Source organism: Anabrus simplex, chromosome 1, assembly GCF_040414725.1.
Source record: "Anabrus simplex isolate iqAnaSimp1 chromosome 1, ASM4041472v1, whole genome shotgun sequence".
Taxonomy (NCBI): Eukaryota; Metazoa; Arthropoda; class Insecta; order Orthoptera; family Tettigoniidae; genus Anabrus; species Anabrus simplex.
In genome coordinates this window covers 1,226,513,948-1,227,090,663 of record NC_090265.1, presented here as the reverse complement: position 1 = coordinate 1,227,090,663, position 576,716 = coordinate 1,226,513,948, and the positions used below count along the sequence as shown (strand labels likewise).

General features: G+C 41.2%; 2 protein-coding genes across 5 annotated transcripts; both read left to right on the top strand.

Moving 5' to 3' along the window:
* The first annotated feature begins 73,097 nt into the window (after window positions 1-73,097).
* On the top strand, window positions 73,098-205,143 carry LOC136858563 (very long chain fatty acid elongase 7). The gene is made up of 8 exons (XM_068228773.1): window positions 73,098-73,242; window positions 98,508-98,596; window positions 114,429-114,619; window positions 138,188-138,268; window positions 151,713-151,769; window positions 157,968-158,073; window positions 177,890-178,026; window positions 203,994-205,143. Exons 2-8 carry the CDS (start codon window positions 98,539-98,541, stop codon window positions 204,168-204,170), a joined length of 807 nt encoding a protein of 268 aa, XP_068084874.1. The 5' UTR covers window positions 73,098-73,242; window positions 98,508-98,538; the 3' UTR covers window positions 204,171-205,143.
* A 124,102-nt stretch (window positions 205,144-329,245) lies between these two features.
* Window positions 329,246-573,960, top strand: LOC136858218 (very long chain fatty acid elongase AAEL008004). Of its 4 annotated transcripts, XM_067137601.2 has the most exons (10): window positions 329,246-329,431; window positions 373,735-373,821; window positions 460,705-460,859; window positions 480,368-480,464; window positions 496,444-496,634; window positions 502,562-502,642; window positions 514,147-514,203; window positions 541,482-541,587; window positions 561,892-562,028; window positions 571,974-573,960. In XM_067137601.2, the coding sequence occupies exons 4-10, from the start codon at window positions 480,404-480,406 to the stop codon at window positions 572,139-572,141; spliced, it is 801 nt and encodes a 266-aa protein (XP_066993702.2). In that variant the 5' UTR covers window positions 329,246-329,431; window positions 373,735-373,821; window positions 460,705-460,859; window positions 480,368-480,403; the 3' UTR covers window positions 572,142-573,960. The 4 variants fall into 4 exon arrangements, with proteins under 4 accessions (XP_066993702.2, XP_066993705.2, XP_066993703.2 ...); XM_067137604.2 differs by lacking the exon at window positions 460,705-460,859; XM_067137602.2 differs by lacking the exons at window positions 329,246-329,431; window positions 373,735-373,821 and adding an exon at window positions 432,166-432,361.
* The last annotated feature ends 2,756 nt before the right edge of the window (window positions 573,961-576,716 follow it).

Sequence of the window (576,716 nt, the reverse complement as noted above, 5' to 3'; positions counted from 1 at the left end):
TGGGAGAATGGAAACATTTTCAACTTCAATGATTACAGTATTAAGAGTAAATTAATATAGTCTTTTTGGAGAACACTTTCATAAGGCATCACTGTCAATCATTGGCTCATCTTCCTCATCCCGTTGTTATTCCTGCTCTTGGAAGTTCAGTTGCCTAGAATTTTCCAGTTCCTTGTAGAGGCAGAGATCTGGATTGGATTCCCATTCACTTCCATATTGCTTTTGGAGTTGATTTAGAACTTCATTAGCTTTTGTAATATAAGATAAAACGCCAAGCTGTATTGCTTCACTAAATATTTGGGTATGTTCTTGCCTCTTTTGCAATCACTTTGTGAAACAGTTTCCTTTGCCCTGAATAGTTACTGTGAGCTTGTTCCTTTACATGATGAACATTTTCATGGGAGAAACTTTGAAATACCAGTTAGCAGGCGGTTTTACAATTTCACTGACTGTTTTCTTCTTCCAGTTATATCGGGACAGATTACATTTCCAGATTTCTGAAAAATGGCACTATAATTCCCTGGCTGTAGAATGATTTTCCTTCTTCGGATTTATTTTTCAGTGCAACCAAATACTCTGTCTGGGGTATAAAAGAATATCCTGGTCAACCAGAATAACTATAAGTACTGGTTTCATGTGATTTGGAGCGTCACTTTTTAATCAATCACTTAACATACCCGTCATAATTTGATATACTTTGCAGTCGGTCTGTTATATCTACGCTGATGTACAGAAATCTCTTGATCTTTTCTTACTACGTCCTGGCTCGGCAGCTAAAAAGCTGTTTTCACAGTTTCTAATTTTTCACCATATATTTCACTAGTTATAAAAGCTACGTGAGTGTACACACTGGCTTCTCTGTACAAAGAACGCACTGTCCATACATTGAACTGCGCATTATTAACATAAAACCTTTCTTACACCCATAAGTTTCCTTCTATTACTAGGTTACAACTACTGCTACTAAGACCAAACCAAACCCCATGGTGCAACTGTCCCGAAAAGCCTTTGCCTACCAAGCGACCGCTGCACAGCCCGAATGCCTGCAGATTACGAGGTGTCGTGTGGTCGGCACGATGAATTCTCGCAGCCGTTATTCTTGGCTTTCTAGACCAGGCCGCCATCTCACCGTTAGGTATCTCCTCAACTGTAATCACTTAGGCTGAGTGGACCTCGAACCAGTCTTCAGGTCCAGGTAAAAATCCCTGACCTGGTCGGGAATCGAACCTGGAGCTTCCGGGTAAGAGGCAGGCACGCTAAGCCCACACCGCGGGGCCAGCTGCTACTGCTACTAACTGAAAAATGATTTAATTCTTCCCCTAAAGAAGGAGGCGGGCCTCCTAGACTGACGCCATCTATCTGCCTAGGAGATTTGTATCGGAGAATGAGATGTGCGGAGAAGGTGAGGGGGTTGGCGGCCGTGGTCTATACTAGTAGCTGTCCCGGCATTCGCCTTAATGTAGGAGGATGGATAACCACGGAAAACCATTCTCAGGACAGCCACCGGTGGGGACCAGCCCCTCTCCGTATCCCGAACACAGAGGCATAGAGCCGCGGAAGAGTAGTGTCCCGCTCGCCCTCCTCTACTTGGTTGGTCGGTCGGAATGCTGAGCTGTCGGACCACGGACCAGCCGTGACCACTTGTGGGTCGAGACCCACTGTGCATCCGCCAACTTACCAGGTTACTCTGGACATGTCAAGTTATGGAACAGAACATGTTGTGGACATACTCAGTTTTGGAATAGAACTGAAAATTTAAGGTTTACTATTTAAAGCAGGGCCTCTCAAACGCCCAAAATCTCACGCGTGCAGATAGAGACGCAAGAGCTCCGTGCACTGTGCATCGCTGCCGCTCGGCATGGCTCGGATCAACGCTTCGTCTCTGGGCTACTCGGCTAAGCTCGGCTCAACTCGCCTATACTCGGCTCAAGTCAGCCCGGATTTGGAGCGCTACGGCGCAAGTGGGGCAGAGGGAGACAGGCGGAGCGAGCGAGACAGGCGTGAGGAAAGAGAGAGTAAGCGCTATTGCTCCTAATCGAGGAGTGGGGGGTCTGCACTCTGGTCAACCAAGCCAAGTCGTCTTTTGCACCGTGCACAGTGCATGCACCACGCGCATGCACCCTGAGAGGCCCTGATTTAAAGTATAAGAAGAGTTATGAAACAAAAGATTATCATGTATTAAATAGTATCCCAATGAAAATCCTTACTTATATTCACACGAATTCATTTACAGTGATCCTCATTCAGTACTTCGACACCATCAAACCAGTAATTATGGGACTTTTTCTCTTTCTGAAACTTACAACCTGACGTTTCACACCGTCCACCGTATTTCTATCTCACAACAATGTTGAGGTATTTTTGCTGTCACTCTCATTCCTATAACTTATTTATCACTCTATGCAGTATAACATCATCGGCAAAAAGCCGTATCTGTGATATATTTAATGATACCATTTATATATATTTATAGCAAAGATTTCCCGAATTAATGTAAAAATACAGAATCATTTTATCCAGCATTTGGTAGATAATATAGCTAGTACTGCGTAGGTTTCACTCAGGTGGCACATGAGGTCCAATATAATTTTGGGGACCGAAAATTGAGCTCCAACATGAGTCTTAAGGCACGTTCTGGGACATGGCAAAGTAATTGCACTTGCTAACAGCCGTCTAATAACCTGAAGACACCGACAAACTGTATACTTCTGTTGTCACGTTCTCACGGGAACCAGGATGGCCGTAGTCATAAAACCGCACCCTCGCACTAACAAAGAGTCAGGGAAGGACAGAGACAAAGCACAGTGTGGAACAAGGATAAAATGATACCAAACACCCCTTGACAACTAGTGGTTGAGTCCATCTGGAAGAAAGTCACGTACCCTCAAGAAATATTCAGCCAATGGAAACGCTTAAAAGTAAGCATTTGGAACCAACACCTCAAATAATTTAGTCAGTCTTGGATATCTGGACAATGTAAAACCAGAAGCATGGTGATCCCGACAGCAGGAAAAAAAGCGGATTTTCCATTATATTTTTGTAATTAATTACTTGTATAATAAGTTTAAGTGGGAAAGTGCGTCAGTGAAAAGCAGATCCCGCGCCCTGAATTACATGTTGTCAGTTTACTCCCAACTACAGTGCATCGTCAAGAGAAAATAATGCCACGGACGCTTACAAGTCAATTAATAACTCTATGATCGATAGTTGATGTAACGTCCGTCAGAATGTTTGCAGTAATATTGTGCCTGTTGGGAATGCACTTCGAAAACGATAAAACACGTGTACAATTCCACAATAATCGAACACATTTATTTTAATACACATATATACATGGAAACCATCTTGCGAACAACAAAAAGATCCCAAACTAAAACTTGAAGTGTGTTTCTTTGCTTATTTCAAAGCTCTCGTAAACAAATCTCAGGAGTAACAAGAATCAAAGAGGTTACACTAACTGATCTCACACATCCTCCCACCTAAGTCAAATTAATGTTAACATGAATTGACTTACAGCCTTTATGCACAAATTGCCACTTTCATAAAATAGTCCTGAAACAATTACAAAATGATAAAATTCAATAATATAAACACAAATAAATATGTTAATTGACACATATCACAAATGTAACTTTTCTGGCTTGTGAATCAATCGTCCTAGACGAGTTATTTTCACTGTCTGCTTTGAAACTTGAGGACCATCTTCAGCAGGAGTAGAAGAGTCACATGCTCCGGCCTCGTGATTATCCTTTATATTTTCCTCACTTGGAACAAAGTCTTTCCTTAGGTGGTTTCGGATTTCCTGGGTATCCTCAGGTGGTTGAAACTCGAGTTCTAGTGGGTATATTCTTATAAGCTCGCCTGAAGCAGTGACGACACGAACTACTCTAACATTGCCATCCTTTCCCTTAACAAGCTCGACAACTCGTCCCAATGGCCAATCCATTCTTCTAGTGTCATCATTGCCAACCAAAACAATTTCTCCCAGTTTGAGATCATGTGGCTTATCCTTGCTGGCGAATAACTTCAACTGACCTAAATACTCAGTACGAAATCTTTCTCTAAGATTCTTTTTCAACTGAAGGCGATACTGCAGTCTTTTCCGAAGATCAGTTGCTTCGAACAGGTCATACTCAGGTACTCCTACTTCTTCTATGTCGTGTAGAAACATGTTTGGAGTTAGAGCAGCCAGATCTGATGGGTTGTCAGACAAATAGGTTAATGGCCGAGAATTTATGACGGTTTCGCAGTCACAGAGGATTGTCTGCATCTCTTCATAGTTGACAGATGATCGACCAAGCACTCGACGGAGAAGAGTTTTGAGCATTCCTACTAGTCGTTCCCACCAACCTCCCCACCATGGCGAAGCTGGAGGATTAAAACGCCAATCTATCTTCCGCGCTGAACTGTATTGTGAGATTGCATTCCAGTCCAGTTTGTGACAGGAGTTCTTAAACCCAACAAAATTTGTTCCCTGGTCACTGTAGACAATGACAGGTCTTCCTTGTTTGCTGTAGAAACGTCTGAAAGCTTGTAGAAAGCTATCTGTTGATAACGAAGATACCAGTTCCAATCGAACTGCACGGTAAACTCCACAAGTGAATAAGCAAGCCCATGCCTTCTTCGAGGATCCATCATCGGCTTTGATGTAGAGAGGACCAGCAAAATCAACTCCAGTAACTTCAAAAATTCTTGAGTCACGCACTCTACTCTCAGGTAAAGGTGAAGGATGAGCTGCCAACTTCTTTGAACTATGACGTTTACAAATCATGCAGGAGTTAATAACAGCTCTAATTGTTTGTCTACCTCCTAGAATCCAATACTGTTGCCTCAGAATTGACAAAAGCATCTGCGTACCAGCATGACAGTTGCTAAGATGGGCGTCCATAATCAGTCGCTGAACGACTGGGTGATCAGCCTTTGGGAGCACAATGGGATGACAAAAGTCCCTGACATCATCCCGGTTTGATATCTTGGTCATCAAACGAATCAATCCCTGTTCGTCAACAAACGGAAGTAAGCTCTTTAGTTTGGAATTGAAAACATCTATGAACACTTCCTCCTGCACCCACCGTAAAATCCTCCTTTCTGCCGTGACAAATTCCTCACTTGTCAGGTCACAATGTATGCGTTGAGCTTTGCTGATGCGACAGTTGGTCAGAAAGCGGAACATCCAGCCTACCATCCTTACAATTTTCTTGTACTGAGAAAAGTGTTGGTAATACCAATCTTTACCGATGTCTTCTGAATTACTTGATATCAATGAAACGACATTCTTCCTTCTCTCCGAATTTATCTCTTCCTCATTATAAGAAAAGTCAGTTTGAGGCCAGCAGTCTGGATTTTCTCTCAACCAACCAGGGCCTTCCCACCAACGGCACTGTATCAACTTCTTCACAGAACATCCGCGTGATGGAAGATCTGATGGGTTTTCTTTTCCAGGAATATGTCGCCATTCGCAACCAACTGACAGTTCTCGTATCTCTTTAATCCGGTTCATGACAAAAGCATCCCATGCTTCACTTCGCTGAATCCAAGCGAGAACAGTTGAAGCATCTGTCCAAACAATTGCCTTAATATCGGGAATACAATAATCCTTTACAATCGATGCATATAATCTCGTTGCTATTGAAGCTGCTAAAAGTTCTAACCTGGGAATGGTCAATCCCTTGCCTGATTTTCCAGTTGGTGCAACTCTTGACTTGGCAGCCACCAAGTGAACACTCACTTCACCCCCTTGCTCAACACGCAGGAATACAGCTGCCGCATATGTCTGACAGGCATCTGAAAAAAAGTGAAGTGTCCAGGAGTCGTCTGGGCTGTTGCAGTTAGACAACCAACGAGGAATCTTGACTTGAGCTAAAAGAGGAACTTCTTCAAGCCAACTCAAGAATTTCATTTTGATCTCTTCATTGACTTCTTCATCCCATGTCAAACCTTCTCTCCAAGTCTGTTGAAGCAACAATTTTGGTATTAATGCTACACTACATGTGACACCCACCGGATCAAAAATTCTATGGGCAGCGCTCAAAATAACTTTCTTTGTTATTTTCTCGAAGCTAATCGAAAGAAGGTTATCTATGTTGATTGCTAGGGAATCGTCGAAGTTGTTCCATAGGAGTCCTAACACATTGGTAGGTCCGGAAACGTCATAACTTCCGGTCAACTCCCACCCTCGAAGACAAAATTGCCGTTCCCTCATGACACCTGAAGCTACATCAATAAACTGTTTAGCTTGTTCTTCATCGTCCAAACTGGCAAGGCAATTATCAACATAGAAGCTATGGGTAAGAAGTTCCACAAATGATTTGGGCCATGGTGACTTCCCTTCCTCACACAGTACTCATGTATTTTCAAGGTGAAGTTTGATGCATGATTCTAATAGAAAAGGACTTGGAGAGACTCCAAATACAACACGACAATGTATGTATGTCTTAAGACTTCCATTTCTGTCTAACCACAAGAATCTCAAAAAATTTCTGTCTCTCTCACGAATGCTGATCTGGAGAAAAAGCTCTTCTTATGTCTCCAACAACTCCCACCTTCTTCAGTCGGAAATGAGCCAACACAGAAGGTATTTTCTCAATTAAATTAGGGCCTTTCTCAAGACATTGATTGAGGCTGGGCTGTTTATCTTCTTTAGACGAGGCATCGAACACGGGGCGCACTGGTGTTGTTGATCCAGGTTTCACAACGTGACGATGAGGAAAATAGTGGCAATGAACATCCATTTCCTGAGGAGGCACTTCTTCTATCACCCCTTCCCTCAGCCAATCATCTAGTACTTCCTGATAAGCATCATAGTAACCTTCAGTCTTCAATCTCTTAACAGTAGACATCAGTCTCTTCAGTGATAATTGGTAATTATCAGGCAGTGGAGGATGGTTCTCAACCCATGGGAGGTGAACTTCAAACCGCTCTTCTTCATTGACTGATACTGTATCAAGGAAATGTTGCTGTGTAGTAGACTCAATCTCAGATCTGCTGCGTTTCTCAGACGGATCGCTAATCCCTAAAGTATCTAGAGTCCACAAATCTGTGATGGTGGCTTCTCTTGTTAGCATAGCAGTCACCACCATAGCCATACTTTCCTCATTCCTATGTTCTGAAGGTACTTTGCCCATTAAAATCCATCCCAAACGAGTTTCCATGGCCACTAGTCCAGTACTTAGTATCTTGTGGCCTCCTGTAAACAATTTGCCTGCAACATCAGCTCCAATTAATATTTCTATTGGTCCATAAGATTCGATGTCACTCAAAACAATGTTCTGACTACTTAGTTCTTCAATCCAAGGACCTTGCTGTACTGAAGGTATGGCACCACAAATTCTTGTTTGGTCTAATGCTTCAAAGTGACAGTTGTAGCTACCATCCAGACTAGAGAGATAAATAGTGTACACACAATGATGGTATACTCCAGTGGTTGTACCTCCAAATAGCGAGTGTTGGATATTTTCCTGTCTGCCAGTTTGATATCCCATTTCCGTGGCTGTACTCTTCAAAATGTAGGAACGTTGTGATGCTGAATCAATTAATGCTCTTACAGTCCGCTCAACTCCTTGGCCCCGAACCTTGACAACTAGTGTTTGCATCAGAACCCCACAATGGTTCGACAAACTAGCTAAAGCTTCATCTTTCTGGACTTGCGCACTAGAAGCCATCTTGTCTCCTGTTGAGTTCGGTCTCTCTACGGCTGAGTCTGCCTGGGTTTGTGGCAACTTATCACACATAACCACAAAGTGTCCTCGACCACAAATGATGCACCTAGGCCTATTTCTACATTTCTTCGCTGGATGTCCGGCCTTGAGACAAGAAAAACAGCATCTTTTAGTCTCAAGTGCAAGATGACGTTCTTGCAAAATCATCTTCTGGGCCTTAATACAGTCTTGAGACTTGTGATTAGACGAACAAAATACACACCCTGCTGTTTCTCTACCAGATGCAGTAAGGAGACCTGCCGCTGTGGGAATGTTCTCATTCGGATTAGTGGTGTAATTCAAGCTCTTTTCCTTCTCCTTTGGACTTCCCTTGACAGCTACCGAAGACAAAACACCAAACCCTGACATAGCCAAAGTAATCTTCTGTTTCTGTTCTACTTCACATCTAAGAAATTGCATCAAACTGTCTAAACGATTCTTGGAATTCACACTCTGGTCACCGACACTAGCGCCCTCTGGTTCAACAGCTGAATTTGAAGAAGACTGGCCAATGAGCGCGATTGAAGAAGTTCTCTCCCAAGTTCTTAGAATGTCCTCGCGCAAACATGACTCTACTAGTGGTAAAAGCATGGAATTACACTTGTCCGTTGTGACACCTAAGGTTCCTAGGGCTCCTATGTGGCTCTGAAGCTTATCATAGAGGGATGATAAACACACCTTGTTAGGGCTCACAGCATTTTGTAAGATTAAACTTAACAACTCCCTAATGTACACTTCTACCAGCAAATCATCCTTCTCATAGCGTGCTTTGAGGATATTGCTTTACAGTAATTTTCTCCGGTAGCAGGAAAGCTCTCAACTAAATCTCTTGCTCTGGATCCAGAAGTGGTGGCCTGTATGAGGTATTGGAATTTATCACTAGGGTCTAAAAGAGGGTCCTCATCAATTTTCTTAAATTGTGACCAGAAAGGAAGCCAATCTTTTAGTTCACCTCCGAACTTTTTCAATTCCAACAAAGGCAGTTTGTATGAACGCTTAACTTGGAGTGACGAGTTAGAATTAACTGATACTGCAGTAGCTTCTGAGTTCCGGTTTTCATTTAATAATTTCGTAACAACAGTCTTAACCTTATAAAATTTGAACTTGTACTCGTCAGCCATACTGATTTCTTTGTCTAACTCGTCATCCCTAACCTCCACGTTCTCAATCATATTAGTGAAGATAAGAGTATCCATACCTGTTAATTCATGAAATTTCGTTTCTAATAGATCCGTATGTGCACTAATACTTTCCGTATCTTTTTCCGGCATCTGTAGTAACGCGTCGAGCTCATTGTAGATCTTGGTTATTGATCGCCGTAATACCACTCTTGATTTCTTTGTCACAGCTATATTCACTTCCATGCTTGAAATACTACGTATGAAACTGTTTATATGATTATATAACTGTCTAATGTCCTGTCACGGTCGCCAAATGTTGGGAGGAATGCACTTCGAAAACGATAAAACACGTGTACAATTCCACAATAATCGAACACATTTATTTTAATACACATATATACATGGAAGCCATCTTGCGAACAACAAAAAGATCCCAAACTAAAACTTGAAGTGTGTTTCTTTGCTTATTTCAAAGCTCTCGTAAACAAATCTCAGGAGTAACCAGAATCAAAGAGGTTACACTAACTGATCTCACACAACAGTGCCTTCAGAAATACTGTACCTGTAAAAATAGGTGTACGACGTGTATGATAAAACTATTTCTGCTGAAGAAAGCCAAGCGCAAATACGGACGGATACAAGTACGCAAAACTCCTGAGGGCAGGAAGCCGAGCCCCGTGGTGGCCCAGAACATATAAAATAGACCCGCCTACCGCATTCTTCCCCAGAACCTCAGTGTTGTTCAAGAGTCTCAGTGTTGCTTCAGTGCGCAGAGTGTGTTGTATCAGCTCATTGTGATTCGCCAACTCTGACGGGAACATTAACTTCGAATTTGCTGTGATAACTCCTAGACAGCGATGGAAACATTAACTTTCAAGTGTTCAGGCTGACAAGCAAAGTAAGACTATTAGAGCACAATGCTCAAAGGAGAGAGGTATTTAATCAGAATAGGAATCCCAGTGGGAAATAATCAATACAAATATAATTGTAACAGGTTATCAATACCATGCTTTATCGCACAAACTTTAACATTCACAAATGGGACAGCATTTCATGTTGCAAGGACTCTTGTAGAAATATACGGCAGATTTAGTATTAAGCCGGCGGACGAGAACAAAATGCGGAAGGAGAGACTTGCTTACTGTTATTGTTTGGTCAAGTCAGGTAGCTGCCAGAAGAAGAATGTGTAATTTACAGACAGTTCATTCAGGCTAGCAGAATTTCCGGAATTGCGGGGTGGCCTACCTCGAAATATAAACAAACAAGCAGGAACATCGTGAAGGGGGGTAGGTAAAGCCGAGATACCGTTACTTCAGGGGATAGGTCTTGCCCAGCTGCGCAGAAGGATGGTGAAATATTTCCGTAATGTCTTCATGGTCAGTGTATTAGTGAAGGCGTATGCGAAGCCCAATAATGGCAGTTATAGTGTTAATCTAAGATATAAAATGTGTAATTAGTGCATAAGCACCTAGATCCAGAGCCGTATGTTTGAAAAATAAGTGTATATCTCAATTGTGTCTGAATACAGCAAGTTTATAACGGCAACCTGCATCTCTACAGCCATGGCTTAAGCTAAAATAGCCACTGGGACGATGGAAGAAACGGCCAGCAAATCTACAATCAGTAAGTGAAAACACCAATCTAAGGTGTTGTTTATTTTAATTATGTAAATACAATTTGTTTAGGACGCGAGTTGTCTAAGATTTTAGATCTGTAACTCAATGGTCACTTAAGGTTAGTCATGTATCATTTACGTCGCAGTCGTCACATTGTAGATAGCTTTGTTTACCGTTCGCGCACAAGTATAATGATGGTTGTATTGTACTTGAGATATTTTTCCACACCAGCATTTAACTCAGATTTTGTACTACGAGTAACGTATATTTCATGATGTTGATTTTTCCATTGGGTGATTTATTAAAATATGGTAAGTTCTAGGAATTTTTATTCTAGTGGTGTAATGAGGTAAATGATGTATATGATAATTTTATTATCGCGCAGGGAGATGTTTTAGATGTTGTGATTTTCTTTTTGTGGTATGCTATCCCACAACTTGCGATTGTGATATTCAAGCTAGCATATTTTACGCGATCTTAATTGCTCACGGTAGGCATGGAACCAATTGAGATTGTTTGTTGTCCTTTTAATAATAAAAGTAAAGAAGCTATTGTTGCTACAACCAAGTTGATGAATTGGTTGTGGAAGGTTGAACGTTAATTTTTCCCGTTATGAGGAAGAAATATGAGCATTCGTTGTGAATTTATCCTGAAAGAAATAAAAGAGATCCACTATAACTGGGGTTGCATTAACGTCATCCGAGAGATTTCTCAAGCTCCATGTTTGATTTTGCCATGAGATGATATTTGAGTTTTATAGAGCAGCCGACAGCCATGAATAACATAAATCTTGGTCATGGTAGCCGCTGATTTCAATGATATTTGAGTTCAGTCAGCGTATTTTCTTTATTTGATTTTTATTTAGCATAGGTCGTGACTGACCGTGATTTGAGTTGTAGATAGCTTTTCTTTGATTAAGACGGAATAATTTTCTCTGTGTTTGATTTAAGGTTAGAGTAATATGAGCTCGCGACCACTATCCGAAACAACATCTCAGAGTCACTTTTTGATTAGATATTAAACGGCAAGCATAATAATTTAGACATCACAGAACAGCACACTTTATGATAATTGTTTTTATGTTGAAGTAAATAGAGTTGATCGAGAAATAGTGAATATGTGAGAGATATTTTGTCATATCTAGATACGCTAAATTTGGGCCCCTGAGAGACCGAATATGATCAACACTTGTCAGGTAGAAATGTTTTAAATGCAATAGCTGTTCAGTTTATTAGATACTCAAATTTAACTTGAAGTAATTGACCTCCCACCTTATGATTTTACACAGTGATGTCAACATTAAAATTGTAAACTTAACATAACCATTTATTGACAATTTTTGTTCTGAGTAACTTTGAATGAAATGTCAGATGGAGACATTCAGCCATCAGAGATCAGTAAAGATACGTAAAGATTGATGTAATTTTATTTTAGATGAGATTGGTAAAGGGGGTTATTTAATCCCATGAATTAGTGAATGTTCTGAGTTATAGAACTGTGTGGGTAATGCTATTAATACTTAGTAAATGGTACAGATTAATGTTGATTTTTAAGTGAACAATTTCATTAAGTGTTTTCATGCAAGATTCTGATGAATGAGTAACCACTGAGTTAAAGTTACAGGGAAGATTGGTGAGTCTCATTCATTTGTAAATGTCGTGATTACATTGAGGATATTTGCATTTGATTAATTACTTTTTAGTGTATTTAATTAGTGAGATAAGTCATTTTAGCCATCGTTATCCTACTTTGAATTCATCTGGTACGGAATCACTCGTCTTTGTTTATGTTTGTGGTTGGTTTCTCTTTCACATACACTGATCACATAATACGCACTTGACTTAATTAAACTTTTTTCTTAATGTCATAAAAATTATAAGCACCAGTTATTTTTATTTTCTCTTTTATAATAAATTATATACGTATTTTTAACCTTAGTCTGAGGTATTCGTTTATTTATTTCAATAGTATAGTATACCCTAGTAACCTTATTTCCCTACCGCGAGAGCACACCGACAGTCCAGCGAACGTCACTACCCCTGAGGAAGAGAGTCATCAGCGGTGAGTATTTTTATTTCAGTGCAGCCGAGGCAGAACTCAGGATGAAGAGATCGCCGTCGAAATCATCGGGTGAAGGGTGCAATATATACACTAAAAAGGAAAGGTCCAATACTACTGTTTTGTGGAACTCCTCTTAATCATTACAGGATAAGATAATGTTTCACCTACTCTATTTTCTAGGAAATTAGCCACTCATTTTATCACACTTTTGTCTAGTCCAATAACCCTCGTTTTCATCGGTAGTCTGCATAATCTGTTCTATCAAAAGCCTTGAATAGGCTAATAGTAATACAATCCATTCAACCTTCTGAAGCTAAATTATCTGCTATATTTACAAACCAGTAGTAATTTCACAAACGTTTCTGATATAATCAGAAATAATTCTTCCCCGGAGCTTGAAAGCAACACATTATAAGCTGACTGGTCTTTACAGTACATATTCGCTTTATGCTAATCACACTTTCCTTTGTACTCTAGAATTACTATACAAATTCTCCATTCATTCATTCTTTCATGCAAACACTAATGAAATAATACTTCAGATATGACACTATATCAAAACCTATTTCCTTTAGCACAACCACAGAAATATTTTTAATTCCAGCAGCTCCTCTTGCTTGCAACTTAAGTATCCTTTTGCAAATGTCTTTATTATCATATTATTACTATTAATATTACTTTGCCAGTTACCGGGTGAGTTGGCCGTGCGGTTAGGAGCGCGCGGCTGTGAGCCTGCATCCGGGTGATAGTGGGTTCGAATCGCACTGTCGGCAGCCCTGAAGATAGTTTTCCGTGGTTTCCCATTTTCACACCAGGCGATTGCCGGTGCTGTACCTTAATTAAAGCCACGGCTGCTTCCTTCCATCTCCTAGGCCTTTCCTCTCCCATCGTCGCCATAAGACCTATCTGTGTCGGTGCAACGTAAGGCCACTAGCAAAACGAATTTACTTTGCCAGGATTAGTCACCTCCCCTTTCTGGGCATTACCTTTATGTCCATCTGTCTTAACATACTATTGTTGCTAAATACTTCCGACTTCTGTGAAGTACAGCACTACTCTCAGACCTCTTATATGTAGAAAGTGTTTTTAACTGGGAGGGAATATATTAAAGCAATGGGGTTGATTCAGTGCATCGGAACGAATTTGGATATAACTGAGGAGTCAATTCGGAAGCGATCTACTTTCCTTGTGAGTCAGTACGGAAAAAAATGGGAGCCCGTTCGGATGCAGTCAATGCCAACGTAGTGTTTCAATCATCAGTGCAGGAAATGCGAATTGAACGTGTATCAACCGGTGTAGAGGCCAATATGCGTTGGCATTGTATTTCTGAATAGCGCATAAATTACTATATAAACCTGGTCACCCTGAAAAACAGCTACTCAACTCTATATGTGACCCGTTAAGCGGAAATGGTGTTTAAGTCGGACTTTTCATTCTTGAATTTTTTAGTTCTAAAATTGGCATAAGATACTGAACATTTAAAAAAAGTTCATGCTTTAAGGTACAATACTTCAGAAGATATTAATTATTGACTGGTGCTATTAAAGAAACTATATTTTGAGTTAAACGCAATTACAGCTTTCAGTAATTTTCCTACCAATTGTCCAAAGTTTTCATGGCATTGAGTGACGAAGACTCGAACTGCTGAGTAACTCAGTTTGTTAAGAATATCCATAGGGAGCGCAAGAAGTCAGAACATAGAGATGCAACTTTTACATCCCAGACACCTTTGATCAGCTCTGCTGTAAAATTTCTACTACCGACTTTGGGTCCCTTTTAGCGCAACGGGTCACACATTGAGATAATAATGGAAAGGGACGACCAAATGATAATTCAAGTCGTCTAGTATTTAGTAAAATAGGAACATGGTAAAGAATATGGGAATGGGGTAAACAAAAATATAAGGGAGTGTAGGCAGAGGGAGCAATATAAAACGAGACAGGGAAAAACATTAAAACACAAAAGGACAAGAACAGTCTCCACACCCTGGCATACTGTTGGTTTCCAACAGATAGACTCTCTCCCAACGTTTCAAGTCCATGTACGTCCTTTCATTTTGAACCCCCGAGGAAATCATTTCCGCGGAAAGCTTCAACGTCCATTGTGGAATCGACTTAACAATTGGCTTTACGTCACACCGACCCAGACTGGTCGACGATGGGATAGGAAATGGCTAGGAGTTGGAAGGAAGCGGCCATGGCCTTAGTTAAGGTACAGTCCCAGCATTTGCCTGGTGTGAAAATGGGGAAACCACGAAAAACCATCTTCAGGGCTGCCAACAGTGGTATTCGAATCCACTATCTTCCGAATGCAAGCTCACAGCTGCGCGCCCCTAACCGCACGGCCAACTCACTCGGTAATATATCTTCAGACTTGATGTGAGAAGTTGGGTCTAAGAAGAAATCTGGATAAATACAGGAAAAGGGGGGAGACGAGAAGATTAAGTGAGTTTGCACTATATCATACAGGGTGTCACTGAAATAAGATACGTCCATCTAGCAGGTGATAGAAGAGACTATTCTAAGGAACCTATGCAAAGAAATTGCCAACTATAATTAAATTTAAAATTAAATACCAGTGGCGGCTGGTGGTTTAAAAGTTCAGTGGTGCACAGTTTTTACCAATGATATAATATGATTACAGGCTAATTTTCAAATCTAGATACATCAACAATACCTTTTTATTATTAAAAATAAAACAAACATTTTATATTTATATTTTCAGGAATATTACTATAACGCATTAACATTTTTTCATTTAAAAACTCTTTTACCATACTGAAATCAAACACTTTGAGGTAGCCTAATTCCGGTATTGAAAAAAATATCCTTTTGTAACGTATCTGGTTTCGAAATTAAACGTCGCGTGGGCCTTCCCATTCGTTTCACCTCGGATTGTTCCTCAGCAGTCCGTTGCGGAAACGGCCCAGACATTAAAGACTGCACCGAATTCATGATCTGACAAAATACCACTAACTGGTAAAAACGCACAATAATAAAAACACACATGCTGACACGAATGTTTACACAATGAAATCAATAATCTACTTAGCTTGTACGTACATAACAAAGCTCACGACTATATTGAAAGAAATGGCGGTTTTTATTATCAAATTTAGAGACATTAGTTATATATCCAGCCACGGCCGACTTGATGCGTCGCTCTAGCCAGGACGAATAGCTCCAACTAGCTCCTTACCGAGCGCAGCAAGGGATCCAACCGGCCGTGATCCAGCAGATGAACTTCCATCTGGTGTCGCTAGATGACACTCCTGTTCTATAACAGAATCTCACATTGAGCAGCAACGGTCTCTAGCGACTTCGCTAGTAGTTGGTTACGTAGGAGCACGGCCGATTTGATGCGTCGCTCTAGGTAGCTTCTTAGCGCAGCGAGGGATCCAGTCGGCCGTGGTAGGAGGAGCCAGGTTGATAAACCTCCATTTAAACAATGTATAAGAAGCCACGCCTATCTTTTCCTCTCCCCGCGCACCCCTCTAGCAGCCAAAAAGCACACTTCTAGCAGCCCCGCGCACCCCTCGAGCAGCCCAAGTTTCATCCTACCACAGGTTGACTTCTCGCTGCAAACTTTTCGACTCCTGCAGTGAACATCTAAGAGTAGCGGCTTGTGAAGTACCCTGTAGTCAATATTTGCTCTTTCAAGCTCTTGAAAGGTTTGTCTTGCTGAATAAAAATACAGTAGTTGAGTAATCCAAATGATAAAAGTTTACCAAAAATAAACATAAAAATTTAATGGGGGTAGCGCAAACCTGCAACCTTATGGAGAAACCGCCCCTGTTAAATACGCAATGCCGTTGTTATTTGGTTTTTTAGTTACTCTTCAGGCAGCAGTGGCATACTAAGTCTGCTGTAGCTAGACGGGGTTAGAAAGAGGCATAGTCGGTGAGGGTAAGATGTTGCGTAATTCAAGCATGATTTTGCCAGTTGGCAGGGGTGAGAAGGTGAGGAGTGAGCTGTTAAGATAATAGTGGTATACGTCTTTTAAAATCGCTAAGTAAACATATTGCTCTTGTTGCTGTTGTTGTTGGTGATGTTGTTGTTGTTGTTGTTGTTACTGCTGGGACCTCACATTAAAGGTTGGGATAGGCCTACTTGAATCGGTAGTATCATGTAGCCTACGTGATAAGTGTGATTGATTGATTGATTGATTGATTGATTGATTGATTGATTGATTGATTGATTGATTGATTGATTGATTGATTGATTGATTGATTGATTGATTGATTGATTGATTGATTGAATACAAAGTCTTCCCAGGTGTATTTCAAACACTCTAGGTGTACTGGTTCGAAGGAGAGTTAAAGGAAGAGTGTTTCTATGAGGTCCGCCTCTGTGGTGTACTGGTTAGTATGATTAGCTGCCACCCCCGGACGCCCGGGTTCGATTCCCGGCTCTGCCACGAAGTTTGAAAAGTGGTACGAGGGCTGGCACGGGTCCACTCAGCCTCGGGAGGTCAAGTTAGTAGATGGGGGTTAGATTCCCTCCTCAACCATCCTCGAAGTGGTTTTCCGTGGTTTCCCACTTCTCCTCCAGGCAAGTGCCGTGATGGTACCTAACTTAAGACCACGGCCGCTTCCTTCCCTCATCTTTGTCTATCCCTTCCTGTATTCCCATCCTCCGACAAGGCCTCTGTTTAACATAGCAGGTGAGGCCGCCTGGGCGAGGTACTGGTCATCCTCCCCAGTTGTATCCCTGACCCAAATTCTCACGCTCCAGGACACTGCCCTTGCGGCTGTAAATGTGGGATCCCTCGCTGAGTCCGAGGGAGAAACCAACCCTGGAGGATAAACAGATTAAGAAAAAGAAGAAGAAGAAAAGAAGAGGTTTCAATGAGAAATGCCACCAACCTCTTAGCAGCTGTGCACACTGTGAGAAACGTGTGTGCACGGACGACTTTCTATCTTTGACTGGCGTACTTTTGTCTCTGATCGCCTAGTCAGGTGGGAAAACTCCGTTGTCGAGTGCTTGATATGATATTACTGATTCTTCACCACAAACAATCCATCTGCTTCATAATACACTCGCGAAAAATGAAACCCCAACCCCAAGAAGATATTTGTTTCGTGGAATGCAATTTAGGCTAAGCAATTACCAAGGTAACATATTTATTTGATTTAAGTCTCCAGGTCACTGGTTCAAGCGTGTGCGAGAAAACATGTGTCATGGTGGTACATTAATAACTGCTGTATTCGCCACGATTTTGAATGCAAGCATGGACATGTGCATGTATTTTGTTTTACAGGTGCCGTTCGGCATTTTGTGGGATGGAGTTGCACGGCTGTTGCAAATGATCAGTCAAATCAGCGATGGTTAATGCTGGTATTCAATGACGCTGGATTTGTCGTCCCATAATGTCCCATACGTGCTCAATGGATGAAAGGTCCGGTGGTCTCGATGTTTAAGGCAACCGGTCGACACTCTGCAGAGCACGCTGAGTGACTGCACCGGTATGAGGACGAGCATTATCCCGTTTGCAACGTACTTTCTTCACTGGAAAAGTGCAGTTTTAAGTGAGGCAGGACACAATAAAATACAAAACCACACAACAAAAATAAAGATTAGGAAAAAGAAACAATCACTTACCTTAACAAATATCCTAACTTCACAAGGTAAGTAAATTTAAAAAAAACGCTCTGAAAAGGCTCACGCGGAAAAGGTAAATGGATTCGTAGCTACTTAAATAAATAAATAAATACAATTAAATAACTAATCTGACTAAAATAAGAAAACCTTGTTAAGGAAAATCAGAGTTTAATTAAGTAAAAAGGAGTTATAATTAAAATGACAGAATGTATGATAAAAATGTTTCAAGATTAATATATTGAAAAATATGTTCCGCCTCTGTGGTGTAGTGGTTAGCGTGATTAGCTGCCACCCCCGGAGGTCCGGGTTCGATTCCCGGCTCTGCCACGAAATTTGAAAAGTGGTACGAGGGCTAGAACGGGGTCCACTCAGCCTCGGGAGGTCAACTGAGTAGAGGTGGGTTCGATTCCCACCTCAGCCATCCTGGAAGTGGTTTTCCGTGGTTTCCCACTTCTCCTCCAGGCAAATGCCGGAATGGTACCTAACTTAAGGCCACGGCCGCTTCCTTCCGTCTTCCTTGCCTGTCCCATCCAATCGCCCCATCCCTCCACAAGGCCCCTGTTCAGCATAGCAGGTGAGGCCGCCTGGGCGAGGTACTGGTCATTCTCCCCAGTTGTATCCCCCGACTCAAAGTCTGAAACTCCAGGACACTGCCCTTGCGGCGGTAGAGGTGGGATCCCTCGCTGAGTCCGAGGGAAAAACCGACCCTGGAGGGTAAACAGATTAAGAAGAAGAAGAAGAAAAATATGTTTCTTTTCATTTCTTTGAACATATGAGTAAATTAAGACACGTGAGAAATATTATTTCATGTTACAAGGTTCCTTTAACTCGAACCTAAAGAAACTTGAAGATTAATCTCAGTATGATTTAACACTTTACTGCATGAATAATTTTCATTTCCGTTTGGTGACGAAAATGTCAAGCTTTAAGTTTCAAATTGCGTTCAATGTCTTAGACTTACCAACAATTCTTACGTGGGGCTAATACCTTAACACTCGTACGTGATATGGTTTGCTACTATGGAATATATATACGATATTTCGCAAATTTTCGCGAAGCGTTTTACATTCAAAGACCACTCATTACTGCCTACTGGCCATAGGTACGTTTTGAAAGAAGCCTGTAGTAATGTGATGGGGAGAGCCCACGTAAAATAAACGGTGGTTGATACGCGTGAATGTTGACGGGCTGGAAGGAGTATCTTTGGTTTTAAGGCTTTTTCGACGTCTGCTATGTAAAAAAAAAAAAAAAAAAAAAAAAGAGATAGGCATTGCTGGTGTATGTGCTGGATTGGCTGTACAGTTTCATCTGTACTATGAGTACCGTAAAATTACAGTAACAGCTTCAAGTAGCAAAGTAGAAAGTCGTACGGTTCACTTCATGTGAAGACTGCGGAGAGGTCCGGAGTTGAAATCAGACTTTAGGCAAACTATCTAGTCATTAAAAATTGTATACCACCACTTCTCCTTCGTACCAAACAATATTGTAATGATGATTTTTTTCCCTACCAACAGCATTTGAACCAGCTAACTGCGGTGTCATACAATACAGACTTGATACCTTAATCATCATGCACACGAGGTACACTTAACAATAGCTAATGTTTGTCTCTCACGGCAACCACATAATCAGGTTGATTAATTAAGTCAAAGGTAAAATCATGACTTTCAAATTAAATGCGCAATTATAATGGGTCTACTATTGCTTAAAGACACGCATTCAATGTAAATAACTCCATCTGAGGTTTTGAACTACCTTGTCATGGAGAAAAATGCAGACGTAAATAATGACAGGACACTACGATGATAAGACGGACGTACTAACTTCAAATTGAAACGTCATTATCGAGTGGTATCCAAGATTGATATCAGTTAATGAGTCTAACTGGTGTCTTCGAGGAATATACACACTACTGCACAATATGTAGAGCTAGCAAAAATAAAAGTGACCACGCTTTGGAACAGAAGTTCCCTTCCAGTGCCTTCACTATTATTCGTAGATTGGAAATGTTACGTGTTGTTGGATCATCGTCGGACGTGACCTGATGTATGTAGTTACTGTACAGTTCCGAATGTTACTATTGTAGCGAAGTTGTAAGATTGTGAACTAGTATTCATTAGGTCATGAGTTCGAGCAAAAGCTTGTGCTATTTAAGTGAGAGGGAACAGAATTGCTCCTGCCTCTTTTATGACTCATGTCAGTGTTTTCCGGGATTGTGGGCCGTAGCCCAGGAACAACAGAGCTTCGCTGCTATCGAAGTCAGTCAGAACACTTGACAATGCCGAACGCAGTCTTCAGTGAAATGTCGGGACAATCACTTGCTCGTGGACTACGGCCTACAAGCCCGGGAAACACTGACGTGATTTGCAGCGCCGGCAGTGAAAGCCTCAACTGCTATATCGTGTATGACGATTTTGGTAACTGACACCAGGTATATGCATTTATTATATCATAACTCCATCGTTATTTCTTACGAGATTCTAGTTGCAAATAGAAAGAAATGTTATCCTCTTCTTCTTCTTAATCTGTTTGTCCTCCAGGGTTGGTTATTCCCTCGGACTCAGCGAGGAATCCCACCTCTACCGCCTCAAGGGCAGTGTCCTGGAGCTTGAGACATTGGGTCGGGGATACAACTGGGGAGAATGACCAGTACCTCACCAAGGCGGCCTCACTTGCTATGCTGAACAGGGGCCTGGTGGGAAGATGGGAAGATTGGAAGGGATAGGCAAAGAAGAGAGAAGGAAGCGGCCGTGGCCTTAAGGTAGGTACCATCCCGGCATTTGCCTGGAGGAGAATTGGGACACCACGGAAAACCACTTTCAGGATGGCTGAGGTGGGAATCGAACGCACCTCTACTCAGTTGACCTCCCGAGGCTGAGTGGACCCCGCTCCAGCCCTCGTACCACTTTTTCAAATTTCGTGGCAGAGCTGGGAATCGAACCCGGACCTCCGGGAGTGGCTGCTAATCATGCTAACCACTACACCACAGAGGCGGACTATATTTTATCCTCAATATGCCAAAATATATTTCTTGGCATAAACAAAAATAAACCGTACAGGCATCCTCCTTAGAAAATTCAAATAATTAAAATTTCATAAAGATCATGATTCATTATTTAGTCCATCAACCTCCCAACTCGATCACAGCTTGCATTCGAGCGGACATGGAAACTACTATCCTTTTCATATGACGACTTTTCTCAGACACGGCATCCAAAACATCCTGGACGAACTTCCACAAATCAACACAACGTCTTGGCGGAGGTTGCTCCTTTATCTGTACCCACAGACACAATTGGTTCCAGCCCGAAGAGCGACGAGTCCAATCTTTCAGTTCGATATCCTGATTCCTTACTAACCAGTCTCGAATCAATTGAGATACGTGGACTCGAAGTTTATCCTAGTGAAAATGGAAAATTCCAGCAGAGTTTACAACCCAGCATCCAGCAAATGTTAATATTTCTTTATATATACAATACTAGAGCACAGATTGCAAATCGGGTATCAGAAAGAGGAAAGTTACACTTAGCACATATGTCAATTGTTTTATTACCACATATTTTGAATCAGCGTCTGGTCTCATCACTTATTAGAAAATGGCTATCATTTTCTTTCCTCCACTGCTCTTTTGCAGATTCAAGCACTAGAAGTCGGCCTCATCCCTTTAGAGGTATTCAATTGTACCGAATTAACTTCGTACATTTTGGTAGAATCACAGGCCATCTAGAAGAATTCCGTAGCGGCGGCTGAGAATCCAGGCATTATTCACGAATAAATGAAATAATCCGTATGTAAATCCAGTAAAGGATAAAAATAATCTAGAGAATGGGAATAAATCGTAAAAAAAACTTTTATCAGGATCACAGAAGAGAAATATAGAAGTGGCAAGCAATTTTAACAATTTACGTTGAAGTCATGCTATCAGCTTGTCCTCATTCTGACACAAAACAAGGGGGTCACTGAATTCGAGACGATCTCCTGGGATTAAGGTATCGTTTACGATTATCTAAAACGCCAACTTAAAGCAACTTGAATACAAAGGATTGTGCCCACTCCACGACGAGAAATCCACCCCCAAAACGACAGAGACACTCTAGCACTGCGGAAGAGGGACGTGGCGTATCGGAGTACAAATCGGATGCCAGGGGGCCATATACCCAGTGGATCACTCCATCAGAAAAGATTACCCTTTTCTAATTGCAGTCACAATTTCCCACTGCAAAGTCTAAACGCACTTCTAAATGCTCCACCTTAAGAACTTCCCTACGAATGGCACATCGAGATCTCAAATTGGTTGCGCTTATACGATTTCACATGGTCTGGTCGTAGTGAGGAAAATTAATAATTTCGTTCAAATTAGAAGCGGTATAAAAGGGATTCTCTTCCTTCTACCACTCCCAGCTTATCTGGCAAAAATTCCCGAACGTCGATAATTTTGCACCCATCTTCGAGCTGTCTTTTCTGATACGTGGAAACGCCTAGCTGGCTTACCAGCTTATTATGGCAGAGCAATAATATGTCCCTTCAACGATGTCTTTCACATTATAAATAAAGACATTCTTCACCTGATCGCCAGAAGTTTAAAAGAATACAACAATGTTGATACTCTGTTGTCAGATTATGATGATGAGTGATGACACGAATTTCGTAAGCAGCATACCTATAGAACACCTACATTACATTATTCTATCTGGAATGACTTCGCATGTATTAAAACTGAAAGCTGATGCAATTGTAATTCTTACAATAAATATGCTCATAGCTTTTGGTTTATTAAACTGAGTGCGTATGATAGAGAATTGTATGATAATATTGTAAAATGAAAAGTCACAATAGATGCTTCCACGTGCCGGGTAATTTATCTACCTGGAATTGATTTGGTGTCCTACATTTCAAATTAAAACACAGGTGGTTACGCCTTTTCTGAATGAGGATTAACAAAGCACAGGTCAAAGTTTTGACAGTATATGTGTATTTACATTCTCTGATACGTTTTCACCCATGATTGGTATATGGGACATTCAGTAATTTAAAACTTTGAAGGGATGTGATAACGGTTACATCATATTAGGGTTAGTTCCACAAAACCCCATGGTAATTCGAAAAAAATCATACATTGCAATGAAATACCAAACGCAGCCAATAAATGGGACAGTAAACGCAATCACTTAGAGTCATCTATAGCCTACTTTATTAAAGTGATTAAACCATGACTGTTACAAGCATGCACAAGAATATCATGATAGGGCAATTGGTAAGGTTCAAAATGTCCATCTGTATGGTTACAAAGGAAGGTAAGGGTGTATTCTGCCCGAAGGCAGGTCCGAACCTCCGCAGAGGTATGCCTGAGCCGGAGTTTACGTACGGTAGTGTGTCCAGTTCCTTTCCGCTCCTCCATTCCCTTAAACCCCACCAACAGCGCGTGGCAACCCATCCAAATATTGACCACGCCCAATGTTGCTTAACTTCGGAGATCTCACGGGATCCGGTGTTACAAAGGAAGAGAAGGCAAATCATTGGCCTTCCGGAGTACAGCATCCTCCGTGACTCTTTCTCACGTTTCCTTTATCATGTTTCACATTTAATCTTTGATCGCAGCTATTGCTGTGACAGGACACTAGTTCCGACATAACTATAATCCGTCCATGAGTACTTCATCGACACACAATAAACATAAAATAGGAGCACATCAGTAAACACTAATAAATCATGGAAAATATTCCCATATATGCAACAAAACGGTCCTGCAGTAAAATCATTTCAGAATGAAAATGAGACCAACGAAAAGTGATAAAACAACATGTACGGGACCCTTCACTTGTTTTGTGTATAAACACAAGTTTCAATTTAACCAACAACACAAGATTATATTCTGAGCTGAATTCATTCACTTTATACTGTACATTTCTACATTCGCTGATTTTGTCACTTCGCTTAACACGTTGAGTGCTACAGCGGACACCAGTGACTAATTTAGGGTTTCTTACTAGGCCACGGCAGACAAAGGTATCCGCTTGCAGAGGGTAAAAGTAAAGTTTCGGACCAAAAAGAAATAAATTTAAAATTATCCTTTCACTTGAACAAACTCACGCCGCTTGGAAACGTGCCATAGATTTTCAACAACATTTATCCTTGATAGCATAATTATTGCTATCTATAGGCAACATTTATTGTCTTCCTATGTAAACCTGCTGTAGAAAGTTCCGGAACAATGCACATGATCTCCTACAACAAGACATATGACGAAATACAGATAGTTCTGAGTCGTCACTGAGACAGCGTAGAGTGCAGACGTGCAGAAGGAACGTGAGATGGGAGTAACGGCTCAGCAGTACAGGGTGAGAATAGGATGTTGGGAAGGAGCAAGGTGGTACTGGAGAAAGTGTGAAGTGGAAGGAAGAATCGACAAAAATAACGGAAAAGGACTGTTAGAAATTATGTTGTGTCCGGTGGTGATAGCAACGTTGCTGGTGGTGGGAGGGATAGAGAAGAACCCCGGTCCAAATTCTGGACCATATGGGTAGGAGGAGTTGGAAGAAATAAACAGGATGGTGAATGAAGCAAGTAAGGGGGGAGGAGATTAAGTAAATGCTGCACGTGCAGAAAACCACGCAAATAAGAGAGATAAAAGACGTGAACACTTTTATGACAGAAGAAATAGGTGGTGTGGTGTGAATGATAAGATAGCGGACTTAGAGGAGGAAGTGGGAATACTGAAAGAAAAAAAGTGGACTTATTGGAAGAGGAATTGGCAGAAATAAAGAAGGCTGGATGTACAGGTATCAGCTAGCAAAATTGTATTTGTGTGGGGTTACCAGAAGATGAGAAGGAATCGAAAGTGGAGTTGGTGTTGAAATTGGTTGACGTAATATCGAATAAAATGAAAGTGAACTTCTCCGATATTGATATTGATGATTTGTACAGAGTAGGGAGAAACAATGGAAACAGGCCGGATAAAGTCAGACTTATTTCAGCTTTGATGGCGGACATATTACTAAGAAATGCAGTACATTTGAAAGGTTCAAACATGTATTTAAAGGCAGAGATAGACAAGGGAGACAGGAAGCAGATGGAAATTTTAAAGCAACATATGTGGAAGGCTAGAGCACAGGACTTACTATCGCAGATAGTAGGAAAGTGTCTGGTGAGAGGAGACCAGAAATGGCAGCAGACTTGGACCCCTGAGAGATTGCGGAAGTTAGAGATGGGCAGGGAAGAGAGAAATCGCAGGGAGCAATGAGTACAAGATGACAGCAGCGGAGCCAGGGAATGGAGCTGAATCAGCAGTCAGCTGTTGGTGAATGGAGCAATGATGGTAAGTCAAAGCAGTGCAGGAACAAGTGAAACGAGAGAAGAGACGCAAGCGGAACAGGTGAAGTGGAAGTGGAAGCCATAATTAGGCAGGGAACTGATCCCATGTCTCATAAGAAGGGGAATACAGATAGGAGTGCGGAGAAAAAGCAGGGGATGAGTAAGGGAAGATCGCCAAATCTGGAAGATTTATGGGGGTAGAAAATGATCGGGCTGGGAAATGGACAGGTGGGAGGGGACAAGAAAGACAAGGGAGAAGAGAGGGTAAAGGAGACCTCAGAAATGAGAAGTACGAGCAGCAAGGCGGGCAGTGGAGAAACAAATAAAAATAGATAGAGGGGAACAGAAAGTAAATAACTATATATGTCGATACGGGTGGTGAAAGTTGAGGGGATAGTGGGGAAGTTGGTAAGTAGAGAAATTGTAGAATTCGAGACAATCGCGTTAGTGGAGTTGTGGTTAGGACAGAGGATAGAAATTGAATGGGATGGTTATAAACATGTAAATGTGATAATAAAGAAAAGAGGGAAGGTGGAGGAGAAATACAGTGGGAATTCTAGTATTACAGATCGACTTGAATGAATATATATAGATCGACATACGAAAGTGGGTATATGCATGTTTACATGTTGCAGGCTTTCATTTACAGATTAACTGCTGCTAAGCGGAAGGTTATATCGACAAACGGATTACACTATCAGGCGCCCCTTTTAATACCCTAATGCTTCATTTTATGACATTTTCTAGTATCTCCTCTATTTATGGACTCTTCTTCTTCTTCTTCTTTTCTCCATGGGCCTCTGATTTTTAGCTCCTAACTAGCGTAGACCTCTTGCTACCATGTTTTTCCTTCATTCCCACCCAGATATACATGCTCCCTTCACAAAGCTGCAGGTTGTTCATATTGGGTCTTCTAGGATCTTTTCTTTCTCTTCACCCGGTAGTCCTAGAGTGGAGAGTCTGATCCTACCCAGCGCCTTACATTCAAAAAGTATGTGTTCAGCTGATTCCTATGCTTCATTGCATTTCCTACATAGATTGTCTCTTATTACTCCCATTTTATGTAGGTGTTTTTTTATATGACAGTATCCTGTCAACAGTCCTACTACCCATCATATCTTCTCTGCTGATTTTCAGCAGTTCTTTAGTATGCTTCTTGTTTGGTCCTGTTATCATTTCTTTATAAGCCTGCATTCTGGAATGGAATATTTTTCCAGTTTTCCATTTTTTCCTTTTGTACCCATTTTCCTACGTAGTGTCGGGCTTGTTCATAGGAAATCCTGCATACAGGTTCTGGGCCCTGCATGCCCTGGTACCCATATTATTTTGACAATGATGCACTTTGAGAGCTCCAGGAGAAGTGAGTGGCAATACCAGGCAATTCTGGATATTATCCGGACTGCCTCTAGTGCCCTAATGGCCGCTTGGCTGTCCGTATAAACGAAAATGTTCTTATTCCTATAGTTCATTTTCAGATAGTCTTCATGACATATTGTGACAGCTATCACTTCAGCTTGAAAGAGTGTAGTGTGTCTGCCCAGGCTTATCTGGATTGATCTCTCAGGTCTTCCCTCGTTGATCCCTCCTCCTATGCCACCCTCAGTCTTTGACCCATCAGTCCACCACACTATATCTTCTCTATCAGTATTCCACTTGTTGATATCCCAGTCTTTTTTATTATCTGGGTCTCAAATGGTTTTTAGTGTCATATAATCAGAAATCATGTGTAGAACTTCCTCTGTTATAACTCTGTTAATTTTACAGTGTCCTAGACTGGGTCTTTGTGCGTTCCAACACTCTGATTGTGCTAATCTATATGAACGCTTTCTAGCCTGTCATTTTATGAAATTGCATAGTAATGGGAGGTGTAGTTAAGTATTCAAGGCTTCTGTCGATGTAGTTCACATAGCCCCAGTTATGGCCATGCATGCCGTTCTCTGTAGGCTATTTAAACGACAGCCGACTTTTCCTTGTCTTATATTCTGCCACCAGATGATTGCATCATAGGCCATCAACGGTCTAATGATCATTGTGTATATCCACATTACCACTGATGGTTTTAGGCCCCATGTCTTCCCGAACGGCTCTCTTACATGCATACAGCAAATTCTTGGCCCGGGTTATGTTCCCTTCTACATGTGGACTCCAGGTTGATTTTTATCTAACACTACACCTAGGTGCAGTGCCTATTATTCCATATATATTTCTTGCCCAAAGAGCTTCAGTGATCTCTTTCCCTCTAGTTTTCTCCTTCTTGTAAACGGGACCAGAGTTATCTTGTTCAGTTGACATAGTTCTTCTTCCCGACACCAATTCTCCACAAGGTTAAGCGATCTTTGCATGATGTCCTGGATAACACTCATCACCTTACCTCGTACCACAATCACTAGGTCATCTGCGTATCCTTGTGTATAAAAACCCTGTTCGTTGAGCGTGGCTATGATTCTGTTCACCACGAGGTTCCACAGCAAAGGAGAAAGTACTCCTCCCTGAGCACAACCTCGGGTGGCCCTAACCATCAGCGTTTCTTCAATCTTCAGCGTTTCTTTTATCTTCCTTCCGTCGTAATTAGTTCCTCACCTTCATTTGCAGCAATGTCATTTGTACCACTCACAATCACCACGTAGTTGTCCTTCTCTAACACAGGATCACAACTTGAAAGGACGTCTTCAGTTTTGTCACCTGGTTTTATTAGTCCTAAAACCTCAGTTTCTTGATTATGCAGCTCATCCTTGATGCCTTCTGCCATACCCCGCCCTTGACTGTTTGCGTAGAGATGAATTTTTGGCGATCTTGACTTCCGGTTGGTTTTCTTCTTCTGTAGGTTACCTCCACTGGATTTAAAATTATTCGGAAAACTTGATGTGTCTTCTTCTGGAACTTGTTGCAATGACTGAAATCTATTTTGGCACTGCAAGGAGTTTTTTCCCGGTTTTAAGTTGTACGTAGTTTCTCCCATATGTTTCACATTAGGCGTAAAATGGCTACGCGTCACTTTCGTCCACGGCGATCTTTCTTCTCCACTGTCGTTATCTTCCAGTTTCTTTATTCTGTCCTTTAAGCTTTCATTTTCAATTTTCAGAGCACATAAGTCTTCTTGTAGCACTCCTAAAATCTTAAGCATAGATTCGTAAGTCTCTTTCGTGTTGTTCTACTTCACTATCAGTTTGTTTACACTCGGGACACAGCCACACACGTTCTTCAATATCAGACCTATTTACAATATTTGCACAACGAAAATGGTACCATTCATCACACTTACGACACAGAATCCCATTTTTAACTACTCTTCTGCATTTGCCACATTTTCACTGCATCTTACACCATTATCCACCACGGATATCACAGACTCACACACAGTAGTCGCCATCTTGAATCCTCTTTACACCTCTGTTATAATATAGTGGATCTTTACCATTTAAAGCTACAAACCTATTTTCACATTCCTCAACAATTGCTTTAAACCCATCCCAGAGTCTGTTTACATTTTTATTTACCGTTTTCCACAGATCATAGTTACTTATTAGAAACTCCCTCATGCCTGTTTTTATCAAACATATGGTACTGCCTAATAGTCCTAATTTTAATATCTTCCTTTATTTCACATTTATTTTTAATTACCACAAAAACAGCTTCGTGATCTTTCTCTACAGAGCTCATCTGGTTTTAGCAGCACCACATCCAGCGTATTCTTCCCTCCAGTTGGTTCCATCACTTTCTGAATCAGGTGCTCTTCCCATATTAACTTGTTTGCCATTTGTTGGTCATGCTTCATGTAGTTCGCATTTCCTTCCCAATCGACGTTTGGTAAACTGAGATCACCCGCTACAATCACGTTCCTTTGCTTGTCGTTTCCCACATAGCTGATTATCTTATCAAATAATTCTGAATCAGCATCTGCGCTACCCTTTCCTGGTCTGTACACTTCAAAGACATCAAGTTGCCTATTATCTTTACAGATGAGCCTTGCCCCTAGAATTTCGTGTTTGTCATCTTTAACTTTTTCGTAGTTTACAAATTCTTATTTCACGAGAATGAATACTCCCTTCCTACCATTCCTATCCTGTCTCTACGATACACCCTACAGTTCCGTGAGAAAATTTCTGCATCCATTGTATCATTTCTCAGCCATGATTTAACTCCTATTTTAATATCGGGTAAGTATATATCTATTAAATTACTTAATTCTGTTCCTTTCTTTACAATACTTCTACAGTTGAGCACTAACATTTTATGTCATCCCTACTTGATTTCCAGTTCCCTGTTAACTTAACACCGCTCCCTAGGCCACCCTCATTCCCTGAATGTATCTCCCTATAACCCTTCTAAACAAATTTCCTAACTTATATGTACCACTGCGGTTTAAGTGAAGACCTTCTGAACGCAGATTCCTATCTCCTATCTCGCATCTATTGCAAATTGTAATGTGCTTGTGGTCTGCCAATTATGGTTCCTCTAGCACATTCCAGTCTTTGATAAAGTTTGCAATATGCGTAGTGCTTAGTGTAATATATATTACCTCCCTACGACTTTTAGTTATACATGTAGGCTAGGTTTGGTATCATCAACTCAGTTCCAGCAATAAACTCAAGTAAAGACTCGCCTCTTGCATTGCAGTTCGTGCTGCCCCATGCCTTGTGGTGTGAATTTGCATCTGCTCCAAGCACCAGGTGTTCGCCTTTTCTCTTTACGTTGCAAATTAGGTTCTGAACTTCTTCTGATGGCGGCAGATTAGTTGAGCCATATGGGAGGAACGCAGAGCCTATGGTTATTTCTGTGGGTCCCTCCCAATTTCCAAGTTTAATCCTGGCCACGGTTAAGTCCCTTGAACAGTGTTCCTGCAACATAATACATTTTAGTTTCCCGTTCACAAAGAGACATGTTCTGGGTATTTCCGATGTTGTATCGTACATCAGCTTACCACCAGATTCCGCCAGTCCGGCTGCTCTGCCCTTGACTATCCACGGCTCTTGAATAAGGGCCACGTCAATAGCCCCGGACTTGAACTTCCTGGCGAAATTGGCCACAGCTGCTTTGTTATGCTGAAGATTGGCCAGAAGGACCTTCGGCATCAACTTTATCAACATTGCGTTTCGTTTTTCCCTTGATGACCTGAAACTTGATCTGCCCAAGTCCGAGCTTAGCCTTCAGGCTTCTTTTTTTTGAGCTCTTCAAATTCTCTTTCACCAAGTGCAAAAAGGACTGTCCTTCCTGTTTTGTCGATTGAAGTGGGATTCAGCACTCTCCACTCTTGCGTTAGAAGTTTCGTATCGTGCTGATTGATTCTGACAAGAACATCCTCCACTTTCATCCCGAGAACTTGGTGGGAACTTGGTGAACTTGGTGATGATCTTGGTCGTGTTTAGCACCTCTTTTGCGTTCGCCACCCCTAGGGTCTCCCCTTTCCATGGGTTACAATTTGATACTGTCTGTTCCAGCCAACTTTTCGTTTCTGGATTTGCACAGATCAGTACCATAGCTCCACTTTCCAGCCTTGGTGACTCAAGGAAGCCTGGCAGACATCCGCCTGACAGCGGCTTCATTTGTGCTATCAGAGCAGATGACAATTCAGCCACGTCCTTCTCCTTGAGTTTTCCATCTGGAAAAATCTTAGGTATTATTGCGACCTTGACTGAGGATAGTCTTTCCGAGAAAGTCATGACTATTTCTTCCTTCTGTTTCTTAGAGGGTGGTTTTATAGCCGAACTTGATGGCGTGCTCTCCTCTGACCTTGGCCTTTTGGGCGTAGTCATTTGCATAGCGTCTCGCCGATCCCTGTTCCTTGGCTTCTTCTCCACCCACGTTCCAGTCGTTATCTTGGCCTCTTTCCTCGCCTTCTTCTTTTCCTTGTAGTAGGCACTTGTGCGAGGTGGTCTATCTATATGCATCCTATTTAGTTTTGATTCCGATTTCTTCAGGTCTTTCTCAGTGACATCTCCTGTTTCCTTTTGTGCAAAAGTCTGCTTTCCTCTTGCTTCTTCTGTTTCTTCTTCAGATATGGTGTCAGTCTACCCTTCTGGGACTTCTGTCTTCATATTCTCCTCTTGGGCGTGCTGCTGGACGTGCACTTCTGGAACTCCCATTGCTTTCCTTGGTATTTGTGTGAGTGGTTCATTTGGAATGCCCATGGTTCTATATGACGTAGGGTTTTTGCCCCTTCTAGGGCCCTGAGCGGCGTTCTCACCATCCGTGATGAGGCATTCCGCCAGACATTGTTCTCCCGCAACTCAGACTCTCCGTAGCAGGTACCGCGCCCCTCAGCCGTCCATCCAGCAGTCCGCCCCTGGCCCGAACCCGACCTGGTTTGTTCCACCGTCAGTAGACCTACTCACGTGGTTCCCACTTGGTATTCCCATGACTGAGTTCACAGCTATGGATTCCCCCTGGGTTGGGTTCGCCTCGTTTCCAACCCGCGACTCGTTCATGCTACGTAGGGCCAAGTGATGTTTTGGTTCCAGCACATCGCAGTGAGCTTTCACCTGAATTACCAGCACCCACTTCACCCGAATAGCCTCTCTAACAGGTGTGGGTGAGGCTTCAACCTCCAAGCCTTTGACTTGAGCTAGTAACCGTGGGGGTATTCCTATGCCCTCCTACCATAGGGGTGGGGTGGTGTTTTAGCTTCCTCCTTCTTGTATAGTGTCTGGTTACCATTGTGGGTCCATACAATATCTCAAGAAAGGAGCTACTAATCCCCCTGACTACGCAGAGGATCTTCAATTGTATCGAGTAACATAGATTATCCCGATGCAACGGTAGAAACACCTGGTAGGGGTATTTATTGACTATATTGAGTTAGAAGTAAGGTATTCACACCCTGGATTTCTTTTCGGGTACGTATGTGACTGCTAGAAATATAGAATTTGGCTTAACAATGTTCGTGCCGAATTTTATGATTCTATCATGACTATAAGTGTGCTTAACTCAGAATTATACTTGTAAAAATTGCTAAAATTACGTGCAGTCGAGAAATAAAGCATATAACGTATAAGGGATACAGATAGACAAAACTTCATAGGACCAAAGGTGTAGATCATTCCAAATTGAACTGAGAATGTGCCATCCGTTTTGTGATACACTTATTGCTTAGCCACGAAATACATCGAAACGAAAGTCTGCACCACCATTAAAACTGTCTCCATATTTCGATATTTTAAGGAGTTAAAAAGTGAAAATGTTTAACATATTGGAATTTTTCCGTCGGTTACAGACCTATAATTTTTCCAAATTTCAATTTTCTACCTCGTCTGGCAGATTTTGCCACCATCTTGGTTTTAGGGAGGGGGGTAAAAATAAGGACTTTCAGGAAACGAAAGCTAAAATATATTCAGATGGTTATTATTGAACCTGAAACGGTTAACTGTACGGTAATTTCACCGAAATAGTCAATATGCAGATACATGTTCGTTTTGATTTTATTTATATTGATAAGTATGATAATAAAAATACTTCAACCCCTTAAGTAGATTTTCCGAAAACAAAAACGCCCGTTTCTTTACTTTAATTGAAGTTTCCAAATACCAATCTTCACGTCTGTAACATCCTCGGTTTTTGAGATATCAACCCCATTTTAAGTCATTTTTACCCCACCCCCTTAAGTGTTTCTTCCGGAAACAAAAATTACGAGTTTATTTTTAAAAGATATTAATAATACCAATTTCCATGTCTGTAACTTGTTAAGTTTTTGAGATATACTCTAGATATATTTATTTTTAAAATTCACTTATTTCATTCGCCCTTGAGAGGATTTTCCTAAATTATGCGTGTTTCTTTGCTGTAGAATGTCATATTTTTTTAGATATACTCGTTTTAATATTCACCTATTTTTCACTCGTGTTCACCCCCACTCAGCCCCGTTAAGTGGATTTTCCGAAAACAAAAAAATACCTGTTTCTTTATTTTGGGGGGAGATTACAAATACCAGTTTTCATGTCTGTAACATACTCAGTTTTCGAGGTGTAAGTATCGTCATGAAAGGTGTTCAACCCCACTTTCACCACTTTTCACACCCTTAAGAGAATTTTCAGAAAACCAAGAAAAATACGTGTTATTTTAATAGATTCCGAATATCAATGTTTACGTCTGTAAATTAATTTTTGCCGTGCGCGTAGAGGCGCGCGGCTGTGAGCTTGCATCCGGGAGATAGTAGGTTCGAATCCCACTATCGGCAGCCCTGAAGATGGTTTTCCGTGGTTTCCCATTTTCACACCAGGCAAATGCTGGGGCTGTACCTTAATCAAGGCCACGGCCGCTTCCTTCCAACTCCTAGGCCATTCCAATCCCATCGTCGCCATAAGACCTATCTGTGTCGGTGCGACGTAAAGCCCCTAGCAAAAAAAAGAAAATAATTTTTTGAGACATAGATGTACTCATTAAAACAGTTCACCCCCTTTTCATCTCCTTAGCGAAAGAATATCCAAAACTCCACTTACACTGTAATTTAAATGTACCACCAAAATTTCATTCCTTTATGTCGCGTAATTTTGGCCGGGCGTTGATTATAGCCGGTCAGAGTTAACCTTCTTATATACAGAAGACTAGCAAATGTACCCGTGCTTCGCAACGGAATTCTACATTGTATATGGATATCGAAGTAAAGTACTGTATACGCAGTGTATAACATTTTTTATTTGCACGTCTCTTAGTGTTATCCTTGAAAGGGCATGGGGATTACTCCACACGTTTTCCCAATATGAAGTGCGAGTTTCGGGGTTGTGATGATAATGGCAGGATCACTTGCCTACTGACGTTCACAATCGAGTTGGGAAGTTTTCATTATAATAGAAGGTCCTCTTGTCTTCTGTGTGGTCACAATCGATTTGGGGAGTCTTCGTAAAGTTACAATGGGAGGCCCCCTTTCTCACTTCCAGACACAATCGGGTAGGGGAGTTTTGAAGGAAATTGCATGCTCCCATGCCTTCAGCCAATCAAATAGAGAAAGGAATTATTCATTACAACGGTAGGCCCGCCATACTAATGGCAGTTACACAGGAGTTGGAGAAGGACCACATTCCTACTGCCAGTCAAAGGCGATGTGGGGAGTATTGATTAAAATATACTCGGCACAAAAACTAGGGGAAAAGAGTTTGACATGCTGTAAAAGTTTATGCCGTGGAGTATGAAATATGTACTGGTCTATACGAATTGCTACACACCAAGTAACACAGACACGGTGATTTAATTGCGTAAAGGTTACCCTATTTAACATAAATATGCTTCTAGTCCCGTCGGGTCTCAATACAAAGTAGTCCGCAATACACGAACCACCTCTGCCACACTCTTGGTGACGTTAAGACTAGTGATGGGTCGAACTAGCTCTTTTGAGCGAGCTAGCTCGTTCGCTCCCGCTCCTAACTGAGAGTCGTTCAAAAGAGTCGACTCTTGGGAGCGGGGAGGTTGGAGCGAGACAAGGACGTCAGACGCCGCTCTCGTCCAGGTTCGTTCATTCGTTCATCCGGTTTAAGGCAGACGGCTCTTTATGACTTCCGGTCGCTCTTTATGACTTCCGGGAACGAATGAGATAGTGAAAATAGTTTACATTTCTCACAACAGATGGCAACACAATGATCAGTTTAGAAGGCTACTCTTGAAATAAAACAAATGAACAACTAATATACTCATTCCTGGCAACATTGGCAATTAATCTAACGATAAAGCCTTATATACAGTAACGAAGAAATGTATCACAAATATATATTAATGGATGCCATCTAATATTACTTTGACTAAGTACCTTTTTTTTGTATAGTTTTCATTCCCCACCCGAAGGGCGGGGCTGGTGCCCTAGATCGTAACGCGATCTCTCGGGCCAGGAGCAGTGAAGAGAACAATGTGATGCTAATAGATGTAGGAGATGGTTAAGCGATGTGAATATTATGGAGGAGCCACTTGGCTTGGGAAAATGACTTTAGATGGAGCTTTACACCGGAGTGTCGAGAAGGAAGTTGCGTGGAAAGTGTCGAAGCGGTATGGTAAAGGACAGTTATGAGGTGTTGGAGATGGATGATGGCGACGAGATGTGGACGGGGGATGGCTAAGGCGAGGAGGTGAATGAGAGGGTTCGACGGCATGATGATGGCCGTAGAGAAGTGCACCGATAGAGATCAGGTGAGCGATGGCTGCTGCGCTGCGAAGCTGAAGTCTGATTAAGTACGTCGGACCGGTGGAGTTGTAGATACCGAACGCCATCTTGACGGGTATGGCTTGAAGGCGGAGTTGTTCTTGAATGTCGGTTGCCGGGATGAGTGGGCATACGCTGCGGACGTTACAACTGTAGTCTTCGTTTATGGCTGATGTTGCTGACGGTGATGAAAGTTGATGACCGGCTGCTGTTGGTACGACAGACGGCGGTGGTGACGTAGTGGTTGGCAAGGCAGATGTAGACGGCGTAGAAGGGCGGGTGAAGCAGCGGTGGGGAATACGTACTAGTCGAAGTGGATCGACGGGAAGTAGCGGGGGAAGGGAGGTGGATAGAATCGCCGATAGATGGGACGACGTAATAGTTGTGATGGAATAGGAGGAGAAGGTGTGAGCAGGGATCGCAAAGGTAGTGGTGATGGTGGTGGTCGTCATGGTGGTTGATCGTAGGGAGGCTGACATCCAACGAAGAGTCGGCCTATAAGCTTGATTCAGGTCGGCGGGCGCTTGTATTAGAGATGTGGAGCCACCAGGCAGATCAAAAGAATTGGAGGATGCCCTATTTAGCGAGGTCGATGTGAGCTGACGTGTGTGTGAAGTTCCTTTGTGTATTAAATGTTTTCATTCCCAACCCTGAAGGGGTAACGCACTCTCTCTGGGCGAGAGATGCGGGCGGGTTATGGGGAGATGTGACGGAAGAAGGAGGTGGGTAATGGATGTGACTATATACGAGATGGGAGAAGAATTGTGCATATGCCTAAGTTTTGAAGCTCGTTGAGTGAGTTTATTAGCACAGATGGTTACAAAGTACCACAAAAGATATTACAGAAATTTAGAAGTATGTAGTAGGATGATATAACGGCTGTGGGACGAAGGGTTAGTGCTAGAGGTAAGGGAAAGGGCTAAGATGTGAAAGATACAGGAAAAGTTATGCAGGGAAGTGAGTAAGGTGTGGAGGGGGTGTGTTGGGGGTGGTACTGGAGGAGAAAAACAGGATGGAGGAGGGTAAAAAGTGTAGACTCGGTGGAAGGAAAGGGGGAGCAGGTTGGGTAGGAGACCGAGATGGTTCAATGTGATGATGGTGGCCTTGAAGATGGATTCCGTTGTTGATGAAATGTTGGGCGATGTCCGGAGTCGGTAGATGAAGGCGTACGAGGTGGGTAGGTCCTGTAGCGTTGAAAATGCGAGTTGTTCTGCGAACTGGTGTTCCTGTCTGGCGGAGGTCTTGAACTATGGCGTCGTTGGATAAGAGCGGGTCCACCCTCGGAAGACGCAGGTGCAATCGGTGATTGATGGCGGCATTATGTCGGTGGTAGTGTCAGTTGCAGGCGCTGGTTGTTGACTTGATGATGTACGGGTGGGATGCGTGGTGATAGTATTGGTCATGATAGGGATAGGATGGGTTGTTATCGTAGTCGTGAGCAAAGTTGTGAGGGAGGTGTGAACTGGGGAGGTTGTGAGGGTGGTAGTAGTAGTGGTGTAAGGAAAGGACAAGGGTTGTGCCGGGGGTGTGTAAGGAGGTGGATCAGGGGAATAGTCCGGGAGTTGCTCTAAAATATTGCTGGGAGTGTCTTCCATGCGATGGAGGCGTTGGAAGATTTGTTCACCAGTGGTGAGAAGATGGTCACGCTCGGTGGATGTGTTGAATTAAAGAAAGACGTCAGCTGATGGTACGGACCCTTCATAAAGCCTTGTTGCGCAGTATACTCCAGACTTGCGGAGTTCGGATTGGAGTGATGGATTGTTGGACGTCCAGGACAACACACGTGTTCATGTTGGGAGGCTGACTTCCAACTTGGTGTCTGGCCTATATGCTTTGTTGGGTCGGCTGGGTGCGAAAATAGAGTTGAGCCGACACCCGGCCGAAGCAGAAGTAAGTGAGGATTTTGCTGTCGTGATCTGGCCTCTGTCGTGAACGGATGAACTGAAGTTCATTTTTTTCTATAAATGTTTCCATTCCCCACCCTGAAGGGGTGGGGCTGGCCACCTAGAGGTTAACGCCCTCTCTCTGGCCAAGAGATGCAGGCGGGTTGGGGAGATGTGATGGAAGAAGGAGGTGGGTAATGGATGTGGAGAGTTATGAGATGGGAGAGTAAGTGTGCATGTGCCTAAGTATTGTACAATGCTTTATTTATTTCATCTATGAAGTTACAAGAATACAAGACAGATTGTGGCATGTTACAAAAGTATAATTCACTGGGTTACAGGTATATAGGAAAGCATGAAGGCGTAGAGGGAAGGTGTACAATGTGTAGGGCAAAGGAGGGGTTTGAGCGAGGGGTAAGGTAATGGGCGAGGATGTGAAATAGACAAGAGAAGTTATGCAAGGAAGTGGAGGAGGTTTGATGGGAGTGATATTGGGGTAAAGAAACCGGGCGGAGGGTAAGAACGGATTTGTGGACTCGGTAGATGGTAAGGATGAGCTGGCCGGGCACGGCGACGGGGAGTTATAGGGCGTTTAGAAGGTTGGGGAGGAGAGCGAGATGTTTCAATCTGATGATGGCGGCCTTGACGATGGATACCGTTGGCGATGAGATGTTGGGCGTCGTCTGGAGTCGATAGTGGAGTCTTACGAGGTATGAAGGTCCGGAAGCGTTAAAAAAACCGGGTTGCCTTGCAAATGGGTGTTCCTGCCAGGCGGAGTTCCTGAGCGATGTCGTCTGTTGTTAAAAGCGGGTCCACGCCGCGGACAATGCAGGTTCAATCGGGCGGTGGTGATAGCGATGAGTGAAGCGCTGTTTCGGTATTATTTTCAGCTGCTGGTGCTTGTTGTTGACTTTCTGGGGTAGGGGTAGGAGGGTGGAGGAAGATGTTGTCATTATAAGGGAAGGAAGGTGTATAACCGTAGTATTGATGGAAGTTGTGAGAGAGTTGTAAAGAGAGGAGGTTGTGGTGGGGGTAGTAGTGGAGGTGGTGTTGGTAGAAGTAGTGGAAGGATGGGACAAACGGTGTGGCGGAGGGATGTATGGAGGTAGGGTGTTGGTGGTGGTTAAATAAGCGGGTGAAGGGAAATCAGTCGAAGAGCCAGGTAGTTGTACCAGAAGATCGCTCGGGTTGGTTTCCACTTGATGAAGGCGTCGGCGGATATACACTCCGGTAGTTAGATGGTTGTCACGGGCGGCTGAAGTGTTGAACTAGACAAGTACGTCGGTTGCTGGTACGGAGCCTTCGTAGAGCCGGGTTGCACAATAGACTCCAGTCTTGCGAAGAGGATGATCTCTTTGGAGATTGATAGGTGGACGTCCAGGACAACACAGGTGAACCTGTTGAGTAGGCCAACTTCCTACTTGGCGTCTGGTCGATATGCTTTAGTGACGACTGGGTGTGAAGTTAACGTTGCGGCGTCACCTGGCTGAACAAAAAATAATTTGAGGTGATGTAGATTATTGCAGTCAACTTGTAGAGCGTGTGCCTTGAATGTGGTGACCAAGTTCCGTTTTTTTTGGTTTTCATTCCCCGCCTAGGAGGTGCAGCGACATTGTGATGTTGAGGATGGAAGATGTTAAGTTTCGTAGGAATTCAAGCATCGAAGGTGGATAGGGGATGTAAATAGGTGGGGGCGGGGTGGACTGACGAATTGGCGAGGTGGAAAAGAAGTGGCCGGTTGGGTTCGACAATGAGAATTGTTCTTGGGATGGCGAACAGGTAGGAGTGGGGAGATGGAGGGCTCCACTTTATGGCGATGGTGTAGACGTAAACTCCCTTCTTAATTTGGTGTTGGGCATCTGCGGTGCTCGGGACGGGTATACGAACAATATAGATTGGGCCGGATGCGTTCTTAATTAGGAAGACGCGACGAATTGGGACGCCTTCAGCTTGGAGGTGACTGGGAATGGTCCGTTCTGAAAGGGCAGGATCCACACCACGGATCACACAGCTGGACGTGGTGTGACGAGTTGAAGAAGGCTGCGTCAGCGATGGTGGTACGGAGGCTGCTGGTTGATCGGTAGGTGGAGATGATGAAGACGGTACTGCGTTTGTAGACCCTGATGATTCAGCTGGTAGGTACTGATGACGGGGTTGTTTAGAAATGGTGGAGAGATGGAGGGAAGAACTCATGAGTGGGGAAGGATGGCAGGTGACAACAGTTGTAATTGGGACATAGGAAGAAAGATGGGTGGATGTTGTGGTGGTCGTTGTAACGGCAGTGGTGATGGTGGTGGCGGTGATGGCAGGAGATGAGAAAGGGAACAATAACGGTCGTTGAGATGGCTGTGGTCGTGGTGTGGTTGCTGCGTCGTCAACATACGGACAAATTGATTCCACGCGGTGATGCTGTTGGTTGAGGTAGACTCCGTTGGCGAGGATGCGTTGAAGGTGGCCTGACCTGTAGAGTTGAATAAAAACACGCCGTGTGTGAACGTTTCCTTGCAGTATTCTGGAGACGCTGTCAGCTGCGACGCCTTTTGCGTTGGAGTTGTGTTAGGATGACGTGGTCTTGGAGAGAAGGATCAACGTCAAGGATCACACAGCTATCCATGGTGTTGGGGAGGCAAACTTCCAACGAGGTGTTAGCCTATGTGCTTTGTTACGTCGGCGAGGTAGCAGAAGTAGAGATGTTTAGCCACCCGGCCGAGAATGAAACCAAGAAGATTTTTGTAGAGAATATCTCAGTCCGTCTTCGAGATGTCGATGATGTGCGTGGTGTGTAAGTTCCTTTTTTATGTTTCCATTCCCCACCCGAAGTGTGGGGCGAGCCCCGTAGATCGTGACGCGATCTCTCGGGCCATGAGAGGTGACAAGAAAGTGGGATATGATAGAGGAAGAAGATGGGTAGACGATTTGTTGAAATAAGAGATGGTTACGGGGATGGAAGTTGGAGGGAAGTGTGCAGGAGGTAAAGATAGAAGAGTGTGTCGGTAGGAAGATGCATGAGGAGTAAGTGGAAGGAAGATGTGAGATTATTAAGGGATGTGATGAGAAGACGAAGGATATCTAATGTCGGTAGGGGTGGGACAAAGTAGCTAGATTGGGGAGGTGATGGACAAACGAGTTGAGGGGGTTGAACATGTGGAGGAGCAGGCCGGAGGCGATGGTAGATGTTGTTAGGAGAAGAGCGATCTGGTTGAGGAGGGGAACGAGATGGCTCCACTCTGTAGTGATGACGGTAAATGTAGACACCGAAGGCATTAAGGTTCTGGAGGTCGGCTGTAGTCGGTAGATGTTGTACCATGTAGGTTGGGCCAGTACTTGTCTGTATTCGAGATGCAGGACGGACGGGGACTCCTGCGGTGTGTAGTTCTCGGAGGATGTCCTCGCTTGAAGTGGATGGTTCTAGCCCACGGATGACACAACTAGGCAGACCGTGGGAAGATGGTGGGGGCCGCGTTGACGGTGGTAACGTCGCTACTGCTTAGGCATCGGCTTGAAGCGTTGGTGAAGGCGATGGCTGTGTTGCTGGTCTTGAATCCAAAGGGGGGAGGAGTTGTTGGGGACTAGTTTGGGCGGGGTTCGAAGAAAGGGGAAGTGATGATGACATGATAGGCGAGGGGTGACAAGTCGAGACCGTAGTGACTGGAACGTGGGAAGTTGTATAAGCGGACGTTGTAGTGGTAGTGGTGGTTTAAGTAGAAAATGAGGGCGTTGTTCTGGGTGGAGACGTGGATACGACGGAAGGAATGGATGGGTCTGGGAAGAGTTGACCTAGGATGGTCTGAGGAGTGGATACCTCTGGGTGGAATATGTTGTGAGAGTCGCACCGGTGTCTTGAAGGCGGAACATGTCGTCCTCTCGGCGGAGATATGGTAGAGCCGTCGTGGATGGCGAGGATGTAATGCTGTCCAACAGCCTGATGACATCATTGGCTGGGACGCCAGCTGTGCGAAGGTCGGTTAAGACGTCTTCCTCAGAGAGGGCCAGGTCAACGTCAGAGATGACACAGATGTACATTGTTGGGGAGGCCGTCTGCCAACTCGGTGTTTGCCTATGTGCGTTTTTACGGTCGGCGGCATAGCGAGCTAAAGATGTTAGCCACCCGGACGAGCAAAAGACTTGGAGCTTCTGCGAAGTTTATGTCCGAATAGAGAGATGTGCGTGTTCTGAGTTCCTTTCATCATCAAATGCTTTCATTCCCCACCCTGAAGGGGTGGTGTGGGTCACCTTGAGGGTTACGCCCTCTCTCCGGCCAAGAGATGCGGAGATGTGCGGGAAGAGGAGTTGGGTAAAGGATGTGAGAAATGAAGGAGATGGAAAGGAAATTTATGGCCATTGGGCTACTTTCATAATTGATTACAATATTCTTTAAACAAGGTAAATAATGAAATATATATAAGTAGGTAAAGACATTCAACATCAGTATATTGTTTCAGGAGTAACTTTTCCTCTCTTTTTCTATTTTTTCCTTGTAATCCTACGCCTGATATACATGACAAACATTAGGTTAAGAATACATATACAGGATAGGTAATTGCGTGGTTCTGAGTGCACTAACACCCCTATTTTATGCTTGATGTGGTTGTCCTCAGTGCATGGCAATGTAATATGGAAATATATTATGGTACTGGATATGTGTCTGAGGCTGAAACTACCATGAAAAGGGTTATACAAGAGTTTTTAAAGGTGTAAATTAGAAATGTGTATTTAAACCGGAATGTGTTGTGAGGAAGTGTAAATTGAGCGTCTGATTTGCTGCAGTTTGGAGATGGTTGAGAACTAGCGATCTATTGCATGGGTGGATATTGAGCAATGAAATTATTACAAATCTGATGAGATCTTCAATTGTAGGATGGGGAAATAGTGAACGAGATGGCGTGGTTGGTGGGTCGATACTGCGAACGCGGGCTATTAATTCAGGGTGGTTTGGGAGAAGTGCGGGACGGCCTCTACGTCGGCGAGAATAAACTGTATGGTTGGTACCACAGGTGTGACACCGGGGGGTTTGAAAGGTGTTGGGGCACTTGTTGGTGAAATGATATTGGGTGCAATGCCCGCAGATGGGATGATTTGCTTTGCACTGTGCAGTAGTGTGTTGATTATAACGGAGACATTTTTCACATCTGAGAGACTGTGGAGGTGGAGCGCGGAACGGCTCGACTTTGTGATGATGATGATGATGATGGATTGTGACACCACTGACAAGTAGTCTGTCCTCGTCAGCAGATGTTGGTAGGATGATACGCACCATGAATGTTGGTCCCGCCGCATTCTTGATGCGGAAGGCCCTCAGAGCTGGTATTCCCTCCGTGTTGAGCTCGGCGACAATCTTTTCTTCTGCGAGCGAAGGATCCACACCATGGATGACACAGCTTAGCTGATTATAACGGGGTGGTGGTAATGGGAGTTGCATTGGTGGTGGTGGAAGAGTTTGAAAACAGGCGTTTGATACGAAGGGGGTTGCTACGATTTGGGTGGCGAGTTGATTATTTGCAGTGACTCGTTTGATTTTAATGACTATTCCTTTTGATGTCTTCCGGATATCGGCGACGTCTTCTCGACGCAGGTTGTAGTTGAGAAGCGTGGAGAAAATGGCCTGGGGTGACTGAAGTTCTGGGGAAGGATTGGAGAGGAGAAATGCATGTGTTCCAGAGGGGGTTGGCTGGAGAAAACTGAGGTGGGTGAACGGGCGTCTAGTGCCGGAAATGGAGGAATATTCGAGCCGGAAGCTGGTGGTTGTATTGATGGGGATAGTAGTGGTAGACGGCGGAGAGTGCTGTAGTCCGGCATCCATGGGAGGAGATATTTCGACTGTTGTGGTCAAATGCGGTGCTGGCGCTGGTGCTGAATCCACTGCCAGCGACGTGGTGCTCGTTTCTCTCTATGTGCTGGTCGAGTGACACTCCTCGTAGGTGGTGCTCGTGAGGTGTTGTGATGATGAGCTGCTGTTACAGGTAGAAGGAGGGCTTCATCATTCGGAGCTGCACGGCTGGACATCAGTGTTGTGCGAAAAACAACGGCGGTGGTGTCCGCGGCGAATTGTCCGAAGGTGGCAATGGGGGTAGTTGTGGTGCTTGTATACGTAGTAGCAATAGTACTGGCAGGAAAATACGGCCCGTGTGGGTACATGGTTGTTGACACAAGTCCCAAAAGAGATGTAAGGAATGCCAGAGAATGCGTATCGTCGCTGGAATACAAGCTGATCCACTTGCAGTGAGATGAAACTCGTCCCAAGATGAGAACTCACTGATTTGCTTTCGTCCACCTGGTAAAGTCCACAATTTTCAAGAGGCAATAAACATCGGTGTCTGCTTGAAGTGTTGCAGTCAGTCAGACAGCGAAGGATGGAGTTCCTTCCTTCTTAAAATGATGTCTTTTAAGACTGAATGCACCGTAACGAGACGTATGTTCAAGAATTGGCACTATTTACACGTTAATAAATAATAGTTTAAAAATGTAATGGGATGTAATTTACTATAGTACTGTATATACTAAGGCATGAGTCATTTATTCATGAAAGCCCAAATAGTGTTATTTTACATCTTCTAGATCAATCATGACACCCGTTTTTTATTTGAAGGAGCGAGATGGCGCGATGTAGTTTACCTTCCCTACTACAGATGGCAACACTGTTTCCAGTTTGGCAAGCTACTCTTCGAATAAAACAAATAAACAATTTATATATACACTGTTCGCAACATTGGCAATTAATCAAATGATAAAGCTTTACATACAGTAACCAAGAAGCGTATCAAAATTATACACTGTTAATGGATGACATCTAATATTACATTGCCTATAAGTTCCATTTCTCTTAAAATGATGCCTTTCAAGATTGAATGTACCATACGGGACATATGTTCGAGATGTTGCTAATAGATCCATTCGATTCCAGCAGTCTAGATGAGCATAAGACGAGTCTCTATTCCTGTTCACATAGTATACATTTCACTCAAGAAATGTCATCAGAATATCTTCTTTCGACTGAGGCTACAGAAAGTTTCTCGCTTGATTTTCCGCGTCGGAACAACAGATTCTTACATTCAATAATGCAGCGTAGGAAACATAACATATTAAACATGATCTTTAACGAAAATAATTGAAAATACTATCACCACAAATGTATAGATTTTGAGTAGGCGGAGCTTTATCTGTCCCTGTAATAATTAAGAGGGGAATTCCTCAAGGCAGTATTATTGGACATTTATGGTTTCTTATGTATATCAATGATATGTGCAAAGAAGTGGAATTAGAGATAAGGCTTTTGCAGATGATGTTATTCTGTACAGAGTAATAAAGAAGACTGTTAGCAACTGCAAAATGACCTGGATAATGTTGTGAGATGGACAGTAGGCAATGGTATGATGAAAAACGGGGTTAAAGTCAGGTTGTGAGTTTCACAAATAGGAAAGGTCCCTCAGTTTTAATTACTGCGTTGATGGGGTGAACGTTCCCTTTGGGGATCATTGTAAATACCTAGGTATTAGTATAAGGAAATACCTCCAATGGCGTAATCACATGAATACTTTATGTTTGTAAACAAAGGGTACAGACCTCTGCACATGGTTATGAGGGTATTTAGGGGTTGTAGTAAGGATGTAAAGGAGAGGGCGTACAAGTCTCTGGTAAGACCCCAACTAGAGTATGGTTCCAGTGTATGGGATCCTCACCAGTAGTGCTCGATTCAAGAACTGGAAAAAATCCAAAGAAAAGCAGCTCGATTTGTTCTGGGCGATTCCCAACAAAAGAGTAGCGTTACAAAAATGTTACAAAGTTTGGGCTAGGAACACTTGGTAGAAAGGAGACGAGCTGCTCGACTAAGTGGTATGTTCCGAGTTCTCAGTGGAGAGATGGCGTGGGAGACATCAGTGGACGAATAAGTTTGAGTGACGTCTTTAAAAGTAGAAAAGATCACAACATGAAGATAAAGTTGGAATTCAAGAGGACGAATTGGGGCAAATATTCGTTTATAGGAATGGGAGCTAGGAATTGGAATAATTACGAAGGGAGATGTTCAATAAATTTTCAATTTCTTTGCAATCATTTAAGAAAAGGCTAAGAAAACAACAGGTAGGGAATCTTCCCTGGGCGAATGCCCTAAATGCAGATCAGTAGTGACTGATTGAAGTGTAAATATAACCATGTATAACATGACTTAATACGTTACGTATAGTATTTAGCCTTTTTTCGCGTACAGTATGGTCACACTCTCTTCTATTTTCTTTCAAGAACTATTACACCGTATGAGACGTACAGTACATGTTCGATATTGAACCATTCAGTTCATGTGCCAATAGGCTGGACTTTAGCATTAGATATTGGGATTACCTGACACCACTATGGAAGTCATTGTATAATAGTTTATTTTACAAGAGAGTCCAGAGGAAGTATTTCTCGTGGGAACATAGCAGCAGCGTCATTATGAAGATTCCAGACACTCATAAAAGGAATTTATTGCCCAAGCGAAGCTTCTTAATTGAGAGCGGGGAGGCGCACCATCTCGCGGGCTAGCTAACATTTGGAGGGAAGAAGGAATTAATTTAATATCTCTGGCTACGGAATTGATGAATTGGATCTGATAAGAGAATTGCAACCTGCATAATTTATGCTAAATTTTGATATGCAACATGGCTATAATTATAAGTGCATACGTTAAGTGTGGTACTTGACGCTCTTTGTGAGGGAGAAACTTCGAGTCGCGGGCGCGGCTTATCCACACCGCCACCAAGCGAGCGTGGTAACGCCAGCCTGATTATAAATACATGACCGCTTAGCGCGTCAGATTCATTCTTTGACCGTACGGCTGCTTGAACGAGGTCGTTACGCTGCGAGTCGGCATCGAGATCTTCGAGCTGCACACACACCTAGCACGATTGAATCTGGGAGAAAGTAAGTAATCAACCTGCATAATTAAGCTGAATTCTTGATATTATATGTGCTGATCTGCTGTCATGAGAAGAGGTGCTGCTAATATCAGGCTGTTTGACTAGTAGCTTCATATTTCTTTGAGGTCCAATTGTAACTAACGTAACGCATGAATTAATGAAGGCTCAGGGTATTTCTGGTATCTCGAATTTCGGTCCGAGTTAAAGGATAATATAATATTGTTGCCGAGTTTGATGGAGAGAACATTGGTGTACCAAGTCCAGATTCAGAACATGACTTGGTCAAAGTAACGTGTGAGGCATGGTTTTAGTGGAAACAGGCATCGAATCCGGACTGTGTGTAATATGACATTTCTTTACAGTTTCCCCTACATCAACCTAGTACGAGCCACTGCACACTCATAGCGAGGTAGCAGTAACGGGAGCTGAAGAAGACAAGAAGTGGGCACGACATCGGGAATCGACCCGGGAACATCTGGCGTACCTGCTCAGCACGACGTCGAAGGGGACATCTTCCAACCATCTAAGAAGCTGCAAGAAGTGTTTTTTTTGCTAGTTGCTTTACGTCGCACCGACACAGATAGGTTTATGGCGACGATGGGACAGGGAAGGACTAGGAGTGGGAGGGAAGCGTCCGTGGCCTTATTTAAGGTACAGCCCGAGCATTTGCCTGGTGTGAAAATGGGAAACCACGGAAAACCATTTTCACGGCTGTCGACAGTGGGGTTCGAACCTACTATCTCCCGAATACTGGATACTAGCCGCACTTAAGCGACTGCAGCTATCGAGCTCAGTGCAAGAAGTGTTCTCGCCAGCTAGAATGTCTCCAGTTGTCCGCCTATATCTGCTGCCAGCGTTGAAGCCTGTGATGATGTGATAATTCCAGTGGTCCATATGGGGGGCCGCTCCGTCATGTCATTAATCATTTCAGGTCAGAGCTTTCCAATTCGTAATAAGCATGTAATTTAACTTCACAAGATAGGAACAAGGTTGGCCGTCAGCCAACATGTAAATTTAGATTAGAAAAGTTCTTTGTACAGTATAGCTATGCCCAGGACTCGAACTCAGTATATTAGTGTAGGTTGCAGGTTGTATATTCCTTGTTTGTGTGATTATATTTCTATTCGGTAGTATCATGTTAGTGTACTTGTTGTCTCCATTGTTTATGTAGGATCATCTTGGTCATGTTAGCGATGTCAGACAGACAGATACAGTTTATCGTGCAGCGTCAGGGCATATTTCTTTGTGGTCGTATGTAATTCATTTTATATCGGGACTTACCCCTTAAACTCACCTAGGTTAACGTGACAGGGTGGGCGTGCCATTATGTTTGAGAAATATGGGCATTATGCAAGTGGCTGACTGTGTGTATGAATATGGAGAAAGCCCCAGCGCAGATTGAGAATGTGTTAGATGAGTTTGATACGCCTTATTATGGCCATGTGATTATAGCGCACTGGATTTTGCCCTTGTATACTTACGGATGAGCCCAGCAGTGGCGGAAATGAGATTATGTTGTATTGCTTGTGACATTGGCACGATAGCGTGTAGCCCATGTATAATTACGAGGGCGCTATGGAAGCCAAGTTACGAGAGGTACGGTGAAAGCGAAATTTTCCCTGCAGTCAGCTTCCCCGGCAGTCAGCTGAGCTACTCATAAAATATAGTATGGTCACCGCCTGTCTCGTGCTAAGTGCTGGTGAGGGGATTGAGTGTCTTACGTCACGGTCTTGGAATGCGGCAGTATAAGCTGCCTGCGGTCTGTCGAGTGTTTTGAGGGGAAGGACGACCTTGATGTTACGCTGCTAGTAGAGATTTATTTCCGTTTGTTTTGCTTCATTTTAAACGTCTTGCCGGCTATGTGTTGACCCTAGGACGATGGAGTTGTGTTCCTATTATTTTTTGTGGATAAATCACCAGGATGCCGGATGGATGACTGTAGCCATACATAGTTGGGCCATAAAGCCAGAGGAATTACTTGAGGATCCTATCAAAAATAATTTGCCTAGGCCTTAAGAGTTGCCAGTAATTTACACTAGGGTTCATAGTTTAAACGTTCGTTCTCTGACTGATACAGGAGCTACTATAAGTGTGGTGTCACAAGCACTGGTCTCAGAACTACAAAGCCGAGTTCGTATCTCGTCCATACCCATTTCGAAAGTAAAGGTTAAAATATTATCCCAGATAAAGCTACAACCTGTAAGGAGCAGATGGATATTCAAATAGGAAATCTACTTGTCTCACATCCTTGTGTAGTACTCCAAAGGATGGAATACAATCTCATCTTAGGAGCGGATTTTCTGCGGGAGTACGAAGCTGTGATTGACATGGGCTCAAATTCAATCCTTTTAAAGATGAACGGAAACCAAGAAAAAATAGAATTAAACAAGAATAAGGATTACCAACCCGGGGAACGCATATGGACAGCAGACGTGCAGACGGACAACACAAATTCAGAAAATTGGTTACAGGGACATGAGGAGATAATACATGAATTTGAAATTATGTTATCAGAATTGGTGGAGCAAAAAAAAAGAGAAAAATTCTTAGGTCTTTTACCTGACAAGGTAGACGAAGCGAAGATTGCTCCTGAAGATAAAGGTAGGCTGAAGGAACTGTTAAGATATGAAACCGTATTTGTACCTAAACCTGGGAAAATTCCTAATTATCAGTACAAATTGTGTGTAAATAAGTGGGAACCATTCAAACAGAAACCGTATCCTATTCCTGCGAAGATGGTACCACAGGTCCGTGAAATCATTGCAGACATGGAGAAGAACGGGATAATAAGCAAGTCCCCGAGTCCATTTTTGAATCCGTTATGTGCAGTACCGAAACCAAACGGATCTATTCGTGTTTGCCTAGATGCTCGTTCTCACAACCGGCGTCTAGTACCCGAATATGAAAGGCCACAAAACCTTAAAGATATCCTTAAGAAGTTCGGAGACATGGAATTCTTCAGGACCGTAGATTTAACTTGGAGTTTCCATCACATCGTTCCGGATCCGAGTACTAACATGTTAACAGGCTTTCTATTTGACAACCAGACCTATATTTTCTTACGTTTGCCCTTTGGGTGGTCGACAAGTATTTCGCCATTAATCAGGGCTCCAGAAACGAACCTGAGTCAAGAAGTAAAGAAGTTTACTATCCGTTATGTCGATGATATCTTATTTGTACCAAAACTTTGGAGGAACACTTAGAAAAATTGAATCTACTACTTCGGGACCTAGATAGAAGCAAATTTAAGGTCAATTTCGAGAAGTCACACTTCTGCCAGCGCAGTGTATTATTTTTGTGGCATGTTGTGGACGGCCAAGGTATCAGGCCTAACCCCGCAAAGATCGCCGCGATCCAGAACTTCCCAAGACCAGTAAGGATAAAACACGTCAGACAATTCTTAGGCCTAACTAAATTCTTCGCAGACCATTGTCCTGGTTACACCGACACCGTAGCACCACTTCAAGATATGCTCAAGACAAATAATAGATGAAAATGGGGACAAGAACAGGAAAGGGCATTTTTAAGCACTAAAAGACTACTAGAAAGTTCAGTAAAGTTGGGATACCCCAGTTTTGATAGAAAATTCATAACTCAAACGGATGCTTCTGCAGTCGGAATTGGGGCTGTACTTTATCAGGAGACACCAGAGAGGGAGCACAAAATAACATACTTGGCCTTCATGAGTAGAAAATTGCAAGCGCATGAACTGAAATACACCACCACCGAGTTGGAAATGTTAGCTATAGTTACTGCACTGCTCACTGGAGAAAATATGTATACGGATTCCGGTTGTAATCAGAACAGACCATAAAGCTGTTACCTTCATTTTGAAAACAGACATGGCGAATGCACGAGTCAGTAGATGGGCACTTTATGTGCAACAGTTTGTCCTGACAGTTGAGCAATGCCCAGGAAGATTAAATATTCTTGCATATGCGTTAAGTCGGAACCCGAATCCTGAAGAGGTCACCATTCACTTAACCATGCTGAACCAGGAAGATCAGAACATACGGGACAGACTTAGGAATATTCACGTGGAACAATTGAATTTCCCAGAGACCAGGTTAATGATCCAGTACTTCCGTAAGGAATTGCAACCCGGCACTCCACAGCATACCGAGGCAGAGAGAAAAGCTGCGAATTATCATTATTTTAACAACATCTTGCACAAATTCGTAGATGAGAACCATACCAAATTTAGGATCGTTGTGCCTCCCAAATTATATATTTTATATATTATATATTGACCTATATTGACCGGACACTCTGGAATTGATAAAATGGTGGCTGTGCTACAGGAAACGTTCGTCTGGCCTAAGATGCAAACCATGGTGCAGAAAATATTACGTACTTGTGACATCTGTCAAAGGCTAAAGCCGAACCCCTATCTTCTCAAGCAACCACCAAGACCACTAATACCCACAGAATCACGAAAGCTATACGCAATAGATTTTTTCGGCCCGTTACCCGCTGCTACTAGGGGCCTAAGGTACATACTAGTATGTACGGACGTATTTAGCAAGTTTGTAACCTTATGTCCGATCCAAAAAGCAAATACTCGCAATACTCAAATCAAGAATAAGATCATACCCACTATGGGCAAGCCTGAGAGTATATTGAGCGATCATGGGAGCCAATTTACAGCTGCAGGGTTTAAGCGAGAGCTCGATCGACTATGAATTAAGCATGTTTTGTCTAGCATTAGACACCCCCAAATAAATCCCTGCGAGCGCATCATGAGGGAGATATCCAAGTATTGTCGGATATATTGTCCTACAGAACATTACAAGTGGAACACTGTAGTACCCACAATAACTGAGTGTATAAACTCTACCAAGCATGAATCAACAGGTATGGTTCCCTCATGGCTTCACAACAATGAACCGCCCAAGCGTCTTTGGGAGAATGTCATTCCGTGCCCTAGAGATCCTCAATTAGCTGGAGAGATTTGTATTAGAAATGTTGCAGACCACTTAAAAGCGCAGGCTGAAAAACGGCTGCGAAGAACACGGAACAAGAGGTTTCATAGGCCACTACAAGTGGACGAGTTGGTTTTAATTAAGACACACACTGCCTCTTGTCTTACAGAGAGATATTACCGTAAGTTTGCTGAGCTATATACAGGACCGTATCGAGTAATTCACAGTTATGAAAATAATTCCTACAAGGTACGAAGCATGGATGGCACGGTGACTAAGGTCTTTAACTCGGCAAATCTTGAGCCTTTCTTCAGCCCAGGCCAATACCAGTTAAACAATGAAGAGGAAGAAGATGAAGAAGAAGAACTTGGAGAAGATGACGCCGAGGAAATTGCAGGAGATGACGTTGTCATTCCAGAAGAGGGTTGACACGACGACAGAGAAGAACAACCAGATGTACCCAACGGCGAGTAGGAAGAAGAAGAAGAAGAAGAATAATAATAATAAGAAATAAACCTGATTACACCAGGGGACAATCAAAAACAGCTATCTGAGCAGCGAGAAGAAACGGAATGTCAAGGCTGCGAGAGTAACCACCAGAAATTTCTAGCCTTACTAGATGATTATTACCAAGCTAGCAAGGATAGAGAAGCCTTATTGTCTGTTGCCGAGGAAGGTCCTATTCCAGGAAATTTTGAAAATTAGCAGCATAAATGATTGTGATGAGAAAGTGGTCTCTAGACAGAGAAAAATAAAATTTTTGACAAAATTTTATTTTGTCGTTCACGGAGGGCTATGAACCATTCAGTTCATGTGCCAATAGGCTGGATTTTAGCATTAGATATTGGGATTAGCTGAGACCACCATGGAAGTCATTGTATAATTAGTTTATTTTATAAGAGTCCAGAGGAAGCATTTCTCGTGGGAACATAGCAGCAGCACCATTATGAACATTCCAGAGACTCATAAAAGGAATTTATTGCCCAAGCGAAGCTTCTTAATTGAGAGCGGGGACGCGCACCATGTCGCGGGCTAGCTAACATTTGGAGGGAAGAAGGAATTATTTTAATATCTCTGGCTACGGAAGAGATGAATTGGATCTGATAAGAGAATTGCAACCTGCATAATTTATGCCAAATTTTGATATGCAACATGGCTATAATTATAAGTGCATACGTTAAGTGTGGTACTTGACGCTCTTTGTGAGGGAGAAACTTCGAGTCGCGGGCGTGGCTTATCCACACCGCCACCAAGCGAGCGTGGTAATGCCAGCCTGATTATAAATACATGACCGCTTAGCGCGTCAGATTCATTCTTTGACCGTACGGCTGCTTGAACGAGGTCGTTTCGCTGCGAGTCGGCATCGAGATCTTCGAGCTGCACACACACCTAGCACGACTGAATCTGGGAGAAAGTAAGTAATCAACCTGCATAATTAAGCTGAATTCATGATATTATATGTGCTGATCTGCTGTCATGAGAAGAGGTGCTGCTAATATCAGGCTGTTTGACTAGTAGCTTCATATTTCTTTGAGGTCCAATTGTAACTAATGTAACGCATGAATTAATGAAGGCTCAGGGTATTTCTGGTATCTAGAAGTTCGGTCCGAGTGAAAGAATAATATAATATTGTTACCGAGTTTGATGAAGAGAACATTGGTGTACCAAGTCCAAATTCAGAACATGACTTGGTCAAAGTAACGTGTGAGGCATGGTTTTAGTGGAAACAGGCATCGAATCCGGACTGTGTGTAATATGACATTTCTTTACAGTTTCCCCTACATCAACCCAGTACGAGCTACTGCACACTCATAGCGAGGAAGCAGTAACGGGAGGTAAAGAAGACAAGAAGTGGGCACGACATCGGGAATCGACCCGGGAACATCTGGCGTACCTGCTCAGCACGACGTCGAAGGGGACATCTTCCAACCATCTAAGAAGCTGCAAGAAGTGTTCTCGCCAGCTAGAATGTCTCCAGTTGTCCGCCTATATCTGCTGTCAGCGTCGAAGCCTGTGATAATGTGATAATTCCAGTGGTCCATATGGGGGGCCGCTCCGTCATGTCATCAATCATTTCAGGTCAGAGCTTTCCAATTCGTAATAAGCATGTAATTTAACTTCACAAGATAGGAACAAGGTTGGCCGTCAGCCAACATGTAAATTTAGATTAGAAAAGTTCTTTGTACAGTATAGCTATGCCCAGGACTCGAACTCAGTATATTAGTGTAGGTTGCAGGTTGTATATTCCTTGTTTGTGTGATTATATTTCTATTCGGTAGTATCATGTTAGTGTACTTGTTGTCTCCATTGTTTATGTAGGATCATCTTGGTCATGTTAGCGATGTCAGACAGACAGATACAGTTTATCGTGCAGCGTCAGGGCATATTTCTTTGTGGTCGTATGTAATTCACTTTATATCGGGACTTACCCCTTAAACTCACCTAGGTTAACGTGACAGGGTGGGCGTGCCATTATGTTTGAGAAATATGGGCATTATGCAAGTGGCTGACTGTGTGTATGGATATGGAGAAAGCCCCAGCGCAGATTGAGAATGTGTTAGATGAGTTTGATACGCCTTATTATGGCCATGTGATTATAGCGCACTGGATTGTGCCCTTGTATACTTATGGATGAGCCCAGTAGTGGCGGAAATGAGATTATGTTGTATTGTTTGTGACATTGGCACGATAGCGTGTAGCCCATGTATAATTACGAGAGCGCTATGGAAGGCAAGTTACGAGTGGTACGATGAAAGCGAAATTTTCCCTGCAGTCAGCTTCCCCGGCAGTCAGCTGAGCTACTCATAAAATATAGTATGGCCACCGCCTGTCTCGTGCTAAGTGCTGGTGAGGGGATTGAGTGTCTTACGTCACGGTCTTGGAATGCGGCAGTATAAGCTGCCTGCGGTCTGTCGAGTGTTTTGAGGGGAAGGACGACCTTGATGTTACGCTGCTAGTAGAGATTTATTTCCGTTTGTTTTGCTTCATTTTAAACGTCTTGCCGGCTATGTGTTGACCCTAGGATGATGGAGTTGTGTTCCTATTATTTTTTGTGTGGATATTGTGCCTTGCTCTTAGCTGGACCAGGGATCCATACTCGGTCCGAGCACTGTACATGGTATGTTTATATTTGTTAGATGTAGGGTTCGATGTTCTGAGGCATAGTATATTATTAAAGAGTAGAAGCTTGCTGTTAGACGAGTATTTGTGCAGATATCCGTTTTTTCTTTACTCCGTTACTTACTCCGTGATCCCATGCTTGTTACAGCCTTGCTGTTTCGTGAAGGCAGTGAACTGGTAGTCAACGGCTCGACATTTAATTTACCCCATTTATGTTTGGAAAGCTCATATATTTGTAACTGTTTTGTTTTTATGTAATAAATCCCTTATTGTAAATCTTTGAATGTAGCGAAGTTTTCTGTTATTTCTTTTGTAGGATTTGTTCTTACCCTGCACTTTTTCGTATCCAATTATTTTATCTGATTTCGCCCTTGTTTATACCCCGATACCCTGATTCATGTTCTACTGAGTTGCTGAGTGTTGATACGGATCGCAAGGTAAGCTATGTGCCATAACACACGCTTGGGTGGGCGTATTGGTCACTATAATGTTCTTGGTTCAATCTCGGCGTTTGGCTGATGGGAATCAGAGCATTATTGGGCACAATATATTGGCATTCCTTACACGATTACACTACTTCTTCTTCCACGGCTTTTCCCATGCTTGTGGGGTCGCGGGTGCGAACTGTTTCGCACATGTGGATTTGCCCTGTTTTATAATAAATAATAATGTTATTGGCTTTACGTCCCACTAACTTCTTTTACTGTTTTCAGAGACGCCGTGGTGCCGGAATTTAGCCCCACAGGGGTTCTTTTACGAGATAGTAAATCTACCGACACGAGGCTGGCGTATTTGAGCACCTCCAAATACCACCGCACTGAGGCAGGATCGAATCTGCCACGTTGGTGTCAGTACGCCAGCGCCTCTACCGTCTGAGCTACTCAGCTTGGCTGGCCCTGTTTTACGGCCGGATGTCCTTCCTGAGCTAACCGTATGCGGAGGGTTATAATTAATATTGCATGTTTCTATGGTGGTTGTTAGTGTGGTGTGTTGTCTGAATATGAAGAGGAAGGTGTTGGGACAAACACAAACACCCAGTTCCCGAGCCAGAATAATTAATCAGAAGAGATTAAAGTTCCCATCTTGGCCGAGAATCGAATCCAGGACCCTCTGCACCGAAGGCTTCAATGCTGACCATCCAGCTGAGGAGTCGGACTCCTTACACGACTACACGTTAATAAATAATTATTTGAAAGTATACTGCGGTATGCACGTTTCCATGGGTTGTGTGTGTCTGTTAGGTCATCAGCCCAGAGGCTGGTTGGATCCTCAAATAGCAACACCAAGGTTTGTGTGGTTATAAGAAAACCCCAAAAACCAATGGCAGCACCAAAATGAGGCGTACTAGGCAAGATGAGGAGAGATTGCTTTCCTCACTGGGTTAGAAAGTACTATTGCAGCACGACTGACCCTATGAGCAGCACCTTTCATAACACTCGGATGCACTAGCCGTGCTCTGAATGTCATTACTCAGCACTACCCATACCCCAGTAACTTCCATATTGACACAGCCATGGATGTTGACTGGGACTTCTTTGGGAGCTACACCTTACTCTGGCCTGTGCCAAGAGATGGATGCAAAAGCATTGTATCCATCAAGAAATGGCAGCAGGCAGATTGCATGAGTTATTTAGCCTATATTTTAAAGCCAAAACTAGCGTTATTTTCTATTTCCCTTACTTCGATTTAAAACTACGGTGTATTATTTATCCACTGTACCGTAAAACCGAATGATTTTGACAATATGATGATTCATAACTACGACCGCATTCAAGAAACAGGTGAGGATTTGTCAGAGTACTTAATAATTTCAGACAGAATAAAAGTACGCCGGTTCTACTTGCCGGGTGGTATATTCAGTATTCTGCTTAGTGACTGTTTGTTCGTTCTTAGTTGAGGATAGTTAACCCGAACTTGGTGTCGTTTATTTGCTCTTAAACTATTGGATCTACAGTAGGCCCTGCATCCTTCATATGTTATGAGTGTATACAGGAAGTGAGCTGGTAACTATTGCTCAATAACTTGTTTTAATTTCATTTTATTGTTTCGTTAGATAGCAAGTTGCCAGAACTATGGCACAAATAACGTACCTAGCAGACAGGCCACAACCACTGCACTCAATGCACTGACTGAGTGCGGGAAGAGACTAGAGTCTAGACTGGGCAGCCTATAAAAGAGAAAGCGACGTCTGTATGTCACATGATTATCTGAAGCATGGTGTTGGCTAGAAATGAACGAGAGGCGATGTGACGAACTAGTTCCTTCTTGGAGTCGCAGTTGATAAAAGAGTCGGCTCGTACTAGCTCTCAAGGAGTATGGAGGGAGCTAGCTCATACAAGAGTCGACTCGTAATTTAACGATTAGGTCTCAAGGAGCAAGGAGGGAGCTAGCTCTTACAAGAGTCGACTCTCAATACGAGAGCTAGCTCAGAGAGAGCTCTCTCCAATGAGTCGTTAAAAAGAGTCAGTTCGTTCATGAACGACCCATCACTAGTTAAGATGCATCATTCGAGTATAAGACAGTCAGCATGAGGCACCTAAACGAAGCGGAAGTGTCCCGAGCTGTTGCCCTACGTCAAGAAGGGAAAACAATGCAGTATGTCGATGGCCTAGACTGAATACCTCGTATCTCAAAGAGTTCTTCCTATCCATTATTTCCCTTAAGACTGGTCACGCCTCCCAGCCACATTTGGATATGCAGTCCATCAGAGCAATGTTCGTTGGGTTTATTTTCCTATGCTGAAGCGTAAAGGAAAATGAACCCTATAAAAATTATACTCTAGGAGTTAGTAAATAAGTCACGCAGACATACTTTCCTATAGTACGGTACGGTAAGGTTCATTTTCCTTCACACGTCGGCATAGGAATAAAGAACACAACGAACATTGTTCTGATGGACACCATATTCATGTGTGGCTGGGAGGCGTGACCAGTCTTAAGGGAAATAATGGATAGGAAGAACTTTGTGAGATACGAGGTTTTCATTCTAGGCCATCGATGTGGCTAACGACCTCAGAGTGTCTCCATCCGTTGTGCACAGGCTCTGGAATCGTTATGCGGAGACAGGAGGGTATGTTAGATGCCGTGGACAAGATAGCAAACAGAAAAGTACTGCTCAACAAGACATTCCTACGGTTATCAGCACTACGCCGGCCCTCCAATAGTGCCGGGCAACTCCGAAGAGACCTTACAAGAGCCTCTGGCGTTTAGCTGTGTGTTCAAACCGTGCGCAGTCGATTAAGAGAGGATAACATACTACGTACGCTCTATAAAACCTGCTCGTGTAAGCCCCTTCACTAGGGAATACTGCAGAGCTCGTCTTGCATTTGCCAGAGAACATCGTCAATGGCAACTGAGACACTGGCGTCAGGTAATGTTTACAGATGAGTCCAGGTTTACCTTTGAAGAAAGCAAGGAATGGCCGGAGGGGGTTTCCCAGTTTCTCGGGAAATAAGAAATAAGGGATCAGCAGTTTCAACATTTATTATATTAATAATGCAAGATAACAAAGACAAGAGGGATTTTGACAATAATTAATTATTGAATATTATATTAAGCGCATGGCCTTGAGCAAAAGGTAGCCACCGGTTGTGCGTATAAAAATGTTAATATAAGTAAGACACCTGAGAAATTCAGAATATCTAAGTAATCTTATTAATCTGAAGGCTGGACGAAACCAGACCGATAATTGAAGCTAAGTAACATGAATAAGTATATAAATATTAAAGTTATCGAGAGAATAACATTGAATATACGAAATTTCGATAACAAAAGGTTTACACAGTAAAGTTACAATTTGGATCAGAAAATCTTAAGCACTCAGTTCTCCGCCTGGGAGTAAAAATTTCAAAGAAAATTGAATAAAACCTTAGTCTCGCAACTTCATTATCCAGTAGTGAGCTGCAATTAATAACCTTCATAGAAGAACCAGCCGACATGCAAATAAAATGTGTCCTTGCCAAGTGTTAGATACGACTAGTTAAAATAGTCAATAAAATCTCAGTAGATTAACGCATATCTTGCTAAGAAGAGAACCAAAGCCTAGGCTGGCGTTCGTTGCATGTCTGAAGTAAAAATACAAAGGTCAGCCAAGCCAACAACGAATGCAGCTACGCGGAATGTCGAGTCATGCTGTAGTGCTCAACACATGAGCGAAAGGCGAGGTGATTGACCTCGAGCAGAATGTAGTGAAGTACATGTTGACGAGAAGCCGCTATTCCAAATGCGTGCGGACAAGTATGTTGCCAAAATGAAAGTGCAGCATAAGAGCTGCCGTAGAATACTGGCGGCGATTCCGGTAAGACCCGGAGAGTGAAGTCAGCATTCCTGTAGACGTGATCCAGGTAGACCTTAAATAGCGCTGTAGAAGGTTCCAGCTACGAGGCAATATAGTGCTGTAAGACTAACAGAAATAATTACAAATCAGTACATGAAAATCTTAACAAAGAATACAAAATAGTGAGGGAAAGGGAGTCCAGAGAGAATATTAAAAATTTCCAATTAATTAATTAACAAAGACTAAAGGCAAATAACAGAAATAACCAATGAAAAAATAGGAAAGCGCGGAAGACTAACCTTAAACGGACCGGATGGCCGTCAACGCGTGTGGAAACGACGAAGACAGCCATTCGTTGAAGGTCTTATGCAGGAACTGGACAGATATGTTGGTGGATCGGTTATGGTGTGGGGAGGAATCATGATTGATAATCGTACGAAACTTGTGGTGGTACCTGGCCGTCTGAATGCTGCGGCGTACATCTGGGACATCGTGAACGACCATATTGCTCCTCCTGCTCTTGGTGTAGGGCCTGATTTCTTGCTAATGTATGACAATGCTACAGTCTATACTGCACGAGACACCAGAGATCGTCTCCAGCGATTGCACATACGAAAATGCTCTACAAACATTACACGACCTCAGTGAAGCACTGGTTGAGGAGTTTTTTTTTACATCGCACCGACACAGATAGGTCTCATAGCGACGATGGGACAGGGAAGGGCTAGAAGTGGGAAGGAAGCGGCCGTGGCCTTAATTAACGTACAGCCCCAGCATTTGCCTGGTGTGAAAATGGGAAACCACCGACAACCATTTTCAGGGGTGCCGACAGTGGGGTTCGAACCAACTATCTCCCGAATACTGAATACTGGCCGCACTTAAGCGACTGCAGCTATCGAGCTCGGTGGTTGAGGAGTGGGATGCCATTTCACAGTCAGTCAACCGATGTTACATTCGCAGCATGCCACGTAGGTGTGCAGCTGTAATTGAAGCTAGGGGAGGTGCAACACGGTAGTAGACAGCGATTGCTCGGGTATGCAGACTGTTCAGCAAGAACTTTACATTGTGATTGGGGTAGTTCATCTGTTGTGTTGCGAATTGTGGTGAATGGTTTAATGCAATGGCGATGGTTTTGTTGTTGCTAATTAAATAAAGCATTAATTTCCTTCTCGAACACATGTTTTCTTTCACAAATCCATGTGTCGAGATTCTACACAGCATTCAAAACCGGTTCCCCTCATTTTTGTGCTGAGTGTAGCAGATGCCCTCCTACTGACATTCACTATCAATTTGAAAATTACAGTATTAATTATAATGGCAGACACACCCCTTCTAGATCGATAGAAATCGGTTTCAATGAATATATGTCTGTAACATCTTCAGTGTTTGAGATATAAGTATCCTCATAAAAGGTATTCAGACCAGTTTTCACCATTTTTACCCCTTTAAGGGAATTTTCCAAAAACGAAAAATACTTTTTACTTTATTTTTAAGTCGATTCCAAATGCCAACTTTTACGTCTGTAAACTGTTTAGATTAGTCCGCCTCTGTGGTGTAGTGGTTAGTGTGATTAGCTGCCACACCCGGAGGCTCGGGTTCGATTTCCGACTCTGCCACGGAATTTGAAAAGTGGTACTGAACCCATAATTCTACGGTGAGAAAAATATTTTTTCTCAATATTTATTTGATATCAAGAAACTACTTTTATGTTTGAGGGCAGCCATGTTGCGCTCCTAAGAGCCCCGATGTCGCGTGGGAAGGATCTCACGGCAAGCTCGTGAAATACCGGGACACCTCGGTGGAACTCGAGTGCCCGACAATTCTTTAAATACATGGAATTCTATACAACGAGGGATTTTGGCAATACAGTAAATAAAGAAATAAATAAGTTAAATTATTCGTACACCCTACGTGAAGACAGAGCCCCCAGGGAAAAACGTAAATGCAGTTAAGCCTAAGTACATGTTAGCGTCAGATCAGCGAACCAGCTACACGTGCCAAGGTCAGGGGATGAAGAAAACGCGCGAAACGCACGGGCAGAAATAATTTATTTCCCCTGTTGTGAGTGTAGTAAAATTATAAGATTAACATCTAAAATAAGTGCAAGTCTGTCCGGAGTTCTGGGACAAGTCTCATCAAAATTGGTCTATTAGACGCAAAATTAGCAGATTACACAATCAAGCCTCATAGTGGGGATAGCGTCCCTTCTGAGATTATAAAAGAATCCCCCCACCGTAAATTTTTCAGTGTCGATCTGGAACTTGAAGCCGCGGGAGCTTGCGCCCGTCGTCATTGGAAATTCGCGCCAGATTGATCGACAAATAATTAAATACATGTCCGTGGCTAAGGTCCACATACTCGGGTAAGAAGAGAAAGTGATTGGAAAAGTTCTGAACGTTTGCCGACGAACTAGGAAAGTGTAGGCTGGTTGAAATATACACAGCAGGTTTTATTTATATCATCTCATGTACGCTTGAAAGTGAAGAGGGTTTGGGGAAGCTATTCAGAGTAGTTCTGCTCCCTTTATCTGTTGAACACCTGTTTTATTGGAGTAACGGAGAGAGACTCTGGGAACGAGTCAGACAGTTGTAGTCGACTGCAGAACGAGGGAAGTCGTGGTGCAAATTACAGAGAAAGTGCCTGATTTATGTGGTAATTTTAATATCGTGTGTGAGAAGGGTAGTGTTTGTATGAGTGAGATTTTGGAAATGAAAATGTTATCTGTGAAAATGTACGGCTAAGCACGAGGTCTGCTGGTGACGATGTGACCAGAATGCTGGGAATGGTACCATGTGCAGGTCTGTCTATATTTATATTATGTTGTAGTTAATTTAAATTGTTCTGTCCCAACAATTTTTTTTCAAGATGATTGTCGGGTTGATATTCGTAATTATCAGGCGAAAGGTGTTGTAATTTTGGGTCAGCGTGTGAAAGGTTCAGTGTGTAAATTTCATGTCAAGAACGGTAAAATGCGACGTTTAAATTTTGATGTTAAAATGTTCGATGAGATAGTGTCCAAAGCGTGGATTTTTGGAAAGTTATAAGTGTAAATTAGTCGTGGCGAATATCTAAATTTCAAATATCAGTTAAATTCAGAAATGTTTGTCGATGATAATAATAATAATAATAATAATAATAATAATAATAATAATAATAATAATAATAATAATAATAATAATGTTTACCGCGGGATAAAGAAACTTTTCTATGTTAAAATTGCATTTAACCAGTATATTTATTTGTTTACAAGGATCGCAGGCATATTTAGATAATTTCGGTGAAATTTGATAGAGTTACCGTTATTAATGGGAAGGAAATTTTGAGACATCGTGTATATCAATGATACGAAAAGTCGCTGTGTGCTCTTGGATTCTCGAGGTCTGAAAGTCGTAATAATAGTAAAGTAAGAGATGTGTTTAATAATGGTTGTTGTTTTCACCAGCGGATTGAATTATGAAAAAGGGTCTTGGAAATATAAGAGAAAGGGATTGAGAGCGACGAATTTATATGTATGTGGAGATGGATGAAATGAAGCTTGGATTTTAAGTGATACCGCTGGAATAAAGCGAGGAGAATGAGTTTGAGACAGGCTATATTTTTGAAGAGGAAGTATTTAGGAAACAGGCTGTGTTGAGGCAGGCTGTATTGTTTTCCGCAATCAATCCGAATTTGAGACGACTACTGTGTGAAGCACCGTAAATTTATAGAAAGATACCAAGTGAAAACGACTCTAGTAAAATGTTTAAATCTTGGTAGTAAACGTACAGCGATTTTCTACTTAAAGCTCGTTTGATATTAAAATGATGCGACCTCAAGGATAAAAAGAGCACTTTGGACACACGGTTGGTGTTGTATTGAATTTGTTCACTGGATAGGTCATTGATAAAAATAGTTGGAATTGATGATAGGCGATTGGAGAGTTTCGAATGCGGTAGTGATGATTATTATTTTGAAGGCCTCCACTAAATGGTAGACGTGTGTTGGGAATTTTCATTTGCTTCCCTAAAACTTCAGTGCACAGGCTGAGATTGTGTTCGAGGTGGAGAATCGTTCGTCACGTACATTTATTTTTGAGTTCACGTATTGTAATGAGGTAGAGACATACTGTATTTTTCGACTTGCATTCATTTGATAGTAAGAGACGTTGGTTCCGTCGTGCGTTATTTGTCTAACCAGATTTAGTATTAAATGTCGGAGTTGTTTTAAATTGCTAGTTCGCCTGATATGTTAAGGGATGCGTGGTACGACCCACTTTGACGCCCGACGATAGATTTAGGACGTCACATGTTATCCTTAGTGTCACTGATGATGAGACGTCCTAGTTCACGCCCGACGATAGAATTTGGAAGGTATCATGTACATAGTGATTAGTGTTAGGATGTACAGATTTCAAGTGAGCCCGACGATAGGTCTGGGATGGCAGCTGTACACACTCAAGTCTCAGTTTAGATGTTTCTTTTTTTTTTTTTTTTGTTGAAGTGGCCTGGACGAAGGTAGCATCTACAGTGTGATATTATTTATGAAGAGGGTCAATGCGTAGCTCTCCATTGAGATAACGGGACCGCTATCGACGAGTGAGGTTTGTCCAAATGTTGGATATCGGCCCGATATAGATTAAATATTTTTACTGTGATTCTCCGTGCGTGTTAAGCTTTAATGGCTTCGAGATGTTAATTTATTTTACGGACTTTATTGTTTTATCGTTTTGACGTCCGTGTCGTTGGATAGTGTGCATATTGACACTTAGTGTATTAGTGTGAGACTTGAGTTGCGAATGCGGTTTCGATTCGTCAGCCAGTGACAATCTTTTATTTTCAATCTTGTCGTACTTTCATTTTTATTCATAGTTGAAGTAAGTAAGTAATCATTTTATAAGTAGTGTGTTGGGACAGACAGTAAATAGATAGATCTGTACGGGTAGCATTGTTTGTCAAGGGAAAGAATTCCTTAAAGTTGTAGTAAATTCTAGCGTGGACTGGTAATTTTATTAAGCATAACAAACCCCTTTCTAACCTGAAAAATCGGTTCGATAATAATATTTTTCAAGTGACTCTCCACTTTTTAATTAACTTCAGTGTTTGGCATTTCTTCAAAATGCATGATTAGTAAGTGTTTCCTGCATTTCGCAGTTTTGTTCCTTTAGAACGACATAACGTCAGATCCTCACGGATCCTGTTGTTGTTGGTTCCTTCCGAACAGCTGTTTTGGGTGATGCACATTTAGCATCGGGATTATCTTATCACTTAAGGGTGTCATGAATGACAAATACATGGTGGGATTTTATTTCAATTGTAAATGATGCTGTTAATTCGTAGTGAACACCATGCTTTCACATAATATTTCGCAACCTATCCAAAGCAACTGATAGTCAGTTTGGTTCGATTAAGGGTCCATTCGGCGGGTGTTCCGTATCCGTTAAGGGTATTCGACTGGTGGATAACCTTAATTGAGAGAAAATCAGGCGTTCTACTTGTTGAAAGTCAGATTTTCCACGGATCGTGTGGATTAACTCTCAGTTCTCGTTTGGAATAATAGGTGCCCGGTTTTCAGGTCTTCCCTCTTTCAGTTTTTCAGTTTCGCTGTCCACTAACATATTAACTTCTCCGAAGCAACTCTTCGATATTGTAAGAAACAAATCAACGTTATGTAATGTGACTGTGTTTGAAACATTCAAAAAAATCAATAATTTATAATTTTTTTTAATTTCAAGAATGCATATTAAATTAATGATGTTATCGTGCTATTTCAATTTCATAAAAGTTAGTAAGCACATTTTTGCTCCTCATTTCAAGTAGTTAGGCTCTCTTCTGAACCCCATCGTTTGGTTAAGATCGTGACCGAATTTATTCCCGCAACGACCCATGATTTAAGAGTTCTAGATTGTTCTACTGTAGCAGCCGTGGCCGACCAACGATGGAATGGTAAGTTCAAGGGTTCAGTACGAGTGCTGGAACGGAATCCACTCAGCCTCGGGACGTCAACTGAGTAGAGGTGGGTTCGATTCCTACCTCAGCCAACCTGGAAGTGGTTTTAGGTGGTTTCCCACTTCGCCTCCACAAGGCCCCTGTTCAGCATAGCAGGTGAGGCCGCCTGGGCGATGTACTGGTCATCCTCCCCAGTTGTATCCCCCGACCCCGTGTCACACGCTCCAGGACACTGCCCTTGAGGAGGTAGAGGTGGGATCCATCGCGGGAAAAACCAACCCTGGAGCGTAAGCATATTAGAAGAAGAAAAAGAAGAAGTGTAAATACCTGTCGCATGCATGTTTTTTCAAAAGTCGTGCAGTGATGACGCAGTAAGTGCTTTAAAGGTGACTGTAGCTTGGTATACTGCAAAGGAAAATCGACCATCACCCAACTGACGTTCGGTGGGATGCCTAACAGCATAAAACGTCAGGCGCGGCTGACTCACCTGATAGGGATATATAGATTTTCTTAAGCATATATTCACAGAATGCGCCATTAGATGACAGTAATTCTACATGCATTGAGCAATCAGAATATTACAACATTTATCTCAATTACTTACTTACGTTGGCTAATCTGTTTACCCTGTAGGGTTGGTTTTTCCCTCGGACTCAGCGAGGGATCCCACCTCTATCGCCTCAATGGCAGTGTCCTGGAGCGTGAGACATTGGGTCGGTGGATACAACTGAGGAGAATGACCAGTACCTCGCCCAGGCGGCCTCACTTGCTATGCTGAACAGGGGCCTTGTGGAGGGATGGGAAGACTGGAAGGGATAGACAAGGAAGAGGGAAGGAAGCGGCTGTGTCGTTAAGTTAGGTACCATCCCGTTTTTTGCCTGGAGTAGAATTGGGAAACCGCGGAAAACCACTTCCAGGATGGCTGAGGTGGGAATTGAACCTTGAATCCAATTCTACTCATTTCATCTCCCGAGGCTGAATGGACCCTGTTGCAGCCCTCGTACCACTTTTAAATTTCGTGGCGGTGCTGGGAATCGAACCCGGGCCTCCGGGGGTGGCAGCTAATCATACTAACCACTACACCGCAGAGGCGGACATGATATACATTTAAATCTGTAAATTGCTTTCTTCATAGCTTTTCAAATACTATTGAGTTCGTGAGTTGTAAGGATTTAAAAAACATACTTTTTGACTAACCTGCTTTTACTCATTGGCCATGATTATGAACCTAAAATATCTTGAATGAAAACTCTTATTTCTCTCTCAAGTATTTCACACTGAAATAGCAAATGGGCCACTGTTCGGTCGCTGACATCGCATGGATATATATCGGAACTAGGGAAGAAGAAGGCCATACGTGTAGAAAAAGTCATAAATTGAGTGAAGTCTACTTTCTGGTAGAGAAGAAGTTCACAAATTTATTGCTTTAGGTGTACAAATCGTGCGCAAGAAAATGGAGGCTGGACACAGTTGTGTCCTGATAGTAATGAGAAATACAAATGGAAATTTAAATTCTATATAGCCACATTACCTTTATGGCTCTCTTCTACTAAAGTATATAGGACACTATTTCTTTGAAATTGTTCTTAATGGTAATGAAATGGCGTACGGCTTTTAGTGCCGGAAGTGTCCGAGTACATGTTCGGCTCGCCACGTGCAGGTCTTTTGATTTGACTTCCGTAGGCGACGAGGATGAAACTGTCATGAAGACGACACATACACCCAGTCACCGTGCCACCGAATGATGGTTAAATTTCCCGACACTGTTGGGAAACGAACCCGGGACCCCTGTGGCCAAAGGCCAGAACGCTAACAATTTAGTCATGGAGCCGAATATATTATCTGAACGTTATGGCTCTTTTAGAATAAACAATGCACCGTACCGCAACAATGGCACACTTGGACAGATGTTCCAGATTTCTCTGATTCAGCGCCTTTTTCTGATTGTTATAGAACCTCTTTGTGTGGCTGTGTAATTACACTAGAGGATGCTTCATTTAAGAACAGAGTTTATGAATACATTAGTAGCATCTGCTCGGAATCAGGTCATGTAAATTTAATGTATTTATTTAGGCTAATGTTAACCATTATTTACTATGTGATGAAAAAAGGAACTTGACCAAAAATATTTTAGAAACGTTGCAAATGTTATAAGTTTCTTCTTCTTCTTCTTCTCATTCATAATCTACTTATACTCCAGTGTTGGCTTTACCCTCGGACTCAGCGAGGGATCCCACCTCTACGGTGGCAGCTAATCACATTAACCACTACACCACAGAGGCGGACATGTTACATGTTTACAAGCCATATTTCATAATTTTATGTTATGATTTGTACAGAATAAACTTAACTCTGATTCTTAGAGCAATTTTGACCACAGTAATGTTTTTTTTTTTTTTTTTTTTGCTAGTTGCTTTACGTCGCACCGACACAGATAGGTCTTAAGGCGACGATGGGATAGGAAAGCCCCAGGAGTTGGAAGGAAGTGGCCGTGGCCTTAAGGTACAGCCCCAGCATTTGCCTGGTGTGAAAATGGGAAACCACGGAAACCATCTTCAGGGTTGCCGACAGTGGGATTCGTACCCAGTATCTCTCGGATGCAAGCTCACAGCCGCGTGCCCCTGACCCCACGGCCTACTCGCCAGGTCACAGTAATGTAGACAAAACATTGAAACATGTAGGAAGCACTTCAGATGATAATGATGGTGATGATGATGCTGTTGATGACAAACCCCAAGTTCAGTACCTCTACAAAGAAATTCTACAGTAGGTTCCACCAGCTGAGAATGGAATCTTTAATGTTACGTTGGAAAGTAAGTACAAGCAAATCTATTTTACCGGGCGAGTTGGCCGTGTTGTCAGGGGCACGCGGCTGTGATCTTGCATTCGGGAGATAGTGGGCTCGAATCCCACTCTCGGCAGCCCTTAAGATGGTTTTCCATGGTTTCCCCTTGTTCACACCAGGCAAATGCTGGGGCTGTACCTTAATTAAAGCCACGGCCGATTCCTTCCAACTCCTAGGCCTTTCCTATCCCGTCGTTGCCGTAAGATCTATCTGTGCCGGTGCAACGTAAAGCCACTAGAAAAAAGAAGCAAACCTATTTTATTTATTTATAAAGGAATTGAAGAGTCAGATGGTTGAGATAATATTTTATATCGTCCTTGGCACGACCAAAGCCCATTTTGGGCCAGAGCCTACCAATCAGATGCCACCATGTGGGGGAATGTTATGTGATAGCATGGTCAGTACTACGCTGATCCCCTCAGATGATAACCCCGATATTCTAGGCGACGGTTTTGTATGTGGTGTAAAAGCATATGTGTAGGGAGATGAGAGTTGCGCGCGTGTGTGTATGTGTTGATTTTTGGTGAGTGAGTAACGTTATGAAGAGAAGGGAGAAGGTAAAACCCGATTCCGCACGTAGTCTGCTTCCAACATAGCATAGAAGTGGCATATTATTTGTGGTGGCAGATCTAGGTCTGGAATACAAAGATTAGAAGGGTATAAAGTTGTTCCTGCTCGTTCATTGAATTCAGACTCCCAGGCAAATTGTAGAAGCAAATGTAAAGATATTGATGTAGAGAGAACGAAATGTATTTTTGAGAAATATTGTGGATTAGGTGACATAAAGGCTCAAAGATCATTGATTGGAAAACATATTGTACCGTGTTGGCGGGGTAGATAATAAATAATTGAGTACAGAAACTGGTAGCGTCCTATTTCTAAGATTAATTAACTTAGCACTACAATTACAGATTTACACACACAGAGACGATAGCCGAGATAACAACTTACGCAAGTACACTCACACGGTTCGCGCGCTCTCCCTTAGTTTCTCATGTTCACCGAGATCGATAGCTGCAGTCGCTTAAGTGCGTCCAGTATCCAACATTCGGGAGATAGTGGGTTCGAACCCCATTGTCGGCAGCCCTGAAGATGGTTTTCCGTGGTTTCCCATTTTCACACCAGGAAAATGCTGGGACTGTACCTTAACCAAGGCCACGGCTGCTTCCTTCCCACTCCTAGCCCTTTCCTGTCCCATCGTCGCCATAAGACCTATCTGTGTCGGTGCGACGTAAAGCAACTAGCAAAAAAGAACGTTTCTCATATTCCATCTACAATGACACACACACACAGAGTCATCGATAATGTACACTACACTCACTCAGCCACTCGGTCACAGTCGTTAGCGCCGTCACGGTCCACAGCCTACACGCCGGTCTCGCAGGTCGGGATAGTATCCGCTGTTCACTCAATCCGTCGAACCCCGTTCGCAGTCCGCACACTTCGGCACCCAGTGTTCCCTTCGCGCTGCTCCAGAACACTCCAGGTTCTCCTCCAGCAGCCAGCCTCAAGGCACACACACACACGACATCAGGGAAAAAGGAACGAGTCCTCGGCTCCAACAGGCAGATACTCCATCAGGCTGACTTCTCAGCCCAGGCTATCACTGACTGCGCTCTTCGCTAACTCACAGCAGTGAAATCTCGCTCTCGCTCACTCACTCTCTAACTGACTCTCTTTAACTCTCACTCCAAGTTACTCCTCTCCTTATATACCTGCTCTGGGCCTTCCAGAACAGTCCGGATGCTAGATGTATCCAGGAACCTCGCGAGATAGAAGACTCCAGATTAATAGTCGAGTAATTTCCGTCGTCCTCTGCTGTGGGACCGCGGACGGAGGCGAGAGGGCCGGCCTAGCACCAAGTGTTGCTCGTGATTGGCGCGCTCGAGCGTAAGGCGGGTGGGGCCGAAACTATGACGCCCCTGGCGCGTAGCGACTTGGCATGGCGGTCGCTATAACCATTACAATATTATTGCGATAAATCACGAGGGTTAAGTAATGGCTACTACTCTGAAGTGCAAGGAAAGGTACTTAGGGTTTGCAAACGATTCTTCATATCTACACTTGATGTGGGGGATAAAATGTTACGAAATGTGATAAAGAAATTAGACGATGGTTTCGTTCAGCCTGATCATAACCACAATAGTTCATAACTGGCCAGAAGAGAAAGGAATAATCAACCATATTAATTCAATACCGCGGATGGAATCTTATTTTTTAAGACAGCAATCATGTCGCGAATACATAAGTGGTTCCAAACCAATTGCAGATCTGCACAGAGATTAAGCTACAGCTTGTAGAGAAACAAACTCAAAGTTTGGAAACTCTACAGCTTACAGGAATACTTTTTAACAGAGTTCCGCCTGTATTTCTTTTTCCCTTAAAAGGACCAATGTTCTCTTTGTGAATGTTGGAATAATTCAAATGATAAGGAGACATTGCAGGAAAGTTATGATAGACAAAGGAGAGAATGTGAGCTTAATAAACAGACCCAAACTATAGATTCTAATTAAACCAAACAGAATGAGTGTAGTGCAGCTTTCTATGACATACAAAGCATTCTACCCACCCCGTGTGGGGATATTTCTCAATTTCATTACAAACGTAGGCTCTCAACTTTTACTTACACAATTTATAACATGGGTAGTGGCAGAGGTCATTGCTTTGTTTGGCATGAAGGTCAAACCAAACGTGACCTTAATGAAATAGGTTCTATTTAGATGTTTTTCTAAAGAAAAAGTCTGGGAAAACCCATTATTCTGATAATTGTACGGGACAAAATAAAAATACGTTTTATAGTTTCCTTATGCATGTATAAATCATGTCATACAGCATTCCCAGTGTCAGTCATACATTTGTAATAGCTGGCCACACACAGAATGAGGGAGATCACATGCACTGACTCATAGAAAAACATAAAAAGCGAGCACAGAAGGGTGGGTCTGTCTATGTGCCTTCACAGTGGGTGACAGTGATACAGATCAAGAAGTTAGTAAAATAACCACCTAATCGATACTTTATTATTGCCTCAGGCAAAATTGAATATAAATTAGCACTTACAGAACATGTTTCGACCACTTAGTGGTCCTCTTCAGCTGTATAAAGAAAGAATTGAGAAGAAAAAACATTAGGACAATAAGCACAAATAATAAAAGTTCTTTGGAGTCTCCTTTGTTAAAAAATGGAGGTTATTAGAACAGGACATCTTGCCTCTCGTTCTTGTTTGGAAAATATGTTTATTCTGCGCTGTCTAGAAGGTTTGTCTTTGAGCGCGACCTGTCCCTGTTATGTTAAGTCCCTTTTCACCTTTTCGTTTCTGTCGAAATTAGGTCCAAAAGAGTTAGATAAATATTTCAGATCTATCATATCCTCCGTATTCATTTCATTTATTTCAAATGGCTCACCAGTTTTCTTCGACATCTGTATCACTTATTACAAGTTGTCCATTTCATGACCGCATCGATGAATATAATCAAGAAGTTAGTAAAATAACCACATAATCGATACTTTATTATTGCCTCAGGCAAAATTGAATATAAATTAGCACTTACAGGACATGTTTCGACATGTTTACTCTCAAATTCTTCAACCAGAATTTCTCTCCTACATCGAATTAATTCTTCCCTGATGCTTCCCATGTTTAGTAATTGGTAAATTATGCATGGAAAAGTGTTCTCGCAAACGGGCCAAACACCTGAAATTTAGCCCACTTTTTAACCACTCTTTTATCTAGCTTAATAGCCCCTAATTTTCATCATTAGTCTCCCATGATATACCCTTCAAAAATCTTCTATAGATGAATGGCGTTACAAGCCTAATTATCTCCCTCAAAATCGCTATTTCTTCTTTCATCTAGGTGGAGGGACTGTGGTAAAATGAAATGGCGTATGGCTTTCAGTGCCGGGAGTGTCCGAGGACATGTTCGGTTCGCCAGTTGCAGGTCTTTCGATTTGACTCCCATAGGCGACCTGCGCGTCGTGATGAGAATGAAATGATGATCAAGACAATATATACACCCAGCCCCCGTGCCAGGAAAATTAACCAATGATGGTTAAAATTTCCGACACTGCCGGGAATCGACCCGGGACCCCTGTGACCAAAGGCCAGCACGGTAACCATTTAGCCATGAAGCCGGACAGGGACTGTGGTGTTAGTGGGAATTAAGATGAAAGAAGAAATAGCGAGTTCGAGGTAGATAATTAGGCTTGGAACGGAAGACTGGAATGAAGGTAGGTCTCCATCAATCAATGTAGAGGATACGATAGGTAGGCAAGAGGGAGGGGAAGGAAGAAGAGAACTTATGGAAGACAGGTGAGCTAATGTTTTAAGGAGGAAGGAAAATGAGGGCTAAGGGTTTTCTTCAGCGAGTAAGCCTTGAAAATGTATCGGAGAAGAATCGGCATGAGTCATTACACGTAGAACAGCAGGGAGAAGATGGAGATCAGGCAAGTGTTACAGAGGCAGTTTTAATGTCTGTTTGCTTATAGGCATAAAAAGGAAACTTTTCTAATAGGTATTTAGTTTTAACTACTTTTCTGTTGTTTCAGTTACTATATTGTAATTAGGTTACGTCTATTAAGGAACGGAAATGGAACTCAGAGTATAGGTGAAGCGTTATCTGATCCTGTAATAATTAAAGGGAGGTCCCACAGGGCATTATTATTATTATTATTATTATTATTATTATTTGCTAGTTGCTTTACGTCGCACCGACACAGATAGGTTTTATGGCGTCCATGGGAGAGGAAAGGGCTAGGAGTGGGAAGGAAGCGGCCATGGCCTTAATTAAGGTACAGACCCAGCATTTGCCTGGTGTGAAAATGGGAAACCACGGAAAACCATTTTCAGGGCTGCCGATAGTGGGATTCGAACCTACTATCTCCCGGATGCAAGCTCACAGCCGCGCGCCTCTACGCGCACGGCTAACTCGCCCGGTAAGAGAAGCTTTTAAAAGTAGGAAAGATCATATTATGGAGACGTTGTAAAGTGTATAAAATGTATCTAATTATGACAATGAAGCCGTCTAGAAAGCTTCTACTATTGAAGTTATATAATTTTTATAATTTCGTGTGGCTATTTCTAGCCGTGTGCAGCCCTTGTAAGGCAGACCCTCCGATGAGGGTGGGCGGCATCTGCCATGTGTTACTGTGGTGGAGAGTAGTGTTATGTGTGGTGTGTGAGTTGCAGGGATGTTGGGGACAGTACAAACACCCGTACCCCGGGCCATTGGAATTAACCAATGAAGGTTAAAATCCCCGACCCGGCCGGGAATCGAACCCGGGACTCTCTGAACTGAAGGCCAGTACGCTGACCATTCAGCCAACGAGTCAGACACTACTGGAGGTGTGATGTGGTCTTGCTTTAGGGTCTGCCTCGTAAGGTTGCGGTCACCTTTATGGCGAAAAAACAAAATTGTACCAATACATATATGTACGACACATGCTATACAGAATGAAGTATTCCACAATAATTAAATCCAATACCACATGTCAAAGAACTGCTTAGTTCAGCTGATGGGCCCACCTTCAACTCTTTCGCCATATGGAGGGAAGGAATGAATCATCACTTTCAATGACTGATTTAGAAAACAATTCAGTGAGTGAATGAAGGGGATACTTAAGTTCAAAGTGTAATTTCTAGGTATTTGAATTTCTCCTTGAACTATTGATTGCTACTGCACTATGCTAATCACTATAGTAGGGATGTGGATTTGCATTGTCATAGACGTGACTAGTTGTAACTCGCCCATACCCTAGGGAACATGACTATTTAATCGCAACTGTCCAGTGAAGTGTAATATGGACTAAGCATTGCCTCTTCTCCTGAATACTGTAGTTACAAAAGTGGCTTATTTCTGTAAGTACGTGGAATTGTTACAGTAACTAATCTTATACCATTTTTCAGATAAATTTCTGTCTCGGTGAAAGTGTTACATTTTATCAGAGTCTCGACATGAAAATCGACTAGTTTCTAGAAAACTCGCCATATACTTCTACTTTTTGCGTATTAATTTCGATCATGTTTGAATGTTTCGAAGTCAAATTTCGTTCTGAGTAAATTAGTGTACCTCTAATTAGAACTTAACCGAGGACATATTTTCGAATGGAATTCTTGCCTACGGTTTCCAAATTCAACACCCGTTATGGCTAGGAGATTTTCTGATTGTGTGTTCATTGTAATTGGCGTATTGGTGCTGTTTAACGTTCCGTTCAGTTATTATGTATATTTTAACATACGTCGGAGTGTTGAATGGTTCCAGTCGTAAGGACCTACCCTACAGGCATTCTGTGCGAAATGTAGTTCATCTCGGAGTTCTCTTTTTGCGTCTTTGAAAATTAAGTCACAATTGTCGAATATTGGAACAACGAAGGTTTCGGCTAATTTCTACATTAGACCGAATGGAAAAGTAAATTTGAAATTGTTTAATGGATGCAAAGTGGCAAATACACGCGTTAGTTTCTGGAAATGAGTCTTGGGTAAGCAATTGTTATGGCATTGGATTTTTCCTGGTCTAAAAGGAGTCCTTGCTTGGAAAGTCATTTACTTACGACTTCCAGATCCATGTGTATTTGTTAAATTCCCGTCAAAACGTCTGTTGGTGTTGCAGAGAAATACAATTGAACGCCGTCAGTGTAAATGTGACATTCACAATGCGTCAGTTTTTTTACTAGGCTGAAAATAGCAAAGGGGCTAGGGTTGACCCTAGTTGGACAACTGTTTTACATGTTTCCGTAAAGAAAAAAGTGCCTTGGTTGAAGGCACGTCGTTGCCATTCGTGTAAACAGGCTCCCAACGACTTCATAAGACTGCCGAAGAAGCCTAGGCAATAAAGTTTGAACAAGAGCAACTCATGATATGTAGAATCAGATGCTTTGCCAAAATCCAGTAATACTAGGACCGTCACCGGTTGCTGTCTTATGTCCTGAGTAACGCTTCGTAAGGCAGTACAAGGAATACATGTATATACTCTGATTTCGTCGGAAAACTGACCGGAGTGGGTGTAGTATGTCGTGGATGTTAAGGTAGGTAGCAGTACAGAGAAGTAACCTACCGGGCGAGTTGGCCGTGCGCGTAGAGGCACGCGGCTGTGAGCTTGCATCCGGGAGATAGTAGGTTCGAATCCCACTATCGGCAGCCCTGAAGATGGTTTTCCGTGGTTTCCCATTTTCACACCAGGCAAATGCTGGGGCTGTACCTTAATTAAGGCCACGGCCGCTTCCTTCGAACTCCTAGGCCTTTCCTATCCCATCATCGCCATAAGACCTATCTGTGTCGGTGCGACGTAAAGCCCCTAGCAAAAAAAAAAAAAGAGAAGTAACCGGAGCAGGCCCAGGGGCTAATGCGCAAGATGGCGGCTATACACGGGCTCTTATGGGACTAACTCTAGGGAGCTGGCGCAGGGGCAAGTGGACAAGATGGCCGCCACGCGCAATCCACCTCTAGCCACGCGCTACGACCTCTGACACCCTGAGACAATAGGATGTCGTCATCTTATGGAATATTGTCGAAAAAGGTTACTAAAAGGAGCACCTGACTTGAGAAACCATGGGTTTGCGAACTCGGGGTCTTTAGCTGAGTCTAGACATGATGTTTGCTCTGCTGTCGTTTATTTAACCTCCTTGGCCAACTCTTGTGGGGTACTTCCGCCCGAGGTGTGGTTGATCAGAGTAAATGCCATTCCCAAGGATTCGAACGTGGAGCTGACATAAACTCAAAACTAAAGAGCTTAGCTGAAATTCAAATATCCTCACCCTGGTTGAAATGTGTGTACGATGAAAGTGTACTGACTACAGTAAATGTGGAGACATGTACGAGCATCTCAGCAGAAAAAATTGAGAGCTAAGCTGTATTTTCTGATCTGGTGTAGTAAAGGAATGCCGACAATGTGTTATGACGCAAGACACCTGACTTAAGAGAACTCTGGGTCTTAAGCTACTGTTTAAATCTTGTTAGCAGTGACGTTACTACAGCTCTCGCTACTATGATGACGTCATTCCGCTCAGATCCTCATTTCATGAGGTAGAGTGGTGGGGAAGAATTGCACCAAAGGTATACTGCTAGTCGTAAGGGCGACTAAAAGGGAGGGGTTAACTCAGGGAGAGCTGTGCAACGGCACAGGGCATGCACAGACTCTTATGGCGGCTAACTCGGGGAGAACTGTGCTAGAGTACAGGGGCAAATGTACATACGCAGACCCTTATGGGGCTAACTCGGAGAAGAGCTGTGCTAAGGCATAGGGACAAATGGGCATACACAGCCCCTTATGGGGCTACCTCGGAGGAGGGCTGTGCCACGGTATAGGGGCAAATGGGCATACATAGCCTCTTATAGGGCTAAATTGGTACCAGGGGGCTCTTAACCTCCGAGCGTGGTTTAGCGGTTAGAGGCCCTCGAGCTGAGTCTGGCATTAATTATAGTTGTTTAACCTTCTCTGAATAGAGAAACGAGGGTTTAGTAGATTTTAAACTTCCGACTCGAGAACAATCTTCTACTACAATAACAAGCGGTTTCCTATACACTGTTACTGCTGTCCACCAGCAAGAATATTATCAGATGTTTCAAATTCTAAACGAATATCGAAAGGAGATTCTGACATGGATAAAATTTCACAAGGTGATCTTAAAAAATATAAAGCATCGGAAGCAGTGCAGACATTGTTTACAATAAAAACCGTGTGCAAAAATTCAATAAACGCATGTGCGGAAGATTATCATACACAGCCCCTTATGGGGGCTAGCTCGGAGGTAGAAACGACAAAAGGGGGTACTAGGGCGCTCTTAACTTCCGAGCGTGGTTTAGCGGTTAGAGGAGTACGAACTGAGTCTGGCATTAATAATAGTAGTTTAACTTTCTCTGAATAGGGAAACGGTTTCCTATATGCTGTTGCTGCTGTACACCCTCATAGACAGCGTACTCGAGGACTAGGCGTTTCTCAATCAAGTATGGTGTGGTATGGCGATGGGGGTGGAGGGTGCTAGCCCGCCTAAATTTTTATTGGGGTGTAATTAGTAGATGAGATTATGTGAGGAGGATATCCGCATGCTTTCTACGAACGTTACTATATGTGATACTGACAGCCACTAGGCTTCAGGAATCTGCTGGCGGTGTAGCTATGTAAGCAACATTCTTGAATGCAGCTGCCAGTATATCAGTCTGATGAGGAAAAAAATGCATGTGGCTACAATTGACACAAATGAAATATCCGACCCAAACAGGCTACGAACATAACTCTGCTTTGAAATAATACAGAATCTGTTGGCATAAAGGGGTCTATAGCTGAGTCTGGCATGAGCCTAACTCGGCAGAGCTCAGTCTAACTTTCGGAACTGCGGCAAGAGTTGCAAATTGCGACTAAAAGGGGTTCTAGTAGGCTCTAAACTTCTGAGCGTAAGTTAGTGGTTAAAGGACCTCAATTTGTCTGCTATGAAATAAATTTTCTCTATGTGAACTCTTGTTACCTATTTTTTGTAATGGTATAGTTGAGTACGAAACCTCTTTCGAAGGTCGTTTAAAGACCTATCTTCTTCGGTGTGATACTTGTGGTGATCTAAGTTATTATTTGAATATTATGTCTGAGTGTAGATTTACCAATGCTGCAGGAGATATCACAGATCGAGCACTGAAAACCCGTAATACACCCATATTTTTAACTACTAATTTGAGTGATTTTCTTAACAATAAGTTTTTTAAAAATGGTTACAAAAATGGAGAAACCTCAATTAAAAAGCAGTAAGTGGGCTCTCTTAGCTGTTGAAGGAATTCCACTGAGGATAAAATAAGTACAGACCTTTACATGGAAGTACATATATTCCCCTACCGGCTCCTATAGCAGCAAGAAGACCTCGTATCAACCCTCAAAATTGTAAGGATAATAGGTGCCAGATCACATATAAATTGGTTTACCTAGTCTCTTGTTAACTGATTTCACAGAACTTAGAAAATTGTCGAAGATTTCCCTAGATAAATGATTTCATTTCCTAATTCCTCTTCCTAGCAGCAGTTATGTGCAGAATCGCGGTACTTCCCCGTGATATGGCAATGATCGCAAACGTTCCAGTCGTCATCTGTGAATTTATTTTAACACAGGTCGCAATTAACTGCTATGTGGAAATACTTTTTTTTTTTATCAGTAGTTAAGCCTTTAAGCTTATTTAAACTGTATAAGCGTTCAATCTCACTGGCTATAGATCCCAAATATTTCATAAATTTCTCCGCCGCATCAGATCCTCTATACACATAGGGCTTTTTGGAAGATTTAAAGTAGTATAATAAGCGGGTTCGGCCGCCTCCTCCTCCTCCCGCCGCCTCCTCCGCCGCCGCCTCCGCCTCCGCCGCCCGCGGGAAATTTGAATTTTGGCGGGAAATTTGAATTTTGGCGCGAGATTTGAATTTGTAAACAAAGCCACGTGCTTTTAGACAGCTGTCATCGACAACAACGCAACGCTAACCTCACTGCTGCCATCTTGACGGGCCTAAACCTCACTAGTGCCAACTTAACCTAACTAGCATGAGGTAAACAAAGCCACGTGTTTTTTGACAGCCACGTGCTTTTTGACAGACAACAACGCATCGCTAACCTCAGTACTGCCATCTTGACGGGCCTAAACCTCAGTAGTGCCAACTTAACCTAACTAGTGCGAGATAAACAAGTCCACGTGCTTTTTGACAGCCACGTGCTTTTTGACAGATTTGTAAACAAAGCCACGTGCTTTTTGACAGCTGTCATCGACAACAACGCATCGCTAACCTCAGTACTGCCATCTTGACGGGCCTAAACCTCAGTAGTACCTACTTAACCTAAGTAGCGTGTGGTAAACAAAGCCACGTGCTTTTGACAGCCACGTGCTTTTTTGACAGCTGTCATCCGCCATCTTTAAACTACAGAGCACCGTGCTGCCCTCTTTCATCACCTATCATCGGCAGTGCTGCCATCTTGACATACCTAAACCTTAGTGCTACCAACTTAACCTCACTAGCTCGAGATAAACAAATCCACGTGCTTTTTGACAGCCACGTGCTTTTTTGATAGCTGTCATCCGCCATCTTTGAGCACAGTGCTGCCCTCTTTAGCTACTTACCTTTGAAATGTGGTGGCGGATAATTTGAAAAATGCTTTTCGACAAGCAGCCATCTTTAATCCAGAGAGAACAGTGCTACCCTCTATGTGGTGGCGGCAAATTGAAAAATTCCACGTGCTCTTGTTTGGAAACAAACTCACGTGCTTTTTCGACAGCTACCATCTGCCATCTTTAATCTATAGAGCACAGTGCTGCCCTCTTTAGCTACTTACCTTTGAAATGTGGTGGCGACAAATTCCACGTGCTCTTGTTTAGTAAACAAACTCACGTGCTTTTTTGTCAGCTGTCATCCGCCATCTTTAATCTATAGAGCACAGTGCTGCCCTCTTTATCGTAGCAGATGTAAATTCGTCACAGCTGTCATCCGCAGTGCTGCCATCTTAACGGGCTTAAACCTTAGTGCTACCAACTTAACCTTACTAGCGCGAGATAAACAAATCCACGTGCTTTTTGACAGCTGTCATCCACCATCTTTAATCTATAGAGCACAGTGGTGCCCTCTTTAGCTACTTACCTTTGAAATGTGGTGGCGGATAATTTGAAAAATGCTTTTTGATAGCAGCCATCTTTGAGCACCGTGCTACCCTCTTTTGTGGTGGCAGGCAATTCCACGTGACAGCAGCCATCTTTAATCATGAGAGCACCGTGCTGCCCTCTATGTGGTGGCGGCAAATTCTACATGCTCTTGTTTGGAAACAAACTCACGTGCTTTTTTCTGGCAGCTGTCATCCGCCATCTTGCATCACAAACATCAGTGCTGCGCACTTTAGCTAGATACCTTTGAAATGTGGTGGCGGCAATTTGAAAAAAATCTATGTGCTCTTGTTTAGTAAACAAAGCCACGTGCTTTTTATGACAGCTATCATCCACCATCTTTAATCAATAGAGCACGGTGCTGCTATCATGCAGGCAATTTCATCACCTGTCATCCGCCATCTTTTAATGAACAGAGCACCGTGCTGCTCTCTGTAGTAGCGGGCAATTTGAAAAGTTCTGTTAGCTGTCATCCGCCATCTTTAATCAAGAGAGCACCGTGCTGCCATCTATGTGGTGGCGGCAAATTCTACGTGCTACGCGCAGCTGTCATCCACCATCTTACATCGCAAACCTCAGTGCTACACTCTATGTGGTGGCGGATAATTTAAAAAGAAAAATTCTACATCAGTCCTCTCTCGACGCTAATTGCACAAGATGGTGACTATACATGACTCCTTAAAGGTGCTTATGCAAGATGATCGCTATACATAGACGCCCTTGGGATGCTTGCGCAAGATGGCGGTTATACAAGGCTCCTTATGAGGGATGCTTGCGCGAGATGGTGGTTGCTCTTATGAGGCGGCTTAAGGATCCATGACTAGAGACGCCCTAAGGATGCTTGCGCAAGATGGCGGATGCAAGATGGCGGCTATACATAGCTCCTTATGAGACAGCCAGTACTCGATACAACATGTGATCAGAACATTGATTGATGTGTTCAGAACACTGTACTCGATACAACATGTGATTAAAACATTGTGTGGTGTGTTCAGAACACTACATAAGTAGAATCGAACGCTGTATTAGGGGATACCTTTGTTTAGATTGAAACATAACAAGACTAGAATTGAACACTGCACATTGATTGATTGATGTGTTCAGAACACAAAATAAGTAGAATCGAACACTGTACTCGATGTCGTTAACTTCAACATGTGATTAAAACATTGTCTGGTGTGTTCAGAACACTACATAAGTAGAATCGAACGCTGTACAACATGTTAGGGGATACCTTTGTTTAGATTGAAACATAACAAGACTAGAATTGAACACTGCACTCGATGTCGTTACATGCGATCAGAACAATGATTGATGTGTTCAGATCACGAAACAAGTAGAACCGAACACTGTACAACATGTTAGGGGATACCTTTGTTCTAAGAAGATCAGCTTGAAACATAACAAGACTAGAATTGAACACTGCACTCGATACAACATGTAATCAGAACATTGATTGATGCGTTCAGATCACGAAACAAGTAGAACCGAACACTGTACAACATGTTAAGGGATACCTTTGTTTAGATTGAAACTAACAAGACTAACACTTCAAATGATTTGCTTAGTACGAAAATAAAAAAATATATACCGCGTAGCTAACTCGTTCATCACACTGCTAAGACGCTTAGTAATTGTGAATACACTCATACGAAAATCAAGAAAGCACACTGCGTAGCCAACTCGCTCGGCTCACTCGCTTAGTATTTGCAACACACACGGATAAGAATGTTCCGAGATACTTACATGTTTTTTAAGGGAGGGTGAAAGATCATAAATTATATGTACACATGTTGTCTCCTCCAAGTTGTAAGATGAAATAGACGCAGTACTGCGAGTTTCCGCTCTAGCTGGCGAACGGAAGTAGCATGATATCTCAGCAAAAAATAATACGCGTGAGCTTGCAAGTCAGACACAATGATGGATACCGCGATTCAAATCCTGGTAACTTATGCCGTCGGGAAGGGTATCCGGCGAGCATCTAGCTGTAAATCCTCGATTCTCGACAGATTCTTAATCCGAGTTCTTTGACGTCAGGAAGGGCAACTAGTTGAAAACAATTATCGAACACGCATCGCGAAGGCAAGAGTGTGCAGCGATATGCTTGTTTAGACTTGCAGATTACGAAAAGAAACATAACAAGACTTGAGTCTTAAAACAAATTCTTGCGATTTAAAATCTTAGTCAGGAAGGGCCTCCAGCAGCAAAACAATAGTTCGTGATACTACGATTTAAAATCTAGCAGTAAAACCCCCGATTCTCGACAGATTCTTAATCCGAGTTCTTTGACGTCAGGAAGGGCAACTAGTTGAAAACAATTATCGAACACGCATCGCGAAGGCAAGAGTGTGCAGCGATATGCTTGTTTAGACTTGCAGATTACGAAAAGAAACATAACAAGACTTGAGTCTTAAAACAAATTCTTGCGATTTAAAATCTTAGTCAGGAAGGGCATCCAGCAGTAAAACAATAGTTCGTGATTTAAAATCTAGCAGTAAAACCCCCGATTCTCGACAGATTCTTAATCCGAGTTCTTTGACGTCAGGAAGGGCAACCGGTTGAAAACAATTATCGAACACGCATCGCGAAGGCAAGAGTGTGCAGCGATATGCTTGTTTAGACTTGCAGATTACGAAAAGAAACATAACAAGACTTGAGTCTTAAAACAAATTCTTGCGATTTAAAATCTTAGTCAGGAAGGGCCTCCAGCAGCAAAACAATAGTTCGTGATACTACGATTTAAAATCTAGCAGTAAAACCCCCGATTCTCGACAGATTCTTAATCCGAGTTCTTTGACGTCAGGAAGGGCAACTAGTTGAAAACAATTATCGAACACGCATCGCGAAGGCAAGAGTGTGCAGCGATATGCTTGTTTAGACTTGCAGATTACGAAAAGAAACATAACAAGACTTGAGTCTTAAAAGAAATTCTTGCGATTTAAAATCTTAGTCAGGAAGGGCATCCAGCAGTAAAACAATAGTTCGTGATTTAAAATCTAGCAGTAAAACCCCCGATTCTCGACAGATTCTTAATCCGAGTTCTTTGACGTCAGGAAGGGCAACCGGTTGAAAACAATTATCGAACACGCATCGCGAAGGCAAGAGTGTGCAGCGATATGCTTGTTTAGACTTGCAGATTACGAAAAGAAACATAACAAGACTTGAGTCTTAAAACAAATTCTTGCGATTTAAAATCTTAGTCAGGAAGGGCATCCAGCAGTAAAACAATAGTTCGTGATACTACGATTTAAAATCTAGCAGTAAAACCCCCGATTCTCGACAGATTCTTAATCCGAGTTCTTTGACGTCAGGAAGGGCAACTAGTTGAAAACAATTATCGAACACGCATCGCGAAGGCAAGAGTGTGCAGCGATATGCTTGTTTAGACTTGCAGATTACGAAAAGAAACATAACAAGACTTGAGTCTTAAAACAAATTCTTGCGATTTAAAATCTTAGTCAGGAAGGGCATCCAGCAGTAAAACAATAGTTCGTGATTTAAAATCTAGCAGTAAAACCCCCGATTCTCGACAGATTCTTAATCCGAGTTCTTTGACGCCAGGAAGGGCAACTAGTTGAAAACAATTATCGAACACGCATCGCGAAGGCAAGAGTGTGCAGCGATATCCTTGTTTGGACTTGCAGATTACGAAAAGAAACATAACAAGACTTGAGTCTTAAAACAAATTCTTGCGATTTAAAATCTTAGTCAGGAAGGGCATCCAGCAGTAAAACAATAGTTCGTGATTTAAAATCTAGCAGTAAAACCCCGATTCTCGACAGATTCTTAATCCGAGTTCTTTGACGTCAGGAAGGGCAACCGGTTGAAAACAATCATCGAACACGCATCGCGAAGGCAACAGTGTTCAGCGATATGCTTGTTTAGACTTGCAGATTACGAAAAGAAACATAACAAGACTTGAGTCTTAAAACAAATTCTTGCGATTTAAAATCTTAGTCAGGAAGGGCATCCAGCAGTAAAACAATAGTTCGTGATTTAAAATCTAGCAGTAAAACCCCCGATTCTCGACAGATTCTTAATCCGAGTTCTTTGACGTCAGGAAGGGCAACTAGTCTTAAAACAAAACAGATTCTTAATCCGAGTTCTTTGACGTCAGGAAGGGCAACCGGTCGAAAACTATAGTGTATGATGTAAGAGGTTAGATACTGCCAGTTTTGCGTCAGGAAGGGCAACTCAACAATTTCTTGCGATTTAAAATCCTAGTCAGGAAGGGCAGCCGGTCGTAAAACTATGGTGTGAGGCGGGGTGTGCAAAAAAGCCAGCATTAAGTAAGTGCTGTTGATAGGAGGCGTTAAACCATGTGCATGCTCCTTCACCAGGAGAAGCCTACATGCCGGTACCGTGCAGGTTCTTTCGATAGGAGTAGGCACTGTGTGTGTTTTAACCTCTCCGTACAATCATGATATTTTACGTTAGAAACTTACATAGGCTAAATGCTACACATTCCGTGTAAGAGGTTAGATACTGCCAGTTTTGCGTCAAGAAGGGCAACTCAACAAATTCTTGCGATTTAAAATCCTAGTCAGGAAGGGCAGCCGGTCGTAAAACTATGGTGTGAGGCGGGGTGTGCAAAAAAGCCAGCATTAAGTAAGGGCTGTTGATAGGAGGCGTTAAACCATGTGCATGCTCCTTCACCAGGAGAAGCCTACATGCCGGTACCGTGCAGGTTCTTTCGATAGGAGTAGGCACTGTGTGTGTTTTAACCTCTCCGTACAATCATGATATTTTACGTTAGGAACTTACATAGGCTAAATGCTACACATTCCGTGTAAGAGGTTAGATACTGCCAGTTTTGCGTCAGGATGGGCAACTCAACAAATTCTTGCGATTTAAAATCCTAGTCAGGAAGGGCAGCCGGTCGTAAAACTATGGTGTGAGGCGGGGTGTGCAAAAAAGCCAGCATTAAGTAAGGGCTGTTGATAGGAGGCGTTAAACCATGTGCATGCTCCTTCACCAGGAGAAGCCTACATGCCGGTACCGTGCAGGTTCTTTCGATAGGAGTAGGCACTGTGTGTGTTTTAACCTCTCCGTACAATCATGATATTTTACGTTAGGAACTTACATAGGCTAAATGCTACACATTCCGTGTAAGAGGTTAGATACTGCCAGTTTTGCGTCAGGAAGGGCAACTCAACAAATTCTTGCGATTTAAAATCCTAGTCAGGAAGGGCAGCCGGTCGTAAAACTATGGTGTGAGGCGGGGTGTGCAAAAAAGCCAGCATTAAGTAAGGGCTGTTGATAGGAGGCGTTAAACCATGTGCATGCTCCTTCACCAGGAGAAGCCTACATGCCGGTACCGTGCAGGTTCTTTCGATAGGAGTAGGCACTGTGTGTGTTTTAACCTCTCCGTACAATCATGATATTTTACGTTAGGAACTTACATAGGCTAAATGCTACACATTCCGTGTAAGAGGTTAGATACTGCCAGTTTTGCGTCAGGAAGGGCAACTCAACAAATTCTTGCGATTTAAAATCCTAGTCAGGAAGGGCAGCCGGTCGTAAAACTATGGTGTGAGGCGGGGTGTGCAAAAAAGCCAGCATTAAGTAAGGGCTGTTGATAGGAGGCGTTAAACCATGTGCATGCTCCTTCACCAGGAGAAGCCTACATGCCGGTACCGTGCAGGTTCTTTCGATAGGAGTAGGCACTGTGTGTGTTTTAACCTCTCCGTACAATCATGATATTTTACGTTAGGAACTTACATAGGCTAAATGCTACACATTCCGTGTAAGAGGTTAGATACTGCCAGTTTTGCGTCAGGAAGGGCAACTCAACAAATTCTTGCGATTTAAAATCCTAGTCAGGAAGGGCAGCCGGTCGTAAAACTATGGTGTGAGGCGGGGTGTGCAAAAAAGCCAGCATTAAGTAAGGGCTGTTGATAGGAGGCGTTAAACCATGTGCATGCTCCTTCACCAGGAGAAGCCTACATGCCGGTACCGTGCAGGTTCTTTCGATAGGAGTAGGCACTGTGTGTGTTTTAACCTCTCCGTACAATCATGATATTTTACGTTAGGAACTTACATAGCCTAAATGCTACACATTCCGTGGCAGAGCCGGGAATCGAACTCGGACCTCCGAGGGTAGCAGCTAACTACTACACTACAGAGGAGGACTATTTCAGAATATTTTACAACCTTAATTAGTACTGTGTTTTAAGAGCTTGAATGGTACTCAGCTAAGAAGACGTTCGCGAGTTACAAGCCGCTTATCAGTGTCCTCGTTCAAGGCCGAGCCGGAAGATACGTGTACAATTTCAGCTAACACACGCATTCCGCTGCTCGCTCTGCGCTGATACGACTTCATGGACAGTAGAACAAACCCATAGCCTACAGTATGCATGCCTCTCACCCGGTAGTCTCGGGTTCGATTCTCTTGGGAATGAAAATGTGTTTAAATCGCAAGAATTTGTTGAGTTGTCCTTTGCACACTCTTGCCTTCGCGATGCGTGTTCGATAATTGTTTTCAACCGGTTGCCCTTCCTGACGTCAAAGAACTCGGATTAAGAATCTGTCGAGAATCGGGGGTTTTACAGCTAGATGCACTTCTTAGATTTTAAATCACGAACTATTGTTTTACTGCTGGATGCCCTTCCTGACTAAGATTTTAAATCGCAAGAATTTGTTTTAAGACTCAAGTCTTGTTATGTTTCTTTTCGTAATCTGCAAGTCTAAACAAGCATATCGCTGCACACTCTTGCCTTCGCGATGCGTGTTCGATAATTGTTTTCAACTAGTTGCCCTTCCTGACGTCAAAGAACTCGGATTAAGAATCTGTCGAGAATCGGGGGTTTTACTGCTAGATTTTAAATCACGAACTATTGTTTTACTGCTGGATGCCCTTCCTGATTAAGATTTTAAATCGCAAGAATTTGTTTTAAGACTCAAGTCTTGTTATGTTTCTTTTCGTAATCTGCAAGTCTAAACAAGCATATCGCTGCACACTCTTGCCTTCGCGATGCGTGTTCGATAATTGTTTTCAACCGGTTGCCCTTCCTGACGTCAAAGAACTCGGATTAAGAATCTGTCGAGAATCGGGGTTTTACTGCTAGATTTTAAATCACGAACTACTGTTTTACTGCTGGATGCCCTTCCTGACTAAGATTTTAAATCGCAAGAATTTGTTTTAAGACTCAAGTCTTGTTATGTTTCTTTTCGTAATCTGCAAGTCTAAACAAGCATATCGCTGCACACTCTTGCCTTCGCGATGCGTGTTCGATAATTGTTTTCAACTAGTTGCGCTTCCTGACGTCAAAGAACTGGGATTAAGAATCTGTCGAGAATCGGGGGTTTTACTGCTAGATTTTAAATCGTAGTATCACGAACTATTGTTTTACTGCTGGATGCCCTTCCTGACTAAGATTTTAAATCGCAAGAATTTGTTTTAAGACTCAAGTCTTGTTATGTTTCTTTTCGTAATCTGCAAGTCTAAACAAGCATATCGCTGCACACTCTTGCCTTCGCGATGCGTGTTCGATAATTGTTTTCAACCGGTTGCCCTTCCTGACGTCAAAGAACTCGGATTAAGAATCTGTCGAGAATCGGGGGTTTTACTGCTAGATTTTAAATCACGAACTATTGTTTTACTGCTGGATGCCCTTCCTGACTAAGATTTTAAATCGCAAGAATTTGTTTTAAGACTCAAGTCTTGTTATGTTTCTTTTCGTAATCTGCAAGTCTAAACAAGCATATCGCTGCACACTCTTGCCTTCGCGATGCGTGTTCGATAATTGTTTTCAACTAGTTGCCCTTCCTGACGTCAAAGAACTCGGATTAAGAATCTGTCGAGAATCGGGGGTTTTACTGCTAGATTTTAAATCGTAGTATCACGAGCTATTGTTTTGCTGCTGGAGGCCCTTCCTGACTAAGATTTTAAATCGCAAGAATTTGTTTTAAGACTCAAGTCTTGTTATGTTTCTTTTCGTAATCTGCAAGTCTAAACAAGCATATCGCTGCACACTGTTGCCTTCGCGATGCGTGTTCGATAATTGTTTTCAACCGGTTGCCCTTCCTGACGTCAAAGAACTCGGATTAAGAATCTGTCGAGAATCGGGGTTTTACTGCTAGATTTTAAATCACGAACTATTGTTTTACTGCTGGATGCACTTCCTGAATAAGATTTTAAATCGCAAGAATTTGTTTTAAGACTCAAGTCTTGTTATGTTTCTTTTCGTAATCTGCAAGTCTAAACAAGCATATCGCTGCACACTCTTGCCTTCGCGATGCGTGTTCGATAATTGTTTTCAACTAGTTGCCCTTCCTGACGTCAAAGAACTCGGATTAAGAATCTGTCGAGAATCGGGGGATATACAGCTAGATTTTAAATCGCAGTATCACGAACTATTGTTTTACTGCTGGATGCCCTTCCTGACTAAGATTTTAAATCGCATGAATTTGTTTTAAGACTCAAGTCTTGTACCGGATGCCCTTCCTGACTAAGATTTTAAATCGCAAGAATTTCTTTTAAGACTCAAGTCTTGTTATGTTTCTTTTCGTAATCTGCAAGTCTAAACAAGCATATCGCTGCACACTCTTGCCTTCGCGATGCGTGTTCGATAATTGTTTTCAACTAATTGCCCTTCCTGACGTCAAAGAACTCGGATTAAGAATCTGTCGAGAATCGGGGGTTTTAGTGCTAGATTTTAAATCGTAGTATCACGAACTATTGTTTTACTGCTGGATGCCCTTCCTGACTAAGATTTTAAATCGCAAGAATTTGTTTTAAGACTCAAGTCTTGTTATGTTTCTTTTCGTAATCTGCAAGTCTAAACAAGCATATCGCTGCACGCTCTTGCCTTCGCGATGCGTGTTCGATAATTGTTTTCAACCGGTTGCCCTTCCTGACGTCAAAGAACTCGGATTAAGAATCTGTCGAGAATCGGGGGTTTTACTGCTAGATTTTAAATCACGAACTATTGTTTTACTGCTGGATGCCCTTCCTGACTAAGATTTTAAATCGCAAGAATTTGTTTTAAGACTCAAGTCTTATTATGTTTCTTTTCGTAATCTGCAAATCTAAACAAGCATATCGCTGCACACTCTTGCCTTCGCGATGCGTGTTCGATAATTGTTTTCAACTAGTTGCCCTTCCTGACGTCAAAGAACTCGGATTAAGAATCTGTCGAGAATCGGGGGTTTTACTGCTAGATTTTAAATCGTTGTATCACGAACTATTGTTTTACTGCTGGAGGCCCTTCCTGACTAAGATTTTAAATCGCAAGAATTTGTTTTAAGACTCAAGTCTTGTTATGTTTCTTTTCGTAATCTGCAAGTCTAAACAAGCATATCGCTGCACACTCTTGCCTTCGCGATGCGTGTTCGATAATTGTTTTCAACTAGTTGCCCTTCCTGACGTCAAAGAACTCGGATTAAGAATCTGTCGAGAATCGAGGATTTACAGCTAGATGCTCGCCGGATACCCTTCCCGACGGCATAAGTTACCAGGATTTGAATCGCGGTATCCATCATTGTGTCTGACTTGCAAGCTCACGCGTATTATTTTTTGCTGAGATATCATGCTACTTCCGTTCGCCAGCTAGAGCGGAAACTCGCAGTACTGCGTCTATTTCATCTTACAACTTGGAGGAGACAACATGTGTACATATAATTTATGATCTTTCACCCTCCCTTAAAAAACATGTAAGTATCTCGGAACATTCTTATCCGTGTGTGTTGCAAATACTAAGCGAGTGAGCCGAGCGAGTTGGCTACGCAGTGTGCTTTCTTGATTTTCGTATGAGTGTATTCACAATTACTAAGCGTCTTAGCAGTGTGATGAACGAGTTAGCTACGCGGTATATATTTTTTTATTTTCGTACTAAGCAAATCATTTGAAGTGTTAGTCTTGTTAGTTTCAATCTAAACAAAGGTATCCCTTAACATGTTGTACAGTGTTCGGTTCTACTTGTTTCGTGATCTGAACGCATCAATCAATGTTCTGATTACATGTTGTATCGAGTGCAGTGTTCAATTCTAGTCTTGTTATGTTTCAAGCTGATCTTCTTAGAACAAAGGTATCCCCTAACATGTTGTACAGTGTTCGGTTCTACTTGTTTCGTGATCTGAACACATCAATCATTGTTCTGATCGCATGTAACGACATCGAGTGCAGTGTTCAATTCTAGTCTTGTTATGTTTCAATCTAAACAAAGGTATCCCCTAACATGTTGTACAGCGTTCGATTCTACTTATGTAGTGTTCTGAACACACCAGACAATGTTTTAATCACATGTTGAAGTTAACGACATCGAGTACAGTGTTCGATTCTACTTATTTTGTGTTCTGAACACATCAATCAATCAATGTGCAGTGTTCAATTCTAGTCTTGTTATGTTTCAATCTAAACAAAGGTATCCCCTAATACAGCGTTCGATTCTACTTATGTAGTGTTCTGAACACACCACACAATGTTTTAATCACATGTTGTATCGAGTACAGTGTTCTGAACACATCAATCAATGTTCTGATCACATGTTGTATCGAGTACTGGCTGTCTCATAAGGAGCTATGTATAGCCGCCATCTTGCATCCGCCATCTTGCGCAAGCATCCTTAGGGCGTCTCTAGTCATGGATCCTTAAGCCGCCTCATAAGAGCAACCACCATCTCGCGCAAGCATCCCTCATAAGGAGCCTTGTATAACCGCCATCTTGCGCAAGCATCCCAAGGGCGTCTATGTATAGCGATCATCTTGCATAAGCACCTTTAAGGAGTCATGTATAGTCACCATCTTGTGCAATTAGCGTCGAGAGAGGACTGATGTAGAATTTTTCTTTTTAAATTATCCGCCACCACATAGAGTGTAGCACTGAGGTTTGCGATGTAAGATGGTGGATGACAGCTGCGCGTAGCACGTAGAATTTGCCGCCACCACATAGATGGCAGCACGGTGCTCTCTTGATTAAAGATGGCGGATGACAGCTAACAGAACTTTTCAAATTGCCCGCTACTACAGAGAGCAGCACGGTGCTCTGTTCATTAAAAGATGGCGGATGACAGGTGATGAAATTGCCTGCATGATAGCAGCACCGTGCTCTATTGATTAAAGGTGGTGGATGATAGCTGTCATAAAAAGCACGTGGCTTTGTTTACTAAACAAGAGCACATAGATTTTTTCAAATTGCCGCCACCACATTTCAAAGGTATCTAGCTAAAGAGCACAGCACTGAGGTTTGTGATGCAAGATGGCGGATGACAGCTGTCAGAAAAAAGCACGTGAGTTTGTTTCCAAACAAGAGCATGTAGAATTTGCCGCCACCACATAGAGGGCAGCACGGTGCTCTCATGATTAAAGATGGCTGCTGTCACGTGGAATTGCCTGCCACCACAAAAGAGGGTAGCACGGTGCTCAAAGATGGCTGCTATCAAAAAGCATTTTTCAAATTATCCGCCACCACATTTCAAAGGTAAGTAGCTAAAGAGGGCACCACTGTGCTCTATAGATTAAAGATGGTGGATGACAGCTGTCAAAAAGCACGTGGATTTGTTTATCTCGCGGTAGTAAGGTTAAGTTGGTAGCACTAAGGTTTAAGCCCGTTAAGATGGCAGCACTGCGGATGACAGCTGTGACGAATTTACATCTACTACGATAAAGAGGGCAGCACTGTGCTCTATAGATTAAAGATGGCGGATGACAGCTGACAAAAAAGCACGTGAGTTTGTTTACTAAACAAGAGCACGTGGAATTTGTCGCCACCACATTTCAAAGGTAAGTAGCTAAAGAGGGCAGCACTGTGCTCTATAGATTAAAGATGGCAGATGGTAGCTGTCGAAAAAGCACGTGAGTTTGTTTCCAAACAAGAGCACGTGGAATTTTTCAATTTGCCGCCACCACATAGAGGGTAGCACTGTTCTCTCTGGATTAAAGATGGCTGCTTGTCGAAAAGCATTTTTCAAATTATCCGCCACCACATTTCAAAGGTAAGTAGCTAAAGAGGGCAGCACTGTGCTCAAAGATGGCGGATGACAGCTATCAAAAAAGCACGTGGCTGTCAAAAAGCACGTGGATTTGTTTATCTCGAACTAGTGAGGTTAAGTTGGTAGCACTAAGGTTTAGGTCTGTCAAGATGGCAGCACTGCCGATGATAGGTGATGAAAGAGGGCAGCACGGTGCTCTGTAGTTTAAAGATGGCGGATGACAGCTGTCAAAAAAGCACGTGGCTGTCAAAAAACAGGTGGCTTTGTTTACCTCATGCTAGTTAGGTTAAGTTGGCACTACTGAGGTTTAGGCCCGTCAAGATGGTAGTACTGAGGTTTGCGATGCGTTGTTGTTGATGCGAGCTGTCAAAAAAGCACGTGGCTTTGTTTACAAATCTGTCAAAAAGCACGTGGCTGTCAAAAAGCACGTGGCTTTGTTTACCTCGCGCTAGTGAGGTTAAGTTGGCACTACTGAGGTTTATGCCCGTCAAGATGGCAGTACTGAGGTTAGCGATGCGTTGTTGTCTGTCAAAAAGCACGTGGCTGTCAAAAAACACGTGGCTTTGTTTACCTCATGCTAGTTAGGTTAAGTTGGCACTAGTGAGGTTTAGGCCCGTCAAGATGGCAGCAGTGAGGTTAGCGTTGCGTTGTTGTCGATGACAGCTGTCTAAAAGCACGTGGCTTTGTTTACAAATTCAAATCTCGCGCCAAAATTCAAATTTCCCGCCAAAATTCAAATTTCCCGCGGGCGGCGGAGGCGGAGGCGGCGGCGGAGGAGGCGGCGGGAGGAGGAGGAGGCGGCCGAACCCGCTTATTATACTACTATTTAACTCTAGATGTTCAACATCAGAAGTAGCTTAACATACACCGCAAAGCTCACAGGCGTATGATCGTGGTAAAGAAGAGTATAACTCATTTGAGGGGTAGGCACATATGTTTGAAGTGGTAAAAGAATGCTTTCAAAATCAAAATAATACGTAGTGTAATCTCAAAATTATCTCTACAAATTTTAGAATACTCTTCTTTGTAGGCATTTGAATTCTAGCAATTTTATATTGCTGACAGAATATCCTTTGTCCCTTCAGTTTATACAGTCCGCTAACTCCCTGCTGATTATCAATTAAGTAAAACACCGCTTACAGATATATATTTTATGCTCTAGCTTAGTCAATTGATATCCAGTTAACTTCTCAGTTGGTTATGTAGACGTAAGGACTACGGCCAGAGAGATCACAAAGCAGTAGAGATCACAATGGTCTGTCAATTCTAGTCCACAACTTTCAAGGGATTTTTTTTTCTTCCAGTACATACACATTCAGGGAGATTTTGTTAACATTTTCAAACTTCTCTCTCAGACAGCTATGTTGGAAATGAGATGCCTGAGAAATCATATTTATCTTCCAGCTCATTTATATTTATTCACACGATGAGAATTTTTTAAAACAAAATCTGCTAAAACAGCATACATAAAGCATTTATTATGCTTACAATTTTTAGGGCTGATACAAGCTATTCTTGATGCTATAGGAGCCGGTAGAGGAATATATGTACTTCCACGTAAGGGTCTGTACTTATTTATCCTCAGTCGAATGCCTTCAACAGCTAAGAGAGCTCAGTTACTGCCTTTTAATTGAGATTCTTCCATCTCTGTAGCCATTCTTTTTTCGACTGAGTGTTAAGAAAGTCACTCAAATCTGTTCTTAATCTGCTTACACTCCAGGGTCGGTTTTTCCCTCGGAGTGAGGGAGGTATCCCACCTCTACCGCCTCAAGGGCAGTGTCCTGGAGCTTCAGACATTGGGTCGTGGGATACAACTGGGGAGGATGACCAGTACCTCGCCCAGGCGGCCTCACCTGCTATGCTGAACAGGGGCCTTGCGGGGGATGCGAAGATGGGAAGGGATAGACAAGGAAGAGGGAAGGAAGCGGCCATGGCCTTAAGTTAGGTACCATCCCGGCATTTGTCTGGAGGAGAAGTGGGAAACCACGGAAAACCACTTCCAGGATGGCTGAGGTGGGAATCGAACCCACCTCTACTCAGTTGACCTCCCGAGGCTGAGTGGACCCCATTCCAGCCCTCGTACCACTTTTCAAATTTCGTGGCAGAGCCGGGAATCGAACCCGGGCCTCCGGGAGTGGCAGCTAATCACACTAACCACTACACCACAGAGGCGCACAAGTCACTCAAATCAGAAGTTAAAAATATGAGTGTATTACGGGTTTTGAATGCTCGATCTGTGATATCTCCTGCAGCATTGGTAAATCTACACTCAGACATAATAGCCCCAGGGGCTCTGAACTTTGGAGCGTGGGTTGGCGACCACGGGGCCCTTAGCTGAGTCCTGGCATTTCTTCCACTTACTTGTGCCAGGCTCCTCACTTTCATCTATCTATCCGACCTTCCTTGGTCAACTCTTGTTCTTTTCCGACCCCGACGCTATTAAGTTTGCGAGGGCTAGAGAGTCTTTCATTTTCACGCCCTTCGTGGCCCTTGTCTTTCTTTGACCGGTATCTTCATTTTTCGAAGTGTCGTATCCCTTCCGCTTTTCCCTCTGATTAGTGTTATGTAGAGGATGGTTGCCTAGTTGTACTTCCTCTTAAAACAATAATCACCATAATCACCAACCTCAGACATAATATTCATTTTCAGTGGTTTGTGTAAGGACAGCCCCTTCTTAATAATGAAAGAATATCTTTTGCTTCGTTCAAATAACAACTTAGATCACCACATGTATAACACCGAAGAAAATAGGACTTTAAACGACCTTCGAAAGAGGTTTCGTACTCATCTATACCATTACAAAAACAGGTATCAAGTGTTCACATAGAGAAAATTTATTTTATAATTATATAATAAATAAAATATTTCATACATATGTGAAAGCTATGTGTGTCAATAAATACAACGTTTTTAAAAATATTTCTTCTTAAATAAATGGTTCAGGAACCTCTAACGGTCGAATTAATAAATGCGGGAGAAGCCACGGGTACATGCTGGAATAACTGACGCAGTTATATTTTAGTATCTTAAATAATCGTTTCCTCTCTTCTAATTTCTCACTGACAGAGGAACAAAATCTATTGACATAAGGTACAGTCCACCCTCTACGCTAGGCACGCTACCTCTAAAACGCGGGTTCGCAAAATGTTTGTCCACGTATGCAAAAATCCTACGCATGGCCCTCTAGGTGGAGCATTGTGCAGCAGATGATTCGACGAAGTAAACGCATTTTTTTTGCTAGTTCCTTTACATCGCGCCGACACAGATATGTCTTATGGCGACGATGGGAGGGGAAAGGGCTAGGAATAGGAAGGAAGAGGCCGTTACCATAATTAAGATACAGCCCCAGCATTTGCCTGATGTGAAAATGGGAAACCACGGAAAACCATCTTCAGGGATGCCGACAGTGGGGATCGAACGGATGCGAGCTCACAGCTGTGCGCACCTAACCGCACGGCAATCTCGCCCGGTACGAAGTAAAGGGAGACTGAGTCCTGTGTATGTCACGTTGTGGAGCAGTCGTCTCGTGACAGCAAACAATAAAAGAGGATCATCATCATCATCATCATCATCATCATCATCATCATCATCATCTGTTTACCCTCCAGGTTCGGCTTTTCCCTCGGACTCAGCGAGGGATCCCACCTCTACCGCCTCAAGGGCAGTGTCCTGGAGCTTCAGACTCCTGGTCGGGTGATACAACTGGGGAGTATGGCCAGTACCTCGCCCAGGCGGCCTCACCTGCTATGGTGAACAGGGGCCTTGTAGGGGGATGGGAAGATGGGAAGGGATAGACAAGGAAGAGGGAAGGAAGCGGCCGTGGCCTTAAGTTAGGTACCATCGCGGCATTCGCCTGGAGGTGAAGTGGGAAACCACGGAAAACCACTTCGCGGATGGCTGAGGTGGGAATCGAATCCACCTCTACTCAGTTGACCTCCCGAGGCTGAGTGGACCCCGTTCCAGCCCTCGTACCACTTTTCAAATTTCGTGGCAGAGCCGGGAATCGAACCCGGGCCTCCGGGGGTGGCAGCTAATCACGCTAACCACTACATCACAGAGGCGGACTTCAACGTAAATACCATGGCTAAAATATGGAAATACATTTTTGTCAACTACAGTATACCGTACTTACGGAAAATTAGTAACCATTGGTCAGTGATTAGAAAGTATATTTAAGACCTATTTCACTTCTGAACGCATGACAATATCATTATTCATTAGGACACTCGTAATAACCTTTCGATGTCTTACTGTCTGGTACACGTCCGGCATTACGCCCATCACAACTGTAGAACGTGTGCAAATCGCCCACTATAAGCCAGTTAATTAGATATTGAATTTTCACGACCTCATTTTACCGTAGATTCATCCAACAGAATAAATATGATCTACCGGGCGAGTTGGCCGTGCGCGTAGAAGCGCGCGGCTGTGAGCTTGCATCCGGGGGATAGTAGGTTCGAATTCCACTATCGGCAGCCCTGAAGATGGTTTTCCGTGGTTTCCCATTTTCACACCAGGCAAATGCTGGGGCTGTACCTTAATTAAGGCCACGGCCGCTTCCTTCCAACTCCTAAGCCTTTCCTATCCCATCGTCGCCATAAGACCTATCTGTGTCTGTGCGACGTAAAGCCCCTAGCAAAAATTTTTTTTTTATCTAAACCACCATAACTAATCTGCTAAGAGCAACCAACGCGAAACCTGAAGGTTGTGTGTTGGTGTCTGGTTAGGCACTTTCAATAATATCATTTATTTTTAAACCCCACTAACTACTTTTACGGATTTTGGAGACGCAGGAGTTCTTTTACGTGCAAGTAAATCTACTGACACGAAGCTAAGCACCTGAAGATGGTTTTCCGTGTTTGAGCACCTTCGAATTCCACTGGAATGAGTCTGCCAAGTTGAGGTCGAATGTCACAGCCTCAACCGTCTGAGCCACTCGGCCCGGCTGGCCACTTTTATTCTTTCTTTCTTCTTTAATTTCTTAATCTGCTTACACTCCAGGGTTGGTATTTCCCTCGGACTCAGCGAGGGATCCCACCTCTACCGCCTCAAGGGCAGTGTTCTGGAGCTTCAGACACTGGGTCGGAGGATACAACTGAGGAGGATGACCAGTACCTCGCCCAGGCGGCCTCACCTGCTATGCTGAACAGGGGCCTTGCGGGGGTGGGAAGATGGGAAGGGATAGACAAGGAAGAGGGAAGGAAGCGGCCGTGGCCTTAAGTTTAGGTACCATCCCGGCATTTGCCTGGAGGAGAAGTGGGAAACCACGGAAAACCACTTCCAGGATGGCTGAGGTTAGAATCGAACCCACCTCTACTCATTTGACCTCCCGAGGCTGAGTGGACCCCGTTCCAGCCATCGTACCACTTTTCAAATTTCGTGGCAGAGCCGGGAATCGAACCCGGACCTGCGGGGATGGCAGCTAATCACACTAACCACTACACCAAAGACGCGGACTTGGCCAGTTTTAATTCGTACATAAATATCTCTTCGGTATGTACTATATGTGTTGAAAAAACAAAGCAAAGTAAAGTCAACTCCGTACAGGCCATGAAGGCCCTTGGAGGAGTGGAAGGTATAGGCTTCCACCATTGTTAAGCTCGGGACGTGATGGGTTACCTCTACGCCCGGCCGCCTTTGCCCCCAGGAATTAACCTGGTACTCATTTTAGGTGTAGGCTGGATGAACCTCATGACCATATGCACTTCCGGAAGTGGTAATCTCGTTCCTTAAATTTTACGACTTCCTGACGGGGATTCGAACCCACGTTCCTCCGGGCGAACCGAGCACGCCTTTACCGCCTCGGCCAGCCAGCCCCTATACGTGCTGAACACGACCTAATACGTTGAAAGTGTATTTCGACTACAATAACCAATAGCCAGAAGGGCTATTAACTACCACTGCTTATCCCGAAGGCCTACAGATTACGAGGTGTCGTGTGGTCGGCACGACGAATCCCCTCGGCCGTCATTCTTAGCTTTCTAGACCGAGGCCGCTATCACCGTTAGATACATCCTCAGTTGTAATCACGTAGGCTGACTGGACTTCGAGCCAGACGTTACAACCAGATAAAAATCCCTGACATGGCTGATAATTAAACCCAAGGCCTCCGGGTAAGAGTCAGGAACTCTTCCCATACACTGCGGGGTAAATACAGTGTGATGGCAGAAGTGCCAGACCTGTAGCTTAGGTCCTTTCCAACAGAACAAACATGGCCTAGGCCACCATAGCTCAATTGGTAGAGCAACCGAGGCGAAATCGGAGTCCGATTGGCCATTTTTGTTCTGTATTTAACATCTCTTCAACACGTACTAAATGTACGTAACACGACGTAATAGGTTGAAAGTCGGCTTCGATAACACATTAATTAGTCTATTTGTTGTATCTCGGCAAATTTTGCCAATAATGGATCGCTAAAACACACAGTATAACACAGGGGTGCAGCCGGTAAATAACGCCATACGATAGCAGAAATCTGCGAACAATGTAAAGATGAGAGGCTCTTTAGTTGCTTCACGAGAAGGAGATATAAATAGATTTGATTGTGGATTTATAGACAAAACATTGAAGTTGCTTCACGAGAAGGGGAATGTATAAATAGATTTGATTATGGATCTGTAGACAAAACATTGAAGTTGCTTCACGAGGAGGAGAATATATAAATAGATTTGATTATGGATCTATAGACAAAACATTGAAGTTGCTTCACGAGAAGGGGAATATTTAAATAGATTTGATTATGGATCTATAGACAAAACATTGAAGTTGGTTCACAAGAAGGGGAATATATATATAAAAAATGATTATGGATCTATAGACAAAACATTGAAGTTGCTTCACGAGAAGGGGAATATATAAATAGATTTGATTGTGGATCTATAGACAAAACATTGAAGTTGCTTCACGAGAAGGGGAATATTTAAATAGATTTGATTATGGATCTATAGACAAAACATTGAAGTTGCTCCACGAAAAGCGGAAAATATAAATAGATTTGATTATGGATCTATAGACAAAACATTTAAGTTGCTTCACGAGAAGGAGAATATATAAATGGATTTGATTATGGATCTAGACAAAACATTGAAGCTGGCATCAGGAAAGGCATCCAGCATAAAACCGGGCCACATATTACCGCTGTAAACGGGGATACACTCCACGAAGGAGGAGAGGGAGAGAAAGAGAGATAGATACGATATTGATGTATTGCTAAATTCCCGTATACTTGTGTACTTATGTTGCGTTCGAAATTTATAGTATGCCGGGCTGAGTGGCTCAGACGGTTAAGGCGCTGGCCTTCTGACCCCAACTTGGCAGGTTCGATCCTGGCTCAGTCCGGTGGTATTTGAAGGTGCTCAAATACGTCAGCCTCGTGTCGGTAGATTTACTGGCACGTAAAAGAACTCCTGCGGGACTAAATTCCGGCACCTCGGCATCTCCGAAAACCGTAAAAGAGTAGTTAGTGGGACGTAAAACAAATAACGTTATTATTATTATTAAATTTATAATACAGTACGACAACTTGTCAATATGTATTCAAAAATTCGTATGCACTAAAATACAACATTTATCTTTTCAGGTGTTTCGCAGCTACCATTCCACCTCAAAATATGGAGTTTATATTAAAATTGCACAATATGTACTATCATGTATTCAACGAACTAAGTGGTGAGTATGTACTTTATTTAAAATTGAACCTTTTGCAAACTAAATGTTTAATGTACAGTTTTTCCAGAAAGTTAAATAATGCACTGTAACGTGGCGTGGCAAAATGCCTTTTTTTTTTGTTTTTTTTTTTGTTTTGTTTTGCTAGTTGCTTTACGTCGCACTAACACAGAGAGGTCTTATGGCGACGATGGGATAGGAAAGGACTAGGAGTGGGAAGGAAGCGGCCGTGGCCTGAATTAAGGTACTGCCCCGGCATTTCCGTGGTGTGAAAATGGGAAACCACGGAAAGCCACCTTCAGGGCTGCCGACAGTGGGGTTCGAACCTACTATCTCCCGGATGCAAACTCACAGCTGCGCGCCCCTAACCGCACGGCCAAGTCGCCCGATCCATGACAGAATGAATAACACAAACACAGTAACGTGGCAGTTATGAAATATTAACAGTAACGTGACAGATGGCAGTTAATAACACAATAGAGGAGATAAGTAACACAGTAACGACCAAGCAAAATGAAAATTAACACACCGTGCAAATACACTGACAGTGGCACCCAGAATAAATCTATATATATAATATAACTTGTCCTGACTGACTGACTGACTGACTGACTGACTGACTGATTAATCATCGCCGAGCCAAAACTACTGGACATAAAGAAATGAAATTTTGGGGACATATTCAGATGTAGATGCACGCTAGGAGAGGATTTTTGGATATTCCTTCGCTAAGGGGATGAAAAGGGGGTTGAAATTTTAAAATGAATGTATCTCTATCTCAAAATTTTAAAAGTTTACAGATGTAAAAATTGGTATTTAGAATCTCCTTTAAAAATAAGGAAACACGTATTTTTTTGTTTTCAGAAAATCCCAATAGGAGGGGGGAAAAAGGGTGAAAGTGGGGAAAAATGGGCTGAATGCCTTTAATCAGGATACCGGTACTTATATCTCAGAAACTGAAGATATTACAGACCTGAAAATTGCTATTGATCTCTTTTAAAAATAAAGAAACACGTTTTTTTTTGTTTTAGAAAATACAATTAATGGGAGGGTGAAAAGGGGGTGAATTTTTAAAATGAGTGAATCTATATCTCCAAACTTTTAAAGTTTGCAGATGTAAAAATTGGTATTTAGAATCTTCGTTAAAAATAAAGAAACACGTATTTTTTGGTTTTCGGAAAATCGCAATAGGAAAAGTGAAAAGGGGTGAAAAAGGGGTTGAATGCCTTTAATGAGGCTACTTATATCTCAGAACCTGAAGATATTACAGACCTGATTATTGGTGTTTGGGATCTCCTTTAAAAATAAAGAAACACGTATTTTCTTGTTTTTGGAAAATACAATTAATGGGGGGGGGTGAAAAGGGGGTGATTTTTTAAAATGAGTGTATCTATATCTCAAAACTTTTAAAGTGTATAGATGTAAAAATTGGTATTTAGAATCTCCTTTAAAAATAAATAAACAGGTATTCTTTTGTTTTCGGAAAATCCCAATAGGAAGGGTGTAAAAGGGTGAATAATGGGATGAATGCCTTTAATGAGGCTACTTATATTTCAGAACCTGAAGATATTACAGACCTGAAAATTGGTATTTGGGATCTATTTTAAAAGTAAAGAAACACGTATTTTTTAGTTTTTGGAAAATCCAGTTAATGGCGGTTTAACAGGAGTGACAATTTGGGGTGAATTTTTGAATGACTATATCTACAGAATATCTTGGATACGTAAAATGTTACAGACGTAAAAAGTGGGTGTTTGGAATCTCCTGTAAATGTAAAGAAACATAGGTGATTTGTTTTTGGAAACTCCAATTAAGGAGAACTCAAAAGGGGTGAAATTTTAAAATGAGAATTTTTACTGTATATCTAAAAAACTTAATATGTTACAGAAGTGAAAAATGGTATTTTTTATCTCTATTAAACATAAAGAAACGTGTATTTTTAGTTTTCGGAAATACCACTTGGTGACTGAAAATGGCGTTGAATTCTTTTGATTAGGCTACTGATATCTCAAAAATGAAGATGTTACAGACGTGAAATTTGATATTTGCAATCTGCTTTAAAGGTAAAGAAAGACTTATTCTCGGAAAATCCAATGAAGAGGGGGGGGGGGGTGAAAGAATTGAAAAATGAATTGACTTAATTTTATGAGAATACATACATCTAATAAAAACTAAAGTTGTTACACACGTGAAAATTCGTATTTGGATCTACTTTAAAAACAAAGAAAAACGCGTTTTGGGGGAAACCCTCTTGGAGGGCGGGAGTGCAGAGGAGTTGAATTCCTTTCGTGAGGACACATAAATCAAAAACTGCAGAAGTTAGAGTCGTGATAATTGGTATTTAGAAGATCTTTTACTATTAAAGAAACAATTATTTTTTGTGGGAAAATTAAGGGGGAGGGGGAGTAGTGTGAAATGAAGTGAACAAAGTAAATTATTTTTATGGGGATACTTCTGTCTTAAAACTGAAGGTAATAGACGTGAACATTTCTGTTTGGAATCTCCTTTAAACATAAGGAAACAAGCCTTCTTTTATTTTTTTTGGGGGGGGGGGTGATAAATAAACTTAACGGCGGTGGGTTGTAGAAGGAGGTGAGACCACTTGATTTTACTGTTCTTAATGTACTTATAAGTATCCTCCGTTGCTCAGCCGACAGCCCGCCGGCCTCTCACAGCTGGGTTCCGTGGTTCAAATCCTGGTCACTCCATGTGACATTCGTGCTGGAAAAAACGGAGGCAGGACAGGTTTTTCTCCGGATACTCCGGTTTTCCCTGTCATCAGCCATTCCAGCAACACTTAATAATAATAATAATAATAATAATAATAATAATAATAATAATAATAATAATAATGTTCGGGACCGTCGTCAAATGTGCGGACCGCGCTGGAAACGGCTCCTGGACGGGTAATGACTAAGAATGCAGTCCGGCCGCGGGTTCAGTGCCGCTAAGGCACCCAATATGACACCACGCCGGATCTCCTGAAAAATGGGAGGAAACGTGCCGTAATCTAATATAATTCGAGTCAGATCGGGAATTTTGGTGGATTCTCGCAGAAAACGAGTCAGATCGCGAATTTCGGCGGATTATATATCTAAAACAATAAGCATCCAATTATAAATGTCAGTATAATACCGTAGCGAAGCACGGGTATCTTGCTAGTCAAATAATAAAGCGTAACACAGTGTCACAAGACCCAAAGCAGCAAACGAATAAAGAACAGAAATGAATAGGTACATACAAGGAGAAAGAATAAGAAGCAACTTAACTCAAGGGTGAAGAATATCAGTAAGTAATTTTCAGTTAATTTTAGAGAATACTTCAGAACCATTATCATGAAAGGATAACACCTAGTTTGGAAATATTAAAATTTAATAAACAACAATATATCAGTATCGCAAAATGTCTTTTAAGAAACCAACAAGATTAAATAATAAACTTTTTTAAGTAATAGCCCAAGAAAGGAACTGGTTGTTTAACAATAAAAGGATGATTGACAGAGATAAATGTAAAAAAATGAAACTAATATTTCAGTACGGTGTTAACATTAAGCACAAAGTATTTTAAAAGTTTCTAGGGAGCAGAGACCTAGAATCAAATTCCTTCAAAAAATAAATCATATGAAAATCGACAGCACAATGGGACTGAAATAGAGCCCATACCAAATCCACAATAAGTTAGAAGTGATGAATAAATTAATTGGTAAAATACCGGAGATGAAGGTAAATATAACCAACTACAAATGAAGTAGAAAGTATTCCCACAATCAAACGTGGAGTAAGGTGGAGTAAATATCACCACCAACACATTAAGACCAAGGTCAATAAGGAATAACTCCTTAACGCAATCAATTTCTAATTAATATACCGCAGAGCTAGATTAACGAAAGACATCACCAGTTATCCAATGAAGTAGTAAATATAGTAAGATGGAGAAGATATCACCATCAATACCTTAAGATCAACGTCAAATCAATAAGGCATAACTCATTTATGCAATAAATTTCTAATTATAATACCGTAGAACTAGCCAGTCCGCCTCTGTGGTGTAGTGGTTAGCGTGATTAGCTGCCACCCGCGGAGGTCAGGGTTCGATTCCCGGCTCTGCCACGAAATTTGAAAAGTGGTATGAGGGCTGGAACGGTGTCCACTCAGCCTCGGGAGGTCAGCTGAGTAGAGGTGGGTTCGATTCCCACCTCAGCCATCCTGGAACTTAACGCCGCTTCCTTCCCTCTTCCTTGCCTGTCCCATCTTCCCATCCCTCCATAAGGCCCCTGTTCAGTATAGCAGGTGAGGCCACTTGGTCATTCTCCCCAGTTGTATCCCCCGACCCAAAGTCTGAAGCTCCAGGACACTGCCCTTGAGGCGATAGAGGTGGGATCCCTCGCTGAGCCCGAGGGAAAAACCGACCCTGGAGGGTAAACAGATTAAGAAGAAGAACTAGCCAAATGAATGACATCATCAACCACCCACTGAAGTAGTAAATATAGTAAGGTGGAGTAAATATCACCACCAACTCTTTAATGTGAAGTCAATGATGAATAACTTCTTAATGTATCAGCTCAGTTTTAAGTCTCTAGCCGAAATTAGCATCAAGTCTCCAATGCAAAAACAAATCAACATTGCCTCAATAAAGGTAACTAAGATGACGAGAAAAATAAGACTTATTGAATAAATAAATAAATAAATAAATAAATAAATAAAGCTTTTGTATGGATTTTCATTTTTCATTTTCAACAGAAAATCAATGTCAAAAAATGCGAAACTTCATCATTATAACATCGACATAAAACTGGAGTGCCTCTATGGAGCTGTATGTTTGGTCTTAAAGAGAAAAAACATAATATGGCAAATCACCGTAACAAAGCAAATGAGTTTTATTTTTGTCAAGACATAATTAACGATAATATGCGATTAAATGATACTTGGACATAAGTTACCACACCACGGTGAATGAAACAGAACTACAGTGGGTTTCAACAAAATGTTACCCTTCAAAACTGAGAGGCATATTTAAAGTTATCGGCCTCCGGTAATTAAATACAACAAGGTAAAGTAATAGGATTTAGGAAAACTACTAGTAACGTACCTGAAAGGATATTCCTTTTCGAAGTGTACATATCTGACATATTAGATAGAAGGGATTAAAAACATACAGGAATAATAATAAGACATTCGAAAAATACCAACGGATACAGAATTACAAATGGTAAAGAACAAGGTGATAGCCTTCATAACAGAAGGACAGAGACAAGATTAGTGACTACAGGGAATAAATTAAACAGAAACAATGATGTATAATCATATTTAGGAAAAAGGTCAATACTGAACTAATGATAAATAATTGCCCCTATTCTACTAGCGATGATGACGATAATACATGAGTAAAAGGAGACGCGGAGAAGCCGTAGCCGAAGTGAATAATATTAATACACACACAAGGTCAATTTACAATCAAAAACACAACCAGAAGGTAGAAGAAGGTAAAATTAAATGGCACTTACAAAACCTTCCTCCCAGAAGGGATTGAAACCGGGAAAAACCCTGGTAATATAGAGCCTTACATCAATGCGTGTGAACATCTTGAAATCCAAACGGAAACTGCCGATGTGCCGAATTGGCTACTCCAACAGAGCTCAAAGGCATCCAGTCTTCGTTAGTAATAGGGAGAGATGGGAAAAATATACCAGTCAGGTTCATTTCACAACACAGGGCTAAACAGGGAAAGATCTGTATAGCTGTGCTGACATATTAAGGTGGACATGCCTTACGGTAATTCCAATTTTAAAATACCGTTACAACACCATAATTTGAACATAGGCGACCCTGTTCCTACATTATTAGGTAGATAGCATAAAAATGTTTCTAATTGTTAAATAACAATGGGAAGTGAATATTCGTTTGGTCCAAACAAGGCATTTCTGCGACGATTGTTACACGTTCTAAAAAATTGTATATATTTTTAAGCAAACTGAAAATTTTGACCTTTATGACAATGTATGTATGTATGTTGGGTATTCAGCCCGAAGGCTGGTTTGATCCTCTGCAGCTCTGCCAACAGCTGTCATAAATAGCCTAGGCGTCACTGAAGAAGCGTACTAGGGAAATGAGGAGCGAGGTAGTTTCCCGTTGCTTTCCTCACCGAGCCAGCCGCTGCTATTACATATCAGTCTGCCAAGCCCACTGAAATGCATGCACCAACCGACCCTATGAGCGATATCTTCACACCATTCATAACAGGGACTGGCTGTATAAGCAATGGTATTACTAGCATCACTCATACCTCAGTCACTTAAAATGCTAAATGACTGAATAACTGTGATGTAATTTTGATGCATTTATGGATTGTATCTATGTATATTGTATTTTCTATGAGCAAGGATACCTAAGTATCTAGGGGTAACTCTGGATCGTGCACTCACGTATGAACAATATTGTGTTAACACGAAACACAAAGTATCTGTGCGAAATTCCATTCTTCGCAAGTTACGCGGAACCAACTGGCGAATGCAAGCTCAAACAATAAGAACTATTGCTTTAGATCTGAACTACTCTGCAGCAGAAGGATAACATGATGGCAAGCATTATTGGTGGTCATACAAATTTTAGTGAAAACTGGAAGGGTATGTACAGGTACTTTAAGGCAGAAACAGGTTCAAAGAAGGACATTCCATGAATCATTAATGAAGAAGGGGAGTGTGTTTGCGAGGATCTTCAAAAGGCAGAAGTATTCAGTCAGCAGTATATAAAGATTGTTGGTTACAAGGATAAAGTCCAGATATGGGAGTTGAGTAATACTAATGAAGTATTCAAATTTACCTATGATAACAATGATATCTACAGTAAGATACAAAAGTTGAAAACTAGAAAAGCAGCTGGAATTGATAAGATTTCTGGAGATATACTAAATACAACGGGTTGGGATATAGCACCGTATCTGAAGTACTTGTTTGATTATTGTTTGGTTGAGGGAGCTATACCAAATCAATGGAGAGTTGCTATAGTAGCCCCTGTGTACAAGGGAAAAGGTGATAGACATAAAGCTGAAAATTACAGGCCAGTCAGTTTGACATGCATTGCATGTAAGCTTTGCGAAAGCATTCTTTCTGATTATATTAGACACGTTCGTGAAATTAATAACTGGTTTGACAGAAGGCAGTTTGGGTTTAGGAAAGGTTATTCCACTGAAGCACAGCTTGTAGGATTTCAGCAACATATAGGCAGATATCCTGGATTCAGGAGGCCAAATGGACTGCATTGCGATTGACCTATTTAAGGCATTTGATAGGGTAGATCATGGAAGACTACTGGCAAAAATGTGTGCAATTGGAATAGAAAAAAGAGTGACTGAATGGGTGGCTATATTTCTAGAAAACAGAACTCTGAAAATTAGAGTAGGTGAAGATTTATCTGGCCCTGTAATAATTAAGAGGGGAATTCCTCAAGGCATTATTATTGGACCTTTATGTTTTCTTATATATATCAATGAAATGAAATGTCGTATGGCTTCTCGTGCCGGGATATCCCAGGACGGGTTCGGCTCGCCAGGTGCAGGTCTTTCTATTTGACACCCATAGGTGACCTGCGCGTCGTGATGAGGATGAAATGATGATGAAGACAGCACATACACCCAGCCCCCGTGCCATTGGAATTAACCAATTAAGGTTAAAATCCCCGACCCGGCCGGGAATCGAACCCGGGACCCTCTGAACCGAAGGCCAGTACGCTGACCGTTCAGCCAACGAGTCGGACCAATGATATGTGTAAAGAAGTGGAATCAGAGATCAGGATGTTTGCAGATGATGTTATTCTGTACAGAGTAATAAACAAGTTACAAGATTGTGAGCAGCTGCAGGGTGACCTCGATAGTGTTGTGAGATGAACGGTGGGCAATGGTATGATGATAAACGGGGTTAGAAGTCAGGTTGTAAGTTTCACAAATAGGAAAAGTCTTCTCAATTTTAATTACTGCGTTGATGATGTGAAAGTTCCCTTTGGGGATCGTTGTAAGTACCTAGGTGTTAATATAAGAAAAGACCTTCATTGGGATAATCACATAAACATGATTGTTAATAAAGGGTACAGATCTCTGCACATGGTTATGAGAGTATTTAGGGTTGTAGTAAGGATGTATAGGAGAGGGCGTAAAAGTCTCTGGTAAGACTCTAACTAGAGTATGGTTCCAGTGTATGGGACCTTCACCAGGATTACTTGATTCAAGATCTGGAAAAAAAATGGAAAGAAACGCAGCTCGATTTGTTCTGGGTGATTTCTGACAAAAGAGTAGCGGTACAAAAATGTTGCAAAGTTTGGGCTGGGAAGACTTGGGAGAAAGGAGATGAACTGCTCGATTAAGTGGTATGTTCCGAGCTGTCAGTGGAGAGATGGCGTGGGAGGACATCAGTAGACAAATAAGTTTGAGTGGTGTCTTTAAAAGTAGGAAAGATCACAATTTGAAGATGAAGTTGGAATTCAAGAGGACAAATTGGGGAAAATATTCGTTTATAGGAAGGGGAGTTAGGGATTGGAATAACTTACCAAGGGAGATGTTCAATAATTTTTCAATTTCTTTGCGATCATTTAAGAAAAGGCTAGGAAAACAACAGATAGGGAATCTGCCACCTGGGCGACTGAACTAAATGCAGATCAGGATTGATTGATTGATTGATTGATTGATTGATTGATTGATTGATTGATTGATTGATTGATATTAAAGCTTCCATTAATCGTGAAGTCACTACCAACTGTAATGCCACTTTTACACGATGCCAGTTCATGGGACATTTATTGGCGACAATTATTTTCCTCTAGTTACTGCGGGACAATCGCTGAATGGACTAGTGGTTTATAGGGAAATCGAAACAAAGTTTTACTGGCCCACAATTTCCTATGGTCATTTTCAATTGGCATCTATTTCTAAAATTTCTATTCATGTAAACTATTTCGATAGGACGATTAATAATCGAGATATTATTAACAGAATTTTTGACAGTCCTACCAAAAAGGCCCAAAATGGGGTGCGCATAGAGCTGATTTCTTACAACTGGAAGACTACTGGACATACTATCATAGAATCCACCTATCCAAAGGTATATGCTAGGATTCATACCATTTCAAAATCCATGAATGTACTGGGGATTTACACTGACTGACAGAGCAAATGCAACACCAAGAAGGAGTGGTTCGAAAGGGATGAAAGTTGGGGAAAAAACAGAGACGGCACGGACGAATAATTGATGTTTATTTCAAACCGATATGCAGGTTACACAATGCGCACGGCATCGACTCAGTAGGATGTAGGACCACCGCGAGCGGCGATGCACGCAGAAACACGTCGAGGTACAGAGTCAATAAGAGTGCGGATGGTGTCCTGAGGGATGGTTCTCCATTCTCTGTCAACCATTTGCCACAGTTGGTCGTCCGTACGAGGCTGGGGCAGAGTTTGCAAACGGCGTCCAATGAGATCCCACACGTGTTCGTTGGTGAGAGATCCGGAGAGTACGCTGGCCACGGAAGCATCTGTACACCTCGTAGAGCCTGTTGGGAGATGCGAGCAGTGTGTGGGCGGGCATTATCCTGCTGAAACAGAGCATTGGGCAGCCCCTGAAGGTACGGGAGTGCCACCGGCCGCAGCACATGCTGCACGTAGTGGTGGGCATTTAACGTGCCTTGAATACGCACTGGAGGTGACGTGGAATCATACGCAATAGCGCCCCAAACCATGATGCCGCGTTGTCTAGCGGTAGGGCGCTCCACAGTTACTGCCGGATTTGACCTTTATCCACGCCGACGCCACACTCGTCTGCGGTGACTGTCACTGACCGAACAGAAGCGTGACTCATCGGAGAACACGACGTTCCGCCATTCCCTCATCCAAGTCGCTCTAGCCCGGCACCATGCCAGGCGTGCACGTCTATGCTGTGGAGTCAATGGTAGTCTTCTGAGCGGACGCCGGACGCCGGGAGTGCAGGCCTCCTTCAACCAATCGACGGGAAATTGTTCTGGTCGATATTGGAACATGCTGAAGAATGGCGGTTGACGTGGCGTGCGGGGCTGCCACCGCTTGGCGGCGGATGCGCCGATCCTCGCGTGCTGACGTCACTCGGGCTGCGCCTGGACCCCTCGCACGTGCCACATGTCCCTGCGCCAACCATCTTCGCCACAGGCGCTGCACCGTGGACACATCCCTATGGGTATCGGCTGCGATTTGACGAAGCGACCAACCTGCCCTTCTCAGCCCGATCACCATACCCCTCGTAAAGTCGTCTGTCTGCTGGAAATGCCTCCGTTGACGGCGGCCTGGCATTCTTAGCTATACACGTGTCCTGTGGCACACGACAACACGTTCTACAATGACTGTCGGCTGAGAAATCACGGTACGAAGTGGGCCATTCGCCAACGCCGTGTCCCATTTATCGTTCGCTACGTGCGCAGCACAGCGGCGCATTTCACATCATGAGCATACCTCAGTGACGTCAGTCTACCCTGCAATTGGCATAAAGTTCTGACCACTCCTTCTTGGTGTTGCATTTGCTCTGTCAGTCAGTGTATAAGAAGTCCGAAAAAATGATTTTACTCTCCCACAAAATATCCACCATCAGCCTTAATGCAAAGCTACGAATCTTCATTAAATCTAATTCTAAATCTTTTTCTGGTGTAAACTTTTTCGACAGAAGGACTAATAAGGAAAATGTTAGTAAAGGAGTGTCAGTTTAAGCATTAGCACCGGGTGTTGCATAGAACTGATTTCCTGTAACTGGAAAACTACTGGACATATGTCAACCAAATTTCATATTTAGAACCATGTTTCAGGGTTCATAGGTTTAAAAATCCCTGAATGGATGGGGGTTTACAGAAAGACAGAAACAGTCGTTTTACATTCCCAATAAATATCCGTGATTAACATTAATGGGAATCTGCCAGTCTTAATGGAAATATATTTATAGTACATGTTTTCATGTAGGCCTACACTTTCGTTGGGAGGAATAATCCTAATATTAAAGGAATATATTAGTCTATATCCTAAACGACGAAGGCCATAAGCTGGTGCGCGTAGAGCTGACTTCTTATAACTAGAAATCTTCTTGGCATATTTCAACCAAATTCCATATTTAGAATCCACCTATTCAAAGTTACTTTTAGTGTCCATACAATTTCAAAATCGCTAATGGCCTTGGAGTTTATAGGAAGACCGAAACAGTGATTATTTCTCCTTAATAAATATCCGTGATCAACCTTAATGGAAATTCACCAACATTAATGGAAATCAAAATGAAAACCTGCAACCTGTTTTACAGTCATTGACCGGGTCAGGAATGAAATGAATGAATCATATATAGGCTATTAGTACGATGGTGTCGCCACTCCCAGAGTGATTTATGAATTACATAGATGCTATGAAATGAGAATGGAGAGTGTTGCTGGAATGAAAGATGACAGGGAAAAGCGGAGTACCCGGAGAAAAACCTGCCCCGCCTCCGCTTTGTCCAGCACAAATCTCACATGGAGTGACGGGGATTTGAACCACAGTATCCAGCGGTGAGAGGCCGACGCGCTGCCGTCTGAGCCGTGGAGGCTCCTATTAATGGAAATTTATTCCTAATTTTTTCCCAAGAACATTTTTTGATAGGAGGAATACTTACGTAGTCCTAGCGGACCAAGTCCAGCAGCGGGTGCGTATAGTTCTGATGTCTTATAACTGGAAAACTACTTAACATATTTCAACCAAATTTAAATTTAGAGTTAGGTTTTTGGGTTCATACGATTTCAAAATCCCTGAATGGACGGAGGCAAGTAGGGGCCTTATAGGAGGACCTGTTTATTATTCTCTATTATAATATTATATTGTTTAAAAGCTGTAAGATGTTTCAGTGTAGTCACCGATCTATAAAAAAAACGGATAATGATAATGTAATCCAAGTTTGATAGGTGTGATAAGGGAAGCAATGAATCCCAATGATCATGGAATATTCTGAGTGATTTATAATTATTTTTTATTTTATAATTCAATATTGTGAATTCTTAACTAATTAATGTCAGTTTGAACTCACAGTCATGATCAAAGTACCGGAAAGTGATACAATTGGAGTAAAAGCGACTATTATATAACGCAATTAATCTTAAATCTAACGTAGATTTGTTATGAATGATGTTTTCCAATGAGTTAATTAATTAGCACACATTTTAATTTTGGAGATCGTTCGGTAGTCCTTTATATTCTCATTAAATTAAAACTGGTTACACTTATTTTCGCACATGTCTGAATTAATGGATTTAATGTTATTGAAGTCATATTTTAGTATTATTTTTCTCAGTAATATTATCATTCATTTTCTTTCTTTAACAAAATTTATTTAAATATAGTCTGGGCCAGTTTGTTGTCATTTCTTTAGATTAGAATAGCCTAGTTGTCATAGCTTCCTAACGTCCTATGCACCCACGACAATCTCGAGAACATCACCACGCCTTGAAGAAGAGAGTCACTTGCGGCGAGTATATATATTTTTTTAGGTTGCAGCCGTGGCAGGACCCAGCATGCCAGACTCATCGCAGATATCAGCATGTGAATGGTGTAATATGTTCCTGCCATTTATATGCCTTGTCTTCTTTCCCTAGAAGTGGTTTTCCATCTGAGCTCTTAATATTCATACACCTAGTTTTCTTTCTCTGCAGGTTTCCTTGATTTCCTGTATGCAGCATATGCCTTTCCTAGGACCATACAACCCTCAGCATTCTTGCACTTCTCCTTCAGGCATTCTTCCTTAGCTGTCTTGCACTTTCTATCCACTTAATTCTTTAATCGCCTGTATTCCTTTCTGCCCTCTTCATTTTATGCCTTTTTATACTTTCGTCGTTCATCAATCAGGTCTAGTATCTCCTGAATTGTAAATTGATTCTTAGTTGATCTTTTCTTTCTTCCTAACATTTATTCAACAGCCCTAGAGACCTCATTCTTCACGACTGTCCATTCTTCCCATGTTGTGTTCCCTTCAGCTTTGTTTGCATTTGTTTCCTTGGATGGCCTGTTCGACCCGGGCAGTGTTGACTGGTGTTGACACTGTCACATTCATTCCAGAACTGGTTCCCTTGTCCACCGATGTGCGCCCTGTTTTCCAACCTTCCACACCGTTGTAAGCTGTTTTCCGTGACCGCGCATGTTCTCCACAGACTGCCACCAAGCGCCAAAGAATTTCTGCAGTAGTCATGCATGCCTTCTTTCCAAAGGAACCAAGTCGTATAGCGCCGTCCCCGACTGTTGCTTTCCATGTTGTCCGCTCTTACGCTGATAGTGTTGTTATGAAAAGGCTATGACGAGTGCATTCATTGGCCCATGTGCGTGTGCTGCTACCAAACGGTGGAACAAGACACTAGTTACACGTAACCACCTTCAAAAGTGAAATATGAACCATACCCGGACGTAAAAAAATAAAGTGAAAAACAATATAGTACACCCTTCGTACATTCTCTTCCCCGGTTTACCACTGCATTTCAGTCTCTCAAATCATCTATATATTCATCTGTTCTGTCGATTCCTTCATCATTCGCTGAACTAGTAGGCATACAGACCTTCACGATTGTGATGGGCATTGGTTTGGTGTCTATCTTGACAACAATAATCCTTTCACTATGCTGGTCATACTAGCTTACCTGCTGCCCTATTTTCTTGTTCATTACTAAACCAACTCCTGCATCTCCCCATTTTTGATTTTGTGTCGTTAATTCTGTAGTCGCCTGACCAAAAATCCTGCTCTTCCTGCCAACGTACTTCACTTATACGAACTAAATACAGGGTATTTCTAAATTCCCATTACAGACATAGAAGTCTTGCAGTGAGATATGTAACCTTTATTTGAAACATGCCAAATGTGGTTAATTCAATGAAGATCTTTCATTATCTTAACACCTACATACCTACAGTGATTACTACGAGTTATTCTCACCCCCATCACCAGAGTAATTAAAACTGACAGGATTTTTTCTCTCGGTGAAACTTACAACCTGATTATTTGTTCCTTTTACCATCATGCAATAGTCTACTGACAATCTCAACACTTTCTTGAGATATTTTTGCAGTCGCTCACAACTCTGTAACATATTTACCACTCTATACAGTACGACATCATACGTAAAAAGGCTTACATGTTATTGTAGTTCTTCACTCATATCATTTATACGTACAATATAAGAAAACATACAGGTCCAGAAATACAATAAAACTGCCTTGCGAAAACCCCTCTCTTTATCTTTTTAGGATCAGATAATGCTTAACCTACTCTAACGTTTTGAATTATATTCCCTAGAAATGTAGCCACCCACTCAGTCACCCGTTTGTCTAGCCCAATATACCTCATTTTCGTCAGTAATCTCCCGTGATCTACCCTATGAAAATCCTTGGATAGGTCAATTGGGATACAGTCCACTTTGACCTCTTGAATCTAAAATATCTGCTATATTTTCTTGCCATAAATCAATTTCATAACATCACCTATTCATAATCACTGACAAGTTTATGCAATGTAAACAATTTTATACATATCTACGCATAATACAAAGGGGATTTCATATAATCGGAGGATGTTCTTACAGAACGAAGCATATCATTGTGTTATTTTAAAAAAGTTCAACTTTATTAGATGCGTTTATAGTGGAACACATTTTTAACATTCCCGACAAACTGAAAAAGAAATATTGATTTATTAAGTAAAGTGAATGAAGGGGTTCGTGGACCCACTGCAATAAACTCTTGAAAATTATCACTGGTTTGATCAGCTCTATACCACCCTATCCTGTGCTAACTTTTCCATTTCCACGAACTTCTCCATCCTACATTTACTCTAATCTGTTTGTCACGTTTGCACTTTTGTCTAACCCTACTATTCTTACACCTACACACTCCGCAAAAATTGAAAAAGTTTTGGGTGTCTCAAGATGTGTCCTATCTACGTATCCCTTCTTCTGGTTAAATATACCCAAATCGTTCTTGTCTCACCTACTCGATTCAGCATCACTTCATTGTGGTCCGATCTATCCATGTGGTCTTAAACATTCTCCTGTAACTTCACATTTCAAGAGAATTTATTCTCCTTTTTCTTCACGAGTTATTGGCGATTCATCACATCTATACAACACCACATCCCACGTAAAAGTGTTTAAAAATTTATTTCATATATTTTTATATTTTATGTGAGTAAATTTTTCCTAAGAGAGTCCTTCTTTGCTTGCGCTAGTCTTCATTTTATGTCCTCCTTACTTCTATCATTATTAGTTATTCTGCTTCGCAAGTAATAATATTCGTCTACTTCCTCTAAGGCTTAACTTCCTAATCTTATGTTTCCTGCACCACCTGATTTTCTTTGACTGAATTCCAGTGCTTTCGTACTGGATATTTTAATTTTGATCATGCACCCCTTGTCCAAGACCGTCCTTACAATTTAGCAGTTCCCTTAAAGCTTATGTAGACCTAGATAAAATAACAATATCATCGGAAGATCTCTGAGTTTTAACTTCCTCTTCTTAAATTGTGATTTATTTTCCAAATTCCTCTTCCATTTCCTATATTGCCTGTTCTGTATGAACATTGAAAAGGAGGGGAGACAAACTGCAGCCTAGCCTCACTCCTTTCTGGACTGCTACTTCTTTTCTACAGCCCTCGTTTCTTTCCAACGAAGAATAATATTCAAATGACTGACAATATTGTTAACTGATGTGTGTTCTGCGTCTTCTGTTGTCCACTAGATGGGATTACTGCTTACAAAGTAATTCATACATATTATAGTTTATGCAAAAAAATAAAAGGAACCTTTTGTAAAATATAATGCATTCTCTTTGTGTTGCAGATCCTAGATCAACGAACTGGCTCCCCGTGTCCTCTCCTCTTTTCTGTGTGGCAGTGATCGTGATCTACGTCAAGTTTGCCACGAATTGGGGACCACGATTTATGCAGAGCTTAGAACCTTTCCAGTTAAAACGAATAATTATCGTATACAACATCTCGCAGATAATACTGAACTTATTATTGGCCTACAAGGTTTGTAATATTTATTTAGTCCATCAAGACTGGAAAATTCTGCAACATTTCTCCCTCAACATTTTTGTCTACGACCCTTAGCCGATTCGGTTTCGGCCATTTTAATCACATCTGCGTTAATTAGTAGGTACCAGTTTAGTCCAGTGCTTATGTCAGATTCCATTTAACCTACTTTTTGTAGCTACTCTGTGTTACACAAAGAAGATATTCTTTTAACGTATAGTCTCCAAAAATTCTCTAAAATTCATTTTTAATCAATTTTGTTTATTTCCTTCATACTTCGCTTGCCGAAAATAAATATGACTGCTTGCCATTCAACTGGGAGGGCTGCTAACAGAAAATATTGGTGGAGCTACATACAGTACGCTGGCTTCGTAATGACATACATATTGGCAAAAGAAGGTCAATGTACTGTACATTCGAGCCAGTGAGAATCTGGGGCGTTGAGAAATGTGCAGGCAACACGTCTCATAGACTTTTGAACTCTTTAGTCACCCCTGATGAAATTCTCATCGAGGAGTTACTCACCTGACCTTGTTTCGCTCTATGCGTAGGCAAAACATTTCTGTTTACTAGGTAACAAACTCTTCTCTACGATATTTTATCCTTGGTGCTTCGCTCCAACCTGTAAAGTCCAAGAAGAAAGACAGAAAATTCAGTGGAGCGTTATCTGGAAGCGAGCCCATAACGATAGCAGCATTTCCTAGCTGGATAGCAATTCCTATTCTCTGGCTCAGGAATTCCGTTGAAAAAGGGTCTCCAGTAATTCCTGATAATTGTTTACCAATATCTGAACGAGATTTTTAGCCTTTTGACACAACTTCCCCATCGTTTCGACTGCGAATGTCACTAAGTCACTGTCTAGTATTACGTTCTTTTATTGTGCACGGCCAATTCCGCAGTACAACCGCAGCCTTGCAAGTGTGAGGCAAATGAGATGGTGCTAAAATATCTGCTCACGTGGCATGGGACTAAATCAGACCATCAGGGAGTTTTCGATCTGTGCGTTTAATGACAGTCAGTTACAGCATTTATTTAGATGATATCATTAATCGAATAGTGTCTTTAAAATCGCGCTGTACTCTTAGGGCAACTTAAAGCATGACGGCCATAAACGTTGACATCAGCTCCACATATGTAGTTAAAGTGACTGGCATATTTTGGAACCAAGACGTAAGCCGACTGCGATTTTCAATGACGTATTATCCATAAGTGTACCCTCATTGTGCGATGAAAAAGCTTGCTTCCTTTTCCTGAAGAGTGAGATGTTGTCGTGACCTACCTGTCCTGAGAGACGTTCTCGTAGGTTGGTCACCAGGCCGTTGGATGTTGAAGTATTACCTGCCCTGCCGAGCGGAATGTAGGGAGGTAATTTGTAGGTATGACTCGTCCCGCAACTCCCGAAATAAAAGATGAAATTATTTCCCTGCCCTTTATTACTAAGGACAACTAAAACTACTATGTACAGTATATTTACAAGTCTGAATGTGATGATCTGTAGAGAGAGCGAGCTTGTTCCACGCGCCTACTGTTCTACTACGCGTCTATCTGAATCTTGCCCTGCGGCACTTGGGCTATGCTCGAAAAGAATCTCGATCTGACAAGTACGAACTACTGGCTGGAAGAAGGCCCCGCGCCATCTTGGCCAGGGATTATATCTCCGCTTCTGAACTCAAAGTTCTATCCCTACCTCCTACCAAGGGGTTGGGTCTTACGGGCATTACCAAACTGTTCATCCAGTCCGTGGCGCCTTCAAGCAGCTATTCTCAAAAGTTGTCACAGTAAGTGCTGCTACCTAGGCACTACTGTCTTCTGTCTTACTTTGTCCTCATCTTTCCTTGTTTCTTAAGTGCATCCGTACTGACCCTGACTGGCCTTGCACTCGGCTTTGTTCCTTTGTCGGTTATCGGGCGGGCCGCCTGGCTCGCTGGCATACTAGCTCTGTTTGTCGATACACAGTAAATACCTTGTTGTGATCAACAAGTCCCCGCTCTTAGTCAACACTTGTGTAAGCGCACTTCGCAAACTCTCTCCACTACATGTAACTTCTTGAAATATTTCCCTTTTCTTACAGTAACTAAATCTGACTATAATTATTATTCAATTAGCTTGTGGCTACTCCACCACTACTCTTATACCTTCATATCTTCCACACAATATAAATAACATTTGTTTGAGCGCCAGTCGCTTTTTTAAGAAAAACAACAAAATTCGGTAGAGCATACCTCTTATATCAATTATCTCAAGGCGTGAGGTGATAAACTCACATATCTGGCAATATACAGGGATATGGATCAGGACAATATTAAATTACTGTTGCATTTCCACAATTGAGGATTGTACATGGAACTGGAATCACTTATTATAATTAAAATAAAACTGAGTTTATGACTATAATTTACGTCACAATGAACAATCATTAACGTCTTTTAATTTAACAAAAGAAATATATCGTGAGACTTGCGGTACTAATAAAAGGAAAATTTAATCTAAACAAAAAAAGCTATTGGCATGAACTTGAAGTGAGATGTGATATCGCCGCTGATTACATTCTTCTTCATGTTATGAATGCATAACATGTCTGGTGCTTTAATTACCTGATGTCGGCATACACCGCTGTTGAACTTGAAATTCTTGGGAAAACCTCTGAGCTGAAGTCGGGAGCCGTCTGCTGTTATCTTCTTATATAACAAGGAGTTGGCCTACATACCATGTACGCGTGTAGGGAGCTCCAATGTAATTACGTATACTCAATATATATAAGAAATTGGAAAATATTATTGAAACATCTTGTGAAGTCCATCCTCACAAGAAGATGATGCTTCTTTATCAGCATAGTACCCGTCTCTGCTCGGATACAACCACCACTTGTAGACCTCCTCGATGATTACAAGACCTCTTGAAAACACAACTCTTAGCTCTGACCATCACACTAAGACCACTTCTTCCATTTGATACATCTGACTGTTACATATGATCTGAACAATATGATCTGAACAATATGATCTGAATAATATGAACTGAATACCTCTCACCACCGTCGCCTCGACTTATATAACCTCGCGATGACGACTCATCTCCCTACTCACTGTTCATCCCTTCCACTTCCACATACAGTAGCTGGCGAATACTGACACTTGGTCGCAATCACGTGCTCACGCACTGATGTCATCAGTCATGTGTCGTCTAAGCGTACCCAAGCGGATTGAGAATGACTATGCTGAATGCGTCACCGGGAAATCTACTTGCACAGTTAAACATAGCCTCGATTGCAAAATACTATGCCAGCTCATCTAGCCAGAGTTACAAGCCACAGCATGACAATATGAAACCAACAAATCTCACTTACTACAATACAGAATAATTACAAATAAATTTCACTTAACCTATGATTAAATACAATAATATACGTGATACCTAATTATTACAGTCTAAATGATGAGAAACAGAATATATAAAATCTAATGAATCGGGTTAATAATAATAATAATAATAATAATAATAAATACTGAATGCAATCTGTAACCCTGTTGTACGGTTACAAGCTTAATGCTGCAAGGTGTCTCCTGTCTTTGATCATCATTCTAACACTAATTAATCTCCTCTGACACCTTGAGCTCAAGACTCGGCTGCGAACCCCGGCTGCCTTCCACCTGGCAGTCCGCCAGTTCGAGTCCGTGGGAGGTCGGTACACGACATCTCCCCCCTTAGGGAAGAAATGGATGCAACCACACGTTGCGTCCATTTCTGTCCTACACTATTTATACTCTGATGTTGCCGGTACGTAAGGATCGGCGACCCTGTGGTGAAGGGGAAGGTTGTTCTCTACTCTGATTAACACTTGTATCCATTTCTATTGCTTCTATAGATCTCACAGGCGTACTAGGGCGTCCCCCAGCAGGCCTGGAATGTAATTCCATGATCTCCTCAGACATCTCCGAGCGTCCCCGGATCCGCCTGGGACGTTGGAATATAGTTAAATCCTCATCTGAAGTCTTAACCGTATCTCCTTTCGTGATTACCGTTTGTTTTATACATATATTAGGGCAATGAGCCCGTGCATCATCAAACCATCTCTTTGCTGGAAACCCTAGTTTCGGACAGCAACAATTACAACAATAACAAATTAAAATTAAACTTGTGATACCAACAACTATCCACACAATATATCTGTACACATTAATATGCTGATAGACCATTTGTCTTTGCAGTTCTTCTTCTTTTTGTCTCACCATATCTTCCACTTCTTGTGTCTTATGGGTAGCCCATTGTAAATCGTTAATGAGATTTAGCAAATTATTTAATGACAACTTATTCATTTCGGGTATCTGTTCTAACTTGATTTCACTACCTATCTGTTCACAACAGTCATAATCAAGTGTGATTTCTGGTACAAAGTCTTTACTTTGTGTAGTGTTCACTTCACCTACACCTTGTATTTTACTATGTGGCCCATATACTGTGCAACCTGCACTTAAAACAAGAATACCAGTGCCTGTTAACCTGATATCACTGGTGGTATCCTTACACATACATGTTACTTTAACTTCTTCTGGGGTTACGTATATATATCTGCTAGCTCTGATAGGTATCCACATGAGCTGTTGAACGGGAAGCACTCTTTTATCACAATTATCTGGGATTTGACTAACTCCAATAATTAACTGGAACGCGCAACTCTTTTGAGTGTACACTGTATTAATAGGGAATTTAACATGACATAGTCTCCAACTGGGTGTTACTATCTTACATTGATTTACCTGATCTTTGTCTAATTGAACATAAGTTTGTTTCTTCTTGTCCATAAGGATATAGTCCTTGGTCTCTTGAATATAAACAAAATGGTGTGGATTACTCTTCATATATGTGGGGAATGGAGTCATGTGATACAATGTATAAGTTACCCTATCTGTAAGGGGTGTCTTGATAACGTACACTAGATAATTTTTGTTAGCGAACACTTCCACTGTGGCTACTTTGTAAATCAAGTAGCCGTAAGCTGATTTTAAATCAAATGGCAAGGACAATCCTTTAGGGAAATCTCCCTGAGCTTTCTTATAAACTTTTTATAATATCATCTGGTGAAATTATTTGCACCTGAATGACTCCTACCTAGCATTCATTATACCTGATAATACAACACTGTAATGCTCATACAGTTGTACGAGAAGGCCTTCAATCTCAATTAAATGCCTATTCACTGAGTTTTCTAATTCTACTTGCTTAAGTGCTTCTGTAATCTGAAGCGTGCTATTGGCAAGATAAGATCTAATTTCTGCAATGTTTTGAGTTAATCTCTGCTCATTGGCTGTGACATCGTAAATGGTGCTGTTCATAGGTTGCAATGTTGATTTTACTACTATCATCTGTTCTTTTGCAATTTTCATAATTGAAAGTTGTTCCTGCTCTAACTCACTAATTTTTGACTCATATTTATCGGCATCATCTTGACTTAATGTTCCAAATAACGCCTTTGCGATGGAACCTATTGCGTTAATTAGGCCTCGTTTTCGCCTAGTGTTATCCGTTTCCCCTATTGGTTTAGTAATTCCTTCGATTCCTTAATTCTATCTAATTGTGCACTTAGCATTTTAACATCCTGTTGACATGTTAGGTTAGTACTTCTTTCTAACTGTGTACATATTAATTGAATCCAGTGTATGTGTCTCTTGCTATTTGAAAATACATCACTTAATTTATTCAGGTTTACATAGGTAACTAGTGTCCATTCCGTATGGTATAACTGTATCTCACCCTGATTGTCGAAGTATGCCCCTGGAGTACTCTCATATGGTGTCACCTTGACATCCAGTACTTCTCCGGCTATTCTGTAGCGATGTGACGTCCCGACTTTCATTTCTACTACGATGGGCAACAATCCTAGCATTCGCGCCATATCTGCTGTCTACCTGCAAGGTAAGACGGATATGTGTTACCCTTTTATCTGTGAATACATTCGCTTCATAGTTCTCGCTTCACTCATCTACAAGTACAATTTCAAACGATTCTTATGTACCTTAACCCTTTTTCCTTTCTTGTTCATCTGTAGGGTGCAATTCACCCCTGAAACATCTACTATCTCGTGAGGACCTTCGAATGGTGGGCTTAGCTTTCTGGATTTTCCTCTTCGCAATGCGTCATTGCGCAAGAGAACCTTATCACCTACTTGAAAGGTGACCTCATTTTGCTTTTTGTCGTAGTGTTCTTTCTCTAATTCCTTTGGCTCTATTAAGGTCTTTCTGGTGGCCTCGTGATTTCGCCTAAGCTGTGTCGTCAATTCCTCCACCACGTTCTGGTGTTCATTGTAATTCATTTCAGGTGGCTTTTGCAGCACACCTGGGATATTTGCCTTCCTTCCAAATATTAATTCGTAGGGTGTGAACCCTGTACTTGTGCTCTTTGTGGTATTATACACAAAGCTAGCTGTAGGCAAATACTTGTCCCAGTCATTCTGCTCCCCTGAGCAGACATAATGCCTTAGGTACTCCGTGAGCACCTTATGGGATCTTTCTATGCTACCGTTCGATTGTGGCCTGAAGGCCGTAGTGTGTGTTTTCCGAATGCGCAGCGTTTTACACAGCGTCTTAAACACATCACTCATGAAATTACTACCCTGGTCAGTGAGAATCTGCTCTGGTATCCCGTAGATACTTATTACGTTATTGATTAGCGTCCGCGCCACGGTTTCTGCCTCCTGATTAGGCATGACACTCGCTACTAGGTACTTTGACAGCTGATCTTGGCATGTCAGTATGTACCTGTTTCCTGCCTCTGTCAACGGAAGAGGTCCAACTACGTCTAGGGATATCTTCTCAAAGACTGTGTTCGGGGTATCCGTGATTCTCATGGGAGCCCTGACGTCTGGTCTGGTCCCTTTATTCTTTTGGCAGGAGGGACATGTGCGTACATAGCGCTCAATGTCCCCTTTCATGATCTTCCACTGAACTCGTTCACGTACCCTGGCGTACGTGCGCGCTATTCCTTGGTGGCCTCCCACCAAAGAATTATGACATTCTTTCAAAATGACTAGCTTTTCAGCTTCGCCTAGTTCGCCCTCTTCCTCAGATGAGCTACCTTCGGGCGAGATCTCCTCTGCGTTAGCGTCCCCGGAAACCTCGCTACCGACCGCTTCAATTCCCTCTGCCGTAGCGTCCTCGGGTTTTGAAGACAGTACCTCCTCTCTATTCTCGTCTGAGGCCTGAGTTTCTACTGTTGTCTCTAAGTGAGACCTGTGCTGAGCCGAGTTAACCACTCGCGCTTGGCACTTGGGTTCAGTGGGATTCCTACTCAGGGCATCTGCATTGCAGTTCTGTTTGCCCTGCTTATATACGACGTCGAAGTCGTATTCCGCCAGCTTCAGTCTGAACTTTAGCAGGCGTGAAGACGGATCTTGCACGTTGAAGACCCACTTCAACGGCTTATGGTCTCTTACAACAGTGAATTTTCTACCAAACAAATATGGTCTGGAATACTTTACTGCCCACACTATTGCCAACAATTCTTTCTCAGTTACTCTGTAATTCATTTCTGCTTTGTTAAGCGTTCTACTTGCATAGGCTATTGGAAGGTCTTTCCCGATAGGTCCTTGTGACAATACTGCCCCAACCGCTTCGTTGCTCGCATCAGTGGTAACAACGAATGGTTTTTCAAAATCCGGATACTGCAATATAGTTTCCTCAATTAGCTTTTGCTTTAGTGTCTGGAACGCTTGTTCCTGATCGTCTCCCCATACAAAGAGAACGTCCTTCTTCACTAACTGATACAGCGGTTTCGCGATTTTGCTGTAGTTAGGTATGAACTTCCTATAGTACCCACTCAGTCCGCAGAACTGCTTGATCTGGCGGCTAGTGGTCGGCCTTGGAAAGTCCTTAACGGCCTGTACTTTACGTGAGTCTGGTAAGACACCTTCGTCAGTGATTACATGTCCTAGGAACGCTACTTCGGTTCTTAGGAATTAACACTTATCTGGCTGGAGTTTCAGCGTGTTCTCTCTCAGCCTTTGAAATACGTCCCTTAGCTTCGCGTTGTGCTCCTGAACTGAACTCCCGTACACAATGACGTCATCTAGGTAACACAGACATTTTATACCCGTTAGCCCTGTGAGCACATTGTTCATCAGCCTCGTAAACGTGGCTGGCGCGTCCATCAAACCCATGGGCATTTTCCTGAATTCGTACTTGCGTCCTAGCGCAGAGAATGCTGTCTTTGGCCTGTCTTCAGGCTTCAACAACACCTGGTGATAGCCACTCGCGAGATCTAAAGTTGAAAAGTATCTCGCCTTGCCAAGGGCGTCTAACAGTTCTGAAATTAATGGCAGAGGATAACTGGTTCCTAACGTTATCTCGTTCAATTTCCTAAAGTCGATCACGACCCTCCATTTTTGTTTCCCTGAGGCGTCTAATTTCTTCGGAATTAAAAGTATGGCGCATTCCAGGCTGATGTGCTAAGTGTGAAAATTTCATCATTCAGCATCTTATCTATCTGAGCTTGTATCTCCCCATTCTGTGCTTCGGGAAGTCTATATGGTCGTACATTAATTGGAGGTTGATCTTGGGGTGTAGGGATCTCATGCTGTAGTACATCAGTGTGAGTTAGTTTGTCTCCCTCAAGATGGAAGATATCATTGTACTCAGCACAGATGGCGTATATCCCTTCCTTATCTACCTGCGTGAGGTGATCAACTCGCAAACAGTCTATCACCCGCTGTGATCGAGGCTTCTGGGTGGCCGGTTCTCCATTTGCCACTCTACTGTTCTGCTCTACCTTTCGCACTTGTGCTAGGCAGGTCTTATCTACCTCCTGTATGTGCACTCGTGGACTGTGTAAAGTCACTGCCTTTTCAGTGGTATTCATCATGCTAACCACTGCTTCGTGGCGCTCTGATTTGGTTAGGCACCCTGCGAGGTACACCCCTGGTATCACCTCTTCCTTCTCAATAATTCCTAAAGGTAGATTTCGATCTACTTCTATAACAACGACCTTCTGGGTCCTTGGTTCGAGACGGATCACCTTCGTCTCTCGTGCCCCCATAGGGTATTGTCGCCCTCTTATGGTGACATGACCCTCCTTATAGTCAATCACACTATCTGTCAGGATGTCTCGTCCAATTATACCATCCTGTGTTAATTGGAAATCACTCCCTACCACATGAAAGGTGTGATTTGTGTTTCCAATGGCAAAACGTACAGTACCCTGGGTGTAAATTATTCCCTTAGTTACACCCGCTAATTCAATTGATTTACTCCCGTCAATCAGGCATTCCTTGGGTACCGATTGCCTCTTAACTAGGCTGACATCGGACCCAGTATCTATCAAAAATCTCAACGGTCTTCCTTGGTTCGCAACCTGAATCAGCACCGCGCCTTCTACGTCAGAATTCTTGGGACCTTCTGGTGTGCGGGCCTCCGTAACTGTCCCCTTGCTACGGGCCCGGTCTAGTTTGCCGCCTGAGCCACGGAGGTTTTCGTGGCGTGTGTACTGCCACCCTTCTTTTTGAACCAACAGTCTTGGGTTCGATGTGACCACCTATCACGATGTTCGCATTAGGCTCGGTATCTTACGGTCTTGCCCCCTACGCGATCACCTGAGTTTGGCCTTTCATGGCCCTATTGCCCGTGGACTTGCCTTGGGCTTTTCGACAATTTCTCTGAATGTGGCCCTGTTGGCCACACGAGTAGCAACTACGGCTATCCGTTCGCATCACCGGAGTGTGTGCACTTTGTGTGCGTGAACCTTGGGTGTGCATACTTTGTCGGCAATTCACCTGTATATGCCCTTTCCGACCGCAACGATAACAAGTTCTGTTTTCCCTTGTCACTGTGTTTGGTTGTGTGCGTACTATGCGCACTGTCTCTCGTACTTCTGTTTCCTTATCCCTTTGTTTCTTTCAACATTCACGTTCGATGTGCCCTGTAGTTGTATTGGAACTAGTGGTCTGTGTGGTGTGAGCCCCCTGCGTTCCTGTGTTCTCACAGTTCTTTGCTATGTGGCCTTCCTGGTTACAATTGCAACAGACCACCCTAACACTAGCATGTGTTGGCTTAGTATGCCACTTTGGTGCTGCACTGCGTTCCTGTTCTGGTTTGCGCTTGCTAAACCCTGAACTATGTTTGTGTTGTAGGCCCTCTCGTGCCTTCTTTGACATTATTACTGTCTCTTCCTGTTGTGCAAGTGCAACTGCCCTCTCAAAAGTGATGCCCTTTTCTGACCGTACCCTAGCTTGTATTCTAGGGTTGGCTAACCCTTGTATGAAACTAGCAACACATATTTTTCTCGTTATTTTCAACTGTGCGTCACGATCCTCCTCTAATTCATCCTCAAGTATTGCCTCTCTAAAAGAAGCTGACAATGTTTCTATTTTGTGTGCCCAAAGTGCGACTGATTCTCGCGGGTCCTGCGCTGTTTGGAACATTTGACAAATGTACAAATCTAATGTGCCTTGCTGGCCATACTATTCTGTTAATGCCCGCTTGGCTTTATCCCAATTTTGTATATCACGTCTGTACAATAATTTATCTCGGGCTCTGCCCGTAACCTTAGTTAAAATGTACTTGAAAAACAACTCTTGATCCTCATCCTTAATCATACGAACAGCAGCATCTACGTTAGCTATGAACTCATGCAATCTATCTGGTTGACTGCCATCAAACTCTCGTCCAATGAGACGATGTCCTTCTACTACTGTAACAAAAGGCCCACTCATACTTACTGATTCCACCTCGTCAAGCATCTCAGTGCCTTGGTCTGCTGGTACTGAACTATTCTGTCTTGCCATTTGAAATAATATTCAGCTTACCTTAATCTTCAATGGTTCTTCACTGCTGGGCTGGATGAGTAGTCGTCTGTAGTGCTGCGGCTCCACCGCATGGCGTTGTCTGCTACTGGACTGCTACCCCTCTGCTGGGCTGGCTTAGTAGGCTGCTGTAGTGATGCTCCTCTTCTGCGATGCGCGGCACACGAACGAAACTACGCGGTAGCGCGGTTCGGTCAATCTTCTGCGAAGTCGCGATTTTCTCACACGGAAATCTTCTGCGAAGTCGCGGTTCTCTTACGTTATTTCGGTGAGTTGACACTGTTCGAGGATCGAACTCGGGACCCTGCACTACCTGACACCAAATTTTTATACATGCCTCTCGTGACCTACCTGTCCTGAGAGACGTTCTCGTAGGTTGGTCACCAGGCCGTTGGATGTTGAAGTATTACCTGCCCTGCCGAGCGGAATGTAGGGAGGTAATTTGTAGGTATGACTCGTCCCGCAACCCCCGAAATAAAAGATGAAATTATTTCCCTGTCCTTTATTACTGAGGACAACTAAAACTACTATGTACAGTATATTTACAAGTCTGAATGTGATGATCTGTAGAGAGAGCGAGCTTGTTCCACGCGCCTACTGTTCTACTACGCGTCTATCTGAATCTTGCCCTGCGGCACTTGGGCTATGCTCGAAAAGAATCTCGATCTGACAAGTACGAACTACTGGCTGGAAGAAGGCCCCGCGCCATCTTGGCCAGGGATTATATCTCCGCTTCTGAACTCAAAGTTCTATCCCTACCTCCTACCAAGGGGTTGGGTCTTACGGGCATTACCAAACTGTTCATCCAGTCCGTGGCGCCTTCAAGCAGCTATTCTCAAACGTTGTCACAGTAAGTGCTGCTACCTAGGCACTACTGTCTTCTGTCTTACATTGTCCTCATCTTTCCTTGTTTCTTAAGTGCATCCGTACTGACCCTGACTGGCCTTGCACTCGGCTTTGTTCCTTTGTCGGTTATCGGGCGGGCCGCCTGGCTCGCTGGCATACTAGCTCTGTTTGTCGATACACAGTAAATACCTTGTTGTGATCAACAAGTCCCCGCTCTTAGTCAACACTTGTGTAAGCGCACTTCGCAAACTCTCTCCACTACATGTAACTTCTTGAAATATTTCCCTTTTCTTACAGTAAATAAATCTGACTATAATTATTATTCAATTAGCTTAATGCTACAAGGTGTCTCCTGTCTTTGATCATCATTCTAACACTAATTAATCTCCTCTGACACCTTGAGCTCAAGATTCGGCTGCGAACCCCGGCTGCCTTCCACCTGGCAGTCCGCCGGTTCGAGTCCGTGGGAGGTCGGTACACGACAATGTAATGTTCGCTCAATGTCTGATGGGCATGACAATCACAGAGTTAGAATTCGGCGGGTGTTTACCATAACCCAACTTATTTGTGAATACAAGGAAGCTAGAGGATTCGAAATATTTGTCATAGCATTCCATTGATATCTTGCGTCAATCATATGACATGAGTCAAAATTATTTCCGTAGGCAGAGAACAGAGACTTGATAAAATCTGATAATTCTGATAATAAATCTGATAAGCAAGAAATAAAGGTGGGAATGGAAATATCAGTTAAACTACTATTTCCGAGACCTCGAAATTTTGTTGGTAAACGAAGGAGGATCCAGTTCCTTTCCTCGAGTAGAGACTCGAGGCAACTTCTTGTCAAATCATCAGCTTGTGTAAGGAACGAAGGAAATAACCATAGTGATACGGTCCTTAGGAAGTAATTACATTTTGGAATAATGAGGCAGATTAACTTTATTGAAGAAAGGAAGTATGCCAGGTCAGAATTGATCACTCGTAGACCGCCTTATAGCCTCCTTAATTCTGGCATTTTCCTACACTGCCTCATATATAAGTGGTGATCAAGGAAAGGATAGATTGGATTTTGTTGTAATGCCAATACCGGGAATAGTGGCCTGAACTGCAGAAACGATTGCTTTATCTCTCACGAAAAAGAAGTGGATTTCACATTTATGCACATTTACTTTGCTGCGGAGGACAGACGGTGAAAATTGTTTTCAGCTCCATTAAAATGGTACCAAGATCACCGGCGATTGTTTTATCATCAGAAACAAAATAAGTTGAGAGAACGTTTAAAGTTTGCGATAACCGGCTGGATTGCAAGACAAAAACGTAATGGTCCCGTTGGATCACTTTGCTGTATCCCAGTCTGTGGCGAAATAATATTAGAACCGAAATAAATTAAAAGTGTATCTATAAGTTTGTCACATGAAACTGTAAAGTTATGGGAATATATGTCGAAATTCCTGTAATATGAAATCTTCATCAATGGTGTTAAATGCATTTTTGAAGCCAATTTTTTCGTTCCAAGTGCACACAACGTGAAAAATGAGCCCCTTGTGTCCAGGGAGAAGATTCTGTTACCATCACTCCATATCAAACTTGAACTTGCTAAACAATTATTCATCAAAGGTTTAGATAGCAACAGTGAGGCTCTGAGCCTCATCAGACAAATGTTCGCCAAGTTAAGTGAAGCAAAAAAAAAGGCGGAATTATTACCGGACCTCTTATTCGTGTGATGTTACAGTCAAAAAACTTGTAGATGCAATGACTCTTGATGAACGAAATGCTTGGGATGCTTTTAGAATAGTAGTGTAACAGTTCTTGGGAAGCAATAAAAGTGAGAATTACATGAAACTGATAGAGAATTTGATACAGAGTTATCATGTACTTGGCTGTAGAATGTCGGTGAAAATGCACTATTTGTTTTCCCATATTGATTTCTTCAGGCCAGATTTAGGAGCTGTAAGTGAAGAACACGGTGAATGCTTTCACCAAGATATTCACTGCATGGAAAGACGGTAACAGGGACGTTGGGACTGTGCTATGATGGGAGACTCTGGTAGAGTACGATCAGAGGGGTCAGAAGAATATAAGAGTAAAAACCGTTCTAACGTACATTTTTGAATGTCACCATTGTAGGGTGAAGATTTAGTGTTATTCAATATTTTTGCACTAATTCCCACCAATTCTTGAGGTACTGTATGGTAGACTTATTTTATAGGACTCTAGTCGTATTAAATAAGCATGCAATATTAGCAGCTTTTAAGAAAATTGAAACATTCATTACCATATCCAAAATATTGACATTTAAGAGAAACCACTTATATATTCATAATCAGCATCACCAATTTAAGCAATAAATGCAAAAAAAGTAAACAAAAACTTCGTCAAATTTTGTTACGTAGTATTAAAAAAGTAAAGTCAAAGTCATCTCCGTACAGGCCATGAAGGCCTCTGGAGGCGTGGAAGTTAAAAGCTTCAACTATCCGTAACCTCGGCACTTGATGGGGTAGAGTTGTTAGTACTACGCCCGGCCGCCTTTGCCCCCACGAATTAACCTGGTGCTCATTTTTCGTGTAGGCTGAGTGAACCTCAGGGGCATGTGCATCTCCGGAAGTGGAAATCTCGTTTCTTAAATGTTACGACTTCCTGACGGGGATTCGAACCAACGTCCTTCCGGGCGAAACGATCACTACTATATAACAACTTAATAAATGAATTAAAATATAACAAAATATGAGCGATCAGCTCAGTTAGAGAAAGAAAGAAATAATATGATGTAAATGAAAATAATTTGCAAAAGCTATACTGAGGGATGGAAATACGTACACACACTTTAAATTAAATAGCGAAATATAAGTAACAGTTAACAACTTAAGTAGTTGGTTACCAGCGTAGTTTTAGATTGTAATTTTCCACGCGAGACAAGTAATCGGTGATTACACATATTTATTTCCAAGATACTTATTTTAAATGAATAGATGAAGTTAGAAATTTTTAACCACACAGTACCAGAAATAGCACATGAGTTTATGTTTCAAACAATTTTAATTTTCCCAGTGTATATGAGAATTCAACTCCTGATGAAAATGATATTGCATCGCAATTACAGCAAATCCTCTTGAATTTTTAAACCTTTATTAGGTAATTGTCCGCCTCTGTGGTGTTGTGGTTAGTGTAATTAGCTGCCACACCCGGAGGCCCGGGTTCGTTTCCCGGCTCTGCCACGAAATTAGAAAAGTGGTACGAGGGCTGGAACGGGGTCCACTCAGCCTTGGGAGATCAACTGAGTAGAGATGTGTTCGATTCCCACCTCAGTCATCCTGGAAGTGGTTTTCCGTGGTTTCCCATTTCTCCTCCAGGAAAATACCGGGATGGTACCTAACTTAAGGCCACGGTCACTTCCTTCCCTCTTCCTTGTCTATCCCTTCCAATCTTCCCATCCCCCCGCATGGCCCATGTTCAATATAGCAGGTGAGGCTGCCTGGGCGAGGTACTGGTCATTCTCCCCAGTTGTATCACCCGACCCAATGTCTCACGTTCCAGGACATTGCCCTTGAGGTGGTAGAGGTGGGATCCCTCGCTGAGTCCGAGGGAAAAACCAACCCTGGAGGGTAAACAGATTAAGAATAAGAAGAAAGAATATTAGGTAATTAAATACTCACTGAAACCTCCAAACTAATGATACAGACATGACTTACCAGTCAACCGCCGGTAATCCACATAAATATTGCAATAAATGAAATATAATCCGTCGGCAGTTATAGCGTGACAGGCAATTATATTAAATTTAAAAAACGAGACTCATCCCTGTCAAGAACCATCGCTGTGCCTAGGGCAGCTAACATTATGGCCAACAGTTTGTCGAGGGAGCAAGAGTTACTCCACTCATACACAAATTACAGCTCCCTGCTAACTGACGCGGAGAAACATATGAAAGCGCTCACTTAGAAATAGCGCTCAAAGCACACTTCACGACCCGTGGCTTCCGATAACTGCCGCCGGGCGACACCAATCTACAGGCATAGTCAAAATAATAATGCATATCCAAATCGTCGGCAAATACAAACATGACGAAGACACATTTTGTATCTGCACGGTCCCAGTATCTGACTTTTCTTAAGGGGTGAGGTACATACACCCAGTAAATATATTTTCCAGTCTAAAATAATGCCACAGTCCTCCCCACCTTAACAACGACTACGTCAGTGGACGTTGAAATTTGACAAATCTATGATTTCAGTAGGTTGGGAGAGCAAATATTTTATGTGGTGTAACGGAAGGTACTGACATTACCTCCACACGATGATATAGTAGCATGACATGCCCATAGGAATATGCAGTCTTACTTGGTTAGGTAGTCAGTCAATCAACATAGCTGTAGAAGTCCATCGTGGGAAGACACAAGCAGATACAATGCGACGAACGGTGTAGCCGGCACGGACATCACAAGATCCACAAGTTTGACCATGCTCCACCATAGCGATGATTTGAACATTTGACGACTCTGAAGACGTAGTGTGTATACTTTTGGGGATGGCAGAGACTTGGTCTCGCTAACAACGGGCCTGCAGTATGATGTTAGAGTACGACGCGCGTCGATGCTGAAACATAAGTGGACGAAGAAAGCGGGCGAACAAGAAGCAATTTCAAAGAAAAAGTGAAATAATATATGCTAATGAACATACCTGGAAAGTTGTTTGGTGTTTCTAAAGTTCCAAAATCGACCTTGGCAGAGAGAGACTCTAATCTTGGCGCTGCACAACTAAACCGATAGGAGAATAATTTCGTTAACTCATCACTAATTAGCGTAGCAACACCCCTAAAACTTCATTGTATAAATTATTCACCATTACTTCCCCATGTCTCTTATTTGAAAACCCAGATCGCAAGAAAAGCCAACCAAACCAACCTCAACAATCAAGCACATCTGAAAAATTCCGCACTCTTTACACTACTAAATTAATTCATATTTGATTAAACAACATTTCACACTATCTTACATTAGCTCTTAATGAATTCTACAGGAGGTTACCCTGACGCCAACATGTCTAGAATTTCAGTTAGGTTATACTTACTTGTACTAAATTTTATGAATGCGGGCAGTGGCATGCTACTTGGGACCGCTATGTAGTTGTTACGTCATCAATAAATTAATGTCAAACAAGTACCCTTTAATTCATTTTCTCTCTCTCAGCCGAACAGAGTTGGTCCCCTAACCCCTTCACCAACTTCCCAAAAGATATGTCAGTAAGACAAAAAAGAAAAAGAAAAATGTGACCTGAATTAAGTCCAACTTTCGTCGGTAAAAGTTACGTACGCGAAGATCAGTACAGCAAACTTTATCAGCGTTACCAAAGGGGCAACAATGGATCTGTACATTCATATTGGTTACCTTAATTGCTCATATTATCACAAATTCACAATCATTGACAAGTTAACGCAAAGTAAGCAATGTTGTACATATATACGAATGGCTACAAGTGATTTGATAGAACATTAGGACGTTCTTGTGTAACGAAATATGTCTTTCTTTGTTTAACAATTGTGTGTTATTTTATCAGTATGTTTTAGTGACGTATGCATTATAATTCGTGTTTCGACAGACTGGAAAACATAGTTATGTGGGGATCATTATGTATTGAATAGAACAGAATACTCCCCTCCTCCAGCTCCGGATCACCAGAAACTAAGGAGAAAGTATTCACTTTATTGGCAATTAGGCATGTACCTATTAGAGCGAAAACAAACAAACAAACAAACAAACAAACAAACAAACAAACAAACAAACAAACAAACAAACAAACAAAGAACAACAAACCTAATTTGAAAGGAATGGACCACGGAGTACATATCAATTAACAGAAATACTACTAACTACAAAATGTACAATATGTAAATGTATGAAGAAAACTCAACGAATGTCAAAAGAGAACAAGTTATTAAAATGATAATTATTGTTGACCTTACTCATTATTGACTTTGACTACTGTATGTACTGTTCCATGCTTGTGAGTCATAATTATTTGTGTTTTGGACATACTCGGTTACAAAACCTCGTTGCTGTTCTTTTTGTTGTTATTACCCGGTACAGAGGTGTTAATTAAGAATTTTTCCGTAAATTTACTTCTACTCAAATATGTCCAATTTTTAGCTATTTACTTAATGAACAGGTAAATGGTCAATTTTAGAATCTCTCTCTTTCAACTTCGGTTGACCGAGGCAGGAGAAACGAGACATGGTTCATCCAGAAACATAACCGTGATCTTCTATATGTGTAGTTTAACTGTCCTATGTTATACTTAACAATGTGTACTATAGCTGATGCCTTTGCTGGCAGGACCTAGTGTTTACAGTGCACTATGTCTTCTGGTGTGGGCTAGAGCAATTTTGTTACTTTCATTGATCTGTCTCAGCTTTATCCTTGGTTTTGACAAAATGAAAGCGACTGAGATATGAGTGATGCTAGTAATGACATTCCTTATGCAGCCAGTCCCTGCTATGAATGGTGTGAAAATGTTACTCATAGGGTCGGTTGGTGCATGCATTTCAGTGGACATGGCAGACTGATATGTAATAACAACAACTTCTGGTTCGGTGAGGAAAGCAACGGGAAACTACCTCACTCCTTATTTTCCTAGTACGCCTCTACAGTGATGCCTAGGACATCTATGACAGCTGATGGCGGAACTGTTGAGGATCCAACCAGCCTTCGGGCTGAGGACTACACATACACATACATACTATGGCTGATTCCACTATTTTCAGTTTGTTACTTCCCCGTATTAAATCTCTCGGTATTCACACCTTCAACAGCATGTACCATTCCCTCATTCACACCTTTCGTTTTTTTTAGCCACTAGCTATTTAGAATTACCAGTAATTTCGATGGTTACCCTGACCTCCATTCCCTGTTCATGATTTTTACAATAGTATAACACCCCCCCCCCCCCCCAATATCCTTCCTCTATTGCATATCCTTTGACTCCATGCAACATGTCCATCTATCTTTAGGTCTTTCTTGTAATCAGACCAAGTTACTACAAGTCCAAGGACGTCCATTTCTTACAGAAGTTCTTTAAAACCTTCATTACCTACTAGTACGTAAGCCTATCTTCGACAGTCAAAATTAGTATGCAAAACGTAACTAGAAATTTGAAATGAATATGTAATATATCTTAGGAATAAAAGTTACACTTCCCATGTTACATACATGTCAAATGTAGAGAATCGTAACAGGAAATTATGAAATTTCCTTATGAACCCTACTGAGTAAAGTTGTAGATGGGAGTAGCACATTTTGACGTTTATGGATTTGCGAAGACTTCAGAAAGCTAGAGTACATATAGATATCCATAGTTAGATACTGGATTGGAGAGATTCATCCCAAATCTGTGTAAAGTTTGCCCTATGCTTTGTTGCCTGTGATAGAAGCGGACTCGGATCTAATATTATGTTATTTTGTCACCTTTCAGAATGTTTAGAACCTGTTGGTTGACGTTGTTCTGATGTTTTCGGAAAAGACATTGAATTCTCATTTGGAAGAAAAGAAGAACTATTTAAATGTTGTACAACATTTTTAAGAACTTAGTTTTGTGAAATATCAATGCAATATTTGTCTGGTTATCCATTACTGAGCTTTAGAAGCTATTGACTACGGCTGCCTCTACAGCATTGACAATAATTTTTGGTTTAAAAATCTTAATTTATTTAAAACTGAGTGAACGTGGGTCGGGAACAATGGAGATAAAAAATCATTCTGCCAATGACATTTAAAGTCGTTAGATATGGATCAAAACTTCTGCAACTAATTTGATTGTCATTTGCAATTTTCCGCCATTTGCATGCAGATTTCTGATCTCTTTCCTAAGTCCATGCCTTCATTTTTGTTGCAACTCCTTTCAACATCTCAATAAACTGAAATAATAATACGGAATTTTTGAATTTGCTTTCAACGTCGTAATATGATGGATAACAGACAGCGACTGGTCTATAATGTTGTAGTCTAAACAGTATGCCGGTCAAAGTGTCCACTGGATTCAATTCTGGCCGCACATTGGTGAGGTGCTCTATCATCTTATTCTATGGTCGTTGGCTGGCACAGATGGTGACGGGCAAACATCTTGACCTCAGCAAGCGAATGCATTTCAAAACGTGTCGCCATCTCTATGTTTTTCAGTGCTCGTTGGAAACAAACTACAGTGAAGCTTCAGACAAGCAATTTTCATTAAAAAGTACTAAATTGGTTGTTGTGAGAGTCTCGTTGTATTTTTCTTGTAGAGAGGAGACAACAACATATATCTGGTGCGAATTTCAGCTGTTGAAACAATCCGTTATATATATATATATATTTTTCAATATCGCTGTGAATGGCAGTCGGAATAGGGACTTTATATATATATAAAATTCCATATTCCTTCAGTATTACAACATACTATCTTCTAGCTTTTTTACCTCTGTGTTCCTCTGAACTCCCTGACTTCTAGCCATCCTAGATATTTCCACATCCGTTAACCTAGGTATACTTCCCTCAGGAAAGCAAATAACATCCTTCCGATAGTTTTTCTGGGATTTTCACTCTACTACCTTAACCCACTCCATTCTTCCGAAAAATTCTCATAAACTCACTGTCTTACACCTTGAAATATCCTCAGCTGCTTAACTGGCCCCGCTGTTGACATTTGGCTCACCTCGTCACTCCCCACTCTGTTTCTTGACTCAGCTGGAAGTACTTATATTGAATCATCTGTCCCGGGTTATCAGCACCAACACTGTCCGACTCGTTGGCTGAATGGTCAGCGTACTGGCCTTCGGTTCAGAGGTTCCCGGGTTCGATTCCCGGTCGAGTCGGGGATTTTAACCTTCACTGGTTATTTCCAATGGCTCGGGGCTGGGTGTTTGTGCTGTCCCCAACATCCCTGCAACTCACACACCACACACAACACTATCCTCCACCACAATAACACGCAGTTACCTACACATGGCCGATGTCGCCCACCCTCATCAGAGGGTCTGCCTCACAAGGGCTGCGCTCAGCTAGAAATAGCCACGCGAAATTATTATTAGCACCAACACTGGACGTAAACTCAGGAATCCCTCGTGTCATCACTTCTACAGTATGCACTTCCGCTGATGACCCAAACTGCTTACATTGTTCTTTGAACGTATCGCCCAGATCACTGACCGTCCACGTTCTTGCCCAAGTATCTTTTATAATATGCAAGCGATTTCCTCTTATATATGCCCGTAGATTTCTTGTTTGTCTTAAATAAAATTGTAGAACTCTTTGCTCATGGAGGATTGTTCTGTCCATATCCCTTCTTATCCAAACCTTACTGCCCTTCAGGTTTCGCGCACACTTCAGAATTCGGCTTGCCATTTGTACCGAGACAAACTTAATTCTGGCAGGGCTTCTCCCCCTACTCCTTCCAGGTCTGGACCAATCATCTATGCCCCTTATTCCATCGAGGCCTTTACTTCATTTTCCTCCCGGCCATAAATTATAATGTTCCTTCTCTTCTCCTCCTCCGTTTTTCTGCTTTCACGCCACTGAAGTACCTGAACTTGTTCTTCTAGCGCCTTAATCCTCTTATTCAGCATCGTTCTTTCTTTTTTGTCTTCTCTCATCTTCTCCTTTATTGTTGTTAGTTCTTCGGTTAAACAGTCCTTCATTTCCTTAATTAATTGAGACTATACCTCGAGCATAATTTTGGTCTGATCATCCTGAGAAGCTTCGCGCATAGTTTCCCTGATTTTCTCCATGTCCTCCTATGACAATGGGCCTGGGTTGATCTCGACGCCTTCAATGACTAACAGACTAACCACTATAGCTTCCGCCATCAACAATTCTGCCACGCTTATTCTTTTATTATTTTCTGAGATATACTCCATCAGGATCAACTTGACCCAGTCCGGCACCATGGCTAAATGGTTAGCGTGCTGGCCTTTGGTCACAGGGGCCCGGGTTCGATTCTCGGCGGGGTCTGGAAGTTTAACCTTAATTGGTTAATTTCGCTGGCACTGGGGCTGGGCGTATGTGTCGTCGTCATTATCATTTCATCCACATCACGACGCTCAGGTCGCCTACGGGAGTCAAATCAAAAGACCTGCATCTGGCGAGCCGAACTTGTCCTCGGGCACTCCCGACACTAAAAGCCATACGCCATTTCATTTCAACTTGACCCAGCTACGCCACCCCACCGTACCCCACGCTACCCCACCGTTACACCCATAGTGCTTTCCCTGCACTTGCGGATCGATACCGGACACGTCTGCTCACTAGCTCAGCTCAGCAAAGACTGATATATTCTATAAATCGGAAAATCATGGTATCTAAAAGAAAATGCATGTCGCACATGTTGCCTGTTTTGTAACTGCTGCCTAGCCAGACGGCCAGTAGTGCCACGTGGTCAGTGTGGTGATGTAACATTATTGCCTGAAGTGTAAAAGACACTGAAGGACAGGCAATAACAACAGAACGTTAAAGAGAGAGAACACATGTTGAATTTTGTAAAATAAGTAAAGACTGAAATGGAAAAACAAAAAAAGAAATGAGAGGTATATTTTGGTGGCTGATGGGAGTATGTAAGAAAAAAGCTATAATACAAAAAATGACGAAAATTGATCCATTTTGTGCAAAAATGATAAGGAAGTGGCTCACTTTCCAAAAGTCTGTAAGTAAACAAGATCATAGAAAAGTATATAGACGGGAAGGAGATAGATAAAATTAAAAACGAACCAGAACTTAACACTATCGTTAAGTTATTAATCCGACAATGAAATACACCATGGATAACAGCTAAACTATGTAATATTTTAAGACGAATGTGAGAAAAGAAATTTGAAGGGGATGAAAACAGAAGATGCATGTAGCTAGTAGTAAGAATATGTATGCGGATGTATCCTTGACTTTATGACGTAGTTAAAGTTTAAGAAGTATCTCTAATGCTAAAAATGCATAATTATTAATTAAAGATACGTCCAAGTACTATTTTATGGGAGATAATGTATACAGCAAGTGTACTTAAAATTTTTTGTAATTTTTCTTAGTTGGACTACATTTCATATTGTGTATTGTAAAAAGCTAACTGAGTGCATTAATTATAATTACAATAAATGGCTCTTTCTCCAGTTGGTGGTCATCCGTGACTATTCATTCATGCATCATCATCATCATCATCATCATCATCATCATCATCATCATCATCATCTATTCCTTCCTTCCTTCCTTCCTTCCTTCCTTCATTCACTCATTATTGCCTGCGTTCGCCACCGGGACCGTTGTCTGTTATATCGACCAGCTACCTACTCAGTTGATTTGTCAAGAAGCGAAGGTGGTGTTTACAGCTTTAAGGGGAAGTACAACAGGGCAACACTAATCAGCGGAGAAAAAAGTAAGAATTCAGATATTGCGAAAAAGGTGGTTATCGGCAAAAGAAATGGGAAGGACGAAGGGCGTGAGGTGTGACTTTTTAGGCCTCACAAACGTAATACAGTCGGAATCGGAAGAGTTCAATAACTGACCCAGGGAGGTCGAATAGAAAAGATGAAAGTGAGATACAAGTAATTGTAAACAATGCCAGGCAAAACTAGGGGACCCGTGGTCACCAAACCACGCTCCCTAGTTGAGAGCTCCTTTTCTAGTCGCCTCTTACAATACGCAGGGTATACCACGGAAATATCCTGCACACCCCGCCGCCCCTTCAAACGGATAGTTTCACGACGACTGCCGTGAATCAAATTCAGGAGTCACCACGTGAGTGATTAGGCACTTTGTACCTCTGCTACGGGACTTGCGACCTCTACACCTAGTCACGGAAAAATCGACCATGAAGAGTTCATTCATGTTTCAAAATATACAACATATATTTCTACGCTGTATAATTTGCTTGTTTGTTAAGAATATCACTTGGTAAAAATGTATTCTCTGCTTTACGTTTCAGATTATTTTATGTATTAGGATGTACGGGTACAACTTGTTATGTGAGCCTGCGAAGTTTGAGAACACGCCAGAAGCGCTACAGGTAAGTGTTGAGTCGCTAATTGCAGAAATGTGGCATGTCCAGGTTTAAACATTTTACAGGAGGAACGAATAACATGTTTTATTTCATTTATACATAATACTTTGTAGTATGAGAGTATGGCAATATTCCTACTTGTGAGTCAAACCACTAAGGCCAAGTTGAAAGTTCTGTATGAATTTATTTTGACGAGATATGGCTGTAAATTTATTTATTCGCAATAACTGGCCTAAGAATAGTTCAAGAATAGCGTATACTTACTGTTTTACATTCTCTACTTCGTATTATGTAATAAAATGAGCAATAAAACTGAAAAGTGTGTAAAAACACGATAAGTAGGTCTGTGATAACTTACATTTTCTCTCTACAAAACATTATGTACCTGGAATATAATTTCTGCGCTTCACTAGGCCTTCTACTTTTATTTTCTGAATGGAAATCTTCCCAGAATATGGTGAATTAGTAAGAATTTCAATGACCTTGTTAACAGATTTTCTAGGACTAAACGTGACTTCATGAATCCCAGAAATAAAATTCCTTGTTGAGACTAACCTGGCCTGGTATATTCATAGTACGAGTATTTGGAAACACGAGAATATTCTTTCTCGTAAAAGTCCAGATTCTAATAATATCAGTCTGTGTTACTTGAAGTATGCTGAATTTATTTCTCTCGACTGATGCCTTTGTGATAAATTCACTGTATTGTTCAATTTTGTATATTTGGTCTTAACCCTAGAACTGCGAACCGTCTTTCTGAGAGACGGTGTCGTTCTTCCGCCGTAGGTTTGTAATTGATCACCAGATGGTAATGATATAGATACCAGCTGAATAATTATACATTTATCTTCAATACTGAAAGTCTTTGAAACACAAACATCGGTCTGGACAAGTTTATTTAGCTGTAGAAGTGAAAGTGCTTTCACATGTTCTTAGAATCAAGATGGCAGCCCGTTTTGTTGACGATTCTGAAATCAAGCGCTCGATTTTCGAAGATCTTAGTGACAATACTGATGGTGACAGTGGTTATTGTTTTAATTCTGACAAGAAAATTATTCCTGAAAATAGTGAAAGTGTCAGCGAGGTACAAGGTGCCTCGGAAGTAATGGGAATTTCTGATGACCGGAATGATGTTCAAGTCGGTGCAGGTTATGTTATTATTGGCAGTACGTCAATATTTGAAGAAACCAGCGAAGGGATAAGTGTGAACTAATGATATTTTTGTAGATTGTTATAAGGAATTTGATCACAACACAGGAAATAAGAAATTCACCTAAGAAAACTAAGATAATCTGTAGGTTCAAAATTCGTGAAAAGAACTCCAAATACTGTTTTGATGAAAATTTTAGTTTTATTTTGCCAACGAAATGAAAAGTGGTTAACTGTGGAGGAATATGTAAGAAAATACTTGTTCGTTTCAGAATATCATGTTTCAGAAATAAATTATCTGTCACAAATTCCTTTATTTGAGCAAAATATTTCAAACAGTTTCCTTTTAATTGCATTTTACGATAGTTAGAAATCGTGGCAACATTTTTCATTATTTGTATTATCTTCATTTAGATCAGTCTTTTAGCTTTCTATTGGTATATAATATGTATTTATTAGGATTAATATGTGATGATAGGCATGATTTTATTTTCATGGTGTATGTTGAGAAAAATAACTGCAGCATTGGACAGAACAACCTGCAGCAGTTCTAGGGTTAATAAAGGAGTCCTCGCAAGGCAGGGAAATGTGTCTTCTCAAAAGAAAGTACCTTTTGTCACTGTGAACCGTCCCGTTTCCACTAAAGCCATCAGAAATCTTACAATATTATTTCGTCCCGGGCAGGTATCTATTTACATAAAGCAGAATGTCTGTCTGTCTACCAGTTTCTTATACAAATCCATACCGTTCTACCAGTCTGAACCAAATGTTGTATAATACGTTTTAGGACACTGCGGTAACCCAATCTACAAGAAATATTTTAACAGCCCTTTCCGTTCCCTACATTTAGGGCCTTTGGCACATTAACATTTGCTAATATAGGTGAAATATCGAATTTGTCGCACGAGGACGAGAAAAAGCTCATTTTAAGTTTCACGACGCGAAAAACAAACCTCGGTAAGGCCCTGAGGGACCTGAAAACGAAATTTTAAGGACCTAAAACCAACCGGTGTGGAGATATTGGCACCGTACTACCCCGCTCTAGGAAGTGGATGAAGAAGTGGCCGGCCGTAACCATGGCAACGTCAGCTCAAGGATTCTACAGTATAATACAGACCTGGTGTTCGGAGTAAGCACGTGCGTGAATGTAGAGTAGGCCAAAGAGAGAGAATGCTATACATATGACTGGAGAAAAGCACTGTGGGAATATGATACCCCTAGGGGTGGAGGTGTGTAGGGGGTGGCATATAAAAATAATCGAAATTAGTGTCGAATCCATAACTTTCGGGGTGGCTAAAATGAACAGTGACACACTGCATGTCTTTTAAGTCCAAGTTCAGCCCCCTCGACATGGACATCGAAATCCAAAATATTCGCTTCACGCATAATTAGCAGGCAATAAAATACCAAAAAGTAAACCATCAAAGAAATGCCCGAGCAGCACCGGATAATCCAGCTAGTCACTAAATAGGTGAAGTTCCTTCACAGCTACATTCACATGATTATCGACATAATTTTTCAGGAACGTGCATATCTCATCTGGCGACTTTCGCGCTACTCATTCATGATACACATAACATTTCATGCACTCACATTTATGTACACAAAACGTGCTTGCGTAGTATATATTATAACAGAACATGCGATAGAGATACGGTTGACATAAAATCAACGCACAAATTGAGCAGAGAGTCATTTATTTTGAATTCATGGCATATTACATATCTTTATTTCCAACCATAGTACAGCACCATCGGTTTCTAGTATTAAAGAGATGAGCAACTACTATCCCTCTAAATCTATAGATAACTATCTTATCCCGCATATTCGCGGATAGCCAGCAGCACATGTCAGATGCTACCTCTACGACTACCTACTCTAACTACTTCAATCAATCACTACTGATCTGCATTTAGGGCAGTCGCCCGGGTGGCAGATTCCCTATCCCTTGTTTTCTTAGCCTTTATGATTGCAAAGAAATTGGAAATTTATTGAACATCTCCCTTGGTAAGTTATTCCAATCCCTAACTCCCCTTCCTATAAACGAATATTTGCCACAATTTGTCCTCTTGAATTCCAACTTTATCTTCATATTGTGATCTTTTCTATTTTTAAAGACACAATCCAAACTTATTCGTCTACTGATGTCTTCCCACGCCATCTCTCCACTGACAGCTCGGAATATACCATTTATTCGAACAGTTCGTCTCCTTTCTACCAAGTCTTCCCAGCCCAAACTTTGCAACATATTTGTAACGCTGCTCTTTTGTCGGAAATCGCCCAGAACAAATCGAGCTGCTTTTCTTTATATTTTTTCCAGTTCCTAAATCAAGTAATCCTGGTAAGGGCCCCATACACTGGAACCATACTCAAGTTCAGGTCTCACAAGAGACAAATATGCTCTCTCATTTACATCCTTACTACAACCCCTAAATACTCTCATAACCATGTGCAGAGATCTGTACCCTTTATTTACAATCATATTTATGTGATTACCCCAATGAAGATCTTTCCTTATATTTATACCTAGGTATTTACAATGATCCCCAAAGGGAACTTTCACCCCATCAACGCAGTAATTAAAACTGAGAGGACTTTTCCTATTTGCGAAACTCACAACCTGACTTTTATCCCCATTTATCATCATACCATTGCCTACTGTCCATCTCACAACATTATCGAGGTCATTTTGCAGTTGCTCACAATCTTGTAACTTATTTATTACTCTGTACAGAATAACATCATCTGCGAAAAGCCTTATCTCTGATTCCACTTCTTTACACATATCATTGATATATATAAGAAAACATAAAGGTCCAATAATACTGCCTTGAGGAATTCCCCTCTTAATTTTTACAGGGACAGATAAAGCTTCACCTACTCTAATTCTCTGAGTTCTATTTTCTAGAAACAGAGCCACCCATTCAGTCACTCTTTTGTCAAGTCCAATTGCACTCATTTTTGCCAGTAGTTACCCATGATCTACCCCATCAAATGCCTTAGATAGGTCAATCGCAATACAGTCCAAATGACCTCCTGAATCCAGGATATCTGCTATAACTTGCTGGAATCCTACAAGTTGGGCTTCAGTGGAATAACCTTTCCTAAACCCAAACTGCCTTCTGCCAAACCAATTATTAATTTTGCAAACATGTCTTATATAATCAGAAAGAATGTTTTCCCAAAGCTTACATACAATGCATGTCAAACTGACTGGCCTATAATTTTCAGCTTTATGCCTATCACACTTTCCTTTATATACAGGGGCTACTATAGCAACTCTCCATTCATTTGGTAAAGTTCCTTCATGCAAACAATAATCAAACAAGTACTTCAGATATGGTACTATATCCCAACCCATTGTCTTTAGTATATCCCCCGAAACCTTATCAATTCCAGCAGCTTTTCTACTTAACTACTTTATTCTAACTAAGACTAAGTTTGACTGGTAAGGAAACATGCCACCCAACCCGGGGATACCGCCACCAGCCCTGCCTCGTGCGGCCGGTTACCGAACCTCAGAGACCCTTGCTGACAATGTGTTCCTCACCATTCCTTACGTAACAGGCCGCATGTGGCGGAAGCCGGTCCAACATGCGGCCTGTCACACGCTTGTCTCCTGTCTTGCCAGATCTCCTTACACGGCTCGTCTTCCCTGTCGCATTGACAGAGAACTTCCTTCCACTCCTCCCTCTCCACGTGCAGAAGAACTAATCAACACTTCCTTGGGATGGGTCAGACCCACCTCTCTCTCTCACCTCTTACATCATGCACTCCGCCATTTAGCTTATTCCAATCGGATCCTACTCCCACTACACACATATAGACAATCCATTCTTCTACATAGACTACCACTCCAGTCACATAACATCGTTTCAAACTCTCCATTATCACTATACCTTAATCCTCTTACTACTTATTCACTACATTCTGCATACACTTACACTGCATCCTTACCAACAGTTTCCCATTCAATCCTCTAAAGTATCCATAATTTTACATCGCCTACCCCTACAGACATACAACAGTTTATTCTTCCAAACACTACTTTGTTCACTTCTTCTCACAGTTCTTTCCACACTGCCTAGATCTCCATTACACCATACCTTAATCCTCTTGCTGCTTATTCACTGTCTTCTACATAAACGTACACAGCAGCCACACAAACAGTTCCTTATTCACACCACTACTCTGTTCATTCTTCCTTATTTTTATGCCATATTCAATCATCTGTAATTTCCCATACTCTCCTCTTAATACATAAACTTTAGATATATATAACCTCCTTATAACTATTTCCCTACTCCATCTACTCACAATCACATCAGTTCTAGTATTACATGCTCGTCTCTTAATACATTGAATTATACACAAATCTCCTCTTAATACATATACCTTAATATATAATACAACACTCTTATACTACTTTTCTACTCAGTCTACTTAACAGCATCTTGCTTAGGGCGGATAACCATTCTTCTGGGCAAAGTACTCTCCCTCTCTTACCAAGACCTTCTTTCACTACACTACGTATTAACTATCTTACAAACAGTTCCTTATTCACATCACTACTCTGTTCATTCTTCCTTGAGACATATTACAATCATCTATAATTCCCCATACTCTACGCTTAATACATAATATACAACCTCCTTATAACTACTTCCCTACTCAATCTACTATAAAACATCTCGCTCAGAGCGGATTACCATTCCCATGTGTAATATCTTATCCCTCATCTAATTAAATTACCTACTCAGCCCGGCACATGCTCATATTCAAATTACCCATCCGTCCTTATCCTGTCTAATACTACTTATTAGAAACTCTTTGCACAATCATATCATTTCTAGTATTACATGCTTGTCTCTTAATACATTCACGTATACACAAATCTCCTCTTAATATTCAACCCTCTACCCTTCCGGCCTTAGAAATGTGGCACCGGCAAAAAAGAATCCCAGGGTCGCTAAACGGGTAAGACCCACAGAGATACCTTCAAATGATATAACTAACCTTAAATTATTGAGCAGGAAGGATAAGAGAGGAGATAAATTAAATAAAAAGGTCTGAATGAGAACCTTTTTGGTAAAAATACAAATTTATTAAATAAAAGATAAACATTGGCAAATAAAAAATAATCCCTTCACAAAATAAAGGAGTTTGGCTAACATTTCACTGTTCATGGATACGTCACTCATAACCTCCGGTCAACTATAACCATATTATAGTTTAGTTCATGTATAATTTGCTTAATTCACTCAATTATTCACTCCAAGCCACTAACTAGTGCCTTTATCTATTGAAATTCATCGGCCTAAATATCCGATCAATTTACTTCCATCATCAATTATTACCAGGAAAAACAACAATCTTATTAATGAATTCCAAATTCATCCAAATACATTTCACTTACTTGAACTCTTATTACATCTCATTATCATTTGCCGACATTAATTTAATCAACTTGTTCCTTTTACTAATACATCTCGGTTTTTATTATATTTGATTAGCACCATATTTCAAAAAATTATATAGTTGACCATTATTACATTGATTACTTTCATTAGAGCGACCTTTGAAATCAAGAAATAAATTCGAAATACCTCCTCTATACATGAACTCACTACTCCATATCCAATCACCCTTCTATCCATGAACCGTTGAAAAATATAAAGTTCTTTCTGTATATAAACACTTGAACTAGATAATGAATCACTAAATCATTATACTTTCAAAATTATTAAATTATTAAATTATTAACTTATCAAAAAATTATTATTATTAAAATTATTAAATCATTAAAATAAGTTTGATCATTGAATCATGAAGCTGTTAGAAATTATTAAATCATCCGAAATGTTACCTCTGTTAAAAACTAAACGTTGAAATTATTAACTCATTACATCTATTAAATCATTCATTAAATCAAAAAATTATTAAATCTAAAATTATTAAATCATAAAATTATTAAATCATTCCTTATATATCAGCTTCCTCCTCTCATCTATATACACTTAACACTGAACGCGACCGGATCGACAACTACTCCTGATGCAAATAAACTCAAGTTAACATTTTAATTTACCATTACGATATTACTTCATATATACATAATCATCTGTTTCACGAACACATAACATAAACAATCACCTTGTAGCGAAGGGACCTAAACTAATTTGAATTCCCACCAAAAACTTAATCTACACTGAATCTATGACAATAAGACAGAACCTTATTGCCTCAAACTCGCAACCACATGAAATTAATTCACATCAAACACAAAAGGTTGCAAATGCAAATCAAAGTTTGCGTTGTCAAATGCACAGTAAATACAAATCACATATGCAACAAAAACAAAATCAGTCATGTTCACAATTGCGAGGAAAATCATGTTCATTGACCTGGTTGGGAATCGAACCTCCGACCACCTGGATCGCAGCATTACAGTGACCTATAATTTCCTATCTTACAATGGACCATCACGAAATATTATTAAATCTTTAAACCTCAATGTGCTGTTCCTAAATCATTCAATCGGAATTATATAAAAAGTGACATTTATTCTTTCATTTTATAAACCTAAACAACGCAGAGCAAGTAAGAACATCTTACCTGAGAACGCGTCACATTCATTTATTTAACACGCACGGCAATCTTTCTGTCACCACAGACTAATATCTCTCCGTTCTAATTAACTTCATATGTTCCTCTCAAAAGTCGTCTTCCATATAACTTAGCTCCCTTTGGGCTACATTATCAATTATTCATTAGCATATAACGCATTCAATACACAATATTTATCTCACACTTCACATGTCTACTGGTGCAATTCTTACTAGGATTTATCATAACATATCGAGAAACATTTTACTTCATTTGCCGGCATTATATTCAAATCTCGTTCCATAATATCACCGGTTCGTTACCTGCTACTAGCGTTCGTATGTTAAAGGTCTTACTTCAAAGCTAATCTCAACCATATCACAAAAATTAATTATGTGACAGAATATCTACTTCCTAACAGCACATTTTCATTTACTGGTCAAATGCATGTTACTTATTGACGAAATAGACTCTAAATATCCACTGTAATGCGCATGACTGGTCACTGATGTCAATGAATTCTCCCTCGATGATTAAAATTATCCATGCAGCATGCCAAAAACTATCACTAGCCTATCCCAATGACTATAAAACACACACTGATTACCACCTATTCTGATTAACATATTTACACACACGAATATCATGTTAGAAGATCACACGTTATATACGATCATATCTCAACACACGTTTCTTATTATTATAGAAGATCATATCTCAACACAGGTTTCTTATCCTACACGTATTCGCTCCCCAAGGCATCCGTATTGAAATGCATTCCCTATATCTAGCTAATCCTTGCTACGTTGAAAAATAAAATTGAACTTAATCATTTCATGCAAGAAATTTATTTAAAAATTTACTGCAGCTAATCATGCATAGGTGAAAATAATATGAATCAGGAGGTACTTATCGAGTCCGGCGTTGCTCCCTGGTCAGCCGTACAGCGTTTTTGGTGCTCAGGTAGGCCCCATTATATGATTCACTCCATTATAATGGTAGCGTTAACGTGTGCATAAATGCCTTCCTCGACATCCATTTTCTTCACTCTTGCCTGATTCAACATTCCACACGACATCACTCGCATTTTTACACTAAAATTCACACAGGAAAATATACATGAATTATACACAAGTACACAATACACTCTTGCCTCAATTTAGTAAATACTCCGTCTCTGCAAACTTCGCGATTTCCGACACGTTGCACTGCAAAGTGTCCCGCGACTTTATACCATTTCGGTCCTTACTGTCCAACGAATAAGTTTATAACGTGAGACTTTATACCTCAAAATTCTTTGTTATTTATACTCCCAATTCTCTAGTAAAAATAAATCCAGCGGATTCAGTTATGCGTTCTCAATATAGTAGGTATTAGGCTGAGAAATGCTCAAAATTCCGTTCCACGGCGAACACTACACATCTCCATCCGAGTCGTCCCGAACCTAAAAGCAGAGTGAGCCTCCTGGTCTGCGTGTGGCTTCCTCTCGTACGCTTTCCACGTGGCATGGAGTTTAGGGAGTCCCATAATCAGTTGTGTAATATCCTGCCTTTATTACACACATTCATGGATTACAATAATTTACTGGGATATATCGTCTTAATTTTCCGGCTATGTAGGAGCCTAAATTTTTTTCTATGTTAACTCCCTGCGGATTTTTACTAATATTGGAGGGCTTTCATGTTGGCGTCCATATTTTTTCCACTCAGCCTCGAGCACGCTGTGCTTTGATTCATTGTTCAGAAGTCCTACCAACTTAAATTTTGAGTAGCTCTGTCACAGACTTTCTCTCTCTAGGGTGTAAGATTCCCTCTTATGCAGTCAAATGACCATGACACGTGTACTATCGGGCTACAAGCTTGAACAAGCGGGATTGCAACACACATCCAGCCTCTCGCGTAACTCAACTCCATTATTCCCGTAACTTTCTACCATAATTAATATTCTAGGCCAATGATATGACCCATTTGGGTTCAATACATATACCTTAATATATAATACAACACTCTTGTACAAATTTTCTACTCAATATACTTAACAGCATCTTGCTTAGGGCGGATAACCATTCCTCTGAACAAGATGCTCTCCCTCATTTGCCAAAACCTTCCTTCACTATTGCCTTTATTTTAATCCTACTTATTCCAATATATCGTGGTATTCCACCACTTTTGCCTATCTCTATCCACTTTTTACTCCCTTTATTTACAGCTTTTAAGACTCCATAAAATTTCTTGCTTCTGTGTTTGTTTATCACTAGCTCTGCTGCAGATAATCTATTTGCATTTTCGTTGACATTTCTGTAACAACACTAAGTTTACTGTCGTTACATCTCCGCATATCTATCATTTGGTTGCTTAATAGACTCTTGGAAATTTCTTTCTATTTGAGAACTTTTCCCAATTATACCTACGATTGGGTTCGTATTTAGTGTTTCATCACGCCACGGCTCGTTAGCCTGCGCCCTCCATCTGCCACTTACGTTTGGTACTGCGCAGACTCGTAACTATTTCGTTACAGCTAAGCTCAACAATCAAGGTCATTATCGGTTAGACATCTGTAGTGTACAGGCAGGATTGTGGAGGACTTGTGTATCTATTACTCCACTGTGGACTACGAGGAGAGGGTTGCTATAGACCCTGGGCAGGTTATTTACCATTATAAGGTTTAATAATGACTAACAACAGCGCTAAGGATCTACTCGTCAAGTTATTTAAATTATATAAATGTCTGCTGGTCTGGCAATTTGACTTTTCATCTTATTTCACATCGTGCCTTACTTTGTTGGTATGTGTCTCTAAGTTCTACAAGTGTGTAAATGTCGGACTAGGTTTCAAGAACTTTCTGGTCTGTCTATTTATCTATTTGTCCTGCTTATTTGAGCTCCAATATTTCATTTTAAGATGGCTTCCATAACGCCACCCTACCTTAATCTAGAGTTTTTTTAATTGTTAACCACAATTTAGCCATGTAGATCCTCTGTATACGGTATTGACATGCACCAGGTATGTTAAAGGTGTAACCTTGGTATAAATCTATATCTTATTTAAAGTGACCTATATTTGACGTGAACCGTGAAACAAAGCAATACAAGATTATTTTAATTGGTCGTACTTTATTTCCCGATTCAAGCTGTAAAATCGTGGTAATTTTCTACCCAATCCTCTCATTTTAAATTTACGTTTTGTTCCTCTTACTTTCGGGAATTGTTTCATGTTAGATGTTTCTCGTGTAATGGACGTGGTCCTTACTTTTTATCTGTCTTCTTGTTTATTCTTTTTCATCCTTGTGTGGTGTGTCATGTTTACTGTTTAATATATTTGTGACAGTGGTCATTATTTCTGGGTTGGTTTAGCTTTTGGAATGCTATTCGTTTACGTCCATTGCTCTCCGTTTTCTCAGTATGTTTCCTATTTTACAACATTTTTAAGAAAAATGCTGTAACTTGATTTATGTAGTTATGTTCAATACCTCAATTAATGGATCATTGGTTTTATCCTTATTTAACCATGTTGTTCTTAAGAAACTCTCACTTCGACACTACCATATTGGCACACGTTGACCTTCAGTGGTAAAGAAGAGCCGGAATTCGTTATCTGTTCATGCATCCCAATTACGGAAACACTCGAAAGTAATCGTATGCGTTCTTGTGTAATCAACCGTCTATGCATGTGATGGTGCATCTCTAGGCTAGCTGATACCGGTCATCGAGACTGCTGTAGGATAGCACAATTTGCTGTGGAGATAAGAGTAACTGTATCCAGATGTCACTTGCAGATGTTATGGGGTTCAGTAAATGCGTGGCACACTTGTCTTTGAGTCAGCTGAAGATGACACAGGAGACTTACGTAATTGTGATCACCTGGCACCTGCAGATTTCATTGCGTTCAGGAACAATAGAGTGACTATCCTTTGGTGTGAACTGTCTTGGAAGACTGCAACTTCCACGAAATATATGTGTACAATTAGATACCAATTGGATCCATCATCAGACCACAGTGAGATCTGAATACCCCACATGTCTAGGAATTATACGATCCAAACCTCCAAATTCTTGAAATCTACAGTGGACCCCTACTACACACCTCAAGTGTTGGTAATACAGAATAATGCCTCTACTAGAAATACTCTGCGTTCTGTGTCCTACCTTCACTTTGTTGTCTATCTGCCGGAGCATGGGTTGCGGGGTGGATGTTATGCATGTTCTTGATAACATTGTCGTAATAAATGGTATTTCACTACAAATGCACTGTGGAAGCCGTTCTGAAATCACAGATCACTGCAAAGTTAAACCTCGGTGGTGTGTATGATTATCTATCAATATACGTCCAAGTTCTTAACTTTGATGGTGAGAACTGAAACTTATACAAATTTAATTATTCCTATCACTCAGTACGTTCATTCACATTCTTCGTGCTATACGTATGTTGACTGCACGATAAGTTACAAGATTGTGAGCAACTGTAAAATGACCTCGATAATGTGAGATGGATAGTAGGCAATAGTATGATGATAAACGGGGTAAGAAGTCAGGTTGTGAGTTTCACAAATAGGAAAAGTCCTCTCAGTTTTAATTACTGCGTTGATGGGGTGAATGTTCGTTATGGGAATCATTGTCAGTAACTATAAGGAAAAGTCTCCATTGGGGTAATCACATAAACATGATTGTAAATAAAGGGTACAGATCTCTGCACAAGGTTATGAGGGTATTTAGGGGTTGCAGTAAGGATGTAAAGGAGAGGGCATATAAATCTCTGGTAAGACCCCAACTAGAGTATGGTTCCAGTGTATGGGGCCCTCACCAGGATTACCTGATTCAAGAACTGGAAAAAATCCTAACAGCAGCTCGATTAGTTCTGGGTAATCTCCGACAAAAGAGTAGCGTTACAAAAAATGTTGCAAAGTTTGGACTGGGAAGACTTGAGAGAAAGAAGACCAGCTGCTCGACTAAGTGGTATGTTCCAAGCTGTCAGTGGAGAGTTGGCGTGGAATGATATCAGTAGACGAATACTGTGAGTGGTACCTTTAAAAGTAGGAAAGATCATAATATGAAGATAAAGCTGGATTCAAGAGGACAAATTGGGGCAAATATTCGTCTATAGGAAGTGGAGTTAGAGACTGGAATAACTTACCAAGGGAGATGTTCAATACATTTCCAATTTCTTTGCAATCATTAAAACAGGCTAGGAAAACAACAGATAGGGAATCTGCCACCTGGGCGACTGCCTTAAATGCAGATCGGTAGTGATTGATTGATTGAAGATTCTACTGGCCGTATGTTTGTGGACTACATATAGGCCTATATTGTATACGTTCCCCTGTGTGAGTAAGCGTATAATATATTCGAGTTATCCCTTCCTGTCGTAACAGGAAAAAAAGGGGTAATCTCCAGAAACTCTCGATTAAGAACGTGGGTGGCAACCATTGGTCTCCTACCTGAGTCTGGTACTGATTCATCTTGTGCCAGGCTTCTCATTTCATCGTTTCTATACCAGATCCAATGGCCGTGCATCTTGCCTTAAGCCAATACCTTGTTTCTTCGCAAGACTGGCTACCTTCCATTTTCTTTAGTAATTAGAGTTAAGTAGAAATGGTTATCAAAACAATTATTATAACCAATCAACTACGAGTGATCTTTCTCTGTTCTAATACAACTTATAATTCAAATTATTATATATAATATTGTTTCTGATTTCAGGAAGTCTCCATAACGCGCTCCTATCACCTGTTGAAGGCTTATGATCTTCTGGATACTGTAAGTTTAAAATACAATTGTTTCAAATAATGTTTTACTGTAATTAATTTTCCGTTTCCTCGGCTGAAAGATCAGCGTAGCGGCTTTCGGCTCAGATGGTCTGGGTTCGATTGTTCATCAGGCAATGGATTTTAGCAACGGTTTGGTAGTTTTTCTCACCTAGGGACTGGATGTGTGTGTTTTTCTGAATAAACACCTCTCCATCTACCAACACACAACATACTGTACTACCAAGCACAACTGTAACACGCAATAGTGAATGCATAACTTTACGTAAGGTTGATGTCAGGGAGGTCGTCTTACGTGAAACTGGGTCAAATGGACAGGTAATACCTATCTTAAAGTAATTAGCAACATTTCCAGGATGAAGAAGGAAATGTTTTTGCCTTTCAGTATAATTTTGTCACTATAATTTTCTTCTGATAATCTTGTTGTAGCCTGAAGAAACGAAATTTATGGGAAGCGTCTCCTTCATGCCCGCATAGGCACAGTTAGATAATCATTGATTGTCTGTCCCAAAGATAGTAGGTTTTCGTCGCGACTGGCGTCATTTAGGGGTGTTTAAGTGTGAGTCTCGTTGGTCTTTACTTCGTTAGAGAACTTCTGCAGGACGAAGATTTGGCACTACAGAATGTAGTCAACAGAAAATGCTAGTAGTAGTAAAATCCATGAATTTGAGAGTGTGTTAAATAGATGGAAGGAATACAGTGAGGACCTCAGTAAAGTAGAAACAGTACAGCAAAGAATGATCCCCTGACACGGATTTGAAAAGGAACCAAAATTCCACCTCTATATGCTGTACTTAAAGGGACATTTCGCATTTTGGCGTTTTTCAGAAAGTGTTAATACATTTCACCAAAGTTATTTAGTAGATCATGAATGTGGAAGACAATTTTTATACTGTAATACTGTATATAGAAGTACTGGAAAATCCAGAACCTGAACATGCAGCTTTGCTTGCTTCAGTGTTTGCCCCTGAACAAGCTAGGTTTGCCCGAGGTAAAGGCACAAGAGGGGAGATATTAAACATCCACATGTTGATCGAAAAGAAAAAAAAAGGAAATTAAAATTTTCACTCTTCATCAGCCATTTAGACTACCTGGAGGCCTTTGATTGTTTTCAGTTGGACAAAATACGGTATTTTTGAAATGCGTGTTGCTGATATCTGGTTTGGCTAATAAGGAATTTGTAGGCAGCCAACTCAGCTATGGTCAAAAATAAATGGCAAACGGTGTGGAAATTTCACGATCCAAAAAGGTGTTTGCGAAGGCTGTATACCATCACCAGTGCCCTTCAACATATATGGCGAGTACATCATGAGAGTTGAACTTGTGGAATGGGATAGCGGATTTCTTGTTGATTATAAGTAAATGACCAACATAGCCTACGTAATGCAGACAGATGTGCAGATCATCATGGACATTTGCAACACGATGTGGAGATATGGCATTTGGACTGCTGACTGGGTTGCATCCATTAAGCTTTAATCCAACCTTTAAGTACTGTATATACAGCAGGATCTTAAGTGCATGTGAAATGAGGGCTAAGGTCCTGTAATTATCACGATTGGCTGTGGAACTTTTTCTTGCCCAGAGGGACAAAAATAGATGCAACCCAGTGCACACATTGCCATTGATGACACGAAAATGGCTGGAATAATTTCTTGCGTCCAAAACGTCAGTGGTCAAATCGGACAATAAATTAACATGAACAAGACCAAAATACTAATGTTCATAAAAACCAGAACACTTTGAAAGACTAGAGATAGGAAGTTCATATTCACATGACATGTGCATTAGTATGTTTTGAAGAAATGATTAGCATTTGAACCATGTTGGCCGTCAGGTTCAAGGTCCACATCGATACATCGGCGCACCACCCCCGACTGTTAAAATGTGCCTGCGGCTTTCGTTGTCGCTATAAACCGAGGATAATGGATCAGTGTGACTTGAGCAGACGTGCAGGATGCCTCGCAGATGCATGCGAGAACCGTACCGTCAAATGAGTGAGTTTGAAGGAAGGCGCAATATTGGCATGAGAGAACGTGATGCATCCATCCCGGAAATTGCTGCTCGTGTGGGAAGAAGTGTGCCTGCAGTGCAACCTATGTGTACAGAATGGTCCACAGAAGGCCGAAGAACACGACGAGGTGGGTCTGGTCGCACCACCCACACTACACCCCTAGAAGAAGACACCTCACCCGAATGGCATTGCAGGACAGATCTGCGTCCTCCTCGGCTCTGGCGCAACAATGGAACAGTGTAGCACATCGTACACTGTCCACTTCACCGCCCACATTTGACTATTGTGCATAAACACGCTCGGCCAGGAACAAGAATGAAAGCAGATAGTGTTTTCGGACGAATCCAGGTTCTCTTTGTTTGAAAATGATGGCCGCATTTTGGTTCGCCGCAGACAGGGGGAGAGGCATCACATTGACTGCATTCGCACAAGACATACAGCGCCAAATCAAGGCCTTATGATATGGCGTGCTATTGGGTACAACCACAAATCACAGTTGGTGCGTTTCCAGAACACTGTGACCAGTTTTACCTACGTGAATGACATCCTGCGATCCGTAGCCATACCCTTTTTACACGACACCCCATACGCCATATTTCAGCAGGACAATACGCGACCACATGATGCTGTACGAACACGTGCCTTCTTGTCACAGGATGCCAGACTGTTGCGCTGGCCCGCCCAATCACCGGACTTGTCGTCAATCGAAAATGTGTGGGATATGGTGGGAAACGACGGGTGTGGCGCTGTGACCCAATGCCAACCACCAAAGATTAACTGTGGAACCAGATAAATGCAGCATGGATGGCTGTACCCCAGGACGTCATTCGCGCCTTATACGCGTCAATGCCATGTCGCATGGAACAAGTTATCAGTGCCCGTTGAGGACCAAGTCCCCACTAGGCAACAGGACTCATGCTGAACCTAGATGACTGAAATACTAATCGTTTCTGCAGAACATACTAATGAACATGCCCTGTGAATATGAACTTCCTATCTCTAGTCGTTCAAGATGTTCTATCTTTTATGAACATGAGCGTAATTATTTTGGTAGAAGAGATAAATTAACCAGCACAAACGTTTTCATGGAATCGGAGAACGTCTCAGAAATGATATACCTTGGTTCAGTCATTTCCAGATCAGGTAGCTGTGTTCCTGAGTCTAAGAGAACAGCTATGGCCAAAAACGTAATGGCGAATTTGTCCCATTTCTGGAAGGGTTGCTTGTCTTGCTACCACAGAAAATTAGAGTAGTATCAAGTCTAGTATTTTCAGTGTTCCTCCACGGCAACGAGAAGTGGGTTCTTCGTGCCATAGAACTGAAAAAAGCTATTATTTTGAAATTTAAATAATAATAATAATGCTATTTGCTTTACGTCCCACTAACTACTTTTTCGGTCTTCGGAGACGCCGAGGTGCCGGAATTTAGTCCCGCAGGAGTTATTTTACGTGCCAGTAAATCTACCGACACGAGGCTGACGTATTTGGGCACCTTTAAATACCACCGGACTGAGCCAGGATCGAACCTGCTAAGTTGGGGTCAGAAGGCCAGCGCCTCAAACGTCTGAGCCACTCAGCCCGGCTATATTTTGAAATTTAGTGCTGGGGAAGAATGTTATACTTACCATGGACAGCACTTCTCACCAATTATTCCTAGTTCGTCCTCAGAATCAGATTTCCATCAATATTTAAACAAAGAGTTTTACAACTACTTACATGACGAATAGCTCTCTTTCTGAACCTTTCTTCTATCTCTTCACTAATTGCGGACACGAGTCAGTTAAGCCTGGATCACATTTATGGCTTACTCAATGCTCTTTGTGTATTTGGAAGTACGGATATAACAAATTTCCTGACTTTGAGGACGGTATTTTTAAGAGAGAAGTGAGAATATTTATTTAAATGCAAAAGTATTGTTTTCAAATATTAAGTAAAATTTAATTTGGAAATGAATTGCGAAGGGCGCCATAAAAGGGCACCTCGGGTGCCGCGTTGGACAGGGCTACTAGGTCATCAACCTCTCCTGATGATATTAATTTAACTGTACGTAATCTGACGTGCATACTAATGGATAGCTTCATTTCTCTAAAAACGCTGTAATTGACTTCTTGGGAAACACTGCTCCTGGTTTCTCCCGTTATCTGTTCCCTATCTGAACAAGAAAAACACTGTACTCCTCAAGCACGGTCCGTCGTGTTCTTACGAAATACTGTACGCCTCAAGCACGAAAATCGTCTGTAGCCTCGAGCACGTACGCCTTGAGCACGCTCCCAATTCCTCGACTCGAGCTCTATGGTGCTTTACTGTTAGCGCACCTGCATAAGAAAGCACTTGATTATCTTTTTCTACCAATAATAGGAATATTTCATTAGACTGATTCAACCATCTTCTTGGGTTGGTTGCGTGATTGTCCTACAAGGTGGAAAACAATCGTTTCCAATGGGATAGTGGAAATGCACGAAATTGCTCCTCCAATCCACTGGCATCGTGTTAAATTGCAAGATAATCCTGCAGACCTAGTCTCAAGAGGCCCTGAACAGAATGTTTTCAAGAGCAATGCTCTGTGGAGGAATGAGCTCCCTTGATTACGCTACGACCCTTCATCTAGTCTTAGAAAATTCCTACCAAGTTTATCAAGAACGCTGAGCAAAGGATGTCGACGTTACTCATCATCACCCAAGATGATTTCTGCCTTTAGAAGATTCTCAACACTGATCACTTACTTAGAACAATGAGTTATTGTCTATGATTTGCCTATAATTTGCAAAAATGGCCACATACGCGTGACACATCTGCCTTGAAGAAATAAAAAATAGCTTAAGCCTTCGGTATTTCCATCAAAACAGTCCAAATGAATTATTATTTTAAGAACAAAATCGTACTACTGAAAAATGTGTTCATCCAGTCAGTAAGCTTAAATGTTTGTATCCGATTCTGGATCAAAATGCTTACCTTCGTGTTGGAGGGAGATTGTTCAGTGCATCGATATCTTACAATGCCATGCACTAACTTATCCTACCACCTGATCATTACTTTACTAAGCTTGTTATAAACAACGATCATCAAAGTCTACTTCATGCTGCACTACAGCTGCTAATAGCATCCCTGAAGCAAAGATACTGGATATCAAGTAATCGTCAATTTGTGTAAATGTGCACTCACTCTTGCCTTACATATTTTAAGTTAAAGGCATCAACTGCTCAGCAAATGACCGCTATTCGTCCGGAGGAACGAGTCATACACACAAGGCCATTCCTGACCACCGGAATATGTTATGCAGGGCCTTTCCTGAGAAAACTTTATGACGAAGTAATGAAATAGGCAAGGTCTATAATGATGTTTTCACAGTCATGTTTCACTACTACAGCTGTTCGTCTCGAGGTAGTAACAGAGCTCACATCAGAAGCATTTATCTCTGCCCGTCATCGGTTCACATCACGGAGTGGATGTTCACTCTATATATACAGAGACAACGGCACCAATTTGGTCGGCACATGCAAGCAACTGAAATAACATCTATTGTTCTTTATCAATCCAGAAAAAAAGGAAGAAAATTACTGAAGCTACATCAATGAACGGGATTACATGGCACTGCATTCTGTCATCCGCACCTTACTTTGGTAGTGCTTAGGAACCGTGGTTAAATCACTCAAGTATCATCTCCGAAGAACAATAGGCAACACAATACTCAAATTTGAAGAGCTAACGACTCTTTCTTCCCAAATAGAAGCCTGCCTGAATTCTCGCCCATTATCAAGAATCAGTGAAAATTCCTCAGATTCTTCCAACCTTACTCCATCCCTTTTCCTAATTAATGAACCAATCACTGCTTTACCCGACAATGACCTCATTCACCATCCCACCAGTTGTCTTACCAAATGGCAACACGAAAGATATCACAACGCATTTGGCTGAAATGGTATGAGGAATACCTGGCACTGCAAACAAAGGCTACTAATAAACAACATTCATATTCACCCTGTATTATACATCTGTGGCCCTGGCAATGCTTAGCCAGCCAGCTTTGCAGTTAAGGCTGATACGTACTGCACAGTGACTACCAGTGTAGAGAGATATCTATTTTTGTCGCATACCTGTACTCATTTTCAGCTAAAAACCATTTTAAAACGTAAAACCTTGTACCACATTTAATGTAATCTACGTATTTTGGTTTCAGGTATTTCACGTGTTACGTAAAAAGGATTCCCACATCTCCTTCGTCCACGTGTACCATCATATCGGGATGTACTTTGCAACGTGGGTGTCAGTTAAATTCTTGCCTGGTAAGAATTTTTGTCCCTATCTTCTGAACTTAACTAAAATAATTTAACTCATTTGTAAGGAAACAGTAGACGAAAAACAGACGTAAAATAATTCTACTGGATATACGAATCACAAGCCAAGGTATATAATAATTTCATGTGGTTATTCCCAGTCTGGTGAAGCTCTTGTAAGGCGGACTGTTCAGCGAGGGTGAGCTGAATCTGCCGTGTATTGAACTGCGTGTTTTTGTAGTGGAGGATAGCGTTTTGTGTGGTGTGTGAATTGGAGGGAGAGTACAAGCACCCAGTCTCCGAGCCAGGAGAAATAATCATTTAAATCGGCCGGGCATTGAACACGGGGCCATCTGAACCGAAGACGACTACGCTGTCCATTCAGCCAAGGAGCCGAGCGTGTATAAACTCTTTCGCATGACTGACACTTGATTATCTGGGGACCGACTCGTAATAAATATGGATGGTATTATAGGTGGTGGGTGTATACATTATTTAGACCAGTTCGCTAAATAATTTTGCTGTGACAGGCTTCTTGAGATACATGATGATAATAATCTAACATGTATTCACAAGTACTATTTCAAAATTTACAAAATGTCCCTAAGTGAGATGGCAAGGAGAATAGTTACGTTACAATAGAAATGAAATAAAACAGCCAATTTAAATCGCAACTAATGAGATATCACATGAAACATACCTAACCTTCTTTAACTATTAAGTTCATGCTTTATTGCATTGTAATTATTATTTCCAAATTTAACATTAATCACTATATTTAGACAACATGAGGATGGTTTGGAGCAACTCCTGCCGTAAAATGAACCTTTAAATAATATTATTTATGTGTACATGTGATTTTTAAGGTATATATAAATTCACTCTCTGTATAAGGTTTTCATATTTTGCATAGTGAGAAAGAGGAAGTATTCTTTGTGTGCAGTCGAACAGGTGGTACGTGAACAATGTCAGCCGCAGAGCTCACAAACACAGTCGCTGGATACCTGGTGAAAATCTTCCTTGTTACAAATACGATGATGAAAGCCGCGCATTGCTCCTCTCGTGTAGAGGTGACGTAGCTCAAAATTGGCTGCTTTCTATTCATAATTGTTTCTGGCGGTAGTATTAAAGAATTCTGGGTCTATTTCTGCAGTTTTTTGGAGTCGCTCGTCCAGGAGACTTCTGGTAGCTGGAGTTGGTTGTCCTCGTTTCTACCGTCAAGGTAATTTACCCCAGACTAGTCAGCCGCTCCCAGGCATGCTCAGTTCGAACTATGATAAATAATATCTTAAACATATATACAGCCTGGATTTTGATGGGAAACACATAAGTCATATGGACACGGCAAGGTCAACAAAAAGCTATAAACAAATCAAGACTACTGGGACGTAAAACAAATAACATTATTATATTATTATTAACAAAGCAAGACGAAGCATGACGTCATTTAGAGGAAACATCTGTTTATTGAAAATGAACAAGAAAATATGAAAAATAGCAAAACAATAAGTATCAAAACTATAAAAAATTACAAGACCCAGAATTATTCTCTCAGCATGATAAAGTCCATCTTGAGAATCAAAATATATCATACAAATATTCAAGTGTATACCGTCACACATACTTAACATTACAAAGCAAAATTTCTTGAAGGTTATTAATTTTACACTTTGGCTAGCTGCTCGCACCACGCTCCTGGCTTTGTTTTTGTTAACACTTTCAACTTTAGATGAGTACGTTCCCCTTTCCTACACACTTGACATTGCAGTGGGGGCCCTTAACTTTAAGAAAAGACGTGATTTAATGCGCAAAGGGGAGACAAACACTAATCTAACTGTACAAAATAAACACACTGAGTGGTAAAACAGCCTACGCACAAATATATATACCTCAATCATGAGCAACCTCATGAGTGCAACAAAACACAGTGGATCTAAACCACACATAACAAAATCACATAAATGCCAAATATACACATTTAAAGAAACAAAAACATGATGTCATATTTTCCAGGACTCACCAAGAAAAGCATGCGGCATTTGCGCAACATTCACTCACCCAAAGTCTCGGTGGACAAATACAAGGAAATTGTACACTTTAAGCAACACTTCCTATTCAACGTAGGTTCCTGAAAGAAATTACATGACACAAAATCAATCAACTGGTGGACTTTATAACGACACGCAAAAATCAACGTGGGTTCCTGAAATAAATTATATGACACAAATTTATAAAAATAACAGAATAGGCTTTAACTTTCAACACATAATTCAACGTTGGTTCCTGAAAAAGATTATATGGCACAAAATATTCCTCAGCGCGATTGTATCATAAAAGAAAATCCAAACTAAACGTTGCGATATAAAAACTACGTCTATTGCAACAACCGTAGTGAGATGGACAACCAATAAAAATCATCACGAATATAGGCCGCTAAAAATAAAACTCTCCTCGGTAGACACACATATCACCCTCGCCCACAACACGGCGAAATGACTAAAAAGCAGAGATTAAAACTCCCAAAATAATGCAGCAAATATAAAAAACAAGGTCAAACAATTTATACACGTTGCTCAACAGTCTATCCGAGGCAAGTCACACAATCATGAAACTGAAGGTCTTTCAAATGTGGAACGCGTCCTCTTACTCATAATCACGAAATATCACACATGTCCTAAAGCTGCCAAAACTGATACAAATACAAATGACGACGTCTAACACAAGCTCGCATGAAAAGAAACAACGCCACGCTGGTCACCAATCAAAGCGTAGGGCTCATAAAGTTAAACATGAATAGTAAAGTGGCCAACTCTGTAATAATACCATAACCTGAAACTAAGAAATTGCCACATAAACAATCGATCACGTCTGAACATCTGAAAGTTACTGAAATATTTTATCCTTACAACTTAAGAAAGTCGCATCAATAATAATAATAATAATAAATTTACAGAAACTTGATTCTAATATTCGGAACTTGGAATACGAAACTGCGTTAGAGTAACTCGTGAATCAATCACTAATTTACACTCATCTTTATATTCAAATAATCATGAAGATGACGCTACCAAACTTTCTGGATCCAAACTCCACCATCTCACACATTCTCATTCACACATCATTCAATAAATCCCAGAAAACGTGACGGCATGTTTCCGTACACTTTGAGCTCCCATAAATAATACTTTAATCTAGTCCTTTCTGACTTTAATTTAAATCCTTATTTAGAGTTACATTTAAGCCCAGAGACGTGCACTGTGTCTCAACATCAAACCAAACAAATCAAAAATATACATAAGCCTAAAAACAAGAAACTGTCTCGTAAAAGAAATTACATTAACCACTCAGCTAAAAAATCTAAATAAGATGAAAGGAAATCAAGCTGTGACCTGCAATCGGTCCACATTTACGTTACAATTATATTTACATTTACAAGCTTCCTAACATTTACTTTAATAGGACGTAGTCCTTCAAACAATAGCTAACTCTACTCAAATTACATATCCAAGAAATCCTATCCCGTTTTGCTACATTAAAACACGTGCACACATACATAATTACATTAAAAATTTAGTACTCATCTATTTCGTTGACTTATCGCCACCTGCCTTCGGGACACCACGGTGTAGAAAACTGGGTCATGATTAACCTGCCAGTTACTAGACTAATACAGCCGAGGTAATTTCCTCTGAGCGTCAAAAACCAGTTCCCATTCTGTCGCGGAACAACTCTTCTTATACTATCCCCTAACTAGGTCAAATATTTCCCATTTAAATGCTGGACTGGAAATAGTGAAGTTTGTGTCCTCGAAAAATCTATCTAAACAGCCAGGCTATTATGCACTGAAATGATTATCTGAAACTGTTCTTTCCCTCTGGAAATCGAAAGACATTTGCTGTTCACCCAATGTTTAAAATCTTGAAGACTTATATGCTGTCTGAGTGTCTTCGACAAAAGTAACAAGCCCCCACAGAATCAAGGTGCAAAAGTTCTGACCCGCACTCGCGTAAATAACACTTCTTCTCACGACGTTACCTCCACAGAATCTTGCCGAATAAAAGGGTAGCTAGCCCACGCCCTAGTCGCTTCTAACAATTCGTCCTCTCAGGCGCTGTTGTATGCCTGTTTGGGGCCATCACTTACATAGACCAATGCCTAGCCATAATGACGGTGACGCTATCATATCATTGGTTCAACACATCACGTACCTGACGCTTACTTCAAACGTATCCTGCAAGCTGGTCCTGGCCGTTGGAGTTCCATTGTTACCTTGTTCTGCTTTGTGTACGTCATGTCAAAATCCCTCCTTCTAAATATAGCTGGTGAGCAAATAGACCTGACCTCCAAGCTTCCTGTAGAAATCTCACTTCAAAAGCTTCTCTAGCCTCTCGCCGGGTTTCCGAAAGACTAAGTCGTCAGTATACTTCAGATTGCGTACTACATTTCCACCTATTATCGTTGATATCTTTATGTCCAGGGTTTCTTTTATTTATTTCGTTGTTTACACTCTGTGATGTGATTTTCTTTGTCTTCTGGAGACTGAGGATTTCATTCACCCCTTCAAGTTTAATATGAGTTACATAGGTTTGAGCAATACTATAGTAGTTTATATGGATCACCTACTGAAAGGTTCAAAGTGCCAGGGAGGGATTCAGTTAGGTGGAAATGCAGTAAGCAGTCCGGCCTATGCTGACGACTTGGTCTTTATGGCAGATTGTGCCGATAGCCTGCTGTCTAATATCTTGGAACTTGAAAATAGGTGCAATGAGTGTAATTAGTCTTTCAAAATCTAAATTGATGTCAGTAGTTGATAAATTCAACAGAACTGAATATCAGATTGGTTATACAAAGCTGGAACAGGTAGATAATTTCAAGTATTTAGGATGTGTGTTCCACCAGGGTGGTAATATTGTAAGTGAGTTTGAATCAGGGTGCAGTAAAGCTAATGCAGTGAGCTAGAATTTGCGATCAAAAGTATACAGGAAGTCAGCTCCCGGACGAAACTATCTTTACATCCGTCTGTTTTGAGATCAATTTTTCTTTACGGGAGTGAAAGCTGGGTGGACTCAGGATATCTTATTCATAAGTTAGAAGTAACAGACATGAAAGTGGGGAGATTGATTTCTGGTACAGAAAGGTAGGAACAATGGAAGGAGGGTACTTGGAATGAGGACATAAAGGCTAAGTTAGGAATGAACTCGATGGATGAAGCTATACGCATAAACCGGCTTCGGTCCTGGGGTCATATGATGCGAATGGAGAGGATAGGTTATCTAGGACAATAATGGATTCTGTTATTGAGGCTAAAAGAAGGAGAGGGTGGCCAAGACGACGAGGGTTAGACTCAGTTTCTAATGATTTAAAGATAAGAGGTATAGAACTAAATGAGGCCACAACACTAGTTGAAAATCGAGGATTGTGGCGACATTTAGTAAATGCACAGAGACTTGCAGACTGAACGCTGAAAGGCATAACGGGCTATAATGTATGTATGTATGTATGTATGTATGTATGTATGTGTAATATCAATCAACAAACGCATAGTGAACACAAGAAATAAGCACATTATGCTGAATCTGAAAACACATGTTCACCAAAAGTTTCATAATACGACCATAAACACTATCTCCACAAATCCGCAAGCAAAACTACGGAAATTTTCCCTCGACATACTTCTAAGTGCTTTATTTACACGAAATATGTATTTAAATTGTTATTAAATAATTGAACTACGGTTCGGAACCGTAGAAATGTAAGTTAACGGTACAGATATGATGACATTCATTTGTCATGTTCAAGTAATCACAATCTGGTTACATTTATCCTATAAGTCACACATTATTCATAATCTGATATCAAACACTCAGATTTGTTACATCAGGCGCAAGAAGAGTCCAGTTATAACTTACAAATAAATAAGGTAATCACAAAACAATACACAGATAGATTCCAAATCGTACCCTTTTGTCCAAATATATTAGAAGAAAGATATCACAAATAACACCCACAACGCAGAAAATTACTGTTAAAAATATTATTTTGTCGTAATGTTATGTATCTCAGAAGAATCTTCTGTTGTTAACACGTTATTATGAAAAAGTGTCTAACGCATGGCAACTCAAAAAATAGAGTGTAGGCCTATATTCAATTAGCCGGTAGAAGAACAAGAGGTCATCTCAAGGGTGTAGTCTCTGGCTAGATAGTGGACCTCATTAATCAATCATAGAAGTATTTGGATATCGCAGAGTTTCTAGTCGCAGTTGTAATTTTTTCATTTGTTAGTTATTCGACATGAAGACACTGGAAGCTATCAAATAGACTTCATTATGATTAGACAGAGATTCAGAAACCAGGAGTTGGATTTCAGAATTTTCCCAGGAGCAGATGTGGACTATGACCACAAATTGTTGGTCATAAAATGCCATATCTGAAGTAGAAGAAATTAAAGGAAGGAATGCAATGAGATGGGATATTGACAAGTTCAAAGAAAAGAGTATGAGGGATTGTTTCAAGCAACATGCTGCACAAGGACTAAATAAAAAGGCAGAACGAAACACAATGGAGGAAGAATATATTGTCGTGAAGAATGAGATCAGTAGGGCTGCTGAAGAAAGGTTAGAAAGATAATAATAATAATAATAATAATAATAATAATAATAATAATAATAATAATAATTTTACGTCGCACTAACTCTTTTAAGGATTTCTGAGACGCAGGAGTGCCGGAATTTAGTTCCGCAGGAGTTGTTTTACGTGCCAGTAAATCTACCGACACGAGGTTGACGTATTTGAGCACCTTCAAATACCAACGGACTGATCCAGGATCGATTCTGCCAAGTTGGGGTCAGAAGACCAGCGCCTCAACCGTCTGAGTCACTCAGCCCGGCGGTTAGAAAGAAAGGAAAGGTCAACTAAGATTCAATAGATAATTCGTAATAGACCTGATTGACATACGGCGAAAGTAATACAGTGCAGAAAGTGAGGAGGGCAGTAAAGAATACGGGTGATTAAAGAATGAAGTAGCCAGAAAGTGCAGGACAGCTAAGGAAAAATGGATGAAGGAGAAGTGCAAGGATGTTGAAGGTTATATGGTCCTAGGAAAGGTATATGCCTTTAGAGAAAAGAAAACTAGGTATATGAACGCTAAGAGCTCAAGTGTAAAACTATTGCCTGTTAAAGAAGACAAAGCAGAGAGATGGCAGAAACATACCCAACAACTGTATCGATGGAAAGAAGTAGATCTTATGGTTCTGGAACAAATAGAGTTTGTTGATGCTGATGAAATGGGAGACCCAATTTTGAGGTCAAATTCGACAGAGATTTATGAGACCAAAATAGGAACAAGGCACATGGAATGTATGATGACTGTCTTAGAGCAACCAGCACATGGCGAGGTTATTCCATTTAGTGTGTAAGATGTATGATACAGGAGAAGTGCCATCCGATTTTAGGAAGAATATTGTTACACCTATTCCTAAGAAACCAGGTGCTGACAAGTGTGAAAACTACCGGACCATTAGTTTAGCATCTCACGCCTGCAAAATTGTAATACGTATTATTTACAGAAGATTGGAAATACAATTTGAAAGTGAGCTGGGAGAAGATCAGTTTGGCTTCAGAAGAAATGTAGGAACATCCTGACTTCACGTCTGGTAATAGACGATTGAATTAAGAAGGACAAGTTCACGTCACGAACATGGCGTTCGTAGACTTAGAAAAAACAGTCATAATGTTGATTCGACAAATCTATTTGATATTTTGCAGGTGATCGGGATCAGATACAGGGAAATAAGTATTATCTATATTCTGTATAAAAATCAGTCTGCAGTGATAAGAAAGGAAAGAAATGAAGAATCGATAGAAGAATCGAAAAACAAGGAGCAATCCAGAAAAGTAGTGAGGCAAGGCTGAAGATTGTCCCTCTTTCCTTTCCAATGTTTATGTAGGACAAGCAATAAAGGTAATCAAAGAGAAATATGAAAAAGGAAATCACAATCCAGGGAGAGGGAATCAAAACTCTGAGATTTGCCGATGATAATTTTATCTCAGTCTGTAAAAGCTGTGGAAACTGCTAAATGGTATGGACAGATTGTTGGGGAAGGAGTACAAGATGCAAAAAAATATGTTCAAAACAAAAGTAATGGAGTGCAGTTGAACGAAGGCAAGTAATGTTGGAAATAATAGGTTTGGAATTGAAGTCTTAAAGGAAGTACTGTAGATGAATATTGTTAATTGAGTAGTAGAATGACTAATGATGCCAGAAGTAAGGATGACTTAAAATCCAGACTAGCACAAGCAAGGAAGGACTTGCTGAAGGAAAGAAATTTGTTCACTTCAAACATTGATATAGAAATTAGAAAGATGTTTATGAAGATTTTGAAGACTTTCATCTGGAGAGTGGCATCGTATGGAAGTGAAACATGGACGATAATTAGCTCAGAAAGAAAGAGAGAAAATATTTTGAAATGTGGTGTTACTGAAGAATACTGAAGGTGAGATGAGTAGATAGAATCACGAATCGAGAGATGCTGAATTGAACTAGTGAGATGAGATCGATTTGGCTAAATTTGACAAGAAGAAGAGGTAGAATGATAGGACACATCTTAGATCTTTTCAATTGGTTTTTGAGGGAAGTTTTAGGCGGTAAGATCGATAGGGGTAAACAAAGTTATGAATATCACAATCTGATTACAGCAGATGTAGGATGTGGTAGTTACCTTGAAATGAAAAGTTTAGCACTGGATGTGGTGACAAGGAGAGCTGCATCAAACTGGTTTTTGGACTGATGACTCAAACAACAACAACAACAACAACAATTACGATATTGAAGATATTCTATCTAACCACGGATGATGTAAGTGATCCCTATTTTTTAAGTAAGCAATAACTAACTCATCTGTCTACAAAAAAGTATTTTAGACGATGCTAAACTTGTACATGAATACGCCTTATTTCCGTCAATATATTACAATTCGGAAACTTTCTGAGCAAATCAAATCATATAATGAAATGTATGCTGCCTTGTATAAATGACATGATTGATTGTAACCTTCACATATGGCCGTTAGCATCTGATGATGACTCAATGTTTCTCCATCAAATTATATTATTAATGCAATATCAGCTAATAATTAATATCTTAGCTGATTTAAACGTAAATAAATAAACAAGGAAAGAAGAAAATTCCGATGATGATGTTATTTGCTTTACGTCCCACTAACTACTTTTACGGTTTTCTGAAACACAGAAGTGCCGGAATTTAGTCCTGCAGGAGTTATTTTACGTGCCAGTAAATCTACCAGCTCGACGTTGACGTATTTGAGCACCTTCAAATACCACGGGACTGATCCAGGATCGAACCTCCAAGGTCGGGATCAGATGGCCAGCGTGTGAGCCAATCAGCCCGGCTAGGAAAGTTGCAGTAAGACGAAAAACAATAAAGGAAAACGGACATGGGTACTTACCTTTCTTTGGTGTCAGCCCTTGAAGCACCCCATTCACAAAACTTGATATCAGATTATGACATCGCACAGCCAAGCCTGCTTTATTCTCTTAGTGATTTGAGATCATATTACAGTCCATAAATGAAAACTTAACAAAATATTAAAATACAATACAGTACAATGGATTTATTTCGTATGGCAAGATTAAGGCCATTAGGCCCTCTCTTCCATCTAACCAGAAAATACAGTATCTACATGTGCAAAATTAAAATAAATACACTTACAATACAATTGAAACATCTCGCAATTATTAAACAATAGAATATTATGATAAAAAATAGGAAAAAAATAGCAGAATGATGATGATGATGATGATGATGATGATGATGATTATTATTATTATTATTATTATTATTATTATTATTATTATTATTTACACAATTATGACATGATTAGCTAATTTCTATTGACATTGGTAATAATAGTGAGATTATATAGTCTATAGTCTGAGGAAGGCTAAATCTACAATATTTCCATAACATTAGTTAGTAGGTAGCGGTGACAAAGTTGCCTAAAACATACAGATATTTGCACATACATTTAAATGAATAAAATTTCACCATTTCACCATGATATTCTGTACTTCCCTTCACTTGATTAATATCTCAGATTCTTTGTAAGTATTTTAAATAGCTAGCCTCAGTTTATCTTTCAACAGATAATGTATCATATTAAATATCAATTATTATTTACGTATTTGAGAATTATGAATCACAATTTCAATTATATAAATCATCAGTTTCGGTAAATTTTCCTCGTAATCGCAATGAAGTTACATCATACGAGTCTGGTGAACACGTCCGTTCATCAAAATGTCAGATTTAAAAATGACTGACAATAAACGTGTTCTTCTTTAGTTAAGAACCATTGCTGAGTGTTCCTTTTACACATATATTTTCACATTTTTTTCTTTATTCTCCTAGTACTCTACTAGAGTGACAGCTCAGAATCGAAAGTCTTCTAACAGCTGATTTTTCATTCATAAATATTCATATGATTCATACTCTCTGTTATAGATTATGTTTCCTGCCGTGTCGCCACATTATGCCGTCCCACTACTCAACTCAAGATGTATAATTAAAATTTTATTATATATCACTCCAGTTAATTTAGTACGTAATTATCCTGTGACTTAAATATTTAATATAACTCACGAACACCAATAAACTCATTGATAATAATCATACTACATTCATCATTGATAAGAGCTATTACTTTCTTTGTAAGTAGCATGATGTCAAATTGATTATATGGTGAAAAAGAAGATGCGTCGAAGTATTCAGAATGGTTACGCATTACATCGTAAAAAATGCAGAGAATATTATATTACTTATAATATCACACCTTCAACATAGAAATGAAAATATAATTTTAAAATGAATGATGATGTAATAATCTTTTATGATGTTTTGTATTTACATCTATTTTCAATCTCTTTTAACGAAATTTGGAAAACTTTGTATTTCAGATAATATTATCCCTTTTACTCTTAATCATCATATTTTCATCAATGAATGTTTTTCAATAAAAATATATTATAACATCGTAAACTACAATAACTTATTGCATTCTGATTATTTACAATTTTTAAAAACTATGCCATGACAAACAGCTATACGTTTTGTATCCCCCAAGGTACACACGTAAGAGAATCACTTTTCCACTGTCGTTTATCATAAAATGCAATTAATGAACATTTATTCTGTTCAACAGTAAAAACATGCTATTTGTTTTACGTCGCACCGACACAGATATGCCTTATGGCGACGATGGGACAGGAAAGGCCTAGGAATGGGAAGGAAGCGTCCGTGGCCTTAGTTAAGGTACAGCCCCCAGCCTTTGCCTGGTGTGAAAATGGGAAACCACGGAAAACCATCTTCAGGGCTGCCGACAGTGGTGTTCGTACCCACTATCTCCCGAATACTGGATACTGGCCGCACTTAAGCGACTACAGCTATCGAGCTCGGTAGTAAAGACGTGATCTGTCTACAAAAGCAGCACTTTTAGATGTCAGTACATAACGATAGTGTTTTTACATGTAAATGTCTAACTACACTTGAACGCACATACACCTTTTACCTTTTGCATAGATTGTGATTTTTTTCTGTCTCGTATGCATATCCTTTCGACAGAATTTGATAGAAGATGATGTGAATGGAAATTGAATAAAATCGAACAGCTTGTTGGCAAGTGCGAGAAAGGTCGTCAAGGAACCGCTCCTTTTTATGCCATGACTCAGATAAGTGTCCCGTGATCGCCAATCCACGCTCCAAAGTTCAGAGCCCCCTGGAGCTTCCTTTAAGTCGCCTCTTACAACAGGCAGGGGACACCGTGTTTGTGTGTGTGTGTGTGTGTGTGTGTGTGTGTGTGTGTGTGTGTGTGTGTGTGTTGTAGTTTACGTGTTATAATAATTAATTAAATATCGTTAGCACTGACACAGATATGTCTTATGGCGTGAATGGGATAGGAAAGACCTAGGAATGGGGAAGGAAGCAGCCGTAGCCTTAATCAAGGTACAGCCATTTTCTTGGTGTCAAAATGGGAAACCACGGAAAACCATCTTCAGGGCTGCTGATAGTGAGGTTCGAACCTACTATCTCCGGAATACTGGATACTGCCCGCACTTAAGCGACTGCAGCTATTGAGCTCAGTTTTGAATCATTTGAATGCCTTTCTTTATTTTGGCATTTTCATCTACTGGCCTGCTTAACCTAGGGTCTATTAAGCTAACTTGAGATAGTTATGTTTCCGTAATCTCCATTTCTTCTGTAGATTGAGGTCTCCCTCTTTTTCGAAGGTCGGGATTGTATTATACTCTCTTCTAATATGCAGGTTTCCGACTTTGTCCAATGTTCATGGTGTCAGTACTTCAGGAATTGTGGTCGTTACATCTCCGTCCTCTGGTTTCGATTTCCGAGTTTGTGGAGGCTGTGACTTTGTTTTAATGCCTGGGGTAGTTGCGCTTGTAGTAATACATCTAATTCGATCGCAAGTGTCCTACTCGGTTGCGGTGTTTAATTTTTGTGATCAGTATTTTCTTTCTCAGTCATCTGTTCCCCATGTATGGACCTAATACCCTCTGTCTCCGTGAGAAATAGTTTTCTGTTAGTCATTTCGTGCTGTCTGTGTAGCTTCGTGTACGTTTGTGAACTGTTTGAATCATCGTCAATTGTCACCACCAAGCGAGTGGGTGTGTGGTCTGGATCACGTAGCTCTCACCTTGCATCGGGAGACAAGGAATGATATAATATCACGGAAAACCACCTTTCAGAGCTGCCGACGGTGGCCAGTGGCGGCGCGTGACTTTTACAGTAAGGGAAGCACATATCATAAGCTAAGATACATATACAATAACTCACATTGTCTTGTGCTGTTTGAATGTTAATTCCATCCGCCTCTCCTTCTTGACGAATTCTTCTATGACAAGGCTGTAGAATTCTTCTTCGTTCTTTGATGACTTCAATATCAGTAACGTCTTCTCAATCGACAGTATAGACAAGTTGGAAAGTCTCTGTTGCCCTGTGTGTTTCTTCAGTAGGTATGGATTCACCGATGTGCCGGAAATGAACGTCGGCACTAGAACTGGACACTGGGATAGTTGAAATCAACGCTAATAACTTAAAAAGTTCAGAAATGGCAGAAGACGACAAGTCACTACTTTTTAAATAAAACAAAAGTTTTACAACTCCCATCGTAAGATACTCATCAGAGGAATAAGCTACGCTGAGCTTGCTTTTGAGACGGCCGAAGTCAAAATCCTGACCGTAACTTTATTTCAAAGACAGAATGCTGCTTCAGGAAAACTTTTCTTCTTGTTCTTTTGATCAACTAACTGTAAAGTTAATTTCTCGAGTGCGTGGAACCGAACTTCTAGTTGGGTATGTATATTGTCATATATATCTCCCAATATATGCGACGGTAGTGTGAATTTATATCGCAGGTTACATTTTGACGTAGCCTCTTCTTTGGCAGCTCTTAGATCTCTTGACATTTGTTCCATACTCTTTCAAATTCATTTTTTTTCCTTGAATGATACTTTTTGTTTCCTGTACTTTGGCAACACAGAAATGTATATCCAGTGCTTTCGTTTGAAGAATTTCAAAGAGAGAATCGGTTAAGCAAAATATCTCTCTGAAAACTAATAAAATGAAATTGAACTGTAATTTTGAGAGAACACTGTTAAAACCTCGAGGTTCGTGATACGTTTGACTATCCCATTGCTCTGGATTATTAAGGATATTCTGGAACAACTGAACTAATTATTCTTTTTCTTCACGAACTGTTTCAACAAGTCTTCCGTTGTAATTCCATCGTGATTGGCACACTTTAGAAAATCGTCTCTTGACTTATTTATCTAATGCAGCAGTTCTCTTCGTCGAATTAGAAAATAAAGAGGCCAAGCTACATTCCTTCATGTTAGAAATTGTCTGTGTAAGGACAAGCTTCAGTCTGTGAGAAAAACGATGTATGAATATAGCGTCGGGGTATTTGTCTTTCCCTCTTTTCTGTAAACCACTTAGACCTCCTGACATCACTGCGACTCCATCGTAACATTGAGCGACTAGTTTAGAATCATAGTTGAACTCGTCCATTATGTGGAACACATGATCTGCAAGAGCAGGAGCATTGTGGTCGGCGATTACGTCGGTAAATCCAAGAAATCGCTCCTGTACTTCTCCATCAGCAGACGTGTAGGCCTACCTAACAACAGTTGAAAATTGGGAATGGGCAGAAATATCATTGAAATGAATTGGCGTATGGTTTCTAGTGCCGGGTGATCCCAGGATGGGTTAGGCTGGCCAGCTGAAGTTCTTTCGATTTGACTCCAGTAGGCGACCTGCGACTCGTGATGAGGATGAAATGATGATGAAGACAACACATAAACCCAGCCCCCGTGCCAGGCAAATTAACCGATGATGACTACAATTCTCGACCCTGCCGGGAATCGAACCTGGGACCCCTGTGACCATAGGCCAGCACGCCAACCATTTAGCCACGGAGCCGGACAGAAACATCAGTAGTTTCATCAATAATAGTCGCGACGAGTGGTGACTGTAATACTTTTTTTCTTTATTTCGGTCAATAACACACTGGCTACTCCGTCAATTAAATCATTTCGTACTTGATGTGAAAGACCTGTGAACACCGTTGCTTTCTGCAAATGATTTGCCAGTGTGTCGTCATACTTGCTCAGCAGAGTTATGAGTTCTATGTAATTTCCACGATTTAAGGAACTTTTATCTCCTGCATGCACTCTGAGGGTAAGTTTTGTCTTGCAAGATACATTAAAACGCCAGTCAGTCGTTGGATCACCTTTATATTCTGTTTTACCAACTTCTTCTTGAGGCGCCTTCTCCTAGCGGAGGTTGACGGTCCACATAGCCAGCTCCGAACGTGATGTTGCAGCATGAAAAGCATCTTCTGAAGTGCAGTTGTGCCATTTTCGGATGTCCTTCAATTCGAACTTTGTTGATTTTTCCAAAACTGCCGGACTTTCTAGTCATATCAGCGTTCAAAGCATTTCCCCCTCCCCCCACCCCCAGTGAACCAAATGGGGGAATAGAAACTCCGGATAATAATTTTACGTTAAACTGAGCCATGCCATATGAATTGAGGGATATCAGGATCTTTAATGCAGTGGTTTCCCGTTGCCTTCTGCATCCTAATGCCGTTGACCAGTTGTAGGTTCTTCCGCCTTTTGGGACCATTTCCTGTCCCAAGGACAATAGAGTGCCCTAACCTCTACCCGCTCATCCACCCTCAAGGAGACTGTTGGCACTTAGTAGAGGGGATCTTCTTATACCGGAAGATACTCGGTCCCTTCATTCGTTAGCCGCCTGCATATAACAAAATTGTCATATACAGTCATTGCCCCCTCTCTGCCACGGCGAGGTGAATGTCAGGATTTCACCGACTATTTAGAACATCACAACAAACAATAGTCAATGTAATGTTATTGTTGATCAATGTTATGCCCTTTCGATATTGTAGGCCTTCACCATTTCCTTCCGACTCTGAAATACCACTCTCATCATAGTCGGTATGGTAAAATACTGTCTCAAGTTTACTCAGCTGATCGAGTTGTAAATCTATTCTATTCTGGTCGTTCCGAAAGTTGTTAATAGAATTTCAGCTAGGATATGTGTTTGTGATTGCTGATGACGCTGGGATTTATGTCATCGAAGCCTACACTGTTTCTCACCCCCTTTTCATTTGAAAATAGAATGCAAGGCCAACAGTAGAGTTTTGATGTTTTTTGACGACCTCATAACCAGCCTATTTTTTCATACTGCTCTATATTAAAGTGTCGAACACAGCGTTTCGTTTTAGTTTTTACACCCGGTAAATCAGGCATTGGTCTGCCACCGGAAATTATATTACTCTTCTCTTGAAAAGCCCTCGAACTCATGACCTGGATTAAGAGAGATTCTACCGAGCTCGATAGCTGTAGTCGCTTAAGTGCGGCCAGTATCCAGTATTCGGGAGATAGTAGGTTCGAACCCCACTGTCGGCAGCCCTGAAAATGGTTTTCCGTGGTTTTCCATTTTCACACCAGGCACCTTAATTAAGGCCACGGCCGCTTCCTTCCCAATCCTAGCCCTTTCCTGTCCCATCGTCGCCGTAAGACCTATCTATGTCGGTGCGACGTAGAACAACTAACAAGAAAAAAGAGAGATTCTAATACGCATCCACACTCCCCTCCACTCTCCCACTCCCGCCAACAGTGGTCATGCTTTAGAGACTCAAAACAGGGAATGAACACAGTCAATGCATTCTCTTCTAAGCCGAGGGAATCGCAGTAATTCCTTTAATTTATATGTGTGCACGTAAATTTGGTGTAAATTCACAAATAACACAAAGTAAATTAAGTGGTAAAACTCACTGTACGTTATTTCACTTCAGTTGAAAACACAAACACAATTATACTTTCTCACAATTTTTATCACATACAAATACTCCCGAACGGAATGAGTCGTCAGATGCATTCCCTTGGGCAGAGCCAAGTACTTTAGACGGAGCTTCCCGAACCCAAGCGAATAATTAGGAAGCGACCAGAGTGAAGCCATGGTCGCAGTGATGCCAATCCACAAATCTTTTGTCCGCTAAATTTTAGATGAAGATCCGCTAAATTCCTCTAAATTTCTGACTGAACCGAAATAGCATATACGAGCCGTTTTAATAGAGGAGATTATATCATCACTCTCCAGTTTCAAAACAGGAGGTCATCATCTTCTCCTCCCAGCACTGTATCGTCTTAAGCAGACGTGCTGGGTTGAGATCCTGTGGTTTCACATGAAGCCACATGGTACTATTCTTTTTCAAAATACATGCTGGCAGTTCACAGTAGCAAAGCACATACGAAAATTTTCAAGTCTATTTCGAAAGTTATTTTCACTTTCATTACTGTTTTCATTGTTTATGATAAGTGGGGAAGAAATAATGTCAAACAATTTCGTCAATATATGCACCCTTGGGATGCATCGTCCGTGGTTGGGATCACTGGAGAGCCCAACCAACTAGTCCTTTAAAGTTTAAATATTTAAACACTCTTTACGAAATATCTGACAGTACTTTTCAACCTTTTCTTTCGACATATTGACGTCATCATCATCATCATCTGTTTACCCTCCAGGTTCGGTTTTTCCCTCGGACTTAGCGAGGGATCTCACCTCTACCGCCTCAAGGGCAGTGTCCTGGAGCTTCAGACTCTTGGTCGGGGGATACAACTGGGGAGTATGACCAGTACCTCGCCCAGGCGGCCTCACCTGCTATGCTGAACAGGGGCCTTGTGGAGGGATGGGAAGTTTGGAAGGGATAGGCAAGGGAGAGGGAAGGAAGCGGCCGTGGCCTTAAGTTAGGTACCATCCCGGCATTCGCCTGGAGGAGAAGTGGGAAACCACGGAAAACCACTTCCAGGATGGCTGAGGGGGGAATCGAACCCACCTCTACTCACTTGACCTCCCGAGGCTGAGTGGACCCCGTTCCAGCCCTCGTACCACTTTTCAAATTTCGTGGCAGAGCCGGGAATCGAACCCGGGCCTCCGGGGGTGGCAGCTAATCACGCATATTGACGTACCGTACAAAAAAGAACCTAATGTCGAAAGAAGCATGATATCAAACACGACACTACCCGGCTCATCAAGAGTACAGTAACGATTGCAACAAATTCTGTGTGAGGCTGAGGGCCAGAGCTGGTCTAGAAAACGAGTCATAGTATGCAGCATAAGTTCAATACAGCGGTATTATCTAGACTATCATATCGTATGAAGCTCTATATTATTTTTTCTCATGGTGATGAAAGGCGATATTGTTACCGTTGAAAATCGTTAATAGAAGTTTGAAAATCCGTCAAAAATCCGCTGTCCACTAAATGGAATTTTTTCCGCCGTTCCATTTGAAAATTCGCCAAATTTAGCGGAAAATCCGCTGAGTTGGCAACACTGCATGCTCGAGTCTGACAGGCCACTTACCTGACGAACGGCTTTGATAGCACATCCTTAGGCAGCTATTGGAGACAGACGTATGTATTCAACTCTCAACTGCCCATGCATCACTGTCGTGTTAAAATAAATTTAATTATACATTATATAAAACGACACAAAATTTAACATAAATATTGGCTGCCATAACATGCTTAAATATATTTGTTTCTTTGTGTAATAATTTTTAAGGGAATGACTCATTCCCTTCATTCCACGGAATAACCGCCCCTGGTTCCAATCCATCTCTTCCGCTGCACAGATTGCGTGTAAAGCTCGCTCGGTGGTCAGATAGGAAAGGTGAATGTGAGAAGTCTGGCACAAGAAGCGGAAAGCAGTGTCTGACCTACAGTATGTAGAGGCTGGGAGAAGTATGGGGTAGCCGAAGTCTACATTGCCATACATTTAAGCCTGATCTTTAAGAACAGCGGTGGGGATATCTCAACCTCAGCCTAATATTGGCAAATGCATCAACGCGCCGTCGCAATGAATCCCTGATGCAATGATGTAAGCCTGGAGTATTGCGTATGGATTCGTAGCATTCCATATAACGGGCACGAAGACTCTCTACATCTTGTACTGGTGTTCGATATACAAGAGCTTTCAAATGCCCTAAACACAATAAGAAGTAAAAGAAAAAAGTTAATAATGATGGTATTTGCTTTTCATCCCATTAACTACCATTACGGTTATAGGAAACGCCAAGGTGACGGAATTTAGTTTCGCAGGAGTTGTTTAACGTGCCAGTAAATCTACCGACACGAGGCTGACGTATTTGAACACATTCAAATACCACCGGACTGAGCCAGGGTTGAACCTGCCGAGTTGAGGTCAGAAGGCTTTTACCTCAACAGTTTGAGCCACTCATTCCGGCAATAAAATTCTAGTGGGTTTAGGTCAGGGGAGAGTGGAGGACAAGGAATGGAAATAGAGCGTTTCCGGATCTATATCCATATAACATGTTTTATTCTTCTGCGCATGAAGAATGCCCTGAATTTTTGGCCGTTCCTTTCTGTTACACCATGAGTAAGAAACAATTTGTTCCAAGACTATCAAACTTTCCTCAACTTTTAACATCAAATGGGGCAAAATATAGGTATTAGTTCGTGAACATAGATGCATATAGCAACAACTCGATAATCTACTTCTTCTATTCTCGTTTCCAGTTGTCCCCTGGGTCCGGTTACGAATCAAGGACCTCCATCGTTCCTTGTCTCCCCACCACTCTTTTCCCGTTTCCAGTACTTCTTCAAAATTTAAAAATCAAATTATTACCTCAAATTTAGATAGAGTTTTAACAGAAAGTATTATAGATAAGTTAGCGTTTTGTGCAAGTCTATAACACTGGTAAAGTGTACGGTACCCAAACATTATTTTATCGTATTAAAATGGGCTTTCAGCAAGGAAATATGCTCCCTCCTTCCTTAAAATTTGTAGGGGTTTATTGCCGTACTACAGTTCAGGGAGTAACATTCTTCTCGCAAAATATCTTTCTTGTAGCTTTTAGGCAATTAAAAAGGTGTACTGATTGCTCTAGCGCTTATGGTTCGTATAAAACGTGTATCTTAAGATTTAAAAATATCACTTACTGAAAAGTAAGTTCTGCTGTCAGGTGAGACAGAACGACAGCAGTGCCATCATATTTAACGGGCCTTATCAAATACTCTTTAACTTCTACAACATACACATATTACATATTTTTAGATTCAAGAAATATGACTCTATTCAAGGACCTGAAAAGCTGTTATGTAAATTTGTGATGATCTCTAAGAAACTGTAAAGATGTTTCACAACTATCTCTTGTAAACTGCTTGCATTATTTCATCAATTTTTCTTTTACAGGTGGACATTTTGCGTCAATGGCATTCATAAATGTTGGAGTTCATACGATTATGTACACCTACTTCTTAATAACATCCATTACATCTGACCACAAGAAGTATGCTTGGTGGAAGAAGTACGTAACACAGCTCCAAATGGTGAGTAAATCTACGTAGCTTTATCGTAAAACTACGAAAGCTCCAACGCTCATTAGATAAGTAGAGTACACATTCATCGACCTGTCGCAGTTTCATATTTCACTCTGACAATATGAAAGTGACTGGGATATGAAAGTTAAAAGATATTTATTGCATGCTACAGGATTTTCCATGCACCATAAGTTGATAATCTTTTTCTTCTTCTTCTGTTGTCGTTTCCAGTTTTCTCCTCGGTTGGGTTATAAATCTCCATCGTTTCCTGCCTCTCCACCACTCTTTTTCTTTTTCCAATACTTCTTCAATATATCCTTGTCTCTTCTCACCGCAAATATTTTCATTGGCGATCTTTTACCAATCGCATCATGTGTCCATACCATTACGGCTCGTTTATTTCTATCCTGTCTTGTAGTTTTCCAAATACAATCCTCTTTCTAATCTCCTAATTTCTGATTCTGCCTTTCTTGAATTCTTCACTATACCTCCGAGAAATATAATCTCGACCGCCTGAACTCCACTCTCTTCTCCTTTTCTTGTTGTCCGTGTACCTGCTATATATGTGTGTGTGTGTGTGTGTGTGTGTGTGTGTGTCAATATCGGTGCATAATAGATCGAATTAAAGACAAGGCCACGTATGTGGCATCCGTAGATCTTGAAAAGGCACTGGATAGCACTAATTAGACCAAGCTGTTTGATATTCTGAAGGTGACTGGGATCAGATACCGAGAAAGAAGGACCATCTACAGTCTGTAAACAAACCAGTCTGCAGTGATGAAAATGAAGCAGTAATTTAGAAAGGAGTGAAGCAAGGCTGTAGTATTTCCCCCCTCTTTTTCTGTGTTTATATAGAAAAGACGGTAAAGGAGATAAAAGAGGAATTTGGAAAAGGAGTCACAATCCAAGGAGAGGAAATCAAAAACTCTGGGATTTTCCGTTTATATTGTTATTTTATCTGAGTCTGCAGAAGGTTTGAAGAAATTGCTGAATGATATGGACGCAATCTTGGAGAAGGAGAAAAATATGAAAGTAAATCAGTCCAAAACAAAATTACTGTAGTGGAGATCAGCTGAACGAAGTATATTAAATGGGGAAATGAAGTCTTAAAGGAAGTACCTTAATGTTGATACTTGGATAGTGTAGTAACTAACGATGGCGGAAGTAAGGAGGACATCGAACGCAGACTAGCACACGTAAGGGAGGTATTTATTAAGAAAAGAAATTTTCCTCACATCGAATATTGCTATAGGAATTAGAAAGATGTTTCTGAAGATCTTCGTCTGGAGTGTGGCATTGTATGGAAGTGTCCTCATCCAGAGATGGTGCAGGTCTTCTCAGGAACACCTGCAATGGATGAATGGAAGTGAGCTTCATGTACCTTTCCAATCACATACGAGTCTTCCAGCCATTCTTAAGTTTCTGGCAGTACGAAGTATTGAACCCAGGCCTCCGAGGACGGCAGCTAATATTGCTAACCCTTACGCTACGAGAGCGGACATTGCATGGAAGTGAAACATGGGCAATAACTAGCTCAGAAAATGAACAAAAATATTTAGAAATGCGGTATTGCAGAAGAATGCCGTTGTGTTATGTAACCTCTTTGTATGGAATGTATCGATTGGTCAAGAAACTAGGCCTACAATACCTCAGACCTTAACCGACCATGAAAACTGTCCATAATGGCGGCAGCTGGAGTGCTAGCAAGCGTTTGTTTTGATGTTTGTGTTGTTACCAAATATTTATGAACATTTGAATATTATTAATCGTACATTATATTTATTTATAGTCTTCAGAACGTTATAGATTCTCTTTCATTGCCGTGAAAAGCTATTTGTTCTCAAAGAGCTTATTTATTCCAACAGTATCGGTGGTGATTAGATTAATGTTCATTCTCGTGTTCTTCTCTGAAAGTATTTTCTTTATTTTTAGTTACCTATGCAATATGTTTATCAATCAATACTGATCTGCATTTAGGGCAGTCACTCAGGTGGCAGATTCTCTATCTGTTGCTTTCCTAGCCTTTTCTTAAATGATTTCAATGGGATTAGAAATGTATTGAACATCTCCCTTGGTAAGTTATTCCAGTCCCTAACTCCCCTTCCTATAAATGAATATTTGCCCCAATTTGTCCTCTTGAATTCCTAGTTTAATGTGCTGTGTGCCTGCATGTAAGTAAGAGGTAGGACACAAGCTTCAGTGTTTCCGTTTCCAAAAGACCTAGTATTAAGGTAAAATTGGGTTAAGAGCATTCGTAAGGAAAACTTCGAACCGAATGATAGGCCTAATAATGTTGTGGGCATTAATCATTTTATCATTTTTGAAATCAAGTGTATTAGGGAAGATATTGTATACCCATAGAAGGTGGTGTCAAACTTCGGAAGTTAAAACTAATGATGCCTATCCTAGCATTTGCCCTATCAGCCAACGTACCTTACTACTAAGAGAATTAAATCAGTCCCGGAAAGATCCAGAAAATCATGGCCAAGATTTAAACGGTGGTGTAAGAATGATATAATTCATTTTCAACGTTTTACAATGAACGTGCGTAAACTCAACCTAACCCCAATTGCGCCATCAATTCTGGTGAGTATTAAGGTGACGAGTGCTTTAGATGGTCAAGTCTATCATACAAATATTGGTTGTACCTACTCAACAATACATGTGGATTTTGGAGGGTTGAAATTTTGTTGGAGAAATTTGTTTGCGTGTTTTACATAATGGACTGTGGTTAATGGTGGTGTTGCATAGTATTTCATGTAAGGTTAATAATTTTCTTTGTTGACATCTATATATCTTATTTGCTGACCGGAGTTTCATATGTGAAATAATTTTATACTCTGTGTCTGTTTCAACCTGACGTTGATACAATCATTCTTCCTTCGTTATTTTCCCCTCTGAAATTACATTTAGACTTACAATACGCGACAGCGCTACTTTCGGTGTTTAATTATTCATATTTTGAATTAGTGAATTGCATTTCATGACGTTCGACTTGTGATCTTTTCTTTAGGTAACTCGGAATAAACATGCACAACCTTCCCCTCAACCTCTCATATCGTCCACCGATGTCCGCCATGTTTTCCTGGATTACGGTCTGATGTAATTGTAAGTTGGTCTTGGTTGATGGTAGGTTACGTGTAGTATTGAATAAACCACTTTTGATAAACGATTTATTAACTGTTAACTGCAATAATCTGCAAAATGGTCGGCTGTCCTAAACAGTCTATTCGAATCTAGTCATGTCCAGTATCGTAAATTGCTAAGCCAAGGGTATTTCCTTCCTCTACATCCATCAGTTTCACCCTGCAGGTTAAATTTTAGTAGGTTGTGCTTTTCATTCCTCATAATATGCCCAAGGTAGACTATCTTTATTCGTTTTCTCCCCATGCGCCTGAGTACACAGCATTGGAGACGTAGTCAGTCCACGGGATCCGTAACGTCCTTTGGAGAACTCACATCTCGTAGGCTCTTATGGAGAAAGCTGGCTCAGGGGAGACATAGGGCTTAAGGAGCTGGCCTAGGGGTGATTGCGCAGTATGGCGGCTGTACACAGGCTCTTAAGGAGAAAGCTCGCTCAGGGGAGACATAACTTAGGATTTAAGGAGCCGGCCTAGGGGCGATTGCGCAAGATGGCGGCTATACACAGGCTCTTATGGAAAATGCTAGCCCAGAGGCTACTGCGCAAGATGGCGGCTATACATAGGCTCTTATGGAGAAAGCTGGCTCAGGGGAGAAAAAGGACTTATGGAGCCGGCCTAGGGGCGATTGCGCAAGATGGCGGCTATAAACAGGCTCTTATGAAGAATGCATGCCCAGAGGCTATTGCGCAAGATGGCGGCTATACATAGGCTCTTGTGGAGGAAGGTGGCTCAGGGGAGACATAGGACTTTAAAATCTGAAGGCTGTTACATTTCAGAGTCCATGATTCTGCACCGTATAGAAACACTGAATGTACATAGCATTTGACGAAGTTGTGACGTGTCTCCAAGCTGAGTCGTCTGTCATACAGTAGGTTCCTCATTTTCAGAAAGCACTAGCCATTTCTGCTCATACATGGATCTCTAAATACGGGCCTAAGTCCTCAGTAAAATCAGCTACTAACGCACTTAAACTTCCGTACTTGTTCAACTTGCTCCCCATAAATGTTCATAAGAATGTGAGTGTTACGTGTTCTAGTAACGGCCATCACCTTTGTCTTGTTGGTGTTAACTTTGAGTCCAAAATGATCCCCTTCTGATGCGATTATACCAGACGCTGAAGACCTTCACTACTGTCAGTCGAGATGACAGTGTCAACTGTGTACCTCAGATTGTTGATCAGCCTACCGTTAACTTTTACTCCATCTTCAGCTTCTTGAACAGCAACTCGGATGATATGCGCAAAGTGCAGATTAAACAAGAGGGAAGATAATGCACATCCTTGCCATACTCCCTGTTTCATCCTGATAGCGCGAGTCTCGAAGTTTCCAATTATCACTGCTCCATGGCTAAATGGCTAGCGTGCTGGCCTTTGGTCACAGAGGTCCCGGGTTCGATTCCCGGCAGTGTCGAGAATTTTAACCATAATTGGTTAATTTCGCTGGCACGAGGACTGGGTGTATGTGTCTTCTTCATCATCATTTCATCTTCATCACGACGTGCAGGTCACCTACGGGAGTCAAATCGAAAGAACAGCACCTGGCGAGCCAAACCTGTCCTCGGACACTCCCGGCATTAAAAGCCATACGCTATTTCCATTTTTTCCCAATTCTCACAGAAGCTTCTTGATGTTCATATAGCTTTTTGACAAATGTAAGATCTTCACTATCTATTGCTATTGTGTTCAGAATGGTTGAAACAATCGAATGCTCGGGAATAATCAATGAAGCACATATATATTGTACCAGGAAAAATGTCTGTCTTTGAGGCGCTGACACTAGCTTGTAGAGCATGGGCTATTTCTGAGGGTGTGGCATGAAAACATTGGAGTTGGTACAGAGAGGGGTATTAGTTCATTGAACTTAGATTCTTTTTATAATCTGATTTTATTGTTCATTGAAGACAAATTAATATCACCTTACATACAAGTTGAGTTGAAGCGTCGTAGCAGGCTGGAGTCTTCGGACTCTGGAATGGTTGCTGGGCACGGTCTGGACAGGAACCACGCTGTCCTGGATGTGAAGTTCTCGACGTTCTGGAATATCTCGAAGTTCTCGAGGATTTGAGAGTTCTCGATTCTCCAGGCGCACACGTTCCGGGGTTCGATCTGATGAAAGGTGAGGCGTGATTCACACACAAGTTCCCCGTACGGCATTCAACTTACTTGTAGCACTGTTAAATAGATTGACCTTTAAATTATTGCGTTACACATTGCAAATGAAATACGTCGAGTGTTACTAAAATCTTGATTCAAACATCTCGCTGAATCGTAAATGTTTATAAATTGTCACTTGAAAATAAGACGATTGAACTGAATATTTGACCTTGTGTTAGATGTTTGTCGAATTGATACTTGAGAAAATAATGTGTAATTTATAATTTCAAGTTCATGAATGAGCTTGTTAACATTGGCATGGCAGACTAGAATGTTCTATTGGGTCACTAATCATTGTCATCATAGTTCTTAATTCACTGATCTCGTCAGTTTTTGATTAGAGCACAATATTAAGCAAGGGATGCGCAGTTTATGCAAGTTCAGGACACATTGGCACGTTTGTAATAAATTAAATGGTACTCGGAAATGTCATATTCCGTCGATAAACAAAATTAAGTGATCGTTAAAGTAAAACTGAACTTGGAAAGAGTCTAACACTGTCCATGAAAAATGATTACGAAGCATAAATTGTAAGTTCAATTATGACACTGAAAAGTTCTATGTTCCCTCAGAACATCACGAGAGGAAAACACACACTCAGATATGGCATGGGTACTCTATGTTTTCACAGTCTGTTACGATGACACAAGTTTAAACACAAGTCCAGATGCGGCACTCGAAAAATATTTCATGTTTCCACAATCTGTTATGAAACATAAGTTCGAACGTAATACTCTGAAAAACTCTAAGTTTCCACAGTTTGTCATGAAACACAAGTTCAATATGGTACTTGGAAAATTGTAACATTCACATTAAAAGTTTTATTTTTCCACAGCTTGTCGCAAAACACAAGTCCAAATTAGACACTCGGAAAATTTATATGTTCCCAAAGTCTGTTTACGAAAACACAAGTTCAAAATACGAGTTCAAATGTAGTACTTGTAAAAGTTACGACACTCATGAGAGAAATTCTAAGTTCCTTCAGTTAGTCACTGAAACACAAGTCCTAATATGGCACTTGAAGAAAATAATAAAGTTCCAACTCCGCTGGAACCGAACACTCGAAATGCAAAGACTTATCCGACCATAGGTTCGGTCCGCACTCGTAGCGCTCCACCCGTCACCCGTGTCGCAGAGACGGTGGAGTAACATACGCTTAATCTGTAGTCCGGATTGCCCTCCTTTTATACCAGATTGTGACGAAGCATCTAGAACGTGGGTATTATCCACCCCCATAACTCCTAAAGTACACGGTGGATTTTCCTAAGAATTTGACAGGTTGCGTCTATTACGATGGCCTCCACGATGGCAGTGTCAAAATAACAACATTTTAACGCTAAATAGACTTTTGCACATGGGCCGGGACATTACCATATATGGTCACGCTTGGCCGTGTAGAGCTCACTCGAAGTGCCTACGTCACGCCTGAGTACGTCAGCGAGTTCGGCGGGCTGCCTATCTCGCGCGAAGTTCAACACACATACTTCGAACTTCTTTCCCGTAGCGGTGTTTCCGGTACAATATACATCTTCAGACTCATCTCTACAATTTTTTAAAGTGTCATCTGGCAGACAAGGCTTCACGTTCCCAATGCCCTTACGGAAACAAAATTAATCGTCACTGGTGTGCAATTCGCATGTTTTATGAATTCTGAAATTTTAAAAAGCAATTTAATAACTTGACTCATGAGTCTAATGGATCGGGATTAGCTAAATTTAAGTGCATTTGGCATCTTAGGAATGAGGATTAGACCTTTTTTTAGCCATTCTTATGAGATGTATCCTGTCCTGTGTATATACAATTTTAAAACTTGGTTAGAAATCTAACACGGTTTCCATCAAGTAAGCATAGAATTTTAGGGTGAATACCATCTGGACCTGCTGCTCTTCCAGCTTTTAATAAAGTTACAACCCTCGACATTTAACTGATCAAAATTTCAGGTCCTGTCCATCTACTTATTAGGCCTAATGATGAAATTGGGTTTGTTACTTCTCCAAATAGACCTTGCACGTAGTCCACCCATTCTTTCTCTGTTTCCTCTTTACTGGAAAGCAGTATATTTGCTAAATTCAGTAGTCGAGTGTAAGGCTGAGTTTTGAAGTCACCTGTTACTTCTTTTACCAACTTATATAAATTAGACACATTATTTTTTGCTCTTTACATCTTCTATTTCTTGACACCACTCCTTCATCCAAGATTCCTTATCCTCCCTGATTTTCTTTTGGACGATCTTCCTTATTTCATCGTATTTCCCTAAATCAAATTTCTGTTTCCATCGTAAGGTTATTAGATGTAATATTTCGTATGTTATCCTATTTTTCTTAGTTGATTCAGTTCTTATTTATTGAGTTGATCTCTGTGCAGATGCGATTGCTCCTTTCAGCTGTTGCCAAAGAACTTCAGTTTCTTTCATTAATGATCTTTATAGGTTAGCTGACCTATGTCAATTTGAAAACATGAGAGACAGTTTAATTAGAGATCTAATCGTTATACGTTTCTCGGAGCCGGCTCTTTCGGAAAAGCTACATGTGATAGACAGTCTGGATCTTAATAAGTCTGTACAATTGATAAGACATCCATGGGCGCCCATGCCCGGGGGCAAGGTGGGGATCACCCACCTACCTCTCAGGGAAAGGAAAAATCTAATACAGTCAGGTGTTTTTCTTTCAAAAGAAATGGTTTAAAAAGCGGTATTACGTAGAAGTGGTAGGGAGACCGTGTGTGGTATTCTACCGTGGAATACAAGTCGCCATTCATTTTTCAAAACATTAAAAATACTCCATACCCCCACGTTAGAGCCTCCCCCTCCCCGCCCCCACAAAACTATCCTATGAGCGCCCTTGAAACAGGCTGGCAGTTTGCAACAAAAGCAGCGAGTTATTTGAGGTAAAGAAAATTTGGCTGATGCTGGTGCTAAAAATCGCCCCAGAACTTCAACGTCACAGCAAACCCTGTCTAACATTCCAAGGCGGGATACGTATGCTAGTTGTGGATATAACAGCAGTCACAAGTTTCGCCCTGCTGCTAATGCTGTATGGCATTGTTCTGATCTATAAAATAAACTTGGCCTTAAGTTAGCGAAAACTGAGAGGAACTTGTCCGATGTCACTAAATCGCCTTTAATAGTGAAAACTGTGACCAGTATCTCATTCAAGAACAAGGACACATAGACCTTAGACGATGAATATGCAGTTTAGAATCAAGCCTCTCTTCTATTAGGCAGAGAAGCGCTGTCAAAATGTATTGTCTGTCTGTTAGGTCATCAGCCCAGAGGCTGGTTGGATCCTCAAATAGCATCACCAAAGGCTATGCAGTTATAGGGAAACCACAAAAACCAATGGCAGTACCAAAATGAGGCGTACTAGGCAGATGAGGAGTGAGGTAGTTTGCCATTGCTTTCCTCACCGGGCCAGGCAGTGCTATTGTAGCACAACTAACCCTATGAGCAACACCTTTCATGACACTCAGACACACTGGTTGCGCTCTGAATGTCATTAATCAGCACCACCCATACCCCAGCAGCTTCCATATTGTCACAGCCATGGTCGAGACTGGGACTTCAGTGGAAGCTACACTTTGCTCTGGCCTGTGCCAAGAGATGGATGCAAAAGTACTGTATCCATCAAGAAATGACAGCAGGCAGCAAAATTTATTAAGCCTAGTTAAATATAGATAAAGTGGGGCTTGATGACGACAGAAGGTTCCCTGACGTGTTTAATAACAAACTTGGCCCATTGAAAGGAATGGAATATAAAATAAGGCTGAGTAGTAAAGCTAAACCCTCTGAAATAGGTGAACCCTGTCGTGTGGCATTGCCTTTAAGAGATGGAGATAAAGCATAGCTGGACAAGATGATTAAGGAGGGTATAATCGCGCCAGAAGAGATATCTTGGTGTGCCACGCAAACACCGGTAGGGCTGGGATATGTATGGACTACACACAGCGAAACAAATATGTCCAACGGAAAAGGTGGCAACTGCCCTCAGCTGATGCATAGCGAATAGAAAGAGGAAGTGAGAGCACTTCGACTCGCTTCCCAATACAGCAATGGAGAAACTGGTGGCTACAGCGCGGATATTTGCCACTGCAGCGCAACGATCGCTTTGGGTGAACAGATGGCATTGTTTATATTGGGTGCGCGCGTTTTTACTTGTAGCGGGAGTGATTTTTTATGTGTAACTAGCAAATGTACCCGTGCTTCGCTACGGTATTCTACATTGTATTCGAATATCGAAGTAAATACTGTACATACAGTAAATAAGATTGTTTTAAAATGGCATGTCTCTTAGCGTTATCCGAGAAACAGCATAGGGAGGTTCCCAATACGGCGTTTCCAGTGTAAAGTGCTTGTTACGGATTTGTGATGATAACGGCAGGCTCACTTGCCTACTGCCATTCACAATCGAGTTGGGAAGTTTTCATTATAATTGCATATGGTTGTTATTATTACCCCTTAAACGCGTAGCTGTGCGAACATTTCGCCAAAATAGTCAATGTACAGGCACACAGTCGTTAGGATTTTACTTATATAGATAGATAAGGAATCTGCTCCACGTACAACACCTTTTGGTCTATGTCTGCTGGACTTACCCTACAAAACCGACCATTCATGATATCTCCCTTATTAATCTTTCTGTCGAAAAAATACACATGAAGAAAAGTTTTAGAAATGGATTTCCAACAAATTTGGTTGATTTCCAGTCAGGTTGGTCATGTACTGTATATATTGTGGAAGAGTAAATTCACCATTTCGGTTCCCTACAAACCGCCAGTCCATTCCAGGAACAGGAAATGTTATTGTCCTTTAAAATCTACCTTTGGAAAGGTGGATGCAAAATAAAATTTTTGGTTCAAATATCTTTAATAGTTTTCAAGTTGTAAGAAATACGCTCAACACGCGCCCGTTCTTAAGTTAAGTCCGGTTAATGATATCTCCCTTATAAATCCTCTTACCGAAATGATGCACATGAGAAAAAAGGTTTAAAAATTAATTTCCATTCAGGCAGGTAGATTTCTATTAAGTTTGGTTGTGTATATTTTGTGGGAGTGCAAAATCACGGATTCGGTTTCGTATAAACCCCCCAGTCATTTCATGGATTTAAAAACAATATTTGCCCTGAAACCTACCCAAGGACAGGTGGATTCTAAATATGAATTTTGGTGGAAATATATCCAGTAGTTTCCAAGTTATAGACAAACAGACGAACAGAAAAACAGACACCAAAGCTAAAAATATGCAGATGGTCATTATTACACTTGAAGCGGATAACTGTACGGAAATGTCGCCAAAATAGTCAATGTACAGACACACTCTAGAAGTGCAGACCTTTATTTCGAGAGTTACTGCTTTGAAACTCTGCGACATATCTGCAAACGGACCTCACCATCAGACGCCTCTTTCAGTGTTCTACATGGTTGGTTCCATGACATTTTCTCGTATCTCCTATATTTATGGGTTAGATTGAGTTAGAATCTTTGGGTTGAAATTTTGTACAGTTTTCGCATACTACTTTATATTTGTGATACTCATGTGACAGATAGAATCATAAAATTTGGCTATCACATTGCCACTGGTCATGCCAATGTGCGTGCCGAATGTCATGATTCTATCTTTCCTATAAGTGTGCCAAATTAATGTTAACATATACGTGTGAAAGTACAAAATTAACTTGAAATCGAGAAATACAGCTCTATTTAACGTATAAGGAATAGAAATACGATAAAAAGTCATAGGACCAAAGTTGTAGATCTCTCCAAAATGAAAGGCGATTGTGCTTTCTGATTTGTGATAAGACTTAGAGATTAGCCACCAATTATCCCGAAACGAAGGTGTGCACCGTCGTTAAAATTGCATCCATATTTCGATATTTTCCTGGGCCGAAAGTTATACATTTGCATAGCTTAGAATATTTCCTCAAAGGAAAGAGTGTCAATCTTTTGGGATTAGTACTCGCATACATACGGTGTAATTAAGGAAGAAAATAATTCAGTAAAGAAAGTTAAAATTAATAGAAAATGGATTAAAACTGAGGACAGCCGGATGACGACAAATATGTAAATACCAAGTGAATGTATTGGAAAATCAAATGCCCCTCAATAAATTATGCTGGTGTGAGTTATGGATATAAGAAAGAGGAAACAGAGGAGAAATTTAGGCGCAGGGATTCTTAGGTCAACAGATAAGATGACTAATGGTGTTATTACTTAAGCTATTCGAGGACGATTATAAACTCCAACGATATTCCGCCAATATCCCGCAGAATGGACGATTGACGCCCTCTCTTGCCTTCTACCCAAGAAACAACCATGAATTTAAAGGTATGATGAGGAAAATGGCAATACGTTACTTCCCTGCTGGCAAGCAGTCAGAGACGTTGCCATGGTAACCTGTAGGTTCGTTGTCGGTCTGTCGGTCACACGCAGACGATGATACCCGCAGAAAATAGAAAATGTTTCCGTCATTTGAATAGTAAGGTAAATTATGAACATAACGAAAGTTGTTTATAATGAAGAGATGTTTCACATACGGTCCACGGAGTTTACAGTAAATCAATAGTATAAGAGAAAATGGAGGAAAACCGTTCTGCTTTTCCTATAAACCCCCCGTCTAATGAAAGATTTTAAAATAAAATGCATATAGAAACCTTCCTTGGGATGACTATACTCCAAATATGAAGTTTGGTTGAAATCTATCGAGCCGTTTTGCCGTGACGGTGGAACAAACAAACAAACAAACAAACAGACACGAAAAGTAAAAACCACCGATTCGGTCTTGAGTTGACCTAAAACGGATAAATATCTGAAAAACTGGCAAAACAAACGAAATTACAGACAGCAGCCTCCCTACAACTTTATTTATAAGATAACTAGGCCCTATATTTTGGGATACAGTGAGTGTGAAAATGCTGTCGTGTTTTGTGCCGGGTATCGATCTGCTTACAGGTCAGGTGAAGGTAAACATTTCTTCTCTCAACATGAAAATGAGGAGCATTTCTCTCAGTGAGCTAGAGTGATCCTAAGAAAAACATGCAGTTTACGCGTAAGTCTAGGATTTTTGAGTGTCATTTTTCGGAAGATCTTATTATAAAGGTAGACTCGTTTATTATTAATGGGTAAAATGTTGAAATTCTGAGAATAAGGTGGAGCTTGAAGGCAGGAGTTGTCCCTTACACTTTTCCTAACTTACCGTCCTATTTAAGCAAGTCCCTGAACATTTGAAAATCCCCATTAAAACGATAGTTACTCAAAGAACAAACTGGCAATGACAATATTAACAGTAGTAGCTGGCACGAACTCTGGTCTCAAAATTTAATTGCTTTCCAATTAACTCACTGACTTTATTCATTTTGAAATAAACACGCACACAAATACACAAAATATAACACTGAAGAGAATTCACGTCACACCCAGTGTTATTGTAACTAACTTATCAGTAGCACCTCGATCAAAAGAGAACGCGTGTAAGTGTCGGAACAAAATGTTACTGTTGCTAATTATTGGTCACTTGGTTATCTGATATGAGATATATAAACACGGTAACCTCATGTAAGATAACTTATTTTAATAATTCAAACATCTGAAAACAACTAAATCCCTGCAGGAGTGATATGAACGCATTTTTCTTTAAATAAACAAGACTAAAATATGATTAGATTTACTTTAGTTACAGAATTGGTGAATTGGCTACACTGATGCTTGCAAAGCGTGTATGTTTCTCGTGATCTGTTATTTGCTCTATGCGCATGACAGTTGAGGGCTTGTGTGTGGAGCGGGCGACTTGATAGTGGGTACAGACTTTCACTTCGTAAACAGCATGAACAGCTCGACAGAAATAGATATATTTTATCTCGTCTGATTGATTGTGTGAAATTCTGCGGTGTGTTTGAACTTGCGCTCCGCGGTCATGATGAATCAACCGATTCAAACAATCCTGGAATATTTCGCGGTTTAGTTGACTTTGTAGCTAGCTTGGATATCGCAATGAAGGAACATTTAGAATCTGCAACAGTTTTTAAGGGTACGTCGAAGACGATACAGAACGATATACTAGATGCAATGCTCGAAGTATGTCATACTTTTATAATGAAAGAAATTAGTGCTGCTAATTACTTAGCCATCCAAACAGATGAAACAACCGACAATGCAACGAAAATGCAGGTGGTGCTTATATTTCGCTATCATATAAATGGCGAAATACATGAGCGGTTTTGGGGTTTCTTTCTGGCATCCAGTCATACAGCTGAAGGTATAAGCTCTATGATTTTTAGTGAACTAAGTAAGTTGGGTATTGACAAAACCCCTGAAAAACTAATTTGTCAAACATTTGATGGGGCTAGTGTAATGAGCGGTGCGCAGACTGGTGTACAAGCACGCATAAAGGAAGTATATAATGACGCTAATTTTGTTCATTGTTATGCTCATGTAGGAAATTTGATTATGCAGAAAGCCACGTCCGATATAAAAGAAGTGAAGATATTTTTCAGTGATATTCAGGGAATTTCCTCCTTTTTCAGTCGCTCTAGTAAACGCACCGAACTACTAGATACAGTTGTAATGCGCCGTTTGCCGAAAGCAGCTCCAATGCGTTGGAACGTTCAGACCCGCATTGTCAATACAGTGTTTGAAAACAGAGACGTCCTGATTGAATGCTTCCAAACAATATGCGAAATAGAGACAGATCAAAACACTGTAGGACAAGCTTCTGGATTTATAAGATTACTGAAAGACGCTGACTTCATATATTGGCTGAATTTCTTCCATAGAGTTATGCCCCATGTTGATATATTGTTCTCCCAAATTCAGGTGCGTAATATTGACCCTGTCTTGGTATTTGAATTCCTAGCGAACTTTGTTCGTAACATCAGAAGCATTCGCTCTGATTTAGAGGAAACTGATGACTACGAAGCTCCAGTTCCTCCTAAACGGCAGCGAACTTTCCAGCAACGGAAACGTATCGCTGCTTTGGAAACATGTGATACTATTTTACTACATGCAGAAGAAAGATTTCGTTTCACAGGCCATTTAGCAGCTGCCAACCTTTTCCGGGTATCAAGTTTTGGAGAATTTTGTACTCGCTTTCCGGAAAAAGATTTCGCGTCAACCGTAAACACGTACCCGAAAGTGAACAAAGCCAGGCTCAGGACCGAACTTGAAGTGTTATATTCCAGGGTAGACGTGCGTGCGGCAGATGGTGCTGCGGCGCTTTTGCAACTTTTCCTGCGCAACAATATGCAAGACACGTTCAATGAATGCGTTAGGTTACTGAGCATCATTGTTACAATCCCGATGTCGACAGTGGAAAGTGAAAGATGTTTCTCTACTCTAAATCGAATAAAGACCTTCTTGAGGAATACGATGAGTCAAGACAGACTAACAGCCCTGGCGATGCTTTCAATTGAAAGTAAAATGGTACGTTCGATTCCCGACTTCAACCAGCGAGTTATCGAAGTATTTGCTCAAGCAAAGGATCGAAGAATGGACTTCATCTATAAATAAGAAGGTTAGTGTATTCATTATTACTTGACTTGTAGGGGAACAGGTTATAAATGAAATGTGGATCAGCTTATCCTTGGCCATTTAGCTCAGTGAAATAACACTTGACCGGAAATGGAGAGGTCACGGGTTCGTGTCCCGGTTCCTTTGACCCGACCTTTCACTGTCTTTTTCCTTGGTGTTAATATCTAACTGGCACCAACTGCAAACAGGATAACCTGATCTACAAGTCAGTTGTTAGTGTATTTATTCACATGCGCATTACAGGCCCCGATTTACAAATGGGCGGACTGGGCATTTGCCCAGGGCGCCAGTTTTTAAGGGGCGGCGGCCGGCGGATCGAGTAATTATAGGACTGCGTGAATTACGTCTTAAATTCATTTCCCTCAAATTACTTTTACATCCCACAAATTATTCCAATTATTTTATTAGACTATATAAAACACTTTAACCTATTCTAAATTTTAAACCTGAATTTAATCTATATATTTAAGTTTTATGAAGAAAACGTGTCTTATTTCTAAAATTATTTACTTACATACAAAATATCAAACTGAACCAACGGTTTTTTAAAATAAAAATAAAAACAGCCTCATTCTTATTTGGCTGTTATCTTTGTTTGGCTTGATGAGTTTAATTTGAGAACTGTATTTGCATAATGTGCTGTTTTAAAACTCATAATCTTGAAAACTGTAATATTTACTTTGTAAACAATTATTTTTTAGAGGAACAGGAAAACGAGCAGAGGGGCGGGCGGCTAAATATTGTTTGCCCAGGGCGCTAACTATTTGAAATCGGGGCCTGGCGCATTAGTGTTATATTTTGCAACCGATACCTTAAGTTTCTACTTGACTGTCCATATTATTTTATAAGTTGTGCCCCGCCGGATAATTTGGCCACGGGCCGCCACTGGTTACAGATATTGTTTGAAGCATGAGTTACTTTCTCTCCCTACCGAAGCTCATTTGAGACGACTATGCAAAGGGTTCAAATGTAATTATGGGAGTAATGGACATGCCGTGAACGCAATTAAAGATTTTTATTTAAACTAGCAAGACGAAAACAAGCGACTAGGTATAGTGATTTTTGGTGGAGTGCAATTGAGAGTAGACATTAGATTTAATACAACTACACTGACAGTTGACGGATTTGTTGATTTAGGACCCAGCCTGTAGCAGTGTATGCTAGCAAGAAAGCTACTCCTGGAGAACTATTGTCAAAAAGAATAATTCAGGTCATAATTCCATTGGAACAAGTTGGGGTGAAAGTAATTGGTTTTACGTGCGATAGAAGTCAGTGTAACAAAAGGGCGTGGATGAATTTGGGAATTTCAGGGAAGAACGATAAAATGCTTCATTGAAAACCCGGCAGATCATCAAAGGCGAGTGGGGGCATTTTCTGATTCCGTGCATATTTTGAAGTGCATACCGTACGTAATTATTTCCACGATAACGTTCTTTTGCTGTATAAAGGCAAAGAGGTGAATTACAACTTCTATAGACAGTTATATCAAATTGAAACTTCTCCTGAGTTCGCTGGTCTTCGAAGTTGTCCTAAGATAACATCCTCTCACATAGACCCAACCTCATTTCAGAGGATGAACGCCAGGTTAGCTTTTCAGTTATTCAGTAATAGTCTAGCCGATGCAAAGCTGTTTATAGAAATTAAGCCTAATGAATTCAGTGACAGTGAGCACAAAGAAATTTTCACACGAGAAATCAATAATCTTGCAGATGCCCTTAACTCCGCATTGCCCGTAAAAGGGCTTTATAAAGGTTCTCCGTCACACAAAATATTGCTTGAATTTTTAGAAAATATCACATCTCAGGAAAACACATTTGCATCTTCAAGAACTTTGGAATCATTAACAGTAATCTTGAAAAGTCCTCTGGAACTGGCGGACTACTTGTGGAGCAGAGGACAAAATTACAAGACAACATCATCAGCATAGGCGAGAATCTGATGGTCTGAATTCTCGCTCTGAATTGATCTTATTATGGGGTCAATTACAAGGTTAAATAGCAGCCCACTCATAGGACAACCTTGTCTAACACCACATTCTATGGAAATGTTCTCAGTGACCGCATTTTCAGTCTGCATACGGGTGGATGAACCCGTATACATGTCTTTAATAATCTTCTTTAACTTAGCGCCAGCTCCAGTTCTATCCAGGGCCGCAAAGATAGCATCATGTGGCACGGAGCCAAATGCATTGGAAAAGTCCAGCCAAGCAGCTAAAAACTGGCCTTTCTCACACCTTGCTTTATCAAATTTTGTTCTGAGCGTGAAGTTATGCTCGAAGACTCCATCGTGTGGCATGAATCCTTTTTGGGCTGGCGCTAAGATTTTATTATCAATCATCCAGGTGGTCATTCTCTTGACTAACACACCTGAGTATAGTTTATATATCGTCCGCATGATGGCAATGGGTCGCCAGTTGGTGATGTCATGCGGAACTCCCTTCTTGAATAACAAGATAGTGACCGACTGCTTCCAATCAGAAGGTATTTTCTCATATTTCATACAGATGTTAAAAATTCTAGCCAGCAGTGTACAGGCAGGATCAACCATCTTCCAGTGTTTATAAGTGAGTCGGTCGTCCCCTGGAGCTGAGTTCTCACATTTTTGAAGGCGACTTTGAACTTCATGTGGAGTTATTCTCGCAGTATTAACACATGGAGTATTCTCAGATGGGCGAGAATTAAAATCAGATAAGTCGCTCGATTTTTTCTTGGCAGTCTCTCTGAAATGTTGTGTCACAATCTCGTTATCGATGTTACACCTCCGCCCTTCATCTCCCAGGATCAGCCTCATGGCTTTCCTCCTGTTGTTCCTGTAAAGGGATTGGATATACTTCGGGTCTTCTGGGTCCTTCTTCTTCTGTGTAGAGTCGCCTTGGTGGACGGGGATTTTAACTAAGAGTTGCGCATCCTCGGTGACTTTACGGAGAATCCCTTCGAATCTCTGCCAGTTGTAAGAGATACCTTCCCGAAGTATTGCATCTAGAGCAGGAACATGGACGTGGAGAGGTGACTTGTCGTCCACGTCAATAGCAATGTTATCTTCTTGGCCTGGCTGATTGTCACCGAAGGGATCTTGAATAATATCATTATCAGCCAAAGGGTCAAAACCCTCTCGAGGTAAGGCGTTCTCCTCGGAGGCACTAGAAGATGGGAGAGTCAGAGAGTCGGGAGGTGTACCACGCAACTCCCTCAGAGTTAAATCAGTATCAGAAGAGGTGGAATTTTCTGGATTACTGATAACGAAGTCAATGTCAGGAGTAACATTTAAAATCAAGTCATCATCATGACCAATAACAATGTTATCGGTGTCAACTGAGGGAGCCGTGGCCGGCCCAGACATTGTCAGCACCGGGTGGCTGTCACTAACACAGCCCTTCTGTGATGAATGGACCACAGGAACGTCGTCCGACCCGATGTCCACAAGAGTGGATGGGCTCAGGATTGGTGCGGGCACAGCTAGAACTACAGCCCGTTCCGTTGCAGGCACAGCAGGGACCACAGCCTGTTCCGGTGCGGGCACAGCCGGATCATCAACCCGTTCCTCAGTCCTCGGTGCGGGCACAGCTGGATCATCGACCCGTTCAGCAACCACCGGTGCGGGCACAGCAGGATCATCAACCCGTACTGCAACCACCGGTGCGGGCACAGCAGGAGCATCAACCCGTTCATCAAAAACCGGTGCGGGCACAGCTGGATCGTCAACCCGGCAACCCGTTCATCAATCACCGGTGAGGGCACAGCCGGATCGTCAACCCGGTCTGGTACCTGAACACCACCACCCCTCGTTCTGCGTGTCTTCCTTGCAGCCGGCTTAGGGAGGACTACCTCGTTCCGGCTGCGAATCTCCTTATCACGATGCCACTGTAGGTGGTTCCTGAGTCCCCCGGTGGTCGGGAACGTCTCCTCGCAATGGGTGCAGGCATAGGCGAAGATGGTAGCACTCTGACGTGCACGCCGTAATGCCTGCGGAGTAGAAAAACTACACGAGTGGTCCGAAGGACGGAGGCCTAACTCACATCTACATTTACAACAAATATTAACAGTAGAAGTGGTACGGATTCCGTGGTTCCGCTCCAGATGCCTCTCCAGCGACCTCCGTGTGGACCTCCAATTCTTGGTCTTGAAGGTGGACCTGCAATTTAATTCAGTGCAACAGAAATAATCCGCAGCTGGATGCCGGACGAACAAAGTATTCTCCCGGCGCCGGACAGGAAGAAGGAGGTCTTCGTCATCATCAGGAATATGACCAGGGTCCTGTGAACCACACATTTAGTAAGGAAATAAAAGAATAGTAAAGTGAGATACTTATCGGACCACCTCATTATATGATTGTAGTAGCAAAGTGGAAGGCCGTTACCAAGCAACCTCGTGCAGGTGGGATGCACTATCTTACAAAATATGAGTACAGGTAACGTACAACTTCCATGATTTCATAGGTACTAAAATCAGAAACCATGGAAACACATAGTGTACATATGGCGTAGCCAACTCGCTCTGTAAACGATAATTTACAAGACATGAATACAGATAACGTACATATTCTATCATTTGCTATCAGAATCCACGGAAACACATATAGCACATACCGCGTAGCCAACTCGCTCGGTAAACACTAATTTACAAAATATGAATACATGTAACGTACAACTTCTATAATTTGCCAAGTGCGAAAATCAGAAACCATGGAAACATATTGCACATACCGCGAAGCCAACTCACTTGGTAAACGCTAATTTACATAATACGAATACAGGTAACGCACAACTTCTTTGATTTGCTAAGTGCCAAAACGTATAATAATACACATGCCGCGCAGCCAACTCGCTCGGTAAACGCTATTTTACAAAATATGAGTACAGGTAACGTACAACTTCTATGATCTGTTAAGTGCGCAAAATCAGAAACCATGGAAACACATAGTGCACATATCGCGTAGCCAACTCGCTCTGTAAATGATCATTTACAAGATATGAATACAGATAACGTACATATTCTATCATTTGCTAAGTGCGAAAATCAGAATCCAAGGAAACACATATAGGACATATCGCGTAGCCAACTCGCTCGGTAAACACTAATTTACAAAATATGAATACAGATGACGTACAACTTCTATGATTTGCCAAGTGTGAAAATCAGAAACCATGGAAACATCACACAAATCGCGAAGCCAATTCACTCGGTAAACGCTATTTTACAAAATATGAATACACGTAACGTACAACTTCTATGATTTGCTAAGTGCGAAAATCAGAAACTATGGAAACACATATTACACATACCGCATAGCTAACTCGCTCGGTTAACGCTAATTTACAAAATATGAATACAGGTAACTTACAACTTCTATGATTTGCTCCGTGCGAAAAATCAGAAATCATGGAAACACATTTTTATTAAAGAATGTTTTAAAGAAAATTTACAATAAAAATAACAAAAAGCACTGCAATTTCATGATATATAAACTGGCATAAAAATGTCCAGAACTGTTCTTTTATAACATGAACACTACACTACACTACACTTCACTACACAAACACTAAGAACTCACTACATCGCTGTAGTCCGTCACGATCGGGAAAGCAGTTTCTTTCTGCTTCACAGTCACAACCACGGCCTCAAGTGACCTTACTACCCCGGTATTCACCTTGAGAGGCTGGAAGAAACCGTGGGAAAACCCCAGTCAGGGTACTTAGTCACCTCTGTCGGACACCGGTGATATGCTCCACATAGATGTCGCGCGTGAAGCTTATTGTGTCCGACACACACAGTTTCTTGAACAGATTGAGATACTTTTTGCTACAGATGGAGAGTAGCACCTTATCATTAGCTGGGTCCCAAGATCCTAATGACCCACGTAGCAAATGATAGAAGGTGTCCGTTATATGTATTCATATTTTGTAAATGATCGTTGACCGAGCGAGTTGGCTACGCGATAGTGCAATATGTGTTTCCGTGGATTCTGATTTTCACACTTAGCAAGTCATAGAAGTTGTACGTTACCTGTATTCATAATTAGTAAATTAGCGTTTACTGAGCGACTTGGCTACGCGGCATGTGCAATGTGTGTTTCCGCAGCAGAACACAACAATCAGTGTTCTGAACACATGTTGTAGGTAGCGACATCGAGTATCATGTTCGATTCTAGTCTTGTTATGTTTTAATCACTTATTTAGTGATCTTATCACAACAATCAGTGTTCTGAACACATGTTATAGTTAACGACATCGAGTATCATGTTTGATTCTAGTCTTGTTATGTTTTAGTCACTTATTTAGTGATCTGAACACAACTATCAGTGTTCTGAACACATGTCGTAAGTAACGACATCGGTAAAGTGTTCGATTCTAGTCTATTTATATTTCAGTTCTTTAGTGATCTTTGAACTAATCTTAGTAACTGTAAGGAGTCCTCCTGCTTTTTTGCTACTAGGAGCCTGGTGCCCTTTTGCCAAACGGGTAAGGAGGACCCCTTTTGCCAGAAAGAGGAGCCCATTTGCCCTTTTGCTAGGAAGAGGTGCCCTTTTGCCCTCTTCCTCTTTTGCTATACGGATGAGGAGGAGGAGTAAGAGGAGGAGGGCGGCTGTGTCCCTTCGGAGGAGGAAGAGGACATAAGAGCCTATGGATAGCCGCCATCTTTTGCAGTAGCCCCTGGGCTAGCTTTCTCCATAAGAGCCAGTGTATAGCCGCTATCTCACGCAAGCGCCGTTAAGCCACCTCCTAAGAGCAGCCGCCATCTTGCACAGTAACCTCTGACCCAGGTTCTAGGAGTTAGTGTCATAAGAGCCTGTGTATAGGTGTCATCTTGCGCAAGCGCCCTTAAGCCGTCCCATAAGAGCCTATATATAGCCGCCATCTTGCGCAGTAGCCTCGAAGCTAGCTTTCTTCATATATAAGCCTGGGTATTGCCGCCATCTTGCGCAAGCGCCCATGGCCGTCATCTTTCTCCATATGAGCCCATGTATAGACGCCATCTTGTGCAATCGTCCATGGCCGATATCTTTCTCTATAAGAGCCTATATATAGCCGCCATCTTGCGCAAGCGCCCATAGCAGTCATCTTTCTCCTTAGGAAGCTGTGTATAGTCGCCATCTTGTGCAATTAGATAGCCGCCATCTTGCGCCAGCGCCCCTAGACCGTCTCATAAGATCAGCAGCTATCTTGTAAAATTAGATAACCGCCATCTTTCGCAAGCGTCCCTAGGCCATCTCATAAGAGCAGCCGCCATCTTGCGGAAGCGCCCCTAGGCCGTCTCATAAGGAGCTGTGTATAGCCGCCATCTTGTGCAATTGGCGTCGGGAAGGGCATCTTGGCGTAAAACTAAAGATAGCCCCCTTCAAGATGGCAAATGCGAGGTTAGGCTTGCTCTCTTAGGCGTCGAGAAGGGCAACTAGCCATTAAGGTGAGGGTACGCCACTCAAGATGACGATTGTGAGGTTAGGCTTGCTCTCTTTTGCAAATTCCACAAGTCTGCCTAACCCTTCTACTATACTAGGGGTCAATGACTTCGGGGTCAGAACCCGTCTAGGTACACTACTGGCGGTCAATGACCTCGAGTGCTGACGCAGCAAAAATGTGCTGACTCAACGTCTTTGAACTGTCACTGCTCTACTACTCTGTAGCCCAATGAGTTTAAATAACAGAATATTTCCATGTAAGTTTGGCTCTCTGCATAGGTTGTGAATCACTACGTATGTGATTTGTTTCACATGCATGTACCTTCATTATTGCTACTTAATTTTGTATTTATTTGATAATTATTTGATCTAAACACAATTTGAGCTCCAGATTGTCTCTAGAGATATTCTGGAGCTGTCGTTACATTACTGCAGAATACTTTTTGTGTAGAAAACCTGTACATAGGCTGACGTAATTTCACCATACTAGGCAAATTACAGACTGTCAATAGTTAGCTGTTGCTTTCATATCAATAAACAGGGGTGTAACCAAAGAGGGAGATGGGTTACTTGGGTTAGAACCCCTCACCTCCATAGACATTTTACAAAAAGGAAATTAACAGAAACGGACAATAAACAATAAACTAAATAAAACTTCAGAGACATAATTGTACGTCCAACAGATCTGTTGAACATATTTTCTAAGAAGCCTCAAAAGTTGGATTTTAGATTATAAACTGAACTTACCATTCACTGTAAAACTGTTGAATTTGATCATATTGTTCTTGTTGTGTATTTTAATGTAACTTTTGCAGTATACTGCAATCTGAATATCAACATAAACCACTTGTATCAGTGTCCTCAATCATCAATCAATCAGTCACTACTGATCTGCATTTAGGGCAGTCGCCCAGGTGGCAGATTCCCTATCTGTTGATTTCCTAGCCTTTTCTTAAATGATCGCAAAGAAATTGGAAATTTATTGAACATCTCCCTAGGTAAGTTATTCCAAAACCTAACTCCCCTAGCAATAAACGAATATTTGCCCCAATTTGTCCTCTTGAATTCCATCTTTATCTTCATATTGTGATCTTTTCTACTTTTAAAGACATCACTCAAACATATTCGTCTACTGGTGTCATTCCATGCCATCTCTCCAATGACAGCTCGGAACATACCGGTACCACTTAGTTGAGCAGCTTGTTCCCTTTCTCCCAAGTCTTCCCAGCCCAAACTTGGCAACATTTTTGTAACGCTGCTCTTTTGTCGGAAATCACCCAGAACAAATCGAGCTGCTTTTCTTATAATGACAAGTCTTACATGCGCACACCACACATGCACAAGCACCTTCATTGTGTTCTCCATTTTCTAACTATAACCCCGCCATCGGCCGAACCTGGCTACGCTACTGACAATAAACGTATAATATACTACGGGTGATGGTTTGGTCTGCTCTGTCAATATATGATCAGTTCCTAATTTTGTACAATTATATATTAAGATATGGGGAATATTGATTAATGATGTAGAAATCGCTGATGAAGGAAGTTGGGGCTCCCGAAACATGTACGAGTGAAATATTGTATAAAATTAGAAACGGATTATATATTGACAGGGCGAACCAAACCATCGCCCGTAGTATATTATATGAACCTAGTCAATACGGACCAACTAAGGGACCGAATATGGTCAAATTTGTAAAATCCAATAAACGTATGTCACTGATACGGTGAGCATTGTTGTTCAGGTTGGTTCAACAGTGCTCACACCAAGGTAATAGACATCCAGCTGATCCAGGTAATGCACATCATAACAGGATGCATTTACCCTATAAACATCCATTGGCCACCTGTCGTGATATGCGAGTAACGTATCTCCACCATCCATAAGAAGACTCTAATCGCTCCCAGTGCCTGATCTCGATGTTTGCAGTAGTCCCCTGCTCCACAAGAAGAAATTCAATAATACACTGACTGACAGAGCAAATGCAACACCAAGAAGGAGTGGTTCGAAAGGGATGAAAGTTGGGGAAAAAAACAGAGACGGCACGGACGAATAATTTATGTTTATTTCAAACCGATATGCAGGTTACACAATGCGCACGGCATCGACTCAGTAGGATGTAGGACCACCGCGAGCGGCGATGCACGCAGAAACACGTCGAGGTACAGAGTCAATAAGAGTGCGGATGGTGTCCTGAGGGATGGTTCTCCATTCTCTGTCAACCATTTGCCACAGTTGGTCGTCCGTACGAGGCTGGGGCAGAGTTTGCAAACGGCGTCCAATGAGATCCCACACGTGTTCGACTGGTGAGAGATCCGGAGAGTACGCTGGCCACGGAAGCATCTGTACACCTCGTAGAGCCTGTTGGGAGATGCGAGCAGTATGTGGGCGGGCATTATCCTGCTGAAACAGAGCATTGGGCAGCCCCTGAAGGTACGGGAGTGCCACCGGCCGCAGCACATGCTGCACGAAGCGGTGGGCATTTAACGTGCCTTGAATACGCACTAGAGGTGACGTGGAATCATACGCAATAGCGCCCCAAACCATGATGCCGCGTTGTCTAGCGGTAGGGCGCTCCACAGTTACTGCCGGATTTGACCTTTCTCCACGCCGACGCCACACTCGTCTGCGGTGACTATCACTGACAGAACAGAAGCGTGACTCATCGGAGAACACGACGTTCCGCCATTCCCTCATCCAAGTCGCTCTAGCCCGGCACCATGCCAGGCGTGCACGTCTATGCTGTGGAGTCAATGGTAGTCTTCTGAGCGGACGCCGGGAGTGCAGGCCTCCTTCAACCAATCGACGGGAAATTGTTCTGGTCGATATTGGAACAGCCAGGGTGTCTTGCACATGCTGAAGAATGGCGGTTGACGTGGCGTGCGGGGCTGCCACCGCTTGGCGGCGGATGCGCCGATCCTCGCGTGCTGACGTCACTCGGGCTGCGCCTGCACCCCTCGCACGTGCCACATGTCCCTGCGCCAACCATCTTCGCCACAGGCGCTGCACCGTGGACACATCCCTATGGGTATCGGCTGCGATTTGACGAAGCGACCAACCTGCCCTTCTCAGCCCGATCACCATACCTCTCGTAAAGTCGTCTGTCTGCTGGAAATGCCTCCGTTGACGGCGGCCTGGCATTCTTAGCTATACACGTGTCCTGTGGCACACGACAACACGTTCTACAATGACTGTCGGCTGAGAAATCACGGTACGAAGTGGGCCATTCGCCAACGCCGTGTCCCATTTATCGTTCGCTACGTGCGCAGCAGAGCGGTGCATTTCACATCATGAGCATACCTCAGTGACGTCAGTCTACCCTGCAATTGGCATAAAGTTCTGACCACTCCTTCTTGGTGTTGCATTTGCTCTGTCAGTGTATCTCTCTGTCTTGTTCACAATACCAATACTTCATGTGCAGTAGCCATTTTACAACAAAACTGTTATATTACCTGGACAATGACAGCAATTAAACTTTGTGGCTTAGCCAGGGAATGTTCGTAGTTGCTGTATACACAATTTGGTCCTTCTCCAACACCTCATTTCTCAACAAAAAATTAAAAAATTAGTGTACTTGTTGAATCGCCCCAGTACTTTGTAATAAAATGTCATGTGAATTTCTTTTGGGTAGTTTAATACTGTATTAATAAGAAACCAAATTGGATTATACTTTTATAATTGTAGAACACAGTCCTGAATAGTAGTGAAATTTGACTTAGGTCATTTATCAAACATATGATTCTATTATATTTCTTTTCTCTTTACAGGCTCAGTTTCTCTTCAACACTATCCAGTTGGGATTACCTCTCGTGTCATCCAAATGCGAGTATCCCAGGTGGCCACTCCTGCTGATGGTCCCTCAGAATATGCTCATGTTTCTTCTTTTTGCTGACTTCTACAATACGGCCTATATTCGTCCAAAGAAAGTCTCTAAATCCTTGTAAGAATCATTTAAATACAGAGAGAATTCAGCTTAGACCTTTCAAACTGCACCGAGTAGAATGGATCTAAGTTAAAAGTCGAATGTGCTATGCTCTGGAATGTGATATGTTTCTCTGTCTCAGCCTATGACAGAATTTACCTTTCTCGGTCTGTGATATATACTGGTGCTATCAAAGTTACTTGAAAGTTAAGGTATGAAATGTCAGACTTTGAACCACCTTACACAACAGTTGTAAGTTAATTCAGGACGGATGTTAAAGTATACTTCAGATATGGTGTTCCTTCTTTATATTTATTGACTTCAATAGTATTAGGAATCATAAAAAAGTTTGCTTATCCCATTTATCTGCAGGTTCGCGGGAGCCAACTTGGTTCATTTTGGGATTTGGCAATAATTTTATGACTGAAGCCCTTCCAAATAACACGCAAAAATTCCACTCCAGGATCAAACAATATTTGAACATTGGTTGCTTGGGTGGAAATCCACCAGCTAAGTCACTATGTTATTCACAGTTCCAGAATTAAAAATCCAAATCATACGAGCAATTATCTGGAGATACTTATTCAGTTGTGTTCCACAATGTTTCAAGCTGTGCCTGCATGTCCATGATTGTAACGGATCACCATCACCATCTTGTACCAGTAGCCGGTATGTTATTTTCTGATTATGCATCACATCTCTGTCATTACTTTGGTTCTGCCTATCTTCTTCCTGCACTTCCTGTTAGAGACATATGTAGTAGAAATGTTTCATTAAGTACATAGACTTGAGACATTAGTATATAATGTAAAGTTTCGCTGTGTTATAGTAATGTATCTTTCACTTATAGCTATTATTAAAATTTAATAATTACTTGTATGTAATTAGGAAACATAAGACTCTGTGGTTTGAAAAGAAAGGCCTCATGCACTGAGCCTCACCATATATGATAAGCCAATAAATAAATAAATAAATAAATAAATAACTAAATAAATTAGTTACATAGCCCTTGATATTCTCCTAAGTCCCTTTCCTTGCAGAGTCACTCTGTGGATCCTCTTGGACAGTTCTTCCCCTAATATTCTCTATAATTGCACAAATTATATAAACATTGCTGCCTCTATCCTCACCTGCTACTTCTCCGACCTTATTCCTGAACTTGTCCATACGTGTTGTTTCTAGTAATCCAAAGAGATCATCTCTTGCAAAATACTGCATTTATATATCCTACGTCAAGCATGATTCATATTAATATGATTACATTAGAGAAGCTCTTTGTACGACGTAAACAGTAGTTTCTCCATTAAAATATGATTTATAATAGTCTTCCTTAAGTCGTTAGTGTTAAACTGTAGAAGTACTGGAAGAAAAGGGATGGAATTAAGTATTTTAATAGATATACAGTATATTTGTGAGATATTGTAATAGGAGAAGAATCATGGCTAACAAGTGATGTTACGGAGGTAAACATTTTCTTATGGAACTGGAGTATTTATTGCAGAGACAGGATAGATTCAACAGGAGGGGGAGTATTCGTACAAGTATGTCCTTGTACCATTTCTCTGCGTGGTCGGGTTTGAAGTGAGATGATTCTTCGTAGCAAACTTTTTACGACCGGATGTCTTTCCTTTTGTCATCCTCATCAGAAGTGTTAATGAGATGAAATGAATGATGTGATATGTGATAGTAGGAAGAGGGTGAAACCTGGTGCCGGCACAGAGCCTACTCCTGTCGAATAGCACCAAAGCGTCTGCTCAAGGCTTTAAGTTCCCATCGGACGGATATTCCTGAAACATGTATGAATAAGTTTTTCAGTTATAAAATATGTATTGACAAGGTGGACCCAACACAAACTATTTTAAATAGCTTTGTTAAAATAGCTTTAGAGAAGTCAATACAGGATCAAATCGAATACCTATTATGGTTAAGTTTATCAACAGATGAATCACCATCAGCAGCATCAGATGCCCCTACTTTATATGAGACCTGCAGAGAGGTTTGGAATTAATCCAGGCTTCTGGCACGCAATCTTAGAAATTGTATACCACTACTTTCCCTACCCTTTCGGCCAACATTCTGATGGAATTTTTTTTCGACCAACGGGACTCGATCCGGCTAAGCACGGTGTCAGACCATACAGACTTCACACCCTAACGATCATGGCCACCAGGTGGGCTGTGTATGCATTCTAACGAAAGAAGAATTTGTAAGTCATGAACGAGTTAAGGATGAGAAGCATGAAATTCAAGGCGTCAGGCTCAGCTCTAAAGATAATAGGCAAATTGATGGGGTATACAAATCTAAAAGGGGTGATGCTAATGATGAATTATTTGATTAATTAACCTTCTACGTGGGAAACGACACAGAAGGGAACATGAGTGTACCAGCTGACCTCAGTTTACCAAAGGTTATAGACCTCGATACTCCGTTTTTGGAGGGGCCACGAAGAAAAAGCGTACAACACGCGAAAATGGAAAATCCGAGAACGAATGAACCATCAACAATTTGGCAAAAACATCAAAAAAAAAGAAATAGGCCCTATGTATACATATAATCTTACAAACACCCCTAAACCAAACCAAACTACAGCCCCAATGGGCCTTCCCTACCAAACGACCGCTGCTCGGTCCGAAGGCCTGCAGATTACGAGGTATTTTATTTATTCGTGTCAGAGGTACCAATATATAAGAAATCAATTCAAATACAATTCAAAAAATTAAGTAATAAAAATATGAAGTATGTTAATTACACAAAATGAAAGACATATGAACAAATTAATTGTAAAAAAATAAAAGGAGAAAGGAAATATTACATGAAAATATCTACACTATATATACATTATTTACACAAGTTGTGACCAGTATTTGGCTACATTGATGGCGTTGTTTCCGGCCAGTGCCAATTCCAACCCTGTACATGAATCTGGGCATAGACGACAGTGCAAGAGGTGCGTAGACGTCTGTTCCTCTCCACATTCGCATAATGAGTCCCCACCATGCACGATGCCCCATTTCACAAGATTGTCCTTAGATCTTGCAACGCCGGTCCGCAGTCTGTTTAATGACTTCCATATACACCATCCCTCTTCGTGACCAGGTGGCAACTTCTCTTCAATTTCAACACGTTCCAGATGATCTGGGTACCTTTGTTTCCATAGCTTAACCCTGGCCTTTTTTGGGTCAGAATCAAGTGGAGCAGAAGACTGTAGAAAACTCTTCCTGGATTTCAGTCGAGCTGGAGGTGGCTGATGTTCATGAAGGGGGTGGGCTGAGATGCTGCAAACCTTTTGTCTCTCGATATTAGCGGCCACCTCACGTCTAATATCAGGTGGGGCTATACCTGCAAGTGAATACAACTTCTGTGTGGGTGTTGGTTTTAAACAGCCTGTAATTAGCCTGCAGGTTTCATTCAAGGCAATGTCGACTTTCTTTGCGTGAGCTGATTTATACCACACGGGACTAGCATATTCAGCAGCAGAGTAGCAGAGTGCTAGGGCAGTAGTCCTTACTGTCTGGGGATGGGCACCCCATCCAGAACCAGTTACCTTACGCAATAGGCAGTTTCGTGATGAAACTTTTGCCTTGAGTTTGGTGCAGTGTGTGGTGAAGGTCAGCGAACGATCCAGGGTAACACCAAGGTAAACTGGAGTATTGCTATGCTCCAGCTCCATTCCTTTCCATTTCACACGCAGCTTCCGCAGGGCTTCTTTGTTCTTTAAATGAAAGGCGCACACACTAGTTTTCGATGGGTTTGGCCTGAGGTGATTTTCCTCTTAATAATCTGAGAGCATCTTCAAAGCAGCAGTAAGGTTTTGTTCCACTTGCTCAAAGTTTTTACTCTGAGTTGCCAGAGCCAGGTCATCTGCGTACAGAAAGCTCCTTGTGTGAGGTGGAAGAGGTTGGTCGTTGGTATATATGTTAAATAGCATTGGTGCTAGGACACTGCCTTGTGGGAGACCGTTCTTCTGTATTCTCCATCTACTCCGCTGTCCTTGAAATTCAACGAAGAAGCGTCGGTTCTGCAACAACGTGGCAATAATCGTTGTGAGCCTGAAATCCATAGTAAGATGGTAAAACTTCCTTAGAACTATGTGGTGTTGTACAGTATCATATGCTGAAGAGAGATCAACAAAAGCCACTCCAGTAATATCACCACGTTGAAATCCATCTTCTATGTGCTGTGTCAGATTAAGGATCTGTGTACAGCAGTTCCTTCCTGGTCTAAATCCAGCCTGCTCTGGGATTAGAAAAGGTTCGACCACTGGTGTTATACGGTTCAGAAGTACGAAAGATTACGAGGTGACGCATGGTCAGTGTGACGAATCCTCTCGGCCGTTATTCCTGGCTCTCTAGACCGGGGTCGCCATTTCACCATTAAATAGAGCCTCAATTAAAGTTAATCGTACAATGAGTGAACCTGGAACCAGCCATCATATCAAGGTAAAAATGTCCGACCTTGCCGGGAATCGAACCCGGGCCCTCCGGGTGAGAGGCAGGCAAGTTCGACCGCGGGGCCGGCTTCAAACATTAATTACCGGTACGCGAAAATAAAAATTCAGTTTTTCCGGGAAAACTGCGTTAGTTTCCTCTGAAAACTTCTTTCAGTTCAGCAACCTTGATCAGTCAAACTGTTCGAAAAACCTAATAACACTAAGGCAAACAACAATCGACCACAAGTAGTTTTTAATTCTCTGATCTAATAAAATAAAGCATATTATATACAAAAGCGCCGAACATGATGGTGAAATCCCTTTTTTTTATCTTCCATTGTAATTTGGTCACCGGTACGGTATACTGTTCGTAGTCAGTTTATGGAAATCTTCTACCGCTTAAATTAGGCCTGCATGGACTTTTTGTTGAACTCGAGAATATGGTTTCGAATGTAAGTATCGATTCTCAAATTCTCGAATGCATTATATTCAAGTCTGCCCGTCACTCATCACAAACAAATTGGAAAGAAAAAAATTATCATCACAACTTCCTAAATTACCGGTACAGTTATTTGCCGCCTTGAGCTCAGCTGGAAAGAGCGCTCGCTGTACAAGTCGGTACGAGTGCGAAATGATACAAAGTTTTTTAACACGTTGAGTGCCGTGTCGATTGTAGCACACTATTCCACTGGTGCCAGGCATGTTTTTGAATTGCATTCCGCTGGTGCCAAAGCAATTGTACGCGTTGTAGTCTGTTTATATAATCTTCGGATGTATTTATATGATGTACTTAGTAAATTTTATCTCACCATACCATGGTCATGTGTGACGCCATATGGTGTCACATGAATTTTTAGGAAAGATAAAATATAGCGTGACGCCATATGGTGTCACAGAAATTTTTGACATGGTATGTGCAATACGAATTTCAAGTACGGGATACTTATTCGCTAATTCAAATTAACGCAGTATTTATGAAAACCTAGTAAAATGCAAAACAAGTACTTATATTACATTACATATTGTTGTGAGCAGTTTTCTGATAGCTCTAAACAATGAAAATATGCGTCTCGGCTTGCCCGAGTTCTTGTTACTCGTAATTTTTCAAACCTTATTGGCATCGTTGTTCAAACATCGTCCATTGTACACTTGTTTAATGTGCTATTTTCATATTTACGTTTTGCACATCTGATCGGGAAGTTAAGGGGAACGAGCTAACTATACGCTACCTGGCTGCTAGCGCAGCTCGACGCAACCCGGTTGGTTCACGTCCGCTGCTTCGCTCCTCCCTACCTCTCCACCACACCCCGATACTCCCACGGCACTTCTAATTTTATGACTAGTTATTTGTAAAATTTTGGCGTTTAAACTTGCGCTGGGTACATGCAGTTTTCACCTTAGCATTCTACTGCCTCCCACGAATATTCCTACCAAATTTCAACCGAATCCGAGTGTAACACATGTATGTGTTCCCTCGTAAGACTATTACCAATATCTTGCATTTTTTTTATATTTTTGCACAACTACATAAACTGAGTGATAATAGGTACGTAAACGAGGAATAAACAATGCCTGGCGCGCTTTCACCTGTTACAATGACCACTGGCCAGTCAGTGGCTTCGGAACAATACTGTGGCGCCACATGGTAGCATAGAGTAAAAATACATAGCTGGAATAGACCCTGAAGTTCGCCCTTCACGTAGTACCAATTTTACGCGCATAGATGTCACAGCTGATTATCTACGGTGCATCGCCTGAAACTCAACTGTGCCGCCATATGGCGTCACGCCAACTCTGATTTCAAAAACGGTGTGCCGCCATATGGTGTCACGCCATCTCAAATTTGAAGACCACCGTGACGCCATATGGCGGCACGTGGCACCCAACGTGTTAATGTAACGTGCGCAGATAAAACGACTGCAGTTTTTGTAACATTTTAATACAAAAACGTGAAATTCACAGTCTTATATTGGGACCAAAACAGTAATAGGCATTCCTAAAACCTCCCATGGCTTTATGTATATAAGGTGCAACATCTGTTCTGGTCTCGATAACATAATCGTATATGAAATGAAATGAAATGTCGTATGGCTTTTAGTGCCGGGATATCCCAGAACGGGTTCGGCTCGCCAGGTGCAGGTCTTTCTATTTGATTCCCGTAGGCGACCTGCGCGTCATGATGACGATGAAATGATGATGAAGACAACACACACACGCAGCCCCCGTGCCATTGGAATTAACCAATTAAGGTTAAAATCCCCGACCCGGCCGGGAATCGAACCCGGGACCCTCTGAACCGAAGGCCAGTATAATCGTATATTATATTAAAATACTAAATTTGTGTTACGGTACTTAAGATAGGAGCAATTTCGATTCCTTCCTGAAAGCTCAGTGACCATACAGTATCCTGAGGGAAGTGCCAAAAACCTGTTCGGCGATACACTCGAAAAAAGTAATTAAAAACATCTAACCCTGGGCATAATGTTGACGTTTTGCATATACGGACATTTGACGAAGCTCGTTTCGTCTTCAAGTAGGCCTAGAGCTGCCAAAATGCGCTCTGTCTTCTTCCAATTTTTGTGGACACTTTCTGCTTTACGGTTTCGATTCTCTAAACCATACCACCTGAATGCGATGCTAAGATGGTCCCTTATGCAAGTTCACCGCCGATCGCCTTTCCGGTATAGTACTTCCTCAAATTACCGCAAATGGCGGGACGTTAACACCAACACAGGTGTCTATGAGAAATCGGTACGAGCCACTCCAGGTAGAACAACAGGGGGAAGATGAGGAGCAGGGAACTGTTGCTGAGATGTGTGGAAGGAGGAGGAAGGGAAAAGGTAGGAAAGGGAAATGTAGAGTAGAGGATAGGAAAAGACAGGTGGAACAGGTTCATGGGAGGGAGAAAAGGGAAGAGGAAGTAGCTTCTGCGGCTATGAGGAAAGATAGGGCTGACCAGGAGGGGACGGGATCAAATGAGGTGGGCAGGGTTGAGGCTCTGGTCATCGGGGATTCCATCGTTAGACATGTGGTGAAAGTGTGTGAAGGAAAGGGAACCAGGGTAGAGTGTTATCCAGGAATTAGATTGAGGCAGATGTTGACAAAAGTAGAAAAGAAGGAGGAGGGGAAGGAGAAGGAGAAGGTGGTAGTGTTTCACGTTGGTACCAACAACGTAGGGCAAGCTGGTATAAGTACCAACAGAGTTGGGGATGTGTGGGATCTGGTAAATGCAGCATGGGTGAAGTTTAAGGAAGCAGAGATTGTTACCAGTGGAATACTGTGTGGGAGGGACACTGATTGGAGGGTGATTGAAGATTTAAATGAGACTATGGAGTGGGTATGTGAGAAACTGGGAGTGAAATTTCTAGATTCTAATGGGTGGGTAGGAGATAGGGATCTGTGTTCAGATGGCCTTTACTTAAACTGCAGGGGTAAGTATAAGTTAGGAAATTATTTGTTTGGAAGGGTAATAGGGAGGTACATTCAGGGAAACGGGGTTGTCTAGGGAGCGTTCATAAGGATACAGGGAACTGGAAATCAAGTAGGGATGACATAAAAATGTTAGTGCTCAACTGTAGAAGCATTGTAAACAAAGGAATCGAATTAAGTAATTTAATAGATATATACTTACCAGATATTGTAATAGGAGTTGAATCATGGCTGAGAAGTGATATAATGGATGCAGAAATATTCTCACGGAACTGGAGTGTGTATCGTAAAGATAGGATAGGAATGGTAGGAGAGGGAGTATTCATTCTGGTGAAAGAAGAATTTGTAAACTACGAAAAAGTTAAGGATGAAAAACATGAAATTCTGAGTGTAAGGCTCATCTCTAAAGATAATAGTCAACTTGATGTCTTTGGAGTGTACAGACCGGGAAAGGGTAGTACTGATGCTGATTCATAATTATTTGATAAGATAATCAGCTATGTTAGAAATGATATGGAAAGGAATGTGATAGTAGCAGGTAATCTAAATTTACCAAATGCCAATTGGGAAGGTAATGCGAATGACAGGAAGCATGAACAACAAATGGCAAATAAGATAATATGGGAAGGGCAGCTGATTCAGAAAGTGATGGAACCAACTAGAAGGAAGAATATTTTCGGATGTGGTGCTGATAAAACCAGATGAGCTCTATAGAGAAACCGAAGTAATAGATGGTATTAGTGATAACGAATTTGTTTTCGACGTAGTTAAAAATAAATGTGAAAGAAAGGAAGGTGTTAAAATTAGGACTATTAGACAGTACCATATGGCTGACAAAACAGGCAAGAGGGAGTTTAAAAAAAGTAAATATGATCGCTGGAAAATGGTAAATAAAAATGTAAACAGACTCTACGATGGGTTTAAAGCAATTGTTAAGGAATGTGAATATAGGTTTGTACCTTTCAAGGTGGTAAGGAATGGTAAAGATCCACTATATTATAACAGAGAAGTAAAGAGATTAAGAAGGAGGTGCAGATTGGAACGAAATAGAGTTAGAAATGGCTGTGGAAGTAAGGAGAAATTGAAGGAACTTACTAAGAAATTGAATCTAGCAAAGAAGTCAGCTAAGGATAACATGATGGCAAGCATATTTGGTGGTCATACAAATTTTCGTGAAAAATGGAAGGGTATGTATAGGTACTTTAAGGCAGAAACAGGTTCAAAGAAGGACATTCCAGGAATCATTAATGAACAAGGGGAGTGTGTATGTGAGGATCTTCAGAAGGCAGAAGTATTCAGTCAGCAGTATGTAAAGATTGTTGGTTACAAGGATAATGTCCAGATAGGGGAGGTGAGTAATACTAAAGAAGTATTAAAATTTACCTATGACAGCAATGACATTTATAGTAAGATACAAAAGTTGAAAACTAGAATAGCAGCTGGAATTGATAAGATTTCTGGGGATATACTAAAGGCAATGGGTTGGGATATAGTTCCATATCTGAAATACTTATTTGATTATTATTTGGTTGAGGGAGCTATACCAAATGAATGGAGAGTTGCTATAGTTGCCCCTGTGTATAAAGGAAAGGTTGATGGACATAAAGCTGAAAATTACAGGCCAGTCAGTTTGACATGCATTGCATGTAAGCTTTGGGAAAGCATTTTTTCTGATTATATTAGACATGTTTGCGAAATTAATAACTGGTTTGACAGAAGGCAGTTTGGATTTAGGAAAGGTTATTCCACTGAAGCTGAGCTTGTAGGATTTCAGCAACATATAGCAGATATCCTGGATTCAGGAGACCAAATGGACTGTATTGCAGTTGACCTATCTAAGGCATTTGATAGGGTAGATCATGGAACACTACTGGCAAAAATGAGTGCTATTGGACTAGAAAAAAGAGTGACTGAATGGGTGGCTATATTTCTAGAAAATAGAACTCAGAGAATTAGAGTAGGCGAAGCTTTATATGACCCTGTAATAATTAAGAGGGGAATTCCTCAAGGTAGTATTATTGGACCTTTATGTTTTCTTATATATATCAACTAGCTGTAGTACCCGGCGTTGCCCGGATAGTTTCTGAATATTTACCTTTAAGATTTGCATTACCAGTTAGTTCTGTGTGATGTGAATTTTTATAGAATTCCTTTTTGACTTGCAGATTGATATGTTATGATCTATTATGTAGTTTTATAATTATTTATATGCGTTTGATTTCAAGTTTTAGATTATTTAATTTTCGAGTAAAACTTCGTCCTTATGGAAGCTCGAATCGACTGGGAAGTATTTGATCCTGTCAAAATTTAATAAGTGATAACGATATGTATTTAGCCGTCGCACTATAGTTACGATGTACAGGATTTCAACTGTCAATGAGACTGTCCCCCTCCCGCCCTCCACCACTAAGAGATATAAAATCTGGATTGTCACCATTAATCTCAGTGACCCAGGAAACTGTAGATTCGACACTGTTTTCGATTATTTTTATACCTCACTCCCCCTCACCCACACCCCAAAGGGGGCTGAACATGAATTTTAAAAAAATTCGGAGTGTCAATAATTATTTCAGCTACCACGAAAACTATGGATTAGATAATATTCTAGATTATTTTTATACCACCCCGCTCGCCCCCTGAACATAAGGGTGCTAGGGGTGTCTTACCCTCAGGCGGTTTGTCTCCTGATACTAATTGATAAGTGTACCAAGTTTGGTGAAATTGCTCCAGTGGTTTAGGAGGAGATTTGTCATTTACACACCCATGCACACTCATACATCAATTTTTATATATAGTAAGAAGAAAATATTTTTATATGTAGTTTTTCGATTAATTTTATATCTCACCCCCTTTGCTCCCCACTTGGACTTGCAAAAAATTCGGAGTAATACTATTCATCTCAGAGACCCTGAAATCTATGGATTCGAAACTGTTTTTTAATTATTTCTATATCTCATCCAACCCTTTGCTCCCCACCTAAAAGGGGGCTGAGGGGGCTGGACTTAAAAAAATTCTAGAGTATTAATTTTCAACTCTGCGACCCCGAAAACTATGAATTCGACACTATTCTCGATTATTATTGTAACTACCCCCCCCCCTACTCTCTCCCTTAAGGGCGCTAGGGATGGCTTATCCCCCACAGTACTCGTCTCCCGATAGTAAGTAATACGTGTACCAAGTTTGGTTGAAATTGCTCCAGTGGTTTAGGAGGAGATGTGTCATTTACACACACACTTCCATTTCTATATATAGTAAGATTTGTATACTCGTACTTCACCCCCTTCCCCCTTTTCATCCCCGCCCAAAGGAGTCCTATGAGTGCCTTACACAACAGTATATTTTTTCCAGATATTAAGTCTTATTTGTACCAATTTTGGTTGGCAGCTATGCCCAAACGTACATACATAATCTCACTGCTCTAGAATCCTGGAGCTGACGTTGCCATGGTTACGGCAGTTCATTTCTTTATCCGATTCCTAGAGCAGGGGTAGTGCGGTGCCAATATCTCCGTAACGGTTGGTTTTAGGGCCTTAAAACATGGTTTTCGGGCCCGTAGAGCTTACCGAGTTTTGTTCTTTGCGTCAAGAGTATTAAATTGAGCTTTGTCTCGTCCTTATACGTCAAATTCGATATTTTGCCTATAATAGTATAAGAGAAAAACGGTTTTCCTATAAAACCCCCGTCTTTTCAAAGATTTTAAAATGATATGCATATCGAAACCTTCCCCGGGGTGAGTATACTCTAAATATGAAGTTTGGTTGAGATCTATCCTGCCGTTTCGACGTGATGGTGGAACAAACAAACAGACAAACAGACACGAACAACTTTATTTATAAGGTATGTGTAAAGAAGTGGAATCAGAGATAAGGCTTTTCGCAGATGTTGTTTTCTGTACAGAGTAATAAACAAGTTACAAGATTGTGAGCAGCTGCAGGGTGACCTCGATAGTGTTGTGAGATGGACGGTGGGCAATGGTATGATGATAAACGAGGTTGAAAGTCAGGTTGTGAGTTTCACAAATAAGAAAAGTCCTCTCAGTTTTAATTACTGCATTGATGGGGTGAAAGTTCCTTTTGGGGATCATTGTAAGTACCTAGGTGTTAATATAAGAAAATACCTTCCTTGGACCGGGCGAGTTGGCCGTGCGCGTAGAGGCGCGCGGCTGTGAGCTTAATCCGGGAGATAGTAGGTTCGAATCCCACTATCGGCGGCCCTGAAGATGGTTTTCCGTGGTTTCCCATTTTCACACCAGGCAAATGCTGGGGCTGTACCTTAATTAAGGCCACGGCCGCTTCCTTCCAACTCCTAGGCCTTTCCTATCCCGTCGTCGCCATAAGACCTATCTGTGTCGGTGCGACGTTAAGCCCCTAGCAAAAAAAAGAAAAGGCCTTCATTGGGGTAATCACATAAGTAAGATTGTTAATAAAGGGTACAGATCTCTGCACATGGTTATGAGAGTGTTTAGGGGTTGTAGTAAGGATGTAAAGGAGAGGGCATATAAATCTCTGGTAAGACCCCAACTAGAGTATGGTTCCAGTATATGGGACCCTCACCAGGATTACTTGATTCAAGAACTGGAAAAAATCCAAAGAAAGCAGCTCGATTTGTTCTGGGTGATTTCCGACAAAAGAGTAGCGTTACAAAAATGTTGCAAAGTTAGGGCTGGGAAGACTAGGGAGAAAGGAGATGAGCTGCTAGATTAAGTGGTATGTTCTGAGTTGTCAGTGGAGAGATGGCGTGGGAGGATATCAGTAGACGAATAAGATTGGATGGTGTCTTTAAAAGTAGGAAAGATCACAATATGAAGATAAAGTTGGAATTCAAGAGGATAAATTGGGGCAAATATTCTTTTATAGGAAGGGGAGTTAGGGATTGAAATAACTTACCAAGGGAAATGTTCAATAATTTTTCAATTTCTTTGTGATCATTTAAGAAAAGGCTAGGAAAACAACAGATAGGGAATCTGCCACCTGGGCAACTGCCCTAAATGCAGATCAGTAGTGACTGATATTATGATTAACGATATTGATTCTACCATCTACAAGACTGGAGCATCCATTCGTCGCCACATTTATCAAGTGAAACCTACTCCAGAGCATATTCTGGCCCAGCTCCCAGACAATGAGCCATCTTCGCATGCAACCACCATTGTGCTGCCGCAACCGCACCACTTCCCTACTCCTTACCCCCGCCACCCTCGTCCTTCACTTTCACCCCTTCTGTCACCACCACCACCATTACCATTTCATTATTCACTTCCACCCTCATGTCTATTACTACCACTCTTATGTCTCATCCTTCCTCTCTCATGATGTCACCTCTCCCCTTCCCACCATCCTCTGATCTAACCCACCCCCAGAGTGCATCACTTTAGTTGCCTGCCGAGGGAAATTCTTTGCCAGATACTCCTGGAAACATGGCACATCCACCATTGGTAACACAGCCTTCTGCCAGCACCAACACCTATAGCTGTGTCGTTTGCGGTGTGGAGCCCAGTATACCATCAGCATTCATCGTCCGGGAACTCCACCAGACAGGGCTGCCTGTGCGCAGAGCCTTTTGTATTTACAAATCAGATGGTCCCACATATCTCATCAAACTTTACCTTCCAAATGCTGAAGATGCCGCATGACTCATCACCATCGGAATACACCTCAATGGCCACCACCATCAAATCGAACCATCTCGTTCAGCTCCCCAAACTTCACCTCTTCACTCCACACCTCGTTGCAGTCCCCAGCCTGCCCCATCTCCCCAACCATCTAGTCCATCATTTTACCCTTATACACCCCCACCCCTACCTAGTTACTTTTCACCACCACCCTCCTTTGACATCCTTCGCCTTCTCCTCACTTCCCTTGTTAACTTCTCTTTCTTCTATCATACCCTTGCACTTCAACTATTTCCCTCTCATCTTGTTTACACCTCTCCTTCGTAGCATCGCTGTCATATCTACTCATGTATTGTGAATCGCTGTAATTTCATTGTTATTCATAGCTCATAATAAAGCTCATTATATAGTCTTCACCTCCCTTAGCCAAGAGGCCGATTCTTCACATCTCCTGAGAATATTTTGCGCCTGGAGCGGGGAGAATAACACATGACAAGCTTTCCACACTACTTCAATCAGTTCCCTGGGCTACGTCCGCTGCCTGAACTTGACCGTGTCAGCTGGAGGAAAGGATCAAGTTCTTCCCCCACTACCAGCGCAAACGCTTCCATAGTTCCTCGCACTCTAGGCCAGGCCACACCTCCGGTCGTCCAAAAAGACTCTTACTATGAAAATGGACTATATCTATCTATAAATGTTTTCATTCCCCACCCTGAAGGGGTGGGGCGGACCACCTAGAGGGTAACGCCCTCTCTCTAGCCAGGAGAGGTGACAGGGATGTGGAGAATTGTTAGAAGAAGGAGTTGGGTAAAGGAGATGAAGAAAATGTTCTTCAGATCCTTGCCATCACTGAGAAACAACATGCGAAGCATGAAGACAGGTTTCATCTATAAATATAATATTTCTGCCTTCATTTCGGAAAATCTGTAACTGTCGCATGTATTTCACTCACCATTCCACAATTTCTGGTCGATCAACTAAAATCTTACCCTTCGATTGGCATTTCCTCCACGAAATCTCAAATCACGCATTATTTTATGCAGATGTGAGCGACTGCACTGCACTATGTCATCCTTATCCAAATCTTCAGAAAGGTTTTTTTAAAGTGGGCGCTTGTTTTCTCACAGCGTAAAATTCATGAATCATTCTCCTAATAGCTGCTTTTATGAAATCTACTGGAACTCTCTTCTTTTTCAACTTCTTTTCCTGTCGGAGTGCTAAACTTAAGCTCACCCCTAGCCTAACTCGCCACTCCCTCTTTCATTATCTTCTTCACCAGTGTTGTTCCCACTCTTGTCGTTTCTGAAACTGTCTGCACAACATTCAATTTCAAGTCGTGTTCTTGCTTCATAACTTTCATATGTTCATTCACTTTATAAACGATTTCACGTGCCTGACCTCGCAGTGGTCTCCCAGATATAGAAGAGGACTTAAGAAGCCATGCTCGTCATTTCAGTAATTTCAACTTAGCCCACACGTAACATGCACCGCTTGAGAGACGTTTTCACTTCAGCGCTAGCCTGGCGACTGGGCCTGCTGCAGGAGTGGGGGGACGATAGCTCCCACCACTGCATGTGCAACCATTTCTCGTGCAGGACACTTTCAACCAAAATGGACTATAGTAATTTATGATATACCACCTGCCTTGGTTACCACTTAGCGTGGTTTTATCCTTTTAGTAGATGTTCATGATTATTTTCTTCTAGCATGGCTTTAGTATGTTTTTGATAACTTGTCACTTAACATCAGATTACTTATTTTTACTCTCATTTTGCTCTCCGCCACTTCATGTAGTAACACAGGTACAATCTATTCTGGTTTGATCCGTATGGCTGGTATCTCTGTAATATGTGCCCCTGTGATTGTTCGTGTGGTCACCTTTGTCAGCAATTTTATCTGAAGTTTGCTTTTTGGCCCACCAACTGTAAAGGTCTCTAAGTCTGCTCTGCTTGGTAAATATCTGTGTGTTATTTATTATCAAAGCTTTGAGACCATATGGTAGACGAGTAAGTCATGGTTTGGAGAGTGTCTGGGTTATAAGATGCTCTCAGCATGGTAAGTTTGGGCCAATCAATGATGTTATCCCTGAAATAAATATTGGTGTATCTTGATGTTTAGGTGAATACTTGTTCATGGCACATGAGTCTTGGAGATGACAGATTCTGACTAAAGGAGGAGGATATAATTTATTTTTACTTTAAGTTTCTTTTCCTCTATTCTTGTGTTAATGTTTGAGTTCTATTTTGTTCTCATATAATGCAAACTCGTGATAACCATTTGTTTAGTTTATATATCTTTGGTACCTCATGGAGGCAGACATTTTATTTCTGAGCCTGCACAAATACCCTTTTTCTTTCACTAAGTTCAAGTCCTTGTGTGACGTCAATTTTCTCCGTCTTATTTCAACATTGCCTTGATTATTATTGGAAAACTCTGTTGTGTTTCTTTGGGTATGGGTGTGGTCCTTTGTATGAGCCATTCTAATATTTCTAATTTTAAAACTTATATCTGAAGTTAATTTATGAGGTATAATTGTCATATTCTACCCTTGTTTTCACTGTTTGAACAAATGAAATGGGACACCAATTCCATTAATGTTCAGAAAGGTATGTTATGATGTGATAACATCTTTTGCTTTTAGATAGTAAGGCTTGGTATTTAGCTTGGTGTCTTAATGCAGGACGAAACAGGTTTAACTTCAGACTGTTCCTCGTTTGCCCTGGTCGAATAATCTATTGGGCCTTTATGTTAATCGCATTGTTCCACTGTTTTCAAAACTCACCTGGTTTTTTTGTTGTTCTGTTATTTATAAGTGTTGTATTTGGTAGGCTCTAGGGTGGATGTTCAAGGCCAGACCAGTGTGGCTGGGCTCACTTGTCTGTAATGTGGGCAACTTATGTACCAAGCATCCATAACAGTCAAGTGAGAGAGCGAACACACACAACATGGGGCAAGAGCAGTGACGTTCAATTGTGACTACAAAGTTCTCCTTGCACTATCCAACAAAATTTTGATTAGAGTACTATATATAAAATAGCAAGGGGAAAATAATGACCTTTTAAAATTACTCAGGTTGCACTCGATACTAATAGGCATGGTTTTACTTTCTTATGTATACACATTCAAGAAAGACTGACACGTTACCATACAAGTTTCATGTATATATATACGGCTTGATGCATGTAATCAATGATTTACAATTTTATGGATAAGAATGGCAGAATTTCCACTAAGAAAAATAAAGTTCCTCTTATTCATTCAGTAAATTTCAATATTTTTACATACTTCAACAAGTTTAATACTTGCTTTTGCACACTGTTGTAATGCTATGTAACTCTCCATGCCCATTCTTAACTAGCCTTTAAATAATGAGTGAGCTTTATCACTAGTGAAGATATAGATATTTGCTATCCAAGTACAACACTGTAAATGCAATAACAAGTAGATATACAGTATGTCTTGAAATAAATAATCTAACGAATGTTAATCCCTGTAAACATGATTGAATTGTTTATGAGTTTATGAGATCATTTAAACTCAAGCAACAGCAAGCCATAACTTAAATGCTTTGCTTTATATTATATTAGGAACATTCCTAAAGCATCTTCTTCTTCTTCCTTGAGTTTTTCCTGTCAGGATGTGGGGACCACCATAAGTCTAAATCAGGTCTTCCACTTCATCGAATCAACAGCGTCAGCATCAGAATGTGGTAGTTCAAATGCCACAAATCCTTATGTACACAGAACATCCACCATTTTCTTGGCCTACCTCATGGTCTCCGTCCATCAGGATGAAGTGCGAGAGCTTACTGCCTAATGGATGTTGTATCAGCTCTGGCCATCTGTCCATACCAGCGAAGCCTTCTCTCTTGCATTTGTTCCTTCCTTATTAGGGCGAATTTCAAAGAGGCCTAGATGGCTTAATTCCTGATGTGATCAAGCTGCATGACTCCCAGTGACCACCATAGTATTTTCATTACCGGGCGAGTTGGCAATGCAGTTAGGGGTGCACAGCTGAGAGCTTGCGGCCAGGAGATAGTGGGTTCAAATCCCACTGTCGGCAGCCCTACATGGTTTTCCATGGTTTCCCATTTTTGAACCAGGCAAATGCTGGGGCTGTACCTTAATTAAGGCCATAGCCACTTCCTTCCAACTCCTAGCACTTTCCTATCCCATCGTCGCCATAAGACCTATCTGTGTCGGTGCAACGTAAAGCCACTAGCAAAAAAAATCTTCATTTCCATGGCATGAAGCATTTGCTCAGGTCTTGTAGTCAAAGGCCTGTGCTCCATAGAGAGCTACTGAGTGGACAACCGTGTGGTATAACTTTGACTCCAGATACAGTGATATCTGCCTGTCACAGAAGGCGCCTGTAACCTGCTGCCATTTAAGCCAGGCAATGTTTACTCAAGCTCAAAGATCCTAGTGGTTGCTACCATCTGCTGAAAGGTGAAAACCAAGATATCTGAACTCGCAGAACTTCATAAGGGGAATTTCATTGGTAGAACTATTTTTCCATCTGTCTGAGTGCCACATTCCAGGTGTACAGTCTTAGATAGATTAAGCCGCAGTCCGAATACATCCAGCCTTTCTTTCCACCGGTTCACAGGTTGTTCAAGTCTGTTTCAGGAATTACTAGCCAGCATAACATCAGCAGCATAAAGCAGAGACCATGGCCGAGGGTTCTGCTGTCACAAAATCCATGCAGAGAATGAACAGCAATAGTGATAAAGCTGAACACTGATGGATGCCCACTCAGATGCTAAATGGCTGAATGATACTGGCAGCACAGCAAACAGTACTGATTGTGTTGCTATAAGGAGCTGTACCCAGCAAACATCAGCCAAAGGAACATCATGGAAATGAAGCGAGTACCAGATCAGTTTGTGTGGAATCTGGTCAAATGCCTTCTCTAAGTCCAGAAATATAATGTGGACTGTTCTTCTTTCCTCCAAATGTCTTTTGATTAGAAGACATGTGGCATGGATTTCATCACTCTTTCCGCAGCCCTTCACAAAGCCACACTGTTTTGGTGAGATGGTAACAATACTATGAATTTGAGCATCAGTCTCACATACAAGGTTTTATGGTGTGGCAAAGGAGATGGATAGGGCAGTAACTGGTACTAACAGTGACAACACCTTGGCCTTTCCAGATGGGTACTATAATGCTACTCATAGTCTGCCACATGGAAAGTATTTTATTTTTCTCAAAGCACTCGTTAAAGAACCCTGCAAGGCACACTACTCCTTAATGTCCAAACTCCTTCCAAATATCTGCCAGGATTTCATGCGGTCCAGATGCCTTGCCATTTATCATGGTGCAAATAGCAACCATAATGTCAGTTGTTGTAATGGAAAATACTGCATCTTCTACAGGTTCTGCATTTGGAATTGTTGGATGCTGGAACTCCTCATTATGGATTGTATCAATAACTATGCCAGCAATTTAGAATGTCTGCATGTTTTCACAGAAACTAAACAGTCTTCTACATGGAACTGGAGCACCAGCAAATTTCACCTGAAATTTATCTACCCACCTCTCTGCATGTTGTACATACAATTTAATCTCTTTTTGTTCAAGTGCAAACTTTTCAGTTGGTATTTTAATTGATTAATCTGATCATTTTCCATTCTAATTAACTAATAATTTACACACACACATACACACATGCACGCAAGCATGCACGCACATATGCACGCGCGCGCGCGCACACACACACACACACACACACACTGAATTTTAAGACACTCATAAAATACATACACTGCCTGTTGATATGTATCACTGTAAGAGACTGAATTTTCAGAACTTTACACTGCATGATCAAGTGAATAACTAAGAGGGACACGTGTAGAACTACAATCCTTCAGGGGCGAGCTTGAGCATGCTTCCTTGACACAAGCAACGCCAGCAGGTACTGCTTCAATATGGAACCAAATATGAGATTCATCTCTTGTAATATAACTGCAGGGAAAAGAGGGACTGAGGTAAATTTTTACCAGTATGTCAGTCAGAGGTTAGTCCTGTATAGTCTGGAAATATCAGTGATTCAGCACACCACCTTACTCCAAACTTCTCCATTTACTTCTTACCTCACTCATGAACTTCTCCTCACTATTTCACATCCTTGCACTCCATATTACTCTGCACACCTTTCCCAGACTTTAAACAACACATATCTTCTAGCACCATTGTATAATCATAAATGTAAAATCAAATCTTATGTAATGACTGTATATCTCAATAAAAAGCACAGATCATAATTATACCCCTTAGCCAAGAGGCCACATCTCCACATCTCCTCAAAAAAACTCCTCCTTTACCCATCTCCTAACTCCATCAAATCTCCACAACCTCGTCACCTCTCCTGGCCGGAGAGAGGGTGTCACCCTCTAGGTGGTCCGCCCCTTCCCTTTGGGAAGGGGAATAAAACATCCCCCTAGGTCCTAGGTGATTCAGTCCACGATGTGTTATCTTATAGCTTCATCATTAACTTCAAGTGGGTAAGTCGGAAGTGGTGTTTCACTCTACTGGTCTGTATTAATTTCTTCAGAATTCGTAACACTGTACGAGAGAAGTCAGATTAATTGCATGCAGTTAGTGCAGCTGTACACAGTGACCAGTTAATCACACACAAACTCAATGTGGACAAACGGGCGAGTTGTGCACTGTGAGCTAACTCATGATGCTGGTTGAGTGACAATTTATAACTGAGTTGAAACTGAAATAAAATGGTTTCCACTATAAAAAAAAATAGAGTGATAGTCGAGCTCACTGTATATGTGATTGGAAGGAGAGAACTTTCCTTCTGTGCATGCTACCACAATAGGAAATAACACCATGGGAGTAATGGCATAGAACTTGGTGGAGTGGGATATACTTTTCTCAGGGGCATATTTGGACCTTGAGGTGAATGAGATACTACGGAGGCCATCCCTGAGACCTACTCATTATTACGCCCACATGATAATAACATAATCAAAAGGAAGGTAAGAAAAGTGAAACTGTAATGGATATATAAAATATGTTTATTATGTGTTAGTTATGTTTCAAAAATATTATATGTATAGCATATAATATGTCAGTTTAAGATGTGACGTATGGTGATGTATCCAATTCTGCACAAATACACACAGGGTACTGGGAATAATGACTTTGAATGATGTTATACTGTAAAGAGTAATACAAATAAATCAGTTACAGGATCATGAGTGACTGCAAAAAGTCCTTGACATTGTTGTGACATGAAGAGTGAACAATGTTACTGTCAAACGAGGCGATGTCGGACACAGAGGTGGTTTCGGACAGTATGGTAGATTTTAAACTTTTGTTGCGTAACAAGTGCTTTGCACTTCCGTGCGCGTTTTAGTTTGACATCGAGGTTATGTTTCCCGCGTTCCGGGTTTATTTTTACGAGTCGACTTCACACTTTGAAAAATTTTCAGTGTGTGCTGGCATTGTAGAAAGTTCATGCATTATCATTAGGGCAGGATGGGGGAATGGTGCCACCTTAAGGATAAAGTCATTTTGTGTTAATATAGTTTAATGTAGTAAGTAACAAAATACATAATATAGTTCTTTATAATAATAGTTTGTGCAGTACTAAGTATAATTAGTTGTTATACATAATTTATAGGTAATTAGAGTGTTTTTGTGAAACAGTGAATGTGGCGGTATTGCCCATGCCATGTGGGCAATTCTACCGAACTAATGGGGTAATAACGCCATCCTCAAATTTAATGGATAGACGTACATACCAATAGTCTTGGATGTCAAACACACAATTACGATAGATGCTACATATCTAACTGCACAAACAAAAATCACAAACCTAGTTTTCGGAAGAATTTTGAACACAGCATTCTGCATGGGCCCACTTAGAACAATATGTGCATCTATACCACAATTCATTGTTTTTTCCCATATTCATCACATATGTATCTTCAGTCCTCAGCCTTAAGGATGGTTGGATCCTCAACAGGTCTGCCATCAGCTGACATAGATGACCTAGGCATCACTGAAGAGACATACTAGGGAAATTAGGAGTAAAGTCATTTCCCGTTGCTTTCCTCAATATTCATCACCTATAATAGGCTACATATTATATTTTTCTTCAAATATGGCTTTCATAGGTGCAGATGTAAGAAATTCTCTTTAAAAATCCATAAACCCAATCTGGACCAGCCAGCTTTGTTGCCTGGTTGAAATTATAAGCACTCCCATTTGCTTCTGCTAGATCAAATGCCAGACGATGAAGTTCTATGATGGAAACGCCATAAAACATGTGATAAGAGCAATGGGTGATCACAAATTTCTTTCTCTTGTTCTTCAGAAAATAATGGTTTTCACCCTAATGCAGGTTTTTATAATTTACTGTCTTTGAGCCTATCTCGTAATGTTGTTCTTGATATGTTGAATATATTAGGCACCCTTTAAACAGACTGGCCATCATTCTCTGCTTTAATAGCTTTCAGCAAATCCTCCACAGTCCATTTAGCCTTTTCTGTTCTTCCCAGTCTATTTCGAGGCATCTGCAAATAAAAGAATATAATTTCGCCCACTGAAAAGTTGCATGGGGGAATACCACCACCTGTGATGGCATTACCCCATTAGCACATGGCTATCTTTGGATGGAAATGGTACCTAGCCAAGAAATTGAACAACACTAAAGTTTATTACAAAACACTTAATATTGTTCCTACTTTTATAAAATACTAGCTGATGTACCCGTGCTTCGCTACGGAATTCTAGGTTGTATACAGAATTGTAGGTTAGGTAGAGTACACGTTGTGAGCAAGACTGTATTAAATTGCATAGATCTTTCTGTTACCCTAGAAACGCGACGGATAAATCACCAAATGTCTTTTCTCATATGAAGACTGTGTTAGGGAATTTTCATTGTAATGGTAGGCCCGCTTGCCTACCATCATTAACAATCAGGTTGGGGTTTTCTCTATAATGGCAGACACTCCGTCTCCATCTGCCTTTTTACATCCTCAGAAAGATTGTCTTAGTGGTTTTCCCAAATGAAATGGACATAGGTCATTAAATGACGTCAGTAGGAACGGCGCGAGTAAAAACAATGATTTCACATGAAATACTTGTTCAAATGAAAAACCACACATTTTCTCACTTTTAACGAACAATACTATGCTGCCGATCTAACAGTCCAAAGTTCCAGAGGTGGAACGACCAGGCCGCAGACAGCCGTAATACGTGAACACGCTTAGTCTTTCTTCGGGGGGGGGTGTCGAATAGTGAAGATTCCCAGGGCAAAATCTATGCACTTTTACTAATCTGTTTCCTAGGAGTACCCAATTAGTCGGAAAATCTCAGTTCACTACACTGGCGGCGGAAAAATCTATCTGCCTTGGAGGCAAATTCTCTCTCCAAGCCAGAGGAGAAACCCCCTCTTCACTGCTAATTTTGAATAAAATGAATGTAGAATTTAATAAAAGTGAAGAGGAAGAAGCCCTTTTTAATAAACTGCTCTTTTCAGGGTTGAATTTTGAGTTAACTTAGTGAATTGTGGTGCTATAATTTGGAATATGCCTAAATTGTAATTCTAGACCAGGTCATACTACTACTACTACTACTACTACTAAGTAAACCTTTGCCTTAACAATGCATACTGCTCATTCAAACCAGCACGTCAGAGTAGGGATCGAATAGCTGGAATACTATGATGAACCAGTGAGTTACATACCAGCAGAAAGGTATCAGAAAATGTATGAACCAGAGGAATGACATGCTAAAGAAGAAAGTTCTCTAACTCCCCAGCTATTTCCCCTAATATTCCGTCAGGCTGTTATACTCGGTACGCAGCAGTAATCCCATCTATCTGAGTTGAGCGGAAGCATAAGAGACAAAGAACATCACCAAAAACAATGGTCAATACCTATTTTCATTAACTTAAATTCACTTCAGCCGATTTCTTGTGATGCGTGTACATACATACAGACAGATAGACAGACAGACAGACATTGCGGAAAAGTAAAATGTTCATTTCCTTGTTACTATGGACATGACCGATATAGAAATACCATTCTTTCCAAATTCTGAGCAATGTACAGACAAAACTCTTATTTTATATATATAGATAATAGTAAATTGACGATCGCTAATTTAAACTACCCTTACCTCAATTTATTTGATGTCACAAAATAAGATGATAAAGGATGATTTTAGAGTTTTAATCTCCAAGTAGATACATGTTTCCTTACAAGAAACTTTCATACCTTGAAGTGTTTCGGTAGTCATCCGCTAGAGATCACGCTTATTCGCACACATGTTCGATGCTTGGTTAATCAAATTTAACTGGTATTGCCCACAGTGGCATAATTCCCTCACCTACCCCTAAGTGGATACTTCCGATTGTTGCAACCAGAAGGAATGCATTATAACTATCGTTCTTAGTGTCATCAACTGACTGAAGTGTTTATAAACTATTGTCATGGAATATTGGTGTGATTTAGTGAAAAGTAGTGTTTTATGCACATTTTATTGAAAATTGAAAGCAGTCTGGGTGATTTTGGACAATGCCTAGAAATTATCAGACGCACTGGAAGATTTTACATTTACCCCATCAGGAAATAAAAATCAATAAGTAACATATTACATTTATCATTACAATGATTTTAATCAGCTATTCATATTTTTGACACCCTCAGAACACTTTAAATATCACAACACTAAAACAGAAAGAACGTAGAATTAAAATAAAAGACTATTTGTGTCCGAAATGGCTTTGAAATTTCAGAGAGCAGTTTAAAAAGCCTGTGCATCCAAAATCACCCCGATGTATTGGGTGAATTCGGAGACTACTTTTTGTTTTCCCAGGAACACATATGTTAGTGTATATTTTTCGTTTGTAGGCTACTGTATTAAAAAGTGAAAATCTACAGCCTGTTTTCAGTCATTTGACTGGATCAGGAATGGAATGAATGAAGCCCCTATCTAGCGGCAAGGATAGGAAATGTGCCGACTGCCGTAGCCTGTCGCACTCCTCTGGGACAATGATAAATGACTGACAGATGAAATGAAATGTTAATGGAGAGCGTTGCTGGAATGAAAGATAACAGGGAAAACCGGAGTACCTGAAGAAAAACCTGTCCTGCCTCCACTTCACAAATCTCACATGGAGTGACCGGAATTTGAACCACCATATCCAGCAGTGAGAGGCCAGTGTGCTGCCGCCTGAGCCACGGAGGCCCTAGGCTATTGTATTAATTGGATATATTCTTCATTATTAGGATGATAAACAATACAATTTAAGATTTCCTTCGTGAGTTAAGATGAAAATAACCTCAAATCTGTTCAAAATCACCCTGTTTGACTGTATGATGGTAAACAGAGTGGAAACTCAAGTTGTAAGTTTCAACAAGATGAAAAGTCCTCTCAGTTTAATTACAATGTAAATGTGGGTGAAAATGCCTTTTCAGGATCACTGTAAGTAGCTTGATGTTAATATAAGAGAAGATCTTCATTCTGGTAATTGCATTAACAAGGTTGTAATTAAATGTTATAGTTTTCATATGGTTGAGAGAGTACCTATTTAGAGATTGTAGTAAAGATGTAATGAAGATATGTAAGTTGTTCATAAGACCGTAAGTAGAGTATGATTCCTGTGTATGGGACACTCACCAAACCAAAACCAAACCCCATGGCACTTAACGCCCTTGAAAGGGTCTTGGCCTGCTCAGCAACCGCTGCTCAGCCCGAAGGCCTGCAGATTATGTGGTCAGCACGATACATCCTCTCGCCCGTTATTCTGGGCTTTCGAGACCGGAGCTGCCATCTCACCGTCAGATAGCGCCTCAAAGCTAATCACGTAGGGTGAGTGGACCTCAAGCCAGCCCTCATGTCGAGAGAAAATTCCCTGACTTGGCCGAGAATCGAACCCGGGGCCTCCAGGCAAGAGGCAGGCACACTACCCCTACACCACGGGGCCGGCATGGGAAACTCTACCAGGATTACTTAATTCAGAAACAGAAAAAGATTCAAAGAAGAGCAGCACCATTTGCTCTCAGTGATTTCTGACAAAAGAATAGTGTTATGAAAATATTGAAAATTTGGACTGGGAAGGCTTGGGTGTAAGGAGATGAGCTTCTCAACTCTGCAGTTTATTCTGAGCTGTCAATGAAGACATGTCATGGAATGACATCAGTAGACAATTAAGTGTGAATGGAAATTTGAACAGTAGGCAATTTCCTTTACATTGCACCGACACAGATAGGTCTTATGGCAATGATGGGGTAGGAAAGGGCTAGGATTGAGAAGGAACCGGCCATGGCCTTAATTAAGGTACAGCGCCAGCATTTATCTGGTATGAAAATGGGAAACCATGTAAAACCATTTTCAGGACTGCTGACAGTAGGGTTGGAACCCACCATCTCCCAAATGCAAGTTTACAACTCAGTACCTCTAGGTGCACGGCCAACTCGCTCAGTGTTTTTTTTTTTTAATAGTAGGAAAGATTGTAACATGAAGATAAAGATGGAATTCAAGAGGACAAATAGGGGAAATAGGGATTGGAATAATTTACCATGGGAGATGTTCAATAAATTTCCAACTTCTTTGACATCATTTAAGAAGAGACCAGTTGAACAACTGAAAGGTAATCTTACACCTGGATGCAAGCCAGTTCAGTTGTGACTGATTGACTGACTGATTATATTGTCTTATATAGAGATACGATCACACAATAGGATGAACACAATGGCAGGTCAGTGTAGGACGAGGGAGCAACAGAAATAGGAGACAAGGACGATCTCCAGATCTTCATACACTGCCTTCTTATCATCACCTTAAAACAGCTCCAGCCAGGAGTTGTGAATGAGTGCTTTCCCCTTATTTCTGTCCATTTACGTGCCTTCTTCCATAAACTGCTGCAAATCTAAACTCACCCAGTTTCTAATCTGATCAATCCATCTCTTCCTTGGCTGACCTCTTGATCGTTTACCTTTGAGTTCCTTCTCAAACCATACTGTATGTGGTAACTGGTATAAAGAAGCTTCTGTAGAGTATTAATTTTAATCTTAATGGAACTTGGTTACTCCCAAAGAAGATTTCTCACAAGATGATAAAATTGTGCTCCATTCTGTACTCTGCTAGTGATTTCTGAAGATGATCAGCTATCTGTTGTTTTTACGCTGCCAAGATAGTGGAACTGATGTACTCGTTCCAACTTTGATCATCTAGAGTGATATTAGTACAGATGTTCTGTTGACTAACAGGCAAAACTACTGTTTTGGACTCACTTATCTTGAGTCAAAATTGCTTGAATATAGCATTCCAGTCATTCAGCTCCTGTTGCTTTTCAGCCTCATTATCACCCTATATTACAACATCATCTGCAAAGGCTAGATATTAAAATTCAGAGTAGTTGTTGAGTCTCTTAACTCTTTTCATTATTTCATCCATTACAGTGATGAATAAAAATGGCAAGAGTGTGCTGCTTTGTAGTACACAGAGCATTTTTACTTTATTAATTAAAGCACATGATAAAAATCCATTCTCAAGGCATTCCCAGATTTTTTTTTCTCTGTACACTGTCGTAAGTCATCTCAATATTTAGGAAAATGAAAATGACATATTTTTTTTTTCCTAGTGCTTCTATGTGATTATCCTTACAGAAAATATTAGATCTGTTGTTGCCCTATTCCTTTTTAAACCATACTGCTTCTCTTCAAGCTGTGGTCCGATGATAGTTCTTAATCCCTTTTCTATGACTCATTTCATTATTTTGAGTCCATGAGGTAGAAGGGCAATGCCCCTGTAGTTGCTGGGTTTCCATCTGTTTCCTTTCTTAAATAAAGGGACGATGACTACTTTAGTCCAGTCTTCAAATAGTTTCTCTTCTTTCCAAATGGTGCTTAGGAAACCACTGCAATCCTTGCACTCCAGTAGCCTTGGCTATACTCATGTTCTATAGGCCATTTTCCACTTCCATCAATGTTACATGGGGCTCCACATATTGAATAGTTTCTTTCGCCATGTTCTCCCATTGTTTGATATTTAAATTTTCACTATTCTTCTCCTTTACTTCCCATTTCCAGTCTTCTGGGTTGGGTTGTGAATCAAGGGCCTCCACAGTTTTCTCTCTCTCCACTGCTCCTTTTCTCACTTGAATATTTCTTCTACTTTTACTCCTCTCTTCTCTGTACTCCTTTTTACACTGTCTGTCTACATCTTTCTGAGCCTTCCCCATTGTCTTCCTTCTCTTATTTTCTCCATAAATATTCACTTTGGAACTCTATCCTCTTCCATTCTGAGCCCAGGGGCCGATGACCTTCGATGTTAGGCCCCTTAAAACAACAAGCATCACCATCATCATCATCATCATGAGCCCACACCATTTCAGCTTAGTGGTCTCTATCTTGTCTTGCAGTTAAGGGAAAATTCTCTCTCTGATTACTATGTTTCTGATTTTATCCTTTCATATCTTCCCAATTATTCCTCTAAGGAATTTCATCTCAGCGGCTTGCATTTTGCTTTTATCACATTTTGTTATTGTCCTTGTGCCCACCACATATGTCAAAATTGGTGGGTAATACATTAAGTTCAGAATTTTCTTTCATTTCTCTGGGACGTCCCGGTTCCACACTATACCTCTCACACATTGGTAAAATCCATTGGCTTGTTGTATTCTCCTTCCAGTTTCTTAATTTATTTTCCCATCTTCTGCAAGTATGCTCCCTAAATATTGAACCTTTTCACAACTTCTAATTGTCTTCTATTTACTTCAATATTCTGTTTTCATTCTCATCATCACTACCGTCTTACTATTCTCCACACTCATTTCCATTCCATGTTCCTCTATCTCCCAAGTCCATACACTGACTTGTTCTCGTACTTCCATTTCAACTTCTCTCCATATTACTATGTTGTCTGCAGAGAGTATGGACCTTTGCCCCTTAGCTTCCCATATTTTGCTGTACACTCTTGTGGATTTCATCCATGACTGTGATGTCAAAGTCCTGTTTCTACATTGAACTAGTTTGTTTGTCCTTTGTTAGTCTTCACACAAACACTTTTATTATATTGCTTTGATCACTTTTATTTCTTCTTCTTCTTGTAAGTTGTTTTACGTCACACCAACACAGATGGCAACGATGGGATTGGAAAGGGCTAGGAGTAGGAAGTAAGTACCCATGGCCTTAATTAAGGTACAGCACCAGCATTTACCTGGTGTGAAAATGGAAAACCTTGGAAATCCATCTTCAGGGCTGCCGACAGTGGGGTTTGAATCCACTATCTCCTGAATACTGGTTACTGGCCTCACTTAAGTGACTGCAGCTACCAAACTCGGTACTTATAGTTCTGCTCTGCCTACCTTCCTTTTTATCAATGCAACCCAGACCAGTTGCCGCGGTACACTGTCATATGCCTTTTGAATATCTATAAATGTCATCACTAAATCCTTTCTGAACTCCTATCTTTTCTCCAACATGTTCCGTAATGCAGAAATTAGATCAAAAGTTGTTCTCTCTCTTCTAAATCCATGTTTTTCTTAATCCATTTCCTTTTCTACTTTCATCCTCAGTCTACCCTCTACATGTGAAATGAGGGTAATTCCCCCATAGTTACTACATTCTTTATTATCACTCTTCTTGAACACTGAGATTATCAGACCCTTCCTCCAATCTTCTAGTACTTCCTTTTCCTTCCATATCAATGAAAGTAATCTATAACTCCAATGTAACCCTACTGGTCCTGCTGCCATTTTCATCTCTGTAGCAGTGGCAGCACATGACCTTTATCAAAGTGTTAGCACACTAATTTGTAGAAACATAGATAAAAAGTAGAAACATGCATTTTTAAATTTACACATATTAATCCTCTCTGTACATCTGCATATAAGTTACCGCTATTACATCTTGTAACAGAGCTCTATCCGACAATTTTTGGTAGCAAAAATGTCTATATCAGAATCATGGAATGCCGGATTCTTCCTACAGCTTTTCAGAAGGTTTCTCTCAATTGAAATTAATTGAAAATTTTAATGACATTTCTTGTGCTTGCATACTTCTTAAATAAGTTTATATCCACTTCATTGCCGAGAAACATCCTTTGACAGAGGTGCTTGTAGCAGAAATAGTCAAAATTAAAGAACAGAGTTTGGTTATTACAGGTAATGCCACATTTAATCCTGAACATGTTACTGTACATATTTATACAGTTCTAGCATGCAGGACTTCTTAAATTCTGTTGATGTGAAGATGGCCGACAACTAGGATTTGAGAACCAGGACACTGAATTAGCTACCATATGATTTAACCAGAGACTCGCATGGCCGAGCAAGAAAAGAGTCCATATACGTTTCGAACAAGTCAAAATCCAAAGGTAAGGTAAGAGTGTATTCTGCCCGAAGGCAGGTCTGAACCTCCGCAGAGGTGTGCCTGAGCCGGAGTTTACGTACGGTAGGGTGGCCAGTTCCTTTCCGTTCCTCCATTCCCTTACACCCCCCACCAACAGAGCATGGCAACCCATCCAAATCTTGACCATGCCCAATGTTGCTTAACTTCGGAGATCTCACGGGATTCGGTGTTTCAACACGGCTACAGCTGTTGGCAAAATCCTAAACAGAAAGAAATTCCAGCTTATTCAGTTTGGAAAAACAGTACATTATATGTCGAACCATTGTATCAAGTACTTCACAATGCAGTCTGTAGTATGATTTCTGATCGCCAATTTCCACATCGCCAATTCTCTGCTTTTAACTCTAACTTCATTTTTGTTTGATGAAACTGATGAATGTTCATCTGTGCACTGCTTTCCAAACGAAGTAAATTTATCAAGTTTGTCATTCAAAAATCTCTTGAATTCGGTGATCGGTAGGCCTACTTACATCACTGAACCTAATAAATCTCTCCTGAATATCATTAAAATAACAAAGCACAGTAGAATGCTGAGATGTTTGATTTAAATCCTCATCTTTTATCACAGCTACAAATGGTATTTCTTTGATCTCTTACTTTAATTTTATTTTTAAAACAGCCAAAACTAAATCGACTAACATATCTGGATATCATGGGAAGTAGCAAGGAAACCAGCAGATATTTCCAAGTGATTCTGTAATTTTTCATCATATGTTCTATAATGGAGCAATTAAAAAAAAAATCCTCTATTGATTGAGTTGTGGTTTCCAGTATGACTCCTAAAAGGCAGGTCTTGCTCCACCAGGAAACAAACAGCATCAATTAGACAATTAACTCTATACCCACTTGCTTTAGTTTCTTTATTAGGTTTGTCCCAATTAACATTGAAGGCTAGGCTTAGGAATTTCTCTATTCCAGTGCTACCAAACTTCATTAAAGCTATTTTGGAATTAACATGATCTACACGTGTCTTTTTTTAGTATATAACATAATAACTGTTAACATCACAAACTCCCTTTGTTGTCTAAACTTTCATGTCTGTTGAAAATAAAAGGCAAGGCCAGCAAAACAAGGAACATGACTTCCTACAGCCACACAGCCTTGTATCATTTGTGCACCAGGAATCATTAAATAGACACATCTTGCCTCTTCTTTCTGTTACAATATCTGATATATTAAAAGTGGGTCTCTCATTGCCTATGATTTGTATCTAAGCAGCATGAGTTTCGCTAGCGAATGAATGTGTTAACAAGTTCTCAATAACACAGATGCATTTGTCCTTCATCATAACTGAATCTCTCTTTAACAACAAGAAAGCCACAGCAAGCACAGGACACGCTCCTAACAAACACCACTGAACACTGCATCGATTACTGTTAAGTTAGCCTCGCGATTGAGGCAAACACGCAAGCCTAGTAGCCAGCATAGTCAGCTATGTGCTGTTTGAATGAGTACATCGAATGCGCAAGTGCGCCATAACTGAATTCGAGCTTCTCATGTTTGCCTCAGTGAAACGACAAACAGAGCACATAGTCGGCATATCTTCATCATTCGACAGATGCAAAGCTTTTGTCATTTAAAGTGGTATTTATGCGGAAGAAAATTAGTTTTTATGATTGCTATAATATAGTATATGGTACAGTGGTGGCCGGAGGCCTCTCAGGTCGTTAGGGGGTGTGCCAGGGTGCCACAGTAACTTTTGTCTTTCTTTGCTACTGACCAGTAGACTCATGCAAGTCTTCCGCGTGAAAACAAACTAATTCACTGCTACCAACCCTCACAAAATGCGGGATGCAAGCTGAGGTCTAGTTTGAATCAAAATTGCTGGTCTCAAATATTACATATCAATATTATTATTTATTACTTTTCTTCTTAAAATATAAATAATAGAGCAAACAAGGTCATAAATTATTATTTAATTTTATTGCATGCAACCATGGAGATTTGGCTGGTGGTGCATGCTTGTATAGGGCTTTGTGAGGACATCTTGACTGCTACCCTGCTACGGACTCTGTCCAAGTTAAAGCCTCTTCCCACACCCTTCCTCCCCCTGAAACTGCCCATTGGTGTGCTTCCCCCTTACATCTTAAACACCTCACCACATTGTATCCTCAGACGGAAGCTCAAGATTCCATGCCTCATCTTCAACCTGAAAACATTTACCAGTGAACTGCGCTCTGAAAGTCAGTCACCTAATTTTGATATTGTCAAACACTCTTCCTTATTGATGAGAATTTACAGTTTTACAATGAAATGTATTTTTTAAGCATTATTCGAGTCCAATATTTGACTTCAGATGTCGAGAGAAAATAAAAGAACCTTTTCATTCTCTAGGGGGACATCGTCCAAGAGTTCTAATACAGTATTAAATAAACAATTTATATGCCATAATATTATGTAGTCATATTCATTGATCTTTCATTTTAGACGGTGTTAGCCCAGCTAACACGAAAAACATAGACTCACCGCACCTGCTCTGTAGCCACCTCATCCCACCTGATGCTTTGTCACTTTTCATATTCTTTATAGCTCCTTCTATTTCTAACATTGTTACATCTTCATTTTGGTTTTCTTCTACCATTTCTTCTTCATGTTCCTCCTCTTCCTCCAGCTCTTTGAATTTGATATTAAGTATGGTAATTTAGCAAAATACTCCTCCCATGACTGGAGAATATCTTCCCTTTGTGTCAAAATTTGTTCCTTACCTTTCCTTACAAGTTTTGTATCTTCTCTCCAGTTTACCCTGCTTTTAACCAATCCATACAACACTTTCTTACCGGGAACGTCTTTTTTTACATCTTCTCATAAGGTTTCTTGTGGCATTTCTGTTTCTCTTCCTGTACAATCTTCAGGCATGCTTTCTTTCCTTCATAATACCTTTGCCTACTCTCCATATTTCTGCCTCCCATCCAGCTCTTCCATTCCTTTTGTTTTTCTTTCACTGTATCCCTTACTTTGTTATTCCTTCTTTTTTCCTAACACTCTACCACACGTATCTTCTGCACATTTCACCATTCCTTATTTGAACTTGGCCCATTCCTCTTCAACACTGCCAACCTCCCCTTTATAAATATGTTTTTTCACTTCTTGGAACTTCTCATGTGCTCCCTTTTCCATTAATTTTGTACCTTTATTTTTCTTTCTCTTGCATCTTTTAATTTCACTATTTTACCAAGTATTAATTTAGCTACTACAATTTCATAATCTTCAAAATCTTTTCTTGGCATAGCTGTCACATCTTCCAACTGTCTGCAATTCTCTCTCTCTGTCTCTCTCAAATAAAATCAGATCAATCATAGTTTTTGTTCTCTTTCATCCCCATCCATATCTAGTTATTTTCTGAAGAAGTGTTTGGATTACCTAGCTGAACAAGCAGGAGAGAAATTAATTATTACAAGTAATGAACTTAATTCAGGTTCCGTATTGACTTCAAATATCTAGGATGAAATTATAAAAGAATATAATTAAATTAGGTTCACCTAATAAATGCACTTCTGCCATTTAATAAATTGTCTGTTTAAAAAGTTACATAATGTTTAAAATACCTGTTTTGACCTAGCTTGGAGGTCATCATCAGCGAAATAATAAAGTAGAAAGACATATAACAAAAACAGTGACACATAAAAAATCTGAGATAAAATACAGTCAACAAATGCAATGGGAGTTTATGTTAAAATTTATATAGCTTTAATATTAAAAATATATTCAACAAGTACAATGGAAATCTGTTAAAAATGTACATTGATTCAAACTTGGACAAATTAAGTTGTAAGTGTGGGTCCAACCGTATTTAATGCAATATTGGTTGGCTGGTGGAACTACCGTACTTAAAGAATTGTGAAGACAGTTAGATGTTGTTTTAATCTGTCATGTCTCTGGAAATGGAGTGAAGTTTTCAAAATATCCGTTATATTGCATCACGGAGAATACAAGTATAGCAAGGATGTCTTCTTTCCTCCAGCCCTATACTTGTGTAGATCAGGTTGGGCCAGTGTTGACCTCCACACTTTCTTGAACTCTCTTGTATCTTTTAATTTCACTATTTTATCAAGTCTTAATTTAGCTACTACAATTTTATGGTCTCCTTCAAAATCTTCTGTTGGCATAGCTGTCACATCTTCTAACTGTCAGCATTTCTCTCTCTCTCTCTCAACTAAAATTAGATCAATCATAGTTTTTGTTCCCTTTCATCCCCATCCATATCTAGTTAATATTTGAAGAAGTGTTTGGATCACCTAGCTGAGCGAGAAGGAGAGAACTTACTTATTATAAGTAATTTTGTATGTAAACACTCCCCTCCTCCCAGTGTGGAGGTCAACACCGAACCAACCTGATCTACACAAGCATAGGGTTGGAGGAAAGGGGACATCCTGGCTATACTTGTATTCTCCGTGATGCAATATAATGGACCTACTAAAAATTTCACTCCTTTTCCAGAAACATAACAGATTAGAACAACATCTACCTGTCTTCACAATTCTTTTAAGTTGTCCCTCCAGCCAACCAATATTGTATTAATATGGTTGGACCCACACTTACAACTTAATTTGTCCAAGTTCGAATCCATGTACATTTTGTACTTGTTGAATATTTTTTAAATATTGAAGCTATGTACATTTTAACATAAACTCCCATTGCATTTGTTGACTGAATTTTACCTTGGATTTTTATGTACCACTGTTTTTCTTCTTTGTTATTTTGCTGATGATGACCTCCAAGCTATATCGAACACATCCTAGGTATTTTAAACAACTATGTAACTTTTTAAACAGATCATTTATTAAATGGCAGAAGTGTATTGATTAGGTGGACCTGATATAATTAAATTATTTTAGAATTTCATCTTAGTACTTAATTAGTGCTTTCCGAGCAAATGGAATAAATCCTCTTGACTTGCAGCAAGTTCTGAGATGGCTACCATAGAAAACTATAGAAGGTTGTCAGTGGAAAGCATTGTTGGAAGAATTTTTAAAAGAAACACAGAACCGTGTATTGTCCCCTATTAATCCATTACTCTCACAAAAATCTAGTAGTAGCTCTCCTTCATGCATTTTTATTTCTGTAACTGAAAGGACCAATTATTTCTTCTTTCTCTGCTATTTGCTTTACGTCGCACCGACACAGATATGTCTTATGGCGACAATGGGATAGGAAAGGCCTAGGAATTGGAAGGAAGTGGCCATGGCCTTAATTAAGGTACAGCCCCGGCATTTGCCTGGTGTGAAAATGGGAAACCACGGAAAACCATCTTCAGGGTTGCCGACAGTGGGGCTCGAACCCACTATCTCCCGATTACTGGATACTGGCCGCACTGAAGTGACTGCAGCTGTCGAGCTTGGTTTATTTCTTCTTTACCTTGCCTCTTTGTATGTGGGCATTCATGTCTCCCATTATCACCACTTATTTATCTTCAATGCAACTCCCCAGTTCCTGCAAGAAATCCTCTAGGCTCTCTTCGACATTACCTGTCTGAGGTGCATGTACTTGGATAAAATTTTGCACTCCACTCTGATTTTTATGTTTCTGTCCTTTACCTGGTAGACCTTCTCTATGTACTGTACCAGGTTGTCCACCACAATAAAACTCACTCTATTATTGCAGTCTTCAATCAAAATAACTGAAACCCCTTCCTCAGTCTCTTCTGTTCCTTTTCGTTCCACTTGGATTCACTCACTCTCAACAGTGCAATGTCCTTCTCTCCATTTTTTCTATTAGTTCTTCTGTCTTGCTGTTAAGGGACAAGATATTTATGGTTGCAATCTTCAACGCTGATTGGCCACTTTTGACAGTTCTGCCGGGACAGGAATTGTGTATTACTTTTGGGGTACGCCCTAACTGTTTCTGAGGCCTCGACTCACTCTCAATCATTTTATAGGGTATTAGTACGATAGGCACCCAAAGGCATTTTATACCTACTGCCAGGATTCTTTCAGACTGCCCCTAACATACGGCAATAGACGCAATTTTACAGCCGCTCCTAACATGGAGTGTAGATGCTGCTAGATGGACTTTTGTGGTATTACCTGCACCAAGGAGCCATCAGCCCTCCTAAAGAGCCTCATCTGCCCAAAGCCATTGGCTTCTTTAGATTGTACTAGTATTTATCTCAGAGTTCAGGGCTGCCTCTTCCGCCATCTCCACCGTAAATGTCGTTGAGGTCTTCATCCATAACCCGGAGTTGGGACTCTTACTGGATGTTACGTACTGGGTTAATATGCTCTGGGACTCATATAGGCAGGGATGTCACTCCCTGGGTAAGGCTGCCTTCGAAGAGGGTCCCTACCTGCTATCACTAAATATTCACCATTATATAATCCCAAATTTTCTACATCCATCTCTTCTCAGCTCCTATCCCCCTGTGGGTGGGGGCAATGGAATAACACCCCCAGTATCCCCTGTCTTAAGAGGCAACTAAAAGGGGCCCCAGCTCTCAATTTAGGAGCATGGGCTGGTGACCATGGGGCTCTTTGTTGAGTCCTGGCATTGCTTCCACTTGCATGTGCCAGGCTCCTCACTTTCATCTATCCTATCTGACCACCATCAGTCAACTCTTGTTCTTTACTGACCCCAATGGTATTAGAGCATTCGAGGCCTAGGGAGTATTTTATTTTCATGCCCTTCTTGGCCCTTATCTTTCTTTCATTCTTCAAAGCGTCGGATCCCTTTCATTTCTTCCCTTTGATTAGTGTTATATTGAGGATGTTTACCAAGTTGTATTCCTTAAAACAATAATCACTGTCACCACCCCTCTCAGCTCCTAATGAGCACATTTCTGCTTCTCAGCTTCATGTTGAGGGCAAACATCAACACTCATTCAGGGGGCCATCTTGACAGATCTTCAGTCTTGATGTGGGAAATATAGGATAAGAAGAAAGCCAGATCAGTAGAGAAAAGGGGAAGAAATATAAAACAAGAGTAAATACAGATGGTACAAGATTACGAACTCTGAACAAGCACAAAAGGAGAAATGGTTCCCAACGGGATCATATAAGTATAGTAAAAGAACAAACAGGTGCCAAATGAAGTCATATATAGAGAGAAACAAGAAATTAAATTTCATATCACTAAATATAAGTAGTTTGTATTTAAGGAGCAATTTAAAAGTGCAGATGTGTATATCACTGTAAATTTCGTTGAAGGCTAGAAATTTCAGTTAGTAAAATCTTGTATTGAAACAGTACCTTTCCCAATATAGGCTTTGTACTCTTTCATGCAAATGAATTGAATGATGTTCTTAACTAAACTGATGAAGTAGGTACCTCACCAAGCCAAAAGTACTTGCTTACTATAAACAGGGGCGAAGCGTCAGGGGAGACAGGGTAGACAGGGTAGACAGCGTGTACCCTTAACATTTTGTGAACAAAATCTTATCTAGTTAACTTTTTATAATAAGTATTTCCACATTCATGACATTATTGTATTCCCCGCTTTACTTATTTTCGTCAAACTTCGGCAATGCTAGGGCTCGTATCAGTTACACGAAGCACGTAGGCGAAAGTAGACGCTGTCCATTCTGTGAATGTTCCCTTTGATTTTCAAAGCTTTCAGATAGAGCAACACTAACGCTATCTGTAGGAGCTGACTGTGCAGCTATGACTTTCCTATAGGGAGATTTCTCCGCCCAGTAGACAGACTTGTCAGTGTCTCTTGTTGCTCTCATTGGCTAGTATTTGGATCTCAGGTATAAATGTGCTCTTATTGGCTACCATCTCAGACATGCTTTTAATGTAATTAATTTGAATTTACTTTATTATAAGGCAGGTCTCAAAATAAAATAATAATATTCAAATATGAAATATAGCACACTTACACCTAATAAATGAATGACAGCATGAAAACCTTTCAAGTACATTTATTTTCTTGCCCACCAATATTAGTCACGATATTATAACCCCAACAACTATTGGCTTACATTCTTAATAATAGACTCCAGAGTGTACATAAGGAAACAACAAAATTGCTTAACTTGATGCCGTATATTCCGTTAACGTCAGTTTTTAGCGATCACGCAATGGGTGCCTTCAAACAAATTAAAACCTATTTAAGGAATCCGATGACCAACCATAGACTGTCTAACTTGGAAACTCTAGAAGGAGCTGTTGTGGCATCTTAGAAAGACCCCCGACTTCAAAACGAGAGTAATAGATATATTTGCTGAAATGAAGAACAGACGGATTGATCTCATTTACAAGAATATTGTTTAAGGCGTCTTGTACGAAAGCCTATTTATTTCTTATTTCTCTTATTAGTCCGCCTCTGTGGTGTAGTGGTTAGCGTGATTAGCTGCCACCCCCGGAGACCCGCGTTCGATTCCCGGCTCTGCCACGAAATTTGAAAAGTGGTACGAGGGCTGGAACGGGGTCCACTCAGCCTCGGGAGGTCAATTGAGTAGAGATGGGTTCGATTCCCACCTCAGCCATCCTGGAAGTGGTTTTCCGTGGTTTCCCACTTCTCCTCCAGGCGAATGCCGGGATGGTACCTAACTTCAGGCCACGGCCGCTTCCTTCCTTCTTCCTTGCCTATCCCTTCCAATCTTCCCCTGGACCCTGTTCAGCATAGCAGATGAGGCCGCCTGGGCGAGGTACTGGTCATACTCCCCATTTGTATCCCCGACCAAGAGTCTGAAGCTCCAGGACACTGCCCTTGAGGTGGTAGAGGTGGGATCCCTCGCTCAGTCCGAGGGAAATACCGAATCTGGAGGGTAAACAGATGATGATGATGATGATTTCTCTTATTAAATCTACATAGAAATGAAATATATTGCTATTTTTTATTCTAAAAGTATGTTGTTATTTGACAACTCCCGCTGCCTATTTAGTCTATATTTAAAATAAAACGAGTGCACGTAGGCTTATAGTTTGTTATAGGATTTGTCTTAGTTTCAGTCATTAATATAATATTAAATATAGATCTGTATGCGTCGAAAACAAAATTCAATATATAATATGATTAAAATAGTTTAAAGTAAAAAGCCTCTGTCTACCCACTTACTGAGTTCACGCTTCGCCACTGACTATAAACGCTCAAGTGGTTGCACTAATATTGCTGAAGATGATTAATAAGGGATGTGTGGTGTTTTATGGACAGTCTATTGGTTCTGTATTTACCAAAAGTGTCCCATAAATATATATTATTGTATAGTTATGGTTTTTCATGTGAAAATTCAGTATAAATAAATATATTTAATTGAAAACATTCAATTTTTTTATTATTCGAACCTATTGAGTAGACTGTATAGAAAAAGGGTCTAAATTTTGTGAATAAAGATATATATTAAACTATACTATTGCATGGAGAGCAACGTACTTAGCAGGTGACGGTGAGTAGAAAACTGGAATCACAGATAAGAATTTTTGCAGATTTTGAGCAGCTGCAAAAGGCTTTGACATTCCTGTGAGATGGACAGCAGACAGTATGGTGGTAAACAGAGTGAAAAGTCAATTGTAAGTTACAACAAGACAAAAAGTGTTTTCTCAGTTTTAGTTACTGTGTTGATAGGGTGCAATTTGTTCATGAGAATCACCATAACTTCATTGAAGAAATGGAAAAATCAAAAGGAAAGCAGGATGATTTGTTCAGGGTGATTTCTGGCTAATTCTTCTTCTTCTTCTTCTTCGTCGTATTCTTCTTCTTCTTCTTCTTCTTCACTGTTCCCACACTAAGTTAGGTCATTGGCACAGATTAACCTTCTCCAGTTGTTCTTATCTGTGACCAGGTTTTCCAAGGGGTTCAACTGTCATATCCTCCTTTATACAGTCAAACTATCTTCCTTTTGGTCTTCCCTTTCTCCTCTTACCAAACTCAGCCATCTCCATTACGTTTCTTCCTACGTAATCATCTGTCCTCCTCTTAACAGAGCCAATCTGCCTCAATCTTCCTTAACTAACTTTTGTGCTTAATTCCTAACAACCAATGTTCCTCTGATGTTTCATACTTTGCTCTATCTTGCCTTGTCAGTCTACATCTTCAGTCTTTATCTCTGCAATGCACATCTTTTGTAGCAACCTCTAGGGTGACAGGCCATATTTCTGCTCTATATATTGGTGCTGGTCTCACAACTACCTTGTGTCATACCCTATTATGGTTTTAGCAGTGACTTATGTGCCCTCACATTACATCCTTGATGATGATGATGATGATGATGGTGCTTGTTGTTTAAATGGGCCTAACATCTAGGTCATCGACCCCTAATGATACGAAATGAGACGAAATGCAATGACAATTTAAAAGTACAAAAAACATCCACTGACCAGAATTCAGAACGTGATGATGAAGAATGAATGGATGAATATGAATTTAAACCAATCAGTGGATCCAACCCACAATGCCTCACCATCCCAGAAACAATATTACTGACCAAAGGACTGCTTCCAAAGCACAATCCTGAATCGATGATGCTTTTTGTTTAAAGGAGTTCAATATCCAGGTCAATGGCCCCTCATAATGGCACTAACCACTAGTAGAGCAAAACCATGGTATTTCTCAAGTTGCGGTACAAATCAAAGGTAGTGTAAACTCATGGTGTTCCAAACATTATGGTATTACTCACAAGTATTGTACGTCTGCAAGTAATGCAGACCTATGGTGTTTCTCACATAATGGTGCCACTCATAGGCAATGCAAACCCATGGCGCACCTCAGATAAAGGTGTACTAATCACAGGGACTCATACTATCCTGTTTTATGAAATCTGTTACGGGGCTACCCGTGGATCAGCAGAGGTGAAACAAGGTGCCGGGATGAATGGGTATAACTACAAAGTCAAAGTTAATTTAAAATTTTAACAAAGGTTATATTTTCTTGAAACAACAACATTTAAACAACTTAGTGAAATAACAATGACATAGCAATTTAGAACCGAGACTTAAAAAGATCCAAGACTTCAGAATTTTAACACACTTGGGCTATAAGCCCCTAGTTTTACAATTTTACACAAAGGGCAGAAATCCCCTAATACATGGAGCACTTGCTCCCAATTTTCAATATCAAGCCTCCCAGAGGCATTCTTACAATACACAAAAAAAGCTGACGCTCTCTCAGTTCTCAAGCCTATTCCAGGCAACACAGTAGGAAAATCCAATAATCACTGGCCTTACAAGGCACTATTTACAAAAGCCATCTTATTACACAGAGGTATCTAGTAGCCAACCTATGGGGCCTTGGTGAAAAAAGAACAGGTTCAATAAACGGTCCGAGCAAACTGGAATGGAGTCAAAGATTTAGCTCCACCCAAAAACTTTAAAAACCTATAGGGCACTTGGCCAACGAAACAGGGGCTAATCCCAAACTACTGAGGTTGCTCGGATGGAGATAACTTTAATACATGGTAGTAACAAATGCGGTACCTCAAACCAAGATGAAGGGGAGCTCGAGAGGGTAATTCACTCTCTATCCCCGATTACAGTTAAAGGCTTATAAAATTTTACATGAGCCGAAATGAGATTTACATTTTAGAAGGTTTGTTATATAGCTAAGGTTTCGAACCTTTCCCTCGGGTTAAACTGCAGAGCTAGCAAAAAATAAAGTTAAACGGCCATTACCTTGCTGAAGAACTGCTGCGTGAAGAAAGAGGTGCCTCCTGCCCCCTGCATGACACACACACTGAGTTAGATGTTGATCAAATGGCCCAGAGCCATTTATAAACCCTTGGGGAAAGTTTGAGACCTTTCATGAATAATCAAGGCACACCCACAGAATTTTATTGGTTAAATTTAAGTTACACACCAAATCGAAGAAGAAGCCTGTGATAGGCTGAAAATTAATTACAGAAATTAGGGATTGGCTGAATTCAAAACTGGCAGAAAGAAAGATCAATATTGCCAACCCAAAAATGAGTGAATGAAATTTAGTAAAGATAAAACTTATGAATACAAGGTTTCTTCAAAGGTTCCTTCACTTCGCACCAGGGTGCATGATCATAGCTTTTAGCAGTGACATCTATGAGAGAATGTTCAAAATTCTTGATGAATGGAAAACAAAAAACAAGTTGAAATTCACACAGTTCACCATAACAAATTTTAGTGGTGCCATCTTCAGAGAAAAGGTTTAAATAGGTCTAGTTTCAAGTTCAGTGTTTCTCCTGTAGAGGAGTTCTTTTAGGTGCAAGATTTAAATGTGCAGCATAGAGGTGTACCTTCCGGTACAAAATCCATGCATGATATTTGATGGTGTCATTGCTCATTGATGTACCAGGCCAGTGAACCCTGCAACATCATAAATGGAAACAGTTTTTCCAGGATTTATCATCATCCATGAATCAACAGCGGCATTGTGGAATGACTTAAAGTGTCTGAACACTGAAACATCTCACTGTAGCCCACTCTAATATGTCTCACTGTGGCCCATTTGCAACTGTTAAAAATTATGTTTACCGCCTAAACTACAATACTGAATAAGCTGACAATTCCAGCAATTATTTTGTAATATATACGTATTTTGACCATATCTTATTTTAATGTTATTTGATTTACGTCCCACTAACTACATTTTAAGGTATTCGGAGACGCCGAGGTATCGGAATTTAGTCCCGCAGGAGTTCTTTTACGTGCCAGTAAATCTACCGACACGGGGCTGGCGTATTTGAGCACCTTCAAATACCACCGGACTGAGTCAGGATCGAACCTGCCAAGCTGAGCCACTCAGCCCGGCATATCTTATTTATTGATGTGGAATGATACTCATAATTACAAAAAAGGAAACAACAAACAAAGAAAATTTTACTTTTCTTACCTCAAAAATGGCAATGTTGTTTATCTTCTACATAACAAGCTTCTTTCAAATAGTAAACAGGATCAAAATGGCTACGGTACTTCCAAGACAGCCAACCTCTAACAAATTCAAATCAATTTTGCTCTTTCAAAAAATAGATTTAATGAGCTTGCCTCATTGTGGCCCATGTCTCACTGTGACATCCGATTATTAGTTTAGTTTTCTTGACTACGCTATATCCTTTGTTCTCTGCCATATGCCAATAATGCAGTATTTGAATTTGAATGGTAATAATCGATAACAATAGAATGGCTGTTAATTATTTTGCCAGTGAAATACTCTATATTCTCTTGAATTTCTTTCTTTAACCAACATTCATAAGGGTATTGAGTTATTTAATTAAAGAAATCATTACCTTCATGATAGGTGGAACCCAGGGGGAGCCAGAATCGCTTTCCCGCATGAACTGCTCTCGTAACTTGTGGCATCACTGTAACGACACTTGTACAGCGTGTTTCAAGCGGTAACATTAATAAGTAGTCTCTGATCAGCTGTTTAAGTGTTTATTGCATGTTTATTAAGTGAATTAGTTCAATGTGTGAGTGTTTAGATTACATGCTGTTATTTGGTGCAAGGAGGTGGCAAAATCAATAAAAGCAGGAATAACTGTGCTGTTGCAGAGTGTAAAAATATGGCCTGTAAAATTGAGAATATAGTTTATCATGGCTTTCCAAAAAAATGCCAGATCCGTGCTGTAGGGCTTGTGTGCCTGCAACTTACCTGGAGGCCCGGGTTCAATTCCCGGCCAGGTCAGGAATTTTTACCTGGATATGAGGACTAGTTCGAGGTCCACTCCGCCTACGTGATTACAATTTAGGAGCTATCTGACAGTGAGGTGGCAACCCTGGTCTAGGAAGCCAAGAACAATGGCCGAGATGATTCGTCGTGCTAACTATACCTCATAATCTGCAGGCTTTCGGGCTGAGTAGTGGTCGCTTCGTAGAACATGGCCCTTTGGGGGTTGTTGCGCTATGGGGTTTGGTTTCGGTTTTCCAAAAAATATTATGTGTGGCGTAAATGGGTGTTAAATAGTGCTAGAATGTGTTCTCAGATTTCTTCACCCATAGCTATGAACGGGACTTAAAAAATGAACTGCTGGGCTTGCCATTAAAAATGGTAATTGAAGGCAGATGTTGTACCCTACCAAAATATTCCTAACTGGCATGGAAATGACATCTATACTACAATCACCTGACAACATTTGAGCCATTAGTGGTGTTACCGTGTTTTTGCGGTAGGTAGAGTTGAAAGAAGGTGCGGGCTTGAACGGGTCTCAAACTACGAAACAGTGGCGGCTCGTGGGGTGTAAGTTTGGTGCAGCCCAACTCGCGCCTGTGCAGTAAACGTGTACATTTTGAATATGTGTTTGGATAATCTAGCTAGGAGGAAATAAGGTATCGGGTTGATGTTTTGCGAAGATATTGGGCTACAAATATGCGCTGTATAATTTTCATGCACTTACTTTAAAAAGCACAATGTAATTAAATTAAATTAACTAAAAAACAAATACTGCTCACATTCGGTAACATCTATTGCTTGTATGTTAAATCTATTCTCCGGTCCTTTGAAGCAGCGAACTTGGCAATAATGTCATCGTAAAAGGGCATTGTATGCATCAAGTCGTTCAGCAGTGACTTCTCCAGAGATATGCTTGCCAGCGCAGTTAGCCTCTCCTGGGATGTTGAATTCTTTCAGTAGGTTTTTATCCGCTTAAGACACGAAAAACTTATTTCTACTGATGAGCTGGCAGACGGTATGGTACCTATTAAACAAAATAATCGATACGCTTCTTTGAACAAGTCCGTGAGTTCATTTTTTATTGTGCGACAGAATTATTTCCTCCAAACTGGCATCTTTGTAGGTAGAATCGGAATAGATGTACTGAAGTTAATTTTTTAACTGGTGCGCGTCAAATATCTCGGGCTAGAAAACCAAGAATAACGGCAGAGAGGATCCGTCGTGCTGACCACACGACACCTCATAATCTGAAGGTCTTCGGGCTGAACAGCGGTCGCTTGGTAAGCCTTGGCCCTTCGGGGCTGTTGCGCCATGGAGTTTGGTTTGGTTTGGTGTGTTAAATATCGTGGGATAAGAGATTTTTAAGTTCTCTAGAGCATCAAAAGGAATAATTTTAGAAAATTCTTCAAACTTAGAGCTATATCCTAAGAAAAGAAATTGGAGCTTCTGCATATCTTGAAATCTTGTATCAGTTTCCACGGAGACTAAATCCGGTATCTGAAAATAAAGCACTCCATGCTTTAGAAAACTCACTTTCTGTTTTTGAACTAGAATTTTATTTTTAGTTCAATTTTGGTTTTCTTCTCAGCCGTATGAAAGTAGGTTTTAAATGTTTCTTCATTTCTTTTACCTAGTACTGTATCAGTTGCCGTGTCGTGCTTATTTTTGAGAGGCAGAAGTAAACGCTCAGAGACTTCTTTTGGAGCACGTTAAATAATATATTAGCACGCTCAAAAATGTCATTGAATACTATTGATAAAAATGTGAACTGGAAGCTATTGAAATTATTGAACAACCCCTATGATTGACTAACGTTTTTTTCAGTCTGACTGAGGATCGTACACAAGTCTTTCAAATATTTTTCTTTCAATCCCTCCCACTCCTCGACAACCACGTTCAAAAGTTTCCTATGTATTTGCTTCGCAATTACCGAACCAGCGATGAAAGTTCTTTTGGCTGATAAATGAAAAAATGAAGGAATACCACCACAGCTCGCAAAAAAAAAAAAAAAAAGAACGGCACTCTGATAATATGTTGGTAATAATTTGCTTTACCACTAGACTTAATCGGTGTGCGAAATAATGTACAAATAATGCTTGAGGGGCATCTTCTTTGACCTTAGTTTGAAGACCATTTACATGACCGCCATGACACTAGCTTCGTCATAACACTGGACAATCAATTTAGGTTTGTAGGAAAATTCACTCAAAACAGCATACAGCAAGATGAATAAAGTAATCGCAGTACAGTCCGAACTAACGTCAAAAAATCGAAAGCGTTCAACTAGCGCACATTTGTGGGTAATACGTATACCGAAGTATCGCCGAACACTGCGATTTCTTTGTGATATCAGTTGTATCGTCGACCTGAACTGAATAGAAAGAGATTTCTAAAATTTCTTCTTTCGCAGCAACCCTAAAGAAGGTATAGATGCAGTCTATTAACTCACATTGTATAGTTTTCTATTCTCCGCTATAAACCTTTACAGAAGCATAATGCTGTTGCATTTCTAATCAGCTGCTGAAAATAGTTTCAATCAACAGTTTTTTAAAATTCCCTTTATATAAGGAGGAGTCGCTCTCATCATACCCTCTAAATGCCATTTCCTGCTTAGAAAGAAATAAAACTGCACCGGTTGGTAATCGCATGAAAAGTCTGTTAAGCCTCACACTCTCATTAAATGTTATGATGTATAGACAAGTATTTCCTTTTAAAGCGTCAGCAATTTGATTCTGATTCTTTTTTTCTTTAAATCCCACGGCATTTTTTATATGCTCCGAGGAACCTTCGTGTTTTTGGAAAGACCTTGTAGCACAGGACATATTTTCAAATCCTGCGTGATTCCAGACTGCCTGTTTCACTCCAACAATAAGACAAGGCCAACAAAAGAGTCTCTGCAAATAATGAACACCGCATAACCACGGATAACTACTACATCAAGATACCTGGAAATTTCGTGTGTACATCTGTTCGGAGGTAGAACCAGTTATTTTCTGATAAGTCAAAACTGGTTGGGAACGATTGCTTGATAAAATTTATTTTTTATCCTCCTCCTTCCATTTCGAAAATGGAGTTTCTCTTAAGATACAAACTAAATGCACGGAGGGTTTCATGTTAAAGAAAAACACGCCTTGGAAGGAACACTATTCTTTCACACTATAAGAAAAGATTTGAATACTATAAGTACGGCTTCGCATGCTTCATATTTATATCCCTAATGAATTTCAACCGCACTTCCTCTCCAAACATCCATGCAACAATAATTGTGCTACGCTTCACGCAGTATCTATAAAAACGCCAAGAGCTCACTCTTTGAGCTGTGCTACTAAATGCTCTTCAAAAGCGCGTATTTTATGTACAGTTCACTCACAACTAATCCGCCACACGGTCACGATTCACATAACAACGGACATTTATTTTCACTATAAAAGAATACTCCGAGCACCACACGTTCAAATTTATAACAAGCTTCTTGTTACAGGTGTTGTAACAGTAGCCACAACTCTCGCGACAAAATATAATAGTAAATGTGTCTTGTTTGTTCAATTGTGTTTCAACGTGAGATTTAGATACGAACATGGCAGCAAACTAAGCAGAGAGGCCGCGTTACATGTTCGGATAATATCGTCCCAGCTCGTGCCAAGCAGCCGAATATCCCAGTGTCTCAATGGGCTGCACCAAGCAAAATATAGCCGTATGCGTACTGGAGGCACTCTTGAGCGTTGTCATGGCAACCGTTGTGTTACACGTCACAAGTCAGCCCGGACTGCTTTGAGCATTGAGAGGGCTGCACTCAGACCGCAAGACGCACTCGTAAAAGAAACGAACTGCAGTGCTTGCTTAATTATGGGCGCTACACCGGTTGAGTAATCACAAGGTATAAGGCGCAGTCTTCTGTTTTTTAAACGAATATGCTTAAAGAGAAAATATAGGACTGCAGAAAATGATAGACAATTGTTTTGAGAAATGTTAGTGCAGCCGGGCTGTACCTGATGCACTTGAAAAGCCGCTACTGCTACGAAATTAAAGTTAATGTAAAATTTAACAAGGTTATATTTTCCTTTCAAAAAAACAAGAAATAACAATAATGGCAGGTACAGAGTAGCAAAACCACTAATCGAGAATGTACAATTTCAGGATTTGGGCTCCGAGAGCCAGACACACAATTCTGAGCAATTAGCCCATCTTTACGATATACAGAATTCAACAAAGGGGCAGAAGACCCCAATCAAGCCCAGGAGCACTTGCTCCAAATTACACAGTAAAGCCTCCTCGAGGCATACAACACTCAGTTTTCGAAAAAGAGCCACTCGCTCTCAACCTTAAGCCTATCAAAGGCCACACCAAACTCCACCTTCAAGTTGTCCTCTAAGGACATATACACAGGGGTAAAATACCCAACCTACTGAGGTCTATTAAATGAGAAGAAGGTTAATTACATGACCTCTAAAATAACAATTTGAGAGGAGGCGATCTGCACTCCTAATGCATTTGTTTTAAAACCTAATCTGGCTCTAGGCCACTAATGCAAGGGCTAATCCCATACTACAGAGGTGACTTTAGAAAAGAACAATTTACTTTACATTAAGGAAGAATCGGTTGTGAGAAATAAGTTCACCTCAAAACAAAATGAGTGGGAGCTCGAGAGGGTTAAGCACTATATCCCAATATGTAGCCTTAAAAGATAATTGATGCTAAGAGTAGTTACATTTTAGGAAAAGGTTACGTGGTAGAAACGCTTCGGACCCGCCCCGAGAGTTAAACTGCTGAGCTAGTAAGAAAATAAGTTATTAAAAGGCCATTACCCTGGTGTAGAACTGCTCCCCGAAGAAAGAGGCGCTTCCCGCCCCCTGCTATGTACTTTACACACTGAAAGATGGTACTGAAGTGGCGCAGAGACCCTAAAATCAGCAGTTTATATACTCTCGCGGAAAGTTCGAGGCGTTTCAGGTAAGAAAACACCCGCCCACAATCACTTTATTGGCTAGGGTACAGCAACATATCCCCTTTGGAGAAGATACACCTGATTGGTTAGAAATTAATTTTAAAAATTCGGGATTGGCTAAATACAAAACAAGGGGAAAGAAAGGGGTATACCGCCAACTTAAACAATAACAGAAAGAAATTTAACAAGAAACAAACTTTTGAAATAAAATTTTCTCCAAAAAAAAGTTCTTTCACTTCACTTCTTCAATAGTGTCCTCTAGAAGAGAAAGTTCAAACTTCTTACTACAAGCAAAACAAAATTACATCGAAAACAACACAGTTCAGAAACTTCAAAATTTCCAAGTAGTGGCATCTTCAGGGTAACTTGAAAATTAACACATAAGACAAAGTTCAGACTTCTTCCAGTAGGGGAGTTTCAACTGGCGCAAAGTTTAAATAAGCAGCGTGGAGGTGTACCGCCCGGTACAGACCTCCCCCCCAAAAGTTCCTCCAAGGGGTAACACAGAGTAACATAAACTTTTGTTTGAAAACAAGGTCCAAGTTATGATTTTGCTATGGCGATTAATTGCAGAAGCATTTATCAAAATTGTTGAAATTTGCTTTGATCCAGTTTCAAAAATTCTCGTAGTAACTGCTGAAGTAATGTCTTTATGTTTGTAGAAGTTGAATTCAGAAGGAAAACTTTTAATACTTGAAAGTGAAGAAAAATTTTCAAAGTCCACCAAATATTGCTGTTGAATTCCCAAGTGTAGTAATTGCTGATAGTAAATGTCCATGTAGTTGATTAAATATTTCGATGTTGATTAAGTCGGATGGCCAGACCGGCCGTTGCAGCTTGCGTCCAAAGGCGGCCGCTCGGACCCCTCAAGTACCCTGAGATACCGCTCGCCCGCACTATGAGGGGAGCAGTGGTGTTGAAGCACGCCGCGCCCGCGGTGAACATATACAGGCTGCGGGCAAGTAGCAGGTCGTGCGCCGCACATCAGCCTTGGCCGGGAGGAGGGCTCCGGCTCGCCGTACACTGGTCGACCTCGCTGGAGGAGAGGGGGCCCTTCCTCTATTCCAGTAGCGGTACGGCGCCGCGCGGCTGCGGGGGCACTGAAACATTAAAGCTAGGCGGCAGAATTTTGTTGGACCATCATCTTTTTTGAGGGCACAGGCTTTGTGGAGAAGTTGAGGGGCCAGCGGCGTGCAGATATCCATGGCATTTTATATAAGCAAGCCACTGTGTGTAGTGGAGCAGGGGACGGGAGCGTGGTAATGGCCGTGGCAAGGACAGGATGGCAGTTCAGCTGATCGGGGGAGGTTTACAAAAATAATTACGCATAAGGGAAACAGATTGCAAGGGCAGAAGGCCTAAAAGTGAAACCTCTCAGAGAAAGAGAGAAAAAAATATAACCTTCCGATTTCTTTCAAAATAATATGAAGCAAATTAACACAGAAATTACAGCGGTTTCACCTGTGACAGATGAACCCTAAATATCCTCTCGGTGGCTGGATTACTTAATAACAACGTAACCGGCGTAAGGAAATCGAGAATGATACACGGCCCATGAAATCTGGGGGCAAGCTTGCCCGCGGGAACAAAATTCTTGACCATCACTTGGTCGCCTACCTTCAAATTGGTGAGTCTCCGTCCACGATCATATCTTTCCCTAACCTTTTCATGAGAGACTTTAAGATTGGCTTTAGCCTTCTTCCAAAGATCTTTAATGTTGTCTGGGTCTATTGTCTCAGGTAGAATGTCACTCAGAGACCAGAGGTTAGAGAGCGGCGTGTTGGGAACGAACTTAAACATCAAAGAAGCTGGAGTAAACTTGTGAGATTCATGAACCGCCGAATTCAAAGCAAAAGCTAACCAATGCAGGGACGTGTCCCACCTAGAATGATCTTCATGATGATAGGCAATAAGCGCAGACCTGAGATTACGATTAACCCGTTCAGCCAGAGATGGTTGAGGGTAATAAGCAGAAGTCGTCACATGAGAGATGGACAAGTCAAAACAGAATTTACGAAAAAGATTTGATGTAAACGCCTTAGCATTATCAGACACAATATATTGGCACGGACCAAAAGAAGCAAAAATAGAATTTAGGCAAGTAATGGTGGACTGAGCGGTAGCCAGCTTAGTCGGAAATAACCAGGAAAATCTAGTAAAACCATCTACGCATACAAAGATGAACTTGCTGGCATTTCCCTTCGACTGGGGGAAGGGTCCTACATAATCAATATACAGGCGTTCCATGGGGCGCGACGCTTGATGAGAAGACAAAAGGCCTACCTTGGTGGACATGGTTGGTTTACTAAGCAAACAGGATTTACAAGCCTTTACTAGTTCACGAATTTCACCGTCCATACCCTTCCAGATGAACATTTCACGAATCTTCTCACGAGTTTTAAAGATGCCTAGATGCCCTCCTAATGGGGGTCTCATGATAATACTTGAAGATCATAGGTACAAGAACAGCTGGAAAGACAACTTTCATCATCTTATCACGCCTCGATGGGCAACATAAAACACCATTCCTCAGAACATAAGGGACGACATGTTCCCCAGAAGAAAGGGTTTCCATTATCGGAGCCAGCGTCGGATCTTCACGTTGGTATTTCTCGATATCCCTAAAGAGCATGGGAGCATCTGTTAAGATGGCATTAACATCAGATAGTATGGACTCGGGAGGTGATGAACTGTCGACCGGTTCATGGGTCTCGACGTCGTTGGAAAACATACGGCTGAGTCCATCAGCGACAACATTTTCGGTACCTCGGATATGCCTAACATCAAATTGGAAGGCAGAAATACGGATGGCCCAACGGGCTATACGACCAGTACGACGCGGCCTACCTAAGACCCAGCTTAAGGCTTGATTATCTGTCTCCAGATCGAATTTGACATGTTCCAGATAGAGACGGAACTTTTCTAAGGCAAATAAGACTGCCAAGCCTTTGAGCTCATAGATGGAATACTTGGCTTCTTGAGCCGACAAGGTCCTAGATGCATAGGCGATGGGTCGCCTCCCTAGTTCAGTCTCTTGAAGAAGGACTGCAGCTACTGCTGACGACGACGCGTCAGTTTGGACGATGAATTTCTTTGAGAAATCAGGCATAGCAAGGACAGGGGCATTACAGAGAGCTAATTTAAGATCTTCAAACGCGGCTTGTTGAGAAGGTCCCCACTCGAATTTGATGCCTTTGCTACGAAAAAGGTTTAAGGGCGCCGCTCTATTAGCGAAGTTAGGAATAAACTTCCTGAAGAAATTCACCATACCAATGAACCTGGCGATACCTTTAATGTCCTTGGGAGGTTTAAAATCACGGATGGCCTGTGTTCTAGAATGATCGACGGCAACACCATCAGGTGATACAATATGCCCTAGGAATGACATAGAGGGCCTAGCAAAGGCAACCTTGGACAACTTAACAGTTAACCCAGCCTTACGAAGGCGATTAAGAACTTCTCGCAGATGATCTAGATGTTCTTCAAAAGTCTCCGAAAATACGACGACATCATCCAAGTAGTGATACAAGTACTCAAATTTGATGTCAGAGAAGACCCTATCTAGCAGCCTAGTGAGTACAGCTGCTCCCGTGGGGAGCCCGAAAGGCACGCGGTTGTATTCATACAAATTCCAATCCGTGGCAAACGCTGTAAGATGTTTAGACTCTTCGGCCAGGGGAATTTGATTGTAGGCCTGATTCAAATCCAAGATGGTGAAGAACTTGGCCTTACGGAACCATGAAAAACAAGAATGAAGGTCAGGAAGGGGCACAGATTGTAACACCACCTTCCGATTGAGAGCCCTATAATCAATGACAGGCCTGAAGCCCCCTTGGGGTTTCGGGACTAGAAAAATAGGCGAAGAATACGCCGACTTAGAGGGCCTAATAATGCCATCCTTCAACATCTGATCGATGATTTCTTTCAGAGCCTTCATTTTTGGTGGAGAGAGCCTATAAGGTGGAAAACGGACAGGAATCGAATCCGTGACCTCAATTTTGTATTCAATAAGGTCAGTAACACCAAGAGTATCAGAGAACACCTCTGGAAACGACTGACACAACTTACGAATACTATCAGCCTGCTCCTCAGGTAGATGTCTAAGGTCTAACAACATCTCCTCCTGGGTAGGCGAAATAGATGAACATGATGCAGAATTACATTTTAACAAGGGGATTTTACAATTGGAAGCAAATTTGAAAGTGCACGACCTACTCTGAAGATCGAGCACAAGACCAGTGTGGGAAATGAAGTCAGCTCCCGATATAATGGGGCAAGACAGGTGCTTGGCCACAAACAATTTGATTTTCCATGTAAATTTAAAAATACGAATTTTGACCTGTAAAGAACCTAGAATTTCTAATGGAGATGAATTAGCCGAAACATATTGAACAGGAGATGAGCCATAGTCAGGTAGTTTACAAACAGATTTCAATTTTGAATACCATTGGTCCGAAATAATTGAACAAACACTGCCTGAATCTAATAAAGCTGTTATTGGTTCATTATTTAACTCAATTTTAAGAAAAGGAACCGGTGCGGGGGTATCCGCCGCAATCCTAAGACATTCTTTGGGGCATTCGAAAGATGAATTTGAAGATAGAACATTCCCTGAATTTTCGACCTGTTTACCAGGGGCTGAGCCTCGGGAAGAGGGATTATCGACTCAGCCGAAGCCACTAGTCATTTTTTATTATTGGCATTGGTGGAATTTGCACCAGAAGTTGAGCAGGAGGGGGTGCTATTTGAGTTTGGGCAATTCTTGGCGATATGTGAGAAAGCCCCACATTTAAAACAGCCTTGTGATGAACCAGCTCCATTATTTGCCCTACTAGACTTGATCAGTGGACACTTATTGCGAAGATGGTCAGGCGACCCGCAAGCGTAACATTTACGGGGTGTGACTGGTCGGCGAGGTGGAGGCCGAAGATTACTAAAAGAGGGAGGGGGTTCTTTCGCGAGACGCAAGGAATCGGCGTATCTAACTCCTTCCGCTGAGACGGCCAATGCTTCAAGTTCAGAGAAAGTTTGCGGGCACGCCGCGAAACACAAATATGACCTATAGGATGGTGTAATGCCTTCCACAATAGCTTGTACAATCTGATCCTCAGGGAAGTGAAGAGCAAACACCCTAGTATAGAACTTAATATCTTGGATGAAATCTGCCAAGTTTTCATCCAATCTCTGTACTCGATAATAGTACTTCTGAATCAGAGATGACCTCGCGCGGGCAGGAATAAAATTTGCAAGCTAGTGTGCATGAAAATCTTCAATAGATGATTGTTCAGCTATGGCTCTTACTATTTTGTCAGAGAGAATACCAATTGCATAAGGATAGATGATTTGCAAAATTTGACATGGAGAAAGAGAAAAAACCAGGGGATGATCCTGAAATTCAACTAAAAACCTTAGGAAGGAAATAACTTCACTGGTGGTGTTGACAGAAAACTTCGAGATACCTCTGAGCAACATTGCTAATGGATGAGGCAAACTGCTGAACCCAGGTGACATAGTCGGTAAAGGTTTAAGTGGCAAAGAAGTTAATTCAGAACGTACATTATTCAATGAGTTACGGCGTTCAGACTCGTTGTCCAATGGGGCAGAGATCGTTTGAGCTCCAACGGTTATCCTATTGACTTCTCCCTTAGGAGGCTCTTCCTCGCTACCTACATTCATCGTGGTGGGTTGATCGATTTTGGGAGGAACTTCCCCAGTTAACAATTGGGTAACCTTACTGGATAATTCAGAAATATTTTCAAGCAACATACTAGCTTCCTTCCTCTGAACGTCATTCAACTTCAGAGACAACAGATCGTTAACTCTATTTGAAAAATGATATAGCCTGGCTTGCACACGCTTAATTTGATTTGGAGAAGGATCGTTTTCATCAAAAAAACTAACTACCGATGCTAGCCCAGTAGTATTCTCGGTGATCGTGGTAAGAGAGTAGTCAATTTCTTTCTCTCCCAAAGTGGGGATGGAAATGGGCAAATCAGGGGACTCTCTAAGCTCGTTTGTGTCTACCGCAACCGTGCCTCCAGATTGCACATTTCTAATAGTCAATTCATAGATCAACTCCTCCTTGCGCAAATAATTAAGATGGAGAACATCGCGAGGGCCGGGTATGATGACAGAACAATTTTGAAAAAGGAAAAAATCAAAACTTCCAGCAACAGAGAAAATTGTTAGAGTTCGAATCATAACAATGTTTAGCCGTCAAAAGGGGCTAAATTGAGACCCATTCAACCACGCTATGCTACCACTTGTTACCGTGTTTTTGCGGTAGGTAGAGGTGAAAGAAGGTGCGGGCTTGAACGGGTCTCAAACTACGAAATTAAAGTTAATGTAAAATTTAACAAGGTTATATTTTCCTTTCAAAAAACAGGAAATAACAATAATGGCAGGTACAGAGTAGCAAAACCACTAATCGAGAATGTACAATTACAGGATTTGGGCTCCGAGAGCCAGACGCACAATTCTGAGCAATTAGCCCAACTTTACGATATACAGAATTCAACAAAGGGGCAGAAGACCCCAATCAAGCCCAGGAGCACTTGCTCCAAATTACACAGTAAAGCTTCCTCGAGGCATACAACACTCAGTTTTCGAAAAAGAGCCACTCGCTCTCAACCTTAAGCCTATCAAAGGCCACACCAAACTCCACCTTCAAGTTGTCCTCTAAGGACATATACACAGGGGTAAAATACCCAACCTACTGAGGTCTATTAAATGAGAAGAAGGTTAATTACATGACCTCTAAAATAACAATTTGAGAGGAGGCGATCTGCACTCCTAATGCATTTGTTTTAAAACCTAATCTGGCTCTAGGCCACTAATGCAAGGGCTAATCCCATACTACAGAGGTGACTTTAGAAAAGAACAATTTACTTTACATTAAGGAAGAATCGGTTGTGAGAAATAAGTTCACCTCAAAACAAAATGAGTGGGAGCTCGAGAGGGTTAAGCACTCTATCCCAATATGTAGCCTTAAAAGATAATTGATGCTAAGAGTAGTTACATTTTAGGAAAAGGTTACATGGTAGAAACGCTTCGGACCCGCCCCGAGAGTTAAACTGCTGAGCTAGTAAGAAAATAAGTTATTAAAAGGCCATTACCCTGGTGTAGAACTGCTCCCCGAAGAAAGAGGCGCTTCCCGCCCCCTGCTATGTACTTTACACACTGAAAGATGGTACTGAAGTGGCGCAGAGACCCTAAAATCAGCAGTTTATATACTCTCGTGGAAAGTTCGAGGCGTTTCAGGTAAGAAAACACCCGCCCACAATCACTTTATTGGCTAGGGTACAGCAACATATCCCCTTTGGAGAAGATACACCTGATTGGTTAGAAATTAATTTTAAAAATTCGGGATTGGCTAAATACAAAACAAGGGGAAAGAAAGGGGTATACCGCCAACTTAAACAATAACAGAAAGAAATGTAACAAGAAACAAACTTTTGAAATAAAATTTTCTCCAAAAAAAAGTTCTTTCACTTCGCACTAGGGTGCACCGTTGCAGTTCTTCAATAGTGTCCTCTAGAAGAGAAAGTTCAAACTTCTTACTACAAGCAAAACAAAATTACATCGAAAACAACACAGTTCAGAAACTTCAAAATTTCCAAGTAGTGGCATCTTCAGGGTAACTTGAAAATTAACACATAAGACAAAGTTCAGACTTCTTCCAGTAGGGGAGTTTCAACTGGCGCAAAGTTTAAATAAGCAGCGTGGAGGTGTACCGCCCGGTACAAGTGGTATTAAAATAATTACTATACTGATATTCTGAATGGAAGAAAGATTATTGTGAATAGGCTGTTCCTGTTACTATATTTCCTTCTCTCTATGATTTTCTACTTGTATAGAGAAAAAATATTACGTTAGGTTCTACAGAACTTCACCAGTCAATGAGTACAGACACAATTTTTGAGGTAGCTGACAATACAAAAGATGAAATCAATTAGCTAAAAATAGAAATACAGAGACTAAGGAAGGAAAATTTGCCAATAAGGAAATAATTTATGGCCCTGAACAAGTCCCAAGTTACAAAATATGCTGTGCCTTTTACGAAATGATCTCTGCACAATTCAAAACAAGGAGCACGTAGTGTACTGAAGTGTGTCAGGTCATGTTTCTCTCCGCACAAAGTTCAATCCCTTCTGAGCTAAAACAAGAGAGTGAAGTGGGGCCTCCAGGACATTGCAAATGCCATTACCTTAAGAACTCTCTCTTCTTAGTCATACGTTTTATTTGCAAAAACAGAAATATCCTCTACCTTGTAATTCAACCTTTCAAAACTGGGCCAAGCATTTTTAAGCGTAAACCTGGAATTCTGACACAGGTTCTCGATCTCATTAAGACTAAAGCCAGAAACATTTAAGCATTTACAAAGGGTAGCAGTTATTAACAATAAAATGAATATAGATGGTCGTGTGTCATGATTCATCTGATGACATGAGCTTAGGTCCACACAATTCCCTTAAATTCACAACAAAATAATATTGCTGTATGCAGGAACTAAAACATTCATCAGGAATAGACAAACCAGAAAAGATATACGGGCATTTTACAAAAGAATGCTGTGAAGAAGAATCTTCTCTGGGTAGAGTTATCATCATTTAAGACAAGTTAATATCTAATCTCCATAGAACATTAGTCTAGACGTATAACAAAATATTCTTAAATTTTTGCATTTCCTGTAATCTACAGGCATATAACTCATTTTCTTAGTGTTTGTTTGTAGAAATTGAGATGGGTGGTACTTATTTACATTTTTACACTGAGTAGTTCTGTAGGTGTTTTCTAGATTACGAGTTTCAGGTTAGGATTTTGTGAAAGAAGAAATATCATTTTTAAATATTATTCACCGCTACATATGGGAGGCTAGAGGTACCAGATCCATAACAGACTATATCTTAACCGACTTCGAATTCAGGAAATCTATTAGGAATGTACGAGTTTTCCAGGTTTTGTCGATGATACAGACCACTATCTGATCTGTAGTGAACTAAGTATCTCTAGACCTAGGGTAGAGAAAGTGAAATCTGTCTGCAAATGAATAAGGGTAGAAAATCTCCGGGACGAGGAAATTAGACAGAAGTACATGGATATGATTAGTGAGAAGTTTCGAACAGTAGACAGTAAGCAGGTTCAGGATATAGAAAGTGAATGGGTGGCATAAAGGAATGCTGTAGTAGAAATAGTAAGGGAATGCCTAGGAACAACTGTGTGTAAAGGTGAACATCTTGGCGGAATGATAAAGTGAGAGCAGCTTGTAAACGTAAAAAGAAGGCTTATCAGAAATGGCTCCAAACAAGGGCCAAGGCAGACAGGGATTTGTACGTAGATGAAAGAAACAGAGCAAAAGTAGTTGTTGATTCCAAAAAGAAGTCGTGGGAAGATTTTGGCAATAACCTGGAAAGGCTAGATCAAGCACCAGGGAAAACTTTCTGGACGTAATAAAGAATGTTAGGAAGGGAGGGGAAAAAGGAAATGAACAGTGTTTTGAGTAATTCAGGTGAACTCATAATAGATCCCAGGGGATCACTGGAGAGGTGGAGGGAATATTTTGAACATCTTCTCAATATAAAAGGAAATCATCCTGGTGGCGTTGCGAACAGCCAAACTCGTGGGGAAGAGGAAAATTATGTTGGTGAAATTACGCTTTAGGAAGGGGAAAGGAAGATTAATAAACCCCATTGTCATAAAGCAGCAGGAATAGATGAAATTAGACTTGAAATGGTGAAATATAGTGGGAAGGCAGGGATGAAATGGCTTCATAGAGTAGTAAGATTAGCATGGAGTATTGGTAAGGTAACTTCAGATTGGACAAAAGCAGTAATTGCACCTACCTATATGCAAGGGAACAGGAAGGATTGCAACAAATATCAAGGTATCTCATTGATTAGTATACCAGGCAAAGTATTCACTGGCATTTTGGAAGGGAGGGTGCGATCAGTAGTTGAGAGGAAGTTGGATGAAAACCAATGTGGTTTCAGACCACAGAGGGGCTGTCAGGATCGGACTTTCAGTATGCACCAGGTAATTGAGAAATGCTAGAAAGGAATAGGCAGTTGTGTTTATGTTTCGTAGAACTCGAAAATCCATATGACAGGGTACCGAGGGAAAAGATGCTCGCCATACTGGGGGACTATGGAATTAAAGGTAGATTATTAAAATCAATCGAAGGCATTTATGTTGACAATTGGGCTTCAGTGAGAATTGATGGTAGAATGAGTTCTTGGTTCAGAGTACTTACAGGGGTTAGACAAGGCTGTAATCTTTCACCTTTGCTGTTTGTAGTTTACATGGATCATCTGTTGAAAGGTATAAAATGGCAGGGAGGGATTCAGTTAGGTGGAAATGTAGTAAGCAGTCTGGCCTATGCTGACGACTTGGTCTTAATGGCAGATTGTGCCAAAAGCCTGCAGTGTAAAATCTTGAAACATGAAAATAGGTGCAATGAGTATGGTATGAAAATTAGCCTTTCAAAGACTAGATTGATGTCAGTAGGTGAGAAATTCAATAGAACTGAATGTCAGATTGGTGATACAAAGTTAGAACAAATCAATAATTTGAAGTATTTAGATTGTGTGTTCTCCCAGGATGGTAAATATAGTGAGATTGAATAGAGGTGTAGTAAAGCCAATGCAGTGAGCTCGCAGTTGTGATCAACAGTATTCTGTAAGAAGGAAGTCAGCTCCCAGACGAAACTATCTTTACATTGGTCTGTTTTCAGACCAACCTTGCTTTACAGGAGCGAAGGCTGGGTGGACTCAGGATATCTTATTCATAAATTAGAAGTAGCAGACATGAAAGTAGTGAGAATGATTGCTGGTACAAACAGGTGGGAACAATGGCAGGAGGGTACTCAGAATGAGGAGATAAAGGCTAATTTAGGAATGAACTCAATGGATGTAGCTGTACGCATAAGCCGGCTTTGGTGGTGGGGTCATGTGAGGCAAATTGAGAAGTATAGGTTTCCTAGGAGAATAATGGACTCTGTTATGGAGGGTAAGAGAAGTAGAGGGAGACCAAGACGATGATGGTTAGACTCAGTTTCTAATGATTTAAAGATGCAAATGAAGCATTGTGGTGATGTTTAGTAAATTCACAGAGGCTTGCAGACTGAATGTTGAAAGGCATAACAGTCTTTAATGATATTATATGTATGTATGTATTATTTAAATGCAAGTAGGTTTTTTGAAAGAATACACAGACAAGACATTAAAAAGAGTTGTAACTTCTGCAGTGGTTATATTAATGCAGGCAGTAGACAAGGTGTTTCAAATAGCAGTTAAACTCTTCCACCTATCACGAAGGTAATAATTTCTTTAAATAATGCGATACTGTTGTACATTTTTTAAAGAAAGGATTTCAATATAATATACAGTATTTCACTGGCGAAATAGTTAACAGTAGCCCCCTTTGGGTGGGGTGGTAGAATAATACCCATGGTATCCCCTGCCTGTCATAAGAGGTAACTTATAAGGGCCCCAGGGGCTCTGAACTTTGGAGCGTGGGTTGGTGATCACGGGGCCCTCAGTTGAGTCCTGGCATTGCTACCACTTACTTATGCCAGGCTCCTCACTTTCATCTATTCTATCTGACCTCCAACCCTACCAACCTGGACCCAGTTTTTGGGAAGCCAGGATCTGCTTGTCACAAGCCTGGACAAAGAGTGAGTGATAGATGAGTAACACCTCTTTAAAAAAACCTTAGTCTAGTTGATCCGGCTGGTAGTCCCATGTAAGGGTCCCTTTCCAGGGTTACGGTGAAGTCCTTAATGGCTGCTTCAGTGGAGAAGGTGACCTTTGAAATGGCACAGCAGACAGATGAGGCAATAGTTGAAGAGAACCAACGACCTAGATGGCAAAGGAAGGTTAATACCACAATGGCATATAGCCCGGATGAGTTATCTTCAGGCAGTGCCTGTACTCCATGTTAGGAGCGGGTGCAGGGGCATTTGTTCTCCATGTTAGGAGTGGCCTAGGTGATATGAGGAAGGACACGGGAACCCACTTCATTACATTCCCCAGACAACTCAATGGCTTTGCTCAATTCTAAATGTTCGTACCTACTATAAAATACAATTCCTGAGTTTCAAGTCCCCCAATCGGATCTCCGGGGGAAGACACAGGAGGGTTGAGAGAAGCCTCGAATCAAAGATATTCACTTCGCAGACAGATATTACATGGAACCTGGAATGTGAGGGGTTAACTACAGACTGGCAAACTATCAATTGTTGGGAGTGAAATGACACTACATGGCGTAAAGATCTTGGGACTGTGTGAGACACACTAGGAATTTGCTGGGCATTTCACCACTACCAATGGTAATTCAGTATATTTCTCCAGACATAATTATCAATGTTGGAATGGTGTAGAGGTCGTCGTTCCACAGAAGTTATGCAGTGCAGTCATTGTTTACTGTCCAGTTAATGATAGAATTATTTCCATCAAGATAAATTGAATACCTTGTAAATTAAATATTGTACAGATGCATGCACCAACATCTGCTGCCCCTGAAGATGAGATAAACAAATTCTACAGTCAATTAGAATGCTTTATTAATAACATTCCTCAAAGAGAAGTTCTCATCATTCAAGGTGACTTCAATGTTAAAATTGGTGACACGTCATCCGATAGCCACCTTAATGTACAGGTTGGTACATAACGGCTTGGGACTAGAACTGGTAGAGGAGAGTGTCTTCTGCAATTCTGTATAGATAAGGAAATGGTTGTTACCAATACACTCCTTAACTTCACCCTCGCCGCCGATATACGTGGATATCCCCTGGAGACACGGTACGAAATCAAATTGATTTTATCCTAATCAGAAGTTATTGGAAGTCATCTGTTCATATTACAAAACGAAAAGTAATTGAGACAATGAAGCTAAATTAGTCTTCAAAAATTTACGGGCTGCGAATAACCAATGTGCTAATTCCTTGGGATGCGTAGAAGTAAGTTGGGGACTAAATCTTAACATTTATTAACGATATGGAAATTGATTGCCTTTGAATGTGAAGAAGTAGGAGACTGGTTGAAGGATTCATAGAAAAATTGTGGAGAAGGACTAGGTGGAGGTGTTGGATTAGGGTGAGAAACCGGTATAAAGGGGTTAAAAGGAGAAGGTGATAATTGACATAAATTAGCATTCGTATTGGGAAAGAAAGCAGTATAATCAATAGATGGTTCAGTTATCTGGGGAGACAAAATATAAGAAGGCGGGTTGAAAACAAAGTAGCAGAATCTGTAGCAATAGGGGACGATAAATCTGAAAAAGAAAAGTCATCAAGACGCGGATTCGGAGTGGATAAGTTGAGAGCAATAGGAGGAGGTGTAGAATAAGGATCAGATTGATATGGAGAAAAATTATCAGAAAAATATACCATAGTGAAATGACCAAGCTGTGATATCAATATAAATAAAAACAATACAAATCAGACGGAGTGACAGCAAGTAGTATTAGTAGTTTAGCTCTGCTACTAGACTTGTAGCAGCAGGGACAAAATACAGATAAGAAAGAGAAGATAGAAAGATAGATGATATGCTAGGCTATCAAAGTAGTGTGTCACAGGTTTAAATGTTGTAGCTCAACAGGTGGGAGTACATGGAAGAAAATGGAAATTGCAACACCCAGAAGGAGTGGTGCTACATCGCTGCAATTGAACATGCAGGGTGAGTGTTAGGTTGTGATTCTTCGATGATTACACTTTCAGATCCCTCTGACCGCAAGTTTGGACAACAATCAATACAGGATGTGCCCACCACGAGCTGCAATACATTGATGAATTCGTCGATGCATGGAGTCAATAAGGCCCTGGATCGCTTCATGAGGAATTGTGGCCCATGCTTGCTGCACTGCACGGGTCAGTTGTTCCAGAGTTGTGGGTGGCTGAGGACAGTTGGCCAGTTGTCGACCCATCAGGTTCCACACATGCTCAATAGGATTGAGGTCTGGGGATCTGGCAGGCCATTCTAAGGTTGTGATGTCGTGGAGAGCTTCTCTGGAGATGCATGCAGTGTGAACCCGGGCATTGTCCTGCTGAAACGTCCCATTAGCAATGTTCGCTATCATAGGGACAACCACTGGATTGAGTACCGTATCAACGTACTGTCGAGCAGTCATAGTGCCCTCAACAAGCACTAATTGTGATTTTACATTAAAGCCAATAGCTCCCCAGACCATAATGCTTGGTACTGGCCCTGTGTGCCTCTCGACAATAAGATCTGGGCGATCCCTCTCCGCGGCACGTCGGCTCACACGATTCCGGCGATCACTGCGGGGAAGACAGAAGCGCGATTCATTACTGAAGATGATCCTATGCCAATCGTCGACCCACGTCGATCTTTCTCGACACCAGGCCAGCCTTACACGTCGCTGTTGTGGGGTCAATGGAACACCTTCTGCAGGGACACAGGCTCGTAAGCCAGCTGCACGCAGGCGATTACCAACTGTTTGTTGTGTAACGTGGGGTACCACACCTGCTCGAATTTGCGCTGATGTTGCATGGGGTTCTATCCGGGCCATCCGAATGATGCGGCGATCCTCTCTCACAGTTGTGTGTTGCGCTGGGCCTGTGCCAGGTCTACGAGTGTGGGTACCTTCATTTGAACACTGCTACCATACACGTTGTACCGTAGATGCCTGTCGGCCAACACGTGCAGCGACAGTCCTTAGCGATAATCCAGCCTCACACAGCCCAATTATTCGAGCCTTCTCAAACGGTGACAGTTGTTGATAGCGTGCTCTTCTCTGTCATTGAGGCATGTTTGACGGGGAACATTTCACTGCATAGACTGCAAGTCAACTACGCTACACCAGAGTCCTTATACTGGAGTTGATTCCTTCGCAACCAATCACGTGGGGAGACCTGTAGCAACAATCCAGTGGGTCTGAAGCTTTGATCGTTTACATACCTACACGGCATCGTTCCATATCTTGAAAATCAACACAAACGACCATTGCCTTCATGGTGTTGCAATTTCCATTTTTTAAAGTGTATTTAGCGTCAAGCATAAATATGTAACATAGAACTGAATTACATCCTACAAAGCTCAATAAGTAAGTATAATAAGACGTTGCAGTGATGAACTACAACAGCTGTTAGGCCTGCTAGTGTGCCGTAAAGTAGTAGAGTAACGGCGCAGTAAAGAAGTACACCATTAGCATGGTATGCAGAGAGAAGGTGATGGGCCCCAGAGGATAAAAGGTTGAATAGAAAGAATCAGAATACTAACAAAACGGAAACATATATTTAAGCGTCAACAAGAAATATACCCTTTCTTTAAATTCGGACATCAACATAATGAAGCCAGCAATGAAGATACTAGGAACAGCTCTAAATCAGTAGTTACGAAGCAAGAATATGCCACATTTACGAATTACAATTTGACAGCGGGAATATATCCGGTAGGCAAATATGGAGTTTGTAGTGACGCACATGTAATTGCAGGATTGTAGAAGACAAGGTGATGAAGGAACTTCAAAAAGTGGAAAAGAAGGAGAATATGATAGAATTTGAGGAAAGGGGGGAGTGAGGAGTAACAAATGGGTGGTACGAGAAAGAGATTCTTCGCGCAGTAGCTTATTTGTAGAGAAATTCTCGTGTTCAACAACCATTAGGTATCACAAGCACGTAAATAGGTGTATGTAGTTAACATTCGCCTGTCCTGAATATAGTTCCAGTTCTAAAAAAAGATAAATCTTACATCACGATAGCTAACATTAACACTTGCTGGCTGAAAGAAAATGTACATAAGAAGCCAGGTCTTAAAAAAACCCTCGACCAGAAAGCCACAACGGAAATGCCCCTATCTTTCGCTCGAAACGCTTTTCCAAAGCCAGTACCTATGCCCAAATTGGCCACAACGGTTTTTTGCCTTTTGAAAACGTGGACCAACAGGTGGACTGAGAAACTGACAACGAGGTTTAACCTCCGGACACAGCACTGCTGTCGGGGTCTCATCCCCAGTCTCTTCGCTCTTCACTGGACTCTGTTGGGTGACTCTCGCTGTACAGGGTTCACCCACCGCACCGCCGTGAAAGGGCTTTGTCTCCAGGAGAACCACCTGCCAATTGACCTTCAGCGTGGATTGGAGAGGGGTTTATACTCCACACGCTGAACACTTCTACTTGGCCATGCTTCTCCCGGCAAGCACTACCACCACTACGACTACTACAACTAGGACAACTTCAACCTCCACCGCCTCAACCACCACCGTCGCAACATCTACTGCATCAACTCTAAACTGTCCTTCACACTACACAGGGATAGTGTGCACTGAGTCTGACCCTACACCGTCAACTTCTACGCCGACACGCGACTTGCATATCCCACCAGCGCCTCAGCAGAACTACAGCAGAGGAGTAACACCTAAACACCCATCAACTCAGATTGAGAAAAAGTCACCCTGTAGAAGAAATTGGAGAGAGACTCCATTCATCTTCAGCACCACGTACCAGACGCCTTGGACGATTCATTCTACCCAACCCCACCAAACCCTGCCTCCAACATCGATTTCCCAACTCTTTCACAAGCCAACAGACCAGTCACCTCCATCCACACTATCCAACCCCGCCCACAAGGCACGCACAGTTTCCTGCTTGTCAATCCCTAACCTGAGTATGTTCCTCTCAACATATCTTCAGAACAGTTCATCAATTCCACATGAAACGGGAGGACAACGCCGACATTCGTCCAATATCTAATGGGTTCATCATAAAGGTTAATGGTGAGGAAGCCGGCTACAAATTGACTCATACCATGGGAGCGGCCCAATTGGGATCTTCAACTCCTTTCAAGCATCTATCCCAACCTGCGAAAAAAACACCCCCACCACCACCTCGGTACAGCCTGTTCAGCTGTGTGATCAGGGGGAGTTGACCCGGACATGCATGATGATGTCATTTACCAAGAACTTATTGCTGAAAACATCCCTGTGAAGAAAGTATTTCGCATTCGCAATTCATCCGGGCCGACCTTCATGGTCAGATTACTCCTGCCCACCATCGCCGACGTTGGTCGTCAGTTATTGATCGAAGTGTCGCTCTTTAAACAGCATTACAGTGTAGAAACTTCGAAGGCCCCTCCACCACAGCCCATATGCTGCGAGCGGTGTCTGTTTTATAACGAATTGAGTACCACTCATTGCAGGGCTCAACAGCCGGTCTGTGGGCACTGCTCACAATCCCAACCTACCAACAAGTGTCCAAACACTCAGTTCCTACCCCACTGCAAAACCTGTGGTCAGGCCCACCCTGCATATTCCCGACTCTGCAAAGCCCGTCCTCCTCCTCCTCTCGAAAATCGCCCCGATCTGGTAGCCCCATTCAAAACCATACACCCTTCCACTACTCTCACAAATACCATCTTCGCTCCACCCTCTATAAAGGACATCGTCAAGTTCTTCACCCTATCACTCCTGAATATCTTCCCTTATCAACGTCAACTTGTCCTCTCCCCACTCGGATCCACATCCCCCACATCCCCCACATCCCCTACATCCCCACTCCTTCTGCGAATCCGTGAACTCTACCGTGTACTTCCCAGCCAGATCCTTCACATTGCTACAATTTACACCCACCAGCGCTGCCACCTTACCATGGACATTACCTACCTTCACCCCACATTTCAGCACTATCTCATCCTACCTCACCTCAACCTCCATAGCCGTTCACCCAACGAGATTCAACACATTCACACCTTTCTCAGCCGTATTGACTCGTCTCTAATCCCACTCCCAGGTCCCCCTGCCCTTCCAGCCAAACCACTTCAGACGCTGTCATTTCTTACAACTCCCTTATCCACCTGCTAAACGTTTCCTCTCCCCTAGCATCGGCAGTGACCATCTCCCCAACCTACTCCAAATACCCTTACACTCCTCCAGGTCAAATCCACCTCTCCCTCGTCTAATACGAAACTTTGCAAAAGCCAATAGGTCCGGTTACTGTGAACACATAGAAAGGTCCCTCTCACAATCACCCCCAATCCCACTGATGCCCAATCCGTAGACACCCTAGCCAACTTCATCCAAACCACCATAACCCATACCTAAGAAACACACATCCCCACCTCACCAAACCCCGCCTACCTCTCAGTTTCCTCTATCTCCAGAAACTCTCCCAGTCTTACCTATGTGAATACTCCCGCACACGTGACCTCTATTTCCTTCGCCTTCATCGTCAGACACTGCGAACTGTTTCCCGTTACCTAAAAGATAACCGTCGCAAAACTTGTTCCCAGACCTGCACGACCCTCACCTCCATACTTGCCACACCCTCTCAAGTTTGGTGCAAGCTATCCTCCCTAATCGAACAACACAGCATCCCTTCCTACCCCGTCATCCACAACGGAAAAGCTCCAACCAACACCCAGGAAAAGTTGGAGATATTCTTTTCTCATTTCCGCAAGTACTTCAGCCGTTCGCAATGCCGCTTTTCACGACCTTCAGATACTACCCTCTACTAGAACACCCTTTCTTCCCCTCTCTCCAACATCTCCTACACACACCCTACCCCTTTAATACCCCTATAACCGCCGCCGACATAACCAACGCCCTAACCCGCACCCGTGACACAGCCCTAGGTCCTGACCAAATCCGATACCGCCATATCCGTCAAGCACCATTTGAACTCATCGTGTTCCTAGCATCCCTGTATACATTCATCCTAACCTCAGGCTTCTATCCGTCCTCCTGGAAAATACCCACAAAGCTCCTGTTCCCAAAACCGGGAAAAGACCCCTCTGACCTAGATTCACACTGCCCCATCTGCCTCATCACATTCCTTGCCAAAATCCTAAATAAAAGCCTCATCCTTCAAATACACCCAAACATGCGTTCACTCCACCTTCTACCCTCATCCCAATGTAGTTTCCGTCTCGGTCTCTCCACCTCTCATCAGCTTCTCCACCTAATCCAATCAATAGCCTATAACTTCAACCTAGCCCGACCGTCACATCTGATTACCTTCGATTTTACCCTGGCTTTCGATTCTGTATGGCATCCCGCCCTAATTTTCAAGTTCCATTTCTTCATGTTCCTTTTCTTCTACATCCAGTTCTTCGCTGCCTATCCCAGCAACCGAATCACCCGTATAACACTCAATAGCCATCTCTCCCCGCCCTTCCCCACGACAGTAGGTGTACCCCTAGGTTCTCCTCTATCCCCACTGCCATTTGTCCTTTTTGTAGCTGACATCCCCCAACCACCACCACCGATCCAAATCCTCCAATTTACCGATGACACCAACATTTGAGCCCCACGCCTGTCTGTCCAGAGCATCAACAAATCCCTGCAGCCCGTCCTGAACACCTTCACCTCCTGGTGCGATCGATGGTTCCTCCGCCTCAATCCTTCCAAAACGCAGTCTATCCTAATCGACCTCTAAAAGGGCTCTTTTCCATCACCCGCAATCCGGCCACCCTCCGACTCATCATCCATGAGGCCCCATTCCGTACCCAACCATCCCTCAAACACCTAGGCATCACCATAGACCAGCACCTCACATTCCGCCCTCAGTTCCTCAACCTTAAATCCAAATCCTCCAAAAGGTCTCATCTGGTATATCGGCTCGCCGGCACCAGCTGGGGTCTTAACACAAAACTCCTCCTCCTCGCCTACAAATCCTTTATCCGGTCTGCCATTACGTATCGTCACTCCACCTGGGCGGCCATAAATCACACCAAATTCAACCGATATCATTCCCTCCTGTCCCTAGAACGCCGATTTGTCCTATTTTCCTGCGACTCCCGCCCTTATTTCATACCAAGGACCTTTATGACATCTTCCCTTTCCGCAAACTTGATACTCACGTCTCCCTATTCTTTCAGAGATTCCTCGACAAGGCCCTCCCTCGATCCCAACAACCCGGTTACATTCCAATCCCTACAGAACAACCTAACACCCCCTACTACATCTTATCCCCACACCACTAACACCGCATACTCACTCAACCCACAGACAGGCTAACCCATGGGAACAGATTGTACTGAGGTAAAACCTTACCTTCAATCCAACCCACCTTCTACACTCCACTTCCCCAATAGTCATTGTCAAGCGACTACAGTTTTCTGTTCAGCAAAGGCTGAACTCACCATTAACCTTGCAGTATAACCATTAACAGTTCATCTTTCAAATATTGTAACACTGAACTATGTAACATTTCGTTCATAACTTCACATGTACATCTAATTCAGTCAGTCAGAAACAATTTGTAATATATCTTAGAAAGAAAAATCGAAAAAGTGCCCCCCTCCACATACCTGTAATAAAGTTATCCCGCTATCACGTCTCATTCAACCACGCAGTCCATTAAAGCTACCCCAGAAATCACAGTACCGTTCCATTCACCTCATCCATCCGTACTCCTGCCAGACCACACCATCTCTCCTGGCCAGAGAGAGGGTGTTGTCCTCTAGGTGGTCCGCCCCATCCATTAAAACTACCCCAGAAATCACAGTACCGTTCCATGCACCTCACCCATCCGTCACTCCTGCCATACCACACCATCTCTCCTGGCCAGAGAGAGGGTGTTTCCCTCCAGTTGGCCCGCCCTATCCATTTAGGGTGGGGAATGAAAACATTTGATGATGATGATGATGAAAAAAGGAAATAAGGCTAGATGTGCCAAGGAAAATTCTGAGTCAAAATAGTCTAGTGATTTTCTTGCTCACCAAACTGCACGATGTAAAGGATGGTATAGGACAAATAAGACGACACACAGGCCATTGATGTTCCATCACTCCGTAACTATGCGACTTCGACTTGTGAGGGGTGGAGCCCGGGTTATATAGCACTATGGAAAAATCTGGAAGCATTGATTACAGAGAGCCATCGTTTTCCGGAACAATGACGTCACCATCACATGTCCATGAGCAGACGTTGCAGCAGGCGAGCAAGGCAGTACGTAGCGAAGGCAGAAGCATAACAGTCCAAAAGTGAGGCGGCAGCAGAAAGTAAGAATATAGAATTACGATGAAACTTGCATAGTTGTAGATAGAGCCTGTTACAACACCCATCTCCATCATCTTTCTCAACATCCAATCATTCCACTCCAAGCGTCTCCACCGTCAGGATCTCACCATCGAATACTCCTCACCTGTCTTCCTCCTCAAAGAAACCATGCTGCGCCCCCATTCCTTTGCCCACCTTCCCGCCTTTGCATTTCACCTTGCTGAGCACCCCCATGACGTAGGCCATGGGGGGTCAGCTATAACAACCACCTCGTCCCTTCTTATTCGTAGCCACACCCCTCCTCAACCCCCTTCCATCCCCGAATGCATCGCTGTATCCGTTTACTTCCGATCCCGAATCCTTCACTTCGCTTCCATATGCCATCGGTCACACATTCCGTTAACTCTATACTACCTCACCCATCTCTCTGACACCTTCCCCCACTCCCTACTTCTCACTGACCTAAACCACACCTAGCGATTCCGCCGTGAATTCAATGTCCTACAATAACTTCTTAGTGATAGAGACTGTTCCCTTGTCCCCATCCCAGGTCACACCTGCCCCCCCCCCTCCAACACCACACCGGATAACATCATAGTCCACAACTCCCTCGTTCACCTCCTGAAAGTCCAACTCCTACCCGGCATCGGCAGCGATCAACTTCCCGTCCTCCTCCAGATTCTCTCCACCAACAACCACCCTACCCCTCCTCCACCAATACTCATCGTTGGATATTCAAAAGCAGACTGGCTATCCTACCGTACCCATCTATCTCAAGCCCTAGCAACCTCTCTTCTTCCCCCCTCTGATCAACAATCCATCGACCACCTCAATACTACAATCCTTTCCGTTATTTCCTCTACTTCTGATTATAGCATCCCAACCACTCTCAGATGCCCCTTACAGCCAAGACTTCCACCACGCTTTGTCCGCCTACAGAAGCTCTCCCAGTCTTAACTCCGAGTATTCACATCCTCCCTCGACCCATATTTCCTTCGCTTTCACCGGCGAACACTCCGATCCATCCGCAACTATCTTGTCACCCATTTCCGCCGTTCTTGGTCCCAAACGTACGCCAATCTCTATTCTCTTCACGCCCATCCCTCCAAATACTAGAGAAAACGCAATAGTCACCTAGGCTCCAAATCCACACCCCTATACACAATTCTCCATCATGGCTTAGCTCCAGCCATCACCAATAAGAACTTGTGATTTTTGCCGAACTCTTTCACAACCGCTTCAACACACATCCTGATTCCGATTTTGACTATATCGACTCGTAACTCTACCTGGCCTTAGCATCTTCACCGCCACTCACTCGTTCCACTTCCCGTACCCTTTCCAATCACCTCCTAGTCACGCACATCGCACCGTCTGAAATTCAATCTGTCCCCTCTAAATCCCGGCACACCGCCCCAGGTCCTGATAAAGCCCGTTACCTCCAAATCCATCAAACCCCATTACCCCTTCTAACCATCCTGCCTACCCTCTATATCTTCATCCTCAGAACCGGACTGTATCTCACGCCTTGGAAACACACTACCATGCTCCTCCTTCCAAAACCAGGCAAACCACTTTCCGCATTTGTCTCCTATAGCTCCATCATCCCCATCTCTCTTCTTGACAAAATCCTAGACAAAATTCTAGTCCGCCGTCTCCATCCCCACCTCCAAAATAACCTTCTGCTTCCCCCTTCCAAATTCGGTTTTCGTCCTGGACTATCCACATCTGACCAAATCCTACACCTTGTCCAGATAACATCAAATAATTTCAACCACGCCCGTCCTACACTACTCATCACTTTTGACTTCCACCTAGCCTTTGACTCCTTCTGGCACCCTGCACTCCTGTTCAAACTCCGATTCTTCACTATCATAATCTCCTACGTCCGACTCTTTTCATCCTATCTCTCCAATCGACCCACCGAGATTTCCATCAACCACCGGGTCTCTTCTCCTTTTCTCTTACCCTAGGTGTCCCCCTAGGTTCCCCTCTCCCACTCCTTCTCTTCATACTATTCTTCGTCGACATTCCCTAAGTCCCCCAACCGCTTTAACTGTACAAATTTGCTGATGACACTGCCATCCTCGTTCTTCTCCATTCCCTTCAGTCAGTTTACCAGGAAATCCAAACCCACTTAAATGCCTTCACATCCTGGTGTGACCGATGGCACCTGAAGCTTAAACCTACCAAACCGAAGCCATCTTCTTCCGTCATTGTCTTGGCATGACTAGCAACTCATCATTCCCAACACCCCTATACGAACCCAAACATTCCTTAAATACCTTGCGATACATTTCGACCAACACGTCACCTTCCGCCGACATTTCCTTCACCTCAAAACCAAGACTGCCACCCGTGCTCTTTGGTGAGTCGCTTGGCCGACAATGAGTGGGGTCTGAATTCCTCCCTCGTCATCCTCACCTATAAGACGTTTGTTTGACGCCCTGTCATTTATGTCCTCACCGCCTGGGTAGCCGCCGCCCAATCCCACCCGAACCTCTTCTGCCCCCTCCTCTCCATCGGAAGCCGTACTGTCCTCGATGCCCTCCACCTTCCGTTCACGTACCATATCTCCGATCTCTACGACATCCTCCCCACGGAGGAGGTAGTTCAGGAAGGGATAATATCGGGCGAAGGCTCGTTGGATTGCGCGTTGGAAATGGGTGAGGACGTAGGTGTCGGAATTTTGTCCCACAGTAGTTCCTTCTCTTGCCAGTAAATCTACTGACATGAGGCTGGCGTGTTTGATCACCCTTAAATACCACCGGATTGAACCTACCAGCATGGTTAAATTCACGTTAAATATTACGAATATCCAGTACCTGGGACTCAGAAGGTTAATGAGCAATGCTTCAACCGCAATTGTATTGTTTATATTTGAACAGGCATTAAATTGATATACTTCATAGCACAACGGAATTTTTTATCTTATAATAGTTGTTTGTGGCCTCCTGGTGATCGTGATCGTTAAGGTGTCAATTCTGTGTGGTCCGACACCGTGGTTTTTCGGTCCGAATCCCGATGCTCGAAAATATTTTCCAGATTATTCGCTGGCATGATGTACCGAGCTATCATTGGAAAGATGGAGTGGAACGACATTAGTTGACGGATAAGTTTCAGTGGTGTTTTTAAAAATAAATAAGAATGCAATATGAAGAAAACTTTGGAATTCAAGAGGACAAATTTGGGTAAACATTCGTCTATAGGAGGAGGGTTCAGGGTTGGAATAATTTACCGAGGATGATGTTCAATAACTTTCCATCTTCTTTGAAATTATTTATAAAAATACTACATAAACAACTGTAGGGAACCTGCCACTTGAGCGACTGCCATAAATGCAGATCAGTGGTGAGTGATTGTTTGATTGATTGGTGATTCGTCCACCGGATAGAAACATTAAGCCTTGAGCAAATCCCTTGATACTATACTACAGGAGTAGGCCATATGCCAGCGTCGGATTTAACCCGCCATTCATTTTAATATTAATATTTCCTTTGACGAGGTTGACTTCAGGAAGGACATCTGGTCGTAAAACTCGCTGCGAGTATTCTTTTCACTTCATGACGGACCTCATATAGAAACGGGACAAGGGTTAGACACACACACATACACTAGTATTGTTTATAACACTGACGATCATGAGCTGAACGCAGGGTTTACCGTAAATGGTGAACTGGTAATATCATACAAATTATGTAAGAAACTGGATTATATATTTGAACTGTATAATCTCTATAGCTGGCAGAACTGACGTAGTAAAAGGGTAAAATAGTTAGATGTTCATGCTTATTGTTGTCTTATAGGCGCGAACATTCATTTGTCGACGCCAGTACAAACGTTAGAGGTGAGAGAGCATTCCTTCATTGAACCAAGTTTCCTCCAAGTCAGAGCGTCCCTTTAGAATGCAGTCGAGGGGGGCACATAACAAGACAGAAGCGGCAAGTGATGCCACCCGTAGCTATTCTATAGAAGAGTAAGTTTCACAGCAATTTGTACGACAGGTTGGTGTGCAATCATTTGCATTCCATCACATTCAACTCATTATCACGCTATACAAATACGATTAATTAATATGCGTCCTTGTTGAAGACTGGTTACACTTTTGGTTTGTCTTGAATTGTTTACTACACTGAAGAAGCTTGCGTTTCGTTTAAATAGACTGACCGTTTGTCGTCAGTGTGGTAACTTGTTCCTCACTCACACTATCTTTGTACAAGTTGAAAGTCAGATTTGATCATTATGTAAACGATAATCACTTTGTGAATTGTAACTCCTATCTCTTAAAATTCACCTTCGTATTCCGAGGCGGATGTTTGACGCAACACGCAGAAGCAGTCATTCCATGGTTTTCATGCGTACTAGTTTTTCCATTAGAAACTCACAATGCGCATGTCCTCTAGACGTAGAGTGGCACTTTCAATGATGTCAGCAACATTGTATTTTCCCAACCTGGAAGCGGGATGTTTTTTTTTTTTTGCAAATAATATTCTTTTTGTAAAACTTGTCTTCGTCCTAGGTTATCAGAAATGATAGAATGCAGGCTCTTAAATCTTCAAAACTCTAGCGTTTCGCCAAAGTGTGGCAGTGGCCTCATCAGTTGGATTCCACACTTATCCAAGAGCCTGCACACTGGAGTATTTTAATTAAACACTGGTCAAAATTATTTAATGGGATTTTCTAACTGGAAATGCAATTTTTTTGTGTGAGATATTGATATATTGTTATGACGTATCATAAAGTAATTTATTCTTACAAACAGGAATCAGACTCTTGTAGTTCGTCGGATTCTCGTTTTTCCTCGTCATCCTCTTCGTTATTATCTGTTTCCGGAAGCAAAAGAGACATAGTTTCCGGAGAGAAGGGCTTGCTTTTCTTTTGCGTTTTTTTCTTAATGGTGCTTAGGAATGGGACGTAGCTTAAAAGGAATCTATTTAACACGTCTACTTTCTCTTGAAAACTTTCTTGCAACGTTTTACTGTAAACTCTGAAGTGTTTGATGTGAGCCTCTGTCGCTTCTTTGGACAAGTCTGTAGCTTGGTTCTAAAAGAGCCAATGTCATTTTCTAAAATCGAAATTGAGATATTAACTGATACAAACTCGTTTATCCTGGCTTGCAACATGTTAAAAGGACCAATGTCTCTGTTAAGTACTAAACGAACAGCTAACGTTTAATTAAATAAGCCCTTGCCAATAATGTTAGATTACAAATTAAGATTAGAGACCTGGCAATTTTTAAAGAATACGATAGAAAAAATTAGCATTTAATAAGGTGACTTCCACAAAGAAAGTATAAAGTTATTTAAAGTTAGTTGTTGAAAACAATAATTGGAAAACTATAAGCAAATGCTCATAGCTCAAAACCAGGTTTTTTGACATTGGCCCTTTTAGAACCAAGCCAAAGAATTGTCCCATCGATAGAAGTGAATGTACAATGTTGTACAATTACATAAAATAGAATCTGTTAATTCCGTGCAGAATTCATGTACTAAAACTCTAGATTTAATTTTAACAAGTTTGGCAAGTATCATAAATGTAACGAGAGAATTTCTTCCTATAATACCTGAAGACTTTCACCATCCTGTATTGCCAGATGAATTGTCTATCAAACGAACCAATCCTTCCATTAAACCTCAAGTGGTTGAAAGTTACAATTTTCATGATGTTAATTTCTATAAACTGTAACCGGGCGAGTTGGCCGTGCGGTCAGGGGCACGCTGCGGTGAACTTGCATCCTGGAGATAGTGGGTTCGAATCCCACTGTCGGCAGCCCTGAAGATAGTTTTCCGTGGTTTCCCATTTTCACACGAGGCAAATGTTGGGGCTGTACCTTAATTAAGGTCACGGCCAGCTTCCTTCCAACTCTTAGGCCTTTTCTATCCCGTCGTCGCCATAAAACCTATCTGTGTCGGTGCGACCTAAAGCAACTGGCAAATATATATATATATATATATAAACTGTATGTTAAACTACAATATGAATTGTGGAAGGAATTAACCTTAGGGATCCAAATGAGGCACTTACTTGTTTGTACAGAATACCTAATTCGGTGGGGAGCCTCCGTGGCTCAGACGGCATCGCGTCGGCCTCTCACCGCTGGATACCGTGGTTCAAATCCCGGTCACTCCATGTGAGATTTGTGCTGGACAAAGCGGAGGCGAGACAGGTTTTTCTCCGGGTACTCCGATTTTCCCTGTCATCTTTCATTCCAGCAACACTCTCCATTCTCATTTCATAGCATCTATCAGTCATTAATATATCACTTTGGGAGTGGTGACCCCATCGTACTAACAGCCTATATTTGTTTCATTCATTACATCCCTGCCCCGGTCAATGACTGGAAAACAGTTGTAGGTTTTCATTTTCACTTAATTCGGTGATGGAGGATGCTGTATTGTAGCAAAGATTTTATAACGTATCCATGTTGGCATACCAAAAATATAATTTGTTTATTTAAGCTAAAAGAATATCACTGACAGCGATCTAAATTTTCAGAGCATCATTTCAAAAAATACAAATACACCAGAAGAGAATCTAAATCTCAGATCAAATATGCATAAATTGCTGAATCTGACAAAAATATTAAAACTAGTCCTGAAGTTTTTGGAATTCCATTAAATGCCTAAGGAAGAGAAATATGCTTACAAATTCAATGACATTTGTTGGTACATCACTAAATAATAGTAAGGATATTGAGACAACTTTGCTTAGTTTTTTAAAAGTATTTATTCAGACCAATAATCCTTTGACATTATTACCGAATCAAATAAAGTATCTCACGTCTTGCCAATATACTGTACAGTATCAGTAGCGAGGGTGAGTATCGGGAGTCAATTAAAAATGTTAAATCGAGTAGGTGAAGAGGGCCTGATGATATACCTGTGTACGTATTAAAATAATGTTCTGAAATACTGATGAAATGAAATGAAATGTCGTATGGCTTTTAGTGCCGGGATATCCCAGGACGGGTTCGGCTCGCCAGGTGCAGGTCTTTCTATTTGACTCCCCTAGGCGACCTGCGCGTCGTGATGAGGATGAACTGATGATGAAGACAACACATACACCCAGCCCCCGTGCCAGTGGAATTAACCAATTAAGTTCAAAGTCCCCGACCCGGCCGGGAATCGAACCCGGGACTCTCTGAACCGAAGGCCAGTACGCTGACCGTTCAGGCAACGAGTCGGACTGAAATACTGATGAAATCTTTATGTGAAATATATAATTTACTGATAAGTAACCAAATATTTCCGAATTTATGGACTATTAGCAGAGTATGCCCTATCTTCAAGTCTGGTGATAGTCAAAGCTGGAAAATTATAGACCTGTATCAGTATTGTGCGATCAGGCGAAGGTTTTTGAAGAAAATTTATGGTCGAATTTTTGCAAATGTAAAATGTTAAATTACTCCCTTTCAACATGTTTCCTTGCAAATGTTAGTTAAGTTTATTTTAATCGAATGGATAATAAGAACCAAACAGATATGATTTACAGTGATCATAAGGAGTTGTAACTCATTGTGAATTCCGCCGCAACATTTCCGATATTTCGTATAGATACCCGTTCAAACTATCATGAAAGTAATAATTTATTAAATTAAATAACACGATTCGCCTGTAAACTTCGATTTAAAAAGAAGTTAAAGAGAATACACAGTAATTTCACTGGATAATTACGGTACTTAACAGTTTTTGAATTGTTGAAGATTCTATTAGAATTGTTGACGATTGTTGCTACATGCACATGGTAGTTGTGTAAATAAATACAAAATCAGCTGATTACTATATTCCGATAATTTGTAGTCTTAGTTACCTGCATACTTTGTACTTTCCACCTTCGTTTATTAATCGAGTAAAAGTTAACATTGCCGGGCTGAGTGGCTCAGACGGTTAAGGCGCTGGCCTTCTGTCCCTAACATGGCAGGTTCGATCCTGCCTCAGTCCAGTGGTATTTGAAGGTGTTCAAATACGTCAGCCTCGTGTCGGTAGATTTACTGGCACGTAAAAGAACTCCTGCGGGACTAAATTCCGGCACCTCGGTGTCTCCGAAAACCGTAAAAGAGTAGTTAGTGGGACATAAAGCAAATAACATTAATTTATTAAAAGTTAATATTCAAATTCCTATAGCCCAATAATATTGCAGTTCAACCCCCGGCGTAGTTTTGACAGAAATTATTGTAGACAACCTCTTATTTTTCAGCATCTAAAGACACTTTTATTCTCCGTCCCGCGTAGTAGTTAAAATAATAGTAATCCACCAACGGTAAAAATTCATATAACCACATTTCAGCTGAGAATTGTACTGTAGATACAGTATATTTAGATAGTACCGTATCTTGTCTGTTATATTCGTGTGTATCTTTCGTGTGGATCTATTAGAGCATAGTACTAATAATAATCTGTCTAAGCATTTAGCTTTGTTCGTAATCTTTGAGTACAGTAGTTCTTGCAAATTTCAAACTTGCAATTGTCATTTCTGTTTGTGCTTAGTAGTGACATTCGGTACCGGTAATGTAATTAGGATACGTCTGAACGTAGTTTAAACTTATTGTAGTGTACTGTACAGTAGTATACGAGTAATATTTTATTAGAATTTAGCGTGCTTATCTTATTACTGTAAAATATTTGTGTAGTACCGGTATAGTAGAGGTATCTGTAGAAACTATTTTACTAAAACTCTGTTGTTGTAATTAGGATAGGCTTAATTGCAGTTTAGATTTGTGTAATTCTTCTGTATTCCTTTCGGTATTTAGTAATTAACAGGTGTTGTAGGATAAAAAGAGAATTGGACTAAGTAGTATTGTAGTGTAGTCGTATATTAATAACCTTATTGTCGTGCGATCTTTGAGTACTATCCCAGACAATATATCCCTCCGTTATTTTTTTTTCACATAAGATATTTTATTTTTCCTTTTATTTTGATTTTTTTCGTAAAGAATGGCTAAGGAGTGCAAGTGTAGGGACTGTGGGTGTGGCGAGGCATTGAGGGGTATGAGGGAGGAGATGGAGTGTTTGAGGGAGATGATTAGGATTCTCACGGAAGACAGGAAGGAAGATATGCCTCCATCAAACAATGTACAGGTTACAGTAGGTGTACAAGAGGGAGAGGAAGGAAAGGGGGGAGTTGTAGAAGACAGGTGGTCTAATGTTCTAACGGGAAGGAGAGTGCGGGCTAAGGGCTCTATTCAGGATCAGAATTCAGGACAGGTGTCTGTGCGAAATCGGTACGAGCCACTCCAGGTACAGCAACAGAGGGAAGATGACGAACAGGGAACTGTTGCTGAGATGTGTGGAAGTAGGAGGAAGGGAAAAGGTAGGAAAGGGAAATGTAGAGTAAAGGATAGAAAAAGACAGGTGGAACAGGGTCATGGGTAGCAGAAATGGGAGGAGGAAGTAGCTTCTGTAGCTATCAGGAAAGATAGGGCTGACCAGGAGGGGAGGGGATCAAATGTGGTGGGTAGGGTTGAGGCTCTGGTCATGGAGGATTTCATCGCTAGACATGTGGGTAAATTGTGTGGAGGAAAGGGAACCAGGGTAGAGCGTTATCCAGGAATTAGGTTGAGGCAGATGTTGAGGAAAGTAGAAGAGAGGGAGGAAGGGAAGGAGAAGGTGGTAGTGTTTCACGTTGGTACCAACAACGTAAGGCAAACTGATATGAGTACCAACATAGTTGGGGATGTGTGGCATCTGGTAAATGCAGCACGGATAAAATTTAAGAAAGCGGAGATTGTTATCAGTAGAATTCTGTGTAGGAGGGATACTGACTTGAAAGTGATTGGGGATTTAAATGAGACTATGGAGTGGGTATGTGGGAAACTGGGAGTGAAATTTCTAGATCTTAATGCGTGGGTAGGAGATAGGGATCTGCGCTCAGATGGCCTTCACTTAAACCACAGTGGTACGTATTGTTAGGAAATTTGTTTGGAAGTGTAATAGGGAGGTACATTCAGGGAAACGGGGTTGTCTAGGGAGCGGTGATAAGTCAAGTAGGGATGATATAAAAATGTTAGTGTTGAACTGTAGAAGTATTGTAAAGAAAGAAATAGAATTAAGTCATTTAATAGATATATATATTTACCAGATATTGTAATAGGAGTTGAATCATGGCTGAGAAATGATATAATGGATGCAGAAATTTTCTCACGGAACTGGAGAGTGTATCGTAGAGATAGGATAGGAATGGTGGGAGGGGGAGTATTCATTCTGGTGAAAGAAGAATTCGTAAGCTACGAAAACGTTGAGGATGAAAAACATGAAATTCTGGTTGTAAGGCTCATTTCTAAGGATAATAGGCAACTTGATTTTTTTGGAGTGTACAGACCGGGAAAGAGTGGCGCTGACACGGATTCAGAAATATTTGATAAGATAACCAGCTATGTGGGAAACGATATAGAAAGGAATGTGATTGTAGCGGGGGATCTGAATTTACCAAATATCAGTTGGGAAGGAAATGCGAACGACAGGAAGCATGACCAACAAATGGCAAATAAGATAATATGGGAAGGACAGCTGATTCAGAAATTGATGGAACCAACTAGAGGGGAAAATATCCTGGACGTGGTGCTGGTAAAACCAGATGAGCTCTATAGAGAAACCGAAGTAATAGATGGCATTAGTGATCATGAAGCTGTTTTTGTCGTAAATAAAAATAATGGTGTTAGAAAGGAAAGTCTTAAAAGTAGGACTATTAGGCAGTACCATATGGCTGATAAAGCAGGCATGAGGCAGTTTTTTAAAAGTAACTATGATCGGTGAAAACGGTAAATAAAAGTGTAAACAGTCTCTGGGATGGGTTTAAAGCAATTGCTGAGTAATGTGAAAACAGGTTTGTACCTTTAAGGGTGCTAAGAAACGGTAAAGACCCACCTTATTATAATAGAGAAATAAAGAGACTAAGAAAGAGGTGCATATTGGAAAGAAAAGAGGCACAAATGGCTGTGAAAGTAAGGAGAAATTGAAGAAACTTACTAGGAAATTGAATCTAGCAAAGAAGGCAGCTAAGAATAACATGATGGCAAGCATAATTGGCAGTCATACAAATTTTAGTGATGAATGGAAGGGTATGCATACGTATTTTAAGGCAGAAAAAGGTTCCAAGAAGGACATTCCAGGAATAATTAATGAAGAAGGGAGTGTGTAGGTGAGGATCTTCAAAAGGCAGAAGTATTCAGTCAGCAGTATGCAAAGATTGTTGGTTACAAGGATAATGTCCAGATAGAGAAGGAGACTAATGTTAAAGAAGTATTAAAATTTACATATGATAACAATGACATTTACAATAAGATACAAAAGTTGAACACCAGAAAAGCGGCTGGAATTGATCAGATTTCTGGGGATATACTAAAGACCATAGGTTGGGATATAGTACCATATCTTAAGTACTTATTCGATTATTGTTTGCTTGAAGGAGCTATACCAAATGAAGGGAGAGTTGCTACAGTAGCCCCTGTGTATAAAGCAAAGGGTGATAGACATAAAGCTGAAAATTACAGGCCAGTAACTTCGACATGTGTTGCATGTAAGCTTTGGGAAGGCATTCCTTCTGATTATATTAGACATGTTTGTGAAATTAATAACTGGTTCGTTAGAAGGCAGTTCGGTTTTAGGAAAGGTTATTCCACTGAAGCTCAACTTGTAGGATTCCAGCAAGATATAGCAGATATCTTGGATTCAGGGGGTCAAATGGAATGTCTAAAGCATTTGATAGGGTGGATTATGGGAGACTACTGGCAAAAATGACTGCAAATGGACTAGACGAAAGAGTGACTGAATGGGTTGCTATATTTCTAGAAAATAGATCTCAGAGAATTAGAGTAGGCGAAGCTTTATCTGACCCTGTAATAATTGAAAGGGGAATTCCTCAGGGCAGTATTATTGGACCTTTATGTTGTCTTATATATATAAATGACATGAATAAGGAAGTGGAATCAGAACTAAGACTTTTTGCAGATGATGTTATTCTGTATAGAGTAATAAATAAGTTGCAAGATTGTGAGCAACTGCAACGTGACCTCGATAATGTTGTGAGATGGACAGCAAGCAACGGTATGTTGATAAACGGGGTTTAAATTCAGGTTGTGTGTTTCACAAATAGGAAAAGTCCACTCAGTTTTAATTACTGCATTGATGGGGTGAAAGTTTCTTTTGGGGATCATTGTAAGTATCTAGGTGTTAATATAAGGAAAGATCTTCATTTGGGTAATCACATAAACGTGATTGTAAATAAAGGGTACAGATCTCTGCACATGGTTATGAGGCTGTTTAGGGGTTGTAGTAAGGATATAAAGGAGAGGGTATATAAGTCTCAGGTAAGACCTCAACTAGAGTATGGTTCCAGTGTATGGGACCCTCACCAGGATTACCTGATTCAAGAACTGGAAAAAATCGAAAAAGCAGCAGCTCGATTTGTTCTGGGGATTTCCGACAAAAGAGTAGCGTTACAAAAATGTTGCAAAGTTTTTGCTGGGAAGAACTGGGAGAAAGAAGACGAGCTGCTCGACTAAGTGGTATGTTACGAGCTGTCAGTTGAGAGATGGCGTGGGAGGACATCAGTAGACGAATAAGTTTGAGTGGTGTCTTTAAAAGTTGGAAAGATCACAATATGAAGGTAAAGTTGGAATTCAAGAGGACAAATTGGGGCAAATATTCGTTTATAGAAAGGGGAGTTAGGGATTGGAATAACTTACCAAGGGAAATATTCAATAATTTTCCAATTTCTTTGCGATCATTTAAGAAAAGGCTAGGAAAACAACAGATAAGGAATCTGCCACCTGGGTGACTGCCCTAAATGCAGATCTGTATTGATTAATGGTTTGATTGATTGATTGATTGATTGATTGATTGATTGATTGATCGATCGATCGATTGATTGATTGATTGATTGATTGATTGATTGATTGATTGATTGATTGATTGATTGCGATTCTTCAGAAGCCTTTGATAAACTTGATCACGGTAAACTATTGAAAACCTTTCTAATTATGGCTTGTCCTGGGAGCGTTTGAAATTAATATCATCTTATCTCTCTGTGAGAAGAGAATTTGTAATGTACTCCTAACAAATAACCTGTATTCAATGTTACGTCTGGTGTGCATCAAGGCTCTGATTTAGGGCCTCTCTTTTCACATTATGTATTATTATCGTACCAAACGTCATCAATTATTCAATATGTCTTATGTATGGCGATGATATTAAACTGTCACCAGTCATGGGGATAATTTGAAATTACAGACTGATATCAATAATACGTATATGTTGATATCAGTAAGTGTCTCACGGTAACCTTTCCAAGTAAGAAATCTACAGTACTCTTTGCATATAAAATTTAACGCTGTTTTACGAAGGTCTAAATTAGTAAGATAATTGGGAATTATAATGGATATTACATTGTCCTTTAAAGGTAATATTGAGAAAATTACAAATGATATCTACAAATCCTTCAGTTTTGTGGTTCCGAATTCAAGGGAAATAAAAAAATGTTCGGTACATTTATTGCTCTCTATAATACATATGTGCGTAGTAAACTTGAATATGCATGTATTGTGTGGACATCTCATTATCAGTCCCATACAAATAAGATAGAAAAACGTTCAGAAAATCTTTCTTTGCATTCTGTATTATAAAACGCATTATGCTTCACCACCGATAGGAAAGGTTTCATACAACAACTTGTTAAGTGAATTTAAACTTTCGTAAGTATGTAACAGAAGGGAAATTCTTCAACAATTATTCTCGTGCAAATTCATTAATAATATGAATGATGACAGTGAGCTACCTGCTATGGTGAACTTTACTGTGAATATTACGACTTTACGGACTAAGAAAAGTAATATTTTGAACAGTCCAAAACAGTGTGTGTCACGAAATGTGTTCAGTAGTTAAAATTTCAACAAATTTGTTGCATGTAATCAGAGAATATAGATTTACTATTGCTCTTATCGGAACTTCATGCATCTTGTGTAACCTGCAGTTCTACACAGGTCATATCCTCTGATCTAAAGTCAAATATTGTTATCATTATTTTTAGTTAGTGTAAATAAAACCGGGTGTGACAGGTTTTTATTAAGACATTATTTTAGAACAATTCTATTACTGTAAATATAATTAATATTTATACTAAATACGCTTATGGAAACAACAAGCGTACTAAATTTTTGTTTTATTTATCATGTATGTTTTTAATTTCTATTCTTTTAATTTAAAAATACTCTTTTCTTGTTATTTATTCACAAGTTCTGTTTCGTTCTTTATAATGTGCATTGTGTTGTATAAAAGCCACGTGTAAATGGAGAATGTCTCTGTTGTTTGTATATGTTTAAATAAATAACTGAGGCAGCAAGCTCAAGAACACTGTGCACTGCATGTGTCATTGGATGCCAACTGTACAAATTTGCATAGAGTTCAGCAGTTCCTTTACATTACACAGTGAACTTCTTGACGTCAGTTCTGTGTCCACTAGAAATGGTTTCCAGTGTTATTTTAAACTTCTTTATTTGTTATGGTCTGCCACTTCTTTAAAGAAACGAATTCTTACATGTAGAATTTACAGATCAAACCTCAAAGTTCAAGGACTTTCTTCCTTGGTTTCATTTAGATTGGAGGTTTTCCCACAAATATACCACCGCATTGTTGAAGATGTACTAGTTACAGCATTCCCGACCTTAGCATCGACCATTGTAGATAACAGAGTATGTTGAATGTGTAGGGTTCCACTGAATATTTCAATTTGAGATTTCGTTAATTTCGTGACTTGATATTTCATATGCTGAATTTCACCGTTATGAAATACGTTGCACGAATAAATAGAATTTGAATTGACCTGCATTGCCTGGCAGATGAAGGCACTGGATTCGCCCGTATAATTTGTTTCACATAATTGTTATTACTTACCAGTCTCAAAGGTATAAGAGAACTTCGGTATACTTGCATCACTGTCAGAGCTGTTTACAAAATTCTGTTTAACTGGGTCTGTTAGGAACAGTTACATCCCCATTTCGTTATAAGTTCCATATTATGACATCCTTCTGGGGTTTCATTTTCTATAACTTCTTCCAAATATACAATCGCATAGAAGTATGGTCAAGTAGATCATTGCAGCACACATTTCCGTCCCACGCATAGACTCCCCCTGTGGGTGGGGGCGGTAGAATAACACCCACGGTATCCCCTGCCTGTCATAAGAGACGACTAAAAGGGGCCTCAGGGGCTCTGAACGTTGGAGCGTGGGTTGGCGACCACGGGGCCCTTAGCTGAGTCCTGGCATTGCTTCCACTTACTTGTGCCAGGCTCCTCACATTCATCTATCCTATCCGACCTCTCTTGGTCAACTCTTGTTCTTTTCCAACCCCGAAGCTATTAGGTTTGCGAGGGCTCGGGAGTCTTTAATTTTCACGCCCTTCGTGGCCCTTGTCTTCCTTTGGCCGATATCTCATTTTTTGAAGTGTCGGATCCCTTCCGTTTTTCCCTCTGATTAGTGTTATATAGAGGATGGTTGCCTAGTTGTACTTCCTCCTAAAACAATAATCACCACCACCACCACCACAAAGCATAGACTGTACGCTTACACAGCACTCTAGTTTTTGTTTATTTAAAAGGGAATACCAGGAGCAAATGCTCTTAATCGTATTATGTAATATTTCCCATTGTCTTCTTGTGAAATCGCTTTAGGCTTTTTCAATTGTTAAATTGCCAGCGTTTCGCCCCAGTGTAGCAGTGGGCTCGTCAGTTGGATTGCTACACCTTTCTAAGACACCGGCGGCTAGTGCGCCGTTGAGACACAACTGCAAGCCTTTTATGTAGGACAATGCACTGACGCACAGTGGGTAATTTCTAGCATCTAGCCGGCCAAAAATAATATTTTCAACCCTTGTCTTTGGTGCGCATTTTCTGTGAGTCGTGTTTATAAGACTCTTGGGTACAGTAATTAAGTATTGAAAAGTCGCGCTGTCTGATTATCTAATCTCACCGAAGGCGTAAAGTGGCTCTCCTCCGTTAGGGCATCATATTCTGGCGAGGCGAGAGCGCAGTTATTATTATGTGAGGGCTCAATAAAGACGGCAAAACTAAATATTTCTTTAGATTGCAATGTGATTATGTTAGAAGAAGGTATGTATTTTATATAGTATGTAACATTTTCTAAAAATTACTATATTGTTGTCCGGAATATGCACTTAAAAGTCAGATACGGGGTGACCAAGCGCTATCTAATTATACAAATTTGAGCTGACTTTCAAAATGGATTGCCTTTGATTTCCGCAATGAAAGTCTTTTGGATGAGTTATCTAAAACCTTAATGAATAGAAAACTGTGACTTTTTGCTGCGACCAGGCGCGACCATGAGAGTATTTAATTTTTTTCAGAAGCCATGTGCTCTCTAACCCGGAGGTCGATTTACGAGCTGTTGAGGAACACCAGGGAATATAAGCGGAACGATGATATTGCGAATGTTTTAATTGAACATTTAGGATTTGAGGATTGTTCCGAAGATATATCCAAGTCAATAAGGAAATCTGTGAATATTTTGTGTGCTGAAATTCGATCACGCTGGGCAAAATATAGTAGAAAAAGGGACAAATTGCTGAAGTATAAAAGTTGGTTCGAACAGAGAATGAGCCTTGTAGAAGGACGTGCATCACAACAATGTCAGGATGAGCCTGCCAGTACTATAGCTCATTCCATGTTAATAAAACAGTATTGCTCTTATGAGACAACAGGGTTGCCATATCGAACGACTCCGTTCAACGCCATCACGGGAAAACGGCGGCACATACATTTGTGAAATTCAGTATGTAAGTTCAAGACAAAAGACTGAAGAAACTAAGCTACAAATTACTTTTATGAACTAAAGGGGACGTGGGGTTTACAGGGGCCACTTTTGGTTTGTACAGAATCAGAGGTAAACTACGGCACATAAGAAACCTCAGCACTGAAATATAAGGCTCATGGCGAGAGAAAATAGACAAATAATTTTATGGGCTCGAGGAGCGGGAGATGTAATTAATTGCATTTAGTAAATTTATCCAGACAATAAAAGCTAGAAAACAGATGCAATAAATAAATACTGCAGATGACTAAAAAAGATCACAGTATTAATGTTAAAGAAATAAATCACACACGAAGGCTTATCGCATAACTCTCGCTCAACACAATACATTTACGCACTGATTTAAAGCCTAAAATACACACTCAATAAATAAATACTGTAGATGACTTCACTACAGATGTTCAGGGAGGAAACGCATCTATTGGTTGATATCCGAAGCAAAGTGCTGGCAATACCAATGATGGAAACTGCTAGAAGATTCTTCAGAGAGGCTTCCACTTCTGCGGATATTACTGGAGTAGATATAAATTTAATAAACCATCTACGTGCCATCTTAGAAACTCTTTCGTGTGGGTATGCCATTGATTAAGTGACATTTGGCATGTACGCAAAGGAAACTATACAATTGTACTTACAAAAATACAAATCGTACTACATGCCTGTAACTTTGCACAAACTCTTGGTTCATGGAGAGGAGGTCATTGGGCACTGTATTATACCTATTGGACAACTTTCCGAGGAAGCCCAGGAGACCAGGAATAAAGATAATAGGAAACCTTCCAGAAAGACACAAATAATAAATAATCTTTTCCATAGGCTGCTTATATCATCAGACCCTTATATTATCAGCTTAGGGAAATCAAGGAGGAGGACGTTAATTCCGCTTTCATAAGAAGTGCTCAACTTACTGTCTGAGCCTCCTGTATCTGGTTCTGCTGAAGGAGATAATGACAGTGACGACAGCGATTCTGGTGTAACTGCTTCTAATGACTAAATTGTTTGGCAAGTACACGTAATCCTATATCTGTTTTTAAACATTCTAAACAGCATGTCTCACTATTAACATCTATTTAATTAATTAAAGCTATAACGAAAAATGATTAAAATTACAAAGAATACTAATTATATTCCTGGCGTAGTAATTTTTTCTTTGTACTTGATTGACCACACACTTAATTACCTCCAATAATAGCAGTCACATACTAAGTTTTATGTAAATCGGTCCATTAGTTTCCGAGATACGATTTTTGGCCGGCTAGATTTATGAAATTACGCACTGTGTGACGGTGTACTGGCGGAAGCATGTGCCTACACTTGTATAAATGTCTGCCTTTGGCCTTTATATCAAAAATAAGGTTCCTAAAAGGAAACCATAATTTAATTTCATTGATTGCAAATGTTAGAAACATTTAAACTCTTTAGGCTTTTTTAATCGTGAAATTATCAGCATTTTTCTCCAGTAGGAATGGGCTCGTCAGTTGGTTTGCTACACCTTTCCAAGACGCTGGTGGCTAGTGCGCCGTTGAGACACCACTGCAAGCCTCTTATGTACGACAATGCAGTTACGGTGCACTAGGGGAAGTATCTCTCTTTTCGTATAAATGCCTGCTTTTGGCCTTTATATAAAAAATAAGGTTCCTAGAAAGAAACCATAATTTAATTTTATCGATTGGAAATGTTAAAAGGTTTTGGAACTTGGAAGCTTGAGTTGGTGAGACGTTAATGCCTTAGACGCTGTGTGTTTCTTCACTACTTCACTATACGGGTATATCCTTTTGGAACACTGAAGCTCGTGTTGGTGAGAGGGTTATAACTTGTATAATTCTAGCTGCCGCACTATGGACACTTCGACGAAATGTATACTTTCGACTATTGACCAGTAGTATACTGTTGAGATACTACTGCAGGCATTCATTACAGCGCAATGCACTGATGATGCGCAAGGAGATACATTTTTGCTTTGCTAGAAATATCTGCCTAGGCTTTCACAAACAAAAATTAGGTTTCCAGTAGGGAAGTTGACTCATACCAGCTGCATAAGTTAACACATCAGCAGGCACCTGCTCCCGCAAGTATTTAATTATGGCGCCGCTTGCTACTGTCACTAAATTTCCCGAATTCCTTCTTTGGTTGACCCAACTTTTGTACAGTCCTAGAAATCATATTGATGGGCGCGTTACATCATTTTTTGTTTTGCTTTTAAAAAGTTATTATTTTCTATTAATAGATATCCATTTCTTATTCAAAACAGACTTAAAATGGCCGAGGAAAATTCTTTAAGACTCTATTATTGTCAGTTTGATATTAAGTGATCTGTATAGGTTTGTTTTCCATATACAGTACAACAATCTATCTTTTATTTCCCTTTTAGAGGATTCTTTCATCAGTTTATACAAGGCCATTCTATTCATCTCCTTTAACATCTTAGGTGATTCTGAAAGAAAATGTACGTACTCTAATATAAAGTGTCAAGAGCACTCGCTAACTTCAAATGGGTATTCATGAAATTAGTACATAAATTATTTGCTCAAATTTTTTTCTTCATTTATTTAAAACGAAAGTTACATTTTATGACAGTGAAGCAAATTTCAATCGACGGTGCACGGAGCATATAATTACACAGAATTATTTGAAATAATACTTTTAAAATATAATTAAGCACTGAACGAAAGTATAACTATTTAAGGGAAAATCAAATACAAAAATATACTACAATAAGTATGTACCTTCTGCTTCCACTTCAATAAGTATCACTTTTCAATTCCACGTAAAACAACCTCAATAAAATAATATTTATTGCAAATTACAGCGAGGAGAGTAAGAGTGTCTGACTCAGGCAATGACTGGAGGCCTTCGGCCTGGAAGAAGAACGGAACTACAAGGAAGCCATGAGTTAACGTTATGTTTGTTGATGTTTTGTATTTATTTATTTATTTATTTATTTATTTATTTATTTATTTCCAATGGTTCCATACAGAGGTTGTCTCCAACTTGGACCCTGAGTTGTCCACCACCCCCTACCCTGCTACCATAACACATCAACACAATACACGACATATACGCGCAGATACTTACATCAGTTACCTCTCTTCCTAAATTGCCGTGCATGGTCTGGAGCGAACTAAAACAGTTCGGAGCTGGACTCGTGCGTAGTCGAAAGGGGAGCGAAGGGACAGGAAGGCAAAAACCCCCATTAATAAAAGAATGGATCAAAAGAAAATGGGGTTTATTACAAACACACACAATATTAAAATGATAGCAAAAATGGGAAGCTGCATTAAAAGTTACTTACATACCTGAAGAAAAATAGAACATAAAGTAGAATCTCGTTCAATGACATAGTAAGTTTTGTGTTACACGGCAATAGTACACACGAACCCACTATTCACTTCCGTATGACCATATAAAAATACAAACTCGCTTCAGAAAAATAATGTGACGTGGAACACGTTATCGAAGGAATCAGAAAATGGACCCAAGAAAGCGATAATGCAGTCATACTAATGCGGACCGCGCACATATCAACAATTAGCATCCGTGCTCCAAACGAGTGTCCACTCGATGCTAGGGCGCCACAATAACAATGCCAAAACACAGCCTCCCAAACGAGCCGAAGCAAAAGAACTAGAAGATGTTGCCACAGTTGAAAAACAAAAACTAATCACCGACAATGGAGCAGATAACGGCCTAGAAATATAAAATAGCACACCACACATGGCCCGACGAAGCCAACTAAAACGAAAAATAAAAGAAAAATTAAAATTACGAGATACGGAGAGTACTATAAACCGTACACAGGCAGACAGCACAGACACACACACACACACACACACACACACGTATGAAAAAGAAGAGGGACCCAATATAAAATCGACGCAGACCACACTGGTATGTCAAGGCGCGACGTATACTATCGCACAGGACAGCGACGGATATCATGGATTCACGAGCATGTTTCTAACACCACCGATACAATGCTGGACCGCCGCAAAAATAGGCAAGGCTGATCCAAATATATAATAGTAGCAATAACAAAATTCGTCGACCCGCTACCCGGACATCCAAATGGCCTCACGTGGACAAACATGGATTAAATCCCTTAGCGTCAAATCACACAATATACCAATGCTCAGGCATGATTCCAAACGATGAGGAAACAGAAGTGCATGGTCTCAAAATCCACAAACACACAGGTCCAAACAAACAGATATGTAAATACCACTCTCCGTTCCCGCGCGTGTGCACACAAACAAAGAAAGAAAAATTTAAAACACACACAAAATTAATTAACTAAGAGCCTGCAAAGACAGGTGATAAAAGACTACCGAAATACAATCACATAGAAATGTTCTTGTAACTATGGCACGTAAAATGAAATAAAATGAAGGAATACCTGCGAGCAGCAATCAGGAATCTCGAAATATTTACGTCAATCAAAATAATGACTCCCAGCAGAGAGTCGAGCCTTGAAACAAGTAAATCCACGATAATAGCAATTCGTAGATCAAGAAGCACATTTTAAATCCCAGTTTATTCATCATTTTCGATCCCTCCATTGTTGGTATCACGAGCAGACCAACTTAACACTCGGAGAGCGAGAGACAGACTGTGTATCAACACAGATGCTAGAGCGCCATTTTCAGTGAGAAACTATAAGTTTCATGTCACATTCGGGTAATGTTATCGCTAATGGCGACAAGAACAGTCAAGGAGAAGTAGGAATAAAGAAAGTGCATCACCAAGACAGGCATGGTTCGGCACAGTTGTTAGTAATGAACCAAACCAATATACAGTTAAATACACAAACATGCTGTGGTAAGTAAAGTAGACCCTCCACGCAGCGACCACCACCGGGTGTGACCCGGAGTATTGTGCCCTCAGCGCGGTGTTCACTGCGTTTTGGAGTCTGGAGGTTACCAGGTAATCGGCGTTTGCCAGTAAACACGAGGCTGCTCACGATATAAAACAGGGATATTGGTGCTAACCACTGGCGCGAGGACATTCACAATTATAATTATTGGGAATCGTGAGGCTACTCACAATATTGAAGAGATGAACAAAATCAAAGAAATAAAATGATAGGAGTAATTGTCAGGAGTCGCGAGGCTACTCACCATCCTGAAAGAATGAACAAAATAAAATACAATAAGTAACACAATATTGTGCAAACTAATGCCTGGTGCTTACTCACCTGTTCCCTGCAAGGGGCCAGCCGACCTTCTGCTGAGTGTGCAAACCTTTTTACTACTTAAACTGGTCTGTTCTCTTTTCCATTTAAATTCCGATCTGGTTGATCACTTACATCATCACTATTTACAACTACGCAACATTCCAAACTCAATTTATTTCCACATAGCTTCCTCACAGCACTTAAGTATTTGTTCAAACTGTTTTCACTGTTCCATTCTTTTACTATCAAAGCAAAGAACCTTGGATTATCCTTGTGTCTACACATCACTATTTGTTTCTCACTTAACAACGTCTTTCTCAAATTCTCGGTTCTCTCACACTTCCCAATCAGATGTATATCGTCCGTCTTCTTTTCACATAAGATACATAATGAAGTGTCTTTTCTCCTAATCCATCCGTTGTTCTTGTGCAGCCCCATTATCCGCCAAATCAATCCCCCTTTAGTCTATTATTTCCAAATCTTATACTAATCTTTGAGACTTGGAGTACCTTGTAAAATAAACTAAAAGAAGCTCTCTTCGCACATTCCTCTATCAACCTTTGCGTTTGGATATCCTTAATTCTGGCTATCATAGCTCTCTGTCACCTACAACCTTTGCCCTTCCATGTTTCCATCCAAATATAACCCAGCCCTATCCTTTCCACGTAGGTTTTAATGTTCATCAACCAACTCTCTGTGTACATATCCTTTTCCTTCTTCTTGAAGGCTTCCTGGACCACAAGGCTACCCTGTCTTCTCCTCAATTTCATCAAATAGTTCAGGACCCTTCCAACACAATCTACTTCTATACATTCTCCACATAATAATGTCACCCCCACGTTCGCTGTGCATTGAGATAGCCTCATACTTATTTTGCTAAATGTACATATAATTTGGTTTAACATATACCTTTTGACCAATCCCCATATTTCTGCTCCATATAGTACCTTACTCAAAACTATCGTCTTTAACACTAAGCTCAATATCCTATAGCTAATCCCGGGAATTTTGATATTAAGATTTTAACCATAGAAAGTGCTGCAATCCCTCTCAACTTTTCCCTCTTGATATGATCTTTCCATACCCCCGTCTGTTTAATAGCACTCCTAAGTATTCTAACTTGTCTAATTCTTCTATGCATTCTCTCTGTAACTTCCATTTCCTTTTCGCTTTCAGCCTCTTGATCTTGCTTATAGTTAGTACCTTGGATTTGTTGCTGTTAACTCTTAATGCCCCCTTCTTTGCGAACTCTGACAGCTCGTCCAAACTTTTCTGCAGGCCCCCTCTTGTCAAAGCCATTAATATAACATCGTCTGTGAAAATGAAACCCGGAATCTCTAGATTATTCATGACCGGTACTGCCCATTCTTCTCTACCACGCCCTTCCAAAATGTCAATGATGAACAACAGAAATAGCAGTGGCGAAAGTTTGCATCCTTGTTTAGTCTCGTCTTACAGTCTATAGGCTCGCTAATTAAATTATCCTTTAGCTTGATACAGCAATGAACCTTCTTGTATAACGCCTTTATCGCTCGTATCATTTTTCTTGAGACCTCAACCTACCTATTTTCCTACCAGTGCTTTTCTGCTGACTGTATCAAAGGATTTTTCAAATCGATGGCCGCAAGGTACACACAACCTCCTTCCATACGTAAATATTTATCTATTATCATCCTGACTGTTATAATATTGTCTGTTGTTCGTCTTCCTTTCCGGAATCCTCCTTGGAATATTGATATTATAGACTGACTTTGTGCCCAGCTCATTAACCTGTTAACCAAAACCCCTGTATAGATCTTACTCAGTGAGTCCAGTATCGTTATTCCTCTATAATTACTTGGTGTGTTTCTGCTCCCTTTCTTTTTGTAGATTTGGCAGATGATTCTTCTTTCCCATTCTTTCGATATAATGCCGCTATCGAATATCCTATTGAATAATTTAACTATTTCCTTCCTCAACTGACTGCAATTCCATACTTTTTCCCAACCTAAATTATTGATGCCGTTCCTTCCCCACGCCGATTTATTCTTGAGTTTGCCTATTACCTCTTGTAATTCTTCTATAGAGATCTCTTTGTCTAGTTCATATATACTAATTTCTAAATATCTCCATGTATTTGTCATCCCGTCTTCACACTTACATCTATCCCTGACTCCTAACAAGCCACTGAAGTGCGTTACCCATTGGTCTTAGTCGATTACAACATTATCAAACCTTTCCTTCTTTTATTAATTCGGTTTATTCTTTCCCATACTCTCTCCACTTGGTTTAACTTACATTCCCTCTTAATCGCTTCCGTTTGTTCTGTAATCCACAACTTCTTCCCATCAATATTTCCCTTTTGTATTCCTTCCTTAACAGACAGAAAAATTCTCTATCCTCCATATCTTCACTTAATCTGTATTTTTAAAGTCTTTATAACTTGGTTTCCTAATATCTTGCATTCCTTGTTATACCATCCATTCATTCCATTCTTCCTCATCTCTTTCCTTCCTCCAACCGTGCCGCCCCCTTATAGGATACTCAATTAGGTCCAATGCCCTATCTATGTTATTCTCATCTAACGCTACAAGCACCCACACTTTATTAACTGCATCTCCTTCTTCATAAAGTCCTCTATTTCTCTATGTGTACTCTCGGTCCATATATACTTGGAATAGCTCTTACCCCTCTATTCCACACTAATTTTAAGCCCTGACCTATCCTACCCTATATTGCTTTCTATGCACACCCTTATTGGTGCGTAGTGTGATTCTATACAATCTACCATTTCTATTTTTCTAATTTTCCCTAGAATACCTCCCGAACACAACACTACGTCAATCACACTTCCCCCTTTGGCTGCTATATATGTCAATTTCCCTACTTTGTCCCCCTCCCAGAAGCCATTTAGAATACAGAATTTTCCTGCTTCACAGAACTCCAGTAACATCTTACTTCACTATTACACCAATGCCCCCTTTGTTCTGTAATAGATTTTTCTTGGGTGTCACCCACGACACCTACCTCCTGTGCTCTTGCATTTAGTTCCATGCTGCACTGCACACTTACCCCTTCGTTGGTTTCACTTATTGTCTCGGTTCCTCGCTCCTCTTGATCTGCCGCCTGTGTTCCGTCTTGTGTTGAATCCAGGTCCTCTTCTTTCAGATTCTCATCCATCCATCACCTTCCATTGGACACCCACAGTCGTTGTCCACTAATATACGCTTTCAGTCCCTGCGCTCTTGCTCTCCCTTAATGTCTCTTCAGGATTCTTAGGATCTCGCTGCCTTCTCTCCCCATGTCTCTCTTAATCCAAATTTTCTTTCCTTGCAAATTGCTCCGGTTTCTTAATAGTATGTCCACCATTATTGTAGATATCAGCTGAAATTTTATCAGCCTCCTCCCTTTCACTTTCCTTACCCTTACCACGTCGTCAATATCAACCTCACAGAAGTTAATTTTCATTTTGTTTTGTGTAATATCCGCGACTTTATATATTATGTCTAACTTCGATTCTGTCCCCTCTTCCTGCACTTCATATATGAAAAGGTATTTCTTCATCCTGTCCTGGCTTGTGCCCGCCACCGCTCTCTTCAATAGCACAACCTCCTCTTCAAGACCTTTTACTCTTTCTCTTAACCCCTGAATCTCTTTCTTGTGTCTTCCTGACTTCGCCTCCTCCTCTACCTTAATTTCATCCAATCTCTGAGTTCCTCTTGTCCCTTGCTCAACTCCTCCAGCTTCTCCATTACCTTTTTCCGTATTGTTTTGGTCCTTCACCACCTCCCGTATCTTCTCTATATCTTCCCAATTGAAGTTTCCATTCGGGCCGGGGTTCAATTCCACCCCACCCCCCTATCACCAGCAGCACCGCTATCACCGCCGCCACCAGTAGTAACTTTCCCAACTTCCCCTTTCCATCTACTTGCCGTCTTCCCCGTAGTTATCTTCCACCTTCTCAGCCAATTCCCTATAGCCGCCCGGTGTTGTTCCACTCCCACCATGTCTCACCGCACTCCTCTCTCCCCACGTCTGCCCTTGCCTCTAGCTGACATATGACTGTTGATGTTTTGTAATATAGTTGCTATGGGCATTTTAACGAAGTGTCTACTTTAGACTATTGACCGGTAGTATAATATCGGGACACCACTGCGGGCGTCCATTTCAGCACAATGCTGTGATGGTGCGCAAGGGGATATATTTTCACTTGCCATAGCTTATTCCACGTTAAGAGAACTGTATTGCTCTTAAGGACCTACAAGGAGTGAACACACCCCCTCTTAGACACCCATAATTCCTCCTGATTAAGGGCTATTATACTGTACTTTGTAACGTATTATGAAAGACAGATAAAAAGGATGAGGCATTTTTGCCCTGAGTTATTAAAATAACTAAATAACATTCCACGTTTTATAAATACACTTGTAGGGTGAAGCACAATTGTGGTAACAGCTATCGCTTCGTTGCCTTCCTTCGTTTCTCTTCTTCTGTGTTGCTCTGGTACAAGCCTCGAGTAGTCCCTCACCCTGTGAACCGCCGGCAGCTCGCTTTTGTAGTGAAGTCATCTGCTGTACTTATTTGATGATTGTGTGTGTGTTTCGGCTTTAAATAATTACGTAATTATTTTCTGTTGATTGAGATTTATGCGACAATCCTACGTGTGTGATTTTTCTTTAATATTAATACTGTGATCTTTTGTAGTCGTCTACAATATTTATTTGTTACGTCTGTTTTCTAGCCTTTATTGCCTGGAGAAATGTATTAAATGCCATTTAATGCATCCCTCAACTCTCGAGCCCATATATATTATTTGTCTATTTTCTCCCCCACTTTGCTTTACATTTCAATGCTGAGGCTTTTTTATGTGCCGTAGTTTACTCCTGATTCTGTACAAACCGAAAATAACCCTTGTAAACCCCCGTACCCTTTAGTTCATAAAAATAATTTGTAGGTAAGTTTCTTCCGCTTTTTGTTTTGAACTTAAATACTGAATTTCACAGATATATGTGCCGCCGTTTTCCCGTGTTGGTGTTGAACAGAGCCGTTCGATATGGCAACCCTGTTGTTATAAGGGTAATACTGTTTTCTTACCATGTAATGAGCTGTAGAAATATCGGGTTAGGCTTCCAAAAACAAAAATTAGGTTTCCACTAGGTAAATCTGTACATTAACAGTTTTGATTAACTAATGTTTTCAGTCTGTGAAACAAATTTTGATTCCCTACTGGAGATAAATTTTTGTTCATCTAGATTAGACATATACGGTACCTACTTGGAATAGATAGCCAATGTCTTTTTCTTCCTTAATAATGTTAATTCTTTATGAGTGAAAGTGAGTTTGCTTGCTGTGCGGTAGTTCAGTGAATGACTCAAGGATATATCCACCACCATGAACTTCAACAGACAAACATCTTACTTAGTGTTCCTGATACTATTGAGGTTTGGGGTTATGAAGTGAGACGATATTAGCCTTGGAAGCAACACCGAGCAGATTAGAGAGTTACAATTCTACTCTCAGCTACTCTTGTGTTTTACCACATCTAAATCTACAGAGGAATTCCGCAATGGTTCCTTCTCAATTCTAGTTCCAATTACAGTATTTACAAATATACACATAGTAGTACGCATGCCGCAACTAAACAGCTATCAAGCAGAAGTAATACGGTGTCTCAATTTATCTGAGCAGTTACATACTTCGTTAAAAATGGAGCTGCCTATTATTTTGTACAGAACAACAGTAGAATGTTTAAGTTTCAAGATATTTTTGCTGTTTGTTTAAAGTCGCATTAACTCAAATAAATGTTCGCCGACGATGAAATAGGAAAGGATTAGATACAGCCCCGGCAACCTCCTGGTGAGAAAATAAGGAGACATAGAAAACAACCTTCGGGACTGCCGATGATGTTGCTGGAATCCACAGTCTCAGTGTGTTCTTCGTCGATGTAATGAAACGTTTCGAAAGCACCACCATGATCTGATTTAGCCATTTTCGCATCAATGAACAGCTGCGTAATTTTATTTCTCATTGTTAACTTTTCTAAAGGTGACATACCTTTAAAAAGAGGCAGCAAGCTCATTAAAAAGTGATAATCTTCACATTGTTCATTAATATTTTAAGGAGTTCGACTTTTTGCTCTTCTACCAGTAATATTTTCTTTGCCATGTCATCTTGCACATTTACTTTTCTCTTACGGGGATTTTGAGAACTGAAACTTGAGCTAGGGTGGGACATACTTGAGGGAGTTTCAGAACGTTATGAAACAGTCGAACACTCGCCTTTTAACTCCTTCAAACCGTCCTTTTTTTGTGACTGCGTGCCATCGCCGCTATCATCAAGTTCATCGAAGTTCATGTCGTTGGTATAGGCCTACGGGGATGAAATCGTAGGAGACGGGTTCAGGTTTCCAGAAGTTGTACTTGGATTCATCTCATCTTTCAAAAAGTAGAGCAATGGCCAAGTCGAAAGTTGTGTTTTACCTCCGGCATCACCAGATTTGTATTTCATCGTCTTTCTCAGTTCCTTTCTGTAATGATCTCTCATGTTCTTCCATTTACTTCGAGCTTCAACCTCTGAAAGAAAGTAAAAACATTTCTGAAACAAACTTGTTTTCTGAGTTAATGGGGTAGCTTGGTATAGTAGGTCAAGCCGGGTTTCAGTAAAAGAGTAACAGACACTACCCCCATATTTATACTATGTAGTATAGATAAATTTTATCTTTAGAACTGGCAGCGTTGGAGGTCCTTATCACTTAGTGTTTTTTTTTAATTTCATAACTTATTTCATTTTTAAGGGAAACGGAAATTGCTGTCACCCTGTTGCTGTAAAATCTACCAAATGTTTTTTTTACATATATTTTGATAACAAATTACAACTATTGTGGCTGATTTTGTTTTAGGTATTTAGCCACAGGTGCTTCATTTCAAATGCTGGCTTATTCCTTCTGAATGGGATATTGAAGCGTGAAGTCTATTGCGATAGATTCGCGCAAATTACTGTGGAGAAGACCTAGTGAAAGATCACATGCCCGTGGTCATTACTGAATAATTAAAGCAATCAAGAGCGGGGTTTTGGGACTTATGGAACTTGCCAAATTGTGTAGGAGCACTTGATGGAAAGCACTGCAGAATAAAATGTCCTCCACATTCTGGATCGGAATTCTAGAACTAAAAAAAAGGTTTTTCTCAGTAGTCCTGCAAGGTGTGTCTGATCCGGAATACAAATTCTTAGCCATTGACGTAGGTGCGAAAGGTAGGTAGAATGACGGCGGTACGTTTGCTGCTTCTTCACTATATGCAAGCCTCGAAAACAACACTTTCAATATGCCCCCAGACTGCGAACTTATTTCTTTCGAAATATTACCAAACGTTCTCATTGCAGATGAAGCATATCCCTTGAAAACGTACCTGCTGAAACCATAAGCGCGGAATGATCTGACTCCTGCAAAAACAACCTTCAATTATAGATTGTCATGGGCTCGGAGGTGTATTGATTGTGCTTTCGACATACTTTACTCAAAATGTCGCATTCTTCAGAAAGACATTGAAACGAAAGTACCCCACGCTAGAACAATAATAAAGTGTGCTTGTGTTCTCCACAATGTTGTAAGGGACAAAGATGGTGAAAATGACCCCGTGTTCAGAGAAGCCACAACTCTACACAAACATAGGAGAAATGACAGATACACAGCTCGAGCACAGGAGATCAGTGATAAATTTGCCAACTATTTAAAAACACAAAGACTTTTGAGAGGAGACTATAGTGTCTAAAAGTGTGGTTAACTTTATTATTTCATAAACTATAGTAGTTAGAATAGAAGTGAACTGAATTGAATTGAAAAGAATTTCTTTAGAAATAGTCTAACATCAACATTATATAACCATACCAGTATTCTGTGTTGTTATACGAAATATAGCTAGGTACTACTTGTTGTATTCATTGCTCTTCCTATTTCATCCCACAGCTTCTCAATCACACCTCTGTTACGATAATGCTTGTGCTTCGATTGCCAAATAGGCGGTCTAGCAAATACCTCGTTAATAAGTAGTTCGCCGTCCATGGTACAACGTGCAGCCCGCGTCTACCCGCCTCAAGAAAACAAACTCGACTGTTCCAAGTTGGCCCGCGCCGCGTCGCGCCGCTCCGGCTCGCTTCAAGTCGCTGTTCGTTTGTGCAGTCCCATAGCTCAGTACGTACCTGTTCATACCGCCCCGGACCGCCCCGGACCGCACCGCTTCCTGTGTGCCCTTACACTAAGCTTATATCAATACGTCCAGCACCACGTAGCCGACATGCTCGATGATAATAGCTATTTTAAGCGAATATTGAAGTAGCACCATACGTCAATGCAAGTGTCAGCGAGAAAATAAGTGCTATAATAATAATAATAATAATAATAATAATAATAATAATAATAATAATAATAATAATAATAATTGTACCAGGTGGTACACCTCCACGCCGCTAATTCAAACTTTGCGCCAGTGGAAACTCCTCTACTGGAGGAAGCCTGAACTTTATCTACAGTGTTAATTCTCAAGTTTCTCAGAAGATGTCCCTACTTGTAAATTTTGAAGTTTCAGAACTGGGTCGTTTTCGATGTAGTTTTGTTTTGCCTGTAGTAAGAAGTGTGGACATTCTCTTCTAGATGGCACTACTGAAGGACTACAATTATGCACCCTAGTGCGAAGTGAAAGAACTGTGTTTTTGGAGAAATTTTGGGTTCATAAGTTTGTTCTTTGTTAAATTTCTTTCAGTCATTGTTTAAGTTGGCAATATTAACCCTTTCTTTCCGCCAGTTTTGAATTTGACTAATAAGGAATTTCTGTAATTAATTTTCCACCAATAAGGTGTTTCTTCTTCGTTTAGTGTAGTAGTTTTTGCCATTATCCAATAAAAGGCTTGTGGGCGGGTGTTCTTATTCCTGAAACGCCTCGAACTTTCCACGAGGGTATATAAACTGCTGATTTTCGGGTCTCCGCGCCACTTCAGTAACATCTATCATTGTGTAAATTATGTAGCAGGGGGCGGGAAGCGCCTCTTCCTTCGGGCAGCAGTTCAACCACCAGGTAATGGCCTTTTCATTTCTTTTCTTGCTAGCTCAGCAGTTTAACTCTCGAGGCAGGTCCGAAGCCTTTGACCATGTAACTTTCCTCTAAAATGTAAAGACACTTGGTATCAATTCTATCTTTTTAAACTACAATTTGGGATAGAGAGTGCTTAACCCTCTCGAGCTCCCACTCATATTGCTTTGAGGTGAACTTATTTTCACAACCGTTTCTTCCCTTCTAATGTAATGTAAATCGTTTTCTTATATAAGTCACCTCTTTAGTATGGGATTAGCCCTTGCATTAGCGGCCTAGTGCCAAGTAGGTTTTAGTAAAGTATATTAGGAGTGCAGTTTCGCCTCCTCTCAAGTTTGTATTTTGGAGGCCACGTTATTGTCCTGTTTCTTCACTGAATAGGCCTCAGTAGGTTGGGTATTTTTACCCCTGTGTTATTTGTGTTTGGAGGTCAACTTGAAAGTGGAGTTTGGTGTGGCCTTTATAGGCTTGAACTTACGAGCGGGTTGCTCTTTCTTAAAATTTGTTTCTGCGTGCCTCGAGGAGGCTTTACTGTGTAATTGGGAGCAAGAGCTCCTGGGCATGATTGGGGTCTTCTGCCCTTTTGTTGAAACTTGTATATCGTAAGGTTGGGCTTATAGCTCAAGAATTGTGTGTCTGGCTCTTGGAGCCCAAATCCTGTAACACTGTAATTGTACTCTCTCGAATTCTGGCTAGGCTACTGAGTACCTGTTATAATTGTTATTTATTGACCTTGAAAAGAAAATATAACCTTGTTAAATTCTATCTTAATTTTAATTTCGTATTTTGAGACCTGTTCGCCCCTGCACCTTCTTTCTCCTCTGCACATCCACAATACTCCGTAATAATAATAATAATAATAATAATAATAATAATAATAATAATAATAATAATAATAATAATAATAATAATCTACATACATCTTTATTATGGGCTGTTATGCCTTTCATTGTTTCCGTTACCTCTGCCAATTTACTAATCAGCTAGTGCTGTGGCCTCGTTAGTTCTTCACCTGTTATCTTTAAATCGTTAGAAACTGAGTCTAACCATCGCCGTCTTGTTCTCCTTCCACTTCTCTTACCATCCATAAGAAAGTCCATTAATTTCTTAGGTAACATATCCTCCTCCATTCACCTCACATGACCCCATCACCGAAGCCGGTTTGTGCGTAAGGCTTCATCAATCGAGTTCATTCCTAATTCAGCCTTCATCTCCTCATTACTAGGACTCTCCTTCCATTGTTCTCACCTGTTTGTACCAGTAATCATTCTAGATACTTTCATCTCGGTTACTTCTAACTTATGAATAAAAATAATATCCTGAGTACACGCAGTCTTCACTTTTCTGAAGCAAAGCCGATCTGGAAACAGACCGATGTAAGGATAGTTTGGTCCGGAGCTCACTTCCTTCTTAGAGCATACTGTTAATCGTAACTGTGAACTCACTGCATGAGCTTTACTGCATCTTGATTCAATCGCACTTACTATACTACAATCCTGGGAGAACACACATCCTAAATACTTGAAATCATCTACCTGTTCCAGCCTTATAATCACAACCTGACATTCAATTCACTTCGGTTTTTTACCTACTGATATCACTTTAGTCTTGGTAATAATTTTCCTATCACACTTATTCCACCTATTTTCAAGTTTCAAGATATTAGACTCCAGGCTTTTAGCACAATCTGCCATTAAGACCAAGTCGTCGGCATAGGCCAAACTGCTTACTGCACCTTAATACCTTTCAGTACTCTATGAGCAAAAAAGGTGATATATTTGAAAGCCTTGTCGAACCCCTGTAGATGCCTTGAACCAAGAAATCATTTTACCATCAATTCTCACTGCGGCCCAATTGGCAACATAAATGCCTTCGATTGATTTTGATACCCTTAATGCGGTAGGCCCCCAGTACAACGAACAACTTTTTCCGTGGTATTCTGTCATATACAATGCCTAGTTCTACGAAACATAAACGTAACTGTCTAGTCTAGTAGCATTATTCAATTACCTGATGCATACCGAAAATATGGTCCTGAGAGCCCCTCTGTAGTCTGAAACCACACCATTTTTCAGCTTATTCTCAACCACTGATCGCCTTCTCCCATCCAAGATGTCAGAGAACATCTTGCCTGATATAGGCCTACTGAAGAGTGAAATAATAATTGTACCGGGGTACACATTCTCCGGACAGTTGAACTGCGCACCTTCTAAAGGCCATCTAGGTTATCTAACTAAAACTGATGCAGTACTAAATAGTTTGGGTTTCAACTGTTAGATGTCTCTACCATAACTTTAATTGCTCCATATTGCGCCGTTCCCGCGTCCAGGCAAGGACACAAGAGATCCAGACTAGCTCTAACTTCAATAAATCCGGTGACTGAGTTCTACGGGTGTGAGTTCCGCAACAGAAAAACGTCCAGGTCAATCAACGGTATTCTCTAACTAACGCAGAAAGACGTCTCTTACTCGTATTTAGTTAGGTACCATTCTCATTAATTCTTAAGGAAATCGTCGTCGATCGTTACTACTACAGTCTTACAACTAATCCTTATGCTAAGAACACAGAGAAAGAGTTTTTAGGTTTCACCATTCAAAGTTTATTTAAATATTAAATCAGATATTCAAGAAATTATTTCAAAATTTTATTAATGAAGTAGCCTTTGTAATGAGTGACTCATTGTCGACCTAGTAATCCATGTCCGTCGATAACTTTGGAAAAATCACGTCTTTCGACTTCACCCCAAATGATTGAATGCCTTCTCGGCTTAAATAGCTTCCTTTCTTAGTACTCATTCATCTCCGAAATCATCAATTAATAGTGTAAATGACATGTAACATGTGGGAAGATTCTTAAAAAGAAACTGCCCTATCCTTCTCTTTCAATTCACCTAGCGAGTTGGGTGATGAGTAAATAAATTAAATTGAACACAGCTAATAGTATTTACAAGTGCCTTCTTGGCAAGAAAATAAAACATGACAATTATTTACATTAAAAATGTAGGATGCATCCACAGAAAAGAAAAGAAAACTCCTATCAACTATTATTTACAATCTTTCTAGTTGTATTCCTTTGAGAAATAAAGAATCGCATATGGAATTTCTGAGCTAAAGTTCAGTCAAGAAATGGAGTTCCATTTGTTTAAGTCAATCATTCTTAGAAATCGCATTAGATTATGGTAATTAACACTTGATATTCATTCTAAAAACTGTCACATTACTTAAATTTTCACTGACTGATTGGCTGTCTGTAGTTTTAAGACTATCAATAAGGCTATTATAAACTCTTCTTGCGTTGTTCTGACAAGTACACACGTATATGTTTTACGTCTTAAATATTGATCTCTGCCTATCTAGTCGCTTCTTAGACACTCATATTTCCTTGTGTTACACATCATGAGCTAAGCTACGTCCATTGTAAGCCGTAATCATCCAATAAGTAACATCTTCGCAAGATTTAATTCATGAATTTAAGGTAATATGACCATATCTTATTGACATAGACTACGTGCGTACGAAGTAGCAAGAAACGTCACCACACTGGTTATACAGGGTTATAATAACACATGCTACCAATGGAAAATCTACTTAATCGGATGACACTATCTCCAGCTAAAAGAAAATGATTCTCCTTCGAAAACCTAGGTCACCAGTGATCGGCCTATAGATTGAAATTTATACAGAAATGTAATTATTCAGTGAGAGTTCTCGAGATCTTCCTAAGCGAATCAGTGAAGGCTCAAATCTATCCAGAGTAAGCATATGCTTCTCCAGGTAACTTAATATGGATAAAAGAAACATTGCACTACACGTCCCGAGATCATGTCCTGAGCTAGATAAAATGCGTAGGCTTAGAATCATTGCGTGGAATTGGCGAGAAATCAGTGACCTTCTCAATTATAATATTTGAAGTCACGAGACCTTATTTCATGCAACTATGACTCTCTCTCGAAGAAACAATAACTACAACCATCATACATCATCAACAACTCTATATCATATCCATGACGCGTTAATTATTACTCTTATTTCATATAACCACACTATCACTTCATCACGTAATTCATTATCTTGACTTGCACATCAACGTGCCGCGACATTACTAAAATGCCTACTTTATTTACTACAGTCATAGTGCCAAATTTAACGTAACTTGGAGTAGTCTACTGCCATTCCTTCATAACACAAATCCTATGCATGATCTCGAACAATTTGACGTTGCTTAAGTTTAGGACACGCGGATATAAATGCCTACTTCATTCTTTACACATCACTGATAATAATAATAATAATAATAATAATTTTAGCGATCTCTTCACGCATATCTCTGGAAAACATTACGATCGGGACATCACTTGGTGACCACGCCTACAAATGGAATTGACGTTTCATACGGATGAGTACCTACTTCCAATCAATTTAGCTAGATGTTTATTTATGCACTGTGTTCGCACAAATAAATACTACCAAGCAAATAAAGAAATAATATCTTCTTACTTACGAAAACGACTTGGATATTGGACTTAGCTTTGCTCAAGATGGTCTCGGCGTTTCCTCCTCTCCGGTCATCTGAGACTAGGAACTGGTCATCTGGTTCCTCCACAAGTGGTCGGGTACATCGTGGCTTCTCATCATCGCTCACTGGTCATCCGGGACAGCCAACATCGTCTCGCCTCGTCAGGATCCAAGCAACATCGCCTTGCTTCCTTACAGACCCATGGTGAAGACTCGTGCGTATGGAACAGAACAATGATAGAATATTTGACTCATTGCTGACATTTTCCAAGTACTATAGCTCTTGCGTTGCTCAGATTGCATAGGTTTTTACTGGGACACAGTTAAATCAATAAATAGTCCAGAATTGTCTAAGACATATACTCGGTATATTCTGATTTGAAAATAAATTTCTTTCCGCCGTCTTTTATCAGCCTAAATGCATTCAATTACTGGTCCGTAAGTGTCTTTCAATGTTAAACGGTGTCGGGCAAATTTCATCAAGGGCTTGCGTCACTGCGTGACGTAGTTCCACAGTAGTATATCTTATCTCTTATTGTTTCTCGTATTAAATCTCCCGCGCGGCGTTTAAATCTTGATCTCCGCAAAATAGCGTGTAGTCGGGAATTAATCTTCGTTTCCAAATCTCCAATATATCGCTCCGCTGGATAATTCCTTTAAAATGAGTTTTACGTCTTCTTAATACACCGAAGTCAGATTAGATAATAAAAGATGAGCATCTTTTTTTCTTGAATAATGGTTTCAAATAATGTCCATCTGTCATTTTTTTCTGCGCCTTCTAAACGCGGCTATTACCGTAACCGACTGACGAAAAGACTTATAATTTGGCCCGTACTGACGTTAAATGTATTTTATTTGAGATTTTGACCGCAGAGACTCCATCTTTGTTGCTCTAGCTCTTATAAAGAATTGTGAAACGGCACATTAACTTCCCCTACGTTGAAAGAAATATATGGCTTGCTATATATTTATTATATTCGTCTTCCTTTTTATAATGGGACTTTTCACTGTTCTTTATGAGTTCTTTTCTTGCATTATTACTCCTTTCTTTGGAACAATTTGTTTATTCATGCTGTAAGTGGCTTCAATCTGTACTTCTTTGACTCGTCATCACCTGAGATGGTTTGCCCCTTTCCTATTCTTTGAAATATAACTTGATGTTTGCACTGTTATGTACTCCTTTACTGTTTCCATTTAAGTCGTGAATTTCGTATGCATTATTTCTGAATGAACGGTTAATCCTAAATGGTCCTTCAAATAAATGCAGGAATTTCGCAAAGATTTTGTTCGTTACATTGGAAATTGCGGGTTTCTTTATTAATACAAGGTATAACTGTGAATTTTGGAATCCAATGCGTTCTTTATATTCTCAGAGTTTTTCTACAGACAGGCTAACATTCCTTTTCTTCTTCCGGGTAATCTAGACGTCCATTTTCGTTCATCTTCTTTTCTTCTTGCCTTCATCTTCTCCTTCGAAAATGGTTCGTTCTTCTCAGAATTGTTTATGTAGTAATCCTCTGAAATAACCTTATTTTTTTCTGAAGTTCGTTTGGTGAGTACCATGTTAGTCTCAAGTAAATGCATTTCTTTGTCTTCTTCATGCATATCTGCTTGATGCATATTTATGTAGTTCTGCATTCGCAAGGTTCCTACAGAGTTTGCCTTGGTTTGCATTCTTTTTCTCTTTATTTGTCTCTCCTCCATTCCTACTATCTTCTTCAGCTGCTCTCGCTGCCATTCTTCTCGTATACCTGGTTCTCTTGGTTTTCCACTTCTGTTTTCTTCTCGTAGTAGCTCTAGTTGATTCTTCTCTTCCATACTTCCACTAATTTCAGCTTTCCATTCATCTATATTGTTCTTCATCTCCTCCATCTTCTCCTGATATTTATTCATTTCTTCCCTTTGTTCTTGCTGACCTCTCCTTATTTCCTCCATCATTTCTCTATGTTTTGCTTCCTGTATCTCCCCCATTTTTCTCTCCAAATTTTCCATGAATCTCTGATATCGTTCCTCTTGTTCTTGCTTCTCTCTCTTCCTCTCTTCTTCCTGCTTCTTCTCCTTCTCCTCACGTTCCTGTCTCTCTTTATTCTTCTCTTCCTCCTGCTTCTTAGCCATTTCTTCCATCTGCTTCTTATTCATTTCTTCCATCATCTTCTTCAACGTCTCTTCCTGCTTTCTCATTTCTTCCTGCCTCTCTTTCTTAGCTTCCTCGTCGCGTCTTCTAGCTTCTTCCTCCCGTTTTTCATCACGCATTCTAGCTTCTTCATCGCGCTTTCTAGCTTCTTCATCGCGCTTTCTATTCTCTTCTAATCTCTCCTTTTTAGCTTCTTCCATCATTTCCTTTATAGCCTGTAACAATCCTCGATGCTCTTCTTTCTGTCTTCTTTCTTTCTCTTCCTGTTCCTTTTGATATTTCTCTTGTTTCTCTTCTTGGTCTTTCCGATACTGTTCTTGTTCTTCTCGTTGTTCCCTTTGATACTCCTCAAATTGAGCTTTCAAATGGCTTAACGTCGTCATATCGATATTCAATTAGTATTCTAAATTCTAAAAATCCTAATAAACTCTATGGTTTCCCTAAATTCTCCACAACTTAAGTTCTCCAACAATGTCTCTCCCACTACTCCAATCAACAATATATATATATTCAGCAAATACACAGGCAGGCTTCACTACTTGGATCTGATTCAGCTCACGATGTTGACCCAATCACACTAGGAAATATGAGGTACTTGTTCATGTACTTATGACTCCAATTCTTAACTGAAAATAACTCAAATAACCTCTTACAATCTATCTCTTATATCTAAGTTACATCTAAATAAATTGACATATTAGCAGTAATTTATCCTTCTTTCCTAGTTCTGACTGCTACCAGCTATTTTCTGTCATCCTCTTCAGAGCAACCATCCATTTCTTCTTTCTCCTGTTCCATTATCTATACTGGGCATCTACTCGTTCTCACAGTCTAATATCTTGCTGTGTCCACTTCGATCCTATAAGATAATAACGCCTAACAGTCCAGTAAAGAAATTACCGTATAACATCTCCATTTCCATGCAATCATCCTGCTGTTACCATCAATAATTCCTCATCCATTAGTTTCTAAAATATCTCCTTCGTCTTACCCACTTCTCTTGAGTAAATTCTCCCATTTTATTCTAATATTGCACCGAAGACCCGTCATTCGACTATCATCTCTGTCATCTTCTTACTAGGTTTCCCGATGTTTTCCTCATTCTTATTGCTACATATGGGAATCGACCTCTTCACAGTTCTGTGTCGTATTCTTTCTCTTGACTTCCCACGACGACTTTCTCTTGAATTTCCACATATATGAGTATCTCAAAAAAAAAAATTCTCTTTGGTTTGCCACCAACAGTTCCCATGGCGTTTTCCTCCATTCGCATCACGTAGAGGCGCCATTTTCTATGGCGACCAACGGTTCTTGACCACGGTGTCTTTCTCAAATTGCCACACGTATGGGCGACATTTTCTACTTGCGCCGTTCCCGCGTCCAGGCAAGGACACAAGAGATCCAGACTAGCTCTAACTTCAATAAATCCGGTGACTGAGTTCTACGGGTGTGAGTTCCGCAACAGAAAAACGTCCAGGTCAATCAACGGTATTCTCTAACTAACGCAGAAAGACGTCTCTTACTCGTATTTAGTTAGGTACCATTCTCATTAATTCTTAAGGAAATCGTCGTCGATCGTTACTACTACAGTCTTACAACTAATCCTTATGCTAAGAACACAGAGAAAGAGTTTTTAGGTTTCACCATTCAAAGTTTATTTAAATATTAAATCAGATATTCAAGAAATTATTTCAAAATTTTATTAATGAAGTAGCCTTTGTAATGAGTGACTCATTGTCGACCTAGTAATCCATGTCCGTCGATAACTTTGGAAAAATCACGTCTTTCGACTTCACCCCAAATGATTGAATGCCTTCTCGGCTTAAATAGCTTCCTTTCTTAGTACTCATTCATCTCCGAAATCATCAATTAATAGTGTAAATGACATGTAACATGTGGGAAGATTCTTAAAAAGAAACTGCCCTATCCTTCTCTTTCAATTCACCTAGCGAGTTGGGTGATGAGTAAATAAATTAAATTGAACACAGCTAATAGTATTTACAAGTGCCTTCTTGGCAAGAAAATAAAACATGACAATTATTTACATTAAAAATGTAGGATGCATCCACAGAAAAGAAAAGAAAACTCCTATCAACTATTATTTACAATCTTTCTAGTTGTATTCCTTTGAGAAATAAAGAATCGCATATGGAATTTCTGAGCTAAAGTTCAGTCAAGAAATGGAGTTCCATTTGTTTAAGTCAATCATTCTTAGAAATCGCATTAGATTATGGTAATTAACACTTGATATTCATTCTAAAAACTGTCACATTACTTAAATTTTCACTGACTGATTGGCTGTCTGTAGTTTTAAGACTATCAATAAGGCTATTATAAACTCTTCTTGCGTTGTTCTGACAAGTACACACGTATATGTTTTACGTCTTAAATATTGATCTCTGCCTATCTAGTCGCTTCTTAGACACTCATATTTCCTTGTGTTACACATCATGAGCTAAGCTACGTCCATTGTAAGCCGTAATCATCCAATAAGTAACATCTTCGCAAGATTTAATTCATGAATTTAAGGTAATATGACCATATCTTATTGACATAGACTACGTGCGTACGAAGTAGCAAGAAACGTCACCACACTGGTTATACAGGGTTATAATAACACATGCTACCAATGGAAAATCTACTTAATCGGATGACACTATCTCCAGCTAAAAGAAAATGATTCTCCTTCGAAAACCTAGGTCACCAGTGATCGGCCTATAGATTGAAATTTATACAGAAATGTAATTATTCAGTGAGAGTTCTCGAGATCTTCCTAAGCGAATCAGTGAAGGCTCAAATCTATCCAGAGTAAGCATATGCTTCTCCAGGTAACTTAATATGGATAAAAGAAACATTGCACTACACGTCCCGAGATCATGTCCTGAGCTAGATAAAATGCGTAGGCTTAGAATCATTGCGTGGAATTGGCGAGAAATCAGTGACCTTCTCAATTATAATATTTGAAGTCACGAGACCTTATTTCATGCAACTATGACTCTCTCTCGAAGAAACAATAACTACAACCATCATACATCATCAACAACTCTATATCATATCCATGACGCGTTAATTATTACTCTTATTTCATATAACCACACTATCACTTCATCACGTAATTCATTATCTTGACTTGCACATCAACGTGCCGCGACATTACTAAAATGCCTACTTTATTTACTACAGTCATAGTGCCAAATTTAACGTAACTTGGAGTAGTCTACTGCCATTCCTTCATAACACAAATCCTATGCATGATCTCGAACAATTTGACGTTGCTTAAGTTTAGGACACGCGGATATAAATGCCTACTTCATTCTTTACACATCACTGATAATAATAATAATAATAATAATAATTTTAGCGATCTCTTCACGCATATCTCTGGAAAACATTACGATCGGGACATCACTTGGTGACCACGCCTACAAATGGAATTGACGTTTCATACGGATGAGTACCTACTTCCAATCAATTTAGCTAGATGTTTATTTATGCACTGTGTTCGCACAAATAAATACTACCAAGCAAATAAAGAAATAATATCTTCTTACTTACGAAAACGACTTGGATATTGGACTTAGCTTTGCTCAAGATGGTCTCGGCGTTTCCTCCTCTCCGGTCATCTGAGACTAGGAACTGGTCATCTGGTTCCTCCACAAGTGGTCGGGTACATCGTGGCTTCTCATCATCGCTCACTGGTCATCCGGGACAGCCAACATCGTCTCGCCTCGTCAGGATCCAAGCAACATCGCCTTGCTTCCTTACAGACCCATGGTGAAGACTCGTGCGTATGGAACAGAACAATGATAGAATATTTGACTCATTGCTGACATTTTCCAAGTACTATAGCTCTTGCGTTGCTCAGATTGCATAGGTTTTTACTGGGACACAGTTAAATCAATAAATAGTCCAGAATTGTCTAAGACATATACTCGGTATATTCTGATTTGAAAATAAATTTCTTTCCGCCGTCTTTTATCAGCCTAAATGCATTCAATTACTGGTCCGTAAGTGTCTTTCAATGTTAAACGGTGTCGGGCAAATTTCATCAAGGGCTTGCGTCACTGCGTGACGTAGTTCCACAGTAGTATATCTTATCTCTTATTGTTTCTCGTATTAAATCTCCCGCGCGGCGTTTAAATCTTGATCTCCGCAAAATAGCGTGTAGTCGGGAATTAATCTTCGTTTCCAAATCTCCAATATATCGCTCCGCTGGATAATTCCTTTAAAATGAGTTTTACGTCTTCTTAATACACCGAAGTCAGATTAGATAATAAAAGATGAGCCTCTTTTTTTCTTGAATAATGGTTTCAAATAATGTCCATCTGTCATTTTTTTCTGCGCCTTCTAAACGCGGCTATTACCGTAACCGACTGACGAAAAGACTTATAATTTGGCCCGTACTGACGTTAAATGTATTTTATTTGAGATTTTGACCGCAGAGACTCCATCTTTGTTGCTCTAGCTCTTATAAAGAATTGTGAAACGGCACAATATTGTGGGGTAAACAACAATTTATCCATAAAGAAATGTACAATGTGGGGGTTTTCAATCTTGTTCTTAGAATTATATTTTATGTATCAAAGTTTTCTACACTTCTGCTGCATCCTTCTTCAGTAGCTACGAGTATCAACCAATCCGAAATTTGTAACTATTTTTGATAGCTAATTAACATTTGGGTTGTGTGTAGAAATCCTGCCTGTCGTTAAAGAGTTCTGGAAACTTCCCCTCGAAATACTATAAAGGCTGGGCGCTTTAGGGCCGTATTGTCATCTTCATCGCACCAGTTTAGCGGGCGTGGCGTGTTCTCCGCGGGTAGGGGCCGCGGTCTGCGTTCGGAAGGCCCAGCAACTGAGGGTAATGGCAGAATATTCGTAACGTGTGATAGCTATGGCAGATAGCTTGAGGGGAAGGTTTCAGACCTCTTTATTTTATGTACATTTCTAAAGGTGGTGGTTTAAATGTAGAATTTTCTGCCAATCTCAGGACCCTACTTTTTTCCCTTCTGGGAAATATGTAATGCAAGGAAGCAAACAGTGATTACCCTCTGTCGATTCCCATTCAACTTGGTATGGGGTGAATAAGTTTATAATCATCTACATTTCTTAATACCCTTTTGGAATTTAATGTTTCTAATTTAGTCACTCTGGCGTAGAATAGGGTTAGCCTCTGTATATTTGGGTCATAAGCCCACTTAGGGTTTTAAAATATTCTAGTGAGTATAAGGATTTCGTCTCCTAGCCTTTTGCTCATGGCCAATCATATTAAACCTTTTCTTTTATACATTAAGGCCATTTAGTGTGGGCACTTATTGCCCCTGTTTATTCAGTAATTGTTGTTTATTGACCAGTGTATAACAAACTGTTGAGTGATAAATAAGCCCACATTTATTTATTTATTTATTTATTTATTTATTTATTTATTTATTTATTTATTTATTTATTTATTTATTTACTTATTTATTCACGAAGCACAAGATACAGCTACACTGAGCAAATTTCACTTACACTGTCAACAGACTATTTAACAAACGTAAACTTTCATAATAAAATATAACAAACATAACAAAATATAACAAGATCAGGTACACAGCCTACTAATAACAACTGTCTACATCGAAGACCACGAGAATGTCCATGTTCATAGCCAAGTCGTCGTGGATCAAGATGACAGTATAATCCCTTCACATCAACTTATCTTTAAGAGTCTATTTACACCCCTCTCGAATATGCTTTTATTTGATGCTACATCAAGCTCTTGTCTCCTATTAATATTGTTAAAGAATGTTGGGAGGCGGATCAGGAAAGATCGTTGAAGAATTGAGTGCTGAATGTGGGGAATGTGGAGAAGATCTTTGGTTCTTGTGGGGCGGGAAGGAACACGGAGAGAGAAGATTGAGACAAGATGTTCCGAGCGGTAATGCCCATTTAAAATCCCGTGGAGGAAACTCAGGTCAGCTACCTGTCGCCTGATGTGCAGCGGTGACATATTAATTGCCATTAATACCTGCTGCGTAGACAGATTTCTGAGCTTGGGGTTTCTGTTCCTTACAATTGCAGCAAAGAAGGACACTGCTCTGTCTAACTGCTTAGTATTGGAGGGTTAGGCTGTTGTCCAAATCAGAGAGCAGTACTTTAAGAGAGGTTGAATGATCGTGAGGGAGAAGTGACGAAGAGCAATGGGGTCAGAAATTTCTGTGAAGTGATAGAGAATGCCTAGTAATTTCATAGCCTTAGTTGTATATGTTTCTATATGGATCTTAAATTGTAATTTTGTATCGAATGTTACACCTAGGTCACGCTGTTGTGTAACTACAGTGATGGGCTTGTCGAGTAGGTAATATGATGTCGACCGAGCTCGATAGCTGCAGTCGCTTAAGTGCGGCCAGTATCCAGTATTCGTGAGATAGTGGGTTCGAACCCCACTGTCGGCAGCCCTGAAGATGGTTTTCCGTGGTTTCCCATTTTCACACCAGGCAAATGCTGGGGCTGTACCTTATCTAAGGCCACGGACGCTTCCTTCCCATTCCTAGGCCTTTCCTGTCCCATCGTCGCCATAAGACATATCTGTGTCGGTGCGACGTAAAACAAATAGAAAAAATATATGATGTCGGAGAGGAGATTTACGTAGTGTTATGGTCATGTGGCTGCTTTTTTTGTGGATTGAGGATAAGTTTCCAAGTGCGGCACCAGTTCGAGAGGGCATTAAGTGAGGACTGTAGTAGAGCTGCATCTGCTGGATTCCTGATCTCCCTAAATATCTTGCAGCCGTCAGCAAAGAGTAGGGTATTCACTGTTTCGTTGAGTTCGGACGGCAGATCGTTCATAAACAAAGAAAACAGCAAGGGGCCAAGAGTACTGCCTTGTGGGACACCGGAGGTGACTGGTAACCATGAGGATGAAGAGCCTGATATTAACACTCTCTGCCAACGGTTATGTAGGAAGCCAGCAAGAAGGGTCAGAAGACTGCCATGTATATTAAATCGTTCGGATAGTTTATGGAGCAACAGAGTATGATCTACAGAATAGAAAGCTTTCGAAATGTCCACGTAGCAGATATCCAGCCGTGATTTAGCTGCAATGGCATGTGATGCAAAGCTATGCAGAGTGGCCAGGTTTGTTAGACAAGAGCCACCTGGTAGAAAACCACGCTGCTTGGTTGATGTATACGGCAAAGTGAATGCGAAGAGACGCTGGTGTATAATTTTTTCAAAGATAAAGGATAGTGTGGGGAGAATACAAATTGGTCGGTAAGATGAAACATTAAAATTGTCACCTGATTTGAGAAGTGGAAGAATATTTCCCTGTTTCCAGGTAATAGAAAAATAGCCCACGGAAAAACATCTGTTAAATAATTTAGAGAGAGGGACGCAAAGAGTGCTGGCAGTATTTTTTATTAAAAGAGGACCTATAGTGTCAGCACCGGTAGCTTTGTTGGTACGAAGAGTTTGAAGAAGGTTATGAACTTCACTTGGTGTTGTAGTTATGCTTGATGGGGTTCTGTTTGAAGCTGTACCTACGGGAGGGAGCGGTTGGTTTTGTAATGGAGGGGAGAAGTTGGAGAAGAAATACCTGTTGAACAGTTCATTGCGATCGGCGCCATCTGCTGTTGCATCGTTGTGGTTCACGCTGACAGGAATCTGCTCCGTCCTTCTCCGTGTGTTGATGTGACTCCATTAGCGCTTGGGATTGCTGCAGACGTTTTCAGTGACAGTGTCTACGTGTGTTTTGTAGTCTCTTCTGACCATAAACCTCACGTGGCGGCAGTTTTTAACGAAGGTATTGTGAGTGTGTGGGTTAGGGAAGTCTTTCCACAGGCGCCAAGCTCTCTTCTTATTAAATAGTATCAGTCTGGTCTCTTGTGATATCCAAAGCAAAGCAAAGTCACCACCGCACAGGCCATGAAGGCCCTTGGAGGAGTGGAAGGTAAAGTCTTCCATCATTGTTAACCTTGGCACGTGATGGGGTACAGTGGTTAGCTCTACGCCCGGCCGCCTTTGCCCCCAGGAACTAACCTGGTACTCATTTTTGGTGTAGGCTAAGTGAACCTCAGGGCCATATGCACCTCCGGAAGTGGAAATCTCGTTTCTTAAATTTTACGACTTCCTGACGGGGATTCGAACCCACGTCCTTCCGGGCGAACCGAGCACGCCTTTACCGCCTCGGCCAGGCAGCCCCTCTTGTGATATCTAGTGTTGATATTTGCTGGTAGTAGCCCGTTGTGCAGGTACGAAGTTTTAAAATGCAGCTTGCAGCCAGTCGTACATCAGAGCAACGATGTGTAAGTACTTTAATTAAGAATAACCTGCAGGTTGTAAGTGTGCTGTTAAATGTTGATGCCTCTGTGAAGCTGGACTATGATATAGTTGGGGCCCAAACTCCGTTGTAGTGTGAAGAATAGGAGCAAATAGTGTGCCCTTGTAAAGTTGTGTCAATGTGTTTAAGACGGTATCGTGTTAGGATAAGGCAAGTAAAGGGTCGCTAAAGTGAAAGTAGTGCTGACGAACGGTTAACCCATTTCGGACGCCAATCACGACACTGCCTCGAGTTTCATGGAGGCGATCGCCTCGGAAGAGATTATATGTTGGAAAATGCGGTTGGAGTGGTGGCGTCAGAAACGTTTCATTAAGAGTGAAAAAGTCCGGGGTATATTGGGAGAGGAAAAAAACACAAGGCAGCAGGTTGGGGGATAAAGATCTTATGTTAACATAATAAATTTTCAACATTTTACCTTGGGCAGTGGACTGCACTTAGGGGAAAAGTGGGAAATTCATCCTGTTCCCCGAATATGCCACGTCCACGGGGTACTTTTTTGCTAGTGGCTTTACGTCGCGCCGACACAGATAGGTCTTATGGCGACGAACGTGAGTATTTAAGATCAACCTGGCTGCCAATTGGACTTGGGGATATGTGGTCTATGAAAGGGCAGGATGTACTGCAATATCAACGTTACGTTCAGAACTTGGGGAAGGGAGGATGGAAGAGGATGCTGGGGTAGAGAGATCCTCAGGTTTGGAAGGTTCAGGAATTGGCTTAGCTTTGCATCTGTAGCTAAAGGCGGGATGAGAAATGGTGCAGTTGACACATTTGGGAGAGGATTTATTGGAACATTCAGCTGTAGCGTGCTCTTGACTGGAGCAGATTGCACAAATCCGGGGATGAACACAAGGTCTACATGGCGGATGATCATATTGTTGACATCTACCGCACCGTATCTTCTGTGGAGGCGAAGATTTTGATGGCTCCACCCGATGTCGGCGCGCGTACACCATGGCGCCGTCACGAAGCATTGCGTCCAGAGTCACCACATCCCGAGATTGTATTCTGACGAGTGAAGTCGGTCCTTGGGCATTACGAATACGTAATACCCGATAGATTTGATGCCCCTGAAGTGTTAATTGATCCGCTATTTCATCTTCGGTCAGGTCCCTGTCAACACCATAGGCCACCACTTACCGTGCTGGTGCAGGGCGAGACGGTGGCTCCATTCGTCGTGCAGGCCTCTGTTGAGTGATGTTCTGTGCTCGACAATGTGTTCCCAATATTAGCAATGAAATGGTTGTGAAATATTTTCCGGGTATTAATACTGAATCTATCCCTAGTGCGTTGGAGTTCTAGATAGGCGTAATAACCTTGGAAGTTCGGTGTGAGTCTGGTTATCAACTAGTAGTTTTTTTGGTGTTGGCTTGTTTGGGTCAATGTTTGTGAGTTTTATGATGAAGAAAGTAGGTTCAAGTGAAGTGACGGTGGTATGAATGATACTCCCCTGTCGAATGTTGGGTGGGAGAGCAGGATTACGAGTAGCCTGCGCGTAACTTCGTACATTGGTGGGCATATACGGCGCAGGGTTCAGAGAAGGTGGCGCTCGGCTGGCAGGTTGGACACCAGCTGGAGGAGCAGCTCACAGTGGAGAGATTATAAGCAAGTCCTGTTACCCTAGGACAGGATTTGGTGATTTATAAGTGGAGCCTGTCAATGGTAGAGATTCCTAGTCGGCGTACATTCGCTTGCGTCCGGTGTCTGGGCTGGCAGAATTTAAGTCCTCTAGTTTGCGTGGATGCTTCCCCTTGTCTTGTGACTCCAACTCGTTGTCACTCATATTGACGAAAGTTGAATCGTAGCTTCGATCGTAGAGACTGGAACGAAGAATATCCTGAGGTGATACCTCACTACAACTACTCAGTCCACTTATTAGGTCCACCTTTTTAATTTGCAATAAACACACGTGGCCTCGTCCGGTGTAAGAGCTGCAGTGGACAGCGAAGGATGATTCGGGGTCAACCCCACTAACTTGAGGTAGGAAGGTCAACGCTTTACTCATCAAACTGCTTAGCCCGTCAAGAGAATTTCTGCAGTAATTTTTACATTTCAACGAGATCTTCTCACGTTCTACGATACTACCAGAGTCAGTTTAAAACTTTGTCGTTTTAAAGTCAGACGCCCTTCCTGCTGCCATGCGTTGGCTGTAGTGAAAATATCATGCAAAGTGGCCGAAATTCGAAAATGAGATGGCAGCCATGTGGCTAGTAACACTTGGTCCCTTTCCGTTTCATTCCCCAGAAATACAATGAAAACGTTATCCAGGTAACTGCATTTGTTTGACCTGGAAGTCATGAATTATGTCAGAGATGAAAATATTTCATGTCTTTACGAAAATCTATGCAAATAATAAAACATTTCAATGATCACGCGATACGGCATAAGCGTTTTCTTCTGGGCATGATGCAGGGTAAAATTTCTGAGAAGAGGTGGCAGGAATTGTAATATCGTCTGTAACTTCACTTATCTTCTTCTTCTTCTACTACTACTTCATCATCATCCCATTATTATTATTATTATTATTATTATTATTATTATTATTATTATTATTGTTGTTGTTATTATTATTATTAGCAAATGTGCCCGTGCTTCGCTACGGTATTCTACATTGTATACGGATATCGAAGTAAATACTGTACGTGCAGTAAATACGATTGTTTTAAAATTGCATGTCTCTCCGAGAAATATCATGGGGAGATTCCCATACGTTGTTTCCAATGTAAAGTGTGGCTTGCGGGGTTGTGAGGATAACGGCAGGCTCACTTGCCTACTGCCATTCGCAATCGATTTGGGAAGTTTATATTATAACTGCAGACCCCATTGCCTACTGCGCGGTCACAATCGATTCGGAGAGTTTTCGTTACAATGGCAGGCCCCCTTTCCTACTTTCAGACGGATAACAGTTGAGAAGTTTTTATTATAATGGAAGGCAACTTCCCTACTACCAGTCAAAATTGAGTTGTGTGGTTATCATTATAATGACAGGCCCGTTTTCCTGCTGTCAGCAAGATTACTGCCAGTCACACTGAGTTGGTGAGTTTCCATTAAAATAGCAAGCCACTATGCCTAATGCTAGTCACATTTTAGTTGAGTACATTTGTTTATAATGGCAGTCACACTGGCCTACAGCTAAACACAATCGGGCAAGGGAGTTCTGAACAAAATTTCATGCTCCCTTGCCTTCTGCAAGTCAAATCAAATGAATTATTCATGATACTGGTAGGCCTTCCTTACAAATGTCAGTTACACAGGAGTTGGAGAAGGACCCATTCCTACTGCCAGTTGAAGTTGGTGTGGGGAGTACTGATTACAATAGCAGACACACCCTTTCTCGATCGCTACAAATCGAACATCAGTGAATATATCGACATACGAAAGTATATGCATGTTTATAATATTGCAGACCATCATTTACGGATTAACTGCTGCTAAACGGTACGTCCTATCGACAAAGGATTGTACCATAAGACGCTGTATTTAGCGGCCTAAATGGCTGGTCCTATTATATTTTCTCGCATCTTATCTATTCATGGGTCAGATTGAGTTAAAAACGTTTAATATGGTGAAATTATCTTACATTCGGATAAATATGTGACATAGCATTTGGCTCACATGTGGGTACTGGGTGGGCCAATGATCGTGTATAGTTTGATGATTCTATCTTTCCTGTAAGTGACTGAAAATATGAATTATGCAGGCAAAAATTCCAAATTTAATTAAAATCGAGAAATAGAGACGAATCTAACGTATAAGGGATACAGATACGACAAAATGTCGTAAGACGAAGGTTGAAGATCACTCCAAATTGAAAGGAGATTGTGCCATCCGTTATGTGATAGGACGAAATACCTCGAAACGAAGGTCTGCACCATCATTAAAATTGCCTCCTTATTTCGATATTCTTCGGGAATATAAAGTAAAAATTTAAAGATCTCGGAAGTTTTCCGTCCGCTACAGGCTAAAACGTATAATTTTGCCAAATTTCAATTTTCTTGCTCGTCTGGCAGATTATGTCGCAATCTGGGTAAAAATTAGGACTTTCAGGAAACTACACCAAAAATATGCAGATGGTTATTATTACCACTCAAACGGCTAGCTGTATGAAAATTTCACCAAAGTAGTCAATGTACAGGCACACACAGCTGTTACGATTTTATTTATATAGATAGATAAGGAATCTTCACCACGTACAACACCTTTTGGGCTATGTCCGCTGTACTTAACCTGCAAAACCGACCGTTCATGATATCTCACTTATTAATCCTCCTGTCGAAAAATGCACATGAGAAAAGAAGTTTTAGAAATGGAATTCCATTAAGGATTGTAGATTTCCATTAATTTCGGATGTGCATATTTTGAGGGAGTGCAAAATCATGTTTCGATTTCGAATAAACCCCCAAAATTTAGGTATTCAGAAATAATATTGGCCCTAAAACCTACTCAAGGACAGGTGGATTCTAAATATCAAGTTTGGTAGCAATACATTCAGTAGTTTTCAAGTTATAAGGATTCATACAATCAAACAGACAGACAGACTCCAAACCTAAGAAATATGCAGATCGTCATTATTACACCTGAAACGGACAACTGTACGGAAATTCCGCCAAAGTAGTCAATGTACAGACACACGGTCGTTACGATTATATTTATGTAGATGACGGATGTGCATGGGCACGTTTGTAAGTGCAAACCTTCATTTCGAGATTTACTGCTTCTAAACGGTGGATCATACCAAAAAACAGTTTGCACCCTCAGACGTCTCTTTCATTGCTCTACATGTTTGGTCTTAAAACATTTTCTCGTATCTCCCATATTTATGGGTTCGATTCAGTTACGATATTTGAATGGGGTGAAATTTGGGTACATTTTTAACATTTTACACTATTTTCAACATACTTATGTGGAAGTTATATTCATAAAATTTGGTTTGCATATAGCCATTGGTCTTGTCAATGCGCGTGCCAAATTCGATGACTCCATCTTTCCTATAAGTGTGACAAACTAAGTAACATACGTGTAAACAGCACAAAATTTACGAGTAATCGATATATACAGCCAAATCTACCCTATAAGGGAAAGAGAGAGACGACAAAATGTCACAGGACCAAAGTTGTAGATCACTCCAAATTGAACGGAGATTGTGCCATCCGTTTTGTGATAGGACTTACCGTTTAGCCGCGAAACACCTCGAAACGAAGGTCTGCACAGTCATTAAATTGCCTCCATATTTCTATATTCTTCGGAAAAAAAAGTGAAGAATTTAATGATCTTGGAATTTTTCCGTAGGTAAATACTAAATATAATGTTTGGTCCAAATATCTTCAGTAATTTTCAAGTTGTAAGAAATACGCTTCACACGCACCCGCTCTTGCGTTAAGTGTGGAGGGAGTTGTACCTAAAAACGGTCCGTTAATGATATCTCCCTTATTAATCCTGTTATTGAAATGATGCACATGAGAAAAAAGGTTTGTAAATTAATTTTAATTAAGTAATGTGACCATATTTTCTCAAGCTGAAAACGGGACACTTATCAACTGACCAAAAGAAAAAAGTATTACTTGGTCTATAAGTTAAAGCAAATAGAAAACTATAAGCCTGTTCATCTATTTATTACAAACATAAGGCAAAATTATTACAATAGACCTAATGAATACAGAACATTTAAAGCATTACAATTACTATAAAAATCGCATACATTTTACATAATGTTATACAGTTAACCTAGAGGAAATATTTTTCTTAAGAATGGATTTTCTTCAGAAGTTTCTCATTTTGTTTCAACTAATTGAAAAACTCAAAGCAACTGTATTTTAGATTGACTTTGGTAAGCAACAATGCTTTCAGCGTTCCAACTTTTAATTGGTTTTTTCTTATGTCCATATTTTGTTCGTACTTGCAAAAACTCTCTATACAGGCAGGCCCCGATTTACAAATGGGCGGACTGGGCATTCCAATTATTTTATTAGCCTACATAAAACATTTGAACTATTCTAACTTTAAAACCTGAATTTAATATATATATTTAAATTTTATAAAGGAAATGTCTCTTCTTTCTAAAATTATTTACTTACTTACAAACCAACGGCTTTTTTAAGAAAAATAAAAACAGCCTGATTCTTATTTGGCTGTTACCTTTATTTGGATTGATAAATTTAATTATGAGAATTAACAGTATTTGCATAATGTGCTGTTTTAAAACTCATAATCTTGAAAACTTTCATATTTAATTTGTAAACAATTATCTTTAAGAGGAACAGGAAAACGAGCAGGGGGTGGGGGGCGGCTAAATATTGTTTGCCCAGGGCGCTAACTACTTGAAATCGGGGCCTGTATACAGGTGCATTAGTAGCTGGCAAGGATAACCCAAATTCTACAACCTTAGAAAAAGTACTGAATGATAGTTTTTGAGAAGAGAAATACTGAAACATTTCTACCCATCTCAGATGGGCTTCTTTTCCTTCATCATTTCATAGAGTGATTTTGTCTGCAGTATCAAATTGCTTAACATAAACAAATTCACTGAAAATAGCATTATCATCAGCATTTGATTCTCCAGATACAATTTTAATCGTAGGTATACATATTTCAACATCATTGCTTTTCAGGACATTGTTTATATACTTCTTATATACTTCAAATCTGTCAGTCCAGACTTTTAAGTACTGAATACATGAATCATAGAAACTATTAGCAATGTTTTGGAAATCCTCTACTTTCACCTTACCCTCATCTTATAGTTCATGCAAAGCACATTTTACAACATCTGGGATAAAATTGTTCTCCTTTTTCTGAGTCATATTTACTTTCAACATAGGAAGTGCCCTGGCTACTTCAACTCATGTCGTTAACTCACCTTCTACCTGGATAACTGCCTGGTGGAAAGTTGTAGCTTAGTTGTGCAGGAAAAGAAGAATTTTCGCCAATGCGTTTTCCAAAAAAAATTTCATTATCATTGGACATTTTTCCTGACTCAGAAAATATGACCCCAGTTCTTCAAAAATTGCAAGAACTCTTCCAAGTGATGGCATCAACGCTCATCACCTGGTGTTACTGTAACCTAACAATTTCCTGTACTCAGTCTCAGCAAAATTGCAGAAATCCTTTAGCGATTCTACTCTAATAGTGTATGAGTGAAAATGGTAATATATTTTGTGAATAACAAGTTCTGCATCGATATCAGCAGTCTTAATTGTGTTGTGTAGTATATGCGCTGCACATCCAACGTCAAGGATTTCACAATGTAATAACATCCTAAGTTCGTGGAAAATATTTCTGGATCCCTTACGTGCTGCCCCACCAAAATTACTATTAGTATTGTCACCACAGAATGCAATTATCTTGTTGTTAAGGTTGTGTTTTGCAAACACGTCAATGAGATAATCGGTAACAATATCTGCTGTTTCGCCAGGACGTTCATCAATTTCCAAAATTCGAACACGGACACCCTGTAGTGGTAAAAAGTACCTAACCATAACAGGAAAAATATTTTTCTCTCCATGATTAGAAGCATCTGTAAACACTGTAACAAACCTGACTGACTTCATTCAATTCCTTCTGAAATATTTCATAAGAATGAGGTGCAAGTAAGTTCACAACAATGGCTTCACACTTCGTACGACCGCAAGAGAATAATTCTGTCAGGACACCGGGACAACAGGTTGAAAAACGGTACTGTCCCGTTCAAAACGGGACGTCTGGTCACTTTAAATTAAGGCAGGTAGATTTCCATTAAGTCTGGTTGTGTACATTTTGAGGGAGTGCAAAATCAAGGTTTCGGTTTCGCATAAACCCCCAGTCAGTTCAGGGATTTAGAAACAATATTTGCCCTAAAACCTACCCAAGGACAGGTGGATTCTAAATATGAAGTTTGGTGGAAATATATCCAGTAGTTTTCGAGTTACAGAAGGACAGACAAAAACACAAACAGACAAACAGACTAACAAATACCAAAGCTAAAAATTATGCAGATGGTCATTATTACACCTGAAACGGATAACTGTACGGAAATGTCACCAAAAAAGTATATGTACAGACACACGGTTGTTACGATTTTATTTATATAGATTATTATTATTATTATTATTATTATTATTATTATTATTATTATTATTATTATTATTATTATTATTATTCTGTTTATACGCATTTTCTCGCTTCAGGCTGAAGGGTAAAGAATCCTGTCTCCAATTTATTCAACATACTATTTTCCCTAACCACAGATATAAAATTTGCCATTGAATCATATAATAGCTAATGAGCATAGGTAAAGTCTGAATATTCATGTTAGCTGCTCAAGGTTGTTTGTCTGACGTCAGTACTATGTAACTACATGAATTTTTTTTTTTTTGTTTTGCTAGGGGCTTTACGTCGCACCGACACAGATAGGTCTTATGGCGACGATACTGCATGAATTACAGTAACACGTCTTTCTCGCGCATACAGGTAAAAGTTGGTGATTATTTCATTTAACAGTGAAGAGCCGGTCTACTTCACTTTACCAGTGGCGTAAGGCCACGTTCACATTTTCGTGTTTTTATTCAATTGGCTTTATGTCGCACCGACACAGATAGGTCTTATGGCGACGACAGGATGGGAAAGACCTAGGAGTAGGAGGGAAGCGACCGTGGTCTTAATTAATGTACATCCCCAGAATTTGCCTGGTGTGAAAATGGGCAACCAGGGAAAACAGTATTCAGGGCTGCCGACAGTGGGGTTCGAACCCACTATCTCCCAGATGCAAGCTCGGCCACTTGCCCGGTGCACAGTTTGGAAGGTGGATGACAGAGAAATCCATAGTATGCCATGTCGTTCATGTGGCAGAATAAAAGAATTCTAGTGACATCTTTGCTGCTTATACGACAAATGTCACCAAATAATGCTCCTTTTCTTTGCCATCTGGTTGAGTAAAATAGTACGAAAAATTTAGCACGCAAACAAAATAAATAGCACTAAATAAAGTTGTCTGCCCACTTTAGCTGATGCAAACGATAATAATAATAATAATAATAATAATAATAATAATAATAATAATAATAATAATAATAATAATAATAATAATAATAATAATAATAATCTTAACCTGTTTACCCTCCAGGGTTGGTTTTTCTCTCAGACTCAGCGAGGGATCCCACCTCTACCGCCTCAAGGGCAGTGTCCTGAAGCGTGAGACATTCGATCTGGGGATACAACTGGGGAGAACGACCATAACCTCGCCCAGGCTGCCCCACCTGCTATGCTGAACAGGGGCGTTGCGGGGGGATGCGAAGATTGGAAGGGATAGACAAGGAAGAGGGAAGGAAGCGGCCGTGGCCTTAAGTTAGGTACCATCCCGGCATTTGCCTGGAGAAGTGCGAAACCACGGAAAACCACTTCCAGGATGACTGACGTGGGAATCGAACCCACCTCTACTCAGTTGACCTCCCGAGGCTGAGTGGACCCTGTTCCAGCCCTCGTACCACTTTTCAAATATCGTGGCAGAGCCGGCAATCGAACCCGGGCCTCTGGGGGTGGCAGCTAATCACACTAACCACTATACCACAGAGGTGGGCTAACTTATTCTCTGCGCACTTTAAATCCACAGTCTGCTCTTTACTGGCTACTATCATAATCGAATTCCACCAATAATGTACGGGTGACGTATGGATGAATGATTAGGTTATTACGTTTGATTTTCATTAACTGTGATCCGTAGCGGAAGTATACGTCAATAGATGAACTTAATTATCGTTCCTCTTGATTTATGGCTCAAAGTCTTTGTTTATCGTCACGTTTCCAATGGGGAAACGAAGAATTTAAAAAGCGTTATTCAAAAACAGAAGCTTAATACGTAAGCAACTCGCCAGTTCTACATGAGCTCGAAACGGGTTTATTATGATCACGTGTTCGTCAGTGGTATCAGACGTTTAGTCGGATAACGAAGGTTAAGCATACTCACCGAATGTAATACAAAGGCGAAACTCTGTATGTGATTTCAGTCAAGCATCATCATCTTCTTGTGCTACGGGCCAGATTTTTGGTAAGTAAGCATGGAAGCAGTCTCCTATTTTCTATAAAGTGCCGTTTCGAAGTACAGTGTTTAGAAAAGTTTTAAACATTCTGATTTAATGCACTTTTTATTGTGCTCTATGTACAGGGTCTCTCTGAAAATGAAATGGCGTAAGGCTTTTAGTGCCGGGAGTGTCTGAGGATATGTTTGGCTCGCCAGGTGCAGGTCTGAGACCAAAGGCCAGCGCGCTAACCATTTAGCCATGGAGCCGGACAGGTCTGTCTAATAAAGCCAGACCGAGCGCAGGGTGTTTGTACTCTGCGCTACAACAGCTGCCTCAGCCCAACTTACGTCGCGCGCGGCCGCGCTGCTTTAAGAGCGTACACAATCTTATATGAAATCGTACCTTAGAAAAGATGCTGGAGGTGTCATGCTTTATAATGAGGGAATTCATAAACACCATTAGGATTTTCTGCACACCAATGGCGAGAGTTATGACTGTTCACACGACCATTAAGATGAAACCTGGCCTCATCCGAAAAGAACATAAGCTGTGGGTCAAATAAACGATCATTCAGGTCGCAAGATACCACTCAAAATATCCCACTCTTGTAGCTGGAGCAGCAGGTTTTAAACAATGGGCCCATGTAAACCTGTACGGTTTGATGTGTAACAGATTTGTAGCTCTGTGTGCAGGAGAAACAGAAAAACCTACTTGTGCTAATTTTGTGAGGGATTTATTCGGTGACCGTTAGCTGCCTCTGTGGATCAATGGTAGAGTGTCGGCCTCCGGATCCCAAGATAGCGGGTTCAAACCCGGCAGAGGTAGTCGGATTTTTGAAGGGCGGAAAAAAGTCCATTCGACACTCCATGTCGTACGATGGCGGCATGTAAAAGATCTCTGGTGACACATTTGGTGTTTACCCGACAAAATTAATTAAAACTCAGCCATAGACGCCCAAGAGAGTTTCGGTTTACTCGGTCTGCCATCTAGTGGGCCTAGAGTAAAATGGAACGTCGAAATTGACGAGCAGACAGCCAGATGGCGTCAACTTGAAATGTCTGCACACGGTAGCTGAGGCCATACGATTATTATTATCGGTGACCGTTCAAGATTCGCAGCAATGTCATCTAGCTTTGGCTCTATTAAAACTGTTCGTGTGCGCGCATGTTATTTTTTTCTTATTGAGCACTGAGCCAGTAGTTTCAAATTTATTTACAATTGCGTGAATCATTGCTCATGAAGGTGGCACATCATCAGGAAATTGCTGAACAAATGCATCGCGTACCCGTCGAGTCGACTCGTACTTAAACTAACTTTTACATGCGAAAATACGGTGTTGAAATATTAACTACCTCACTATGTTAACAGCTGGTTACTGATGCTAGGTCGAACACGTGGGTGCTCCTTGCAAGGTCAAGCACTATACGCGCGCCTCCCGTACAGCTGCTGAGGTCGCGGAGAGTAGAAACCTCAGTGGACGGTCTGGGCTTTTAAGAGAGATCCTGTATATACGTACATTGTACAGCTGAACTTCGATATCTCGAAGTGCTTGTGTAGGCTGGTTATCGAGTTATCGAAAATTCGAGGAATAGAAAAACGTGCGTAGTACTTCGGTTGCACATTAACAAATCACCTGTACCGCTCCCTTTCCGAAAAACAAAAATAAAAACAAAACGTAATTCTTGCAAAGAATTCTTATTTTCATCTTTGATAACGTAATAGCTGGAATGCCGAATTCCACTGCAATATTTTTCTCCTTTTCCCCTCTTCTTTCCACTTCCTTAATCGACTTCTATTTTTCACCTGCACTAAAACTTTTCAGCACACGTTTTTTTCTACATGACGGAGACGTTATTGTTCTAACCAGGGCTTGAGGAACCCAGCACGTCAGTATCTCCCAACTTACGCATCATCCCATACTGTAAACAGCTTGCTGAAGTTTGCGATTAGCCTAAAGTGGGGTTTTAAACGTCTATTCAACGTTGCGAAGTGCCACTGCCTTCGTGATGTACAGGCCGTACTGTACCTCCGATGACGTCACACAAAGAGGCGAACTGGTTTCTCCGTCCGACCCGTTCTTAGCATTGTGGCAAATACGAACTTTCACACACTCTATTTCAATTTGTAGCACATTATATTTCCACAAAAACGTGTTATACGATAACAATTAGATGAATAAACTACACAAAAAGTATTACGTCCCTTGAATTTACATTACTTACCACGTGAAGATACAATGCCTAACCTAAACTATGAGGTCTCATTATCTTAATAACAGTTGTTTACGTAAATCCTGATGTGATCAGTTTAAAAAACATTGCAATGTAGTTAAATATAAATTGTTGTCTATCAACGGTCACAATTATCCTAAGCATGCCCCCAGTTCTTATGGATTATATTCACAAGTACAATCTGTAACATTCGTTTAGCTCACCTCAATTGATCAGCCGATTGGCTTGGCGCGCTTTCTACAGTACGGCCTGTATATTACGAAGGCAGTAGAAGTGCATTGCTGTTAAGATATCACAACTTAGTATATGGTGAGGCTAATCAAACAATACATTCTGATTAAAATATAGAGAATACTTATTCTTGTTTCTTGTATATGGAGATGACTTACGTTCAGGTTCCTTCTACAGGATTTAGTTTAATGTCGGGAAATCTATTACGTATTAGCAGAATGATCACGATACCTTCGAGTTACACAAAAATATTTTACAGATGGACATATAAATCCTTCGAGATATCGAACAATTTCAGTATTAGAACAAGGGACAGATATTATGTACCACATAACATACGTAGGGGGTTTGAAAAGTTCTCGGAATGTACTAGAATTAAGTATCTTACCTCGGTGGAACTGCTTTTATTTTTCAACATAGTCTCCCTTTAGACTAATGCATTTGGTCCAGCGATGTTCCAATGCCTTGATCCCATCTCGAAAATGAGATTCCTCCAGGCCTGCAAAATACCTCTCCAATTCAGCTGTCAGTTCTTCCCTTGTAGAAAATCACCGTACACCGAGGAAAATTTTCAGCTTGGGGAATAGATGAAAGTCTGATGTTGCCAAATAAGATTAATAAGGTGGATGTGGCAACAATTCGTACCCCAGTTCATGAAGTTTTGCCATGGCAATAACACTTGTGTGCGGTGGAGCGTTGTCCTGATGAAAGATGACCTTTTTCCTTGCCAAACCAGGCCTTGTTTCGCACATCTTTTCCTGTAGTTGGTTTAGGAGGTTTGCATAGTATTGCCCCGTAATTGTTTGGCCAGTAGGAAGATAATCTATCAGCAGAATGCCTTTTGCATCCCAGAAAGCTGAGGCCATGACCTTTCCGGCCGAACGCAATGCCTTTGCTTTCTTTGGTGGTGGTGAATCAGCATGCTTCCACTGCTTTGACTGTTGTTTTGTCTCTGGGGTATAGTAGTGGACCCAAGTTTCATCTGTAGTCACAAACCGGCGCCAAAAATCTTGTTGGTTGCACTGAAAACGGGCCAGAGTTTGTTCGGACATTTCCAATCTGGTGCGTTTAATGTCCAATGTCAAGAGCCGCGGCACCCATCTTGCGGTTAATTTTTTCATACCCAATTCTTCGGTTAAAATATAATGTACCCATTCAGAAGACATCCCTACAGCTTCATCAATCTCCCACACTTTCAGTTGATGATCCTCCATGACCATTTTATGTACTTTTGCGATAAAATCTGGGGTCGTAACACTTTTCGGCCGTCCACTACGCGGTCATCATCCAAGCTCTCCCGACCAAATTTGAACTCGCTGGTCCACTTGGCAACAGTTGAAAATTAAGGAGCAGAGTCCCCCAGTGTGTTTTGAAAGCGGGCATGAATTTTCTTTGCTTTCATACCTTTCTTTACAAAGTATTTAATCACTGCTCGAATCTCAGTTTTTTCCATTGTCACAAATCACTACGCGGGAACAACAAAGAGTCGTCACTACCACACTCCTGCAGCTAGAGCACTGATGCGCCACGTGTTCGCTCACAAAGGATGTGTGATTATTGCGCGGGAACCTCGTTGCTCTAGCACTGACATCTAGCGGTGATTCCGAGAACTTTTAAAAGATTCTTTCGGGAAATGAAAATTCCTTCGAGATGTCGAAAATTCGAGTTATAGACGTTCGGAATATAGAAGTTTGCCTGTACTTTCCGAACGGTATACACAACGAAACACAGCATGCACTCAGATAAGCAAAAACACAAAAGCACGAAATTGGTAATGTGGTATTTTGAACACAAAATTGCATATCGTCCATTGTGTGGCACTGAGACGTGCTTGAACACAATTTAGCATACAAGAATGCAACATGTTTATCCCACTCTTGGATAGAAACAGCAGTCGATTACTAAATGTTAGCAGGAGGATTAGGACGGTAGACCATTAACTGTCTTCAGATCACGCCATGCTTGTTCAACACAGGTCCTGATCGCACATTCAGTGGCGGCTGGCGCATAAGGTCACAGGGTCAGGTGCCCTCCTAACAAACATTAGTATTTTAATGTTTACTTCCCACCACATTATACACAGGATGACACAGGTTTTAAGCTCATTAGGAAAGTAGGTATGTAGGTAGAATAAATACAGTATATTCCTGAGAAGTACAATAGTAGTAAACTCGTGTCCTCATCCCGAGGTGGCGCAGCTCTTTTCAGGCACACCCCCAATGGAGGTGAGCTGCATGTACCATTTTAACCACAGACCAGCCCTTCTGCCATTCTTAAATTTCTGGTACCGAGCTCGATAGCTGCAGTCGCTTAAGTGCGGCTAGTATCCAGTATTCGGGAGATAGTAGGTTCGAACCCCACTGTCGGCAGCCCTGAAAATGGTTTTCCGTGGTTTCCCATTTTCGCACCAGGCAAATGCTGAGGCTGTACCTTAATTAAGGCCACGGCCGCTTCCTTCCCACTCCTAGCCCTTTCCTGTCCCATCGTCGCCGTAAGACCTATCTGTGTCGGTGCGACGTAAAACAACTAGCAAAAAACCTCTGGCAGTACCGGGAATCGAACCCGAGCCACCGAGGACAGCAGCTAATAACACTAACCCTTACATTACGGAGGCGGACAGAAGTACAGTGAAAGCTGAGAGGTGAAAATGCGCAGGCTATGATCCAGAGATTCGCTACAGCTACATAAAGAAGTATGGATCAGACATAAGAACTACTGATAAGGTAAACCTAGGTGTGTTTTGACGTATTGTATTTTAATATTTATACTTACATGTGTACGTATTTGTGACCAGTTTAGAATTACCTACGTATGTACAGTCGAACCTCGATATCTCGAACCTCCCTTACTCGAATTTTCAGTATCTCGAAGTAACTTAAATTTCCCGACCATTTTCTCTATTCTTCACGTGTATTTATTTCTCTATTACCCGAAATTCGCTAACACGAATTTCTCGATTTCTCGAAGCAAACGTTTCCTCTCTTGAAACAAAAAGTACTCTTTAACTCGAATTTTGTACAACACTGAATGTGCAGTGAGCCTCCGTGGCTCAGACGGCAGCGCGTCGGCCTCTCACCGCTGGATACCGTGGTTCAAATCCCGGTCACTCCATGTGAGATTTGTGGTGGACAAAGCGGAGGCGGGACAGGTTTTTCTCCGGGTACTCCGGTTTTCCCTGTCATCCTTCATTCCAGCAACACTCTCCATTCTCATTTCATAGCATTTATGTCATTCATAAATCACTTTGGGAGTAGCGACCCCATCGTACTAATAGCCTATATCTGCTTCATTCATTACATCCCTGACCCGGTCAATGACTGGAAAACAGGTTGTAGGTTTTCATTTTCATTGACTGTGCAGTACAGCATTTGTAGTAAGTAAAGAAAGGTTTACAGTGATGCCGGGAGCTGATATGACGGGAACCGAAACTTGTAGTGATCCGAAAATCGGCGAAGCGTCGCTGTTTCTCGGGTGTGAATTCATTACCGGTAATGTACGAAAGCAACTCCGGCAGTCGTGGATGACAAGCTCCATTTACGAATCTTGGACGCGTGGTTTCGAACCTACATTGAGAGTCAGTCGAATATAAATGACAGTTTTTCTCACAGTAATAAATATTGTGCCGGGCTGAGTGGCTCAGACGGTTGAGGCGGTGGCCTTCTGACCCCAACTTGGCAGGTTCGAACCTGGCTCAGTCCGGTGGTATTTGAAGGTGCTCAAATACGACAGCCTCGTGTCGGTAGATTTACCGACACGTAAAAGAACTCCTGCAGGACTAAATTCCGGCACCACGGCGTCTCCGAAAACTATAAAAGAGTAGTTAGTGGGGCGTAAAGCAATTAACATTGTCAGAAAAGTAGTATGTGGAAGGGAAGAAGGTTAACAGTAAAAAGTGTTAACGAAGGTATGCTTCTTGTTTCACTTCTGTATCTGCTGTATTCTTTCTTCTAAAATGAAATGTCGTATGGCTTTTAGTGCCGGGATATCCCAGGACGGGTTCGGCTCGCCAAGTGCAGGTCTTTCTATTTGAGCCCGTAGGCGACCCGCGTGTCGTGATGAGGATGAAATGATGATGAAGACAACACATACACCCAGCCCCCGTGCCATTGGAATTAACCAATTAAGGTTAAAATCCCCGACCCGACCCGGAATCGAACCCGGGACCCTCTGAACCGAAGGCCAGTACGCTGACCGTTCAGCCAACGAGTCGGACGAAAGTTACTTTAATAAGCGTCGTAATTAAAGCTATACCGTAAAATATGATACCAGAAATATTGAAGAGGAACAGGCGATTTTCAACAATGGTATTTTAACAAATATGTTTTGTTTTCATAATGAGTGATAAGAAGAGAAAGCAGTTACAATCAAATTTTTTGAAATAACGACCAGTTTCAAAAGTTCAGATCTATCCATTTAACACCAAGAAATAACGCATCACGATGAAGCTTTAGAATACAATGACTACATTCCGAAGAGTTAGATTCTAACAATTTAGCACCAATAAAAAACGCATTTTGAATTTTAGATAGAATAACAAATTTCAAAAGAATTAGAGTTAAACAATTTGATGTCCAAGACTTAAGGTCAAAGGCCACAATAAGATCACATCTCCAGGGTGTGTAAAAAGCATTTCACCAGCGAACACGCACAATTAAAAGAGAATTGTCACGAAGAAAGGAACGCGAAAAGGAGGGGTGGGGGGAGGGAAGAGGGAGAAAGTAGATCGAATCCTGCATGAATATAATTACAGGCTATAAAGTTAAAGGAAAGCACACAAACAGGGTGCACTAATTGGCTTTAGGTGAATTCAAAAGTTCTTTAACACATCTTGACGTACGGTCCAACATGACAGTGTTAACTTTAAAGAGACTAAAGAGTTTACGTTCTCACTATTAAAAGACGAACACAAGTCACAAAGAGGCAGTAAGATATAAAGTTATTACACCTATATATTGTTGGCTTGTGGATGACTTCGCGAGTAATACCGGAACATTCTAGAACCTTCCAGAACCGCCAAGTGGAAGCTTCATCACAACTTCGAGAACTTCCCAATACTTCTTCAACCAGCGTTCTCAACACCTGTCCTCTTCGAGAAGATTCGATGGCTTCAGCACCTTCACCTCCTTCGATGCCCGAGATGGATACCGAGCAAAGCAAACAAGCCCGTCGACTTTCTCCCGAGACTGAGGGAAAACGCAAAAAGATATGTGGGAAAGCTGCTGGTTCCGTCTCGTCAGGCTCCTGTTACACCTCGCCGAGCTCCGTTTCTAATCAAGCCTCTGGCATTAAATGTCTGAATTATCTGGATGACAGTAACGTGGTAGCACAATTCCACCAGCCACCTCAACTACAATCTCCGTCTGATCCTTATATGCCATCTAACGTACGAAGCTATGCTCAAGAGGCGAAGAATCCAGCTCTAGCCCCTGCCATCCGTCAACGAAGCATCGTTCATCCATTGCCACTACCACCAGCTACTTTCTATCTTCTGATGCACATTGATCCAGATAAGGCGAATACACGCTCCATCTACCAAATCCTCACGAGATTCACACCGAACTACAAGGACTACGATATCGAGATCCAACGCACTCGAGAAGGGTAACACCATATTAAAACCAGCAAAACTTTTTATGCCCACCTCACTACGTCCATCAGACTTTCCCACTTTGGAAGTCACACCAAGGCTGTCAACATGACGCAGCAGACACCTACACGACGCCCTGCACCGTCCACACGTCCCGCGCCTGTACATTCCCGTGTGGCGTCGAGTGCGACTGGACGGACGACGAGATCTCAGCCCAGCTCCAGCTTGAGGGCCACCAGGTGCTCAAGGTGGTAAGAATCCGGAATGACCGCGAACCTACCAGCCTCATTCGCATCCTATCACGTGACATCGCCATCCTGGATGCCCTCCTGCGAGACGGCATTGTCATTTACGGCCGTCGCCATCGCGTCGAGCCTACTCGCTCGGCGCCACCGCAGAAAATCCGCTGCAACCAGTGCCAGCGCTACGACCATCTACCTGGCCAGCCCTGTCAACAACCACAGATATGTGCAATCTGTAGCCAGGAGCATCCGACTAGTAGTTGCCCTAGTAAGTCAACGCCGAAGTGTATAGATTGTTCCCAACCCCACCCCTGCTTCTCATATAAATGCAAGTCCCGCCCGCTCTTGAACCATCACAGCCTGAAATATCCCAGGACCTTCCCACTCACGCTCGCTCCTTTTCCGTTCCCACTCCCTGTTCTGAGAACATCATTCGTTTTTTAACAATGATGCTCTATAACGTTCTCCATTTCCACCACCCCCTAATCCTCATTCAGGTCAAGCTTGCAGCGCGGTTGGTTTTTAACACCCACATGGATATAGCGTATGTGGGGAATAAAATGCATTTTGCGTTTTCCCCCCTCAATGCTGTTCCCCTAGTGGGGTAAAATGTTTACATTTTATTTTACTAACATCTGCTCTCTAAACTCCAACTGTGCTCTCCTGGACCTCTCCCTCAACCTGTATGACCCGGATATTTTCGTACTTAATGAAACGTTTCTAAATCTCCTCCTCCATCCACATTTTCCTAAGTACACTATGCATCGCGCCGATACACTTTATGAAACTCGTGGAGGTGTGGCTATCGGTACAAAACGACAAATTACAACTAAACGTCATTTTTATAATTTTGGAAATAATTTCTCTGAATATTTAATTCTTGAAACTTTTCTCCGGAATAACACCTTTATTACTATCGTTACGCTTTACCTCCCCCCTAGAACCCCACCCCCTATCGATCTTCTTCATTATGTAGACTCGACCTTTACGAACTATATATTCATCACCGATATTAATATAAAAGCAAAGCAAAGCAAAGTCATCTCCGTACAGGCCATGAAGGCCCTTGGAGGGGTGGAAGGTAAAGGCTTCCACTATCCGTAACCTCGGCACTTGATGGGGTAGAGTGGTTAGCTCTACGCCCGGCCACCTTTGCCCCCAGGAATTACCCTGGTACTCATTTTTGGTGGAGGCTGAGTGAACCTCAGGGCCATATGCACCTCCGGAAGTGGAAATCTCATTTCTTAAATTTTACGACTTCCTGACGGGGATTCGAACCCACGTCCTTCCGGGCGAGCCGAGCACGCCTTTACCGCCTCGGCCAGGCAGCCCCTAAATGTAAACTCGTGTCCTCATCCCGAGGTAGTGCAGCTCTTTTCAGGCACACCCCCATTGGAGGTGAGCTGCATGTACCATTTCAACCACATACCAGCCCTCCTGCCATTCTTAAATTCCTGGCAGTACCGGGAATCGAACCCGGGCCCCCAAGGACGGCAGCTAATAACACTAACCGTTACGCTATGGAGGCGGACCGATATTAATATACATTCTTATAATGTCACTAAATCCCCTTATTTTACAACTATGCTATCAAAAATCCGGGGCATATAGGTTCCCTTCCCCCACACGACCTATTTCCCAAACCACCCCTGACGCCCTCAACCTCTCCCCTTCCCTTTCCACCATTTCTACCATAGATAAATGCCTCAATATCGATTCAGAACATCTTCCTGCTCTCCTCACTTTTTCAACTCTCTCTTACACTACCCGTCTCCCCACCCCTCCCGACCCCCACCCACCCGCCGTTTTTTTTTTCAAGCCAATTGGACTGCCTATCGTACCACAATCTTAGCACATCTCCTCCCCCACCTCCTTTCCTAACCTTCTCCTCCTCATCGTCCAAGTCGAACATGCACTTCAGGTAGCCGATAATCTTCACATCCCCCGTCATTCTTTTCATCCCACGAAACCACCTATCCCACCCAAAGCTCTCTCCCTACTTAAACTTGCTCATGACTACTATTTTTCTTACATTCGAACCCGGGACCCGACGACTTTACTTGAACATCGATGGGCACTCCGACATTCACGATCTTACATTAAAGCTATTAATCGGAAATACTGGACTGCTGCCTGCTCTAATCTCCCTGACATGCACAATTCTCGTACTTTTTGGACTACTTTTAGCCGACTGACAAAAAACAATAAATCCCTGCCTACGTATCCTCTCCACACTCCGACTAACATACCTCTCACTGACAAAGACAAAGCCGACACATTCGCTGACTACTATTCCAAAGTGTTTTCCCTCCTCCTCTTCTCCTCAGTTCACCCACCCTGACGAATCAACTATCCTTCCATATTGTGACCCCAATCTTCCTCACCTTCAACCTTCCTTTCTCCATTTTAGTGACGTGGACTACACATATCCACTGAATGCCCCCATCACTCCCCATGAACTTCATACTTTTCTTCGCCATAAACGCAATACCGCCCCTGGAACTGATCACATCACCTACTGCCACATCCGTGAAGCTCCTTTATCTCTTCATGACGCTCTTTGTTCCATATACAACACCCTTCTCTACACCGGTCTCTTCCCCGTGCATTGGCGCCATGCCGTTATTCTTCTCTTCCTGAAACCTTATAAGTCCCCTTCTGATGTAACATCCTATCTCCCTATCTTCCTTCTCCCTGTCATTTCGAAGATTTTCGAAGGCATTCTTTGTAAACGCATCTCTCTCTACCTACAATCTCTCAACCTCCTTCCCTCTTCACAGGCCGGCTTGCGAGCTCATTTTTCAACACATGACATCCTCTTTAATATCAGTTCTTCTCCTTCCACTTTCGTCCAATCTCACCGTCCTGCAGGTTTGGTTTGTCTGGATGTAAACAAAGCCTTCGAGTCTGTTTGGCACGAGGGCCTTCCTTACAAACTCTGCCACCTTCCTCTCCCCACTACAATCATTCGCCTTCTATTTAATTATCTTAAGTATAGAACTGCCACCATTACTATCCGTGGTGCTCGAACTTTTCCACTCACTTCAAGTGAGGCTCAAGGCTTCCCTCTCTCTCCCCTTCTGTATATCCTGTTCACTTACGACATTCCCCAACCCTCCCCTCCTCACCGCTTACATCAATATGCGGACGACTTAGCCATTCTTGCACTAGATCGTTCTTTTACCTCACTATTCAATCACCTCCAAACCTATCTCCATACCTTGGTATCTTGGTTCAATTCTTGGCACCTCACTATTAACCCTACTAAAACTCAATTTGTCGTTTTTCGCCTTACATATCGCCTCCGTCCTATTAGTCACCGAATCCGACTAACACTGTATAACATCCCCCTCGTAGAACCTAAACTATTAATTTACCTAGGTATCCTTTTTCAGAATAATTTTAAATGGAACTATCACCTTACTGCCATCCACCGTAAAGCCCTTTATTGTTTCCGTGCTCTCCGTTCCCTTACTGGTCCCTCTTGGGACCTGAAACCTCACTGTCTACTTACCGTCTATAAATCATTTATTCGCCCCTCCTTACCTATGCTTCCCTGACTTGGATTACTGCGCCCCCCTACTGACTATGCTCGACTGCCACGACTGGACCGTAATGCTCTCCGTATCGCTTACCGCCTTCCTTATGACACTCCTTCCGCTCATTTTCAATCTCTTTACATTTTTCCGTCTATTCTTACTCACCTTCACTCCCTCCGTCTCAACTATCTCAATTCTGGTATCTCCAATCACAACCCTCGCATTACCGAAGTTCTTTCTCTCTCCCCTGTTGCCACTGCTATTTACAATAACATTCGTACTCCCAACAATTCTCATCTTATTCCGCCTCCTACTCTTTAGCTTCCTCTAGGTACTTCCTGCCGCAACCCCCTTGCTTGGTGTTATATCATACAGGTGATTGCACCTTACAAGATGCTCTTGGCTGCGGCTGCACGTGTCTGTCCCCACTCCGACAGCAGCGCCGAAAGCGCCGTCAATGTTGTGTATTAGAGCAGTGAAGTGTTAGTGTCCCCCAGTCTTCCTATTCAGTGCATATTCGTCTCTGTTCGTTTTCCTCATAGAAGTATTTTTTACGTATTTTACTGTTTATTATTACATAAGTTTCTATACGTCACTCTTTTCTTGTCTCATGTTGCGATACCTGTCTTTAATTTTCACGAACTCATGAAGTCACAGGACATATGGCGTCATTATTTCCAGTGCAAAAAGTTTATTTGCGTGATTCTTGTAGTTTTGTTTATCACTTTGTTTATTTTGTACGTCCTTTATTATGCATATTATTCCTCTTAGTGTTCCTTAATTTAATGTTTACTGTTCTTTCTTTCGCTCATGTTGTGTCACGTTGTTCTGTGTCACCATATTCTCTGTTCAGTACTTACAGTACTATTTTCCGATTCCCGAGTTATTACTTCGCTACGACATGGCCCAGAGACTATATGCTGCATACGTTCAGTGCAAAGACTGCCAAGTGAAGATATTCTTCCCAATTGTAGTATTATTTTCTGTTGTATTTTCAGTGCTATTTTTCTTAGGTATGTATTTGTTTTATTGGAAATAAACGGGTTTTTTGTGGGGGTTATATCCTTGTGGGGCGCGATGCGGGTCTCCCTTGCGGGTCCACCTGTTGTTCGCCTTAGCCTCTGCGCCACTCTACGTAATTCTCTTTTACGTATGTACAACACATACTCCTCAGTCTTTTAAATTTTTCCAATATAATTTTTAATCTAAAAGGCCGAAGAGCTGCTCCTACAGGTGATGGCCCACCCACCCTTCAGGGGTGGGAATGAAATTACAATTTGATGATGATGAAAAAGTTATTACACCACAACACATCACACGAGGTCACGACTCACAACAACACCGTCAACACCTCAATCTTATTTTATGCCCGGCCGGATGACGCCTCACCTATATTACGCACCTAGCCGGCCTCAACAAAGCATATCGGCCAGACACCAAGAAGGAAGTTCCCCCCCCCCCCCCAACCATGCTCACCTGCATTATTCCCGATATTGAACCTACCATCTCAGAAGACGACGTTTGCCGTGCACTCCGTTCAGCCAACTTCGGAGTCCATCGTCATCACAGATTCTCCTATACTTACCAACGTGGGACGACTGGAAGCGCCTCCTCGTCACCGGAGTCAGCATACATCACCGCTTCTACCTCATGGAGCCTACTCCTCCACCCATCTTGGCCCAACTCGCTGCAGATCCAACTACTCTGCCCGTCGTAACTTCTACTCAACTTCATGCACCGTCACAAACTTTCATCGCCTTCTGTTTCAATTTACCTCACCACTACAACCACCACCACCGCCACCGCCACCATCACCACTACTACTACGACGTCCGCCCATACCCCTACCAATATTCCTATCACTACGATCACACCTTGCCACCCTTCACCTATAATGTCATCATCTCTCCATCTTTCCTCGACTCCCGCACAACCTAGTCTCCAACAACTCCCCTCCACCCCCATTAGATTCAACCACAGCAGCACCGCCATCGACTCTACAATCTCCACTAGACAACGACGAAGCAGCCGCCGCCATATCGTCAACCTCACCGCCGCCACCTACACCTCTCCACGTATGCCAAGCTGCGTGCTCCGTGGCATAGACCCCAGCATCTCTGATCAGGACATACTTCGTGAACTTCGAACATCAGGAATCCCCGCCCGACGTGCGTCCCGGATTCAGAACAGCTCCGGCCCCACCTGCATGTTTCGCCTCCACCTTCCAACGGCAGGAGACGTCCAACACCTGATCGACAACGGCGCCCATATTTACCGCCATCACTACCGAGTGGAGCCTTCTCGTTCCCCACCCCGACCTGTTCGCTATCCTTCCACCACTGCCTACTGTCACCCCCGGCCAGCTCCTCTTACCTTTCAACCTAGTCAACCCGTCTGTCCACCCTTTCCCCAACTAGTTTTTCTCCACAAATCATTTCGACGCCAGATCTCTTTCGATTCCTCACCACTTCCCTTTGCAATCTCACCGCCACCCTCCACCTCCTGACCTTGCATCTCTGCTTTGGAACCCTCAACGTACCTTCCCGCTTCGCACACATCTCCTATCATTTCTCACTTCGTTTACCCACCTTCCTTCTCCATCACATCTTCTTGACCCGCCTGCATCTCTTGGCCAGAGAGAGGGCACAACCCTCTAGGTGGCCCGCTGCACCCCTTCAGGATGGGGAATGAAAATTTCGGGGAAAAATTATTGATATCGCTTCTCGGGACACATAACGCACCTCTGAAGCGGACCTCGCTGATCTCCATTGAAGAAATTCCTGTTATTTTTGATCGACCGGGTGGCTATCCATCTTTACTGCAAGCTCCCGCCGACCCGAACAAAGCACATTGGCCGACTCCTCGTTGGATGTTAGCCTTTCCACTACCTTTCTACACCATGACCACCACCACCCCCATCACCACCACCACGACCTCTGCCCTCACCTTTTCCTACTATCCTATGATAACTCCTACGTCTTCCCATCCGTCACCGCTTATGTCCGCCTTTCATCCTATGCCATTAACTCTTTGTTTAATCAGTGTTCCATCCTCCGCCCAGCAATCCCCGCCTACCACCAACTGATGTTACACCAGCACCACCGTCCACTCCGTTACCACCATCTACAACCACACCAGCAGCAGCCGCCAGCCAACTGTCATCACCTCATCTACTACTACTGTTTACAAGTGTGTCGTTCGTGGCGTCGACCCTCTCCTTCCAGCAACAGAAGTTCAACCTCACCCCCGTCTTCACGCCATTCCAGTCCGGAAGGCTTTCCGTATTTTCAACACCTATGGCCCCACGTACTTAGTGCGTCTTCAACTATCTACTACAGCAGCCGTCGACCATCTCATCGCCAACGGTGCAACCCTCTACAGCCGTCTTCATAAAGTCGAACCTTCTTGTTCTCCTCCCCGCTATAGGCATCCCCTCCCTACACCACGCCGTCACACCCGGCCAGATCATCCTTCCTTTCAACCTACACACTACGTCCGCCCATCTTCTCCCCGTCTGAATATCTCTTTCTCCCCGCCGCCGACACTTGAACATCTTCGATACTTCACAACCGTCCTCTACCACATCGTCTCAACACTTCACCAACTCACCCTTCCCAGCAACTTCCAAACTGCCACTCTTGTGTAAATCTCCACTTTTCCCATCTCCCATAAAAACTTCACGCCTAATTCACTAGTAGCACCGTAGCCATTTCTCCTTCAATCTGTGAAATCGCTTACCCACTTTCTCATTTACCGCATCTCTCAGTTATATTCACCTCTCTTGGCTCGCGTTACGATCTAGGGGGCCCGCCCCGCCCTTTGGGCAGGGAATGAAAACTTTCATAAAAAGTTATTGATAAAGCCTGAAGGGTGACAGGAATGTTAAAGTTCCTGCGTGAAAGTGAGAAATACGTTCATCAGCTCACCCAGTTCTCATGCTTGATAGATTTTCCAAATTGGCAGAAAAATATTAAAGCCCGTGCAAGGAACTCGCTCTATAGGAGTACACGAGGACCGTCCTCGAACAGGGAGGAAACATCGAGAAGGTTCGATGACGTAGCGCAGAAACAGCCGGGGAGACAGCCTGCTCAGTAAGTAGCGGGAGCATGATGATGGCGAAGCACGAGGCAGGCGAGGGCGTAACAAAAGAGTACAACAGGAGATGACGGTGAACGGAGCAGATAATCAGGTACAACACAAACTGTAGATTCTTGTAGATTAGAAGGAGCACGTTACAGTATATTTTAAATAGTGTAAAAAGTACTATATTCAGTATAAGCCCGTAGATACGTATGGTTCAACTATGCGATATATCTACGCAAAAATGATTCTCTATTTCTCGAAATGCCGGGCTGAGTGGCTCAGACGGTTAAGGCGCTGGCCTTCTGACCCCAACTTGGCAGGTTCAATCCTGGCTCAGTCCGGTGGTATTTGAAGGTGCTCAAATACGTCAGCCTCGTGTCGGTAGATTTACTGGCACGTAAAAGAACTCCTAAGGGACTAAATTCAGGCACCTCGGCGTCTCCGAAAACCGTGAAAGAGTAGTTAGTGGGACGTAAAACAAATAACATTATTATTATTATTATTATTATTATTATTATTATTATTATTATTATTATTATTATTATTATTATTATTATTTCTCGAAATTTTGATAACTCGAAATAAATTAGCTCCCAATGTGATTTGAGATATCGAGGTTCCGCTGTATTTAAACCCTCCTATGCGAAACTTCACGAGCCGCCACTGCGTACATTATGCCAGTCACACCATTCACTGTATACCGTTTGTCTCAAGGAACTGACTGACCACTCTATGGGCGCGATTATTATCATCCGCTAGTTTAAAGCCAACGCCCACAGTGGCAGCAGAATCTATATTGCTAGGGAGATTTATTTTATTTAGTTACGTATTTATTCAGCATTCAGCCGGGAGTGTCCGAAGACATGTTCGGCTCACCTAGTTCAGGTCTTTCAATATGACACCCGTGAGCGACCTGCGCGTTTGGGTGTTTGATGATGGTGAGGTAGGGAAAGGGTGAAACCCGGTTTCAGCATATAGTCTACTCCTGTCGAATAGCACCAAGGGGTCTGCTGAAAGCTTAACGTCACCGTCTGATGGACGAATAACCATTAAATACCCTCACTGCATATGAATACTGTGGAGAGGATTGGAACTAAATCCACGTTTTTGAAATTCAAACTAGTGATTAAAATTATATATCACCACCTATCCTACTGGTCATCATTATGGCAGTGAAAATGTTTTCCAAAATCGGGATTCTGACAGGCTATCCATGATGTGAGGCAATGTAGACTTGACACTTCAATGACTATGGCCACCAGGTGGGTATTGGATTTGGAGGATGTTGTCTCTGTATATCAGTTCAGTCGTGCTGCCCTGGCGTACGTCGGACAAATATGACCCCCTCAAAAACATGAAAGAATCCCCTTGCTGTTGATGGCGCTTGATGATGAAGGGCTCGTTTTCTCACCGAATCATCTCCTGACACTAATGCTCCTGTTGTAGGTGTGTTAGCTTATGGTGACATCAGAAAAGAAATTACGCTCCCGCTATTCCTGATGCCAGGGACCTTCTTGTTGCCCACCTCACACGAGCTCTCCTATGGTGTTACATAAGTGGAACTTTTGGCACAGGCCTCCTTAATATCAGTCCTCGGTCATGCAGCCGATTCCACAGTGTCTTACCTGACACATCACTCCGGCCGTCCTCTGAAGGTCTTGGCGAAATGGGATGGCAGTACATTGGACCTACGACCTGTCGAAAACAACAAACTCAGATCCTCCCTGAATAAGCACATGTGTCAAAATCAACAAAGGAAAAGTGAAACATAGTTTGAAATATAATCGAAAGTGGGAAAGGAATGTAACTATTCGTTGATTGATAACAAAGCAAGAAGGTTCCATTTTATACGTTGTGTAGTACCTATGATTGTGGCCTGAAAATAAAATCTGGTAAAACTGTCCTGTTGAAACCTACTTTCTAGTGGAAACAAACATACGAGCTTATCCAAACTGTATGTTCTGATTCCGAGCCTGCGAAACGCATTATAAAACTGACCGCAAACATAAATCAGGTTACTACAATCTATCAGCTTCATTGTCCGTATTGATAGTTCGACCACACAAGTATGAAGGATGTGAGTTTTCCACTTAATCAATACTTTATTATATACAAAGTGTCTAACAATTTAAATTACATTAAGACACAGTACCAGTTTCGACCTGTTAAATAGGTCATCGTCAGCTGTTGATGAACCTGCTTATTCAATACTGACTGTACAGAATAAAACATTCTCAGATTAAGAATGCCACTATTCTAATAAAATGTAATGCTTAATGTCAAAATATATACATATGGTACAGTTCTGAAGTTAAAAGGCTTTATCTTCCTGGAGTCCCACGAATGCCAAATATTCCAAAAAATATATATTATGCTATAATGTAAAAAAAAAAGGAAACAATTCTTAAAGTTTAAAGAGACACTGATATCATTGTGTCAAGTTCAAGTATCTTATGTTGCAATGCAAGCAATATGTCTAACGGTTGTGCAGGGTAGATACAAAAGTGCATTATTGGGCCGCAAATATGCGGCGAACGTTATGTTCAATAGAATGTTAAGTTCAGTACCTGTTTTACAGGCACTATGCTCTTCTCAATCCATATCATTGCTGATAAACATCCTAATTTATGCTAAAACATCTTGTTGCGGCATAAGTTGCTATGTATGACGTATTGAAATCCATAAAGGCAAGTGTGAGAGCTCCCCTCTTCATACTTCTGTTCCCCCTAGGTAAAGTCAAAAATCTGAGAAATAAGAAGAGGAAGGTAGAAATTAGAATAACAAATAGAGAGTGCCTGTTAAATGGGTTGTGAACTACAGTATGTGTGTTACTTACGAGCGAGATGTACATGTCATTGAGCATGGTCGGGAGCGTGCTGCAAACTGTTGCGTGTACGTCGTGTAGCTGATGTAGCATCAGTATTGAGAGGTAGTAGGGAGGGGAAGCAGCTTGAGGAGGGGTTGGGGTGGAGTGGGGTGTGTCTTTTGGGGAGTGCGTGGATTTGTGTTTGCTAATTCGTTTTAGATATCTGTCTTTTAGAATGGGAATGGATGTATTGTAAAGAATGTTTGTTTTACCTGTGATTTCGTTTAAGTTGAAGTTGGGATTAGCGTACTGGCCCATACTGATGTAGAAATCTTCTATTATATTGAGCAAAGGGCCTGTGGGGTTCATATTTAGAATCACCATGTCGTTCTCGATATTGGTGAATTCATGCTTATGATCCTCGATATCGTCGCTTCACCGGTAAAACTTTGTATCCCACAATACTCTTCCTATCCATTATACTCCTTAAGACTGGTCACGCCTCCCAGCCACATATGGATACGCAGTCCATCAGAACAATGTCCGTTGTGTTCGTTTTCCTATGTCGACGATTAAACGAAAATGAACCTTACATGCATTGTACACTAGGAGTGCGTAAATACGTAATGCAAACGTACATTCCTACAGTACGGTACTGTAAGGTTCATTTTCCTTTACACATGGGCATAGGAAAATGAACACAACAAAATTTGTTCTGATGGACTGCATATCCAAACGTGGCTGGGAGGCGTGACCAGTCTTAAGGAGAATAATTGATAGGAAGAGCTTCGTGGAATACAACCTTTTACCGGTCGAGCGACGATATGTTGTCCTATGATGAAAAATGGTTATATTTAGTAGTATTGGTATGTTCGTCGTAGCTGGCTTCACAATCGTTGCATTTTATGCGGTATACTCCTGAGTGGCTATATTTATTGGTTTCATTGACAGACCAATACTGTGGGTAATAACAGACTTCTCGCAAATGTCAGTTAGGAATAACATGAAATCAAGGATAATTCCAATCATATGGATTTGAGTTAAAACGTCTAAGAGTATGCTAAGATACAGGTTCCAGGAAGTATATTCCAGGGATCATGAATAAACAAAGGGAGGGTATAGGCGTATGTGAGTATTTAATTAATGACGACATACTTATTTAATCAGTAGTAGGTAAAATTTAAAAGGATACTGTCTAAATAGAGGAGGTGGCTAATATCAGCAAACTACTGAAATTTACCTGTTATAAAAATGTTATTTACTAAAAAATACAGAAGTTAAAACTAGAAAATCAGCTAGAAAAACTATTCTGCATCAGCGTCAACGCCAGCCGTACCAGGTCTGTACACCCCAAAAATACCAATTTGCCTATTATCTTCGGAGATAAATCATGCACCTAGAATGTTATCTTTCTCATCCTTAACTTGTTTGTAGCTTACAAATGGTTCTTCATTAGTATGATCACTCCCCCTTCTATCGTTCCTAATCTGTCTCTAAGATAAACACTCTCCGCGAGAAAATATCAGCATCCATAGGATCATGATATAGTGTAATAACCCGATTCACTTACTAAAATATATGATAAATATATACCCATAGAATTATATTCCTTTCTTTACAATACTTCTAGAGTTTGATACCAACAATTTTATATCATCCTTATTTGATTTCATGGTTTCTATACCGTCATGACCGCTTCGTAGTCCGCTCCGTTTCCCTGAATGTACTGCACCCACCCCCTACCCACAGGTTCCCCGGCGACATGGTCGTTATCTGGGTTTAAATCCAGCGGGCATAATAAGTATATGAAAATAACTTAGCTGCATAAAGAGTAAGCAAATACAGGTGTCATATTATTAAAATCGGAGTAGAATACTTTAAAATATCGTTGCTTCACCGGTAAAACGTTGTAATCCACAAAGCTATTCCTATCCATTATTCTCCTTAAGACTGGTCACGCCTCCCAGCCACATATGGATATGCAGCCCATCAGAACAATGTCCGTTGTGTTCGTTTTCTTATGCCGACGAATAACCGAAAATGAACCTAACATGCATTATACAATAGGAGTGCGTAAATACGTAATGCAAGCATACATTCGTATAGTACGGTACAGTAAGGTTAATTTTCCTTTACACATGGGCATAGGAAAATGAACACAACGAAATTTATTCTGATGGACTGCATAACCATATGTGGCTGGGAGGCGTGATCAGTCTTAAGGAGAATAATCGATAGGAAGAGCTTTGTGGATTACAACCTTTTACCGGTGAAGCGACGATATTAAAATCAAAGGGTTTATTAACCTCCTGTTGATTGTGGAATCTGATGCAAAATAACCATATAGAATACACATGATTAATCACAAATTTCGCAGATAACATGTTGAAGATTGCTTCAATTTGTTTCTGAGGACGAGACTAAGTACCATAAAAATGAAATTTGATCATTACCTCGCATATACGGAATATTAAACAAATAACTCACTCAAACTAACCCCATTAATACTGGGGTATATTTACATAACTTACACACAAATATAAGTGAAGCCTAACCTAGATCCAACTTGATAAACAAAATAATAAACCCATTTAAAATAATCTGTACTAAACACAAATGAATATTTCAACACGAAATGCCCTGGTTTGGTATCGAACCCAACACACACACACACACACACACACGACCAACCCCTGGATTGGAACCTGTGTTGAAAAATCAAAATAAAATGCACTCAGACAATGAAACAAAACATAATACAATAGATACAAATGAACACGGATCTCCATAGTGTGAGGTTCGAACAAGTGATCACTGGGCTCCACAGATGGGCACTGAAATTCCTAACTATCGTATTCATTCAAAAATGACTGCATTACACTAGCTAACTGAGTCTATCTCTGATCCAAGTACTTTAAAGGAAAGTTTATCTTCTTAATGGGTCACATAACACATAAATCACATGACTTGGAAACGGGACCCAAATGTCTAAAACCCTGGCTATGTTTCGCTTCACAAAAATAAATCAACGCTTACTTCTTTCTGCAGGGATCCCTCTGGTGGGCGTGTACCTCTCACGCAAATATAACGCTGCTCAAATCGGTCAGCCGAGACACATCTACAAATCTCTCCATTAGCAATTCAGGCGGATAACTTCACTTTAATCTGCCTTCACGGCTTTCAAATTATCATTGCTTATAACTTATAAACTCACACTTAGCCCGTTAATACACTAGTTCACAGAGGCATTTCATCTAATATTCCGTTTCTAGCGGGTGTTCAATCTTTCCAACTCAGAGTCGCTGCTTCCGATCTCTGCTGTATCCCTATGTTACATGTCTCCCTGTGCACCGACACAAAAATTCACTAACAAATTACTGACAAAAATACTTCCATCAAAGTTTCTGTTAAATTCTTAGGATGGCAACACTACCTCCTCAACTCACAGCCATTTATGTAATTTATGAACGAATTTAAAATCTCCGTCTCTCGCCTAGCTACATGGGAGGACATGGTTCGAACCTCACGACGGCTCACTCCGACGCTCCTTTTCTCCGTCGACTAAACTTCATCAAAATACTACTCGCATGCATGAAGATACAACCGACTGAGTGCCAATCAACATTAGAAAAACATTCCAGTGGAAACTACTGGCACTAACCATTCTACTCTAGGTCAAACTATGTAAACAAAAAACGAGAAAATCTCCAAATGAAAAATGAAGAATAATCTATTTATCTATAATAATAAAAGGAAGTGTTTGTCCGTCTGTGTGTCTGTGTGTCTGTGTGCGATGCCCAGCAACATCTACAGCATGCAGAGATCTGAAATTTTGAACGTAGGTAGATGGAAGGGGGCCCGAATGCACCTCGAAGCCGGAATTTTTATTTTCGCTTTCGTTGGTGAGTTATGAACGAAAAACCACCCGAAACGTGTATGAGATATGACAATCCAACGTGCTGTCACCAAGATTAAATGCATAGAGTCGCTGTCGCTAGGCAACGTACATAAGATAGGTAGAGAACACAATATTCAAGGAGCCATTTTACGTCCAGGACGTAGGAAGCTGTTTTTGGTCTTATATGGTGTGAGGGCATATGACGCTCTTGATGGTGATTCGTCCGTCGGATCGGGACGTAAAGTCTTGAGCTATTCGAGAGGAGTGGGCTATGTGCCGGCGCCGGGTTTCATTCTCTTCATGTCACTCATCTCTTTAAACAAGCAACTTTTACAAGAATTACCCGATGTTCTACAAAGTTACAAGTCTGTCGACTTCAAGGCAGAGCTTTTCAAAGACTTGGAGTCACTTGGAGTACCCTCGAACATCTTAGAGCGGACGATTGTGGCACCAATCATCCTTCTTAAGGATAACAATCCTGCCCTCTGCAAGGAACACTAATCTGAAACTGTTGACTGATATTATTGAAGCCATTCTCATGATTGGGCATGCCGCAAGTGAAGTAATATTCATTCCTCGGATTCGAATAATTCCTTCGGATATATACTACAGTTTAAGTTTAGATGTCTGCAGTGTTAAAAATGAAATTTCTCTATGTAATTAATAATAAAGCAAGCATAATCTTCTTCTTTTCACTAAACATAAAATGTATGTATGCATGTATGTATGTATATATATATATATATGTATGTATGTATGTATGTATGTATGTATGTATGTATGTATGTATGTATGTATGTATGTATGTATGTATGTATGTATGTATTGCCCCCATCATGCCGGGATCAGCTCGCCGGAGAGCGAGGGTCTCAGAGGTGGACCGTTCGCTATCAGCTGTGCAGAAAATTTTAAAGGCAGGAATAGATGAAGGACTAGCGACAAATGAAAGGAAACTAAATTAGGTTCATACATTTATTAAAAACTAACACTCTTCCAATAAACAATTAAATTTACAAAATCTGGCATTAATTCTTGAAAATCTCTTCTCCCCGTGCTATCGTCTATAAGGGATCTTGATCAAATTGAAGCTCAACGAATGTTCTTGTCTGTAATAATAATAATAGGGATCATTAATTTACTGTAAAATGGATTGAAAATCAAAATAATATCTGGTATCACTCTCTCCTATAATGAGAATCAAATTGCTTAAATTAAAATATTCCGTCTGGATTTCATTTGATTTTTACAAGAAAATGATCATTTTCTCTTCCTTATTAAAATTATTGAAAAATATTTAATTCAAGAAATTGTGGTTAATAAGTCTTCCTTAGACTTTCCCTTCATCAATTAATTCATTTTTATAATTATTAAGTGACTAAACTTCTTATAATAAATTCTTATTTGATCTCATATCAACCTAAACTTTACTCGTTTTTATGCAATAAGTGACTGTACAATAACTAAAACTTCAGCCTCGTGACATCAATCCACGGACGTTGCCTTCTCTTATTCACTTTAATTTTAGTAAATTAGACCCTAATCTACCTTAAATTATAATAAAATCTTCTAAAGATTCATAATTCATCAAATCACGGACACGCGAAAATGACGTAGATCGGTCAAAATTTGACGCGCAAGTGGAGAATATCATCACAAAATCATTCAAGAAATATACACAAAACACAGAATATAATCAAATCACACATCACACATTCACACATAGGTACACGACCATATTATAATATTATTTACACGAACACTAACCCATTATTATTAAATTTTGGATTTATTTCAAATTAGGGATATCATTCTCTAGATGACAATATCACGTATATTCCAGGTATCGATTTAGAATGTGATAGAGTTGAGGTTATCACTTTTATGCAGAAATTAATTATACAACGATGTTCAAGGGAATCTTTTGCACAGAAATCATCCAAAATAAGCAAGTAAAATACCTACAACACAGGTCAAAATATTAGAATACGCGCTTACGGTACACGAGTTGCGGCATTTATTTTTATTCACCTATAATGTCATGGCTCTCGATTAATTTGCACTCAAGCTCGAAAAAATCATGTCCAGTGACACATTCCTTCCAAAATGACTCTAATGGATGCATAAATTATCACACAAAATATAATGTCCATCTGCAAGTCATACTCAAATTAATAGCACAGTAAAATATACGTATAATTCATCATTACTCCGTCCGGAGGATTGCCATATTCCAGGCCTACTTTACATAAAGTGAGCCCACGATAATTCTTTCCAAGAATAAACCAACATTAAACCCATGACCTTATTCAAATTTTAGCCCGTAATTAGGTTTAATTATTTTTAATTATTATTATTATATTATTGACCGTGCTTAATCTCACTTGCAAAGCTATCGTACGAAATTATTCAGATGACTCTAAACGAACTAAAGCCCACAGCAATGTCGTATAATCGTAGAATGAAATTTTACACTTAGAAAAACACTAGAACACTGTCTCAATCAGTCTCAATTAATTTTCAAATTATTTCAAAATCATTCAAGATTAACGCGGGGTTCATTTACTTTTATTTCTCCCGCCTTCTAAATTTTTAGAACAGTTGAGGTCTCTCTCGATGACATTCACCCTCATCTCTAAATAATAGAACCAAATACACATTCATTCCAGAGCACAAACTACCTCCCACCGAAGAAAGAAGAATGAAAAGTCAAACTACTGCTGAACTAACAGAAATCTAAATGAATAAGGTAAGGCTACGTTTTACAAACATTTTACAGAAAGATAGAAAGATAAATTCTTAAAGAATACTCATGTGGCTGATGTTAACTGGATTCTGGCTGATGACCTAGTACGTGGTCACATCACCTTCCATCGAACAAAGTCTTGCCCATGTCCGACGCCTTACATAATTAGTGACTCATGGAGGAGCTGAAGGTGCACAGGAAACAGTAGTATTCATCTCGGAAATAGATAGCCATCTTGAAGCGAGCTCGAACCAACAAACTTCCTTCTTCTGAGTTCTCGTAGAAAAGCTGAAACTAACCAAAAGTCTTAGCAATAGTCCAGGATACACACGCGATGTTTAATAATTTGGAATGGACACTTACCTTGTGACAGTCATAAATAAATCGTAGAGAATTTTTCCAAATGTCTGAATTGCAGTTTATTCAGTCCTCAGTGCCTTCTCTAATGCAAAGTCTCCCAGTAAAGCAAACGACGTCCAGTCTCGACCGTAGCTGCATTCAAAGTAACGACGTCCAGTCTCGACCGTAGCTGCATTTAGAGTAACTCTCAAATCCAGTGTTCAGAAGTAAAAACCCTCTATAAAATTTCCTTTGGAATTACCATTAATTCACTGTCTTAAGACGTAGGTGTGCCTCTTAATTATATCTGATTGGTGGATCTGTTGCATTCCTGTGAAGGTTGTCATTTTTATTGGCTGCTCTAGTTTCACGTCACTCGACCTTGCATTTATTGATCGATCGTAATCACGCTGCTCGCCCGATCACGTGGTACACACACATGTGTTTGAAGGACACCTAACAGGAATTTCACCCTGCTTCCTCGTTCTCTTGGTAGGTCGGGAAAACCGGTTCGCAAGCGGCTGGTTCACGCTAGAACGGGAGTGTAAAATCTCACCCTCCTGGCGATTAAATAATGTTACAACTCGCTGATGAAATAAATCATTCTCCCTTAATAAATGATTTCCACTTTTGAAGGGGTACAGTATGTATGTATGTATGTATGTTTGTATGTAGGTACGTATGTATGTATGTATGTATGTATGTATGTATGTATGTATGTATGTATGTATGTATGTATGTATGTATGTAAATGACACATCTCCTCCTTCAACCAAACGTGGTACACTTATGACTTACTATCTGGAGAAGAGCACTGTGGGTCTAAGCCATCTGTAGCTCCCTTAGGAGTAGGGGGCCATGGGGGGTAAGTTAAAAAATAATCGAAGAAAGTGTCAAATCCACAGTTTTCGGGGTCGCTATATGAACAGTGACACTCCCGATTATTTAAAAGTCAAAGTTCAGCTCCCTTTCGCGTGGGGGGCGAGGGGGAGTGATAAATAAAAATAAACGAAAATAGTGTCGAATACATAGTTTTTGGGGTCGCCGAGGTGAATTGTACACTCCAGATTTTTAGTATCAGAAGACACACCACGTGCGGTAAGACAGCCCAGGAACCCTTAGGGGCAGGGGGGCAGGCTGCGGGGGCCTGAGATACAGAAATAATCCAAAGTAGTGTAAAATCCATACTTTTCGGGGTCGCTGAGATGAATAGTGACACTCCGGAATTTTTTAAAGTCCAAGTTCAGCTCCTTTCATGGTGGGGGGCAATGCGAGAGTGATATATAAAAATAATCGAAAATAGTGTCGAATCCATACTTGTCGGCGTCGCTGAGATGAATAGTCAGACACCGGATATTTTATAAGTTCATCCCCCTTTGGGGTGGGAGGCGTGGAGGGAGTGATATATAAAATTAAACGAAAATATTGTCGAATACATAGTTTTCGGGGTCTCCGAGGTGAATTGTACACTTCGGATTTTTAGTATCAGGTGACAAACCACGTGGGAGTAGGGCACCCAAGGAACGCTTAGGGGCCGGGGAGGGGGGCGAGGGGGTGAAATATAAATATCATGGCAAGTAGTGTCGAATACATACTTTTCGGGCTCGCTGAAATGAATAGCAACACTCCGGAATTTTTTAATGTCCGAGCTCAGCCCTCTTCGTGGTGGGGGGCGATGGGAGAGTAACATATAGAAATAATAGAAAATTGTGTCGATTGCATAGTTTTTGGGGTCGCTGAGATGAATAGTGACACTCCGGATTTTTAGTATCAGGAGACAAACCACGTGGGGGTAGAACACCCCAGGAAACCTTAGGGGCGAGGGGGCTGAGATATGCAAATCATCGAAAGTAGTGCCGAATCACACTTTTCGGGGTCGCTGAGATGAATAGTGAGAATCCGGATATTTTATAAGTCCAAGTTCATCCCCCTTTGTGGTGAAGGGCGAGGGGGGATATAAAATAATCGAAAATAGTGTCGAATCCATAGTTTTCGGAGTCGCTGAGATGAATAGTAATACTCCAGATCTTTTAAAACTTAAAGTTTAGCACCCTTTAGGGTGGGGGGTGGGGGAGTGAGATATAATAATAATAATAATAATAATAATAATAATAATAATAATAATAATAATAATAATAATAATAATCGAATATACTGCCGAATCCATAGTTTTCCGGGTCGCTGAGATGAATAGTAACATTCTGGATTTTGAAAGTCTAACTTCAGCCCCCTTTGGCATAGGGGGTGAGAAAGTGTGAAAAAATAAATTGTCAGTAATGACCGAGATAATGGACGTGTGTATGTTCCAGTATGACTTTCAAGTATGACTTACTACCTGGAAAACATACCGTGTGACTAAGACGCCCCTAGAACCACTAGGGAAGCGGGTGAATTATAATCCATATTAATAAATGGAGGTCAGTTTGGCGCGATCGATATATATATATATATATATATATATATGTATAAATTAAGGCATAAAAATGAAAACAGACGTGAATTAATGAGTCCATTCCAGGCATCTTAGAAATTTAAAACTTGGTACCAGACAACCTGATGACTTCAGGATCCCTAGAAAAATCTAAAATTCCCAAAATTCTCTGAGGGTGACATGCTGGGAGTTTCAAATCGGAATGAGAACCCAGTCGGTGATATTTATCCAGAACGATAACCTATAGGTTTCATGGTCTTAATAGATTCCTTAACCCTATCCCCCATATCAAGATGGCAGCATAATCTCCCAGACGAGTTAGAAAATTGAAATTTTGCAAAATTATTGCTTTTGGCATGTAACCGACGGAAAATATACCAGATGTTTAAAAAATTTATGTTTTACCCCGAAAAATATCGAAATATGGAGGCAATTTTAATGATGATGGAGTCCTTCTTTTCGACATATTTCGTTGATAGACGGTAAGTCGTATCACAAAGCAGATAGCACAATCTCCGATCAATTTGGAGTGATCTACAACTTTGGTCCTATGACTTTTTATCGTATCTCTATCCCTTATACGTTAAATTTGGCTCTATTTCTGGATTTACCTAAATTTTGCACTTTGTACACGTATAATTGATGGTTTGATTCACTTATAGGAAAGATGGGATCATCAAATTCTACACGAATATTGGCCCACCCAGCCAAATTCTATGTTTGAAGCTGTCGCGTAAGTATCTGAAAAGTAATTCACTGTGTGAAAACCTTACACAAATTTCACCCTATTCAACGTTTCTAAAACAATCTTACCTTTAAATAGATGAGATACGAGGAAATATCATAGGTCCAGCCATTTAGATCGCTAAATAAGGCCAGAGGCGTAATTTCGTGCAATCCGTTTTTCGATATGATGCACCGTTTAGCAGCAGTTATTCTGTAAATGAAGGTGAACTTTCATATACTTCCGTATGTCGATCTACATTTATTAATTTAAGTCGATTTGTAGCTATCTAGAAGGGGTGTATCTGATATTGTAATTAATACTTTACAAATCAATAGTGACTGTCAGCAGGAGGGCGTCTGGTGTGGTAATCAGTACTCTCCACATCGACTTTAACTGGTAGTAGGAATGGGGTCCTCCTCCAACGCCTGTGTACCATTGTAATGAATAATTCCCTTCTCGATTTGACTAGCAGAAGGCAAGGGATCGTGCAATTTTTTCAAAACTCTTTTACCTGATTCTCCTTATCATTAGGTATAGATGCCCCTTTGCAACGGTGCCCCCGATTATAAACAAATTTACCCATCAAAATCTGACTGACGTTACGCATAGTGAATTGTGGTAGACAAGTGGACGTGTCGTTATCATCACAACTCCGCGACTCGCACTTTACATTGGAAACAACGTCTGCTGACCTCCCTATACTTTTTCTCGGATAATGCCAAGAGACATGCTATTTAAAAATTCTTATTTAGGCCTACTTCATGTACATTAATTTACTCCGATATCCGTATACAATTAGGAATACCGTAGCGAAGCACGAGTACATTTGCTAGTAAAAAAAAATTAAATCTATCGTATTTACAAAAACTGATTGACTCACACTTGTCACTAATTGAACACTTTTCCCTTAATTAGCACATTTACATATTAAAGGAAAGAAACATTATCAATTATTATTTACAAATTAATGAATTTTGAACGGATATTCCGTTGTATTACCAGTCATGCTGGTGAAATAAGGGTACATAGCCTTTTGTACCTACGGTACACCTCGTGTACCTACGGGACGCCCATCGCCATGATTTACTGCCTCATAGCTTCCATGTCGACTGCCTTGATGACCAGGTTCGAGCTGGAACTCCCAGGGTGAAATTCCATAAACCATGGCACAGGAATTTCCTTGGTCTACGGCACAGAGCACACACAGATAGGTTCGTTACGTAGGTTTCCTTAAAACGCGCACTTTACGGCCCGACTTTCGATCCAATTAACGAACATACCGGGCGAGCTGGCCGTGTGGTTAGGGACGCGCAGCTATGAGCTTGCATCCGGGAGATAGTGGATTCGAACCCCACTGTCGGCAGCCCTGTAGATGGTTTTCGTGGTTTCCCATTTTCACACCACGCAAATGCTGGGGCTGTACCTTAATTAAGGCCACGGCCGCTTTCTTCCCATTCCTAGGCCTTTCCTATCCCATCATCGCCATAAGATCTATCTGTGTAGGTGCGACATAAAGCAAATATTAGGAAAAAAATTAACGCATACATTTATTTTAGTAGTGACGTGTTAGTGTCAAGCCCTGTATCTCTGCTTAAAATAACTGTTATTATAATGGTTCCAATCGTCCCTTCGTTGTTTTGAGTGATGACGGTGACAATAATAATAATACTAGTCCAATTTCGTGCTCAGAATTACGACCAAATAACCCGAAAGCGCACTTTAATATATCACCGATATCTTCTCATACATGGATTGTTTATGACATTAACTATTATTCTTTTAAATAAAAGTTCACATTCTGAGGAAAATGTTACTCGAGACGGTGACACGTCTGTTGCTCACGAGAAAAAATACAGGGATGACGACCGGGCGAGTTGGCCGTGCGGTTAGTGACGCGCGGCTGTGAGCTTGCATCCGGGAGATAGTGGGTTCGAATCCCACTGTCGGGAGCCCTGGTTTCCCATTTTTGCACCAGATTAATGCTGGAGCTGTACCTTAATTAAGGCCACGGCCGCTTCCTTCCAACTCCTAGGCCTTTCCTATCCGATCTTCGACATAAAATCTATCTGTGTCGGTGCGACATAAAGTCACTATCTAGAGATGACGCTCCCTAAACCTTATATTAGCTGAGAAGATTCCCCCTCTCAAATTTCCTATACGCCTTATTCTTGGTGTATTATAGGCGCAATAGTGCGATAATCAGGTGACCAGTGGTCTTACAGTATATTATGGTTAAGACTCGCCCGGACGAAATCTTATTGCAGAATCCTCTGTAATGAATAAATAACTGTCTTCAATTTTCAACTTACTCACGGGATCGTCCTGGCAAGTGAGTGTCAAGACATTTAACATGTGGCCACTGTAACTTTGCACTGTTATGTAATCAAATATTCCTTCCTTTAACAGAAGGTTGTCACCATAAAAGACGTCAGACACTCTAAATTAATTCACAAATCACGAACAGCTCATTTGAATAGTTATAACTGTGCAGTATCATTAAAATCGTTAATTCCTTTAATGTAGGAAACGAAGGTGACCAAGCTGTTTAAGGATGGTTCCAATATTACGATGTTAAAATGTTTACCTCTCCCACTCGCCAGCAACTTGTTGGGGGAAATTTCCCCCTAATTTTCATCCAGGCATTCCCTAGCTCTTCTTGGGGGAAAATGTACATTCTAGCCTCGCTCGTAGCGTTACAAGCTTCGAGTTTCCGCGAAGTCGCTTCCAGACAAAGAAATGCCCGTCCGCTTGATCACTAGTCCTTGGTTCATGTCCCTGTCTGGTACATATTCCCATCTCACCGGGTATAAATGTGGTACAGGCACTGGACCTATTTCATCATATTTTTCCCAATTGGTAAATACCTTCTATGGCTTCTTCACACTCGTGGGTCTCAGGCGTAGTTCATGATTCTCTCTCTTTCTGTCTCTCTCTCTCTCTCTCTCTCTCTCTCTCCAAATAGTAAATCAACTGTTGCAGTGTGTCTCTCCAGTTTTCCACATACTGACACTCTGGACATTCTTTATCCTCCACCGCCTTTGGTGGAAACAGATGACCCAAATGGTTAACTCCTTGGTCTTTTTCGTTTCCTTCTGGTTCGTCCTCCGGTGCGTCGTTACGATCTTCTTCTTCTCTTCTGTCATGTGTCATCTAGCTACTTCGTCTTCTGTGATGTGTTATCTAGCTTCTTCTTCTTCTTCTTCTTCTTCTTCTTCGTCTTCTTCTGTGATATGTAATCTAGCTGCTTCATCTGCTCCTTCTGGGATATGGTGTCACGTTCAGATAATGTGATGTTATCCATGGTATTAATCTGGGGTGATTCTGTTTACAAGTATTTACATTCACAGTATGACCGTTGCTAGGTTACATATGCTCTTGGTCATAAATATATCCTGTTGTGTCATGTACCGTCTTGTTGGAATCCGTTGTTTTCTCCCTGCTCACGTCCCCTTGAGTTTTGAACTCCGGACTTCCATTCCTTTATGTTAGCCACAACGTGGCTATGTTCTACTTCTTTCGGCTTCCTCTTTTCCGTTTCAATTGCTACACGTAGTGTCTAAGTTTCAAGATTCGCCCATCTCTCGTGTCTTCTCTCCGGTCCACAGGTTGTGACTTCGAACCTCCGATGTTCCTATTTCTCCACCTTAAATATGTTCTCTCTCTCTGGTAAACCATCGGTATCGTTTATTGCACTGTCGTCTTTTGTAAAGACTTGATGATCTCTTCCTCTTCTTGTTCCCTTGATCACGAACTCCTTTCCAACTCGTAGTGTTCCAGTTCAATTCTCTTGCGCGCTTGCATCCATCTGTAAATTAGTGTCTGAGTCTCGCTCTATCTCCATGTGTGACTTTTACTCATTCATCTTTTCAATTTGTTCCCTGATGTTGTAAAGGTTAACTTCATGGTCATCTGCCTGAATCTTGACCTCTTCATATCATCTTTAACCTTATCCACTTCGCCTTTAACGTTATTTATTTCGCCATTAATCTTAGTCACATCCTGTTCAGTACTGGTCTCAACCTGATTCAATCGCTCAACTATTCCCTCGACTGTTGAGTACCGTAATTAACCAGTGAAATTCTCTTTAACTTCTTTTTAAATCGAAGTTTACAGGCGTATCGTGTTATTTAATTGAATACATTATTACCTTCCTGATAGTTTGAATGGATATCTATACGAAAACCTGAAAAGCTGCGGAAGTTACAACTCCTTATGATAATCTGCCTTTGTAAGTATTATACCAACGAACTTACAGATATTTTAATAAAAGTATTAAAAACTTGATATTATTATCTAAAGTAATTCCTAAACCTAAATTCGAATTCAGAACAAGGTACACCTAGATAGCATACTTAACCTAGAAAACCTAATCTACTGAACACCAACTGAACCAATTGTTATAACATTAAAATAAATATCACTACTCCCAATTTCTACCAACAAGCACTAAACACCAACATATAAATAACAGTAAATGGATCACACACACAAAATTATACAATTTCAGTAGGTTTTAACGACCGTAATTACGCGAATAATCTCCGCCGCCGAATAATCCGAATAATGTTAGGAAGACTATTTTTAAAACAAATTAAATGAACTAAAATTCCTTCCATTGAAATAGTAACATAGGCATAAACAAACATTTCATATCACTCCGCGAGGTCTACGTGTTCTTCACGCAAATAAGAACGTGTAAATTTACGGATATAGCTGCTTTGCCTGAACATATTTGAGAAGTACATTATCACTGTTATAAAATGTCCGGATCCATGGCTAAATGGTCAGCGTGCTGGCCTTTGGTCACAGGAGTCCCGGGTTCGATTCACGGCGGGGTCGGGAATTTTAACCATAATTGGTTAATTTCGCTGACTCAGGGGCTGGGTGAATGTGTCGTCTTCATCATCATTTCATCCCCATCACGACACGCAGGTCGCCTACGACCGTCAAATCAAAAGACCTGCATCTGGCGAGCCGAACTTGTCTTCGGACACTCCCGGCACTAAAAGCCATACGCCATTTCATTTCACTGCTATAAAATATATTTGCCATAAAAAATATCATTTCATTATCTGAATATGCAGTAGGCTCGATTCCCTGTAGATCGAAAGATTCGTTTTCTCTTGCATCCCTAGAATCCTCTGCAAAATATATAAAAATAAAGTTGTGGGTGTTCCGCTGTCTGTAATTTCGTTTATTTTGCCAATTTTTTAATATTTATCCGTTTTAGTTCAACTCAACACCGAATCAGTGGTTCTTATTTTTCGTGTCTGTTTGTCCGTTTGTCTGTTTGTTCGACCACCACAGCGAAATGGCTGGATAGATCTCTACCAAACGTCATATTTAGTGTATACTCATCCCGGCGACGGTTTTGATATGAATATCGTTTTAAAATCTTTGAACAGACGGGGGGATTATAGGGAAACCAGAACGGTTTTCCTCCATTTTCTCTTATACGATTGATTTTCTGTAAACTCCGTGAAATTAATGTGAAACGTCCCTTCATTTTAGACAACTTTTGTCATGTTCAAAATTTACCTTACTCTTCAAATGACGGAGAAATTTACTATTTACCGCTGGTATCATGCTCTGCATTGAGTGACCGACAGACCTACAACGAATCTACAGGTTATCATGGCAACGTCTCTGACTGCATGCCACCTCGGAAGTAATGTATTGCCATTTTCGTCACAATTCCTGTAAATTCGTGGTTGTTCCTTGAGTAGAAAGCAAGAGTGTGGTCAATCGGACATTCTGCGGGATATTGGCGGAATATCGTTGGAGGTTATAACCGTCCTCGAATAGCGTAAGTAATAACACCATTAGTCATCTTCTTATCTGTTTACCTAAGAATCACTGCGCCTAAATTTCTCCTCTGTTACCGCTTTCTTATATCCATAACTCATATCATAACCTGGACAACCTTTTCTTGGAGGAAATACATTTTCCAGGCCATGCAGATGTATAGCTTTTGGCCCCGAAAAATATCGAAATATGGATGCAATTTTAATGACGGTGCAGACCTTCCTTTCGGAATAATTGGTGGCTAAACCGTAAGTCGTATCACAAAAGATCGCGTTTCAATTTGGAGAGATCTACAACTTTGGGCCTATGACATTTTGTCGTATCTCTATCCCTTATTCTTTAAATAGTATAGCATTCCTTGAGTTCAAGTTAATGTTGTACTTTTTACACGTGTATGTTATTGTTTGGCACACTTATAGGAAAGATGCAATCATGACATTCGGCACGCACATTGACATGACCAGTGGCCATATGTTCGTAAAATTTTATGATTCCAGGGTCACATGAGTATCAAAAAAATAAAGTAGTATATGAAAACTGTATCAAATTTCACCTCATTCGATGAATAACTGAATCTAACCAATAAATATAGGAGATACGGGAAAATGTCACAGGTCCAACCATGTAGAACACTGAACGAGTCGTCTGTTGGTGAAGTCCGTTTGTAGGTGTAATTTAATATAGTCTTACTCACTGTATTTGCAGTAAATTCCGGAGAAATCCGTATACAATGTAGAATACCGTAGCGAAGCACGGGTACATTTGCTAGTTACTTATAAATTCGTTTCACCCCACGTCTAAAAAACTTTTCACACGCGGCCTTTCCTTTACGCGGATATTAATGCGACTGACGGTGGATAATTCTTCTCCGTTCAATGTGAACAGTTGAAACAGACACACCGGCGAACTGGGATGTTGGTTTTGCGATATGGCAAAACCTCGTTAATTTGAAGCCGTTGGGACGCAAAAATCGGACTTCGAATTACGTGATTTCGAATTAACCTTCAACTCGTACTTCAGAAATACCAACCCCTCCCGCGTCAAAATATATTCTAAGATCCACTACTCCATACAATTAACGTTGATTTACAGTTTAAGCCTTCCAAATGCAATGGAAAAGAACTATTTTCCAAATGTTTCCAACAAGGTGCAATTACAGTATTCAAACAATGCACTTGGATAACTCACTCACAAACATAACTCACGCAAAAAAGGAAAGACGAGGAGTCTATGCTGGTCCCCTGTGCAAGTACTTCATTCATTGGAGTATTGCACTGTATGCACATTTAGATGCCTTGTATTTGCACGGAAAGTACCCGATGCCCTTAAAACATCGTGGCTTATCAAACTTTCCTATGACGAGGGGGGGGGAAATCTTTCGCTTCCGTCTGCATTACAACACAACACAGTGACCCCACCTCCTTTTAAAAAGTCCGTTTGGGCCAGGCATGAACAAACCAATGCAGTTTCCTTGGCATTGACAATGTTGTTCGTTTCGTACGAATTAATTATAATTACAAGCCACGCTTTTTCGCCAACTGTCAGCACCGCCAAATAGAATTGCCAGTGTTCGCGGATTCTGTTTCTTCGCACACTGCCTATTAGGTGATATTGTGGCGTTCCTTAAAACGCTCAACACAAATGAATTACGATTTCACTCGAAATTAGCAGCTATGAAACAAACTCTCCACACACCGAAATCAGTGAAAGTGCGGAAAGCTACCCCTGCACGTTCTGGAAGACGCATTCTATCGTGACAAGGGGAAATTTTGAATTTAAATACATATATTATCATTATAGACTGTTATGCCTTTCAGCGTTCAGTCTGCAAGCCTCTGAGAATTTAATAAACGTCGCCACAATCCTCAATTTGCAAATAGTGTTGTGGCCTCATTTAGTTCTATACATCTTATCTTTAAATCGTTAGAAACAGAGTCTAACAATCGTCCTCTTGGTCTCCCTCTACTTCTCTTACCCTCCATAGTAGAGTCCATTATTCTCCTAGGTAACCTATCCTCCTCCATTCGCCTCACATGACTCCACAACCAAAGCCGGTTTATGCGTACAGCTTCATCCATCGAGTTCATTCCTAAATTAGCCTTTATCTCCTCATTCCGCGTACACTCCTGCCATTGTTCCCACCTGTTTGTACCAGCAATCATTCTTGCTACTTTCATGTCTGTTACTTCTAACTTATGAATAAGATATCCTGAGTCCACCCAGCTTTCGCTCCCATAAAGCAAAGTCGGTCTGAAAACATAACGAGGTAAAGATAGTTTCGTCTGGGAGCTGACTTCCTTCTTACAGAATACTGCTGATCGCAACTGTGAGCTCACTGCATTAGCTTTACTACACCTTGATTCAATCTCGCTTATTATATTACCATCCTGGGAGAAGACACAACCCAAATACTTGAAATTATCGACCGGTTCTAGCTTTGTATCACCAATCTGACATTCAATTCTGTTGAATTTCTTACCTACTGACATCAATTTAGTCTTCGAGAGGCTAATTTTCATACCATACTCACTGCACCTATTTTTAAGTTACAAGATATTAGACTGCAGGCTTTCGGCACAGTCTGCCATTAAGACCAAGTCGTCAGCATAGGCCAAACTGCTTACTACATTTCCACCTAACTGAATCCCTCCCTGCCATTTTATACCTTTCAGCAGATGATCCATGTAAACTACGAACAGCAAAGGTGAAAGATTACAGCCTTGTCTAACCCCTGTAAATACCCTGAACCAAGGACACATTCTACCAGCAATTCTCCCTGAAGCCCAATTGTCAACATAAATGCCTTTGATTGATTTTAATAATCTACCTTTAATTCCATAGTCCCCCAGTATAGTGAACATCTTTTCCCTCGGTACCCTGTCATATGCTTTCTCTAGATCTACGAAACATAAACACAACTGTCTATTCCTCTCGTAGCATTTTTCAATTACCTGGCGCATACTGAAAATCTGATCCTGACAGCCTCTCTGTGGTCTGAAACCACACTGGTTTTCATCCAACTTCCTCTCAACGACTGATCCCACCCTCCCTTCCAAGATGCCAGTGAATACTTTGCCTGGTATACTAAACAACGAGATACCTCGATAGTTGTTGCAATCTTTCCTGTTCCCTTGCTTATAGGTAGGTGCAATTACTGCTTTTGTCCAATCTGAAGGTACCTTACCAACACTCCACGCTAATTTTACTACTCTATGAAGCCATTTCATCCCTGCCTTCCCACTATTCTTCACAATTTCAGGTCTAATTCTATCTATTCCTGCTGCCTTATGACAATGGAGTTTATTTACCATCCTTTCCACTTCCTCAAGCATAATTTCACCAACATAATTTTCCTCCTCGCCATGAGCTTGGCTGTTTGCAACACCACCAGGATGATTTCCTTTTCAATTGAGAAGATGTTCAAAATATTCCCTCCACCTCTCCAGTGATTCCCTGGGATCTATTATGAGTTCACCTGAATTACTCAAAACACTGTTCATTTCCTTCTTTCCTCCCTTCCTCAGATTCTTTATTACTGTCCAGAAAGGTTTCCCTGCTGCTTGACCTAGCCTTTCCAGATTGTTACCAAAATCTTCCCATGACTTCTTTCTGGATTCAACAACTATTTGTTTCGCTCTGTTTCTTTCATCTACGTACACATCCCTGTCTGCCTCGGCCCTTGTTTGGAGCCACTTCTGATAAGCCTTCTTTTTACGTTTACAAACTGCTCTCACTTCATCATTCCACCAAGATGTTCGCCTTTTCACATCTTTACACACAATTGTTCCTAGGCATTCCCTTGCTGTTTCTACTATAGCATCTCTGTATGCCACCCATTCACTTTCTATATCCTGAACCTGCTTACTGTCTACTGTTCGAAACTTCTCACTAATCATATCCATGTACTTCTGTCTAATTTCCCTGTCCTGGAGATTTTCTATCCTTATTCGTTTGCAGACAGATTTCACTTTCTCTACCCTAGGTCTAGAGATACCTAGTTCACTACAGATCAGATAGTGGTCTGTATCATCGAAAAATCCGCGAAAAGCTCGTACCTTTGAATTTAAATTACCGTGTAAAATACTATTTTTTGAAATAATGTAAAGGTAGTTTTAAATTAAGAGTCTGAATTATTTTCCGTTTAAATATGACATTTTGGGGGCAGTTTTCTTCCATCTGCGGTTACACAATATCGAAAATAAAACCCGCAACCCGATTTCGTGCCTCAACTTTTTTAAATATGCGGGGATTATTCGCGTAAATACGGTACTTTATCACTGCAATAATGCAAAAGCACTCCCAACAGCCGACCATTCACAAGCGCATCCAACAATGGAATTGTGAATCATCCTGTATAATATATCTCGAATGTTATTTGTTGCTGCACACTTTCTGAACCTTTCTAGAAATAAGTGCCTTCTCATGCGCTTCTCCAAGCAAATGGGTTCATGAAAGACTTCAGACGCCAACCTGGGATTAAATTCCACCAAAATGATGCTGTGTGTTGATTATCCCTTCAATTGTTATAGATTTTTAAAGCTGTCAGATCGGTGGAATTTTGAAGAAAGGCTCCAGTGAAGGGCGAAAACCAAAGTAAGAGTTACTTTGAAGCCGTTGCAAAAAATGAGTACGGTATGTAAAAGAAAACCGTCACTGGGTCGCGAACTTTCAATCTGTGATCGTCTGAGATCACTGACACCGAGCTCGATAGCGGCAGTCGCTTAAGTGTGGTCAGTATCCAGTATCCAGGAGATAGTGTGTTCGAAACCCACTGCCGGCAGTCCTTGACATGGTTTTGCGTGGTTTTCTATTTTCACACCAGGCAAATGTTGGGGCTGTACCTCAATTAAGGGCACAGCCGCTTTCTTCTAACTCCTAGGCCTTTCCTATCCCATGGTCGCCGTAAGACCTATCTGTGTCGGTGCGACGTAAAGCAAAATAGCAACAAAAAAGAAAAAAAGAAAAAAAGGAGGTTACTGATACGAGTACGAAGAGAAAAGGAAAGTGGCTGCCTTGTGATTGTAGCCGTTACCCACAGGATTGTGCTAGTACGACGCTTAACCTCACCATCTAGCAACTACTCTATATAGTGAAAATCTGGTTGTGGTCCCGAGGTGCTTGCGTATAGTGCTCGGTTACCGGTTTCTGTCCGGTTTCATGGCTAAATGTTTAGCGTGCTAGTCTTTAGTTCAGTGGGTCCCGGTTTCGATTACCGGTCGGGTCGGAGCTTTTAACCTTCACTGGTTAATTCTGATGGCTTTGGGGCTGGGTATGTGTGTCGTCTTCATAATTAGAATTCATCATAGGTAGGGACATATCCTCACAGTGGCGCAGATCGCCTAGACGGAGTAAACTCGAAAGACCTGCACCAGGCCTCTTCGGAGGCCACACGCCATTATTATTATACCGGTCACTGCGGTTGAATTCCGCAATAAGCAACAAATTTTGCGGCATGGTTCAATTAATATTGCTATATATCCACTGTGTTTTAAGTATTCTTCTTCTACTTCTCCTTCTTCTACCACTTTTCCCACACTTGTGGGGTCGTGGGTGGGAACTGCATTGTACATGTACATGTACATTTGGCCCTGTTTAACGGCCGGATGCCCTTCCCGACGCCAACCCTAAATGGAGGGAGGTAATCACTATTGCGTGTTTCTGTGGTGGTTGGTAGTGTAGTGTGTTGTCTGAATATGAAGAGGAGAGTGTTGGGACAGACACAAATATCCAGTTCCCGAGCCAGAAGAATTAATCAGAAACAATTAAAGTCCCCGGCCCGGAATCAAACCTGAAACCCTCTGAACCGAAGGGCAGTACGCGGACCATTCAGCCAACGAGTCAGACGTGTTTTAAATATTCTATTTATTATTATCATCATCATCATCATCATCATTATTATTATTATTATTATTATTATTATTTCTCTGTTAGGGTCTTCTAAGGACAATGAGACAATTTCAATGCTTCATCCTTTGTTGTTCCTTCTTTCTCCTCCAATACTCCTTTTTTTTTTCGCTAGTTGCTTTACGTCGCACCGACACAGATAGGTCTTATGACGACGATGGGGCAGGAAAGGGCTAGGAGTAGGAAGGAATATGCCGTGGTCTTAATTAAGGTACAGCCCCAGCATTTGCCTGGTGTGAAAATGGGAAACCATGGCAAACCATCTACAGGGCTGCCGACAGTGGGGTTCGAACCTACTATCTCCCGAATACTGGATACTGGCCGCACTTAAGCGACTGCAGCTATCGAGCTCGGTCAATACTCCATCGCCGGGCAAATTGGCCGCATAGGGGCACGCAACTGTGAGCTTGCATCCGGGAGATAGTGGGTTCAAACCCCACTGTCGGCTGCCCTGAAGATGTTTTTTCGGTGGTTTCCTATTTTTACACCAGGAAAATGCTGGGGCTGTATCTTAATTAAGGCAACGGCCGCTTCCTTCCCATTCCTAGCCCTTTCCTATCCCATCGTCGGCATGAGACTTATCTGTATCGGTGCGACGTAAATAGCAATATTACTTCTCTGCTTACTACGCCTCCTTGTCATCTCCTCAGACCATTTTGAGCCTGTTTTCTTTCCCTCGCGACCTTGGAATCCTTCCATTGTTAACACTTTTAAAACAATCTCTCTCTCTCTCTCTCTATGTTGCTTATTCTTCCGTTGGTTGTTTCTTTTCAAATCTTTCTTGACTTCATGAATCCAGATTGTTGCTGACTTCGTGTTTCAAAGATATTTGAAGATCTGTTTGGTTAACCTGTTGTCATCTATTCTGTATAAATGTCCAAAAATATTAATAGCCACTTCTGCATTGCATCTGTTATGTTTCTTCTTCCTTTTCGTATTATTATTATTATTATTATTATTATTATTATTATTATTATTATTATTATTATTATTATTATTATTATTATTATAGTTCCAGAAACATTTGCGTTGTTGTCAAGCGCCGCTAGAGTACAGCTTTTAGTGCCGGGAGTGTCAATGGTCATATTCGGCTCGCTTGGTGTTGGTCTATTTGATACCAACGGGCGACCTGCGCGTCTGAGGGCAAGATGATGATGAGGTAAGGATACGGTGAAACCCACTGTCGGTACGTGGCTTACTCCTCTCGAATAACATCAAGAGGTCTGCTCAACGCTTTAACACCCTCATTCGACAGACGAATCACCTTTAACAGCGTCATATGCCCTCACTCTATATGAAGAAGTTTGAAAATGAATCCAGGATTTAGGCACAATCTAGTGACTAGAAATAGCACCACTTCTACTACCTTGGCGGCCAATATTCTGAGGGTGAAAACTTTTTAACCCCCGGAAGCCCAAGTTCGATTTCCGGCTCTGCCACGAAATTTGAAAAGTGGTTTGAGGGCTGGAAAAGGGTCCACTCAGCCTCAGAAGGTCAACGAGTAGAGGTGGGTTCGATTCCCACCTTAGCCATCCTGGAAGTGGTTTTCCGTGGTTTCCCTCTTCTCCTCCAGGCAAATGCCTGCATGGTACCTAACTTAAGGCCACGGCCGCTTCCTTCCCTCTTCCTTGTCTATCCCTTCCAATCTTCCCATCCCCCCGCAAGGCTCCTGTTCAGCATAGCAAGTGAGGCCGCCTGGATGAGGTACTGGTCATCCTCCCCAGGTGTTTCCCCGACTCAGAGTTTGAAGCTCCTGGACACTGCCCTTGAGGCGGTAGAGGTGGGATCCCTCGCTGAGTCCGAGGGAAAAACCGACCCTGGAGGGTAAACAGATAAAGAAGAAGAAGAAGAAGAAGAAGAAGAAGAAGAAGAAGAAGAAGAAGAAGAAGAAGAAGAAGAAGAAGAAGAAGAAGAAGGACATTTCCACCAAAGGGACTCTAAACATGAAGACCGATTTTACAGACAAATGCTTAAAATAGCCAAAAAATAGCCAAATTTTGTAGACAGCCCTATGATCAATTCTGTGTCAGTTCATCTCTGTAATTGCATTGCGATTAGAATATTTCCTCGGACACTCCCAGCACTAAAAGCTATACCAATTATTAAAGAAATAAAATGACTAATCTGAAACAATGTATTCTTTGTAAAATGCATTTCACAAGGAGACCTTCATATTTTTCTCACGCCTATCATACGTGGAAGTGGCCTCCTGATAAGAATGTGCCAGGTGTCCAGCAGTCGTACGTAGTAATAGTCAACAAAATCGTGTCCGAACCTGTGTGCATGTAGTTTCTATGTAATAACTAACGGTAAAAATTGCGTATGGCTTTTAGTGCTGATAGGGTCCGAGGACAAGTTCGGCTCACCTGATGCGGGTCTTTTGATATGACACCCGTAGGTGACCTGCGCATCATGATGAGGATGAAAAGATGATGAAGATGACACATACACCCAGCCTCCGTGTCTGGGGAATTAACCAAGTGAAAGGTGAGAGCTGATCAAGATTACAAAAGGGTCACCCGTTCCATGTAAATACCAGCAATCAGCTGTAAGAACTAGTGACTTTGTAAATAGCCACTTATTAGTAAATGACCGGGCGAGTTGGCCGTGCGGTTAGGGGCGCGCAGCAGTGAGCTTGCATCCGGGGGATTAGTGGGTTCGAACCCCACTCTCCGCAGCCCTGAAGATTGTTTTACGTCGTTTCCCATTTTCACACCAGCCAAATGCTGGGGCTGTATCTTAATTAAGGCCACGGCCACTTCCTTCCCATTCCTAGGCCTTTCCTATCCCATCGTAGTCATAAGACCTATCTGTGTCGGTGCGACGTAAAGCATGTACTATTTTAACCATATGCCAGCACTCCTGCCAATCTCAAATTTCTCGTAGTGCCGGGAATCGAACCCCGGCCACCGAGGACGGCAGTTAATAGCGCTAACCGTTACGCTTCGGAGGCCGACACTAATTAATGACCTGTTGTCAATCACTTTCAAGTATAATTGTGGTCATCTTAAATTAAATCAGTCCATAAAAACAAATTGCGCCTTATTCATATCAATGCAATATTAGCACTGCTGGGAATAAACCCTGCAACCTTGAACTAGTGTCCAGTAATCTTCGCCGCTCACTTAAGTATTTCTCAGTTCGTCCTTCATTGTTTACTATTATTCCCACGAAGTGTTTTGATATTTATGCGTCCATTGATTAGCAGGGAACATAAAATGACATTTCATATCTTCTCATTAATTATCAGACCCTAACATTCACATGGTTTGTAAGAACCTACCTTGAGGATCGTTCTCAATTTCAGAAATATCGTTTCCTTTGTGGATGTAGTAACTGACTGGCTTCGTTTCTATCTGCTATCGAGACGACTGAGGTTCGAATCCTGATCTCTTTACCGAGAACTGAAATTTCTCAGTGTACTGTGTACTGTACTGTAGGCCTGCAGGTCTCGGGATTTAGTGCTAGATATTACGAATATTTGTGTTCGTGTGCATGTTACACTAACAGTCACATAAACCTTCAATCTTGCTTCTCATAGCTTCCTAAGAATGGATTTTGTGAGAGTCAGCATTAGAACGTAATTTAAGCTGTAAATCAAATACCTTATATCTTCTGTTATTTTTTTAAATAGTGTTTATGCACTTCCGTTTTGGTGATATTTATCACGGTAGAGGACAGAGAATCATGTTACTGTGTTGATCTATCACTATAAAAAGCTACCAACTAACGATAAATTTGAAGAATAACTATTGTGTTTCAGAACTTCTTGATATGTGTCCTGCAACATTCTACACTGTTGGTCTGAAGGAGTATCTCCACTTGGTATTCAGCACACCTGTCTTTAACTGTGAGTATTCTTTCAGAATTGACATTTTTGGCTAAGCAGGGAGTCATATTCGAAGTGTTTTATTATTTCTGAATAGAAATTCTCAAATAACAGTCGTTTATACACCCAATTGTTCTTTGTACACACAGCAAGAAAAGTTTTGATCACCTCGGACCGAAATTTGTCAAAATTTACTTAACATCGAGAAATAGAGAAAAATCAAACGTAAAAGGGATAGAAATACGACAAAATGTCGTAAGACCAAGGTTGTAGATCACTCCAAATTGAACGGAGATTGTGCCATCCGTTATGTGACAATTCCCGAAGGTCCGCACCATCATTAAAATTGCCTCCATATTTTAATATTCTTCGGGATAAAAAGGGAAAATTTAAAGATCTTGGAAGTTTTCCGTCCATTACAGGCTAAAACGTATAATTTTGCCAAATTTCAATATCCTTCTTCGACTGGCAGATTATGCCGCAATCTGGGTTTTCGGTGAGGAGTGTAAAAATTAGGACTTTCAAGAAACTAAACCAAAAAAATATGCAGATGGTCATTATTACCCCTTAAACGTGTAGCTGTACGAAAATTTCGCCAAAATAGTCAATGTACAGGCACACAGTCGTTACGATTTTATTTACATAGATAGATAAGGAACCTGCTCCACGTACAACACCTTTTGGGCTATATCCGCTGGACTTAACCTGAAAAAACGGACCGTTTATGATATCTCCATTATTAATCCTCCTGTCGAAAAAATGCACATGAAAAAAAGTTTTAGTGATGGAATTCCATCACGTTTGGTCGATTTCCGGTCAGGTTGGTCTTGTACTGTATATATTGTGTAAGAGTAAAATCACCATTTCGTTCCCTATAAACCGCCAGTCCATTCCGGGAACATGAAATGTTATTGACGATTAACACCTAACGTTCGACAGGTGGATGTTAATGTAAAGTTTGACTCAAATATCTTCAGTAGTTTTCAAGTTGTAAAAAATACGCTTTACACCCACCCGCTCTTGAGTTAAGTCCGGTGGGACTTGTACCGGAAAACGGTCCGTTAATGATATCTCCGTTATTAATCCTCGTATTGAAATGATGCACAAGAGGAAAAAGGCTTAGAAATTAATTTCCATTAAGGCAGGTAAATTTACATTAAGTTTGGCTGTGTATATTTTGTGGGAATGCAAAATCACGGTTTCGTATAATCCCCCAGTCAGTTCAGGGATTTAGAAACAATATTTGCCCCAAAACCTACCAAAGGACAGGTGGATTCTAAATAACAAGCTTGGTGGAAATATATCCAGTAGTTTCCAAGTTATAGACAAACAGACAGACAAACAAACAAACAAACAAACAAACAAACAGAAAGACACCAAAACTGAATATGTGCAGATGGTCATTTTTACACCTGAAACGGATAACTGTACGGATATTTCGCCAAAATTGTCAATGTACAGACACACTATAGAAGTGCAGACCTTTAATAATAATGTTATTTGATTTACGTCCCACTAACTACTTTTACGGTCTTCGGAGACGCCGAGGTGCCAGAATTTAGTCCCGCATGAGTTCTTTTACGTGCCAGTAAATCTACCAACACGAGGCTGTCGTATTTGAGCACCTTCAAATATCCCCGGACTGAGCCAGGATCGAACCTGCCAAGTTCGGGTTAGAAGGCCAGCGCCTTAACCGTCTGAGCCACTCAGCCCGGCATTGTGTAGACCTTTATTTCGGTAGTTACTGCTTTGAAACTCTACGACGTATCTACAAACGGACTTCACCATCAGACGCCCCTTTCAGTGCTCTACATGGTTGGTCCTATGACAACTTCTCGTATCTCCTATATTTATGGGTTAGATTGAGTAAGAGTCATTGAATGGGGTGAAATTTTGTACAGTTTTCACATACTACTTTATATTTTTGATACTCATGTGACAGCTAGAATCATAAAATTTGGCTATAACGTGGCCAATGGTCATATCAATGTGCGTGCCGAATGTCATGATTTTACCTTTCCTATAAGTGTGCCAAATGATAACATATACGTGTAAAAGTACAAAATCAACTTGAAATCGAGAAATACAACTGTATTTAACGTATTAGGGATAGAAATACGACAAAAGTCATAGGACAAAAGTTGTGGATCTCTCCAAAATGAAACGCCATTTTCTTTCTGACTTGTGATACGACTTACTGATTAGCCACCAATTACCCCGAAATGAAGGTCTGCACCGTCGTTAAAATTGCATCCATATTTCGGAATATTCCTGGGCCTAAAGTTATACATTTGCATAGCTTAGAATATTCCCTCAAAGAAAAGAGTGTCCAGCATTCGGGATTAGCACTCGCATACATACGTGCTAATTAAGGAAGAAAATAATACAGTTTAGTAAGTTGAAATTAATAGAAAATGGATTATAACTGAGGACATCCGGATGACGACAAATATGTAAATACCAAGTGAATGTATTGGAAAATCAAATGCTCCTCAATAAATTATGCCGGTGTGAGTTATGGATATAAGAAAGCGGTAATCGGAGAGAAATTTAGGCGCAGGGATTCTTAGGTAATCAGATAAGAAGATGAATATTTGTGTTATTACTTAAGCTATTCGAGAACGGTTATAACCTCCTATGATATTCCGCCAATATCCCGCAGAATGGCCGATTGACGACTCTCTTGCTTTGTACCCAAGGAACAACCACGAATTTAAAGGAATGATGAGGAAAATGGCAATACGTTACTTCCCTGCTGCCAAGCAGTCAGAGACGTTGCCATGGTAACCCATATATTCGTTGTCGGTCTGTCGGTCACTCAATGCAGAAAATAGTAAATTTCTCCGTCATTTGAAGTGTAAGATAAATTATGAACATAACAAAAGTTGTTTATAATGAAGAGGCCTTTCACATACGGTCCACAAAGTTTACAGAAAATCAATGGTATAAGAGAAAATGGAGGAAAACCGTTGTGGTTTTCCTATAAAACCCCTGTCTTTTCAAAGATTTTAAAATGATATGCATATCGAAACCTTCCCCGGGATGAGTATACTCTAAATATGAAGCTTGGTTAAGATCTATCCAGCCGTTTCGACGTGATGGTGGAACAGACAAACAAACAAACAGACACGAAAAGTAAAAACCACCGATTCGGTCTTGAGTTGACCTAAAACGGATAAATATTTGAAAATTTGGCAAATCAAAAGGAATTACAGACAGCGGACTCCCTACAACTTTTTTTTTATAAGATTTAACTGAGATAAGATGACTTTAGACCGGGCGAGTTGGCCGTGCGCTTAGGCGCGCGCGGCTGTGAGCTTGCATCCGGGAGATAGTGGGTTCGAATCCCGCTGTTGGCAGTTCTGAAGATAGTTTTCCGTGGTTTCTCATTTTCACACCGGGCAAATGCTGGGGTGTTAAGGTTACGGCCGCTTCCTTCCAACTCCTAGGCCTTTCCTATCCTATCGACGCCATAAGACCTATCTGTGTCGGTGCGACGTAAAGCCGCTAGCAAAAAAAGGGATGACTTCAGATATCACCAAAAACAAATCTTTACCAAAATCTTACAAAAAAAAAAAAAAAAAAGAAGAGGCACATGAAGGTACCATTTAAACATTATTTATTGCTCAACAAAACAAATGAGAGCGTTTACAACAACGCAACTTTTTTTTCTCAATTTGAGTTATTACTGAATAAAGCACACATCACTACCTTTAATGCCAGGTATCACGCCCCTTTGAGGCGGCGGTGTGCATGTCTCAGTTCGTCTCAGCATACTATCTACAAGTTCATCAAGCTAATCTTTCTTCTTCTTCTTTTTCTACCGCTTTTCCCACACCTGTGGGGTCGCGGGTGCGAACTGTGTCGCACATGTGGATTTGGCCCTGTTTTACGGCCGGATGCCCTTCCAGACGCCAACCCTATATGAAGGGATGTAATCACTATTGCGTGTTTCTGTGGTGGTTATTAGTGTAGTGTGTTGTGTGAATATGAAGAGGAAAGTGTTGGGACAAACACAAACACCCAGTCCCCGGGCTAGAAGAATTAATCAGAGACGATTAAAATCCCCGACCCGGCCGGGAATCGAACCCGGGACCCTCTGAACCGAAGGCCAGTACGCTGACCGTTCAGCCAACGAGTCGGACTCAAGTTCATCAAGCTAATGTTGGTCCAAATTATCGCAGTCCTCAATGGTGATTCGGTGAAGATCTCGCAGAGTGGTTGGTGGGTCTTGACGTCTATTAACAATTATTTTTAGTTTTCACAGGCATGTTCGATAGGGTTCAGGTACAGGTAACCACAGCGGCCACTCTAGTCGAGAGATATCGTGAATCAGGAAGAAAGTCGTTGTTGAGAACCGCACGATTGATGCGCGCATTATCGTCCATTAAGAATAATATTCTCCTAAATGCTGGCGATGAGGTGTCACTGTGGGTCAGAGGATGTCGTCCCTGTACCATACAGCTGTGACATTGGCCTGCATGACTGGGAGTGGTGTACGCTAGCCCTACATGATGCCATATCAGGCTAATATAGGCGAAATATCGAATTTGTCGGACAAGGACGGGACGAAGCTCATTTTAAGCTTCAGGACGCGAAGAACAAAACTCGTTATGTCCCGTAACACCGAAAACCATGTTCTAATGCCCTAATATTGATCTTTTTCAAGATATTGGCACCGCACTACCCACAATGTAAAGATCGGATGAAAAAAAATGGCTGGCCGTAACCATGGCAACGTCAGATCAAGGATTATACAGTAGAATACAGGTCTGGTGTTCAAAGTTTTTTTTTAAAACAATTTGTTTTACGTCGCACCGACACAGATTTATCTTACGGCGACGATGGGATAAGAAAGGGCTAGGAGTGGGAAGGAAGCGGCCGTGGCCCGAATTGAGATATAGTCCCAGCATTTGCCCGGTGTGAAAACGTGAAATCACGGAAAACCACCTTCAGGGCTGCCGACGTTGGGATTTGAACCCAGTATCTCCCGGTGTAAGCTTGCAGTTGCGCGGCCCTAACCGCACGGCCAACTCGCCCGGTGGTGTTCGAAGTAGGCACGTGCGTGATGCAGGCAATGTCAAGGAGAGATTTTGTTTAAACATTTTAAACTCATAGCTAGCGTTTATCTGCTGAGACAATTATTGTTTCTGGAACCACATTTCCATATTCTTACCAGCATAATTTTTGTGAATAGCGCCAAAAATATTTTAAAACTCATAGACACCGTTAATATGCCGAGATACTCTTATGATTACTGCATCCACATTTCCATACTCTTTTTACGATAATGATTGTGATTAAAACCAAAGCGTTACTTTCGCTATTCACAAGAGAGTTTTAAAATATTTTAAACTCATAAACAGGATTAATCTGCTGAGATACTTATGGTTACTGGATCCGCATTTCCATCCTCCTATCGTCATGAATATTTTGTAAGGCGAGGAACTTCCAGAAATTTTGGAGCCTTTGTAATCGTTGGACCGAGCGAAGCCGGGCAAGAGTAATAATAATAATAATAATAATAATAATAATAATAATAATAATAATAATAATAATAATAATAATAATAATAATAATAATAATCCGCCTCTGTGGTGTAGTGGTTAGCGTGATTAGCTGCCACCCCCGGAGGCCCGGGTTCGATTCCCGGCTCTGCCACGAAATTTGAAAAGTGGTACGAGGGCTGGAACGGGGTCCACTCAGCCTCGGGAGGTCAACTGAGTAGAGGTGGGTTCGATTCCCACCTCAGCCATCCTGGAAGTGGTTTTCCGTGGTTTCCCACTTCTCCTCCAGGCGAATGCCGGGATGGTACCTAACTTAAGGCCACGGCCGCTTCCTTCCCTCTTCCTTGCCTGTCCCATCCAATCTTCCCATCCCTCCACAAGGCCCCTGTTCAGCATAGCAGGTGAGGCCGCCTGGGCGAGGTACTGGCCATACTCCCCAGTTGTATCCTCCGACCAAGGGTCTGAAGCTCCAGGACACTGCCCTTGAGGCGGTAGAGGTGGGATCCCTCGCTAAGTCCGAGGGAAAAACCGAACCTGGAGGGTAAACAGATGATGATGATGATGATAATAATAATGATGTCCGCCTCTGTGGTGTAGTGGTTAGCATGATTAGCTGCCATCCCCGCAGGCCCGGCTTCGATTCCCGGCTCTGCCACGAAATTCGAGAAGTGGTACGAGGGCTGGAACGGGGTCCACTCAACCTCGGGAGGTCACGTGAGTAGAAGGGGGGTTCGAGTCACCCTCAGCCATCCTGGAAGCTGTTTTCTGTGGTTTCCTACTTCTCCTCTAGGTAAATGCTGGAATGGTACCTAACTTAAGGCCACGGCCGCTTCCTTTCCTCTTCCTTGCCTATCCCTTCCAATCTTCCCATCCCCCATCAAGGCCCCTGTTCAGTATGGCAGGTGAAGCAGCCTGGGCGAGGTACTGGTCCTCCTTCCCAGTTGTATACCCCGACCCAAAATCTCACGCTCCAGGACTCTGCTCTTAAGGCGATAGAGGTGGGATTCCTCGCCGAGTCTGAGGGAAAAACCAACCCTGGGGAGCAAACAGATTAAGAAATGTTAATAATAATAGAGAAAGAAAGGAAGTTCTTAAGGAGAATTTCTAGGCCAAACAAAGTTCCCGGAAGTGAATCCACATTCCATTCGAGTTCAAATGAGAAGCTCTAAGAAAAGTTGGAGCGGATATCAGTCAGAATGGGAAAGAGAAGACTGAAGATTGTGTGGGTATTCCAAAAGAATAGCGGGAAGAATAGCGGGGGTGGAGGTGAGGGTGATTCTGACATGTTAAAGCCCCTTAAAAGAACAATGTTTATCAATAACAATGATAATAAAAGATTGTGGACCGAGAAATTGGCGAACGAAATTCTAATTATGCAATGGTTGTGGAAGGATTTTTATGTGCACTGACACTGATAGATCTTATGGTGACGATGGGACAGGAAAGGCCTAAAAATGGGAAGGAAGTGGCCGTGGCCTTCATTAAGGTACAGCCCCAGCATTTGCCTGATGTAAAAATAGGAAACCGCGGAAAACCATCTTCAGAGCTGTCGACAGTGGGATTCGAACCCTTTATCTCCCGGATGCGAGCTCACAGCTGCGCGCCCCTAACCGCACGACCAACTCGCCCGGTAGGTTCTGGAAGTCTTAACGTCCCTAACTGATAAAGTGCATTAGGGCTTGAAAAGTACGTATAATACAACGAAAGGTGTCTGTGAAAGGGTGACGAAAATCTCAGAGCTTTGGATCTCCGCCAAGAAAGGCCTAAGGTTTCTGCAGAAAAGCGGTTAAGAAGAAGTCGGAGGCTGAATAATCTCTCGCAAGAAAGGAAAAGGAAAGAAACACCTTGAGGAAGGAATGAAAAATCTATTGTGGCTGTACCGAATAATAATAATAATAATATTAATAATAATAATAATACTAATAATAATAATTTAATGGTGTGTGGGCTCCAAAGAGACCTGGTGGAGGTTTTTCGAGTTGACGCCATGTAGGGAACCCGCGCGTCTTTGAAAGATGCGGCTGTACCAATGATGAGCCGTCGGAATTAACCAACGACGGTTAAAAATCCCGACCGGCCGGGAATCGAACCCGTGACCCATTGGACCGACGGCCAGCACGATGAACATTTAGCCACCGAGCCGGACAGAATAATAATAATAATAATAATAATAATAATAATAATAATAATAATAATAATAGTTGAAATTCTGTAACTCTAATTTACAATATCTCGGAGAAATTTTCGTTTCATTTCCCGATGAGGTCTTATATTTTGTACATGTTATGTCTTTTTCGTAAATCGAAGTTTTGTTATTGGGAATTTTCGTTATCTCGAAGGATATTTCAAGCCCAGATGCACATTTTCTATCCGTAATTCGAATTTATGCAGAACACTACGCTTATGTGTTTTCAAACATTCCTCCATATAACCACTTCCTGCAGTGGGGACTTGAAAAGTCATCCCTTTGTAAAAGAAACCACTTTCTCTATTGTAGTCAGAGCATATTGTTTGATAAGCCGCATGCTATAGCATCTTACTTGCACTGCACTTCTCAACCTCCAGTAGCTGCACAATATATCCTTAGTTTTATCAACCGTCAGCAAGCTGTTTATGGAAGTGATGTGTAAGTTGGGAGTTTCGAACCTGTCTGGACTACTTATGCCCTGCTCAGTAAGACTGAGAAGAAATATTAGTTTAAAAGCTTCAGCAAGTTAAAAACATAAGTTGATTAAAGACATGTGAAAAGGTGGGGTAGAAAAGTGATAAATTATACTAAAATATTACAAATAACATCAATATCAGAAGAATATTAAAATTGTACATTTATAAGAAGAAAAGTAGTGGCGCTAGTTACAAAAAAGTTGGAAGTAAATAACGGTAGAGCTAACATTGATCTTTATTGCCGAGTTCCATGCCTTGAATTTTCAATAACTCGAAGTATTTTCAGCCTCCGCAAGCACTTCGTGATATCGAAATTCGACTGTATGTTATTGACTTTCCGTCGGTTAATATTAATTTGAAATGTCGCGAGTGCGGGAATTTTATGCCGGAAATATGTTATTTAACTTAATGATTAGGGTGCCTCAGATGTGTTTTATTTAAAGGGGCCTAACAGCTAGGTCATCATCCCGGGTCTCTTAGATTTAACCTCTCCCATATATCGGGATACTACTCTCATATCGATCATACATCCTTGAATATGAAGCGCAAGCCAGGCAAATGGCTCAGACAGTAGAGTGCTAGCTTTTTGATCCCAATTTGGTAAATTTATCCCGGTTCGTTCTGGTAGTATTTCAATGCAATTTAAATGTTTTGATGGAGAAGGATGTTGATATCTCCACGGATCGAACATCGCATAAATAACTCCATCCTAAAAACGAGCTTAAAATTGAAAGGAGGTTGTCAGGCCAGGTTTGACTCTGTTAACTTGAATACATTGGCAGGGCAATGAGAAGAAAGTTGGTCATCCAGGACAAAACTAAGAGACAGAGGCCATGAAGAAGAATCCGAACAAGGTGGGTAAACCATATAGCAGGCGCACTGAAAGAACAATTAGATGTAATTAAGCTAGTCAATGATAGGGTGTCATGGAATAAGAACGATCTGATACCTCCTACAGGAGGTCAGGTGTAAAGGGAAAATTACACCAGTCTCAAGTCAGTAAATTTACCGACAGTAAAATTACTATTAGCGCACCTTTTAGTGATAGATGGACATCCTAGTGCTGAATCGGTCGGGCTCGGTTATCTTCGAGATTCGTATTGGCAACCTTTGAAACACAAACTATGAATCGCTTATGCATCGCCGTGCGGCATCTGGCGTACACTTTACGTACTAGTACTGTTGTTGTTTACACAGCAAAGCCAAACTATAGAATTCATGCTAGGAACAAGATTCGCATCGAGAAATATTATATAATGTTATATGATGTGTGTGAATGTGACAAAGTTGTTGGCTTAAGATAATAAAGGTTTAGAAAATTCATGTCGATCGATCATATTATCGATTCAATTCAGATTTCATTTCCATTTAGTTGCAGTATTACCGGACCCGGGAGAGCTCCCTCCTTACTCCTCACCCGCGGATAAAATTCTATCACTAAAAGGTGTGCGAATAATACTCCCGCTAGACAAAATTCGGTGTTTCTAAAATACCGTAAAAGTACTTTGTGGGATTTAAACTCGATAACATTATTATAAAAATTGAGCTCCTCTACCAACCAGGGACTGCATAGGTGGTAATGACGTTTTCGGTTCATTTGTAAGGAAGTTCATAAATATAAAGACCGAGCTTTCCACTGCTGGAGATGCAAATGGCCCTGGCCTTCACTCAATTTAGATCACAGATCCCCCTCCCCCCCCCCCCCCCGGTTAAAGTCTAATGAGGTTTATAGATCCAATTTGTAGCTAGCTTCAGGTAGTTCCAGTCCTAATTTTCAGATGGCGCTGGAGGTCATTGACAACGTGTAGGTAGTTGTAGGAAGGTTCTGTAGATGGCAGGTAAGTGGGCGTGAAAACGATTTTTTTAATTAAAAGCTGCTTGCCTCGAAGTGAAGTATTTCAAGTCTAACCTCAATCAGTGGGCCCTTCTGACAAAGAATCAGTCGTACAACGTCAAGTATTATGGAGATAATATTGCTGGATTGCATTGAATCCGACTTTACCCTTGTTCGAACTAACATCGATTTTAACTGATAGTTCCCATGATGCTACAGTATTTGTGTTGTTTGAATTCCAAGTGCCCATATGCCTTTGTTGTAAATCTTTGTTCCTTGTGCTTGTTTATTAAAGATATATCTTTGCCTGTCCTCCTGAAATCCTGTATTTCCTGTTTGAATAAACCTTAGGGGCTGGAAGCTGAATAGTTCTATTAATGTATTTAGATATTTTGCCTGTCTCAGTTCACTTAATTCTGTTATTTTTATTTTCATGTGGTATTTGGATACTGATGAGATACCCATATCTTGCGTATGCTACGCTTTGCTGTCTTGTTTTTGAAGGCATTTATTACTTGTCATAATATCAGCTTTGTGGTGATGTGTCAATCATCCATTTCAAGGTAAAACTACTTTGTTTTATGAGGGTATACTCTCAGTTACATAGTATGCCGTACGAACTAGGGGTATCAGATCATCATCATTATTTTGGGCATAGAAAGTACTTAAAAATTAAAAATATATTAATTATAATGTATTGGGAATGGGAATTATATTCGTCATAGTTGGCGAGGGTATCTGGTGAAGGAGGGGGGGGGGATAGGATAGAAGGTGGTGGGAGGGAGGGGTAGTGGTGAGCATAACCGTATGTGAGTCATTACGGCGGAAGTCACTACTCTGCGCTATCTGCTGATAATAATACTAAGGTATTGCACGCAATGCGCACCGCGACGCAATCTCTGATTGCGGACTGAAACTACAAGGGGCCATCTATCTTGGAACCGAAATTTATTATTGACTTTCATCTCTATCCTATTATATCCTCTATGGTCCCAAGCTGGACATTCCGTCCCACGGGCTCCCAGCACTGTAGGTGGACGGGCTGGCAGGTGATGAGCGCAGCGTATGCTATTCAACCACAGTGACGTTGTGGCTACGTCACAGGGCGCGAAGGTTGGGCGAAATTCTCCCAGTCACTCTCGATCATTGCGGCGATACCCGAGTTTGAAATGGAGGTAGAAAATAATGAAAGAAAGAGGGCAGAAATTCACGTTATTTTGAATTTAGGTTGTAAGAAATAAGTTCATTGCAGTTTTTGTATGTTGACCGGATACAATAAAGAGTTAGGCCTTCAGCTTCAAATATTTTTATAATGTACGTAATAAATTACAATTTTCACTATTAAATTTTACGAGGTGCTTCAGAATCATTTCTGATACAATACGGAGTTAAGGTGGATAAGCTGTGGACTGGGCGAGTTGGCCGTGCGATTAGGGGCGCGCAACTGTGAGCTTGCATCCGGGAGATAGTGGGTTCGAATCCCACTCTCGGCAGCCCTGAAGATAGTTTTCCGTGGTTTCCCATTTTCACACCGTCAAACTCTAGGACTGTATCTTAATTAAGGCCAAGACCGCTTCCTTCCCCCTCCTAGGCCTTTCCTATCCCATCGTCGCCATAAGACCTGTCTGTGTCAGTGCGACGTAAAGCAACTAGCAAAAAAGGATAAGCTGTGGCTTGTGGTTGTTTGGGTTTAAATTATCTGATAAACTCACCAAAAATCCAATCATGCTTACCGGGAATAACATCAGTTAGGTTATTGGCTTTACATCCCACTAACTACTTTTACGGTTTTGTGAGACGCCGAGGTGCCGGAATTTAGTTCCACAGCAGTTATTTTACGCGCCAGTAAATCTACTAACACGATGCTGACGTATTTGGGCATCTTCGAATACCACCGGACTGCGCCAGGATAGAACCTGCCAAGTTGGGGTTAGAAGGCCAGCGCATCAACCGTCCGCCCAGGGAGTTATTTATTTGAAGACATACTGTATATCTATCTGGTAGATTTACATTCTTGTTTTACTTTAATCTTGGACAGTAAATATCTATATCCTCACTCGTGATGGAACACCCTCTCACCATTTAGAGGCTAGCTATTATCATCGGATCCCCGTTAACCCTTTAACCACCAACGTCCGATTATCGGACGTTCCGGAAAAATACTTTCCAAGTTATTTATTCGTTTTAATAATGTATAATACATGTTTTAGACTAGTATTGAATTAAATAAAACTATATACAACAAGTTTAGTTGAGGAACTTGCTGCCGAGTGGCTTGGTGGCCAAGCGGCAATTCAGCTCCCGCGGGCGGGTAACGAACCCCTTACTATTTTACCGAAAAATAAAGGAACGCAAGTGTTCCGTATTCAGAAAGATTAGTACTAGTCAAGGTGGTAAATGGAAAAAAGACCAGATACATTTGTAAACAGTGTAAGAAGAGTGTACACCCTTTGTGTTTCCATAAGCACATTTGCTAGAGCACGTCATAAACATGTGTAAATATTAGTAAATAATTTCTTGTATCATGTTTTTAAGGCAAAAATTGTATTTTTGAGCGTTATGTCTGTGTGAAATAGACATTAGTAGTATTTTTTTACTTAAAACGAACCAGGAACTGGAACATTTGCATATAATGTAAGATTAGAAAAGTTCACGTTAATGTAATAATAATAATATTAATAAAAATATTGTAACTATAATATTGTACATAAGGCTCTGTTTTTGTATACAGCATAGGAAACACCACCTCTCTAAAATAATGCAGCTTTTGATAGTAAAAATATTGTTTTTACCGATTTTTTATCATGAAATACTTTTTTCTTCAAAGAGGAAATATTTATTTGAATTATCACTTCATAAAATAAACATTTATAAAATATAGGTGCATTAATTTATATCAATAAAATGTCCGAAGCATTACCTTCGAAACAAAAAAATGCCCATCCAATTTACATAATTTGAACGGAAGTTATTACGAATAATTTAAATACTGCACCCTAATTAGCATTTCGCTGAGTAGTGTAGGAGAGCTTCGTAATCACAATTGAACGTCAATGCTCTCTCGCTTCTGTGCAAAGTGCATCCGTTCTCTCGCTTCACTGTGACGTTTGCTTATTACGTAAGCTGTCTGCATTTACGACACCAGCACTGGGCTAGCCTCAATGGGTTCAGTGGCTGCTATACACTCTACACCAAAACAAGATAGTTCGCTGGGCACAGGAGTGGTCGAGCATCTTTCACTCCTCCAGAGGTCTTCACGGCCTGCATGAGGAGACACTTGTTCTTTCTGGCCTCAACCGACTACACTAACACTCAGGAATTCTTCGAACCGAAGTTATGCTAGGTAGTTTTAAGGGAATTCCAGGAGAATTGTATGATCTGCAAGGGCGCTGGCCTACTAAGGGGACTGCTGCCGAACCGTATGGCATGCAGAGATGCTACAAGGTCAAAGGTCAACGTGACTGCATCGTCAGCTATGTGCTAGGCTTCGCTATTTATGAGCCAGCTCCTCACTTGATCTGCCAATGGGTTGAGGTCGTAGAATAGTTCCATGGTATTCTCTACCTATTGTAAGAAAAGACTAAAAGAAGCTCCAGGAGCTCTCAACTTGCGAACGTGGGTTGGCGACCATGGGTCCCCTAGATGAGTCTAACATTGCTTCCAGTTACTTGTGCCAAGTCTTTCATCCTTCCTATCTTACTTTCCTTGGTCAACTCTTCTTGTAATCTCACCCCAACATGATTAGGTTGAGAGGCTTATAATGTTTCGTTTTCACGCTCTCCGTGGCCCTGCCTTTTATTTTGCCGATACCTTAGTTCTTCAAAGGATCGGATCTCTTCCATTTTTTCATCTGCCGAGGATGGTTGCTGAATGGCACTTCCTCTTATGCCTAAAATCATCACCGCTATTCTCTCTACCTCCACTTTGGTGCTGCCTGGCCGAGGCGGTAAATGCATGCTCGCTTCACCCAGTAGAACGTGGGTTCAGTTCCCCGACAGGAAGTAGAAAATATTAAGAAACGAGATTTCTACATCCTGAGGTGCACATGACCCTAAGGTTCACACAGTCTACACCAAAAATGAGTACCAGGTTTATCTCTGGGTACAAAAGCGGCCGGGAGTAGTGGCTAACCTCATCACTTGCCGATGTTTCGAATAGCGGAAGCCTTTGCCTTCTACTCTTTCAAGAGCCTTGATGGCTTGTACGGAGATGACTTTGGTTTGCTTACCTCCTTTCTCTCTACCTTTTATTCACCTACTCTTTACTTAGGACTTGATAGTTCCTACTCCACCAACATCCACTGCACGGTTCTGGTTTGCACTTACTGTTTATTTGAAAACTGAGTTGTCCCAATTTTCCTGTAACCGAAATATCGGGAAGGTTTTAACCTGATATTAATTATTGTATTCATTTATTTATTTATAAAGTGGAAAAGGTTTGAGATTTTTACTGCATTAAATTTAAATATCATGGTAATTATTTACAATGAATGAAAAGAACATTATACGTTAAATAAGGAATAAATAACAGCGGAACATAACAAAAATAATTGCCCTGAAGAATATATAATTAATAATACAGCATCTACTAACTAGCTGAAAGTTGAATGTTAACTATTGTATTGTGGCATAAAGAAATTAACTGAATATTTATGTTACAATCTCAGCTCACGAGAACCATGTGAGCGACGTTATTCAAACGTAGATGAGATAAATCAATATACATTTAATATATAATTTCATTCACTTAAAATATACATTCAGGTCGATTATATGTATGCAGGAAGAATTTTACGACTGGCTGTTTTGAACGTGCTCATACCTCGCTCTCCAGAAGTGGCACGTTATACAGCGGTGGCGGTCTTACATCTGTCACCGCATTCCTTCGCTATTTACTTAACGTTAATTGAAACTAAGTTAATGGCACCGTATATCAACGAAGCGGCCACTACTGCTGTGTGCTTGACCGCATAAGATGGCCTGAGTCAGCGAAATCGTGTCTTCCTCGTTCCACTGAGGGTCATGTATATTTTGGAGGTACAATTTATGTTACATCATAATGATGTTGTAAAAATATTATGACTCTTTTTTTGTTCTAGACATTTGGCTGACGATCTACATAAAACTTGAATATTTCGTACGATCTCTTGACAAAATGCTATCCGGGTTTATAACTAACGGATCTTTCAACTGAGGTCCTTGACACTCATAACCAGCTGTTTCTAAGAAATGTGCAGAAAATAGGGTTGGTGATACCATTGTTTCCTCTCTTAAACCCACAATCACTATCTCATGATCATTGAATATTGTGCATCAGCGATAGAGTTGTGAGTTCAGACCTGATAATGGTATTTGGAATGTGAATGACAAGAGAGGGGTCCATACGTCACTCCAAGACGTACGCTGTCGGCATGAAAAGATCTCTGGTGACTCACTTTGTTCTTACCAAAAATATTAATTAAAACTCAGCAATAGATCTTCCAATAGAATTTTGCCTTATCTGCGTTATGCTAAAATGGAACGTTAAAATCGGCAAACAGGTCTCCTAAATGACGTCAAATCGAAATCGAAATACCTATACGCGGCATACATTTTGTTATTTTAAATATATTATATCATTATATATTAGATTATATATAATTATTATATAGGTTAATGATTACACAATATTATTATTATTATTGAATGGTTTCGAATACGTAACTGAAACGACTGGATCATTCGAAGTATTTACACCGACTGAACTGTCCTACACTATCAGTCTGAGTTCGGGAGTTGTATTTGAAATCCACTGTCATCAGTCCTGAGGATTGTTTTACGTGGTTTTCCATGTTCACTCCAGGCAAATGCTAGGGATGAATCTTAATTAAGACCTAAGCTGCTTCCTTCCCACTCCTAGCCCTTTCCTTGGTACCGTTGCCAAAAGACCCAAATGAGTCGCTGTGATATAGGGTGCCCCAGTCTCTATGATTTAGAAATTGAGAAAACAAATACATTTTCAGGGCTTAACACGGGACACTTAACAGATTACATACACCTGGTTTAACTTGAGGCAATTTATGAAAATGATATGAGGAAAGAACATTGAATAACGTAGAAGATCTCAATTTAGCTTGTTCGACTGTCCTTTTCAAACTCCAGCTAAATGTAAACTGCTACTGAACGTTTTATTTAGGTGCTAAGCTATGAGCTACTCAAGACGTGGTACACTCTACATCGAAAGGCACGGATTTCTGGCGAACAAATGGCTGATAATGCTTATGTGCAAAGATTCTGTACACTAAAGCCGATATAAGACTAATCGAATATCCGAAAATAAATTAAACCAAAACGGAGAACACACAGTTTGTCGGTTTCATGAAGACTACATTTAACATGGATTGCACGACACTGGGCAATACTTTACTACATCTCTCATTTCCACACAACGTTAGCGTTGAAAGCCTGAATTATATCTCGCACTTCTCATAGCATCATCTGGTGTTGAACAGAGCGGTTAGACGACTGGTCGACCCGCTAGTATAGCTGCCTTCCAGACAAGATGATCGAGTGTAGTTGTGACGTTCACGCATTGACATTATAAAATACACTCATATGTCTTCATTATAGACTGTTATGCCTTTCAGCGTTCAGTCCACAAGTCTCTGTGGCGAGCCGATGACCTTCCATGTTAGGCCCCGTAAAACAACAAGCAAGCAAGTCTCTGTGGCCTCGTTTAGATCTCTTTAAATAATCAGAAATTGAGTCTGAATATCACCGTCGTGGTCTCCGTCTAGTTCCCACGGTCGAATACATAATTCTCCTCCTCCATTCGCCTCAATGACCCCACCAACGAAGCCAGTTTATGTGTAGGCCTTCAGGTTCATTCATCCAGTTCATTCCTAATTTAGCGTTTATTTTCTCATTCGAGTATCCTCCTGGTCCGCCTGTGTGGTGTAGTGGTTAGTGTCATTAGCTGCCACCCCGGGAGGCCCGGGTTCGATTCACGGCTCTGCCACGAAATTTGAAAAGTGGTACGAGGGCTGGAACTGGGTCCACTCAGCCTCGGGAGGTCAACTGAGTAGAGGTGGGTTCGACTCCCACCTCAGCCATCCGCGAAGAGGGTTTCCGTGGTTTGCCGCTTCTCCTCCAGGCAAATGCCGGAAAGGTACCTAACATAAGGTCACGGAAACTTCCTTCCCTCTTCCTTGCCTGTCCCTTCCAATCTTCCCATCGCTCGTCAAAATGTATAATCCAACCAATAAATTGACGTAGGCTAGTAACATTAAGTCAACTCAGTTTCGAACGATCTCTCTTTACGCCAGGGTTATAACATTGTGTACTTACACCATGGGTAGTAACAGATTTATCAGATGTGCGGTTTGGTATTTTTAAACTTTATTTCAATACTCTTTATTTAATTTTGTTCGCATATTTTTCTGGGTTATGGGCTGCCTGGCCGAGGCGGTAAAGGCGTGCTCGGTTCGCCCGGAAGGACGTGGGTTCGAATCCCCGTCAGAAAGTCGTAAAATTTAAGAAACGAGATTTCCACTTCCGGAGGTGTATATGGCCCTGAGGTTCACTCAGCCTACACCAAAAATGAGTACCAGGTTAATTCCTGGGGGCAAAGGCGTTCGGGCGTAGAGCTAATCACTTTACCACATCACGCACCGCGGTTAACAATGGTGGAAGCCTTTACATTCCACTCCTCCAAGGGCCTTCATGGCCTGTACGGAGGTGACTTTGTCTTATTTTTCTGGTTTATAATCTAACAAATTATTATAATTGTGATTTCAGCATCAGTTACAGTGTATAGTTTTGTAGCTACTGAAAAATGCAACTAATTTTAAGTACGAATATCTCAGTGGTGTACGATTGCGTTGGCAGTTCAGCAGCTTAGCCGTTAAACCACGGAGGCAGCCAAATAAAACCTATTCAAGCATAATTTTTTAATAATTTTACAATAATGAATAATCCCTTTCTTCATATAATTTGACAATATACCGGGCGAGTTGGCCATGCGCGTAGAGGCGCGCGGCTGTGAGCTTGCATCCGGGAGATAGTAGGTTCGAATCCCACTATCGGCAGCCCTGAAGATGGTTTTCCGTGGTTTCCCATTTTCACACCAGGCAAATGCTGGTGCTGTACCTTAATTAAGGCCACGGCCGCTTCCTTCCAACTCCTAGCCCTTCCCTGTCCCATCCTTGCCATAAGACCTATCTGTGTCGGTGCGACGTAAAGCCCCTAGCAAAAAAAAAAATTGACAATATATTGCATTAGTTCTACTCATTTTGTATTAGTTATTCATAGGTTTTACGTTTCGTCTGACGGGGCCCGAATTTTTATTTTAGCAGGCTGGTCCGATTCGCATTCGTTGCGCCCCTGACCGTATCTAGCTTCCGGTAGCTTACGCGGAGGTGGTAGTACGCCAAGCAAAGTACTAACGCATTTACAGATCTGGGTAGTTCATCACCAGCGGAACTACCATGCGGTGTACGAGATGGTAGAACCGACCCTTACTCTGGAAAGTAATTTTATCACTATTTCGGTACCATACTTCATCGTTTATTGACGGAAGTTATCCTCTGAAGTTGCTTCGTGACAACCAGGTTTATGTGCCATTCTTTATAATGTTTCATCGCCGAATCAGTTGTCCAACTCCCTCATTATACCAGAATAATTTCTTTCCTATTCAGTAGATTTTAAACAATTTCTCTAATTCTAATTTCCCTGTGTTCAAAAATGACTTGGCGACACTTAACTAAAATACTTCTCATTTCTTTCCGTTTCCATGATTCTTCATTTTACACTAGAAATACAACCCTGCAACCTGACCTACCATATCCAGATCATAAATTCTCACGAAAAATCCTGGAATGTTATATTGTTTATCTGACTTATTTATTTCCTCAATTCAATGTTCTCTGTACCGGGAGGCACACCCCAACGCCGCGCATTTGAATCTAGCGCCTAAAAGAACTCCTCTGTTGGCGAAACAGTGAAATTGAAACTACACCAACCTAAAACGTTACTCAGAAGGTGTCACCACTAAAATCTGATGTAATTTTGTTTTTGTGAAGTTTTCTGAACTGACTGTATTTCTGCTTGTTTTGTTTGCCATTCATCAAGAAGTTTGGTCATTCTTCCACAGATGTCACTACTAAAAACTATGATCATTCACCCTGGTGCAAAGTGAAAGAATTTTTGATTTAAAGAAGTTTTGTATTCATAAGTTTTTTTCTAATTGATGTTCATTTATTTCTGGGTTGGCAATATTTATCTTTTCTTTCCGCCAGTTTTGAATCCAACCAATCAATAATTTCTGTAATTAATTTTCCACCTATCACAGGCTTCTTCTCCGATTCTGAGTGTCACTTTTGAACTCAACCAATAAAATTCTGTGGGTGTGTCTTGATTATTCATGAATGATCTCGAACCTTCCCTGAGGGTTTATAAACTACGGATTTTCACGTCTCTTGGCCAATTGATCGTCATCTTAGTGTATGTGTCAAGCAGGAGGCCTCTTCGTCAGCTGCTAGAACTTCTACCAGGTAATGACCACATAACATCTTTCTTACTTTCTTTCTTTCTTTCTTTCTTTCTTGCTAGCTACGCAGTTTAACCCGAGGGAAAGGTCCGAATCATCAATTATATAACCTTCTTTTCTAAAAATGTAACTTTCTGCCGGCTAATGTAATAACTTCATAAAATCTTTAACCATGACGAATATAAGAACCAAGTGTGACGACTCATCGAGTTCAGGCGCGCCCCGCCAGGCAGCGCTAGAGTTTGGTAGCTCCACAATACCTATCAGCTGGTCTTAGGAATGGTGACACAGGAAACGTATTACTCCGTAACTGAAAAGTATATACACTGTCTTTTATAAAAAAAATGAGAGATTACAATTAAAATACCACGGCAGAGAACAATGGAAAAATATCATACACGGAAATAAGAGCTACGACTTTCATCACATGTTGCGAAAAGCACAAGTTACTCGAGTGTATATATACATAAATAACACAACTCCCAGCATATTAAAAAAACACCCATGAACTATTTAAAGGTAATACTCTACTTACCATCTCAGTTTGTTGTCGGTTACTGGACTTTCGAAAGCTTGCGTGAAGATTTGGCGGATGTTCGAGATTGTAAATCTCGCCGGATTTCTTTCACTCTGAAAAAAATCGGCACTTCAGATAATGATAAACAAGGCTGGGGATTATGTCCATAACATGTTGAAGACAACAGCCAGCACCTGAAGGATCAACTGAAATTTTGTCTATAGAATCGATACAATCAAAAAATATGTCGCTCCACATCGATTTTGAGTTCAGTATTTCAGTAAATACTTTCTCGGCCTGGAAAAGAATGTCACATACACTTTTAGAAGAGTGTGTTAAAAACACTTCATTATTGCTTGAACCGTAGTCTTTTATTTCGGAGAGAACTGAAAATGTACTATGATTATTGTCACGTAGAGAATGGGCACAGGGCGAACACTTAATAAATTTCGAAGAGTGCTTAGCAACATACCCAGCCAAATGTTTCACTAAACACTTCTCAATCGAAGAGTTTCGAACTGTGTATTTCTAACCTGCTTCTCCAATAAATGTATTCTCGATTTTGCTGAGTTTAGACTGGATCTAGCTCGATTTAAATTTCGATTAGCATTTTTAGGCGCCTTTTGAGCTATAATATTGTCTTTTCGGCATCAGAAAGCACACTAGAATAACCCAAAATTTGATCAACATTAGACTGATCTTTTAATTCTCCACTTGCTGCTACACTCCCGTCTTCAATCATCTTTCTTCTTCTCCTAGTGGTGTCTAGATCCTTTTTTCCTGTTGGGAGTTTCACGGGACTTAATCTCACTTGAAAGGTATTTCGGCAAATTAGAGAAAATGTGAGGCACTGCTCCTGGACATAATTTCCATCTCTCACGAGGCATAACCACTTTTTCACCATTCACTATAAAGTTATCTAATTTTACTATCAAATCATCAGAGAAATGAACTTGACAAATTCTACTGTACCTTTCGTGGAATAGCTCTGGCCCATTTTTCAAATTTATTTCTATCCTTCGGTGGTGAAAAGAATTTTATACCATTAACTACTCTACCATAGCCTGACTTACAGCCAGGCACAAAACAGTACGGCATGTTGAACTATTAAGTTAATCAGGCCACATAACACACGTGCTTTAAGTGCTCAACACACAATGAACTGAGTTTAGGAACTGAAAGCAAAGGAAATTCAACTTGTTGACTTGAAATATCTCGCACAATAACATCTCCCGCCCTTTCCAACACATGTTTTGCCGGTCTATTCAAGCACGTGTTGGACATCGACGTTTGCAGTGCTCCCAGTGGCGGGTCCACAAACTACCACGCTATAACAGTTGAGTCATCACACTTGGTTCTTATATTCGTCATGCTTTAACTGTAAATCAGGGATAGAGAGTGATATACCCTCTCGATCTCCCCTTCATCTTGGTTTGAGGTGCCACGCTTTTGTTTCTGCAATGTGTTAAAGTTATTGCCATCCGGGCAACCTCAGTAGTTTGGGAATAGCCCCTGTATCGTCGACCAAGTGCCCTATAGGTTCCTATTTTTTTGGAGCTCAGTCTTCGACTCCATTCAAATTATACTCGGGCCGTTTATTTAACCTGTTCTTTTTCACTAAGACCCTGTAGGTTGGGTACTAGATACCTCTGTGTAATAAGATTTCTATTTGTAAATAGTGCCTTGTAAGGCCAGAGCTTATCATATTTTCATGCTATGTTTCCTTGAGTAGGGTTGTAAAACTGAGAGAACATTATCTTTTACAAGTGTTGTAAAAGTGCCTCTGGGAGGCTTGATGTGTTAGGGGAATTCTGCCCTTGCATAAAATTTGTGCTCTATTGTAAATTTGAGCTAGGAGCTCAGGAAAAGTTAAGTGAGAGCTTGAAGCCCACGATCTGTTTATACCACCAATTTTGTCGTTCCTAAACTTGTTTAATGTTAGCTACATGTACCTGTAAATTTTGAAATTTTGAATTTTGAAAATATAACCTTCAGTTTAAGTTTTAACTAATTTTGACATTGTAGTTAGACCCATTCGTCCTGGAACCTTCTTTCAACTCTGCGATCCACAAATACCCCGGAACAAGTGGTAGCAGAGCGTGGTTGAATGGGTCTCAATTAAGCCCCTTTTGACGGCTAAACATTTACTACACACCGAACTCTAAGAATTTTCTCAGTCGCTGGAATATTTTTCTATATACTCTACGTAGGTTTACAAACATTCCCACAGAAGAAGGAAAGAAGAAAAAGCGTACGGCCCCGGGCCTGTTTCAAGATAACATTGCTTTCAAAATTAACCACATTTATTTTCAATACGAATCCCCTTAGTGGGTTTTCCTTTAGCGTGTTAACACGGACAAATTGTTTAGATATAGTTTAAATCTCAAGACAGCCTCAAGCTGTGAAAGAATTACATTAATACTGGGCATTGAGCCCCAAAGTTTTGCTATCACACCTCAGCCAGAATATTAAAAACAAATTCAACCCTTCAAAACTGCCCTCCGTTTAAAAGCACCCAGTACATACAATAGCAAAGAAAAAAAAAAACTAGCTTCAATTCATCACCTTAAACCATTGACGATGGAGGTGGCAGCTAATTTCCAAAGTGCCTGCACGTATACAATTTCATTAAAAAGGCACTGGATTACAATCGTGCAAAATGCCTGAACGTTTTACACACCCAATAGTGAGATCCACCCTTCGTCCTACCCCGCGCTAATACTTCAATTTTATCTCGTGAGTAGGGCTTACCTCCACACCGTGGACAAGGTAGGGTTCGAAACCCAAACGGACCAGCCGCTATCACTCAAGGCACCGAGAATATCTCCGGCCGCTGGCTATCAGTCAAGTCAAGTCCCTGACCGTAGCTCGACAAGCAAGCAAGCGGCAGACGGGAGGGAGTGGAGAAAGGCCAGTCCAATTGGCTGGAAAAGCGGGGAAGGCACGTTGACATAGTAACGCGGCGGCAGGACGAAGGGATAAAATCAACCTTTAGAAATACGTCGAAAGAAGGTGCTAGTTAGAGACACATCTATAAATAATAAACGCCTAAAAGGCCGAACATGGCTAATAATAATAATAAACTGAAAAATCAACGTCAATCTTAAAGGCGCAACCAGGCAGTCAACAAAGCCCAAAGGGGGCGGGGGAATTGCCTAAAACATACGGCACAGATCTCCCCTCCAAAGACCCTTACGAGGGGAAAGGGGGGTGGGGTAGTTTGGGAATCCCTTCACAATAAGGGGCATCATTTTCTTTTTTATTTCCTTTTGAAGAAACATACAAGAGTTTTACACAAGTACACATCTCGATATACAATTTTCATCACTTGTTTTCGACGAGCTTTTCCTTGCGGAGGTGAGAGATGAAATATGAAGAGATGATATGTCTTCCCGGGACGACACGATGACAAATGACATAGAGCAGATGAGTCTCAAAACACCCAATTGGACCAGGCTGGCCAGCATTGGAAACAATTCCGCAAGTTGGTAAGGCCTAGGAGTAGTTGGTCCAGCACATCACCCAACAATGGTAATAGATGAGATAGTTCCAACCCCGTAACTTAGGGCAAGGCGATACATGCTGCAGTTCGCAAGAATCTGCCGCTGACACACGGCCTCAGGAGAGTAAGTAGTCCAGGAACCAGCTTCAGCGAGGGGCCCTCTCTCGAAGCTTGGGGCACAGGCGACGATCTTCCCGACACGGCAAACACAAAGCAGAAAGCCAGCAGCACGTCGAAGCAAGTAGATAGTCAGGCGATGAGACGGAACGTCAGTCGGAGCGCCGCGGCGGCACAACCAACGGTGTGGAGGTCAGGAAAAGGAAGGAGGCGGGGGCGAACTCCAGGAGGATTTACAAACATGGTCAGATAAAACAATTAAGAAGGCAAAATTGCCAAGATAATTAACTTACCCATTAAGAATAGGAAACCCCACCGAGGTGAAAGAAAATCAAGTAATAAATAACAGAAACATGAAAAGCGCGAAGGCCAACTCTCAAGCGGGTTTAACCTGGGACAGGTGCACTCTCAAAACTCTCTCGGTCTCCGGGTTACTGACCAGCAAGGTGACGGGGGTGAGGAAATCGAGAATAGTACAGGGGCCTCTAAAACGTGGACCTAATTTCCCAGATGGCACAAAGTTTCTGATAAACACCTTTTCACCGAGAACCAAGTCGGTAGGTCGGCGGCCTTGATCGTAGCGGGCACGCTTCTGCTCGTACGACACCTTAAGGTTATGTTTGGCTTTCCTCCAAATTTCCCTAATGTTAGGAGGATCAATCTTCTCGGGAAGCAAATCGTTAATATTCCATAAGTTGGAAATAGGAGAATTTGGCACGAAGGAAAACATCAGGGAAACTGGAGAAAATTTGTGAGCTTCTTGGACCGCGGAGTTGAAGGCGAAGGCGAGCCAAGGAAGGGAAGTATCCAGTCTCGACACATCCTGATGGTGGAACGCAATGAGGGCCGAACGAAGGTTGCGATTGACCCTTTCAGCATACGAAGGCTGAGGGTAATATGGGGAAGTCGTGACATGTGAAATCGAAATATTGAAATGAAACCTTCTAAACAAATTCCAGGTAAATGCCCTAGCATTGTCGGACACCAAAATTTGACACGGCCCAAAGGATGAAAAGATGGACTTAAGGAATCTAATAGCGGTTTCGGTGGTAGCAAGTCTGTTGGGAAAAAACCAAGAAAAATGGGTAAACCCGTCCACACAAACCAAAATAAACCTATTCCCATTGCCCTTTGACCGGGGAGGGGCCTACGCAATCAGTATACATCCGCTCCATGGGGCGAGTAGCTTGGTGGGACGACAAGATACCCATTCTCGAATTCACAGTTGGCTTGCTAAGACCACAGACCTTACAGGCCTTAACCATCTCGCGAACTTCCCCGTCTAGGCCTTTTCAGATGAAATTCTCCCGAATCTTCTCCCTATTCTTGAACACTCCTAGATGACCACCTAAAGGAGTTTCGTGATAATATTTAAAATCACCGGAAGCAAGACCGAGGGGATAACCACCTTCATTTTCTTATCGGACCGGGAAGGACAACACAGAACATCGTTTCTCAGGACGTAGGGGGCAATATTCTGCCCGGATTTATGATCCTGAATAATAGGGCCCAACACCGGATCCTCACCCTGAATTTTAGCGACCTGGTGGAACAACAAAGGGGTATGCGATAGGATACCACCGGAGAGAGGTAACGTGAGCACGGGTTCCGACCCTGGGAAAACAGAAGGAACAACGTCGTGGTCAGAGAACATTCGACTTAAGGAATCGGCGACGCCATTTTCCGTCCCTCGGATATGGTGGACATCGAATTGGAAAGCGGAAATGCGAATAGCCCATCTGGCTAAGCGAACGGTCCTTCTAGGCTTACCAAGGACCGAGCTAAGCGTCTGATTATCGGTTTCGAGCAGGAACTTAACATGCTCCAAATACATCCTAAACTTCTCTAGGGCGAATAAAATCGCTAAAACCTCAAGCTCATAAACCGAATACTTCGACTTGAGCAGGGACAGCGTCCTAGAGGCGTACGCAATGGGGCCCCTACCCAATTCCGAATCCTGTAATAAAACCGCCGTGACAACGGACGAGGAGGCGTCCGTTTGAACTACAAAAGACTTGCTAAAATCTGGCATAGCCAGCACCGGGGCGTTAGCTACAGCCATTTTCAAGTCCTCAAAGGCCGCCTGCTGCGAAGACCCCCATTCAAACTTGACTCCCTTACGACGAAGCGAGTTGAGCGGGGCAGCACGATTAGCAAGGTTTAGGATGAACTTGAGAAAGAAATAGATCATCCCCACAAACGGAGCGACGCCTTTAACATCCGTGGGGGGCCGGAACTGGTGAATAGCCTGGGTGCGCGATTGGTCGACCGAGACCCTTCTAGGGGAAACGATATGACCGAGAAAGGACATCTGAGGTCTAGCGAAAGAGACCTTAGAGAGCTTAACCGTCAACCCGGCTTGACGCAACCGAGTCAAGACTTCCTTGAGATGCTGAAGATGATCTTCAAAAGTTTCTGAGTCCACGACTACGTCATCCAAATAATGGTACAAACAGCAGAATTTGATGTCAGAAAACAAGTGGCCAAGGAGCCTAGTCAACACGGCAGCCCAGTAGAAATGCCAAAGGGCACGCGGCAAATTTCGCACAGGTTCAAATTGGTCGCGAATGCAGTTAAGTGACGAGATTCTTCGGCCAAGGGGATTTGATAGTAAGCTTGGTTCAAATTCAAGACAATAAAATACTTGGCCCGTTTGAACCACGAAAAACACGAGTACAGATCTGGAAGAGGGACCGATTGTTATACGACCTTCTTATTTAACACCCTGTAGTCAAGAACAGGGTGAAAGCCACCTTGCGGTTTGGGTACTAGAAAATGGGAGAGGAGTATGACGAAGTAGAAGGGCGTATGATTCCGTCATCCGGCATTTTGTTAATAATTTGCTTCAACGCCTGCATTTGGGGGGGGGGATCCGATAAGGCGGAATCCTCACAGGGACGGAATCAGTGACTTCGATCTGATACTCAAGTATATTAGTAACTCCCAATTTTTCAGTAAAAATGTCAAGAAACGCACTACATATCTCCCTAATGCACTGCTCCTTGACCACCGGCAAATGGCTAAGGTCGGAGACCATTTTGCCTTGAGGGGGCGCGACACATGAATCTAAAGCAGAATTACGTAAGGAAAAACTTTTTCCCGTTAAGCAAACTTGAACCAACAATGGCTATTTTGCATGTCTAACACGAGTCCAGCATAAGCAAAAAAATTAGCCCCAAGAACCACAGGACACGATTAATCCTTGGCCACATAAAAGCAATACTTCAACGTAAAATTGGGAATGCGAATCTTACATTTGATTAAAGCAATTACTTCAAGTTTAGACAGGTTGGCTGAAGTACACGAAAAGGATAAAGGCTGAATATTAGAAATTTTACAGAGGGCCTTGTGTGAAATAAAACCAAGATTCACTCACGAGTGAAAGAACACTTCCCGAGTCCAAGAGGGCTTGATCAGGTTCATTATTTAACTCGATCGAAATAAAAGTAGCGAAACCCTTAATATTACCCGATATTTTCAAGCACTCGGGCGGGCAATCAAACCCTGACTAAAGGGGAAGATGGGAATTACGTCTCTCAACAACAAGGGAAGAAAGGTCTGCTCGAATGGAAACCGACTCCTGGCCTAGTCAGAGCTCTGCGGAAGGATTAGGGCACCGCCTCGCCATGTGTCCCCTTAATCCACATCGAAAGCAGACGACTCCCGATAACCCTGTATTTTACCTCTCATTACCACCGGCACTAGGCGAGGAATTGGTGAAAGTAAGAGAAGGACATCGATTACGCAAATGATCAATTGCCCCACAGGCGTAACACTTCCTAACAAGAGCAGGTTTCCCAGACGAGGGTGGCTGAGTACGTTGGTCTGACAAAGGTACATTCGACTCGCGGAGAGTGTCGGCGTGCCGAACTCCCCCGGCAGATACTACCACAGCCTCGATTTCGATAAATGTACGAGGGCAAGTAGCAAAACACAGATAAGACCGATAATTAGGGGAGATGGCCTCTACGATCGTAGACACAATTTGCTCTTCAGAGTAACCAAGTGCGAACACCCGAGCATAAAATTTAATATCCGAAATAAAATCAGAAAAGCTCTCATCTAAACGCTGCACTCTAAAATAATGTTTTAGAATTAAGGAATTGCGCGATCGTGCCGGAATAAAATAGGTCAACAAGTTCGCATGGAACTCGTGCAAGGAAGTTTGGGCCGCTATGGTATCAACGATTTTATCAGCTAACACACCGGTGGCATAGGAGGACCTGTACATTCAACATTCCGAAGACCAAGGCATGGTCCTGGAATTCAACCAAAAATCGAAGGAACAACACAACCTCGCTCGCCGAGCTGACCGAATAACAAGAAGCCTTTTTCAACACAAGACTGAAGGGGTGAGGATGACTAGAAAACTCTGCGTTATAGAGCACCGATGTAGAATGCTGGTCCTTGCCTGGAAGGTCGTCACGATCTCTTAATGGAAATCTACCTGCCTTAATGGAAATTAATTTCTAAACATTTTTTTCTCATGTGAATCATTTCGCTACCAGGATGAATAAGGGATATGTCACTAACGGACCTTTATTCGGTACAAGCCCACCAGACTTAACGCAAGAGCGAGTGCGTGTAAAGCGTGTTTCTTACAAATTGAAAACTACTGGAGATATTTGAACCAAACTTTATGTTTAGCATCCACCTGTCCAAGGGTAGGTTTTAAGGTCAATAACATTTCATATTCCCGGAATGGACTGGGGTTTTATAGGGACCCGAATGGTGATTTTACTCTCCTCAGTATATAAAGTACAAGACCAACATGACTGGAAATCGACCAAACTTGATGGAACTCCAGTTCTATTCTTTTCTACTGTGCATTTTTTCAACAGGAGGATTAATAAAGGAGATATTATGAAAGGTCTGTTTTGCAGGTTACGTCCAGCGGACATAGCACAAAACGCGCTGTACGTGGAGCAGATTCCTTATATATCTATAGTAATAAAATCGTAACGTCTTTGTGTGCCTGTACATTGACTATTTTGGTGAAATTTTCGTACAGCTTCCCGCTTGAGTGGTAATAATGAACATCTGCATATTTTTGGTGAAGTTTCCTGAAAATCCTAATTTTTAACCCCCTCATCCAAAATCCAAATTGCGGCATAATCTGCCAGACGAGCAAAAAACTGAAATTTGGCAAAATTATACGTTTTAGTCTGTAACGGACGGAATACTTCCAAATCATTACATTTTTCACTTTTTATCCCTGAAGAATATCGAAATATGGAGGCAATTTTAATGATGGTGCAGACCTTCGTTTCGAGGTATTTCGTAGTATAAACGGGAAGTCCTATCACATAACGGATGGCACAATCTCCGTTCATTTTGGAGTGACCTTCAACCATGGTCTTACGACTTTTTGTCGTATCTGTATCACTTATTCGTTAGATTAGCCTCTATTTCTCGATTTTAAGTTTGGACTTTTTACATGCATAATTCACAGTTTCAATCACTTACAGAAAAGATAGAATCATCGAACACTACACGAACATTGGCCCAACCAGAACCCATATGTGAGCCAAATGCTAGGTCACATAATTATCAAAAAAGTAATGCAATGTAAGATAATCTTACACAAATTTCACCCTATTCAACGTTTCTAACTCAATCTGACTCATGAATAGATGAGATACGAGAAAATATCACAGGACCAGCCATTTAGGCCGCTAAATACTGCGTCTTATGGTACAATCCTTTGTCGATATGATGTACCGTTTAGGAGCAGTTAATCTGTAAATGAAGGTCTGCAATATTGTAAACATGCATATACTTTCTTATGTCGATCTATATATATTCCTTGATGTCGATTGTAGCGCCTCCAACTCGTGTGTAACTGGCATTAGTAAGGAGGGCCTACCATTGTAATGAATAATTCACTTCTCGCTCTGACTTACAGAAGGTAAGGGAGTATGCAAATTTGTTCAGAACTCCCCTACCCGATTGTGTTTGGCTGTAGGCCAGGGTGCCCGCCATTATAAACAAATGCACCCATCTAAAATGTGATTAGCATTAGGCATAGTAGCTAACTATTTTAATGGAAACTAACCAATTCTGTGTGACTGGCAGTAACCAGGCGGGTAGAAGAAAAATGTGCCTGTCATGATAATGATAACTGCACAACTCAATTTTGACTGGTAGTAGGGAAGTTGCCTGACATTATAATAAAAGCTCCTCAACTGCAATTTGTCTGGAAGTAGGAAAGGGGCCTGCCATTGTAACGAAAACTCCCCAAATCGATTGCAACCGCGCAATAGGCAATGGGGTGTGCAATTATAATGTAAACTGCCCAAGTCGATTGTGTAATGGCAGAAGGCAAGTGAGCCTGCCGTTATCATCACAACTCCGCAACCCACACTTTACATTGGAAACAACTTATGCGGACCTCCCATGCTATTTCTCGGATAACGCTAAGTGGCATGCAATTTTAAAGCAATCTTAATTACTGCACGTACAGTATTTACTTCGATATCGGTAAACAATATAGAATACCGTAGCGAAGCACGGATACATGTGCTAGTATATAAATAAAATCGTAACCAACGTTTGCCTGTACATTGACTATTTTGACGAAATTTCCGTACAGTTATCCGTTTTAGGTGTAATAATGACCATCTGCATAATTTTTAGATTTGGTGTTGTTTGTTTGTTTGTCTGCTTGCTTGTTTGCTTGTTTGTCTGTCTGTCTGTCCTTCTGTAACTTGAAAACTGCTGGGTATATTTCCAAGAAACTTCATTTTTAGAATCCACCTGTCCTTGGGTAGGATTTAGGGCAAATATTGTTTCTAAATCCCTGAACTGACTGGGGGTTTATACGAAACCGAAACCGTGATTTTGCACTCCCTCAAAATATACACAACCAACCTTAATGGATATCCACCTGCCTTAATGAAAATTTATTTCTAAACCTTTTTTTCTCATGTGGATAATTTCGATACCAGGATTAAAAAGGGAGATATCATTAACGGACCGTTCTTCGGTAAATGTCCCACCGGACTTAACGCAAGAGCGTGTGCATTTAAAGCATATTTCTTACAACTTGAAAACTAGTGAAGATATTTGAACCAAATTTTATACTTAGCATCCACCTGTCCAAGCAAGTTTGTTTTGGTGTCTGTCTTTAGTTTGTAGTTTGCCCGTTTGTCTGTTTGTCTGTCTTTCTATAACTTGAAAACTACTGGATATATTTCCACCAAACTTCATATTTTGAATCCACGTTCTTGGGTAGGTTTTTAGGGCAAATATTGTATCTAAATCCCTGAACTGACTGGGGATTTATACTAAACCGAAACCATAATTTTACTCTCCCTCAAAATATACACAACCAGACTTAAAGGAAATCTACAGTACCTGCCTTAATGGAAATTAATTTCTAAACCTTTTTCTCACGTGCATCATTTCGACACCAGGATGAATGAGGGATATGTCATTAACGGACCTTTATTCGGTACAAGCCCACCAGACTTAACGCAAGAGCGGTTGCGTGTAAAGCGTATTTCTTACAAATTGAAAACTACTGAAGGTATTTGAACCAAATTTTATGTTTAGCATCCACCTGTCCAAGGGTAGGTTTTAAGGTCAATTCCATTTCAAATTCCCGGAAGAGACTGGGATTTTATAGGGAACCCTGAATGGTGATTTTACTCTACCACTATATATATATTTTGCTATTTGCTTTACGTCGCACCGACACAGATAGGTCTTATGGCGACGATGGGACAGGAAAGGGCTAGGAGTGGGAAGGAAGCGGCCGTGGCCTTAATTAAGGTACAGCCCCATCATCTGCCGGGTGTGGAAATGGGAAACCACGGAAAACCATTTTCAGGGCTGCCGACAGTGGGGTTCGAACCTACTATCTCCCGAATACTGGATACTGGCCGCACTTAAGCGACTGCAGCTATCGAGCTCGGTAATATATAAAGTACAGGACCAACCTGACTGGAAATAGACCAAACTTGATGGAAATCCTATTCTTTCTTTTCTCAAGTGCATTTTCTCAACAGGAGGATTAATAAGGGAGATATCATGAAAGGTTGGTTTCTCAGGCTAAGTCCACGGGGAATAGCCCCAAAAGGTGTTAAACGTGGAGCAGATTCCTTATCTATCTATAAAAATAAAGTCGTAACGATCGTGTGTCAGTGCAATGACTATTATGGCGAAATTTTCGTGCGTCTATCCATTTAAAGGGTAATATTGACCATCTGCATATTTTTTAGATATAGTTTCCTTAAAGTTCTAAATTTTACCCCACTCGCCCAAAACGATTGCAGCACAATCTGTAGGCGAGCCGGAAAATTGAAATTAGGCATAATTATACGATTTAGCCTGTAACCGACAATAAAAAGCCAAGATCTTTAAATTTTTCACTTTTTATCCTCCAAGAATATCTAAATATCGAGGCAGTTTTAATGACGGTACAGACCTTCGTTTCGAGGTATTTTGCGGCTAAACGGTCAGACATTTCAGAAAACGGATGACCTAATCTCAGTTAAATTTGGAGTGATCTATAACTTTGGTCATATGACGTTTTGTCGTATATCTATTCCTTATATATTCGATTTGTCTCAATTTCTCGATTATACCTACATTTTGCTTTTTGTACACGTATAATTTGTAATTAGAATCACTTATATGAAAGAGAGAACCATCTAATTCTACACGAATATTGGCCCACGCAGTATCCATACGTGAGCCAAAATCTATGTGCGTATCTGTTACATTCATACCCAAAAGGAATGCACTGTGAGATAACCTTACGTAAATGTCGCCCTATTCAACATTTCTAACTCATTTTTCCCCATAAATAGATGGGACAAAAGAAAATATCTTAAGACCAGCTATTTAGAGCGCTAAATGAGGCATCTTATAGTACAATCCGTTTGTCGATATCATGTATCAATTAGCAACAATTAATCTGTAAATTAATGAAGGTTTGCAATGTTGTAAACATGCATATACTTCGCATGTCGATCATTGAAGTCGATTTGTAGCGATGTAGAAAAGGTGTTTTGCCATTATAATTAATATTTTACATCGATAGCGACTCTCAACAGGATGGCATCTACTATTATAATCATTACTCTCCACATCGAATTTTGACTGGCCGTAGGAATGAGATCCTTCTCCAACTCCTTTGTAACTAGCATTAGTAAGGAAGGACTACCATTGTAATTATTAATTCCCTTCTCGATTTGACTGCCAGAAGTCAAGGGAGCATGCAATTATGTTCAAAACTCCATTAACCGATTGTGTTTGGGAGTTGGCAAGTGTGCCTGCCATTATAAACAATTTTACCCATCTAAAATGTGACTGGTATTAGGCATAGTTTCCCTGCTATTGTAAGAGAAGCTTACTAACTCGGTGTGACTGCCATTAAGAAAAGGGGACTGTCATTATAATGATAACATCACAACTCAATTTTGACTGGCAGTAGGGCAGGTGCCTGCTATTATAATAGAAACTCCTCAGATGTGATCTGTCTGGAAGTAGGAAAAGGCGCCTGCCGTTGTAACGAAAACTCCCCAAATAGATTGTGACAGCGCAGTAGGTAATGGAGCCTCCCATTATAATGAAAATTTTCCTACTCGATTGTGAATGGCGGTAGGTAAGGGAGCCAGCCTTCATCATTAGAACTCCGCAACTCACACCTTACAGTGGAAACAACGTATGCGAATCTCCCCCTGCTTTTTCTGGATAACGCTAAGAGGCATGCAGTTTAAACAAATCTTATTTACTGCATGTGCAGTAATTTACTTCGATAACCGTTTACAATGCAGAATACCGTAGTGAAGCACGGGTACATCTGTTAGTCTATCTATATAAATAAAATCGTAACGACAATGTGTGCCTGTACATTGACTATTTTGGTGAAATTTTCGTACAGCTAGCCGTTTGAAGGGTAATAATGATCATATCCATATTTTTGGTGTAGTCTTTTGAAAGTCGAATTTTAACCCCCTCACCCAAAATCCACATTCCGGCATAATCTGCCAGACGAGCAAGAAAATTGAAATTTGGCAAAATTATACGTTTCAGCCTGTAACGGACGGAAAATTTCCAAGATATTTAAAATTTTCACTTCAAAGATCATTACATTTTTCACTTTTTATCCCCGAAGAATATCGAAATATGGAGGCAATTTTAATGAATGTCAAGACCTTCGTTTCCAGGTATTTCGTGGAATAAACGGGAAGTCCTATCACATAACGGATGGCACAATCTCCGTTCAATTTGGAGTGATCTTCAACCTTGGTCTTATGACTATTTGTCGTATATGTATCCCCTATACGTTAGATTCGTCTCTATTTCTCGATTTTAAGTACATTTGGACTTATTACATGTATAATTCGTACTTTCAGTTACTTACAGGAGGGACAGAATCATCAATCAATCTCTACACGAACATTGGCCCACCCAGTACCCATATGTGAGCCAAATGTCACATAATTATCCGAAAATTAATGCAATGTAAGATAACCTTACATAAATTTCACCCTATTCAACGTTTCTAACCCAACCTGACCCATGAATAGATGAGATGCATAAAATATCATAGGACCAGCCATTTAGGTCGCTAAATACTGCGTCTTATGGTACAATCCTTTGACGATATGACGTACCGTTTAGCAGAAGTTCATCTGTAAATGAAGATCTGCAATACTGTAAACATGCATATACTTTCTTATGTCGAACTATATATATTCATTGATGTTGATTTGTAACGATAGAGAAAGGGTGTGTCTGCTATTGTAATCAGTACTCCCCACACCGAGTTTGACTGGCAGTAGGAATGGGGACCTTCTCAAACTCCTGTGTAACTGGCATTAGTAAGGTGGGCCTAACATTGTAATGAATAATTCACTTCTCGATTTGACTTGCAGAAGGCAAGGGAGCATAACTTTTTTTACACAACTCCCTTACCCGATTGTGTTTGGCTGTAGGCCAGGGTGCCCGCCTTTATAAACAATTGTACCCTTCTAAAATGTGACTAGCATTAGGCACAGTGGCCTGCTATTTTAATGGAAACTCACCAAATCTGTGTGACTGGCAGTAAGCTGGCTGGCAGAAGGAAAAGGAGCCTGTCATTATAATGATAACTGCACAACTAAATCTGACTGGTAGTGGGGAAGTTGCCTGCCGTTATAATAAAAACTCGTCAACTGTTATCTGTCTGGAAGTATGAAAGTGGGCCTGCCATTGTAACGAAAACTCCCCAAATTGATTGTGACCGCGCAGTATGCAATGGGGCCTGCAATTATAATGTAAACTTCCCAAGTCGATTGTGAATGGCAGTAGGCAAGTGAGCCTGCCGTTATCATCACAACTCCACAACCCACACTTTACATTGGAAACAACGTATGAGTGTCTCCCCATGCTATTTCTCGGATAACGCTAAGAGAGATGCAATTTTAAAACAATGTTATTTACTGCACGTACAGTATTTACTTCGATATCCGTGTACAATATACTGTAGAATGCCGTAGCGAAGCACGGGTACATGTGCTAGTTTATCTTTAATTTTATACTTCTTTCTTCACGATCAGCCTTCTTCTTTGATTGATTAGCGTAGCGCTCTGCCAGTATGTCTTGAGTGAATCGAATATTTTCAATGATAAATTTTAATAATTTTCTGTCGTCGTTTTTTCCCACCGCCTTCTATATTTCATTCCCTTCTTGTACCTGATGAAAGCATCATTCTTTGAACATTTATGAACATGTTGACGTTTTATCTCCGACGTTCTTACGGCATAGTCACCATTTTTGCTCCTGATAAACTTCACTGCAGACAGTGAAATGGCACATATATCACATCAACCTGTTAACCTTTGACCAATCCATCTTAAATTGAAGATAAATGAATTGTCAGATTGGTAACGGTTGAGCCGTTTTTAACGAATGCATCGTGTGAAGGGTCTATGTACTGACGAAAACATACAAATATGACTTTCTCCACCACGTTCGACAAAAGTGGGAGAAGCACTACTGGTCTATATTTATCGAATAACACTTTTAACATTTATTGAAGTTAGGGATGACGTAACCATTTTTCCACTCAGCTGGAAAACACTCACACTTAAATGATTTATTTTTAATTTTGCATATTGAAACTGCCAGTTGGGAAGCACATTCACGGAAGATGATGTCAGTTATCTCGTGAAGCCCACACGATTTGTTGATATATAACAATGTCTGGATCCCTGTCACTTCTGCCACAGAAGTTTGAACAAACACTGGATCTATCGTGAAGGGGAAGGGGGGGGGGAAGTTGCATTGCAGGGCTCGGAAGGTGAATGATACTCTGCGAAAGTTTGCTCAAATATATTTAGAATGTTATCTTTTTCGTGGATTTCCGTTCCGTTTAGTAGCATAGTGGAAGGCAGACGGGAAGTTTATAAAAAAATTTAATCAAATTGAAAAAAGCGTTTAGGGCGTGTGATGACATCATCGTCTAGCAACCTAACGTAGTCTCCGTACTTAGCACGCAGCAGTTTTTTGCAGTCACCTCGTAATGTGGAAAACTGCACATGTCTAAATCTTGTGTATTACCTTCTCGCCCTTTATTTTTCCTGATTAGTTCTGAGTAGTACCAAGATGGAGTTTTTCTGCCGTTAAATTTTCCGAAATGGTACGCTATCTTTTAAGATCGCTCATAATAAGTCACAAAAAGTGCACGAAACGTCTTTAATTGGGCACAGGAATAAAAGGTCCCTCATTATAGAAAAATCAGTTTATTCCATGCGCTTTGAAGCGAAATGTCCTTGTTATAGGCAGGGAGATTTCGATGGCTTTGTAATCATAGTGAAATACATTTTCAGTTTTGACACAATCTGTACTTCCAATACATTGTTGGATGCACTAGTGAATGGTCGGCTGTTGAGAGTGCTCTTACATTATCGTAATGATAAAGTAGTTCAAACTTATTGTAATTGTTTAATTTTGTGTGCGTGTGTGATCCATTTAGTGCTATTTATATATTGGTGTTTAGTGCTTGTTGGTAGAAATCGGGAGTAGTGATATTTATGTGAATTTTTTAACAAGTAGTTCAGTTGGTGTTCAGTAGATTACGTTTCATAGGTTAAGTAGGCTAGCTAGGTGTACTTTGTTTAGAATTTGGGTTTAGGAAGTAATTTATGTTATAATGAACTTTTTAATTTTAAATACCTGTAGGTTCGTTGGTATAATGCTTACAAAGGCAGATTACCACAAGGAGTTGTAATTTATGCAGCTTTTCCGGTATTTTGTATAGATATTCATTCAAATTATCACGAAGGTAATAATTTATTCAAGTAAATAATACGATTTAAAAAGAAGTTAAAGAGAATACACGGTATTTCACTGTTAAATTACCCAACAGTCTGGACTGTTGACGAATTGTTGCTGAATTCCGACGAAATCAAAGAGTATATGGTAGTTGAGTACACAAATACAAGAATCTGCTGATTACTGTATTCCGAAAATGTGTAGTTTCATGTATTTATTCATCGAGAAAAAGTTAATAATCAAATTCATATATCCAAATAAAATTGCTATTCAAGTCCCCGACGTAGTTTTGACAGTGATTATTGCAAAAAACCTCTTATTTTTTAGCATTTAAATGCAATTCTTCTTCGTCCGACGTAGCAGGAAAAAATAATTGTAATCTACCACCTGTAAAAATCATAAAACCATATTTCAGTTTAGAATTGTCGTGTAGATACGGTATATTTAGATGGTATCTTGCCTGCTATATTCGTGTCTATATTTGTGTGTGTATCTTTCGTGTGTATCTGTTAGAGCATAGTAGGATAAAATAGTACTAATAATAATCTGTCTACGCATTTATATTTGTTGGTTATCATTCAGTAGTTCTTGCTTATATAAACTTGCAATTTTCATTTCTGTTTGTGCTTCGTAGTAACTTATTTTAATTAGGATACGTCTGAAGGTAGTTTAAAATTATTGTAGGGTATCGTAGTATCTTATTAGAAATTAGTATTCTATTATTGTAAAATATATTTTAGTAGGCCTATAGTATAAGTATCTGTTGAAACTCTCTTGCTAGAATTCTGTTGTTTTGATAGTATACCGGTACGCTTAACTGCAGTTAAGAATTGTGTGATTACTTTTGTGTATTCCTTTCGGTATTCAGAAATTAACGGTAGTATTTATCCTGTTAGGGTTTTGTAGGATAAAAATATAGTACTACTAAGTAGTGTTTTAGTGTAGCACTATATTAATTACCATATTGTCGTGTGATCCTTCTGTTCTATCGTAGACAAAATATTTCTTTCCTTTCATGTTTTTGCATGCCTTTTCTTTTCATTTTCCCGTAAAGGATGGCTAAGGAGTGCAAGTGTAGGAACTGTGGGTGTGGCAAGGCATTAAGGAGTATGAGGGAGGAGTTGGAGTGTTTGAGGGAGATAATCAGGAATCTTTCAGAGGACGGGAAAGGAGGTAGGCCTCCCTCAAAAAATGTACAGTATACAGTAGGTGCAAAAGAGGGATGAGAAGGAAGGGGAGGAATTGTCGAACACAGGTGGTCTAATGTTCTAAGGGGAAGGAGAATGCAGGCTAAGGGCTCTATTCAGAATCAGAATTCACTACAGGTGTCTGTGAGAAATCGGTACCAGTCACTGCAGGTAGAACAACAGAAGCATTGTGAGGAGCAGGGCACTGTTGCCAAGAAGTGTGGAAGTTGGAGGAAGGGAAAAGGCGGGAAAGGGAAATATAGAGTAAAGGATAGGAAAAGACAAGTGGAACAGGGTAATGGTAGGGAGAAAAGAGAGAAGGAAGTATATTCCGTACGCTCTACTTCTAAATTGGCGTTTTGGCAGATTTTGGCTCTGTCTGGTGGTTATGTGCTGAAGCATAGACATCCAACCAATCCCAAGCTGCCATTCATATCGATTTATATCGGCAGAGCACGATCTCGAAATCTAGTTGCCAAATCTAATATTTACATTCACCACGTGGTTAACCTATCTCGCTCAGCGTGTATAGTATTCGGTACGGTTCGCGATCTTTTGCATTTTCCTTCAGTATTTAGTGTGTTTTTCGTATTGTTGGAGGGTTCCAGTGACACTGAGATCAGTAGAGTGTTCCCTTTGTAGGTCATAACCTCCTTCCTTGCCAGCCATTAGCGGTGAATGATTTGTTATTTCCTCATTCTCTTTTATTCTTAATAAAATTTTCTCTTTTAGTATCAGATGTTGTTAGTAAGTGTAGTTTTTGTGCATTTCTTTTCAATCCATATTCATTAGTTTTTCTGAGTACGGTATTACATTTTACGAGGGCTGTTTACCGCGGTCGTATTGTATCAGCTGTTCTCGCGGGTGTAGCGCGCTGGCAACAGAGAAAAGGCGATGCTCATTTGTTTTGCGAAACTTCAATTTAGAAGTAAGGCCGTGCGGAGTATAGCTTCTGCAGCCGTCAGGAAAGATGGTGCTAACCAGCTGGGGAGGAGATCAAATAAGATGGATAGGGTTGGGGCTCTGGTCATGGGGGATTCCATTGTTACCGACATGTGTGGAAAGTGTGTGGAGGAAAGGGAACCAGGATAGAGTGTTATCCCGGAATTAGGTTGAGGCAGATTTTGAGGAAAGTAGAAGAGAAGGAGGAGGGAAAGGAGAAGGTGGTGGTATTTCACGTTGGTACCAACAACGTAAGGCAAGCAGGTATAAATACCAACATACTTGGGGGTGTGTGGGATCTGGTAAATGAAGCACGGGTGGAGTTTAAGGAAGCGGAGATTGTTATCAGTGGAATACTTTGTAGGAGGGATACTGACAGGAAGGTGATTGGGATTTAAATGAGACTATGGAGTGGGTATGTGGGAAACTGGGAGTGAGATTTCTAGATCTTAATGGGTGGGTGGGAAATACGGATCTGCGCTCAGATAGCCTTCACTTAAACCGCACTGGTACGTATAGGTTAGGAAATTTCTATAGAAAGGTTATAGGGACGTACATTCAGGGAGCGGTGGTAAAGGCACAGAGATCTAGAAGTCAAGTAGTTAGTGTTGAACTGTAGAAGTATTGTAAATAAGTTAATAGAATTAAGTAATTTAATAGATATATACTTACCAGATATTACAATAGGAGTTGAATCATGGCTGAGAAATGATATACTGGATGCAGAAATTTTCTTACGGAACTGACATTTGTATCGTAGAGAGGAATGGCAGGGGAGGGAGTATTCATTCTGGTGGAAGAAGAAATTCTAAGCTACAAAAAGAGATGACAATCTTGAAATTCTAGGTGTAAGGCTCATTTCTAAAGATAATAGGCAAGTTGATGACTTTGGAGTGTACATACCAGTAAAAGGTAGCGCTGACAATTATTCAGAATTATTTGATAAGGTAATCAGTTATGTGTTAAACGATACGGAAAGAATGTGATTGTAGCGGGAGATTTCAATTTAACAAATGTCAATTGGGAAGGTAATGCGAATGACAGGAAGCATAACCAACAAATGGCAAATATGTTAATATGGGAAGGACAGCTGATTCAGAAAGTGATGGAACCAACTAGAGGGAAGAATATTCTGGACGTGGTGCTGGTAAAACCAGATGAGGTCTATAGAGAGACGGAAGTAATAGTTGGTGATAGTGATCACGAAGCTGTTTTTGTCGAAGTTAAAATTTAATGTGATAGAAAGGAAGGTCTAAAAGGCAGGACTCCTGGGGAGTACTATATGGCTGATAAAGCAGGCATGAGGGAGTTTAAAAGAAAGTTACTATGATCGGTGGGAAACGGTAAATTAAAATGTAAAGGGACTCTGGTATGGATTTAAAGCACTTGTTGAGGAATGTGAAAACAGGTTTGTACCTTTAAAGGTGGTAAGGAATGGTAAAGATCCACCTTATTATAACAGAGAAATAAAGAGTATAAGAAGGAGGTGCAGATTCGAAAGAAATAGAGTTAGAAATGGCTGTGGAAGTAAGGAGAAATTTAAGGAACTTACTAAGAAATTGAATCTAGCAAAGAAGTCAGCTATCGATAACGTGATGGCAAACATAATTGGCGGTCGTACAAATTTTAGTGAAAAATGGAAGGTTATGCATAGGTACTTGAAGGAAGAAACAGGTCCCAAGAAGGAAATTCCAGGAATCATTAATGAACAAGGGGAGTGTGTATGTGAGGATCTTCAAAAGGCAGAGGTATTCAGTCAGCAGTTTGTAAATATTGTTGGTTACAAGGATAATGTCCAGATAGAGGAGGTGACTAAAGCTAAAGAATTATTAAAATTTACTTAGGATTAAAATGACAATTACAATAAGATACAAAAGTTGAAAACTAGAACAGCAGCTGTAATTCATAAGATTTTTGGAGATATACTAAATACAATGAGTTGGGATATACATGTAGTACCATATCTGAAGTAATTCTTTGATTATTGTTTGCATAAAGGTGCTATACTAAATGAATGGAGAGTTGATAGGTTAGTCCCTGTGTATAAAGGAAAGGGTGATAGACAAATTACAGGCCAATCAGTTTGACATGCATTGCATGTAAGCTTTGGGAAAGCATTCTCACTGATTATATTAGACATGTTTGCCATATTAGTAACTGGTTTGATAGAAGGCATTTCGGGTTTAGGAAAGATTATTCCACTGAAGCTAAATTTGTAGGATTCCAGCAAGATATAGCAGATAACTTGGATTTAGGAGGTCAAATGGGCTGTATCGCGATTGATCTGTCTAAGGTATTTCATAGGTCAGATCATGGGAGACTACTGGCAAAAATGAGTGCAATTGGACTACACAAGGGAGTGACAGAATGGGTTGCTATATTTCTAGAAAATAGAGCTTTATCTGACCATGTAATAATTAAAGGGGGGAATTCCTCAAGGTAGTATTATTGGACCTTTATGTTTTATTATGTATATATCAATGATATGAGTAAAGAAGTGGAATCAGTGATAAGGCTTTTTGCGAATGGTGTTATTCGGTGTTATACTGCATAGAGTAATGAATAAGTTACAAATTGTGATTAACTGCAAAATGACCTCGATAATATTCTGAGATGGGCAGCAGGCTATGGTATGATGATGAACGGGGTTAAAAGTCAGGTTGTGAGTTTCACAAATAAGATAAATCCTCTCAGATGTAGTTACAGCGTTGATGGGGTGAATGTTCCTTCTGAGGATCGTTGTAATTACCTTATATAAGGGATGGTCTTCACTGAGGTTATCACACAAATGGTAAATAAAGGGTACAGATCTCTGCACATGGTTATGAGGGTGTTCAGGGGTTGTAGTTAGGATGTAAAAGAGAGGGCATATACGTCTCTGGTAAGACCCAAATAGAGTATGGTTCCAGTGCATGGGACCCTCACAAGGATTACGTGATTCAAGAACTGGAAAAAATCCAAAGAAAAGCAGCTCGATTTGTCCTGAGTGATTTCCGACGAAAGAGTAGTGTTACAAACATTTTGCAAAGTTTGGGCCGGGAAGACTTGGGGGTAAGAAGACAAGCAGCTCGATTAAGTGGTATGCTCCAAGCTGTCAGTGGAGAGATGGCGTGGAATGAAATTAGTATATAAATAAGTTTGAGTGGTGTCTATAAAAGTTCCTAGTACGTAAATAACAGATCTGACTGAGATCGATATCATTAATAATTTCTAGAAATAAGAATACATATCAGGATATAGTGTTTACAGTATAGAGCGTCTTCTGGTACGACATAAAGCAAGTTTTTACTTTCATTGATCTGCGGTATCCTTGGCTTTGACAGTAAGAAAGTGACTGAGGTATGAGTGATGCCATTCCTTATGCAGTCAGCCCCTGCTATGAATAGTGTAAAAATGTAGCTCATAGGGTCGGTTGGTGCATTCATTTTAGAGGGTTTGGCGGACTTATACGTAATAGCAACTTCAGGCTCAACGAGGAAAGCGACGGGGAACTATCTCACTCCTCATTTACCTAGTACGCCTCTTCAGTAATACCTACGTGATCTGTGACAGCTAATGGTGGAGCTGTTGGGGATCGAACCTGCCTTCGGTCTGAAGACTGCACATAGTCTACATCCAAACAAGAATACCTCCTCGCTTCTTTGTTTGATAATGGGTTCCACTTTTGACGACTCTCAGTTTTCCAAGCTAACTGGCTCAAGTTAAAATCATCGCACACAACGACAGCTTCCTTGACTTGAGAACAGATATGATGTTTCCCAATGTTTGGCGTAGGTCTTTAAGCCGATCGTTCGCGTCATTTGGAGGCGGGTAGAGAGTTGACTCTCTACTTGATCCTCACAATCCCCAGCAAGCTCATGCTCAGGATTCGACACTTCAAATCAAATCAAATCAAATCAAATCAAATCAAATCAAATCAAATCAAATCAAATCAAATCAAATCAAATCAAATCAAATCAAATCAAATCAAATCAAATCAAATCAAATCAAATCAAATCAAATCAAATCAAATCAAATCAAATCAAATCAAATCAAATCAAATCAAATCAAATCAAATCAAATCAAATCAAATCAAATCAAATCAAATCAAATCAAATCAAATCAAATCAAATCAAATCAAATCAAATCAAATCAAATCAAATCAAATCAAATCAAATCAAATCAAATCAAATCAAATCAAATCAAATCAAATCAAATCAAATCAAATCAAATCAAATCAAATCAAATCAAATCAAATCAAATCAAATCAAATCAAATCAAATCAAATCAAATCAAATCAAATCAAATCAAATCAAATCAAATCAAATCAAATCAAATCAAATCAAATCAAATCAAATCAAATCAAATCAAATCAAATCAAATCAAATCAAAATCTCTTTATTTACAAGTGAGGTGTCCACTTCGGTGGCAAATGGTACACTAAAATACATTATTGTCAATCACTAAATTTTAAATTAACAAGAGAAGAAGAAAATTTTCCTAGAATACAATATTATACAATTTACGCTAACAGTTTTTTTTCTATTAAACACACAGCTCATCCTTAATTAATTTACATTGTTTACAAAATTCTACTTATAATATCTCCTGTACTTACAAACATAGTCAACTCATATACAGTATGTGGAATTACTTCAAATAATACTATACAACTGGTATAAGATTAAAATTTACATTGCATTTATTTCTTTATTTTTTTCCCCATTTTTGAATCCTAGTAGCATAACGACCTGCTGCGTCTTAACCAGAGCCCCTTTTCAGAGTTCCTGAAGGGCCTTCACAGCTACCGTAGTGGTCCCAGGGCCCTCGAAGTCCCCACTGTACTTCACCCCTACATGCAGTCCCCTACTTCGGCTGTCCAAACTCCATGGACCAAGGGATGGAATTAATTTATTCCCACACATTTTTTATTTACAATAACTTGCACGGGTCGAATGCCCTCTAACATTTCATTTATTTTCTCTGTTGCCGTTTATTCTCTTCTTGAATATCTGTACAGATTTTGTAAAACGATCAAACACTATCCCTGTTAAACTGTTCCACTCCTTCACGCCCTTCCCTATGAATGAAAATTTACCCCAATCGCTTCTGCTAAAATTCCTTCTAATTTTATACTTGTGGTCAGTCCTGCCGATATAATTATTTTCCAACTGAAACCTCTCATGGATTTCTCCCGAAGGTCCAAGGTCAGGCTTTACAGCCAGTAAAACACCTCCCGCATCCAGTTTTGAATTATCCACGGAATGCCTGTCCTTAGAAGTACAATATGACTGTCCGTTAATATTTCAGCATCAGGTACTATTTCGTTAAGCCAGCTTTCGCTGACAAGAATACAGTCATAGTTCCCTTCGATTAGTCCAGCATTAAAGTGAGCTAGCGAGTTACGCATACACCTCACATTCTGATAGAAAATTTCATCCTTTGATTGCTTTGGTTTTGTCTTGGGTTCAGTTGTACATCCCCGGATAGCGCTAGCAGTAGGGCAGCTAGTACAGGCTTGGCCTACGCCAGGCTGAGTGGCTCAGACGGTTGAGGCTCTGGCCTTCTGACCCTAACTTGGCAGGTTCGATCCTGGCTCATTCCGGTGGTAGCCTATTTGAAGGTATTCAAATACGTCAGCCTGGTGTCGGTAGATCTATTGGTACGTAAAGAAACTCCTGCGGGACAAAATCCCGTCACATCGGCATCTCTGAAAACCGAAAAAGTAGTTAGTGGGACGTAAAGAATGAAACATTATTATTATTAAAGGGTCCGATGCCGGCGGCTCGAACCGTTCAGAGAAGCCATGAGGTCAGACAAACTGCATTTATTAATCCCTAGTACACTTTCTCAAACTTTTTCTCGCTCACTGTCGAACTTAAAGTTACTGTAATCACATCGGTACAAATGAACCGGACTGGAGGCGTATTTCACTATCGAGAACACAAATGGTACTCGGAGAACTACCGACACGTAAGTGTGGCAACCCACCGTCTTGACTGATTTGAGGTGGACTCTTATTGAAGTAAATCAACATGGAATTGTCAGTTCATTTGTAACCATTTGCATTCAAAAGGTTAAACACACATAGGGTGGCCAGATATCTTAAATTTAAAAAACAGAGAGATTCCCTAACATTTGGGGAACCGACACTGTTTAGTATTCTAAATTCCTCATCCCTAATAAAATTGAACTAAAAGATGGCTGGATGTGTTACGAATTTTTTCGTTACTCTCGGTGTTAGGTTCATCCGAAATGACGTGGGTTCGATTTCCCATCAGTTAGTAGAAATACCTGTGAAAGGAGATTTCAACTTCTGGAGTGGTAAATGGCCCCTCAGGTTCACTCATTCTACACCAGAAATGAGCACCAGGTTAATTTCCGGGGGTAATATAATGTTCACAATTTTGTTTTCTTCAGTGTTTTGGGAATATGAAAACGATTAAACAAAACCAACAGACTGACACGCAAATTAAAACACACACAAACACACACACACACACACACACACACACACAATTCTTACAACAATCTCATTTTCGAATTTTCACTTTCTCACGCAGTTGTTTCAACCAACGATTAATGTGGGCGTGATCGATTACTGATACCTCGTCCAAGAGGCTATGACATACAATATATTATTCCAACGTAGAGGTATAATTATGTTGTGCTAAATTAAAACTGCTTTAAGTTAATCTTTATGAAGTTTGTCACCATAAAAGGAGAAAATCGGAAAATGTTAAACTTTAGTCGGCAAGCAGGAAACTATGACATAGATCGTCTAATTATCGGAAAATCTAGCATCCCTAAATACATGGGGCCTAGCAGTGGCGTTCACCGAACCCAATTTAAATAACTTCGTATTTACATTTTATTATAATTCCTTAGAACGCTTTTTCCAAAGTTTTAAAAACTCGACAATCCACTCGCACTACCGCAGTTCAGTTTCTCCACCGAGCTGGATTTCCTTGTCGGCGCGAGAGAGTTACCCCAGCGAAAATTAAGTCGCTTGGTTGACGCATGCACTTGAAGCTTCCTTGTCCTGGGAGTGGGGCGGGGCTGTGGGCTCTTCCCCAGACAGGAATTTATGGCGACAGGCTAGCTAGCTTAGGTAAGGGATGTTAGTTTTAATAGTTGACACTCGAGGTGTTCAGCGCCACACACTAGAGACTAAAATATCAACATGTTAACAGTATAGCCACTTGCACATTGTCTTGCTAATAAAAATAGAGCCATTTTATGAAATCAATTGTAATATAGAAGGATGTATTTTACTTTTGGATTTCGTCATGTACTGTATAAAGTTTTTTGAGCAATTCATTGATAGCACGTGCAGAGTACGTTTACCGATAGCCGCAGAAAAATATTTAGGTTGCCCAGCATGAACACAGAGCTAAGCGCGAAGTAAAAGAATTTTGTATAGTGGTATATAGTAAATATTTTTAGGTATTCCTCTTGGAATACAGGTGTTTTCGTGAGTTCTGTGGCGTTCTTCATGAATATAACGTGTGTTATACGTCGTGAGGAATATTTTCCCTCGTTTGTCGTTGATTCACGTATACTCTGTAAGCGAGTGAAGCTATAGAACTTCGGCGACGGTAAAATACCAGTTAAATTTTGCTGAATCAGTTCAGGTTAGGCTTTTAAGTTAAAAACAAATATTTAGTCCCAGTGTATTTTTGTGAAATCCATCACTGTACTTTCACGAAGCGTTACCGGGTTAAACTGTAAGTATATTGTTTAAAATCTGCTCTAGATTAAGGTATGATGGTGCCGTCACTACCGTGAATATCTATTTAGAAATATGTGCGAGTGTGCGGTTGAAAATATTGAAAGGCCTTTCTTAGGTAGACCTTTCCACGAAAAATGCAGCCTTGTAAAATGGTAATGTGTAGTGGGGCTACGATTACATATATTTAAAAATCATTTTTACAGCTGGGGTGACGAATGTGCTCACCGCACATCACTGAGGCGTACATAACGCAGATCAGAAACCAACAGTGACGAGTGACTAAGCAAAGCAAAGTCATCTCCGTACAGGCCACGAAGGCCCTTGGAGGAGTGGAAGGTAAAGGCTTTCACCATTGTTAACCTCGGCACGTGATGGGGTAGAGTGGTTAGCTCTACGCCCGGCCGCCTTTGCCCCCAGGAATTAACCTGGTACTCATTTTTGGTGTAGGCTGAGTGAACCTCAGGGTCATATGCACCTCCGGAAGTGGAAATCTCGTATCTTAAATTTTACGACTTCCTGACGGGGATTCGAACTCACGTCCTTCCAGCCGAACCGAGCACGCCTTTACCGCCTCGGCCAGGCAGCCCCTGACGAGTGACTAAGTCAGATTAATTTTGTAGATTTTTGAGGAAGGAACGTCCGTAGCCATTTACATCTGTATGACACTCGATCAGCGAAATCAGTCACGTCGAAGACACTATTTTGTCGATGGTCACAGTCATTTACAGGCAAGAGGTGCTACACCAGCAAATGAGTTGCCTGCCCCCCAACTTTGTATCCGTTGCTGAGCTCTTGGCAGAAAAATTTATAAATTTAAGCTTGACCTATTTACTTTACGTACACAAGTCGTCTTCATAATATAAACAGTGGGCTAACATTGCTTACAGTACGATACTATTCTCCTTAGAACTAACTTCAGTACCTCATTCATTAGATATTCCAAGAGAGCGAGTTTAATCTCGGCTGTAATCGGTAGCATTTGAGGGAATTAAATATAACAACTCTGTACAGAATCAAACCAAACCCCATGGCACTACAGCCCTTGAAGGGCCTTGTCCTACCAAGCGACCGCTGCTCAGCCCGAAGGCCTGCAGATTACGAGGTGTCGTGTGGTCAGCACGACGAATCGTCTCGGCCGTTATTCTTGGCGCTCTAGACCAACTCTGTACAGTTTGCCTACAAAACGTCATAGTACTCATGCAGAATGAATATCTGTCACCACTTTGTCTGTTTACTCAACAAATCCAGAATTATATGTACTATAATATAAACTGTTAGTGAAAAATCAGTAGGATACAAATTTGTAAACGAAAACCATTTTGATAACATATTGTACGAAGTTCATGGGATGCTCATTGTCCTTAGGAAAAGATATTTGGCTTAAACGCAAAAATACGCATCTTATGTGGATATTAAAAAGGAAGCTTATAGTTTTATTACTATTGTTATTGGATCCTGATTAATATAAAAATGTGTACCAATTTACTTTTATAATAGTATATCTATTTTGACGACAGTATTATACTTGTTAGAGGCAGTCACCCAGGTTGCAGATTCCCTAATATTATCTTAAATTATTTCAAAGTAATTGGAAATTTATCGAAATTATTCCAGTACTAACTTCTCTATGTCTTGTTTCCATTCTTAATCTGCTTACCCTTCAGGATTGGTTTTTCCCTCGGACTCAGCGAGGGATTCTATCTCTACCGCCTCAAAGGCAGTGTCCTGGAGCGTGAGACATTGTGTCGGGGGATACAACTGGGGATAATGATCAGTACCTCGTCCAGGCGGCCTCACCTGCTATGCTGAACAGGGGCCTTGTGGGGAATGGGAAGATTGGAAGGGATATACAAGGAAGAGGGAAGGAAGCGGCCGTGGCGTTAAGCTAGGAACCATCCCGGCATTTGCCTGGAGGAGAAGTGTAAAACCACCTACAGGATGGCTGAGGTGGGAATTGAACCCACCTCTACTCAGTTGAGGCTGAGTGAAACCCCGTTCCAGCCCTCGTACCACTTTTCAAATATCTCGGCAGAGCCGGGAATCGAACCCGGGCCTCAGGGGGTGGAAGCTAATCACACTAACCACTACACCTCAGAGGCGGAAAAGTCCTCTATTTATCTCATTGAATTCCAATTTTTCTTCATATTGCAATTTTTCCAAATTTTAAAAACACCCCAAAAAACCCTCAAACTTATTCGTCTGCTAATGGCATTTAACACCGTCTCTCCACTGCCAGCTCCAGATAAACCACTTAGTCGAGCATCTCGTTTCATTATTACCAAGTCTTCCCATCCGAAGTTTACAACGTTTTCGTAACAGCACAATTTTGTCGGAAATCTTCCAGAACAAATACTGCTGCATTCCTTTGGATATTTTCTAGTAATCGTATCAAGTAATCCTGGTGAAAGGTAGATACATTTCAACCATATTCTATTCGGGATCTTGCCAAATACGAATACGCTCTCTGCTTTACATCCTTACTACAACCCATAAATGTCCTCGTAACCATATGAAGAGATCTGTAACCTTTGTTTACAATCCCATTTATGTGATTACCCCTATGAAGACCTTTCCATACAATAACACCTAGGTACTTATAGTGATCCTCATGAGGTACTTTCTCCCTATCAACACAGTAAATAGAGCAGAAAGGACTTTTCCTCTTGCTGTACTAACAACCTGACCTTTCACCCCTTTTGTCGTTATACCATTATCTGCTGTACATCTCACAACATTGCCAAAGTCTTTTAGCAGTCACTCACAATCCTGTAACTATTACTCTATATATATTACCCTGTACTGTACTTCACGTGACGAGACAAAAAACTTTATTTTAACCGCGTTCAAGGGGCCGGAAATGGCAGTGTCCAGTCGAAAAAAGGCTTTCAAAACGTGAGAAGCAGGTACTTAAACGGCTACAGAGTATGAGAATATCGTATACTGAACCCCTTAAGGCCCTTCGAAGGATACCTACCTTCCTTACCTATCTTATATTTTGGGACTTAGTCTTCCAAACGCTGATTTGTGTGGAGTCACCTCGAATTCACTGGACACAATGGGCAATCGCAAATGGCGCGGTGTGGTTTTAAAATGTTTTCTCCCGCTGCCATGCTGTTTGCTTTTACCGCCAAAAGTTTACTGACACGGTTTTACCTTACAGCACATGTAATCAGGGATGATTCTAAAATAACACATAATTGTTTAGTTTAGTAGTGGAGCTGATGATAAACATTAAGGGATTCTCTTAACAAATTTGAGTGTTTAAATTAACTCATAAGCTTGGCACCATGTTTTGGTCGATGTGTGAGAGTTTAAACAAACAGCCTCGTCTTTTCGGTGATTTTCCTTCTTGTTGCACTTAGCGGCCTAAAGTCTTTACCACTATCAACCAAATTGTTTCACTTACGCACTCCCGACATTTACCACGGAGGTTTCGTCGCCAATTCTCCTTAAAACGAAATTTTATCTGAAAGAGTTCCGTGCCAAATTAGTTCGTATCCCTGCACATTCTACACATGTGGGTGACGTAATTTCTGTTGCGTGAAAATGAGAACATCCTATCTAATTTGCCTCTGATCAGAAATAAAACGCAACTTGGGCTCCTCATGACCTGGCGCACTGGAATTAAATGGTGCCTCCTGTAATCAATTTAGGACTGTGGTTCCTTATGACTCAAAGGTCATTACTCAACATTTCAACGAATATTAAATGGTTCAGCTATAGAAAATAATGTCAAGAATGGGCAGCGGCTTTGGAATGCGAGCCCACTTCTCTCCCTATCAGCAAGATAGTGAGCCTTCCGGAATGGTCAAGATTAAAACAAAGTGCAGAAGTAACTTCTGGCTTGCGTTGCGAAAGATAATCGCATTTATTCTGCCCTTAATACTTCAGTTCCTCATATGTGGCAATCGTTCAATCGTTACTTTCACTAGAGCGGGCAATTATGTACGCGCTAATGTAATGTGGCGAATCCAATCGTTCCTCGCATATTATGCATACCTGAGTGTAAGCTACTTATGTAAGACATTGTTTCATTTCACCGGACGAGCAGAAGAGCATGTTTGATGTTTGTTTATGTGATTGGTTAACTCTTATGCGTGAACTTTAATAATACGAACATATACGTTTTGTTGCACTACGACCTGTTCGTGAGAAGCAGTAAGAGCTCTTCTGGCGTCTCCGAAGACAGTAAAAGAGTAGTTTGTGGGACGTGAAAACAAATAATAAAAATGAAAATCCGCACCCTGCTTCCAGTCATTCGACCGGGACAGGAATGGAATGAATGAAGGCCCCATCTAGCGGCGAGGATAGGAATTGTGCCGGCTGCCGAAGCCTGTCGCACTCCTCTGGGGCAATGATTAATGAATGACAGATCAAATGAAATGAACTTGGAAAGTGTTGCTGGAATGAATTATGCCAGGGAAAACCGGAGTACCCAGAGAAAAGCCTGTCCTGTCTCCGCTTTGTCCAGCACGAATCTCACATGGAGTGACCGGAATTTGAACCATGGAATCCAGCGGTGAGAGAACGAGATTTCTACTTTCTCAACCTTGTATGCTTTCAGAATCCTTGCTGCCTGCATTACGGAGCACCATTCTGTCTACCCAATTTGAACCTCAAGTAAAACAGCTTCTCAGTTGTGGCGATGTTAGTTATTATTATTATTATTATTATTATTATTATTATTATTATTATTATTATTATTATTAGTATTAATATTATTATTTTGTTATTAATTTACGTCGCATGGAGAGACCTTATGGCAATGACTGTGGCCTTAATTAGTTTACATACAAAGAATTTTATTGATGTGGAAATTGGAAACCAATGAAAACCATTTTCAAGGCTGCCAGCAGTGGGATTTGAACCCAAAATCCCCGAATGGAACCTAACAGTGACACACCTTAAAGCACGAGACTAGCTCGCTCGATGTAGTGATTACTGTTTAAAGAGGAAATACATCTGGACACCCAACCTCATGTAAGATTAATAACAGTTAAGAATGGAAAAGGAATCCTTGGAGGAATTAAGGTATCGGCACAAAGGGCACAAAGGGCGTATTCGCAAGACTATTGCCGTAGTGGTCCGAGGAGAAGAGGGATAGACAGGTGAAATGAAAGTCTGAAGCCTGACATAAGTTCTTTTTCTTTTCTTTGTTATTTGCTTTACGTCGCACCGACACAGATAGGTCTTATGGCGACGATGGGACAGGAAAGGCCTAGGAATGGGAAGGAAGCGGCCGTGGCCTTAATTAAGGTACAGCCCCAGCATTTGGCTGGTGTGAAAATGGGAAACCACGGAAAACAGTCTTCAGGGCTGCCGACAGTGGGATTCGAACCCACTCTCTCGGATGAGAACTCTCAGCTGTGCCCCCCTAACCGCAAGGCCAACTCCCCCGATCCTGACATAAGTAATTGAGAAAAATGGCACACTCATCTGGAGGTCCTGTGGTCGTCAACTCACAAGATGAGAGCCCCTGAGGCATCTTACGACAAGTATTCCATTGTATCCACCGACAGGGGAAGCAAGCTTACCAGACGATCATCCAGTGCTCAATACGTGTTGCTGTCTTCAACGTATAATAGTTGTTCGCATGTCATAATCTTCATGCCATCTCCGTACAGACCCTGAAGGTCCTTAGAGGACTGGAGGATAAAACTTCAACTACCCATAACCTCGGTATTTAGTTGGATGCCTGGCCTCCTTTGCCCCTATGAATTAACCCGGGACTCATTCCTGTTGTAAACTAAATGAACCTCTGCGCTATGTGACTCTCCGGATGTGAAAATCTCGTTTATAAATTTTCGCATCTTTCTGATTGGCGTAGATTATAATTTCTTGTTTGGAGGGGATCAGTCCTTTTAACGTTACACACCTTTCATCTTGCTGAACAAATTGCTGCCGCTATAACGAACATTAAATGAAACGTCAACTTGCAGCTAAATATGAAGGTATTTCATCGACAATTATTTCTGTGCTTGCTTGTAATTGAAGTCCTTAATCATTAGACTACTGTAAATTGTTAGGGTCTGGGTGGTTCAGAAACCCTAATCTCCGCCACATCCACGCCCTAGCCGACAGGCATTCAAACCAACGTTCTTCAATGTTACCAAGTTAGAGTAATTATAATAACTTAGATGTTTTAATCGCCGGCTCCATGGTGTCTCTTACCCGGAGGCCCCGGGGTCGATTCCCGGCCAGGTCAGGTTCGAAGTCTACTCAGCCTACGTGATTAGAATTGAGGAGCTATCTGACGGTGACAAAGCCGCCCCGGTCTAGAAGCCCAAGAATAACGCCGATAGGATTCGTTGTGCTGACCACACGACACCTCGTAATCTGCAGACCTTCGGGATTAACAGTGGTCGCTTGGTAGGCCAAGGCCCTTCAAGGGCTGTAGTGCTATGGGGTTTGGGATTAGAAGTTTTAGTCGGTCAACATTTACTTAAATTGCTGAATTAATTTCAGATGGGTGACCAGTTTGATCGTAGTATGAATAATAATAATAAATATCAGCCCCGTGGTGTGGGAGTAGCAGCCTGTATCCTATCCAGGTGTTCCACGTTAGAATCGCGGTAAGTTAAAGTATTTCAATTTTGGTCTAAGAACTGAAATTGTGTTCACAGTTTCACGAGACCAACCGAGGAGTTACCAGGCACGAGAGGCAACAGACCCGGCCGCAGAAGGCAAACAATTCGGCTCAGGATGTCGTTGGACTGACGTCGTGTGATTCGAATATCTGCAAGCCATCGGCCTGGGTAGTAGCCCTGTTGACAGGGCAAGGGATATGCTGGCTTAGATACACCATGAGTTTGTTTGTTTCCTAATAATAACAACGGTATAATATCAGCTACCGTGTGCTGGTAGGGTGCTCGACGTCATTTAGATTGCCTGCGTGTCAATTTTAATGTTCAATTTTACTGTTTAATCATACTATGCTGAATATCGTGTATTTACGTTCTTTAAAATAGTGTGAAAATAGAAATTATTATTACTGAAGTGAAAAGTCGAGCACCTCTTACATTCTTATATATACTAGGTTGTTTGGATCATCAGTCCATAGACAGGTTTGATGCAGCTCTTCATGTCACCCTATTATTTGTTAACATCCTTTCTACCTGACTACTACATCGAATGTAATCTGCCTGTCATATTCATGCCCTGGTCTACAGTTCTACTACCGTTCTTCCCGCCTACACTTCCCTCAAAATCTTACTGAACAAGTCCTGGGTGTCTTAGGGTGTGTCCTATCGTTCTATATCTTCTTCTCGTCAGATTTCGCAGAATGGTTCTCCTCTCACCAATTCGAATCAGTATCCCTTCATTCGTGACTTGATCCACCCATCTTACCTTCAGCTTTCTTCTGTAACACCACATTTCAAAAGCCTCTATTCCTTTTCTATCTGTGCTAGTTTTTGTCCATGTTTCACTTCCATACATTGACACACTTCAGACGAATGTCTTCAAAATTATACTTCTAATACCTACATCAATGTTCGAAGTGAGCAAATTAATTTTCTTAAGAAATGCATTCTTTGCTTGTGCTGCTCTGCATTTTATGTCCTACTTCTGCCATCGCTGGTTATTCCACTACCCAATTAACAATATTCATTTACTTCCTTTAAGACTATTTCCTAATTTAATATTTCCTGCATCCCTGACTTCGTTCGATTGTACTTCATTATTTCTGTTTTGGATTTATTTCATCTACTTATTTTTCAAGACTGTGTCTATACTATTCAGAAATTTCTCCAGATCTTCTGCTGATTCAAATAAAATAACAATACCATCGGCAAATCTCACAGTTTTGATTTCCTCTCCTTGGACTGTGATTCCCCTTAATTCCGTTTTGGTTTCTATTACAACCTGCTCTATATAAACGTTAAAAAAAAGGAGAGGGGCCAAACTGAAAACATGCTTTTTCCATTTCATAGCCCTCTATTATTGTTACCCCAATTTATTACAGATTGTAGATAAACCTTATTTCTCTGTATCTGATACCGATCAACTTCAGGACCTCAAATAGCTCAGTTCAGTCAACATTATCGAATGCCTTTTCTAGATCAAAGAAGATCAGACGTAAGGATTTCTTTATTTATTTCGACATTTCTTCTGAAGTTAGATTTATCTTCTCCCAACTGAGACCAACTTGTCTTTCCACTCTTCTGTAAATAATCTTCTTCTAATCTGTTTACCCTCCAGGGTCGGTTTTTCACTCGAACTCAGAGAGGGATCCCACCTCTACCGCCTCAACGGCAGTGTCCTGGAGCTTCAGACATTGGATCGTGGTATACAACTGGGGTGGATGACCAGTACCTCGCCCAGGCGGCCTCACCTGCTATGCTGAACAGGGGCCTTGCGGGCGGATGGGAAGATTAGAAGGGATAGACAAGGAAGAGGGAAGGAAGCGGTCGTGGCCTTAAGTTAGGTACCATCCCGGCATTTGCCTGGAGAAGTGGGAAACCACGAAAAAGCACTTCCAGGATGGCTGAGGTGGGAATCGAACCCACCTCTACTCAGTTGACCTCCCGAGGCTGAGTGGACCCCGTTCCAGCCCTCGTACCACTTTTCAAATTTCCTGGCAGAGCCGGGAATCGAACCCGGGCCTCTGGGGGTGGCAGCTAATCACACTAACCACTACACCACAGAGGCGGACTCTTCTGTAAATAATACGTGTTAAAATTTTTCTAGCTCTACTAATGGTGCGGTAGTTTTCACACTTGTCAGCGCCTAATTCCTTGGGGACAGGTATAACAACTTTCTGTCTATAAAATCGGGTGGCACTTCTCCTGTATCATACATACTACACACTAAATGGAATAACCTCGCTATGCCAGTTTATGCTAAGGCAGTCACTAATTTTTAAGGTATGTCATCAATGGCAGGTGCCTTGTTCCTACTTAGATCTCTCGAAGTTCTGTCGAATTCTGGCCTCAGAATTGGGTCTCCCATTTCATCCACATCAATAGCCCCATCTCCTTCTAGAACCTCATAATCTACTTCTGTGCTTTGATACTGATGTAGAATATTATGTCTTTGCAATATTATACCAGGCAAGGGAAGAACATAATTTTAAAATCTAGTTTAGAGACGATTGTTTTATAATCATTGCATGTTAGCTCAAGAGAGGAGGGTTAATAATACGTCGAGTTGCCAAATTTAAAAACATGGGTGTCACTTTCCGAAACCTGAAAATGCGTTCTACGAATGTTAAACATATTTCTTAGTAGCATGTATTCTAGCCAGCCCCGTGGTGTTGAGGTAGTGAGCATGTCTTTTATCCACTGGAAACGAGTTCGATTCTAGAGCAGCCCAGGGATTTTAATCCTTGACTGAGGTCTGGAACGTGATTCACTCAGCTTCATTAGACCAACAGAGGAGGTGCCTGAGCTGGGGCGCAGTTGCGCAAGGCAAGGTATACGGCTGAGTATGTCGTCAAGCTGACCACATGGAACTCCAATAACTGCAGGTCATCTGGATTCGCAGCAGTCTTCTTGGCGAGCCAAGGACCTAAATGGCCTAGATGTCTCACGGATTTTTGACATTTATTATCCAACCGTGATGTTAGCACCAATCACAAGCTTCTTCATTTACTAAGACGCTAATGTGCAAGTATGTTGTAATGAAATACAAACTTAAGTCAGCTCCCTCCATGGATCAATAGTGGAATGTTGAATTCCGGATACCAAAATCGTGGTTTCAAACCCGGTGGAGGTAGTTTTATTTTTTAAGGACGATAACACATTCCATTCGGCATTCTACGTCGTACGACATCGGTATGTAAAATACCTCTAGTGAGACAAAATTAATTAAACTTCAGCCATAGATCGCCCAATCTGTCTAGCTGAGGTGGTGAAAGTGTGCTCGATTCAACCGGAAGGACATTGTGTTCGATTCCACGTCAGGAAGTTAAAGACACATTTTTTCTTCGTACCTGCATAGGAAGGTATTATGGCGACTACGGGATAGGACAGGAGTAGGACTTAGAAGGAAACGACTGTGGTCTTAATTAAGGTGTAGCCTCTTCATTTTTATGGTGTGAAAATAGGAAACCGTGGAAGACCATCTTCGGGGCTGCCGACAGTGGGGTTGCATCTCACTATCTCCCAAATGCAAGCTAACAGCTACACGCCTCAAATAGTATAGTCTGCTCTTGCAGTTAAGTAAGGAACGAGATTTCGAATTGTGGAACGACACAGAGGGCAAGCACTCTAAGCACTCTGTCCCAATTAGTGCCGAGATTGCAGACAGTGCAGGCCTTCACCTTTCACTCCTCCAAAGGCCTTTCTGGCCTGTTTGGAGATGGCTTACCTTTGCTTGTCTTTGCATGGATCACGCAATAGAGTACCAATTCCTCTGCTATCTGAGAGAGTGAAACGGAGAGTTGATATTGACTCCCAGGCAACCAAAATGGTACCAAGTAAAAATATATGCTACAAGTACCCGAAGTAGAGTCCGGCTCCGCGGTGTAGAGGGCAACGCGTCCGCCTGTCACCCTGCGGCCACCGGTTCGATTCCCGATCGGGTCAGGGGTTTTTAATTGCAAACGATTAATAGGCCTATACCTGGCCTTGTCGTCCTTAATGTTCCTCTCCTCACATTCAACACTTTACACTTCCGCCATTTCCAAATACACGCAGCTTCATAACATATGGTGCAAAGCAGGGGGAAAAGATCTTCCTAGGTCGACGCCCCGAATAAATAGACTAGCATTTAAAAAAGAAAGCTGAAGTAGATGAAAATCTACAGCCTGTTTTCAGTCATTCAACCGGGTCAGGAATGAAATGAAATGAACGAAGCCTTCTAGCGACGCGGAGAGGAACTCTGTTGGCTGCCGAAGCCTGTCGTACTCCTTTGGGACAATGATTAATGACTGACAGATGACATGAAATGATACTGGAGAGTGCCACTGGAAAGAATGATGGCAGGGAAAACCGCAATACCCGGAGAAAAACCTGTCCCTACTTTGCCCAGCACAATACTCACATGGACCATACTATGATATACAGTATGTAGGCCTACAAATTTTGTCATGATATTTTAAGGTCTGATTCCGGCCTCGTGGTGTAGGGGTAGCGTGCCTGCCTCTCACCCGGGGGGCCCGGGTTCGATTCCCGGCCAGGTCAGGGATTTTTACCTGGACCTGTGGGCTGGTACGAGGTCCACTCAGCCTACGTGATTAGAATTGAGGAGCTATCTGACGGTTAGGTAGCGGCCCCGGTCTAGAAAGCCAAGAATAACGGCCGAGAGGATTCGTCGTGCTGGCCACACGACACCTCGTCATCTGCAGGTCTTCGGGCTGAGCAGCGGTCGCTTGGTATGCCAAGGCCTTTCAAGGGCTATAGTGCCACGTGGTTTGGTTTTTTCGGGTCTGAAATTATACTTCTGGAACAGTGGCATCATAGTTCTTTTCGGAATGTATAACTCAAAATTTAAATAATTCAAGGTCCTGGGTATAACGCACTTCTTAGCAATTGAACAGTGGCTCTTATTGCATGTCAAAGCTCGACTCATATTGCTGTATCAATCCAGGAATTTCTTAGTAAGCACAATGTGGTAATACTCTGCTGATAGGTTTCGCTGCTAATGCTTGTTCTTTCGTCGGCCGTGGTTGAAAAGAAAGTTGATAGGTCGACAGCTATGCAGAAAACTGCGATGGGCGAAGTGAAGAGCACACCAAAAGTGACTTTCACAGACTGTATCTAATTCTGAAACGTTGGGAATTGTGCCATCGATTGTGGAGACGGATACTTTGAAGAAAAGAAAGAACAATAGTTGGTAAATCGAATACGGTACGTTATTTCTTACAATGTAATTTCTCGAACACTTATCACAAAATTTGTAATACCAGAAATACCAATAATCAGACTATTATTTCTCATTTTCATGGGATATACAGAAAATCGCCATATTTTGAATATAATCACAATATTTTATCTGGAGTTTTATAACGAATGTTCTAGAATTTATTTAGAGAAAATCTGGAAAAAGTGTTGCATTTATTTTAATTAGGTTTAGCAAATGGCTACAAAAGTAAATCTTATTCTTGTCTGTTTTCGCCATTTATACGGATCAGCACATGCGGCGATTTTGCCCAGTTTTAAGCTTGGGAGCCTTATCTGGCGCCTACCCCATATAAAGGGACGTATCCACTATTGTATGTTTCTATGGTGGCTGTCAGTGTGATGCGTTATATGTAGATTAAGAGCAGTGTGTAAAGACTAACCCAAACATACAGCCTCCGTGTTAGAGGAATTAGCCACACGTAGTTAAAAATCTCGGCGTGCCCAGGCCAGGAGTCACTCGGAACTTGTATCAGAAGGCCAGTACGCTGACCATTTCAGCCAAGTTAATTAATGATAATAAAACATGATAATGATAATAATGCATGAATATAAAATAAATCAAATATATTAGGTATCCATAACCTATACAAAGAATACAACTTTCAGCCTGGAAATATACCACTTCATTTATCCTTTCGAACTGTTTGGTTTGCAACCTTCTAGTATGTTGGCTTTATCACAATTTCACATTTACGTCCTGTTGATAGTGAGGTGTATGGTCACATTAATATTGAAGATATTTTAATGTGTTATTCTGATGAATTTATATAAAATGAAGTGCACGTAGGTGCAATAAAATAACGATCGATAGATCTAGACTAGTTAAAGTTCCTAATATTCTCATAACGGGTTAGGCATTGGAAAGTTGAGATAAATAGTCATAATAAACAACCCACAAAGGATGAAATACATTTTTTTCCGAATAAAGATTTTTTATGGGACCAGAAGCTGATGAAAAATGAAAAATGCATAGTCGTAATCTGAAGTATAGAAATATTATACTTATAGTTTAATGTTTATCAACAGCATTTCCTTCAATCCGCGCAAATTCAAGTTTGATACAATGTTGGTGGTCCGCAAACCTGAAGATTTTCCGTGGTTTTCCATTTTCACACCAGGTAAATATTGTCTGTATAATACTTAAGACCATGATCACTTCGTTACAAGTCATAGCCCTTTCCAATCCCACCGTCACCATAAGACCTATCTGTGCCGGTGTAACGTAAAGCAAATTTAAAAAAAACAAAAGCAAAAAAAAAATAACATTTTGTTTGATTGATTATTCATAAGGTGCAGCTGCAGTATTTTTGTATTTGTCTCTTGGCAGAGACCAATGTAGCTCCCATCTAAGTCTCAGTCTCAGCAACATTGAAGCTGCTGATGTATGGGTTGTGCTGAGTGAAGACATTCGGAGCAAACTATTGTGTCTGGATGTAAAAATATTATTCACAGGGTTTGTAAAGCTGTAATAGCACTTTAAAGCCCAGTAAGGAAGGAAATGACAAACTATCCAACATACAGTTAAAATTTCTTTGCAAGAATTTACATATGTTTGTCCACCTATTCAACAGTACGTACCCATGAATAAAACTAATGAGAAAGTATGTAAAAAGTATCAGTTTTACAAGGAGGAAGGTTTAAAATAGTGAATATAGTTTTACGATACATCAGACATTTTATAAAATGCAATACATCAGACATATTTAATGTAAATCGTCTATTGATACCAACGATACTCCTCCAGCCAAGGACCTTTCATTCAACTTTGGACTGTTATTTCTATTCAAATCATCATCAATATTAAACACAGCAAGATCGTAGAACTATTTTAAAAGTTTAAACCTTCCTACTTGTAAAACTGATATGTATTGTGTACCGTAATCTTCTTTACTTTCCCATTAGTTTTATTCACATGTGCGTACTATTTTTATGTGTAGGCCTATGTCTTATCTCTTGTATCATAAACTCAATGTGATCTTAGCATTGGTTGAAACATGTCCTTGAGTTATCATGATTTTACAAGCCATTTAATTCAAGTTGTGTATATTTTATTGTGTCGAATAGGTATTGCTAATAATTTTTAGCTATATCTGCGTTAATACGGAACCAAAGATGAAATTTATCACCTTCAAAATCTATCCCAGTCCTCACCATACCTTGTACGCCTCAACATAGCACCGCCATCGGTTCTCTCACTTTCCCTATAATCGTATAAGCTTTGGCGGTCCTTTCTGAGGATCTAACCAAGCTCCAGGCTCGTCTGAATATGTACTTGATTATGTGATTACATCGCTGCCGCGGTGGATCAGTGATAGAGAATTCGACTCATCCTTCACTATTGTTGGCAGGATAAAGATCTCTGGTAGTGTAGGTCTACTCAGCATCACCCCAACCAGTCTTTGACATTACACAGAAGAGGTTCGTTTTCGCTACTCAACAGAAACGTCGGACTGGTAGATAGATCAACTCTATGGCACCAGAAAGTCTACATCCCGGAAGCTGAGACCATATCCTTTTTTTTAATGCTATTTGTTCGGGGCGTCGACCTAATAGAGATCTTTTGCCCCTACTTGCACCATGTGATATGAACCTGCATGTAATTGGAATGGAGGAAGTGTAGAGTGTTGAATGTGAGGAAAGGAACGTTAAGGACGACACATGCACCCAGTCCCCAGGCCAGGGATGTTAATCATTTACAATCAAAAATCCTGACCCAGCCGGGAATCGATCCCGCGGCCCCCTACACTGTGGGACCGGACGACCATATTTGATTAATTGATTTTTCCTCATATGATCAGCTTTCTTGACTGAATGGTCAGCGACTTTCGAGCATCGTCCCGGTTCGAATCCCGGTTGTTCCGGAGATTAATTCTTCCGGTTCATTTGTTTGTGTTCGTCTTAATGCCAGTGCCGCGGTGGAATTAGCGAGCCTGCCTCTTACCCGGAGGCCCCAGGTTTGATTCCCAGCCAGATGAGGGACTGTTACCACGACTTGAGGGTTGAGTAAAGGTCCACTCGATCTACATGATTACGATTCAGGAGCTATCTGACGGTGATACAGCGGTCCCGTTCTAGAAAGCCAAGAATGACGGTCGAAAGGATTCTTCAGGTCGTAATCTGCAGCCATTCCAACCGAGCAGCGTCACTTTGTAGGCCAAAGTTTCTTTGGGGCTGGTAGTATCAGGGGAATGTAATATACTGCATACAACACATCACACTACCAACCACCACAGAAACACATACTAGTGAATGCATCCTTCCACACAGGAAAGTTATCAGGCCGTGAAAAGAGTTGGATTCAATACACATGTAGTGCCCACAACAAGTAATTGGAAACAGACCAAGAATTAAAAACTCGTCGCCATAAGACCTATCTGTGTCGGTGCGACGTAAAGCCCTAGCAAAAATAAATAAATAAATAAATTAATTAAATAATAATAATAATAATAATAATAATAATAATAATAATAATAATAATAATAATAATAATAATAAGATTTTGCCTCTGGTGATGGTGTAACTTTTGTTTTAAGGATAAGTGCAACTGTTCAACCATCCTCTTCTAAAATCCTAATTATAAGAGAAGAAGAGAGAGATATTAATCTTCAGAAAATGAAAGTATCGTTAAAAGAAAGGTAAGGGCAATGAAGAGCGCAAAATGAAGTAACCCCTAGGCATCACAAAACTAGTACCATCGGCAATATAAGAAACAATAATGAACCAAGGCGTGTCTAATAGGAAAGATGAAAGTAATGATCCTGGCAAATGTAACTGGAAGCAGTGCCAGAATCAGCTGCGGCCCCATAATCACCAACCCAAGCTCTCGAATTGAGATCCTTGGGGTCCCCTTTCAGTGGCCTATTCCGACAGGTGGGAGTACCGCCAATGTATTCTACAGCCTCTACCAACAAGGGGATATGTTGCCTCTTCAGAGGATTTTCTCTTCACTTCACTTGGTTCATCTCTTTGTTTAAGAACGTGGCTTCTTTGCCAGTCAACATTTCAATCTTTTTGTAACAGTGCTGCAATTCTCTCTTGAATTCCAATCGAGAACTTATGATAGCTAGCCTATCAGCCATGAAATCATTGGAACATATCAGCGTTAAAGCAATAAATATCAGGTAGTCACTATCAAACGACCTATGTACGGAGCGATCTCTCGCTAGAGTTCAAGTGAAAGTAGTCTCAGTATCATATGTGATATATTTGAATCACGCCACAAGAAAAATCTGCTGAACACATTAGTTCACGGCTGTGGGTTAATAATGTTCAGCCTTAATGTTATTAGTTACTGAATTATACTGTACACAACCAAGCAGTCCATGGATTCAGTGCACATATAAGGAGAGTGATGTGGATTAGAACGAATAAATTACTTTTATTTGGTTTAATGTCCGTGGAATAGTCCGATGAATAGGAACTGAATGTTGCAAGATCTGTTGTTAGAAAACATTTAATATTTTAAGCGAAACTGGTTTGATTCGCAGCTAGGTCGGGGATCTTAATCGCGTGTGGCTAATTCTCCTTGCTTGGGGACTGAGTGTTTATGTTCGTCGTAATACATGTTCATGTACACAGGATACACCACACTATTAACAACCACAGAAATACGCAGTGCTATATAATGATGACATCAGAAAGAGCAACCAGGGCGAGGTCCGCTTGTACGACACGCATCGAACCCACAACCTCACGGAAAGAAGTGGAAAGAAGAATAGACCCTATTACTCTTTTACTGTAATTGACGATGAAATAGCGTACGGCTTTTAGTGCCGGGATGTGTCCAAGGAATTCGGCTCGCCAGGTGCAGGTCTTTTAATTTGACGTCCGTAGGCGACCTGCGCGTCGTTATGAGGATAAAATGATGATGAAGACGACACATACACCCAGTCCCCGTGCCAGACGAATTAACCAATTATGGTTAAAATTCGCGACCCTGCCAGGAATCGAACCCAGGACCCTGTGGCCAAAAGCCAGCACGCCGGACATCGACGATTATTTGCCCAAACGGTGTTCAAAATGCACAAATAGGTAAACTAATCACGTATTATAATACAAGCAAAGCAAGTCAATCTGCGTACAGGCAATGAAGGCCCTTAGAGGGTTGGAAGGTAAAGGCTTCCACTATCCGCAACCTCGGTACGTGATGGGGTAGAATGATTAGCTCTACGTCTGGCCACCTTTGCCCGCAGGAATTAACTTGGCACTCATTTTTGGTGTACGCTGAGTAAACCTCAGGTCCATATGCACATCCAGAAAGGAAAATCTCGTTTCTTAAATTCTTCGACTTCAAGAAGGGGAGTCGAACCCACGTCCTTCCAGGTGAACAGCACACCTTTACTGCCTCGACCAGGCATCCCCTATACATTGCAATATCCTATATTAATAGGCTCTTTTCACATTCTGAAGTTAACAATGACCGAATGAGTTGGCAGCGCGGTTCTGGGCACGTAGCTATAAAGTTGCATTCGGGAGATAGTGAGTTTGAATCCCGCCATATGCAGCACTGAAAATGGTTACCAGTGGCTTTCCATACTGACAACAGTCAAACGCTGGGAATGTTCTTTCATTAGGGCCACATACCGAGGGTTCGAACCATACTGCCGGCGTATGGCGTATGGCTGTTGATAACGCTCTCCGTATGTTGCTTTTAAAAACGTATTTCCTCCGAGGAGACCTATTCTGCGTTAATAATAATAATAATAATAATAATAATAATAATAATAATAATAATAATAATAATAATTCTTAGCTGTGAGCTTGCATTCGGAAGATGGAGGGTTCCAACCATACTGCCGGCATATAGCTGTTGATATCGCTCTCCATATCACGCTTTTGAAAACATATGTCCTTCGAAGAAAAGTATTCTGCGTTAATAATAATAATAATAATAATAATAATAATAATAATAATAATAATAATAATAATAATAATAATAATAATAATAATAATAATATGTAACATCTGGAGAGGCCTGGTGCTGGTCTTTTGAGTTGACATCCATGGGCGATCTGCACGTCTGTGAGAATGGGGCCTGCCTAAGATGAAATCTAATGTTGAAAACGACAAAAATACTCAGTCCTCGAGCCAGACCAACGAAGGTGAAATCACAGATCCGACCGGTAAGAAAAAGTGGAATCTCTCAAGGCAGTATCCTAGCCTCAATTCGTTTTAGTTTATATTTAAATGACATCTCAAAACGACTTAAATTATGCAAATATCACCTGTATACTGACGATGACCAAATATAATATTACTCTCTAGTTGAAAATGTCAATTTTGCAATAAAGGAAATTAATGAGCTCAACAATATAGCGCAATATGCCGGCGAATATTTTCTAATTATTCATCCGAATAAAACACCACCAATAACTCTTGTACCGGTACCAACTAGACTCGTAACTAAGCTCAAAAGAAGCAATATCTCCAACTTAGAGCTAAGTGGTACTAATATTACTTTCTCATGTAAAAGTCCTCGGTATCATTATGGTTGAAAATCTAAATTGGAATGAATATATAGTATAACGAGTGTATGCAGGAGTGTACATACTACTCTTCATCCTCTCAAATATCAACAATCCTAACCCCCACTAAATTAAAAAATGACATTGTTTCAAACGCTCATACTTCCGTCATGTATTATTGTGATGTTATACTCATCGACACAACTATTGAATAGACCAGTAAGCAACAAAAAGCTTTAAATTCATGTATAGCCTAAGATTCATATTTTCATTAAATTACTCTGTTCACGCAACACCCTATTTTGAAAGACTAGGCTGGTTAAAATTCGACGAACTACGTAAGTTACGCACAGCTTCTCTAGTTTATGGACTGTCGAATGAATCACAATTCCACTTTCTTTCTTCTTTGTTTAACTCATTTTCCCAAAACAAAATTACTATTTTCAACCGGACGTTCCAAATAACGGGTGCCAGACTCTGGAACTCTATTCCAGTAAATATTAGAAAATCTGCGAACTTAAAGATCTTTAGATCTACTTGTCGAAATTATTTCCTAAACTATAAAAGTGTCTGAGTGAATGATGGATGATTGTGTGAGTAAATGGTTATAGCCGGACTGAGAGGCTCAGACGGCTGACGCGCTGGCCTTCTGACCCCAACTTGGCAGGTTCGATCTGGCTCAGTCCGGTGGTATCTGAAGGTGCTCAAATACGTCAGCCTCGCTTCAGTAGATTTACTGGCACGTAAAGAAACTCCTGCGGGACCAAATTGCGGCACCTCGGCGTCTCCAAAAACCGTCGAAAGCAGTTAGTTGGTCGTAACAACAATAACATTATTATTATTATTATTATTATTATTATTATTATTATTATTATTATTATTATTATTATTATTCCGGGGGTACTGTGGAACAGCAGAGGTGAAAGAAGGTGCGGGTCGGAATAGGTCTCACCTACCAAATTAAAGTTAATTTAAGGTTATATTTTCTCTTCAAAATCAACAAATAAGAGATAACAACATTCAACAATTTCCACTAGGTGAAATAAAAACGAAAGTCAGGTACAAAATTATTTTTCCCGTCAGGGGTTTTTTTACCAAGTTTTGGGCTTCGAGCCCCACACTCACAACCTTTGAGCGAATAGCTCAACTTTACCCAGTTACCAAATGAACAAAGGGGCGGAAAACCCCATCATGCCAAGGAGCACTTGCCCCTAATTACAATGTTAAGCCTCCTAGAGGCAAGCAGAGATCAAATTAGGAAAGAGCAGTCCTGCTCTCAATTTTACAAGCCTATCAAAGGCCACAACAAACTTCACTCCTAACTGCCCTCAAGGCACACATACAGTGAAACAGGGTATCTTGTACCCAACCTACAAGGCCTTCACATGAAGAAAACAAAACATTAGGTTAAGTTACTGGCCCATAATGCAAAATAGAATGGAGGCGATAACTAGCACTCCTACACAACGTTTTTGTCTAAAAACCTATGTGGCGCTAGGCCGATAATACAGGGGCTAATCCCAATCTAGGGAGGTGACTCGTCAGCAAAATAAGTTTAAGACTTTAAGAAGGAAGAGAAAAAACGGTTACGAAAACATAGTCACCTCAAATTCACAATGAAGGGGAGTTCGAGAGGGTGAAGCACTCTCTATCCCCGCTTTATAGTAAAAGAGATTTGAAGTTTTTACATGCACAGAAAGGAAATATACTTTTCAAAGGAAAAGGTTACATATTAAAGGCTTCGAACCTTCCCCGAGAGTTAAACTGCTGAGCTAGCAAGAAATGAAGATGTTAACAGGCCACTACCTTGTAGATGAACTGCAGCTTGAAGAAAGAGGCGCTTCCCGCCCCCTGCTACATATTCACACGCTGCGAAAGATGTTACTGAAGTGGCGTGGAGACAAGACAATCAGAAGTTTACATACCCTCGTGGAACATTCGAGACCTTTCAGGAATGAGAAGACACACCCTTTCGCTTTATTGGCTAACACCAAAAGTTACACACAACTTGAACAAGAAACCTAGGATTGGAGGAAAATTAATTTAGAAAATTCGGGATTGGCTGAATTCAAAACTGGCGGAAACAGAGATCAATATTGCCAACCCAAAACTGAAAGAAAGAAATTTAACAACGAACAAACTTATGGATACAAGGTTTCTTTAAAAAAAAACCAGTTCCATCACTTCGCATCGTAGTCTTTTCTCTGTAGAGACATCTAGAAGAGAGTGTCCACACTTCTTGATACAGGGCACAACAAACACAATTCGAAATAGACACAGTTCAGAACACTTCAAAATTACCAAATTTACAGTAGAGACATCTTTCGGGAAACCGTTGAATTAATACAGTTTGTTAAAGTTCAGGCTTTCTCCTGTAGAGGAGTTTCAACGGGCGCAATATTTGAATTAGCGGCGTGGAGGTGTACCGCCCGGTACAATTATTATTATTATTATTATTATTATTATTATTATTATTATTATTATTATTATTATTATTATTATTATTATTATTATTAATGAATGGTTATATTAGTTTTTAAGGCTTTAATTTTTAGACTTACAGTAATCTACATATTAACATTTTTATGAAAACTAAAGTCAGTCCGGCCATTCTATCCGGTCGATTTCCAGAAATTTTTTAACTGAAAGGTATTCATGCACAGATTTGTCATCAGGTACTATAAATCACTTAACTTCCGCCTTCCTCAAATTATTTTATTTTCATTTTTTTGTATCTTTGAAGCAATCATATATTTGGTTCTAATTGAGGTACGGAGTTCGTTTTGGCCCAAGAACCTCAGTGGATCAAGCTCTTTCATTTCAGCTCTTAACTATTCAAATTGGTTGATTGGGAGGAACGTTATGAGTGCACATTAAATTTGACGTCTCATTTCTTCAATATTTTCTCTCATTGAAGCAATCATATCTTTCGTTCTAATTGAAGTATGCAGTCCATTTTGGTCTAAAAACACTCACTGGATCAAGCGCTTTCTTTTGAGGTAGTAGCTACTTAAATTGTTAGATTATGAGAAAAGTTATGCGTACATTTGTCTCCATGACGAAGATCTTTAAAGGACTTTTTAACAGTTCGGCGCGTAGTGTTGTTCCAAGGAACGTTTAATTCAATTTCTTTGTGTGATGTATTTTCAAGTGTTTTGTTGACATAATATTACATTCTATTACCACAGCAGATCATGTGCTTTATTTCTTTAACTCGAAACTTTGCAAATACATTCGTTAGGATAGTAACGAACAACACCATACTTTGCACATTGCGGGCGGAACCAGCGGGAAACTGTTAAGTTACAGTAATTAAATTAAGTAAGTTGCATTTTAATGTAAGATTATTACCATAGTTAGGGTTAAATTTTTGTTTTAAATATGCCATGGTCATAATTATGGTTTAGTGTAAGAGAAGGCATGGAGCTCTAACTTCGCCATTAATAATAATAATAATAATAATAATAATAATAAAGTCGGGCCGTTTGGACCAAAGTATGTATGTATGTTCAGTCCATCAGCGATTCCGCTGGTGGGATCCTCAACAGCTCTGCCATCAGCTGTCATAGATGGCCTAGGCATCACTGAAGAGGCGTACTAGGGAAATGAGAAGTGAGGTAGTTCCCCGTTGCTTTCCTTGCCGATCCAGAGTCTGCCAATCCCACTGAAATGCATACACCTATGAGCAACATTTTCACACCATTCATAGCAGGGACTGGCTGCATAAGGATTGGCATTACTAGCATCGCTCATATCTCAGTCATTTTCATATTGTCAAAGCCAAGGATAAGACAGAGACAGATCTATGAAAGTAACAAAATTGCTCTGGCCTATAGCAGAAGACATAGTGCACTGTAAACACTAGGTCCTGCCAGCAAAGGCATTTGGACCAAAGGCCAGCATACTAATCATTTAGCCACGGAGCCGGAGGTGATGAAGTGTTACAAAAGTCTACTAAATAACGATACAAAGTCGGGGACTATAGTAAAATTCTCCTAACAAGGAAGTTGGCTCTATGCACTATTTTACGTTATACTGCAGTAGATCATCAGCCAGTCAAATTAGATCCATTGTTTGATCACTTACGTATCATTCAGATACTTGATAAGGCAGGAAACTTGATTAAAAGTCAATGAATTAATGTGTACTGTAAAGTGTAGGAAGCATGATGTTGTCAACACCCTGTGGATAGCCTACTGCCATCTCATCATTAACATCAGCACTTTTAATGTCTACAACTCAGCCTGCACTGCACTGTCATCTCTTTCCGGACTACTTGACGTAGCAAGTTCCTTTCAGGACGATCATTACATGAGAGCGGAGAAATAATTTACAGAGGATTAAGGTTGTACACTGCTATACAAGTTAAACTGTCCCGGTTTCGTTGCCGTCGGTGAAACCGTTTTTGGAGTTAAACTGTACCCTATTGTGCGTGTACCTGATATATACGTTGTTATCTTAGTAGAACTTCACGGATGAGAAATTACTGCAGAGTATATGTGTTGAACGGAGAATACCTATAGCGTAGGGAACTTTGTTAGCATTCCGTAACTGACTATTTATTTTCTGATGTTTTACCAAACCAAACCAAACCCCATGGCACTACAGCCCTTGAAGGGCCTTGGCCTACCAAGCGACCGCTGCTCAGCCCAAAGGCCTGCAGATTACGAGGTGTCGTGTGGTCAGCACGACGATTTTTTTTTTGCTAGGGGCTTTACGTCGCACCGACACAGATAGGTCTTATGGCGACGATGGGATAGGAAAGGACAAGGAGTTGGAAGGAAGCGGCCGTGGCCTTAATTAAGGTACAGCATCAGCATTTGCCTGGTGTGAAAATGGGAAACCACGGAAAACCATTTTCAGGGCTGCCGATAGTGGGATTCGAACCTACTATCTCCCGGATGCAAGCTCACAGCCGCGCGCCTCTACGCGCACGGCCAACTCGCCCGGTCAGCACGACGAATCCTCTCGGCCGTTATTCTTGGCTTTCTAGACCGGGGCCGCTATCTCTCCGTCAGATAGCTCCTCAATTCTAATCACGTAGGCTGAGTGGACCTGGAACCAGCCCTCAGGTCCAGGTAAAAATCCCTGGCCTGGGCGGGAATCGAACCCGGGGCCTCCGGGTAAGAGGCAGGCACGCTACCCCTACACCACGGGGCCGGCTTTCTGATGTTTTAGGTGTAAAATAATAGTTTAAAAACCCGATACCGAAACACCATCCTTACATTTTATTTCTGTTATGGATGGCAACAACAACAACGACAACAACAACAAAAAGTGACCTTCTTCCTATCAAACTCTGTACTTTCTCCATCTCTCTAATATCATTTAATATTGACAGATCTGCATCACAAATTACTAACCTCGGCTACCTAGGCCCAATATTTGTCTGTCACAAGCCAAGACACTGCTTTAAAGAACTTTGTTCCAGACCGGTGGTGGCCATGGCTTGAGCTCCTCGCCCACCGTCGCGCCACCAATAGCGCGTCTTTAATAATTTTGAAGCCATTTAACAATAGAATGAAATTTGTCACATATTTTGCACCACTATTTTCTCAAGTGCTTACTAATTTTGAATCGTCATGTGCGTATAAAACCCAGTTAGACGAATAAAATGCCACTTCACACGACGTGATAAGTACTTTTTTTTTTTTTTTTTTTTTTTTTTTTTTGCTATTTGCTTTACGTCGCACCGACACAGATATGTCTTATGGCGACGATGGGATAGGAAAGGCCTAGGAATTGGAAGGAAGCGGCCGTGGCCTTAATTAAGGTACAGCCCCGGCATTTGACTGGTGTGAAAATGGGAAACCACGGAAAACCATCTTCAGGGCTGCCGACAGTGGGGCTCGAACCCACTATCTCCCGATTACTGGATACTGGCCGCACTTAAGCGACTGCAGTTATCGAGCTTGGTGTGATAAGTACTGTATAACTCAAATCAAGTACACAGGAATTAATATCTCTAAAGAGAACAAAAGTTGCAGCAAGGAAATGTACTGTCATAATTCTGCATCGTCCTTCTTTGTGTTGTAGTGGTTACTGAGTGGAGGAGGTTCGTTTCTCACCTCAGCCATTCCCGAAGTGGTTTTCCCACGTTTGCCACTTTCCTCGAGGCAAATGCCGGGATGGTACCTAATTTAAGGCTACGGCCGCTTCCTCGCCTATCTCTCCCAATCCCTCGTCGAGTCAGGGGGAAATAATCAACCCTTGAGGTTAAACGGACGAACTTAGATTATACTCAGTTTAGGGCCCACCATTCAAACAGCCGATCGATGTATTAGTCGTAGAGGATGTTACAGAAATGGAAATTGATTTTCCACAAAGTACCTTAGAAAAATCGAAGGGAGCGATTGGGAAATTTATCCCTACAAAATGAGTGTTAAGATTTGAAAACAGGAATCTGAACAATTTTGTGGTTGGAAAACAATGAAGAAGTCAAAACAATGAAGGAAAACATTGCGCCCACATGACTCTCCGATAAGTTTCTAAGTAACTGTTTTACATGCCCTGAAAAAGTTCATCATCATCATCATCATCATCTGGTTACCCTCCAGGGTCGGCTTTTCCCTCGGACACAGCGAGGGATCCCACCTCTACCGCCTCAAGGGCAGTGTCCTGGAGCTTCAGACTCTTGGTCGGGGATACAACTGGGGAGAATGACCAGTACCTCGCCCAGGCGGCCTCACCTGCTGTGCTGAACAGGGGCCTTGTGGAGGGATGGGAAGATTGGAAGGGATAGACAAGGAAGAGGGAAGGAAGCGGCCGTGGCCTGAATTCAGGTACCATCCCGGCATTCGCCTGGAGGAGAAGTGGGAAACCACGGAAAACCACATCCGGGATGGCTGAGGTGGGAATCGAACCCACCTCTACTCAGTTGACCTCCCGAGGCTGAGTGGACCCCGTTCCAGCCCTCGTACCACTTTTCAAATTTCGTGGCAGAGCCGGGAATCGAACCCGGACCTCCGGGGGTGGCAGCTAATCACGCTAACCGCTACACCACAGAGGCGGCCTGAAAAAGTTTCTCATGTTATAGTTCCAGTGTAAGGGACCCTCACCAGGATTACTTTATTCGAGAACTAGAAAAGTTCCAGAAGAAGGCAGCACGATTTTTTCTGGTCGATTTTCAACAAAAGAGCGGTGTTACTAAATAGGCTGGGAAGACCTGGGAGTAAGGAGACGAGCTACTAGACTAAGGGGGTATGTTCCGAGCTGTCAGGGGAGAGATGGCGTGGAATGACATCAGTAGACAAAAATACGCATGAATCAAGTTTTAACAGTACGAATTAAATTGAATATGAATTCAGTAGGACACATTGAGGCAAATATTAATTTATAGGAAGAGGAATAAGGGATTGGAAAATTTTACCATGGGAGATGTTCGATAAATTTCCAAGTTCTTGGAAATCATTTAAGCGAAGACTAGGTGAGAAACTGATAGGTAATCTGCTGCCTGGGCGTCTGCCCTAAATGCAGATCCTTTCAGGGCCGCTAGCCCAGTGTCCTTAATAAATTGGTTGCATGTATGTATGTATGTATGTATGTTGGGTATTCAGTCCGAAGGCTGGTTTGATCCTCCACAGCTATGCGAACAGCTGTAATAAATGGCCTAGTTATCACTGAAGAGACGTACTAGGGAAATGAGAAGTGAGGTAGTTTCCCGTTGCTTTCCTCACCGAGCCAGAAGTTGCTATTGCACATCGCTCTGCCAAGCCCACTGAAATGTGTGGACCAACTGACCCTATGAGCGACATTTTCACAACATTCATTGCAGGGACTGGCTGCATAAGGAATGGCATTACTAGCGTCACTCATACTTCAGCCACTTTCATATTGTCAAAGCCAAGGATGAGACTGAGACAGGTCAATGAAAGTAACAATTTTATTCTAGCCCATACCAGAAGACACAGTGCACTGTAAACACTACATCGTGCCAGCAAATATGGCAAATAAATGGGTTATCCATATTTAATTTCTTGAAAAATTTGTGAAATATGGGAGTAATGTTGCCTCTTGCTTCTATCATCAATTCTAATACATCTATTGAGTCCAGAAGATAACTTACTATTCTCATTGTAATAAGGAATTGTGGTCCACCTGTGTGGTGTAATGGTTAGTGTGATTAGCTGCCACCCCCTGAGGCGCGGGTTCGATTCCCGGCTCTGTCACGATATTTGAAAAGTAGTACGAGGGCTGGAACGGGGTTTCACTCAGCCTCAACTGAGTAGAGGTGGGTTCGATTCCCACCTCAGCCATCTTGGAAGTGGTTTTCCGTGGTTTCCCACTCCTCCTCCTTGCAAATGCCGGGATGGTACCTAACTTAATGTCATAGCTGCTTCCTTCCCTCTTCCTTGTCTGTCCCTTCCTATCTTCCCATCCCCCTTCAAGGCCCCTGTTCAGCATAGCAGGTGAGGCCGCCTGGGCGAGGTACTGGTCATCATCCCCAGTTGTATCCCCAACCCAATGTCTCACGCTCCAGGACACTGCCCTTAAGGCGGTAGAGGTGGAATCCCTCGCTGAGTCCGAGGGGAAAACCAACCCTGGAGGATAAGTAGGTTAAGAAAGAAAGAAGGAAGGAAAGAAAGAATAAGGAATTGTAAGTTCATATATAGCGGCAAAATATCCACATGGGTCGACGCCCCGAACAAATAGCAAAAAAAGGTCATATATGCCAAATTTCTCCTTGTGTACATTATGTCCCTCTTTCTAATTGGGGGACCATTATGCACCTATAACTTGAGTCCGGAGGTACGACTATCATGTCAATCCAACGGCTTGACCCAGCGTGAGATAATCCATGTACCTCCTCGTAGACTGTGTATTGCTTTCATCTTAGGACGTCAGCAATCATAGATCTTATACGATAATGTCATGAATTCCGTAGTGTTTCATTACATGGACAGGAACCCAAGACATAACCAAGTGTTTCAATCTCGCTGTGACAACGCCGACAGTAGTTATTGTCTTGGGATCTGCCAGGTAATGTACGAACTGGAACTGTATTTGTTGTCAGTTTGAGGGCATTTATCCAGTCGCTGCTGGTTAGACTTTTGGGTTTTCTTACCCAATGATTGGTTGTATTCCTCATATAATATAGCACACTTACCCTTTTGAGGTAAGGCACACCAGGCATCGAATTCTTTCTCAAGGAGTTGTCGTAGGAGCGAGACCTCGACTGATTCGTATTCAGCGTTCAGGAGTAGGCTAAGTTTTTCGAAGCATTTCTCTGCTTTTGTATGGAGGTCTCTGGTATTCTTAATATGTCCCTTCGATAACAGATGGATGGAAGCAATCAGCAGTTCTGAATGGAGAGATGCAATCAAACTAGAGTACAGGTCAATTTCGCTTCTGTAAGGGCCATCCACGGTCGAAGTCAGCACGGAACCCGCTGCAGACACTGTAGCGAGACAGAAACAATAGCACACGTCCTAGGCTCCTGTCCGCATGGTGAAATCTTGCGTATCGCTCGCCGCAACCATTGAATTAGGAGCAAGATAGCAGTTTATATGCCTCCGTGGCTCAGGTGGCAGCGCGCCGGCCTCTCACCGCTGGGTTCCGTAGTTCAAATCCAGGTCACTCCATGAGAGATTTGTGCTGGACAAAGCGGAGGCGGGACAGGTTTTCTCCCTGCACTCCGGTTTTGCCTGTCATGTATCATTCCAGCAATCTCATTTCATGTCATTAATCATTGTCCCAGAGGAGTGCGACAGGCCTCGGCAGCCGGCACATTCCCTATCCTCGCCGCTAGATGGCGGCTTCATTCATTCCATTCTTCAACCGGGCAAATGACTGGAAACAGGCTGTGGATTTTCATTTTCATTTTCAGCAGTTTCTCTTTCAGAAAAGAATTATGAAGTATTCGAGATAGTCCACTGCATTGCTGACAACGGGAGTACAAGAAGAGTGGACATTATTGCAATCGCAAGGAAAACAAGTCGTGTTTCATAATCGATCCAACCTTATGATTTGAAACAGTGTCTGAATAGACACAAAAGTTGACCATGAAAAGAAAAAAATAATCAAACTGACAGTAGCATATTTAAAATAGAAATACGCACTGGAGAATATGTCTGGCTTAATGATCGACAGGCGAGGAACTATAGTATTTCAAGGAGATTTCTAAATTTCTGCAAGCTATTTTTCGATTTCTAAGCAGTTAAGCAAAGAAGTGGTGGTTTTCGCACGTAAAAGTTCAGTACGAAATTCTGCGACATCATTTATATTGTTAATTATTAATAACTAGGTGTAGATGTAGATTTAATAAAGCCTTTAAGCTTATATTATATTATATTATATTATATTATATTATATTATATTATATTATATTATATTATATTATATTATATTATATTATATTATATTAGCTGATGTACCCGTGCTTCGCTACGGGATTCTCAGAAAAACTGACTTGGTGGTTTTCCTAACTGAATTCAACATAGGTCATTACAAAAACGTCAGTAGGAATGTAGCGATTGAAAGCAATGTTATCATATAAAATACTCGATCAAATGAAAAACCGCCCACTTTCTCACTTTCAACGAACAGTACTACGTTGCCGATCTAACAATCCAAAGTTCCAGAGCTGGAACAACCAGGTCGCAGACTGCCATGAACACTCCTCTGTCATTATTCCATTAAATATGCACACTACTTATTCCAATCAGTGCCTCAGAGTAGGGAATGAATAGCTCGAATGCTATGATGAACCAGTGTGTTACGTACCTGCAGTATCAGAAAATGTATGAACCAGAGGAGTGGCATGCTAAATAAGAAAGCTTTCCAACTTCCTAGCTATTTCCCGCCAATGTTTAGTCAGGCTCTTATACTCGGTACGCAGTGGTAATCCCATCTATTGGAGTTGAGCGGCACGAAGAACATCACAACAAACAATGGTCAATGTAAAGTTATTGTTGAACAGTGTTATGCGCTTTGGATATTGTAGGCCTTCTGAAATACCACTCTTATCATAGTCGGTACAGTAAAACTGAATGAAACATAAATGATCGGAAATTGTATTGTCTATAACTTTTGTTATGTAGTACTGTACTTTTCGATAGCACCAATAACATAGGTATCGGTATTTAAAAATTAAATTTCAGGCGCCTTCCCCTAAACCCTAAATCTCGGGAAAATAGAATTATTTACAGCATAGACTGTAGTTTCTTATTCCCCGACTCTATATAGCGGTTTTCATTAAATTCTGTTAACCCATTTTCTCGTGGCTCGGCGTTGATATGGACTTAGCAACAAAAATACAAATTCATTAATATCTATGTTATCAGAGCCGGTACGGTAAAAATGTATACGACATAAATGATTGGAAATTGAATTCTATATAACTTTAGTTATATAGTATTTATCGATAGGACTGCTCATAATATAAATATTCGATATTTAAATTTAAGGCTTTCCCCTAAACTACCATTTCACTCAGCATGAATAAAATTATTTATAGCCTAGATTTTAGCGGCTCATCCCCCGACTTTACATACCGATTTTCGTTAAATTCTCTTCAGCCGTTTTCTTGTGATGCGTGTACAGACAGACAGACAGACAGACAGACAGACAGACAGACAGACAGACAGACAGACAGACAGACAGACAGACAGACAGACAGACAGACAGACAGACAGACAGACAGACAGACAGACAGACATTACGGAAAAGTAAAAAGTACATTTTCTTGTTACTGTGGACATGACCGATACAGAAATACCATCCTTTTCAAACTCTTATTTTATACACTGACTGACAGAGCAAATGCAACACCAAGAAGGAGTGGTTCGAAAGGGATGAAAGTTGGGGAAAAAACAGAGACGGCACGGACGAATAATTGATGTTTATTTCAAACCGATATGCAGGTTACACAATGCGCACGACATCGACTCAGTAGGTTGTAGGACCACCGCGAGCGGCGATGCACGCAGAAACACGTCGAGGTACTGAGTCAATAAGAGTGCGGATGGTGTCCTGAGGGATGGTTCTCCATTCTCTGTCAACCATTTGCCACAGTTGGTCGTCCGTACGAGGCTGGGGCAGAGTTTGCAAACGGCGTCCAATGAGATCCCACACGTGTTCGATTGGTGAGAGATCCGGAGAGTACGCTGGCCACGGAAGCATCTGTACACCTCGTAGAGCCTGTTGGGAGATGCGAGCAGTGTGTGGGCGGGCATTATCCTGCTGAAACAGAGCATTGGGCAGCCCCTGAAGGTACGGGAGTGCCACCGGCCGCAGCACATGAGGCACGTAGCGGTGGGCATTTAACGTGCCTTGAATACGCACTAGAGGTGACGTGGAATCATACGCAATAGCGCCCCAAACCATGATGCCGCGTTGTCTAGCGGTAGGGCTCTCCACAGTTACTGCCGGATTTGACCTTTCTCCACGCCGACGCCACACTCGTCTGCGGTGACTATCACTGACACAACAGAAGCGTGACTCATCGGAGAACACGACGTTCCGCCATTCCCTCATCCAAGTCGCTCTAGCCCGGCACCATGCCAGGCGTGCACGTCTATGCTGTGGAGTCAATGGTAGTCTTCTGAGCGAACGCCGGGAGTGCAGGCCTCCTTCAACCAATCGACGGGAAATTGTTCTGGTCGATATTGGAACAGCCAGGGTGTCTTGCACATGCTGAAGAATGGCGGTTGACGTGGCGTGCGGGGCTGCCACCGCTTGGCGGCGGATGCGCCGCCCCTCGCGTGCTGACGTCACTCGGGCTGCGCCTGGACCCCTCGCACGTGCCACATGTCCCTGCGCCAACCATCTTCGCCACAGACGCTGCTCCGTGGACACATCCCTATGGGTATCGGCTGCGATTTGACGAAGCGACCAACCTGCCCTTCTCAGCCCGATCACTATACCCCTCGTAAAGTCGTCTGTCTGCTGGAAATGCCTCCGTTGACGGCGGCCTGGCATTCCTAGCTATACACGTGTCCTGTGGCACACGACAACACGTTCTACAATGACTGTCGGCTGAGAAATCACGGTACGAAGTGGGCCATTCGCCAACGCCGTGTCCCATTTATCGTTCGCTACGTGCGCAGCACAGCGGCGCATTTCACATCATGAGCATACCTCAGTGACGTCAGTCTACCCTGCAATTGGCATAAAGTTCTGACCACTCGTTCTTGGTGTTGCATTTGCTCTGTCAGCCAGTGTATATCGATGGCCTAGAATGAAAACCTCGTATCTCACCAAGTTCTTCTTATCCATTATTTCCCTTAAGACTGGTTACGCCTCCCAGCCACGCATGAATATGCAGTCCATCAGAACAACGTTCGTTGTGTTCTTTATTCTTATGCCGATGTGTGAAGGAAATTAACCTTACCGTACCGTACTATAGGAAAGTATGTCTGCGTGACTTATTTACTGAGTCCTAGAGTATAATTTTTAAAAGGTTCATTTTACTTTACGCATCAGCATAGGAAAATAAACCCAACGAACATTGTTCTGATGGACTGCATAACCAAATGTGGCTGGGAGGCGTGACCAGTCTTTAGGGAAATAATGGATAGGAAGAACTTTTTGAGATACGAGGTATTCAGTCTAGGCCATCGATATATACAGGGTGTTAGGTGTATACCTGCAGATATTTCTTCTAGCAATAGAGAACGATGTGACGAACCACTATATATCAAACTTTTAGAAATTCTCGGAAATTATTTTCGAGAGCAAAGAGACGCGATGTTTTTAGAATAGGTAGTATGCCTTGTTCTTGTGAATGAATAGCTTCCCTTTGAGAACAGGCGAGTCACGCGCCATGCGTGCCAAACTGGTTTCTGTTTATGTTTACGTACAACAGCTGAACGCTTCCTATGCAGTGCACGAGATGTTACGTAACATACTTGTCAAACTGGTTTTATGTTTAAGAGCAACTGAGCTACGATAACAGCTGAAGGTGGCTACTACAGTAGCGTATGCCTTGTTACGTTACATTCTCGCCAGAGTGGTTTCGTAGTTGTCAGTATTCAGTTTCCGTCTTAGGGGCTTCAGACAACCCTGGTCATCGGTTTCGGACCCTGGATGTTCCGAATTCTCAGCGTTAATACTGGTTCATTTGCTGTTATGTCCTTTACGGGATTGGGATATGTGTGGTCATCAGCCCCGTGGTCTAGCGAGTATGGAAATGACCTGAAAACCTGAATCCGTTTGGGACCTGTACGAGCGTGTGATATAATTATTGCTTGGTATAGGCGCGCCGGGACGTGAAATACAGTAGATCCCCGTTGTGCATTGCGTAAAGGTACAAGAAAGATGGCAGGTCCTTACGCCAACGAAAGCAGTTATGGGATGCCCAAGTGAGTAGCATCGGAATTGAATTATCGAAACACATCGAACGTTTAGTTTCAAAGGAATATTGGACATGTTATACAACTAAATAAATTAAACGTACCTACATTTCATGCCTCCTTCCGGGCTGAGTTGCTCAGACGGTTGAGGTGCAGGCCTTTTGATTCCAACTTTACAGGTTCGAACCTGGCCCAGTCCGGTGGTATTTGAAGGTGCTCAAATACTGTAGGTCAGCCTCGTGTCGGCAGATTTACTGGTACATAAAAAGAACTGTGCGGGACTAAATTCGGGCGCCTCAGCGTCTCAGAAAACCGTAGAAGTAGTTAGTGGGACGTAAAGCACTTAACGTTATTATTATTATTATTATTATTATTATTATTATTATTATTATAGTTATTATTATTATTATTATTATTATTATTATTATTATTAGGTCATTAAAAGCTGAAATACGTGGAAGAAAATAGTAAAATATGCGTGGTTTAAGAGGAAACAAGATGAAATGTATGTCACGTGAGTTAGCATCGGTCGCAGTAGTTACCTACAGATTACTATGCGTAAAGCGAGAACCAGGTCAAGCTCGTGGGGATGAGTCAGCCGTAATCTCGTATTGTGTATAAACATCAAACATACGCATCAACGAATATAAGAAACATAAACAAGGTTACACGTTAGAGACATGTAGTTATTAACCTGAACGCCAGGCCGACGGTCGCTTTCATGAGTACAGATGAGTTATCAAATTATACACAATCCACAGATGTCGAACTTATCTAAGAAGATTCCGCCACAACTATATTACATTTTACTATGATGGTGCTAATAACAAATCGCAGCAGCAATTGGCTTTACGTCGCACCTACACAGATAGGCCTTATGGCGACGATGGGACTGGAACGGGCTAGGACAGGGAAGGAAGCGGCCGTGGCCTTAATGGTACAGCACCAGCATTTGTCTGATGTGAGAATGGGAAACCACGGAAAACCATCTTCTGGGCTGCCGAGAGTGGGGTTCGAACCCACTATCTCCCGAATAATGGATACTGGCCACACTGAAGTGAAATGTCGTATGGCTTTTAGTGCCGGGAGTGTCCGAGGATAAGTTCGGCTCGCCAGATGCAGGTCTTTTGATTTGACTCCCGTAGGCGACCTGCGCGTCGTGATGAGGATGAAATGATGATGAAGATGGCACATACACCCAGTTCCCGTGCCAGCAAATTTAACCAATTAAGGTTAAATTTCCGACCCTCCCGGGAATCGAACACGGTACCCCTGTGACCAAAGGCCAGCACGCTAACCATTTAGCCATGGAGCCGGACTTAAGCGACTGCAGCTATCGAGCTCGGTAAATCGCAGCAGATTACGCTACTGCGTGTTGAGATGATGTCGGTAGAATACAGTATACCTGTTAAGACATAAGGCTGCAGTAGAAGAAGAGGAAGAAGAAGGTAACGAGAGCCACATAGTCAAGCAGCACACAGCTGAACAAAGTGCACATTAGTGACACAGACATAAGAGTGGCGTGGTCGCGGGTACTACAGTCGCATTCGTAACACTCTGTTGTAGAAAAATAATGAACTAACATACAGTACGGGCTCCGTAATTCCAGGTGGACGGTAACAAGAATATCTCGAATAGAAAAGTACGGATTTACGAACGTACACGAAAACGCCTGTGAACAACATAATATACCTATGTTAAACATTACAGTACAACAGTTTAGAAAACAAAACATACAGATTGCATTAAAAGAAATGTTAAACTTTCCTTTATAAATTAACAAAACACTCTAGGCAATCTTCTTAAGTTAAATGTTAACTTATAGTTTCTATTTCAGTAATGATGAATATAAAACGATTATTTTATTATTTTATTGAATATTTATTCGTGACGATGATGATGATGATGATGATAATTGCTGTCTTAATGTCATCGGCCCTTAAAACGCAAAGCACGGACGATAATTCGCATCTCTGACAGCTGTTATTCAGGTCAAGGTCAGACAGACCGGTTTCATGTAGGGGTGGGGAACCCGTCCAGCGACATCCCCGTCGCTAAGAACAGCAGACAACCAGCATGTGACAGGTCTAGTGCTTTTGTCGAACTGCTTACGTGGAATATTCTCCCACAGTGCGATTTCAATATCATGGTCTTTTGGGAGTCCTACTCGCCGTATGCAGAAACAACCCGTGTTGACGTGTACGTAAATAAAGTTTATTACGTCAACGAAAGAATGCATGGGATAGAATTTCAAAGTGAGTAGTATCGGAATTGAAATGTCAAAACACATCGAACGTTTTACTTCATACCAGTAAGGGACATGTTATAAACATAAATTAATTAAACGTACCTTCCTTTCGTGCTTCCAACCGAAGAGAACATGTTTAAATGTAAATGAGAACCTTCTAGCTTACTGCTGATTTTGCAGTGCCTATTCAACGTATCAAAATAAACGTTGCCAGGCTGAGTGGCACTGGTTTCATGAACTTAGCAGGCTCGATCCTGGCTCAGTCCGCTGGTATTTGAAGGTGCTCAAATACGACCGCTTCTGATCGGTAGATTTACGGGCACGTTAAAGAATACCAGTGGGCTAAATTCCGACACCGCGCGTCTCCATTGGCACGTGAAGATTTATTATTATTATTATTATTATTATTATTATTATTATTATTATTATTATTATTATTATTATTGGGCGAGTTGGCCGTGCGATTAGCTTGCATCCGTCGAAAAGCCACTAACAATATTATTATAAAAACTGTGTTAGTCTATTATTACTGACTATTATGAAAATAAAAGTTAATCGCCCCACTCAAACTTCGTAGCTCGTAATCTGTCAGAAAACACTAAAGAAAATAGTGAACTTTTAACATGTCCGAATTATTATTAATAATATAATTGCAGACATGTCTCCGAAATTACCGAAGCATGTACTTACAAATTGTTTTACGTCGCACCGACACAAATAGGTCTTACGGCGACAGTGGGAGAGAAAACGGATACAAGAGGGAAGGAAGCGTTCGAAGTCTAATAAAGGTACAGTTCCAGCATTTCCCTGATGTGAAAATGGGAAACTACGGAAAACCATCTTCCCGGCTACCGACAGTGGAGTTCGAACCCACTATCACCAGAATACAAGCTCACAGCTGCGCGCCCCTAACCGCACGATCAACTTACTCTAAGCCCCAATGCCGGTCTGCGTAACTCGGACGATAGAGCGCTGGTCTTCTGATCCCACCTTGGCAGGTTCGATGGCGGCTGAGTTCGGTGGTATTTGAAGGTGCTGAAATACGCCAGTCTCGTGTCTGTGGATTTACTTGCATTTAAAAACGTACTGCTTTACAAAATTCTGGCACTTCAGTGTCTTCGAAAACCGTGAAAATTAGTTAGTGGAACGTAAAGATAGTAGTAGTAGTAGTAGTAGTAGTAGTAGTAGTAGTAACATTATTATTACGGACGTTTTAATTAAACGGGTCCATTACATTACCTATCGGCACTTACTGCCCGGTAATTAGCCTTCTGTCCACCTCTGTGGTATAGTGGTAAGTGTGATTAGCTGCCAACCCCCGGAGGCCCGTGTTCCATTCCCAGCTCCGCCACGAAATTTGAAAAGTGGTACGAGGGCTGGAACGGAGTCCACTAAGCCTCGGGAGGTCAAGTGGGTAGAGGTGGTTCGATTCCCACCTCAGCCATCCTGAAAGTGGTTTCCCGTAGTTTCGCACTTCTCCAGGCAAATGCCGGGATGGTACCTAACTTAAGGCCGCGGCCGCTTCCTTCCCTCTTCCTTGTCTATCCCTTCCAATCTCCCCATTCCGCCGCAAGGCCTACACAAGACCCCTGTTCAGCATAGAAGGTGAGGCCGCCTGGGCGAGGTACTGGTCATTCTCCCCAGTTGTATCCCCGACCCAATGTCTCACGCTCCAGGACACTGCCCTTCAGGCGGTAGAGGTGGGATCCCTCGCTGAGTCCGAGGGAAAACCAACCCTGGAATGTAAACAGATTAGGAAAAAGAAGAATAAGCCTTCTATTAGAAATGCCCGGTGGCAATTCCATAGTAGACCGAGCTCGATAGCTGCAGTTGCTTAACTGCGGCCAGTATCCAGTATTCGGGAGATAGCAGGTTCGAACCCCACTGTCGGCGGCCGTGAAGATGATTTTCCGTGGTTTCCCATTTTCACACCAGGCAAATGCTGGGGCTGTACCTTAATTAAGGCCACGGCCGCTTCCTTCCCACTCCTAGCCCTTTCCTGTCCCATCGTCGCCATAAGACCTATTTGTGTCGGTGCGACGTAAAGCATCTAGCAAAAGAAATCCACAGTAGCTATTGTTCCTTCGAGCAATGTTCACGCATGGCTGCAACTACGGTTTTTGAAACCTGTCTCATTAATAACAATATGACTGAATGCTTACAGCCTTTTCTTTCAGTGTCCACCGTTCTTTCATTGACCTGAAAAGTTTATGAATAAGCATAGACAACTCGCATTGTTTATTGTCAGAAATTCATCGTAGACTGTCGCAATAACAGCACAGAAATGTTGCGCTCATTTTTCATTTACTTATTACCTATTTCCTTTCATTTTGTCAGGTTGGATCACTGAGTAATGCCATTGACGTCTTATAAATCACACACAACTACACAATACTTTATTCGCACGTATGTGCTGGTGCGTATCTTCCAGGTCACTGTAAGGATTCTGTGTACATTTCACACAGAGTACCGTAGACCGGTTTACGAGTACAGCAAGTGGCCTGGCACGTGAGTCATCCTCTGCTACTTGCCAAGCCTTTAGGGGAAGTGCACAACAACATGTGCTGGCCTGCGATAAGAAACAGGTTCAACAAGCCCTAGACTCTGCTACTGTACTTCCACTACGCGTGGACAGAATGACGTAACCGGCATATCCTGCTACAGCCGTTCAAAACACATTAGGTCCTGAAATATTTGGCTCAGTTATGGACAAACTAATAGGACAAGATAAAAAGTACATAGCATATATTGTGAGATGTCTTTTTCTTTGCCGACTAGCTTAATATCTGTACGTATACACCTAACACCCTGTAGATATGCACACTACTTATTCCAATCAGTGCCTCAGAGTAGGGATTGAATAGCTCGAATGCTATGATGAACCAGTGTGTTACGTACCTGCAGTATCAGAAAATGTATGAACCAGAGGAGTGGCATGCTAAAGAAGAAAGTTTTCCAACTCCCTAGCTATTTCCCGCCAATGTTCAGTCAGGCTGTTATACTCGGTACGCAGTGGTAATCCCATCTATCGGAGTTGAGCGGCACGAAGAACATCACAACAAACAATGGTCAATGTAAAGTTATTGTTGATCAGTGTTATGCGCTTTGGATATTGTAGGCCTTCTGAAATACCACTCTTATCATAGTCGGTACAGTAAAACTGAATGAAACATAAATGATCGGAAATTGTATTGTCTATAACTTTTGTTATGTAGTACTGTACTTTTCGATAGCACCAATAACATAGGTATCGGTATTTAAAAATTAAATTTCAGGCGCCTTCCCCTAAACTACCATTTAATCTCTGGAAAATAGAATTATTTACAGCATAGACTGTAGTTTCTTATTCCCCGACTCTATATAGCAGTTTTCATTAAATTCTGTTAACCCATTTTCTCGTGGCTCGGCGTTGATATGGACTTAGCAACAAAAATACAAATTCATTAATATCTGTGTTATCAGAGCCGGTACGGTAAAAATGTATACGACATAAATGATTGGAAATTGAATTCTATATAACTTTATTTATATAGTATTTATCGATAGGACTGCTCATAATATAAATATTCGATATTTAAATTTAAGGCTTTCCCCTAAACTACCATTTCACTCAGCATGAATAAAATTATTTATAGCCTAGATTTTAGCGGCTCATCCCCCGACTTTACATACCGATTTTCGTTAAATTCTCTTCAGCCGTTTTCTCGTGATGCGTGTACATACATTCAGACAGACAGACAGACAGACAGACAGACAGACAGACAGACAGACAGACAGACAGACAGACAGACAGACAGACAGAAATTACGGAAAAGTAAAAAGTACATTTTCTTGTTACTGTGGACTTGACCGATACAGAAATACCATTCTTTTCAAATTCTGAGCGATGCACAGACAAAACTCTTATTTTATATATATAGATTATATTATATTATATTATATTATATTATATTATATTATATTATATTATATTATATTATATTATATTATAAATTTTTAAACTGAAAAATTATTCGTTGTCATATGGTAACCTGCAGTGGCAGAAAGAAATTTTAATAAATAAAGTGAGGTAGCGATCATTTGACTAAAGACCCTCCATCTCGTGTGTTAACAATTTTGAAATAAATCGCCAACTAGTAGTAATTTGAATGAGGACGAATATACTGGGCTTGGAAAGGAAGCTGAAAAGGTGGTAACTCTCTGGGCAACAGTGAGGGCTTGCAAGCTGTCACGAGTTTGGGTAGTTTGTGGTCACTCATGCTCTATTTTGAACATACAAGCTCCGCCACAACTTGCTACTGGAGTTAATACTGGTGAGGCTTGTTATCTAAAGGGATAATGTAACAACATGATGCCTGGCCGAGTAACTTAGACGCTTGAGGCGCTGGCCTTCTGACACCAAATTGGCAGGTTCAATCCTGGCTCAGTCCTGTGGTATTTGAAAATGCTCATATACATTAGCCTCATATCGGTAGATTTACTTGCACGTAAAAGGACGCCTGCGGGGCGAAATTCCGGCACCTCGGCTTCTCCGAAAACCTTCAGAAGTAGTTAGGGGACTTAAAACCAATAACATTATTTAACAAAATTATGATTCCTCATTTCTCACCCCAGCAGTCAGAGGAAAAAGAGGAAGAAATCGACAGCGAAGAATGAAGGCATTTGTAAAATGTTTGTGCAAAGTATGGTAATTGAAGACTTTCTGGCGCGGAAGGTAATATATTATGATTTTGCCAGACACTTCATACCGCACTTCATTTAAAATATCTCACGTGTTTTCGCCGGAATTCAATACCACGGCCAAACTGATGAAAAGCTAATGACCATGTCTCTCGTCCAGAATGGCCTCATATGTATTCTGATCCCCCTGAGAATCACAAGAAATGAAAACAAATTTTAGAGTTCCCCAATTTATGGTCGAAACTTTCTTCTTACATGAGAATATGGTCTTAAAATTCATGTTAATTTGCTTTACGTCCCACTAACTACTTTTTACGGTTTTCGGAGTCACCGAGGTGCCGGAATTTAGTCCCGCAGGAATTCTTTTACGTTTGAGTTAATGTACCGACACGAGGCTGACAAATACCACCGGTGTGAGCCAGGATGGAACCTGTCAAGTTGGGCTCAGAAGGCCAGCGCCTCAACCGTCTGAGCCACTCAGTCCGGCAAAATGTTCTTACATTCTGAGTTATACCGAGGGCATTGTTCACGGACTTCTTGTGCAAATGTACTTGAATATAAATTCCCTACATCCTGAAGTTTTGTAAAATGTATGTTTCCTTGCAGGCTCTTTACCATAGACGGACAAAAGAGTTTATTATTCTGGGGTCAACAGTGTGTCACTTCCGGAAGTTCAATGTTCCGCTACCTGTCGATGTGAGAAACCAGAATTGAATTTGCAGTCTCCTGTACAGTTCAAGGGTGGTCGCAGATAGAAGAAGGTAAGGAAATCCGTCTCAGATTGTATGCTGATAATACAACGTTCTATTTCAAACTTGTTGAAAAATTGATTGATGTATTCATAATTTCACCCTTCAGGCCTACCCATGTGTGTAACTGCTAATGAGCAAATCCTAAATCATAATTTTTTTAACGCTGGACCTGTCAGCTGCTTGAAATCAACCCAATATTGATTATTTTATTTCGCATTTATTCACTAGAGAGTGTAACAATTGTATTCTGAGTACCGGTATATCAGGGTTGCCGAATATGAAATTTAGATGTCTAAAGAGACTTATACCGAGCTCGATAGCTGCAGTCGCTTAAGTGCGGCCAGTATCCAGTAATCGGGAGATAGTGGGTTCGAGCACCACTGTCAGCAGCCCTTAAGATGGTTTTCCGTGGTTTCCCATTTTCACACCAGACAAATGCCGGGGCTGTACCTTAATTAAGGCCACGGCCGCTTTCCTTCCACTTCCTAGACCTTTCCTCTCCCATCGTCGCCATAAGACATATCTGTGTCGGTGCGACGTAAAACAAAATAGAAAAAAAAAAAAAAAAAAAAAAAAGACTTATAGAACCATAAGGTATGCCGTAATACCAAATCAAATCTACGAAAGACCCTTGTTGTTGCAGAACCTGGCGGTCAGTTATTGTCTGATTTTCTTACTCATTCCTAGATCCATTTTATCGGACTTGCACCTGCGTCACTGTTGTTCAAAATATTGTGGGCCCCTGTTGACAATCCTCTTAGTTGTTGAAGTCAATTTTATGACTTTTCATATTTGTCTTCAAAACATTCTTATTTAATTTATGTAGTATTTTACGAAATGCAGGGTATTTGGAAATACCTGTCACGAAGTCCTAGGACTTCTAGAAGGAACTCAGTTTTCAATAAAGCCGATGTCAGGAAACGTATGGTTTTCGTGCTACAGGTACAGTAACTCCATATCAAGTGCTTAAATCTCCTGCTTCTACAGGGTGGAGGAACAGAAAAGAGGTGTGATTTAGCGACTGTACCAGAACATGATACGAATGTACAATGTTTGCGTCGGAGTTGGCGGTCGTCACACCTATGAGCTTTTGTAATCAACCAGGACGTTGAACATTAAGTGGAGAAGATAAAACTATTATTAAGTTAACGCAGGAAAAATTGTGAATGTGGCAAAATTAATACGTTTCTTCGTTTTATCCTTGACATTGGACATTGTTACTAGTGGATGTTGGCTTGAATCACAAGTAACCAAATAACTACCGCTCCCTCAGCCATCAGTAGCTGGAGAGGTAACACTTGATTTGAAATTGTTGTAAACTGTAAGACCGGACATAGGTTCTTTTTCAAAAGTCCGCTCTATAAGCCCTAGGTGTTTGTAAGGGGAATTTCCGAGTATCCTGCAGTCTTTGAAGATATTATTCCAAACAGGGTCTTACCAGTAGATTTATTACAGGCAGTTATAAATTACCTCACTTATGTTCAGTGCTGAAAGAAGCCATGATCCAGGCGTTCTAAATTCTTCATATTTAATTACCTCACTACAGATTAATTCATATGAAGACCATCGTAATGGTATTCCTCCAGTTAGTAACCAAATTTTTACAATTTTGTTTTACGTTTCACCGACACAGATAGGTCTTATTACGACAATGGGATAGGAAAGGGTTAGGAGTGGGAAGGAAACGACCGTGGCCTTAATGAAGGAATAGTCCCAGCATTTTCCTTTTGTGAAAATGGGAAACCACGGAAGACTGCCGACAGTGGGATTTGAACACACTATCTCCCGAATACTGGATACCATTTTTACATTACATCTACATATACTAATAATCTAATATAACTCAAGCAATATATTAGTAGGAAAGAACAATATTATTTCATGTTATGTAGTTTCCGATATTCATTTACTCGTTAGATCTAATTTATTTTTGAAGAAATGAGCTGTAAATATTCTACGTTCTCCATCTTATTTTAAATCGTATATAGGAATAACGAAATATATACACATGGTTGAACGGTTAGCATACCTGCCTTCGATTCACGGGGTTCACGGTTAGGACGGGGATTTTAACTGAGCCATGCATAGGTTTGAAGTCAGGAAGGGGTCACGAGGTCAGATCAAATACCGACCCAAGAAGATGAAGATGAAGAAGAAGAAGAGGAAGAAGAAAAAGGAAGTAATTTTTAATACACATATGCCCGAAGGAACTTTTAGGGCAGCTTAATTGGACGAACCTGATTCTCAATTATGGTCTGCATTTGAAAGCACACACTTTCAATTTCGGATCAGCATTTATGATTTCCTTTAAATTTCTTACTTCCACACGGTGTTTATAGACAAATCGATCGTATTCAAACACCAACACACTATATATAGAAATTTAGAACTACCATCATCGTCATGTACCTGGGTGCATTAAATGGGCACTCCCCATTTTCGTCTCTAGGATATGTTGTCTCGCAAACCCTTGTGCTTCAAGGTATTGTCTTGACTTGTAGATCTATTTATTCCTTAATTTTAACGATACTTGCCTATTAGAGAGGAGATTTATGCCCAGGTGGTATTAATGTGCCCTTGCCTTTATTCTTGTCGTGATTTCAGCAGTAGATGCTGGAAATGACTTCCTCTATCCAGTATAACTTCATGCGTGTTTTATTGGTCATTGTACCTTGTCGAATGATGCACATGACTACTTTATCGAGACTAATTTTAAGGTAAAATCTTTTCAAACCATTTGTTCAAGTTAATCATCTTCTGCATTTCCTGTTTAACTAGCCCCCCACCTTTCCTTTACCACATCATCTGCAAGGGCAAGGGCTTTTAAAAACCTTTTTGTTCTTATTGAGATGTTTAACTTCTGTCTTTATTTCACTAATTGAAGTGATTAATAAAGACTCATGAAGATAACAACACAATTAATGGATGTCGACACGCATGTGAAACACATTCAATACAAAGCAAACTATGATAAGCAAAATATTAGAAATGGAAAGTGATTTTGCTGGGCTCATGTAAGTTCAGGAGTCAAGCAATTAGTGCACCAGAGACTGTAAATTCTTCTCCAAAAAACATTGTGCCTCACCATTCCAAAAACGTTGCCATCAACCTACGTGTTCGTGTCCATAATCAGTTCAGGGCTCCAGAATTCAATAATGCGATTAAAATTGAGTTTAAATCAATCAATCAATCAATCAATCAATCAATCAATCAATCAATCAATCAATCAATCAATCAATCAATCAATCAATCAATCAATCAATCAATCAATCAATCAATCAATCAATCAATCAATCAATCAATCAATCAATCAATCAATCAATCAATCAATCAATCAATCAATCAATCAATCAATCAATCATCTGCATTTGGGGTTGTCGCCCTGGGGGCAGATTCTATACCAATTGTTTACCAATCGTCAGTGTTCCCGCCAGTCAAGAGAAAGCATCTCTTTGATTGCTATGTTAAACTAAACGTATACAGCGTGTTTCAGTACGAATAGTAAATGCGATGACAGAAAGTAGTACGTATTATTTCGAGTAAGAAAATGATATAAACACGTGTCCCATTTGCATTATTTGTGGAATTACATCTGTTTGTGCCGTACGAACAAGAACAACCTTAAAAAACGTTAAAGGCACATAAATTACTCAATGAAGCTTCCACGGTCCCGGACATCCCTCCGTTGGATTTTTTTCGGGGATGGACAAAAAGCGTAGTCTAAAGAGACGAATTGGTCCCTTAGTAAGGGACTCAAGTGAAGCCTCTAAATTTTTCTAGAAAATGAAGGTGACATTTCGTGAGCACCATATGCTGGTAGTATCATTGGAAATTGGAAAAAATTTTACTCACCAATTACAGTTACTTTATGTAGACGAATTGAAATGTCGTGTGGACTTCGGAGAGGCCTAGTACAGGTCTTTCGATTTGACGCTCATAGGCAAGCTGCGCGTCGTGATGAGGATAAAATGATGATGAAGGCGGCACATAAACTATGTCCCCATGTCAGAGGAATTAACCAATTATGGTTAAAATTCCTGAAGCTGCCGGAAATCTAACCCGGGACCCCTGTGACCAAAGGCCAGTGCGCTAACCATTTAGCCATGGAGCCAAACTGTAGACGTATTAACTGGCATGCATAACACATGTAAAACAACAGCAGTTCGTGAGGCCACAACAAGGTTTCCCGCTTCCACGTATTAGGTTTAGATGGAGCTAATAGTACCCTCACATAACGTCCAAAGTGAGGTGTACTGAGCTCGATAGCTGCACTCGCTTAAGTGCGGCGAGTATCCAGTATTCGGGGATAGTAGGTTCGAACCCCACTGTCGGCAGCCCTGAAGATGGTTTTCCGTGGTTTCCCATTTTCACACCAGGCAAATGCTGGGGCTGTACCTTAATTAAGGCCACGGCCACTTCCTTCCCACTCCCAGCCCTTCCCTGTCCCATCGTCGCCATAAGACCTCTCTGTGTCAGTGCGACGTAAAGCAACTAGCAAAAAAATAGTGAGGTGTAGAGTCATTATTTTGCACACATACTTACAGGGAAGTTCCGCAGGTATTGAATGGGACACATACTAAGTTTTTTGCTAATGGCTTTACGTCGCGCCGACACAGATAGGTCTTATAGCGACGATGGGATAGGAAAGGCCTAGAAGTTGGATTGAAGCAGCCGTGGCCTTAATTAAGGTACAGTCTCAGCATTTGCCTGGCGTGAATATGGGAAACCACGGGAAATCATCTTCAGGGTGCCGCCAGTGGGATTCGAACCCACTATCTTCCGGATGCAAGCTCACAGCCGCGCGCCTCTAACCGCAAGTCCAACTCGCCCGGTGGACACATATTAAGAACCTCATACGAAATGTATAAGTGGGGTGCTTTATTTAATCTATGGAAATGTTACAAATACAAAGTGGACGAAAAATAAATAGTTTTACAAATCTTTGAGATTTCGTAGCCATTTATCAGCATCAGTAGTAAGAAGATAGATATCATTGGGGCTTCCAGGATAGGAATGCAGAGGGCAGCGTTAGATAATGTACTCAATTGTCTGCTCTTCCTCACCATAGTCGCACGCTGCAGAATCGTCCTATCCCAGATTATGACGAAGGAAGTTTGACCAACCATGCTCGGTTTTCAATATGTTGAGACGGCATCACTGTTTTCGTGGCAGTTCACTACCCTTTAGCTTATTAGCCGAATATAAGACATGCACTAGTGTTCTGAAAGTCTTATTGATCCTTATCCTTCCAGGATGCGTTAACATCAAAGCCATCCGCTAAGAGTCAACTATTGGTAATGTAGGCTGGTCTCCGAGATCTAGGCTGCTGAAACCGTCTGTTATAGAATTACTGGTGGAAAGAAAGCCAGGGTGTTGTACAGATCTTCTTTGCTCCTGTCAGCTGTGCTTGCATCCTCTCTGGGTGTGGTGGTTAAATGTGGCTCATCACAAGTAACCAGTGGTAAGGGCTCGACTTCACTGTGCCATTGATACAGCGCCTTGTATAGTTTAACTTGGTATCCAAATTTGGATGTTGAAAACATATCTCAGCACGCAAAGTAGGGGTTCTCATACTACGAAACGTAATATGAAGCATTTTCCTCATTTGTGCCGAAAGTTGAAGGGTATAAGGGCCTGGAAACGTTTCAAATTGTTAGTCTTGGATAGTTCTATCAAACTAAAAGATTTCTTTTTTCTATTTGCTTTGCCGGGCTGAGTGGCTCAGACGGTTAAGGCGCTGGCCTTCTAACCCCAACTTGGCAGGTTCGATCCTGGCTCAGTCCGGTGGTATTTGAAGGTGCTCAAATACGACAGCCCCGTGTCGGTAGATTTACTGGCACGTAAAAGAACTCCTGCGGAACTTAATTCCGGCACCTCGGCGTCTCTGAAGGCCTTAATAAGTAGTTAGTGGGACGTAAAGCAAATAACATTATTATTATTCTATTTGCTTTACGTCGCACCGACACAGATAGGTCTTATGGCGACGATGTGAGAGGAAAGGCCTAGGAATGGGAAGGAAGCGGCCGTGGCCTCAATTAAGGTACAGCCCCAGCATTTGCCTGGTGTGAAAATGGGAAACCACGGAAAACCATCTTCAGGGCTGCCGACAATGGGATTCGAACCCACAATCTCCCGGATGCGAGCTCACAGTTGCGCAACCCTCGCCCGGTAAACTGCTAATCTAATCTTGCAGATATGGCTGAGTTTCCAGTGAACAATTATCCGTCTACCGCGTGTTATCATCATTAACTCACACTAGCTCTCGTAGTGGTAGAAAAGGAAAACTGCTAATCTAATCGACCGGGTATGGTTGAGTTTCCAGTGAACAATATTATCGGTCTACCGCGTGGTATCATCATTGACTCACACTAACGCTCGTAGTGGTAGAAAAAGAAAACTGCTAATCTAATCGACCGGGTATGGTTGAGTTTCCAGTGAAAAATATTATCGGTCTACCGTGTGTTATCATCATTGACTCACACTAGCGCTCGTAGTGGTAGAAAAGGAAAACTGCTAATCTAATCGACCGGCTATGGTTGAGTTTCCAGTGAACAATATTATCGGTCTACCGTGTGTTATCATCATTAACTCACACTAGCGCTCGTAGTGGGAGAAAAGGAAAACTGATAATCTAATCGACCGGATATGATTGAGTTTCCAGTGAACAATATTATCGGTCTACCGCGTGTTATCATAATTGACTCACACTAGCGCTCGTAGTGGTAGAAAAGGAAGACTGCGTATCTAATCGACCGGATATGGTTGAGTTTCCAGTGAAAAATATTATCGGTCTACCGTGTGTTATCATCATTGACTCACACTAACGCTCGTAGTGGTAGAAAAGGAAAACTGCTAATCTAATCGAGGATATGGTTGAGTTTCCAGTGAACAATATTATTAGTCGACCGCGTGTTATCATAATTGACTCACACTAGCGCTCGTAGTGGTAGAAAAGGAAAACTGCGAATCTAATCGACCGGATATGGTTGAGTTTCCAGTGAACAATATTATTAGTCGACCGCGTGTTATCATAATTGACTCACACTAGCGCTCGTAGTGGTAGAAAAGGAAAACTGCGAATCTAATCGACCGGATATGGTTGAGTTTCCAGTGACCAATATTATCGGTCTACCACGCGTTATCATCATTGACTCACACTAACGCTCGTAGTGGTAGAAAAGGAAAACGGCTAATCTAATCGAGGATATGGTTGAGTTTCCAGTGAACAATACTATTAGTCTACGCGTGTTATCATCATTGACTCACACTAGCGCTCGTAGTGGTAGAAAAGGAAAACGGCTAATCTAATCGAGGATATGGTTGAGTTTCCAGTGAACAATACTATTAGTCTACGCGTGTTATCATCATTGACTCACACTAGCGCTCGTAGTGGTAGAAAAGGAAAACGGCTAATCTAATCGACCGGATATGGCATCACGCCGGCACATCGTAAGAAATGTATAGTGACTTTTCTACCGCTATTCGAGATAGAACGTTCTTCTAAAATGAAGTGTTATTTAATCAACGTGAAGATCGTGCATGCATCTACTGCATACTTTGCATTCGATGTTACCTAAAATGTGTTGCTCATATCCCTAGCATGTTTTCAACATTGAGTTGCTTGCCTGAAGGTCTAGAACTCTGGATTTTTCACATATGCATTGTCCAACCATAGAGTTGGTAATAAATACTCTAGAGGTAGCACTGGCGCTACAGTCGCGTGCGAAGTTGAGTGAACGCGCTGTGTGGCAAAAGCTGGATTGTTTGGCACTGTCACTACTGGAGCTTCCCGATTAATTGAAGTATATACTTCTCTGAAGGAAGATGCCAGAAAAGATGTGCACGATAGCTCAGAACTGTGCTCCGTTTTTCACTTTTGAATGTATTTATAGTATTAAAAGCTATTGAATATATTTTCTGTGCATACAGTTTGTTGCTTTCCCTTCGTACAACACGTGTAGCAGTCCCCATTCATACCTTACCAGGTTTTAAAATTTAAAGACTAAATATGCAACACCGTGTGAACATCTGAGTCCTTTACTTTCGTCATTATTATTATTCCTTTGAATGCCATATGGGACTATATGCAAGCATAATAAATTATTGACCGAGCGAGTTGGCCGTGCGGTTAGGGCCACGCAGCTGTAAGCTTGCTTTCGGGAAATACCATAGTGGGTTCAAACCCCACTGTCGGCAGCCCCGAAGATGGTTTTTCGCAGTTTCCCATTTTCACACCAGACAAATTAAGCCCACGGCGCTTCCTTCCCACTCCGAATCCTTTCCTATCCCATCGTCGCCATAAGGCCTATCTGTGTCGGTGCGATGTAAAGCAAATTGTGAAAAATATTGTGAGTATTTGTTCAGTTCTCTTCAATGACATAATTTACCACTCTCCATTTCCATTAACGGAAATCACTTTGCAAATTAAAATCTTAAAGCAAGTCATACATTTCAGGAAAACCTAAATTAAAACTCCATAATAGGCAGAAACCACAACCGAATGTCTTATTTCCACTTGTAATCACGTTTAGAAAACATCGACAATAATAATGACTAATAATAACACTAGCCAACATGATTTTTCGGTAAAATAGAAAATACCGAGCTCAATAGCTGCAGTCGCTTAAGTGCGGCCAGTATCCAGTATTCGGGAGAGAAAGTAGGTTCGAACCCCACTGTCGGCAGCCCTGAAAATGGTTTTCCGTGGTTTCCCATTTTCACACCAGGCAAATGCTGGGGCTGTACCTTATTCAGGCCACAGCCGCTTCCTTCCCACTCCTAGACCTTCCCTGTCCCATCGTCGCCATAAGACCTATCTGTGTCGGTGCGACTAAAGCAACTAGCAAAAAATATATATATAAAAAAATAGAAAATATATAATTCTTATGGAAATCGCTGCCCTGATTCCGAAAATGATGCTATTTTTTCTTATCACGTCTAGTTTGACGCAATTCAGTGTTTTAGTATCTGCATGAATTCGTACGATGTAATGTTGAGAGATGTTCTCGCGCAACATTTTTTAGAATACAATTATGTGGTTTGATTTGTTATTGTTTGCATTTTATTACAGGTTTATTGCTGTCTAAATTTTCATATTGTAGTCGGGGGTTTCCTGGTAAATTCATAACAAACTCCCCCAGATACGCAATAGACCGTGAGGTATGTAGGATTGAAGATAAAACAGTTGAGCGTTTGTCTTTCATCTTAGACCACTTGAATAAACAGACGTGTTAAAAGCCCCAGCCCTTATGCAATGTTTATGATGGACTGATAAAGCAGTTTCCTTGCAAAGATAACAGTCCGAAAGTATTATACTCAGGAAGATGAACTTGTATTTTGTACTATGTTTCAAATCTTCTACGTAATTGGGAGGGAAAGAGTATGATCCTAGTAACTGGCGTCTTTTTATTGACTCTTCCAAAATAAGTTTAAAGGCTGTTTTGCTTCATAATACAAATGTTCTGGCATCCGTATGTAACTTTTTGCTGATAATAATAATAAATAAAATCATGAATAAAAATATATAAATCAAATTACTCAAAAACTTTATAAAATTAATAAGCATAATTAACCCAAATGTCCGTAGTATGGGCGCCAGAGTTCACCAGAATGGATCCCTCGAATTTAGATAAGAGCATGATAAACTGTATATCCCAGGGCGTGTACATAATGCTGCGTACTGGTACATCTGCTGCAGGCCTTACCTAACCTCCTGAAAACGACTAATTAGGTAGGAACTGCACCTAGGTTCATCAATAACACTGATTCTAAAATAGCTAACTATATTCTTAACAAATTCCGTGCATGAGCACCTCATCAACATACCACATTATACATATAATGCACACATAAAATATTGCTGTAAGACTCCATATTTACAACAACAACAACAACAATAATAATGAAAATCGTGGGAAAACGAAAGCGAGAACTAAGCTACCATTTGTAGATGGTCCGATGAACAATGTACATATATGAAGATAAATACCCTTCACTGTCTCCATATCAATTCGACTTACCGATTCTCATAATCGGCAGTTATCACATCACACAGATACTGTACCTTGTACTACTGTGTTCACATATTTTAACACTTGTTGTAAAGATATATACACACGTCTGTCGATCCTCAACATAAATTATTGAAAGTTTGAGATAGCTTTCACCAACATATAAAGCTAGGCCGCCACAAGTGCTACAATACTTAATGCGCAAGCACTCTCCACAATCATCCACTTTCCACGAACATAACAAGAATACGCTCCACGAACGTTTGAAGTCCAGTCCATTGCAGCCGTGTCACTCCAGTACCGTGTATCAGCACCACTTCCTTCCCGTACAGTGCGTCAGTTGTAGTTCTAGTTGTAGTTATCTTCCTTCTCGTTCCTTTACAATCACCTCTACAATCACCCTTACAATGTCCCATACAATGTTCCTGGTTGCAGCCGTATGATCAACCTTTATAGACATCAACATCCCCCTCCTCTCAGATGATACGTCTGGATTGGTGCTTGCCAGCCAATCATGGGTGGTCCTCTTCTTAAGCCCAAGCCCTGAACTACTTCTTCCTCCCAAGACAATAACAAACTCTGCGGTATATTCCGTGAGTCACCAAATTTTCCTAATACAACAACAAGCTCATCTCATCAGGCTGGGATATATACATGACTCATGAATTTCCCGACACAAGTACATCACAACAAACACTGGGGTAGCCATATGACTCATTCAAATTACCAGAGTTATTAAAGCAATGTTTCCCACTCGTGCAAAACATATTACTCATACCTACATATGTGGATATCTTCCAGCTTACCAATATAAATGGCAAAATATACAAATGAAATACTGATAATAATAATGATAATAATAATAATAATAATAATAAATCGAATACTGACAATAATATCTATAACTTCTACATATAATTCGGGGGTGTGATATATGTACTATCACACGTACTACTTGCACACTCCACAAAAATGTCTGAAACATACGAGACCTTAAAGTTGGTGCTTGAAAAAATTAAATTTCACGAGCATGGGTGGCAAATTTGCGGTGATTTGAAGATCATTGGATTGTTGCTGGGACAACAAAAAGGCTATACAAAATTTCCCTGTTTCCTATGCGAATGGGATAGCAGGGCATGGGATAAACATTGGGATACAGTGAATTGGCCAGAAAGGAAACAACTGCAACTAGGATCCAAAAATGTCTTGAATGTAAGTCTTATTGATCGTGAAAAAATTCTACTTCCACCCTTGCACATCAAATTAGGATTGATGAAACTGTATGTCAAGGCGTTAGATAAAAGTAGCCTATGCTTCCAATATTTATCCACTAAATTTCCCACATTATCGGATGCAAAAATCAAAGAAGGCGTATTTGATGGACCACAGATTCGTAAACTGATGAAGGAAAAAATTTCACGGACACGATGGCCAAAATTGAGAAAGAGGCATGGAACGCATTCAAGGATGTAGTGACTAAATTCCGTGGCAACATTAAGGACCCTCAGTACAAAGAAATTGTAAGGAAAATGTTGGTAAAGTTTAAGGAACTCAGTTGTAATATGAGCCTTAAGCTCCATTTCTTACCTTCACATCTGGATTATTTCCCTCCAAATTTAGGAGTTGTCAGTGAAGAACAAGATGAAAGGTTTCACCTGGATCTCAAAGATGCAGAACGACGCTATCTGGGACGTTGGGATGTGAATATGATGGCCGATTACTGTTGGTCGATTGCACGAGACGACCCTTCTAGAGATCATTCGGGAACTTCAAAAATCCGGAAATTCCACGGAAAACGGGAAAAGACGGAGGTGTGAATCTAACCTGCACATAATGTAAAAATACTATGTGTTTAACAATGTAATTTTTATTCAAGGTACGGTTTTATTAATTTCAAAGCAACTGTACAGCCGAAACTAAACGAGCACTTTATGCTTCAGTTTCACGAATTTCAATATACATTAAAAATATAATACAAACCATCTACTTACTTAAAAAAGAGCATTTATGTGTATTTAATGCATGCAAAATATGATTACGTTTTGCAAGCTGAAATTTACATTAATACATCAAATTTAATCAATACTAAGTATCAACATTTTCACGTAAGAACAACATAATATTTTGTAAAATTGCCACTAAACCAGACGTGATACGCCAAAATTAATTTTTCCCCCGAATTCTGCGTTACGAAATTCATAAAACCCATATAGTTTCGTTTTTACCGCACATAAAAGTTTTTTTTGCAGGCTAGTGTAATAATAATAGTAATAATAATAAGAATAGTGTCCGCCTCTGTGGTGTAGTGGTTAGCGTGATTAGCTGCCACCCCCGGAGGCCCGGGTTCGATTCCCGGCTCTGCCACGAAATTTGAAAAGTGGTATGAGGGCTGGAACGGGGTCCACTCAGCCTCGGGAGGTCAACTGAGTAGAGGTGGGTTCGATTCCCACCTCAGCCATCCTCGAAGTGGTTTTCCGTGGTTTCACACTTCTCCTCCAGGCGAATGCCGGGATGGTACCTAACATAAGGCCACGGCCGCTTCCTTCCCTCTTCCTTGCCTATCCCTTCCAATCTTCCCATCCCTCCACAAGGCCCCTGTTCAGCATAGCAGGTGAGGCCGCCTGGGCGAGGTACTGGTCATTCTCCCCAGTTGTATCCCCGACCAAGAGTCCGAAGCTCCAGGACACTGCCCTTGAGGCGGTAGAGGTGGCATCCCTCGCTGTGTCCGAGGGAAAAGCCGACCCTGGAGGGTAAACAGATGATGATGATGAATAATAAGAATAGTAATAATAACAATAATGTCCGCCTCCGTGGTGTAGTGGTTAGCGTGATTAGCTGCCACCCCCGAGGTCCGGGTTCTGCCACGAAATTTGAAAAGTGGTACGAGGGCTGGAACGGGGTCCACTCAGCTTCGGGAGGTCAACTGAGTAGAGGTGGGTTCGATTCCCGCCTCAGCCATCTTAGAAGTGGTTTTCCGCGGTTTCCCACTTCTCCTCCAGGCAACTTAAGGCCACGGCCGCTTCCTTCCCTCTTCCTTGCCTGTCCCATCCAATCTTCCCATCCCCCCACAAGGCCTCTGTTCAACATAGCGGGTGAGGCCGCCTGGGCGAGGTACTGGTCATTCTCCCCAGTTGTATCCCCCGACCCAAAGTCTGAAATTCCAGGACACTGCCCTTGAGGCGGATCCCTCGCTGAGTCCGAGGGAAAAACCGACCCTGGAGGGTAAACAGATAAATAATAATAATAATAATAATAATAATAATAATAATAATAATAATAATAATAATAATAATAATAATAATAATAGTGGATTTACGTCCCACTAACTACATGCACAGTTTTCGGAAAAGTTGAGGTGTCGGAATTTTTTCCCACGGGAGTTCTTTCATGTGCCGGTTAATCTAGCTACAAGAGGCTGACATATTTGAGCACCTTTAAGTACCACCGGACTGATCCAGGTTCGAACCTGCCAACTTGGACTCAGAAAGCTAGGGATCTAAACCGGCGATGATAATATTTTGTCTACTTTACCCCAAAATCTGGCCAACGTTTTTCGGCTTAAAAGCTCGCTCATTCGCTTCGTACGAGAGAGGACATTTTCGGTCGTTGGGCAGAATTATACAAAAGCCCAGGTCATTTACACAAAAAATAGCTAAACATACGTGCCCTCCTTCTAAACATATGTTGTTAGAAGACTTAATCATCATCATCATCATCATCTGTTTACCCTCCAGGGTCGGCTTTTCCCTCAGACACAGCGAGGGATCCCACCTCTACCGCCTCAAGGGCAGTGTCCTGGAGCTTCAGACTCGTGGTCGGGGATACAACTGGGGAGAATGACCAGTACCTCGCCCAGGCGGCCTCACCTGCTATGCTGAACAGGGGCCTTGTGGAGGGATGGGAAGATTGGAAGGGATAGGCAAGGAAGAGGGAAGGAAGCGGCCGTGGCCTTATGTTAGGTACCATCCCGGCATTCGCCTGGAGGAGAAGTGGGAAACCACGGAAAACCACATCCAGGATGGCTGAGGTGGGAATCGAACCCACCTCTACTCAGTTGACCTCCCGAGGCTGAGTGGACCCCGTTCCAGCCCTCATGCCACTTTTCAAATTTCGTGGCAGAGCCGGGAATCGAACCCGGGCCTCAGGGGGTGGCAGCTAATCACACTAACCACTACACCACAGAGGCGGACAGAAGACTTAATATGAACAGTAAATTGATTTTGTTTTACTTAACTGCACCGGAACATCGTCCTCTTTCATCACGCATTTAGTCCTGTATTTATGCTTTGTGTCCGCCTCTGTGGTGTAGTGGTTAGCGTGATCGGCTGCCACCCCCGGGTCCGGGTTCGATTCCTGGCTCTGCCACGAAATTTGAAAAAGTGGTACGAGGGCTGGAACGGGCTCCACTCAGCCTCGGGAGGTCAACTGAGTAGAGATGGGTTCGATTCCCACCTCAGCCATCCTGGAAGTGGTTTTCCGTGGTTTCCCACTTCTCATCCAGGCAAATGCCGGGATGGTACCTAACTTAAGGCCAGGGCCGCTTCCTTCCCCCTTCCTTGCCTGTCCCATCCAATCTTCACATCCCTCCACAAGGCTCCTGTTCAGCATAGCAGGTGATGCCGCCTGGGCGAGTAAGTGGTCATTCTCCCCAGTTGTATCCTCCGACCCAAAGTCTGAAGCTCCAGCACTCTGTCCTTGAGCCGGTAGAGGTGGGATCTCTCCCTGAATCCTAGGGAAAAACCTTTGTGGGCTTTCTTCTTTTTTTACTGAAGAGAAGCATCGCACGTATTACTGTAGTATCTGAGAATGTTTTCATGTAAAAAGTTTAATTAAACCGTATCTATATCCACGCAGTCTCCTATTTACAATAATGAGTATGGTAGAGTGAGCTTCTTGCCAAACAGCTGCGATTTCAACATGCTCCGCTCACTACAAGTGATTCTCTCGTAGACGGTGGAGCCAATGCTGACTGCTACTCTTAATGACAAACTACAACACGCCCAAACCGTTCGTGTTCGCTATGTATGTGACCTACATTACTATGACCATGTTACACATGCCTACGATGAACTCGGCTGGCTAAAACTCAAACGGCGCCGTAATCTTCATGTTTTATGCCTCCTTCATCGAATATTCAGGAGCTGCCTGGCCGAGGCGGTAAAGGCGTGCTCGGTTCGCCCGGAAGGACGTGGGTTCGAATCCCCGTCAGGAAGTCGTAAAATTTAAGAAACGAGATTTCCACTTCCGGAGGTGCATATGGCCCTGAGCTACACCAAAAATGAGTACCAGTTTGATTCCTGGGGGCAAAGACGGCCGGGCGTAGAGCTAACCACTCTACCCCATCAAGTGCAGAGGTTAACAATGGTGGAAGCCTTTACCTTCCACTCCTCCAAGGGCCTTCATGGCCTGTACGGAGCTGACTTTGCTTTTTTTTTTCATCGAATATTCTCCTCATGCTCACCCTCCAACTCGTGCAATCAATTTCACCACCTCTCATCCAATCACAATTTCGGAACACGGTCAAAATCTGACTCGCTCTTACCTTTTCCACCTCATGGCACCACAAGGTACACAAACTCATTTGTTATTTCGTAGGCACGACAATGGAATACGCTACCTGTCTCTATCAGAGGGTCCTCACGTGCTTATTTCTGGCAACCTTGTCTTCGATATCCACTAAGTAATAGACGGAGTCCTAAATTGGTTTTCACCGAGCAAGTCGGCCGTGTGGTTAAGGTGCACAACTGTGTACTTGCATTCGGGAGACAGTGGGTTCGAACCCCAATGTTGGCAGCTCTCAAGATGGTTTTCCGTGGTTTCCCATTTCCACATCAGGAAAATGCTGGGGCTGTACCTTAATTAAGGCCACGGCCGCTTCCTTCCCACTCCTAGCCCTGTCCTACCCCATCGTCGCCATAAGTCCTATCTGTGTCGGTGTGACGTAAAACAAATTGTAAATATTAACTTTGTAAGTTGTTTGAGCGGAATAAGTTTCAATACCTCTTTGAAATGTCCAAAGGCATAAGGAAATAAAAATTATGTTTTATTCCCGGCAACTCCAACCAATCGTCCATTTTCACTGTCTACGATTCCTTCTATATTAATTTCATGAACTTCAAGATTTACGATCTATTTTACTCTTAGAATCCTGAACAACATGCTTGATATTAAAGGAATTCCCATTTTCTAACAAAGGTGATACATCAAAGGAAATATGGAGGGCGCGGTAATGAAAACACACTAATTATTATGACATCATAGCACTTCGCAGTTTGCATATCAATTAAATCTGAACTTAAAATTGTGTAGATACCGCACTTCCGCTTTTTCGCAAGCATGCGGCCAAATTGATTACATAAACTGTCTTTCTTAGGCAACTGTCATAGCAATTCTCAGTGTCTTCCAATAACAATTTCAACTTTTGTAAAGAGGCATCAGTTTGGTACACAAGAGATTCTTTCATTGACATCATCCGGAAAAACAAAACTATCACAGGAATCTACGAGAAATGAAAGCTGTTCCCATTTTGTAATTCATTTTTTTTTTTGCTAGTTGTTTTACGTCGCACCGACACAGATAGGTCTTATGGCGACGATGGGACAGGAAAGGGCTAGGAGTGGGAAGGAACCGGCCGTGGCCTTAATTAAGGTACAGCCCCAGCATTTGCCTGGTGTGAAAATGGGAAACCACGGAAAACCATTTTCAGGACTGCCGACAGTGGGGTTCGAACCTACTATCTCCCGAATACTGGATACTGGCCGCACTTAAGCGACTGCAGCTATCGAGCTCGGTCATTTTGTAATTATAGAATTTCTACGAATTAGTAAGCTAGAAGTTTTATCCAGTGAAAACTTAATTCCGTAGGCACTGTAACCAAAGAATGTTTACGTATTTATAAGCTAGAAGCTAGAAGTGAAAACTTCACTCGGTAGGCAGCCACAGTTCACAGTTCACATGCACTTACAATTCAACAGTTTTGCTTTAGGTCGCACCGACATAGATAGGTCTTATGTCCGACTCGTTGGCTGAATGGTCAGAGAGTTCAGAGGGTCCTGGGTTTGATTTTCGGCCGGGTCGGGGATTTCAACCTTCATTGGTTTATTGCAATGGCCCGGGGGCTGGGTTTGTGTGCTGTCCCCAACATCCCTGCAACTCACACACCACACATAACACGCAGTTAACCCTCATCGGAGGGTCTGCCTTACGAGGGCTGCACTCGGCTACAAATAGCCACATCATTGGATTAGGAAGGGCTAGGAGTGGGAAGGAAGGTGCCGTGCCCGTAATTAAGGTACGTCCCCAGCATATCCTTGGTGTGAAAATAGGAAACCACAGAAATCCATCTTAAGGGATGCCGGTAGGAGGGCTCGAACCCACTATCTTTCGAAGGCAAGCTCACAGCTGCGCGCCCTAACCGCAGGGCCAACTTGCTCGGTAAGTTGAGCTTACACAATAAAATCACGGTGTATTCTAATTGTCACTAAATGGGATGACCACATTTAGGGAAACACGTATTTCCATCTTATTGATATATATTTCAATAAACCTCATGATCTTGTCTTCAAAATATTCCATACACGCTGGTGAGGTGTTCGTTTAGACCGTACGAATCCATTAACTACGAAGATCAGGATATTTTGTTGAACGGAAAAACGTATGTATCATTCTAATTTGACTGAAATACCGTAGTTGCTTAGGCATCCCGGCACTGCACATCTAGCTGACACGATTAAAAAATGTTTGCATCACTCAGACACCATAAAATGGAAATACCCGTACAAGTATGCAAACGTTGAGAGTGTCTTAAGCACAGTTATACGGTAATCCGGCCGAGCTGCGACGTTGCCCCACTTCTCACAACCTCGCCATGACTAGAGACAAATTTTCCAAGTTCAGCACTGTCATGGTTTGTAATGGAAACTAGCTGATGAGGCGGCACTGTGTATTCTAGGGTGGTAATGGTCTGCGAAGTGCCATGTGGCCACGTTTTGTCATGGCTCTGCGACTTGATGCTGCTTCACCACATACGAGTACTAATCTTGTCTGAATGTGCGAAGCAGCCACTCCTCCCCTCCAGAAAATCTACACGATCGAATGTTGCCCATGATTATCTCTGCATCAACGTTGTCTGAGCATTGTCCAGTAATACTCCTGCACATCGTCATGAATGACGCTGCACTCTTCAACTTGTGAACAGTGACAATGTCATCTGAGTTATGGAGGGAGTAACAATCATTTTTTGAACGCCCTGAATATATTTTTAACTTGTCTATTGGCAGACAAAACGAGTCCAGATTCTTTTAAATTGGTTGACGCGTTCACTGACTATGGTGCCTCGAGGTGTACTGACTAAATCCTGATAATCGATAGCTAAAATCGTAAAGGTCCCACTGGATAGGCTGCATAATCGCACTTAAATTATTCTTTGTGCCATTTGGCCGAGATTTTGAATCACCTAGTGATTTTTTAAAATAACTGCTAGGTTATTCAGCCTACCGAAAATAATTTTGATTAATATATTTTTAAACGTCCGCCTCTGTGTTGAAGTGGTTAGCGTGATTCGTTGTCACCCCTGGAGATCCGGATTCGATTCCCGCCTCTGCCACGAAATTTCGAAAGCGGTACCAGGGCTGAACGGGTTCCACGCAGCCTCAGAAGGTCAACTGAGTAGAGTGGGGTTCGATTTGCTCCTCAGACATCCTCGAAGTCGTTTTCCGTGGTTTCCCACTTCTCCTCCACGCAAATGCAGGGATGGTACCTAACTTAAGGCCACGCCAGCTTCCTCCCTCTTTCTTGTATATCCTTTCCAATCTTCCTATTCCAGCACTAGGCCCCTGTTCAGCATAGCAGGTGAGGCCGCCGTCGAGGTACTGGTCCTCATTCCCAGTTGTAATCCCAAACGAAAGTTTCACGCTCCAGGGCACTGTCATTGAGGCGGTGGAGGTGGGATCCCTCCCTGAGTCCTGAGGAAAAATCAACCCCGGAAGGTAAACGGATTAAGAAAGAAAGAAAGAAAGAAAGAAAGAAAGAAAGAAAGAAAGAAAGAAATTTTAAACCTTAATTAAGTTGTTTCTTTTTCAAGTATAATAGTAATACCACTTGTTTATTTTTCTTAGGAAGTTTTTAGATTTATTAATCAAAATTAGTTTCGACAGGCTGAAGCACCTAACACTTGAGTCGAATCTGCAAAGAGATGGCTTCGGATATCACAAATTACGTAGTAGAGGCTGATTTTCTTAACCCCAACTTTTCTTATATGCAGGCGTGTAGAGAGAAACGTCACGTCAGAAAAAGAAATGCAAAATAATGCCATGACATGCATATTATTGCTTGGCAGAGTCTGAGGATTTGAGCATGATATCAGGAACGTTCATTCTGTATGGAAATCATTGATGTTCATCGACTGTTCTTTCATTATACAAAGCCCACTCTACCTGTTATATTATTATAAGACTGCTCTCCATTTCATGTATTGAGAATAATTCAAATTCAAATTATTTCTTCCAGGTAACTCTCCAGGGACGGTGAAACACATCATCAGCCATGGCCGCTCTACTCGGAAAGATGTACCATACCTACAACTACCTCTTCTACGACTTAGCAGGTATATATCTCTGAGCTTACATTCCTGTAGTCCGTCATTGTGTAAGGTAAATCCGGGACAGATGCCGCTCCGGTAGAGATGCCGCATACACTCTAGCTAAAGGTTCCTATAGTTACAGCTAGATGGCAATATGTGTGGTTTTTCAGTTTCTAAGGAAGAACTACTGTCTGCGAGTGTGACGAAATTTGCTCGTATATTACGCCAATCATAGCCGATATCTTGAGGCGAGTACATGTTTCCTCCTGACAAAGTTTTTCCATGTGTTAATTTATTGTATATTAAGTTGGCTTCAAATGCTTAAATCAGACGTTTTTAGTACAGTAGACGTCAGAAGCATAACTGTAGTTGAGAGTAAGCTAATTTTGGGCCATGATAGCCTTGAGGTATGACAACAGGAGGGTGCGGCGTCTCTCCCTGGTAGTTGGGAGAGTTGCCGCACAACAATCCGGCTGATATGCCTCATTGCTATCAGATTCTACAAGCGATCTGGAAACATTCAATACTATTCAGAGTGTACCGGTATTTAATTCGAATATTTTATCGTCTCACGATTCTTAATATACATAATCTATTTTTACTGATTTCATTGGTAACATTATTTTATTATATAAAATTATATTATTTTCAGAAATAAAAATTTGCGACATGCCTGCTCAGTATAAAAGTAAGGGCACTGTTAAAAGACCTCAATAGACAGAGGAAAATTTAAGAGAGGCTGTTAAAAGACTGAAAGCCAAGGAAATACTGATCAGGGTGGCAGAATCATGCTACAGAATTCCGGAACGAACATTGAACCTTAGAATGCAGTCAGGAAATCTGGAAAAAGGCTCTCTGGGTCCAGCAGGTATAGCTACTTCAATAATCACCGAAGTCAAAATGATATTAAAAAAGGGATGACTGTATCTAGTGTTTGAGTTACAAGCAGTGGCTGCATGAATCTTGCTCCACATATAACGACTGTTGCAGCAAGATTGCTAGAAAACAAAGTTTTAAGAAACAATCTGTAAAAACATGTAAGAGGATAAACATCAGTTTTTAATTCAAGAATCCTGCCTTAGACATGTTTTCAAATTACTGTGTTAGGACAGAATTATATTCATTATGATTTTGATGTTTCCTTTATATAACACGACGGCCCTGTGGTGTAGGGATAGCGTGCCTGCCTCTCTCCCGGAGGCCCCGGATTCGATTTCCGGCCAAGTCAGGGATTTTTCTGTCGACTTGAGGGCTGGTTCGAGGTCCACTCAGCCTACGTGATTAGAATTGAGGAGCTATCTGGCGGTGAGATGGCGGCTCCGGTCTCGGAAGCCCAGAATAACGGCCGAGAGGATGCGTCGTGCTGACCACACGCCCCCTCGTAATCTGCAGGCCTTCGGGCTGAGCAGCGGTCACTGGGCAGGCCAGAGTCCTTTCAAGGGCGTTAAGTGCCGTGGGGTTTTATATAACACAGTGAAGAATCCATTGCACATGCACATTCATAGTAAATCGAAATTAAAATATGATTAATTTAATGTTGTAAATTATCAGATAGATTCTTTTACAATTGAATGATTATATTATATGGATATAATTGTCTTGTAGTACGTTCTAGTGTTCGGTTATATTAAAGTTGAAGAAATTGGCTTAAATTGGATTTTGTAATTAATTATTTTACGTGCGGCATCTCTTCCGAGCCAAGTCGGCATCTATACCGGGATCCAGGGAGAGACGCCGCTGATGCAACAATATCTTTGTTCCCTCCTTTTTCCCATTTACTTTCAATTACCAATATTTTGTTCATCTCTGATCAAATGTACATGTTTTCAAATTATGCTCGATGAATTTGCAACAATTTTTAAAGTAAATATACCGAGATATAACAAAAGACATAAAAAGTGCGGCAACTCTACCGGAATTACCTTATATTTCAGAACTTTTCCTAGGGGAAATGTCGTTATTCTTTACCATGGGTGAATCAGTCAGTATAACATGTTTGCTAGCATTAAGTTATCGACTAGTTAAACGTTGTCACACAGGCTAAACGGCAGATACTGACACACTATTCACTACTCGGCACGCGGCAATCATTTTCCAGGAAATATACGCTTCTAGCGTACAAAACACTCAATTATACACTGACTGAGCAAATGTCATGGGATAGCGGAGCACTGTACGTCCACAGACGCGAGCACTTGTACTCTCCGTAAACACGTCGGCAATCTGCCGAACAGAGTAACGATCTCTGACCGATATCTTCTACAGCTGGCCCGCACACCGTGGCAGCTGGGAATACACACATACACAGATTTAAGCTAACTATTGCTACTACTAAAATGTTTTCATTCCTCCCCTGAAGGGGGAGGCGGGCCTTTAAATTTCAAAAGAACTTATTCAAATACCCTTCTCTCTGTGGTTCCTAGCATTGACCGTACACGCCCTTGCGTCAACCCATGCTCTCCGATAAAGCTGAAGTTCGGGCGTTCCTGTTACAATACCAGGAAAATTCTGGAGCTGTACCTTAACGAAGGCCACAGCTGCTGTCTTCCCATTCCTAGACCATCTTCGCCGTAAGACCTACCAGTGTCGGTATGACGCAAAGCAAATTGTATTTCTCCCTCATTTATCCAACATGGGCAATTGGGCACCTCAACAAAACAACCGAAGTAGGCTACAACCAGTGGCGGCGCGTGGATAAAACGTCTGGGGGTTCACTGCTGTGGAAAATAACGTGTTCAGATTATTATTGTTACTTGATGTTTACATAGATGTAAAATAGTGACATTGCTTGATTAGAAACATGACTTTGCTTTGCAGAGACACGGCTACAGCTCGAAGAAGTTACCAAAACAATGAAGAATGAAAGTCAGAGGATATGAGGTGCAATTACTTTAAGCTGATCCAATTTCCCCTCATTTTGAAGACGTTGCTTACGTAGGAATAACTTCTTCCAGAACGTGTTAGGCAGACTACTGTTATTTATTTGTTGACGTATTTTGCTGTTTATTTTTCATAAAACACGTATTACTAATGAAAAGTTTCATTTGATTACATAAACTTAGGCTACTTACGCCTATTGATGCTATACAAACCGTAGTTAGCAAACTATTCTGGCTCATTGCGGTTAATTACATCAGAAAGCCAAATACGCCAAATTAAATTCCCTTCAAAACCTACCACATACGGCAAATTTTAACCGCGCGCTCTGACAATACTTCGGCTAATTTCGGAACTGCTCGATGTAACTCGTGTGTATCGCTGGTCCAGTTGCCAGCGATTCCTGGGCTATGTTTTCCCTGCTCCTCACAGCCCCTCGCCCAGCGCACCCTCCTTACGTCTCACGGCCCCGCGCGTTCAGTCCTGAAATTGAACCTCTTCGCTGGTTCCGGAGAGCAACCGAGTGTTGATGTCAAAAATACCACTACGCGCGCTGATATACGGAGCAAATTTAAGGAATAGGCTCTGACAAATCATTGTACCTAGACTTATCTATTTCTAGGGGGTTCACTGAACCACTGAACATATAGAACGCGCCGCCACTGCCCACAACACCTTGTACACCTAAAAAAAACTCTGGGTACTGTACATCATTTATGCTCGCCTCTTGAAAGATGATCACTCCCAAACTAACACGGTATTCGAAATGAATATCACACCTTCACACAGACTGAAATCGCAAACACTAACCTAACATTACAATTGAAGACATGGATGGAAGAAGGGCGTAACTCAAAAAACACTCTTTTGAGATAAATGAGTTTACAGAATTACAACATTAAACACTTTTCTCAGAAATACAGAATTTTGGAATAATATAACATTAACTACATTCTTGATTATTTCATAATATGTACATCAAAAATATTTATAAATTTTGTGGTTTGTTGTCAATTTTGTATTTTGGAGTTACGCCCTTATTCCATTTTCAAGAAACATTTTCATTGAAAATTAATGTTATTTACATTGTTGGAAGCATGTAGACAAGTTTTACCGGTTAGAACATTTGACAGGTCACAACATATTATTAGGGGGCTCACTATATCGAGAATTTCCTACTCCCACAGATTCAGCTCCCCGGAAAATATTTTCAAACCATGCACGTGCAGCTGCGCATAGAAAGCTTACTAAATCCTTAACATATTTTAATTTCCCGGGTTCAATACCTACATGAGGGACTGGAAAGCTACCCAAAGTATCTACAGACCTCATATCCTTCAATAACTGAAACTTATCATGAAAACGTAATATTATAAGTCTGCCTTCCTCATACAGTTCCTTCAGGAGAGTGACATAATATGACATACTCTGGAATAGAAAACTTAAGTCCTTTAGTTTGTGGTGTTGCAAATGACACTGGGCTGAGAACGGCAGAACATTCGGATAGTAAAGATTTAGTATCCGAATCATCTGAGGTTTCACTTGGTATATATTCACTGTCATCTGCTGAAACATCAGATGTTTCTCCTCCTGACATTACTCCTGCGTCAGCCGTTTGGCATCCGATGAGTGATGATTGCTGGCTCGCCGTAAGTCAGCATTGGAGTGTATTTTAAGTCGGGCGCGAGCAATATTTGGAAGAACGGCGCAACTCAATATAGCACATCACACGGCATCTATTGACACTACCGAGAAGCCATTTAGGTAGAATCTAGAACAGCCTCCAAGGAACGTATATATGCAATTTACCGAATAACGCCACAAACTGACTTAAGCCCTTCTTCCATCCATGTCTTCAATTGCATTAACTGCAGTTGAGCAACATTGGCTTTAGTCACCACATGGATGGTTGACCACTTACACACACGTCATGGTGGCCACCTGGAGCAATATTACTAATCCTCAACTAATTAAAATGACCACAGTCATTCAGATCACGCAGATCAGACTCCAAAATGGACAGTTGCAAGAAACAACAATATCTTTCAGTACGTCATTACCATAAGAAAAGCACATCATATAACGGGTCTGAAAACCAACCTCCTCCTCCTCCCTGTCCACTCCCTCGGGAAGGCACAGTGAAGATGAACACCTTCTTTTGTTGCCTATCTTGGTCCCGCACGATCAGCCATGATTTGTAAACACTACAAGTGTCGAGCAGTCATTGATTACTTGCTAATGGTCAGGAGATCGGTATTTGTGTCAAGACTTACACCTGCCGACGCCATATAACATTTACCGCTATAAGCACCGTCAGTTTGTACAGCTGTCAGATAGCTCCTCATGTTTTCTCCAGTATCCCATCACACACACATTTTGAACCGAGGCTCTCGTATCTTCGAACTTACACTGACACCTCCCAAACATCTGGATGGGAGTGGAGCCCTCTGTTATGTAAACACGAAATGTTACTGTCATAATAGCCTGATCTCCATTCTATTATGAATTTCTAAAATGTAGTTTGGAACATCTAAAGATGTTACCAAATATTATTTCTTGATTAGTGTAAACCAACCAACCAACCAACCAACCAACCAACCAACCAACCAACCAACCAACCAACCAACCAACCAACCAACCAACCAACCAACCAACCAACCAACCAACCAACCAACCAACCAACCAACCAACCAACCAACCAACCAACCAACCAACCAACCAACCAACCAACCAACCAACCAACCAACCAACCAACCAACCAACCAACCAACCAACCAACCAACCAACCAACCAACCAACCAACCAACCAACCAACCAACCAACCAACCAACCAACCAACCAACCAACCAACCAACCAACCAACCAACCAACCAACCAACCAACCAACCAACCAACCAACCAACCAACCAACCAACCAACCAACCAACCAACCAACCAACCAACCAACCAACCAACCAACCAACCAACCAACCAACCAACCAACCAACCAACCAACCAACCAACCAACCAACCAACCAACCAACCAACCAACCAACCAACCAACCAACCAACCAACCAACCAACCAACCAACCAACCAACCAACCAACCAACCAACCAACCAACCAACCAACCAACCAACCAACCAACCAACCAACCAACCAACCAACCAACCAACCAACCAACCAACCAACCAACCAACCAACCAACCAACCAACCAACCAACCAACCAACCAACCAACCAACCAACCAACCAACCAACCAACCAACCAACCAACCAACCAACCAACCAACCAACCAACCAACCAACCAACCAACCAACCAACCAACCAACCAACCAACCAACCAACCAACCAACCAACCAACCAACCAACCAACCAACCAACCAACCAACCAACCAACCAACCAACCAACCAACCAACCAACCAACCAACCAACCAACCAACCAACCAACCAACCAACCAACCAACCAACCAACCAACCAACCAACCAACCAACCAACCAACCAACCAACCAACCAACCAACCAACCAACCAACCAACCAACCAACCAACCAACCAACCAACCAACCAACCAACCAACCAACCAACCAACCAACCAACCAACCAACCAACCAACCAACCAACCAACCAACCAACCAACCAACCAACCAACCAACCAACCAACCAACCAACCAACCAACCAACCAACCAACCAACCAACCAACCAACCAACCAACCAACCAACCAACCAACCAACCAACCAACCAACCAACCAACCAACCAACCAACCAACCAACCAACCAACCAACCAACCAACCAACCAACCAACCAACCAACCAACCAACCAACCAACCAACCAACCAACCAACCAACCAACCAACCAACCAACCAACCAACCAACCAACCAACCAACCAACCAACCAACCAACCAACCAACCAACCAACCAACCAACCAACCAACCAACCAACCAACCAACCAACCAACCAACCAACCAACCAACCAACCAACCAACCAACCAACCAACCAACCAACCAACCAACCAACCAACCAACCAACCAACCAACCAACCAACCAACCAACCAACCAACCAACCAACCAACCAACCAACCAACCAACCAACCAACCAACCAACCAACCAACCAACCAACCAACCAACCAACCAACCAACCAACCAACCAACCAACCAACCAACCAACCAACCAACCAACCAACCAACCAACCAACCAACCAACCAACCAACCAACCAACCAACCAACCAACCAACCAACCAACCAACCAACCAACCAACCAACCAACCAACCAACCAACCAACCAACCAACCAACCAGAGAATAGCTGAGAACTGGAGGTCCAAAGTAGGCCTATTCTTAAGAATAAACAAGAATCAATAACATAATAGCCGCTAAGTTAAAATTAATAAATCGTTTGTTATTTATTACATTTTATTTATTTATTTAATTTACTTAATTATTGACGCAGATATTGCTCAGTACAATGCTATTTTTCTCTTATTGTACTTATCAGCAGCCAGTTGTATTGTGAGGTGTACTGCCATGTGAAGACACTGATGATGAGTTGCATTGAGCTGACTATCTATCGCGAATGTAATTTATCCAGAAGTCGGATTTGCATTGGGCGACATCGTGAAAACCCTGCTGGATAGTCCCTTGCCTGCCCCACCCTAACTTATTTTTTCATAGGGTATTGTGACTCTATAGTCTGTCCTGTATTCTTCCACGTTATGGTTTGTATTGAGTCACGTTTCAGTCATTCACGCTCAGTGAAATAGCTGTCCGGCTCCATGGCTAAATGGTTAGCTCGCTTGCCTTTCGTTACAGGGGTCCCGGGTTCGATTCCCGCTAGGGTCGGGAATTTTAACCATCATTGGTCAATTTCCCTGGCACGGGGCTGGGTGTATGTGTCGTTTTCATCATCATTTCATCCTCATCAAGACGCGCAGGTCGCCTACGGGTGTTAAATCAAAAGACCTGCACCTGGCGACCCGAACATGTCCTCGGACACTGAATGCCATACGCCATTTCATTTCATTTCATTTCATTTCATTTCAGTGAAATAGCTTAAAACGTACGTTGATATCTTCAAACCATAGATACATAAATGTGCAATTCCATTTCTAAGTATTCGGTCAGTGTTACGTAAATGAAATGAAATGGCGTATGGATTTTATTGCCGAGAGTGTCCGAGGACATCTTCGCCTCGCCAGGTACAGGTCTTTTGATTTGACTCCTGTAGGCGACTTGCGCATCGTGATGAGGATGAAATGATTATGAACACGACACATACACCCAGCTCCCGTCCAGCGAAATTAACCAATGAAGGTTAATGATGGGAATCGAACCCGGGACCCCTGTGACCAAAGATCAGCAAGCTAACCATTTAGCCATGGAGCCAGGCAGCGTTACGTGAATGGTGACAAATCACTGTGTTCATCTGTGGCACTTATATGTATGCAAGAAAATACAGGAGTCAGGGCTCGTTGACCTCTTAAAATTACAGTCCTTTAGAGCTCGGGTTTCTGAGCGAAATTCCTACTATTTTTCATACTTCTAGAGCTAAGCAGAGTAAGACCCACCTGGGTGAGCAGTCCTAACCACGTTTGATTTATAAATGGTTATTCTGCAGGAAAGCGTTTTTGCTTGCTTAATTTATTATTTCAAATTTAAATACCATGTTTCATCCAAAACTGAAATTTTAAAAGTGCAAATGCCACTTATCACCGACATCAATATCGCCGATTCCACTGTCTATCGGCTAATAAAAAAAAGTAATATCAATTGAATGATTTAAAATGTAAAGCTAGAGTGTGAACGTAAAAGGGCCAAGCTCCAACCTGTTTTGATATAATACCGCATAGTTAAAATTAGGAGTTACCCCGCCGAACCTCTTCTGGGATTAAGCAGGTCAATCTGTATGTTGCCACGTGGTTGGTGCCCCGAGTTCCTAGCTGTTAGCTCACAGCTGCAGGTCTGCAGTGTGTTAGATGTGCATCACTTATTGGTTCAGTAAGCTGTGTGTGATCCAGTGGAGTAACGTTAGGATCTGCAATGCAGCGGGGCCCGAGCCTTTAAGGGGCCCCGCAGACTCTTCGCAAAAATGTCACTCTGCATGGATATGGTCCGGCCAGTTTGCTGAATGAGTCGAAATAGTTTATTTCACAAATTGTACGTGGAGGAATTGCCAGATAGTTATACTTAGATGCAGTTATTATAATTGTGTCGAGTGAAACACGTCGCAGCACTCGTGACACGGCGGCACGCTCCTTACAAAAGTCCTGAGCAAAATTATTTTAAAATAATTACAACAATGAAAATATCAGATGTTACTTAAAAATTTATACTCTGTTTAAGAGTAGTGTACCTGAGATCGTATGTTGCACAAATTTCACTAAACTTATTTATTCAACATCAATGTATAATGCTAATAAGAGGTAGGTGAAGTCAGATGTACTCAGTCAATTCAGATTCGAAAGCTCATGAGTTGTGCTGTTTGATATTTTCCAAACTTTATTTGAACAGTTTTTGAATTAATTTTCTTTGTGTATGTTGTAATCGAATACATTTTTATAGCTGAGAACTGGAGAATAACTGCAGAATGGAACCTATTTTAAAAGTACGAGCAACTAAGTGGTGTATGGTTCAGCAGCTTAGCCATTAACCCTTTCCTGGACATATTATTTATAAAAAAATTTGGGAACTAAACATGTTTTAGTAGTGATGGAATGTCGAGGAATGAGAAGCTATTTTTTTTAAATTTCAAACACTGGAACTGCGAAAAAAATGTGGGAACTAGGTATCCCAATGGCTGTCGGTATGGCTAAGTGACACAAATGTGGGAACTATACTTCCCAATAACCAAACACTAGCGCACACAAATCAGGACATATAATGTGAATATGTGCATTCATCTTATACAACACAGAAGTATAATACAGCTGTAACCATCATTTCAGGTAGAATAAGGGGTGTACAAAGCGAAAGCCATACGAGTAATTCATCCACAACTATATACTGTAAAGGTAGTCTGAACTCATTTATTTGTAATGAAACAAGCTGCTAATACATTAAATTTTACTTTTCATGGAATTTATGGAACTCATTAACATAACAAAATAAAATAAAATAACAAAATAATTCTGGAGATGAATAATCATGTTCCTGTTCCTGTGTTTCATCTTTACATAAATCCTATTTACTTACCCATACTGAGGCAAAAATATGCTCAATCTATGTCTGAAGCACTAAAAATAATTTATGATAATGTAAATAGCTCAGAATTACTAAAATCCATCTTTCTGGTGCAGAAAATCACTTCAATTCCCAAAAATGCACGCTCCTGGCAACCATTACACAACACACATGTGAACAAACACGTCCACCAACCTAGAAACTGCAAATATAACAGAGAATTTTTTTCTAGATTTTCTGATGTCCACACCAGATAGAAGCACAAATCGAATGTGGGAATCAGGTTGCCCAAGGGCCCAGTAGCGGAAAACATTTAGTGGGAATTATATCACCCACTGGCCAGGATAGGGTAAAACTACGGGGGCAGCCAAATAAAACCTATTAAACGTTTTTCTTAAATAGTCTTAAAATCGTCTATATAAAAATGAATGTTTCTTCGTATTCTATAGACTCACAAACTACTACACCGATTTCTCTGAAAATGTCATACTTTATTCTTATTGCTCTTGAGAGGGTTATGGAAGTAGTTTGACATATTACGTCCTCACCATTCCCCAGATTTGGGCCCTTTGGCACATCACAATACACTAATATAGGCGAAATATCGAATCTGTCGTACAAGGACGAGACAGAGCTCATTTGAAGCTTCGCGATGCGAGGAAAAAACCTTGATCTGTTCCTACGGGACCCGAAAACCACATTTTAAGGCCCTAAAACCAACCGTTTTCGAGATATTGGCACTTCAGTGTCCCGGCTCAAGGAATCGACTGAAATGACCCGCCGTAACCTTGGCAGTGTTAAATCAAGGATTCTAGATGATCGGAACCAATATTAGTGTTGATCCATAGTTTTCAGGGTCGCTGAGATGAACTGTGACAAAATTATAGATGTAATAATAATCTAAACTTGTATGTGTAAAATAACATGTCCTGACTGACTGACTGACTGACTGACTGACTGACTGACTCATCACCCCCGAGCCAAAACTAACCTAAAGATGTTACAGACATGAACATTGGTATTTGGAATCTCCTTTAAAAATAAACACGTATTTTGTTGTTTAAGGAAAATTCAATTAATGAGGGTTGAACAGGAGTGACAAAGGAGGTGAATTAAAAAATATATCTGCAGTATAACTAACTCAGAAATGTAAATTGTTACAGACTAAAAATTGGTATTTGGAATCTCCCGTAAAGGTAAAGAAACACAGATCATTCATTTTCGGGAAATCCACTTAAGGGGAACTGAGAAAGGGGGTTAATTTTTAAATTGAGAATATCTGCAGAACATCTCATAAACTTAATACTTTACAGACGTGAAATTTGGTATTTTTAATTAGTTTGAAAATAGAGAAACATGTATTTTTTAAAAACACTTAGAGATGGAGTAAGAAGGACTGAAGATGGGATTGAATTCTTTTTATTAGGATAGTGATATCTCAAAAACTGAAGATGTTACACAGGTGAAAATTGGTATTTGGAATCTCCTTTAAAAATTAAGACACACGTATTTCTTTGTTTTTCAGAAAATCCACTTAAGGGGGTGAAGGAATTGAAAAATTAGTTGAATTCATTGTATGACGATACGTATATCTCAAAAAATGAAGATGTTACAGACGTGAGGACCTGTTTTTGGGATTTCCTTTAAAAAGAAAGAAACAAGTATTTTGTTGTTTTCGTAAAATCTACTTAAGGGGTGAAGAGAATTGAAAAAGCGGGTGAATTTTTAAAATGAGTTCCGGTAGCCTATATCTACAGTATATGTCAAAAAAGTGTAACATGTTACAGACATGGAAATTGGTGATTGGAATCTTCTTCAAAAATAACGGAACAAGTATTTTTGTTTTGTTTTCCGAAATCCACTTAGGTGAGGTGAGGATGGGGAAGTGCAGATACAAGGGTTCAATTATTTTTACGGGGATACTTAAATCTCAAAAACTGAAGATGTTACAGACACGGAAATAGGTATTTGGAATCCCTTTTAAAAACAAATAAACATGTATTTTTGTTTGTTTTCGACTTGAGAGAAAACTGTTTCCCATATGTACAGTTCTATGTCGTATGGTTATCTTAGCCCCCAAAGGGCAATATCACAAACGTGATTTACTAAGAGTTTACGGGGTAAATAGAACTCAATTTTTCAGCAAGCGTCTAGTCTTTAGGAGTTTTCCGATAATGTCTTAGTACAGTACCGAGGAACGATTACTTTTAACAAATTACGACATCCATGCGAGCGAAGCCGCGGCTAACTGCTAGTAGTGAATAATCCGTTTGTTTACGCTATACAGTTTGACAATACATTGAATATTATCTACCTGCTGTAATTAAATTTAGATTTGTTATTCATAGGTTTTGCATTTTATTCTACGGGGCCCGAATGTTTATTTTGGCCCGTGCCACATTCGTTACGCCCCTGGTGTGATCGGTGCTGTAGTTCAGTTAAGGAATGCAACCTTCGAAATCCTCTCAATCAGTATTGTTAAGCAAATACGTAAATGAATATAGTAGTAATACTTTCAATGAGGACGGCAAAGTCTTATGTTGTTGGTGTATGAAAAGAAAACAATTGACATTGTGCATCACATTAATTCAACGTGGCGTGAGGAGAGGGTTAAAAATAAATCTAAATCAGCAACTAATTACAAACCGTATAGGTGAACAACCGAGTTCAAGTGATGCATTTTTCAAAGATTTTTGTTTAGCATCGCCAGTCCCGCAGTGTAGGGGTGGTGGGACTGCCTTTTACGCAGATGTTGCTGGTTCGAATCGCAACCAGATCGGGGATTTTTACATGGATCTCAGGAATGGTTCGAGGTCAACTCAGCCTACATGATTACTGAGGAGTTATCTGACGACGAGACACAGGACCGGTATAGAAAGCAACGAATAACGGCCGAGAGGATTCGTCATGCCGACCAAACGATGTCTCGTAATCTGCAGGCCTTTGTAATGAGCAGTGGTCACTTGATAGGCCAAGGCCTTTGTGCGATGTATCAGGATAGTGCGTGTGTAGTGCAGTATTTCGTGCTATGAAAGCAGGTATAAGACTATTTCTTATTAATAAACCTGACCAAATAGATCATTCCACAGTTTCAGAATATTTCCATGACTTGTTAACTTTATTTTGGCCAGAAGGGGTACGGTATGACATTGTATTGTTATTTCTCAGTGATACTATCCATACATTGTTAAATCGGGAGCTGTATTAAAGGTTTTTATTTACTCAGAATTACCTCACCTGACCTGCATGGCTTGCTCACAGCAAGCTGAAGACCGTATTTATAAGGGCGTCAATAAGAAATTTTTAAAATATCTTTAACTCCTTCCAAATTTGCCTTTACCTCCTTAGTTAGTTTTAACTCGGCGGGAATCATGGTTGCAGGTTGTGTGATGTTACGCGGAATATTTCAATGAATTGCAAACGTTTTTGTATCCCTTAAATGCATAAGATGGAGTCAGCGTTTCCAGAACCCAGGAATATTTTGCTAAAAACGTCATACAAGTAAAGGCACAGTATATCCATAAACGTTTTCTCCAACATTCCTACTGTTATAACACAGTTGGAAGCTAGAAATAATAGGCGATATTTCAGGAACATTGTCTTTAGAAACACACGATGTAGTAAACATTGCGTTTGACAAGCTTCGTGAGCGATTACTGAAAAGTAATTCCAGTTATAAAACAGTGCGTCGAATTTGTAAAAACTTTGTGATAAAGAAACTGATTTTGAAAAGGAATTTGCATGCGCCGGTGACGTCATGAAACGTTGAAGAAAAAGTCACTTTCACAGTGCAGATTAATCTTCACTGATATCTGCAGAAGCTTCATGCAATAAAATCTCAGAATGCCCTTCCTTATACACTGTAACAGCAATTAATAAGAAATCTACGAAACAGATAATTTATAAGATTTCGTATAATTCTTATTGGTCATATTTTTCCTTTTCCATGCATATTTGTTTGCATATTTTACTACTTCATTACTCTTGGAAATCCGTTTTTAATTATCATCATCATCATCATCATCACGATAATCATCACACTGGAAATATGTGCTCGGTAATGTCAAGAGTGACAAGATATTTTAGATTTTTTAAAGGCTCACTTGTGTCACTTGTGGCGTCTTGGTATTATATGTTGCTGAAAGCTGTGGAGTGCTGTGTTTCAGACTTTCCATAATTTATGTTCTGGAACAGCAAGCGTGTGTTGCTCAAGTGAATGTGTCTTTAAACCAAGTGTTAGAGTCAGTGAACACAGCGTTATAAAGGTACAGTATCTGTGTGATATAATAAGTGCCAATTATGAGAATATGCAAGTCGTGTTGATACAGAGACAGTGAAGGGTACTCATCTACGTGTATTTGCATTGTTCAAAGGACTGACTGAAAATGGTAGCTTGATCCTCGCTTTTGGTTTCCTCACTGTTTTTGTTATTGTTGTTGTTGTTGTAAATATGGAGTCTTCCAGCGGTAGTTGGTGAGTGTATTTTATGTATATATTTGTGTGTTGATGAGGTGCTCATGCACGGATGTTATTTATAATATAGTTAGTTATTTTTTAATCAGTGGAGTTATTGATGAACCTAGGTGTAGTTTCTACCTATTTAGTCGTTTTCAGAAGGTTAGGCGAGGCCTGAAGCAGATGTACCAGTACGCAGATATGTGCACGCCCTGGGATAGAAAGAATAATCATGCTCTATCAAAATTGGAGGGATCAATTCTGGTGAACTCTGGCGCCCATACTACGGACATTTCTAAATATTACTTTGATTAATTTATTCAATTTTAATTATGTTAGTAATTTTTCAGTTGTTTATTCAGATATTTTGAATGAGATTACAATTTACGCCCAAGCGTGAAGCAACCGTATTACATTATTAATATTTGATTATTTTAATCATATTGCAATGATAGTGAATTATTACTTAAATATATTGCAATATGGAGCTCTAAAACCAAACCAAACCAAACCCCATGGCACTACAGCCCTTGAAGGGCCTTGGCCTACCAAGCGACTGCTGCTGAGCCCGAAGGCCTGCAGATTACGAGGTGCCGTGTGGTCAGCACGACGAATTCTCTCGGCCGTTATTCTTGGCTTTCTAGACCGGGGCCGCTATCTCACCGTCAGATAGCTCCTCAATTCTAATCACGTAGGCTGAGTGGACCTCGAACCAGCCCGCAGGTGCAGGTAAAAATCCCTGACCTGGCCTGGAATCGAACCCGGGGCCTCCGGGTAAGAGGCAGGCACGCTACCCCTACACAACGGGGCCCGCAATATGGAGCTCTACCTAGGATAAAATCTTATTCTGAATAAGGCACAAACACCAGTCCCTGATCCAGAGGAAATAACCGATGAAGGTTAAAATCCCCGACCCGTCCGAAGCCCATTGGCCCAAAGACCAGCATGTTACCCAGTTAGTATTACATTTTTCTATTTGTTGGATACAGTCTGTACACATTTTTTTCAATATTACATTGTACAACATTGTAATTAAATGTTCAACATCTATCACAACGGTATTGAGAAATTGATATCCTTTATAATGTATAGATTGTTAAATATTTAGAAAAAGTGTAAAAGAATGTTTGATTTTCTTCGTCTCGAGAATGAGGAGGATAAACAAGAGAGCTGGCAACCAGAGTTACAGAAAGCATTCATGTATTTACACTCATAATCACCTGACAACGCTGAAATGTCCCTTAAGAATTTATAATGTTCAGATTAGTTTACAGTTTCGTCAGTGATCAATATTTATGCCGGTGATCATCATTTTGACAAGTAATAATGTAGGCTTGTGTTTCAAAATCTTTGGTAATATGTTAGTGAACAAATAGAAGCCATCGTCGCCAAAAGAAGTTTATGTTTCGGTGCGACGAAAATCAAATAGCAAAAAAGGTTAGAATTTATGTGCTCATTAATAGGACACTTGCTGGGCAAGGTATTAATATAAGCATGCATTTTTACAGATCCGAGGACAAACAATTTGTTCCTGATTCCGTCACCCTTTCCTGGATTGGCACTCGTTGCATCCTATGTCTACATAACGAAGTTTCTTGGTCCGAGGCTGATGATGGACAGAAAACCATTTGAATTGAAGAAGATTATTCAACTGTATAATGTAGTGCAGATCATTGCTAATGTTTACATATTTGCGCAGGTAAAACCCTTATTTTATATAAGTATAATATCAATATTATTGTATGGAAAGTCCACGAGGGTGATATTGTTCTACTTCTCATGTATGACTGCAATTTTTGTCACATATTTATAAAATAATATTCTTCTGCATATAGTGGCGATCCATTACCGGATGCTGGCGATCTACAGGGAAATTTTTGGTTTTGTTCACTGCAGTTTAAGGTAATTCTGTCGGTAAAATATTGAAACCAATCTTCATATTTTTTTTGTCAGCTTATCCGAGGCCTTCCGCGGTCACGAATGCCAGCTACTTTCCATTTAAATATTGACTGAAGGAATCGAAACCTCTCAGATATTTAATTTTACTTCAATAATTTTAGATCCTTCCTGAATCTTCCTACTGCTTCATTCTTTTTTGTGTGGTTTCTCCAGGGAATTCATAATATTCGTTTGTAGAACATCACTTTTTGAAATAGTTTCAGACAGTGTCTATGTTTTTACACCGTTTAGCAAGAGTTAGAAGACGGAGCATTTCACCTACTGAAACTTAGTCTGGGTGTTCAAATGGTGACTTTTCAGACTAGAACTAATCTTGACAAAGGCGTTTCGTGCCAGTTCTATTCTATTAATTTCGACGGATTGGTCCAAATCAGCTCCCTACGTAGTAAAATTTCTTCACTCGCTCATTTTCTGTTCCATTTAGAGATAATGTTTCTGAAACATTATATTGTTTACTAATAATCTTAAGTTTTGTCTTTTCAAATTGATTTTTGAACCATACGTCCATAAGATTTTGTAGACCTTCCAAGGAATCGAAAAATGCAACTATATAATCTGCGTACCTGATATTTTTAAGATGCTCCCAACTGGAGACAAAATTCATCCTTGTCGGAAATCAAACTGGACGGTAATCTTCGTTGAGTGGACTCCTTCAACACTTGTCAGCTGTTTGCCACTAGTATAATAACTTCATCATATGCATATCCCTATCATCAATAGCATGTATATCCACATCATTATTTCCAGTTTCTTTCAGGATGATTATCAAATAATAGAGTTTCCCATTTACAAAACGTATGTTCATGTAAGTCCGCCTCTGTGGTGTAGTGGTTAGCGTGATTAGCTGCCACCCCCGGAGGTCCGGGTTCGATTCCCGGCTCTGCCACGAAATTTGAAAAGTGGTACGAGGGCTGGAACGGGGTCCACTCAGCCTCGGGAGGTCAACTGAGTAGAGGTGGGTTCGATTCCCACCTCAGCCATCCTGGAAGTGGTTTTCCGTGGTTTCCCACTTCTCCTCCAGGCGAATGCCGGGATGGTACCTAACTTAAGGCCATGACCGCTTCCTTCCCTCTTCCTTGCCTATCCCTTCCAATCTTCCCATCCCTCCACAAGGCCCCTGTTCAGCATAGCAGGTGAGGCCGCCTGGGCGAGGTACTGGTCATACTCCCCAGTTGTATCCCCCGACCAAGAGTCTGAAGCCCCAGGACACTGCCCCTGAGGCGGTAGAGGTGGGATCCCTAGCTAAGTCCGAGGGAAAAACCGAACCTGGAGGGTAAACAGATGATAATGATGATGATGTTCATGTAAACATAATGCATATATACGTATATATACACAGGTATGTGCGTGTGTTTGCTTTCGTGCAATGCTCTTTTCGAAATGAATTGGGAGAGTAGCTTAAAGGAATTATTTCGGAATACTGGAATAATTTGAACATAACATTTCAGCTGTAAGGAGGAAAATAACATAGTTTACTCCTTTAAAAAAATTGAAACTAAAAATGATTTATTCGAATAGGTCGCTATGAAACGGTGTGCGAGTTCAGTACTCAGCTTGAAGGCTGGGTGGATCCCCCAAGAGCTCCACTATCGACTGTCATAGATGGCCTAGGAGTCAATGATCAGGCGTACAAGAGAAATGAAGAGTGAGTTTCTTGTTGCTTTCCTCACCGAGTCACAAAACTGCTATTTCAAATCAGTCTTCCACCCCTACTGAAATGTTCACACCGATTCTATAGACGACATTTTCACACCATTCATAACAGGGACCGACTGCATAAGGAATAGTACTACCAGCATCGCTCATACTTCAGTCACTGTCATAATGTCAAAACCAAGGATGGGATTCACGAGGGATGTATTTGTGTTTGAACGCTCCGAATTGCATAAATAAGAAAGGTATCAATAATAATTAACATATAATTAATTTCTTTAGGGTTTTGTCTGGTAATTTTCAACATTGCGACCAAAACGTTACTAACCGTAAATAATTGAAGTTACTCGTTTGATGAAATGCGTAATTTTACCCGGAAAAGAACCATACGGCCGCTTTTAGTGACCGTAATTGAACGTTTGTAACAATTTTGTTCTTGAAATTCGGAGCGTTCTGAAAACACACACTTCCCTCCTCAGACAGGTCAATGAAAGTAGCAAATTTGTTCTAGGCCATACCAGAAGAAATAGTGAACTGTAAACACCAACTCTCAATAGTAAATGCATGTATAACTGCAATAGGACAGCAAAATTGTGTAGTAAATAATAAAAACAGTATTATGTCAGTATTTTTTTCTTCCCCACTATGCAGATACTGTCTTCTTTCATCATCATCATCATAATCTGTTTACCCTCCAGGTTCGGTTTTTCCCTCGGACTTAGCGAGGGATCCCACCTCTACCGCCTCAAGGGCAGTGTCCTGGAGCTTCAGACTCTTGGTCGGGGATACAACTGGGGAGTATGACCAGTACCTCGCCCAGGCGGCCTCACCTGCTATGCTGAACAGGAGCCTTGTGGAGGGATGGGAAGATTGGAAGGGATAGGCAAGGAAGAGGGAAGGAAGCGGCCGTGGCCTTAAGTTAGGTACCATCCCGGCATTCGCCTGGAGAAGTGGGAAACCACGGAAAACCACTTCCAGGATGGCTGAGGTGGGAATCGAACCCACCTCTACTCAGTTGACCTCCCGAGGCTGAGTGGACCCCGTTCCAGCCCTCGTACCACTTTTCAAATTTCGTGGCAGAGCCGGGAATCGAACCCGGGCCTCCGGGGGTGGCAGCTAATCACGCTAACCACTACACCACAGAGGAGGACACTGTCTTCTTTACAGACTCAAATATGCACGAAAAATGACACATTGCGGTACAGTAGCTACTTTACGGACTCTTTCTATTAGAGATTGTCTCTGATTGGTTGAATTTCAGTTCACATTAATGTAAACACGGATTGTCATAGAAAATATGAATCAGCGGACACCAAACTTAACCTTGATTGAGTGTTTATCCGCCTCATTTCAGCACTGTGATTCCATACCCATGTACACAAAAAATGGCATCTTTGCATTCCCATCTCAAGTAATCTGGCGCAAGATTTGAATCCATTTCCGAAATTTAAATATCGCATGGATCACAATATATCATGAATACAGGAGCGGAGGACAATGTTCTTGACTCTGATAGCTTAGTGGACGGTTCACTGCTTCAAATAAAACAAAATTTGAAGTTTTGTTACAACATAACTCCATGTACACACGTCTTATATCTCTCATAGCAACACACAGACAAGAAAACATAAAGTTACATCTTGTATCAAACATGGATGAATTGGGTGGTGATGTGTCAAAATTATGTGATAAATGGTATATTGTAAAGTAAATAAATTAACCACCGTATGGAATAACATATTGTACACAGCAGCCACTGAAGTGATAAGTTTACCTTACTCGTTTCCAAATTCCTCACTCATAACCAGAGCCCGGATTTTTATGCAGTAATAGGTTAGAATGCAAACTTACTGAAGCGAGTAACAAGTAGAGTCTACCCACACGACGGCAGTGCTATGAGGTTTGCATAAATATTAGGGATTCGGCCCATTAGAACCCCCTAGAATTAATGTTAGTTCCACTACATTACGTTAGAGCAGGCTAGTCGACATTAGTGTCGTGCAAAACACGCTCTATGCTCGGTTCATATTTGGCGAGTATGGCTATGACCGAACCTCGCTTCTCTCAGGCGAGGCGAGCTATGTTCGTTCGAATTGCCCCTTCATACTCGCTCCTTCACGCGCTGTCACAGGCACAGGTAGAAGTGCTCGCTTCCCCTCGTTCTTGTTTAGCCGTACTCTGCTGTCTGTCTCGCGCACCTGTATCTATCGAAACATTCGCTTTTCCCTCATTGGTGGACATACGACTGGGCATGTAACTGTCAATAGATAAACTCGTATTTTTACACTGTGATTCTACAATTATACTTAACTCGGACGGCTTCGTATATATAGGTAAGCAATACTGGAAAATAATGTAGTAAATATCGCTCCTGTCGGAGAAGTGATTAATGAATTTCACGTGCTGCCACGTGTATTCCTCCTGGCTAGCATATTTTACTGCTTTTATACGAAAACTAAATACACATTATTAATGCATAAGGTATATATTTCACTACTAACTATACCAAAGACATTTTATATCAACTGTTCAAGTTAACAAATAAAGTTAAATATAAACCTCAAAAGTAATTTAAAAATCCTCTTTGTTCAAGGTTTTCTATGGCTAGTGCACAAACTCTAGCTGCGAACTGGGAATTAATTACAAACTAATTACTTATTCTTCGTTTATACCTCCGGATTCCCGGGATTTGCTCTATGTAAACAAGGGATTCCCTATATCTGGAAATACCACATTGCTTGCAACGTCAGTAAAGCAAGCAAGGCCATCCTTCCTAATCAGCAAGCTTCGCTTCGAACATGCCCTGTCAACGAATTGGAGCAGACTCGGGCATTTTAGCTTACACGCTCCACTCATGCGTGATATTGGTTGCATATGCAGTAAGGCACATGATGTTCTGTCTTGGTTACCCGTCTCAAGTTCGAACAATGCACGACACTAGTCGACATTTCCTACTAACAAAAATATTTAATACCAACATTATTTAGTAGGAAATGTCGACTAGCCCGCTCTAACGTAATGTAGTGGGAGTAACAAAAATTCTATGGGTTTCTAATGGGCAAAACCCCTAATGTTGATGCAAACCTCATAGCATTACCGTCGTGCGAGTAGGCCTTACTTATTACTCGCTTCAGTAAGTTCGCATTCTAACCTATTACTGTATAAACCAGGGCCTCTCAAACGCCCAAACTCTCACGCGTGCAGATAGAGGCGCAAGAGCTCCGTGCACTGTGCATCGCTGCCGCTCGGCATGGCTCGGATGAACGCTTCGTATCTGGGCTACTCGGCTAAGCTCGGCTCAACTCGCCTATACTCGGCTCAAGTCAGCCCGGATTTGGAGCGCTACGGCGCAAGTGGGGCAGAGGGAGACAGGCGGAGCGAGCGAGACAGGCGTGAGGAAAGAGAGAGTAAGCGCTATTGCTCCAAATCGAGGAGTGGGGGGTCTGCACTCTGTTCAACCAAGCCAAGTCGTCTCTTGCACCGTGCACAGTGCATGCACCACGCGCATGCACCCTGAGAGGCCCTGGTATAAACATTCGGGCCCTACTCAAAACGTAAAACATCACTTTCTGTTGCTGTTGTATAAATAGCTATTACGTCTTACTTGGATGTTTCGTTTTCATTAGCACAATAATCAACACAAGCAATACAAGAAGAGTATTACTTTGTACGAGCTATGTTTCAATCGCTATGTTGATCACTGAATACACTGGAATAATCTGCTTCTTAAAACACAGTATCATATTTCCTACAGATATCCGATGGACATAACACTTCTTGCATATGTACCTAATATTTCAGTCATTTCTATCACAGATAGAGCATGTCTAGCAACGTTATTTCTGTCTTTGTCACTATAGGTGGTACTGAGGGCCAATATGGCGTAAGAACACAATATGTTTTGCAGATGGGCTACTCAGCATAGAGATAACAGTAACGTACAACTTATACTAATGAATTGCATCTGCCTGTCGTATGTTTCAACTATGAATGGATATGTGTTTTTTGTTTCAGTGTCTGAGGCTAGGTTGGGCTGGCACTTACAGCTGGACCTGTGAACCCGTCGATTATTCCAACACGCCTACCGCACTTGAGGTAAACAATTTCAAGCACTCACATGTTCGTAAGTCACGGGTATTGGTGGGGACAAGACGGGTTGTGTTAATAAAAAATCTGCGAGGTGTTACTTACCTTCGCTTGTATGACAGGATTGATGGAAAACTTCTAAATGGATAGACTGAAGAAATAAAATTATTTTCCTATTTCCTACAGCCTTTCTCTGTAAGTAAAAAGGAATAGTTGCTTTCGAATAGGGTGGGATGAGTAGCTCAGCGAGTAGATGGGCTGGCAGGTTCGATTCCCGGTCAGCTCGGGTTTTTTTCTACTACTTGTTCTCCATCTTATCCCAGTTCAGGGGTCGGCTGCAACAATGAGTCTCCTTCACTTTTGTCTACCTTTTGCTTCCTCTTCACGAAACCCTTTCTCCTTCAGGTCATCAACAAGCCTGTCCCTCCATCTCAAGTTGCTCAAATACGCTAGCCTCATGTCGACAGGTTTACCGGCAAGTTAAACAACTCGTATGGGACAAAATTAAGACACGTCAGAGTCTCCGAAGAACGTTAAGGTAGTTGGTGTGACTTAAAACAATTGTTCTTCTTTCTTCTTCTTCTTCTTCTTCTTCTTTTCCTACCGCTTTTCCCACACCTGTGGGGTCGCGGGTGCGATCTGTGTCACACATGTGGATTTGGCCCTGTTTTACGGCCGGATGCCCTTCCTGACGCCAACCCTATATGGAGGGATGTAATCACTATTGCGTGTTTCTGTGGTGGTTGGTAGTGTAGTGTGTTGTGTGAATATGAAGGGGAGAGTGTTGGGACGGACACAAATACCCAGTCCCCGAGCCAGAAGAATTAATCAGAAGCGATTAAAATCCCCGACCCGGCCGGGAATCGAACCCGGGACCCTCTGAACCTAAGGTCAGTACGCTGACCATTCAGCCAACGAGTCGGACGACTTAAAACAATTGTTATTATTACTATTATGTCCTACCGAGCTCGATAGCTGCAGTCGCTTAAGTGCGGCCAGTATCCAGTATTCGGGAGATAGTTGGTTCGAACCCCACTGTCAGCAGCCCTGAAAATGGTTTTTCGTGGTTTCTCATTTTCACACCAGGCAAATGCTGGGACTGTAACTTAATTAAGGCCACGGCCGCTTCCTTCCCACTCCTAGCCCTTCCCTGTCCTATCGTCGCCATAAGACCTATATGTGTCGGTGCGACGTAAAGCTACTAGCAAAAAAATAAATATGTCCGGCTCCATGTCTAAGTGGTTAGCGTGCTGCCCTTTGGTCACAGAGGCCCGGGTTCGAATCCCGGCAGCGTCGGGAATTTTAACCATAATTGGTTAATTCCCCTGGCACGGGGACTGGGTGTATGTACACGTCTTCATCATCATTTCAACCTCATCACTACGCGTAGGTCATCTACTGGAGTCAAATCCAAAGACCTCCCCAGGCCTCTCCGGAGGCCACACGCCATTATTATTATTATTATTATTATTATTATTATTATTATTATTATTATTATTATTATTATTATTACTTTCTTTCCTTCTTCTTCATCGCTAGGGTCACTAAGGACCGGGAAGTCACAACTGTTTTCCTTCTTGCGGGCTCACCAAGTTTTATCCTTTCGGAGTGTGCTTTATTCCATGCATCAGAATGGACATGCTTCAGTCGAGTTGGGACTTCTTCTTGATGAATCTGTCTAAGTTCTTGTTTGAGTAGTTCACGGAGTTCATTGTCTGTTTCTGTGATTCCATATTTTAAAACATCCTTATCGATCTCCACCAACCAAGGAGGAATCGTTTTAAGACTTCTGAAATAGGATAACAAAAGTTTAGTGATTCTTTCAGCTGGCAATCTGAAGCGGTGAGTGTAAAAATGTATCCTTCTTTTTCGGATTACGCTTGATATCATTTCGGTATAGGTGTATATTTCTAAGTTACTTCGGAGACTGTAAACACCATCTTTGAGGGGTGTCGCGATTGCGAACAGTCTTGAATACAGACAGTCGCGATTGCGAACAGTCTTGAATACAGACAGTCGCGATTGCGAACAGTCTTGAATACAGACAGTCGCGATTGCGAACAGTCTTGAATACGGACAGTCGCGATTGCGAACAGTCTTGAATACGGACAGTCGCGATTGCGAACAGTCTTGAATACGGACAGTCGCGATTGCGAACAGTCTTGAATACGGACAGTCGCGATTGCGAACAGTCTTGAATACGGACAGTCGCGATTGCGAACAGTCTTGAATACGGACAGTCGCGATTGCGAACAGTCTTGAATACAGACAGTCGCGATTGCGAACAGTCTTGAATACAGACAGTCGCGATTGCGAACAGTCTTGAATACAGACAGTCGCGATTGCGAACAGTCTTGAATACGGACAGTCGCGATTGCGAACAGTCTTGAATACAGACAGTCGCGATTGCGAACAGTCTTGAATACGGACAGTCGCGATTGCGAACAGTCTTGAATACGGACAGTCGCGATTGCGAACAGTCTTGAATGCGAACTGTCTCGATTGCGAACAGTCTTGAATACGGACAGTCGCGATTGCGAACAGTCTTGAATACGGACAGTCGCGATTGCGAACAGTCTTGAATACGGACAGTCGCGATTGCGAACAGTCTTGAATACGAACAGTCGCGATTGCGAACAGTCTTGAATACGGACAGTCGCGATTGCGAACAGTCTTGAATGCGGACAGTCGCGATTGCGAACAGTCTTGAATACGGACAGTCGCGATTGCGAACAGTCTTGAATACGGACAGTCGCGATTGCGAACAGTCTTGAATACGGACAGTCGCGATTGCGAACAGTCTTGAATACGGACAGTCGCGATTGCGAACAGTCTTGAATACGGACAGTCGCGATTGCGAACAGTCTTGAATACGGACAGTCGCGATTGCGAACAGTCTTGAATGCGAACTGTCTCGATTGCGGACGCACCATTAGCAGTCTCGATGTGCCTATTTCCTACTTATAAGCCTTCGTGAAATAAAACATCTATATTGTACTTTTATTACTAGTGCAAGTGCGTAAAAATTCACTGTTAGCGCTAACCGGGACCGTGTGCCCCCCCTTTTTTTAGAGCACCTCGCTTATTTTCGAGGTAGGCCTGCCGTGTAGTTCCGCACATGAAGTTAACGGCAGGGGGTCGGAAGACCCACGGACGCCCTGAACCCGCACAGTCAACCGTACTCGGCCTTTAAAATAATGAAGACCTAGTCCCCCAATTAGCTGCTTTCTTTGCTTTGTCAGAATGACCGTTTGCACTTTTTGAGAAATTTGTCGTTTTTACTGCTAATTATTTACGTACTAATTTAGGCTTATAGTCCTAATTATTTCTCTTCTATAAGATTCGTCATAATTTTACATACATCTTCTTCTCGTTAATCTGTTTACCCTCCAGGGTTGTTTTTTTCCCTCGGACTCAGCGAGGGATCCCACATCTATCTCCTCAAGGGCAGTGTCCTGGAGCGTGAGACATTGCGTCGGAGATACAACTGGGGAGGATGACCAGTACCTCGCCCTGGCGGCCTCACCTGCTATGCTGAACAGGGGCCTTGGTGGCTGATGGGAATATTGGAAGGGATAGACAAGGAAGAGGGAAGGAAGCGGCTGTGGCCTTAGGTACCATCCCGGCATTTACCTGGAAGAAAAGTGGGAAGCCACGGAAAACCACTTCCAGGATGGCTGAGGTGGGAATCGAACCCATCTCTACTCAGTTGACCTCCAGAGGCTGAGTGGACCCCGTTCCAGCCCTCGTACCACTTTTAATATTTCGTGGCAGAGCTGGGAAACGAACACGGTCTTCCGAGGGTGGCAGCTAGTCACACTAACCACTACACCACAGAGGCTGACTTATTTTTCATACATACTGTTAATAATACACTATTTTTTACAACATACGTGTTTTGAACGAACGACTCTTACGCTTACTCCATTCTGAGGACAAATGACATTATGTCCAAAAACCTTTCCAAGTTGCCATCCTCATTATGTTTCCTCGTGCTTCGAGCAATTCTTTCGTCCAGTTTAGTGTACTGTACTTTCTTTTTCTTTTAGTTCCTTCCAATTTTAAGTCCATCCGCATAACTGAATGATCTGAATTCCCTACTTCCAGCTTTAAACAGATGATGAGATGTCTTATTCTTGGGCGAGGCCTTCCGATGTTACTATTAATTTTGTATTCCACCCTACAATGGTATTGTTTGTTCTGTGTCTAATGTTAAAACAGTTCCACATTTTCAGAAGGATAGACTCATTTAGCAACCATTGCTCAATAAAATACTCGTAATTCTTGACTGTGAATTTGAATCCATCCACCTTCTACACCTTCAGGCTTCAGGAAAGCAAGTGTAGCACATTTTCTTACATTTCGTCTAATTGCTTCGTTTTCTTCTTTCATCCTCATTTCTATTTCCTGAACCTTCCTGCACAGACACCGCGTGAAATGAAAAAATCATCCGTGAATCTCAGATTGAGGAAATGTTTCTCTTACAACAAAAATAGCATCAGTCTCAAAGTCTGCTGTGAATTTGCCTGGTTTTCATTCTGGAACAGCTTGCACAATGTTTTCGAGCATACGAATATATGTTCCCTTTTTCTTGTCAGGAAGAAGTGCAAATACAATAGGAATGATGTTAGTCTCACTTTCACTATTTCCCAGGTCCACATGTATCGTGTATATTTGGCGAACTGACTGCTTACACTCCTACATGTGCCGTCAACGAAAAACCACGTTCTTCTTCACAACATTTCCTCAGGTAAAGGACTGACGAAAATGTACATTCTGTCATCCGTGCCATCATCTGAAAGGAGAATCCTCTTTCCGTCAAACATTTTCAACAATTCTTCACTGAGGATGATTTCTGATGCTAACTTGGGTTCTTTCTGCATTCCATGATCCTTATTCCTTCCATAGTACATTGAATGCTTAATATTTATAAACTGAGGAATGTGTATTACAAGTTTATATCCTTTATTATGAAAATTTTGAAACTGTTCAGAATAAGAAGAACTAGGTTCTCCTCTAACCCGTTTCTTTGCACGAAATATTGCTTGTTTTACATTCAGTTCAGCCTCATCAGGTATGCAATCATGATTTACAATTATCACGACTTCATTACCTAAAATAAGTAAGCAAATAAATAATAATTAGTAATTATTAAATATCAATAACACAATTAAGAATAACAAATATTTAATAATAAAATCCATTACTTTGGTTGCTAATAAATGCAACCAAATTAAGTTAGACACTTTTCTACACCCTTCAAGACACGTGCGGAGAGACTTTAAGTTTGTCGATATGGAAAAAATTAAATGGGATTACAGATATGTAATATAATGTATTTTTGCTACTAAAATTTAAATTAACTTAATAGAGAGGTATACATATTAAAATTCTTCGAATCTGTTAAAACTAAGTTCTGTAACATAACTTTAGTAAATAATTTTCCTTTGCAATTCTCCGTTTTCTCCTTCAAACAAATCCATGTCGTAACACCAAACCAAAACAAAACCCCATGGCGCAACAGCCTCGAAGGGCTTTGATCAGCCCAAAGGCCTGTAGATTATGAGGTGTTGTGTGGTCAGCACGACAAATCATCTCGGCCGTTATTCTTGGCTTTCTTGACCGGGGCCGCCATCTCACCATCAGATAGCTCCTCAATTGTAATCGCGTAGGCTGAGTGGACCTCGAACCAGCCCTCAGATCCAGATAAAAATACCCGACCTGGGCGGGTATCAAACCCGGGGCCTCCGGCTAAGAGGCAGGCACGCTACTCCTACTCCACGGTGTCGGTGTGGTAACACCATTTTTACTAATTCTATACTGTCTGAAGCTGTAACCATGCAATACGGCACATAGCTTACGTTTCTCCGTCTCAGTAAATTTCATAATAGCACAAGGATTAATGAGCAGAAATAAGCAAACGAACTAAAAACTCATCACAGTATCTTTACCAATTCTTTCGTATCGTTGTATAAAGTTTCAAATACCTCGGGCACAATAACTGAAAATGGTTGTTTTGATACTTTAGACAAATAGATATACAAGTGAAATCTCTGAGTCACAAATTGATAGGAATGTTAAAGTTATAGTTATAAAATAGTAGCCTGTCATTACTGGATCCGGCTTTCCGATAGTTGTGTATAATTTCTTGCAATTTCACTCCCAGTTACTGTCAGCAAGGACTGAAAATCATGTGGGAGCATTCTCAAGGAACTGTTTAAAGCCTGCAGAGAATTGTTCCCTCCAAACTTAACTCTAAACGCCTTTTCAATATTTTTCTTTGCCACACTTTGCGTCTGCGCTTTTCTCTAATTGTACTCACTAAAATAATAATAATAATAATAATAATAATAATAATAATAATAATAATAATAATGGCATGTGGCCTCCGTCCCGCGAATTAGGGAAAATAATAGTAATCCACCATCTGTAATAATCATATAACCAAATTTCAGTTGAGAATTGTAGTGTAGATACGGTATATTAGATAGTATCTTGCCTATTATATTCGTGTGTATTTTTGTGCAAACGGCGGGTTTCTTTTCTATTACAGCATAGTAGGATAAAGTAGTACTAATATTAATTTGTCTACGCGTTTAACTTTGTTGGTAATCCTTGAGTACCGGTAGTTCTTACGAATTTCTAACTTCAGGCCTGACTGGAATTTTCATTTCTATTTGTGGTTAGTAATAACCGATTGTAATTAGGATACGTCTGAACGTAGTTTAAAAATTATTGTAGTGTATTATAGTATCTTATTAGAAATTAGAGTGCTTATTCTATTATTTTGAGTAGTCTTGCGAATTTCGAACTTTAATTGTAATTTCCTTTTCTGTTTGTGCTTAGTAATAACTTGTTGTAATTAAAATACGTCTGAACGTAGTTTAAAATTATTGTTGTGTATTGTAGTATCTGAACGTAGTCTGAACGTAGTTTAAAATTATTGTAGGGTATTATAGTATCTTATTAGAAAATAGTGTGTTTATTCTATTACTGGGAAATATTTGTGTAGTATAGTATCTGTGGTATCTGTAGTAACTCTCTTACTACAACTCTGTTGTAGTGATTAGGGTAGACTTATCTGCAGTTTAGAATTGTGTAATTCTTGTGTATTATTCTATGTTTCCAGTAATTAAAAGCAATTTTCATCCTGTTAGGGTGTTGTAGGAATAAAATATTGTACAAGTAAGTAGTATTGTAGTAGTAGCCTATATTATTTACCTTACTGTCATGCGATTTTTGTGAACTGTCCTAGACAATCTTTTCTTTCATTTTTATTTTTCAGAGAATAAGTTATCTTATTCATCCTTTTATTTATATGGTTCAATAAAGAATGACTAACGAGTGCAAGTGTAAGAACTGTGGGTGTTGCCAGGCATTAAGGAGTATGAGGGAGGAGTTACAGAGTTTGAGGGATATAATTCGGATAATTAGGAAGTAAAGTAGGCCTCCCTCAAACAATGTACAGGGTACAGTAGGTGTAAAAGAGGTATGGGGAGGAAAGGGGTGAATTGTAGAAGACATATGGTCTAATGTTATAAGGGGAAGGAGACTGCAGGCTAAGGGCTCCATTCAGGATCAGAATTCAGGACAGGTGTCTGTGAGAAATCGGTACAAGTCACTGCAGGTAGAACAATCGAGGGAAGATGGGGAACAGGGAAATGTTGCTGAGAAGTTGGGAAGTAGGAGAAAGGGAAAAGGTAGGAAAGAGAAATCTGGAGTAGCATAAGATGGAGAAAACGGAGGAGGTAGTAGCTTCTGCAGCTGTCAGGAAAGATAGGGCTGACCAGGAGGGGAGGGGATCAAATGAGGTGGGTAGGGTTGAGGCTCTGGTCATGGGGGATTCTATCGTTAGACATGTCCGGAAAATGTGTGGAGGAATGGGTACCAGGGTAGAGTGTTATCCAGGAATTAGGTTAAGGCAGATGTTGAGGAAAGTAGAAGAGAAGGAGGAGGGAAAGGAGAAGGTGGTAGTATTTCACGTTGGTACTAACAACGTAAGGCAAGCAGGTATAAGTACCAACATAGTTGGAGATGTGTGGACCTGGTAAATGCAGCACTGGTGAAGTTTAAGGAAGCAGAGATTGTTAACAGTGGAATTCTGTGCAGGAGGGATACTGACTGGAGGGTGATTGGGGATTTAAATGAGACTATGGAGCGGGTATGTGGGAAACTGGAACTGAGATTTCTAGGTCCTAATGGGCGGGTATAAGATAGGGATCTGCGTTCAGATGGTCTTCACTTAAACCGCTTTGGTACATATATTTTAGGAGATTTGCTTAGAAGCGTTATAGGCAGGTACATACAGGGAAACTGGGTGGCCTAGGAAGAGGTGATAAGGGAATAGGGAACTGAGAATCAAGTAGGGATGAAATAAAAATGTTAGTGCGCAACTGTAGAAGTATTGTAAAGAAAGGAATAGAATTAAGTAATTAATAGATATATAATTACCAGGTATTGTAATAGGAGTTGAATCATGGCTGAGAAATGATATAATGGATGCAGAAATATTATCACGGAACTGGAGTGTGTATCGTAGAGATAGGATAGGGATGGCAGTAGGGGGATTATTCATTCTGGTGAAAGAAGAATTTGTGAGCTACGAAAAAGTAAAAGATGACAAACATGAAATTCTAGGTGTAAGGCTCATCTCTAAAGATAATAGGCAACTTAATGTCTTTGGAATGTACAGACCGGGAGAGGGTAGCGCTGATGCAGATTTAAAATTATTTGACACAATAATCACCTATGTGGGAAAAGATAAGGAAAGGAACGTGATTTTAGCGGGTGATCTCAATGCCAGTTGGGAAGGTAATGCGAACGACAGGAAGCATGACCGACAAATGGAAAATAAGTTATTGTGGTAAGGGCATCTGATTCAGAAATTGATGGAACCAACTAGAGGGAAGAATATTCTGGATGTGGTGCTGGTAAAACCAGATGAGCTCTATAGATAAACCGAAGTAATAGATGGTATTAGTGATCACAAAGCTGTTTTTGTGGTAGTTAAAAATAAGCATGAAGGAAAGGAAGATATTAAAAGTAGTACTATTAAGCAGTACCATATGGCTGATAAAACAGGAATGAGGGAGTTTTTAAAACGTAACTATTATCGCTGGAAAATGGTAAATAAAAATGTAAACAGACTCTGGGATGGGTTTAAAGCAATTGTTGAGGAATGTGAAAATAGGTTTGTACCTTTAAAATTGAATCCAGCAAAGAAGTCATCTAAGGATAACATGATGGCAAGCATAATTGGCAGTCATGCAAATATTAGTGAAAAGTGGAAGAGTATGTATAGGTACTTTAAGGCAGACACAGGTTCCCATATGGATATTCTAGGAATCATTAATGAACAAGGGGAGTGCGTATGCGAAGATCTTCAAAAGGCAGGAGCATTCAGTCAGCAGTATATAAAGATTGTTGGTTACAAGGATAATGTCCAGATAGAGGAGAAGAATAATATAAAATGTGTATTAAAATGTACATATGACAACAATGACACAGTAAGATTAAAAAGTTGAATACTAGAAAAGTAGCTGGAATTGATAAGGTTTCGTGGGATATACTAAAGGCATATATAAAGGGATATAGTACAAAATCTGAACTACTTACTTGAATATTGTTTGCATGAAGGAGCTATACCAAATGAATAGAGAGTTTCTGTAGTAGCTCCTGTGTATAAAGGAAAGGGTGATATACATACAGCTGAAAATTACAGGGCAGTCAGTTTGACATGCATTGCATGTAAACATTGGGAAATCATTCATTCTGATTATATAAGACATGTTTGCGAAATTAATAAGTGATTTGATAGAAGGCAGTTTGGGTTTAGGGAAGGTTATTCCACTGAAGTTCAACTTGTAGAATTCCAGTAAGGTATAGCTGATATCCTGGATTAAGGAGGTCAATAGGACTGTATCGCGATTGGCCTCTCTAAGGCATTTGATAGGGTAGATCATGGGAGACTACTGGCAGAAATGAGTGCAATTGGACTTGACAAAAGTGTGACTGAATGGGTGCCTATATTTCTAGAAAATATAACTCAGAGAAGCTCAGGCGAATTATAATTAAGAGGTTAATTACTAGTTAATTTCTAGTACCTAGATGATAATATAAGGAAAGATCTTCATTGGGATAATCACATAAATATGAATATGAATAAAGTGTACAGATCACTGCATATGATTATGAGGGTATTTAGGGTTTGTAGTAAGGATGTAAAGGAGAGGGCATGTAAGTCTCTGGTAAAACCCCAACTGGAGTATGGTTCCAGTGTATGGGACCCTCAGCAGGATTACTTGATTCGAGAACTGGAAAAAATCCAAAGAAAAGCAGCTAGATTTGTTCTGGGTGATTTCCAACAAAAGAGTAGCGTTACAAAATTGTTGAAAAAAGTTTCTGCTGGGAAGTCTTGGGAGAAAGGAGACGAGCTGCTCGACTAAGTGGTATGTTCCGAGCTGTCAGTGGAGATATCGCGTGGCATGATATCAGTAGACGAATAAGTTTGAGTGATGTATTTAAAAGTAGGAAAGATCACAATATGAAGATAAAGCTGGAATTCAAGGGAACAAATTGGGACAAATATTCGTTTAGAGGAAGGGGAGTTAGTGATAGGAATAACCAATGGAGATGTTCAATAAATTCCCAATTTCTTTGCAATCGTTTAAGAAAATGCTAGGAAAACAACAGACAGGGAATCTGCCACCTGGACGACTGCCCTAAATGCAGATCCGTAGTGATTGATTGATTGATTGATTGATTGATTGATTGATTGATTGATTGATTGATTGATTGATTGATTGATTGATTGATTGATTGATTGATTGATTGATTGATTGATTGATTGATTGATTGATTGAAGTGGCCTGGTGCTGGTCTCTTGATATGACTCCCGTAGGTGAGCTGCGCGCCGCGATCAGTATGAAATGATGATCAATACGGTACATACATCCAATCCCCTGCCAGGGGAAATAACCAATTATGCTTAAAATACCCGACCCTGCCGGGAATCCAACCCGGGACCCCTGTGACCAAAGGCCAACACGCTAACCATTTAGCTATGAAGCCGGACGCTGAAGTAATGAAAGCTGCAACTAAGTTTTCCTTTTCCCTAACCCGATCCATTGTAACCTCACAAACAGCTATTTGGTGTGGACTAACCATCTTCTTAATCAAAGTCCTCGCAGACAATGTGGGCTGCAATAAGAACAAAGCTTTACGGGAAACAAAATAACATAAAAGAAAAAAGTTTAACTAAAGACACGACAATAACTCTAAAACTACAATATAGTTAGTAAATTAGCAATCAACGTCACAATAAAGAAACCTACAAACAGCCTTAACACACAGTTAACAGGTAATAAAAATCCCAAAAGTAGATATAAAAAAGTACCCGGACAGCGCATGGAGTCATTTCATACCAAGACACGTCATCTGACCTATTTTTAACGAATGCTGTGGAGAAGCACGGGTTCTGTAGTGATTAATTAACATTTCTTTCTCATTTGCAGGTAGCGCACGGTGTGTACCACTTCTTCTTAATCAAAGTCCTCGATCTCTTAGATACGGTAAGTAAACTTACGCCATATTCATCTCTATTTCTTACGTTTGCTTGAAATGCACATTATATTTAGAAATGCATAATATGTGTGCTCTTCCCAATCTTCTGTCAGTTTTCAAGTGTTGGTGTATCGTAACCTTATCTTATACAGCCTGCACGGATCTTGACATTCGTGATTGACGAGAATATATGTAAGCATGGAGAAATTTAAGATTTAAATATTTCATATGACAAAGTCCCTTCAAGGAGCTGTAAAAATATACACCAGCCTCGCCCTTCGAATGTTAAACACTGTATATTAAGTGAATATATATAACTCCAAAATAAATATCACAGCATTGGTTTCAAGTATGTATTAGCTATTAATAATAATACATATACCAGTGCAGATATATCTATGCGTATTCAAGGGCGAATTCAGCTACTTGGCACCACTAGACAGGGAAATATATTTTCCCTCCTTATTTTGGCATGAAGGTACCACCAAGTAACCCTCATGATCAATAACGAAATATTATTAATAATTACATGCATGTTGAACTCCCCAAATTCATGTCAGGTTACGAGTATTTTGCTACGTTCTGTCTTTGTAGCAAATTCTTCGAACACATTTTCATAATCTACTTGCTGTTTAGTATCATAATTTACGGGAAGGATGGTAATACATTTGACTCGATCTCGACGCAGATGAACATCAATAATTATTTCGTCTTTTGAGGAGAGCGAAAGGGTGATTGGTCGAAGAAATGGGTTGGAGCGATTGACAAGATATTTATCAAACTGTTTCTAAATTAGAAAACAGTTTTTGGATGTGGTTTTCAAGCAACGCTCTATACATACGGAAGAACCGGTTACGGATAGGTTTGATGCTCGAGCACTGAGCACTGACGGATAGAGTGTTTTCTTAAATGGTCTCCACCAGGGAGAAGACGTCGAAGGACGCCGGGCGAGACTGGTGGGGAACAATTCCTAAAGCCATGGAAGGAGAGGTCCATCTGAAGAAAACTGACTGGGTAGGAATATGTGGAATCTGAGAAAAGGCAACTGCTGAAATGTGGTAACGCCTGCAAAAGTAAAGGGAAGAGAGGAGCCCAAAATTGAAACTGAAATTGAAATTGGTTTGAAATATCAATTTTAAGTTCAAATTTGCACCCCTTTCTTGTCCCGTTATTCTTTTGTGTTTCGGACCAGTCTTGCCAAATCTAGCACATGTACTTACGCGTAAGTGTTTGACTTATTTCATTTATAATACAGGGACGCTATATGAATCTACTTGAAAACGTACGAATTTTTCAGTCTATTACTGAGACAAAATGTATTGAAGTAAAAATATACTTTTCACTTTAGACGGCACATTTTCTACAGTGTTTGTTTAGGTAAGTTGGTGGGCTTGATCTCTCATGATATGAAGTGGTACGTGCTACGTTAATACCCTCGTGTTTTCCCGCCCACAGTATTTTACATCATATAACCCAGAAGAAGATTCAGGTAACGATATTGTTACGTAATACGATAAGCAGTTCATACAGTATAATTTTCAGTCAGTATCTGAGTTTTCGCCGGCCCCGTGATGTAGGGCTAGCGTGCCTGCCTCTTACCCGGAGGCCCCGGGTTCGATTCCCGGCCAGGTCAGGGATTTTTACCTGGACCTGAGGGCTGGTTCGAGGTCCACTCAGCCTACATGATTAGAATGGAGGAGCTATCTGACGGTGAGATAGCGGTCCCGGTCTAGAAAGCCAAGAATAACGGCCGAGAGGATTCGTCGTGCCGACCACACGACACCTCGTAATCTAGAGGCCTTCGGGCTGAGCAGCGGTCGCTTGGTAGGCCAAGCCCCTTCAAGAGCTGTAGTGCCATGGGGTTTGGTTTGGTTTTATCTTAGTTTTCACTTTTCTAAATACTGGTATGGTGCATCAGCGGTAATGCATTTCTTTTTTCTTAATCCATTTACCTTCCAGGATTAGTTTCTCCCACGGACACAGCGAGGGATCCCACCTATACCGCCTCAAGGACAGTGTGCTGGAGCGTGAGACTTTGGGTCGTGAGTATACAACTTGAAGTGAGGACCAGTATCTCACCTAGGTGGCCTCACCTGCTATGCTGAACTGGGGCCTTGTGCGGGACGGTGTGATCGGAAGGATGGACAAGGAAGAGGGAAGAAAGTGGCTGTGGCCTTAAGTTAGGTACCATATCGGCATTTGTTTAGAGAAGTGGGGAAACCGCGGAAAATCACTACGAGGATGGCTGAAGTGGGAATCGAATCCCCATTCCCTTACTCAGTTGACATACTAAGGCTGAATAGACCCCGTTCTAGACCACGTGCCATATCGTGGCAGAGCCGGGAATCGAACCCGGACTTCCGGGGATGGCAGCTAATCACACTAATCACTACACCGCACAGGCGGACCATTAGTTTCTTTTGATGGTTGCAAGAACTGAGAAGCGAAATCTAAAATAAGAACTAGGGAAAGTGAGTGGAGAAGAGGAGGAGGAAGAGGATGAAGTAGAAGAAGAAGAAGAAAAAGAAGAAAAAGAGGAACCCAAAGGATGCTAACATTAATAATAATAATGTTATTTTTCTTTACGTCCCACTAACTACTTCTACGGCTTTTGGAGACGCCGAGGTGTCGAGATTTTGTCCCGCAGGAGTTCTTTTACGTGCCAGTAAATCTACCGACAGAAGGCTGACGTATTTGAGCACCTTTAAATACCACCGGACTGAGCCAGGATCGAACCTGCCAAGTTGGGTTCAAAAGGCCAGCGCCTCAACCGTCTGAGCCACTCAGCCCGGAAAATGTTAACATTAACGGAACGAGAGAGCTGGTGAACTTGCCACTGAAGCTGCGACCTCCCCGACTCTCTGTTATATATGACACGTACCCTATGTCATCTGTTTGAAATTAACTGAAAATGTATACGGAGAATATGTGGAATATTATGGATAATTAGCTGAAGGTGTCAACTTACCAGGAATTTATTCTTTCCGAAGATCCAAGATAGACAAAAAAGTAAATTATCACACGACAATATTTTAACACAGTTTATGTCAGGACGCGGAAAATTTTGTCTATGTCTTGAGAGGTTTAGAATCAATATCTAGAAGCCCTACGCTTGTACCTGTGAAATGCCACAAACTGTTTATTATCTTTTGTTTGGCTATCCCATTTTTTAAAGAAGTAGATATGAATCAGTATTCCAGTTAAATATACTGTATATCGTCAGTGCTGTGCCAAACCCGCGAATGTGACAATGCTCTTCCTATTCGTTATTTCCCGTAAGACTGGTCTCGCCTCTCAACCACGTATTGATATGCTGTCCATCAGAACAATTTTCGTTGAGTACATTTTCCTATGCGTGGTTGTAAAGGAAAATGAGCCTTGCTGTACCGTAATGTAGGAATGTATGTTTGCATGGCATATTTACCCACTTCTAGATTATCATGTATTTAAGGTTGATTTTCCTTTACACATGCGCAGAGAAAAATGAAATCAACGAAAATTTTTCTGATGGACTGCATATAAATACGTGGCTGGTAGGTGCAACCACTCTTAAGGATAATAATGGATAGGAAGGACATTGGCATATTCGCGGTTTTGACACAGCAGCGATGATATGGGATATACAATATCAAGCACCTTTTAATTTTAAACAATTTACTGTTATAATGCGTTTGTAAAATTTCTCGATTTTAATTACAAGTACTGCCAGTTTTAAGGTTTAGTTGTTATTTCATGTATTAATCTAGTTTTGTTAACTGTAGCCCCAATATACCATGTGTAAAATAGGGGTTGTAATGGGTAATAATGGGTAATAATGGTTAATAATAACTAGCTGACCCGCCCCGGCTTCGCACGGTTGGCCTTACATATTAAATATCTCCCGTATATACTACGTTACGCGACTCTCTATCTGGGGCCAACCGAAATACATTTCATTTGGAAGTAACACGTGACAGGGCCACAGAGTTTACCATGAGAAAAACATTCAACGCTTAGGTCTAGACCTGTACTGTTTAGAGTTGAGCCCCATGTTGTATTAATGGTCATAGTGAAATATACTTTTACTGGAAATTGGAGCCTTTTAAACTGAAATTGCAAGTCGGTGGTTATCATTAGTATTCGAGGGATCTACACAGTTCCACCAGTTCCACACTCAGAGAGGATCGTGCAAGTCAAGTCAAGTCATCTCCGCATAGGCCATGAAGTCCCTTGGAGGGGCGGAAGGTAAAGGCTTCCACTATCCGTAACCTCGGCACTTGGTGGGGTAGAGTGATTAGCTCTACGCCCGGCCGCCTCTGCCCCCAGAATTTAACCTGGTACTCATTTTTGGTGTAGGATGAGTGAACCTCAGGGCCATGTGCACCTCCGGAACTGGAAATCACGTTTCTTAAATTTTTCGACTTCCTGACGGGGTATTGAAACCACGTCCTTCCGAGCGAACCGAGCACACTTTTACCGCCTCGGCCAGGCAGCCCCTGAGGATCGTGCACTTAAGTATAATTCTTTTTAACGATTTGATTAGCAAACTTGTGCCATTGTATTATTTTGATATGTTTAGGTTCCGGAGCAATAATATAGGGGAACCTACCTTTAAAATCAGTTTGTGGAGAGTAGTTCCAGGAGGAGTCAAAGAATTGGAAAATTCAGTTGGATAAATGTACCGCTTCTTCTATATCCAAGACAGTATCAACTGAACGGTTAGAATGTTTAGCAGTGAACTACGATTCTACCATAGATTGCACAATTATTGGAATTACCTGTTTTAATCACATTATGATATTGTTGTGCATGCCTGGTCCGATCTCTGAGCATAGGCTGTTCTCTGTCAACAGACGTTTGTGTATCTCTTAGGGACCTATGTCTTACACAATCTTGATATAATTGTTCCATTCCAGGCATGTTTCCCTATCGGTTATGTAGACCAAAGATATCTAGGAAATGTCATTGTAATATTTGTCTCAAACGGAATATAATAATTGCTTTTACTCAAATAAAGTGTAAAATTTGCGGTAAATTAAGAAATAGTACGAAATATTTTAGTTGTAGAGAATAATATGGATACATACTTCACTACCTTACAACTATTTTTTCTGCTACGTTGCAGCGCTTCCGTATGTGTTTTGTTTGTCTAACACTTTCGTGTGTGATGACTTTGCTCAATGAAGTTGTTTGAATAAATTAGGTGTCGTTTTCTTCATGTTCCTCATTCGTTTTGTGTCTTAACTTATTCATTAAATGATATATTTATTGGTCCAGGAATCTTGCCATTTTCCTTTCAACAAAAAAGTAATATATTTATTGGCGCAGGGATCATGCTTGTTTGCTGTTTGAACTGCCCGCGCTAGTCATATGGACAAAGATAATGTGAATTCACAAACATAGAACTCCTATTCGTCGGTGCTAGCCTGGACCTCAAGAAAGAAACAAAAGACGGCACGAGCAGCGGAATATAACATAAGGGAATCCTGTCTACAGCTCGCAAGTAGGTATAGATATTTCTCTAGTAACGACGGTATTCATTAATTTACCGCAGATTTTTCACTTTATTTGTGTAAAAGCAATTATTATGTTCCATTTGGGGCAAATATTAGTGACATTTAGTAGATAGCTTTGGTCTACATAACCTTCCCTATCTCTCCGCAAAAGATTGGTTTGCACTTTTAGTCTCTAAGTGGTCTTCTCTCTCATCATCTTTCAGTATTGCGTAGTACGCGCAGTCTTTTAGTAATTGCCGTGTTGCATCCTATATTAAGACGTCGTCGAGGCATGATGACGTCGCAAAGGAAACAAAAGCAACGACCTTATCACACACTGTATATTTTATTGCTCAGCTCGATCATACACTGTAAGAGACAAAACTACACGACTTACTGACATAAAGCGTGACTTTTAGTCTCGAAACGGTCTTCTCTTTCATCATAATTTTCATTCCTACTGTACATAAGTACAATTAAAAGGAAACAAAACCAACGACTTTATCACAATCTACATCAAATTGCTCAGCGCGTCCATTCACTGCAAGATACTGCAAGTAACTCTGAAATGTGGTGGCAAAAGGGGCTCTGGTTAAGACGCAGCAGGTCGTTATGCTACTTTGGTTCCAAAATGTGTAAAAAATGTAAATAAATGCAATGTAAATTTTAATCTTATACCAGTTGCATAGAATTATTTGAAGTATTCCACATACTGTATATGAGCTGACTATGATTGTAAGTATAGGAGATATTAAAAGTAGAATTTTGTAAACAATATAAATTTATTAAGGATGATCTGTTTGTTTAATAGAAAAAAATGTTAGCGTAAATTGTATATTATTGTATTCTAGCAAAAATTCCTTCTTCTCTTGTTAATTTAAAATTTAGTGCTTGACAATAATGTATTTTAGTGTACCATTTGCCACCGAGGTAGACACCTCATTTGCAGATAAAGAGATTTTGATTTGATTTTGAGATACAAAACTCATTATGATGCGATCTCGCCATATACGCAGCACCAGCGGTCGAATTCCAAACTATACGGCCTGCTTACTTGTTCGAGATAAACCTTATAAGCAGCACCTGCGAAAGTGTCTTAAGCAACGCCATACAGAAGAAGTGCGTTGCTCGTCTTAAAGATGGCTGACAGTAAGGGCAGACTCTAGGACCAAGGCAACGCTATGAATAGAAAGTACAGTGCACATCGCACATTATCTTCGTGGTTTCCATAGCAGTGATGGGAAAACAAACTGGGTGATCGTACTGATTATTAATAAATATATTTCCGTTCACTTTTCAAGAAATGCAAGAGTTTTCTGGCACTATTGGGACGATTTGGTAGATTTTGGTACGAACCGCACCTATTAACTCCCTCTGGTTTAAGAGCTTGAGTTTTGTGAAACATACAGTTTAGCGTTTTATATACACTAACATGAGCCCATAGCTTCGCGCGCGTTTATTAATTGAACCGTTAGATATTTTAACCATTTGTTTAAAAGCAAAAGCAAAAGAGCATTAGGCTTATGTATATATATATTAACACAGATCGTTTTTACATAAATAGCATGAATTGCATTACTTTTAATTATATTGTTACTTTCAGTGCTTAAGATACCGGGTTGGTCGATGATACAATTAATATTAAAACAAAATAAAAGACCATATTGTATAAGAAACAAACTATTTTTTCATAGAGCTTTCTTTTAAAATATATTAAATGTCCTGCCATTTGGAGTAAGGTACACTTAAGAAAATGGAAATTGCAACACCATGAAGGCATTGGTCGTTTGTGTTGATTTTCAAGATATGGAACGACTCCATGTAGGTATGTAAACGATCAAAGTTTCAGACCCATTGGATTGTTGCTACACGTGATTGGTCGCGGAGGAATCAACTCCAGTATACGGACTCTGGTGCAGCGTAGTTGACTTGCAGTCTGTGCAGTGAAGTGTTCCCCGTCAAACATGCCTCGACGACAGAGAAGAGTACGCTATCAACAACTGTCGCCGTTTGAGAGGGCTCGGATAATTGAGCTGTGTGAGGCTGGATTATCGCTAAGGACTGTCGCTGCACGTGTTGGCCGACAGGCATCTACGGTACAACGTGTATGGCAGCAGTGGTCAAATGAAGGTACTCACACTCGTAGACCTTTCACAGGCCCAGAGCGACAGACAACTGTGAGAGAGGATCGCCGTATCATTCGGGTGGCCCGGATGGAACCCCATGCAACAGCAGCGAAAATTCGAGCAGCTGTGGCACCCCATGTTACACAACAAACAGTTGGTAATCGCCTGCGTGCAGCTGGCTTACGAGCCCGTGTCCCTGCAGAAGGTGTTCCATTGACCCCACAACAGCGACGTGTAAGGCTGGCCTGGTGTCGAGAAAGATCGACGTGGGTCGACGAATGGCATAGGGCAGTCTTTAGTGATGAATCGCGCTTCTGTCTTGTCCGCAGTGATCGCCGGAATCGTGTGCGCCGAAGTACCGGGGAGAGGGGCCGCCCAGATCTTATTGTCGAGAGGCACACAGGGTCAACACCAAGCATTATGGTCTGGGGAGCTATTGGCTTTAATGTGAAATCACAATTAGTACTTGTTGAGGGCACTATGACTGCTGGACAGTACGAAATTAAACTTCCCGAGCCGGTCGGGGATAGAAGCCGGGACCCTCTGAACCGAAAGCTGATCATTTGGCCAACGAGTCGCATATATGATTTCCTTACATTGTATGCGGCAAAACAAAACAAAAATTGAAATATTTAAATGCGTCGTAGAGTATTGTTTAAAATGCATATCGTCACGTGCCATACACATTGTTCATAATATTTCCGAAGATTATTGAACATGCGGATGAACAAATGTTGCTATTTAATACAATAACTGGAAAAGATCCTAAGGAAAGCAGCACGATATTTTATGGATGATTTGCAATAAAAGGAGTAGTGTTATGAAAATGTTGCAAATTTCGGGCTGGGAAGACTTGGGAGTAAGGAGACGAGATGCTCGACTATATGGTATGTTTAGAGCTGTCAGTGGTGAGTTGGCGTGGAATGACTTCAGGAGACGAATGAGCTAGAGCGGACTTTTAAAAGTAGTAAATATAGTATGAAGGTAAAGAAGAAGGGGAAAATATTCATTTATAGTACAAGGAGTAAGGGATTGGGATAAATTATCATGGGAAATATTTCATAAATTTCCAAGTTCTTCGAACGCGTTTAAGAAAAGTTCAGGTAAACAACTGATAGGGAATCTGCCACCTGGGTGACAGCCCTAAATTCAGATGATTGATTGATTGATTGATTGATTGATTGATTGATTGATTGATTGATTGATTGATTGATTGATTGATTGATTGATTGATTGATTGATTGATTGATTGATTGATATCTGGCACCGTGAGGTCCGGGAAGTAGGAAGGATACGGAAATAGAATTCTGCGATAAATTAGGCATGTCGTTACAGAAGGCAAGTGACTCCCGCACGCTGGGGGACTCTAACATCTGTTGGAGAAGTCGTCCATGATTTCTCGTCTATGATGACGGTTCTTTGGCAGCCCGTCGGCCCATTTCTTTCATATAAAACAGATCCCGTATGACGGAACTTATCAACGACAGCTAACATTGTTCTGTTATTTGGTGCCTCCTTGATAAATTGCTCCTCGCAATGTTCTTTAACTTGAAGCAAACTGGGCTCGATCTGATGCCGCACTCCGTATGGACGCAAATAACTTTCCGCGGTGAACACCTCCTTTGATGTCAAGATCATAACGGGAGAAATTAACGTAAAACTTAATTTACAGTGTCAAACTATTATAACAAATAAATACTCTGTTGCTGGGGAAACGAGGACAGCAGATGAGTAATAATTTCATTATCGTTGGTTCGATGTATGTCATGCGACTTTATAGATGATGTCACGTCCATATTCCAACGTCTTCCCCTCAGAACAACAACATCTTCCACAATCATTTTACGTTTATCACGTATCCTTCGAATGTATCTGCCCACTCTTGCCATAACCTTGTCTTGAAAATAATGTCATTAATACGTCAGTGAATACACCTGCACGCATCGGGGACGGTGTAGCACTACTTAATACGAAACATCTAGGTTAAGGTTCTCTCCAGTAACCTTGACCACAGAACGTGGCTATTTCCATTTATGAATTCATTTAATTCATTTGCTGTCTCATTTCGGCTGTTTGTATTCAATTTTGATCTTCTTTGTCTCAGAGTGCTGCGAAGTAATACACAATTTATTCATCTAACTTGGCATTTTATCCCAATTATATGGTTTTGGTACTAAACTCAGTTTTCCCGCCGGATGCCCTTCCTGATATCGTCCCTACGTACAGGGATGTATTCTGTTATTTACTTACTCTTTCACTCTATGACCCTCTGGGAACCCTGGTCACTTTACAGATGGTCGCCCATTCTTCTCTATCTGCCACTGTCCTCTCAATTACAGCTGACTCAGGCCTTGCTCCACCCGTTTCCCTACTTTTCGCTTTCCTGCGGGTTTACCATCCAACATCCTCTTCAGAAGCCTGGTGTCATCCATTTTTATCAAATGGCAATGCCATTGTAACCTAATTCTTTTAATATCTGCCTTGATATTGTATAAAATTCTTAGTTGATTATTCTCAAAATCCCCCCTCCCCCTCCACCACTGGTCCATAGATACTTTTCAATATCTTCCTTTCCCAGACATTCAGCATCATCATATAAATATCTGACGTAAGCCAAATTTCACTTCCATAAATAACTATTGGCTTTATCATTGTCTTATATATTTTAATTTTGACATTTTTCTCACTTCTGTGGAGTTAAAAATATGACAGACTATAATAATGTAACATCTACTACCAGCAGCAGTACTTGATGTATTTACTACTACGTGTTTAGGTGGAGGTTGGTAATGTTATGTATGTAAATGAAGATGTGCATTAAGATCATCACAATCTCCCAAGCCAGGTGAATTAACCGAACGCGGTCGAAATCCCCTACCGCGAATCAAACCAGGGGCCCTGTGAACAGAAGGCTTTAAACGGTTGTTGTTATATTTGTTAATTTAATTTATTACCGTGTTCAAATAAAGTTGATGTATTACGCATGAGCAGTCTATATATTTGACTCAGAAATTAATTTTGCAAAAATGAGCGAAGTTATAAAACTGAACGATGAAAGTGTAGTTATGAATAATTCTTTCTTCTTCTTCTCCTTTATCTGTTTACCCTCCAGGGTCGGTTTTCCCTCGGACTCAGCGAGGGATCCCACCTCTACCACCTCAAGGGCAGTGTCCTGGAGCTTCAGACTCTGGGTCGGTGGATACAATTGTGGAGGATGACCAGTACCTCGCCCAGGCGGCCTCACCTGCTATGCTGAACAGAGGCCTTGTGGGAGGATGGGAAGTTTGGAAGGGATAGACAAGGAAGTGGAAAGGAAGCGGCCGTGGCCTTAAGTTAGGTACCATCCCGGCATTTGCCTGGAGGAGAAGTGGGAAACCACGGAAAACCACTTCCAGGATGGCTGAGGTGGTAATCGAACCCACCTCTACTCAGTTGATCTCCCGAGGCTGAGTGGACCCCGTTCCAGCCCTCGTACCACTTTTCAAATTTCGTGGCAGAGCCGGGAATCGAAGCCGGACCTCCGGGGGTGGCAGCTAATCACGCTAACCACTACACCACAGAAGCGGACATTTTTAAAAATAATTCGATTAAATTACTGTGGTGGGAATTAGTATTAATGCAATGTCATTGTAACCTTCTTCTTTTAATATATGTCTTGATCTTGTGGTTTTGTGTGTGTGTGTGTGTGTGTGAGGGGAAGTTTATTTACCTATTTACAATTTCACGTATTTTTTCCGTACAGTTTACAGCCAAAGCATAAAAAAATGCATTCTCATTTTTTACGTTTAGCATTTGTACTTGGAAAAAGAAAAATACATATCTTATACGTACGGTACGTGGAAAGTGATATAAACGTACTTATGTATTTTTCTCAGAATAAACTAAGATAAACAGAAAACATATCACAACAATCACCTGGTATTTAGTTGAACCTCCATTGTTATTAACTGAACCCTTTAACCGCTAACGTCCGATTGATCGGACGTTCGAGGTTTAGTCTAAAACGCCAACGTCCGTTTGATCGGACGTTCCGGAAAAAATACTTTCCAAGTTATTTATTCGTTTTAATAATATATAATACATGTTTTGGACTAGTATTGAATTAAATAAGACTATATACAACAAGTTTAGTTGAGGAACATGCTGCCGAGTGGCTTGGTGGGCAAGCGGCAATTCAGCTCCCGCGGGCGGGTAATGAACCCCTTACTATTTTACCGAAAAAGAGAAACGCAACTGTTCCGTCTTCAGAAAGACTATTACTAGTGAAGGTGAAAAAAAAAAAAAAAAAAAAAAAAAAAAAAAAAAAAAAAAAAAAAAAAAAAAAAAAAAACAAACAGATACATTTGTAAACAGTGTAAGAAGAGTGTACAGCCTTTGTGCCTTCCTAAGCACATTTGCTAGAGCACGTCATAAACATGTGTAAATATTAGTAAATAATTCCTTGTATCATATTTTTAAGGCAAAAAGTGAATTTTTGAGAGTTAAGTCCGTGTGAAATAGACATTAGTAGTAATTTTTTTTTACTTAAAACGAACCAGGAACTGGAGCATTTGCATATGATGTAAGATTAGCAAATTTTATGTTTATGTAATGATAATAATAATAAAAATATTGTAACTGTAATATTGTACATAAGGCTTTATTTTTTATATGTAGCATAGGAAATACCACCTCTCTAAAATAATGCAGCTTTTGATAGTAAAAATAATTTTTTCTTACGGTTTTTGACCATGAAATACTCTGTTTTTCAAAGAAAGGGAATATTTATTTTAATGATCACTTCATAAAATAAAAGTTTATAAATTGAAGGTGCATTAATTTACATCAATAAAATGTCCGAAGCATTACCTTCGAAACAAAAAAATGCCCATCCAATTTACATAAATTGAACAGAAGTTATTGCGAATAATTTACTGCAAGGTGAAAAGTGTTCATTAAGCCTTGGCGGTATAGGACATGGACACCGCGTATGAGGATGGCGGTCAAAGGGTTAATAACTGCGAAAATCCTCTTGGGCATTGGCTGTATAAGAGCAGTGATTACTTCTTCTGAGATTGAGGTCCTCCCCATTCGAATTGCAGTTTTCAGCTCAGCCACAGTCGCAAACTGCCGTCCATTGTGATAAACACGTCTTGCTAGTATCCCCCATAAATTCTCTATTGGATTTAAATATGGAATTCTTGATGGCCAGTTCATAAGTGTAATTCCTTTATCTTGAAAGCACTCCTTCGTCTTGGCAGGGGTATGAATACCAGCGTTATCTTATTGGAAAATTAAATTATCATTGTCAAATTCCTCATACTTACTGTATGAATCAATTCAAATTCCACATTTCTGTATAATCATCAGATTTCATTTTGGAGCGCAGCATTGCTATTTTATAAATGTCTTTAGCACAGAATGCTGCCCAGATCACAACGCTGCCACCGCCAAAATTTCTACTCATCCGAAATTATTCTTCTTAACAGAGATGATGCCAATAATACTGAAAACCATCTGGCCCATCCAAACTTATTCTCATCACTGAATATTACTTTATTTCATTCTAAGTTCCATGACATATATTCTTAAGCAAACTTTAATCTCGCTAACCTCTACCAGCTTGGGGATTTACCGTGCACTGAAGGGAACTAAAATGAAGTAAGTGCTTAATTTTATACTGCGAAGTATAGTAGTTATTTTGTTAGGTGCTAAGGACAATTTTCACATCCATCTAGCACCCAATAAGAAAAATCTGTCTAGATATTTCATTATTTTATGTTTACTGCATTTCTCTTGTTCAGTTAATCTGTTGTAATTCGAATACGCCCAAGTGCAGTTTATAATTGTATTGTAGTTATTTTAATATACAGAATCTACTTCCTTTATTGTTGCCAAATACTTGTCTAGTCCTTTACATACAGAGTTATTCAGCTAAGATGTCCACCTCAAATACCTCCTGATCCGTTACAGGTACATACATTCTTATTTGAAAATGAAAATGAAAATCCACAGTCCGTTTCCAGTCATTCGACCGGGTCAGGAATGGAATGAATGTATCCACCATCTAGCGGCGAGGGTAGGAATTGTGGCGGCTACCGAAACCTGTCGCTCTCCTCTGAGGCAATGATTAATGAATGATAGATGAAATGAAATGTTATTGGAGAGTGTTGATGGAATGAAAGATGACAGGGAAAAGCGGAGTACCCGGAGAAAAACCTGTCCCGCCTCCGCTTTGTCCAGCACAAATCTCACATGGAGTGACCGGGATTTGAACCCCGGAACCCAGCGATGGGAGGTTGGCGCGCTGCCGCCTGAGCCACGGAGGCTACTTGGGTGTAATGTTCGTTCGTTCGTTCGTTCGTTCGTTCGTTCGTTCGTTCGTAATCTGTTTACCCTCCAGAGTCGGTTTTCCCTCGGACTCAGCAAGGGATCCCACCTCTACCGCCTCAAGGGCAGTGTCCTGGAGATTCAGACTTTGGGCCAGGGACACAACTGGGGAGAATGACCGGTAACTCGCCCAGGCGGCCTCGCCTGCTATGCTGAACAGGGGCCTTGTGGAGGGATGGGAAGATTGGATGGGACAGGCAAGGGAGAGGGAAGGAAGCGGCCGTGGCCTTAAGTTAGGTACCATCCCGGCATTTGCCTGGAGGAGAAGTGAGAAACCACGGAAAACCACTTCCAGGATGGCTGAGGTGGGAATCGAACCCACCTCTACTCAGTTCACCTCCTGAGGCTGAGTGGACCCCGTTCCAGCCCTCGTACCACTTTTCAAATTTCATGGCAGAGCCGGGAATCGAAGCCGGACCTCCGGGGGTGGCAGCTAATCACGCTAACCACTACACCACAGAGGCGGACTGCGTATAATATACTGTAGTTAAATATTTACAATATCCACGGATAACCATTCGCGGATGCGGATGTGGGTGAGGATGAAGGAAGTGTGGATGCGGAGCGGATGCGGATACTATTTACTACTATTTACTATTTACTAGGACGTGACTACAGTAACCATCACCATGAACAAATACGTCATATTATTCCATTTAATTTCCATCCCATTTTCCATAATTAAGAACGAATGGTATACTATTTCAGTAAAAGGGTAGGCTCTAATCGTTAAATGAAACAATTACCTTCTTTTATCTTAATTTCTTGCGTTCAAATTTGATATCTGTGTATATTTTAGTAAAGTAAACTCGTGTCTTCATCCCGAGGTGGTGCAGCTCTTTTCAGGTACAGCCCCCAAAGGAGGTGAGCTGCGTGTAACATACCAGCCCTCCAGCCATTCTAAAATTTCTGGCAGTACCGGGATTCGAACCCGGGCCCCGAAGACGGCGGCAGCTAATAACACTAGGCGTTACACTGCGGAGGCGGACTATATTTTAGTGCAAAGTATATTAATTCTTCTTTTGACAGTGCCTGCACGAGTATTAAAACAGTTTACTTTAATGGGGCCAATATTGACGAAAATAAGGGTCATTCTTTCTTACAGTGGTTGAGCGTGATGATAATGAAGTCATGGTCGAGACCGCTAACAATTCAGCCAGCCTTCGCACACAAGAATTACAAAGAAACTGGAGAATTTGACCCACAGTGAGTTGACATACACAGCACGTCTGTTGCCTTCAAGGACACCCCTCTTTGCCCTCTCTCATCGTTGTCAAGCCAGGGTGACGTGAGGGCAAGCGGGGAGCAAGTACCTTCCCCTCAGCGTGTTTCGTTCATGCTATATATCCCGTACTTCACTCTCTCCACTTCCCGTCACTCTTCAGACGTGTGCATGTGTTACGCGTCTAATGGATGTGACCAATGAGAAAGCGTGTGTAAGCAAGTACTGGGCTGTACTGATCATCATCAACATCATCATCATCTGTTTACCCTCCAGGTTCGGTTTTTCCCTCGGACTTAGCGAGGGATCCCACCTCTACCGCCTCAAGGGCAGTGTCCTGGAGCTTCAGACTCTTGGTCGGGGGATACAACTGGGGAGTATGACCAGTACCTCGCCCAGGCGGCCTCACCTGCTATGCTGAACTGGGGCCTTGTGGAGGGATGGGAATATTGGAAGGGATAGGTAAGGAAGAGGGAAGGAAGCGGCCGTGGCCTGAAGTTAGGTACCATCCCGGCATTCGCCTGGGGGAGAAGTGGGAAACCACGGAAAACCACTTCCAGGATGGCTGAGGTGGGAATCGAACCCACCTCTACTCAGTTGACCTCCCGAGGCTGAGTGAACCCCGTTCCAGCCCTCGTACCACTTTTCAAATTTCGTGGCAGAGCCGGGAATCGAACCCGGGCCTCCGGGGGTGGCAGCTAATTACGCTAACCACTACACCACAGAGGCGGACGGCTGTACTGATTTCTTGCCTAAAATTAATATTTCTGGCCATGAGATACTAAAGGTCTCGAGTGTAGACCATTCCTGGCAGACACATAGGACAGTCCGCGGCGATACACCAAGAAATCGGGCAACTTCATTCACTGTATGGTATGGGCACGTCGAAACACGATATCCCTCTTTTGCCATATGTCACGTCCTTGCTTCGACTCAACTTTATGCGCTGTTTCCATTCAACCGGTTGGCACACAAACACTATTTCACTTACATGACCATATATCAGCGGTGAAGAGTCACGTGACCGCATGGTACCAGTGCAACTCCATCTAGATCGCTCAAAATCGACAGCTTGCTCTTTTAAGGGTTTAGTAATTTCTTTTATCCGATATGCTTTTACCGATAAAGACGCGTGAAAATGTTTTTGTGGAGGCTTTGGTTACAACCCTTTACCCAAACATAACATAAACATGGCTCAAATTCTATTCTATTGTGGCCGGGCTGAGTGGCTCAGACGGTTAAGGCGCTGGCCTTCTGACCCCAACATGGCAGGTTCGATCCTGGCTCAGTCCGGTAGTATTTGAAGGTGCTCAAATACGTCAGTCTCGTGTCGGTAGATTTACTGGCACGTAAAAGAACTCCTGCGGGACTAAATTCCAGCACCTCGGCGTCTCCGAAAACCGTAAAAGAGTAGTTAGTGGGACGTAAAACAAATAACATTATTATTATTATTATTATTATTATTATTATTATTATTGTTATTATTATTATTATAATATTGTGAAACCAAACTCGTAATCATCACTAGGGGGATACTCTTTTTGCAAATACTTTGTGTTATGTAAATGCACGTCTTCAGTAATTATGCTATTAATACGTATTTCCAATAGTTCTGCTATAAACAAACAAATAAATAAATAAATAAATAAATAAATAAATAAATAAATAAATAAATAAATAAACTGTTAATTTTCTTCTATTTTTCCAATTCAGTCCAAAAATTCATTTCAAATGGATGTTAATAAAAATATGATGTGAATGGATTTCCTTCCAAAACATAGTCTATTACATTGCGGAGTGAAGGCTCGTGTGCTCTCACTTCAAAGAGGGAATCCCTTATCTTCTTCTTCTTCTACCGCTTCTACCGCGAACTGTGTCAAGCATTTGGGTTTAGTTCTGTTTTACGGCCGGATCCCCTTCATGATGCCAACATTTTATGGAGGGATGTAATCACTATTGCGTGTTTCTGTGGTGGTTGTGAGTGTAGTGTGTTTTCTGAATATGAGGGGGAACGTATTGAGACAAACACAAATATCCAGTCCCCGAGCCAGAAAAAATAATCAAACCCGGCCGTGAATCGAACCCGGGACTCTATGAACCGAAGGCCTTAACGCTGACCATTCAACCAAGGAGTCAGACGGGGAATCCCTTATCTATGATATAATAAATAATGTCATTCGGAGAGGCTTGATGTAGGTCTTTCTAGCTGACACTGTATAGGCGACCTGCGTTTCTGTGAGGATGGGGCCTACCTATGATGAATTCTAATGATGAAGACGGCACACCCGCCCAGTCCCGAAGCCATCGCAATTAACCAATGAAGGTTAAGTTCCCCCGGCCGGGATTCGAAACTGGGACCCGCTTGTCTAAAGGCTAGCACGCTAACCTTTTAGTCATGGATTTGGACATCTATGATATGAAACAATTAATTCTATTTCAATGCTGTTCATTCATTGACGTTGCCTTGATTAACTCAGACTGCTTATATAGTACCGGTACATAAATGAATTGGTGATATTACTATTGGTGATATTGGTGATATCAGTATAATTCTGAAAGTGATGTCAAATGTTCATTCTTATTTGCAGCAACATGTTGTAAGTGATGAAAACATTCTATTGAGTCAAAAATATGGGAAATCAGTAAGTGCCGATCAATGACAAGTCTTGCAGCATTCAGCAGGTAGTAAACAAAGCAAGGTCGCATTATGTCGTCCCTGTTCTGCCAAAACGGCGAATATGACAAAGCTCTTCCTATCCATTATTTCCCGTAAGACTGGTCACGCCTTCCAGCCGTATATTGATATGCGGTCCATCAGAACAATTTTCGTTGAGCTCATTTTCCTATGCGGGCGTGTAAAGGAAAATGAACCTTAAATACATAATACTCTAGGAGTGGGTAAATGTCCTGCAATCATACATTCCTTCAGTATGGTACAGTAAGGTTCATTTTCCTTTACACACGCACATAGGAAAATGAACTCAACGGAAATTGTTCTGATGGACTGCATATCAATATGTGGCTGGGAGGCTTGACCAGTCTTAAGGGAAATAATGGGTAGGAAGAGCATTGTAACATTCGCCGTTTTGGCAGAACAGAGACGATGTGAAATATTCAAACAAGATATTTTTGGCGAATCAATTTGTACTTCACATTTCCCATTTCCAAACCTTCCTGAATATTATGTAGATTAGTGCAAACCTTTTCTAATATAAATATTGAAAACTCCAGTGCTTAGAAATGCTTGAATTTGAAACACCAGACGAATCAACATTTAAAAGTTAGCGGCCCTACCTTCCTGGAAGGTGAAGAATATGTTTATAAGTATCGGTGAATCACCGTACTCCTGGCGTTAGAAATGTGCGAAACTTTGTGGCAGGTGTGCTAAATCATAATCAAGTACTCGTAGTTTCCGAACGGTATTTTCTCTTAACATGCAGAAAATTGTCAGCATCGAATCGTTAACGACGGCTAGCTTATTGTCATTTCTAAATGGATGCAGTATTTTTCCATCCCTCTCTTGGCACAGGCCAGATTACTTGTAGCTTCCACTGAAGTCTCAGTCTCATCCATGACTGTGACGATATAGAGGCTGCTGGAATGACGTTCAGAGCACGAATAGTGCGTCTGAGTGTTATGAAAGGTGTTAACTCATAGGATCAGTTATACTGCAATATCATTTTATGGCCCAGTGAAGAAAGCAATGACAAACTACCTTACTCCCTATCTTGTCTACTGCGCCTCATTTTCGCGTCGCTATTGGTTTTTGCGGTTTCCTTGTAACCGCATAAACTTTGGTGTGCTATTTGAGGATCCAACCAGCCTGTGGGCTAATCATCTAGCAGCTTAGTGAATTGTTATTATACAGCTTTTATGGCCGAATGGAGTTTTTGATAACGCTTTACGGATGCTGCTCCATGTAAAGTGACATGCGTACTGTAAGCTTTCCAAACATTGTCCACGTGACTTGTGTATTACATGGTTTACACAGAGTATGAGAACAGGTACGTACCTCGTATGCTGTAGTCGACAAATGAATTTCAAAAACCAAGAAAGTATTCATGAAAGCCGCAACAAGTGTTGATTGTCACAAGCTTGTAGTCTTACGTGACTGTTAATATCGTGAACATAACCACAGACAATTACGATGTGACTTTTCATTTCAATAACCTATACTAATAGTAATATAATAGAGAGAGTGCGAATTTTGTGTGTTTTTATATACCCGGATGGTAATCTCAGAAACTACTGGACCGATTTGTAAAAATTATTTCACTAATACAGAGATACATTATCCTTGAGTGCTATAGGCTATATTTTATATTGTTAAATGTAAGTGTACCGGGCGAGTTGGCCGTGCGGTTAGGAGAGCGCAGCTGTGAGCTTGCATCCGGGAGATAGTGGGTTCGAATCCCACTGTCGGCAGCCCTGAAGGTGGTTTTCCGTGGTTTCCCATTTTCACACCAGGCAAATGCTGGGGCTGAACCTTAATTAAGGCCACGGCCGCATCCTTCCCGTTCCTAGGCCTTTCCCATCCCATCGTCGTCGTAAGACGTATCTGTGTCGGTGCGACGTAAAGCAAAATAACAACTAAATGTAAGTTTTTACCGACTCCCAAAGGCGTTTAAGGGGTGTGGCAGAGGAAAGGCCCTTTGGCACATAAGCATAGGCTAATGCTGTATAGGCGAAATATTCAGTTTGTCGTACAAGGACAAAACAAAGCTCATTTTAAGCCTCACGGCGCGTAGAACAAAACTCGGAGAGGCCTCGGGGGCCCAGAAAACCGTGTTTTAAGGGATTAAAATCAACTTTTTTGGAGATATTGGCATCACACTACCCCGCTCTAGGAGTTGGATGAAGAAATGACCAGCAGTAACCATGGCAACGTCAGCTCAAGGATTCTGCTGTAGAATACGGGCCTGGTGTTCGAAATAGGCACGTGTGTAAATGTAGGCCAGGCCAAGGAGTGATTCTGCTACACATATAACTGTCTCGAAAAAAAACACTGCGAGGGTAAGCCACCCCTAGGGGTTGTGGTCGGGAGGGAGGGGCATATATATAAATATAATCGTAAGTAGTGTCGAAACCATAGGTTTTGGGGGTCGCTGAGACGAACAGTGACACTCCGCATGTCGTTTAAGTCTGGGGGTGAGAAGGGTTGAAAATACTCCAAAATGGTCCAATTTATGAATTTATGTGTGTGCACCCCTCTGAGCGGAAGTGGAAATGGGATGAAGAATAAAAGTAATAGAAAACGATCAATATTAAAGTAGAATCCATAGTTTTCGGCGTTGCTGCGATGAATATTGACACAGATGTTAAGTCCAAGTTCAGCCGCATCGACACGGGGGGGGGGGGGGGGGAAGGGCTGAAAAGGAAAATAAGCGAGATAAGCGAGATTACGGATGAATGTACGTTCCAGCATAACTTTCAAATAAACAAACAAATAATGGCTGTGGGGGGCAGGACTTTCCTAACACCGTGACACTTTGGATGCCGTTTAAGTCGTACTTCACGCCCAGTGGAAATGGAGGTCGAGAAGGGGTGAATGACATTGTTAAATGTATGGTTTATATTCCAGCATAGCTCTCAACTAAAACAGGTGCACACATGACTTACTATACTATATGGAAGAAAGAAAATTCGTGGGCTAAGACACCCCTGGCGGAGGGGATGATACTAAAAAATAATGGAAAACGACGAATATTACTGTCGAATCCATAGTTTTCGGGGTCGCTTAGATGAATACTGACACTCCGGATGCCTTTAAGGTGAATGTCATACCCCATCACTGCTCTCAACCAAACTCGGTATGGATATGAGTTACTATCTCCAAAAGATACTGTAGGGCAAAGACATCAATGGAGGGGGTGACATGTAAAAATAATCGAAAACAGCCGATGAAAAGTGACACGCCGGATGTCCTTTAATTCCAAGTTCAGCATCCATCGGCATGGAGATTCAGAAGGCGTGATAAAGAAAATGTTCAAATTTATAGAAATTAATGTTTACATAGTTTTCGGTGTCACTCGGCTGATTAGTGATAGTTCCAGTCACAGTTGGAATCGTGTACATCATATCTACAATGCGATGCGTAAATACATTACGTTATAACTTATTGTTCCGGTCTAGAAAGCCAAGGATAACGGCCGAGAGGGTTCGTCGTGCTGACCACATGACACCTCGTAATCTGCAGGCCTTCGGGCTGAGCAGCGGTCGCTTGGTAGGCCAAGGCCCGTCAAGGGCTGTAGTGCCATCGGGTTTGTTTATAACTTATTGTAATTATTGCTTGAAAGGATCAGCTACTTCCTAGACAATCTGGGCTGCTACTGGGAAATGCTTTAAGGCAAAACAAAATAATTTCAAGCAAAAACGTAAAATGATACACATAACAATATTTCTAAATTTAAAAATGGAAAAAGATGTTCATAAACAATCACTCAACGTTACAATTAAGAAAACTAAAAAAACAAACCACTTGAAACAGGTAATACAAATCGTAGAAGTAAAAGGTGTGAGAAAGAAAATTACCAGAATTGTAGATGTGCGTGTGTACAGTATCTTCCAGAATGGCTTTCAGCCAAACTTCGTACAAATACGAAGTACTATCTCGAAAAGATACTGGAGGAGTAACACACCTTCTAGCAAACCTAGGGGAGGGAATGAAAAACAAGAATAATCGAAAATGACCAATATTAGTGTCGAATCCATAGTTTCCGCGGTCGCTGAGTTGTACTGGGGCCCTCTCGATGCCGTTTAAGTACCAGTTCAACTGCGTAGGCATGGCGAAAAGTGGTGATAATGAAAATGTCTAAACTTACCGAGATGAGTTTGATCAACGAGAAACAACATAATCTGTAAGACCTGAAAATTAACACATAACAATAACTTCTTAACTACAAAATATTTCTGAATCAGTCAACGTCACAATAACGAAATCTACAAAAATTCTCTTCACACATAATTAACAGGTAATAAAATACCGTACCTTAAAGTAAACAATCAATAAAATGAGCCTCTGCCGGTTTCAGATCAACAAGAATATGTAACCGAGGGGTAAGGAGAATTATGCACAACTTCGGACCAGGAATTGTACCGTTCACCGAGCTCGATAGCTGCAGTCGCTTTAGTGCGCCCAGTGTCCAGTATTCGGGAGATAGTGGGTTCGAACCCCACTGTCGGCAGCCCTGAAGATGGTTTTCCGTGGTTTTCCATTTTCACACCAGGCAAATGCTGGGGCTGTACCTTAATTAAGGCCACGGCCGCTTCCTTCCCACTCCTAGCCCCTTCCTGTCCCATCATCGCCATAAGACCTATCTGTGTCAGTGCGACGTAAAGCAACTTGCAAAAAGAAAAAAAGGGGCCGTTCAATAAACTCTGTGATCGTCCTTATTCCGTCTCCACTTTGTTCAGCTTTATCATACTTCATGTTCCTGCCACGTGCTTTCGTAGAAGAATATCAGTTTAACATGCCACATAACAATTGAATACATGCATGTAACTTCGCATAAATTTATGAAGGAATCGTGAATCGATTACCAAACCCCGTGCGAAGAACGGGTACATATGCTAGTTCCACATAAAGTTGCTGGAATTCGAAACGCGACCACCTTGGTGATAAACCAGTGACAATACTAGGAAATTTGGTCGGTAGATGCAATGTGGGTCTCGGCCCATAATTGGCCACGGCTGGTCGGTGGTCCAACAACCCTGCACTCTGACCGGCCAACCGAGCAGAGGAGGCGTGGCTACGGCTCTACCGTGGCTCTGCGCCTCTGCATTCGGAAGACGGGACAGGCCAGGACCACACAGTTGGCCCCAACCGTTGGCTGTCTTGAAAATAGTTTTCCGTGGTTTTCTATTCTGCTGCACTAAAGCGAACGCCGGGACATCTCCTTCACAGTAACAAATCTCCCGGCCTGAGAGACGGCGTTACCATCCAAGCGGCCCTGAAGGGGGAGGAATGAAAACATTTCAGTAGTAGTAGTAGTCGGAAATTCGGGGCTCAAACATTTGCCTGTTGTGAAAATGGGAAACCACTGAAAACCATTTTCAGGGCTACCGACAGTGGGATTTGATCTCCTGAATGCAAGATCACAGCTACGTGACTCGAACCGCGTAGTCAGTTCGCTCAGTGTTACGAATAGTCTTTACCCTCTAATCCCCCAAGCGGTTCCCATAGCCTGTAAACAAGTTTGCTTCTCATTGCTTCTCCTTCCTGCATGAAGGCGATACTCGCATTCTCCACGATATCTAGCAGTTTCTTGACCTTGCAAGGTGCTCGTACAGGAAATGATTCAGCAGTAGTGAACAATATCGTGGCTTGACGGCACAATGACATTCAATTCGCTAATATAAACCTGCTATAGTGAAATAAATCTCGATTAATATACAAATTATGTTCTTCTCCATGCCCACCAACTCCCATATTATTGATGATTATGTCATCAGTCGATCGACTGATTACCGAGCAAGCTCGACATGCGGTTAGGGCATCGCAGCTGTAAGCTTGCATCCGTGAGAAAGTTGGCTCGAACCCCACTGTCGGCAGCCCTGAAGATAGTTTTCCGTGGTTTCCCTTTCTCACACCAGGCAAATATTTTAATTAAGGCTACGGCCGCTTCCTTCCCACTCCTAGGCCTTTCCTGTCCCGTCGTCGCCATAAGATCTATTTGTACCAGTGCGACGTAAAACAAATGGTAAGAAAAGCGAAAATCGACTGATTTGACACAGTACTACCTCCTACGCAGTTCTCTTTCAGCTTTCTCACCTCTATGTAGGAATCGTGGAATACAACTTACTGTACGTTTGGACTAAATTTCATGTTTGCACGTAACATAAAATTATGATTTGTATTTTACCGATACCTTTATTATAATTTACTCCGTATTCTAGAATTTCTCCCTGGATTTTGTACTAGTTGCCGGTCCAGCTCCTCGGATGGTCTCAGATTCGATTTCTGCTCGGGTAGGGGATAACACAGCTTGGGTCTCCTTTTCCCTCTTCTTCCTGGCCTTTTCCCAATTTTCTTGGGGTCGGCCCATATGTGAATTTAGCTCCGTTTTACGGCCGTCAACCCTACGTGGAGAGATGTAACCACTATTACGTGTTTCTTGTATGTGGAAGAATAGAAGTTTATTAAGTAACAGGAATTAAAATTTCGCAGTTAAAGTCGACCACCCGGCTTGGAATCGAACTCAGAGTCCTTTGAAGCAAATACCAGTACGCTGATCTTTCAGCCAAGGAGTCGTACTTTTCGGGGACTGGATGTTTGTGCTTATCTTAATACACACTTTTTAATTTACAGAAAGCACACAACACTATCAACCACAACGGAAACAAGTAAATACATCCCTCTATATAGTGCTGGTTTTAGGAAAACCATCCGACCGTAAAACTGGGTCAATTTCACATGTGAAGCATAATTCATATCACGACCTCACTAGAGCCAGACGAATAAACAGAAGAAAGAGAAGTATTTGCAATCCCATGATAACAAATAATACCAAACATGAACATCCTGTGAGGAAATATTCAGGGAATAAATTCTTCTTTGTTATGCATATACCGTCAGTCTAATCCAAGTACAGGTTTCTGACGATGATGGGCGGTGTTCATTGTTTTAAGAGAAAAGGCAGCTTGGCATCCATCCCTTCTTAACTGTAATCAGAAGAGAGGAGGGGCGAGTAAGTAGCGGCGGCGATTATTGTTTTAAGAGGAAGTAAAGTTGGGCAACCATCCTCTGTTAACAGTAATCTGAGGGAAAAGTGGAAGAGACCCGACACGTCGAGAAATGAAGGTATTCGTAAGAAACGCAAGGGACTTGAACGGCATGAAAATTAAAGAATCCTTAGGCCTCAATATCAAAACACATTGCTGACCGGATGCTTGAGCTTGTCACATACCCTGTGGACCGGACATCTTTCTACTAAGCATACTAGGGTGCACTTGATTATAAAAATGTAGACTACGTAAATATTAAACCAGTCAATATTTTATCTTTAAAGTTGGTATGAGTACTCAACCAATACCCCTAGTAGTACTTCAACATATCTAAGATAAGCAAACGAATGCATGTTAATTCAACAACACATCATTAATGTTTACATCGTTGTCGTCGTCAGAGTCACTTGAATAAATAAGCACACTAGGTAAATTACGGCGTGTAGAGGCTTGAATATCACTTACACTATCACTCTCACATTCAGTTTCCACTAATTCATTATCACTATATCCATTTGAACGATCAATTCTTATCGTCGTCAACTAACACCGTATTCCGCGGGCGCTCCATCTTGTCATTGACTGAACCGGCAGAAAGAAAGTCGACGTTTCGAAACGAAATCAAAGAATAAAAGAGGCCGTGAATAAAAGAAAAGTGGCAGATGTATAATCTACGAGTTATTCTACTCAATGTGCAAGTTCGAAATAGTTCAATATATGGTCAAGAGATGTCACAGGAAGAACGAGAACAATGTCGTGAATAAAACCGAGATTTCTCGGGGCCCGTCACCTACCGCTGGCGAGCGTACTACGAGATTTCTCGGGGCCCATCACCCATGTGTTAATACCGCCGGAGTCGGAAAGGAACAAGTGCTGACCAGTGGAGGTCGGAGAGGAAAGATTACAGCAGGGTCAGTGACAAAAGTAAGTGGAATCAATTCCAAACCCACCTAAGGAACCATGGTCACCAATACACACTCCACATTTCAGGGCCCCTAATCCTCCTTCCAGTCTCCTCTTACGACATGCAGAAGATACCGTCGATATACTCCAAAATCTCAGCGGGGTGAGGACAATGCCAGACTGATCTAGGGTAACCGTAGTCGGCAACTCAAGATCCGAAGTTTAGAGCCTCTTGTTCGCCCTTTAGTTGTGTCTTACGATAGGCGAATGTATTTTACCACCCCCAGCCAGAGGGCGAAGAGAAGGGGAGAGTTCGCAGGAAGTCCACATCCGTTTCTTGACGGCAAAGGCGCAGAACTTATCAACGTTTACAACAAGACTATGTCTGTATACAGAGAGAAAGTTTTTTTTGCTATGGGCTTTACGTCGCACCGACACAGATAGGTCTTATGGCGACGATGGGATAGGAAAGGGCTAGGAGTTGGAAGGAAGCGGCCGTGGCCTTAATTAAGGTACAGCCCCAGCATTTGCCTGGTGTGAAAATGGGAAACCACGGAAAACCATTTTCAGGGCTGCCGATAGTGGGATTCGAACCTACTATCTCCCGGATGCAAGCTCACAGCCGCGCGCCTCTACGCGCACGGCCAACTCGCCCGGTCAGAGAGAAAGTGATATCCGTGCAACTAGTATACAAGTGGTGCCGTAATTTGCTGAGAATCTAACGAACGAAACACGAAGGATGGAGTGGGTTTTTATCAACACCAGACGCATTTGTTATGCCATTGATGAAATGATGCAGACCGAGCTCTATAGCTGCAGTCGCTAAGTGGGGCCAGTGTCCAGTATTTGGGACATAGTGGGTTCGAGCTCCACTGTCGGCAGTCCTGATGATGGTTTTCCGTGGTTTCCTATTTTCACACCAGGCAGATACCTTAATTAAGGCTACGGACGTTTCCTTCCCACTCCTGGCCCTTTTCTATCTGTGTCGGTGCGACGTAAAGCCAAATGTAAAAAAAAATAAAGAAATGATGCAGTAGAACATACAGATGCAGAATCAGTCAGAGGTATTCATTGAACAGGATGCCACCGTTAGTCGTCGACAAGGGAAGAGAGCACTCAATTAAGTCTATGCCATGAACAATGCTTGAATACATTTGATGATTATGTCGAAAATAACGATATGGTATCGAAATAAATCCTGGGCTTTACTAGCTCACCTACAAAATATTACGCAAGATTACTTTCTGATTCCCCCCCGTGTGTCTGACAGGTAACCAATCAAATTCATGGTAGTCGAGGACTGCACTGAACATATATTCCATTTATTTATTTATTTATTTATTTATTTATTTATTTATTTATTTATTTATTTATTTATTTGTTAAGTTAGTTGGTTAGTTACTCATTAAGCTATAAACTGTCCTTCCATGACTTCTTCTTGAATAATAAAACTCGACATCTCTTTACAGATTTTCTTCGTTTTACGAAAGAAGTCCAGCCAGATTTCGTTCCTGCATGTTTACCATCACGCTGGTATGGTAATGCTTACCTGGGGTGCTGCCAAATATCTTCCAGGTAAAACTAAGAAGCACTGTTGGTAATGTCTTCTGTTAATGATTTCAAGTTTGGTCATAAAATTGTACACTGTGCTAAAATTATAACTTATTGTCTTGAGAGATCTAGGATTCTGATAACCTAATAAAAAGCTAAGAATGCTATTTAAAATGACAAACATTCCTACAAAATGATTCCAAATATTTCTTTCTTTCTTAATCTGTTTACCCTCTAGGGTTGGTTTTTCCCTCGGACTCAGCGAGGGATCCCACGTCTACCCCCTCAAGGGCAGTGTCCTGGATCTTCAGACCCTGGGTCGGGGGGTACAACTGGGGAGGATGACCAGTATCTCGCGCAGGCATCTGATATGCTGAACAGGGGCCTTGCGGGGGGATGGGAAGATTGGAAGGGATAGACAAGGAAGAGGCAAGGAAGCGGCCGTGGCCTTAAGTCAGGTACCATCCCGGCATTTGCCTGGAGGAGAAGTGGGGAAACCACGGAAAACCACTTCCAAGATGGCTGAGGAGGGAATCGAACCCCTCTACTCAGTTGACCTCCCGAGGCTGAGTGGACCCCGTTCCAGCCCTCGTACCACTTTTCAAATTTCGTGGCAGAGTCGGTAATCGAACCCGATCCTCCGGGGGTGGCAGCTAATCACACTAACCACTACACCACAGAGGCGGACATGATTCCAAATATATGAAGGAAAATGCTGAATAACATGTTTTTTGTACGTTGTCTGCATTGTATTCAGAGTGAATACAATTGACAAAATATATCAATGCAATTGAAGTGGGCATCTCGGACATATTCTGAGTCATAGCCCTTTTGATTAATGACATTCAGAGCACAACCAGTGTGTCTGAGTGTCATGAAAGGTGTTGCTCATAGGGTTAGTTGTGCTACAATAGCACTGTCTGGCCCAGTGAGGAAAGCAATGGCAAACTACCTCACTCCTCATCTTGCCTAGTACGCCTCATTTTGGTACTGCCATTGGTTCTTGTGGTTTCCCTATAACTGCATAGCCTTTGGTGATGCTATTTGAGGATCCAACCAGCCTCTGGGCTGATGACCTCACAGACAGACACATCTAAGGGTAGAGCACCAAATTCATAATAGACTACACCATAACCGACTTGAAATTCAGAAAATCTGTTAGAAATTTGCGGATGTTCCGGGGATATTTTGAAGGTGCGGGACACTATCCGATCTATAGTGAACTAAGTATCTTTAGGCCTAGGATAAAGTGAAATAATTCTGATGATGGATAAGGGCAGAAAATCTCCAAAACGAGGAAATTAGACAGAAGTACGTTGGATATGAATAGTGAAAAGTTCCAAACAATAGACAGTAAGCAGGTTCACGATATAGAAGCAGAAAGGGTGATATACAATGATACTGTAATAGTAGAAACAACCAGAGAATGCCTAGAAGACATGTAAAGCGATATGAAACTGAAGATCTTGGTGGAATGATGAAGTGAGGTATTTGCGGGTAGCCTATCAGAAATGGTTCAAAACAAGGTCTGATACAGACAGGGAATTGTGCGGAGATGGAAGAAGTTGGGCAAAGCAAATAACTGTCGAATCCAAGAAGAAGTCGCGAGAATATTTTGGTAATAACCTTTCTGGACAATAATAAATAATCTTAGAAACGGAGGTGCAAAGGAAATTAACGGTGTTTAGCGTGTCAGGTGAACTCACAGTAGATCACAGGGAATCCATAGTTAGGTGGAAATAATATTTTGAAAGTCTTACCAACGTAAAACGAAATCTTCCCGTTGACGTTGCGAATAACCTAGCATATGGGGAGGGGGACAATGATGTTAGTGAAATTATAGAAAAGATGGTAAATTAACTCCATTTTCATAAAGCAGCAGGAATAGATGGAATTAGGCCAGATGGTGAAATGGCCGACTCGTTGGCTGAATGGTCAGCGTACTGGCCTTCGGTTCAGAGGGTCCCGGGTTCGATTCCTGGCCGGGTCGGGGATTTTAATCGCTTCTGATTAATTCTTCTGTCTCGGGGACTGGGTGTATACGCCAGTTCCAACACTCTCCTCTTCATATTCAGACAACACACCACACTACCAACCACCACAGAAACACGCAATAGTGATTACATCTCTCCATATAGGGTTGGCGTCAGGAAGGGCATCCGGTCGTAAAACAGGGCCAAATCCACATGGTCGACGCAGTTCGCACCCACGACCCCACAGGTGTGCGGAAAAAGCTGTAGAAAAATAATAATAAGAAGAAGGCCAGATGGTGAAATATAGTGGGAAGGCTGGAATGAAATGGCTTCACAGGGTAATAAGATTAGCATGGCATGTTAGTAAGGTGTCTTCTGATTGGTTGGAAGCAGTAATTGCGAGGGAAGAGGAACGATTGCGACAACTATCAAGGTATTTTATTGACCAGTATACCAGGCAATGTGTTCTCAGGCATTTTCGAAGGGAGGGTAGGATCAATGGTTGACAACAAAATGGATGAAAACCAGTGAGGTTTCAGACCACAGAGGGGCTATTAGAATCCGATTTTCAGTACACGCCAGGTAATTGGAAAATGCTACAAGAAGAAGTGACAGATCAAGGGAAGGCATATGACAGAGTTCCAAGAGAAATGGTGTTAGCCGCACGGAAGGATTATGGAACTAAATGTAAATTTATTATTATTATTATTATTATTATTATTATTATTATTATTATTAGCGTATTCTCCCAATAATGGAAGACGTTAAGCAAACAACTCAATCAAGCTTTCTTTGGGTTCTTCTTGTTCTTCCAATAGGCTTTCATTCTCTCTGAGAAGGCTTGTTTACGTTCTTCCGACCATTTCGGTCTGCACTGTTTTTGCTTTGGTTGCTCTGATGTAACTTCCCACTTGTTGACTTTGTGTCTGAAGGTGTCTCTTTCTAAAATGTCTGTTGCACATATGTTTGCGTTTTTGAGGTCCTTTCGAAGTTCATCCAGCCAAGGTGTTGAGTTCTTAAGTGAGCTAACATAATTTAATATTCTTTTTGACAGTCGATTTTCTGGTAATCTTGTGAGGTGTCCAAAGAATTTCATTCGTCTTTTCTTAATGTCAATTTCAATGTTTGAAACTTTTTCTGTTGTTTTGATTGATTGTAGCCTGTAACCATCTTGGGTATATCTTGCTCCTAGGATTTTCCTGATGATCTTCCTCTCTTGCTTTTTTATTTCTTCTAATTCTTGTTTACTGTTAAGTGACAATGTTTCACTTGCGTAAAGGACTGTTGGTTTTATGACTGTGTTGTAATGCCGAATTTTTGTCTGTCTTGACATGCATTTTTTGTTGTAGATGTCTTGAACTAACCCTAATGCCTTCTTGACTTTTTGGAGACGGTTTTGCTGTGAGATCTTCTCAAGGCCTGTCGGTTCGATGAATTCTCCGAGGTATTTAAAGTACGAGACCCGGTCGATTTTACCGTATTTTGTTCTCAGGCTCGTGATATCTGTCTTTGAACAGAAGAATTTAGTTTTCTCAAATGAAATCTGTAGTCCCACTTTTTCTGCAGATTCCTTAAGTATCTCAAGCTGCTTGATGGCAGTCTCCTCATCCTCTGTTAAAATCGCCAGATCATCCGCAAATGCAAGGTATGGTACGTAGAGGTTGTTTTTGGGAAAGCCCAATCGGATCGGTTTCCAAGATTCATGTTTCTTGAGTTCCTTCTCCCATTCTTCCATAACCTTGTCTAGGACGACGTTGAACAGAATTGGAGAGAGTCCATCACCTTGTCTCACACCTGTCTGAATGTCGAAGGGTTCTGAAATTTCTCCCATAAATTTCACTTTAGATTTTGTGCCCGTTAGTGTTTGTCTTATGAGTTCTAGGGTTTTGGGATCTAGTCCTCTCTCTTCTAGAATTTGGAATAGGGAGGGTCTGTCTATCGAATCATATGCCTTTTTGAAATCTACAAATGTGCATACTGTCGGCTTTTGTCTGAGGGCTCGTAGTTTAAGTATGGTTTTGAGGTTGAAAATTTGTTCTGGGCATGACCTGTTTGGTCTGAATCCTGCTTGAAATTCTGATAATTTGGGTTCTAATTGTTGTTGTGTTCTATGCAAGAGACAGGCTGATAGTATTTTGTATGTGACTGATACAAGTGAGATTCCTCTGTAATTGTTTACGTCTAACTTGCTGCCTTTTTTATGTAGTGGATGGATTAGAGCAATCTTCCAGTCATCCGGGAGCTTTTCGGTTTGCCAAATGTTTTGGATTATTTGTGTAATTTCTCTGAGTGAATTTGGGCCTAAATTTTTCAGAAGTTCAGCTACAATTCCGTCTTCCCCTGATGCTTTGTTGTCTTTAAGTTTCTTGATATGTGAATAAATTTCTTCTTGAGTTGGTGGTGACGAATTTTCCGGTATGATTTCTGGCTGTACTTTCGGGAATCTCTTTTTGGGTTCTGGACAATTTAAAAGCTGTGAAAAATATGTAGCTAATTCTTGGCAGTTTTCCTTATTTGTCAGGGCTAGTTTACCATCGTGCTTCCGAAAGCAAAGGTTCTGTGGGGAATATCCTTTAATTTGGTTCGCAAAGGTCTTGTAGAAATCGTGTGTGTTGTAATTTTTGAAGTTGTCTTCAATTGACTTCAGTTGGACATTGACGTATTTCCGTTTATTTTGTCTTAAAATCTTGGATACATGCTTGCGAACTTCGAAGAATTTCTTCTGTGTTTCTTCTGATTTGTTACAATTGTAGTTTTGAAATGCCTTTTTCCTTTCTTCTAGTGCGGTCTCACATTCTTGATTCCACCAAGGATGTTTTGGTTTCTTGCGAAGAGGGATTAGGTCCTTCGCCGTTTCGATGATTTTAGTCTGGAAATTCTCCCAGCTCTCTGCAGGTCGTTTTTCCCATTCTTCTGAAATTTTGGAGTCCTTGATTTTGTGCAGATCAAATTTTGGAATCACCGATGTTTTCCTGTTGAATTTCCCTTTGGGTGTGAATTTAATTTTGATTCTGCTTAAATAATGATCCGAATCGATGTTAGCACCTCTGCGCACTTGCACATCATGAATTTCCTTTTGGTAATCATATGATATTGCCACATGATCAATCTGAAATTCTCCTAAATGATGGATGGGTGATCGCCAAGTTTTTTGCTTTTTGGGATTCTTCCGGAGTGATGTTGACATAATTTTGAGGTTATTTTGTTGGCATAACTCAATGAGGCGTGTGCCATTTTTATTGGTGAATCTGTGGGCTGGATAGTCTCCCACTGTCCTCCTGTATTTGTATTCCCTGCCAAGCTGTGCATTGAAATCACCGAGTAGAATTTTCACATCATTTTTAGGGATTTTGGCCATTTCTGTTTCAAGTTCTTCCCAGAATCTTTCTGTTTTTTCAGGCTCCTTTTTATTGTCTCCATTTGTTGGCGCATGCACATTAATAAAGGTGTATTTTTTGTTTGTATGCCTGATTCTTAAGGTCATAAGCCTATTGTTGATGGGTTTCACCTCTATTACTGAATCCAAAACTTTTTTGTCTACACAGAAGGCCATTCCTAACAATGCTGCTCCTTTACCAATTTTCTTGTTTGTTCCACTTTTGAAGATCCTATAATTATTGTAATCCATCGTTTCTGAATCGGTGAAGCGTGTTTCTTGCAGGGCCAGAATTTGGATTTTCTGCTTTGTAAGTTCTGTTGTGAGATTGTGCAGTTTTCCTGTTTGAATCAGTGTCTGAATGTTGAATGTGCCAATGAAAGTGTGAGTCTTTCGTGGAAGTTTATCAGAGCACTCCGATTTGCTCTCTCGTATTCGCCCAAGCTCCCCAGAATCCGAATGCTTGGTTGCCACTTTAGAGTGGGTGGATTGTCCACCTGGGGTAATTTTGTCTTTACTTGTACGAGTCATGTCTGCTTGTAAGCAATCTTCTAGCTTTCGCTAGTGGTGTAGAACCAGGGATTGTTAGTTCCTGGAGCATATTTACAGCCGCACCTCTGGTGATCAGACGCTGACCACTTGCCGCTTGCTACAAGTCAGACGCAAAGTGGATTTGATTCGGTTCTTCCGCCCTCTCTGCCATTGGGATATGTCCTCTTCTGCCGTCGAGGCCGTTGACCATTTCTCTGTTTACCTCAGTTGATCCGCGGGTGCTTATTTGGCTAAGCCTTATTCACACCTCTCCTGCATATCTACAGGAGCTTCCCCTATCAGCCATATGGGACGCGCCGTGTCGGGGTTGAGGGCCCCCTCCCCAGTGTCTTACGCAGGGTTATGCCTAGCTCCTACTCATTTCAGAACCAGACCCCCACGTAAGCTGACCGGGCACGGTTATTATTATTATTATTATTATTATTTTTTTTTTGCTAGTTGCTTTACGTCTCACCGACACAGATAGGTCTTTTGGCGACGATGGGACAAGGAAGGGCTAGGAGTGGGAAGGAAGCGGCCGTGGCCTTGATTAAGGTACAGCCCCAGCATTTTCCTGGTGCGAAAATAGGAAACCACGGAAAACCATTTTTAGGGCTGCCGACAGTGGGGTTCGAACCTACTATCTCCCGAATACTGGATACTGGCCGCACTTAAGCGGCTGCAGCTATGGACCTCGGTTGTAAATTTCTAGAATCAAGCAGAGACATTTATGTCGACAATTGGGCTACAGTGAAAAGCTATGGTAGAATGAGTTCTTGGTTCAAAGTACTTATAGTTGTTAGATAAGGGTATAACATTTCAACTTTGTTCTTAATATCGATTATCTAATGAAAGGTATACAGTAAAGTGGCAGGTAGGGATTCAGTTCGTCGGCAATGTAGTAAGTAGTTTGGCTTATGCCGGCTACTATTCTCTTTTTTCAATTGGCTTTATGTCGCATCGACACAGATAGGTCTTATGGTGACGATGAGATAGGAAAGGCCTAGGAGTGAGAAGGAATTGGTCGAGGCCTTAATTAAGGTATAGCTTCGGCATTATTCCGGTGTGAAAATTTGAAACCACGGAAAATTAGTCTCAGGGCTGCCCACAGTGGGTTTCGAACCGACTATCTCCCGAATGCAAGCCACAGCTGCGCGGCCCTAACCGCAGTGCCAACTCGCCTGGTCTGTTAATTCTTAATGATAGACTATGCTGAAGTCTGCTTCTAATATCTCGAAAATTGAAAATTGGTGCAATGAGTATGATATGAAAATTAGCCTTTTAATGTCTAAAGTTATGTTGGTAAGAAACCTGAATATCAGGCTGAGAATACAAAACTGGTACACAAGAACCTCGTTTATCCGTCCCTCATTAATCCGGATCTCCGGTTTATTCGGATCGAAAATTATAAAAATGTATTTCTACTTGTACAGTATTTGTGCGGGCCCCGTGGTGTAGGGGTAGCGTGCCTGCCTCTCGCCTGGAGGCCCCGGGTTCGATTTCCGGCAGGTCAGGGATTTTTCTCTCGATGTGAGGGCTGGTTCGAGGTCCACTCAGCCTACATGATTAGAACTGAGGAGCTATCTGACGGTGAGATGGCGGCCCCGATCTCGAAAGCCCAGAATAACGGCCGAGAGGATGCGTCCGCTGACCGCACGGCCCCTCGTAATCTGCAGGCCTTCGGGCTGAGGAGCGGTCGCTGGGCAGGCCAAAGCCCTTTCAAGGGCGTTACGTGCCGTAGGGTTTGGTTTCTTTTGTACAGTATTTATTTTACGGCGTCGACTCTTGTTGAATATCTTTCCCGCTAAAGATAGTTAAGGACAGGAATTGGAAATAATTCGGCCACGGTCTCTCCAAGTTACCGTCCTGGTTTTCCCCCGGAATTGAGAATGGGAAACCGTGGAAAACCATTCCCAGGACGGCCGAGGTGGGATTAGAACCCTCGCTCTTCTGAATGCAACACACTATTAATTCACTGATGGTGAATTAGAAAATGGAACCGGCGCTCCATCAGAAGAAACAACGACTCATGGAGGGGCACCAATGCAGCTGGACAAACTGATGGCCTATTTACAGTCCTTGACTGAAACTACACCGGCAGACTGTTGTTAGTAACACGTCTTCGTGATCGTGCTGCGCGCAAACGCTATACAAATGTAAAACACATTACTTTAGTGCATAAAACAGAGTCGTAAATGTACGAAAAGTGTTCTTATATTTTTTGTACACTTGAAAAAAGGTATTACTGTACAACTTATGTTAATAGATTATATAACATGTACTGTATTTATTTTTGAGTTTTTTCAGATTACCCGGATTTTCGATTATTCGGACCAGTTCCGGTCCCACTTAATCCGGATAAACTAGATTCTTGTGTACATGTAGATCATTTCAAGTATTTAGGTGTGTATTCTCCCATGATGGTAGTATAGTAAGTGAGACTGAATCAATGTGCAATAAAGACAATACAGTGAGCTTGCAGTTGCGATCAGTGGTATTCTGTAAGAAAGAAGTCAGCTCCTGGACGAAACTAATATTTACACCGGTCTGTTCTTGGGCCAGCTTTGCTGTACGGGAGAGAAATCTGGGTAGACTCGTTATATCTTATTCATAAGTTAAAAGTAGCGAGAATGATTGCTGGTATAAACAGGTAAAAACAACGGCAGGAGATTTCCCGAATTGATGGGATAAATGCTTAGCTAGGAATTAATAATGCTATAAATAAACTTTATTGGCTTTTACGTCACACTAACTATTTATACGTTTTTCAGAGAGGCCAAGGTGCTGGAATTTCGTTACACAGGAGTTTATTTACGTGCTAGTACATCTATCGACACGAGGCTGACGTACAGTATTTGGGCACCTTCAAATACCACCGGCGCTTCGGAGTGAGCCAGGGTCGAACCAGCCAATTTGGGCTCAGAAGGCCAGTGGTCGACCAGTTAGGAATTAACTCGCTGGATGATACGGTATGCATAAACCGACTTCGGTCGTGGGATCAAATGAGGCGAATTAATGGGGAGCTACCTAGGAGTGTAATCACTCCGTCTTGGAAGGCAAGACAAATAGAGACAGACTAAGAAGACGATCGTTAGGCTAGTTTTTGATGATTTAAGGATAACATGTATGGAAGTAAACATGTGGACAAGTAGAGAGGATTCTGGAGGTGCAGGCCAATATTAAATTCAAAGAGACTTGCAGACTGAACACTGAAAGGCGTAACATTCTATAATGAAGGTGTATGAATGATAATAATAATAATAATAATAATAATAATAATAATAATAATAATAATAATAATAATAATCGTCTGTGGTGTAGTGGTTACTGTGATTACCTTCCACCCCCGGAGGCACGGGTTCGATTCCCGGCTCTGCCAAGAAATTTGAAACGTGGTACGAGGAGCGGAACGTTGTCCACTCAGCCTCGGGAGGTCCAATGAGTAGAGGTGGATTCGATTCTCATCTCAACCATCCTGAAGTGGTTTACCGTGGTTTTCCACTTCTCCTACAGGTAAATGCCGGGATGGTACCTAACTTAAGGCCACGGCCGCTTCCTTCCCTCTTCCTTGTCTGTCCTTTCCAATCTTCCCATCCCCCCACAATGCCCCTGTTCAGCATAGCAGGTGCGACCGCCTGCATGAGGTACTGGTCCTCCTACCCAGTTTTATCCCCGACCCAATGTTTCACGCTCCAGGACACTGCCCTTGAGGTGGTAGAGGTGGGATTCCTCGCTGAGTCCGAGGGAGAAACCAACCCTGGAGGGTAAGCAGATTAAGAAAGAAAGAAAGAAAGAAAGAAAGAAAGAAAGAAATAATAATAATAATAATAATAATTGTTACGGAGATATCCGTGGTAGGTAGAGGTGAAAGAAGGTGCGGGTGTGAATGGGTTTCAAGCTACGAAATTAACGTGCAATGTAAAATTAATTTAAAATTTAACTAGGTTATATTTTCTTTTCAAAAACAAGAGATAACAATCATAACAGGTACAGAGTAGCAAAAATGTAGGTACAATATTACTGGATTCGGGCTCAGTGCCCTTACTTCATAACTCTCGGGCAATCAGCCCCGCCTTACTCCAAAAAAATTTTAGCCAAGGGGCAGAAAACCCCATTCATGCCCAGGAGCACTGGCTCCAAACATTACACATAAAGCCTGCACGAGGCATACAGAAACAAATTTCAAAGAGCGATCCGCTCTCAAAATTGTAAGCCTATCACAAGGCCACACCAAACTCTACCTTCAAGCTGTCCTCTAAGGACGTATTCACAGGGGTAAAATACCCAACCTACTGAGGTCTATTACATGAAAAGAAGGTTGATTACATGACCTCTAAAATAACAATTTGAGAGGAGGCGATCTTGCACTCCTAATACACTTTGTTTTTAAAACCTAATCTGGCTCTGGGCCGCTAACGCAAGGGCTAATCCCATACTACAGAGGTGACTTAGAGAAGAACACTTTACATTACATAAACGAAGAATAGTTTGAGAAAAAAACGTTCACCTCAAAACAAATGTGAGTGGGAGCTCGAGAGGGTTAGCACTCTCTATCCCAATATGTAGCTTTACAAGAAAAAGATGAAAAGAGTAATTACATTTTAGGAAAAGGTTACATGATGGAAATGCTTCGAACCCGCCGCGAGTGTTAAACTGCCGACCTAGCAAGAAAAGAAGTTATTAATAGGCCATTACCTGGTGTTGAACGGCTGAAGAAGAAAGAGGCGCTTCCCGCCTCCTGCTATGTACTTAATACACTGAAAGATGGAACAGAAGTGGCCTGGAGACCCTAAAATCAGCAGTTTATATCCTCTCGCGGAAGATTCTAGGCGTTAGGGGAAATAAAACACCCTCCCTCAAAGTTTTTATTGGCTAGGGAAAAGAAACCCCTACATAGAGGAAGAAGAAACACATTATTGGTGGAAAATTAATTAAAGAAATTCGGGATTGGCTAGATCCAAAATAAGGGGAAAAAGAGGGGTATTCAGCCAACTTAAACCATGACAGAAAGAAATTTAACAAAGAACAAACTCTTGAAATAAAAATTTCTCCAACAAAATAGTTCTTTGATTTCGCACTAGGTTGCACTATCGTAATTCTTCAGTAGTGTCCTCTAGAAGAGAAAGTTCACACTTCTTACTTCAAGCGAAACAAAGACACATCAAAAATGACACAGTTCACAAACTCAAAAATTTCCAAGTGGTGACATCTTCTGAGAAACGAGAAAATCAATAGAGTAGATAAAGTTCAGATTTCCACCAGAAGAGGAATTTCAACTGGCGCAACTTTTAAATGACCGGAGTAGAGGTGTACCGCCCGGTACAGACCTCCCCCCCCCAAAAGTTCCTCCAAGGGGTAACACAGAAGAGCATAACTTTTGATTGAAAGTAAGGTCCAAGTTTTAATGTGAATGTGAAGATAGTTTGCAGTAGCATTTACAAGATTTCTTAATTCAGTTTCAAAATGTTGTTGTTGCAGGTGAATGAAAGTCTTTATGTTTGTAGAATTTGAATTTCTGAAGATAAACTTTTAATACTTAAAGGTGAAGAAAAATTTTGCAATGTCCACCAAATATTGTTGTTGAATTCCCAAGTGTAGTTATTGCTTATGGTGACTGTCCATGTAGTTGATGTAGATTGAGTCGGATGGCCAGACCGGCCGTTGCAGCTTGCGTCCAACGGAGGCCGCTCGGACCCCTCAAGTACCCTGAGATACCGCTCGCCCGCACTATGAGGGGAGCAGAGGTGTTGAAGTACGCCGCGCCCGCGGTGAACAGATACAGGCTGCGGGCATGTAGCAGGTCGTGCGCCGCACATCAGCCTTGGCCGGGAGGAGAGCTCCGGCTCGCCGTGCACATGTCGTCCTCGCTGGAGAGGAGGGGGCCCATCCCCCTCCCCAGTCGCTGCACGGCGCTGCGCGGCTGCGGGGGCGCTGAAACATTAAAGCTAGGCGGCAGAATTGTGTTGGACAATCATCTTCTTTGAGGGTACAGGCTTGTGGAGAGGTTGAGGGGCCAGCGGCGTGTAGATATCCATGGCATTTACTATTATGAAGCCACAGTGTAAGGTGGAGCAGGAGACGGGAGCGTGGTAATGGCCGTGGCAAGAACAGGATGGCAGTTTAACGGGTCGGGGCAGGTTTTACACAAGGCTTACATCTAAAACCAAAATATTACAGAAGGGGCAGAATGCCTTAAAAGTGAAACTCAAAAAAAAAAAATTATAACCTTCATATCCTTTCAAAATAGTATGAAGCAAGTTAACACAGAAATTACACCGGTTTCACCTGGGACAGGTGAACTCTAAATATCCTCTCGGTGGCTGGGTTACTTAGCAATAAGGTAACCGGCGTAAGAAAATCGAGAATGATACAAGGCCCATGAATTCTGGGGGCAAGCTTGCCCGCGGGAACAAAATTTTTGACCATAACCTGGTCACCTACCTTCAAAGTGGTGGGTCTCCGTCCACGATCATACCTTTCCCTAACCTTTTCATGAGATACTTTAAGATTGGCTTTAGCCTTCTTCCAAAGATCTTTAATGTTGTCCGGATCTATTGTCTCGGGCAGAATGTCATTCAGAGACCAGAGGTTAGAGAGCGGCGTGTTGGGAAGGAACTTAAACATCAAAGAAGCTGGAGTAAATTTGTGTGATTCATGAACCGCCGAATTCAAAGCAAAAGCTAACCAATGCAGGGACGTGTCCCACCTAGAATGATCTTCATGATGATAGGCAATAAGTGCGGACCTGAGATTACGGTTAACCCGTTCAGCCAGAGATGGTTGAGGGTAATAAGCAGATGTAGTTACATGAGAGATGGACAAGTCAAAACAGAATTTACGAAACAGATTTGATGTAAAAGCTTTAGCATTATCAGATACAATGTATTGGCACGGACCAAAAGAAGCAAAAATAGAATTTAGGCAAGTAATGGTGGACTGAGCGGTAGCCAGCTTAGTCGGAAATAACCAAGAAAATCTAGTAAAGCCATCTACGCACACAAAGATGAACTTGTTAGCATTACCCTTTGACTGGGGGAAGGGTCCAACATAATCGATATACAGGCGTTCCATGGGGCGCGACGCTTGATGCGAAGACAAAAGGCCTACCTTGGTGGACATGGTGGGTTTACTAAGCAAACAAGATTTACAAGCTTTTACAAGTTCACGGATTTCACCGTCCATACCTTTCCAAATGAACATTTCACGAATTTTTTCATGGGTTTTAAAGATTCCAAGATGCCCTCCTAATGGGGTCTCATGATAATACTTGAAGATCATAGGCACAAGAACCGCTGGCACGACAACCTTCATCATCTTATCATGCCTCGATGGGCAACATAAAACACCATTCCTCAGAACATAAGGGACGACATGTTCCCCAGAAGAAAGGGTTTCCATTATCGGACCCAGCGTCGGATCTTCACGTTGGTATTTCTCGATATCCCTAAAGAGCATGGGAGCATCTGTTAGGATGGCATTAACCTCAGATAGTATGGACTCGGAAGGTGATGAACTGTCGACAGGTTTATGGGTCTCGACGTCGTTAGAAAACATACGGCTGAGTCCATCAGCAACAACATTTTCAGTACCTCTGATATGTCGTACATCGAATTGGAAGGCAGAAATACGGATGGCCCAACGGGCTATACGACCAGTACGACGCGGCCTACCTAAGACCCAGCTTAAGGCTTGATTATCTGTCTCCAAGTCGAATTTGACATGTTCCAGATAGAGACGGAACTTTTCTAAGGCAAATAAAACTGCCAAACCTTCAAGCTCATATATGGAGTACTTTGCTTCTTGAGCCGAGAGAGTCCTAGATGCATAGGCGATGGGGCGCCTCCCTAGTTCAGTCTCTTGAAGAAGGACTGCAGCTACCGCCGACGACGACGCGTCGGTTTGGACGATGAATTTCTTCGAGAAATCAGGCATAGCAAGTACAGGGGCATTACAGAGAGCTAATTTAAGGTCTTCAAAAGCGGCTTGTTGAGACGGTCCCCACTCGAATTTGATGCCTTTCCTACGGAGAAGGTTTAAGGGCGCCGCTCTATTAGCAAAATTAGGAATGAACTTCCTGAAGAAATTCACCATGCCAATGAACCTGGCGATACCTTTAATGTCCTTGGGAGGTTTAAAATCACGGATGGCCTGTGTTCTAGAATGATCGACTGCTACACCATCAGGTGACACAATATGCCCTAGGAATGACATAGAGGGCTTAGCAAAGGCAACCTTGGACAACTTAACAGTTAACCCAGCCTTACGAAGGCGATTGAGAACTTCTCGCAAATGATATAGATGTTCTTCAAAGGTTTCGGAAAATACGACGACATCATCCAAGTAGTGATATAAGTACTCAAATTTGATGTCGGAAAAGACCCTATCTAGTAGCCTAGTGAGCACAGCTGCCCCCGTGGGGAGCCCGAAAGGCACGCGGTTGTATTCATATAAATTCCAGTCCGTGGCAAACGCTGTAAGATGTTTAGACTCTTCGGCAAGGGGAATTTGGTTGTAGGCCTGATTCAAATCCAAGATCGTGAAGAACTTGGCCTTACGAAACCATGAAAAACAAGAATGAAGGTCGGGAAGGGGCACGGATTGCAACACCACCTTCCGATTGAGAGCCCTGTAATCAATGACAGGCCTGAAGCCTCCTTGGGGTTTCGGGACTAGAAAAATAGGCGAAGAATACGCTGACTTAGAGGGCCTAATAATACCATCCTTCAACATCTGATCGATGATTTCTTTCAGAGCCTTCATTTTAGGTGGAGATAGCCTATACGGTGGAAAACGGACAGGAATCGAATCCGTGACCTCAATTTTGTATTCAATAAGGTCAGTAACACCAAGAGTATCAGAGAACACCTCGGGAAACGACTGACACAGTTTCCGAATACTATCAGCCTGCTCCTCAGGTAGATGTCTAAGGTCTAACAACATCTCATCCTGGGTAGGCGAAATAGATGAACATGATACAGAATTACACTTTAACAAGGGAATTCTACAATTGAACGCAAATTTGAATGTGCACGACCTGCTCTGGAGATTGAGCACAAGACCAGTGTGAGAAATGAAGTCCGCTCCCAATATGATGGGGCAAGACAAACGCTTGGCCACAAACAATTTGATCTTCCATGTAAATTTAAAAACCCGAATTTTGACATGTAAGGAACCTAGAATTTCTAATGGAGATGAATTAGCCGAAACATATTTAACAGGAGATGAGTCATAGTCAGGGAGTTTACAAACAGATTTCAATTTAGAATACCAATCAGCCGAAATAATGGAACAAACACTGCCTGAATCTAAGAGAGCTGTTATAGGCTCGTTATTTAACTCAATCTTAAGAAAAGGAACAGGTGCGGGGGTATCCGCCGCAATCCTAAGACACTCTTTAGGGCATTCAAAAGATGAATTTGAAGGCTGGTCGTTCTCTGCATTTACAACCTGTTTACTAGGGGCTAAGTCTCGGGAAGATGGATTAGTCGGCTCAGCCGACGCCACTAGTCACTTTTTATTATTGGCATAGCTGGAATTTGCACCAGAAGTTGAGCAGGAGGGGGTGCTATTTGAGTTTGGGCAATTCTTGGCGATATGTGAGAAGGCCCCACACTTAAAACAGCCTTGTGATGACCCTGCTCCATTCCTTGTCCCACTTGACTTGATCAGAGGACACTTATTCCGCAGATGGTCAGGCGACCCGCAAGCATAACATTTACGGGGATTGACTGGTCGGCGAGGTGGAGGCCGAGTGTTACTAAAGGAAGGCGGGGGTTCTTTCGCGACACGCAAAGAATCGGCGTATCTAACTCCTTCCGCTGAGACGGCCAATGCTTCAAGTTCAGAGAAGGTTTGCGGACACGCCGCGAAACACAAATATGACCTGTAGGATGGCGAAATACCTTCTACAATAGCCTGCACAATCTGATCTTCAGGAAAGTGCAGAGCAAACACCCTAGTGTAGAATTTGATATCTTGAATGAAATCGGCCAAGTTTTCATCCAAGCGCTGTACACGGTAATAGTACTTCTGAATCAGGGAGGACCTGGCCCTAGCCGGGATGAAGTTAGCTAGCAAATGGGCATGGAAATCCTCAATAGATGATTGCTCGGCAATGGCTCTTACGATTTTATCAGAGAGAATACCAATAGCATACGGATAGATAATTTGCAAAATTTGACATGGCGAAAGAGAAAAAACAAGAGCATGATCCTGAAATTCCACTAGAAATCTTAAAAATGAAATTACATCACTGGTGGTGTTGACGGAAAACTTAGAGATACCTCTAAGCAACATTGCCAATGGATGAGGCAAGCTACTGAACCCAGGCGACATAGTCGTTAAAGGTTTCAATGGCAAAGAAGTTAATTCAGAGCGGATGTTACCCAATGACGCACGGCGTTCAGATTCGTTGTTCGATGGGGCAGAGATAGTTTGAGCAGCAACGGTTATCCTATTGACTTCTCCCTGAGGAGGCTCTTCCTCGTTACCTACATTCACCGTGGCGGGTTGATCAGTTTTGGGAGGAACTTCGCCGGTTAGCAATTGAGTGACCTTATTAGACAATTCAGAAATAGTTTCAAGGAGCGTATTAGCGTCCTTCCTCTGAACGTCATTCACCTTTAGAGACAACAGATCATTAACTCTATTTGCAAAGTGATACAGCCTGCCTTGCACACGCTTAATTTGATTAGGAGACGGATCGTTTTCATCAAAAAAGCTGACTACAGATGCTAGCCCGGTAATATTCTCGACGATCGTGGAAAGAGAGTCATCAATTTCTTTCTCTCCCAAATTGGGGATGGAAATGGGCAAATCAAGGGACTCTCTAAGCTTGTTGGTGTCGATTGCAACCGTGCCTCCAGATTGCACATTTCTGATAGTTAACTCGTATATCAACTCCTCTTTGCGCAAGTAGTTAAGGAGGAGAACATCGCGAGGGCCGGGCATGATGACAGAACAATTTTGAAAAACTCAAAAAATTCCAGCAACTGAGAAAATTATTAGAGTTCGAATCAAAGCAATGTTTAGCCGTCAAAAGGGGCTAAATTGAGACCCATTCAACCACGCTCTGCTACCACTTGTTACGGAGATATCCGTGGTAGGTAGAGGTGAAAGAAGGTGCGGGTGTGAATGGGTTTCAAGCTACGAAATTAACGTGCAATGTAAAATTAATTTAAAATTTAACTAGGTTATATTTTCTTTTCAAAAACAAGAGATAACAATCATAACAGGTACAGAGTAGCAAAAATGTAGGTACAATATTACTGGATTCGGGCTCAGTGCCCTTACTTCATAACTCTCGGGCAATCAGCCCCGCCTTACTCCAAAAAATTTTAGCCAAGGGGCAGAAAACCCCATTCATGCCCAGGAGCACTGGCTCCAAACATTACACATAAAGCCTGCACGAGGCATACAGAAACAAATTTCAAAGAGCGATCCGCTCTCAAAATTGTAAGCCTATCACAAGGCCACACCAAACTCTACCTTCAAGCTGTCCTCTAAGGACGTATTCACAATGGTAAAATACCCAACCTACTGAGGTCTATTACATGAAAAGAAGGTTGATTACATGACCTCTAAAATAACAATTTGAGAGGAGGCGATCTTGCACTCCTAATACACTTTGTTTTTAAAACCTAATCTGGCTCTGGGCCGCTAACGCAAGGGCTAATCCCATACTACAGAGGTGACTTAGAGAAGAACACTTTACATTACATAAACGAAGAATAGTTTGAGAAAAAAACGTTCACCTCAAAACAAATGTGAGTGGGAGCTCGAGAGGGTTAGCACTCTCTATCCCAATATGTAGCTTTACAAGAAAAAGATGAAAAGAGTAATTACATCTTAGGAAAAGGTTACATGATGGAAATGCTTCGAACCCGCCGCGAGTGTTAAACTGCCGACCTAGCAAGAAAAGAAGTTATTAATAGGCCATTACCTGGTGTTGAACGGCTGAAGAAGAAAGAGGCGCTTCCCGCCTCCTGCTATGTACTTAATACACTGAAAGATGGAACAGAAGTGGCCTGGAGACCCTAAAATCAGCAGTTTATATCCTCTCGCGGAAGATTCTAGGCGTTAGGGGAAATAAAACACCCTCCCTCAAAGTTTTTATTGGCTAGGGAAAAGAAACCCCTACATAGAGGAAGAAGAAACACATTATTGGTGGAAAATTAATTAAATAAATTCGGGATTGGCTAGATCCAAAATAAGGGGAAAAAGAGGGGTATTCAGCCAACTTAAACCATGACAGAAAGAAATTTAACAAAGAACAAACTCTTGAAATAAAAATTTCTCCAACAAAATAGTTCTTTGATTTCGCACTAGGTTGCACTATCGTAATTCTTCAGTAGTGTCCTCTAGAAGAGAAAGTTCACACTTCTTACTTCAAGCGAAACAAAGACACATCAAAAATGACACAGTTCACAAACTCAAAAATTTCCAAGTGGTGACATCTTCTGAGAAACGAGAAAATCAATAGAGTAGATAAAGTTCAGATTTCCACCAGAAGAGGAATTTCAACTGGCGCAACTTTTAAATGACCGGAGTAGAGGTGTACCGCCCGGTACAATAATAATAATAATAATAATAATAATAATAATAATAATAATAATAATAATGAATACAGAAATATTTCAGGGAATATTATTTCTTGTACTTGCTGATGTTCTCAGAACCAAAATGACTGAGATATGTCGTAATGTTTACGACATGATGCTATCTTTAAGTGGAATATATCTGGAAGGAAAGGGGAATAACTTCATTATTAGCTAACAAGAAGTGTTACGAGTCGAGAACATATCAATGTTTCTCTGTATAGATTTCAGTATTTACCTTATTCGGTATTATTGTTGAGGACGGTGGTCACACATATCTAAAAGAACGTCTATTAACTACCGGCACGTTCTTGTTTACTGAAAAGTTTCGAGGTGAGAACCTCGTTCATGTATATTCAGTGCTCCAGTGATAATAATGTATGCTGATAATAATAAGGACCGAGCGAGTTGGGCGTGCGGTTAAGGTCACGTAGCTGTGAACTTACATTCGGAAGATCATAAGTTCGAATCCCACCGTCGACAGTCTTGCAGATGTTTTCCGATGTTTTCCCACTTTCATATTAGGCAAAGGCTGGGGCTGTGCCATAATTAATGGCATGCTTCCCAATATTAGCCCTTTTCCAGCCTAGCGTCGCCGAATGCCTTCGATGTGTTGATGCGACGTTAAACCACTAGCGAAGAAAGATTTGTCGCGTACGCTGAAGACAATTCCAGCGATTGCATAGCCCACAAATCTGCTTGACTGTGAACAAGAATTGGATGGCTAACGGCTAGCTACATCCCAGTGCAGCAACCTGGCTTAGAAATGAACGAATGGCACTTTAATGCAGATAATTCTCTCATTTCATTTTACCTCATTTACCTGGCCACACAAAATGGATCGATGAAATAAGCCCCACGGATGTGACAGGCTATTCTCTCCTAATCTAAATTGAATGTGTCTTAAGTGTAAAATACCCAAAGAATAGCATGTTTTATTGTGTTTATGAAACGTGATTCTCACATTCTATTTTTTTATTTACATCTGCCTTTCGACATAGACAATAACATATGATATTTCGTAAGAGACCAGTAAAAAGGAATTCTTACTAATGACCGCCATGATCCGAAACAGAAAAATTTCACTTTAATAGTTTCACTCATCCTTCTATTCACATCTCCAATGAAAATGGTATTTCTGTCATGTTAACGGAATGTTTTACACAGAGAAACCTAAAATTTGCTATTGGATTGCACAGTAAATGCTGAAGAAAAGTCATGATTCCGACGTACCTGGGTGAAATAGCAGTCGGGCTCTGCGGTCTAGTTTTATCACCAGAAATTTTTCGGGTTCAGTTTCTCAGGTATGAGTCTCTGTAGGATCGAGCACGTCTGCAGGGATGTTCCCTTGCAAACAATTCTGATTTGTAAACTAAATTTTAGGTAAGTCTGCAGATTCACAACGACAAAACTTCAAGTCACATCTCGTATCGCAGTAACTTCACGCTATCGTCTTAACAGTACGCTAACATGCTAGTGCTATCTGGCGATTCTCCTGCTATAGCGCTAGTAACGACAATACCATTGCCGCACAGTACTTAGTGGGGATTTTGGAACTATCCAGCTACCACACGATGCCTAGCAGAATACTTTAGAACTAATGGAAGAGAATAAGGAAATTATGTAGAAAACTCGGTAGTCATATAAGAACTATTATATTTCCAAGGAATTTCAGATTATGTGTTCTAAAATGAGGGGTGACGCATTGCAAACAGCTGAGCCGTTTCCTCACGATTCCCATTTCTGGAAACGGTGTATCAAATTATATAGATTACATTAATGGATTACTGTAAGTATCTAGTAATGTGAACTGATGACATAGAAATGAAATAGCTCAACATTTCTGTTTCAGGTGGTCACGGGACCTTCTTGGGCTTTATAAATTCCTTCGTCCACATCATCATGTATTCTTACTACTTACTGGCGTCATTGAGCTCAGATTCAAGGAAGTACTTGTGGTGGAAGAAGCATCTTACTCAGCTACAAATGGTAATTACCTCCAGAAATACATATGGCATTTTTTCTTAATATTAACAATAGCTTCATCAATTACTTCTTTATATGTGTAACTCTTGTAGTTTTCTAATAACTAGACTGGTTTATGGCAAATTTTTGAAGTATTATTCCTCTGCTTAATCTGAAAATCCTCTTACTTCAATATGCACATATAATTTAACTTCTAAATATGTATTTTACTAAAGTTTAAAATATTTTCTTTCTACGATAGTCAGTAAGGTGAACCTTTCGAAGACTGAGCGTAAAATACCCAAGTGAAAATATCTCATCATCAATTATTATTAATAAAATATCATTATGTTTTGTATTCTATTCCGCCGTCAAGCTCATAAGCAACATATGTCAAAGTTGACTGACCTGTAATTATCTGCTTTATATTTATAACTCTTTGTACACTGGGTGGGCGTGGGGGGCGTGGGCTACTATAGCAACACTCCATTATTTAGTTATAGCTCCTACATTGAAATAGTAATAAAATAAATATTTCAGATATACCAGTTGTTTTTAGTATACCCGAAAAAGTCTTTAAAAATCCCAGCTGTTCTTATAGCCTCCAACTTTTGTATCGTTTTATAATGTCAATTGTCAACTTGCTTTCGGGAGACAGTGGGTTTATGTTATCCTTGCTTGTTATTCTTTGCTGACCTTTTTGCTATATTCAATTCTCTACTAAGTTCATTCCCTTGTGATTTCCACAATTCCTAAAAAAATTTCTCTCTAATCAACCCTTCCTCCTTATTCTCCATATTTTTCAGTTAAAATATAGTGGGACTTTTCCATTCCTTACTACTTTGAAAGGTACATACTTGTTTTCAAATTCCTCAATAATTACTTTAAACCCATCCCACAGGCTATTAACAATTAAAAAATAATAATTTGCAGTGATCATAGTCGCTTTTTAGAAACTTCCCAGTGCATCTCTTATCACCATGTGGTATTGCCTAACAGTCCTATTTTTTCAACCTACCCTTTTATGGCATTTATTTTTAAATACGAGAAAAACAGCTTCGTGTCCATTTGTACCATCCACGACTTCAGTTTATCTACAGAGCTCTTTTGGTTTTATCAATTCCACGTCTGGTATATGTTACCGTATAGTTGGTTCCATTACTATGTAATTCAGCTCCCCTTACGAAACTATCTTATTTTTGTTCGTGCTTTCCTTCTTTCTCATTTCATTACTAGTTAACATTTGGTAAATTGAGAATACCCGCTTATATCGTTTTTAATTGGCTTTACGTCTCACCGACACAGATAGGTCATATGGCGACAATGGGAGGTGAAAGGGTTAGGAGTTGGAAGAAAGTGGCCGTGGCTTTAATTAAGGTACAGGCCCAACATTTGTCTGGTGTGAAATTGGGAATCCAAGGAAATATATCTTCAGGGCTGCCGACAATGGGGTCCGAACCCACTATCTCCCGAATGCCAGTTCACAGCTGCGCGCCCCTAACCGAACAGCCAACTCGCTCGGTCCGCTACGATCACTCTCCTTTCTTTGTCGTTGCCCACTTAGCTGACCTCATCAAAGAATTCCTCATCATCATCAGCGCCACACGTTCCAAGTCTGTATATTCCAAAAACATCAAGTTGCCTTTTATATTTAGAGACGAACCTTACATCTAGAATTTCATTTCAACCTTCACATTTTCATAGCTTCTTTCACCAGTATGAATACTGATCCTCCAACCGTTCCTAGTCTGTCTAGGCCTACACGATGAGCACTTCGGTTTCGTGAGTAAATTTACGCATCCATATCACTTCTCAACTATGATTCAACACTTATTACAATACATGATAAATATTATGCTATTTATTTCATTCATTTCTTTACAATACTTTACTGGTGAAGGGAATACATATTGTTCCTGAAGAATGTATTATAGAATAAATAATTTTCCGTCATTAAAAGTGTATTGACAAGGTGGACACAACATAATAATACTTGCTTTACGTCGCACCGACCCAGACAGGTCTTATGGCGACGATGGGATAGGAAAGGACTAGGAATGGGAAGGAAGCGGCCGTGGCCTTATTTGAGGTACATTCCCAGCATTTACCTGGTGTGAAAATAGGACACCACGGAAAACCATCTTCAGGGCTGCGATACTGGGGTTCAAACCCATTATTATTATTATTATTATTATTATTATTATTATTATTATTATTGTTATTGTTATTATTATTGTTATTAAGCAAAACTCAGTGGCTAAATGTTTAGCTTGTTGGCTTTCGGTCCGAGGGATCCCGGCATCGATTTCCGGACTGGTCGGGTATTATAATCTTCCTTGGTTAATTCCGATTGGTCAGAGGCTGTGTGTGTGTGCCGTCTTCAGCATTAGAGCTCATCACAGAGAAGGTACCATTCTCACAGGCGCACAGGTCGCCTATAAGTCTTGCACTAGGACTCTCCGAAGGCCAAACGCCATTATTATTATTATTATTATTATTATTATTATTATTATTATTATTATTATTATTATTATTACCCTAAAACGGAAATGAAAACTGTCGTTAGATGCTGAAATATCAGGGGAAATACTGTGCCCTACAAACTCCAATACACGTTAAGCGAATGTTGAGAACGTAGCGGAAGTACTGTAGTATCGTAGGAATACCTACCTTTGTGGGTCGCAAATATTGGCACATAGCTTACCATAATGCCCTGTCCTCTTCGGCACCAGGCTGCACAGTCGGCGAGATCCGTGGAAAATGTTCGCGTGACTTATAGAGGAAATTAAGAGGTACAGGATATATGCCTAGGACTGTAGTCTGCACTTGTGTGAGATCAAAAATCACTTCAAACCAAAATAACCATTTTTTACAGCATAAGGATAGATGAGAACTCCAAAAGCAAACATTAACCGTTGAATTGTTATTTACATTAAGACTTATACAAATAATTCTGTCATGAAGTGGCAAAAATCAATCTTAATTCGGCGCTCACCGGCAGGAATTCTCATATGAGCGGAAGAGGTGTCTTGGCTTGGACGGACCCGATTTTGATTCATTATGAAACGAGGCTTAAACAGAATACACATGAGATTAGGGAGAAAATCACTTCGCATTACTTACTCTATCAGTTTCCCTGTGTAGGGAAATATTTACACTGCACTACAGGACTGAAATGACCCATACAAAAATACTTAAAACTATACACGCAGACGTCACAGCTCGCCAGCTGGGATACGAATACGAGACCTTTTCTCGTATCCGTGCGATACCGCTATGCATTACATAAATGCAGACGAAAGGAAACAAATACAATGACAACACACGAAACAATATATGCATCTTAAATCACCTGTAATAGATGTACAATAATAAAATGCGGAGACTGTTGCAGCTTACGAAAATTACAGAGAGCACCTTATTTCAAGCCACCCCGCCTTGGGCTAATGACCACCTTCTTGGGTGAGGGAGAGAGACTCGCAAACCAAAACAAATCACATCACCATCAGCTCTTCCCATTCCACTCAAATCCCCAGACATGGCTATACGTCACGGCAGCGGCCATTACTACTGCCATCCAGACCCTCATAAATTACAGACCCGACCGTCTGATCGCTCACTGTCTGGCCCGTTACAAAATTATAATTACTTTCTTTCATTCCATACACTTAAACTAAGAGGCTTATCTGCCTGGCTGGTTCCTCGTTATTATGTATCGCGAAGTATAAATTATCAATCTCATTTCATGCGTACACAATAAGGCTCATCTGCTGAGCTATCTCCAGACCATTCAATATCGTACATTGCACATTTATCTCCTGCCTAACCACACAAACTGAGGGATAATCAGCCAAGCCACCTACGGGCTAATCAAACATTACTTTATCTGGTCTGGGCATCATCTCTCTGGACTCTGTGGTCCGCAGTTCAAGCCACGCTCATGTCTAAGAGAATATTTGAGGGAATTATTTTGATGACCATTCTGACTACGACGTTGCAAATATCAGATTGTGAAAACTACATCTGTAATTCATGCTCATGCAATTTTCTCTTTAAATAGCTCACCTAACTCACAAGGTCTTCCTATTGATGTTAATGGACCGTACAGGTCTCTTTCCTTTTAATGATCTTACACTGCAAGCCCTGGCCCCGACATAATTCACAAATCTATTTACACAAACAACACAATATCCAATCTACATCTCTGAACAAAGTATAATCTAACACTCCCAAATAGAAAACTGCGTTATCTACGCATGCAAGTAATGAGTGTAAAAAAATAAATCATTATTGCCTGAAGGGCTTCAACTAATTATTTACAAACATCTGCGAAGCTATCCTATCCCTAAACCATGTATAAAATAGAGTCTGTCTCCCCTTATTAGCTCATGATCTTAGCGGTCTTCTATAGCGGGCCATAGGCTCCTAGCACTCCGTGGTACTGCTGTTGTGACCGGTCCACAGTCCTCGGTTCATCTCCAGTAGCTTCCCCATGGTCTTGCGTTTTCTTGGCCGTTGATTCTTAGCTGCTGGCTCCTACAGACCGTGTTGACCCTGGGCTTCTGCCTGATCCTCGATCTTCTTCTCCCGGCGGCACCTGTTGTCCTCTTACACCCTCTCGTACGACTGGGATGGGCAGTGGGGTATCAGCGCTTACTGATGAGTTTACGTGCGGTCTAACATTAACTGCAAGGGAATACTGCATTTATGTCCGTGTTTGTTTATGTGCATATTCCCTTACTATCGCATAGCACCGTTGCTCCTGTCATTTTCCTGACGGAAAGTTGTTAAGCAAATTACCGTGCTTAACCGTACACGCACCTCTGTCCTAGCAAATTGTAAAGCAAAATTCTATGCTATTTCATCCTTCCTCCTGCTAAGCTTACTACTGTTAGTGCTATTCACAATCACTGTTCTAGCTTCATGAAGCTTAGCGCCCTGTCCATCAGCATATTAATTTCAGTCCACGTGAAAAGCCCAATTAACGAGACTTATAATTTTTTCAGTTTAGTCTGAGTTCACAGAGTTCTTAGAGCAAGTTAGCAATTAAGCTTTACTGGATTTAAGCCTACACAGTGTGCGATCCTAGCTAGAGTGAGAATGTCTTTAATTCTTACCATAATTAACTGATTGCTGTTCGCTTTCATAATTCAGTCTAGAAATAACTGACAGGTATTCTAACCGTGCAGACAAAAAAAGTTCTCCAACTATCTAACACTGTATAAAGATGATGCTTTGTTAGACAAAGCTATGCTTCGGCACGAGAGACACATGTTACGCACTTTCAAGATCAGAGTTGAGTATTGAGTGGTGTACTGGCTTGCACTGCTCAGTATTCATTAGCTCGATAACCCACGCCAAGCCATGTTCTTCCCCGTCAAACACACTTGAAATCCACTTGACTCCCTTGTGTGGAGTGCGCGTGGTCCTCACGGTGCTTACCGCGAACACCTACTAATTACAGGAGATAATAATTAGCATATCCATGCATATCATATCACTCGGAAAATTACTTCTGATTTTCCTATCATTTTATCTTCTCCAGTTTCCACCTGTGGGCGGAGATACATCTCAAGTTTATTTTCTCATCAGCCCTGGAATCTACAGCGTTTCTTGTCCGTAGATTGGCGTAAGAAAATCCCCTAGCATCAAGTGGTTGGCTTTCCTTGTCTCTATCCTTGTCACACACTGACCCACACCCGAAACTGACGCGGTGATTCTCTCAATCGTGCTATTACTCCAGTTCGCGCCCTTTCACTGTGGTCTCATATAAGTATTATCAATGCATTAAATATTGCTTCAATTGGCCCATGAACAGAATGTTTCAATACACAAGGATTTTACAGCAATAAATCAGGCATTTTTTAAATAAATTAATTACACTACATTTCTAAATTGCGCTCAGACGTATGCTAAGCCAATATTTTAACTGACACGGCAGAAAAGTAATTAAAATTAAGCAGTTAATTTATTAGATTTGTTTTCCGACAAGCTGCCAGAAATTGAAACTAACTTTAAATATCAAAGGAACGAAGGTGGAGGCTTGGAGATAGAAATAATCGGAGTACAAGAATCAGCTGATTATTATTTTTGTCTCCTCGACTACTCTATATTCTTTATTTTCGTCCGTATGTCAATACTGTAATTTTTGATTACGATGATCAGCAAAGAGTCACCAACAGTCCAAAGACTGTTAACAGTTTCTCCAATGAAATGCCGTATGTTCTCTTGAATTTTTTTTATATTCACAAGAATATCGTGTTATAAAGAATTATACCCTTCGTGATAGTTTGAACGCATCTTGAATATCTATAAGAAATACCGATGGCACACGAAAGGGCTAGGAATGGGACGCAAGCGGCCGTGGCCGTCTGAGTCACTCAGCCTGGCTCCGCAGAGAACTTTGTTAGTCTTTCGTTGCACCTCATTTTATTTTTTCATGTTTTTAGTTTTTCTTTTACCACATTCGTCTCTGATTCGTCTGGTGACCTTGCTGTTTCCTTCGCACCGCACTCAAGATGAAACAGAAACATCTTATTTGGAACTAAGGTGATGTAGTCAGCTCCCACTTCGGAAGGAACAGTGAATCATTTAGTGACGAACGAGAGTATAACTTACTACAGAACACTGTAATCGGAGTAGTTTCATAGCTCGACACGTGGCGCTGGCGACCTAGGTTTTGGCGATAGAAATGCATACTCCTCTGTAGGAAAGATATTGACTTTGATTGCAGATTTATCGTAATTTAGTTATAAAAGTTACTTTCGTTGTATTTGCCAAAATAATGTCGTGAAATGAAACTACGAAGAGATCAAGTAGTCCAGCTGATATTGACTTTGGTTGCCATTTTATCTTCATTCAGAGGAATGAACGAATATGTTACATTGATTAATACTGCTGATTAATCATAAAGGCTACTTTCGTTAATGTTTGCCCAAATAACGTCGTGAAATGATACTCCGGAGATATTGAGTAGTCTAACTGACGTTCTTTAACTGTGAGTAATAATAGTAATCACTTTTATTATCCATAGCATTTAGATACAAAGCAGAACTTACCACAATAAATTTGTCTTCTGATGTTAGTCTTGAGATTAAGAGTCATTGCTCAATTAGAGCTTTAAAATTCTTCAAGTGCTGCTGTCAGGAAGGAGGCGTGGTCAAAACATAAAAGTCTTACTTTTTTCTACTTACCGGTCTAGAAAGCCAAGAGTAACGGCCGAGAGGATTTGTCGTGCTGACCACACGACACCTCGTAATCTGCAGGCCTTTGGGCTGAGTAGCGATCGCTTGGTAGACCAAGGCCCTTCAAGGGCTGTAGTGCCATGGGGTTTGGTTTTTCTACTTAAATATTCGCTGCATGGTTAACATACATATTTTGACTCATACAGGTTAAAATTTTAATTTCAATATATATAGTTTCAGATTACATTACATTCATACCTTGCACTAGAACTTTAAATAAAAATTCAGTGTAAGAGAAGTATTTTTGAATAAATACTTGGTAAACTGTTCACTGCACTGGTACTGTAACACTTAGCTTCGTACGTTGGACTTACTGTCAAAACTGTAAATGATCCTACTTGTCAGTGTTTAAATTTTAAAGTTCAGATTATCTTGGATAAATATATGTTGTGTTTCTGTCGTGTGGCAAATATGACTCCGCCTGAAGGATTGTTCAATGACAGAAAATTTAAGGGTGATAAATATCCGAAAATAGAAACGGAAAACTAAGATGAAAGAGCTAATTCATTGGTTGTGGGGAGCTATAACACAAACTTTGGTTTTCAGTCATCCTTGTGCTTGTAATGTCATTTCTCATTCACTTTATGCTAGAAGTTCTACAGTGAAACTGATATTTGAAAATGAATTTGGAAATAAATCTCAACAATATCAGAAGTCATCCGATTTTTTCTTAGATTTCAACGTAGTGTTCTCAGATTTGTGCCAGCTTGATAGTGTAGTGAGAGGCAATACATGATTTCTGAAAAAATGCAATAACTTTGAAGGAATTTCCTGAAATGAAGGCTACTGACAATAGAAGAAGCAAAATTATTGTTAGGGACAACGTTATCACGAGAAATTGCGTTGCGCCACTATTTAGTTTTGTTCTGGTCAACAAGGGAATTCGTGAAATGATAGTGTCACTTTGCACTTATTCCTATTCGAAGTACATAAAGGCACACAGCAATACATGTTCGAATATTTCCAAACACAGTTAAAGAAAAATAAATCACTACACTACACAATTGAAAAACCGAAGTATCGCATAAATTATAATTCTTGTTTAGGACAAAGTTACTGTGTGAAATCCCTTTGAGCCACTCATTACATTTGTTCTTGTTTGCTGAAAATTTATGTTCAAAGTACAAAAAGGCGCACCACAAAAATAATAAATATTCAGAAAATTGTAAACACAGTTTAAAAAATCAAATCACCACACTACACAATAAAGGAATATTAGCGCATAAAGCTGGCGAGATATAATGTTTACAGTGCACTATGTCTTCTGGTATGGACTAGAATAAATTTGTTACTTTCATTGACCTGTCTCAGTCTCGTCCTTGGTTTCGAGAATGCGAAAGTGACTGAGGTATGAGCGATACTAGTAATACCATTCCTTATGCAGGCAGCCTCTGTTATGAATGGTATGAAAATATCACTCATAGGGTCAGTTGATGCGTGCATTTCAGTGGGCTTGGCAGAATGATGTCTGAGCAACTTCTGGCTCAGTGAGGAAAGCAACGGGAAGCACCTCACTCCTCGTTTCCCTAGTACGCCTCTTCAGTGATAACTAGGCAATTTATGACAGCTGTTCGCATAGCTGTGGAGGATCAAACCAGCCTTCGGACTGAATACCCAACATACTTACAATTATAAACTCTCAATAAAAAGCCAACAAACACCTCATTACGAAAGCATTACCAACACTTACGACAGCAAAACAATACTAATGAAACTGGAAATGCGGTCATTTGCGGTATACGGCTTTCTGTCAGTGACTTAGGTGGCCAGCGCTCCAGCGGCATTATGGTGAATCTTTCCGATTACAGCTTTATGGTGGGCTTTATAAGCGATTGTCAAGGCCAGTATAAGGAGCGCAGCGAATAACATAATAACGTAAAGCATTCTTAAATTTAAAACTTCGTTATGAGAGAAGTCTTGCTCGTGAAGAGAAGAGATTTCCTTCTGAAGGCGTGGAGCAAACTTCTCTGCAAAACGTAAAGAATTTCACCTTGTTTTCTGACATGGAGGAAGCGTTAAAGCTTATCGTCATGTCTACTTAATTTTATTCCTTTCTTTATAATAATTCTGCAGTTTAATACTAACGACTTTATATCATCCTTACTTGGCTTCCAGATTCCTATACTTTTGTTACCGCTCCCTAGTCTGCCCTGTTTACCTGAATGTGTCTCCGTAAATCTTTTACAAGCAAACCTACTAACTGATACGTACAATCGCGGTTCAAGTGAAGGCCATTTGAGCGTAGATCCTTATCTGCTACCCACCCACTCACCCACCCAAATGTACAAATCTTTTCTCGAATTTACACACACACCAACTTCATAGCCTCATTTAAATCCCCGATCATTCTTTAGATTTTATCCCTCCTACACAGTATCACACTGGCAAAAAATATCCACTCCATTATTCTTATACCGCACTGTCAAAACCAGATCCCATGTACTCCCAGCTCTTTTAGTACCTATTTCTGTTTGCCTTACATTCTTGGTGCCAACGTGGAAAGTTACCACATTAACCTTACCCTTTTCCTTCTCTTCTACTTTCCTCCCAGAAGAATAAACAATAGACAGTGAAACATCATGTAATAGTTACATTTTACCAGTAAAAATCTATCTTTCGACATCGACTAGCTAGCTGTTCTGGTGATAGGTAGTTAAATTGGCTTGTGACCGCCTAAATGAATGATTCGTTCTTGGCTACTAACTGATTCATTCTCTGTCCGCAGGTCCAGTTCTTCTTCATCACTATCCACTCCTTGCAGCTGCTCTTCGTGGAGAATTGCGGTTATCCAGTTTGGACAACAGCAGTGGTCGTACCGCAAAATGCCTTCATGTCTGCACTTTTCTACGACTTTTATCGCAAGGCGTATAGGCCTAGTAAGAAGACTGTATGATAAATGCGTGTGGAGGTTTAATACTCAAGTGAGATGATCTTCAGTTCATAGTTATATGGAACTGAGAAATTTACGTCGTGTGTTCTTAGAAGCCTCTCGAAAGTCTTCTCTCCCTCTCGCTTTATTTCTCTCTCTCACTCTCTCCATTCCTGTGCCTCTCCCACATATTTTCATCCATATCAATTCAAATGGGTCAATTACAGAATCAACTGAAATGAAATGGCGTATGACTTTTAGTGCCGGGAGTGTCTGAGGACATGTTTGGCTCGTCAGGTGCAGGTCTGTTTATTTCACGCCCGTAGGCGACCTGCGCGTCGTGATGAGGATGAAATGATGATGGAAACGACACATACGCCCAGGCCCTCTGCCAGCTAAATGAACCAATTATGGTTAAAATTCCCGACCCTGTCGAGAATCGAACCCGGGACCCCTGTGACCAAAGGCCAGCACGCTAACCATTAGGTATGGAGCCGGACACTGAATCATCTAATGCGTGTTAACAACAACAATCTCGTGAATGTGATCTTGTCTGTTGAAGGCTTTAAACAATGTCTGGCAGTAATTACTCACTGTTACAGAGCAGGTGTTACACAGTCAAGTTTTAAATATTTTACTTTATTGCACAAAACGAATTAAACACAGTAAATGGCTTCTAAAACAAGAAAACCAAGAACTCAGTCAAATGGCAGTACTGAGATTCTTCAAAATAGTATTTCACAAAATACAGTACGAGATTCACTTGGTTCTTCTTTTCGTCCAAGTCAGAGTCCAATTTTTTCCAAAGTGGCAATTTCTTTTTGCTCAAGAAACGAACAAGTTATCATCAACCCATAGGTTCTGAATAGTTTGATAGGTGACCAAATAACGTACATTATCATTGACTCCATAATGTTAATGAAGATAATAAAGCTCGTTTGTGCAATGGAACGAGTTTGAGTTTACGTAAGCTAGACAAAAATATCCTTAATGAAGAATATCAGACGGACTCAGCTCCAAGGAGAAAGTGTTGTGATCCAAGAATAGATTTAGCACCTGTGTATACGTTTTGTTTTTAAATGGAGGCAATTCACTGTAAACTAAACTTCTCTGTCACAATGAATAAGAAACCAGCATAAAGATTAATGTTGGGGTATATCTCCGCACTCTAGTGTTTTGGTCAGTTGCATGTTGCTTTCCCAAGAGTACACATGTCCGTAGTTGTCAAAGCACAATTCCGAGCTACAACTGCACTCAATATGGTTTGTAACGAAATACTACAATACCTGTTTTGATTCCATCTAAATGTAGCATAAAACCTGGAATGTGTAACTTTTATTCATAAGATATTAATAGTCCATGTAGAATTTCCAATTACTTTATAGATAGTAATTTCGACTGCCGAAGGCAGGCTTACCTACTAGTTTCTTTTCAATGTCAATGTATACGTGCAACGAATGCTATTCGCATTATGGGAGAAATTGAGTTAATAAAAATGAAAGTTTGAAGCAATGTTTTAAGAATATTGCAAACGTAACAAGTATACACCAATGCCAACAGGACAGTTGCTAGCCGAAAAGTTCTACTTAACCTGGTCGTGCGATCTTGCGTAGTCAGCGATGTAAGTGTTTGATGGTAAACATTTACTGTACAATATAAGTTGTACTCTGGTAAAATAAAGGCTCTTATTTTTTTAGAGGACATGCTTTTCTACAATAAGCCAACAACCGATAGTCTTTACATATATCGAGAGTCTATAGTTGCTTTATGAAAGATATTTTGTAAACAATTTTACATGTTGAATAATGTAAAATTTTGTACTAATAAAATCTTTTACTTAGAATACATACAGTTAGATTTATTAACTGCAGTGAGAGCGCTTGATTTAAGAACCAACCCCGCCATGTTTTTCTTATTCGTGACATGAAAACCGTCTGCCGAGCTCAACGCACGGAATGTGCGCGCTCGAGTTAACTCAGTCAGTCCGTCAAGTCGAAACACGATTTCAAGGAAGTTTCCGGGTAGTAAACGTTCCAGATCGTACAGCATTCCATGCTGTTTCTAACAAATCTCAGGTTACGGAAAATATTAAGCCCAGTAAACCAAACAGATAGCGCAAGGTTCTCAGAGAAGAAAAATAGACGGCATTGATCATCATATTTGTAAAATTCTCCAAAAGCATCCTTTCGGGATCTTTCATATCAAATACGAATTTATTTTGGCTCCGTAAGAAAGGCTGTTAAATGGTTGAAGTTGAAACATCATAACGTTCATAAGTAGGATTAACAGTTTTCTTGAAATAATTCATGGTAGTGTTGTATGATTGCGTCATCGCCGCTGAACTCTCAAGGACACACACCAAGTACTGTCGCACTTGCTGAAAGGAATAACAACTCGCGGATGGTTCTTAGTTCGAAAGCTTCCACTGTAATTATACCTCTCTCATTATTTGCTAATATCTCCAGCTATCCTTCGAGCTCCCAGTGTTCAAAGAAAATTATATATTTGAAAGAATACCACAATCAAGAAAATTACAATGAGAAGAAAAGAAGCAAGGAAAAGAACCCCACAATTCTTAACATCGTCCATGAATCTCTGGATATTATCTTTTTCCATATCGTCTAATTATATAATATAATATAATATAATATAATATAATATAATATAATATAATATAATATAATATAATATAATATAATTATTATTATTCGTTTAGGCCTAAAATGGTCCACGTGCTTCTTTAATCTGGTGAGCTTTTTTCTCCTTCTTAGCCCAGTATTCCTTCAATATAGCGCTATGGATGTATTTCCTTTCTTGAGTCCATTTCACTTCTACTCCTGGACGCAGTGATTTAGCTGTTAGTGACTGGAGATAGTCAAATGTCGTGATTAACATTCTGAACTTATCTTGGTTGTAAATGCCAATGTGATCAATATTTATGTATTGTAGGTCTTTCCGAACTAAATTCGTCCATTTGACATTTGTTTCTTTCCCTCTACTGTAGATATAGTGTTGAAGATCCTTGAAGTGAGTCTCTGGCTGTCCATCTTGACTACGTGACCATGGAACATTAGTCTTGTCTTCCTCATAGCTGTTGTAATGCTCTGTATTTTACTGTACAGCTCATTGTTGTGCCCCATTCTGACCCATTGCTTTCTTTGATGGGAACCATAATCCTTCTGTGGATCCTTTGCTCTTTCAGTTCCAGTTTTATGAGTTGTCCTTTCCGGGTCATGTTTGCGCATTCTGAGGCGTAGAGTACAGATGGTCTTACTACAGTGTTGTAGTGTCAAAGTTTAAAATTCAAGGAGAGGGATTTATACTTGTAAATGTTCTTACAAAGATGATAATCTCTTTCTAATTTAGTGCATCTACTCTTCATTTCAAGGTCCTCGTTTATATTTGGGGTTATCCATTCTCCAAGATATTTGAATGAGTTGCATTTATTATTATTCCCCCCCCCCATAGAAATGAAATTGGGTGCTTCTCTGATGTTGGTCAGAAATGATGTTTAGTTGACAGTGATCTTCGGCCCCACTTTAGCTGCTATGCGTTCGAGGGAGGATAGCTGGTACGTATCTTCTTCCATACTTGAAGCTAAGAGTGTGAGGTCATCTGCGAAGGCTAAGCAAGTGACTGTTAACTTGTATTTCTTGTAGCCGATTTTCAATCCAGAGTAGTCAGCTAGTGTATTCGCCCATTCCCGAATGACCTTCCCCAGCAGACACTTAAGCTGCTCTGTTCGAATTCAGTTCAGAGATGATCAGTTAGATTTCTTCTTTGGTAGGAGGAAGGGAGTCTGGGTTAATAACATTCTTGGGTTGAAATTGTAGTTTTTCCTCGTGTTCTTCTGCATTGAGGAGGTCATCAAAATATTTTGCAAGGGTTATAGTACAATCTTCATTGTTCATTTTCAGTTCTCCGTCTGGTCCTCGGAGGTGAAGTGTTGGGGATGAGTAAGCGTTTGTCTGTGGTTTTAGAGTTTTTATGCAAGTTACTGGTGTTGTTTCTTTGAAAGTCTTTCTCTGCCTGATCTATGATGTCGTTGTTAAAATGCCTATTAGCATTTCTGATGGTTTTGGCCGGTTTATTTCTGACTGTTAGGAAGGCTGTATGATTTTCCGTGCTTTTGTTACAGTTTCATTTCACCAGTGCCTCTCTCTTCTCTACTCTATTGCCTTATCGCATGTTGGCCTCCAGCATGGGTGTTTACTCCTGGTTGCGGGGATGGTTTCTGTTGCTGCATCTATCAGTGCCTTCTGTAGATGAGGCCAATCCTTTTTATTCTGATTATTTCGTAGGATCTTAGTAGAGTTGTTGTTGTTGTCTTTAAATTGGGCAGGATTAAATTCTGGGATTCTGGACCTGGTGTAGTTGTCAAGTCTGCACTTCATGAGTGGAATGAAATTTGCTTTGACCAAAGATAGGTAGTGGTCTGAATCGATTTTGGCACCTCTCAATACCTTGACGTTCATTATGTCCTTGCTTTTCCTTCTATTGATGGAAACGTGATCTAGCTGGTACTCTCCTAGCAAGGGATTGGGACACCTCCAGGTCTTGGATTTTCGGGGGAGGTGTCTTAATGCTGTAGATATAAGA

Coding starts and splice junctions, on each gene's coding strand:
- LOC136858563 (XM_068228773.1), top strand. CDS start 98,539: ATGGAGTTTATATTAAAATTGCACAATATGTACTATCATGTATTCAAC. Junction 98,597..114,428: donor TGTATTCAACGAACTAAGTG/GTGAGTATGTAC, acceptor TTTGTGTTGCAG/ATCCTAGATCAACGAACTGG. Junction 151,770..157,967: donor CTTATGATCTTCTGGATACT/GTAAGTTTAAAA, acceptor TTTTGGTTTCAG/GTATTTCACGTGTTACGTAA.
- LOC136858218 (XM_067137604.2), top strand. CDS start 480,404: ATGGCCGCTCTACTCGGAAAGATGTACCATACCTACAACTACCTCTTC. Junction 496,635..502,561: donor ATGTTTACATATTTGCGCAG/GTAAAACCCTTA, acceptor TTTTTGTTTCAG/TGTCTGAGGCTAGGTTGGGC. Junction 514,204..541,481: donor TCCTCGATCTCTTAGATACG/GTAAGTAAACTT, acceptor ATCTCTTTACAG/ATTTTCTTCGTTTTACGAAA.